Genomic DNA, 562,389 nt, shown 5'->3' on the forward strand with positions numbered 1-562,389 from the left:
GCACGCGCCCCACTGCGGGCGCGCGAAGCCGTTGGCGACGTTCCCCGCCCTCCCACTCCCACCCGGGGGCGTGGCTGCCCCCAAGTCGGGGGCGGGCAGAAGGCGGGGACACGCGATGCCCCGCCCCCCCCCCCCGGTCTTCATTTGAAGCCCCTGGATTCTTCACCGCTGACCAATTGCAGCCCGCCCTGTCCCTAGCGCCGACCAATGACCGGCGCGCTCGGGCCGCTTCCGGCACCGCGCCTTGCTCTCCCCTTCCCCACGTCTCCCCGCGACGGGAGGGGCGCGGGGGAGGGTGTCGGCCTGGGTGACGCGCCGCGGGCCGGGAGCCAATAGGGGGCGGGCTCGGCGCTGATGGACGGAACCAGCGGCCAGTGGCGAGGCGCTGGCCGCACTTCCCGTCGGGGAGAGAGTGTAATATGGCGAAGACCTACGATTACCTGTTCAAGCTGCTGCTGATCGGGGACTCGGGGGTGGGGAAGACCTGTGTCCTGTTCCGCTTCTCCGAGGACGCGTTCAACTCAACTTTCATCTCCACCATAGGTAGCGGGGCCGGGGAGCGGCCGGGGACGCCGGAGGCCCGGGCCGGGCGCGCCCCTGAAGGGCTGGGGCTGAGGGAGCGGCTGGGCCGGACGGATCCAGGGATTAGAGAGGGTCGAGGGGACCGGAGGGGAAAAGAGCAACCGCTTCCACCTCTTTTCGGGGGTTCCCGGGCTATGGGGAAGGGGATAGGAACCGAGGGCCCATTTTACAGATGGGGAGACTGAGGCCCCAACTCTCAGCTTGCTCGTCAGGAAGTACAGGTCTTGGGCTGGGGTTTTGGCGCCGGTCATCTCGTGCTGTCCACACAGCAGCCCTCGAAGCTGTTCTTTTGGGGTCGCCGTCTTACAGAAGTGAAACAGGCTTGGGGAGTTGGCCGTAGGAAGAGGCCTTTGACATCTGACCTTATTAAGCATGTACTGTGCGCTAGCCCCTTTATGTGCATTATTACACCCTCCAGTCCTTTGTGTTAGGTGCTGTTATGAGCCTCACTGAGGAATTTGAGGCTCGGGGAGGCATGCGACTCACCCAAGGTCACACAGTCTGCAGGTGGCAAGGATGGAATTTGAATCCTTGTGGGTCTAACGCCCAAAATCAAGACTGGACCACCGGGTGGGAGCACTCATCCCCAGGGCAAGCACGGCTGATCCATCCCAGAGCCAGCCCTCTCCTGCTCTTTCCTCTGTAATGTTCAGGGGTTAAGCCCCTCTCCCTGACCCTGTTTCCCCCATGGGTGAATTTCTTCTAGAAGGAATGGCAAGAAAGAGTCTGGAGCCTTTCTCTGCCCGACCTTCCATCCCACTAGAAGGTGATAGCAATGATGACTGACAGCTGCCTGCCCTGGGACCTGTCATCCCCAAGGAGATGCCAGATAAAAACCTGAGTGAGAAACCAAAATCAGCCGCTGCCACAGACGGTGCTGACTTCCCTATCTTGAGGCCCGGGACACCAGTTGTCACTTTGCAGAACAGCCTTTCCCGCAAAGCCAGCCCACGTTGTGGTTGAACAGAATTGGCTTGTTGCTTCTCAGTTCTGATATCCACAAAAGTGGAGCTGACTTGTCCCCATGTCACAAAAACAGCCATTGCCCGTGTGAAAACGTTTGACCTGGAGGTAACACCAATCAAATGGAGTGGCCTGTGAGCTGTGCAGCCTTGTTCCAGAATAGTCAGCAAGCCCAGGAGTTGATTCTGAATGGGGAAAGCCTAGGAACCAGGCTTTGCTTTACCCCTGTGTAACTCGAGCCCAATAACCTTATCTCCCTGAACCCCACCATGAGCCGCTCATTCCATTCCTGCCCCTCTCCAGGAGCTGCACTTGACAGTTGAGAGAATTGGACTGGAAATGGTCATTCCAGCTTTCCAGCCGCTGGGCGACCCTGAACAAGCACTTAGACTCTGAGCCCTGTTTCTTCAGTTTAGGAGTGATGCTCTCTGCCTTGACCAGTGCCCTGGATGGTTGAGGATCGTAAATGTACAACGAGTAAGAGGTCGTTATCGTGGCCGGAGGCGGCCTGGAGGAAGCAGAATTTCTGGCTCCTGCAGTGACCGCATCTCATCCCTGGACCCAGATGTTTCTGATTCCTCCCCCTCCACCACTCCAGGGTCCAACTTTGGGATAGCGTTTGCATCTCCATGAATCAGGAAGTGATGTTACGTCCTGGCAGGCTGTGGCTTGCTCTCACCCAGACCTCAGTGTCCCAGCGTCGGAAACTTCCTGTTCAGCACAAGCACTAGTGAGATCAATTTGGAGATTGGATCTTTCTGTTGGTTTCTCATTCTTGTCCAGGAAACCCAGTCTAGCTCTTTAGGGCTCCGAGGAGGCCGGCCTCCACTTCCAGACAAAGACATGGCTTGGGCAAGGTCGTCTAGGGAGGTACAGGTGGCACTTAAACCCAGAATCCTTCCCTCCCACCTCAGTATTCTGATTACATTTGTAGTTTTCCAGTAGGCCTCTGTCTTCTGAGCAAATTTAATTCATCCTGACCTTGAAGTGATGGCCTCATAATTCTTAGCCTTGTAAAGTTTAACACTTCCTAATTAAATCTGGTGTGTTAATGAAACCCAGGAAGAGGTTAGGACAGAGTGATGCTGTGGGGCTTTGCCGATTAAACAGGGCATCTTGATTTCACGTGTCCCTGTGGACCTGGGACGGGAGGTAGGGGCTGTTTTAGGAAGGAACAACACTGGGCCACTTAGTCCTGGAATGCAACTGAATGTGTAAAGGTGATTCTCTACTGGCACTGAGTACACCTCTGGCTTGTCTTTATGGATCAGGGATTAAGTGGCTGTTCATTTCCTGCCCAGCTTTCGTTTTGCCAGAGCCCGTTCTCAAAAGCTGCATCGATCACTGGCGGTGTGAACTTGGCCCGGCGGCCAAGTTCGGAATTGGTTCTTCACAGCCTGGCTCAGCTCCCACGGCTTCCTCGGGGCCCCATTCACTCATACCTTCAGGGAGACACATGGCAGATGTGAACGTGCTTCGTAAACCACACGGCACCCTGTGGCTTTTATTTCTTTCGCCCTGCCATCTTTCCCCAACGCCTGCTGTGTGCCAGCACGGCTGCAGGGGCTGAAGAAATGACTGGGGTGAATCAGAGGGAAACCAATGTAACAAGGCCTGTAGTCTAGGTGTGTGTGTGGGACTGGGTGATCAGTTTCTAGTAGATACATAGCTGGCCTCTGCCATGCTGAGTTACCGGAGACACAGCCATGAGTAAGACATCTGAGTCCCTGCTCTCCTGGAGCTTCTGTCCTCGTGGGCACATTTCAGATGCAGACTGATATTCCCTGTGGTCCCCTGGACAGCTCCTGAGGTGGGCAGCGATGGAATTAACATCCCGTCATCAGTTCTGAGGGCTCAAGCCAGGCTCCCGCCTCCGGGCTTCGAGGGCAAAGATGTAGAACAAACTCGCGGAGGTAAAGGCAGGGTCGGGCTGTTTTCCATGGGCAACTTTCACCCCAAGATCCGTGGAGCAAATGCACTGTCAAGGGTGTGCACCCGAAGAAGGAAAAGAAGCGAGGGGAGAGAGAGTGAGGATGGTCAGGAAGGCTCACCTGGGGAGGTGACTTGAACAGAGGCCTGAGTGAAGGGCCGGGGGAGCCAGGAAGTCATGGAAGGAAGCGACGTTCCAAGAGAGGGAAGAGCGAGCACGAGAGCCCTGAGTCCAGACTGCGCGCGGGATATTTAGGAAACAGTCGTGGGAGCTGTTTGCCGCGCGGTGGCCAGGCGAGGCAGGACCTTGGCGCACACGCTCAACTGTTCTCACTTCATCCTGGGGCCGAGGGGGTGGCGGAAGCTTCTGGAAGGTGTTTTTGGTTGTCGCGGCGTGTGTCAGGCCTGCATTCCTTTTCACGGCCGGGTGGTAGTACGGATGGGCCACGTTCTGTTTATCTGCCCATCCGTTGGTGGACACGCTGGCAGGTCTGGAACAGAGGTTAGCTTCGTGACATGGTTGAATGTGGTCAGGAAAGCTGGGGAGGGGACTGAGGGGGTAGGAGGCTGAGAGGTCACCCTGGTCTTGGGGAAAGGGGACTACAGCCGACGAGTGGGAGAGGAGGGCAGGGTCAGGAAGGCTTCTTGGAAGGCGACCTTCCAGCAGGTCTGGTGGAGGCTCAGTGGTTGAGCGTCCGACTCTTGCTTTTGGCTCAGGTCACGAACTCATGGTTCGTGGGATCGAGCCCCACGTTGGGCTCTGTGCCGACAGCGTGGAGCCTGCTTGGGATTCTTTCCCTCTCTCTCTCTGCCCCTCCCCCACGTACGCGCACATGCACGCTCTCTCTCTCTCGCAAGCAAATAAACTTGAAAAAATGAAAGGAGAAAGTTTGTTAGGGCAACAGGTGGGCGGCATAGGGACCACCCACAGAGAAGGAACCGCATGTGCGAAGGCTGGAGGTCCGTGAGAGCAGTATTGGGGGGCATCCTGGGGCTCCATGCCCTGTGTGTTTGGGAGGGCCTGGTGCTAGGTGGTGGGAGGCGTGGGGCTCTGGCCCTCGAAAGATTCCGTGGAGGCCGACTCTGAGAGGCTGCCTGGTGGGCAGAGGGGAGAGAACAAGGCTTTGTCGCCTGAAGGACCTGGGTTTGCCCGCCAGCTCGGTCTGCCCTCTGAGCCTCAGCTTCCCCTTCCAGGAGAGGAGAACGTTCTCTCCAGGCGCCTCCAGACTTGTTGTGGGAGCTTCCGAGATCCCAGGTGCCCCAGTACCAGGCAGGTGCTCCGTAACAGGTTGGCAGCAGCTGCCTCAGATGCAGCTTGGGCAGTGGGCTGACCGTGATGTGCCTTTTCTTTCCTTTTCTTTCAGGAATTGACTTTAAAATTAGGACCATAGAGCTCGATGGCAAGAGAATTAAGCTACAGATATGGTAAGAGGCGTTGGCGTCCTCCGCCCCTTCACCCAGGGAGTGCTTTGAGCCAGAAGCCTTGGTGCCTCTCTCTTTCCCCCTCCCTGTGACCATGGCCTCCACCTCTTTGTGCCTAGCCATACGCGTCAGGCTTTCTTCCGAAACCCAGGGACTGTGCTCTGCTGGTTACTGGGGCCTGGAGTCTGTCAGCACCTTCTGGGGACATAGCTGCCAGTCCGGGTTAGCTCAGCGTTTCGATGTGGGCACCACTGGGCCTGGGCTTCCGAGTGGCCTGCTTCCATTGGACTTGGAGCGTGCCCTCTGTGCCTGGGCGGTGGTGAAGGCTTTGGGACAACGCCATGCCCCAGCCCAGTGTTTCCTTTTGACCCTATCAGCTCGCTGAAGAAGGCCAGACATCATTTCCTCTTTTCTCCCCCACCCCCGGGGAAGCCCAAGCCTTACTTCTTTAGCACACAGACCTGAAATCCCAGAACTAAAAATAAGCTGAGGCCAGGCCCAGCGGCAAGACCCGTTTTCTATTCCGCTTACCTGGGGCTGACTTCTTCTGATACATGAAATCGGAGAGGTTGTGAGTCCCTGTCGCTGGCGCTGCCTGGGGTCTGTAGCCCCTCGGAAGTGCCAGGAAGGCTGAGCTCAGATGGTCAGATGGAAGGGGAGTCCCCGCCCTGCAGCCACATCACCCACGGGGAAGTACGGGCCTTGAGCGAAATGAAAGAGAAGTCACATGTGAGAGGGTGGCGAAATCTCCCTGCCCTAGCGAGCACCTGTGGTGGGAGGGAGTGCCCTGAGGGGGGCCACGAAACCACCTTCCCCGTAGCCCGTCTCCCTCCCCCGGGTCTCAGAGCGTGAGCATCGCTCTGCCTGCCCAGGGCGCCCCCTCGGCTCCCGTGGTGTTCGCCTCTGGTCTGACTCCAGAGTGGAAATCTGGATGAGGCCTGATGCCTCGTCAGCTGGTAATCTGCCCGTCTCTGGTCTCTGGTCTCTGGTCTCTGGTCTCTGGTCTCTGGTCTCTGGCTGCCTCATAAGTTACAAGCCTTAGAAGCATCTCCATCTTTACCACGTGGCTCCCCAGCAGCCTCAGTGCCCGGAGTCCAAGGTGACACGGCGGCAGCTGGCAGAAGTTTCACTTTCCTCTTCTCCTCTCTTCCTACTTCTGCTCTCAGCAGCCTCGATGGGGTCAGTGACTCTCTTAACGCTTCTCTAGACTGAGGCCATGGCAGAGGATAGAAATGACTGTTCCTGACCACTAACGTCACCTGCCGTTAGTGTCAGAAAGCCAGCCGAGCCCCAGATTGAGGGGCCTCCGTGCAGCCCAGCCATGCAGAGCCCTCGCAGGGTCACGAAAGGAACCCCGAATCCAGAGACAAAAGACATGGGGCTTGCCCTGGCCCCGCCACCAATCAGTCAGGCCATCTTTACACCGAGCACTGAATGCCCCCTGTGCCAGGAGCTGGGCTGGGCACGATGTGTCTCACCCAGGTGTCGCCCTCCACCAACGAGGGAAGACTTGCTCCCTGGCTTCTGCCAAGACAGCAAGCAAGCATGAAGGTACACCCCTCCAGCCATGTGACCGGCCCCTTCCATGCCTGCATGGCCCTGGATTTTCACAGCTGACATCCGATCTCGGCTCTTCTGTGAGCCGGAAACTCTGGGAAGAATCCCCAGGAAACAGAGGTGCAGCAGAGGGGTCATTGGAGGGAATGACTTTACGCCCTATGGGGCAGGTCTTTGACACCCCTGAGTCACTGTTTCCTCCTCTGTAAGAGTAGAGGACAAAGGTGCTGTCCCACAGTCGGACAGTGAATTAAGAAACAACCCGCGTCCATCCCGGGTGAGTACCCGTTGTTCCCACGGTGATGACGATTGGTGTTTGCTGTCACCACTCTCCCTTCTTCTCCTCTAGGGACACAGCTGGTCAGGAACGGTTTCGGACGATCACAACGGCCTACTACAGGGGCGCAATGGTAGGGACTGGTTTTTGTTTCTTTTCTTAAAGTCCACGCGAACATCACTCTCGTGAATGCCCAAACCCGGATGCTTCTGGGGAGTCCGTGCTCGGGCTCCTCCGGGGTCCTCGGTCCCGGGTTAGTTTTAGGAAAAGGCTATGTGCCCTGCCCCCACCCCGACATACATCCTCTTCTGCTTCAGGGACAATGCAGGGTTTAAGGACGGTTAATTCTTTGGGAATGAGGGAAGACAGAGGAAGCCGGTTCTTCCAGGTGAGGTCAGTGAAATTGGAGATAGCATGCCCCGACACTTAGGAGTGCTCACGTGGCCTGTGTCAGTCTCTGTGGAATTTGCTACTGAAAACTTGAACATCATCCAGGAGTTGACTTGCTCTGGGCAGTTGGCCGTTGTACGGTCCCCCGGGCCAGAGGCAGGGTGCTATCACAGGAAGACTCGTTCCTTATCCCTCAGGTGCTTTTACGGAGCACCTTCTCTAGGCCAGGCCTGAGCTAGATGCGGAGGAGGACCCGGAATAGGCCGGGTTCCTGCCCTCCGAGTGGGTCGAGCGCATGTGAGGTGTGCACACAGCGGAGCGCTCAGGGTCTGTGGGGAGCGGGAGGCAGAGCCCTGGCCCCTGGCTCAGCACCCTGGGTCACCCTCTGAGCTGCATCTCCTTACTTGGAAAGTGGAACAGAGAACAGGACTCCGTTTCGGGCAGCCGCGAGGGCGGATGGCCGTCTCCCCGTTTCTGGCGCCCGGTGCACACCCCGTCATGTGACCGCATACATGCCTGTTTCCTCTGCAAGACCACAAGCTCTGTGAGGGCAGGGCCACGTCTCAGTCACTGCCGTATGCCCCGGGCCTGGGACCACGCTGGGTATGTGGTGGGTATTCGGGAAATACCGGTGGACGGCAGAAATGAACGGAGGCATTAAGTATTTAGAGTATCCCACATAGCTTTTGAAACATAACAGAAACTCAATCGTGTGCATTGCAACCTTAGCACTCCTCATTAAAATTTATTTACTAATTTTCTTCCCACCTGGCTGTGCTCTGGTGGGGCAGGGGCCTCGGGGAACCGGGGTCCTGGGGGAGCTTCTGCTGTGTGGCCTCAGGTAGGCCCCCTCCCCATCTGGGCTGAAATAGCCCCCCCCCACCGCCCCCATTCTCTGAGGCCTTTCGTGTGCCAGCTGCTGGGCCCAGGTCTTGGCCATTAACAGCGGAGCACGGGTGCCACGGTTGTCCACGTTTCACTGACAGGGGACCTAAGGCCTAGCACGGTTCCATGTCCTGCTTCAGTTCACGCAGAGGGGAAATGACTGGGCCAGTGCCGATTGGCTGTCTCCAGTGCCCACATCCTCAGCCAGCCCTTGATGACGCTGCCCTGAGCCAGGGTGTTTGTGGCTTGCAGTCCTAGATTGGATATATATAGCCTTAGAGAACCCATATATAAAGCCAGCGACCACATGTGGCTCTTTGAGCGTAAATTGACGCAAGTAAGAAATCCGGCCCCTTGGTCGCACCTTTTAGGCACTGCAGAGCCACGTGTGGCCAGGGGTGACCTTACCGGATAGCTCAGAGAACATTGCCCCCATCGCAGCCATCGCCCTCTCCCTGCATGGTACTAGACTCTTGGGTCCCAAATTTGGGGACATTGGGTGTCCGTTGTCCCGTTGGGAGCTTACAAGCTGATAGGGGCAGCCGTGCCCAGGGGGGGCTGGGAACACGGTCGCTTGGGGCCCCGAGGAGAGTTTCCACGGAGGACCTGGAATAGGGTGATCCCGCGTTTTCTCGGCGCTTCTCGCTCCTGATAGCTCCACCCACCACCCCCACCCCTCGGGTGGTGAATATCTGGCACCTTGGAATCTGGAGCGTGGGGTGTCAGCTTGCTGGTGGTGGCCAGAGCCCTGGGCCACCCGAGGGGCCAGTCCCTGGATAAAAGGGAGGAAAGTTCTCATGACCTCGTGGCGTTTCTTGCCCCCTGACGGCCAGAGGCCTCCGCGGTGCTTGACCTAGGGAGTCTGTGCACCTAGGGATCTCGTACTCGAGCTGGCCTTGGCTGGGGAGTGGCCGACAGCACGGCCCCTCTACAAGTTCCTGGTTATCCTGCAGGTGGTCTCCGTTCAGTCTCCCCAAGAGACCCCTGAGAGGGGGCCCCCAGATGGCCTTCCGGAGGGGTCCTGGCCGGGGCCTCAGTTGTGGCAGGCTGCGAGGCCCCTGCGTGTCTCCTTGGGTTCACGGCGGGGCTTCGGAATTGCAGGGGCTCTCCTTTCCCGTCCCTGAGGTCTTACCACACGTCCTCGCCGCTCTCCACCCAGTGCCCGCAGCCCACGTTCTCACTCTGCAGACTCGGGCAGCCTCAGGGACGTCTTGGCCGGCACCAGCGGTCTCGGATGCAGGGCCGGGTCGTCGGGAGGGGGTGGCCTCAGCACATGGAGTAAGCCAGGCCGGCCCAGGACAGCTGGGGCCCTGTGCCTGGAAGGTGGCCCTCGGCGTTACTTGGTCCTGATGAGGGCCCAGGGAGGTTCCTAATGGGAGCTGGTGTGACCAACTTGTTCAGGGTCAGTCTTTCCCGGGCTTGAACCTTTAAGGGCGCTTTTGTGGGCCTCAGTTTGCTCTGTATCAAACAGGGACACGTGTCCTTCGCAGTGGCGGCAAGGTCACGGGCCCAGGTGGAGGTGGGTTCACTCTGCAGCTCTTTAGGGACTCCTGCGCTGTCTCCCACCTGCTCACACGTGGGTAACGGACCCTCAGGGGCCTCAGTGCCGCCCAGCCCCACGCTCCAAGCTGGCCCCGTGGGCGGACTCATTGGAACACACAAGAGTGTCAGGATCAGGCCATCCAGGGTTCAGACCCCGGTTACGCCCTTTACTCTCTCACGGGAAGGGAGGCGGGCCTGGCCACCCCACACCTCTGGGTCCTCGTCTGCAGAGTGGGGACAGCCGGACCCACCTGTGAGGGCTGTGAGGCTTCAACGAGACCCTACCATAGAACGTGGTGCGCAGTAGGTGCTCGGAGGGGACTCAGGCAGGGCGGACTGAGTGAAGGGGAGCACTGTGGGCCCTGGGGCCTTGGAGCATGGGGCTGGGAGGCAGGTGGGACGCCGAGAGCTGCCAGGCCATGGGCACACGTGCCCTGCTGGTGCTGGGGAGCCCGCGAGGCTCGTCTGCAAGCACGAGTGTGGTGGGGTCTGGTCTGCAGGGTGAAGGGTCACCTTGGTGGCGGGGTGGGCAGGACTAGAGCCTGGGCGACCAGGGAGGAGCCGGTCCTGGAGTCCAGCAGAAGGAAGGGCCCCAGGGGTGGAGTGGAGGGAGTTGGCAGGAGGGGCGTTTTGCTGGGGTCTCGGCCACCCCACCTTGCTGGGGCCTCCCCCTCAGCTCGCAGCTTGTCCAGAGCACACGTTTGTCTCCCTTCCCGCCCAGGGCATCATGCTGGTCTATGACATCACCAACGAGAAATCCTTTGACAACATCCGGAACTGGATTCGGAATATTGAGGAGGTAAGGCTTGCGCCCCTCACGTGCAGAGGAACTTCATGCATGTCCCCACCTCGGTCGCCGCCCCAGAGCTCCTCGGATAAGAGATGAGCTCACTGAGGCACAGAGACCCCTAGAAGTCACTTGCCAAGAGCTCCATGGCCAGGGATGTACCCGGAATGGGGACCGGGACCCAGGTGGCTGACCCTGGAGACCACACATGGGCCTCGCGTCATCATGGGGTGGCCCTGAGAGCCCATTAATTTCCCCACCGGGGCTGTCAGGTTTGGGCAATGTCTCAGCCGTGAGAGAAGAGATACCTGAGCTCTTGATCACTGTGAGCATTTGGTGCTTTCTAGAAACGGGAGGTTCCAGGATAGGCATGACCCTTGCATTTGGCAGACAGGCATTTCAGATTGTACTCTGAGTTTCAGCAGAGCGGGGTGTGAGCTGGTTTGAGCCACCCGAGTTCAAGCCAGCAGCTCTTCGACTGCAGCTGGCTGGGAAAGCAGACCTTGAACCCAGGAGGGAAAAGAAGGCAGTTAGCCCCGCCTCCCCGTCCCAAAGCTGGCGTCCCCGCCTTCTGGCTCCCCAGACAGGCTCACCCCAAAGCCTTCTTGGACGACAGCACTTGTGCCTCTCGGTGACTCACCAGGTGGGGCTTCGGGTCTGAGGTGCAGCGAGAGGACTTCACCCATCCATAAAGTCACGGCCGAAGGTCACGCCACGGCTGACATCCGTGAGCAGTGGCACCAGGCCGCCATCCTGACAGGCCCACTGTCAGACCTGATGGTCTGCTGGCCGGAGGCCGTGCCCGGGCTGAGGACAAGGAACCACTCCCATTGGTCCTTGTGGAAACTCAGTGTTTCTGGCCAGTGGGCGAGAGGGTCTTGCAGTTAACAGGAAGTTCGGGAGCAGAGCAGTGTTTCACGAGACCTGATCTGAGCTACACGACGAGGTCCCTTTCCATACCCTCGTCCTTCGGGAAGCGTGGAACCTTCCACTGGAGCCCAAGAAAGGGTTGGAGGAGGAGCCCTTTACAAGCATGAGGCAGCTGTGGGGGGCGCCAGGGGATGGGGACACCCCGGGGCTGGCTGCAGTGGGGGGCCATTGCCACCCCAGGCGCTGCCTACTTCCAGAGTCCAAACGGAGCAAACTGGAGTGGGGCGGAAGGTCCCGGGAGAGCAGCTGGGGCCTCCAGCGGAAGAGGCAGGGAGGGAGGGAGGCGAGCGGGGGTAAATATCCCAGCCTCGCTTGCCTCCGTAGGCCAGACCCTGCCAGGAGCCCAGGGATGGCCTCAGGGCCTGGGTGACACAGCCCGTAGGGAAGCTGTCCTCAGCAGCCAGAGAGCGTGTCCTCGGTCAGAGTAGTAGCCAGAACCTGGACTCTGCTCTTGTATTGGCTGTGTGACGTGGGACAGGCCACTCAGCCTCTCTGATCTTCAGCTCGTCCCCTGTACAAGGGTGTGTCAGCAGTCTTGGCCCACCACGCGGATTTCGGGGGACAGACTGTGTGTTGGCCTCTGACCTCTCACCACCCGTCTGCCCTCCCCTTCAGCATGCTTCTGCAGATGTCGAAAAGATGATACTCGGGAACAAGTGTGACGTGAACGACAAGAGACAAGTGTCCAAGGAACGGGGAGAGAAGGTGGGCATGGCCACCGGCGTGGGCCTGGCACCTCGTGGCACAGGGACCTCAGGGTTTTAGGGTTCTCTGCATGGAGGCCTGTTCTGCCCCAGAGGGTCTCCGATTGCTCACTCGCCGAGTGGGCTTTGGGGGAGACTCTCTCACAGTCTCTGCAAGCATACGATAACCGGCCAGCCTGGCTTGTACAAGACTGAGGGGGTCTGGGACTCAGGACAAAGGGAGAGTGGAAGGCACTCCCTCCGCTGGGCTTCCGTCTAAAGACTGCACACGCAGCGGCTTCTGGGATGTGCTCTGTGTGCTCCCTCACGGCATCCGGTTGGAACCTGTGGGACCCACAGGAAGCAGAGGAGAGAGCAGTGGTTTGAGCCACGCCCCCTCCACCCTCCTGCCAGGGATGTTCACCACCTGCTCTCCACTGGGGACTTGAGGGAGCAGCCCAGGTGTCAGATCCATGGCCTGAGACCCCCCCCAACTCCCGCCTCTGCACTGCTCCTGGCTCAGGGTTTGTGGGGTTCAGGGGTACCTAGTGGCTAACATGCACGTGTGTATCTCCCTTCCACACAGCTCGCCCTGGACTATGGAATCAAGTTCATGGAGACCAGTGCGAAGGCCAACATCAACGTGGAGAACGTGAGTCCTGGGCCCTCTGGGCTGAGGGACAGGCTGCACCCTCTGGGGAGGCTCTACCAGGGGGACCGACCTCAGGCCCTGGGCTGCCTAAGGTCGGTCCCTCACTCGGCTGGCCACGCGGCACTTTCTAGGCGGTGTGCCAGGCCCCTTGAGGGAGTTGCCATGTTCTGACATCAGCAGGTGCGGGCCCTGGCTGGGCACCTAGGCTGTTACCTCAGTGGTTCTTGGGCAGCCCTGGGGAGCAGGCGCCGTTTTACCAATGGAGAAACGGCCTCAGAGAGTCCCAGCTGACAGGTGCCCAGGCCCAGCTCCACGTGTGTGCCCTCGGCCCTGCCACCCTCACAGACAGGCCCCGGTCAGCAAGCCCAGATGACTGAGCTTTGGCCGGGGCCACCCGCTCTTCTCCGTGGAGCTGATCTGCCGACCTCCATCCCACTGCCCCAGTGATCTTTCCAGAATTCACCTTCCATGTTGCTCCCAGCCTCAGCCCAACACTCCTGGCACAGAAGGCCCTCCCTCACCAGCCCCAGGCGGTGTGTGCCACCCACAGCTTGGGCCTTGCCCGCAACTTTCCATCCCAGGCCCCCCGTGCCACACCCTCCTTGCACCCCCTTTCCCCTCAGGGCCCAGCCCGAGTGGCCGCTCGCAGGGAGACCTTCACTGTCCCCCAGGCCCTTAGGCCCACCACTTTGGTCTTCCCTAGCACCGAAACCAGCCTTCACAACAGAATATTCCACGTCATGTGGGCGTTCGTTGAGACTCTGCCTCCCTACCAAGAGGGGCCAGCTCGAGCCTCGTCAAGCATGGGGAGGCAAGCCTTGACCTGGCACTGGCCCTCCCAGGCCTCCCTGCTGGCAGAGACCCCACGCGAAGTGTGTTTGGCTAAGAACGGCTTGTTTTTCCTCTCTGCCCGGCCCTGACCTGACTGTCAGAGGTGGGGGCAAAAGTGGACAGAGCACAGGAGTCGGCGGTGGAAAACTGGGCCCTCCTCCTGGATCCTTCTGGCTCTGTCAGTTAGGCACTGGGTGCCTTCAGACAAGTCACTCGACCCCTCTGAACCTCAGTTTCCTCTGTGTCCAGTCAAGGGTGACCCCATGTCCCAGGTCATTGGCTCAGGGGAGGTGGCGGTCCAGCTTGGCAGGAGTGGCCCAGTGGTGGCAGGAGATGGGGCTGGACAGGTGAGACCCCACCTGGGAAGCCACCCTGACGCTGCTCCCCTGCCCACCCCACTGTCCCGCCACTTCTCCTACACGGGAGTGGCCCAGCACCCGCAGGCCCCTACCCGCTTCCTGCTCCCGCGGCCCTGACAACATCCTTATTCCACAGGCATTTTTCACTCTCGCCAGAGACATCAAAGCAAAAATGGACAAAAAACTGGTGAGTGTATGTGCTTTCTGAATCCTTTCATGGGTCCCTGTTGGAGCCAGCCATCCTTGGCCTCAGTGCTGTGACGCCTCCCCAGGCAGATCCTGCTCTTCGGGGCCCGGCTAGACCCAGTCGAGCATCTCTGGGAAAGGGGCAGGAGTTAGCAGGACACCCTGCTCTGCCCCATCCGCTGCTCTGGGGCCCGGAGCTGCTCCGTGACAGGTGCTCCCTACTAAGTTCATGGGCCAGCAGGGGACACGCGGCCCTTGCCGTCCTACCTGGGAGATGGCACGTGTGAGGAGAGAGAGCCTCCTGCAGAAAAACCCCAGGCAGGCCCAGAGCCACAGTCCGCCACCCCCCCAGTCCGTGACAAGACACCCCCTGCCCTCCCCCCCCCCACCCCCCCCCCCCCCGCAGGGCTGACAGCCACCAGCTTTCCGTCTTGATGAGTCCACCCCAAGTTCTGCTGGCTGTGACAGTTCTGTGACCTTCGGTGGGTGCCAGGGCCCTGGGGCCTCTGAGAGGTCCCACCTGGATCCCTCCGTATCCGCCCTTTTGTCTGTTTTCTGGCCTTTTTGTTTCATGGTCCCCACTCTCTACAACTACCACTTTCTTTGGTCACATCTACACACTCGAGTTTATGTTGGGCGTGTTCAGCCCCTAAACACTGCTGGGAGTCTTGGCCCCGAGCCCTCCATTCCAGTGGCCCCCGTTTCCCGGCCAGGTGACACCCCTCGCTGTCTGATTCCAGGGCGTGAAGTGAGCTATTCGTTGGCTTGCGTTACGCCTGGTCACACGCGAGTGCGCACGTGACACAAAATGCCACTCAGGTAGGTCACGTCTGACTGAAAACATGGCTCCGGAATTCTAAGATGCTGCGAATTCAGTCACAAGGGATGGGATCCATTTAGTGGCAGCCCTTTAGCCAAAACAGGACCGTGTCCACGCAAGCAGACGTACGGCCCGACGACGGCGTGCAGTGTTCCTGTAATTTTGTTTCTCTTCAGCCAGAGTTTGATTCTAGAGGCTCCTTCTGACACTAGCCCCCCAGCGGTGACACTAAGCATCACACTCACTTTTTCCGTAGCCTGTGCTTTCGGCATCGGCCTGTCGACTGCCCCTAGAATGTGCCGTGTCCTTCCAAGGCCCAGACTGTGAAACACGGGTGTGCAGCCACAGTCCGTGCGACCTCTCTTTTTCTGAGCTGAACTGTAAATCACAGTTAAACGCCTTCTCGTTCCCTGTCACCTTTGTTCACATGCAGAGTTGCAGCCTCCACGGCTTCCTATCTGTCTTTTTAATCGAAATGCCACTGACGTTGAACGTTGCGTAAATTTGAGGCTTACAGTACGTTGGTTTTAACACGTTGGGAGCCGATACCTCTATTATCTCACATACTCGTGTACTTACCGTTTCTCTTTTGCGTTGAGAACAATTCAGATCTGGTCTCTTAAGCAACTTTGACTGTGATCGCTGTGCCGTGCATCAGATCTCCAGAACTGTCTATGTGCTAGTTGCAAGTTCGTATCTGTGTTACTCAGACGGCCAGTTCTGCCCACCCCTGCCTCCCCTCCTAGAGCATCAGGGGAAGCCAGGCCCCGCCAGCACCCTCCTCCCGGACCGCTGGTGCTCTCCCGCTCCGCTCAACCCAGCGCTCCTCACCGCTGAGCACACACTGCGTCCCCACAACCCGCCCGGGCCGCTGCCACCCTCTCCACCTTGTCACCCTGCCGCTTCCCTGCCGTCCACTCCAGGCCTTTTTTTGTTCCTCACATGCCCCACATTCCTTTAGACTTTCCCCTCCACCGGGGAAAGTGGCGGTCCGGCTTGGCAGGAGTGGCCCAGTGGGCGCCCCCCTCGCGCATCCGTGTCCTAAGGCTGCTGGAATGCGTTCCCGGAACAAGCTTAGTAGCGTCAACGACACACGAGCATGACGGTTCTGGAGGTCACAAGTCTGAAACGGGTCTCACTGGACTGAGACCAAGGTGTCAGCAGGGGTGCCCTCCCCACAGGGAGGACCCGCTGCCTTGCCTTGTCCAGCTTCTAGAAGCCACCACATTCCTTGCCTTGTGAGCCCTTCCTCCGTCTTCCGAGCCAGCCACCCAGCACCTCCCTGACCCTGCTTCCTGCTTCCTTCGTCTCGCTCTTCCTCGACCACGGCTGGAAAGTTTCTCTGCTTTTAAGGAGTCGCAGGGTTAGATGGGGCCCACCTGGGTGATCCAGGCCCCTCTCCCCACCCCTCCTCAATCGCGTCTGCAAAGTCTCTGCCACCACGTCACGTACCGTCTGTGCAGGTTCCAGGGACGAGGGCGTGGACATCTTGGGGGGCAGTTACTCCGCTGACCACGGCCCCTGGACCATCCCTGGCCTCGCTTCCGAGAGGTCTGCGCTCCGACATCGCCATCGAAACGCTTCTCCACCCTTCGCCTGTTTTGTCTCATTACTCGCTGCTGTGGAAAGCGCCGCTCAGTTGTTTAGCTGTGCGATTTGTCTGCCCCCAGCGGGACCTTTTGTCCTGTCCACCCCTGCCTGCCCAGCGCCCACAAAAGTGCCTAGCACCACATAAGTGTTCGATAGTTGCCTGAATAAAACTTCAAGTTTTACCTAAGAGCACAAAGGCGAGAAGAGACTAGTCAAAAGGAGACCAAACCTCGCCAACAGTAGAATGGGAGAAAGCAGGGTCTGAGTTCCCAGGGTAGGCAGGGGCCAGCTCGCAGAGGCTTCAAGTGACGGATTTAGGCCACTCCTCAGAAACCTGGGGGAGGTGGATGGGTGTCAGTATGGACTGAGCAGACGAGATCAGAGATTAGGGCTTATGCCACCAGCTGCGGGGCAGAAGGTGGACAAGGGGAGAGGTGGGTCCAAGCCTTGGCACACGGTTACGGGGAGTCCTGTGTGAGTGGCGTTGCGACCTTGAGCCCAGCCTCCCCTCGATCCCAGGAGGCAGTCTTTCCACTGCCCCTGGGCTGCCTCGCCGGGAGGGGCTGAGCACAGATGGATAGATGGATAGAGGGACGGAAGTAGGGAAAGGAGAATGAGATGGGTCAACAAACGGTGGGAAAGTTGTCGAGGAGATGAATGGAACGGGGGATGGGCAGGCGACTGAAAGACTGACAATGAGTGGTTGGAAAGGGGAGGAACGTAGCAAATCTGGGGTTTGTAAAAAGCGAGTTGGAAGGGACAGTTGGATGAATGGATGGTTGGAAGGTGGCAGAAGGTTTGACAAATGGGAGGGGACGGGTGGGTGGATGGACCATCCGGATCCTGGCAGACGGGTGGGTGGTTGGTTCATTGGTCGGTGGGCCGGTTGGTTAAGAGACATAGTGCTGATCCCCAGCCATGACCTTGCAAAACCCTTTGCAATTTCAGGAAGGCAACAGTCCCCAAGGGAGCAGCCAGGGAGTCAAAATCACCCCAGACCAGCAGAAGAGAAGCAGCTTTTTCCGATGTGTTCTTCTGTGAGGAGCACTGCCTTACTCTGAGCCTCGCTCAGCTGAGCTGACTGTGCCTGTCCTGAGCGAGCCCCTCGCTCGGCCGGGGGCCCTCCCCCCCCAACACTCCCTGCCGTGCCGCGGCCACCGGGCCCATGGCCACCAGACACAGTTGAGAAATTGTTGATTTTAGTAACTGTCTGATCTTTTTTCAACTTTGGAGATGGAATAAGTTAAGAATTTGCTATTTTTCTGGTCTGCGGAACGGGCCCTCTCAACCACGTGACCAGAGAGGAAGCTGGAGCGGAGCTGTGGCCGCCAACATCAGCCGGCACGGTGGGCCTCTGTCTCCAGGCCTCCCTGCAGCACAACCGAAGCCCCACCGGAAAGCCCGTCCACGTCCCCACCACGGAAGCCAGGCCCCGGAGCCCAGCGACGGTTCCAGGAGTGCTGGGCCCTCACACCCTGAGCGAGGCGACGCATGCCGGGCCCACAAAGCGTCCAGCCAGCACATCTGACGCCTACCTTCTCCTCTTCTGTCAGTTTTGGACAAGTGACGAAAACCATTCTCTTTCCCCCCTCCTTTCTCTTCTTAACTGTCAAGCCAGACCAAAGGGAAGCACAAATTACGGAAATCCTGAGGAAAGAAGCGTGGGGGGAGCCCTTCCTGTTTCACAGCCAGGTGCCGGTCTGCAGTCCAGCCTCGGCCGGCTCCGTGGGCCTCTCTCGGCATTCCCCGCCTGAGCACCGAGGGGACGCCACGCGTGACCCTGAGAACGCAACCAACCACACACGGTCCACCTGTGATTGGGGCATCTGTCTGCCTCTGGGCCCCCGGGCAGCCCCCCCGCCCCCCGCCCCCCGCGTCCTCTTCCCTCCTGCTGTCTCCAAACTGGACGTTCTTTCTAGCTGAGATTTTTTATTTTTCCAGATCTGTAGTGCCATGAAGTGATTCCGTCTTTGATTTCCAGCGGCAGACCCAGGTGCTTGGGAGCCCGTGCGCACCTCTGGCCGGACGTGGCCAAGAGCGTGAGGCCGCGCTCGGCGCTGGCCAAGGCCCAAGGCGACAGGCTGGCCGCATAGCAGTCGGAGTTGGTTTTTAGCTGCCGTCACCAGGTTCTGTTGTGACAGTTCTGCCCTCCTGTAGAGACTGTGCAATTGGACCAGGTAGCCAGGTCGGAGCGGCGTCACCAGGGAGCCTTTATTTTTTCTTATCCTTCCCCCCGACTCCCCGCCACACCCCCCCCCCCCCCGCCCCGCCCCAAGCTGCTGTCAGTCCAAGCCATTGGCGTTGTAGTTTCTTCTTTTTGGAATTAAAACCAACATACCAGCAATAGTCTGCTCTCCCCTGAAATTTCTTAACATGCTCTGTTTACATTGATAAATGCACTTAAGGAAAACAAACAAATTAAAGCTCGTTTTAAAGTTAACGGATTTTTTTTTTTTTTACAGCTTATCTTAGTTCTTTCCTTAGTTTTAATTTCATCAGTAAAATCATAGATTGGACTAGATCAGCGTTAACGGATTTTTATGTCCACACGTTCCCTGCAGGTACGCAGCTGTGGCCAGGTGTTGGGTCCGGGGTCCTCAGGATGCCCGTTAATTTGAAAGACAGGCCTGGGGGCGCCTGGGTGGCTCATCCGGCAAACCGCCCGACCCTTTATTTCGGCTCAGGTCGTCATCTCGCGGTTTGTGTGGTCAAGCCCCAGATCAGGCTCTGCACTGATGGCACGGAGCCTGCTTGGGATTCTCACGCTCCCTCTCTCTCTGGATGGCGCATCTCAGCCTGGGATAGACACCTGTCACTGAGGGATCGGCTGCTGTCAGCATCGTGCTCATCATCGTTATTATTAGCATCGCTATTTGTTTTGCTCCCCGAGAGCAGAACCCACTTCTGTTTTTCGCATCTCGTCTCTTAACGGGGCACAAGTCACGTAAATAGCTCACGGCTCTGAGCTGTATTTGCCCCATGATGCTCCATGTCTGCACCTGTTGCCCCCCCCGCCGCCGAGTCAGGCTGGGGTCCCGGAACCTCCGTCCTGCCTTAGACCCGGCCTTTGGCTGAGAGAGGAGCTTTGATGCAGTGGCAGACGGGGAGAGATGGCTCCTCGACTTTTTTCTTTTTTTTTTTTTTAATAACGGCTTTATTGAGATCTAATCCACCCACCGAACCGTCCACCCACCGAAGTGCAATTCAGCGGCTTTCAGCGTATTCACAGCGATGTGCCACCCTCCCTGCGGTCCATTTTAACACATTCTCCTCACTCGGTCCCCATGAGCTGTCACTCCCCAGACCCCCTCCTCCAGCCTTCTGGCAACCATTAGTCTTTCTGTCTCTGGATTGGCCTGTTCTGGACACTCCATATAAACGGGATCGTACGCGACGTGGCCTTTTGTGTCTGGCTTCTCTCACTCAGCATAGTTTTCTAGATCCATCATGTAGCACATGTGAAGACTGCTTGGCACGGCCGAATAACAATCCGTGGAGAGGATGGTCCACGGTGTTTTAATCTAGTCCTCCGTTGATGGACATCCGGTTATGTCCGCTCTTTGGACACCTCAACTGTTGTCTGTTCCGCGGGCGTGCCCGGTTTCTTCCTGCCACGGGGCCTTTGCCCTTGCTGTTCCCACTTGTGCAAGCCCGGCCTGCATGTGGACTTGCGCAACAACCGTCTCCCCGTGGACTGTGGGCTCCGGCAGGGCAGGGACAGTGCCTGTCTTGTCTTCTCCATCCTTAGCATCTAGCACGGTGCCCACAGTTGGGGCTTAGCCAATGTTTGTGGAGAGAATGAATTAACAAATAGAATGAAAGCATTGTGGGACGAACAGAACGGTTGAAAACACAGAAAGCTCAGCATTGGCAGAGCCTGGCTGTCCCACCCCCGCATGTCCCCAGGGCTGAGAAGGCACTGTGGTCCCTACCCAGAGAGCCACCCCACATGGGCCCATGGAAGTCCTACTCACCAGCTGGGGCCTCGAGTGAAAAGCCCAGAATGTGGCACAAGAGAGGAAGGGGCCTTGGAGTCCCAGCCCCATATCTCGTGGCTGGCTGGTCCTTTCCTGGAAGTCGCTCTAGGGGCCACCTGCCCGTTCACGGTTTTGAGGACTGTGGTCACCAAGGGCTGGGGGTTGATTCTGTTGTGACATGCTCAGGGGAGGCCTTTAGTGTGTGTAAGACCACACGCCCCGAGCAGGTCAGGGTAATCAGAATGGAGCCTTCTGTGGTGGGGCCTCAGCTGGCCCCGTTTCTGGAGACTGAACTTCGTGCAAATGAGACCCCCATGGCCAGGCTTTTTAAAGTGACAGCGCCTCTAGGACAGGCGCTTGCCCCCCCACCCCCACCTCCACCCCTGGGGCACGAGGTGGGGAGGCCACTGACCCTGGACCAGGGCGATGGGCCCGAGGAGAGGCCCCCAGCTCAGCCCCTTTCTGCCTGAAAGAGGAGAAGGAAGTGGTTTTGCCCATGTGCCGGGGAAGGAGCTGTAGCACACATCCGGGGCTGCCTGACCCGTTCAGCGCTATTTCCTCCACGCAGGGCCCACATTGTGTGTAGGGCTCCCCAGACCGTTGCGGTGTTTTAAAATCAGAAGGGAAAAAAAAATGAATACGATAATAGTGAGCATATGATAACGAACCCAGGCTGGACTCTCTGGGTCTCAGTGCCAACACGGTCATAAAACACCAGTTTAGAGACGGTGCTTTGTTTCATTACAGAGGACGGCACAATGTGGCCCCAGCCTGTCCAGGCCTGACGCTGCCTCAGAGCCTCCTCCTAGAGCCCTCTCTTTTTGCACCCCCGCAATCAAGTGAACTCCTCTCTGTCCCTAAGTGCCACTTCCTCCCGATCACCGAAGCCCCCTCTGAGGTTCTTGCAACTCCCGTTCCCCCTTCCAGCAGGCTGTCTGCTCTGAGACATTAGCAATTAATTTCTTATTCTTCATTGCTCGCTAGATTCTGGAAGCCAGGAGGGTGGGGCTTGCACCTCTTGGGATCACCTCTCTGTCCCCCGAGGATCTGGCACACAGTAGGTACTCAATAAAGGCTGGTCACGGTCTTCACAGAGCAGGGGCCTCCCTCCACCTGCAGCTCAGCAGTTCTGTGGACTGCAGACAGCACTTGCGACCAGGTTTGTCCTGGTCCCGCCCCTGGGGCTCACCTGCTTAAGGAAACAGGAACAGCCTGGGGGCAGCAGCCCCACCCCCGCTGACGTGCAGACCCTGAACCGAAACCGAGGTTCCTGCAGGCTCCCTGCACAGCGAGAGTGAGAGCCTCGGCTGCCCAGGGGTCTCCCAGGTACGTGCCCGGGTGGGGATCCCTCAGCCGGCCACGTGCCCACTTCTGTGCCTGCCCCCTGCCGGGCGAGCCCGGGACCCCAAGAGCCTCAGCCCCATCCCAGACCTCTAGAAGACAGAGCATGGGGCCCAGGTGGGGCCAGAAGGAGGGACAGGGCTGGCAGAGACCAGAAAAGCGGGAGGAATTTTCAGTTTCCTTTGAACAATGGAGCTGGAAAAAGGGCTTTCCTGGCAGGGGAACAGCATGGGTGAAGGCGTGGAGGGGAAGAGAGCTTGGTCAGTTTTGAGTAGAGCGAGGATGTCCTTAGGGCTGTAATACGGGGGCAAGGAGATAGGGGAGCCCCAATGCCAGGGTCAGGAGCTTGAAACTTAGTGCAGATTCATTCAGCCCTAGACAGTTATTCCTCAGCAAACACCCTGCCCCCTCACTGTCCCTGCCCAGCGCCAGGTAGTGCTGGGGACCCAGAAAAATCTGAAAGAAGCTAGCCCTGGGCCCCGTCCCTAGAGGCCCTTAATATGGGGGGAGACAGAGCCAGACACAATGCTTTGTGCAAGTCTCAGCCTTGGGGGCGCTCACCTAGGCCTCCTGAGCTAACCACACATATCTCCCCTTGCCAAACCAATTACAGCTGGATGGACCCCTGTGGTTATGACCACAAGCTGCACATCAGCAAGAACCCTCTGGAAACTCTGAAGAAAGAAAATCTATTGCTTGCCAGCCCCGGAGCATACAAGATAAGCAGGTGAGTAGCCAGTAGACAGAAAGCCAGCACACATGTGCCTGGAGCTCTGCTTGTATTGGGGGCGAGGGAGGGGCCAAGGGTTTCTGGGGCTCACCCCCTATTGGTGAATTTAAAACATAAGAGAATTTAAAGCGTGGGAAGAGAGAGAAAGAAAGAAAGAAAGAAAGAAAGAAAGAAAGAAAGAAAGAAAGAAAGAAAGAAAAGAAGGGAAAATAAAAAGCGACCCAATGACCAGTTACCTAAATCAACCAGGATCTTTAAAATAAAGGAGCCTGGTGGTGGGGACGTGGTGGTGGAAGGGGAGACAGGGAGCATCCTGGCTCTTTATCTAGTTCTGTGGCTGGCAATGTGTTTATCCCAGATAGACTTCATTGAGTTAAAGCCGATGACTTAGCAGTCAAAGCTTAAGTCAGGCACTCGCGTTAGAGAAAGAAAAGCCAACTGTCAAGGCTTCCACTGAACACAGACACTTGAGCTCCAGGAGGCAAAGCTTAGGTAGGAGCAGAGGAGAAAGTGGGAGACAGAGAAGGGTGCCAGGGCTTTAACTAAGAGAAGAGACAGGAAAGCTGCCTGGAGGAGGGGATATTTTTGCTGGGTCTTAAAGGATATGTAGGAGTTCTCCCGGGTAGAAAAAAGAACAAACCTATGTACATAACCCCATGCTAGCCATTACTGGATTCATGAATATTTATTATATACATCCAGTGCTTAGTTCTGTACCACCTGTACTTTCCCAGCTAAATATCATGTCCCCAAGCTACAGATGAAAATAAAGGCACAGAGGTGTTAAGTGACTTACCCAAGGTCACACAGCAGCTAAGTTGGGGAGCTGGGGCTTGAGCCCAGGCTATCTGGCTCTGATTCCAGGTTCTTAATTGCTTTGTCACCCTGCTTTATTAAATGCTTTCTTCTTCTGTTTTTTTTTCAATGTTTATTTATTTTTGACAGAGAGAAGCAGAGCACAGCAGGGGAGGGGCAAAGAGAGAGGGAGACAAAGAACCCAAAGCAGGCTCCAGGCTCTGAGCCATCAGCACAGAGCCTGATGCGGGGCTCCAATCCACGAACCATGAGGCGAAGTCCAGACACTTAACCGACTGAGCCACCCAGGCACCCCTATTAAATGTTTTCTTAATAGTTCTCTTTAATTTTACTTGTCCCAGAATTCTTTGGGCCTCCCCTTGGAGGGCAGTCTCAGCATCTGTCTTCAGGTGGAAGAAAGTCAATATTGACAGAGTTAGTCAATATGCCCCCACCCTCTGGAAATAGTAACAACGACCTTCTGAAATATTAAAACATTAGATAGGGCCAGGGTGGAGGGGTGGGCCAAGTTAGGGACACGGTTAAGGCTGAGCATAAAGGGTCATGAGCAGACCATCCAGGAGGGCTTGACCCCATTACTGGTTTTGCATTGATTTGATACTCTTTTGTAAATCGGTACTATTATTTTTCTCCTTGTCATTGGCTCACAAAGTCTGGTGTTACCTTGAGCTTAAAACTGTTAAGAACTCGGGGCGCCTGAGTGGCTCAGTCAGTTGAGCATCCAACTTCAGCTCGGGTCATGATCTCACAGTCTGTGGGTTCGAGCCCCATGTCGGGCTCTGTGCTGACAGCTCGGAGCCTGGAGCCTGCTTCGGATTCTGTGTCTCCCTCTCTGTCTGCCCCTCCCCTGCTCATGCTCTGTCTCTCTCTGTCTCTGTCAAAAATAAATAAACTTAAAAAAAAAATTTAAAAAAGGAAGAAAGAAAGAAACACAAGCCCCTTGCCCTGGCCAGCTAGAGGACTTGTCAAAGGAGGAGGCACCAAGAACTGTAATAGAGCAAAGTATGGGGGGTGGACCAGGCGTGACTCTCTCTTCTCTCTCCTGCTGCCAGGTAACTGCTCCCCAGGAAGCCATGAACGAAGCCGGAAAGCTGCCCCCGCCATTGCCCCCACGACTGGACTGGTTCGTGCAGACGCAGGTGGGCCAGCTGACCCAAGGAGGGGTCCCTGCATGGTTCCATGGTGCCATCTCGAGAGAGTGAGGACACATCCGTACCTTCTACCCTGCCCTTCACCCTCTTTCCTTGCCTGGGTGGGTTTTCTGCAGGATTCTGGGCTCAGCTCTGCTCCGGGTGTTAAGAGAGTAAAAAAAGAGCCCTCAGGCCCTTGACGCTTGAACCCTGCCTCTTCTGTGGACTCACTGGGTGACCAGGGCAAGTTACTTCCCATCTCTGGACCTCAGCTTTCTCTCCACAAGTGCCCACCACCCCAGCACTGCCAGGCACTCCTCCCCCAAGGCCAGGCATCACCAAGCAACGCTGGCAGGATGCAGCCTCAGAATCCTTCTTCACACAGGGCCCCCAAACAGCTGCTCTCTCTCAATGCATCAGGGACATGAGCAGCATGTCCACACCGGACAGAGTTCTGGACTTTCCACACTGGGCTGCCTTCTGAGGCCATGAACAAACTCACCTCATTAGTCACCCACTTGGTTCCAAATGAACGGAGAAAAGACTGCGTATGGCCTCCCTTGGCGTGTGGGAAATTGAGAGAACATTGTGAAAGCCACCGAGAGGACGAAGCAGGCATTGTCTCTGAGGTCTGGGGTGTGCCAGGAGGGATACAATGTGAGCCACATGTTGTAATTTTAAAGCTTTTAGTAGCTAGAGCAAAAGAAGTAAAAAGAAACAGGTGGCATTCGTTTTGATCCTATCTTTTATTCCACCCAGTATCATTTCAATAGGAGTACTCAGAACTCATTGATAATTTAGTAAGCACTCCTTTATTTTGTACTAAGTGCTCAAAATCTGGTGTCGTAGGCTGAACGGACATCTTGATTCGGACCAGCCACATTTCAAGTGCTCAGTAGCTACCCGTAGTCAGGATTAGCTCGGGTTCATAGGCTCCCCAGCTTGTCCCGTAGAAGGCCACCTTCCTGTCTGTGATCCCCAGATAATAGGAGTAATAATCATAGCATTTGGTGAGCAGTTCTCACGCTTGTGTTGCACGCATTTGATCTGCTCTCCCGTCAGTCCTGGGAGTGAGGGTTTTACTTTCCCCTTGAGGGAGCTGAAGGTCCGAAAGGGACTGATGTCAGGTGCCACACGGCTGATGAGCAGCAGAGCTGGGGTCTGAATTCCAACGCGTCGGAGAACAGGAGAACAGGCATTGTCACCTACAACACCTTGATCCACCCAAAGATGCCTTCGGGGGGGTATTTTAGGCATTGGGAAGGCAGGCAGGGGCTGTGGGGGATGGGAGCAAGTCTGTCCTGGGGTCAAGGTCATCAGAGGCCTTCCGCCACAGCTGGGAACACCCCCGCCCCTGAACGTCCCAAGGTCTGAAACAGCTGAGAAGAAAACACGATTTTAGGTTTGTTCAGTACCGGGATGACAGGTGCACCAGGAGTCTGGCCGGTACGCGGGACAGCTGGGTCACAGTCGTCTCCCTCCTGTGTGTGTTCTTCCAGGGATGCCGAGAGTTTGCTGGAGTCACAGCCGCTGGGATCTTTTCTCATCAGGGTCAGTCACAGCCACGTGGGCTACACGCTGTCCTACAAGTAAGGCCTGGGCAAGGGACGAGGGAGGGGGCAGGAGGGCTCCCGGGCTTCCTTGGAGGGGGAAGCTTCATGCCACGACGTCTCAGAGAGCAACTGGTGAAAAATTCTGGCCAGCTCTGGCTGCAGTGAGCAGCTGCAGGTCTGGCTGTAACCAGCATACGGGGGCTTGGTGGTAACTGAGCCTGTGTGTCTGAAAACAGGGGCTGCTGGGAGCCCAAGAGTGGCTACTGCCCTCGCCTAACCAGCCCCCCACCCCCACCCCCATCTACCTGGCAACTGTCTGACTCCACCCAGAGGGACGTGTTAGGGAAACTCAGGGCAGTCCAGCTCCTTAAGGCCTCAAAAGCTGATATGGCATCTCAGAAGATTCAGCCGCACAGACTACTTTTCAAAAGGATTCTAGGCCAGAGGAATAAAAAATCCAATGGCCCCACAACAGAGTGGCCCACAGGGAGAAAAGCTTAGGGCCCGAGTCACACAGTCAAAGGCTTGGCTGTGTGACCTAGGACGAGTTACTCAACCTATCTGTGCTTCCCTCAAAATCCTCATCTCTAATATAGGAATGCTAAAATCAATTCAGAGTCTCAATGCGAAAATTAAATATGATATAGTAAGCACATAGTGGGCCGTTAATAAGTGCATCCATTCATTAACAGAGCATTTATCAAGCACCTGCTGTGTGCCAGGCATACAGCCTTAGCCTGGGGCCTGATTCAAATTTTCATTATCATTTCTGTTGATCATGTGACCCTAGCCAGGCACCAAAGCTAAGCTTTTGTCTGCAGTAGCTTATTCCGCTTTTGTAAGAACCCCTGAGGTTAGCCTTGGTAGCCCCAGGTTATAGATGGGGAAACTGAGGCATGGTGTGGTTAGTCACTTACCGAGTGTCACATGGCTAAAAAGCACAGAAGGCTAATGGGAGCCTGAACCGTTGGTGCTGGCGGCTCGAGGGCTGGGAGACGGGGACGGAATGAGGAGGAACGGAATTTTCCAGCCCCAGCAGTGTCTCCGCAGGGCCCAAAGCTGCTGCCGCCACTTCATGGTGAAGCTGTTGGACGATGGGAGCTTCATGATCCCTGGGGAGGAGAGGGTCCATGCCTCGCTGCACGCCCTGGTCACCTTCCACCAGCAGCGGCCTATGCGGCCACACGGGGACCTGCTGACACAGCCCTGTGGGCAGGTGAGGGTTGCGACCCCCGTGGGTCATAGCCGCCCCCCGCCCCCTGCTGGGGCCAAGCCCCCCAGATTCATTCCCACTCATCCCATCCAGCCTCTTGTGTTTCTGTCACTCTCGTGGTCCCTGTCCTCCCACGGCCCCACCCCTCCTGCCTTGTACCCTGCCCGCACCCCACCCCCCGCAGCTCCCCAAGCTAATTTTTCCAAGGGCTCATGTGCGGGTGGTGAGGGGTATAACCTTGGCCGATCTATAGGAAAAGAGTATTTCCCTATAAGGCTTATGGTGGGGGTAGAGGGGTGTAGCCCTCAAAAGCCAGCGTGGGAGGGGCATGCTTCCTGACCGGGGCCGTGGGCAAGGCAGCTCCTGAGCCCACCACCCCCAGTTTGTCCGGGACCACCGCGTCCCCCTCCTTGGGGCGGAGCTGCAAGTCCCCTCTGCCCCGCAGAAGGATCCAGCGAACGTGGATTATAAGGATCTCTTCCTTTACTCCAATGCGTTGACTGAGGAAGTCCCCACCCCCACCCATGGCCCCAGCAAACATCAGAACCCTTCCTCCTGCTCCACGGTTGCACCTGAGGAGGTATGTGACGGAAAGCTGGCATCTCCCACGCGGGAGGGGCAGGAGCAGCGGTGGCCAACAGCTACCAGAGGAGACTTTCTAGGGCGACAATTAGATCCTATAGCTCCAACTAAAGAAGCTTCCGGTGATTTTGCAGGACCCTGCAACTAAAATCCCGGCCCAGTTCCAGCCCCTCTGCTATCCCTGCTGCTGTTCAGACACATCAAGCTAACCCCGGGGCCTTCGCATGTGCTGGTCCCACCCCAAGACCTTTGCACATGTTGGTGGCACCCACCCCAGGGCCTTTGCACATGCTGTGTGCGCTCTGCCCCCAGATTTCCTATGCCCAGCTTCTTTCTTCAATTCCTCAAGTGTCTCCCTCCCCAGCTCCAGGCTGAAAGTAATCCTCTCTGCATTTGCCATCCCATCACCCTGTTTACGCACTGCGGAGCGCTCCTCACGATATACAATGTCTTGTTTATTTGTTGGCTTTCATGTTTCCTGTCTGCCTTCCCTATCAGACTGTGAGCTCTGAGAGACCTGGGAATCTGGCTGGCTGGCTTGTCCACCCTGTCTCGTGCATATGCCTAAGTGCTCCACTAATGAATCTGTGGAGTAGGTGAATGAAGAAATGAACAAATCCCATCTCCTCAGGGCTGATTGGACCTTCAGGAGCCCCTAACCCCCCACACAGCAGGGAAGTTCCAGCAGCAGTGGAAATCAAACAGGCCAGTGCGATGAACATCAGCGGGTGTGGGGCTAAAGCGTGAAGGGAGCAGTCAGGGAAGACCTCCCAGAGGAGATGGCATAGGGCTGGGACATGCAGGATAAGGAGGAGTCAGCCACACACAGAGATGCAGGGAGGGTGTTTCAGGCAGGGAAGAGAGCACATGCAAAGGTCCTGAGGCTCTGTATGTTTGGAAAACAAAAGAACAACAAAAGCCAGTGTGCGGATGGAGCGCGGTGAGTGCAGAGGAGGTCACCGGGAAGTAAGGGGCCAGGATCAGGAGGAGACAATCACGCAGGACCTCGGGGCCAGGGTGAGGACATGGGGTTCTTCTATTCCAGGTGTGCAGGGGGACCCGCCATGGGAGAGCCTGTGGCTGCCAGCTGCAGAAGGGGGTGCCTGGGGGCAACGGTAGAGGTGGCAGGAAGGAGGCAGGGACCGTCCAGGTGGGAGGGACCGGAAAAAGATCTCTAGGGGTGGAACAAGAAGATATTTGGGACATTTTGGAAGGGAGCTTGCCGATGGCTTGGAGGGGGAGGGAGAGGAGAAGCTGGACGTTGTCGTGGTTTGAGTCCCTGGGCCCTCCATTGTTTGGGAGGTGATCCCAGGACGTACCACGGGGGGAGCCAATGGAGGGCGTCTTAGCGAACAGGTTCCCCTGTAGGCAACCAGGGCTCAGTCTCCCAGGGAAGTCTGGGACCCTGCGCGGAACTGCGCACTTCAGTTATCCCACCCTAGGGGTGAGGAGCTGGGGCATTGATCCCCCAGCTTCCAGTAGCCACTGGTCAAGCGCTGTTCCTGGGAGAGTTGAATTCTCTGGCACTTGTGGCCTGCCGGTGTGGCCAAGGAACGACCCCAAGCAGAGTCCCCACTGCTGGCATTTGGGAGCGGAGCTGGGGGCGCCTGCGTGCCCAGGGCAGAGGGATACGGATGCGGCGCTGTCGGCCATCTGCCACAAACGTCACCTGGTTTTGGCCTGAACAGCCGGGTAGATCAGGGGTCAGCAAACTAGGGCCCGAGGACCACATCTGGCCAGTTTCCGTATGGCCCTGCGTCCCGGTGCCCACGAGCTGAGCGTGGCTTTCACGTTTTCGAAGAGTGTTGAAACAATGAAAACCCAAAGTAATATCTCGTGCGATATTATTTCGTGAAAGTCGGACGAAAGCCAAATTTCCACGTCCATACGGTTTTCCTGGAGCGCGGGCACACGTTCTGGTCGATGTGCTATCCCTGGCCGCTTTGCTCCGCGACAGCAGAGCTGGGGAATGAGACAGAGGCCGTATGACCAATGAACCTGAAAACGTTTGTCCTCTGGCCCTTTATGACAAAAGTTTGCCAATCCCTGGAGGGGGGGATAGTGAAGCTGGTTACGGGGATGGGAGGGATGGGGCGTGGGGTCAGGCTTGGGGTTCACCTGGGGTCCTTCTCAGCCCCAAGATGCCTGAGTGGGACCCGTGTCCCAACCTCCAGGGCAGATTCAGAGGTTTGGCGGGCGGGATGGCCCCAGGTCTCACCTGCGCTTGGTTTCAGACCTCAGGAAGGCCCATCCTGCTCCATCGGCCAAAGGGAAGGAGGCCATCGGCAAAGACAAGCAGAGACCCCAAGGAGGAGGCCACTTCCTCCTGCCCCCCGAGAGCCCCCCTTGAGGAGGCCTGCCAGAAACTCTGGAGAAACTTCAGGATGCTTCCCGAGACGGGCAAGAGGGTCCAGCAGCAGCTGAAACCCCACTCGGCACCTGTGAACTTGTCTTCGCTCTGGAATGCTGGGCCACCGGCACTGGCACACAGCTCAGGGGCCAGGCCAGGTGACACACACTGGGAAGACGACGTCTCCACAGCCCGCTTTGCGGCCACGTCCCTCACAAGTCCCGCACAGTCCCAGGATCTGAGAGACGGAGGTGACCCCTCCGGGAAGGCCTCAAGATTGGCCAGCGGGAGCAAGGTGACCCCGAGGGTCAGGAGTTGGCACCGAGTGGTAATGAGGGCCCTGTCCTCAAAAGCATCCAAACCGGAGACAGAAGGGTTGGCAGAAGCCCAGAGGGACTGGCTCCCTGAAGAGTACCTCACGCCGCCACCCTTTGCCCCTGGGTACTGTTAGAGCTTTGCCCTGGCTCTGGGACCCTTGCTGCAGGGGCTGCTCACACCGGACCCCTGGTTGTCCGCCCACCAGCCCGCAGGAACCTGAAAATGTAATAAAGACATTGCTTGGGTCCAGCCCTGCCGTTGCCAGTGGGGTGACCTGGTTACTCGAATAGTAATTATCAGTTACAGCCGGGGGCACAGTAGGTGCCAAGTTCATGATTTCTTTTACACCCCTAAGCAGACCCAGCAGGTAGGCTCAAGCTGCACACTTTAAAGAGGAGACTAAGGGTCCGAGAGGAGGACAGGCGTGGCCAAGGTCACCCAGCTTCAGGGTGTCAGCGCCTGGATTGGAAACCTGGTCAGGTGGCGCCCCTTCCCCACGTCCCCTGCACGTGGCTCAATTCCAAGTACGTCCTCGCCTGTGAATGGAGCTGCTCACTCCTTCCTCCTGGGGTTCCCTGCCGATGCAGGAGGTGAGACTTGCAGAGGGCTCGGCCCACAGTGCACACCCCGACATCGACATCAGCTCCGGGGGAAGCTTACGAGCCTCTTTCCTTTAAAGGAGGAGAGGAAGCCCGGGGTTGTGGCTGCTGGCGAGGAAGTCCCAGGTCACAGGGCTGTGTGACCTCTGGCAAGTCACTAGACCTCTCTGGGCCTGCGGGCTCATCTGGAAAATGGGGAGAGGCGCAAGCAGTCCCTCGTTCTCAGGATGAACCAGCAGGATGCACAAGAAAGCTGAGACTTCGGCTCACGCAAGGTGCTTAGTAGGTGGAGGTTGGAGAGTGGGAGTGGGGTCTGGAAACGATGCACGTGGAAGGTCCCTGGGGGCGAGTCTTGATTGCAGGAATGAGCACTCTTTGGACTGACTGGGGCTATCGATGGGGCCCCAGGGCGACCACAAGTGGCATGAGTGTGGGGCTTCTCAAATCTGCAAAGCGTAGGTGTCTGGGATCTGGGCACAGGTGGGCCTGGGTTCAAGGCTGCCTTTGCAGACAACTTGAGGTGTGGCCTTGGGCAGATCACTCTGTTCCCTGAATGAAGGGTGACTGCTTCTCGGTCAGCCCTGCTGGGATGTCATAGGCAGCCAGTGCAATGGCAGAGAGACAGGTGCCTCGTAAACTGTAAAGTACGGTGCCAGCCTTAGTGAATGACGTTGCTGCCGCGCCCCCCCCCCCCCCCCCCCCCCGCCCGAGGCCTCCTCTGGCAGTTCTAATCGGCAAGGAGTTAAAGCTTTGGTCCCCTTGAGAAACTGCAGGACCGGGAGGGGAGAGGGGACTTGAGAGGTTGGGGGAAGGGGTCCACGTTGGGCGGCCCTGGGGTGAGATCGCGTGGACCTGACCTCCACATCTGGTCCCTGTCCACCGAGACTCACGACTACCCGGCGCTTCCGGCCCTCACAGCGGACAGAGAGCTAGAAGTCGGCCCCTTTCCTGTGTAAATGGGGAGATCGAGGCCCACAGAGGGCGTAGCCACACCTGGGGGCACACAATGAGGGCAGAGGTGAGATCTCAGGCTTCCTGTCTCCCATCCGGCAGGTTTAAGGTGCAAAATACATCCTCCAAGCAGATGTGACTCAGTGCCGTGTGTTTATTCCCAGAACCCGGGGAGGCCGGATTCCACAGTGGAGTGACGGGTCACGCCGGCCTCCTCTGACCCGGCTTCTCCACGGTGCCCTCAGATGCGGATGTGGAAGGTGCTGGGTGCAAAGAGATACAGGGTCAGTGTCATCAGGCGAAGGGTTACCCTCCCCCATCGTTCCCCCAGACTCTCCCGCCGGAAGTCCCTGAGATAGGCAAGGAGCCATGGAAGGGGGGAGACGGATCCTCTCAAAAACCCCAGGCCACGCCCCCCCACCCCCACCCCCAGCTCCCACAGGGGCTGAAAGCATATCTCTTTGGATCAGTTTACATCCCGGCTCCGCCCCAGACTTGCTATGGGACTCTGAGTGAGTGGCTGTGCCTTCCTGGGCTTCAGTTTACCCCTCCGTAAAATGGGGATAATAGCCATCCCTCCCGCACGGGGCTGTAATGAGGGCTAAGGGGGCGAATGCACAGGGAGCTGTCACACAGGGGTACCGTCCGTGGTAGGGCTCATTCAGTTGCCATTATCCGCGTCTCCGCTAAGATACCAACCGCGCTTCTCCAGGTAGAGGAAGGGGGCCCTCTGCGCACGTAAGGACACCGCCCATGATAACAGCCGCAACAGCAACCACAGCACACATTGAGCACCTGCTGTGTTCCAGGCACGGCTCTAAAATCTTTCCGTGCGCTGACCCAGGGGTCAGCCAACTTCTTCTGTCAAGAGCCACATAGGTGATATTTCCAGCTCTGCGCAACGGCTCAGCTGGGTCTCGTAGTTAGAAAGCGGCCGGAGACGGTACGTACACATTCAGGCGTGGCTGTGCGCCAGTAAGACCCTTGATGGACACGGAAGTTTGAACCTCATATCCCTGTCACGTGTCATGCAGTGTTACTATTCCTTAATCTTTCCCCCGCCACTGAAAACATGTAAAAGCCATTCTTAGCTCACGGGAGGTACAAAAACAGGTGGCTGGCCGTCCCCTGTATTCACTCGCTATCAGCCCTCCGGTGGGGGCTGTGATTCCGCCCAGGACTGCCAAGCACAGTTGTACCCTCTGCCCGCTGCAAAATGTTCAGAAAAGTGAGGGTTGAAGACCGGCCATGTTCCATTCACCCAAAGAGCTGCGTCCGCCCACGGGGCGTGCCCAAGGGGTCCCCGATTATCCCCATTTTAAAGATGCAGGGACTGAGGCCAGGGAGGCTGGGAATGCTCTCTGAGATGACAGATGAGCGAATGGAGGAACTTTCACCGACGGGGTCTGGGCACTAGTTCTGTAAGAGCCCCTCTCAGACGTGGAAATCGCCAGGAAGGTCACCTGAGGAAGTCGGGTGCCCGCAGGATCATGTTCTGGAAGTCTTCCAGGGAGAGCCGCCCATCGTGATCCCCATCGGCCTCGCCCAGCACCTTCTCGCACACCAGGCTCACCTCCTCGGTGCTCAGCTCCCCCCGCGTCAGCTTGGTCACCGTCTGCTCGAGGTCCCACGCGCAGATGTAGCCGTCGTCGTTGAAGTCTGTGCCGCAGGATGGACGGGGACGTAGGGTGGGGGCTCATCTGGCGGCAGGCCTCTTGTCCCCACGTTACAGAGGAGGAAACTGAGGCAGCAGAGGGAACCCAGGACCCTGGGGCAATAGCTGGAGTCTTGCTTTAGAATATTGGGCAGGGACCTGCGGGGAGGCCATTCACTCACTCAACAAGTATCGAGGAAGTGCCTCCTATGTTCTAGGCACTGTGATAAATTTCCCTCCAACCAACAAGCTTTTATTGAGCACCTACTATGTGCCGGGCGTGCGAGACAGACGGGGAAGAAAACAGTTACGGCTGCGGCCCTTGGGTCTCATCAGAGAGAAGTCAGTAAGAAATGAACAACAGATTACAGGGGTGCCTGGTGGCTCCCTCAGTTAAGCGGTCGATTCTTGATCTTGGCTCAGGTCCCGATCTCACAGTTCGTGAGACTGAGCCCCACAGCGGGCTCTGCGCTGACAGTGCAGAGTCGGCTTGGGACTCTCTCTCTCCCCCTCACTCTTTGCCCCTCTCCCACTGTCTCTCTCTCTCCCTCTCTCTCTCTCTCTCTCTCTCTCTCCAAATATATAAATACAATTTAAAAAAAGAGAAATGAACAGATTATGAACAAGAAGTTAAGAAGCACTGCTTCATGCTGAGAGAGAAATAGGATGTGGGGCAGAGGCTGCTTTTGACCTAGACTTCAAGGTAAGAAAGAGTCAAGGGAAAGGTGTTCCAGGCAGAGGGAACAGCAGAGGCAAAGGCCCAGAGGGAGACCGAGTTTGGTGTGTTGGAGGAAAAGTGAGGCCAGCGTGGCTGGAAAGGAGTAAGGGCGTGAGGTCAGCAGGTACCAAGGTGGGGCAGGACGGGGCCATGCACAGCCTCGAAGCCCTGTGGTGGCAGGCACAGCCCCCGGCTGGAGCCCTGGTCTGTTCCCACTCCCCACCCCCACGCTCCGCCACCCCCGGGCCCTGCACGCACCATAAATTTTGAAAGCATAGTAGGCTTTGAGGTCACGGGGAGCCATTTCACTCATCACGGAAAACATGTCCAGGAAGTTGTCCAAGGTCATGTGGCCGTCCCCATCGTCAGAGAACACCTGGGCAATCCTCTGGCGGAATGGGTTGTCCTGGGGACAGGAAGCAGGGTGGCCATCCCTGACCAGGGTCTCAGGGCCCCAGGTGGAATCGCTCTCAGCACCCACCTTCCTGAAACCTTCAAGGACCTCCCCACCAAGACTTCCTCCCTCTCACGGACCCAGGAGAGGACTTCAGGTAACTCTTCTCTCTGCCCCTGAGGTCTGGGTGGCCTTGACCACCCTTCCGGCTCCAGACACAGCCACATGACCCAAGTGAGGCCAATCAGAGATCACCATCCACTAGGAGAGCCTGATTGGCTCTGGAGTAGGCAGGGTGACCCAAGCTGGCCAATCAGAGGCTGCCCTGGGATGTTTTCTGAAAGACGGGGATGGAGGTCCCTGCCTTCTGTTGGTTGCAGAGCTGACGGGAGGAAATCTGCGACCACTGGGACTTCCCTCACTATCTCAAGTGGGTAAGCTGCCTGAGACTGAAAGCTCTTCCTGGGAGGCACTGAGAGATGGAAGGAGATTCCTGAGCATGTCGAGACCCTGGTTCCAGCCATACCTGGTGCCAGCTCTACCCCTGGAGTTTTTGCTCACGTGATCCAATAGATTTTGTCCTTTTTTCTTAAATTTTTTTTTTAAACGTTTATTTATTTTTGAGACAGAGAGAGACAGAGCATGAACAGGGGAGGGTCAGAGAGAGAGAGGGAGACACAGAATCCGAAACAGGCTCCAGGCTCTGAGCTGTCAGCACAGAGCCCAACACAGGGCTTGAACTCACGAACCGCGAGATCATGGCCTGAGCCGAAGTCGGACGTTTAACCGACTGAGCCACCCAGGCGCCCCGTCCTTTTTTTTTTTTTTTTTTTTTAAGTTCATTCATTTATTTTTGAGAGAGAGAGTACAGTGGGGGAGAGGCAAAGAAAGAGAAGGAGAGAGAGAATCCCAAGCAGGCTCCACACTGCCGGTGCAAAGCCCAGCGTGGGGCTCGAACTCACAGACTGTGAAATCGTGACCTGAGCAGAAGTCCCGACCCCTAACTGACAGAGCCACCCAGGCGCCCCAAGATTTTGTCTTTCTTGAATGAGGTTTCTGTCCCTTATGATAAGATCCTCTCTATTCAGTCACTCACCCCACGAGTCCCCTTCAGCACCACAAACTATGTGACAAACATCCAGCTGAGAAGAACCTACGTTTTTAATGGCTCCTGCTATGCAAAGCAGGAAGGACATCCCCTGAGTCCCCGCCACGCTGTAAGGCCCCGTGCCACACCCTTTACCTGCCTCATCTCATTTCATCGTTCCGACAGCCCAGGTTCTGAATCCTGTCTCTCTCACATCCTAGCTGTGTGACACTGACCAAGTGTCTTAACCTCTCTGAACCTCAGTTTCTTCATCTGCAAAATGCATCCACTTCGTAGGAGTGGGGCAGGGGACCTGTTATTTTTCCCCCGCCTGCCCCCTGGCCTCGGTGTACCTTCAGCTCAGGCATGCTGCCGATAAGCTCGTAGGGCACCTTCACATCAGGACAGCTGGTATAGTCGAGGGGGACAAGCTGGGGAGCCAGGTCCTGGTAGCGATAGAAAAGCCTGGTGTGGGGAGGGAAACATCGGAAAGGGCTGGGAGAGGGGCTGGGGAGGACGTGTCCCTTCTGTCTCACTCGTGCACCTGCCCACTACCCACTGGAGGACCCTGGGTCCCCAAGAGTCATCCGCTCTGAGCCCAGTCCTCAAGCACACAGAGCCGAACACAGGCACTTCTCCCCGCTGGGGACAGGGCCACAGTGGAGAGAGGGCCCCAGAGCTAGGGGAGACTGGAGTGGGGACGCTGACACTGGGCTTTGAAGAACGCGTAGGGGCTCATTCCTAGGCAGAGGGGGATGGCAAGAGGGACAGCACATCAGGCATTCAGAGAACCTGAGCGAGTCTATGAATCTCTGGGTATCATCCCATTGTCGGCAAGACTCTGCCTCTAAAGACCCCCGTCCTCACATTTTGCTTCTCTCCCTCCATAACGGGAGGGTCTCCTAAACGGGGCAGAGCCGAGACAAAAGGCCAATATTCAGGGTTTTGTTTTTGTTTTTTTTTTTTAATGCGTGAAAGGCATTTTGCAAAACAGCAAATGCCACCGCACTGCCTGGATTGTGAGGCCAGCTGTCCACTCCAATGTCCTCACCTGCTGACGCCCTGTCTCCACTGGGGGCGCCACGAGCAGCAGCCTTGTGGAGACCATCCTTGATGAGCCAGAGGCCCCCCAAGCTGCTAGGGTTTGTTTCCGGGGAGAGACGGGAGCCCCTGGGTCATACGATGGCTAGGAACTCAAGGAGGGGGTATCTGGAGCGCCCGTTCCCTGTCTGGGTCCCCTCAGGAACAGCCCGGTTTCTGTATGGCCTCGAGCATTCCGCTTTCCCCTCTGAGCCCCAGTTATTCTGCTGACAAACAAGAAGCTTAGGGCAGGCGAGACGCCAGCCCTCACAGCCCTTGCAGCTCTGCCCGTCTTGCAGAGCTGGAGTGGGCCGCCCCCGTGCGAGCCTCAGTTTCCCCATGGGTAATCTGATCGTGATGGCCAGGGTGACCCTGCGAGCTGTCCTCGCCCAGACAATGGGGCTCACTGGTGAAAGGTGTGCCCATCAATAATGGATATCTGGTGCCCACACAATTGGGGCCTTGGCCCCGATCACTCTGTATCTGAACCCCGGCCGGCTAGGGTTTCACCGCTCCGAGTTCATGGGTTGGGGCCTCTGGACAATGGCTCCATGGGCTGAGCGGTCATGTGGGGTACCCGCCAACCCCTCTCGTTCACGCCAGGGAAATGCAGCAGCCTCAGGCCACCCCCCCCCCACACACACACCCGTACATTGATTTACCTTCACAGCCCAGAGCCGACTCTGGACTCTGCCCCCAGGTTCCCAACCTCCAGTGCCAGGCTCTTCACCCTGGCCTCAGCGGGATCTTTCTAACACGCCTTCTGACATCTTTCTAGCATCTTTCTGACATGCTGATTCGTACCAGCCCCTGCCCCCCACCCCTGCTCACATACCCTCCGTGGCTCCCCATCACCCTTGGGAAAAGCCCAAGCTAACCAGCCTAGCGGCCGTGACAGTATGACAAGATGTGGCTTCTCAGCCTCCCCATCCCCGCCTCCACCCACGGACCACGGCTGCAATCCCTCCCTTCACGCTTTAACCACCATAAAGCACCCCATCCCGCCCAGTTGCAAATATCACCCAGCAACAGATAGAAAGTTATTTCCAGGTCTTCCTCCCTTTCCCCCAGACTGACCTCATGATTTCCTTTCTTGTGAAGAAGGTGCAGTCCTGCGGAGAGAGATATTGGCTTGGCCCAGAGCCTGCCTCACGGGCCCCCTTCCTGTCCCTCCCACTGCACCCCCTCTCTGCACGCCGATCTGTACCAGGAACCCTTGCCGACCGCACACCCAAGACAGATGATGCTGTCCCCATTCCTCAGGCCAAGAAATCAAGGCTGCCAAACCTGCCGAGGGCCCAGCGCATCACCCCTACCTGATATGCTTCCAGCTGCTCATGAGTGAAGACTGTCTGCTTGTTGCCCATGGTGAAGGCCGCTGTCAGGGCTCTGGAACAAGCTCCCAAAGCCCCTGGTCTCCTCGGGGCCACACGGGTTGCCAGGCTGCTGCACATCAGCGTCTGGGCAAATCTCCCTGCCCTGGCTGTCACCTGCCCACCCGCCCCGTCACCCCCAGCCTGGGGGAGATCAAGTTACAACCCAGCTCTCTGGGCAACAGCCTGAGTATGTCCATGGCCACCAGGACGAGAAGGACTGTGTAGGAGGTCACAGAGCAGCAGAGCACGTCTGCCCCCACTGGGTGAGGCTGGGGGCATGGGACGCCTTCCAGAGACAGGCAGCCTGATGGAAAGACTGCAGGCACACCCCAGCTCAAATACTAGCTCTCCACCCACTAGTTGTGTGGCCTTGGACAAGTCACCTGACCTCTCTAAGCCTCGTTTGTAAGAGGGGAGATGTATCAGTACCTAACTCATAGAGTCATTCTGAAGATCTAATATCATTAATGCAATCAAAACAATTTCTTTTGACCGTTGGTTAGAAGCCAGTTTTAGGCACTGGGAGCATAATTGGGTGACCAAGCTAAATGAGGTCCCAAGATGTGCTTGGAGATGATGATGATGGTGATGATGATGATGATGATGATGATGTTATGGCTCAAGAAAAGTGATCCAAGGTGTAAGTTTGAGAAACAATTGGTTAAATAATACCAAAGAGACTTCTTTCTTTGCCGGACTTGTCAGAGCCCTTAGTATGCTAATAATCACCATGCATCCTCAATGGGTAAATACAAAGTAGCAGCTGCCAACCGTATTAGGACCCAGAATCCTCTTGGGCAGAACACCTGGGCGTCAAAAGCCCTTCGCCTGGTGCTCCATGCTCTTCTTTCTCTGGGTCTCGCCTGTCTCTCCACTTTCTTCTCCTGCTCAGCCTTTTCTAGCTCCACAGCCCAGCCTCCCTGAACTGCTCTTGGATCTCCTCCCTCCAACCCCACCCCCCCACACTCTCCCTGGCCTGGACCATCACAGTTCTTCCTAGCGTCATCAACTCTCTTCGGTCCCAGTGTGTGAAGCCACCTGGTAGAATGGGACTATGATAAGGCTTTAAAGACCCCCTGAGGATGATTTTTTTTTTAAAAACCTGACAATATCAAGTGTTGACGAGGGTGTGGAACAACTGGAAGTCATTAATTGCTGGTGGTGATGCAAAATGGTACAGCCGCTCCAGAAAATGGAGAGCTTTCTTAGACATTAAACATGCCCTTACCCCATGATTCAGAAATCCCACTCCTGAGTAGTTACCCAAGGGAGATGAAAATCTACGGGCACACAAAAACCTGTTCATGCCCACAGCATGGAGAAAATACTTGCAAATCATATATCTGATAAGGGACTAGTCACCACAATATATAAAGAACTCTAACAAGTCTACAATAAAAGGACAAATAGCCCAGATCAAAAAATGGGCAAAGATGGTTGGGGATGGGGGTAGTAATAGATGGAACACAGAGGATTTTTACAGCAGTGAATCAACTCTGTATGATACTGTAATGGTGGATGTATGTCATTATACATTTGTCCACAACCATAGAATATACAACACCAAGAGTGAAGCCTCGTGTACACTTTGAATGATATGATGTGTCACTGTAAGTTCATTGCTTGTAACGAGTGGACCACTCTGGTGGGGGATGTTCACAGTGGGGAGGCTGTTAATGTGCAGGGGCCAGGAGTATATGGGAAATGCCTGTACCTTCTGCTCCATTTCATGGTGAACCTAAAACTGCTCTAAAAATAAAGTCTATTAAAACAAAACAAAACAGGTAAAGGATTTGGGCAGACATCTCTCCAAAGAAGATATACAAATGGCAAAGAAGATATAGAGTAAGCATGCGAAAAGATGCTGAACATCACTGGTCATTAGGGAAATGCAAATTAAAACCACAGTGAGATACTACTCACACGCACTAGGATGCCTGTAACGAAAAAGACAGACAATAGCACGTGTTGACCAGGATGTGGGGCTACGGGAACCCTCACACACTGCTGGTGGGAATGTGAAATGATGCGGCTGCTTTGGGAAACAGTTCAGCGATTCTTTAAGAAGTTAAACACAGAGTTACCATGTGACCCAGCAATTTTCATTCTGAGGTGGAGGGAAGTGAAGCTATATGTCCACATAAAAACTTGTGTGTGAACGTTCATCACAGCATTGTTCATAACAGCCCCCAAATGGAAACAACCCAAATGTGCGTGAGCGGATGAATGGATAAAGAAATTGTGGTTCCTTCATACAGTGGAATATTACTCAGCCATAAAAAGGAACGAAGCACTGGCACATGCTACTATGTGGATGAGCCTTGAAAACATCGTGCTAAGTGAAAGAAGCCAGACACAAAAAGGTCACTGTCATGTGTGACTCCACATGTATGAAACATTCGGACCAGGCAAATCCATGGAGACAGAGAGCAGATTAGTGGTTGCCAGGGACCAGGGGAGGGCGATGGGGAGTGACAGCTCAAGGTGGGGGGAGTTTCCTCCCGGGGTGATAAAAATGTTCTAGAATTAGATAGTGGTGATGGTTGCACAGCGCTGTGACTGTAATAAATGCCACTGAATTGCCTACTTAGAAGGGTGGTTTTTATGGTATGTGAATTATATCTGTTTCTAAAAATATTTGTATATGAAGAGTGATGGCAACTCTGTTCGTAATTACCCAAAACTGGAAACAACACAAATATTCTTCACCTGGGAAATGGATAAAAAAAAACAAAACCTGGGGCCCGTCCATACAATAGACTCAGCCATAAAAAGGAATGAACTGTCGATATACACAAAATGAATGGACCTCAAATGCATCATGCTAGCTGAAAGATGCCAGATTCAAGAGGCTACCTGCTGGGTGATTCCATTTATATGACGTACTCAAAAGGACACAACTATAGGAACAGAAAACAGATCAATGGTTGCCAGGGGCTGCAGATGGGGGAACAAGTGAATCTTAGGGGTGATGAAATAGTTCTAGTATCTTGATTGTAGTGTTGGTTACATGACTGTATTCGTTTGTCAAAACTCATAGAACCGTACACCAAAAAGGGTGAGATTTTTGCATGTAAATACATTTTTTTAAATGAGGACAATGACAAAACTAATTAGTAAAGACCTTGCTCCCCATGCCTCATGGTTGAAGTCCAGATTCCTATGCCTGACCCCATCAGACACTCTGTGAGTTGGTTATATGGCCCCTCCATCAACAATTAGTTGTTGAGCACCTACTATGTTTCGGGTGCTGTCCTAGGTCCTGATAATACATCGGTGAACAAAAGCCGTGCTCTCACAGAGCTCACGTTCCAGTGGGCAAGCTACCAAATAAATATATGATCAGTTAGGAGTGCTAAGTTCCAGGAAGAAAAATAAAACAGGGCAGGGATAGAGAGATGAGGTTGGGCCAAAAAGATTGGGAAGGGAAAGCACCCCTGGTGACGTGATATTTGAGTAGTGACCCAAGGGAAGTGAGGGGATAGTGAGTGGGAAGAGAGTCGCTGGCGGTGGGGAGAGCGAGTGCAAAGGCCCTGAGGCTGGAGTAAGTTTGACACAGTTGGAGGAGAGCGAGAAGGCTGGTGTTGTGCAGGAGCTCAGCAAGCATTAATTACAACTAACAGGCTGCCTCTCTGACACCCAGCTCCAATGATGGGATTTTTTTTTTCTTTTTTGCATTTCCAAGAAGTCATTTCTCATGGTATAAGTAAATTAATTCTATCTTTGTATGGATAAATTCCATCTTCATCACGATAAATAAGATGCAACAATCCCCCCCTTGCCATATGGGATGTAGAACTCAGAATCATAACGCCAGTACTGAGTTTCAATAACCAGATCAAAATGGCAATGAGATATCACTGCCAGGATGGCTATTATCAAAAAAGAGCAAAAGGTAATAAATGTTAGTGAAGAGGTAGAGAAATGTCAACCCCGCGCACCATGGGTGTGGGAATGCAAAATGGTGCCTCCACCATAGAAAACAGTATGGAGGTGTCTTAAAAACGTAAACCTAGGGGCACCTGGGTGGCTCAGTTTGTTAGAGCATCTGGCTCTTGATTTCAGCTCAAGTCATGATCTCACACGCATGAGTTCATACTGGACATGGAGCCTGCTTAGGATTCTCTCTCTCTCCCTCTGCCCCTCTCCCCAACTTGCGGATGTGCTCGCTCACTCGCTCTCTCTCTCAAACAAAACATAGGGGTGCCTGGGTGGCTTAGTCAGTTGAGCATCTGACTCTTGATTTCAGCTCAGCTCGTGATCTCACAGTTCGTGAGATCGAGCCCCACATCAGGCTCTACACTGACGTCAAGGAGCCTGCTTGGGATTCTGTTTCCCTCTCTCTCTACCCCTCCTCCACTTGTGGTTCCGAAATAAATAAATCAATAAATGTTAAAAGTAGAACCATCATATGATCCAGCATATGTCCAAAAGAATTCAAATCCGGATCTCAAAGAGACAACACTCCCATGCTCATTGCAGCATTATTCACAATAGCCAAGATATGGAAACAATCTAAATGTCCGTTGATGGATGAAAAGAGAAAGAAAATGTGGTGTGCACGTACAATGGAATATTATTCAGCCTTATAAAGAAGGAAACTCTGCAGTATGTAACAACTTGGATGGCCTCTGAGTGCATTTGCTCAGTGAACTAAGCCAATCACAGAAAGACAAATCACAGAAAGATTTATGGGTTGTTTCCTGTTTGGGGCTACTATGAGTAAAACCTATTCCACTTATGTGAGGAGAACGTATAATGGTGGTTTACAGCAGCTGAGGGGAAGGTTAAGTGTCAGTTGGTTAAGTGTCCGACTCTTTATCTCAGCTCAGGTCTTGATCTCAGGACCATGACCCCTCCTTGGGTTCCGTGCTGGATGTGAAACCTACTTAAAAGAAAATTGTAAAAAATCTCATGTTAAGCGCTCTTACTACAATCAAATAAAGTAAAAACAAAAACGTAACTACCATATGACCCAGCACTGGCACTCTTGGGCAATCGCAGAGAAATGACGTTCACACAAAAACCTGTAACGGACGTTTTACTCATAGTAGCCCCAAACAGGAAACAGCCCATAAATCTTTCAACAGGCGAACGGTTAACCAAACTGGTCCATCCATTCCATGGAACACTACTTAGCAATGAAAGGGGTACATGTGACAACTCAGAGGAATCTCTGGGGAGTTATGCTCAGTGGTTGGGGAAAAAGCCAATCGTAAAATGTTACATACTGGCTGGTTCCATTTCCATAGCATTCTTAAAATGACTAAATTATAGAAATGAGAACAGGTTGCTGGTTGCCAGGGTGCAGGGATGGGGTGGAGGGAGGTGGGTGTGGCCATACGCAAGTGCATCAGGACCGATCTTCTTGATGATGGACTGCTCGTATCTGGCCTGTAGCAGCCCTAGGGTTTTATAAGATGTCACCATCGAGGGAAACTGGAAAAGGGTACACGGGATCGCTCTGTATTATTTCCCTGTTGTTGTTGTTGTTGTTGTTGTTTTTAACTTTTGTTGTGGTAAAATACACATAGCATAACATTGACCATTTGGACCGTTTTTAAGCGCACGACTCAGTGGTATGAAATACATTCACATTGTTATGCAGCCGTCACTACCCTCTGTCTCCACAACACTTTTCGTGTTGTAGAACTGAAAGCCTGTCCCCGTTAAACAAGTCCCCATTCTCCCCTCCCCCCAGTCCCTGGAACCCACCAACTTACTTCCTGTTTCTGAGAATTTGCCTGTTCTAGAAACCTCATGTAAATGGAATCATACACTATGTGTCCTTTTGTGTCTGGCTTCTTTCACTCGGCGTGAGGTCTTCAGGGTTCATCCATTGTAGCAGGTGTCGGATTTTCTTTCCTTTTTAAGACTAACTAATATCCCATTGTGTGGATAGATCACATTTTGTTTATTCATTCATCCGGTCGATGGACACTTGGGGTCTTTCCACCTGTCGGCTGTTTGTGGAGAATGCTGCTATGAACATGGATATATACTTGCAATAATGTTCTTTTTTCTGTGTCAGGATCCTACGTTACACGTCGTCATGATATCTTCCTTAGGCTCCTGATCTTCAGTCCGTTTTGTTTTATCTGGTTTTAGGTTTTTGGTCTTTTTTTTTTTTTTTTCTTAATGGCATTGATAGTCCTAAAGAGTACCAGTCAGGTACTTTGTAGAATGCCCTTCATTTTGATTTGTCTGGCATTTTCTCGTGAATGGACTGGATTTATGGGTTCAGGAAAGACCTCAGAGGTGAGGTGATGTCCTCATCACCTCTTCATCACATCAGACCTGGAGTTACTTGATAGCTACAAGACATTATCGACAATGTTGACCTTGATCCTTTTGGGCAAGGTGGTGTTTGCCATGTTTTTCCTTCCTCGATAACTGTTTTCCCTTTCCATAATCTGTTCTTTGGAAACAAAGAGTCTTTTAAAGAAATGCTCCTTCCCAGGGTCCTTGATGGCACATAGGGGGATGTTGGGTGATAAAGCACAGACATTACCAACGTAGAGTTGATTTTTCCAGTGATTTCAGTGAGTTATACTCTGTGCATGAAAATGTTTGGAAAACCTTAACTGATTTATTGTATTTCCTGTGTATATATACACAGGAGTAGCATAAAATAAAAATCTCTATGTATTTAAATCTCAAGACTCTTTATTTTTTTTAATGTGTATTTATTTTTGAGAGAGAGAGAATGGGAGAGGGACAGAGACAGAGGGAGACACAGAATCCGAAGCAGCCTCCAGGCTCCAAGCTGTCAGCACAGAGCCTGATGCGGGGCTCGAGCCCACGAGCCACGAGATTATGACCTGAGCTGAAGTAGGACACTTAACTGACTGAGCCACCCAGGTACCCCTCAAGACTCTTTAAATGGATACAAAATAAGAGTTTTTTTTAAGTGAGCAAAAGCACCGTATCATAGTTTATTTGGAACAATTACCCCTTAGAACATAAATTATCAATGGGGGCAATATCTCTCCTAAGGTGGTAAAAATTGGTTCTGGGGGAGGGGTGGGGAAGGGATGGATGAACCTTAGATATTTCGATGGCTCCTGGCCCTCCAAAGCTCAATCCTCCCCGACAAAAACGTATTCACTGGCATTTAACTTCTCTCATTAAATTAAATTAAATTAAATTAAATTAAATTAAACTAAACTTTCTTTAGGGGATGATAATGAAAAAAAAAAAAGGTTGAGAAGTGCTGTCGTCGAAGTTTATAAAATAGTGACACATCTTACAGTGGATGACCTCATGCTATGGTGACAAAAGCAAGGATGGAGCACCCAGCATAGGTTGGATTACAGTTTGTGCCTCAGTTTCCCAACCTGTAAAATCAGGATGGTTTGTGTAACAGGGTGGCCGTGGAAGCAAATGAGATGATCCGTGTAAATCCACGTAAAGTATTAGCTGTGGTTATCAGCCCCTGCCGCCGCCGCGCAGCAGCAGCCCCAGTTTATAAAAGAGGAAAGCGAAAGTTAAAGAGATCAAGCCACTTCCTGCAGGGCACACAGCCTTGGAAGTGCCAGAGAGGAACTTCAAAGCTCCTAGGTTGCCTGGGGCAGAACAGACCTCCCCAGCGGAGTCTGTCCTATTCTTCCCTGGGGAGCTCATCCGGTCAAGGATGGCCCCACCAGCAAGCTTACCCCGTCTGGACGCCCTCATCCAATTCCTGAACACCGAAGATGCCTACAGCTGGAGAATTGGGCAGTCGCTTGCTGCCCCCTGCAGGCAGAACTGGAAATGGCAGGCACCGTGCCCTCCTTTGGCCTGATGGGGGCGGAGGCGAGGGGGTGGGGAACGCTTGCTTCTCCCTCCTCCATGCTCCCTCAAAAGTCCTTGGCACAAGTTGGGCGGTAGCAGTCTAAATGAAAATGCACAAATCTACATAATCTTGAACCCAGTGACTCCACTGCTACGGATTCAGGCCACTTGCAAAAGTGAGCTAAGATTTGTGGGCACGTTAGATGGGCTTTGATTAGGGAGGGGCGTCACTCAGCCACAGGTCACCCAGCCTTTGACGAAGGTGAGTGGAGGTGACTGGGGCCTTGCAAAGAGCTTCAAGACATTTTGCTAGATGACAAACTGAAGACAGAAATAAAAAGACATCGTGCAGATGCACAGATGTGGGCATACACACTTTTGTGCTGAAAAATATAAAAATGAAATTGTTAATCATTTTGGAAAGAGGTGGGAAGAGAAGTTTCTACTTTTTTGCTTTCTTTCTTCTTTTAACTTTTTCTGTATTGTGTGGTTTTCTCACATGGGACATGGGCATGCATATATATGTTTAATGTCAGCAGAGGATTATGGGACATTTGGAGTTTCTTCTCTGTTCCCCTCGGTGTTTAACTCCACATACAAAAGCAGTCACGACAGTTTGATTGGGGGGGGGGTCAGCGATAAAGCGACTTCAGAATAAAATCCTATTTTATTTTTAACATTCCAGATAATAAGAGACTGGAAATAGAGAAATCAAAATAATAACAGACATTATTTCTGGATGGGAGTGATTACTGTCTTCTCTGGGCTTCTCAGTACTTTTCCAATTACATATTCTGCAAATAACGTTTGCATAGCTTTTGCAATCAAATACAAATAAATAGATGCACAACATTGTGAATGCATTTAATGCCAGTGAGTTGCACAACTTGAAGTGGTTACAATGTGGGCTGAGATGATGACCTGAGCTGAAGTCAGATGCTTCCCTGAGCCACCCAGGCGCCCCTTGTTTTGTTTTTTAAAGGTGTGTAGGTCGCAGCTAAAGCAGATGAGAGACTGTTCTTTCCAAATCAAGTTCTGGACCTTTTATACGCCCCAAAAGGAAGAATCTCAAACACATTATGCTCCTTGAAAGGACCCTAGCTCATGGGGCGCCTGGGTGGCTGAGTCGGTTGGGTGTCCAACTTCAGCTCAGGTCATGAGTTCATAGTTCAGGTCATGGGTTCGAGTCCTGCACTGGGCTCTCCGCTGATAACCTGGAGCCTGCTTCAGATTTTGATTCTCCCTCTCTTTCTTCCCCTCACTCGCTAGGATTCTGTGTCTCAAAAACAAATGTCAAAAAATTTTTTTAATTAAAAAAAGAAAGAACTCTAGCTCAAAAGAAGGTATACAGTAGAATTCCATGTACATAAAGCTTTTACAAAATATAAATCTAATCTATAGTGAGAGAAAACCGACTTGGAGTTGCCTGGGGAGAACGATGGGGGGGGGGGTGGATTAACTGGGAAGGAGAAGAAAGAACTTTGTAGGAATGGAGTGTTCTAGATCTTGATTGTGGAGGTGATTACATAGGTGTGTAAATGTGATGATATTCACCAAAGAGCACAATTAAAATGAGTGCATTTTACTGATTATAAATGATACCTCAATAGAATACATTTTATTTGTTTTTATTTATTTATTTATTTTTAAAGTAGGCTCCACGCCTAAAGTGGGGCTTGAAGTCACCACCCTAGGATTAAGAGTTGCATACTAGGGGCGCCTGGGTGGCTCAGTCAGTGAAGCATCTGACTCTTGATTTTCGCTCAGGTCACCATCTGGGGGTTGGTGGGATCAAACCTCGCTATCAGCACAGAGCCTGCTTGGGATTCTCTTTCTCTCTCTCTCCTCTGTGTCCCTCCCCCAATCATGTTCACACGTGCACTCTCTCTCAAAATAAATAAATAAACTTAAAAAAAAAAAAAAGTCGCATGCTCCACCGACTGAGCCAGGAGCCCCAATAGACTACATTTAATTTTTCCTTTTTTCAAATGCCATTGACACGTATTTCACAGAATGCTACCATCGCCCCAAAACTTAAAAACTTGTAAGTACTGATTAGGTTTACAAAACTAGGTTATCTATTAAACTTTCAAAATACAGCAATAAAAGGGAATAGAACCCCAAGTGCACGCAAAACAATCAAGAGACCAGTGTATTTTAGGAAACGGGGTTCCGTCAAACCGGCTTCGCAGATCAAGGAGGCCCCAGGCCGGAAAAACCGGAATTGGGCTTGAAAGCCGGAAGTGTGGCAGAAGACCGGATGCAAAGGATGAGGTCGCTCCAGACCCTCCCGGCCCCACCCACAACTGAAAAGTGTGGCCCAGCTCTAGACGCCGAGAGCGCACGCGCACCTCCTAGCTCAGCCAATCAAGACGAAGTGAGGCGGGCGTTCGGGAGGAAATAGCGTTCTCAAACAGGAAATGTGGCAGTTTACCTACGGAATCGCAGACGGTGTCATGGCGGCCTACGAGCAGGTTCAAAAGGGGCCCCTGAAACTGAAAGGCGTCGCAGAGCTCGGCGTCACCAAGCGGTGAGTGTCCAAGAGTACCGCGAAAGGTTGTCTTCTGTCCCCTTAACCGTCTTCTAGAGTTTCAGAGCTCTTGCCCCGCGATCCGCCCTTACCTCCTCTCCCCCGCGCTTCTCCCCTCCCAGGAAAAAGAAAAAGAAGGACAAAGACAAAGCGAAACTCCTGGAAGCAATGGGAACGAGCAAAAAGAACGAGGAGGAGAAGCGGCGTGGCCTGGACAAGCGAACCCCGGCCCAGGCAGCCTTCGAGAAGATGCAAGAGAAGCGGGTAAGGCGGATGGGGAAGCTGGGGATGCCCCGCGCAGCGGGTCTGGGCCTCCCGAGGTGGATGCAGAGACAGGGCCTGACGACTCGAAATTGGGGTCAGCCCGGGACGCTCGAAGGGGTGGCGAGCGGTCAGAGAGGCGTTAATTCCGGGAAGAAGATGCTACGTGGAGGAGGAGGAGTCCGCGCTGGGGGAGCTCCGGGGACGGGAAGCACCTCTGGCCAGAGTGGATGGCAGAGGAGAAAGCTAGAGCTGGCGTTGAAAGGAGGCCAGAGCTGGGGACCGAATTTGGATTCCAGAGCAGCCTTTCATTTGTCTAGTGACACTGGGCTAATAACTCATTTTCTCTCTGCCTCAGTTCACTTATCTGGAGGGGTCAGGATAGTGCTGTCGCCTAAAAGGTGTGGGAACTTTAAATGAAGTCATGCAGGTAAAGCGTTTGGCACTTGGTTTGTCCCAAGTCAGTGTTCAGCTGATGTTAGCTGTTGATATTAAATGGTCATGCCTCCTGCTCTAAATTTCCACGAAGTCTGTTACTTTGATGACTTTGTTTGGCAGGTTCTTTTTTTTTTTTTTTTTTTAATTCTTTTATATATTCTTTAAAAGTTTATTTATTTTGAGAGGCACCTGGTGGCTCAGTCGGTTAAGCGTCCGACTTCAGCTCAGGTCATGATCTCGCGGTTTGTGAGTTCCAGCCCCACCTCGGGCTCTGTGTTGACAGCTCAGAGCCTGGAGCCTGCTTCCGGTTCTGTGTCTCCCCTTCTCTCTCTCTGCCCCTCTCCTGCTCGTGCTCTGTCTCGCTCTGTTTCTCAGTAATAAATGAACATTAAAAAAAAAAAGTTTATTTATTTTGAGAGAGAGAGAAGGGGGAGGAGCAGAGAAAGGGCGAGAGAGTGAAAATTCCAAGCAGGCTCTGCACTGTCAGCACAGAGCCCGATGCGAGGCCCAAACTCAAGAATTGTGAGATTGTGACTTGAGCTGAAACTAAGAGCCAGAAGCTTAACCCACTGAGCCACTTAGGCACTGTAATAAATCACTTAGCTTAATATTAAACACAGTAAATTTGGACGGTAGGGGGTAGGAGATGTTAGCAGAGGATAGATAAGCTCAGCCTGGTATCTGGGGGAAGGGAATAATCAGTCTAGGTTGGTGATTCTCAATGGGGTGCCATTTTGTATCCCACCTCCACCCTTAAGACATTTGGCAATGTTCGAAGACCTTTTCGTTTGATAAAACTTGCTATGTTGGCAGGGGTGGGGGTAGTGCTACTGGCATCTAGTGGGATGAGGCCAGGGATGCTGGTCAGTGTCCTACAGTGACCAAGATAGAACCCCCTGCAACAAAAAAAGTGATGTGGCCCCAAATATCAAGTGTCCATGCTGAGAAACCCTAACCCTGGTCTGGGGTGTTTGGTCCAGTAACATCAGGAAGAGTGAACTCATTACTCTCAGGCCTAATTGAGTCATTAAAAAAAAAAAAAAATGGTGAGACACACTGGCTTTGGCAAGACCAACCTGGGTTCCATTGTGTCTCTACCGCTTCTCGGTGGTGGTGTAGCTCTGGGCAGGTCGGTTAACCTCCCACACCTCATTTTCTTCATCTGTAAAGTGGGGCTGAAGTCCTTACTAACGGGTTTGTGGTGAGGGTTTAACAAGCGAATGCACTTAATTTCCTTCCCTGAGGTTATAGTCACAGGTTAGGCTGGGGTGTTACTCCTCTTGGGAGAGGGGTAACCATCAGGCTATATATATACGTATATATATATACGTGTATACATACGTGTATACACGTATATATATATACGTGTATACATACGTGTATACACGTATATATATATACGTGTATACATACACGTGTATACATACGTATATATATATATATACGTATATATACACGTATATATACATATATATATATATAACCATCAGGTATGTGTGTGTGTAAATATATATATATATATACATATATATATATATATATATATATATATATATATATGCACGCCCCAGAGTTGGACAGTAGTACTGGAAGCCATAGAAGTTATAAGGTTTGGGATGGATTTTGGAGCGAGAACAGCAGGATTAGTTGATGGACTGGGTGTGGGCTGAGAAAGAATGAGGGATGACCACGATTTTTGGTAGGAGTTGCTGGGTAAGTGAAAGTGCTATTTACCGCAGTAAGAAGGACAGCAGGCTCTAAAGCAGCTTTCTTTCTTCCTTTTTTTTTTTTTTTAATTTTTTTTAATGTTTGTTTATTTCTGAGAGAGACAGAGACAGAATGCAAGTGGGTCAGGGGCAGAGAGAGAGGGAGACACAGAATCCGAAGCAGGCTCCAGGCTCCGAGCTGTCAGCACAGAGTCCGACGCGGGGCTTGAATTCACAAGCAGTGAGATCATGACCTGAGCCGAAGTCCGACGCTCAACCGACTGAGCCACCCAGGCGCCCCTAAAGCAGCTTTCTAAAGCGGGGCAACCAGACCTTGGTTTTAGAGAGGTTATGTTTGAGGGCCTGTTAGAAATTCAAATGGAGAATTCTCGTGGACAGTGTGATACCTGAATCTGCAGTTTGGAGGAGAGGTCTGGGCCTCCCCTGAACGTTCTGGAATTGCTGTGAGGAGACCCTCTGACTGGATGAGATCCTCCGAGGAGAGACAGTGACAGAGAAGAGGTCTAGAATCTGAAGTTGTAAAGGATCCCTCACGAGGAGGAGGAAAACCGGGAGAGGGTGTCCTTAGGAGCTCAGTGGAGAAAGTGTCTTAAGGAGAAAGTGATCAACAGTGTCATTTGCTGCCAAGAGGTCTTGTAGGGTGACTACCGAGAGCCCGGAGTCGGTGGCATTTGGAATGTGGAGGAAGAGAGGCTGACGAGAGGGGATCCAAGGGAGGGTAGGGAAAGGCAGAGGTGGAGACAAGATGCAGAAATAACTCTTGGAAGATCTAGCAAGAGGACCAGAGAAACAAGCACACAGCTGGAAGGTGGTGGAAGGTCAAGGGGACGTTTTTGGTGCTGGTGTTGAAAACCGGAAGTGCTGCTGTGGATCTGGTTTGAACCAGGGGAGAGAAGGGAGAAGGTGTGGGCGGAGGCAGGTGGAGGGGGGAAACGCGGAATCCCTTGTGGGCGAGTGTCCCTTGAAGCACAGCGGGCATGAAGGCTGGACAGCTCTTGGAAGTCCCAGCCTGAAGGAGGGGTAGGGCTTGGCATCTCCAGCCCCATCACCCATTGTGCATGCTGCTCCCCCTTTTCTCTGGGAAGTGGGGTGGTGACAGCCCACAAGGCACCCTGTGAACTTGGTGCATGGAGTGGGGAGAGGGAAGGCGGAGCCCCACCGAGCGCCTGGCACTGATGTCACCTGCCCACGTCAGCGCGGCCTCTCGTGAGGAGGCACAGCCCTCACGTGGGCTCACACGGTAAGAAGAGGCAGGGAAGGAAAGGGAGGGGCAGCCAGGTGGTGGGTGACGGGGATCATCTCCTGTGGGCTGACTCGGCTCGGCTGGGGCTGGAGGCCCAGCGGGACCGGAACAGCCAAGATAGCTAGCCTCACCATCACGTGTCTGGCGCCTCCTTGCTCCTCCCTCCGCGCGTGTCGTCTCATCTTCCGGGTCCTTTCTTTCCAGTAAGGTCATCAGACTTCCTGTGTGGTGGTTGACTTCCAAGAACGCAAAGCAAAGGCGGCCGGCTCTTACAGCTTTGGCCCAGCACTGGCACTGCGTTCTGTTAAGTAAACTGAGCCACAGGGCCAGCCCAGAGTCATGGTGACGGAGAACTGCACTAGGGCACCACAACCAGGCAGCACGGTTCACAGGGGGACTACCAGAGTCGGCCACAGTCACCCGGTCAGTACGTGTAGAGCCAGGTGCGGCCCCGGGTGTGTCTGGCTGTGCATCCCATGCTCTAGACTCTTCCTAGGTAGCATCGGGGATTAGGAAGGGGGGGTGGGGCACGATACGTATCCTGCAGTCATGATTGTCAAGGTGCTCTGGATCTTGTAGCCCCCCTGGCACTGTGTCACCAGCATCTGTTCCCTTGAGCTCCTGTTACGTGTTGGGCTCTTTATCTTCCCCATTTTTCTTTTTTTAAGTTTATTTTTTTTTTTTTATTTTTGAGAGAGAGGGTGTGCACGCGCAAGCAGGGGAGGGGCAGAGAGAGAGAGGGAGAGAGAATCTCAAGCCGGCTTCGAGTGACAGCTCGGAACCCCACACGAGGCTCCCTCTCATGAGCTGTGAGATCATGACCTGAGCCAGAATCGAGAGTCGGACGCTCAACCGACTGAGCCCCCCAGGTGCCCCTACGCTTCTCATTTTTCATCCTTCTTCAAACCCCATCCGAGACTTTCTTTTCCTGCCAAATGGGAATGCCTGCCAGTGACTGCCCTTGCCCAGGGCTGCAGGAAGCACACCTACAGCTCCCAGCGGAGTCGACTCGAGTCAGTGCTAGTACATTGCTTGACACTGACCGAAGGGCAGCTGACCTGGGTTCCTGGTGGGATATGCTGTGGCCGGGCATCCCTGTTGGGCCAGCCTGAGGAGAGGTGAGGGAGGGGCGAGATGCACGCCCGAGACCTCCAGCCATTCCAGAGCCAAGCTGGCGGGGGCTTCTGTCTTCCGCCCCACGCAGGCCTGGGCTGTGTCAAGTGTGTGAACTCAACCTCCGTGTCTCTCCTCTCTCCAGCAAATGGAAAGGATCCTGAAGAAAGCATCCAAAACCCACAAGCAGAGAGTGGAGGTAAGTCACGTGCCCAGGGGGAAAGACCCCAGGCTCTGTGGGGTCCCGGCTGGGCCCAGAGGTTAGGAGCCTGGCAGAGGGAGCCATTGGAGTGTTGGGGGGGGGTTGCCCAACAGAAGCGACGCCTCCCCGGGTCATGTAAGGATGAGCCCAGGGTTCAGGGCCGCGTGGCTTTGAGGGGAGGGGCTCAGCAAGGAGAGGCAGGATGTGGAAAAGCGGGAGTGGGCAGTGTCCCGCAACCCTGGTGCCCTGCCCGAGACTCTGCTGATGTGGGTTTTCTCCTCGGCTTTCCCAGGATTTCAACAGACACCTGGACACCCTCACGGAGCACTATGACATTCCCAAAGTCAGCTGGACCAAGTAGCCTCCCCACCCAGGGTATGGAGTGGCACCAAGGGGAAATGGAAGGCGGAATCGGGGCTCTGTTTGGTGCCTTTGGTGTTTTCTAAGAACATTCTTTTACACACACCCTTGCGTCTTCTGCTGAGACAAGTGCTTTCCAAAGCAGTATGTCCTCTTTCTGGAACTCGATTAAAGTAAGACTGTCCTTTTACTCTATCTTGGTTTCTCAGTAGAAGATCAAATTTTTTTAGTTCGGACTAGAGATTTTTAAAAGTTTATCCAGAGATTGAGGCTATTTCCGTGTGTCACAGAAAAGGGTCTTTGCCCCCAAACTGCATCTAACTCTGACAGTCAGCCAGCCATCTTTTCTTGGATGAAACGGACTCCAGGGGATCAGGAGGTAATGCTAACACAGCCGGCAGCTTACAGACCCCGTGGGGCCCTACGTGAGCTCTCCTTCTGAGCTTCCTCCTGCTTGGGGCTTGCACTGTTTCTTCCAGAGCCTAGGGAAGCCATTTGTACTTTCTTGGCCTTCAGATGCCTCCTCAGCCCCCTGGTGTGTAAGACCACATAGCCTGGAAATAGAACCACTGCCAAAGGCAAGGATGAAATGTATGCTTTGTCCCCGTCTGAGCTCCTGGCGGACTTACAGCTTCTGCCCCTAGTGCCCCCATTCCAGATGAGTTTAGAGGGTGTGGCCCTGGCAGACATCACTAATCAAACACAGCATTCTTTGTAATGGAACCCGGACACTGCCTGCCTCACTGCCCTCAACCCTAGGCTCTAAGCAGCCCCTGTGTTTATTCAGAGTGGCACATAACTTGTAGCCTGCTTGGCATTTATGGCCTAAGGACATCTCAGGGGTGGCAGGACCTGGGCAGAGCCCTGGCACAGACAGTACAATACAGTCAAAGGGGAGGACCCAGGTCCTGGTGCTGGAGAGCCGTGATCTCTTTTGAGGACCTACGTGTTCCTACCTGATGAGGATCAAACTGCATATACTATTGGGAGGAAGTCTCTGTTGACATAGGTAGTGAAAGAATAACAAAATCGTGTTGGGTTTGGGGCTGTCACATGGTGAAGAGAATAAAGCAAAAAATAGTTATTAAATAGAAGTCTGAGTGTCTTAATTATAAGCGGTTTGACTATCACTAGAAATGCTGCTTTTGGGATTTATTGCACATAAAGAATGTGCATGCTGCAAAATGACCATTCACCCTCGCTTTGGAAAAAAGTAGACCTGTTTTTTCACCTGTGGTATACAGCCCCCCACCCCCCCCCAAGAGGTAATATACTCTCTCGTTAGCAGTGGCTCTTTTGGGTAGGTTCACCCATTGCCTCACGGAAAGGCACTTTGAGGCCTTTTCCATCCCTGAGCCAGCAGTTGGGGTTTGTGAGCATGATGTGCTGTGAAAAGCACGTAGAATATAGATATTCCACCTCCCTGCCTGCCCAGTCTAAAGCTGAATGACTTCAAACGGCAGGATTTCTCTTCTGTGGATTGACTGCTTGTTTGGACAGTTCTGTGCCATGTGGTGTGGTTCACTTGTGTAGCTACGTTGACTTGCCTGGGGCCAGAAAGTCCAAGGTGGCATCTCATCCTCCAGAACCTTTCTCTGTGTTGTTTATTCCTTTGGCCAACACAAGTCACATTGCCAAACCCAATCTGGGAGAGAACTCTGGGCATGGACACCAGGAGATGTGGTTTATTGGGCGCCATCACTGCTAGTCTAGCACAGTTTCTCAAGCTCTTCTGGATGTTAGGCTCTCCCGGAGCATTAAGAACCACTGATGCTGGCTGGGGTGGTTCAGTCACAGAATTTTCAGAGCTCCTCAGACGATCCTAATGGGCAGGAAAGTCTGAGAAACCCTGACCTACCACAATGGGTATGATCTTTTTTGAGATGGTGCAGAGGTCAAATCTGGCTTACACATTAAATGTAAATACCAAGGATGAAATTCAGATATGACCTGAATTCCCCCACGTATGGAAAAAGGAGGTTACGCGTAACTTAGGTGTAGGGTGTGTTTACCGTGATGGTACTCTTCGTACCTGAGAGTTTGTTTTTTCAGAAGGCTTTTGTCCAGTCTGTTCCTCCCAGTCCCCCACAGTACTGATTTTAAACATCTAAACAAAATGCCTAGAGCAAGCCTGAAAGGAAATGCTCCATGGTAAGAGGGGTCACCTCTCCTGGGTGATTTTTCTTTTTGTCTTTCTTTTTGGGTGCAGTATGAGGCTAGGGTGTTTTACAAGACAATTGTCAAAAACCCTCTCCTGGCCATTTTGTGCAAGAATGCTTCCAGCCCAGGATTTACTTAGTAGTCATTAAATATTCCAGTTTTCTCCTCTGGATTTTCTTGCACTTCATCCTAAGAGGATATATTGGCAAAAGCCATCTTTCAAAACCCCAAAGGAGATAGGAGGGAAGATTAAAAATCAGGCAGGCAGCCTGAGTAAATGGTTCTGATACTGCAGGGTTGGGATTCCCAGAGCAAGTGATGGATGGTTCCGTAGGACAAAATGCAGGCATTTTGCCACAGCCTGAGTGTTCATAAAAGTGATGAGATACTCAATTGATTAATCAGGGGTCACAGTTTGCATCACCCACTGCAGTCACTAACTACAGAAATGAAATATGTGCTTTTCGCCTAGGTTCGGTGGGGCGTGGTTTTCAGATCATTCCAGGCAATAAACAAGCTCTGATGAGTGTTGACATTGACAGGTGATAGGTCGTGACCCTTGGTAAGACTTGATTGCCATTCAGAGTTTGTTTGACCTCTTTTCCAGGTAACAACCACCTTACCCTCTCCCTATAAAGCATATTACAGTTGGTAACTGTATTTGTTTCCTAGACTCCCCCACCAGGCTAGGAGTTTCATGGGGCTGGGCCCCAGGTGGGGTTCCACCAACGGTATGTCACCTAACTTGGCCCACGAAGGCGGGGCGGGGTTTCCAGCTGCCCTGGCTTGTCTCTCAGCCTGGCAGCCAGAGAGGGCCTCGCTTCAATCAGCCCCGCCTAGCGCCGCCCAGGCCCGCCCCTCTGGGCCTTACTTCCGGGATGCCTGAGGCCAGAGCGGGAAATAAGGGCATATCGGACGTACCGCGCCTGCGCGTACCCGCCTCGCGCCTGCGCCTTCCTGGCAGCCCCTCCCCGACCGGACATAACGGTTCGCGCGCGGCTTCCCGGGCCGGAAGTGGAGGCGAACTGTCGCGGGGCACGCCCGGCCTTGCTCAACGCCCGGCAGTCCCCGCCGTCGCCGCCGCCCTCGGCAGTAGCCGAGGCTTCCCGCAGCCGTCATGTCCGCCAGCGCCGTCTACGTGCTGGACCTAAAGGGCAAGGTACAGATGGCTCCGCACCCTCCCCGTTGCCAGGCAACCGGCGGGGCCTCGCCCCTGGGTGGGGGGGTGAGACCCATCCTGTTGCTTGGTAACCGGCCAATGGGACCCACCCTAATCTTAGGCAGGGAGGTCTATAGACCTCACCTGAGGCCCCCACCCTGTTGCTAGGGTACCAGGCGGGGGCTTCGATCCACGAGCCCCGCCCTGTTGCTAGGTAACGCAGCTGCACTGACCCCCCCCTCCCCCCCCCCCCCCCCCCCCCCACTATGGGCCGGGTTCTCAAGCCTCCGTGGGGGCATCCGGGAACCCGAGGCGGCGGGGAGAGCGGCCCGCATCAGGCTTCGAAGCCAGGACTGGCTCTCAGGTGCCGTGCGACCCTTGGCCCAAGGTGGTGAGGCGTTTCGGGGACAGTGTGCCCTCGGGCCAGCCCTGCCCCCTGTTTATCCTGTGACTTTTCTTTGCCAGTCCCTGTAAAAAATTTATTAACGTTCAGTGTGACACCGAGTTATGAGGGTTGAGTGAAGTGGGTGATGGGAGGGCCATTTTACAGAGGGAGAAACTGAGGCACACAGGTGTGCAACTTGCCCAAGGTCACACCAGTTACAGAGTGGCAGGTCTAGGAGTCGGCTGGTATTTGGGGAGCACCTGCCAAGTGCCATACAGGGTTCTTAGGCTTGGGCTGCTTTTGGTGAGCAAAATCAGAGTTGTCCTTGTCCTTCTGGAGCTCACAGTCTGGTGGGAGAAAGGGACACTGATCTCACAAAGTACAAATCAATGTTGGGTGCAGTGGCTGGGGGTCAGGGAGGGCTTCCGGGAAGGAGGGACAAATCTGGCTGAGACCTGAAGGAAGAGGTGGGCAATTTAATTAGGACCCAAGTGCCATTCCCCGGGGAATCTGGGAAGACCTCTTAGAGGAGGGATCTCCAAGCCTTTCACAGTGGGCTGCTGCTTTTTCCCCCGGTCCGTCCGGTCTGGAAGGCAAGCGAGTATTGGCCTCTTGTATCTGGGAGTTACAGGAACAGTACAATGTTAACCAAGCCCCGCGTGGATCACCGAGAGAGAGAGAGAGAGAGAGAGAGGGGGGGGGGGGTGGGTGTCGGGCCTTGGGGCAGGCAAGAGTTAGCTCAGAAGCCGTGGGGAGTGAAGAGGTGAGGCTGTCCCTTCCTGCTCCCCTCCCGGAGTCCCAGGCTCTAGAACTTTCCAGGAGTCCCTTGAGTGGGTTGCCTGCCCTGGATGCCACCCAAAGTCAACAGCTAGTGAGGCCCGGTGCTGGGCTCCCTTCCTCAGGCCTCAGGCAAGGGATCAGTCACAGGGCACACCAGGGGCTGGGTGGGTGCAGCGTTCCCAGAGCCCTTGTGGCACGTGTTCTTGCTCCCGTCCTGGCCACTGGGTCCCCAGAGTTCCCAGAGGCTGCCTTATCTCAGATCACTCATTCAGCAAACATTTCCCGAGCATCTAGCATGCCACCAAGCCCAGTGCTGCCTATCTCACCGTGACTGTGGAGTTAGGGCTGAGTTCAAAACCCACCTCTGCTGCTCAGCTGTGTAACCCCAGGCAAAGTAACTTCTCTCTGCGCCTTGTTTCCGTCATTGCTCACCCGAAGCTTTTATGGTGTTGTTGTGCGGGCTCTCTGAGCAACGCTTAAGACAGGCTCAGCACCCCCATGGCCCACAGTCCTGGTTAACCCCATCGAGGGCCTTCAGGTGGGAAGACACGTGGAAGCTGATGGGTCCAGGTGGTCAGATCTAGGTAGCTGCAAGGGCATGGACAAGGCCCCAGGTAATATGGTTGCCAACCTCGATTTTGGCTGCAGAAGTAGTTACAGAAGGCCACCTGGAGGAGGGAGGTGCCATAGGACCAGGTGACAGTCAGCTGGACAAGGAGTCACCGCAGTAGGCCTGAAGAGTCGGGGGCAGCCTGCTGGGGCTGGCGGGCCGGCAGCCTTGGGGAATGCTGGAGCCTGGAGGATGGCACCGGTGTGGCCGTGGGTGGTCGAGGATGTCCAGATGGGCGTGAGGAGCAGAGGGGACTGCTCTGATCCCAGGAAGGAGGAGCCACTGGAGGAGATTGAAGCCTCGGAGGAGCGTGATCAGACCTGCCTTTTGGGAAGCTCCCAGGGCAGCCGCGGGCTTGCCTCCCACTCTCAGCAGCCATTGTGCCGTTTGTTACTCCATGCCCTTGGACCTCAGGTCTTGAAAGGACCTTTTGTGCGGACCGTTTTTAGCAAAAAGTAAGGTAAGGCACATTAGGAAATTCACGACAACACGTCTGTCTGCCAGCCGCCCGGAACCTCTGAGCGCAAGGAAACCAGCATGGCCACATTTGGCTGCTAGAAGGCCGTCCGTGGACGCTTCTTGGCCCTTATCTTTCTTGTTTCTCTGCAGTTTCTGACATCGCAACCACACTCCTCAGCGGGCGTCCATTGGCCTCTGAGTTGCCGCTCTCTCTCGTTTTGCCCATTTCTGTCGAATCTCCTGGCCCCTCCCCTTGGATGTCGGCCCCTCCTGCTCGGGCCTGGGCGGCCCCCTGACACTGCCCTCTCTTCGGGTCTGCTCTGATTCTCGCCAGTGTGCCAGTGACTCGATGTGTGCCGCATCCCAGAGGACTGCTCTAGAGATGCATTGTTCTCTGGGACACCTCGGAGGTCCTACAGCTGCCACAAACCTGGCCTTTGCCCTGAACTCTCTCCCCAGACCTGCTCTTTCTCACCTGCTCTCTCTCCACCGCAGACCTGCTCTCTCCCACCTCATTGAGCGACACCGCCGTCCATGCGACTGTCCTCATTGGAGACCTGGGCGTTATCCTGGCCTCCATCCTCTCCTCACCCTCGTGTTCACTCCACGGACATTTCCTGAGCACCCACTGGGGTCAGTCTCTGTTGTGGGCTCTGGGACACAGCCGTGAATGAGGTGGAAGTGGTCAGTGTTCTCAGGGAGTGTTAGACTCTGGTGGAAGGGACAGACCATAAACGAGGACAGGGGTCATAGTGCAGCAGTGTAGTGGGCAGTGAAGGAAAAGTGGACAGGTTATGACCTTTCAGGCAGGGCAAGCAGGGAAGACTTCTTGGAGGAGGTGCCGTCTTTGGTGAGGCTTGAGAAATTAGAAGAGGCCCAGGCATCCTGGACAGAGAGAACTGCAAGTGCAAAGGCCTCGAGGCAGGAGTAGATGTGGACGGCTCAGAGAGCAGCTGGGGGACCAGGGTGGCCGGAATGGAGTGAGCTGGGGTGGGGGCAGAGGGGTGAGATGGACAGAGCAGCCGTGGGGATAGAGGTTTGTCACCTCACCATTGCCTGTCTCCCTTCAACCTGTCCTCTGCTCTCTCACCTGGGGCCTGCGGCCCAGGCTCCAAGACCATCCTCACGCCCCCTCGACCAGTGCTCCAAGGTCTCCCCCTGGACTGCACCCCTGTTCTGTCCCGCGGCTTCAGCCACCGCCGTCCCTCTGCCTGTGTAGCACCTGTCCCTTCAGGCCTCAGTGTGAAGGTCACACCCTCGGGAGGCTCTCAGCTTCTCCTAAGTCGGCGTCCCAGTTCAGAGACCCTGTTTGTTTTGGTCACCTCTGGTCCCCGGGCCCAGCATGGTGTGCGGCAGAGGGGCCTGCGGTGTGTGCCGGGTGGGTGAGTGGACCTCTCCGGAGCCCTGGACATGAAGGCAAGCAAAACAGATGCTTCCTCTTTCCTTGGAGCACTAGGGGCCTTGAGGCTCCCTGCCAGCGGCAGTCCCCAAAGTCATATACCTGAGAAGGAAGGTGGGGCCTTGGGAAGCCCAGGAAAGCAGTGTTAGGGAGCAGAAGGGGCCGTGCGGGGGGTGAGAACTGGTTAGGATCTGGACTCAGCTTTGCTGGCTGTGACCTCAGGCGGCTGGTGCCAGAGTTCTAGGCATCACTGTGCATCTCTGTAAAAATAGTGGCCCCACCTCGTGGCCGGTCAGTATAGATTCTGGGCAAGGAGCACAGGAGAGGGGACATGGGAATCCCTCAGTCCGGGCCTGGCTCTCCCACTGGGTGCCTAAGAGGCCCTAAGCGGCCTTGTGAACCTCAGCAGGAAGAGGGCACGGACCACGAAAGAGAAGCCAGGAAAGAGGTTCTCGTTTTGATTCTCTCCCTCTCTCCTGGCTTGAAACAATGACGACCATTGACGCAGGCGGCTCCCAGCTTGGTCAGCTCAGCAAGGCCGACCTCCGCACGTAGCTGGGCCCTGCAGCTGCTGCCCACATGAGCTCACGAGAGCGGCGTCAGCTGTAGGCGGCGTCTCCAGATGGAGCCTTGCTCAGCCTGGCGGAGCTTCAGGCTGCCTCCTTGTTCCTTCAGGGAGGCGTGATGGACGTGTACCCAGCTGCGTTTATTCCAGCGCACAGCGTGGTGCGTTCGGTCATTGTATATACCCAGGAAGCCAGAAGCACACACCCTGTCACCCCCTAAAGCTTCCTCACGCCCCTCGTGTCCAGCCCGTTCCCAGAAAGCCACCGGTTTTCTGTCACCGTTGGTGAGGGTTTTATGTAAGTGCGTTTTATGTGGGACAGGATATGGGACTTGCTGTCTGTTGTCTGGTGGCTCACCTGCTGTGGCTCGAGTCAGTGGTCTTTCCTTCTCGTGGCTGAGTTGCGTTGCGGATGGACACAGTTCTTGTTTCTGGTCGCCTGTTGAAGGACATTGGTGCTCACTCTAGTCTGGATCCGTCGATCGATCTGTTTATCTATTTATAAAGTTTATTTATTTATTTGGAGAGAGAGAGCGTGCGTGTGCATGAGCTGGGAAGGGGCAGAGAGAGAGAGGGAGACGGAAAAGATCCCAAGCAGGCTCAGCGTTGTCAGCACAGAGCCCAATGAGGGGCTCGAACTCACTAACCATGAGATTATGACTTGAGCCAAAATCAAGAGCTGGACACTCAACTGACCGAGCCACCCAGGCGCCCCCAGTCTCTGGGTCTATTTAAAATAAAGCCGCAGCGAACGTTTGTGTGCGAGTCTTGGCCACAGGTGGCTTTTAGTGGATGTGAACACTCAGCAGTGTCCCCTGATTGGGTACCCTGACACAGGCAGAAGAGCAGAGTGCATTAGCGTAGGAAAGGCCCTGAGAAGGTCTGCAGTGAGAACCTACAGGATGTTGTTTTCACCTGGCATCTCCCAGTTGACTGAGTTCTGGACTGCGACCTCGTATTGCTTTCCCCCGCGAGTTGGCCCCTGTGGAGTTCACTCTGGGAAATGCGCTCCTTGAGGGATTCCCTGGGGGATAGAGGTCAGCGCGGCCTGGAGTCTCTGATGGCCAGGGGTGTGAGTGGGGTCCTTGCGGCAAGGGAGGTTGGCGCGTCTCACGCCCCACCGCACGCATCTGGCTGTGGGCCTCCAGATGGAAGCAGCCTCACCTCCCACCCCCGCCTAGGTGCTCATCTGCCGGAACTACCGTGGCGACGTGGACATGTCCGAGGTGGAGCACTTCATGCCCATCCTGATGGAGAAGGAGGAGGAAGGGATGCTGTCGCCCATCCTGGCCCACGGGGGAGTCCGCTTCATGTGGATCAAGCACAACAATCTGTATCGTATCCCTTTGCGGGGGAGCCCCCCGGGGGCCTCCTGCGTGGGTGTGTGCGTGTGCGCGTGTGTGGGCCCGCAGGCAACCAAGAGTGGCCGGCACCTGGCCTAGCCTGGCCCGGGGCTGGCTCGGGCGCAGCAAGGGCCGTCGGGCACACCCTCCCGGAGCTCCCTGCGGCCTGAAGAGATGAGCGGAGAACACGGTGGCAAGTGTGACGGGAGCTGGGCGAGGAGAGGGTGTGGCAGGGGACCTCATCTAGTCTGGGAACCCAGGAAGGCTTCCCTGAGGAGGTGACATCCAGAGGAGCCCTGCAGGAAGGCCAGGTGTCCACCATCCAGAGCAGTGGGCAGACGCCAGGAGCGATAGACCTGGGCAGAGGCTCTGCAGAAGGAACAAGCTCATTCTGGAAGCTGCAGGAGGGGTGGCGAGAACACCGGGAAGGGGTATGTGGTGGGAGCAGGCCCAAGTGGTCAGCAACGCTGCGGGGTCTCGAGGGACGTCACCGTAGATGTGATGAGAAGCCTTCCGGGGGTTTTAGGCGGGGGGTGGTGACACAAAATCAGATTTGCATTTTCTGAAGGTTTCTGGCTGCTGAGCAGAGGCCAGGCTGCAGGGAAGCCGGAGTGGATGTGGGGAGGGGGAGGGGGCCAGAAAGGCCCGGTCGGACTGTCTGTGTCCCTGAGGTCCAGCTCCTGCACCGCCTCTGTTTCTCCCTCACCTCTCTGGAGGGCCCGGGGGGCTGCTCGCAGAGTGCTCAGAGAGAGTACCGCAGGTGGCTTGGAACCCGGAAGCTGGACGACGGTGAAGGCGCCCGGGTCTTGGGGGAGGGGGGGGGGTATAAGCCCAGTGGGAGCCGTCAGACCAGTTTCCGGTTGGGCCCTGGCTCCACGTGGGCAGCGGGGAGGAGACAGCGGTGGCTCACCCCTCCAGGTGCCGCTGCCCGGCGCCCCCGGCCTCCCCGGCCTGCCGCTAGTTCTGCTGTCTGGTGACGGTCTCCAGCCAGCCCAACCTTGTGGTGCCCACTGGTCCTCCTTAGCACCCGAAGGCATGCAACCTGGGCTGGAGGCCCAGCACCTGATACCTGGGTCCCGGCTCCAGGCAGGAAGTGAGGTGGACGTGGCCCCTGCTGTCCCTGTCACCTGCAGCTCCCAGCTCAGCCCTGGGGCCGGGCGGCCCAGGCCTGTCATGAACGGCCACGGCCAGGGCGCAGGCCGCGTGCCTGCGGGGGAGGAACCGGCCTCCCCGGGGGGCTCGAGGCCCTTGAGGGAAGGAGCAGGGAGTGTTCAGGACATGCTGCCCCGTGATGACGTCGGAGGGGAGTCTGTGCCACGCACTTCGCACACATTGCCTCAGCGACTCTGCTGCCGGGCGCCCATCAAGCAAGTGAGAAAATGGGGCTCCGTTAAAAAGGTTTGCTTTAGGGGCCAAGGCTTGCAGGAAGGGCCAGACCCAGCGTCGGCCCTGGCTGCCTCCTCTGGAGCCTGCAGTCCTGCCTTCTGCTCCCAGAATGAGCCGCACGCTGCCTCCCCACCCTGGGCTAGAGCTCTCAGCGCAGATATCACTGCTTGGGGCAGCCTCCACCCCGCCCCAGCAGCTGGGGTGGGCTCTCGGTGCCCCCTGCTGCCTCTCTGTCATCGAGCGCTTCCTGGGGTTTGGGACCATGTCTGGTGACTGCCTGTCCCGGGCCTGGCTCCGACCCAGTAGCCCACTGAAGGCCTGGTGAATGGTCGGGGGTGGGGTGGAGGGAGGTTCTGAGCCGGGGGTGGGGGTGGGGGTCCTTTCGAGACGCGGGGTGAGTCGGGGTCTGTGAGGCAGCAGTCTGGGCCTCTGAACTCTCCTTAACCGTGGCCGCCATGCAGTGGTTGCTACCTCCAAGAAAAACGCATGTGTGTCGCTGGTGTTCTCCTTCCTTTATAAGGTGGTGCAGGTGAGTTGACCTGAGGAGGGGTGTCAGTCGCCCTGGCTTTGCTGTGTGCTCGAGGGCTGGAGCACTCCTGGGGAGTTCCGGGGCTGGAACCCCAGGGAATGGGAAGGGGAGCTCCAGCTGCCCTGTGTGTGGGACTTTATGGCCTTAGTGTCCCTCTGCCCTGACGAGGGGAGGAAAGTGAGCAGGAGGTGGAGCTCAGGGCAGGTCCGTGCGCCCGGACGTCAGGAGGGACAGGTACGCCCCACAGCTGGCTGTGGGAGGGTGGAGGGTGGCCCGCTGAGGGCCGAGTTTAGGGAGGCAGGCTAGCCGGGAGGAGGGCAGAGCAGCCAGTTCTGCGCAGAGGTGGGGAGGCGCGAGAGCAGCACAGGCAGAGGCCCTGGGGCCACAATGCGTGTGGTCCGGTCGGGAGCATCGGGCCGGCCAGCGTGCCTGGGGCCCGTGGGGGGCTGCGATCAGCAAGGGGTGGGTGGGGCTGGGCTGCAGGGTTGGGGGCAAACAGGACTTAGTGAGGAGTTTTGATTTCGTTCCTGACGAGAGATGGCGGGGGACTTTAAGCGGGGGACTGATGAGACCTGATTGGAGTTGAGATCGGCTCCGTGGCTGCTAAGTGGAGGAAAACTTGAAGGCAACAAGGAGGCCAGCGAGGAGGTTGCTGCAGGCTTCCAGAGCAGAAATGGAGGGACCGGGCTGGGGCAGGAGCCGTGGGGTTGAGGGAAGTGGAGAATCGGACCCGGGAGGCCTGCGGTGAGCCCTCAGGTGGTACCACGTGCAGCTAGCTCAGGAGTCACTGGTGCTGAACACGGGGGGACTGGTCTGGGCCGTGGAGACACGGGGGTGGGAGAGTATGTGTCCCCCTGGGAAGCCCTGAGTGCAGGCTGAGGAGTAGGCTTTCGTGCCAGGGCGGTGGCCCTGTCGCAGGAGTAAAGAGGGGCACCGGGAGGTCCGAGAGGGTGGGGAGAACGTTCTCCTTCCTGCCGTGTCTGGCATTTCCTGTCTGCCTCCGTGACTTTCCTTCGGTGCGGGTGCTAACGAAACTTTTCTCCCTTCCCTCGTTCGGTCGACTTAATTTTCTGTTGAACTGGGGGACATGTGTCCGTGGCCCAGGGGGCTCGGAAGAGTCCGGAAGAGCCACTGGTTCTGTCTCCAGCGGCTCTTGCCCCTCACCTGAGTCACTTGTAGCTCAGAGGCAAAGGGTGACCGTTCACAGCAGGGATTGAAGAGAAGCTCAGATGGGGCCCTAGCCAGACTGGGGGTGACTGTCAGGGAGGAGAGGAGAGAGGGACCCTCGGGAGTGGAGATGCAGGGCTTCTGACCAGGCCCCCGGAGGACGCCCGCACTGCCTGCAGCCCGCGACTTGCCTCACGGGCGGCCGTCGCTGTCCTGCCGCGGCCCCTGGGTCTGAGGTCGTGTCTGTGGCATGTCGCCAAGCCTGGAACGTGGGTAGATGCAGCTTGTGGGCAAGAGGGCTGTTGGTTCTGGGCCCCGGGGCATGAAGGACAAGTGGGTCTGTGCGGGCGGTCCCCCTCCCGCGTCTCAGCCCCCCGCCGCCCCCGCCCAGGTGTTTTCAGAGTACTTCAAGGAGCTGGAGGAGGAGAGCATCCGCGACAACTTCGTCATCATCTACGAGCTGCTGGACGAGCTCATGGACTTCGGCTACCCCCAGACCACCGACAGCAAGATCCTGCAGGAGTGAGTGGGTGCGGTGGGGACCCAGGCTTGGGGCTGGGGGAAGCGAGCGTGCCTTCACGCCCTGTGCCGCCACCCTGTCTCCTGGCCTTTGTGGTTTCTGTTGGGCGGTTTTGGATTCTTGGCCGCTCCGCGTCCCTGCACAGCGTGAGCATTGTTCAGGGCGGTGCACTGGATGCCTGGGTATCAGGGAGTCACCGCCTTTGTTTCCGCTCACGTAACTGAGGCTAAGAGAGAAACGCGTCCTTCTTCGCCATCCTGCCCTTCACACACGGATCAAGCACTTTCTGTGAACCCGGCCCCTCGGGAGCGGCTCCCCTTTTCTCCGTTCTCTGACACGGGGCAAGGGTTACTCAGAGAACTGGCCCGCGCCTGCGTCTCGTGCCGTTGTTCCCGGGGGGGGGGGGGGGGGGGGGGGGGGGGGAGGTCGGGGTCGCCAGCTCCCCTCCAGGGACTCAGTCCCCTCTGCACGTGGCCGTGGCAGCTCACACTCCCTGTGGTCCCGCCCCTGCCGGCTCCTTGCCCCTCCCCCACCCCGGCCTAAGTGAGCGCTCTGCGCTCCTGGTCACTTGAGTTCTTTGGGGCTTTTTGGAAATCCTGACATTCTCGTATAAAGCGGCCCAGGTGAAACTGGAGCCTGCCACCGGGAGGGGCTGTTTTCGGAATGTCCGTGCCTGAGCTCCTCAACTCTGGGCCTGGTCCCACAGGTACATCACCCAGGAAGGCCACAAGCTGGAGACGGGGGCCCCGAGGCCCCCAGCCACCGTCACCAACGCAGTGTCCTGGCGGTCTGAGGGCATCAAGTACCGGAAGAACGAGGTGTTCTTGGACGTCATCGAGTCCGTCAACCTCTTGGTAGGGCTTCCTCTCCTTTCTTTTCCTCTGGTGGAAAAATGTTGTCTTCTCCACGATTGACGTGAGAACAAGCAGACTCTGAACAGCAGCAGAGCCCTGGGAAGCCGTTACTTTCTGGGTGACGGCAGATCCGCAGCAGTCAGGCCGCGCTGCGGCTGGCGCTCGTTCAGGCTTCCTTAGCTTCTGTTCTTGTTGGGGGTCCACGCAGGGGCCTTGTGGGCGTTGCTGTGTAAAGCAGGGGGGAGGTTGGAAAGCGCAGGGCTCCGTATTCAGAAAGACCGCCTCACTCACGATCCACTGTCCTTTTGGGCCTCACGCTGTAAATTCACAAACGCGTGTGCGGTCCTCCCGTCGCACCGAGAGCGGTCGCGGCTCTCCTGCAGCTGGTTTTCTTAGGTTTCTTTTCTGTTTGTGCGTGTTTGCTTTTTCCTTTGGTTTTATTTTTTAAGTTCTCACTAAGTCGAATTGACCTTTTTTGCTATTAGTTTTAGCCCACATAGAGATTCTTGTTCCCCTTTGCCGTAATCAGGATACGTGTCACCTCTAAAACCTCCCTCCTGCCGCCTCTCCACCCCCTGGCAGCCACTGCTCCGGTCGCGTCACGCGTCGCTAGCCATTAGGCCCCATGCTCCACGCCGCCTCTCTGCCAGCCCGCGCGGCCTGGGCCCGGGGGTCCTGCTCCTGACTGGCGTCGGAGCGCCACATCCCAGTGCCCGTGTCGTTCACCTTCATCTCCTCCCATAGGCGTTTTTCATCTCACCTGTCACAAGAAGGGCGGGTACAGGTATTAGCGCGAGCGAGCGCAGTCACGTACCTTGTATAACAGTTTGTGGTTATAACTGTCCCATTTGATCTTTGTTGCTCTTCTCTTACTGTGTGTAACTTACGTATTAACCTGTATTACAGATATATACGTTTAGGAGAAAACATAGCACGTGATGAGGGTTCCCAGGCATCCACTGGGGGTCTTGGACCGTCTCTCCTGCAGATAAGGCGGACTCCTCTAATGTTGTCTTGTTGAGGTTGTCATATGCGTGGAATCCCAGAGTATGTGACCTTTTCAGTCTGGCTTCTTCCACTAAGCATAATGTCTTTGAGACTTATCCAAGTTGCTGTGTTTATCAAGAGCTTGTTTCTTCTTCTTTTTTTTAACGTATATTTATCATTGAGAGACAGAGAGACACAGAGCGTGAGCAGGGGAGGGGCAGAGAGAGGGGGAGACACAGAATCCAAAGCAGGCTCCAGGCTCCAAGCTGTGAGCACAGAGCCCGACGCGGGGCTCGAACTCACAAACCGCGGGATCATGACCTGAGCCGATGTCAGACACTTAACCAACTGAGCCACCCAGGCGCGCCCCGCCTGTTTCTTCTTATATCCATTTGTATTTATTTTATTTTCGGAACCACACTGTGTTTATCCATTCACCTCTTGAAAGACTTTTGGGTTGTTTCCAGTGTTGGGCTATTGTGAGTGGAGTTGGTATAAACATTTCGTGTGCAGGTTTATGTGTAAACGGAAGTTTTTCTTTCTCGAGGGCAAATACCCAGAGTGGGATCGCTGAGTCACGTGGTAAGCGTACGTTTAACTTTATAAGAAACCGCCAGACCGTTTTCCAGAGTGGCTGCTCCATTTTTGCCTTTTCACCAGCGGTGGATGAGAGTTATGGTGGTTCTATATCCTCGAGCACTGTTTTGATTTTCTCCATCTTAATAGATGTATTGTGCTAGCTCATTGTAGGTATAATTTGCAATTTCCTGATGGGTGATGATGTTAAATGCGTCTCTATGTGCTGCTTTGTCATCTGTATTTCATCTTTGGACAAGTGTCTTTTCATGTCTTGTGAGCATTTTTAAATTGGGTTGTTTCTTTTCTGATTGTTGCATTTTGAAAGTTATTTATGTATCCTGGATAGAAGTCTCTTGTCAGATACGTGATTTGCAGGTATTTTCTCCCAGGCCATCACTTGTCTTTTCATTCTTTTGGTACAGTGTCTTTCACAGAACAAAAGTTTTTAATTTTGAGAAAATCTAATTACCGATTTTTTTGTGCGTGTGCTTTTGGTGCCACGCTGCCGAACCCAGGGTCATGTAGGTTTTCTCCTGAATTGTCTTCTAAAAGTTTTCTGGTTTTACATTTAGATCCATGACCAACTTTGAGTTAAGTTTTTTTTTTTTGTTTTTTTTTTTTTTTTTTTTATTTATTTATTTTTGGGACAGAGAGAGACAGAGCATGAACGGGGGAGGGGCAGAGAGAGAGGGAGACACAGAATCGGAAACAGGCTCCAGGCTCCGAGCCATCAGCCCAGAGCCTGACGCGGGGCTCGAACTCACGGACCGCGAGATCGTGACCTGGCTGAAGTCGGACGCTTAACCGACTGCGCCACCCAGGCGCCCCGAGTTAAGTTTTATATAAGCTATGAGGTTTATGTCCATTGTGTGGATGTAGAACAGTGTTCTGCAGTTGTTCCAACATCATTTTTTGAAAAAACTACCCCTTTCTCCGTTAAACTGCCATTGTATTTTTGTCAAAAATCAGTTGGCCGTATTTTGTGAGTCTGTTTCTGGACTCTCTTCTGTTCATTCATCTGTATTATCTATTCATTCACCAACACTGCACTGTCTTTGACAACTGTAACTTTATTAAGTCTGAAAATCAGGTAATGAGATCCTTCCAGCATTCTTCTTTTTTCAAAATTGTTTTAGCTATTTAGTTCCTTTGCATAAAATATTAGCATCAGGAGGTATCTGGGTGGCTCAGTCAGTTGAGTGTCTGACTTCCAATTTTAGCTCAGGTCATGATCTCATCGTTGTGGGATTGAGCCCCACATGGGGCTCTGCACTGACGGCTCGGAGCCTGCTTGGGATTCTCTCTCTCCCTCTCTCTCTGCCCCTCTCTCGCTTGTACGCGTGCACACACTCTCTCTCTCTCTCTCAAAATAAATAAATATATTTTTAAAAAGTTTAAAATGTTAGCATCAGCTTGTCTGTGTCTACAAAAAAAAATCCTGCTGGATTTTGATTGGGATTTTATTAAATAACTATTAAATAATCAGTGTGGGGAGTGCCTGAGTGGCTCAGTTGGTTAAGCATCCGACTTCAGCTCAGGTCATGATCTCGCAGTCCGTGAGTTCAACCCCTGATTCAGGCCCTGTGTTGACAGCTCGGAGCCTGAGCCTGCTTCGATTCTGTATCTCTCTCTCTCTGCCCCTCCCTGCTCACACTGTCTCTCTCCTCTCTTTCACAAATAAACATTAAAAAAAATTTTTTAATAAGTAATCAGTGTGGAAAAGAATTGGTATCATTAGTATATTAAGTCTCACAACCCACAAATGCTGTATGTCTCTCTAGTTAGGTCATCTTTTTTTTTTTTTTTTTTTTTAACATTTATTTATTTTTGAGAGACAGAGACAGAGCTTGAGTGGGGAAGGGGCAGAGAGAGAGGGAGGCACAGAATCTGAAACAGGCTCTAGGCTCTGAGCTGGCAGCACAGAGCCCGACGTGGGGCTCAAACTCATGAACTGTGAGATCATGACCTGAGCCGAAGTTGGGCACTTAACCGACTGAGCCACCCAGGCACCCCTAGTTAGGTCATCTTTGATTTCATTCATAAACATTTGGTAATTTTTACCATGTATATGTTATGTTAGAGTTATACTTAAGTATTTCGTATTTTTGAAAGTATCATAAATTGTATATTTTAGATTTACTTGGTAGAAGTCACTTGTGAAACTATCTGAGCCTAGAGATTTCTGTTCCAGAATATTTTTAACTACAAATTTCAATCCTGTAATAGTTATAGGATTCTTCGGGTCTTCTGTTTCATCTTGGGTGAGTTTTGGCAGTTTATTGTTTTTAAGAAGCTGATCTACTTCATCAGAGTCATTGAGTTTATGTGTATAGTGTTCTCTGTAGTATTCCCTTGCTGTCTTTTTAATGTCTGCAGGGTCTGTGCTGATGTCCCCTCTTTCATTCCTGATATCAGTCACTTATGTCATATTTTTTTTCTTTGTCAGTCTTGTGAGAGTTTCATCTATTTTATTGGTGATGAATTGGCTTTTACCAAGAATTGACTTTTGATTTCATTGATTTTCCATTTTCAATTTCATTGATTTCTGTTCTTGGCTCTAGTATTTCTTTCTCTGTGATTTGAGTTTGTTTTGCTCTTCTTTTTCTAGTTTCTTAAGTTGGAAGCGAAGATGCTGATTTGGAATCTTTCTTTTCTAATATAAAGATAATGTCGTACATGTGTAAGCAGTGCTTTAGCTACGACCCATAATTGGTATGTTAGATTTTCATCTTCAAAATATTTTCAAATTTCCCTTGAGACTTCAGTTTTGACTCATGGATTATTTATTTATTTATTTATTTATTTATTTTAATGTTTATTTTTGAGAGAGAGAGAGAGAGAGAGAGAGAGAGAGAGAGAGCATGAAGAGGGGAGGGGCAGAGAGAGAGGGAGACACAGAATCCGAAGCAGACTTCAGGCTCTGAGCTGTCAGCACAGAGCCCGACATGAGACTCGAACCCACCAACTGCGACATCATGACCTGAGCTGAAGTTGGACTCCTAACTGACTGAGCCACCCAGGCACCCTGACTCATGGATTATTTAATGAAAGTGTGTTAATTTTTAAATGTTTACCTATTTTTCTGTTACCTTATTGTCGTTGTTTTTTTGTTTTTAATTTAATTACATTATTGTTCAAGAATATACTTTCTATGCAGTGCCTAGGTGACTCAGTCAGTTAAGCATCTGACTCTTGGTTTCGGCTCAGGTCATGATCTCATGGTTCGTGAGTTCCAGCCTTACATCGGTCTCCATGCTGACCATGTGAAGCCTGCTTGGGATTCTCTCTCTCAAAATAAATAAACTTTAAAATATATAAATATACTTTTTATAATGCCCATTCTTTAAAATTTAAGGTTTGTTTTAGTGACCCAGAATGTGATCTCTCTTGCCAAACGTTCTAGGTACACTTGAAAAAAATATATATTTTGCTTTTGTTGGGTGGACTGTTCCGTAATTGCCAATTAAATCCTGTTGGTTAGTGACATTTATTTCTTCTAGCTTTTCTTACTCATTTTCTGTCTACTAGTTCTACCTATTATTGATAGCGTTAAAAGCCCCAGCTGTTAATTGCAGATTATGTCTTAGCATATTTTGAAGTTATGCTGTTAGGCACAGGCACATTTAGGATTCGTATGTTTCCTTGATGAAATGACCCTTTCTTTTTTCATTATATAAGGTCCCTCTTTATCCCTGGTAATTTTTTTGCTCTGAAGTCTATTTTGCTATTAATGTTGTCACTCCAGAGATTATTCCATCAGTGTTTACACACTATGTGTTTTTCTATCCTTTTACTTTTTTTTAATCCTTTTATTTTTTTGAAGATTTTATTTTTAAGTAATCTCTACATCCAACATGGGGCTTGAACTCATAACTCCAAGATCAAGAGTCACACGTTCCACTGACTGAGCCAGCTAGGTGCCCCTATCCTTTTATTTTATTTTTTTAAAGTTATTTAAATTCTAGTTAATATACACGGTAATGTCAGTTTCAAGTATACAGTGTAGTGATTCAGTACTTCCATACATCATCCAGTGCTCAAACTGGGTCATTTTTTTAACATCCATTCTGGCAGTCTCTGTCTTTTAATTGATATGTTTAGAGCATTTATACTTACTGTAACTGTTAATTTGTTAGATTAAAATGTCTGCCATTTTATTGTTTTTGTTGCCTCTGTTTTTCATTCCTTTGTTTTTTGTTTTTTTTTTTTCCTATCTGCCATTTTATTGTTTTTGTTGCCTCTGTTTTTCATTCCTTTGTTTTTTGTTTTTTTTTTTTCCTATCCTTCCATGGTCTGTTTGAATGTTTTTAATATTCCATTTCATTTCTTTATGGTGGTTGTTACCATATCTCTTTATATAGTTGTATCTAGTGGTTGCTATAAAATGCATACTTACCTGCTTAGAATCAATATTTCACCACTTCACTTGGAATCCAGAAAGTTTCCTACCCCTCAATGCTAGAGCTGTTTTATACATTAATCTAGATGCATTGGAAACCACCTCCGACAGTGGTAAGATTTGTTGCTCTCAGTTCTCAAACATGCTTTAAAGCAGTCAAGACAATAACCCATTTAACTCAGACATTTGGCACTTCTGTGGCTCTCCCTCGATTTCCTGACTTTTCCCAGGTTTCCTTCCGGTATCATTTCCCTTCTGCCTAAAAAGCTACTCTTAGCTGTTCTTTCAGAACAGGTCTACTTTGCTTTTCCTCCATCTGAGAATGTCTTCGTTTCTGCTTCATTCTGAAGGATATTTCAACTGGATACAGGTTCTGGGTTGACAGTTGTCCTTTGGCTCCTTGAAAATGTTGTGACATTCCCTCCAGGTTCCATGCTTCCTGGTGAGAAATCCATGGTCACTCGAATCCATATTTCCCTGTAGGTAACACATTGCTTTTCTCTGGATGCTTTCCAGATTTTTTCTTTGTCTTTAGTTTTCAGCAGATAGATTTGCTGTGTCTGGGTATGGATATCTTTAGGTTTCTACTGTTTGGGGTTTGTTCATCTTCTTGTATCTGTTTGGTTATGTCTCCTACCAAAATTGGGATGTTTGCAGCCATTATGTTCTCAAATATGTTTGCCCAGTGACATGAATATCAGACCTTTAGTCAGTGTCCCAAGGGCCCCTGAGGTGCTGTTTCTTTTATCCCATCTTTTTTTTTTCTCTTTGTTGTTTAGATTGGATGCTTCCTTCTGATCTGTCTTCAAGTTCACTGACCCTTTTCTGTTTTATCTCCATCCTTTTGTTGAGCCCATCCAGCAAGTTTTGTATTTCAGTTACTGCATCTTTTAGTTCTAAAATTTCCATTTGATTCTTCTTCCTATAGTTTGCTTCTTTACTGAGACTTTCTATTTTAACATTTGTTGCAAGGGTGTTTGTAATTTTTACATAACTGTTTAAAGTCTTTTGTCAGATAATTCCAACATTTGCATCAGCATTGGCATCTGTTGATTGTATTTTCCGTGTGAGTTAAATTTTCTTGGCTCTTTGTATGCTGAGTATTTTTAGATTGTATCTTGGACCTTTTTGAATGTTACATTATAAGATTCTAGGTCTTATTTAGATTATACAGAAAATGTCCGTATTTGTGTTCGAGCTGACAGTTGGCCTGGTTAGGTTCAGGCCACAAGTTGCAGCCCCCAATTTGTGGGCCGTAAGTATCAGTTCAGTTTTCAAAGCCTTCCTGCCATTTGCTATTTGAGTTTGTTCGGAGTATGCACTGCCTGGTGGTCTGTCTGGGACTGGGTGGTTTGTTTCTCAGAGTCTTTGGCATGCTAATTAGGATCGTAGCTACTCCTGCCCATTTCTAGAGTGCTCTGGAGACACAAATAACTTCATGGGTTTGCTTTCCTGGACTCCTCACTCTCTGCTCTCTTTCTGGTATTTGTCAGCTGTTTAGGACTTCCCTTTTGGGTTCTGTGACCAACTGGGGGCTCTAGATCCCCACTCTGGCCTGCCTGCCTGCAGTGGGCCTGAATCCTGGGTTTGCCCCACCCTCTGGGAGCAACAGCTAGGTTGCCTGGGGCCTGGAGGTGAGAGAACAGACAAGGGGGGAATCGGGGGATTTCCATATGCCCTCTAAGCAGCAGGAGTTCCCCTTCTGGCCCTGAAGCCAGAGCTACAGGCTTCCGCCAGCTCAGTCAGCGTCCCCAGGGCTCACTTCCGCTTCCAGGTTTCCTCTGCACTTTCCCACGGGGCCTGGGTGCCGCGCTTTCAGCGGCTCTTCCCAGATCCACCCACTGTGCCTTTCAGTCTTCGATGATTGCCCATGAACCCTGCCCACGTGTCGTCCTTGTAGCCAGTGGCAGGGAAGGGCATACAAGCCGACCCCATGTTACCCGCAGCCTGCTTGTGTTCACTTTGGAGATGATCATGACTGATCAGACCAGTCCCATCACGCGGCTCACTAGGGTGTGCCCCTTTCCAGCTGCCACAGGCAGTGCAGAAATGAGCCAGCTTGTCCGTCCTCAGATGTGTGTTTGGGGCAGCATCCTTACCTGGGCGGGGTTCCTGGAGCGGTGGGTCCTCCGGTGTGGGATTGTTGACGGTGCTTCCCCAAAAGATTCTCCCAGTGGACTGCGCATAAACATATTTGCCTTTTTACTTTTTAAGTCTTGGAGCAAGACAGTGGCCTCAGTAACCACATGCCCCTCCTGCCTTTGTCTGAATTGTTTATTGAGCCCAGAACATGGTCCATCTGGCACTAGAGTGTGCTGGCCTATGAAAGCAGATCCGGGGGAACAGCCTATAAATAGGTTATATGAAAACACTGGCAGTTCGATGGGTGTCCTGACCACAGTGCACCCAGCATGTGGCTGTGCCTGAAGGACCCTGTTCTTCCGTACACGGGGCAGCACGAGGCAGGTGCAGGTGTCCCAGATGTGCTGGAACACCGTCTTCCTGAGTCTGATTGCAGAGCCGGCTGCTGAGTCCACACCGGCGTCCAGTTTCCGGTGACCTGGGTGTAACGGTATACTTGAGCAGCTCAGCAGACATCCCTTCTGCACCCACCCATCCTGGTTGCCGCCTGCAGGGCTGAGATGAGCCTTGGGCCTGCACAGTTCTTCTCCCCTTCCTGAGCCCGCCTTCCCAGCATTGGTGACCTCACCTGTTCAGTTCCAGAGGGCTGTGTAGTCCCTACTCCCCACGCGGGGGGACGGCCCTCCACATCTAGGGGCAGTCACAGTTGGGAGCATGGGGGGTGCCCAGAGCCCATCCCACCAGCGAGGGCCTACGTTTGCACGTACCTGCTGAGGACCTTCTGCCCCCAGGCACTGTCTTCGTGCTGGACCCAGCAGTGAGTGGCCTGACGCACCCCCTCACCAGAGTGGGGACAGAGGTGGACAGGCAGAGCTGACGAGAGGCGGAGGAGGAAGAGGTGGCCGCTGTGTGCAGTGGGGACAGTGAGAGGCCAGCGTGACCAGAGTATAGTGAACAGTGAGGTGACAGAACCAGACGTTGCAGGGCCTTCTGTCCTGTTTTGTGCCTTTCCCGGGTTGTCGTTTCCTTGGTGCCTCGGTTTTCCACCTCCTTCAGAGGCGAAGGGCTCTCATGTTTGCCTGTGGTGCTTTCCAGATGCTTGAGTTAAAGGCTGGACAGATTTTCCTCCTTCTCTGTAGAAATAGGCAACTGGGGCCTTCCAGCACGTGGGTGTGGCTGGCACCTCCGAGGAGCGGCCCTCGTGGCCCCAAGGCCTGTGCATCTGCAGCCCTTGTTCTTGGCTGTGGGTGTGGACGTGGTGATGTGGGGTGGTGGTCATAGCTGTGGCCCCAGTGCCTCCGCCAGCCATTGTGTGGCCTCTGTTCTGTATCTAAAATGGGCCTGAGAAGAGGTGTTCCAGCAGCCTGGCTCCCTCAGGACAGCCTCAGGGTTTGCCTGCTGGCCTGTTGTGACTTTCTAATCACTATCTCAGATGCTTCCTGGTCTGCTCGTGAGCTACAGGGTTGCCCGAAGCATAACTCCGCCATGCAGACTGTTGGAGTGCACGGGGAAGGGCTCAGCCGTTACGCCTCTGACTTTATCTGGTGCTGTGGATCCGTGGTCATCGGACCTCAGGGCAGCCCTGGGGAGCAGCGAGGTGTCAGGGCCCGGGAAGCTCCATCTTTAGGAAGTAGCGGATATGGGGCAGGTGGCCTCCTCAGGCCCCACTTGGAGAAACAGAGATCTCTAGAAAAGCAAGTGTGGCCTGCCTGGAGGAAGGCCAGCCTAGTGGTTGCGCAGGCACTGGTAGGGTCCTCGCTCAGCTGTGGCCTGAGGCCTAGAGGGCAGAGCCCACGGGTCGGCCTCTGTGACCCTGGCACAGAGGCTGGAGGGAGGCCGGGATGGGGAGAAGGGCATCGAGAACTGGGTGGCGGGAGGGTATGAAGCTGGTGAGTGGGGGCCTCCCTTCACGCCCGCCTCGCCGCCCCCCAGGTCAGTGCCAATGGCAACGTGCTGCGCAGCGAGATTGTGGGCTCCATCAAGATGCGGGTCTTCCTCTCAGGCATGCCCGAGCTGCGCCTGGGCCTCAACGACAAGGTTCTCTTCGACAACACGGGCCGTGAGTACCCCCCGCCACCCCCCCTGCATCCTTGTGGCCAGAGCGGGCCTGTGCTGAGCTCACAGCTGAGCTGAGGGAATACCCAGCTGCATGGGCCAACGCGTGTCCCTCAAGTACTTGCTTTAGAAAGATGTTCAGGTGGTTTAAAAGGCAACCGTGAAAACTAGTAAATCCATAACTGGACGTAGAAAACATAGAAGAGCAGAGATCCCAAAGTCAAGTCCCCTCGTCACCCTATGGGCCAGAGGGCACGGGCGAGGACCTCAGACGTCGAGTGTGGGAAGGGTCACGCAGGTCCACGACCCTGCCCTACGCCATCTTGAAGGGAGCTGCGGGCTCAAGGTCAGGCCTTGCCTTGTTCTCTCCTGTCCTGTGCCAGCTCCTGCCCCCACCTGGAGTGCTGGGTCTGGGCTGTTTGAAGGCTACACACAGTGGCTCTGGCTCTTGCCACGCGGCCTGCATGTAGCACCCCCTGCGGTGGGGCGGGGGCCAGAGTGATCTCAGGCACCCAGCGTGCCGAGGCTCTGTGTTGACAAATGGGACACCTGGCTCCTGGCCCACCACAGGCCCCCCGGCCGTGGGAGCGGTGGCAGGGGCGGCCACACCGTCACAGCAGGAGTGAGGCCCCCTCGGGTGTCAGCCCATCAGGGCAGCTCCTGTCCCTGGCTGGGCCCCACCTGCACAGCTCCTCTGCGGGATGGAAAACCAAGACAGGAACCCAGAACACAAGGGATGACGATGCGGCCGGGGCACACCGGGAGCCTTGAGCCGTCGCCCCGCGTCTCCAGCCGGGTCTGTTATACATTCAGCAGACTCGCCCTGGGCAGGAGCGCCGGCTAAGCCACGGACTGGCTGCTGGGGGCCAGAGTGAGCCAGGCCACCCAGCCCTGCCCTCAGCCTGAGCCCGGGGCCAGGATGTGACGGGGCTTCCGAGGGGCTGTGGGGGGACGGGGGAGGTCGTCCAGGAAACCGGGCCCCTTGGCATTCGTGACCCAGACGCTCTCGCGGATTTGAGGGGCAGCTCTGCTCTGCCAGGGGCGAGCCCCCGGGATTGGCAGTGTTGCCGAGGGAATGACCCGGAGGGGCTAGGGTCTGTCCCGCCCTCACCCCGCCTCCCCGCAGGTGGCAAGAGCAAGTCCGTGGAGCTGGAGGATGTGAAGTTCCACCAGTGTGTGCGACTCTCACGCTTCGAGAACGACCGCACCATCTCCTTCATCCCCCCAGATGGCGAGTTCGAGCTCATGTCCTACCGCCTCAACACCCACGTGCGTGCGCCCGCCCGCCCCCGGAGCAGGCTTTCCTCCAGGGTGGCCGCGGGAGGCTCCAGACAGGCTCCCGCCCCCTCCCTGCTGGGTGGGAATGGTCCCTGTCCCCGAGCTGACACCCAGGGCACGAACAGCCCCCTACGGGCTGCCCGGCTCTGCGGAGCCGGTGTTTGACAACTCGGGGCTCTGCACCGTTTGAGGGACCGGAGCCCTTTGGCCCTACTGCCCCCACTGCAGGCAGCCCTGGTGACGTGTTCTGCATTTTCAGAGGCCCCTCTGTCTGCGTGTCCATCTGGCCTGGCTGGGACTCGTCCGGCAGCCCCGGGCGGTGGCTTGCTGGGCTCACGCCTGGCAGATGGTCCCTTGCCTCGGGCCTCAGTGTCCCTCTGTGGGAAAGGTGTGAGTGCCACGTTCGCTTTCCCCAACAGGTCAAGCCCTTGATATGGATCGAGTCCGTGATCGAAAAGCATTCCCACAGCCGCATCGAGTACATGATCAAGGTGCGTGCACACCCGGCACACAGCGCCAACCTGGGGACAAGGGCAGTGAGAGAGGGGGCTGTGGATAGCCTCGCCGGCTCAGGGCTGGCTATCCAGGCCTAACCAGGCCTAACCAGGGCAGGGACACCGTGGGGCTCTGCGACCCCTGTCCGGGGAGATCAGGCGTGTGGCTGAGGCCCTTGCTGCCTCACTGACCCAGAGGGGAGAATGGGGAGCCCTGAAGGCCAAGGGGACTGGAGGCTATAGGGAGGGTCTCAGGGGGCAGGAGGGTACGAGCTGAGCCTGGAGAACCGGGGTCAACTTGGTGGGGGGCCCCGGGCCAGGCCAGGGGGGTGGGGCCCTTGCCGGGGCAGGCCGGGTCGGGGCCGGGCCTTCTCACCTGTGCCTTCCGCAACCTTGGCTGCATCGGCCTCGTCTCCAGGCCAAGAGCCAGTTCAAGCGGCGGTCAACGGCCAACAACGTGGAGATCCACATCCCCGTGCCCAACGACGCCGACTCCCCCAAGTTCAAGACGACAGTGGGGAGTGTGAAGTGGGTCCCCGAGAACAGTGAGATCGTGTGGTCCATCAAGTCCTTCCCGGTAAGCGCCCTTCTCAGTGGGGTGCCCCTCGACTTCCTCCCACGCCCCGCCTGCCTCCTGTGCCCATCCCAGCACGCAGCAGCCTCAAAGCGGGGCACGGGGCCAGGATCCCCGTGGACGAAGAGCCAAGGGGCGGGCCAAGCGAGGAGGGAAAGCCGGAGCCGGCACGGGCAGCTTGTCCGAACGGCCCGTCTCCAGCATCAGGGCAGCACCCCTGCCTCTCTGCCTCCCTCCTGCCCTCCTTCTGGCACTCCGGGTCAGAACTCCGCTTCCCTTGAGGGGAACAGACTGCCTCGAGGCCTGAGCAGCGTGGGTTTCGGGACTCCAGCACCAGCTCCGGGAAAATAGAGCACTTCGTGCTGGCGTAGATGCCTGGCTTGTGGTCAGGGTTTTGAGCACTTGAGTCTGGGTTTGCAGCAGTGGCAGCCGGAGAGCCGGGAAGGGGGGTGTGCCCCCCCGTGCTGTGCCGATTACGGCCCGTTGCCGTTCTCTCATCATGAACAAGACGAGACTCCTTTCCTTAAGTCTGGGGGCCATTTGCATTTCTTTCTCTGGAAATTACGGCAGCTGTCCCCTTCATTTTTCTGTCAGGTTTGGTCATTTTCTTCGTTTCCGAGAGCTCTTTTTATATGGGCAAGATTAAGCAAAGCATTTTCCTTGGTACGAGTTGCAAGAGGTTTTCCCTAGTTTGATGTTATCTTTTGGCTTTGTTTCTGGTGGTTTTTGCTGTGTGACCTGTTTTCTTTTTTGAAAAAATTTTTATTTATTTAGTTTGTGAGAGACAGTGAGGGGGGCACAGAGAGGGAGAGAGAATCCCAAGCAGGCTGTGCAGTCAGCACGGAGCCCACGGGGGGGCTCAGTCCCACGAACCGTGAGATCATGACCTGAGCCAAAACCAAGAAAATGAAGCCGCTGTGTGACTTTTTCAAAATTGCTTCTTTGCTTTATGACTGTTGTTTAACGTAGTCAGATTTCTCAGCCCTTTCTTTTTATGGTGTCTGGACTGTAAGTCATACTTTGAAAGGCCTCACCTTTCCCAGATATAAAGGAATTCACCCATATTTGCTTCTAGAACCTGTATAGTGGCATTTTTGTTAACCTTGGCTTTTAGGTCCTTTCAGAGCTAGGTCTGGTAAATGGGGTGAGGTACAGGTCCAGTTTTGTCCAGTTTTCTAACATCATTTACTAAAAAATCTTACCTTCCCCCCAGTGGTTTTGAAATGCCATGTGTATCAAATACCAAATTTTCATATGGCATAAGATCTCTTTCTGAATGTCCTGGTGTCTACCTGTCCATGGAGCGAGGCCACGTTTTAACTCAGGGCTTTAGTCTATATTTTAACATCTGATCAGGCCAGGCCCACCTCCCCCCCCCAACCCCCTATATCCATCTCTTGTCTGTTCACTGGTGATTCTTGCTTGTTTGGTTTTCCTTAATGAATTTTGGAATCTGTTTGTTTGTACTAAATACGAAAGTCAGAACACCTCTCTGAGGCTTTGTCCTTTATGAGGACTTTGTCCTTTGTCCTTTTATGAGACTGACCTTTGTGTCAGTCTCGCCTTTGTGCTTTTGGGGATGTTTGAATGTTTACCTTATATACTTCACATAGCCTTTCCCTAGGTGTAAAAAAGTGCATTTGTTGAAATACAACATGCAGAAAAGTACACAAATGCAATGTGAATGAGTCAATGAACTTCCTCGGGGGAAACATCCACGTGTCTGGAACTAGATAAAGGCCACAGAACATCCCCTGCCCTCAGGAGCCTCCAGGGCTCACGACCAGTGGGCACATTTCTCATAAAGATGATTTAAAAAAAAAATTTTTTTTTTATGTTTGTTTATTTTTAAGAGAGACAGAGCGCAAGAGGGGGAGGGGCAGAGAGAGAGGGAGACACAGAACCCGAAGCAGGCTCCAGGCTCCAAGCTGTCAGTACAGAGCCCGATGCGGGGCTCGAACTCACAAACCGTGAGATCATGACCTGAGCTGAAGTCACATGCTTCACCGACTGAGCCACCCAGGCGCCCCTCTTGTGAGGATGATTTTTAAGTCAGTGTGTCGGTGAGTGGGGTCTTCTCTTCCATTGTGTCTTCCAGCAGGTGGCTGATGTTTGTATGGGAGTTTTACGCCCTAGTTCCCTCCTGTATTTTTGGTTTATGGTAGTTTTTCTTTCAGTTCCTGTGCATCTTCAGATACTCCTTCGTATCATTTATAACCAGATACGGTTTTCCCTTCTCCGCTGTTGTTGGGCATTTGATGGCTCTGGCGTCTCCTTGCTGTGGCTGCTGTCTCCAGGGCCCGTAAGTGGAGGTGGAGAGTGACCTCTGGTCTTGGCCCCAGCTGGAGGCGCTGGGCGTCGTCCCCCCAAGTCTGACACCACGTGGGGCCGTGGACTCGATCCAGCCCTTACTTTCCTGTGTTTTCGGCACAAACGGGTAACAAATTCATCCAGGTGCCCCTTTGGTGTCTCAGTTCAGATCTGTTAACGGGTGGATCTCGAAACATGGCTGCATTCCGGTAAGCTCCACCTGATCGAGGCTTGTTTCCTTTTTAAAGCACCGTTGAACTGCGTTAACACTGTGCATAACCTTTGCACGCTGATGTTCATAACCGAGGCTGACTTTTTTGGGGGCGCTCTCTGTTCTGCCTGTTTCGTAATTACCCCGTGCCCCATTTCCATGCCGCAGGGCAGTTTGAGGAGCCTGGATGTCGTCTGGTCTTGAGGTTGATAGAATCTGGCTGTGTGACCTTCCAGATCTCGACTACTTTCTCTCTCCTGTGGAAATTGGGCCATTCAGAGTTTCCATTTCTGTTACAGGCTGTTTGGGTAAATTGTTTCCCTTCAAAAAGTCAGCCAACCTAAGCAGGTTTTTAAGTTGTCTGCCAAGTTGGAGAAAGTGGTCTTTGTCTTTTTCTTTTTCTTTTTTTTTTCCCATTATGATGGTTACTTCTACCTTGTTATTTTTTATTTTGTCTATTTGGGCCTTCTGTCTTCCTTGATAAAGCTACCTGGTGGCTTCTCTCTCTTTTTTTTTTTTTTCTTCCAGATTTGCTTTTTAATTTTGTTGTAATATTTTCCAGTCTTTTATAAGTCTTCGGTTTAAATTTCTTCATCCTTTCCTTGTTCTAAGTTTTCTTTCTTTTTTTAAAAAAAATTTTAATGTTTACTAACTTCTAGAGAGAGAGAGAGAGACAGAGCATGAGCAGGGAGGAGCAGAGAGAGAGAGGGAGGCACAGAATCGGAAGCAGGCTCCAGGCTCTGACCTGTCAGCACAGAGCCTGACGTGGGGCTCAAACCCACCAACCGTGAGATCATGACCTGAGCCGAAGTTGGATGCGTAAGCAACTGAGCCACCCAGGCTCCATCCTTGTTCTGAGTTTTCAAGTTGGATAGCTTCATTTGATGATTTTGTTTTAAAATTTATATCGCCACAAGTATTTAAGCCGTAAATATTCCTACGAGCCCTGCCTTAGCCATATAGCGCTTAGATTCTGACATGTTCTATTTCATGTGATCATCTGGAAATTCTGTACCCAAGCAGAGTGGGTTGTTCTTTTTAAATTTCCTCGGGGAAGGGCCTTCTGTTTTCTTTTCTCCTCACTACAGATTTGGAGCACTGAGGCCAGACAGTGCTATTCTTGTCGTTTCCGTTTCTGGGATTTCTTGAAGTGTTTGTTGTATGCGAATGGAAGGTCAGAGTTTGCAGATCCCCTGCGTGCGCTTGGGAGGAAGGCAGGGCTTCTGCTGGCGGGGAGAGAGCCCACGAGGTCTGCGTGACGCCGAGGTAGCGTCTGCCCGTCAGCTCGGCCTTCCTCTGGCTCCCTCTGCGCCTCGTGTGGCGCCCGCTTCACAAGCTGCTGCCGCGTGAGTTGGTGGCCTGGATACTCGCAGCTGCGGTGTCTTCCCTGTGGACCGCGGGACCGCGGCCTCCGGGACCATGGCCTGTCCTCCCTTGCACCTGTGACTCCTGCCCTGCGTTCTCCCCTGCCGTTTGTCTGCCTCTGGCTGGTGAGCCTTCGCCGGGTCTTCCTGCGGGTGTGGCCTTTCTCTGCTTTTGCGGCACAGAGTTGTGTTTTGGCCTGTGAGCCGGCCTATAGGTCTCTCTCGCTCTCGGGGGACTCGCACCCGCTGACATCGGCGTGACGGACACGGGGCGGGCGAGCCGACGCGCCGCTGCCCCTCGGCCTGTCCTCGTGCTTTCGTTTCCCCTTTTGTCTTTATAAGGCTCAGATTTGGGGTCCGTTACTGTTTCATACACAGGCTGATGATGAAGCGGCTTTAGTTCCTCGGCTGCCTGCTTTGTCTGCGGCTGGGACCGCATTATTCTCCCCTCATTGTCCCAGAGTCTTTACTCAGCACATGTCACTGGCTCAGGCAGAGTCCCTGCTGTGGCCCTGGCCCTGGCGGTGGTGAACACACTGGCCGCTGGCTCCGCCCCGAGGAGGGGAGCATGAGGGGAGCACGACCGCAGGCCGGGAGCCGGGGCTCCGCTCCGCTCCGCTCTGCCCTGCCCGAGAAGCTCCAGGACCGCCCCTGCCTGCTCCGGCCAGAAGCAGCCCCGCTCAGCAGCCGCTCCTGCCAGAGCCGCGGGGGTCACCTGGTGTCCTGGGCGTGATGAGGGCCGCGCTCTCTTTGCTCCCTACTCCTCTAGGCGCGACACCCCGGGCGCTTGGATGGCCGGGCTGAGATGCCTCACTCACGTCCGGGCCTGGGCTTCCTGTCGTTCAGGGGCCACCTCTGGGAGCAGGACCCGAGTCCAACCCATCAGTCAGCCCCCAGCCTCCATCTTTCACTTTTGTCATCTCCCTGTGTTCACCATGCCTCACCTTGACCTTCCCCCTCTGCTTCCACGTGCCGCCCAGACATGGGGCAGGTGGGGCTGTTCCCTCGGGCTCTGGCCTCAGCAGGTGGTCCACACCTCGTGCCTCCTTTCCCTGCCTGAGGCCTGTAAGTCTAGTCATCCTTGAAGCAACTAGTCTTCATTCCCTGAGAGTCTGTGCCACTCTCTTGATCCTAAGAATTCGGCGATTTTCTGCAGCATGCCTGCGATCGGGCCGGCTCAGCTGGCAGGACGGTCCGAGAGGCCTGGGCTAAGTGTAAGTGTGTCTGAGGAGCCGAGACTCTGGGAGACCGCGGCCACGCAGGAAGGGGCTCCGTGGCCGGGCCAGCAGCTGGGCGCCCTGCAGGGGCAGCTGTTGGCTGAGCTGGGCCGGGGCCTTGGCCTGACCGTCTCTCCCTCGTCTGCTCCCCCAGGGTGGCAAGGAGTACCTGATGCGGGCCCACTTTGGCCTTCCGAGCGTGGAGGCGGAGGACAAGGAGGGCAAGCCCCCGATCAGCGTCAAGTTTGAGATCCCCTACTTCACTACCTCTGGCATCCAGGTACACGCGGCCAGGGCCGCAGGGCCCCAGAGCACACGTGGACGGGCCCAGGCCTCCATCCCAGCTCGGGTTGCTGCAGCCAGCGTGGACAACGGTGCTGGTCTGCCTTCCCAGGGCGCCGACGTGCTGCCCCGGCTCTGCCGCCCTCCTCGGGCAGCCTGGTCCCGCCCCTGTCCGCACAGACCTCACCCTGCACTTCAGCCCCGAGATTAGAGAGTCGTTCCGCCCCCGGAACTAGAGTTGGAGCCTCCGGTGTTCACGCGCCTGCCACCACAGGGCCTGTTTTCCAAATCCGCGAGGGGAGGTGAACTCTGGGCCTCCTCTCCAGGAGTCTGCCGGAGGGCCGCGTGGGAGAGGGCACAGCCTGGCTCGCTCCCGCACCTTCTGGCAGTGACCGCTCCCTCCCGCGGTGTCCACACGCTCCGGACCCCCCCCCCCCCCCCCACACCTCTGCCTGTGCTTGCCTGCTCCTCCTCACAGCCTCCCCTCCCCTCCCTGGCCCCGAGGGAGTGACGGGGTGGGGGCGGGGGGCAGCACGCACGTACTCAGGCCCCGCTGCCCGTGCCCTAGGTGCGCTACCTGAAGATCATTGAGAAGAGCGGCTACCAGGCTCTGCCGTGGGTCCGGTACATCACTCAGAACGGAGGTGCGTGCAGCCCGCCACGGGCGGTGCAGACAGGCTCCCTGGTGGAGCAGCCCCGGGGTTGTGGTGGGGGAGGGGGGCGGCCCCGCCTCCAGGTGGGGAGCAGAAAACCAACGCCTCCTTCCCTGCTTCTAGATTACCAGCTCCGGACCCAGTGACGGGCCCCACGGCCGGCGCTGGCGCTCCAGGTGGAAGCACCCGGAGGGAGCACCTGCCGAGCCTGCGGGATGGAGGAGGGGTGCCCCCCTGGCTGCCGGCCACCCTCCCGGCTCCTCTGGGCTCCTCCCGGGCCCCACCTCCTCCGGGCACACCTGCTCTGCCGTTGCCACTCTCGTCCCTGAGGTCCCTTCTCCCAGAAGAGGCTCATCTTCGAGAAGTCTTGTCGCTCTGCCCCCTGAGTCAGTTTGAGGGGAAGGAAATGAAATCTTTCCCTCCAGAGATCAAATGCAGCCTTCTGTGCTGTTTAGCTCCCAGGCGCCAGAAAGATTGGGAAATGCCCGCCAGACTGCTGGCCGCACGCGGCATGTGGCCGGGCCGGCAGGGCCGCTGTTTTATTGCCGTTCTGCTGAACGTTGTAGGTTTATAAGTGTCCCCAGAGTTTGTCTTGTTCGTCCATCGTTGTTTACGTGAACCTCACCGTGTGCACCCCCCGCCCCTTGTCCTGAAGCGCTCTTGGGCAGCACTTAGCGCGGGCGGGCTCGCCCCCCTCCTCAGCAGCGCCAGTACCGGGTGGCGCTCCCACGTCCGGCCGGAACCTGGCACTCGGGTCTGTGGCTGCAGCTTCTGACTGCTCCTCGGGGCCTCCCGGCCTAGACCCCCGGCTTCAGCGGAGGTGCCTTCCCAGGGTGAGCCGTGCCGTGCAAGGCCATCACCCAGCCACATCAGTGTTTGTCCCCCGGGGGACCGCCGGCCCCATAGGGCGGGGGGCACGGGCCATCCCCGTCTGTGCTGGGTCACCCACCGCACCACCACCCTGTCTGTGTCCGTGTCACGATTACATTAAATTCCATTACTTAAACACACTGCCTGCCTTCCCTCAGGTGCAGCGTGCTGCGGACTCCTGGGTGGCCAGGGGCAGGGGCAGGACTCACATCGAGGTCCTCTCTGAGCTCACTAGAAATGCACATTCACAGACCCCCCCCCCCCCAACCCCCACCCCCCCACCGACCTGCTGAGGCAGAGTCTCTGGGATCGAGGCCCAGGAGACCTCTCAACAGTTTCCATCTGTGGTTCATATGTGCGCTGGAGTTTGAAAACTGATGCCCCTCAGAGGGGATTGTGGTGGGCACATGGGCAGGAAGTGCCCTGTCTTCCACGGCAGGCACCTGCATCTCCCCCTGCTGCCCTGCTGGGCCTTGCCCGGCTCACCCCCTGTTGCCTGCAAGGGCTGTGCACCCCTATCCCTCCCCCAGATCGCCCAGCTCCCCCTTCGAGGGCTGGTGGGCATCAGCCCCATGGAATCCTGCCCTTCCAGCCGCGTTGAGTAAAGGACGCTGCCTGGGGCTCAGGCCAGAGCCCTTAGAAGCGCCCTTGATGCCTTGCCCCTCGCTGCCCACACCCACATCCGCAGCAAGCCCTGATGGCCTCCTTCCAGAAGACCCTGGGTCCAAAGCATTTTCCATCACTGCCCTCACCGGAGGCCAAGCCACAGCCTCTCGAGCCCCTGGGGGTCACAGGTCATCTGCAGGGTAGAGTGGGGCCTCTTCCCAACAATGCTTGGGACAAGGTTATGTGCAAGCCCTCCCACTGTGAGCGTGTGCCTGTGTAATACTAGGTATAGTATATGTAGGAGAAAGATGGCAAGTGCTGGGCTAAGCATGCATCTTGAGTCAGGAAAAGAACAAGAAAATACGCCTAAGAACACAGGAAGAAGGAAATAATAGGGGAATAGAAAGCAAACATTCGATAAAAAGCAGAACCACAAGTTGGTTATTTTAATAGATGAATGGAATTCAGAAGCTGCTGGGAAATTTGATCAAGATGAAAAGAAGGCCCAACTCGCTATCCCTCGAAAGACTTCAAACGTGGAGAGAGAGCTTTTCAAACATGGAGAGATTAGAGCAGGAGAGGTGCCTCCTGAGGCAGGCAGGCCGCCTTCTGCTGCCCAGGCCATGTGCCTGCAGGGGCTTCGGCCTCCTGGAGGAGGGGCTCTCCTGTCTAAGTCACACAAAAACCCCATGGAGGGGAGGATGCTGTGAGCAGCTTGGTGCCAGCACACTTGAAAATGTCAGCTAGCTTGGATAAGTTCCTAGAGGGTAAAAAACTGACTCAAAAAGAGGGGGAAAGTCTGAATAGTCCTATAAGCTAGCAAGGAAACAGAACTAGTCAGAACTCTGGACCCAGATGGCATTCTTGGAAAAGTCCTACCAAACACTCAAGGGGAGAGAAAAGGGAATTTAAGAAACTCAGAAGAAAAATAAACATTTCTTGACTCGTTTTATGAGACCAGCATTTCCTCAAAACAATATGAAACAGGAAAATTCTAGACTAGCCTCACTGGTGACCATAGATGTGAAAATCCTAAATAAAATTGAGGGAGGGGGGTGTCTGGGTGGCTCAGTCAGTTAAGCATCCGACTTTTCATACCAGCTCCGGTCATGATCCCAGGGTTGCGGATCAAGCCCTATAACCCACGCTGAGCACAGAGCCTGCTAGAGGTTCTCCCTCTCCTTTTGCCCCCCCCCCCCCACTTGCCCATGCACACACGTACACCCACATGCAAGCACGTTCTCAAAAAATCGGAGGGGAAGTGGTGACGTATAAAAAGGATGTAACCTTGTGTCTAAGGTTGAATCTTAGGTATGCAAAATTTAATGCTGGAAAACGCGTTGCTCCGATCCACTGCCTTAAAAAGAGTGAGGGAGTTGGGGCGCCTGGGTGGCACATCTTCTGATGTCAGCTCGGGTCTTGATCCCAGAGTTGATGAGTTCGAGCCCTGCATTGGAGCACCCAGCGTGGAGCCGAGTTAAGAAAAATTTATTTAAGTCAGGGAGGAAAACATATGATCACTTCAACAGGTATGGGCAAAGGGTTTAATAAAATTAAGCATTCATTCATGATCAGAAAGAATAACCCTTAAGCCAACTACAAACTATTGACAATAGTACCCAAAATGAAGTGCCTGGGATTAAATGAAACAAAAAACACACAAGGCCCCTAGGGGAACCTTATGGAGGTGTTCAGGGAAGGCCTAATGGAAAGAGAGGTGCTCCATGGGCATTGAATGGACGTCTCAGTACCAAGGATGCCAATATTCCCTCTGGTAGGCAGAAAATGCCCTCCCCCCGGCCCCCCCGCAGGATGCGCACAATCCAACCCCCAGAACTTCTAAATCTGTTAAATTGCATGGCAAGGGGGATTCAGATCGCAGATGGGATTAAGGTTGCTGATCAGCTGACCATAATGGGGAGGTTACCCTGAACGACCTGGTGGGTCCAATGTAATCACAACGGTCCTTAACAGTGGAAGAAGGGGACAGAAGAGGGAGAAGCAGAAAGTGGTGGTGTGTGAGGGACCCGGTGTGTAGATGAAGGGTCATCAGCCAGGGATGCGGGCTGGGATCAGCCAAGGATGTGGGCTGGATGCAGGCTCCAGAAGCTGGGAGAGGGTGGGACGAATTCTCGACGGAGTCCCCAGCAGGAGCACAGCCCTGCCGACACCTTGGCTTTATTTAGCCCGGTGAGACCATCTCAGGCTCTGGACCCTAGGACTTGTTCATAAATCTGTGTTGTTTTATGTTTGTGATAATTTGTTACAGCAGCACTGGGAGACCAATAGACTCTTGAAAACTATTTATAGGTTAAATACATTCACAATCAAAATCCCAGTCAGGTGCGTGTGGAACTTGACAAGCGGGTTGTAAAATTTCCATGGAAGGTCAAAGAGCCAAGAATAATAAGGAATCTTGAAAGAGAATAAAATAGGATGGCCTGTTTGGGCATCAAGAGCTACTTCATTAAGAGTAATTAAGACGCAAAATAGGGTCGGTTAAGGTCATGATCATGGGATCCAGCCTCTCGTTGGGCTCTGAGCTGATAGTGTGGGGCCTCTCCATCCCTCCCCCCGCTCATGCTCTGTCTTTCTCAGAATAAACCTTAAAAAAAAAAGACACAAAATAACACCTACAGAGTAAGTGCTTTAGAATGAAGTTCAGAAACAAGCTCAGCTGAACTATATTCTTCAGGGATCCTTCCACCGCAAGGGGCAGATCTAGAGAAGGAGAAGACGAAGTCAAAGTGGGTCTACCTCGGGGGACAGAGAGGCAATCACAGGGGCTCTGGGACGCTGGCCACACTCCATTTCTTGAGCGGGCGGTGGTGACGTGGGTGTTTGCTCCATAATTTTGTTAAACCGCATGTTTGTGTTTTACGTGCTTTACAGTATGATGTTATAATCCCCCCAAATTTAACGCATGAAACATCAGATGACTTTAATGTCAGTTAACAATTCCAGACAATCAAAAAAAGATGGAAAGCCCCCACGTCATTCTTTTAGGCAGCCAGCACTTGAATGCCAAAACCAAGTTCAGGATGGGAGAAAAGAAACCGGGGCCGAAACTTACGCACCACAAAGCAAAAGCACTCGACAAAATGTCAGCAACCAGGATAGAGCAGCGGGCGGTAGCATCATATGCAGTGACTAGGCAGGGTCTACTCCAGGGACAAGGATGGCTTCCACAGAGGGCCGCGCAACCCGTGCAACTTGTCCCATCACCAAACCATATCCATTTGTTCCAAGAAAGAAATGTTAAGACACGGCCGACATCCCTAACGGAAACGAGCTCAGAAGTAAAAGGGAGAAGCTTCCCCACTCCAAATGATCCCATTTCCGGCCAAGCATCAGAAAGGAGGCTTTTGCAGACAAGCAGGAAGGGCCAGGAACGGGGACCCCAAAGTCCCCCGGATTTCACAGGTGCAACTGGGAGATGCTGAAACTCACTTAGGGGCTCGTGAAAGTCATAATGTCCTTGCTGTCCTGCCACGCTGGCCCGAGTTCCATCACAGGCCCCTGGACAGAGACGTGTTCGAGAAGGCGCCCACTCACGACCAGCTGCCCTGTTAGAGCGAACAGCGGGACACAACCCACATGGAGCCGGGGGAAGGAGGGCCGAGCAACTGTGTCCATCCAGGCGGATATTCTGCTCACTCAGTGAACGGCCAGGGCTGGGTGTGCTGACCGGCCACATCCCACAGCTGGGCTCAGTGGCTTCCCCGCCCCCCTCCCAGAGCTGAACATTCGCCCAGCCTGCGACCCCATGGTTCCATCCCTGGGCAAGTGGCCCAAGACAAGTGAGCCCGTGAGTCCACAAAAGTTCACCAATGGAGTGTTCACAGCGGCCTGACTCACGATAGCCCCAAACTGGAAACTCAAACGGTGGCTGCCCCACTCAACAGGATGGGACGCAGCGATGAAAAGGCACAAGAGCCAGCTCCACGCCACCACGGAAGGGAGCACGGGCATGAGCGACACCTACGGCCGGAGGCAGGAGGCTGTGGACTGGAGGGAAACTTCTGGAATGATGGGAAGGTCCTACATTTTGATCTGGGTGCTGCACACGCTCGTGTGCGTGTAGGTAACATGCACCGAGCCATACATTTGACACGTGTGCACTTTACACACTTCATGTGGGCATGTTACACCTCAGTTCTTCAGAGCTTAAAAAATAAAACTATTAATAGTTTACAAATGCAAACAATATTCATGAAATGAGCAGATCGCAGGAGGATGTGGTCCCACTACTTATACAGACTTTATAGTCACACAAATCATATTGTTTATGGCCAACATAGTACGTAATAAAGTATAAACCATACGAAGGAAGGACAAACTCCAAATTCTTGACCACGGTACGCTGCGGGGTGGAGAGGGACAGCCAGAGACCACGGGTTCAACTGCATCTGTCAGGCTTATTTCTTCCGGTCAGTGGTACATGCATGGAGACTTGTTCAATACATGGGTATCATCGGTGTTTTTGTGGTGGCCTAAGATCGCTCTTAATAAAGGTTGCAGTTCAGATCCTGTTTCTCCCCTGCTCAAAATCCCACCATGGCTCCCCAGTGCCCTCAAGAGTAAAACTCCACGGCTTCCACTCCCACCCTCCTTCCCTCCGCTCCTGCCACCCCTGCCTCTTTGCCCCAAGCTTGTCTCCCCTCGGAGCCTTTGTACCTGCAGTCTCTCTCTCCTGGGGCACCCTTCTCTTGGCCGCAGCTCAACTCGAATGTCACCTTCCCGCTGCCACTCCAGCTTGTCCCTACGTGCAATTGTCCCTTGTTCCACATTTTCCTGTGTCCCCCATCTGCCTTACAAGGCCCTCAAGGGCAGGGTTCCCTGTCTGGTTAGTCACTGCTGCGTCCCCAGGCTCCGGGGCAGCGTGGGGCTGGCACGGGGACCTGTGGATGCACCCCAGGTTCTGCCAGTCATCGCCACAAGGGGGCGCCTACAGGTCAGAAATCAACCCAGGACTTGGGCCACCTGGAAAGGTGGGCAGGACAGGCCCTCTCTGAACACAGGGGTGCCCCGGAGCCCTGCTGTTCCTCCTGGGGGTCCTCACTGCAGCCTGACTGTGACAGATGTGGACACTGAGGCTTGGAAAGGTCACAAAGGTGACAGGTCCTGAATGCCCCCTGATGGCCCCGTGGTGCCTTCTCAGACACGGTGGAAGAAGCTAGGGAAGCAGCAGATGGGGGTGGAGGTGACTGGGGGCCCTGATCTCAGGGTGGTGCCTGTGATCCTCAGTGGCCGTTCTGTCCTGGCCAGAAGAATCAACTCAGGGCCAGCCAGGGGTCAAGCTGACCCTCTCCACCTCAGGGAACCCGAGGTGCAGGTGGCCCAGTGCCGGCCCCAGCCCTGCAGCCCCCACTGTACACAGGGGAAACTGAGGCCCAAAGACAGGCCAGGACTAGGCAGGTGCCCTATGCCCAGTGCTGCCCACCCAGCCTGTGCTGGCTGCCCTCTAGGGGTGGGGGATAGGGGCCTTGGAGGAGGGCAGACGGGGTGCCCCTCACCCACCCCTTCCAGCTCCTTATTCAACAAACAGGGAACTGGGTCTGTGTCTCACGCAGGCTTTCCCAGGGTTCCCAGGCCAAAACTGAGCCCCACAGACCAGCTTCCCTTGCTGTGTGACCTTGAGCAGGCCCCTTACCCTCTCTGGGCCTGGTTCCACGTCCGTGTTGGGGCTGCTGCAGGCCATTTCATTAGCAGAAAAAGTCTCGTGAAGAAGGAAGTTTTAGGTTGTTGTCAACCAAGCGGGAACTATTCAGTTGCCCTCTCTAGGGGCCACGATCCTTCCAGAAGGCGCGAAGACCACGGGGCCACCAAATCGTCATCACTTTTCAACTGAGGTGAAGTTCACATGACATATAGTTAACCATTTTCAAGTGAGCAAATCTGTGGCATTTAGGGCATTCACAGTATTATGCAACCACCACCTCCCTCTAATTCCAGAACGTTCTATCACCCCAAGAGGAAACCTGTCCCCGTGAGCAGTCGCTCCCCGCCCCCTCGTCCGGCCCCTGGCAACTGCCAATCTGCCTTCTGCCTCTGCCCATTTACCTCTCCTGGACACCTCATGTCAATGGAATTATACGGTGTTTGTGTCTTTGTGACTCACTCCTTTCGCTGTGCAAAATGTTCATCCTCACTGTGGCACGTTTCAGCGTTTCAGTCCTCGTTATGACTAACGCGCTACCGCGTTACGAGCTCATCCACTGAGGGGCACTTGGGTTCCTTCCACCTTTTGGCGACTGCGACTGGCGTGGCTGTGAACACGGGGGGCAAGTATCTGTCTGAGTCCCCGCCTTCGGTTCTTTGGGGTCTATAGCGGGGAGGGGAATTGCTGGCCATAAGTACGGTAATTCACGTTTCATTTTTTGAGGGATTTCACTGTTTGTTGTCATTGTTGTTGTTATAAGGCTACAAGGCCATGGCACCTGGCCAAACTGGGCATACCGTGCCTGGAAATTTCTGGCAAGTTCTTTTGGATGAGCCCTTTCCTCTGCGCCAGCCGGCCTCTCCCATCAGCCCCTGCTCCCGCCCCGAGTGAGCGCCGGCCCCTCCTCTCAGTGACCCCAGCCCCCCAGCCTCCCCGAGGGGCCAAACCTCAGAGCAGTGGTTACACGCAGCTTCGCATCCACATCACCACACGCTTTGTTTTTTAATTTTTTTAATGTTTATTTATTGTTGAGAGAGAGAGAGAGACAGAACGTGAGCGGGGCGGGGCAGACAGAGGCGGGGGACACAGAAGCCGAAGCAGGCCCCAGGCTCCGAGCCGTCAGCACAGAGCCCGACGATGCGGGGCTGGAACTCACGAACCGGGAGATCATGACCTGAGCCGAAGTCCGACCCTTAACCCACTGAGCCGCCCAGGCGCCCCGTGTACATTCACTTTTGGATCGTGATAAAACGAAGCGGCAAAACGTGCCAAACACGCAGATCTTGTGTGAAGCGTGATGCACGTTTACCTCTGTGTGTTCAGGTGCACACGTAACACCCCTCCGACGGCTCCCCTGCCCCCGGCCCGCCCCGCAGGCTCCCTCATGCGGCCGCGCAGAGGGAACCACGGGGCTCTCGCTGGCACCCTTGCTTCATCTACCCGTTCTCGAATTCAGGCAAACAGAACCCCGGGGATCTACCTCTGCTCGGCTCCCTTAAGGGTCACCCACGTCCTCCCCTCTTCCCTGCTGCATACTATTCCGCGGTGTGGCCGATGCAGCTTGTCGGCCCGGTTCCCCGGCTCACGCGCGCTGGGATGGAGTCCAGAGCTATTAGGAAAAAACTGCTCCTGGCGCGTCTTGTGGCGGCCGCGTGTTTCTTCTCTTGTGGGTAAACACCCGCGGGTAGGATGTCTGGGTTCGAGGGGAGGGGAGATCTAGGTTCGGCTTCAGTAGACACGGTCCAACAGCCTTCCGGGGTGGCTCGACCACTCTGCCTCCCACGGCAGCGAGGGAGCACTCCGTGGGCTCCGTATCCTCACCAGCGCTTAGTGTTACCGGACGTTTTCATTGCAGCCCGGCTGGGGGTGCTGTGGTTCCCGCGTGTTCTAACCCCACTGCGGTCTGGACCGCCCACCCACAGTCAGGCTCCGGGGGGCGGATCCAGTGGGGTGCTGGCCACACCCCCTTTGTTGAGCTGCCCCCTCCGCCCTTGGCTTCTGGGCTACCTTCTCCCCCTGTGTTCCCCCCCCCACGGTTCTGTCTCCACCGCTCAGACGGATCCTGAAGCCAGGTCGTCTTGAGGTCCTCCGGCATCCCAGGAAAGACCGCGGTGATGTTCCTGCTCGCTCCGCCTCCTAAGTCTCATCTCTGCACCCACCGCCTGCTTCTCACCTCCCCCCCGTCCCCCACACCTCACCCAGCCTAAGCCACTGCACTGGATGAGACCAGCCCCTGGCGGTCCCCACCCCACGGATGACACTTGCCCTTGAGTCCAGCGCATCAAAGGGATGCTTCTTAGACCATGAGGTGCCCGGCTCATGGGGTTTCACCAACTCCCCAGAATGTGTCCCCCCCACCAGGCCCAGACCCACAGCAGAGGCCTCACCCTGTTCGGCTCCTCTGCCCTCTCCCGCCCCTCCCCCACCCCCATTCATTCAGCTATTTATTGAGCACCTGCTCTGTACCAGGCCTTGTTCTCAATGCAAGGAGGCAAACAGCCAGAAAAACCCCTCCTCTGGGAGGCAGTGGGGTGTGGGGGACAGATATCTCTGTGCTCGTGGCACATGGGGGGCTGGGTGGGGACAAGGAGGCCCCGGCCCTGGCACGGGGCTAGAAGATGTTTCGGAGAACTCCCCGTGGAGCCGGCGACTTGGGACAGGGGACAGAGAGACTTGGAGCCAGCGGTGGGAGCCACAGAGGGTTTTAGGTTTCCACATCTTCCCCTGGCAGCTGATGGGAGAGGAGAGCTCAGGCAGGAGGGAAGTTGGGGGGCCCGGGGCGGAGGGTGAGAGAGAGAGAAGAGGTCAGGGTTGGGGTGTGGCCGAGAGCCCAGAAGGCCTGGGGACAGTGGGGCTGTAGGGCAGGGAGGAGCCTCCCACACCCTCTGGGTGGCAAACACATCCGACCAGGGGATTCAGTTCCTCAAAATTGCCACATACGCACGTGGACACAAGGGGACAGAAACACGCGCACGTACGGCACAGGCCCATGACACACAGACACAAACATAACAGAGACGCGAACACAACGCACAGACACACGCTCGCTTTCACAACTGGCCTTTGAAAGGACAATCTTTTCTGCCTCGCCCGCTTCTCGCCGCAGGGCCCCTTCCTCCCCACTCGGGACCGGGCCAGGTTCAAGAGTCGCTGTCGGTCACGTGGCCCTCTGGGTCCTGCAGCCCCTGCCCGGTCCTGGCGGCCTGAATGCATATCCCGCTCTGTCCCCACACTGGGGTCTCCTTGGGCCGCACGGCAGGTGCAGGCGGGTGAGTCAACAGTGCCTCTTGAGCGAGGCACTTGAGGAGACACTTGGCCTCCTAAGTGTCCCTTCCCTTGCTGCTGTCTACTCTCCCACCCTCGAAGCGGGGCTCCCCGCTCCCCAACCCCTCACCCCAGCCTAGGCTCGCTCCTGGACACTCCAGCTCCAGAGGCTCAGGGGTTGGCCAGATGAAGGGCTGGGTGGTGGGGCGGGGGGTGGTGTGGGGGGACAGCGGTAGAGCTGGGACCTACCCGGGAGATCAGCGAGGGCTGCCTGGAGGAAGAGGCATCAGTAGTAGTAGGTCCTGCAGGTCGAGCTGGAGCTTGCCAGGGGCTTGGGGGAAATCCTTTAGCGCAGCTGAGCCCACGGCAGCTCCAACAGGGAAGGATCGTCAGGCTGTTTGCCTTTTTGTTGGTTTGTTTGTTTCTAATTGTGGCAAATCACACAACATGCGATTCACCATCTTTAAGCGCACAGTTCGGCGGCACGAAGCGCACGCACGTGGTCGTGCAGCCGTCACCACCGTCCATCTCTAGAACCTGCTCATCCTCCCAAGCCGAACCTCTGTGCCTGTTAAACACTAGCCGCCCCCCCCATTCCCCTCCCCCGCCCCTGGCGCCCACCATCAGCGGTCTCTGTGACTCCGACGACTCCGGGGACGTCCAACACGTGACATCGCGCAGCATCTGTCCGGTCGCGGCCCCCGGATCCCTCCACGTGGCGCCCTCTGTCAGAACGCCCGTCCTCTTGAAGGCTGCGTCATGTCCCATCGCACGTGTGTGCCACATCTTGTTCACCCATCCACCGGCTGCAATCCTATTTTTAATTTTTGAGGAAGTGCCCTGCTGTTGGTTATGTGCTTTAAAACCAGTGTTTCCCATCGACGATGCAAACAGCCCTCTCCGTCCCCACCTCGGTCTGGAAGGTGGGGTTCCCCTCTGCTGAGCCCCTCGGTCGTTTCATTCATGCCTCAGAGCCACAGCCCATTTCACAGCCCATTTCACAGAAGAAACCTGAGGTCAGAGAGCAGAAGACAGGCCCAGGGTCACTCGGCCGGGAGTGGGACCAGCGCCGCCCCCCAACCCCCCACCCCCCAGACCCACAGCCGGGGAGCTCCCTCTCCAGGTCAAAGCCCTGGACACCCCAGCCCCTTGGCAGTTCCTGCACAGCCCGGCCCCCGCGCCGCTCCTGACTCTGCTCCCTTCCAAGAGAAACAGGTTGCACCTGGCAATGCATCCCAGCAGGAGCCTGGCCACGTGAGGGTGTGTGTGTGTGTGTGTGTGTGTGTGTGTAGCCATGTGGTTACACTGCAGTCCCCACCGCACCACCGCTTGGGAAGGGAGGAGCCTCGGGTTCCAGACCCAGGGCAGGGGGCCGGGAGGGCACGGAGCGAGTGGTGCTGGAACCAGCCGGACCTGAGTGCGACATGGGCATTTGAGCCTCAGTCCATTATTTGGGAAATGGGTTCACCACTGCCCTTGCCTCTCAGGGAAGCCTCTGTGAGGGGAGTGGGGGGACGTTGCAGGAGGAGCCCCAGCAGGCATGAAATGAACCATTTTTCTTTTCTTTTAAGGTTTTATTTTTGAGAGAGAGAGAGAGAGAGTACAAGCAGGGGAGGGGCAGAGAGAGAGAGGGAGATACAGAATCCAAAGCAGGCTCCAGGCTCCGAGCTGTCCGCGCAGAGCCCGGCGTGGGGCTCAGACTCATGAACCACGAGATCATGACCTGAGCCGAAGTCGGATGCTTCCCCAACTGAGCCACCCAGGCGCCCTGTCTTATTTTTACTGCTTATTTTTGAAAGAGAGAGAGAGCACGAACGGGGGAGGGCAGAGAGAGGGAGACAGAGGGTCCGAAGCGGGCTCTGTGCTGACAGCAGAGAGCCCGATGTGGGCCTGGAACTCACAAAGGCGAGATCGTGACCTGAGCCACCCAGGCCCCCCCTGAAATGAGCCATTTTAAAGCACACAATGCAGCGGCATTTTGTGCCTTCACGAAGTTGTGCAGCCACCACTGACATCTAGTTCCTAAAAGGAAACGCTGTGCCCGTTAGGCAGTCACTCCCCATCACCCTCCCCCCCGACCCCAGCCCCACGGCCACCACCAGTCGGCTTGCTCCAAGGATTTGCCTCTTCTGGACGTTTCATATAAACGGGACCACGCTCTCTGTGGCCTTTTGCCTCTGCTTTCTTTTAGCTCCACGATGTTTTCGAGGTTCACGCACGCCGTAGCCCGTGTCAGGGCTTTGTCCTTTTTTCTGGCTGAGTACTATTCTATTGTACAGATGGACCGCGTTTTGTGTATCCATTCGGTGGACACTTGGGCTCTTTCCACGTTTCGGCTGCTGTGAATATTCACGTATGTGTATTTCAGTCCCTCGGACACACGTTTTTGCGTCCTCCAACCAGGAGACCAAGCGGCTCGGGCCCACGGAGGCAGCGCTGATTTATGGAACAAAGGTCGACATTTTGCTCACGTCTCTTGAAAAACATTAAAGAGGAGACCCAAACCAAAGTCCCCCTCACCTCTTTTCCCCGCTGACCCTTTCTGCGTTGTGCACAAAAGCCCCAAACCGGAGCCAGTGAGGGAAGGATGGGGTGAGCGAGTGGGGGCTGGGTCTTCTGGGGCGAACGGTCTTGGGGCGCTGGCACCTTGGGGTGCCTTGGCCTCTCTGGAGGCAGCGAGGGTATGGATAACCTCCCTGAAGCCACACGGCAAGACAGAGGCAGGGCCAGAGACCCGCTCGCGGACCCCAGCCGGCACCTGGGCAAAGCCCCTCGCCTCCCTGTGGCTCCGGTCAGACCCCCAGCCCCTGCCATCAGGACCTCGGGGACCTTTCCAGCACCACAGCGTTGCTGATGGGACAGAGGGGGATCAGTGTGAATGAAGAGAGTACCGTTTAATTTCGGCAAATCGGTTTATAAAGCAGTGTGGGGGCAGTGAATCAGCAGGACACAGACGGGCAAGAAAATGCGTCACACACCAAGTTAAGCATGTTGAGTTATTAACGTGGGCCACTTTAAGCCACAATAAAGTCAGTTTTGAAATCTAAACAATCCCTGAGGTCCCAGGGTCCCCCCTGAGAGGGGACGTGTTCCTCCCCGCCGAGGAGCTCAGGTCTTGAGCAGAAAGAGTGGGGTTTCAGAAACGCAGCATCATTTCCTCTCTGAATCTCAGTCTCTGTGAAACGGGGAGCGTGGCCCTTTGCAAGCATCTGCTCATTTGCACCGTTCCCTCAGCCTGGCCGTCCCTTCCACGAGTTCTGTCCTGTGCGCTCCTACACGTCCTTTAAACCCCAGCTGTGACGCCCCCCCCCCCACCTCCTCCAGGGAGTCAACCCAGATGGACACCCGGTTCCCTCCAGCTGAGCCTTGATGTGGCGAGGCTGGGGGGCACTGGGCCGAGCTCTGTCTTCTTCAGACCCGGGGATCCTTGAGGGGCTAGGCTGGGGGGCCCAGGGTGGGAAGTGTTAAAAGAAACTGGAGACACCACCACCCCCACTCGATGGATGAGAGTAATTTTGACAGGGGCCCCACTCCCCAGGGTCACGCAGCCCTTTAGGCCCAGATTCAATTCCAGAGCAGTTGGACTCCAAGTCCAGTGCTCCTTCCCAAAGCTTGCGTTTTGGCTGAGTAACTCACCACCTGCCAGGGGCTGCTTGCTCTGACCTCCTCCTGGGTCCCTGAAGCCCCTGTTTGGGCCAGAACAGCCTGTCCCCTGTGTGTATGTTGGGGGGGCTGTCCTCCCAGTGGCCCTGGGGTCAGAGATAAGGCCACTGGGCCCAGCTATCGGCAGGAAACATCTTGGCAGGACAGGAAGCCACGGCATTGGCCAGCCGCACCCTCGCGGGCCTCGGCCTATCCGCAGCCAGATATTTTGGGAGCCACTATATAAACCCCGACTCAGCTCCAGGCTGTTCCCGGGGGCGGGGGGGGAAGCCTGAGGCTTCACGTTCCTCGGCAGCCCCTGTCACTCGTGCGGCTGCTGGGACACAGGCACCTGGAGCCCAGAGCAGCCGGGACAGATGCCACCGTCCTGGGCCTAAAAGCCCCCCGTTCCATCCTGCTGCAGCCACTTGCTTGCCGAGCCACCCTGGGCAAGCGCTTTCGCCTCTCCGTGCCTCAGTTTCCCCTCTTCACCGCCTTCCCTGGGTCCTGTCCCAAGACACACAGACGCTTCTGGGCCTGCTTTGGCACCTGCTCACACCGACCTGGCAGGGCCCAAGGATCTGCGTTTTAAGCTGGCCTCGCCCTGAGATCCTTACACAAGCGCAAGCTTCTCAAATTCAAGGACGTACAGCCGGTCCCGCCCCTCCCCGCCCCCAGGCCTCTCCTCACTTTCTCCGGCCCAAAAAAGCCCCTGGACAAGCACCCATCCAGACCCTGCAGAGCGCTAGATCAGAGAGACAACATGACAATGTGGCTGTAGCTAACTTCATTTTACAGAGGAGAGAAATGAGGCCCAGAGAGGGGAAGAGACTTGCCTGCGGCCACACAGCAGGCCGGAGGCAGGGCCGCACCAGGGTGCAGGCCTAGGGTCTCCTCCTGCACCCCGGGCACCTCCCAGGAGGCTCAGGTGGGGCAAGTGCAGCTCCCGGGCCAACCAGTCCCGGGTCTACCTGCTGCTTCCCACCCCCACCCCCGGCTGGCACAGAACGGGGCCATCCCGGGCCCAGTTGCTACGGCTGGGGGGCTGACTGACACGCACATTTCACCCAGGACAGTAAAAGTGAAACGCAGAAGTGAAATAAAAATACTCAGAGAGCTCAGTGGGGCTCAGAGTCGGCTCCTGCTCTCAGACCTTCAGCCTTTTCCTGGGGAGAGGTGGGGGGCGGGCCAGCGAGCCAGGCGGGGGAGACCAAGCGTGGCTATGTAAATGGCCGGCCCAGCACCTGCGGGCCAGCAGCCAGTGCGAGTGGCGGAGCATGGCCAGCCGTCCCCGCCCCGGGCAGCTGCAGCCGGCGAGAGGGAACTGCCGTGCCAGATATAACCTGACCTGAACTCCACCCAAAGCCCGAGCTCCGCGCCAGGCCTGCGCTTGGAAAGCTGCTTTTGGCCAGAGGACCTGGGCAAGCCGCGGTCCGGTTCTGGGTTTCCATCTGCCCCCCAGGAAGGTCTCGGTGCGGGCCCCATGCCCTCTAAGTGCTCCATGCCTGCCTTCCTGATGGGGGGCCTGGTGGGGGAGCAGGAGGCAAAGTGACCCTGTCCTGGTCAGCCTGGGCTCTGAGCTCCTGCTCAGCTTGTGGCCAAGGGGGCACTGGGCTTGCATCTCTCCCCTGACAGGATGCTCACTACCGTTCAAAGCAGCCTGCGCTGGAGTCCAGAGACCGGCTGATGAGAGTTGGTGGCTCCCTCAGTGTGGACCCGCACTCCACCCTGCTCTGCCATGGAGCCACCTGGAGCAGGTGACAGGGACCTGGGTCTGTCCTTGTCTAGATTAAACACCCCCTCTCCATGGGCATCACTCAGAAGTGCACACACACGCGCGCACCACGGTGGCTGATGGTCTTCCCTGAACCCCCCCGCCACATGCCTACCCCCTTTCAAACTGGCAGGGGCAGCTTCCTGCCTGCTCTGACCAGCCCAGAATGAGGAAGGAAATCACCTCCCTCATTCTGGCGTCCGTCCTCTATTAATGCGACCCATAAATCCAGCAGCTTATTGAGCCGCGACGTCAGAGGCGGAGGGCCCCTCACGGAATCACGAATCATCAATTCAAAAGGGAGCTTTGTCGGGAGAGGGTGAGGCTGGGAATGTTCTGTTTGTTGAACTAGGTGGTGGTTACAGGGTTGTGTTGTTCTGTGAAAATTGATCAAGCTGTACCAGTGGGGTTAGGCACTTTTATGTCCATATGTCACTTTTGGGTAAAACGGCTAAAGAGAAGGGAAGGGAAGAAGGCAGTTTGGCGACAGGCTGGGACCGGTTGGCGAGGAGGCAATCCGCAGATCGGTGTGGGGCATGGGTGGACGCGGGAAGGGTATCCCAGGCGACAGTCATAGCAGGTGCAAAGACCTGGGGTCCTGAGGCAGCCTGATGTGTTTAGGGACCCGGCAAGGGCGCACGTGGCCCAGGTGGAGGGCAAGGGCTGGCCATGTAGAGCCTCAAAAGCCACAGCCAAGCATGGGGACATTACCGTGAGGCCAGGGCAATGCCACCCAGAGATTTAAGTGGAGGCTGATGGGGTGGACGCATGTAAAGGCCGTCAGGGCCACAAACAGGAGCAAGTGAGGGGTGCTCAGCCCCTTTGCCATAGGGGGAAACTGAGGCCCAACAGCTTGGTTACATGTCCGGGAGCCTGCCCGGGCTCTCCCAGGGGCCCTTTCTTTCTGGTCCCCTGCCGCCATGCGGCTGGAGGGTAGAAAGTGCCCAGAGAGCAGCCAGGCACCGTGGGTTTGAGTCCCGATCTGAGCTCACTGGCCTCAGTGTCCTCCTCTGTGAAACGGGAGCCCGGGAGGCCATCTCCCCCCCCTGCAGGGGGCGCTCAACAGGCAGTGAGTTCGCCGGCCAGAGGGCGCCTGGCCAGCCCACGGGGCATCTCACGGCCGGGCACCTCAGGGGTGGCTTTTCTGAGAAGCCTGAAGCTGAGGAGGAACCCCTTTGCCCGTGTGGTGGCCTCTCTTAACCTGCACCCAGAGAGATTCTGCAGAGAGGGTGGGAGGTGGGAGTTTTAAAAAGAAATGTCCCAGTGATGCAAATTCAGGCCTAGGGGGGTAAAACCGAAGCAGAAAAGAGAACCTTGAGGAAGAGACGTTGTGTCAGGGGATACCCTCCTCGTGCAGAGCAGGGGCCCGCTTGCCACCAAGCCCTGCCTCCCTCCCCACCTGGCCCCTCACTGCGGCTCTGGGACCCCACCGCCATCCCCCCACTCTGCCGTCTGGAGTCACCTTGCTCCTTTGGCTCCGCCTGTCCCCTGGCCATCGGCCATCAATCATCGGCAGGGTGAGACCTCCTTGGCTGGTTCCCCATCGAATTTCCGGCTCCCGGCCCGGACCCTGGCACCCGGAGGTGCTCAGTAAATATTTGTTGCCTAAATAAATGGTGGTAGGTCAGCGCCCTGTCTTATCTCAAGGTGGGGGGAGGCTTTATCGGCCCGGGCTCAGCATCACGGCGGCTGAGCCCAGCCTGGCCTCAAAAGTCCGGCCACCACCCTTCCAGGGGTCCCAGTGTCCTCAGCTAAACGACGAGTCTGGGGTGACGCATCTTCTAGGGGTCCCAGGGGATAACCCACGGCACGCAGAGAGCTAGGGACACAGGAAGTGCTCCATAATTGGCCACTGGCATCCCCCCTCCGGGCCCACCTCCCATCCCCGCCGACCTTGGGATGGCCACTCCGGGGAAAAAGAGGGCAGAGCCAACTATGAGGACATCGGGGGGCTGGCAGGCTCCCCCGCCTCGGGCTCTTTCTAAGAAGCCAGTGGTGATAACATTCCCCCAAAACAGGAACCAGCGGGTTGGGCCCAGTGTTGCAGAAACCTCTAGCAAGCCTGACCCCCATGCATGGCCTGACCCCACAGCCGGCTTCAGGGCCCGCTGGGCACAGCTTGGAAAGATTTTTATGTAAAGGTGGCCAATGCAAATCCAGGGGCCCAGCGACCTCGAAAGGCCCCACTTCCCCCTTTACCTAACCTTAGCCTGGGAGGCGGCCACCGGGGCGTAGTGGGGGGGGAAGGCTGGTGGACACCCAGCCTGAACCAAGACCCCGTCCCCAAAAGCAGTCTCTCCCCACCCCTCTGCCCCTCCCCCAGCCCCTGGCAGCCACCTCTTGTCTCTACGGATTTGCCTGTTCTGGACTTTTCATATCAATGAGATCAGACAACCTGTGACCTTTTGTGTCTGGCTTCTTTCGCTCAGCACCACGTTTTTAAGGTTCATCCACATTGTAGCTTGAACCGGCCCTTTGTTCCTTTTTATGGCTGAGTAATATTCCCTTGTGCAGATAGACCACATGTTGTTTATCCATCCATCCATCCTTTTTTTTTTTTTTTTTTTAAATTAATGTTTGGGGCGCCCGGGTGGCTCAGTCGGTTAAGCATCCGACTTCGGCTCAGGTCGTGATCTCGCGGTTCGTGAGTTCGAGCCCCGCGTCGGGCTCTGTGCTGACAGCTCAGAGCCTGGAGCCTGTTTCGGAGGCTGTGTCTCCCTCTGTCTCTGCCCTTACCCTGCTCATGGTCTGTCTCTCTCTCTCTCAAAAATAAATAAACACTAAAAAAAATTAATGTTTATTTTTGGGAGAGAGAGAGAGAGCGTGCGCGAGCACGTGGGGGAGGGGCAGAGAGAGAGGGGGACAGAGGATCCAAAGCGGGCTCTGCGTTGACAGCAGAAAGCCTGATGCAGAGCTCGAGCCTACAAACCGTGAGATCATGACCTGAGCTAAAGAGGGACACGTAGCTGACTCAGCCACCCAGGCGCCCCTATCAATCCTTTTTTTTTTTTTTAATTTTTTTTAACGTTTATTTATTATTGAGAGGCAGAGAAAGACAGAGCATGAGCAGGGGAGGGGCAGAGAGAGAGGGAGACACAGAATCCGAAGCAGGCTCCAGACTCTGAGCTGTCAGCACAGAGCCCGACGCGGGGCTCGAAGTCACAAGCCATGAGATCATGACCTGAGCTGAAGTCAGATGTTTAACCGACTGAGCCACCCAGGTGCCCCTGAAATCCGTATTTTAAAAACAGCTGAGCAATGGAATGTAATGCGGGATCTTGGAACAGAAAAAGAACACCAGCAGAGAAGCTGGTGACGTTCAAATAAAGTCTGACATTTCATTCACTGGCAGCGTAAATGCCCCAGTATCTGTTGCTTCAGTTTGGCAAAGGTACCGTGATTTATGTGGGACACCGACGGGGAAAGTTGAAGGGAGCAGCTCAGTGCTCCCCCTGTACTGCCCGTGTGACCTTTCTGGAAGCCTGGAATTATTCCAAAATAAAAACTTTAAAGAGTGAGCTGGACACGAACACACAGCAACACCCAAAATCCCACTGGGGGAGCAGAAAAACCAAATGTCAGAATACGAGATTCCGGCGACCCCCGGCCGGCCTCCCCCCAACCCCATCGGCTGCCTCCCCTCCCCACACCTCTGCTGGACTTTATGCACAACTATTTCCTCTGCAGCTGCAGTGGCCCAGCTTGGGGACAGAGCAAGACAGACAGGATCCCTGATATTGGGGAGAGAAACAGGAGATGTACAAACATGCAAATTACTTCAGGTAAAATGGAAAAAAGCTACAGAAAAATGCATCAGGATAAGGAGGTGGGTGGAACTCAGAGGGTTACTTGAGCCAGGAAGGCTAAAGCCAGAAGGGCCATTTTAGCCAGAAGGGCCTCCTTTGTCGGAGCTCAGACCTGCAGGAGGTGAGGGAATGAGCCAATGGAACAGCATTCTCAGCAGCGGGAACAGCCAGTGCAAAGGCCCTGAGGCAGGGCTGTGCCTAGTGTGGTCGTGGAACAAGAGGGAGGCTGGAGTGTTGGGAGTGGAAGAAGATGGAATCTTCTCCGGAGTAGCCAGGCCCAGACCACAGCACCTCGTGGGCCTCAGCAAGGAGTTTGGATCTTATCCCAAACATGCCTGTGGACATACCCGGGACAGGGTCGGGGACAGTACAGCTGTTATGCAGGCCCAGCCCTGCCTTTGGAGCTTCAGACCCTTCATACCTGCCCTGGGAGGCCTCAGGGTGCAGAGAATTCAAGCTTTCCTGAGGAAGCTGGAACAGTGTGAAGCTGTGTGGAACAGCATGGGTGCATTCAGGAACCAAGGCTGTCCCCGGCAGCACTGAGCTCAGATGGCCTCTCCAGGACCTGAGCCCTTAGCCAACAACTGCCAACCTCAAGCCTGAAGCCAGGAAGACTTAACTGGCCCCCATGTGCTGCCCTTTCACAGAAACTTGACTTTGTAACAGAAAAGAGGCCACCATGCGGGACAGAGGAAACTGAGCTGTTAGCACTCAGCCTCACACATTTCCCACGGACAGTCCCAGGCCCGATGGGGGCTCATTCCACTACTCCTGAACCCCATCTCTAAAGCAAAGGGCATTTGAGACCCAAATGGCCAAGCCAGACCCAGGAAATGGGGCATGAGGACCAACAGGGCACCAGTTACCCCATCAGTGGAGTGGATGGAAAAAGCCCCAATATGCATGATACCAACCCGACGCTACCGTCGAGGGCTGGGGGCCCTGCCTCACCCCGGTGTCCCCGAGCACCTCACGCGTGCCCTTCCATTCCTGACCGTGGCTGGGCCCAGACACCGTTTTGATCTCGCTCTGTTCGGTCGATCTGGCACCACAAGTTTGATCTCTGTGAAAACCACAGCTCAGGGGCTGTTATCTGCTATCAGCGGCAGGGGTGAGGGTGGTTTTGGGGCCTCGAAGTATGTGTGCTTCTCAGAAGAGCGGGCCCATGTCATCATAGGGTAGGTGGCACAAAACAGCCAGGTTATCAGGCCTCCTCATCATGATCCTGGCCCGATTAGAGCCTTTAACGCGCCCAAAGACTTGTTTACGGGACTTATGTTTAAGATTTTCGGCCGGATGCCTCCTGGTCTCACAGCCAAGGGGTCAGAGCTGGGGAGAGGGAAGGCAGGGTTGCGCTGGGGGGCTTCCTGGAGGAAGGGACACTGGAAAGGGTCTCGGGGGGGAGTGAGTGAGGGTTCGTGACAGAAGGTGGGGAGGGCACTGGGGGCAGAGGGACCCCCACGGTCAAAGTCTCGGAGGTGAGGACCTCCAAGAGAGCTGGGGCTCTCATCTCAGGGGCGGTGGGGATTTTGCAGTTTCAACCGGGGAGGGCGAGGTGGGGGGACCAAGGGTGAGGGTCGGATCCCCCGTCCTGCCCTGGCCACGTAAAGGGACCTCAGCTTGCACTCTGAGCCTCGGGGTTCCCATCTGTGAAATGGGGATGGTGGGAGCACCGGCCCCGCCTGGGTGCCGTGAGGAAAAATTGCAAGGTCTCGGGATGCGCGTTAAGGGACAAGCCCCAGGCAGGGATGAGCCGGAGGGGGCCGGCCCGGCAGTACTATCGAGAAATGGGAACCCCGTGGGGATGGAAGGTAGAGTCGTGGGCGCCCAGGGCTGGGGGCGCGGGGGGATTGGGAGGCTGAGAGCTAAAAGTCATGGGGCTGCTTCCTGAGATGCTTGGAAGCGGCCCGTGGTGGTGGGTGGCACAGCCCTGCAGATACACCGAAGACCGTTGCCTTCAGGCTTTAAGTGGGTGAATGATGCTACGTGCCATTATATCTCAGTAACACTGAAGACAGAGGAGGCCCTTCCGCCTTAGAGCTGGAAAGCGCGGGAGGCCTCTCTCACCTCCTGGCAGAGCTCCAAACCCGAGCCTCCCTCCCGGTAGGAGGTGTTTCAGGGAGAGGTGCTGAAGGAGGGAGGTAGTAACCTCCCCGTCACCCAAGTCGGAACCAGGTGAGCCTCCGCCGGGAACTCCAACCGACCCAGCGGCGCCTCCCCCTCCTCTGGCGGGACAGGTGCCAGGAGCCGCCCCTCAGATGTGGCATCAGGCACCGGGCCCCCTGCCCGCCCACGAGACTGGGCCAGCCTGGGGTTTCCGTGCACATTTGCTACCTGTCTACCTGCTAAGCCACTTCCTCCACGGGCTGCCGCCTGCCTGCCTGTCTGTCTGCTCGACAGGCACCTGGCTTCCCTCCCGCCACCTCTCCGCTCCTGGCAAGGCCTGGCCCTCCCTCACCCACCCGCATTCCCTTGTCCTGCTTCCTGGTGAGCTGCCTATGGAGGACCTTACACATCAGGAGGGAGTGTCCATTTCAGACCCTTTCTAGAAAGAGGGCTCCAGAGTCAGGGCCGGCATTGCCGCTGACCCCCTGGGGGTCCTCCAGGATAGCCGAGCTGCTCGGTTCCTACTCCTAAGCAACGGGGCTAAGATCGCCAACCACCCAGAATGGATGCGGCCACGGGGCCTTTGCACTGGCTGTGCCCCCTGCCGGGTGCGCAGCTCTCCCTGGCCTCTCTCCCCTCCCCGACCTCCCCCACCCTCATGCACAGATGCACCCTCTCTCCCCCTCACCTTACTTCATTCCTCTCCTGGGCCCCTCAGGACCTGAAATTCTATTTTGTGTCTACCTACTGATATCTTCCACTCGTCTCCCAGCGGCCTGAGAATTCCATAAAGAAAAGGACTCCCACAGTCCTGACACCCAGCAGGGGCTCCGGGTCTATTCTTCACGTGATTAAGGAAGCCAGTCTACCGAAACTGTGTGCACAAATTCAAGGGGAACATTGCGTGTGACTTCACAGCCAAGTTGGCAAGAAAATGTCGGAGAGTCGAGTAAAAACTTCAGGCGAGTTTTCAGAGTAAGCCTTAAAGCTCAAAGAAACTCTCTGCTCGGAGAAGGGTCAGGTTGGATCGTCCTACCTCCCACCTCCAAGAGGCCAAGTATGAGTAGCAGGACCCTGGGGACCCCCCCGAGACCCGCAGTGGCCCGTGGCTGCATTGCCCACCACCGCCTGCCTATGGGTGGTCCCCAAACCAGAAGGAACATAAGGGGAGAAAGACCCTTCACTCCGGGCCTCTGTGCACGATCACCGGGAGCTCGGTTCCTGGTTGTCCAGGGACCGTTCTCCTGAGCCAGGGCCTGACCAGAGAAATCACCGGCAAGGAGAAGGAGGGATGTCAAATCCCGGGGTCTCTCAGGGCCCAAGCACAGCCCCAGTCAGGGGCCTGGGACACGGCCCTTAGCAAGTCCCTGCCCCATATGGCCGCTTGGGAACAGGCCTCCGTTTGGATGCTATCTCTGAGAAGGCCTCCGGGATATCCGTGCCTATCCGGAGCCGGGTTGGGGGTTCCTGGGGCTCTCCCACAGTTTCTACACCCCTACCCGAAACCTGGGGGCCCCCTTGCCCCACCCCCAAGCATTTCTAGCTGGCTCCAAGGCCAACGGACACAAATCTGTTTCCCAACGCACTGCTCCAAGGTGGGGAGGCGTGCAGGTATGCCCTTCTGTCTGGGCCGAGGGAACGTGGGAGCCTGGGCCGGGGCCGGGGCCCTGGAGGACAGTCATGAGTGAGGGCTGAGCTGGCAAACAAAACCTGGGTTCAAATCCTGCCTCTGGTCACAGCTTGTGCATTTGCGATATCATTACCGCTATTATGATGATCTGTGAGATGATCTCTCTTCAGAGGGAGGCCGGCCCTTTTCTGGCTGGGGAGGGGTGTGTCAGAGGCACAGTATGGCCAACGGGCCCCAGAAAGGCAAGACACTGAGAAATGACGCCTGGAAGCGAGTTTAGCACGTTTTCCTCCAAACTGATCTCCTGGGTCTCTGAAGTTTCGGGCAAACACCTGCTCGCCTCCCCACCCTATGTCCCCCCACCACCCGCCTCACATAATCTGCAGTCCCATGGCTCCTTGGGAGCCCAGTCGTGTCCCACCCCAGGACCCTTGCACGTGCTGTTACTTCTGCCCGGAACGCCAATCTCCTCAATTCTCACACATTTCTCCCCTCCTTCAAGTCTCAGCTCAAACGTCACCTCCTCAGAGAGGGCCCCTGGAGAGGTCCCCCCCAGGGACTAACAGGGCCACCTCTCCCCCCCTCTCTCAGTGCTCCCGTTTACCCAATTCTCTGTCTCTAACAGGACTTATAATAGGATCATCAGACCCCCCTCCCCCCGGAACATCAGCTCCGTGAAGCAGGACTGGGTCTATCTTGTTTACTGCTGTGTCCCCAGGGTGCAGGGGAGGGGAGCAGGAGGGGGCAACCTGACACATGGTAGGTGCTCAGGAAACTCAGAGAACCAAGGACACCCATTTGGGGAAGGCTGATGCCTGCAGGCAGAGAGGGAGGCAGAAGAACGGGGCTGTCGCTTCATGCTACAGACCCAGCAGTGGGGCCAGGGGCGGCGGGGATGTGCCCAAGTCCTCTGTCCCTGCCCCCCAACCAATGCCCCAGTGACCCCATTGACCCTCTTCTTTCTCAATATCCTCCCTTGAACCACTTCCCTCCCCAGAGCCACCTCATCCTGGGGGGCGGGGGTCAAACACACTCTTGCCTGTGGGTTCCTCTCGGCCTTCCCCAAGCCCTGCAGCGAGAAGAGATGCCATCACTATTCCCCTGTGCAGATGAGGAACAGACTCAGGGGCCCAGAGAGGGGAAGTGGGGGCCCGGGGTGCTCCAGAAAACTCTGTCTTCAAGATAAGTAATACATGATGCAACATTTTCGAAAATCAAAACGGGTGCGAAAACAGCCACCACGAACGGAACACGGCCATCCTAAATAAAGACAGGGCTGACCCAACACGGGTGGGATCTTGCCTCACTGTCCCCACTCCAATCCCAGAGGGAAACCAGGCTTTGGAGGGATGGCCGTCCAGCCCCAGATGCAGTCCCCGACGAAGTTCTGGCTCCGGGCAGAGATCGTCAGAGGCCAGGCCCACGGGAGCACTGATGGGAGGTCTGGCCCACAGGCTCCAGCTGAGTGTCACGGGGAGGTGGCCAACACGGGGTCAGGGACACCAGCGGCAGGATCCAGACTGCTGGAAGCTGCAGGACAAGGGACCCCAGTTCCTTATCATAAACAAAGAGCAAGGAGAAATAAAGAAGGAGAGAGGAGAAGCTTTCTGTTAAAGAGACGTAAGAGATATTTCAACTCAGTGCTACACCGGGTTCGAAAAGGACTCAAACAAACCAATTGCAAAAAGAAACATATACATATTTGCTCTTAATTATACAAATATAAATCTAACATGTTGGTATATATTTGTATATAGTATATGTGTATTTGTATATTGTATATGATTCACATGCATCGTATATTCACACACGTTTGCATATACTGGATTCACATGCATTTACACGATACCATTCATATGTGTATATCACATATGCACACGCACACGTGCACACAATCCTCATTATTCACCAGAAACCCTGAATTAGTGAATACTGGACCATCGACCCCACGGGAAATACAGGGTTAGTTTCCTACCAGCCTCTGGGCACAACGTGTTCATCAACCGGACCACAGACAACCTTGTTTCATGTGTGTTCCTGTTCACAGGCGCCTTGTTGCGGCGGATGGCTCAGTGGGTTAAGCGTCCGACTCTTGATCTGGGCTCAGGTCGCGATGTCACGATCGTGAGATCGAGCCCTGCCTCGGGCTCTGCACTGCCAGCGGGAGGCTGCTTGGGAGCCTCTCTCTCCTGCTCTCTCTCTCTGTCCTTCTTCCCCACCCCCCAATAAATAAATAAATAAACATTAAAAAAAGACACTTGGTCGAATACAGTGCTGCTGATTCGTTAACACTGAACCCGCGGCCAACAGCGCTTAGACTCGTGCGCGAATGAAGTTCATTGACCGTATTTCCTCCGCGCAGCTCGCGTCCTTACACTTCGCACCCCTGACAGCTACACGTGGGGGCCTTTCAAACAGCAAAGTCACCAACGAAAAACGCACAAGCAACAACTGCGTTTACAGACCAAGAGCTACAGAAGGAGGAGGCCACGCCGGGTCCGCCTCAGCTGGGAACGTGTGCATCAGCCACTCAAATTTTTGCCCCTCCGCGTGTGTCCATGAACCCATGTAGGGGTTACAAATAAATTCTAGTGAGCGGGAGAATTCGCAAAAACAGAATCTGCAAATAATGAGGAGTGACTGCCTATCTTCGTATATAGTATCTGCAATTATATAAAAGTATTTAAACGTGTCATATATTGATGCATAGTATGTAAATCTGTATTTGACTACAAATATATATTTTTTATTTTTTTTAATGTTTACCTATTTTTTTTTTATTTATTTATTTTTTTCAACGTTTTTTTATTTATTTTTGGGACAGAGAGAGACAGAGCATGAACGGGGGAGGGGCAGAGAGAGGGAGACACAGAATCGGAAACAAGCTCCAGGCTCCGAGCCATCAGCCAGCCCAGATGCCTGACGCGGGGCTCGAACTCACAGACCGCGAGATCGTGACCTGGCCGAAGTCGGACGCTTAACCGACTGCGCCACCCAGGCGCCCCAATGTTTACCTATTTTTGAGAGAGACAGAGCGTGAGCAGGGGAGGGGCAGAGAGAGAGGGAGACACAGAATCCGAAGCAGGCTCCAGGCTCCGAGCAGTCAGCACAGAGCCCGACGCGGGGCTCGAGCTCGCAAGCCGTAAGATCGTGACCTGAGCCGAAGTCGGACGCTTAACCGAGGGAGCCACCCAGGCGCCCCATGTATTTAACTACAAATATTGATATAAATATCATAAATACATGTTGACCTATACATATTTATATAGGTAAACATGCAATATATATTTATATATTATATATGTGGAAGTCAGGGATGGTGGAGATTCGCTGGTTAAAAAAACCAGAAAGACATAAATAAACCCCAGTTGGTACCTGACTTGTCCCTCCTCCTTGGTCTCGCCTCCTAGAATCTGGCTTGATGGGCCTGAGTGTTCAGGTCACCGCTGAGACCCCCACACGCACAAGACCCTCAATGTAAATCCGTCGTGGGGGTGCCTGGGTGGCTGTCGGTTGAGCATCCGACTTCGGCTCAGGTCACGATCTCACATTTCGTGTGTTCGAGCCCCACGTCGGGCTCTGTGCTGACAGCTCAGAGCCCAGTCCAGATCCTCTGTCCCCCGCTCTCTCTGCCCCTCCCTCTCAAAAATTAAATAAACATTTAAAACATACATGTATATAAATCCTTCACGGAAGGAGGGGAGGGAGCTCAGGACGGTGGGTGGCCTGCCTGGGTCCACACAGTGACAACGGCAGAGCTGGGATCTGAGCCCAGTCCCTGTCACCACGCCAACCTCTCTTACCTGGCTTTTCTGCAGGCCAGGCCTTCTTTCCTCGTCCCTGGGGTCCTTGCAGGGTCCTCGCTGACGCTACAGCCTCCAGGTGCTCTCTGAGCCTCAGTTTCCCCCTGTGTGAACGGGACACACGTGTTGCCGACCAGCTCCGGCACGTGGAGCTCCACTGTGACCCAGATGCCCCAGGGTGTCCATGCTTCAGGGGGTCGTCTCCCCCTTCACCACTCACTGGATTTAGTCCAGGCCCTGGGCTGCCCGGGGAGAGATCACGGTCGTTCATTCGCTCGCGTATTTCACAAATATTTCTCTTTTTTTCCGTGTTTATTTTGAGAGAGAGAGAGAGACACAGTGCGAGGTGGGGAGCTAGAACTTTTCTCAAAGCTTGCTGAGGGAATGTGAGAGGGTGCAACCACCTTGGAAAACAGCCTGGCAGCTTGAAGCCCTTAACCGTCGTGGGTGATGCAAACGTTCTGGCACGAGACGGGCGAGATGGCTGCATAACAACGTGGATGAACTCAGAGCCCTGAAACGTTCGCTTGAAGACGGTTAAGTTCCTGGCACTCAAATTTCACCTCCATTAAAAAAAAAAAAAAAAAAAAAAAAAAGAATTAGGGGTCCCTGGGTGGCTCAGATCATGATCTCGCGGTCCGTGAGTTCGAGCCCCGCGTCGGGCTCTGTGCTGACGGCTCAGAGCCTGGAGCCAGTTTCGGATTCTGTGTCTCCTTCTGTCTCTCCCCCTCCCCCTCCCCCGCTCACGCTCTCTCTCCGTCTCTCTCTCTCTCAAAAATAAACATTAAAAAATTAAAAAAAAAAAAAAGATTAAACAACACACGTTCCATTTGACCCAGTCATTCTTCACGCAGGTATTTACTCAAGAGAAATGAAGAGATACGTCTTTGGAATGTTCGTAGCGCCTGTAGTCGTAATCTCGGAGACGGGGGAGAACACAGCAGTCCATCAACTGGTGGAGGGAGGACCACGCTGTCCACCCACGCACGGAACAGGCGTCAGCCGCGAGGAGGAACTGCTGTGACACACAACAGCACGGAGGGAGCCCAGGAGTACGATGCCAAGAGGAAGAAGACACGGGCTCACCTCCTGGGTGATCCCATCTATGTGAGATTCCAGAAAGCGTAGACGGAGGGAGACAGAAAGCAGGCCGTGGATGCCTGGGATGAAGGCGGGTGTTGGGGGCAGGGCGGGGCAGGGGTCACAGGGGACCCAGGAAATGTGCAGGGATGACCTGGCCACTAATTCCATCGTGGGTGTCGGTTGTCTGAAAACACATCCTTTGCACAGTCTATATAAGTGCAGTTTATTACGTATCGCAGTAAAGCTGTAACCTGCATCTCCTGTGCTCCTGGCGGGGAGACAGGCAGGAAGCGCGGGAAGGAAGCAGTGAGGGGGGCTGTTTTATTCCAGGTGAATGGGGACGGCTGCCTACTGGGTCACGCTGGACCACAGACCCCAAGGAGGTGGGGAGAGGAGCCATGTGGCTCCCTGGGGGTAGGGTGTCCTGAGAAGAGGGAACAGCCAGTGCAAAGGCCCTGAGGCAGGGAGGCCTGTGTGGCTGGAACAGAGTGGGGGAAGGAGACAAGGGGAGGGTGGGTTGGCCAGAAGGGTGTCTGGGAACTTCTACAAGGGAGGCTGGAGCAGGGCGACAGTGGAGGGAAGGAGCAGGGTCAGGAGACATTATGGAGGCCGAGAATGTTCCAATGGCCTGAATGAGGGGGGAAGGGAGAGGAAGGGGTTGGGCGACTATCCCTCATGTCTCTGAGGGGGTCAGACCCCATCTCATCTGTCTCACGTTCCTCTCTCCAATCCACTCGGCCCCAGGGTGATCCCAGGCCCAAGTCCCGGTGAACCGAGGCAGTCTTGACCAACGTCACTGACCCTCGAGGCTGACAAAAGGCTTGTGTCCTCTCTGGCCAGAGGCAGAGGCCTCCCCAACAGACGCATCCCTGTCTGGGCCCAAACTGCAGCGATTTCATAAAAAGGAAGTTTTAAAAGAAAACCGTTTTTAGATCCCCAGATTATGATTTTGGAAAAGTTGCAATGACCGTGCAGAGAGTTCTGGTCTCCCCTTCCCTCCGGTTCCTCCCAACCCCCCGCCACCCCGAGCACCAACTTCTCATGTGTCTCTCAAAGCAGACGAATTCACGTGGGGACAACGCTGTTGACCAAACTCCAGGCCTTCTTCGGATTTCTTCAGGTCTCCCTCTGGTGTTCCAGGATCCCATCTGGACACCCCCAGTTAGCCGTCAATTTTCACCAGCATTTTCTCCGCCTTCCCCACCACGTTCCAGGGAGTTAATACATTTTTGCATTTCCAGACCGGCTGAGCGATGACAGGGTTCTAAATGCCCTTCGCCCGGTTTCCCCCGACGCAGACATCTTGTACGACCGTGGTGCGTTGGTCAGATCGAAGACGCTACGCTGCCCGTGGTTTTAAACCGTCACGAGGACAGCCCCCCTGAAACACGTATGGGGCGGGAGCCTCAGCCTCCCATGACTTCAAGTTTGGGGTCGGGCGGGTTAGGGCTTCTAGTTCCAGCTCGGCAGCCATATCCTGCTGTGTGACCTTGAGCGGGTCGCTTCACCTCTCTGAGCCTGTTTGATCTTCTATAACACGCGTGGAGGGCTGGCCTCCTGGGAGAACGGGCTGGGCACCAGTGACCTTGAGCGGGTCGCTTTACCTCTCTGAGCCTGTTTGATCTTCTATAACACGCATGGAGGGCTGGCCTCCTGGGAGAACAGGCTGGGCACCGGTAGGCACTCGACAAATGTTGGCACATTTTAGTCTTATACGTTTAGTTTAGTTTTACGGGTGCCCGAAGGCCTCAGCATCTGCCCGTGGAATATAGGGGCAGACATACAGTTCCTTAGACCAAAACAGAACCCCCAGGGTCTGATTCCCCAAGAGAGACACATGGATGGGCCGGGAACCCTTCCCACCCCCATAGAGACACACTTCAGAACGTGTGGACGTTTTTTAAAAAAAACCTGGTGGTAGTTTTTGTAACAAAATACTCCATCGTAACCATTTTTAAGCACACAGCCCGGTGACATGAAGCACATTCCCATAGGTGGGCGGCTGGTGTCACCACCGTCCGTCTCCAGAACCGGTTCATCTTGCAAAACAGCCTCTGTCCCCATTAAACATGAACTCCCCACCCCCTCCCCCAGCCCCTGGCGCCCCACATCCTACTTCCTGTCTCTGTGAAGGTGATCACTCCAGGGGCCTCATGTAAGTGGAATCATGCTGTCTTTGTCCTTTTAAGGCTGGCTGACTTCACTCAATTTGATGTCCTCAAGGTTCATCCGTGTTGTACCGTGGGGCAGAATGCCTTTCCTTTTTGGAGCGCCTGGGTGCCTCCCTCGGTTAAGTGTCCAACTTCGGCCCCGGTCATGATCTCGCGGTCCGTGAGTTCGAGCCCCGCGTCGGGCTCTCTGCTGACAGCACAGAGCCTGGAGCCTGCTTCGGATTCTGGGTCTCCCTCTCTCTCTGCCCCTCCCCTGCTCGTGCTCTGTCCCTGTCTGTCTCTCAATAATAAATAAACGTTAAAAACACACACACACAAAGACCGAATGTGATTCATCATATGGATGCCACGCTTTGTGTACCTGTCCTTGGACGGGTGGGTTCATTCCGTCTTTTGTTTGACTACCGTGAATAATGCCTCCGTGGCCATGGTGCACAAGTGCCTCTTTGAGACCCTGCTCTCAATTCTTTCAGAGATACACCCAGAAGTGGGGTTGCTGGACCACACGCTAATTCTGTGTTTAATCTTTTTTAGGGACAGCCATATTGCTTCCCACAGGGGTTGCGCCATTTTGACATTTCCACCAACAGGGCGCCAGGGTTCAAATGCCTCTACATCCTCCCCCACACTTGTTATTTTCTGGGGTTTTGGTAGCAGCTATTCTAATGGGTGTGAATTGGTATCTCGTGGTGGTTTTGATTTGCATTTCCCTGATGTGCTCTTGGGCCATTTGTATATCTTCTTTGGATTCGAACATGTTGTTAATTCCTGGGGGCCACTCGGAAGCAAAGAGCAAGTGTGGGCGGCCTCCTTCCGGCAAAGGCCGGCAGCTTCCTCGCAAGCCGTCTGACCACCTACTGTGCGCCAGGTGGTCTCCGAGGCGGAGACCCGGGCTCCCTCGAGATCGGCTCGCTGTTCACTGCTCTGCCACGCTACCTCGCGTCTCCAACCCTTTCCACACGCAGTTCCCTGTGCCTGGAATGGCCCTCTCGCCTGCTCCGCCAGCAACACAGAAAACTCCTACTCATCCATCAAAACCCAGCCCCAAACGTCTTCCTCTGTGACATCACTCCTGCTTATTCCCGTCCAGGTATCCATTCAGCCACCACACATTCACACAGGGCACGGGGGGGCGGGTGGCATCGGCCAAGAAAAGAGTCCCCGCCCCCATTCAGCCCACAGTCTTGCCGTGATCTCTCTTACGGTCACTGCTCCACTGTCCTCAGCTACTACTCATTATCTGGGTGCCTCAGGACTTGCTCCCTCCCTGAGACGGTATTTGTGCCCGCGTAGCGTATGCCCCGAGCCGCTGAATTCTCCCAGCTGTGAAACAGGTAGCATTTTACAGATGAGGAACCCGAGACTCGGAGGTTAAATGGCTTGCCCAAGGTCACACAGCTGCTAAGTGGCAGAACTGGGATTTGAATGCAGTCCGCCCACCTTGAAAGCGCACGGGGCACGATTTCTCCTTAAAGGGATTTCAAATTTTCTCAGCCCTCCTGAGCCCATCCTCAGACCCCTGCTTTGTCCTTGCCCCACCTCCCCAGCTTTGAGCCCAACTCCTTGGCCAGAGAACCCACCTCCCTCTATCTGGACCATATACCTCTGTTGATGTGGCAGAGCCTCACCGCATCCCAGGGCCCTCCCCCCCCCCCCGCCCCCTGCTGAGTCATATCAACCCAACGGAACCCTGAAGTTTTTCTCACAGGTGCTACTGACATGCCGTTATCTCCCCCACCTGCTCCTGGACACTTCCTTTCCTTGAACCCAAGGGCAGGGCTGAGCCTTGTTATTTTTTATTATTGTGGTGAAATTCACGTAACATAAAACCTACTATTTTAAAGTAAACAACAGAGTGGCCTTTAGCACATTCACAAGGTCATGCCACCGTCACCTCTGCCTAATTCCAGAACTGTTTCGTCACCCCAAAGGAGACCCCGTCCCCATTTCCCCTCCCCCGCCCCCCGGCAACCGCTCGTCTACTTTCTATCTCTATGGATTTGCCTGTTCTGGACGTTTTGTACAGACGTGACCCCACAACAGGTGGCCCTTTGGGTCTGGCTTCTTTCGCTCAGCCTGATGTTTTCGAGGTTCGTCTACGGTGGAGCGTGTGTGGGGGCCCCGTGACTTTTTACGGCTGAGTAATAATCCACGGTGTAGACGGACCACGTTGTTTCTCACGTCATCGTTTGATGGACATTTGGGTCTTTTTCACCGTTTGGTGCTTGTGATCCGTGCTGCTGGGAACGTGCGTGTGCAAGTCTTATTCGAACACCTGTTTTTGATTTTGGAGCGTATATTCCTGGGAGTCTAATTGCCGGGTCGTATGGTAATTCTATGTTTACATTTTTGAGGAAATGCCAAGCTTCAGTGACTGTACCGTTTTAGACTTCCCCTCAGCAAGGGCTCAGTACTGTTCCATCACTGCAACTTTCACCTGCCTAGGACCCGGGTTCAAATCTTCACTCCACCACTGTGACCACGTGATCCTGTTCTTTCTCCCCGCCAGGCATCCTGCTTCTCCCGGTAGCAACACCCCGTTCTCCTTCCAGGAATCACCCTCGCGTCCCGGCCGGTGGGTCTGTCAACCCCAGAGCCCCGGACTCCTCGGGATTTGGTGGGGCGTGGGGAGGAGGTAGAATCGGGGGAAGCAGAGACAACCCCTCCAGCTAAGAAAATCCCCACGGACAAGGCAGGCCTGAGATCCACTTCCAGGGAGCGGAGGGGAGAGGGCGGCCTTGGTAGCTGCCGTGGACTCCTAAGTCAGCGAGATTTTAAATCTGTTTTTGCCCAGAAATAGCCGGACGGATCTTAGAACAGGGATGAAAAAGAACCTGTGTTTAGAGCCGCGCGCTGAGCGTCTGGGCAGCTGGCAGCGTTTAGCCTGGCGCGGACGATCGAAAGCAAGTGTGCAGTTACGGTCGTGTTCAAAAATACGGCTGCGAAGCGGCAAGCTCGGGGCTGGGCCATGCGCCCTGTAATTCTCTTTCCAAATAAAAGGCAGAACTATTCCTGGCTCGGCTTGGGGACTTCTGTGGCTGCCGGGGCTCCAAGGAGGCCAGCCTGGAATGCGAGGCATGGCCCGCGCCCTGCCAGGCCGGGGCCTCCGCTGCCTGGGAGTTTACATTTGGAGCCTGTCATTGTAAGACTTTTTAATTAAAATGTTATTCCCGCAGGGGCCGAGCAAGGCTGCTCCAGCCCGGGACCCCTTCCCCAGGAGACCCACGGGCTTGCGGCTTACGCGTCGGGCGTGTGTGATGTTTGGCAGCTTGAGTCAATTTTGAGCTATTTGTGGAGGGGATAAAAAAAAAAAAAAAACACACATAAAACCAAACATTGTTTGATGTTCGCCAAATATAGCATTTTTGCATTTCTATAAGCGAAGCCCTGATTTTAGAAAATAACGTATTTGATCAGCCGTATGGGGGTGGGGGGGGGGGGATGGAAGCCTGCTACAACCCAAAGGAACCTCAACACTGTTACTATTATCAAAAGAGGCTCCAGCTGGGTTAGGCATCTGACTCTTGATCTCTGCTCAGGTCGTGATCTCGCAGTTTGTGGGTTCGGGTCCCGTGTTTACATAAACTTAGACATACAATGACTATAAATGCAATTAACGCACAATTAATATAAATATATCAATTTTTATATAAATATATATATGCAATGGATAGAAATGGTGTATACACATAGCTTATATATTAACATACATTTGTATTAGTCTGCCAGGCCGCCACAGCAAAATACCACCCCCCTACCGACCAGGTGTCCTCTCTGCAGGCTGGAAGTCGAAGGTCAAGGCGTTGGCAGGATTGGTCTCTCCTGAGTCCTGTCTCCTCGGTGGGCAGACGGCCACCCTCTTGCTGGGCTCTGCACATCTTTCCTCTGAGGGCACACCCGTCCCCGGTGTCCTCTTTCTGTGTCTGTGTCCCCTTTCTCTTGTAAGGACACCAGTCAGATCAGACGAGGGCCCACTCTACGGCCTGATTTTACCTTAGTCACCTCATTCAAGGCCCAGTCTCTGGACAGTCACATTCTGAGGTGCTGGGGGATGGTAGGACTTCAACGTATGAGTTTGGGTGCAAGGATAGGAATATTCAGTCCGTAACAATATAATATAATATTAATATAATATAATATAATTAATATAATATAATAATATAATGTCATTTTAATTCTTTTAAAAAATGTTTATTTATTTTGAAAATGAGAGAGAGAGAGAGAGAGCAGGGGAGGGTCAGAGAGAGAAGAAGAGAGAGAGATTCCCGAGCAGGCTGCACGATGTCACCGCAGGGCCCGACGCAGGACTCGAACCCACAAACTGTGAGATCATGACCTGAGCCGAGATCAAGAGTCGGACATGAACCTGATGGAGCCACCCAGGCGCCCCGATATAATACCATTTTTGAGCCATTTGAAGGTGCCCTGCAGACGTCACTCTCCGTGACTCCTGAGAGCCACGAGATTCTCCCACACAACCCCCAGACAAATGTCACGCTCCCCAAATTTCACATTGAAAAATGACTCATCTGGGGCACCTGGGTGGCTCAGTCGGTTAAGCGTCTGACTTCGGCTCGGGTCACGATCTCGCGGTCCGTGAGTTCGAGCCCCGCGTCGGGCTCTGTGCTGACAGCTCGGAGCCTGGAGCCTGTTTCAGATGCTGTGTCTCCCTCTCTCTCTCTGCCCCTCCCTGCTCATGCTCTGTCTCTCTCTGTCTCAAAAATAAATAAACGTTAAAAAAAAATTAAAAAAAAAAAAAAGAAAAGAAAAATGGCTCATCTACGGTTGTCACATAACCCTAATCTCCCCGGTAATACCTGCCAGGGTTTGAACGTTTGTGTCCCCCTAAAATGCACATGTTGCAACCCCAGCCCCAGTGAGATAGTATGAAGAGGTGGGGCCTTTGGGGGTGATCGGGTCATGAGGATTGGAGCCCCATGAAGGGAATCGGGGCCCTTATCAGAGGGACCCCAGAGCGCTCCCTTGTCCCGTCTGGCATGTGAGGACACGGCAGGGGACGGCATCTGTGAACCAAGGAGAGGGTTCCCACCAAACACCAAATCAACCAGCACCTTGATCTTGAACTGTGACAAATACGTTTTGGTTCACGAGCCACCCTGTCTCCCGTATTCTGTTACCGCTGCCCAAACAGACCAGGATGGCAACTTTTCTTTTCTCATTCAGGGTCCCATCCAGACTCACCTGCTGCTGCCCTCGTTCTCCTGTCTCCCTTCCTCGGGAGCGGTGTCCCAGCCTTCCCGTGTCTTTTGCGACACTTGTATTTTTGGAGAGTCCAGGCAGTTGTTTCCGAGAACAGTCCCCCCGCCCCCGGGGGATTGGCCTGTTGGTTCCTTGTAACCGGGTCCGGACTGTGCATCTCAGGGTGGGACCCACAGAAGTGACGCATGCGTGGCCCCTGGGGTTGGCTTGCCCCGTGCCCGGTGATGTTACTTGTGCTCACTTGGGTCAGGTGGTGGAATCATCAGTCTTAAAGACTCCCCAGGGCACGGGAACATTCCGGTAGAGCCGGAGACGACGGCCTTAGATCCCTTCTCTTTGCTGCACGTGCAGAGAAGTTGCAAAGCCTCGTTTGACTCGAGCTTCCTTACCCACCTTGGCACTTCCTCACCCTGGTGTCTTGTCTGGCCAGCTGAAAAGGAGCCAACGGAGCCCAGGCACGGCTCAAACTCGTCCCTAGCCCTGAGGAAGTTCATAAAGGGGGCCAGGTGAGGACGGGTGGGATGCGTTCTTGGAGGGCTCCCTGGAGAAGGAGACCTGTCAGCTATGCCTACAAGTGGCTGCACCCAGTGCGATCCCAGGATCCCAGGCTCTTGCCAAAAGGTCTATAGGAACCTCCTTCGGAGCTCATCCAGCAGGATAGACCAGGGGTTCACTGCCACTCCCCCCCCCCCCATCCAGGGGCTCATGTTGACTCTCCCCATCAGATACTCATGGCGCTTTCCCAGATTTGCAGTCTGAACCAACCGCAGGCCAGTGTGTTTGGTGGCCTTGGAGGGAGAGAGAGGAGCTATTTTGGGCTCTGAGGGCTGTAATTCCTTCTGCGCAGAGAAAGCCTGGTGGGAAGGGAGCGGGAAGAGAGATTACTAGCTTCCCTCATCCAGTCTCAGTTTACCCGTCTGCTAAAGGGGTGAGCACTTCACCCCTCGCAGGAGGGACGCTGGGCGGAAAAAGTCCATCCCAGAGTCGGCCCTTCTGGCTGGGTGTCTCCCCTTCTGCCTCCAGGGGATACTGGCTGATGCCTCAAGGCGCCTTGGGTTATCACCACTGGCAGGGGCTACTCCTGGCACATGGCGGTGGAGACCAGGGACACTGCTCAGCTCCCTATAGGGTACAGAACGGCCCCGCCAAAGAGAGATCCAGCCCCAAATGTCAGCGGTTGTGGGGGGCAAGAACCTACTGGAGAAAAATATTGTCTCTCTCCTGCATTCAGATGACTGCCATGTAGGTGGCGTTGCGATTTAAAATATGATTTGGGGGCGCCTGGGTGGCTCAGTCGGTTAAGCATCCGACTCTTGTTTTCGGCTCGGGTCATGATCTCACGGTTCGCGAGTTCGAGCCCCGCATCGGGCTCTGCGCTGACAGCGGGAGCCTGCTTGGGAGCCTCTCTCTCTTCTCTCTCTGCCCCTCCTGCCTTTTCTCTCTCAAAATAAATAAGTAAGCTTTTAAAAAAATGTAAACACCATTCTTATCAGGGGGTGACAGCCGAGGGGTGCGGGGCTCCTTTTGGGGGTGATGAAAATGATCCAAAATCAGTTGCGTGTTGGGTGTAGAGCTCTGTGAATAGACCCAACAATCATCCAACCGGACAATCTAAGTGGGTGAAATTGTACGGTATGTGGATCGCCCTTCAATAAAGCTGTTATAAAAAGAAAAAAACACAATAGCCAAAGGTGGAAACAACCCAAATGCCTGTCGATGGGTGAAGGAACGAGCCAAATGTGCTCCATCCATGCAATGTGATCTTATATTCGGCCACAAAAAGGAAGGAAATTCTGACACATGATACAATGTGGATGCACATTGAGGAGATTATGCCGAGTGAATAAGCCAGTCACAAAAAGAAAATGCTGTATGATCTCACTAATATGAGGTCCCCAGAGGAGTCAGATTCATAGAGACAGGAAGTACCAGGGGCTGGGGAGGGGACGCGGAGTTGGTGTCCCATGGGGACCGAATTCCAGTTTGGCACTTTCCCCGAAAAACTTGTTACAAGGGTAAATTTCGTTCTGTGTATTTTACCACCGTTAAAATAGAAAAAGGAAACAAACATTCTCAGCCCGCAGGCCGTACACAGACAGGTGGCAAGCCAGATTTGGCCCCCAGGCCAGAGTTTGCAGACCCCTGGGCCGGCCCACACAGAGGGGCCAAGGGAAACTTACCCACAAGGCAACACTGGGTGAGGGCGCACCTGTTCCGGGAAGGGCAACAGGTGCCCTGGCCACGGTGAGCCTGGGGTCTAGGGAGATGTCAACAGGCTGAGTGCCAGGCTCCTGGGATAGAGAAGGGATGATGAGTGAGGGGGCATGGACAAAAATGGAGTGGGGGAACTGCTGGCAATAAAATCTGTGCGTTTTGATAAGCCACGGCCAGGGGGCCATGGAAGTGAGAAGCCAAAAGATGCTGGCCGGTCCCCTGGGCCCCAGGAGCTGACCCATGGAAAGCAGCCAGACCCTTGGGCTCTCCCCGCTGGAGAGTGGCTCAGCCACTCCCCAGCCTCAACCCCTCCAAGGGCCACCCCCCTTTGCCTTCAAGTCACATCCAGGCTCTGAGTCCCCAGGCGCAGCCGCCCGGTCCTGCGTGAGCGGGCCCCAGTCTTCGCACATGCTGTTCCCCCGCAGGGACTGACCGCCCGTCTCTCTCCCCATCTCAGCTCCACGTGTCAGAGTCCATTTTGGGGGCTGCTGTTTCCCCTCCCCTGGCCCTGCACTGACTTCCCCAGCTGGGTGTCCATGCTGCGTTTTTTTCTTCCCAGACTCAGGGCCCCTCAGGCGTGGGCCCGATGGAGTTGAGTCTTTCCAGGGGCCCTGGCCGCATGCAGCCAAAGCCCGAGGTTTTGCTGGAGGGCTTCATTAGCCTACAGCGAAGGCTCAGGGCCCGGCACAGGGAAGTGTGAAGCCAGGTGGCTGAGCTCAGTGCCGGGGGAAGCAGGGGGGCAGGTGGACGGGCAGAGCTAGCTACGAGAGGGTGAGGTGTCCCGGGCGGCAGGCCCCAACCCGGGGGACCAGAAATGGCTGTAGGCTTGGAAGCTACATGGGGTATGAATTTAGGCGTGCCTTTTATTTTTTTTAAACGCTTATTTATCTATTTTGAGAAAGAGGGCGGGGAGGGGCAGAGACAGAAGGAGAGAGAGAATCCCAAGCAGACTCTGAGCTGTCAGCGCAGAGCCCGACGCGGGACTCGATCTCACAACCGTGAGATCACGACCTGAGCCCAAATCAAGTCGGACGCTTAACCGACTGAGCCACCCAGGCGCCTTTATGCACCTTTTAAACTAGCCCTGAGCCAAGGGCCCCTTGTCCCTATTGAGATGAGGCCCCACACCAAGGCTCATGCCGTCTGTGGGGTTCTGGGGCCGGGAGCTGGCGGGGAGAGGATCTGATCCCCACTACTGCCTGAGGCACCTCTTCTAACTCGCGTTATGATCTTTTATAACCCAGCCTCACCTCCCTGGATTTCCCTCTGACACACTGAACACCCCCTATTTCCCAAATTTTCTAAGTTCTCGATTCCAGGCCTTTGCCTGTGCTGTGCCCTCCGCCTGGGATGCCCTTTCCCTGTGTGTGGCTGGACCGGAACATCATTTAACTGTGCGGTGTGGCCACGCTCCCCGCCCCCAGACGCAGCCCCTGCCTCCCCTCTGGGCACCTCCAGCACTGGGGTCCTTCCAGCTCTGACTCCACAGGCCTGGGAGTGTCTGTGTCCAGTTCTGTGTCCCCCAGTCTGGGACCCCCCCCCATGCCAGGTCCTCACTTAAAATAGCCCCATGTCCCCACTGAACAGTACCTGTCCTAGAGAAGGTGTTGACGAACGTGTATCCAGTGACAAGTGGGAGAGGCAAGGGTTAGCCGCTGGAAGATGGCCATCCTTCCTCCCATCCTGACCTGGGAGGAGTCCTGTGAGGCCAGTCCCCAAGCTCCTTCCTCTGTTCTGCAGCCACATCCCGCAGCTGCCTTTACAGAGAGACCCTCTCCTTTTTCTCTCCCATACCTCTCCTCAACCCCACTTGGGTCACCCCTCCTCCCTGCCCCCGGCCCTCAGGGGTCCTCCAGCTCTCCCATGGGGGTTCTCTCTGGGCTCTCAGCCTCATTCAAGTCCAGATCCAGGCCCTAGAGGCATCTCCCCAACACACAGACCCAACCAACTTCCTCCTCTGCTCTCACACCTCTCATGGCTCCCTACTGCCCACAGAATGAAGTCTGAGCTCCACTTCTCGCATGAGGCCCCTGGGTCCCAGTTTCCTCACTGGGTCCCCCCTCACAGGGCTGCAGGAGGATCACACAGGGTAGGAGGCAAGCAGGACCGGGCCCACGAAGGACCCCTGTTCCTTCTGTCACAGATATCTGAGCATTCGCCGGGCTGGCGTTTCTCAGAATTGCTGATGTTTGGGGTCGGATCATACTCTGTGATGGGTACATGGATGCTAGATGATAGATGGACAGAGAGACAGATGGAAACAGACAGCAGACAGGGTTTCTCTCATGCTAGGGCAGGGTTTCTCGCCCCGTCACTGCCGACACCGGGGGCTCCATCATCGTCTGCGGTGGGGACCGTCCTGTGCACCGCAAGGTGCTGAGTGGCATCCCTGGTCTCTGCCCCCTCGATGCGAGTAGCTCCCCGCCAACCCTCAGTTGTAACAACCAAAAAAGTCTCCAGACGTTGCCGCAGAATCACCTGACTCAGGGAAATGTCTTCGGACGGGGGTGACAAAGTCCCATCTGAGACAAAACCACAAAGAAGGAAACAGTGGAACAGGTGACCCCAGGAGGTGACGTCAAAAGAGAGGGAACAAGGGGGCAGAAGCTTCTCTGAGGGCTTCTCAGCAACCCGAGCAGAGAGGCCCGGAGGCACAGAGGGAGGGGCTGCTTATGAGGGTCCCCCTGCCCCCGGGAGAGAAGCCCCCTTCCAGTGGGGACCGGGGTGGGGGCCTCATACCCACTCGTCTTGCACCCATAGACTTTGGGCAAGTCACGTGGACTCTCCAAACCTCAGTTTCTCCATCTGTATAAGGAAGGGTCCTCCTGTGCCCCAAGTTCCTCTGGATACTGGCGGCTGTCAGAGCACAAGGGGTGGGTTATCTAGATTTTTAATGTGTATTGATTTTTTGAGAGACAGGGTGTGAGTGGGGGAGGGGCAGAGAGCGAGGGAGACCCAGAACCCGAAGGAGGCTCCAGGCTCCGAGCTGTCAGCACAGGGCCGGATGTGGGGCTCGAACCCACGAACCGTGAGACGGTGACCTGAATCAAATTCGGACACTTTAAGCGACTGCGCCACTCACACGCCCCATAGACTTTAGAGAATAGGTGCACCCGGGTGGCTCAGTCAGTTGAGCGCCCAACTCTGGATACCAGCTCAGGTTGTGATCTCGAGGTAGTGAGATCGAGCCCGGTGTTGGGCTCTGCACTGAGCTCAGAGTCTCCGTCTCCCTCCGTCTTTCCCCAGCTTGCACGTGCTCGCTCGCTCTCTCTCTCAAAATAAATTAAAAAGCATAAAAAAAAAAAAAAACCTAAAAACCAAAACAAACAAAGCCAACCAAAAAAAGGAACGAAACCAAAGTCTCTGCCCAGTGCCCCACGGCTGGTAAATGACGGAGGGTGGATTTGAACCCCGTTCTGGGTTCCCGCCCGCATCCCGCTCCCTCCCGGACAGAAACCGCCACGGGGCACGGGAGACCGTGGGAAGAAGAGCACGTCAAGCCTGCACAGGGGTGTCGAGGTGCCTCTGGCTCAGGGCACCTTTGCTCCGCGCCTTCTGCCAAAGTGCCCCCAAGCAGGCACGAATTAGCCTGCCACCGAGGGACTCGTTTGCAAGGTGAAAATGACGCGACATTGACAAAAACAAGGTCTTCCAAATCCCAGCCTTAAAGTGATGTTGAATCACGAAATCCCTCAGTCAGCAGATGAATGGAGAAGACGGAGAAGGGATGCATTCGTGCGGTGGAATATTATTCACCATACAAAGGAGTGGAGCCCTGACTGGTGCTTCCTGGTGGGGGGGCTCTCGACAACGTCGTGTGCAGAGACAGAAGAGAGACACGAAAAGCCACCTACTGCAGTATCCCATTTGTGGGACACATCGAGAACAGACAAATCCACAGAGGCTGCCAGGGGCTGGGGGAGCAGGACGGATCGGGTGGGGGGGGGGTGGGGGGGCGGTGACAGCTCACGGGGACGGGGCTTCCTTCCAGAGTCATGAAAATGTTCTGGAACAGGACAGAGGTGCTGGTTGCACAACACAGTGAACCTACCAAATGCCACTGAAGTTTCCACTTTAAAATGGCTAATTTTATGTTATGTGAATTTCACCTCAATAAAAATACTTGGATAAAAATAAAAAAACAACAACAACAGAAGCCTAGAAAAATCCACCAATGCAAGCATTTGTCTACCCAGCTGGGGGCGGGGGGGGGGGTACAGGTGGGCACATGCCCTTTTTTTTTTTTTTTTTTTTGCGGGGGAAGGACGATGGAGTCGGGGGGCCCCAGCCTGGGAGTCCTGTGCACAGTCTTGGCCAATTTGCCAGCCCTCTGGGGGCCGTGCTCGGGCTGGCGGGGGTGCAGGGTTCTGAAGGCTTTTCTGTCAGGGCTTTGAAAGGGGGCCAGGTTTTTTCCCCGGAGCCGAGCAGTCTTGGGCCTGTTGTTCTCAGCAATCTCGGGGCCGCGTGTTAGCAGGAAACACAGCCAAGTAGGGCTTCCTGCGCGTCGGAGAGAGGAAGCTCCGTAATGTTCTGGAAGGCCGGGTTAAAAATAACCCCGGTATATAAAGACAGTGGAGGGTCCCCTCTCTCCCTCACTCGCGCGCAGGCCGGCTGGACGCAGGGCCGAGCAGGTGGTTTGGGGCCCGAGGCGGGCCAAACCCCCGTCCCGAGCCGGGGGCTGGGGGAAACCTCAGCCAAGCTCAGAGTCCCGACGCTGCTGGCTTCCAGAACTTAGGCAGAGTCCGGGACACCGTGGGTGTTCCTGTTTTAATCGCTTTTCTTCTAGCAGAGAATGCAACCCCCCAGGCGCTATCAGGGGACAGGAACTCCGCTGAGCTGTGATTCTGGCGGAGTGTGGCAGTGACGTCCACGGCTCACACAGGCTGGGGGGGGCCCCGACGGCCAGGGTTTGAATCCTGGCTCCGCCATTCAACTCTGGATCCCCATCTCCTCATCTGCAAAATGGGACTAACAGTAGTTCCCACGTCGTTGCCAACGCTAAACACACAGAACAGAAGAGCCCTGGTGCGTGTTTTATAGGAGGCCGAGCCGTCACTGTGACTTATCATCAGCCATATATTATCTCATTTAACCTGCACATCCGTTCTAGTATCGCCCCCCCCGCACCCTTACCCTGCCCCCCCCGCCCCCATAATTCGAGGATAGGCGTCATGTGTTGGCACGGTGACACAACACTGCAGGGCCCGGTGGTCCCCGGAGTTTTTTCGGAGCCTGCGGAGATAACACCTCCGGAAATGATGCCTTGCCTGCCTCACCCTATCCCAGCCCTGATGAAAAGTCACAGAGATTTGAACCAAGTTCTTCCTACCTTGAAGGCTCATGCTTTTTCTGTTCCATCCTTACAGGTTAAACTTTCGAGAGTCAGGAGGGCACATTGGAGAGGTAGACGATCAATGCCCATAGTGGGCAGATTTTCCGTGTTCTGAGCCGGGCAAGGTCACCTTCTCACCAGGGGCTGTCATTGCCATCAGAACGGTGAAGAGAATACGAACCCGCTGCTACCTGAACTTTAGGACAAACCCAACGCCAGGGCTTGGGGGTCCTCATTCTGGGCTGAGCCACATCGATGAGAAAAAGAAGCCACAAATGGGAGCCCCCGGGTGGCTCAGTCAGTTGCGTGCCCAGCTCTTGATTTCAGCTCAGGTGGTGATCCCAGGGTCATGGGATCGAGCCCCTCGTCGGGGCTCAAGATTCTCTTTCTCTTTCTCTCTCTCCCTCTGCCCCTCTCCCCCACTTATTAAATAAATAAAATAAAATAAAGCCTCTTAAAAAAAAAAAAGACACAAATGACCAATATCAGGAAGGAAAGAAGTGACCCATGACAGATCTTACACATGTTAAAACGATCTCAATCGGGGTGCCTGGGTGGCTCAGTCGGTCGAGCGTCCGACTTCAGCTCAGGTCACGATCTCACGGTCCGTGAGTTCAAGCCCCGCGTCGGGCTCTGTGCTGACGGCTCAGAGCCTGGAGCCTGCTTCCGATTCTGTGTCTCCCTCTCTCTCTGCCCCTCCCCCGTTCATGCTGTGTCTCTCTCTGTCTCAAAAATAAATAAACGTTAAAATTTAAAAAAAAAATTTTTTTTTAGAGGATCACAAGGGCACATTATAAACAATTCGATGCCAATCAACTCAGTGGCTCAGATGACACAAATTCCTTGAAAGGTACAAATTCCCGAAGCTCACCCAAGAAGAACTAGCCATACTATGAAAGAAGTGGATGGTGTGGTGGAAACCCTTCCCGCAAGGAAAACTCCAGGTCTGGAGAGCATCACTGGTAAATTTCCCCAAACATTATAGGAAGGGAGGAAGGCAGCTCTGCACAAATGCTTTCGGGCAGCTTGAGCGGGAGACAAGGCTCCCCGACTCCTTCCCCACGGGGGGTGGGGGGTGCAGGGTGCGCTGGGGACTCCCTTACGTGCTGCTGTTCAGCAGAGCGCTGGGCCCCCACCCTTCCCCGCCCCCCCCCCCCTCCCCAAAGAGATCCCGTTCCAGGGGGATGTTTTCCTCTGCCGTTAGTGCAGATCCCCGCCGGGGCTCGGGGAAATGAAAGAAACGCTTGCTCTCCAGAAATCCGATCCAGACCTGCCAGTCCCCCTGAACGGCGCCTTTGTACCCTGAGTGTTGCCACAATTAGTGCCGACTCTGGCCGGCGCTCTGAGGCCCCTTTCAGGACTTACTGTTTTCCTCCATCATCTATTTTTAACTGGCCAAAGGGGACTTGTTATGGGCCGGGAGCGCGCGGTGAAGGGGGGCGGGGGGGCGTCTGCCAGGCCGAGGGATGTGGCGGGCCAGCCGGGGAGCTCCACGTGGGGTGCTGCCCTCCGGCCTGGGCCGCCGTGAATGGAGGCGCCCGGTCACCACTCCCGGCCTCAGTTTCCTCATCTGTCAATGGGGGCATCCCGCCAGGGGCTGCAATTCCAAAGTGGCACCAGGGCCAAATTCCATCCATCCATTGGGGGGTCTCGCTCCGTCTGTCTCCGCGTCTCTGCCTCTGCCCGTCTCTCTCTGGCTCTCTAGCTCTCTCTCCATCTCTGGCTCTCTCGCCTTCTTTCCATCTTTCTCTCTCGCCCTCTCACTCTCTCGCTCTCGGGCTCTCCCCTGCTCTCGCTCACTCTGACCACCCCGTCCGTGGGACGCGGGACATTTCTGCTCAGCTCTGCCTGAGCAGGGAACCACTCGACTCTCTCCTCCGAAAACAGAGATGACCAGTTCTGCCGCCACGTTTTCTTTCATCGGAGGAAACATCACGGACGGACGGGTGGACCAATCGTTCCCATATCACCTCCCCAGAGCGCCCCGTGTGTGCTCGTCCCCGGGTGCCACTTATCAGCAGAGCAAGCTGACTTCTCTCTGCGATTCAAGTTTCTTACTTAAACAAATGGATACCCAGGCCCCTCTGGGAAGAGAATTCCCGTTCTTACCGAGAAGTCCTGGGGGATGGTGAGCCCCTGAAGGGTTGGGCTCCACTTGGAACCACCCTCGCCTTAGCAGGAGACCCTCCTGCTAATGCTTCTCCACGTTGGGGGCAAGCCCAGAGGGGAAACTGAGGCTCAGAGAGGTGAAGTCCCTCCCCCCGCCCAATAAGGGTGTTTGCCTGGCTCCAGGAGCCAGGTTTTTGACTAAAGTATCTCCTGATTATTGAGGTTCAAGCTCTTTTGTGATCAACACTTAGTCCTGCATGCTGGGTCTGGGGGGAAGGGGGCGGGCAGGCCCCCGGCTGGGGGGTGGGGAGTCACAGCCCATGAGGCTGCCTCAGAGGGGGCAATGCCATCGGAGGAGCAGCCCTAACCCCGATCCTGCCCTAGTACCCCCACTCCAGGCAGGGGCTGGCCCCCTGGGGGCTCTCCCATGGGCCCACCCCCCAGCTGTGATCTGAGAACCTTTGGCCTATAGATGGTATGTCCCTGAAGGGACCCCCTGGGCTCAGGGGTCACACAGGCTGGCATTGGAATCCCAGCTGGCCACGCTGAGTCCCTGGGCAAGCTCCCTGACCTCATGGCCTCAGCTCCCACTTGTGTGACGAAAGGCCAATGGTCCCCACTCCCCAGGATCCAGTGGGGCCTGACATCTGAGAAACAGCAGCCACAGCTCCTGCAGAAGCTGTCCAATGAAAGGTCCCTGTCTCAACCGTTTCTGGACTCTGGCCATAGACTTGATAACGCTGCATGTTTCCTCCCAGACGTGCCCTGCCCGATTTTGTTAAATGGTGGAAAAATATACATAACATGACATTTACCATGTTAACCATTTTATTTTTTTATTATTATTTTTTAAATCTTTATTTATTTTTGAGAGACAGAGACAGAGCATGAGCGGGGGAGGGGCAGAGAGAGAGGGAGACACAGAATCCGAAGCAGGCTCCAGGTTCTGACCCATCAGCCCAGAGCCCGATGCGGGGCTCGAACTCACAAACCGCGAGATCATGACCTGAGCCGAAGTCGGACGCTTAACCGACTCAGCCACCCAGGCTCCCCAGAATCATATTCGGTCTTAAAAAGGAAAGAAACTTTTTTTTTTAATGTTTATTTATTTTTGAGAGACAGAGACAGAGCAAGAGCGGGGGAGGGGCAGAGAGAAAGGGAGACACAGAATCCGAAGCAGGCTTCAGGCTCTGAGCCATCACCCCAGAGGACACCTCGTCCCCATGAGCACTCACCGCCCCTCCCCCCGCCCCGACTCTGTCTCTCTCTCTCTCTCTGGATTTTCCTGTTCTGGACATTTCTTATAAAAGGGATCATACACTATGTGGCCTCGTATCTGGCTTTCACTCAGCACGACGTTTTCAAGACTCATCCACATCGTAGTGCATGTCAGAGGTCCATTCCTTTTTACGACTGAGTAATATTCCACCGGGCGGGCGGGCCACATGGTGTTTATCCCCGCGTCCGCTGTCGGACATTTGGGTTGTTTCTACCTTTTGGCGATGGTGAGCAGAGTTGCTGTGAACCTTCGTCGTGTTTTCATTTCTCAGGGGAAGATCCCCAGGAGTGGACTACCTGTGTCATATGACAACTCTACATTTTACCCTTTCGAGGAATCCTCCCCCCTTTTGACCCTGCCAGAATTAAGCCAGAATTCTCCGTGCCCCTGTGGACCCACCTGCTGTGCGTGGAACCCTCGCAGCTGCCTGCCCGGAAAGGCCCTCACACTTGCCAAATTCTCTCAGCCCGGGGCTCCCTCATCGGTGCATCGACCGCAATGACAATTTAAGGAGGTGACACAGGAAAAGCCCAGCAGGGACCTCAAGCAAAGTGGCCGCTCTGCCGTCCCCCTACTCTCCCCAAGTTTTCTGTCATCGCCTCAGTGTGAGGTTCCCAGATACAACCCAGGACGCAGATAAACATTTTTTAGTATATCCCATTCCATGCAAAATTTGGGATATACTTGCACTCAAAAAAATGTTGTTTATCTGAAACCCGAATTCCACCGGGCATCCTGTATCTCGTTTGCTAAGTCTGGTGGCCGGCCTTCGTGACAATTGCTTCTCACAGCCAGAGAGAAATCCCCGGAATCACAGCCAAGCAGAAATCGGAGGCAACTCTGGGGGCATTTTGGGCCCCAAGCATCCAATCCTCCTGGCTCGAGTCAGGGCACCCCCACTGGGACCTAAACTTACATCTGAGACGTCTCCAGTTCTCCGCGGGTTCCTGGAGAGAGGTCTGGTGACAAAGACTTTGTTGAGACCCTGGGAAATCTTTGAAGGTCTGTTTCGGTCAGATGACAAACGATCTAAATTTGTCCCCAACCCCAGGCCGCCGGAAGGCCAGTGAGCAAAGGGTGAGCGTACAGGGTAGTCCCGTGAAAAGACACCTCACCGAGGCCTGCCTCCCGGGGCACCGAGGTCTGATTCACGCTTCCTCGTATTCAAACGCAGCCCGCCAGGGCCGGAAGCATCTCTGTGAGGGGCAGGTCGGCCTGGACAGGCAACTTTTCCCCTCGATCTTTCCCAGAACCTGGGCCCGGGCCCTGCACAGGCATGAAGCCTGGGAGACGTCGGTCACCGCCACGTAGAGAAACCTCTCCTGTCACACTGTCCAGCCCAGGACATGGCTGTGAGGGAAGGCCACCTTGTCCAGGGCCCGACTGACGCATCAGAGAGAAGAGACCCAGAGCCCTGGTACACTGAGTCCACAGAAATGTCTCAGTGTCTTTTAAATAAGGAAAAAGAACTCCTAGGGCAGAAAAAAGACTTCTGTTTTGGGGCGTCTGGGTGGCTCAGTCCGTTGGGCATCCGACTTTGGCTCAGGTCATGATCTCGCAGTTCGTGGGTTCGAGCCCCGTATCAGGCTCTGTGCTGACAGCTCAGAGTCTGGAGCCTGCTTCGGATTCTGTGTCCCCCTCTCTCTCTGCCCCCCCCCCCTTGCTTGTGTTCTCTCTCTCTCTCTCTCTCTCTCAAAAATAAGTAAATAAACATTTAAAAAAACACCTCTATTTTTCTTACCTCAGGAGAGAAAAATGAAATAGGGAAGGCCTACAAAAATCCATGAAATGATTTTAACTTTTTCTTTTTTAATGGAGAGGGTATGCCGTATTGGGGACATATTTATGCTAGAAAATGTAGTGTAACTGAAGTCCAAACGTAACTGAACATCCTAGGTTTTATTTGCTAAATCTGGCAAAATCTGGTCATTCTGTGGCAGCTGCTCGTCACAGCCAGGCAGAGACCTAACCCAGAAGCAAATGTGCCTCAGGCCCCGGGAAGTCATATGGCAGACCAGGGAGGTGTCAAAAGCCTCCTCAGCCACCGATGCACCAGCATATGGCAGAAGGTTGGGAGGGACGCAGGAGCACGCATCAGGCACGTACCCATTCCCCTGCTAACAAAACTGAGGCTCAGGAGCCCGAAGCAAACCGACCAAGCTCCAGGCCGTGGCTCTCTTAAAAAACCCTTTTCTGCGACAGTGGTTTTGTACCTTCTTGATGTCCTGAGCCCCCGTGTGAAGGTGGCTGCAGACACATTAGGGTGGACAAACGTGCCAGCGACCTGCCTTCGCTTTCGGGGGGAGGTCCGCGGACCCTCCGAGGCTCGTACGAGACCGCGTCAGGAACACAGCCTTCAAAGTGAGTCCAACTCCTGGCTCCGCTGGGGGTGAGCAGTGCTATTCCCCCTGCTTCAATGTGAAGCGGGTCCCAGGGACCGAGGAGGCTCCACGGGGGCCCTGGCACCTAGTAGATCTTCAATCCATGTTATTCGTCTCTGCCCACCCCCCCCCCACGTCCCCCTCCGCCCCCCACTCACACTGGGCTGGCCATGGTAAACTCCAGAATTCCTGGGGGGCGGTGGCGGGGAAGGCAAACTCCCTCTTACTACACGTATTTTCAAAAACTGCCCTTTTGGTGGAAAAGGCTTTACATCTTAAGAAAAACCTGATTGTTAGACTCAGGTCTGCAATAAACGTGTGGCTATTTTTAAGTGCCTGGGGACGCAGGCCTATGGCCCCGTGAAAAGAAAAAAGCGGTTTGTCTTCTCCCGCCAGGTCCAGAGTGGCCCCAGTGACGTGGGGTGGAGGGTGAGGGGTACGAGCCGCCGTGGGCCTGCCGGGAGCACAGGAAGCTTCCTAGAATATTCCAGAACCTTCATCCTCAGGTGGTCAGAAATCATACAGCCGGGGCTGTGCCTCAAAGTTCCAGCTCCGTGAGCAGTGGGTTTTCTGTTTTGTTTTTTTTTTTTTTTTTTTTTTTCTCAAATCACATTTTTTTCTCCTCTTCCTTTTTTTTTTTTTTTTTTTTTTCTCAAATCACATTTGTTTTTCCACAATCGAAAGCACTCACACAAATCTCACCCTGGCTTTCAAACACACTGTTCTGACCAAGACATGTAAACAACCGCTCCCCCCCCCCACCCCCCCCCCACCAACCCCACCGCAGCTGGGTGTTTGGGTGACACTGGAAAATCTTCTGGACAGGGGGGAAAAAAAATAGGGAGTTTTCCAAAATTCCACTCGGGACTTACGTAACACGGGGTTTATGCAACCGGCCCCTGGAAACAGCTCCAGCGGCCTCCTCCGGCTGCCGAGGCTCGGAGGGCGGAGGGCGGAGGCCGTCCTGGCAGCAGAAGACCCGAGAAGGGAAAGTGGGGCTCTGGCGGGGATCCCTGACTCCTCCACGAAAGTGATAAGGGGAATGCGGACGGCCGCTGGGAGGCCAAGCGCATGTTTGAAATACGTTGGCAAGGCCGAGTTCTCGTCAACCGCCACGGATCCTCTGTGGAAGCGACTGCATCCATCGCCACCAGCCGCGGGCCGCGGAGACCCAGGCCCGTCTGGTGGACGCCCGAGGGGAGCCGGGATTTTTTAGCCCCTTTTTCTCAGCGTCCCCTTAAACCTCCCTGGGGGTTCCGCCCGGCCCCAGACATCCTTCCTAGTTTGCACGAAAGCAAACTCAACCAAGGCGCAGAGAAGGGAGGCGGCTCGCCCCGGGAAAGCAGCACCCAGAAGAAGCAGGCAGCGCTGGAACCTAACACGCGGCCTGCCCGACACGCCATCAGCCTTTTCAGTATTTTCCTTAAAGAGCACCTGCTCCCGGGGCGCCTGGCGGGGGCTCAGCCGGCTGAGCGTCCCACGTCGGCTCAGGCCGTGATCGCACGGTTCCTGAGTTCGAGCCCCGCGTCGGGCTCTGTGCTGACAGCGCAGAGCCCGCTTCGGATCCTGTGTCCCCTGTTCTCCCTGCCCCTCCCCCGATCACGAGTGCGCTCTCTTAAAAATAAACACTAAAAAAAAAAAAAGAAGAAGAAGAAGAAGAAGACGATGACGACGACAACCACTCCCTCCTCCACCCCAGGGTGATCTTTGGGATCAGGACCTGAGAAATTTGAAAAGTGAGGACAACTGTCCCCCAGCTCAGATGTAGAGGGAATGTCTCAACCGTGTCTCAGGGTCTACTAAGGCTGTGACCCAGCAATCCCACGCCTGAAGAAACAAACCCATATGTCTGCACAAAAAGAAATGTGCTCCCATTTTCATAATGCGCCCCCCCACCACCACCAAAGGGAAAACAACCCAAGCGTCATCGAGAAAGGAACTGGGCTGTATTGATTTAATGAAATACTACACACTGACGAAAAAAGAAGCACCTGTTGTCTGCAGAACGTGGGGGACCCCAGTGGGCATGATGCGGAACCCAGACTCGAAACAGGGTGTAACTGTGATTCCACATCAGTGGGGTCGGCAGCAGGCAAAACTCGTCTCTGCCGACAGAGGTCTGGGGTGCGGTTCCCCTCAGTAGCGGAGGGATCTTTCAGGGGCGCTGATGTTCCCAAGTCTTGCTCTGGGTGACGGTCACGGCAGCAAAATCCACTGAGCCTATGCCAGATTGGCGCCCTCAGCTGTGGACTAGTTTTACCTTCATTTGAAAAGATCGAGTGGGCATTTATTGAGCACCTAGTGCATGCGTGAAAGGGCGCTGGTGACAAGGACCTCGGCCCTCTTTGGCAATACCTTCCATCCACAACCAACGAAGGCGCTCAGAGGCCCGCCAGCCACGTGCGCTGGGGAACCCCTGCTCTGCCTGGGAGGACTTGATTCCTGACTTTGGGCGGGCAGAGGGGTTCCGCAAAGCCGTGGTCCTGGTCTTACAGGTGGAGTTGAAATGGAAGGTGGTAGAGAAAGAAGGTTGGAAAGTCTCACCTCTCCCCTGCACGCGATGAGCCACCGTCGATGGCGGGAGCCGCCGCGGGTGAGTGCTCTGTCTACACAGCGGGCACATACAGTCTCCAGACCGCCCCCTCCCCCATGCCCTCCTAAGCCCCACTTGGAAGATGTGAACACCGAGGCTCAGTGACTTTTGCCCAAGGCCCCCAGACGGCACAAACAAGGAACATGTCTCCCTGAAGAGGCAGACAAGACGCTCAGGAGCCCCGGGGCTGCCCCCTTGAAGGTGGCGGTGTCCCCACTTCCTGCTGGCTTCCCTGGTGACTCAGTGGCTGCCAGGACAAGGTGTGTCTGGACACTGTCCGCACACAGGTTGCCTCCCCCCGATGGCCACCACCCTTAGCACACAGCCTCTGGGGGCCCGGGACGCAGCCTCAGATTGCCAGCAACAAAACCCTTTGTGTCCACAAATCAATAAGCGTGGCAAAAAGCCCTGGCAGTTGGTGGGCCAGCCCTTGGGAAAACCTGTCCAGGTGGCCGCCTTTGGATGTGATGACGACAAATGGCCAGTCACCTCCAAGAGTCCTTAAAAGTGAACAGATGCCACCTGTGTGCACGGGGACAGCAGGCTTTCAACACGAACGTGGTGCCTCCAGGCTTGCCTTGGAGGGGCAACCGTCCAGGTTGCCAGGTTGCCAAGGAGGCTCAACCATCCAGGGCATCGAGGCCCGCAGCCCCGAGGAAGGACAATGGTTGTGTATCTTCTCATTGCGAGCTGGCTTTATTTGCAAGGATGGGGCCCTGTATTTCTGATAGGGCACAAGGGACCCCCACCCCCAATTCTACCCATAAGCCATCCAAGAAACCTTTTCATAACTGCCCAGGGCAACGCAAGGGACAAGGTGGGGCCTCTTGGCAGGAGGGACTCTAAGAAACTCCCAAGATTCTTGTCTGGTATAATCTTTTAAGTATGGGTGGGACCAGTGAATATGTTGGGATCGTCACTCCCTAGATTAGGCTGTATCATGTGGCGGAGGTGATGGGATTTTTCTGAGATGTAATTAAGCTCCCAAATCATTTGATTTTGCATCCATCAAAAGGGAGGTTGCCCTGGGTGGGCCCGACATAATCAGGTGAAGGTCGAATTAACTTATGTTCTGTGTTTTTTACCACATTAAAAAAATTTTTTTTAATTTATTTTAACTTATTTTATTTTTGAGAGGGTTGAAAGGGGGCAGAGGGAGATAGAGATAGACTCCCCCACAGGCTCCATGCTCAGCACGGAGCCCCACTCGGGGCTCAGTCCCCTGACCGTGAGATCATAACCTGAGCTGAAATCAAGAGTCGGATGCCCAACCGACTGAGGCACCCACGTGCCCCACCACAATTTTTTTTTTTAATTAAAAAAAGTTTTTAAACTATATCAGATACTGGAAACTATGTAAGTGCCCATCAGCAGATAAATGTCGAAACAAAACGTGGGGTATCCATACAACGGAATACGAGTCACAAAAGGAATGAAATTCTGACACGTGCTACAACATGGATGAACCCTGAGGACATTATGCTGAGTGAGGTCAGACACATACAAGGACAAACTATGATTCCACTTATCTGAGGAACCTAGGCTAGTCAAATGCATGGAGACCGGAAGTAGGATGCTGGGCACCAGGGGCTGGGGGAGGGGGCTGGGGAGTTAGCGTTCAGTGGGGACTGAGTCAGTTTGGGATGATGAACACGTTCTAGAGATGGATGTTGAGGAACCCCAAATTAAACTGAAGCAGTTTGATGCAAATGCTTTCTATAAAAGAGGGTCTTGAAGCGGGAAGAGACCTGATCCTGCGGGTCTGGAGGAAGCTTGCGGCCGAGGGAGGCTGTGGGGAGGGAGGGGCAGGTGGCCTCTAGGAGCATAGGGCCTCCGTTCTACAGCCGCAAGGAGCTAGGTTCAGCCAGCACCCAGGGAGATGGGAGGAGGGCCCCGAGCCTCAGATGAGACCCTGGCCTTGGCCGATGCCTCGACTGCAGCCGTGTGGGACCCGCTAGGTTCCTGACCACAGAAATTACGAGAGGGTAAGTCAACCCAGGTTGCTGTCGCAGAGTAACAGCGTCTGGGGGGCTTATAAGTAACAGACACATCTCTCTCATTGTTCTGGAGTCTGAAAGTCTGAGATCAAGGTGCCAGCCTGGTCAGGTCCTGGTATAAGCCCACTTTCCTGTTGCAGACGGTCGTTATATTGATATATTTCTGTGTCCTCATATACCAGAAGGGGTGAGGGAGGTCTCTGGGGTCCCTTTTATAAAGACACTGATCCCGTTCATGAGGGTTCCACTCTCATGACCTAATCACTTCCCCAAAGCCCCCCCCCCCATAATATCACACTGGAGGGTCAGGGTATCAACATATGAATTGGGGGTAGGGGTACATTCAGTCCACAAAAAATAAGTTTTCTTGTTGGTTTTTTTTTTTTAATATTTTTTTTTATTTTTTTTTCAACGTTTTTTATTTATTTTTGGGACAGAGAGAGACAGAGCATGAACGGGGGAGGGGCAGAGAAAGAGGGAGACACAGAATCGGAAACAGGCTCCAGGCTCCGAGCCATCAGCCCAGAGCCTGACGCGGGGCTCGAACTCACGGACCGCGAGATCGTGACCCGGCTAAAGTCGGACGCTTAACCGACTGCACCACCCAGGCGCCCCTAGTTTTCTTGTTTTTTATCCACCACAAGAGAAAAGGAGAAAAGTTTCCCACTCCCTCTGGGTAACTGGAGGCAACAGACAAGGTGGTAGAGTTTAGGAATTCAGCAGAGCTGGTGCAGTGCCCAGGATGAGCACCGTCCATGAGCTGTGACTACCCCAAGGCAGCAGGGTGAAAGGTGGGGCAGGTACGTTTGCTGGGGAGGGGAGGGTGGCCTTCCTTAGCAGATGAAGCCACCCACAGCCCCCTGGCAGGAGGGACCCCGGGGACCAATTCCCCAGTCACCTTTCTCCTGCCCTCGGCCCTCTCTCCAAGGCCTCCCGCTGGCCATATCCAACATGGAGTCACGGAGGCCTTAAAGGCCAGCCTCCTGGCCCAAAGCGGGGCAGAGGAGGGAGAGGACAGAGCCAGCTCGGGCCTTGCTGCCAACCTCCCAGCTCGCTGTGGGACACGATTCATGGGTTGCCCCGGAGTCTCCCTATCCCCCGGCCTCATCTCTCATGACCCCCTCAGGCGCTGGACACCCCACACAGAAAACCTAGGACGTAGTTCCTGATGGAGCCAGGTGCTCGTGAGTCTGGCCGATGCACCTGCTGCTCCTTCTTGGCCACAGCCAGCAACGCTTTTTCTACGAAGAGGCTGAGAGTAAATATTTTCACCTTTTAGGGCCATACAGTCTCTCAAAATGACTTCATTCTGCCCTCATGGTGCAAAGCAGCCACAGACAAAATGCAGACGGACGAGCGTATTCCCACCCATCGGCCCCTCCAGGAAGTCCTCCTGGTTGTCCCATCTGGCTATGGTTCCATTGTCCTAAGTCAAGAGTCGTCACCCCAGGCTTCAAAATATTCCGGGCCAGAGGACCCCCCCCCCCAACCTCCAGTGCCCCGGACCGTGCCCCGGACGGCCCCCCACGGAGAACCTGCACACAGCAGATGCTGAAAATGGATGCAGATCAAACCCACGAGGTTGGCCAAAAACAACCCAACACACACAAAAAAATAGAAGGGAACAAGTGCTGTACGGAGTACCGGAACGTGCATTTCTGGTGGGAATGTAAGATGAGGCCGTGGCTGAGGACACCGCTTTGGTGGCCCCTCAAGAGCTTAAACACGGAATCACCACAGGACCCAGCAATTCCACTCCCAAGTACAGACCCAAGATCATCGAAAACAGGTGCGCCAACAATCCCGCTCCACGCATGCTCACAGCAGCACCATTCACGACAGCCAAGAAACAGAGCGTCCAGAACATGCAAATCCGTAGAGACAGAGAGCAGAGCAGTGGGTGTTAGGGGCCAGGGGAGGGGGCTGGGGAGTGAGTGTCCATGGGAACGGGGTTTTCTTTTGGGGGTGATGGGGCGTCTGGAATAGGTGGAGGTGGTGGTCGAATTACACCGCGGGTTCGCTTCCCGCCCCCGAATTGTACACTTTGGAGAACGGTTATGTAATAGACCGGATGTTCGTGTCCCCTCCAGATTCATATGTGGAAACTTAACCCCCAGGGTGATGGTGTTAGGAGGGGGGGGCCTTTGGGAGGGGATCAGGTAAGGAGGGTGGAACCCCCACGAATGGGATCAGTGCCCTTATAAAAGACTGCACAGAGGGGGGCCTGGGTGTTTCTGTCGGTTGGGCATCCGACTTCGGCTCGGGTCATGATCTCACGGTTCATAGGTTCGAGCCCCGCGTCGGGCTCTGTGCTGACAGCTCGGAGCCTGGAGCCTGCTTCGGATTCCGTGTCTCTTCTCTCTCTGCCCCTCCCCGGCTCACGGTCTGTCTCTCAAAAATAAATAAAAAACACTAAAAAAAAAGAAGAACCCACAGAGCTTCTGCCAAGTAAGGACATCTGCCAGCATCTAGATCTTGGACTTCTTGCCTCCAGAACTTGGAGAAACGAATTTCTGTTTAAGCCACCCAGTCCGTGGTGATTTGCCACAGCACCCCAAACGGACTAAGACAGGTGGATTTTACGGTATATGACTGTCAGCGCGATTTTTTAAAAAGTTAAAAAGAGGGGCACCTGGGTGGCTCAGTGGGTTAAGCGTCCGACTTCAGCTCAGGTCACGATCTCGCGGTCCGTGAGTTCAAGCCCCACGTCGGGCTCTGGGCTGATGGCTCAGAGCCTGGAGCCTGCTTCCCATTCTGTGTCTCCCTCTCTCTCTGTCCCTCCCCCATTCATGCTCTGTCTCTCTCTGTCTCAAAAATAAATAAACGTGGGGCGCCTGGGTGGCGCAGTCGGTTAAGCGTCCGACTTCAGCCAGGTCACGATCTCACGGTCCGTGAGTTCAAGCCCCGCGTCAGGCTCTGGGCTGATGGCTCGGAGCCTGGAGCCTGTTTCCGATTCTGTGTCTCCCTCTCTCTCTGCCCCTCCCCCGTTCATGCTCTGTGTCTCTCTGTCCCAAAAATTAAAAAAAAAAAACGTTGAAAAATAAAAATAAAAATAAATAAATAAACGTTTAAAAAAATTGTTTTTAATAAATAAATAAATAGTTAAAAATAAATACACAGAGCCAGAAGGTGCATATCTGAAACTCCCCTCCCCTCCCCCTTTCTCCAGGGGTCTCTGCCCAGCACCACCCTCCACGGCCGATTCAGCCTTCCTCCTAACAAACGGCCCAGGCCTCCTGCGTGTTCAAGGCCATCAGGGGTCCCGCACGGCTTCCAAGGGTCAGACCTGATTGCCATGGGTTTAGCCACTATTTTCTCAGAGGGGCACAGTCCCCCCGAGGCCACAGGCGCAGGTGTGACATTGCAGGCCATGAGTCAGGCCTTGGCCATGTTCCCGGCACAGCGGCTCATGAGTCAGGCTGGGAGAGCTGACCGCCCCTCTGGTTTTTCTTGCCCTGCACACACCGGCATGGGACGAACCCTCTGTGGTTCATAAGTCATTGTTTGAGGTAAACAGCACAGATCGCTGAGTGCAAGGCTCCCCTGGGCCAGCGGAGCTCACATTTTTCTTATTAAATTGCAAACGTCCAATATCTTTCATGCCTGCTGGTGACAGTGACGGTGAGAAGAGATTTCCTTCCCAGAGCTGGGAAGGGGGCCGACTACCAAGCAGGGCCCCAGAATTTGCTGGAAATGCAAATCTCAGCTCTGAGGAACAGCTCTACCCCCCATGGTTAGACCGAGGGTCTCTCTTCGGGCCGTTCCCGCGCCCGCCCCTGCCATGGGGGAAAACTTGAAGATGTTTTCGGTGGTCACGAGTGGGGGGGCCAGCTGGCATTTGGTGGTGGAGACCCAGGGACAATGCTCAACACCCTCCAGTGTGCGGGACGGCCCCTCCACGGAGAATGATGCAGCCTGAAACGAGGTTAGAAAGTCCTGCTTAGGGGCCCCTGGACCCCAGTGCTCAGGCTGGTCTTCCCTGCCTTCTGAGAACATATTCTAGGGGTAATAGCAGCTTAACCACAAAGGCTTCCTCTTGCACTAGGGAACGGAATTGGTGGGCGTAAGCAGACCCCAGCTGCTATGTGACCTTCAGTAGGTATCTCAGCGTCTCTGAGCCTCCACTCTCCTCAGGGTAATTCAGACACCCTGACGGAGTTGCTGTGCCGGGTCAATCAAGTCCGAGCATGAAAACGGCCCTGTCCATGTTCTCCAGGCTGTATGCGAGAGAAGCATGCTTCAGACGTGTCTCCTGGAAGCACCTGCCACTCATCCCTCCATCGAGGCTGTAAAGCATCCCCCTCGGGGAACCATGTAGGAAGAAGATCAGAGGACCATCCTGGGGTTCCAGGCTCTGCAGCTGGCAAAGCTCTTTATACCCATTTTCTCCGTCTTCCGGCCAAGCAGCCCCTGGAAGGGGCTTGCATCCCGGGGCGTGACCGACTGCTCTCGTCATATTCTGGTGTCAAGGAACTGAAACTCCCTCTGGCTCCAAAAGGCGCTTGCGAAATGTTCATTCAGTGGCCCCAGCCACAAAGCACAGGGTCGGCATCATGGCGACAAGTCGCGTGCAGGGCAAGTACCACTGGAATGAGGGGATGTGCCACCCCACCCCCTCCCACCTCTGGGTAGTTTTCTCTCCAAAATACCCAACTCCCAGTCTAATCCCAAGAAAACATCAGATAATCCCAGACCGGGGGACGTTTGGACGTCCTGGGGGTGGGGTGGGGGTGGGGGTGGAGTTACCTGGCCAGTGCTCCAAAATTCTGCTAAGGTCATGAGAAAAGCAAAGAAAGTGTCACAGACCAGAAGAGACCGGGCCATCGTGAGGACTAAATGCCAGGTCCGATCCCGGAACCAAAAGAGAAAGTTTGGGGGAAAATCCGCGGGCGCATCCTAATGAGGTCTGAGTTAGTCAATAACACCGTCCCACCGTCAATTTCTCAGTGTGGACAAATGTGCCATGGGCTGTGATCCCCGTAAGATGCTCACTTGGGGCAAAGGGGACCCGAGAACTCCCAAGTATTACGTCTGCTGCTTCTCTGCAATTAGATTGGTCATTCCAACGTAGAAAGGTTATTTGCAAAAACAACAATGACTCTAAGCTAAGAGAGGGAGGGGAAAGCAGTAATACCGGGAACATACTTACATGAAAACGTCATTTCTTGTCTATCTGACATTCAGATTTCACTGGGCGTCCGTGTTCCATCTGGCGACTCCAGACATGAGAAGGGGGGGCTCCATTAACTGGGGTGGGGAAGAGAGGCACAGGCTGGAGTTGAGGGGGGGGGATAATGAGCCCCTATTTCACAGAAGCTCTTTAATAATTAATAATAATAATCCTAATGGTGATGACAACAGTAATTGAGCCTCTGCCACGGCATTTCTCTCTCTCTCCACCCTGGTTGTTTGTGGGTGCGCCCCTGCCGGGCCCCGGGAACCCGCCCTGGGTGTCCTCGGTTGCATCCAGCCCCGGGCCCGGCGTGCAGAGACCCCAGCTCTCCCCTCCAGCCGGCTCGGTGTGTAGGAGCTTCCTGTGGCCCCTGTAACACAAGACCAGCAAATGGGTGGCTTGAAGCAGAAATGTGTTGTGTCACAGTCCTAGAGGCCAGAAGTCTGAAATCAAAGTGTGGGCGCGGTGGGCTCCTTCCGAAGGCTCCGAGAGAGAATCTGTCCCCGGCCTCTCTCCCGGCCTCGGTGCTCCTTGGCGGCCACATCCCTCCAGTCTCTGCCTCTCCCTTCACATGGCCTTCTTCCTGTGTCCAAAACCCCTTCTCTTTTCTTATAAAGACACCTGTCACTGGGGTTAGCGCCCACCCTAAATCTGAGAGGATCTCATTTCAACGCCTTTCACTTAATTACATCGGCAAAGACTTATTTCTAAGATAAGGTAGCATTCAACAAATACGGGGGTTAGGATGCGGGCATAGCTTTTGGGGGAACACCATTCACCCCACAATACCATGGGTGTTTTTCCATCAGAGCTTGTCTCTCTCTTTAAGATTTTTCTACCCCTTGCCCCAGATTCAACTAGGAAAAGGTGCTGGCCATTCACCCAGGGTCATGCAAAGCTGCACATGTTGTAGAACCAGGACCGAGAGGGGGCTGGCAGAGGGGGCCCCAAACCTCAGCCTCAGTTTCCTCATCTGTGAAGGGGGCTGGTTCCACCATCCAGGTGAGAGCCATCCTGTCCCAGGTGCAAGGACAAGGGGACAGGAGTGGCCCCACTCCTTGGCCAGTCCCACGGCTTGGCTCCCAGTGGGAAATGGGAGAAGCCCAGTGTTCCCGGGACAGCAGGAGAGAAAATGTATGTGGGAGACAGAGCCGTCATGGGGGCTGGAGGAAGGGAACAGGACTGTGCATGCAGAGGCTTTACATGAATTTCACCTCAATGAAAAAAATTTGAAAATGGAAAAAAAAAAAAAAAAAAAGACCGGAAAGATATCTACCCTCCTTTGTTTTCCAAAGAAATTGTCCCAGGCATTCAGAAATACCCAGATGCCTGTCCCCAAAGATGCAGAACTCTATAAACAAACTTTAATCGTGTTAAGTGGGGTCCTTAGGTGATTTGCCCGTACAGAGTGTGGGGCCAGCCCGTTGAGTTCTTGTCATTATTAATGAGAGACGGTAATGATATAATTACATAATAAGATCATTATTTTCCACCCTGATCACAGTGCTGCGAGTCAGTGGGGTGAAGAAACACGCTAGAGGCTGCGAGACTGCTCCCTGGGGAAGGGGCAGATGTTGATTCAAAGACAGCTCCTCAGGCCGATGATGCAAAACCAGAGCAAGACCCAGGGCGTGTCAGGTGCCCATCGAGTCTGACCAGCCGCCCAAAGGGGTGACCTCGCCGTCAACGGCGCTGGACCCCAGCCGTCAAGGGCAGGGGAGGCTAGGACCCTCAAAGCGGGGAAAGACGTTCCTGCCTTTTCTAAACTGTTGGTGTGGGGTTGTCCCCGGCCTCCCAGAGGAGACGAGGCTTATACAGAATTATTGCACCTTCAGTCGCAGCCTGCACCCGTCAGCAGGTGAAGGGACAATCGAGCTGTGGTCTAGCCATCCGATGGAATGCCGCTCGGCAATGCGAAGGAAGGACACACGGCGGCGTGGACGACCCTCAAGCGGTGCTGAGCGAAAGAAGCCAGACGCAAAGGACCGCACTGTACGATTGCACTGGTGTGAGAGGTCCAGGAAGGGCAACCCTGTAGACCCAGAAAGCACATCGGTGGTTGCCGGGGGCCGGGGGCAGCTGTGGAGGAGGGACAGCCAAGGGGCAGGAGGCACATCCCTGGGGTGCCGGAACGTTCTAAAGCTGGATCGTGGTGACGTTTGTGCCACCTGGCAAATTCTACACTTTGTAGATGATCCCGCCAAGACTCTAAATAAAATTTCAAAATTTCAAAGAATATGATACACATACATCTAAATAAAACATTGCAATCTAAATAAAATTAAAAGGCTTGAGGGCAATGAAAAGTAAATCTGAAGGAAAATTGTACATTTTTAAATAAATAAAAGTACATCTAGGGGCGCCTGGGCGGCTCTGTCGGTTGAGCGTCCGACTCCGTCTCAGGTCATGATCTCGAGGTCCGTGAGTTCGAGCCCCGCGTCGGGCTCTGGGCTGACAGCTCGGAGCCTGGAGCCTGCTTCGGATTCTGTGTCCGCCCCCCCTCTCTCTCAGCCCCTCCCCTGCTCGCACTCTGTCTCTTTATCAAAAATAATAAACATTTAAAAATTCATATAAAAGAATAAAAATAGGTAAGTCTCAATATAACTTTAAAATTAAAACCTGAAGCAAAACTTAACCTTTTTAAACGACTTGAAAAGCAGCCCCTGGCCCAGATAGTATGGCCAAAGAGGTATCAAGAAAATCTCAGCAAAGAAATAAAAATCGCTCTCAAGTCTGTCGTCACTAATAAACTGTACCTTTTATGACCAGGTGCTTGAGACATCCCTGATGTTGAACATCCAGACCACTGATCCAAAGATCACAGATCCAAAGATCTGTCTTCAGATTCACCCCAGTATAGACACCTGAGAAACAAGCTTATTCCGGCCAACAGCTGGCCAGTAAGAAGTATTCCATAAATGTCTATTAAGTGCACACTGAGAGGCAGCGATGGACTGGGGAGCCAGTTCAGACTCTGGGGTCCAAAGGCAGTCCCGCTGGCTTCTCCCCGTGGAACCAGCCTCTCTAAGCTTCAGGCCAGACATTCAGTATTTTCTGCTTGCAGACCATCTATCTCCTCCCGGACGTAGTCTTAATATATCCACTAACGGGCATGGCTGCATGCCAATAAAACATAGGTGTGGACACCTATGAAATTCAATTTTCATAGGATGTTCACATACCGTAAAATATCCTCTGTTTTCCCCCCGACCATTCATAAATGTAAAAACCACGCTTAGCTATTAGCCCAGCCAAAGCTGCTGTGGTCCCATAGTGTGTGATCCCGTGTATCCAAAACGTCCAGAAGAGAATAGCCACAGAGACAGCGAGCAGATTGGTGGTTGCCAGGGGCGAGGGGTGGGGTGGCGGGGTGGGGGGTGGCTGCTCATGTGGATGGGGCTTCTTTTTGGGGTGATAGAAACGTTCCACAGCCAGAGGTGATGGTTGTACAGCACTGTGAATGTCCTAAATGCCGCTGCGTTGTTCCCTTTAAAATGGTTAATTTTATATTACGCGAATTTCACCTTGATAAGAAAATTATATACACATGTATACATGTGTATAATGAGCATGCATATAATTAGCATACGCACAACATGCAAAGAATAATACTATGAATGTAGTTTTGATAAATATATATTATTTTTTGGGAGGGAGCGTGCGGGAGCACGTGCATGTGCGGGTGCACACGAGCGAGCGGGACAGGGGCAGACAGAGGGAGAACCGTAAGCAGATCCACTCCACGCTGAGGGTGGAACCAGACGGGGGCTCGATCTCATGACGGTGAGATCGTGACCCGAGCCAAAATCGAGAGTCGGACGCCTAACCGACTGGAGTCACCCAGGCGCCCTGACATTTTGACTTTTTTTTTTTTTTAAAGCTATAAGCCAGCGTGGGCCAGCCCTTGATTTAGACAAATAAATAAACGCAGCTACCAGCACTGGAAGGCCTCTTGCAGGAAAAGTCCTTTATATGCAATGTCTCTTATCTTCATCAATATGTGATGAGGCATTCTCATGTCCCTTTGATGGATGAGGGACTGAGGTTCAAAAAGAGAAAGCCATTCAGTCAAGGTCACTGAGATGCAGGTGCTGGGGCCAGGATCTGACCTAGGGTTCTGGCTGAGCCCCCCTGTTCCTTCCATCGCTCACCATGCTACACAGACCTTCTGTGAGGATTAAACAAGAAAACTACACGTAGGGGCGCCTGGGGGGCTCAGTCGGTTGAGCGTCCGATTTCGGCTCAGGTCATGATCTCACGGTTCTTGAGTTTGAGCCCCGTGTCGGGCTCTGTGCTGACAGCTCAGAGCCTGGAGCCTGCTTCCGATTCTGGGTCTCCCTCTCTCTCTGCCCCTCCCCCACTCATGCTGTCTCTCTCTCTCTCTAAAAATGAATAAACATTAAAAACTTGAAAAAAGAAAAAAAAGAAAACTACACGCAGTTCTTCAGTGTATCGCTTGACATACAGTAGGTGCTTAATAAGCGTTGTTCCCTCCTCCTCTCCCGTCCTCTGTATCAACAAGACTAAGACCACTGTGGCCTGACTGGCAGGAAGACGATGCGGGATTCTCACAGAAGTCCATCGGTCATCAACCAAGTGAGAGTCAGCACCCTCCCCCACATACTCACTACTTAATTGTCCATAAGCACCAGGAAAGTTCCGGAGACGGTGAGGCAAATCGGAAAGCGCCCTTTCTTACTGGGCCTCGGCTCTGAGCACAGCAGCAGCAAGGTGCTGACTGGAGACAAGAAACCCACTTGTAGGGGCATCCTTGCACACGTTACTTCCCATCCCTGAGAAACACCGCACTGCCATACATCTTTGCAACATGGGGAGCTGGGTTTGGCAACATGCCGCAGAAAGCTTGCGCAAACCCGGGCAGAAACACCCCAGCCGGCCCAGCTGGGAGTCATTGTCCAGTTGCTGCTGTCCAGCAGCTATAACTCCTCTAAAGCACTCATAGCTTGTCTTGAAAGCTCAGCTGTATTTTAGGTGACGTGTTTTCTGTAGAATTCCTAAGTACTTGCTCTTGGGAGTTGGGCCAAGTGCACACAATAGCTATTTGGGGCAGAACAGCTGGTAAAGGGAGAGGCAGTCTAGACTCCAGGAGAAAAGCAGAAGGAAGTAGAGGATACTGGAAGTGGTCAGGACCCAGTTAAAGGAGACTGTAAGCTCCCTGCGGGCAGAAAGGGGCCGGGTAGTTCTTTAGCTTCCGCTCCTTGTCCGGCAGAGCACGGAGAGAGGGAGCTCAATATTTATCCGTTGCTCAGACTAAAATCTTCTGATCTGTAAGCTTCGTGAGCCCTTAAAGATAGATGGCAGGAGATGGTAAAAGCCAAACATCACACGCACCCTGCATACAAGCCTCTCACAGTTACAGACATCACCAATCAATCCCAGACAGACATCAGACATCACCAATCAATCACAGCACTGTTTCCGAGCACTGAGGCCAGGTACCATCTCAGAATCTGTGCCCGCCCGGTGCTCAAAACAGTATCCATGGATGGGAGGGAAATGATCTGTCCCCACTCCACCGGCCCCCAGCTTAGACTATTCACATTGACTTGTTAGGGGAGGATGAGAGGCCTTGGCAAAGACATCAGAATGAGAGCCTCACCATCAAGAGGCATAAAGCTCCCAACCGTGAGGGTGACAGCAAGGTACAGACACAGAGCTGGTCCCTACCCTTTTGGAACTTACCAGTGGCACTTAGGGAGAAGAGTGGTCATTTACTTAGCATTATCAGCTCACTTACCAATCACATACCCTCTGTAGATGCCCCTTATCGTCCCCTACTTGCCAAGGAGAAGTCACCCAGCTGGAAAGAGGCAGCCCTGGGCACCTGTCTCCTTCTCCAACAGCATCATCACCTGAGACGTCACCGGGACACATTCACATGGGTATGCGCGGCCTGGATAGCAGGGCGATGGGAACCGCAGCACGAGGGACGCCGTGCTCTGAGCCCCCCACTGCCGGTCCTCTCCCTCCGCCTGGGATCCCCGACCCGGCTCATCCACTCAGACAGCAGACACACTTGGGTGTCTACACACACCATCTCCCATGGCACAATGCAACCGAGGCCCAGAGAGGTTACACGACACGCCCAAGGTCACACAGGTAGAGTGGCAACCAAAGGCCACATTCTCTCCGTTCACCGTAGGCTCTGAGGGTGGGTTCTGTTCACCAGGTGCTCTGCTGAAGTGTCTCACGCTGCCCTGGGAGGTCCTCCGTGGGTGGCCGGCATCCTCACATCAGGTTTCAACACCAGGCCCACAGCTGGGCCTGGGAGATGAATCAAGGGAGGCCCCTGCCTTTGGGGGGGCTCCCTGTCTGGAGAGGAAGCCAGGAAGGAGAACAGCTGCTTACATGGTGTCTGAGCTTCCTGGGGCTGCCGCAAAAAAAAAAAAAAAGAAAAAAAAGAAACGAAAAGACACACACTGGGTGGCTTAATACAACAGAAATGCATTCTCTTACTGTTCGGGGGGCCAGAAGTCTGAAATTAAGGTGTTGACAGGGTGGGCTCCTTTCAGTGATGTTCAGAGGCAGAATCCGTCCCAGGTTTCCAGGGGCTCCCAGCAGCCTTGGCTGGTAGCTGCATCGCTCGGATTTCTTCCGCCCCGCCTTCACGTGGCCATCTTCTCTGTGCCGGTGTCTCTGTGTCCTTTCTCGCACGAGGACGCTTATCCTTGGATTCAGGGCCCATCCTAACCCACGATGATCTCACCTCAAGACCCTTAATTACATCGGTGAAGACCCTCTTTCCGAACAGGGCCGCGTTCGCAGGGACCGGGGGTTAGGACTTGGACGTATTTTTAGGGCCACATTCAAGCCACTCGCTATGGTGACAAGGAAGGTCCCAGGGGAAGGGCTGAGGAAGAGAAAGTGTGGACGGTCCCGCAGGAGCAGAGAGCCACCCACAGAAGCTCCCGTGGGGAGCCGCAGGAGATACTTCCAGTCGCTTGCTTGCTCCAGTCCGCCCGTTGAATGTTTATTGAGTGCCTACTGTGTGCTGGGCTGGGCTGGGCCGGGCCTAGAGAACACAATGGATCCGGTGTAGACCTGCTCCCTCCCCTTCCGTGCAGCTCACGCACTACTTGTGGGAGTGACAGAAAAGAAAGCAAACAGTCGGATAAAAATGAGCAACAGTAAAAACTGTTATAAAACAAACCAAGGAGGCAGAGAAAGGAACTACACAGCATGGGCGGGGTCAGCGGAGCCTGAAAAGCCCACACTCACACTGAAATGTATACATGATGAACTCAGACACCCTTTTCTTTTCTTTTTTAAAATTTTTTTAATATTTATTTATTTTTGAGAGACAGAGCATGAGCGGGGGAAGGGCAGAGAGAGAGGGAGACACAGAATCTGAAGCAGGCTCCAGGCTCCGAGCTGTCAGCACAGAGCCCGACGGGGGGCTCGAACCCACGAGCCACAAGATCATGACCTGAGCTGAAGTCGGATGCTTAACCGACCAAGCCACCCAGGCGCCCCTTGGACATCCTTTTCCAGGACCAAATGGTCCTGGAACCACTGGGTTTTCACATGCCAAAAAAAAAAAAAATTTTTTTTTAACTCAAGACGGGTCATTCACTTATGGGTAAAATGCAAAACTATAAACCTTCTAGATGATAACAGAGGGGGAAATCAGGATGCCCTTGGGTTTGGCAATTTTTTAGATTTAAGACCCAAAGTACAATCCTGAAAGGAAACTATGATATGCTGGCCTCCCTTAAAACGAAAATTTTCTGCTCTGCAGAAGGCAGAGATTCTCTGCTAGAGATTCAAAAGACAAGCCACAGATTAGGAGAAAAACTTTGCAAAACACCTGTCGGGTAAAGGACTGGTGCCCAAAGTATACAAACAACTCTTAAAACTCCGTAAGAAAACAAACAGCCCGGTCAAAACCCGAGCCAAAGATCTGAGCAGACCCCTCACCGACGAAGATACACAGATGGGAGAGAAGCAAATGACAAGTTGCTCCACATCAGATGGCATTGAGATACCGCGAATTAGAAACATCCATGAGATACCACCACAAAGCTATTAGAAGGGCTGAAACACAGAAAACCGACAGCACCAAATGCTGGCAAGGATGCGGAGCAGTGGCAACTCTCATTCATTCGCTGCTGGCGGGAATACAACTGGTGCTACCACGTTAGAAGACTGGGGGTCTTCTACAAAGCGAAACATAGTCCTAGCCTATGATCCATCAATCGTGTCCCTAAGAGTTTACCCAACTAACTTGAAAACGTGCCCGTGCGCAAAGTTGCACATGAATGTTTACAGTAGCCGTATTCAACATAGATTCGATCGAGCACCTACATCGCCAAAAACTGGAAGCAATCCAGACGTCCCTCAATGGGTAAATGGATACACTGTGGTCCCTCTGTCCATATCACCGAGTATGATTCAGCAACGACAACAAAAAGAAACGAGTTCTCAAACCACAAAAAGACGAGGAGGAATCTTAGACGCGCACTGCAGAGTGAAAAGAAGCCAGGCTGAAAAAACTACCTACTGTATGAGCTACAAGTGTAGGGATTCTGGAAAAGCCAAACTATGGGACCTAACCAGGGATTCGGGAGGAGGGAGACAGGGAGAGGTGGATGGAGCCCAGGGGACTTTTAAGGCAGCAAAACCATTCTGTATGATGGCGTAAGTGTGGACACACGACGTGCATTTGCCAAAACCCAGAAAATGGAAAACAGCCAGAGTTTACCCCCGACTGTCAACTGTGGACTTCAGTTAACAACGATGCATCCATACTGGCGCATCAACGGTAACAAATGTATCGCGTGAGGGCAGGTGTAAGTGACAGGAGAAACGGTTAACAGGGAGGGGGCATATATGGGAACCCTGTATATTTACTGTCCATGTTTTCTGTAAACCTAACAGCACCCTACAAAAGTCAAGCTCACCAGTTAAGGAGGTGGGAAGGGAAGATGAGCCCGAGCCAAGCAAGTGGAAAGCGAGGGGAAGAAACGCTTGGTAGAGGTCACAGCAAGTACAAAGCCCTGGAGGGGGGCATGTGCTTGTGTGTTCCAGGACCCGCAAGGAATCCGAGAAGGAAGGGAGAAGGACGAGCTGGAGGGGGCCGGAGGGGCTGCCAGAGGCTGAGGCGGAGGGCCAGAGAATCATACTCCTTGGGGACCAAATTTGATTCCCTCAATCTTTCCCTCATTATCGTATGGGGAAACTGAGGCCCAGATAAAGGCAATGAGAAAAACATACAGTTGGCTCATCTAGCCAGAACCTGCGGGGAGCTCACGGGACATCATCAATTCCACACGTCCACACCAAGAGAAGCGTGACTCTTACAATACCGCTGTGCGGTAAGGTACCATTACGATCCGCTTCACAGACAAGGAAGCAAGCCCAGAGAGGCAAGGCCACTTGCCCAAGGTCACACAGCCAGTGGTCAGTGGCTGAGGCTGACGCTGAAGCATCACAGTGGCCGCTGCAAGAAGCATGTGCGAGGTCAACTTGGAGTCTCCAGAAGCCCAGGGAAGCCGCACTGGGGATCCCTGCCCCCTCCAGCAACGGTGCCTGGCACTGAAACACCTCTGGATCCCCATCGCCTGGCAAATAGGGCTTATGTTTGCTGAATCTACAGGCGGGTGAATCACAGTGAGGTGACGCACTTCTGAGGTTCCTTCCCGCTGGGGAGGGTCCGGGATTGTGGACCCCGTGCCCGTGTGTGTGGTGCCAAGGCCACTCACAGGCAGTGCCCCTGGGCTGTGGTGGTCCAGCTGCTGTCAGTGACCAAGCCGTCCTGGCCCCAGAGTTTTCCAGGTCCAGAGCTGCCTGTATCCCTCGCCACCTGGCCATGAGACTGGGGCTGGCCATGAACGCCTCCCGGTCTGGAACAAAGGTTCTGGAGTCAGGACACCAGGGCTGGCTGTCTCCCGACTGGAGACACCATCCTCTCTCTCCCCCTCACACTCACTCACTTCCTATCCCCCCTCCCTGCTGTATTCCATCCCCTGCGATATGTTTCCAAAAGGCTCATATTCCCAACATGCTTGTTCATTTTATAGCCCCCAGTGGAAGCCCCCCGAGGGCAGGGGGGTTTGCCTGCCTGTTGGCTGCTGTGCTCCCAGTGCTCACTCAGTGCCAGCAACAACGGAGCCAGTCCCTTGCAGCCAGGGCTGTGGCGTGGGGGACCCAGCTGGTATATTCGAGATGCCCACCCGACAGTCCTGTTCTCTGTCCCGTGCCACCACCGCTCACTCCCGCCCAGGGCTGGGGCTGTGTTGGGGGAAGAGACTGTCGTCCCCAGCCTCTTCACTTATACAAGTCAGTAAAGGCACTAGGCCTCCCAGCCTCTGGAGAACCGCCATCCTCTCCCCGAGCCCCCCAAGCCTCAGTTTCCCTGGAGGGCTTCCTTGAGGGAGGGCGTCTCAAAGACTTAACATTTGTTGATGTCATCGTGCAAGGTTTTTTGCAGAGTGATGGGCATAACAGTGGGTCGGGCTTAGTGGGTCCCCAGGAAATGAGAGGCTGAGCGTCCCCACCCATCGTGAATCCTGGGGACCCCAATCCCCCATCCATCAGGGTTCCCAGGAACCTCACGCCAAGGCCCCGGGACACAGTCTCCCCATCCATCTAGGATTCTGGGGACCCCTCGGAAGCTGTGGGCCAATCTCTCCAGCGATCAGGGGTTCTGGGAACCCCTCCGAGGCGTTGGGGACCATTCTCCCCATCCATTGAGGGAACCCGGGAGGCCCCGGGACCCAGTGTTCGACTCAGAGCGCCGGGTCCCGGATGCCGCCTCCGCTCCAGGTCTTGCCAGTCCCCGAGCAGGCGGGAGCCCACGGGGCACCCCGGGGATCCCTGGGCGTCACGCTGCTGTTGTGGAGCGCGTGTTGACGCGTCGCCCGGGAGACGGGCGGGGGCGGGCCCGGGAGGGGGGCGCGGCCTGGCGGTGCGCAAGGGGCCGGCCCGGCTGCGCAGAGCCCTGGCGGCCGCAGTGGCCACGGCCGCCGCCGCCCGCCGGCTTATATACCGCGGCTAAATTTAGGCTGCGCCCGGAGCTCGTCCCCATCCGGGACGCGTTTCCGCCGCCGCCGCCTTGGCCCGGCCCCCGTGAGCGCCGCGCCTATAAGGCTTGGGCGGGCCCGGCCGCGGGCCGCAGAGCGTCCCCGCCCGCCCGCGCCCCGACCAGCCCGGCTCCGGGCAGCCAGTCACCGGTGTCCCAAACCCGCGTCGGCCCCGGGTCCCAGCCATGGCGCTGAGCGAGCCCATCCTGCCGTCCTTCTCCACTTTCGCCAGTCCGTGCCGCGAGCGTGGCCTGCAGGAGGTGAGGGCGGCAGGGACATCGGGGGCGGCCGGGACCGCGGGGCGGCGGGGGCGGCTGGCTCAGGGGAGTGAAACGCGGGCTGCGGGGTAGTAGAACGCAGGCGGCGGGGACCGCGGGCTCCGTGTTGTAACACGCAGGCGGCGGGACCGCGGGCTCAGGGCCGTAGAACGCAGGCGGCGGGCGGAGATCCCCGGGCCCCGTCGCGCGCTCACGCCCGCGCCCTGTCTCCCCGTCACCCGCAGCGCTGGCCGCGCGCAGAGCCCGAGGCGGGCGGCACCGACGACGACCTCAACAGCGTGCTGGACTTCATCCTGTCCATGGGGCTGGACGGCCTTGGCGCCGAGGCGGCCCCCGAGCCGCCGCCGCCGCCGCCGCCGCCCCCGCCGCCTGCGTTCTACTACCCGGAGCCCAGCGCGCCGCCGCCCTACAGCGCCCCTGCGGGCGGCCTGGTGTCCGAGCTGCTGCGGCCCGAGCTGGACGTGCCGCCGGGGCCCGCGCTGCACGGCCGCTTCCTGCTGGCGCCACCCGGCCGCCTAGTGAAGGCCGAGCCCCCCGAGGCGGACGGCGGCGGCGGCTACGGCTGCGCGCCCGGCCTGACCCGCGGGCCGCGGGGCCTCAAGCGCGAGGGCGCCCCGGGCCCGGCGGCTGCGTGCATGAGAGGCCCCGGGGGCCGCCCCCCGCCGCCGCCCGACACGCCGCCGCTCAGCCCCGACGGCCCCGCGCGCCTGCCCGCGCCCGGTCCGCGCGCCCCCTTCCCGCCGCCCTTCGGCGGCCCCGGCTTCGGAGCGCCCGGGCCCGGCCTGCATTACGCGCCGCCCGCGCCCGCCGCCTTCGGTCTCTTCGACGACGCGGCCGCCGCCGCCGCCGCCGCCGCCGCTCTGGGCTTGGCGCCGCCCGCCGCCCGAGGTCTCCTCACGCCTCCCGCGTCCCCGCTGGAGCTGCTGGAAGCGAAGCCCAAGCGCGGCCGCCGCTCCTGGCCGCGCAAGCGCACCGCCACGCACACCTGCAGCTACGCGGGCTGCGGCAAGACCTACACCAAGAGCTCGCACCTCAAGGCGCACTTGCGCACGCACACAGGTGGGCGACGCGCGCGGGCCGGGGTTGGTGGCCGGGGGCTCTGCGCTAGTGGCGCGCGCTGAGGAACACCCCCCTCCCCCCACGCCCCGAGAGGGCGTGGCCCAGGAGATTGGGAAGGGGGTCGCAAGTTTAGGACTCCCTGGAGGCGTGGCTCAAGAGGTTGGGGAGCGGGTGCGCGCTTAGGAACCTTCGGGGGACTCTGAGAATGTTGCGGGAGGGACGCACGCTTAGGACCCTCCTGGGAGCGTGGCTCGGGGCTTTGGGAAGAGGGTGCACGCGCTTAGGAATCCTAGGGGGACGATGGGTCTCAGAACGTTGGGGAAGAGGATGCCAGCCTAGGACCCCTCTGGGGGCGCGGACTGTGCGCACTTTGGGCTCCCCGGGGGCGAGAATCAGGAGGCCCGAGAGCCAGGGGTGAGCGCCTAGGATCCCTGGAGGTCCAAAACGTAGGTTCCCCGGCGGCTTCAGGGGGCTGGTTACAGGGGTAGGTTGCGCGCGCCCGAGTGGCCACTGTCGCGGGGAGGGTGTGCGTAGCGGGGCCGCAGGCGGGGCGGAGCAGTCCCTGGGAAGCAAACTGAGGCCCGCTCTCGCCCCCTCTCTGCAGGCGAGAAGCCCTATCACTGCAACTGGGACGGCTGCGGCTGGAAGTTCGCGCGCTCAGATGAACTCACGCGCCACTACCGCAAGCACACGGGCCACCGTCCCTTCCAGTGCCACCTGTGCGACCGTGCCTTCTCGCGCTCCGACCACCTGGCGCTGCACATGAAGCGGCACATGTAGCCTGGACGCCCCTCCGCCTCCCCCCGCCCCCCACCGCGCGCGGCCGTGGCGGGTCCCACGCGCCGGGTGCGGCCCCCTTCCAAACTGTGACTGGTATTTATTGGGCCCAGAGGACCGGGCTGGGCACAGCGTGGCCATCGAGGGGGCTCCCCCCCCCCCCATGACGACGATGACGCCCCGGCCCCCATCAGAGACTGAAGGCCCGGTGGGAGAAGACCACGATCCTTCTTGACGAGTTTTGTTTTCAAAATGGTGCAATAATTAAGTGTCGTCTTCCCCGCCACCGGGTCTACACTAGAGGATCGAGGCTTGATGCCTTGTGAGAAATGCCGCCTTAATTTGTACTGTCTTCGACATTTTTTTTATAATATTGTACATAGTGACTGTGACAGATATTGTATTACTGTAAATAGGGAGACAGGTGGGCATTTTGGCTCCCTGGTTCATTTTTATAAGACTTTTGTTGTTGTTGTTTTTTAATTAAAAAAAAAAAAAGTTTTGCATCTTTGGAAAAAAAATCACAGCTCTGCTCTGGCTGCTTGGAAGCTGGGGTGTAGGGTGGGACTCGGGGGAAGCTTTGATGGAAGGCGGGCTGGCAGAGGTGTGGGGGGGGGGGAGAGTGCCTCCCACCCCAGCCAGCACCCTGGGTTGTCAGCTGCAGCACCCAGCTGCCAGGAACCGTGGGGTTTTCTATAAATTTAAACACTACATTTTAAGACTGAGGGAGAGTTATTTTAAGGTTGTTCCCTGAGCCATAAATTGCCTCCTTTTCCCCAGAGCTGGGGAAAGTGCTGGTCTCACTGACGTGGCCTCCTCTGGGCTGAAAAAAGACTTACCTCTTTCTGGAAGCTTCTGAGGTTTTAGCCAAACTTCTGGAGTGTGCAAGCTAACCCATCCCCTGCCCCCCCCCCCACCTTCCTCCACCCAACACACACACACCTCTTTTTTTTTTTTTAAAGGGAAAAAATGCTGAATTTCTGACCCGCTTTGCCTTTTACTACTCTCGCCTGTCAGCAGGATGTTTTAAAGGGTGAGTCCCCCATCCTGTTAGAAAAAAGGAAATCCACGTTTGAGGGCTCTGTATGCTGGGCGCTCTTTTCCAGAGGAGGAAACTGAGGCCCAGAGAGGTAGCTAGAGAGTGGTGGCATTAGGGTGCCTAACCTGGTCTGTCTGCCTCCTGAGGGTCCCCGAACTCCTCTGGAAGGGGCGAGGGGCTTTCTGCAGCAACCCATCTGGTGCTTGCGCCGGTGGGTTATGAGACCCTCCCCGGCAGGTGCCCTGGTGTGAAGGAATCACATCAGAGCCCCTGCTTTGGTGACTGAAGGTGGCCACTGCAGAGACCCTCCTCCTAAACCCCAAACGTCTCCGTCCGGGCGGGCGAGGAGGTGCCTGTCTCCGGCAGGCGGGCTCTCCCTCACCTTCCCCCTTCTCGGGGGCCCCCGGGTGGGTCACCATGGCTACCAACCATTGCACAAGTTGTTTCCAGAAAGTGAAAATAGCTTGTAAGCAGCACCTATTTTAAAACACTCTCTCGCCCCATTGCGACAGAGGCTGGGATTTCCTCCCTCCCTCCCTCCATCCCCCCTCCCCAAGGCAGTCCTGGAAACAGCTGAGAGCGTTTGGTAATCCACAAAAAGCAGAAATGGGAGATGGCAATCTGATTCATCTTTCTCGAGTAAATAGCCGGGGCCCAGTTCCGCCGGCGATGAAGCGCGTGTGAGTGTGTGAGCCTCCTGTACCCTCTCTCTGCGGCTTTTGCAGAAACTGTTCCAGAGCGGAGCAGTGGCCCCCTCGACCTGTGGAACCGATCTGCTTTGCTCACCGCTGGTTCCGGAGGCACTGGGTGGGGGGAAGGCACAGAACAAAGACTCACAAGAAATTTAAAATAGCTCTTTGTAGGGTCTGCAGACTTTCCTGTTGAGTTGAAGCTAGCAGGTAAAGCCATTTTTCTTGCTTGCTCAAAAACACCTCCCAGGTTTCCCCCGGAGGCCTCTGAGTCCAAAGAGACGCCAGTTGTAACGGGACTGAAGCTGTTCAGTGTCTGTTTCCTGAGCGCCTCCCACAGATAGAGCAGAGCGTTCCGCTCGGATAGGGCTGTGTGTTTCAGCCTGCGCTGATTAATACAGAAATATCCCTCATCGTTTTTTTCCGGCCCTTTCTGGAAACCCGAATGTCACCTTCTATCTTCTGGAGGCGTGGTTCTCTCCCAGGGGTGACCTGGTCTAGAGATATTTTTGGTTGCCACAACCGGGGCCGGGGTGGTGGCGGGGTGCTCCTGGCATGGGCGGAGACCCGTGGTGCCGTTACCTTTTTTTTTTAAGTAGGCTTCATGCCCAGCGTGGGTCCCAATGCAGGGCTTGAACTCACAACCCTGAGATCAAGAGCCGAGCTGAGATCAAGAGTCGGAGGCTTGGGCCGCCTGGGTGGCTCAGTCGGTTGAGCGTCCGACTTCGGCTCAGGTCATGATCTCGTGGTTCCTGAGTTCGAGCCCTGTGTCCGGCTCTGTGCTGACCGCCTGGAGCCTGCTTCGGGTTCTGTGTCTCCCTCTCTCTCTCTCTCTCTCTCTGTCCCTTCCCTGCTCATGCTCTGTCTCTCTCGCATGCTCTCAAAAATAAACATTAAAAAAAAAAATAAGAGTTGGATGCTTAACCGACGGAGCCACCAGGCGCCCCTGTTAAACAGCTTATGATGATGCACCCACCACAGAGAATGATCCAGCCCCAAACATCAGCAGCGCCTGAGTGGGAGAACTGGAACCTTGGTTCCTAAAAGATCAACATTCGTTGCTTTTATTAGCAAGGAGGTGGCCCCGTCCCAGGAAGCAAGCTTTGATGGCAGATGTCACCCAGAGAGAAAGTAGGGGGGAAAAAAATCTCACTGCAGGGCCCCGTCTCCAATGGCCGTAAGAAGACCGAGCACCTCAACACTTTTCCTTTCCATAAAAGAAGTTCTGGCATCCATTTGAGAAAATATTAAATATCAAAACAAAGAAAAAGAAAGAAAAACAATTTACCCCGCCTTCTACAGCCTGATTGCAATCAAAGGTGTTTAGAGGGAGGGGTTTCCGGTTAGTGGTCGAATTGCTTTCACATGGCTGCAAGGATCAGCACGTCCCCCCCCCACCAACTTTTCTTTTTCCAAGCAAGGTTAAAACCATTTTTCCGTATTTTGTCCTCCACGATGCGTTTTTATTACCATTTTAAATGGCTGCATACTATTCCATTAGATGTGCCAAAAATTGCTTATGCAAACAAGCACGGAGCATATACATGTACTTGGCCATGCTTCATACTGTCTTCTGGGGAGGTGGGTAAAGGGGTTGGAAGCGATGAAGGTTGGCGGGGACTTTAGGCATCGCCAGAGTGATCTCCCAAGAGTCACTCCAGAGGTGGGGGAAGGGCACAAGAGCTGTTTTTCTGCCAGGAGTTTCCTGTGTGTCAGGGAGCCCGGGGCACCCGGGCTGGTGACAGAATATGGTGTGAAACAGAGGAAATGGGAGCTTTCAGAGGGTAAGGTGAGTCCCTGACTCAGCACCCTGCCCCATCGGCAAAGCTGAGTTAGCACCCAGACCCAGCAGCGCCCTGGGGAGTCCCAAGGCCGCAAGCCAGAGATGGCTCAGGGGGGCACCAGGGCCAGGTGGCTCCAACGGCCTGGACCCATGCCGAGCTGGTGGGTGCTGAGGACAGGGTTTCTCAACCATGGCTCTGTCGACCTTTGGGGGCAGGTCATTCTGTGTCGCGGTGGCTCCCTTGTATACTGTGGGGCGTTTAGCAGCGTGCCTGGCCCCGCCCACTGGACACCAGCAGCACACATCCCCTCAAGCTGTGACAACCAAAAATGTCTCCAGACATTGCCAAGTGCCCCCTGGGGGTGCAGAACCACCCCAGATTGAGAACCACTGGGCTAGAGCTTCCATGGCCACCTGAGAGACTTTGCATCTGTAATCCGAGCTCCTCCCATATGGCACGGCCCGCGTTTAGATACACCCGCTGGGGGCGCCTGGGTGGCTCCGTCGGCTGAAAGTCCGACCTCGGCTCAGGTCACGATCTCACCGTTGGTGGGTTCGAGCCCCGCGTCGGGCTCTGTGCCGGCAGCTCGGAGCCTGGAGCCCAGTTCGGATTCTGTGCCTCCCTCTCTCTCTGCTCCTCCCCTGCTCAGGTTCTGTCTCTTTCTGTCTCAAAAATAAAAACATTAAAAAAAATAAATACATAAGCAATAAATAAATACACCCACTGAGGGGGAGAGGCGGTAACAAGACCGACCCGGTGTATGTCATCTAATCGATTGGGACGTATGCTGCCGCGTAGTGTGAGTGGGGACTTAAACCGATCCTTCTCCAAATAACTGACACAGGGTTTCTCTCCCTCGGCACCACCGACCTTTGAGGCTGGATCCTTCTCTGCTGTCGGGGGCCAGTCTGGACGCTGTAGGGTGTCGAGCGGCATCCCTGGCCTTCACCCACCAGGTGCCAGTAGCAACCCCAGCCCCTCAGTCACGACATCACCGAGCATCCCCTGCGGAGGGGGTGCACAGAACCGCCTGCGGTGAGAACCACCACTTGGGCAAAAGTCTTCTCCGCCACCAAAGCCCCCATGTCTGCCTCGCGGGCCTGCTTCTTGGTCTAGAAAGTGAAGATGCCCTTAGGACAGGATGGCAGGACGGAGGGTGAGGACAGTGCCCAGCACTCGGGTGTGGCCAGTGCCGCGAGTGTCCCCCTGGTGCAATCTGGTGCGTAGATTTGAGTTCTGGGTTAACCCCCACCACCCCATCTGTCTCTGTGTCTCTGTCTCTCTTGTCTCTTTTTCTTTCTCCCCACCTCTCTCTCCCTCCCTCCCTTCCTCTCTCTCTCTCTCTCTCTCTCTCCCTTTTCCCCTCCTCTCTCTGTGTCTCTCCCTTTCATTCCCTCAGCAGATGCACCTAATGAGCAGAGTCCTAGGGAAGCAACAGTGACTCAGAAGTGACTCAGCCTCGAGCCATCACCCAGAGCCGATGTCAACAAGTTTGTTGAATGATTAACCCAGTGCGAACTTGAACTGAGCGCAAGGGCTGGGGCAGGTGCTTCCAAATCCCAGGCACTTTCCACCAGTTCTCTCTTTCAGCCCTCCCACCGAGAGGCGGAGGGGCCAGGATCGCCACCCCAGTTTTCCAGATGCAGAAAGCGGGGCTCACAGCGGGAAGGCTAGCCTGGGTCCCTTGCAGGTGTAGGTAGTGGAGCCAGGGCTCGAACCCTGGTCAGCCTGATGTCACAGCTCCTACCCGTGCCTGGAAAAGTCTACATGCTGAAACATATCAAGCTCCCAGTGTCTTCCTCCACACGTACGATCGTGGTTCCTGGAGGCCCCAGTGAGCCCCTTCGAGACTTCCATCCGAACATCGTGGAAAGCTTATTTTCCAGGAAAGTCTCAGACGGGGAGAAACAGAGTCAGGAAACAAGTATTTGGAGGCGCATGGAGTCCCCTGAGATGTTACAAGATGCAACAAAAGGAGGCCTGGGGCGGGGAGCAGTCCCCCAAAAAGCTAAACAGAGCAATCACGTGGCCCAGCCATTCCGCTCCTTGCCGTAGACCCCGAAGAATTAAAAAGAGAGACTCAAACAGGGGCTTATACACCCGTGTTCACAGCCACAGGACTCAGCCACCAAAGGGTGGAAACAACCCGCGTGTCCATCAACAGCTGAACGGATGACCCCAGGTGGTCCATCTATGATTCAGCCACAAGAGGGAACGAAGCTCGGACACTCGCTACGAGGTGGGTGAACCCTGAAGCCATCATGCCGAGTGAAAGACACCAGACTCCAAAGATCACACGCGGTACGATTCCACTCATACGAGGCCCTTCGAGTGGGTAAATCCATACAGACAGAAAGTAGATGGTGGGTGCTGGGCAGTTAGTCAGTGTCTAATGGGGACAGAGTTTCCATCTGACGTGATGGACAAGTTTTGGACACAGTGGGGATGGTTGTATGACAGTAAATGTGACTAATAGCATTGAATCATATACTTAAAAGTGATTAAAATGGTAAACTTTTTTTATTATGTATGTCTTACCACGAGTTAAAAAAAAAAAAAAAAAGGCTTGAAAGTCTCCATAGACAGGAGGCAAGGGGTGGGATTTCTATGAGACAGATCCTGTGATGAGTGTCTTCCGGGAGTTTGTACCCATTGTACAGGCGGGAGAATGGAGGTGTGGGGAGGCGAGGCCGCTGTCCACGTGAAGGAGCTGAGCCTTGAACTTGGGGCTGCCCGGAATGGAGGTTTTTTCCCACTGGGGTGCCTCTGCAGTGGGCAGTCGCTGAGTGTCTCCAGGCCTCCGTTTCCCCATCTGAAAACAAGGCCATTGGACCAGTGGCTCCTCTACACGGGCCTCATACTGGGGACAATTTTGTCTCCCCCGTAAAATCAGACGGTGTCCTCCAGTAGCTTCTCGTCGTTCTAGAATAAACCCAAAGGCTTCATTGTGGTCTGAGGGCCCCCCCCCCATCTTATCCCACTCCTGCATGCTCACTCAGCCACACCGACCTCCTTACTGTCAGCCAAACACGCTCCCCTCTGGTCCTGCCTCAGGACCTTTGCATTTGCTGCCCCCTTAGCCTGGAATGCTGATTTGCACATTCTTCCTGTAGCCACCGGTAGCAGCAAAGCCAAGCTGTACTGGGGTCGCCTCTGCAGCCTTGAAGCCAGAAACCAGATCCTCGGGTGAGAATAGGAGGCCACCGGACAAAGGGTTGGGGCCCTGGGCGGCCCTCCGTAGGCAGGGGGGTGGAAGAAGCTGGCTCTGGAGTCTCAATTCCCAGCACCTCTGCTTCCTCCTCTGTGCCTGCCAGCAAGTGGCCCTCTCACTGACCCCCAGCACATCCTTTCTGCCGCAGACCTGTAAGCCTCTCAGAGCATCATCTCGTCCTCGCAGCGGAGGAAACGGAGGCCCAGAGGTGTCTCCCAGAGTCATACACTGATCCTAGGACCCTCCACTCTGAAACTCAGGATTTTCCCTTAGCTGTGTGGGCCTGGAAGGCCAGGTTCACTCCCATTTCATGAGGGAGACAGAGGAAGGAGGCGAGTCTCGATGCTCCCTACTTCACCGAGTTCAATTCTTTTTTTGGAGGAGAGGGAGGTTGGGGCAGGGTACATTTGTGGCCATTTGTGGCTCTGGGAATAAACAGGTATGCCCTTCAGCCCTGCCTCAGGGCCTTTGCACTTGGCGATCCTCTCGGCTGGAGATTCTTTTCCTCTTCTTCTTCCCATGGCCGGCAACTATTTGTCCTTCAGACACCTGACCATCCAGCTGACCTCACCCACCCCCTGGGACAGAGGGAGGACTCAATGCCCTCATCCTGCTGAATACGTATTTAGTGACTTCTTTCAAATGATTTGGCTCCTCTGGGCCTGACCACACGTTAGCAAGTTACCCAACCATGTGGAATTGGGAGGCAGATGAACTTTTTTTTTTTAATGTTTTATTCATTTTTGAGAGAGAGAGAGAGAGAACAAGTGGGGGATGGGCAGAGAGGGAGGGAGACACAGAATCGGAAACAGGCTCCAGGCTCTGAGCTGTCAGCACAGAGCCCGACATGGGGCTCGAACCTGTGAACCACAAGATCGTGACCTGAGCCAAAGTCAGACACTTAACCGACTGAGCCACCCAGGCGCCCCGCAGATGAACTTCTTGATGTGCCAGGAGGTGAGGGATGCATGAGGAGGTTCAGAGAGGGGAGCCACCTGCCCCAGATCACAAGAAAAAGGCAAGAGTCCCACAGCGTTCCACCTCCCAAATCCTTACCCAGACTCCCCAGGGCTGAGACCAAGTGCCCACCCTGTCCCGGAGGTCTCTGCAGACCTGCCCTTCTGGAACGGCATGACCGATGCCCTCAGTCTCATGGGACACCCACGTGTCCTGCCTCTATGTTGGCGCTCACAGACTGGCCCACCTGGGAGGGAGAGGGGTGAGGGAGTTGGCCGCACATGGGGGGCTTCTGGGAAGGAGGAGGTGGCTCTGACTAGGACGCGCGGGAAGAGGCAGGGATGAGCCAAGGCTGCAGGACTGAAGGGCAGTGGGGAGCCACAGAGGGATTAAGGCAGGCAGTGACCATCAGCTCTATGCCCTGCCCGTGTCTATGACACGATCCACAGCTGGAAGAGTCCTCATACCTTTCTTTGCCCTTCTCTTGGTTCCCTGAGCATTTTCACCCCAGATTCCTGGGTGGGTGTGGGGGGGTGGGTGCCTGGTCCCTGGCTGGTTCTGACTGGGGGCTCCTGGGGGGCAGAAGCCAAATTGAGGCTGGCACCAACTCAGGGAGCCACGTCCCCCCCCCCCCATTCTAGCCCCTCTAGACCAAGGAGGATGGGACAGGGGTCCTGCCAAGACCCTGCCCCCAGCCTGCGCCCTTTCTCCAGCTCTGTCAACCCCCACCACCCCACCGTCTTCCCCCACATCCCTCGTTTTCTTCATTTTGTCATTGTGGTAAAATACACGTGACATAAACCTAACCACCTGAACCATTTTTTTTTTTTAACGTTTATTTATTTTTGAGACAGAGAGAGACAGAGCATGAATGGGGGAGGGTCAGAGAGAGGGAGACACAGAATCCGAAACAGACTCCAGGCTCTGAGCTGTCAGCCCAGAGCCCGACGCGGGGCTCGAACTCACGGACCGCGAGATCATGACCTGAGCCGAAGTCGGCCGCTTAACCGACTGAGCCACCCAGGCGCCCCCTGAACCATTTTTAAGTGTCCAACTCAGGGGCCTTAAGCGCACTCACACCCCTGTCCCCACCGCCCTCCTCCAGAGCTCTGCCATCGTCCCGAACTGAAACTCTGTCCCCGTCAGGCACCAACTCCTCACTCCCTTCCCCCAGTCCCGGCCCCCGCCCCCCACCACCTGCTTTCTGCCTCCACGACCGGGACTCCTCTGGGGACCTCACATTAGTGGCATCACACAGTGTCTGTCCCATTGCGTGTGTGGCTTAGCTCACTCAGCATAACGTCCTCAGGGCGCATCCACGTCGCAGCCTGGGGCAGAAGGCCCCTCCTTTTTCAAGGCCGCGTAATACTCCACTGTGCGGATCGGCCAGTTTGCTCGCCTGCTCCCCCGCCGCCGGGCCCTCGGGTGACTCCCACCTTTTGGCGATGGTGAACAACACTGCTGTGCACACGGGTGTGCACAGGACCCTACTTTCAACCGTTTGGGAGATCTCCCCAGGAGCGGAGCTGCTGACTCCCCCGTTTTCGCTTTCGAGGCTGTATTCGCCGCCGCTCAGAGGTGCTCCCTCTTTGCTGAGCAGGGGATCCAGGTGCCGCCAGCCAGCCCCCCGGCGGGCCCGGGTCTCCGTTCCCCACCTCGTGCTCTTCACCAGGACCCAGCTCCCGTGGGCCACGTTCTGGGCCTCTCTGCTTCCTCCTCTGTGAACCACCACGGAGGCGGGCGCTGCCGGTGGCCCAGTTTCGGGGCCACCCCAAAATCAGGTTTTCGCAGCAGCCCAGGCTGTGCAGAGCTTGCACCCCCGGGAGCTGGACAGGCCTGCGGTCGAGGTGCCACTCACACCCGGCACGCCCGCCTGCCCACCCTGATCCGCCCGCAGGCTGCAGTGTGCAGGCAGCTTCCCACCCTGCCGGGGCCCCAGGCGTCCCAGGACGGCCTCCTCGGGAGGCCACATCAGACCCGGAGACCCTCCGCTGGGCCAGGGCCTGAGCTGGGCCGGGACTCAGAAACCCAGGCCCTCATGCGGGCCAGCGGCATCCGCGCTCACGCGGAGGCAGGGGAGGCCACTCAGAGGGCCAGGCCAGCCAGGCCTCCCGGGCCCCTCGGCCCTCAGGAGCCACGAAAACAAATGCCAGGGGAGCCGGGCAAGCCACCGAGCTCCAACGGCACGCTGCCTGCCAGGACTCGACTCTGTTTTCACCCAGACCAGCATGAACAGAACATGCTATTGACAAGCCTTTCCCCCTCCCTTCTCCCCCCACCAGCTTTCTAAAAAATTATTTTCAAGCACAGAGAATCTATAAACCAACTGGATATAACAGACTCGTCTCGAACACTCCACCCAAGAGGAGCAGAATCGTTTTTATCCCCGGGATAGGCCACAAAACCAACCTCAGTAGACTGGCGAGGATAGAGAGGATATAAAGTATGTTCTCTGACCACAACGCAATGAAATTAGAAATCCAAAACAGAGAGAAATCTGGCAGACTCAGAAATACGTGGAAAATAAATACAATAATGCAGGAGAACCTGTCTGGAGCCTTCGGGAGGGCATCCCGGCAGCGAGGGATTTGTCCAAGGGGGGGGCCCGAGTTCCAGAGCTGGATTTCCATGTTGCGGGGGGAGCGGCGGGGGGCAGATCCGGGTCCTGCACGAGGGGCCTGGGTATACCTGAGACTCACCTCATCTGCAGATCTGGGGAGCCCGTGAGGTCTCTGGGTGTCCCTGGGGACTTCCCATAGTTCCTGGCGGGGGGGGGGCATAGCCTCCAGAGTGGGAGCCTGCCCCGACTCACACAGGTGACCCCCCAGCCCCCAAGAATGGATCCTCAGGGCTCCAAGGCTGGCAGTGAGGACCTCACTGGGGGTCGGCTTCTGAGAGCCTGCCCCAGCCATCCGGTCACACTCCTTCCTTGCTTGTTTAGAATATGTCAGAAACTTCTTCACTGGGCATTCCGGGCCCTTTACAGACAGCCACATCTCCCTCCTCTGAGCCTCTACGCCTCCCATGCACCCCCTACCTCACAAGCCTAATCTCCAAGGTCCCCCTGACCCTACCCCGACTCACCCTCACTCCTTCCTCCCCAAGTCCACGCCTTTGCGTAGGCTGTTCCTCATGTGGAAAAGCCCTTCCCGTGTGTCCATGCGGCAAACCCAGTCCACCCTTCAAGGCCCAACTCAAGCGTCACCTCCACCGGGAAGCCTGCCCCGACTCCCCCAGCAGGAGCCCTGCCCACTGTCACGCAGACTGACCTAACCAGGGCTGGTGGGGGTGGGGGTGGTTGGGATGGGTATCCGGCTCCCCCATTCGACTGGGTCCGAGCAGCCAGGGGTGAGGGGTGTGCATGAGGAGGGGGCCTGGTTGCAGAAGGGTCAGCACCACGAACTGGGGTATCGATTCTGCTTCCTGCTACCCATAAGGAGTAAAACCCCAGCTCCAGGGATTCCTGAGATGACAGGGTTTCTTATTGACCCCAAGAAAGGTCAAGATGGTAGGTAGTGTGCAGGGTGCAGTGTAGACGTGACTTGAAGTCTGTGGCCCAGATTGACCCCAGTTCTGGCGCTCTCCTCCTGGCCAAAGCCCCGGGCAACCGCCCGGTCCCGTCTGAGCCAAATGTCCCCCTGGGCTGGTCAGAAAAGTGAATCAGAGAATCGTTTCATGCCACACGGTGGGAGCTCAGCCCGTACTGTCCCCTCCTCTGTGTCCCCCAGCATAGACGGAATCCCATCTGGAGGACCCCAGGCAGGGCCCAGAAGTTGGCAGGTATACAGCACCCCAGGGACTCTGGCTTGGCCGCCTGCAGGCCACACTTTGAGACACGCGGCTCTAAATTGTCACAGTCATTCAGGAAATAGTTCTGCACCCGCGAAATGCCAGATGCTGTTCTAGACGCTGCCGTCCTGCCTTCTCCAGCACATCCTGACTGCTCTCTGCCTCAGTCACCCCCGATTTCAACCTTGACCCTAAGTTGGCCTTGTGGGGACTGTCCCAGGTCTAAAAGACTCCTCAGCCAAACCCCACGTCTGCGGCCTCGGGGTTCTATGATGTTCCAGCGCAAGGAGGAATCCGGCCAGCCCCATCTCTCCCTTGGCTTTCAAACGTGCCCAGTGGCTCCGATCCCGACTCTCCAGGGCAGAATTCTCCACATTCCCGGTGTGTTTCCGTTGAACCCCAAACCTCAAACACATCCTGATGTCTCATTTCCTCAGCACGGCCGGGGTGACTTAGGCTAGCTTGCCGGGGGCTCGTGGGTTCGTTTTGAGTCATACAGAGGTTTGTCGAAGGAAAGGTTTCTTATCTCAGAAGCTGTTACATCAAGCACAGCCGGTTCCCACCAACCCTCTGCCCGTGTGTGCGCGGGTCCCTGCAGGAGCCCTCAGGCCAGCTTTTCCCTGCCTGCCCGGGTCTGGGCTTTGGGTGACTTGAAGGCGCAAGCCCTTGGCGACAAAGCAGGGGCTGGGGGCGTTGGGCAGGTCTGAACTGGGCTCTTGGGTTCACCACTGTCACCCTGTGGCTCCTGGCCTTCGTCTCCTCCGCTGCAAAAAGGGGGGGGCCTCAGCAGGTGCCTTGGCGGGGCTCCCTCCGATGGACCCGACCTGCCCTATGCGAGGTACACAGTAGGTGCTCAATGAAGGAAGAGAGAGATGGTGGAACTTCAAAGGAGCAAGCCCACTCATTGTGTTTAATCCGGGGTCTCTGCGACGTGGGACTAGGGGTGGGGGGCACTGCCACATTTGGGGACAATCCCAATGTCGAAGGCAACTGTCCACTCTGAGCGACTTCTGCACGGGAAGAGTCCGAGATGCCCAGTGGAAGCACCCAGAGAGAGTGTCCATGTGGGTGACCTTGCACTAGTCCTTTCTTGAGTATGAGTGGGTCCCTCATGGGTGCCATTTTAAGTGGGGGGGGGGGAGGGGGCTCCTGAAAGACTTTTGCCTGGAGGAAAAGTTTTGGCAATTTTTAAAAAAAATTTTTTAACGTTTTTATGTCTGAGGTGGGGGGCAGAGAGAGAGGGAGACACAGAATCCAAAGCAGGCTCCAGGCTCTGAGCTGGCAGCACAGAGCCCGACGCGGGGCTCGAGCCCATGAACCGTGAGATCCTGACCTGAGCAGAAGTCGGAGTCTTAACAAACTGAGTCACTCAGATGCCCCGGCAGTTGTTTTCTTATTATTGTTGCTGTTGTTGGCTTGCTGGTTCAAGAAACAATCAGGATATTCACCGCAGCATTATCCATAATGGCCAAAAAGTAGGAAGAACTCAAGCGCCCATCAAAGTATAAGTATATACACAAAATAATCCATCCACGCAAGGCAGTAATATTCAGCCATTAAAAAAAAGGAACGAAGCACCAGCTCACGCTACAAGGGGGATGAACCTTGCAAACATCGTGCCGAGTGAAAGCAGCCAGACCCAAATCCACACGGTATGTGATCCCATTAACATGAAACATCCAGAACAGGCAGATCCATAGAGACAGAGAACAGACTGGTGGTTCTCAGGGGCAAGGGGAGGGGTATGGGGAGCGGGGGTGTCCCTTGGGGTGACGGGAATGTTCTGGACCTACAGGTGGTGGTTGCACAACACTGCGAATGCACCGAGTGCCCCTCAATTGCCCCTTAATTAAGTGGTTAATTCTATGCTATGTATATTTTACCTCAATAAAAACAAAATTATTATCTGAAAGAAGAAAATGGGAATAGGGGCTTCCATTATAAAATGCTGTCCTTCTTCACAAAATTCTTTTGTGAGTGTAACATAAAATTTGGTCTTTTTTTAGTGTCTCTTCTCTTGACGGATGGATGGAAAACAAGACAGGATACACACGCACACACTTAACGCACGTGCACGCGCGTGCACTAGAATATTACTCCGCCTTAAAAAAGAAGATTCTGACGCGTGTTACAACACGGATGAGCCATGAGGACACTATGCTGAGAGAACTGAGCCAGACGCGAAAGACAAATACCGCATGACCCTACGTAGTATTTGTCTTTTGCTATCTGGGGGAGGGATGGGAAATTTGTGTTTAACGGGGACAGACTTTCAGTGTCACAAGATGAAGAATCCTGGAGACTGGATGGTGACGATGGTTACACGACATGAATTCACCGGACACCGACTGGACTGAGAAATGGTTAAGACGGTAAGTTTTACAGCTGTGTATTTTACCATGATGTGATAAATAAACACAGCATTGGGGAAATCAGACATAACAACAGAGGACTGACCCGCAGCCTCTCGGGACAGTCACTCCTTTATTAACAACAGAAAACAGATACACAGAAAGGGGCGAGCTCAAACCCCTTTCGCATTTCATGAGGTAATGCTACCTAGAGCTCCACTAACACGTATAACTGGATACTTGAGTGACTTTCAGAAAACACAACGGATTTCCCATTTTAGGGTTTAAAAAAAAAAATCCTGTTCAGGGGCGCCTGGGTGGCTCAGTTGGTTCAACAACGGACTCCGGATTTTGGCTCAGGTCATGATCTCACGGTCTGTGAGATGGAGCCCCGCATCGGGCTCTGAGCTGACGGCACAGAGCCTGCTTGGGATTGACTCTCTCCGTAAATAAATTAACTTTTTAAAAAAAAAAAGCAAAAAAAAAAAATCTTTTCAGCCCATGCATTTGTCAGCCTTAAGTCAAGATGGGAAAGAGAGCCCCTAATGTAGACAGTGGGGGAATCAAAACGATGGTATGACCTTGACGTTATCATTAGATTCACAGAAGGAGCCATTCTTATTTCGCATAATTTCCTTTTGAGCACGTTGACTCTAAGATTTGCGGGGAAACAGGGAGGGGGACCTCTGGTTTCATAGTGCGGCAAACAATGTAGCATTTAATTTTTATTCTTCCAAGTAATGCCGCCTGCACCCCAGAGAAAGATAGAAATCAAATTACAGAGAAATCAGAAAGTGTTCCACCCCAATTAAAAAAAGAAAAAATTCAGCTGGAGCTCCATGAGGGCAGAGAAAATGTCTGGCTCACCACTGCCCCCCCAGTACCCAGCTCAGGCCCTAGATCTGGTGTGGCCAACTATGGCCCGAGGGCCAAATGTGGCCCCCCCAAACGGTTTTGTAAAATAAAGTTTTATTGGCACACAGCCACATGCTGTCTGTTCTCAGGCTGCTTTTGTGCTATAATGGCAGACTTGAGTAATTGCAAGAGAAACCATACGGCCCCAAAAGCCAAACCCATGTACTATCCGGTCCCTGACAGAAAGCCTACCGGCCCCTGGTCCAGAACAACGTGAGTGAAAGGAAAAGTCTGTGGAATTAAATCTGATTCAAAGTACAGTTGGCTGCTGGCAGCATTTCCTGTTTCTGGAAATACAACCGTAGTCGAGGGCATCTGGTTTCTACAGAAATACAGCAGGTCGACCTGGGATGGTTCTCAGGCTCCCGAGAGAAAGTTACAAATGACAAACGGTAAGGGTGCCCCGGGCCCCAGGGCTTAGACCAGACTCTCAGGTAACGGAGGCAGGTGACTCAGTGAGAATGGCCTCTGCGTCACTGGACTGACTACAGGCGGGAAGAATTTTCTGGATCGAGTTACACAGCTGCCACAGGCCCTCCATGAAGGCCAGGTGAGGAGTCTCACGGCCTGACTTCCGCTCTTACAGATGCCTTGCCAAAGCCTCCCATCTGTCTGGGGGTCCCCGCGTCCCCCCCAAGAAGGTCCACGGCAGCACGGGGGACCCAGAGTCTGTCACCGGCTGGTGACCGCTGGAACAATTCCTGCTTGTTCGCTCACCCACGCTTCCCAAGAAAAGGTTTCGTTCAGAGAATACATGTGGGCACCGCCCCAAGGATTGGGATGTAGAGTCAGCAAGACAATTTAAGCTAAAACAGGGTTCGAAGCGGACGGTTGGATGTGAGAGGCGGCAAAAGATAGAGAAAAAGAGTTGCTAGAAATATGGCCAATGGCCTGAAGACAAAGTAGCAGACAAATGCCCCCCCGCAGGGCTTCCTCCCAAGCTGGGGCACGGGCCTGGGGGATAGGGGTAGGAGGTCTGCGAGGGGTAGGATGTGCTCTAGGTGTGAAAGGAGCCTCCTCAGCTGAAAATCAGTTTCTAGTCATTTCCTCTGTTAAATGAACCATCTTCCTTGGCCCAGTCAATGCTTGAGAGAAAAAGGGCAACTGAGAGGCTCAAACAGATCAAGAAGGTGGCACGGAAGATGGAAAATGGGAGAATCTGCCCCCCCCCGCCCCTGCTGCAGTTGGCCAGACGCACTCCTTCCTGGGAGGGCCAGGCAGGCGCAGGTGACAAGGTGGCTGGGGTAAGCCATGAGGGTCAGAGGACTTGTAGGACAGGAGAGTGCGATGGCTCTGTGGCCTCAAGCGTATGTCCAGAGAGAATCAGCCCTGTGGAAGGCTGGGGATCCCCGGAATCCTTCCGGGGCTGGAAGGGATCTACTCTGTGGGATCGTCTTGGTCAAGGACCCGAAGAACCACCACGTCCCGGGGCTATTGCCCTCCAACTCCTCAGGCTTAACTGCAGGAGCTATGAATGCCAGGGCACTTCCAGTAAGTCTCATTGTCGGTTATAAAAATAACCACTGTTGAAGTGGTGACAGGCTCATGATAGAGTCCAGCAGTGCCACTCCAAGGGCAATGGCATCTGTCCTCCTCAAGTGGAAAGTCCCCTGGCCAAGCCTCTGAGTCGGCGCTAGCCTCTTGGTTTCGGACATAACCACCATTTTCCCTGTCTGTGGGCCGAAAATGGACTTGGTCCGCCCAAGGCACTCGGGACACGGGAGCCCCCTTCTCTCCACGGGCCTTCGTACCATCTCCGGGAAAGTTAACAGCAGGTCTGAGGGGCCTCCCGGCTCCCCGCCTACCCCACACCAATTTCCCCGGGAACGAGCCTCCCATACTCCGCGACAGAGTGGTAGCTTATGTGGCATAGACGAGAGTTAGCTCTCCGCACGTTCCTGGGTACTAGACCTAGAAGGCACGAGCCCCTGCTATCGAAGTGCAAGGCAATCACTATCGTGGCGACCATCGCTTTAATAATAACCCTCTGAATCAGTAATAACAAAAACCACTACCACCGGCTGGGGGAGAGGGGAAACGGGGAGTTGTTGTTCCATGGCTATGAAGTTTCAGTTTTGCAAGATGAAAAACTTCTAGAGAGCTATTGCACAACAACGCGAAGAGAGTCCACACTACTGAATCACACACTAAAAATCGTTGAGATGGTGCATTTTGTTAGGTGGGTTTTTTTTTTTTTCTCCTTACCACAGTTAGTAACAAAAATAGATGACAAAACAACTAATACTCCTGTTCTTTCTGTTCTTTCTACCTTGAGCGTCTAGAATGTGCTGAGAACACTGCCATGGATTCTCACAACAGCCCTGGGAGATGATGTTATTCTCTCCACTTTACAGAGGAGGAGAAATGGTCCCGAGGGATGGTGTGGGCTCCCCGGGTCTATCGAGAGGGGAGCTGGGTTGACACTGAGTCTGTCCGACTCAAGGCTGTGTCCTTCCCAGCCCACCCATGGTCTCTTCACCCCTCAGGGTCTTCTCTGGTCTCCCTTAGGGGAAGAGAAGACAGAAGACTCTTATCCTAGGATCTAGACCCGGAAAGGAATTGCAGATCCGGTCTGTCTCTTAGAACCAGGATCCCCACTTCCTTTCAAAAGTGTGTTTACGGCTGAACAATGGCCACATCTCATCTTGGGTCTTTTTTTGGCTCTCAGAATGGAAACTCTGCCCTTTGTCTCGAGCACAAAGAAACAATATGCACTGCAGACCATTATCTGAAAAGCCCTTATGTTCTGGTCCCCAGAAAGGGTTCTCTACCCCCAGATTGAAGGTCAGTGTAGGAAGACCATTGCAAGGTCACAGAATTGCTCATTTATTAAACTGAGGCTTCTCATAAAATATTTTTTTAATTTATAAGGTACATATTATAGTATTGATATATATCCTTGTCACAATATTTTGATATTGACATGTTATAGACTCTATATGTTATAATAGTATTATCATTATACATGAGAGTCTATTATAGGTCAGACTAATAATATATACAATACTACTACAATTATATATAATAGTATGTGTAGTAAGTATTTATTTGAGAGAGACAGAGTTAGAGCAGGGAAGAGGGGCAGAGGGAGAGAGAGAGGGAGAGAGACAGAAACTTAGGCGGGCTCCACATTGAGTGTGGGGCTCGATCCCACAACCCTGGATCATGAGCTGAACTGAAATCAAGAGTTGGATGCTCAACCAACTAAGACATCCAGGTGCCCCATGTAGTAAATATATAATAGTGTATACACACACACACACACACACACTAGTTATTTAAGCTAGCATTTCTCCCTTAGCTATCAAATGGTTTTCAAGAGTGGAAAAATATTTTTTTCAATTTTTTTTAAGGCATGGAAAAATATTTTTATTGAAATACATTTGACATATAACATTGCGTAAATTTTTACAACACTGCGTAAATTTAAGGTGTACATGTTAATTTGATACACTTAGGTATTATAATACGATTTCCATTTAGCAATAATTAGCACCTCTATTGCATTACATAATCATAATTTCTTTTTAGTGGTTGGAATAATTAAGCTCTAGTCTCTTCTTAGCATGTTTGGTGATCAGAATACGATATTGTTACCTACAGGTGCACAAAACATTTTAAGTAAAGATGAGGCTAGCAGGATGGTTTCCGTTTTCTTCTTTATTGTTACCTGAACTCCTAAAATATGTGTGCCTTTCTAGAGACTTGAATCATAATCTTAAGACTTTTAAAGCTAGAAAGGTCTTTGTCCGGTCCAACCTCCTTGCCAAAGGAGGAAAGTGAGTCCCAGAGCAGTTAGGTAGCGTGTGCCCAAGGTCATGAAGCAGGAGCATACTGCTGCTGGAGAGCAAATCAAAGAGATATTTAAAAACCCACTAAACATAAACATGCAAGCCCATATCACGTAATTTCTCTGGAATAAGTCTGTGATAAGGATCACATTTCCCTTTATGTTTTTCCAACAACAGCTCATGATACAATTTGTACAGCTCCTGGTAACTTTTACTGGGGAAAATTTGGGGAAAAAAAAAACAGCAACAAAAGTACCATGTTTCAAAAGGAACCAGATCTGATAAGGCGGCAGAAATATTTACTCCATTATTTCAAGAGGCAGGTTCTTTGTTTCTCAGACGCTTCCTGTTTTAAAAATAGCTTTCCACAACTGTTCCAGGACTAGGATGTCCTTTTAAATGAAACGGGCTTTGAAGATGCAATTTCATTTCAGTGGCAGATAATCGGCCAGCCTTTTGCCGGAGGCGGCTCGGACCGGGTATCCTGGACCCTTGGGTGCCGGTCCCGCGGCAGCCGGGGCTGGGTGGCTGGACGGTGAGGAGGTGGGGAAGCAGCCAGCACAGGTGGGAGCCTAAACAGAGCGGGGCACCTGCTAAGGGGACAAAGGCTTCCGGCCATCGGGCCGCACATCAGTGATGTTGCGAAATCAAAGGTGCTGCCGTTCACATGCAGGATGTGATTGGATGGAGGGAGGGTATGACCCTTAGCTTTAGGCGTGATCGTGGCCTGGTGGCTGCGTGAGAAGGCGCCCGCCTTTCTGAGCGACGCGTACTTGGATGGGGAAGGACGAAATGATGCCGTGACCGAACTGCCTTAAGGCCTGGCTGCAAAGGGATCGGACACCGGGCGACGCGTATGCGGGGGTTTACTGTGCTCTTCTCGCCGCTACTATGTTTGGAGATGCTCATAATAAATGCTTTCAAACTGGATACTCTGTGTTTTAGGAAAGGGTGTGCGTGTTCCCTGCCGAGGAAGAGGCAGAGCGAGCCCGTGGGAGCGGGGAGGGATCGGTGGATTGGAGGCTGATTTTGTGTGTCTGTGTAGGAGCATCCCTGAGTGCGGGGGGGAGGCTGGGGAGAAAGGAAATGGGACTTAACACTGGCTCATAACCGTTTTGGGGGGGGGCGGGGTGTCTGGTAACCTTTAACAACCAAATGAAAACATCATGGACACCCTCCACATAAACAAGAAAAATACACAAACGCAACCTCAGGGGTTCGAGGATTCCCTAAAGCCCATCGCACCTCCCTGGGTAAGAGCTCCTAATTCAGTGCACGGTCCTCCATTTCTAAGACGTAAAGAGACTCTTTCTGTGCCTTTTCTAGGTGCAGTGGATACGTAAAAAAGCAGCGGGGCAAGAAGAAACAAACCTTTTCCAAGACCGGCAAAATGCTGAGCCACCGGCGCTTTGGGGCTTTGAGGCTCCGGGCAAATGACTACAAGACGCGGAGCCTCGGTTTTCCCACCAGGAAAATGCACGGTCGCCTTGCCTCGCCTGCCAGGTGGCTCTGAGGCTGAAACAAAATGATGGAAGCTGAATCATTGCAAACACGGAGAGGGTTTCACCTCATGCTCACGTGCGGAGCTGTGACCACCTTGGGGAGCAGTGACACGGTGACTGCCACCTGAGGGGAGAAAGCCTGAGGAATCGCCTCCAGCCACATCCTGGAAGCTGCTGGCTCTTCCAGAGAGGATGGGGGGCACGCCCCTCAGAGGTCAGGAAGCCCACAGGCTTCGTGCGAGGCCCCAGACCCACGTCACTGCCAAGGACAGAGAAGCCAGGCGGTCTCCTGGGCACCAGGGAATCCCACACCCTCCAGGACCCCAGGGGCCCCTCGTCCATAAGCTGGAAAAGGGAGATTTAATTTCCCAATATTGGTTCATTAGTTCTAACAAATGTACCATTATGAGTACAAGAGGTTAAAAACAGGGGAATTTGTTAGGGGTTTATGGGAACCCCTTTGCATTATCTTTGTGATTTTTCTGCAAATCTGAAACTGGGTCTAAGAAGTAAAGTTTACTAAAACGTAAGAACAAGCAAATAAATACGTCTGTTAGAATGATTCCCTGGAGGTGATAAAGCATGTGCATTGGGGGGCAGGGGGGCTGAGAAGCAGCAGGCAGGGGGGCGGGGGTGAGCGGCCCTGCCTTGGCTGGGGAAGGGGAGCAGGCAGAGACCTTGGCCCAGAGATACACAACAAACACCGAAAAGGAACTTTTCCAAAGAAGGGTCTTAGAATCTGACCCTACCAGAAGGGGCTGGGGCCGGGTCCCCTGAGATTTCCCGGAATGGTTGATCCTGACACTCCCATCTCGTCCCCTTCCGAACCTGCGTGGTTTGGGGGTCAGAGGTTCTCTGCTGCATTTTCTCTGGATAAAGGCTCTTCCCAGGCTATGCTCAGGCCGCTCAGATTCGAAAGTTATTATCATCTTTATCTGAAAGAAGTTGGTGGGGGGTGGGGAGGGGGGGGGGGTGTCTCGTCTCCCTGGGGACAGCGAGAAGCAAAGCAGGGGGCAGATCTGCAATATCTTCAGCAACTCCTGAGGTCGTCCTGTCAAGAGTTACATCCAAGCTTCCGGAACGTTCTAGGGGAACACAGCTGCATCCTAGGGGGAAACTGTCCTGTTTCCCGATTCTGACTACGGGTTTCGGACTGCCCAGCGGCCTCGCCCCCGATGGAGACCAGGCCTCAGCGAATGTGGCACAGGGCTCTTTTTTTCAAATTGCGGGGCCTTGACAAAGCACCGCCCCCTCTAGTGACAATGACCCTGGGGAGCCAGGGCGACCCTGAAAACGTCCCAAATTGGCTTTGTGGCCCTAGAAGCCACTCAAGCGCTTAGGATTCACACAGGAACCTTCCATCTGGTTTTCCGCCCACCGCGGGGCTGGTTTCCCTCTGGGATACCACGTGTGAACGTTAAAGCCAGGAAGAGAACATTTCAATGAAAGGGAAAGAAAGATTGTGTTTTGTATTAAAATACTTTATATTAACCGTTCGAACTGAATTTTATACAACGGATGCGGACACCGCCCAGATGTCTGTCTCAGAAGGGGGGGTCGGGGAGGCGTCGGGTGGGGGCGCCCCGGCGCCGGCGCGAGCAGGAGACGAAAGGCCGGGAGTCACGGTCCTGTGCTCCGGGCGGAGGGAGAACCGGGTGCCGCTGCTCAACAGGGACGTCACGGCACAGGTGAGCCCCCCGAGCCCGAGGCCCTCTGACCCGCGAGTCCTTGGCGGAACAGTGGCGGCCACGCGTCGCCACGTGAAACGGGGGCCACTGTGCGTGCGTGCGTGCGTGCGTACAGACAGACTCGAGCTTTCTCCTTTTGCACCAGCGCCCCCGCGGCCGTCCCGCCCGCGCCGGTGGCCGGGGCCGGGCGCCTAGGCGGCGGGCATGTCAGCCTTGCTGAGCGCGATGGCCAGCTCCAGGTCCTCCTGCTCCTGCCGCCGCAGCCGCGCCAGCCTCTCCTGCTCCGCCTTCTCGCTCTCCCGCTTGGCCCACGCGAGTTGCTGCTCCTCATTGCCAAACTGCAAAGGAAAATGGAGGTGGGGTTACTCGGCCCGGAAGCTGCGAGCCGCCACTTGGGGGTGGGGGGGGGGGGGCGAGGAGGGCGCCTGCCGCGCGCACTGTCGGGGTGCAGGAGAATGCAATGCTGGGGTGCGCTGGGGAGGGGGGGGCGGGGGCCGCGTGGCGTGCACGTGAAAACCGGCAGAAGCCAAAGAAGCCCGTGTCTCGGTCGGGAGCGGGGAGGGGACACGCACGCCCCCCCGGTCCTGACCCAGGGTCACATGCACTGAGAAACAGTCTGACCTGAACTGCCACCTGGGACCTCAGAGAAACTAGTCGCCCTGCCCGCAGGAAACCAAGGCAGGCAACGCGAGGCGTCAGTTTGGGGACACAGAGAGATTTCCTGCAACTCCCCGGGGTCGGGGTCTATGAGGCTTCAACGGGGGTGTGAAGGAGGAGCCTCTGCGTGGCCTCCTCTCAGGCGTCTCTGAAAACGGCGGTGGAGCAGGGGTCTGAACTGAGGAGCTCAAACAGCGAACCTACAAGGCCCGGGCCTCGATGACGGGCCGATGACACCAGTGGGTGGAAGACGCCGAGACTGGAGAGTTCTGGCACGTGCACGGGGCTCTGGGCTTCACATGTGCACAGACGACTGTCTTGAAACGCGGCATCTCTACCCCGGCCACGGTCCGGGGAGCTCTGGGCCTGCTAAGCGCCACTCTGTACTTGAACATTTACAGCAGCCAATCGGTCCAGGAGTTCTTGAGGTCCTTTTCCAAAAGTTTCAATTCAAAAAAAAATTTTTTTCAGCAGCAGAGGAAACCGTTCTGATACCAAGATGGGTGGTTTCACCTTAGCTTTCTGGCAAGAAAAGCAAAGCTAGATCTCACACGCTCTTCCCGTGGCGTGGGTCGCTGGCTCCCCCCAAGACCCCCGTCACATGCCCCAATGCAGACTTGGGGCCCTTCCCATGTCTCTTCTCTGCACCCTCTCTGCCGGCTCTTCACTAAGTGCTGGACGACACCAAAGAAACAGGCAGGCCGGCCCTTGGAAAGGTGGCCCTCGGGAACAGGCATACAGACAATCCCAACCTGACACGGGCTTCGAGGAGGCCCATACAGACCCCAGGGGGAGCACTGGGGAAGGAAGCACAGAAGAAATTCGCGGCTACCTCTCCACACATGTACTGAGCCTGAGTGGCAACTGGGGGGTGAGCTCGTCCGACAGGTGGGGACACGGAGGCCTGGGGACAGCAGGGAGCTCTGGCCCGCAGCACGCTGGACTTTCTCTCTGGGTCTGGGTGGAGGCGGGGCAGGGGCGGTCAGCCACAGCTGCGGAGTTGGGGCTACAGGGCACCTTCGTGAGTGTGGCTTTTGCCGGGGTGGGGGGTTACCAGACAACCCTGACGTTGCCAGAACAGAGCATGGGGTGGGAGGGGCTAGACTTCCAAGGGCTTGTGCACCAGAGTGGGGGAGGGGCGGTGGAGGAAGCCTGGTCTGGACCACATGTGGCCTGGAGAAGGAGGTGGGACAGGAGAGGCAGCCTCCCTCCGTCTGGCCTTGGGAGTCAGGTGGGGACAAGTGTGGGGTCAGCATGAAAAAGAGCCATCCCCAGGAAGAAAGGCTAAGTCTGACTTTCTCAAAGAAGCTACCCAGAAAAGCGTTCAGGGGGGTGATGAGTCTCCAGGTAGGACTCCCTGAAATCTGGTCCCCACCCCTGTTTCCACTGCCCGTCACAGAAAGCCCCCACCCCCGCACTCTGGGGAATTTTCCCATACCTCATCAGGAGAAAAACAAGGAAAAAACAACAAATGCTGGCAGAAATGGCAGCATGGTTGACAGGGACCTTGTCCTCTGTCAGCTCAGAGGCGGGGGTGGGTGGGGGCTGACAGGCAACGGCCAGGGTGATCCAGCCACAGCCTGGAAGCAAGGCCAGGAGGGGTCAAGTATCGGCTGAGGCCACACGGCCACACCATGATTCCCGCCCAGCCCCAGAGTCTTAGGGTGTCACCACAACGCCTCCTGCTCAAGGGGTCTCCATTTTCAAATTAGATGTGCTGACAGGAACATTCCAGATGCCTTCAGAGCGGACTGGGTTGGGGCCAGCTTCAGGATCCTCTATGGAGACTCGAACCAAGCATATGGTTTGTGCGCACTTGAGAAGCAGGCTGGACCATCGTTTCCGAGAGAACACCGGAGGAAGAGGGTTCCTTGTGGCTCCCTCTGGGCCTCATGTCAGCAGAAAATTCTCTCCGGGTGCCAGTGGACCCCGGTCCTCTGACCTGCCCACGTCGTGAAGGCCAGAACCTGGAGCACCTGCGGATGCGGCCGCCACTCCATCAACGGCAGCTGACTCCCGCTTCACCCCTGCGCCGTCCTGGAGCAGAGACAGTGGGGCACAGGTTGCTGCCCTCCCTCGACATCTCGAGGCGGACACTTAGCAGTTTTACTTCAGCAGCCTCTCGGCAGAAATCCGGGGTCCAGACGGCTCCGCACACAAGGCACCCGGGACCGTTCCTCCCCGGGGCCCGAGGCGTGTGACAGAGCCTGTACCGTGCCATGCGCGGGACGCCTGCAGCCACCTCCCGCTGGCTCACTGCTGCCGCCGTGAGAATCGCATCCAACTCGGTTGAGGGTGCACGGCGCACCGATCTGATAGCTGCTCTGCACTTCTGGAAAAAAGAGCCATTTTGCTAACCTATAAATGCTACTTCCTAATAAACACATTTGCCTGAGACAGAAAGTCTTGTTTTGAAAGAAATCTTGGAGACGTTTCCCATGAACAGCTCCAAGGACAAGTAACCCATTGATGGAAACTCGGGGCTCATAAATTAGAGGCTTCCAGAGTGGCAGAGCCAGGGCGCCAACGGGGGACGGCACGCGCAGTGACATCGGCGTAACTGAGCTCCAGTGCGGACCCAGAGGCTTCTGTGCGGGGAACAGGGCATCTCGGTGCCACTCTTAGAACATCCGAGCTGAAAGAGTCACGGTGCCAGTGACTGGGCAGGAAGAGACCCGTCAGCGTTTACTTGGGGAAGCTGAAATACACAAACCGGAGGAACTGACTCTGGCCCTGTTTTGAGTTGGCCCAGATCTTCAAGGTCCAGGGAACCAGAAACCAGTGGCCAATGGGCTGCATCCCTGGATGCCATGAAAACGCAAAGACATCCTGAGTGCCCCAAGGTGGGACAGGTTGACCATCTTGGGACTATAGTAGGACCGAAGGGGACAAACCAAACCAGTCAGGTGTCCTGCCTGCCTCTCCCCACACTCCATCCCAGCAGAGTGGCCAAATCCCACTGTCGGGTCATTTCCTCTGGAAAAACTGGGGCATCTGAAGCGGGAAAGGCGATTTCAAACAAAGAACAGCAGGGCTGCAAACTGGGTGGAACCTGATCCCCCACCTGGAAACGAGAATGATCAAATACCAGGGATGTTTCTGGAATGACCAAAAATGTTGGGCCAAATGACAGCTTGAAACCTCAGATTTTTTTTTTTTTTTTAATATTTTCCCCAAACCAGCCATCAGGTGGGGGGTGGGGGTCACAGAACCAGAACCATGCATTTCAGAAAGAGAACAGTCGTTTCTCCCAATTGCCAATCACATCTACTTACCCCTCTTCCCTACCCAAAACAGAGTACCCGAATCATGCGTGAACAGCTCTATTTTTCTCATCAGCGTTTAACATTTTTTTTTTCCCCACCAAAATACAAATGTGGTACTATTCAAGAAACTGTAGATAAAGCGGGTTTTGTTTTGGGCTTTTATTAATAATGTTGCCATTTGTATACATCCACAGTGTGCACTGGCTGTCAACAAAATTCAGCTAAGGGCAGTCGTAAAATATTTATAGGTCGCCAAGAGCCGAGAACGTGTCGGCATCTCGGGCGATTTCGGTAACGCCACAGGATGGCTAGCTGTGCACGAGGTGGATCTGAAGCGAATCAGGCACTCACTGGGCACCGACAGGGCACAGCCTGTGTTAGGACAGAGAGTCTGGGACCAGGAGGTCTATTAGGTCATGCGTCTCCACCCCTAGCCAGGAAACAAAAGTACTTTGCAAATTCGAATGAAGAAAACCTTTTCAAAAACAAACAGTGCGCGACAGACAGACCCTGAAACCAGTTCTGGGAAGACAACATCTGAAGCTCTCGGAGAACAAGATTCTCGGTACCCAGGAAGGTACTGAAAACAGCCTGGAGGGACAGCGTTTTACAACCTGGAATCTTTTCTTGCGCTCCGCTCTGAGAAACAAAGCCAGGCTTTCAGAAATCCCAGGATTAGCTTCTGAAAAGGCACTTAGCTTTGCTAACTGGCTCCGGGAGGGTTTTGGTTTTGGTTTAGTTTTGGCAAAGGGAAAGGGCGTCAGGGCAGTTGTTCTGGGCTGGACTTCTCTGTGCCTTGTAGCTGGTAACTTAAATAAGCGCGGAGAAATCAAACGGCTCTTCCTTTGTGGGTCCTGCCTGGGTCCATCCGTCCTCACGAGGACGGGGCGGGCTCCAAATGCACTGGGGTGGGCCCATCACAACTCTGGCAACGGAGACCCTTCTGGGGGCAGCGACACCCTAACGAAACCTCTGGCGTCTTGTTTTCAGACTTCGGAAGCGTGCGACACCTCAGCTGCCAAGAGTCCCTGAACACAACAGCCTCTGGGCAACAGAAATAACACAGAGTCTAACCAGGAAGGACAGAAACAGGCCTGTTTGGCCACCCCGCTGGAAGAAAGCATGCCCTTATCACAGAGTATCCAAACTGTAGCTCTTTTTTTTGTTTTATTGAGAAACTGTTTTTCTTACAGAGAGCAGTAGTACAGAATAAATAACACAAGTGAGAGCACTGAGGTACCGGGGGACATAAGCCAAGTTTGCCTTTGGAAAGAGACAAAAAAACAACCCCAAAGAAGCTGCAAGCGGAGGGTTGGGGGTGGGGGGTGGCGCAGAGGAAGCTCAACTTACAGAGGTGAAGTCTGCAAAGCCCAAGGAAGAGGCTTTAGAAGGTTTAGCTGAAGAGGAGGGAGCAAATGGATCTTTTCCACTAAACGGGTCCCCAAACCCCTTTTTATTTTGGAACGGGTCACTGCTGTCAGCCCCGAGTGGCTGGAATGGATCGGGGGGCTCGGGAAAGTCTGCAGAACCAAGCTGGCTTACAGGTGTACTTTTACCTGGAAAGTTTAGGAGAAAAAAGAAAAAAAAAAAAGGGAGAAAAAAAAAAGAAATACAAGTTACTGACCACGGACAGAACAGAGTCCTGACCGAGGAGGCCGGCACGCGCTCACGGAGACACCCTCTCCCTCTTTGGAAAGGGCTGGAATGCCGCTCAGTGGTGGGACAGATCCCGGGGAATCCTGGGTGGATCTCGCTTTATGCTCACCTTATCCCAGAGGCTTAATGGGTTTGCGGGCAAATACAAGAAAACCACTTCAGACAACCCCCTCCCTTCCCCGCCCCACACAGCTAAAATTTACTGTCTTTAACAAGTGAACTCGCAGGCATGTTTCAAAGTGACTCATGTTAGTGTGGCAACACATTTACTTATCACACGGAAAGTCATGGCTGAGCAGAAAAATACACTGTAAAACTTCTAACAAAAAAAGGGGGGGGTATTTGCAATTAAAAGGGGGAGTTGGTTTCACAACATGGTACAGAGTTAGCATTAGTTGTGAGGCTCACCAGACAAACCCCCTCTGCTATCCAGAGATTTAGATTTGCTTTCAGCTCCCACTTCTGCCCTTTGGTGCTGGTGGCTCCAACGGGCAGGATTTGGGCCTTTCTGGGTTCTTGCTGCGAGGGTGGCTCTAGGATGCCTGGGTCCTGGCAAGGCAGATCGCTACGGGATGAGTGTGGGATTCACATGCTTAGAGTTAGAGACAACTGAGGCCCTGAGATCACGCTAGGGGCTGTGGCTTGAGGGCAGGCAGCTTCTCCTAACAAGTCCTGCCAGCGTGCTAGAATATTCCACTAGGAACCAGGGGCCTCCCCAGGCCTGCCTAGCAACACTTGATGAGCCTCCAGGATCTGCCCGTTTTGTAGGCCGGGTCCCTGCCTGACGCCACTCCTTTGCCCGATGGCAGGCCAGGGGGGTCGGGGCGCCCAGAGTGAGGTGTTTAATTCAGTCCAAGCAGGTCTCCGTCCAAGCCCCAGGCTACAGACTAGAGGGCACTTAACATAATTCCAATTTGTCCATCCAGCTGTTTACGTTTACTCTTGCAATTTCAAAACTAATGTGCACAGAGAACCTAAAAGCCAAGGGCCACATCGCACATATGACCTTGGACATCTAGCTGCACATCCAGAAAATGCCTCCAGCCCCGAGTGGCATCTCAGGTGCCCCCATGCAGCACCTGAGCCTGGGACACCCGCCTTCCTCACCCAGCCAGCCTCTGCCGCATCACCTGCCAGCTACAGAGACCGCCCACCCGCCCATCTTCAGGCCCAGCTCTCAAAACTATCCTCTCCATGCTGCTGCTCGGGCTACATTTCGAAAGGCCCTGAGGTGTCCCTAAGAGCTCTGCGGCCACGGCCTGCCTCTGCTTCTTTCAGTGTCAAGACCTCACCAAGGACAAGCACCTCAGCCCCAGCCGGCCGGTTTCCTACGTGTGAAGCGGGAATAGAGGCGGGGCTCAGATGAGACGGCTGAGGCGTGGTGCCCCTGGGAGCAGTGGGGTCTGGCCCCCCACCCCCGAGGCCACCCTGGCATCCTGCACCGCAGTGGGTTCTGCCCTTCTCGGTCACACCGCCCGCCCCAGGCAGTACCAGTAGGACTCAGGCGGACCAAGAGGCGGGGAGGGGGCAGGCTGGCGCATCAGCCCACCTCTCCCAGTGGCCTCAAATCAATTCATAGGCAGACGCAGGGCCCGACGGTGGGCGGGCCCTATGAGCTAGAAGAAGGAGCCCCCACAGAGAGCCTTTGCCAAAGCCCCGGGTGTGCCACGCTGGCATGGGTTACGGGACCGGACGGGTCACTCCCCAGAAGGGTAGTGCAGAGTCCGTGCAGCAGGAATTAGGACCTCCCTCTCCCATAGCAAGTGACTTGCCAGAGAGAAGGCCTGGGGGTGCCCACCCCCCCACATTCTATACTGGCTGCGACTCTACCACTGGGGGCTCCTCCCCCGTCCACGACAGAGCCCAGATCTTCAAGCTGTCCCTCCGGCACCAAGTGCTGCTGCGGGTGCCATCCCCCCTGACATCAGCTCTCCCTAACCCTAACCCTCCTCCTGGACCTCTGCGCCACAGGGCTGCAGGGAGCAGGGTGTTCTGGGTGCTTGCCACAGCTCCCTGGCTTGTCCTGCTGGCCTCGAAGAACCGCCCCCCCCCCCAACACGGCTGCCGTGCACGGCCGGCCTGCTCCCTGCTCTGAGGGATGAGCCAACGGGTGAGTCAAGGCCTCCCTGGTCCCCAGACTAGGGGGAGAGGAGACAGCTGTCAGGTGAGCCCGGCCCAGCAGCTTGCAAACTCCAGGCTGTCCACCTGAGAACAGTGGGGGGCAGACATACTCCAGGGGCACCCCAAGCAGGAGGAAGGGTGGGCATGCCCACACCACCCGGAGATGCCCTATTTCTCTTTGCAGCTACCGCCCGAGCAAGCAGCTCTCCTCTCTCCTGGGTCCCTGGGAACCGCTCACCTCACTGGTCGCTCCCCCTCCCAGCTTCCTGCCCCATAGGCCATCCTCATCCAGCAAAACGGCTTTTTAACATCGAGCTGATCCCCACGCTGCTGAGATCTCCGAAAGGCTCCCTGCTGCTCTAGGAATACCCACCAGCCCCGCCCAGCTGAGTCCTTTGTGCCTGCTGTCCCCAGGCCTGGGAAACCCTTCCTCTTGCAGAGCCAGAGGCTGCCCCTCCCCACTTCTGGCCGAGATGCCTCCCCCTCTACTGTTCTGTGGCCCATTACCTTCTGTCATTACGTCACGTGTGTATTTTTGCTCCCTCTCAACACAACATAAGCTCCCTGGGGCTAGGGCCCCGCTGTCCGCTGCTGTGTCCTGATGCTATCATAGGGCCTGATGCTTTACACCCTCGCTGAACGGAGCTTTCTACTGTACAGGTCCCGCTGTACCCCCAGCCCCACCCCAGGCCTATGCTTCTCCCATCGCGCGGTGACTCCCGAAGGCCCTGCAACCCATGCCAAAGTCTCCCCAACCGCATTGCCTGCCACCCCTCCAGAGCTCGAGTGGCACCTCCTTTCCTGGGAACCCCCCCAACGCGGGGTTTTTTTCTGGCTGGTCCCTCTGCCCAGGATGCACTCCCGACTCAGTTGCTACTGTCCTCTCGGGGGAACTCCTGTGCCCTGTGCTCAACTCTTCCAGCCCAGCCCTGGGGCAGGCCAGACCTACCCCTGGGAGACGGGGGGTAGCACAGCAGCCACCCCTCGACCCTGTCCTCAGCCTTAGTCTCCTACTCCATGAAAAGGGGTTGTTACGGGCTGAACTGCATCCCCCACAAGTTCGTTCTATTGTGCCCACCCCCAGCGCCTAAGAACGTGACTGTATTTGGAGACGGGGTCTTGGAAGAGGTGATTACACTAAAATGAGGTCCTGTGGGGGGGCCCTTGTCCCATACGGGTGACTTTATAAGAAAAGGGGATTAGGACACACACGTCCACAGAGAGAAGATGATGTGACGTGAAGACACGAGGAGAGGATCACCAGCTACCAGCCAAGGAGAGAGGCCTCAGAAGGAACCAGCCAAGCCTTTCGGCACCTTGACCTTGGACCCCCAGCCCCCAGGGCCGTGGGACGGTGGTACATTTCCGTTAGGCCGCCCAGCCTGTGGTCCTGCTACAGCAGCCCGAACACACTCACGTGGGGGTCGTGAGGGGCCCACCCCGTGTGGCTGCCAGAGCAGTGACCAAGAGGAGGGATCCACCCACGACAGGGCTGCCTGCTTCTGTAAACCAAGCTTTTCAGGTATGCCAGTGCCAACACGCTGTGCCGACTCGATCCTGTGTCCTCTGTGGCTGCTAGGATAACGTGAGGCCTGCGGGGGATGAACACTGACTCTCTGGCCTTTCACGGGGAAAAGCGCACCCGCCCCTGATGTGGAGCAGGCACGGAGCTCGGACAGCAAGCAGGCGGTAAGCAACTCACTTCTTCCTGCCATGCGATCAGGCCCTTCTGGGAGACTGGAGCCCCCCGGGGCCCCCACAAGAAAACCGAGGACCCTTGGCTGCAGCTCTCTGCTCTGATGCAGCCACTCAGAAGCCCTGTGTGCAGCACGGTGGCACCTGCAGCCTCCGGACAAGGGCACCTTCGCCTTGGACCGCTTCACAGGCACCCGCCCATCCCCCCTCCTCAAGCTCTCCTTTCCCAGCGTGGAGCACAAGCCAGGGGCCGCCCCCGAGAGAAGACGCACAGCCCCAGAAGATCCCCCTGTGGAGTGTACCAGGAGGCAGACTCCACCTCGCCTTCCAAAGCCCATGCAGCAGCAGCAGCCGAGGCCTGAGCGTGGGGAGACACACGTGCTCCTGAGTGAAGCCCGCTCCGGGGGCTCCTGGACACCAGGAAGACTGGCCCTCATCTACACAACTGACCCAGTATATGCAAGGACCCCTAAGGCCACAGGCAGGGGTGCCCTGGGGGACAGCATCCTGAGGGTTGGGGACACAGGCTCAGGTTGCATGAGGACGGGATGCTAACCCAGTATGCACGGTCCTCGTGGCATGGCCACTCCCAGCCTCTTTCCCATTGCCACTTCCACTGTCCTAACCACCTGTACCGTCCATCCTGCCCAGCCAGTCTCTCTCGCCTCACCCTTCCCCGGCAGACCCCTCCCTCAGGGCTCACTCCTCCCCTGTGGGGTCTCCAACTGCCTTGTCCCCCTCCCATGGCACCGATCCTTCCTGGTGTAGCCCCCAGCACACGAGGGTCAGTTCCTCCTAGGTGGGGCTCGGCAACTGCTGGTACAAGTAAATACCGCTCCCTGGCCCTGGTGGGGGTCCTCGTGGGCCCGGGGCTGCCATACAAGAGCCACAGGACTGTCCTGAGGGACCTGAGGCCCTTTCGGGGAGCCCCTCTGGTGAGCTAGAAAAGAGTTCTGGCTTCCGTCCTCTGCAAGAGAGACCAATATTCACTGGTGCCCTCTTGGGCTGATTTTTTTCAAGTCAAAAACTAAAATGACAATGGACCAAAGAAGAAGATTCTAATACAGGAAAAAGTACAGAGTTGCTGGGGACAGGTTGGAAATACCAGGGCACGGCACAGCCAAGTGGCCAGCTGCTTGACTTCCTGGAGCATTTCTTGCAGGGTCTGCTCCCAAGGGCAGACAGCGGAGTGGGGATAAAGGGGTCAGCCGACCCCAGCCCGGCCCCAAGTGCGAGGAGCACAACGGTCCGAATGTTCAAAGGCAGCGCCTACTCTGTGCTCTTTCCTTCTTTTAAATTGGGAACATCTCCCCACCCTGGTTCGGGTTTGTTGTGGTTTTTAAATTGCTTTTGGGGGTGGTGGTTCAGAATCCAGCCCACTAGGATTTCAAGCTGAGGTTTCTGACAAGCAAAGAGGTGATCGGGGAGATGAAAAGTGTCGTTCACATCAAAACTGCTGGGGCCTGGTCTTGCTCCGTTGCTGAAACCGTTGTTATTTAGAAATCATGACTGCGTTAATATGAAACCAGGGCACATCAACTGCTCTTGATTTCAGAGGGGAAAAAAAAAAAAAAGAAACAAAACGGTTTTTTCTCGGTTGTCTGTTTTTGTGCTTGGGTGCAGAGGCTGAATTATTGGACCCGACACGTGCAAACTCGGTGGCGACTCTGGCTTGGCCTGACACCGTGCCGGCGACCAGAGGCTTTCTGCAAAGAAACGCACACCGTGACTGCCCTCGGTCCAAACTTCCTACTCTGCACCCCCATTTATTTTTAGCAGCTGCACTTTTCAAACATTCTGGGTGTAGTTCCTGCTTTTACATAACCACTTCTGCTAACGCCTTAATCGTTTTTCCGATTTTCTGAGGTGTAGTTTATCTCGAACGTGACAAAGTCATTCTAAGCTGCCTCCGTGCCCCTGAGCCAACTCACTGCCCGTTTTCTGCCTTTTCCACGACTCTAGGTGCCACAAGGAAGGAAAGATGCTGACTAGAACACGGTGCAGAGGAGGCAACGGCAATCATTTTTTAGAAAGGGCTGGAAAAGAAACTAACCAGGGTGACTCCCGACACATGCCATTTGGGAGGCGTGGGGTCACCACTCCTAGAGGGCCGCGCGGGGGCGCCGCCTGACCCCTTGGCGGAGGGAAGGTGGTGAGCGAGGACGCACCAAGCGACGACCCCCCGGGGGCTGGGAGCTGCGGGCATGTTGCCCACGGTGACTCTCCAACCTTCAGAGGAGTCCTCATTAACAGAGGAGTGCAAGATTGAAGAAAAGGCAAAGTAGGGCTTATTTCAAACCGCAACAGTTTCAACAGCTACCCAAGCGGTGCACCGAAACCGCACACAGGACTGCCTTCGGCAAAAACAATACGAGCCTGATGGTTTACCACAGTGTGTGCTGTTAAAAAAAAAAAAAAAAAAAAAACAACCAGTGGCCGGCTCCACCCTGGTAGAAATTTCTTTAATTCTATTTAACTTTTCAAGGCCGTGTGTGCCCCCCCCTTGCCCCCCGAACCCTGGGCACCCGGGATCGGGGAAGCGGCCGGGCCCCGGGCAGGCGCCCCTGAGTCTCTGACATCAGGACTGCCCCCTTGTCACACCTTTCCCAACGTGCTTTTCAGGAAACCGCTGCCCGGGAAGGGTCCGCAAGAGCCCGGCCCGCCAATGGGAAAAATGACGGGCTACAAACAGAAAACCGGGAACGCTCAAAACTCTCGATGGGAGGTAGATTCCCTTATTTGAAAGTCTTTACTTAGGAGGAGAGGAAGAGGTTTTGGGTGATTGAGGGTCTCGATGAACCTGAAGGGTAAAAATATCAAAAATGCACCGAAGTGTGAGTGCATTTTTCATCCCAACTGGACATTTGCTGGCCTCTATTTGTAAGATTCAAGGCCGCAGCTGGAAAATGCAACTACGTTTCTGGAGCTGAGAGACAAATACAAAAACAAGAAAACACAACAACAACAAAAAAAAAAAAAAAAAAAAAAGAAAGAAAGAAAGAAAGAAAAGAAAAGAAAGAAAAAAACAAAGGTTTGTGGTCAGGACAGCTGCCCCACCTTAGCTATTACCCTACACAACACAGGACGTTCACACAACTGCCATTTATGCCAACACGGGACACGTCCACACGGCTGCCCCTCACCCTATACAACAGGGGACCCTCGGGCGACTGCCCCTCACCCTCCACGGCACGGGCACCCACCCAATTGCCACGCTTCTGACTGTCACATCACAAGGGAGGACTGTGGCTGGGGAGGGGGCACTCTTAGCTTCTCCCTTCCCGCCCCTCCCCCCCGCCCCACCCTCAGCAAAACAGCTTCACCGGGGGCAGTGGGGAGAAAGAGAGAAAAAAAGCAGCCCGTGCAGAGCACAAGGCTTCAAATTCATAATCCCTCGGGAACCTTTGACTGAAAGAGACTGCTTTTCAACCAACACACTTCAGCCTTTTCCTCCGGCCCCCACCTATCTGGAGGGACCTGGGGGAGGCGAGGGAGGGAAGAAACCCATTTCTCCAACCGCGGCGCTCGGGACCAACTAACGGCTTGCAAGCGAGGAGCCCTGCAGATGCCAGCCGTGCTCGCTCTCACTGATGCACATGTGAGAGAAGGCAAACCCGGCAGATCAAAGCCGTGCCAAGTAGCACAGCCCCGGCAGATAAAATCTGAGGTCCCCACCATCACAGCGTTGAGATTTTCCACTAAAAATATTTACTGAATTTTAAGAAAAATCTGCCTAATGCATTGAGGGGAACAGGATGAGGTTTGGTACTGAATTGTTGAGAAAAGCTGAACAAATATTTACTATTATCCACCAGGCATCTCCACAACTGATATGTTTTTCAGCCTCTACGGTGTCTGGGGTGGTCAAAGGTCATGGAATTGAGCTGGGTGACGAGCCCCGTGGATGTGGGGTCAACCCGCCATCAGAAGAGAGAGGAGAAAAGGGGGAAGGAAAGTGGCCACACTCTTTGGATCCTCAAGACACACGTATCACTGAGAGAGAGGATTTTCAAGAAGTTTCAACAAAAGGCTCCCGACAGGGGCTACTTTAGTTCTGTGCCAAAACAGGGAGAGGAGTTCGCGACTTACAAGTCAATTTACCAATCTGTCAAATTACAGATCAGTCTTTACAACAAAAACAATACGGACTGCAGGTCTCATAGTTCTGCTTTTGCAAAAATCACATTTGTTCTTTGAATTTCGCCTTCGACACACTCTGCTGGAACAGCCCCGTGCGCCGACCTGCGCCAACCTCTCCCAGGGGCTCAGGGCGCCCTGGCAGGGGATGGGGAGACGCTCGTGGCTACGCAGCAGCCAGACAGGGGGGAGCCCTGGGTCTGTGCCACAGGGCCGAGGTGGCCCAGATCTCTGTTCGTCCCTACAGAGGAGCTCCAAAGCTGCCAAATCGCTACCTCGGCACGGGCAGAAAGGCGTCGTGCCCACATTTAACAAAATCACAAGTGTCATAGGCGGGTCTGAAAGACGGTTAGAAAGCGTGCGTGCACTGGAGGTGCACAGCCCCCAGGAGCTCCCTCCTACTGTGGGGGCAGCTTGGAAGGAGTGAGTCCAGTCTTAGCAGAACAGGGGACCCCCCCACTCTTGCTGTCTGTGTGGCCAGACTCCCCCCTGCCCCACACGCACATGCTGTTTCTCAGCTGACAAAGGCAAAGGCAAAGGAATGACTCGGTACTTTGAATCGAGAAATGAGGGGATGTGGGACCGTGGAGAAGCAGGGGCCACACCGGGCACACCTTCCTAGGCTCCTTCACGTCGCTCTAAGTGGAACCAAGGGGTTGGGGGAAGCCTGGCAGCAGCCACATGAAGCCCTCAAGATGGCTGGGAAGGGGGCGGGGGACCAGGGACGGGGCAGTGGCTCCTATCCATTCACACCCACGGTCGGTGGCAGGACGGGCAGGGGGTCCAGGCTCCCTAAGCCCACACCCCACCCTGAGGCCCCACAGCCCCCCAGGAACTCGGATTCCTCTGCTCCGGGACCCCACGCCACTGAGCTACAGATGACAACTGTGTCACTCAACTCCCACTCAATCTTTCCTCCGGGGTGCAGGAGGGTGGGCGTGTGCTAAGATAGGCAAATGCTTCTATTTTCAAACTCAGCCGACTTTGCAGAGCAGAAATGCACCCCAGAGAACACTCCATCTCCAGGCATTTCTCAAGGACGAGGCTGAGAGGAAAAGGGCGTTTCTCTGTCTGCGGGGAGCAGGGTCTGCTGGCGAGCGCGTGCTGCCAGGGCGTCACCCCCAGCCCTGACACAGATGCTCGTCCCCTCCCCGCCCCCCCCCCCCCCCCCCAGCTGGCGGGGACGGCGAGCGGGAAAGGAGGGCTCCACCAGCAGGCTGGGCGCCCGCGGCTCCGCTGCAGCACCCCGACCCAGGCTGGCCGGCAAGTGCCAGAATTTTCCAGGCTTCTTGAGATGGCGGCGAACCGCTCTTGTCCCATTCTAGAACTTCGCTTGTACCCACCGAATTATCTCTTTGAAATCATCGTGGGAACGGAATTAAAGTAGTTAGGTTCAAGGTTGAGGTGCTAACCGCACGGCTCAACTGGAGAAGCCATTTTAAAAGTGGATCTCGAGCGACAAACAAGAGGTCCGGGACCCACACGGGCGAAGGACGGCCACCCCGGTTTCAGCCTCAGCCTGGCCTGTCAGAGCAGGTGGAGAGCCGAGCGTGCACACGGGCTGGTGCCGTGGAGGAACTCGGGGCTTCCTCCACGACTGAGTCCCGCGGGCGGCTCACCCGGGACGGGCAGGGTGACCGCCCAGTGAGCGGGCTGGCCTGTGGGTGGGCGGCAGCCAGAACCGGCCAAAGAAGCAAGAAGCCGCAGTCACCCTGCGTGGCGTCCACACACAGCTGTGGGAGGGGACTCCCGTTCCAGGGGGGACAGGACTGCTTTTTTGTTTTGTTTTGTTTTGTTTTTTAATCATTTGACTCAAACAGGACTCAGATTAAATGCGATTTCATTTTCCCTGTGTCGGTTGGCGAATTGAGGGCAGGTGGGAGGGGACCAAAAAAGGCAACCTGGGCATGTGCATGGCTTTACTGTGGAGGTGAAAAGGTCATTAGCAGTAATAAAAGGCTAATTAAATTGCGGAGAGGTTAAAGGTGACTTGGGGGCGCCGCAGGGGCCGGGCAGGGCGCAGGGCTGCACTTGCAGGAAGTGGGGAGGGTGGGGCCGAGGGCAGGATCCCGCTATCTGTCGCTGGGGTGCGGAGGCCCAATCACTGACACCCACACAGCCATTTCCTGCCCTTGAAAAAAAATCTGTTTCTCCCTTTGCAAATCAACAACTTTTACCTAGAAACTCTTCAGCGGTGAGTTCTGACTGATCTCGGTCTCTGATCCGTTGCAGAAAATACACCATTGTTTACCTGGGGGAGGTGTGCGAGCACCAGCTTTAACTGACAGGTTTCAGAGGCTGCGAGCGGGGTCTGTTTTGCATCTGCCTGGAAGAAACCAATTCTCTCTACCAAGAACAGGCACCTGCTGCTTACTGAATACCTTGACAGACCTTTCTAGAAAAGAGCTCTGAGCACAGAGAACTCAGTGTGGACCCTGGAGCTCCAGGTGTCCCAGAGGGTGATTCTCAGTGGTCCGGAGGGCACGCTTTCTGGCTCGGGTCAAGACAGAACTGCATCTTTAGCAGTGAAAGCCGATGGCCAGCCGTGGGCTGCTCCAGTCACATGTACATGACATCAGAACTCTTTCACAGGGAACCTCGGTGAGGCTCCCAGGTGGCCGGTCCCCCACCGTGATCGCAACAGGCTGATACTTAAATACGCGAGTTTACTACACGTCAAACCTCAGTGGAGCTTTTCAAAACAAACAAAAACAACTCCCACAGAAGGGGAATGCTGCAAGATACGGCACGCGAGCGACGGTACCCAAAAGACCATGCGTGACTCAGACCCAAACGTGCACCCCGTCCCGCACAAGCGACAAGAGCTGAGCTTCGCCAGAGAGGACCCTGGAGCCCTCTTTGAAGTTCAGCTACCCATGCTCTGACTCTTTCAACTGCAGAGGTTTCTGCCAAACTGCAATCTCGTGGGGGAAAGGGTCCCTTGGTAACTCCCGGCGTGCACATGGCTGCCTCAGGCCCAGCTTCTGTCTGCCTCTGGGAAAGGAGCCTGTGGAAGAGGACCTGTGTCCTGGTCCCGGGACCCTGGGGAGGGGATGGGGACACACATCACACACATCACAGCGAGGGTCATCACCGTGCAGGGCACTCTCTCCACACGGCCCCTGCTCGGCCAGAGTCGGTCCCATGTTCAGTCAGGGAAACCGAGGCTTGGTGAGGAGCAGGCGCTCGCCCAGAGCCCCTCAAGGAGATGGCAGAGCCAGATCGTGACCCTGGGCCCTTGCGCCAATGTCCAGAAACACGGACTGAGCCTGACCTACCATCCTGGGTTCTAGTGGCCTCACATATCAGAGCCACCTCCAGGTGCAGAGACCTGGCAGAGTTCTAGACCCTACTACGGACGAGCCGTGCCTTCAGGTTGGTTTCTGTGAGTGCAGGCATGAAGCCGTGAGTTTTGGTTTGTGGAAAAAACCGTTCTCGCCAGGCAGTCTGGACCGTCCACTTGGGATCTCCATGGAGCAGGGCTCCCTCACGAGGACCACAGGGCCCCCAGCAGCCGGGAACCCACTTCACCTTGCCCCCAAGGTGGGGCCACAGTGGGGCCTTCCGCAAGCTGGGAAGGCCCTTGAGTGTGACCATGTGGTGTTACCAGGTGGCAGTGGCCACCTCAGATGCCGGCCGGGTGGCCTTTCCACACGGCAAAAGGCCCGGTCAGTGAGAAGAGCGGAGAAGCACATTCTGTTCCCTCACTTTCAAAAGGTTGGCCTTCGTTTTCTTAAAAAACAAAAACAAAAACAGAAAAACAACAAAATTTGGACATCTCCCTGGCTGCTGCCTGTTGTAAGCAGCCAAGAAAACACGAGTCGTGCCCTCTGTCCTCATAACAAACACTTTGAGCAGGACTGGCTCCAGACTCGTCCACTGACCTGTCCTGCTAATAACCAGCTAACCCCCCGACTGCTCCGGGGCTTACGCGGTCTCGCTCTGTGCAGTGTGGACGTGGAGGGGTGGTGTCAGGGTGCACATCCCCCCCCCCCCGCCCCAGATGCAATCGTTAAAGTGTCGACTGCTGGGTTCAGATGTCATGCGTGGGGTGCACCTACACGGCCGGCAATTTCCGTGTTGTTAGAGGTTAGTACGAAATCGCAGCTGAGCCACCGCTGGAGGCGCTCAAACGACAACGCTCACACGGCGTGTACCTACCACCCAGCAGTGTGTACAGCACGGAGTTTTTCTGATCAGCCACTGCTTCTAGGTAAGAGAATCAGACGAGAGACATTTAGACCTCAACGCAGGTACGTCGCGGCCGTTACAGATCAAACACTGAGCACGCATCGCCAATCTCCAGAGCACTCTGAACCTCATTCCAACTGTCGACAGGGATGGAGAGGCCCACGGGGGGCAGGTCGCTGGGTCCAGGGCTGGCCCTGCTGCCACTTTGCTGGGTGACAGTGGGTGGCCCACGTGACCTCTCTCACTTCCCTTTCCTCTTCTGAGAAACGACCATCATGGTGCCCGTCCTCCCTTGGAGGTCTTGCTAGGTAAGCTGGCTAGGGAACAGACCCACAAGTGCTCCCTGAGGGTCTATGGACATGAACAGGATATTTGGGGCACCAGCACCTCACCGGCCACGGCAGAGCAAGGGTGCGGTGGCCCAAAGCCAAGAGCAAAGCAGCCTGAGACTCCCCAGAATACAGGCCCAAACCTCTCCCAAATGCGGATGGCTTCTCTGCTTTCTAAGTCCGCGGTGCGCTACGAGCAGAAGCCCAAACGGGGCGCGGAGGCTTTGCAGAGGGTGACACGAGGGGGAAGGGGACAGTGAAGAGCAAGTTTAAACGCAGATCCGGCACTGGTTCAAGTAAGGGGAGGAGGCGGAAATAAGAGTTTCCAAGAAACCCTGAGCGTGAAGTTCTGGAGCATCTCCTTGAGGCCCAACACCTCCTGCACTGTCCCGTGTACGAGCCCGTGTGTGCGTGAGAACGTGCCGTGTGCAATGCACATGCAGGTGCCTGGGAGCACTGTGTGAGAACACATACAGGCGAGGGTGCACGGGAATGTGTGCGTGTGTGCACACGCGTCTGCACATGTGAGCGGCACGTGAGCATGTGAGCACGCACGGAGGCACATAAGCGTGAACCCATGCGTGGGCGGGGGGTATGCAGGCGTGTGCACGCATGCTGTGGCTCCCTTCTTTCAGGTGGGGCACGGAGGCCTGATGACTTTCCATCAGGAGACTGTCAGGGTCCCCGTAGAGCCGCCCTGCAGGCGGGGCTCCCGTCCTCCTGAAAGCAAGCCGTAGCTCGCTCAGGTGATATGACAGGGCAGGCGGCCTCTTAAAAACAACTTCCCCTCCATTCACCTCTGCTAGGAGGAAGACTTTGACGGGTGGACCTTGTGTGGGATGACTGGAGGGCCTGGGACCAATGACCAGGTGTAACTAGAGAGTTCCACGGGCCGCCGAGTGGAGCCCCAGGCGGACTGAAGGGCAGAAGCTAGCTCAGGCAGGACCAAGTTTCGAGGGAGCGTGTGGGTCTCCTATGGCCACCCACTCAGGACAGCGTCGCGGAGACTGCCTGAAGCCAGGGCAGCAAGAAAACAGGAAGCAGGGGTGGAGGAAGGGGCTAGGAAACTGCAGTGAATCCCTCTGCCACTAGAAACAACAGCTTTCTCCTTTCGAGTCCGGCAACCTGGCCTGTCAGCCTGTGGCCATCGTATGAGACAGAGTCCCCACACAAGCTCTGAGTCCTCGGCCTCCTCAGGGGGACACCTGGGCCCTCTCCTGAGAGTGGGGCCCCAGGGGCAGGACCGAGAGAGAGATCAGCAGCACCAGCCACAGCCAGGACGGGCCAGGTCTACAGGAAGCCCCCTGCTTAGAGCTTTTCGGGAGCGACACCAGGCGGGAGCCAAGCAGAAAGGAGCCCGGAGCCACCTGCCTCCTCTTGCATCAAGCACGGCCAAAATGACCCCCACCCCAAACCCCACGCCGAGTCCTTGACCAGCAGGGAGGCACTGGATCGAGGGGGAGGTCTCAGCCAACTTGGAAAACATCTCGGGTGGGGGGGGAAGCCAGAGGGGCCACCAGATCTTGACCACACACGCCACCACAAGGGCTGAGCCCTGGGCCTTCTGGAGACCACCCTGGAGGCCCACACTGAGCCTGGAGCCCAGGGGCCCCCAGGACAGGGTGAGGGTGGGTGGGGTGGGAGGCGTGCTCCAGGCACACACCGTGCACGGACCCAGGCCTAAGCGGTAGGGAGACCCTCTTGCGCCAAGTGTGGGGCCCCCGACATCTGCTCCACTCTGGTCTGGTGAACAGAGAAGCCCCTGGTCCCCCTACCGCCGCCGGCCTGCGACGGGGGGCGGGCGCTGCGAGAGAAGAAAGCGTACTGACCGCTGGGCGGTTTAGGCCGCGGAGGAGCAGGTTTCTTCGGAGGCAGAGCGGGAGTGTCCTGTTTACTTTTAAAGGGGTCATCTGGGAATCCTGCCCCTCCAAAGGAGGAGGTGAAAGGACCAGAAGTTGGGGGCTGTAAGAGAGGACACGAAAGAGAGGCAAAAATAATCGTTAAAACGGAGGCAACGGATGTCCATTCAGCCAACGCTCACGTACTGAGAGCCTCGGCGAGGCCCCCAACCCTCCGGGGCTCTGCGGCACGGCCCCACGGGGACCCGGGTCTCTCCCAAGACCCCTGCTTTCCTCCACCCTCAACAGCCAGGGTCCTCTGGCCTGTGAGGGGCAAGCCAGCGAACAGAGAGCAGGCGATAGCCGCCCTGTGCCTTGATGGGCTGATGTCACAAAAGGGGTGTGGCCTGCCACACGCACCATCCTACCCACACAGGGACACTGAGTCTTTCCTGACCCCAGGGTCCCCTGGGCCTCCTGCTCATGCTTCAGAGATGGGCCCCGCCCAAGCCCTCGCAGTAGCTGCAGTCCCTTCCGTGTGCCGCCTCTGGGCTGAGCACCGGGTCAGAACGGCAGCAGCGGAGCACCCCCTCGCCCCCAGGTGGCCCGAGGGTCCTGCTGCCCCGCCCACTCCGGCCGGCACCGGCTCAGCTGCCTCTGCCGGGCTCCTCTCACCCCCCACCCCACCCCCCACCTCAAATGCAACTCAGAGCCGCCCTCCCGGTGAGACAGATGCACGGGTGGGCAGGGGGGTAGAGGGGACAGCTAGGTGCGCAGCAGTCTGCAGCCCCAGTGCCCACAGGTGGCCTCCACAGCGCTCTTCAAGGTACAGGGGGACTTCGGCAGCGCCCCCCCACTGCCCGATTCTTCCGCCTCATCCCTGCGGCCGCCCCCATCCCCTCGACAACTCCCCGGTCTCTGGAACTCCTTGCGCCCCGCTGCACACGGGGTCTCCAGCTGGGATAAGCTCTACCTCATCCACCCCGATCCCCTCTTGTTCTCAGAGACTGACCGAGCCTCACCGCCGCCCCCAGAGCCCTTTCTGCCAACTGTGCCTGCCTGATATCCTGGTGGGACTCCACAGGACACACGTCACCATGTGCAGACACGGGCCCCCGCCCAGGTGGTGGGGCAGCCCTGTGGCGGGCCGTGAATCGTCTCCGTGGGCAGCTCGTGCACAGAGTGCCAGTACGGTGCCGGGCCACGACAAACCCCCAGCGGCAGACGGACGAGCTGCAGATGGGCCAGCGCAGGTTTCGGGTGACAGGGCCTGAGTCCTCCCTCCTCTGGGATCCAGTCATGGCACACAGCTCCCCCTCCCCTGGGATCTGAGCACAGGGACAATGACGTGCAACCCCCGCCCCAGGCACAGTCATAGACACCAGGCTCAGTGGGGAAGAGGTGGCCAGCCCACAACGAGAGGGACATCCTGCTGGGCAATCCTGGTCCCCTCTACCAGCCCTCCGAGACCTCTAGGGTGGGAGATGTTGGCTCCTTGCTGATCTTCTCGTCTTCCCAACAACCGCTTCCACTTTACACACAGGGAAACTGAGGCACAGAGAGGCGATGCAGCCTACAGCCACAGAGCACCTCAGTGTCAGGGAGGTCAGGGAGTTAGGAAGCCACGTCATCTGCCTCCGGGGCCAGGGCCCTCCACTGCCGGCGGCCTACCCCCTGTGATAGGTCTGGGGCCTTGAACCAGGCCGAGCTCTGTCCTCGGGCCCAGAGAGACACAGGTGGATGCAGCCAAGAGGCAGAACAGGTCGCAGGGTCAGTGGGACAGCAAAAGCCCTGAGGAAGACGGGGGTCAAATGAAGAAGACTCAGTCCCCTGCCAAGACCATGCCAGCCCCCCAGGAAGCTCAGAGCAAGAGGGGCAGACGGGGCTGGCAGGACTGTGGTAGGGCAAGGAGGTTCTTCCCTCCGCGGCCACTGCCCCCCCCCGTTCTGGGCTCGGTGGACACCTGTCCTTTTAGGAACAGAAGGCAGGGAGTCCTGCAGCTCAAGTTTCTGGAACGTCTGCACTACAGAGTGCAGTGGTCAGGAGGAGGCTGGGAGGCCCTGCCTGGGCTGGAGGCCCGGCCCTGCCACAGCCAACTGCTCGGTGCCTCAGCTTCCTCATCCGTGAAATGGCCATAATGACAGGCCCTCGCTCTAGGGCTGCAGCAAAAATGCAACGAAGTCATGTGTAAACAGCTCCAACAGGCACCCCAAAAACACTGGCCCAAGATGGCAAAATGATCATGCCAAGGGTGTGGCCATGGTCAAATTCTTTTAGATGCCCATAGGAACCTGCGGATGCCCAATCAGCTACTGATGTTTTATTCCTGCCGTTTCCCATTAACCATAGACCCTGCCCCTGGAGGGCGACAGCGTGAGAGTTGAGGCAAAGTGTCAAGGTCTATTTAGAGTCTGTAGTCTGGGAATGGGGGTAAGGGGTCGGGGGGCAAAGTTGCTGGGAGAGCATGTGGGTTCTGCTCCTGCCCCCGCCATTCACCAAACACAGGCTCATGCGATTTCTGCACAACCTGAGACAGGCAGGCGGGAATCAAAACCAATTTCTTAGCAGGGAGGTGGCATGACCAGCCCAAAGGCCCCCCACGTGGACCCCAGTCTTCGTCCCAACTGTTGGGAATGCACCAGCTCTGGAGTGGCAGCTGGAGACCCCGCTGTGCGTCGGGTACACGGGGTCCCTGTCCATCCAGCCCGCGAGCTGCAGCCTGGACCACGAGCCATAAGGATGGTCCCAGCTGGTGGAGGGCACTTGCAGGCCAGGATGTCCCTCTGTCCCCTCTGTGCTCAAACCCACTAAGCTGGTGAGCTCCCTCCAGTGGGACAGGGCTCCACCCATAAAGGCCCACTCCCACCACGTCCGTGAGCCACAGCACTTCTCACACCACACAGCCCTCGAGCAACATTTCCGAATCCCAATTTTCACAACTCCAGGTTTCCCAAGAACCCTCCTCTGGGACCCGACCCGTTCCTCCTCAGGCTGCAGCTTCAGGGAAAGTCGCTATTTTTAGAAGGGTTTCAGTAAAGCCGGCAGGGGCTCTCCGGGCTGGCACAGCGTGAAGCGTGCTCAGAAAGAAAAAAAAAAAGAAAACGAAGAGAAAAGCCACTATAAAAAGCACCTCTGAGAGGAACATGTTTGGGTTCACGGTTTAAAGAGTTGGTTTAAAGCAAGCTACTCTCACCTTTTAAGAAACGGCCCTAAATAGAAATGCATAGCTTTAAAAACCACTGGAAAAACGACTGGAAAGGGCCTGACGACCAGCCAAGGACTGCACGGATGGCTTTTTTTCATGGGGGGAGGGAGTGAAATAATTATGTTCAGGTCTTGTTCTTACTCTCAGATGCTCAGAATTTGTTCTTAAAGCAAGGGGATGGATTAACACGGGTCTAAAAACATCTCTGCGGGTCGGGGGGTGGGAGGACCTCCCCTGCCAGCAGCAAGCCCGAAGATTCTCCCGAAGGAATGTGCTGGAACCAGCTCTCTGGCGGTCACCTTCCCTCCGCACCGCCTCGCAGAGGAGGACACCTCGACTTAGGGTGGAGTCAAGAAAGGGCTCCGTGTGCATCGCCTTGCCACCCCACTCAGAGGGGGAAAAGCTGGCAATGTAAAAAACACACACAAAAAAACAAAACCAAGAAGCCAAAAAAAAAAAAAAAAAAAAAAAAAAAAGCCTTCTCGCCACTTTACTTTCATTTCCTTCAGCATTTTATTTATACACACGATGTTTTTCTTGAAAAACAGAAAGAGAACCAAAGGGGAAAACAGAGTCCTACGAGGTTAGGGCTCGGTGTGCAGCTGGACGAGTGGCAGGACACCGGGAGGTGACGGGAGCGTGGAAACAAAACAAAGGAGCACTGGAGACAAATTTTCCACGGCCCCGTCCAGCTCCGTCCAGCCAGTGCCTCCAACAGGAAGGGGCCACCAGCTCTGGAGTCACAAGTGCACGTGTGTGTGCGGCCTGATCGAGGGACACGAGGACAAGGAGAGGGAAGCCCAGGGCCCGTCCAGACTGGCCGCCCGGCACAGCCCCCGCCAGCCCATGCAGCCTCTATGAGGACACCTCTCAAAAGGGCACCTCTTGTGCCCTTGTCCTTGTCTCAGCTCTGGCCACTGGCGGCTCACTCCCTCTGTCTTTGGGGCCAGCCTCCCAAAGGGAGTGGGCTCGCTCAGACAGCTGGAGAATGCAAGGCAGGCCCCTTCGTTTGGGGACTGCTGCCACCGTGTGGCACAAGTTTTCTGCTTTCAAGAGGTGATTTTCCTGCCTATGAAGCAGGGACGAGAAAGCGAAGGACGCACAGCTCCACTCCAGGAGCAGGGAGGGCCGTGTGTAACAGCCGCCAAGTGACAGGCAAATGTCCAAGCAAATCTCCTGTCCTGGGGCCTACTGGCCAATCCCAGACAGCATCCTGACCGTCCGAGTCCCAGCGTTCCCACACGAGGCATGGAGGCTTGCTCCCCGCAGGCACTGCAGTGAGAGAGGCAGCTACACCAGCACCTCCGAGCTCCCTCCTGTGACAGCCGATGGCTAAGCAGACACCCTCTCTCTGGCCAGAAACTGGGTTTGCTACCTTGACGATGTACGCTCAATGTGCTTCTCTGAAAACCCGAACGGAGTCTCGAAGGTTCCGCAGAAGCCGTGTGCCACAATCACACATTGGCTCACCACAAGTGCTCAGTGCCCAGACGAGTGTGTGTCCCTCAGGCTGAATGCACCTGGAGCCAGCAGGCCCCCCGGGAGCTGGCTCGGCGGGGACGGGCGGGGGAGGGGGGCGGCTGCCCAGTAGGGGTGGGCAGCGTGCAGGAAGCAAGTGACTCCTCGCTGCGGATGCTCGGCTCCCACGTGCTCCGAGATGCCCTCCCCAGCTCCCTCTCCACCATCTGGCTTGTGAGCCTTCCCCACTAGGAGGTAAGACCAGGGATGGGGACGGGCCCTCGCATGTGGCCACCGCTCGCCCCCCCGCACACCACGGCGATGGCACCTGGGCTGGAGCAGGTGGATACGGAAGACTGCAGGAATGAGCGAAGAGGCATGGCTCTGGGGCCGCGGGCTGTGAGGCCCTCAGCTGCCTGCAGGGACTATCAGCAAGCAGCAGAGCACAAGTGGGTCCTCGGGATGGGGCCCTGAGGCCCACATGCGGCACACCTAATGCCGCTTTCCCAAATTCTTATCAGAGAAGTACGTACTCATACTGAAAACCAAGGGACGCTAAAGATTATAACGAAGATCTGCAGACCCTCGGACCATTGCCTTTCCCACTCACCATGGCCGACGTTTTTGACCTCTTAGCGGTTTCTTCTGAGATTTACCTCTATAATCATGGGCATCTACTGTTATTTCTTGATCTGTCCATTTTGGACATGATTTACTGACCTTTTGCTACATTAAAGATTTAGCATTCTCAGGGCAACGCTCAGTTGGTGGGTGGCTCAGTGGGTTAAGCACCCGACTCTTGATTTCAGCTCAGGTCACGATCTCATGGTTCATGAGATGGACCCCCACACTGGGCTCTGCACTAAGCATGGAGTCTGCTTGGGATTCTCTCTCTCTCTCTCTCTCTCTCTCTCTCTCTCTCTCTCTCTCCTCTCTCTCTCTCCCCCTCTCTCCCTGCCCCTCCTCCGCTCATGTTTGTGCATTCTCTCTCAAAATAAATAAATAAATGATAGAGCTTCCTAGCCACAACTCCCAGCCTCTCGCACAACAGGACCCCGACACCACCAGGCTATATTCGCCTGACCGTGGCACGCAGCTACTGCCCAGCCTGACAAGTGCAGGAGCGTCGTCTGTCTTGAACCTGTGTATTTGTTCACAAAACCCAGCCCTCACTTTCCAAACCCTTCTCGGGTCCTCACAGGCAGCTCCCACTTACATAACCGGCCCACATTCTCCGGATCCCTCCCGCCTGCCAGCCTGTAGCCCACAGTTCCAGTCTCAGCTGCACGCACACCAGGCCTGGCACCCGTGACCCTCCTGAGTCCCCTGTGCCTAATGCCTTCTCTTCTTTGGGTCTGTGCAGCCACAACTTTATTGCCTAAGATCTGGCAGCTAACAGACACCAGTAGGACTGGGGGGAGCCTGCGACACGTAGGCCTCGTGGAGGGATTCAGGGCTCTGGCAGTTTCACTCGGAGGAAGGGAAATGGAGCCAATCACAACCACAGGCATTTTCTAGACCCTGCCTGCCGGCTCACGGCCTCACACGAGGATGCGTTTCAGAGTCTGACAGGTGCCGAGGAAATACATACGTGGTATTAATAATTATGCCTGGCTGCTCACGACAAGACCACGACAAGAGGCACAAAGACACTGGCAGAGGCACACGTGCTCCGTGGGTGGGGCTTTACCTTGGACATCTGGCTGAAGTCAGCAAAGCCCTCAGCACTATTGAAGGACCCACTTCCAAAGGGGTCTAAGGTTCCAAAGGGACCTGCAAAGTGGCACCAACAGACGCAGAGTTACAGGGCGCTCAGGAAACACACCTCCTGGGGTCAGGGTCAGGTGCTGCCTCTCCGTATTCCAGGGCCCCCAGCGCGGGACATCTGAGGAGGTGGCCAGGGCCGTGCACCTGGACGCAGGCCCTCAGCAAGGCCTCCCTGGCCCCACCTGTGCTGGCTCATGGTTGGTCTAGCTCGGCCGGAAGTCTCTTGCTGTGACGGCCGCCTAGGGGACAGCCACAGGGACTCTGCCCCATCTGTACTTCTAGCCAGCACTGCTCACGGTCAGCAGACGAGTGACAGGTGCGGAAGCACAGCCCGGGTCAGGGAGGGGGGTGCAGTTCTGTAGTGACCCACCACCAGCGCCATGTATGTGGGGAGCCTGTCCGTGCAGTTTGCCAAGCTTTCTCCTTTGGGGGGGCAATTTGCCTGGTAACCCCCACAGCCGCCTATGGTAATGAACTCTATCACCATCAAGCACGAGCTGCTAGGCAAGGCAGTAGGACCAAGCAGGGACTGTTCCCCAGAGCCAGGGGGAGTCCACAAATGCTCCCCTCCCTCAATGCAGAAGCCAGTACCCTCAGCCAAACTTTGGATTCTTTTAGGAAAAAGATCCGAAGGTACAAACCAGAGACCCGTAAGGAGCAATGAGCAGAGAGCAACCGGTAACAGTGGTGTCATTACTGACTTCCTCCCTACTGCCCACCTCCCTTTCTACAAAGATGAGCAGTGGCGGGGGCGGGGGGAGGTATAGCTGGCTTTGGCTGAAGTGCTTCCGGCGAGGATCTGGGCGCCCCTGGCTAATGACATAAACTCTGAGGACACACAGCTTTGGAAATAAAACCATCACCGGGTGGGCTCCCTCCACTGGCAGCGGGGAGGGTCAGAAGGAAAATAAGCCATCGGTCTCACCTGATCCTTTTGAGGAGACACTGGAGGATGAAAAAGGTTCACTGGATTCAAAGGGGTCGAGCTGAGTGAAAGGAGAGAGGAAGAGTGAAAAGCAGTTCACTCATTTACCCAGCCATTCGTTCAACCACACACTGTCCTGACATCTGGTGCTGGCCACGAGGAGGATAAAACGATTTGTAGTAAACCCTGCTGGAGTAAAATCCCCACAGGCCAAACCCTCCTGCAGATAACGCCTCTAAACTCTGGACAAAATACAAAACACAGGTAAATACAAGCAACCACCCGAAAGCTCAGGAAGTGAACCAAAGCAGGAAGACTCTGGACGAGAATTCAAAGTGGGCAGGAACGAACAGAACCAGGTTGAATCTTCTGTCTGGACAGCTGTAATCTGAGGGCTTTGCAAAGCTAAGACCCCAACAGAAAACTCGCCGTCTGGACTCTGGAGGAACAGAGCAGTATCCAGTCACCACGAAAGAGCACTCATGAGACACAGGATACGTTTCTAAAGAACCAGAAAAATGTGGCCAGTTCTCAAGGGAAAAGACAATCAATAGAACCAATCCCAAGACGCCCCAGACGCTAGAATTCTTACATGAGGACGACTTTAAAGCAGTAACAACTGTGCTCAGTGAAGTAAAGGAAAATACTCTTAAGAGGAACGGGTAGATCTTAGCAGAAAAACAGCAACCACACAAAGAAACAAATGGAAATTCTAAAACTGAAAAATGTACACTGTCTAGAATAAAACTTCACTAGGTCAGCTACACAACAGATAGAGAAAAAAGTAAGTGAGACAGAAGACAGATCTGAAGAAATTATCCAATCTACAAGAAAAAAAGAGAGAAAGAAGAATGAGAAAACAGAGCCTCAGGGACTTGTGACATCAGCAAAAGCTCTAACATATAAGTAACTGTAATCTCACAAAGATAGACGAGAACAGGGGAGACAAAGAAAATGTTTAAGTAACAGCCAAAAACTTGCAAAGTCCAGTAAAAGATATTTAGAGATTTATGAACCTCAGCAAACCCCAAACAACATAAATACAAAGAAAACCACATACATATGCTTCACAAACTACTGAAAGGCAGAGAGAGACAGAGAGACAGAGAGGGAGAGAGACAGAGAGGGAGAGACAGAGAGACAGAGAGACAGAGAGGGAGAAAGCAGCCAGAGAAGAACAGGATGGTACATTCGAGAGAACAAGTGCCTGAGACTGACGGCTTCTCCTCAAGGACAAGGAAGGCCAGAAAGCAGTGGAACAATATCCTCAAAGTGCTGAAAGGGGCAAAAACTACTAGGTCAGGCAGCGATACCCTTCAAGAATGACAACAAAGCAGACCTGTATCAGAAGAGGTGCCAGACCAAGTTCTTCAGGCTTAAGGAAAAGGATAATGGGAGGAAACGTCAGATCCGGAAGAAGGAATAAAGAGCAAATGGCAAATATATGGGCAAAAATAAACAGACCACTTTTTTCCTCTTTAAAATTTCTTTTACATACATACAGTGGATTAAGGCAAAACTTAAACGACTGTCTTCCAGGGTTTATGACGTATTTAGACATATTATATTCGTAGGACACCTGTAACATAAGAGGAGACACTGCTGGCTAGGGAGGAGGTGGATAAAGGGATCTATCCTTTGGACAGGATCGTTATCCCCCCAAGAAAATCTGGCTGCAAGTTTTCTACATTTTACATAAAGTGATGTAACGTTCACTCCAAGGAGCCTATGAAAAGTTAAGGGTGTATATGGTAATCCCTAAAGCAACCTCTAAAAAATAATAGAAATAGATATAGGTAAAATAGGCCAAAAGATACTAGAAAATGGAATTCTAGAAAATATTCAAATAGTCTAAAAGAAGGCAGAGGGGTGTCTGGGTGGTTCAGTCGGTTGAGCGTCTGACTCTTGATTTCAGCTCAGGTCATGGTCCCAGGGTCGTGGGATCGAGCCCCACATCAGGCTCTGCACTGAGCATGCAGCCTGCTTAAGAGTCTCTTTCTCCCTCTGCCCTTCTCCCTTAGTGCGTTCTCTCTCTCTAAAATAAATAAATAAATTAAATAAATAAATAAATAAATAAATAAATAAAAGAAGGCAGAAAGGGAACAGAGTGACAAAACAAAGGGGATAAAGAACAAGCAAATAATAAAATAGACTCAAATCTAACCACAACAATAACTGAATTAAATGTTAATGTCTAAATACTCCATTTCGAAGGCAGAGATTTCCAGACTGGATTGACCAGGAGCCCCAACTACATGCTCGCTCTAAAAGACCCTTCGTATATAGAAACCCATTTACTGAAAGTAAATGGATGAAAAAAGGTATAGCGTACAAAGAGTAAGCATAATGAGGATGAGGCAACTATTTTAATAGGTAGAACAGATCTCAAGACAAAGGTGTCACCAGAGGAAGAAAGAAAGCTTTTATAATGATAAAAGGGTCACTGCATCACGGTGATACAACCAGCAGAAATGTGTAGGCACCAGACAGAGCTTCAAAATACATGAAGCAAAACTTGACTGAATTAACGGGGCTATAGACAATTCCACAATCACAGATTTTTAACATTCCTCTCTCAGCAATTGGGAAAGCTATAAAACAAACAAACAAACAAACAAACAAAAAACAGTAAAGACACAAATGATCTGAACAGTACTATCAACCACACTGATGTAATTCGCATTTATAGAACCCGACAACCATAGATAAACATTCTTCTCAATTATACAGTGTGGACACCAATGCAAACCGTAAAATAAATATAAATAAATTTAAAAGGACCGCAAAAAATACAAAACATGTTCCCTAGGAGCATATTTAATTAGAAATCAATATTATAAGACACGTAAAAGAAAAAAAAAAACCAAGTATCTGGAAACAAAACAGTATTTTAAATAATACATGGTTCAACAGAGATATCGCGAGGGAAACTAGAACATACCACAAACAAAAGGCAGTAAAGATAGAACGTATCAAAATGTGTGGAATGTGGCTAAGCAGTGCTCAGGGCAAAATGTGTAGTTTGAAAACATTTATGTTAGAAAAAACGGTCTAAGATCAGTGACCTGAGGTTTAATCTTCAGATGTTAGAAATGGAAGAGCAAAGTACTTACCCAAAAGAGGAGGAAGGAAATAATAAAAAGCAGAAATCAGTGAAATAGAAACAAACAGGAGAGGAAATTAACATAACCAAAAGCTGGTTGATGGACAAGCTCAACAAAATTGATCCACAGAGAGTGAGAACACACATCACACACAGCTTAATACCAAGAATGAAAGGGGGTCCCCGCGACAGGTCTCACAGACGGAAACGTTACAAACCAATCCTGGCCTTCAAGAAACTCTGGGTCTAGAGGGACAGACAGGGCACGTGTAGGGCTTTGGAAGAGATACAGCCCAGAACATGAAAGAGGCTATAAGCCGCCCTCCCCTAGACATGAGAATTCTCTGTTCAATCAGAGTCACTGTTTTGCTTTTCAAATCCTAGCTGACAGCCATTTAATGCAGTGTGTTGGGCCTAACACTGCAAAACACACGGTCCGCCAGATGCTGGGGGTGGAGAGGGGCACGTGAGTGCCTCACACACTAAGTGCTGCCACGAAGATGGCAGGGTGGTCATGTGGAACGTGTGATGCTTTGTTTTGTTTCATTTTTGTTGGGAGACGGGGTCGCAGTGGGGGCAGGCGACAGAACAGAGAAGCCAGCCAGTGGGCCTGAGCTGAAGTGACAGGGGCACAGGAAGGAACAGAGAAAAGAGAGCTATTCGAGGCCCAACCCATCCTGACGCGGGCTCAGTGCACCTCTGAACGTGACCCCTGATTCATGGGACAAGCCTCACAGGGACTAGTCACCTCACCTTCCAGGAGTAGGACATGCCCGCGGCCCAGCTCCCGGAGAACCGTGTGGCGCTCATGGCCTACGTGCACACGCGTCAGGCTTCGCGAGCTCAGTCCGCACGTTGGGAGCCCCGGACTCGGCCCGGGGGTGGGCGGGGGATAAGGAAGGGCCACTTTCGTGTGCGCCAAGGGCACACACGGGCAGCACCTAGGCCTCCCAGGTGACACTCACCTTTGAGGGTAAGGAAGGGTTTTTCGTGAACGGGTCTGAGGTAAATGGGTCATTCTTTGTCTGTTTCTTAAAGAAGTCGTCAGGTGCAGAGCCACGGAACGGGTCGCTTTCTTTGAAAGGATCCCCTCCAAATGGATCTAGAAGGTGTTTTGGAAAGTGAAGAAAAACATGCCCCATGAATAAACAACACTGCGCTTAGTGAAAGAACCCAAACATAAAAGAGTGCGTAGCTGACTGAATGCCCTTTATATGAGATTCTAGAAAAGGTAAAAACCATAATGACAGAAAGCAGATCAGTGATTGCTAGGGACCCGGGGATGGGGGGGGTAGGAGGCAGAAGAGAACCTTCTGGGACGATGGAAATGTTCTCACCTAACTCAAAACTCATTTATCAAAACTCATCTAATTATACACTTAAAATTGGTGAATTTTGCTGTGTATAAATTACACCTCCCGACAAAGCTGACTTTAATAATGAAAACACAGGTAAATCCAGAGATAGACAGCAGATTGGTGGTTGCCTGGGGCTGGGGGAGGAGGGCGTGACTGCTCATGGGGATAAGGTTTCCTTTTAGGGGACGGAAACGTTCTAGAACTACACACAGGTGGTGGTTGTACATTAAGAATGTACCGAATGCCACTGAATTGTCACTTTAAAAATGTTGACTTTTGTGTTCTACGAATTTCACCTTAGCAAAAAAAAAGAAAAAGAAAGTAGTAGATAAATAAGGGTGAGGACCAGCCCATGAAAAACCAAAAAGCCTCTCCCACAAAGGCTTTTACCTGCTGAAGTGGTCTGTTGTTCTGCGAAGGGGTCATTCTGGAACGGGTCACCTAGATTGGAGGAGAGAGGAATGTTTAGCTCTACCGTAGAAATGACCCTGGCATATCCAAGGAGGAGCAGCGACTGGCCGAGGCGGCTGTTCCCAGCTGGGGGGTTCAGGACGAAATGAGGCACCACCGGCTGCTCGACACGGGGCTGCAGCGGGGGGGAAATGTGGAACGAGCCAGAATTCACCGCTTGCTCTCTCTCCGCCATGCTACACTCTTGTACCTCACTGTCCCTCTCACCTCCCCCAGCCAGGACAACACAGGGCCCGACCCACGGCCAGCCCCAGTGTGAGGACGAGCTCCACACATCTGAGCTTCCAGAGCCGCCCGGTGTCGCTTGGGTCCTGTGGTGCTTCGATTCCACACGTGATGCCGGAAAGGCGCTCCCCTCTGCCCTCTCCACGCCTCGCCCTCTCCGTACATTTGCTCAGGGACGTACAGATAGCCTTCCTGGAAATGCTACCTTGCTCTGAAGGACCACAGTGAGGAACATGTATCTCTAGAAGCCTTCTTAGTTATTCTGGACTCATGTGGGGCTCTGGGCAAATGTGTCACGTCGAGACCTTAGATTTATGTGGGGACTTGTTGCTCACTGGGGAGTCTCACGATCACGACTACCTCTGGTTATCTTATCCATCCCACCAGGGCAGCGAGGGAGAACTTACCACCCCGACAGGAGGATGGGAACCAAAGCGAGCAGAGGTCGAGGGCGGAGCCAGCTGCCCGTGAACATGGGCACCTCGCTGCAAGCTGGGAGCTCAGCTCTTCCCTCCCAACTCTAACACCTCAGCTCCGCAGTGGACCAGGCCGAGGTGCAACGCTCTGGTGACCCACGGGGCTCAAAGAACTCCCTTCCCCCTCCATTCCAGAAGGTGCTACTGGCCAACCACTCTGGTCATTGGACAACTCTAACAGGCACAAAGTAAACAGCCCTTCAATGACTAAGTGGGCACCGAGAGAGATACCTTTGAAGGGATCAGCTCCTTTAAATGGGTCGGATTTGAAGGGGTCTTCGGTCTGGAAAGGATCCGGATGCAATTCTTGGGCATTGTTGCTAAATAACAAGGCTTTATTTTTGAAAGGATCGTCCTGTAATTTTGTGAAGAGACAGGACAGGAACTTTATTATTCCAAATTTAAAGCAAAGTACAGAATTCCATACCCAACCTGCATGTTTCTCCTTCAAGCAGTGGGACCCTACGGAGAATGACTAAAAAAATCATTGAAGTGGGGCACCTGGGTGGCTCAGTCGGTTCAGCGTCCGACTTCTGGCTCAGATCATGATCTCATCGTTTGTGAGCTCGAGCCCCACATTGGGCTCTCTACTCAGCACAGAGACCTCTTCGGATCCTCTGTCCCCTTCTCTCTCTGCCCCTCCCCATACTCACTCTCAAAAATGAATAAACATTTTGAGAAAATCGTTGAAGAAATATGGACATCATTTCATAACGTGTCAGCACTAGTTCATTCAGTGACAAATGTACAGGATAAGGTGCTAATGACAGGGGAAGCGGAGTGTGGGGCATGTGGGAACTTTCTGTACCACCTGTTATGTTTTTCTGTAAATCCACCACTCTTGCGAACTAAAAGTTTATTTAAACATTGAGTGGAAGGCAGTCATGTAAACCACCACCAATGGATGGACAGATACACTGAATGCAGTAGGTAAATACACAGGAGTATTGTTTAGCCTTGAGGACGTGATGCTCAGTGAAACAAGCCAGTCACGACAAGACAAGTTCTGTGTGATCTCACTTTAGAAGAGGTCCCCAGAGGAGTCAGGTTTGCAGAGACAGAAAGTAAAACAGTGGGCTCCAGGGACTGGGGAGTCAGTGGTTAATGAGCAGAAAAACGTCCTGGGGCCTAGTTGCACATGAATATACTCAGGCATGGTTAAGATGAACGATTTTATGTTCTGTGCGTTTTATCACAATTAGAAATCAAAAATAAGATATTACAAAGTCAGAAGAAAGTGGTATCTTTGGAAGTGTCCAAAGGAAAACGTAACAAGCCAGTCAAGAACCACAGCCTGGGCCTCATTCAAAAGTGTGGCCTCCCTCAACCATCTTTTCCTCATAGAACGTATAGCTAAGTGGGCATGTTTGAAAATGCTGTCCCCACACCAAGAAACACGCTGGCTATTTGCATCTTGGGAGGAAATGAGCTGCTTATGCAGTTGGAACTACTAGAGCATATATAACACTTTGCATTTTGTTTTAAAGTGCTTATTTCTAGAAACAAACAAGCACGTTTAAGCCGGAAGAAAAGACGATTTGCTTTTGAAGAGCACTTTTTTATAGTGGAAAATGGCCCCGATGTGTGTGTGTTGAGGGGTGAGGGGGTACAACCTACACGGGAACAAGGCCCACTCCGTTTAGAAACAGTGAGTGTATTTTGGTTAATGAAGACACACCCTCAGTGAAAACACGAAGGTTTCACTGTGATATGAAAAAGCACAACATCCTCACTGAACCCGGCAGGTGTGTCGGCACCCGTGGGGCTGGCAAACATCCATTATTCCAACCGACCAAAGCCAAATGATTAAAGAGCTGGGGCTTCCGTAAAAATACAGACAACGGTCACAGGGCCATGACGTCAAAGGTGCCAGAGGAAGATTCCAGACAAGGCCCCCAGCACTCTGTGCTGCTTGACTTCGGAAAGCGGGATGGCTCCCGGAGGCCCTGGGCCAACGGGAAGCCACAGGCTCCTGAAGGACGACAAACACCCTGTCCTCTGATGAACACGGGATGATTTTTCTTACCTGGGGAAGATTACCTGGAGCCTCCAACCACAGGTCTCCCTCCCCAAGGCGGGAAGACCAAGCGGGTTCTTAGGCAAGGAAGTACCACAAATACCGCGGAAGCGGGCGGCTCCGTAAGGACGTCACAGTGCAAACATGCGAGCTGCAGTCGCCCGACAGACGTCCGACAGGCCTCTCACACACAGATAAGTAGGATGGGGTGTCCTGATCTAAAGAAGCCGGGCAGCCAAGACGGAAAATCACCCTCTCACGCTGCACCCTGGGGGAAGGAATGGATCTCACCCCAGAAGAAGAGAGATGATGTCCTGGATACAGCAGCACATTAAGAATGACAGCTTGGTCTCAGAACGAAAGCTTCTATTTAGTTAGAAATTAGCACTGATTTACAAGTTGGGTGTTTTTTTGGTTTTTTTTTTCGATGTTTTCAATCATCACTTGGAAGCCTGCCAACTAACAGTGGACGATGGCAGAGAAGAGGCTGTGACTCTAGACGCTTTGGCTGTGAGCCCCCCGAACTGAAAGCCAGGTCTGTGATCTCTTTCTCAGGTGCAATTATTTGCCTAAAGTAGCAATCGCTCCCTCCCCTTCCAAGGAGAAGCCTAAAAAGACCCCAGCAGGATTCACACACGTGAGGTAACCACCGGTGGTTCTGAGTCCATTTCATGGATTCAGAGCAGAAAATTAGGCTTCCCCTGGTACAGAGATGCCATAAACTCCACCAGCCACTGACCACCTATCAATGAGAACTGAGCCACCTGCCACTTGGGAGACACGGGTGTGGCAGACGAGCACTGGGGTAAATGACAGGTCCCTTAGCAGAGATAAAATACCTTGAACGTGGAGTTCAGTAACTAGTCCTGAGTTCTGCACTTCTTAAGAAACCAATGTGACAACTCTGAAAGGAGTTTCTGTGACTCTCCTTCCCTTTAGCTAGGGGTTGGGCAGTGGTGTGCTGGTGAACCAGCTCTCTGGGGGGGGAAAAAAAAGGCCCTGATTGGCAGCTTCGTCCTGTCAATTCCCATGGTGCAAATACTCCCCCTGTGGCTGAATTCAAGTCACCAAAAGTTAAACAATCAGGTTACAAAATTCCTATTTAATAATCAGCTCTGGAAAGTCAATAAAAATGGTTCCAGCACACCAGTGGGGCTGGATGAGATGACAAACCAATCTTTCATGATAAGGTCTTGGCGAGGCTGAAATCGGGGATGATTTATTGCCTTTTCCTACTAGACAGGTTGGTTGAGCGCTGCCTTCAAGAGCCAGAGGCCAGTATCATCGTCGGATGAGAGACAAGAAATATATCTGGCTTTAAGAAGCCTCAGTCTTTGGGACAAAGTAACACGGTATGAGCTGAAAACTAAAGTTAGTGACTTCAGTAGACCTGCCCAGCCGTAGAAACTTCTGGATGCCCCTCTTTGGTTACAGTATTCTCAGGGAACTAAACCCCTCACTGTCACCCACCTCAAAGAGAACTAATTGCTCTCTGAAGCAGTCTCGAAACATTCAAGAGTAAACAAAAAGCCCTCTTCGAAGTGTTTATTAAGAAAAGGAAACAAACCGAAAAATGCTTTAAAAACTGTATTTGTACAACAAGATAAATATAGTTTTTCAGACACCGGTTGCAAGTTGCTATGTAACATATCTGACATCGACATTCCAGAATGAATTGCCTATCATGTAAACTTTGCCCCGCTCACAAGATGAACAGAAATGAGGAAAAGATGAAAAATCTGTGGGGGGCGGGGGGAGGGAAAATCACTGGCCACTTGCAAACTGCCAACTTTTTATCCAGGAAACCAATCTTATTCGAACCTGCAAAAGGGTTTAAGCTGTTCCACAAACCAAGATGAAGGAGGGCAAGCGGAAAGCTGTGCGAGGGGGCCAGTGACAGACGGGAAAAGTAAAGTCAGGGTCATGAAGCTGAAATGCACACACTGAGCGGCCAGCCAGCCAAGCGGGCAATTCTGTCTCTCCCAGCGAACGAAGAGTGGACAGTCGTAGTCTGAACTCGGACAATCAAGCTGACGGTGGGCTCAAGAGCAGATACGGAATTCACCCGTTTACAATTCCGTGAGGAAAAGGAATCTGTGAGCGGCAGAGGGAGGCAGTGAGGGCCCAAGACAGGAGACAGATGAGGACACCAACAGCATCTTCTAAGCGATTCGGGGAAGGAGGTATAAGCTTCCCCATATATTCTTAGGACTGACTACTTGGCTACTGAGGAAAGAAACAGGTCAAGAAATGAACGTGAAGAGCCAAGACTCAAGTTGAGAAAGACAGAGAGACAGAGAGACAGAGAGACAGAGAGAGAAGCTGTGTGACTACAGGAAGAAGAAGGAATCCACGAAGCCCAGGGCCAGGAGCAAGACAATTCAGAGGAGTGGCCCCGGACGAGGGGGCAGCAACACGGGGTGAGAGGTCAAAAGGCTTTGGGAGCAGAGCACAGTGAAACCACCGAGACCAAGAGCATCCCATCGGCTCTGTCAGGAGCACAAAGATGTTGTCATCGGCCAGGCTAAAGCGGAAATGGCACACACTGGGGCTCAGCCACAAGGGCGGGCGCTGGCAGGAAAAAGGGGACGTGATGATATGGGGAAAAAGGGACACCGGCTGGACGTCAGCAGCCCGAGTCCACAGCACCCTGGGACTTGATCAAGGCCCCCGGGGTCATAAGAGCCCAGGATTTCAGCACACCCCAAAGTGCAGGAGAGGGGCCAGTTCACAGGGCAAACAGCAGTGCCTCAAAGGGCTGTCATTTGTCTTGATCTTCACAAATACATTTAGTTTTCAAGGTGCTCCTTGTGGGAACACGGACACACACACACATTTCTCCCATGCCCCGCCCTCCGCCCCCAACTAGTAGGATGTAGGGTTTCACATGTGTGAGCCTGATCCACTTTTGGTTAAGTTTGGGAAAGCCCTCTGAATTTGGGTGGCTGGCTCACCAAAGACAAATATCTTTAAAAACTGGTCTTACAAAGGATTCAGGCCTATCCTTGGCTTCGTCCTGGAAGCAAGGATCACGCACAGCCACGTACCCCGGGCCGCGGGGCCTGTGTGGACACGCAAAGCGGCGGCGAAAACAAGAAACACCCTGCATTTGGACAAAATCAAGGCTGGCGAGTGCCGGATCCAGCAGGCAGGGCGTTCTCTGATCCCAACGTGGGACCTAATCCCAGGACTGCAATACGCTTATTCAACCTTTACCATGGCTCCAAAACCGCCCCTCTCTGTCAGGGAGATGGCTTCGCTCAGGTCGGCTAAGTTGGTCAGGCTGGCGCCGTGGGCCCCGTCGAGCACCTCGTCATACTGCTCCAGGGTCCTGTGGGCTTCTTGGTGGCTTTCATGCAGCTGGGACAGCTTGCTTCTTGCCTACACGACAAAGATTGCTGACATCACATGGGGTTTAGGGGAAAGGTGTCAGGAGAGATATTTTTTTTCTCCTAACGTCCAACCCTATTGTCCAACTCCGTTCACATGGGGAACTGAATTACTCGCCTACACAGTAGAGGATCCCAAGTGACACGACTTGTAAACCACGAGGTCCTTGTCGCTGCCCCATGAGGCCTGTTTATATCCCTGACCCCTGAGAGAGGCCTGTGTTCAAACAAACATCTGTCAATTCTGAAAAGAACTGAAATTGGTAAAAATCCACATTCACGATCTGTTCCAAGTGATAGTAAACATTTCCCCTTTATGGGGTTTTATCACCCTGTCCACTGCTCCTTGTCCTGGACAGGGATGTGAGGCCAGGGAAAGGAGGACAATCTATGAAGTCAGACAGACCAGGAATGTTATCTTAACTGTCTCATCCTGTGTGAGACACTGTGTGACCTCTGGCGAGTGACCTAACCTCTCTGTTAGCTCTTCTCCAAAAAGGACCACAGGAAGCGATGGGTAAAACACCTCCTGTAGCCATCTGGAAGGGTGGGCGTTAATACATGACAGTGAACATCACTATTATTACTAACATACACGCATGGCTTGGATCCTATCTATGTTACACAAACTCCAATTGCTCAGATGGAAAAGACCTAAAATAATCTCAGATCTAAGAAACAATGAAACACAACACAGGGAATGAAATCCCGCGTACGTGTTTGCGATCAACTATTGTCTGCAACCTGGCAAAAAGAGCAAGGGATCGAGTCGGTCAAGAGAGGAAGCACAGCTGGCCACTGTAATAGTGCCAAAGGTAAGCATCACGCCCGTCTGTCGATGGGACACCCAAGGGCCGGCAAGGCCTTGGGCTGTTACATACAGGGGAGCGGGAGGGAAGCCCGCCCTCTGCTGGCGAGCAGCGGCTACAGGCCCCAGGGCCTTCACACCAAAGCAGGATAAGGATGGGGTGCCCAGACAGACTGCAGAACTGGAACAGGGCCCCACGTGGGGTGATGCTCATCACAGGGTGGGGCCTCAGCAATGTACCAGTCCTCAGATCGCACGGGGACAGAGAGGTGCCGGAAAACGTCTCAGACTCTGTCCCTCTCGCTGGTCTGAGAACCGTGCTGGGGAGGGCATTTCTATACCCAAGACTCTCTCCAAAGGAGCCACTGAAGTCCTCACACAGACCCTGCCCATTCCCCAAAGAGGGCGTGCGCCCAGGTGGGGAAGTGGAAGGACAGCGAGGCACAGCAAACAGCCCGCAGGCCAAAGTCAACGTGATGCCGGAGCACACGCTGCGGGACGCTGGGTGCTTGACCTCCAGGCCAGGACGACAGCTTCTAAGAAGAGAGCCTGACATAAACGGGCTGGGTGAGAGCCAAGGTAACAAGTGGCCTCTGTGCAGGCTGGTCACACACCCTGACGTGACAGCTCACCGCAGCTGCTCCGCTCGCAAGAAGGACCCAGAAGACCCCCGGCCACCAGCAGAGGCAAGGCCCCGCCCTCAGGGAGATACCTGGTTGATTTCGTCCTGCGTCGATTTCAGGGACTTGATGATGGTTTCCAGCTGAACTTTCCCAGCCTGAATGCTCTGCTCCAGCTGGGTTTCTTCCTGCTGCAATCGGTTCAGCTCTGATTTGGCCCGGTTCAGGTCGTCTTCCTGGGATTTGAGGTCAGATTCCTGAGACTGGATTTGGGTCTTCAACGAGGAAATCTGAAATGAGATGAAATATGACAAAAGGAGGAGTCTTAATTCACATCATTGGAACAAGCGGACCCAGTGAGGCAGATACCAGCCTGATGGCGGGACACCTGGGCTTCCTTCCAGGGCCCTCTCTCCACTCGCAGAACAGAAGGAAACAAGGCAGACGTGCAAATGCCCATGAACTGACAGAAAGTCAATTTTGGGATAAGTCAATTTTGAGGCCTGGGATAAGCAAAGGCAGTCTACCTGTCTCCCAGGGGCTAAACATCCCCGTGCAAGGCCTCAGAGGAGGAGATGAGGGCTTTCAATCTGCTGAGCTTGCAGCCTCCCCGGTTTATAATGAGCAGTGAAGACACCAGACGGTGGCAGGGGCGGAGGAGGAGCATGCTGGCCCCGGGGTGCTGTGAGGCACCAGCCAGGGTGAGTTTAGTGGGGACCAAGGCCGTTCACTGTATGACTGACTTGGTGGGTGAGACGGAGGTCAGGCCACAGATGCCTGGACGCTTTTTCAGATGGTATGTCCACAACTCGATTAAACCAGTAGGACGCCTCAGCCTTGTGTTTCCAGGTCGTCGTGAGCCCAAACAAGCCCACAGGAAGCCCCCCCGCCATGCTGGGCGTGAGACTCACCATCTGAGTCTCGTCCTGGCACTTCTGCCTGACGTCGCTCAGCATGTCTCGGAGCTTGGCCTTCTGCTGATCCATTTCATCGAGGCGGTCTTGGGCGTCCTGCTTCTGAGCTTCCAGCTCTTGCAAACTGCTCGTTTCCCGGTCTAAGTCATTTTGCAATTCCTAGGGAAGAGGTGCGTCAATGTACTTGAGCATGGGGGGTGGGAAGCATGTCCAAGACAGCAGTCTCAGCCTGGGCTAGAGCCCCCTGGATGTCCTACGAGACCGGCCCCTGCCCGTCAGCCTGTGCTCAGCAGGCATCCGGTGCACACTTGCTGTAAATGTGTGCATCTCAGTTGGTGGCCGTGGCATGACCTCTCACTAAGTCCCTTGGCAAATATTTACTGATGGCCTAAGAGTGGCCAGGGTCTGGGAGAGTAGCTGGGTCCCACCAAGAAGAGCTATCCGGTGACATGTGGTCAAGGGTGGGGAGGGGAGAAGCATCACCCAAACACAAACAAACTGGGAGGAACAGAACCGACAGAATGTACGGGTGCTGCTGGGTGGACTCGGGGCAGGGGGTGGGGGCACAGGGAGACCAGACTGACACTGCACGGAAGTGGGGAAGGGGGTGTAGGGCTCCAGCTCCAGCAAAAGGAAGCAGGGCCACGCAGGAAGCCCCCGCAGGACGTTCAAGTATGAGCGTGGGACAGGATGATTCTCCACTGTTGACGTTGCTCCAAATCGGCAGTATCTACCCAGACGACCAGTAAAGGTACCCTCAGACCCGACCAGGACACCCCTAGGAAGAGCACCCTGGGGGTGTATGGTGCACGTGAAAACATGCAGTCTGTGGGAGCAAAACCTGGGAACCAAGTAAATTCCCACCAGGCGGGCCTGGCTCACAACTTACGGTGTGCTCGTACCCTAAAGGAAGCTGCACCTCATACTCGAGTTACAACGTGAAGCCCGTGGCCAAGCACATGTGTATGCTGCATTCTGGCGTTCGTGCCAACAGGAAGGAAAGAACACGCACGCGACCTTTCTGGAAGGCCTCGTGGGAGCTAACTGACGACATCTCTGACAGACCAACAAAAGGAGCAGGGAGGGGACCTGGGCCACGAGGAGATGGTGGCCGTGAGAATCAAAGCAAGGGAAAGATTTGAGGGGACCTTTGGGGGTAAGAGAGGACGGGGATGGTGAGGCCGATCCCCAGGGCCGGGCCGGCTGGGGCTTTGCTGGTGCCATTTTAGGAGAAAACCCAAAGCAGGCACAGGGCCTCCTCTGCCTTGAGGATGAAAATGTCATGGCTCTCGCCACTCTAGACAGCCAAAACACACCTCTGAGTTATGCTGGGGAGCTAGGCCCTCTCTTCCCCAGTCTCCCTGCCCTTGGCCTTGAATTCAAGAAGCGGAACTTCAGTGTTCAAGTCTGGGGAAGGGAAGAGGATGGTGGTAGGGAGTCCCAGACACAGGTTTGCCACATCTGAGGGAACAACAAGTGACGGAGGAAGAGGACACAGAGCAGGGAAGAGGGCCAGGCCTGCTGTGGTGGCCTGAAACATCAAGGAATCTGAGCCTCATTCTGTAACGAAGGAGGGGGAATCCAAGAGCCCAATGGGGACGAAGACCCAGCTCATGGTCAGGATGGGAGCTGGGGTCAGAATGTGGGAGGTGTCTGAGCAAAGAGAACAAAGAAACAACCCAGAGAACCTGCAGACTTAATTCAAACCCCCCTGGAATCCCCAGCTGGCTCCTGCACAGAAACGGACAAGCTGAGGCCAAAGTTCATAAGGAAATGCAAGGGATTTGGAAATGCCAAAACAATCTCGAAGGAGAAGAAAAAAAGTTGGAGAACTTCTACTTTTCAGTTTCAAAACTTACAACAGACATACCTCAGATATATTGTGGGTCTGGTTCCAAATCACTGCAATATAGCACGTGTTGCAATAGAGTGAGTCAAATGAATTTTTGAGTTCCCAAGTACATGCAAAAGTTATATTTACACTACACCACAGTTTAAGTGTGCAATAGTGTTATGTCTAAAAAACAACGTACACACCTTAATTAAAAAATATTTTATTATTAAAAAATGCTAATCATCACCTGAGCTTTCAGGGAGTCGTAATCTCTGAACACAGATCACCATAACAAATATAATAATAACGAAAAACATTGAAAGATTGCGAGAATTACCAAAATGGGACACAGAGACACAAAGTGAGCAAATGCTACTGGGAAAATGGTGCCAATAAATTCACTTGACGGAGAGTTGCCACAAACCTTCAATTTGTAAAAGAAAAACAAAACAAAACACACAGAATCTGTAAAGCACAATAAAATGACATATGCCTATACAAAGCTATAGTCACCAAGACAGCGTAGTACTGACCTAAAGAGAAATGCATGTGGAACAATGGGATAGAACAGAGTCCAGAAATAAAGCCACACATCGATGGCCAAGTGACAGTCGACAAGGGTGCCAGGCATTTGTTCAACAGGGAAAGAACAGTTTCTTCAACAAATGGTGCTGGGACAACTGGATCTCCACATGCAAAAGAATAAAGTTGGATCCCTACCTCACACCATATACCAAAATTAGCTCAAAACAGACCAAAGATCTGAATGTAGGAGGTAAAACGATAAAGTCTTAGAAGAAAACATAAGGTAGGGGCGCCTGAGTGGCTCAGTCGGTTAAGCGTCCGACTTCGGCTCAGGTCACCATCTCTTCATTCGTGAGTTCCAGCCCCACATACGGCTCTGTGCTGATGGCTCAGAGCCTGGAGCCTGCTTTGGATTCTGTGTCTCCCCCTCTCTCTGCCCCTCCCCTGCTCGCACTCTCTCTCTCTCTCAAATATAAATAAACGTTTAAAAAATAAATAAATAAAGAAGAAAACATGGGGTAAAATCTTTGTGACCCTGAATTTGACAATGAGTTCTTAAATATGACATTAAAAGCAAGAGCAGAAAAAAAAAAAAAAGGAATAAACTGGACTTTACCAAAATTTAAAGCTTTTGTGCTTCAAAGGACACTATCAAGAAAGTAAAAAGACAACCCACAATTTTTGCAAATCACGTATCTGATGAAGAAATTTTACCCAGAAAATATAAAGAACTCTTACAACTCAGCTATCAAAAGACAAAAAAAAAAAAAAAACAAAAAAAAAACTTAATAATGGTCAAAGGGTCTGAATAGAAATGTCTATTCAAAAGGTACACAGATGGACAATAAGCACATGAAAAGATGCTTGGGGCACTTGGGTGGCGTAGTCGGTTAAGCGTCCAGCTCTTGATTTTGGCAGAAGGAAGGAAGGAAGGAAGGAAGGAAGGAAGGAAGGAAGGAAGGAAGGAAGGAGGGAAGGAAGGAAGGAAAAACCAGGCAGACACTACGGGTGCTCGCCAGAAGGACAGCGATGGAAATAGAGGTGAAAGACTCCGGGAGGACAGGGAAAGGGCACAATGGGAACAGAGCCGTGGGGGCTGAAGCTTCTGCTGCTTAAGTAGCCTGAGGACAAAGGACTCGCACTCCATGCGGGGCCCTGACCCACAGACTGTGCTAGCCGGCACGGCCAGACCCATCTGGGGACAGGTGGCAGGAACCCCAACCAAACCTGGTTTTCACAGGGGAACTTTCAAAAAATACGTAGTATTCTGTCTGTGCCATCAAGCACTACAGCAGGGCCCCAGCCCGGCCTGCTTACGGACGACGCCCCCACAGAACAGCCAGTCTGGCTGGCTTAGGGCTCCCTCCCAGCTCTGGGGGGCTGTCGGGGCACACAAGGACCCCGGCACCTCGAAGGCTGCAGGAGCCCACCAGCCAGGGCTCCAGGCAGCCTGGCCGCACCTGCCACAGACCACAGAGGACAGCGCCTCCGGATGTCAGAACAAGTCTCTGCACAGGCCCGACTTCTTCCTCAGAATCACCTGGAGCAGGCGCCAGAGACCTCATGATGGTTTCCTTGGTCGCGACAGGACATTATAGCACCCGGATCCTCAGGACCATAATGCAAACCAAAGCATGTTCATGGCAACCCAGACGCGATAGGAAGGCAGAACCAGCCACACAGCCGTGTCACCCAGGCCCGGGCGGGAGGGAAGACGAGGCCGGCTCCACCAAAGGACTAAAAAGATGGAGTGAGGTGACACAGATGATGGAGGCGGGGCGAGGGCTCTACGTCTGGGGGATCAGTTCTAGGACACGGGCGGAAATCAGAGATGTGAGGGAGAATAAAATGACACGATGAAAGTACATACATTCAGAGAAATAAAGTCACTTTGCTTACAAGGTGGTCTTGTAGCTGAAGAAGCTCATTTGAGCAAGAAACCCTTCATCTCAGAGGCAGGCCAGTCCCTGCTTTCCAATCCAAAACATTCCAGGAGACCACCTACGGCCTAGTCCTCACGGCCGACGTGCACAGAGTGAGAAGCCAGAAAAGAAGGGTCTGGATACTGCACGGCAGGCACTGATGAGTGTCCGGAGGCAGGGTGGGCACACCCACCCCACCTCACCCGCAGACCACAGCTAGGACGGACAGCACTTCCCACAGATCAGCGGAACGCGCCCTCCAGCACCCTGAGAGCCCAACTGAGTCAGATGGTACTTACTTCCCCCGGCTCGGGTTCACGCCCTAGGAGGTGATCCAGAGAGAACCGGCCACTCTCGCAGCGCACCCGGCAGCTAGCCACTGCTCTCGGCTCCGTGAGCAGCCCGCGCGCTGAGCCTCGTGGCCAGCTGAGGCGATGGAGGCCAGGAGGCCGAGCACGGCGGAGCGGGGGTCCTGACCACTTAGCCAGGCTCCTCTCCGGCCACAGCTCGGAGCTCAGAACACTCAGAGTCCTCAAGCAGAGGACGCCGGTCCCTGCGACATGACTCGGCCTCACCCACGGGGCGCCACAGCCACCTCTAGCGTCCCCACAGTGGCAGGGCTTTCTCTATCCACCCAGACTGGAGACCGTAGGGACCCAGGTCTCTTCAACAGTGTAGCTGCCCAGTGCTGATGGCTTTGCTCCTGGTGCAGACTCCCCTCTGCTCAAATGATGGAGAAGAGCAGGAAGCGGCCCGAGTGAGCCCTGAGCAGGTGCCAGACTTCGTTTCCCAGCCCCACAACTCAGGAAAGCAGAACGCTCGTAACCAATGCAGTACAAGACCCAGAGATGTTCAGTAACTTGCCCAAGGTCACACAGCTACAGAGAACCGGGTCTGAGCCCAGGCAGCCAGGCCCCCAGTCTCTGTGTCACCACCACCTGCTAGGAGACGCTCCAGGAGGCGGGACTGTCCGAGAACAGGTTAGCAGCCACTGTCTGAGCCTCAGAAACTGAGACTCGAGTGAAAAAAGCCAGACACAAAAGGCCTCACGTTGAACGTCCAGAGCAGGTATGTCCATGGAGACACAAAGCAGATCAGCAGCTGCCGGACTGGGGAGTGGGGAGGGCAGTGGCAATGGAGTGTGAGGACTACACGTCATGGGGTTTCTTTGGGGGTGATGGAAATGTTCTGGAACTAGACAGAGGGGACAGCTAAGGAACACACCAAACATGCGAAAAACCAACGAACCACTTGTTCTAAAGTAGCAAATTTTATGTTATGTGAATTATATAGCTCAATGGAAAAGAGAGACAGAGAGAGAGAGAGAGAGAAAGAAAAGAAAAGAAAAGAAAAGAAAAGAAAAGAAAAGAAAAGAAAAGAAGAAAGAAACCCCTGTCTATGGTTATAAGAAAGGTAGAAACCTCACTCAGAAGTGCAAGGGCGGGGCTACCTTCCCCTTGCCCCGCCCCCACTGACCGGCAGGCCCCCCCCCCCCCCCCCCCACAGGACAAGACCATCTGCCCAGGGTGAGGCTGTTCTTACCTGTACTTCGTTGCTTTTCTGTCTGATTGCCTCTTCCTTTTCCCTAATGTCCTGTTCCAGGGAGTATTTCTCTCTGGGCACAGAAAAAAAGAATTCAGGAAAAGCACAGATGAGTGATAGCAGGACTACAGCCATGGTGTATTCTCTCCACGCCGACTTCTCAACACCCAATTCCGTCCATACCCACGGAACCCAACTCAGCTGGTTCCTAGGAATGACCCTCAGGGATCGTGCCCTCTACATCATCCCCTCCCCCATCAGCGAGTCCGTGGCTACGAGGCGGCACTGCTCCCCATGAGACCACTCGAGCCCCTCAAGCAGAGGAAAAAGGAAGTCAGAGCGGTGTCCGGGGTGAGGAGGGTTCAACGCTCCCTGCTGACTGTGCCCATGGAGGGCCAGGTGCTTCCTGGGCCCTCCTCCCTCTCCTAGAACTAACTGGTGGGAGAATGCTGCTTTGAAGAGGAAGCATCTCTTTATGCCAGATTTGAGAGGACAGACACCCCATCCAAAGCCCTTGTTTACAGGTGGGGAGACTGAGGCAGCAGGCACAGAGGAGCCAGAGACCTGGACACAAAGGCTCCCTCAGTTTAGCTGTCGGTCCTGAGCCATTAACTTGCCCTCGGAGGCTCAGCCGTTCTACGTGCTGAGGGGGAACAAGGCCCATCCTAAGGGCAGGGGGCAGGGCCTATGGCTACCTAGCAACAACCTGCCTGAGATTCCACAGCCCAGACTGACTCCAACTGAGGATGTCATCACTCGAGCTCATTAAGTCAATTCAGGAACTCGGGGGAATGTGCCCTGCTTCGCTTCTGCTGCATGAACTTGTTGACGGCCGACCTGTGTGCCTCACAAGCCTGTGGTACTTGTGGTAACAAGCTGGGATAGGGCCTGTGTAAGGGCCAGATTCCGAGGGGAAGGAGCTTTAACACACCTCTGTAACTGGGCAATCTCTTGACTGATATCATCAAGTTCCTTCACACCAGTGAATTCCCCTGATCCAAGAGAACTTGAACCATCCTGGAAGCAAATTCAGACACAGGGTTAAAACTTGACAAGCTGATGGGGCGCCTGGGTGGCTCAGTCGGTGAAGCGTCCGACTTCGGCTCAGGTCATGATCTCACGGTTTGTGGGTTCGAGCCCCGCGTCGGGCTCTGTGCTGACAGCTCGGAGCCTGGAGCCTGTTTCGGATTCTGTGTCTCCCTCTTTCTCTGCCCCCCCGCCCCCCAACACTCGTGCTGTCTCCATCTCAAAAATAAATAGACATTAAAAAATTAAAAAAAAAAAAATTGACAAGCTGAGGGTTGCCTGCCTCCCTCAGTCGATGTAGCCTGTGACTCTTGATCTCGGGGCTGTGAGTTCAAGCCCTGAACTGGATGTAGAGATTACTTAAAAATAAAACTTTAAAAAAAAAAATTTTTTTTGACAAGCTGACCTCACCACCCAGCAGGTACTAGTATGAGGGATACAATCTCCAATTCACTAGGGCAAGTGGCAAAAGTGCCAGAACCCAGCTGGATAACTATGCCAGTGGCCCAGCCCCACCCCCAGCCCCTGGTGAAGGCCCGGCCACGAGAAGGCAGGCTACAACAGCAGGGCACTGGCCTGCTCACATGGGCCACTGCCGCCACCTGGTGGCAGGCTGCGGGAAGCCACAGGAGCATGACAGGGATGTGGCCAGGGGTACTCACCTGGATGGGAGTGCCTCTCTCCGAGGGCGGGACCATGTCCGGTGAGAGGACCTGAGGGGGGTCGATGCCTTTACTGACCTTCTGCTGAATGAAGTACATAGCTAATGCGAATTGGTCTTTACTTAACTTCCCCGTTTGCCTCGTATCAGCCAGGGCCCTGGGAGAAGGCGGGATGCTAATTAGACATCAGACAAGAATTCGGCCCCGCCTGGGAAGTACAAATCACAGAACCCCTCCATTTAAAAAACGAACAGTGACAACACAAACAGCGGGGCACAGCAGCGACTCCTTTTCTGTTGAACATCCCTCTCGAGGACCGCAGTCCCGCCACCGGCCACCCAGGCATCCGGCCCTACGGCTGGTGAAGGAGGGGCCGTCAGCACAAGAAGGGGGGCCCCACCTGGCTGGAGAACCACCGAACCCCACCCCACAGTCCGAGGTGGTGGGCCTTTGGGAAGGCCTCATCAACAATTACCAGGAACGCAACCGGCTCTTTATGGTGTGTGTGTGGAAGACAGTGAGGGTCCGGTACGGAGCCGCTCTGGTGGAAGTGAAAGCTGGGCCCGAGCGTGCACCCTTGGATCTTCAGCAAGTTCCCGCAGCCCTGGGTTATCTGAGCAGCCTGAGCTGCTGGTTTTCAACGGGGATGACAGCAGCAGCATTTTGGGTCGTCGTCACGAGGAGCTAGGGCCTGGACGGCCACCCGCGGCCGTGCTGCACCGGACGGCCCCTCGCTGCTAAGGGGCCCTGCTCACGTGGCCTTTGGGCATCCTGGTAGACGGGCGGCACGTGGAGCTCCCGCGGAGCCGGGGTGGGGGAGAAGCTTCACAATCAGCCCGGTAACGGAGGAGCCGGCCGTCACGGGAAGGAAAGCCTCACGCAGTAGGACAAGGCCTCCGCATCTGCAAAACTGTCTCACCCTGGCCACTGCGCAGGCGGTCTCACCTCCCGCTGCAGTCGTGACCGAAGAGTGACACCTCTCTAACTCGCAGCCAAGGAGCCGGGCGTGGTGAGCAGACTCGGGCCCAAACACCAACGCACAGGGCCACGGGGAGCACGGAGACCCCACTGAATATCGCTGACACGCGCTGGTTTACAAACGTCTTCATTTTTGTCGCGGTTTGAGGGCGAGGTGTGAGGATTCTGCCCGTAAGCGTCGGTCCTGCCGCCTCGCCTCGCCCACGGCTGCTCCTGGGCTGAGGCCTCTTCTCTCCAGCCCTCTCCTGCTCCCGGTCTCTGAGGGAGTGTGGGCTCCGAGGCCTGCAGGCGGGGTGCTCGGCCAGCCACCAGCCGGGGAGGCCTACACGCGCCTTCTGGCTCCGTCCTCGTTTCCTCCCTGCCGTCCCCCTGGGCGTGCTATCTGCGCCCCCCCGGCCCCCCGCAGACAAACCCGGACTGGCCTTTTACTCTCCCAGCGGTGATTCCAGAGCCTGCTCGTTCTGTCTTTCCCCTCTGCTCCTTATGCGTTCCCTCTTCTAATCCAAGCGTATTCGTGATTTCACCGTGCTGCTTCCACGTTGTGGCGTCACTGGCAGGTGGAGGGACTGTCCCTATACTACGACTGGGGCGCCGCATCGCTACCTCTGAATCACATGCACGTTCGCTTCAGGGTGATAAAGGGCACACGCATTCTATCGGTTTCTAAAAGGGGACGCCAGATCTGAAGGGGCCGAGAATGACTGCCCCGGACCTGTCGGAAGCAGTCGGCCTCCACTAGCTGTTTTGGTGACTGACTCTGGGTGTCACACACTTGCGAAGGGAGAGCCTGTTCTCTCAGGTCGGGGCCTCCCGTCACAACGTGGACATCTACGAATTCTTGCCAAGGGCAGCTATTTCCACAAGCTACTGAGTAACGTGCTGTCACTGCTCTTCTACTAGGCGCTTATCCAAAGGATACAGGAGTGCTGATTCATAGGGGCACATTACCCCAACGTTTATGGCAGCGCTATCAACAATAGCCAAATCATGGAAAGAGCCCAAATGTCCATCAACTGATGAATGGATAAAGCAGATGTGGTTTATATATACAATGGAATACTACTTGGCAATGAGAAAGAATGAAATCTGGCCATTTGCAGCAACGTGGATGGAACTGGAGGGTATTATGCTGAGTGAAATAAGTCAGTCAGAGAAAGACAGGCATCATCTGTTCTCACTCGTTAGTGGAATGGAGGATCATGGGGGAAGGGAAGGGGGAAAAATGGTTTTAAACAGAGAAGGAGGCAAACCCATAAGAGATTCTTAAATACAGAGAACAAACTGAGAGTTGATGGGAGGGCGCGAGAGAGGGGAAAATGGGTGATGGGCATCGAGGAGGGCACTTGTTGGGATGAGCACTGGGTGTTGAATCATGGGAATCTACCCCCAAAATCAAGAGCACAGTGTATACACTGTACGTTAATTAACTCGACAATAAATTCTATTAAAAAAATAAAATAGGGCGCCTGGGTGGCTCAGTCGGTTAAGCGTCCGACTTCGGCTCAGGTCATGATCTCGCGGTTCGTGGGTTCGAGCCCCGCGTCAGGCTCTGGGCTGACAGCTCGGAGCCTGGAGCCTGTTTCTGATTCCGTGTCTCCCTCTCTCTGACCCTCCCCCGTTCATGCTCTGTCTCTGTCTCAAAAATAAATAAACGTTAAAAAAAAATTAATTAAAATAAAATAAAATAAAATAAAATAAAATAAAATAAAATGCCACTGCTCTTGCTTGGAGAGGTTCACTTCTCCAGAATTATACAGAAATTCCCTCCCTGTGACTCCCAAGTGAAGCCCCCTAAGCCCTGAGAACAAAAGTTAGAAAGTGACTTTCACCACTGGCCAATTATAGAAGGAGCCATCCCAGCACTGGGAAGACTGCTCTGGTTCACCCTGAAGGAAAGTGAGGGTGGGGCAGTCCCCATGGCTGGGGACCAGAGTCCTGTTGACCACTCACCCCCCTGACGGCAGTGGAGTCGCTGACCTTCACAGGCCTCCTAGGGAAGGCGGCCACAGCCCCCACTGCCCAGGGTGGCTTTGCTAGAGTCCCTGGAGACGTACCACACACTCGCCCCAGAGGGGCAGGGCCATGCGTCTGCACCCTGACTAGCTGTGGCAAAGGCGGGGCCTCCTGCTAGAACCAGCAAGAACTCGCCCCAGACACTCAAGCAAATCGCCCCACAGCTTTCCAGAGGGACTAAACAGGCAGCGAGCTGACATGCCCAGGATACGGGGGAAGGGCCTTCACACTCGTACCTCACTCGGCACCCCGATCAGCCTGCTGAGGATTAAGTGACAGGCAGAGGTGGAGGCCCTGACCCCCAGGGCCCTGAAGGTCACCCGCCCTTCCTTCAGCACAAAGCTTATTTCCTCGGGGCCCCTCGGAGCCACCCGTGGCCATCACCTCCACACGGGAGGCCCAGAGGGAGCAGACGTCCAGCTACCCATCCTTACCATATGTGTGCTAGAAGGTTCTGGGTGAGGCCCGAGTGCATGAAGATCTCCTTCACCTCCTGGCCACTCACGTAGCCATCCAGGTCCAGGTCGGTCTTCAGGAATATCTCGTCAAATCGCATCTTGTCTGCAACCGGCACCACCCAGCTCACTGTTGGCTGAAAGGGGTTTCAAAACCATTAGTCTAGAGCTTCTAGACTATAAACCATAAACACACGCTATTAAAGGGCTTTCACATGCTCCTGATGGATGCTCTCCGTGCATTAGGGCAGCACCACGAAACGAGAGGGCAGACAGGAGCCCCACTCTCTAAACAGGGAAACTGAGGCAGAGAGCAGTGCACACCAACTCGGTCAGTCTCGCCTGGTGGCCAACGTGCACCTCTCCCACCCCATCGCACAGCCCCCTTCTCCTTGTATTCAGAGGGAGGTAGAGACCCGGCAGGTCCAAAGGGACTTGAAGGGAAGCCAATGACCTCCTTCCAGGAGGGGACTTCAAGTGAGCCAGGCAAGACCCTGCTGACGGTCCACGCTAGAAGGATGGCCTCCTAAGAACCAACCAGCCCTTCCTGGCCCTCTCGTTTTCTGCCTGCAAACACTTCTCTGCAGCTGCCAGAAGTATTCTCAATGCCCACAGTTGAGGATTCTGTACTCCACCCTTTGTCCCTGACTCCATTCCCCGTGACATGGCAATCCCCCCGTGAGGTGTCCCACCTGGCACTGATGGGCAGTGAACACGTCTGCCCGTGTGAAAATGGCATCTGCTAGACAGGCAGGCGCTCAGGGCCCCCTGGCGCTGGCTGAGGAGCCCGGGCCCCCGACGAGCATGCCGTCCACCTGCAAAGCCCCACCGCCCCCAAGGGCCCTCACAGGCGGACAGAGCTGGGTATCTGAGAGCCCAGCGTAGCATCATGTCTGCAGTCATGGGGCTTGGCCACCCGCTGCACGCGTGACCCCTCACACCGCCTGCTCAGGTCTACGTGAGGAAGGCAAATGCCACTGAGGGTTCACCGGGGCCCGGGCACCTCCTAATCCAGAGGCACCAGGGCCCCTTCCACCGCTAATTCCAGACGCATCACCTCTGACCTTTGGTGTGCTCTCCGAACCAAGTTCCACAGTGCCTCTACCCGTTTTTCTAGAGATGTTCCTCCTTATCTGCTTTTTCTGAACAGGTCTCCCTCGTTATCCAAATCCAGTGGGATCCTGACTCAAGCACCGGGAATCCAGAAAGCAAGGGTGGGAAGCAAGGGACACCACATTACCCGTATCATTTCGGTTCCAGGATTTCGGATAGGGAGTAGAATGATTTAGTCTGCCACGGATTTATCGGAATCCATGGGCCAAATTCAAACAGCAAGGGCTCAGGCAGCAAGAGTTCAGAGACCTGCGTTTTCCGCGTCCCATTATATGAATTTTGTAAGCCACCCCAGGGGAGGCATAAAGACACACGTAAAGGATCTCTAGCGAAGAAGTTTGCCGCCTTCATATCCAGTGTCTGGAGCAAGCTAAACCTCAGACGCCAAGCAACCCAGAGAGGAAGTAACAGTGGGTCAGACAGGCTGAGCTGAGGGGGACAACGGTTTCTGTGCTCCGCAGGTCCCAAGAGGTTACCACTCTGGGATGACAAAGTCCTGATGTTCGGTGTGCAAACAAAATGGCTTGCTGCCTGATTTCTGAGATCCCAGAGCAGGTCGGTGGCCAGACTCCAACGCCCAGCCTTTTCCTCGGAGCTGGGTCTCCCAGAAGGGGCTGGTCTGGCAGCCACAGGCCCCAGTAAAGGGGAACAGACCCTGCTGGCTGGAAGTGCCTACACCCCGTAGCCGGCTGGGAGGACAAGACCTGGTGGCATTAGTCTGGAGGTGAGAGAAGCAGAGGAGGGGACAGCATGGTGACTGCGGGTCCCCAGAACTGCTCGATCTCATGTCTGTGATTCCACCAGCGCCCTCATCCTTAGGGAAGGGGACATACGTCTTCTTCCCTCCCCCATCCTGACAGAGGTCCCCGGTAAAATAGGTCTAGTGGTAATCAGCAGCACGCTCCCAGGATCCGGGGAGAGTCACCAGATCGCCATGGATCTGGGTTACAAGGCTAGTCAGTCTGCACCTGTCAGCAACTTTGGCCCCACCTGCTTCCTTGTCAGTAAAACCTATTACCACTAACCTAACCTACGGTAATTAATAAGAACTCTTGGCAAGAATTTTGCAGACACAAGGCGCTAGGTTGTCTTAGAAAACAATAGCTCACGCGGGTCCAAGTTACCAGCCTCGGCCCTCGCTTTAACTCCACCCCCATCCTTCTTCCTGTTTCTACAGGTTCCCACTTGAGAGCCTTGGCATATGCTAGTCCTCCGACGGCTTTTTGTCATTCAGGGATCAGCTCAGGGCACCTCATCAGTGACCGTCCAGTTGACCCCACCTACAGGAGCACCTCAGTGCTTCCAGGCTGGGCCCTGTTCTGCTTCTCATAGCTATCTGACCTTCCTTAGTTTACGGTTATGCTTATCGTCTATCTCCCCATGGAGGGCAGAGGCTAGTCCCACGGTCACTGCGCATGTCCACAAAGTGCTGGGCATGGCTGGTGGTTTGCCGAGCTGAAGATGCCCACACTGGACCATCTGGATGCTGGGCTTGTTGACCGACAGCCATGTGAGACTCACCAACCAGAGGGGAAGCCCCATCACCTGTGCCTCTCCACACGGCCGTGGCAGTGACGGGGAACGTATGAACCCCCCCAACCCCCAACCGACCAAACCACCTCGGCCCTCCCTGATGGGACCCTTACTCTTCGGTGCAGCGAGCTCCTGGAAAATGAGCCACTAACCGCACCTGCCCAACCACCACCAGGCAGAATGCTTAATTTTAGAATGATGTCACGTGCAAGAGGAACCACTGTCTGATCGTCTATTTCTATAGCGTTCAGTGCCGGACAATTTGGGGGTTTTTTATTGTAATTTAAGTGCCTGTCATTAAGCTTTTGATTGCTGAGGCACCCATTTCAAAACTATCCATCTCATATAAACACACTGCCAGCCACACAACTAGGAAGCGCCAGGCCAGCCCATGACGGTCCCCACTAAAAAGCTCTGGGTGACCTAGACAACTGGCCGCCTGAGTGACCCTGCTTTTCCCTTCCCCTGCTTTCATTCCCACTCTTATGTTTTAAATTCACCAAGGAAGAGTGAGCCTGAGAAACCCTAGGCCCCCACCCTCGACCCCGAAAGAGGCAGAGTCCCGTGCCCGAGCTAACTCTCTCTCTACCCATGACCTTGCTGTGGTGGCCCTGGGGGTGACACGTACTCTGCAGGACCTGTGAGCAATGAATCTTTTTTCAAATTTTCCGGATGGTTGTTGCGAAATGTAGGTGCACTCTGCAATCCTACCAAGAACCACAAAGACACCTCCTCCAGGCCAGAAGCGTCCGTGGGGGCTCGCCACAAGTCACGGGGGCCCGAGTGAGCGCCACAGGCGCTCCTGGCCGACAGCGCCACCGACTGACAGGCCGAGACCAACACAACACATTTCTACTTTTATCGTTCGTATCTGAACTTCCGTGGCGGCGCTGGCTGGCCCTCTTCATGTCACCTTCACTGCTCCGCCTTTGAAGCCGCAAGTGAGGCAGAGAGCAAGGCGTGACTCAGGATGTACTCACGGCCACGTTCTTCCATGTTTTAGATCATCTCAAAGGTGCCTCTTTATAAAAGAGCCCTCGATGGTGTGCTGCATTTGCCAGAACAAGACGCGTCTTTCTGACACACCAGATGCTGCCTGCTGGGACTCAGAGCCCCCACGCTGTCCTCCTGACGAGACAGATGCCTCCGCTGATGGCTGGTTGTTCAACAGGCTCACTGAGCATCCAAGCACCTGAGACTCTTCTGACACTGAGATTCTAACCAAGGACTAACTGTTCTCATGAAGCTAAGGTGGGGGTGGGGGTGGGACGGGGAGGAGACCGAGGATACACAATTAACTACACACCAAGCCAGGTGTGGGAAATCTACAACGCAGGGTGGACAGAGCCCGGGGCACGCTGGCTGTGGTCACGCCAGGGCCCCCCGATAAGGTGCCCGTGAGCAGAAGCCTCACGAAGCAAAGGGCTGGGGTGTGATCTGGGAACGCACCGCCCAGCAGAGGAGCTACCTGAGGCAAGGGGGACAGAGACACGAGGAGAGAGCCCAGAGGTGGGAGCCAGCTGAGGCTGTCTGAGGAAGGGCGGTATTTGTGTGCAAATGAATGAGAAACTTAATTCTGCATCCCCATTGCAACGGACTGAATGTTTGGGCCCCAACCCCTCCCCAGAACTCATGTGTTAAAACCCTACCCCCAATGAGAGGGTATTATGAGGTAGAGCCTTTGAACGATGATTAGATCATGACGGTGGAGCCCCATGAATGAGATCACGGCCCTTATAAAAAGGACCCTAGAGAGCTCCCTCGCCCTTTCCACCATGTGAAGACACAGCAAGAAAATTCCATCTGTGAACCCGGAGCTGGACTTTCATCAGACACCGAATCTGCCGGTGCCTGGATCTTGGGACTTCCCAGCCTCCAGATTTTCTGTGAGAAGTAGGTATCTGTCATGGTCACCTATCCTATGGGACTCCATTACACTCAAACAGCCTAACATACCAATCATAAACATTGTTTTAAAAAACGTAATCCAAGGGCGCCTGGGTGGCTCAGTAGTTTGAGTGTCTGGCTCTTGATTTCAGCTCAGGTCATGATCTCAGGGTTGTGGGATCTCGGCGCTGAGCATGGAGCCTGCTTAAGATTCTCTTTCTCTCCCTCTGCCCCTCTCCCTGCCTCGTGCACACTCTCTCCAAAATTAAAAAAAAAAAAATTAAAAAATAAAAAAGGTATGACAGTTAAAAACATAATCACAAATGTTACCTTTTGGGGGTCGCAAGTTACTTGCTCCCAAGGTGCATCTTGCTGGGACTCTATACGTGCAAATGGCTGCCCTGAGAAGCAGACACTGTACCTGTGTTTGCTTGAGACTGTGCTTGGGGGACAAGCTTCCCGTGCTGTTCAGGCTGCTGACGCTGCCGTGGGAAGGGGTGGAGCGGAGGCTGTCTTTCGGCGGGGGGCTGGCGGGCAGGACAGGCACAGCTCCTGGGAACACGGTCTTCTTTCTCTTGGAAGGTGGGATGAGGGAGGGGGGCAGGACAGAGGGCACAGGCTCCTTCTCGAGGGCTCGGTACACCAAGTGCATCGCCTGTGAATGCAAAAGAGAATTACGTTCAGGTGGCCAGGCGCAGGCCTGCTCTTTCCAGGGCTGCAGTGATGTGACATGGGCTGCTCTTTTTGAGGTCACTTCCAAGCTGAACAGAGTGAAAAATAAACCTTTTCTGATGAGGTATCTTCCAACGCATAATTTTTCCAAGAGGTGTGTAATCACGCAAGACCCACATGAGCACAAGAGGAGTTCAATCATGCCAGACTCCACACATGTCCCTTCACCACACAGGAGGGCCACCAGCTCCAGGGCTGAGGACTCCCACAGTACTGGAATTTGGAAGTCTAAAGACGCACTGCGATGTGTATACGCCTGTTTCAGGCGGGCAGAGAAAAGAAACTTTCTCTAAAACAAAGATTTAATCCCGTTTTAAAGTGTAATAAAACCAAACCAAAATCACAGCCCTTCTCCCTTAAAAAGATCCCTTGTTATTTGCTATACAGACCAGATCACTAACATAGGTAAAATTTATCGTCACTCAAAAACACTACAAAGGGGCACCTGGGTGGCAGTCAGTTAAGCGTCCAATTCTTGGTATGGGGCTCAGGTCATGATCTCAGAGTCGTGGGACAGAAACCCTGTTTAAGACTCTCTCTCTCTCTCTCTCCCCCCCCCCCAAATACCCCCCTCTGATTCTTCTCCACGCACACATTATCTAAAATAAAATTTTTAAAATTTCAAAAGAAATTTTTAAAAAGTGCTACAAAATGTTAAACCCAGCTAGTGATGAAAAAAACCCCAAATGACACAATTATAAGACCCATTTATAGAATAACATAACTCCTGGCTGAAATGATGGGAAATAACAAAAACAAAACAAAAATGGAAACCCAGGGCTCCTGAGGCCGTGAGGGGAGGGGCACGCGTGCGGGCTCACTCTGGGCCAATTATCCCATTCCTGGGCATCACCCCAAGAGCAGTTAAATGATACAAATACCTCAAGTCAGTGTGGCCAGAAGAAATATAAAAAATAAGTAATAAGGGACTGGGGGAAGGGGAAGCTAGTGTTCGCTGGGGACAGTTTCAGGTGTGCAGGATGAAGGGTCCCCAAGATGGGTGCTGGTGACGGCTGCATAGCTGTGTAAAATTATTAATGGCACTGAATCACACACGTAAAAATGGTTACGATGGTAAACTTCACGTTATATACGTTTTACAATAAAAAAATAAGAATAATGCACGGCCAGTAAAAAGAACAGGATGATGGACACACACGGAAAATGCTCAAAGTGAAAAAGGCAAAGCAGAGATGACGGGGGAGGTGGGGAAAGACCCAACCAGTGCTGGTGAGGGTTAGGGGTCAGAGGGCGCTGCTGGAGAAACTTCTAACCGACCTGGGAAACGGCTGCAATTGAATCTAAGTTTAAAATCCTCAAAGGCTTTACACACATATTACAGTAAGGAAATAATAAACCTCAATTCGTGTGTATGTGGTAAATCACATTTTAAGGAGGTTTATGATTTCTAGAATGGAAGATGAATCTTAGGGATACTAGGGAATTCCCAGGTAAGTCACAGTCGGGTTTTGTTTTTGGTTTTTTTGGCTTGGTCGAACTTAACTGCTATTTATTAAAACACTATCCGTAACTACAAGAGACTACTTTCTTCTACTTTGAGATTTAAGGGAACAAGGTGAGTGAATAAATTCCCTGAATGGGAGAGAAAGGTCAAAGGTCAAAGGTGTGAGGTGGAGGGAAGGGAGGAAGAAGAGGAGGGACAGAAAGACACAGGCCCGGAGTGAGGAGGGCTGGCATGTGAGGATGTCAGTCCGGTTGCTGGGGCAGCTGAAGAGCAGGGTGGGAAGGTGCAGGGGCGTGGAGGGAGAGCAGCTGCCTGGGAAGGCAGTCGACAGGGCACAAGAGCCCTAGTCAACACAGAGACAAGCCACTGCCACTAACAGGAGAAGGGGTGGAGTGCCGGGGCTCTCGCATAGGCATAAGCAGACCCGAATGCAGATGGCGGTGTCTTGGGGCACCTGCTGGGCGCACCTACACGTATACCTACTTCCCAGCTCTGTCTGCTGAGAGGGCCTGAAAGCAGTTGGCACCCCGGGGGCCCTGAGCACCCCAGAGCCTACATGGTAGTTTCTAACACCATTCTCCACTACATGGAACCGGGGCTCCCTGGAGAACTCGGGCTGAGGCAGGAAACATACAGGAGGAGCGAGGAGCGTCCCACCGTGCCAAGAGGAAGCAAGTGCTCAGAGAATGATGGGATGTGACCAAAGGAGCCAGCTGGGAGGAACTCCAAATGGGCAAAAGAAATCATGCCACTAAAAGACTACAAACATGGCGGGGGCGCCCGGGGGGCTCAGTCAGTTAAGTGTCTGACTCTGGCTCAGGTCATGATCTCAACAGTTCGGGGGTTCGAGCCCCACGTCGGGTTCTGTGCTGACAGCTCAGAGCCTGGAGCCTGCGTCAGATTCTGTGTCTCCCTCTCTCTCTCTGCCCCTCCCCTGCCTGTTTCTCTCTGCCTCTCAACAATAAATAAATGTTTAAAAAAAAAAAAGATTACAAACATGGAACAAAGGGCGCAGCCATGAGTCCACTCGGACACAAATTCCTCACAGTAGAAGGCTCACTGGGAAATGTGCAGGAAGTGCCAGAATTACAAACTCATCCGGCAACCACCACAATCCTCACTGAATCCTGTGAGACTCCTGGGAGGCCTTGAGAACTAGCGGGTGAGAGTGGAGGAGACTGGGGCATCCAGTCTCCAGGTGTCTCCCACGAGAGACTGAGCACAGAGGAGGAGAGTAACCCTGCAGGGAGAAACCCCGGCCTCCGCTCTGACTGCAATCCAGGTTCGTACCATGTCAACAACAAGGGAGAAGACATCCCAGGTCCTGTCAGTGGCACGTACCCCAAGGAAAAGAAGCCATCCCCATGGTGGGGTCCTGCCCCACGTATATGCACGACCTGGACCATCACGAGGAAACAGCAGACATCCCTGAGCTGAGGGACACTCTACAGACTGCTGGCCTGCGCTCTTCAAAATGCCCATATGCCCACGAGACACAGAGACAGACGGAGATGCCTCCAGATCAGAGGGCATGAAAGAGACAGAGCTACAGAACATAACACAGGAGGCTAGAATTTCTTTGCTGCAAAGGACGTTTTAGGAACAACTGGCAATGTCCGAACATCCTTAGATAATAGGTTAATGATGTAACAATACAGAAGACAGGACACGTAATAAATACCATAGTAACTTAGACAATGCCAATGTTAATTTCCTGGGTTTGAATTGGACACTGGTGACATAAGAGAATTCACTGGTTTTAGGAAATCCACCCTGAAGTACTCTGGGATGAAAAGGTATGGTGCGTGCAGCTTCCTCCAAAATGGTTCAAACGGAATTTTTATGTGTGTACACATATGCACATACGGCAAAAGTTAGGAGGAGGATAAAGCAAAGTGGTAAAATAATAACACTGGGGAATCTGACTGGAGGGTATTGAAAAGAATTCTCTGTATCACTGCCACTTTTCTTTAAATCCAAAGCACATCAAAATAACTACTTTCTAAAAATCACAGAAGAAGTGGTGCCTGGGTGGCTCAATCGGTTAAGCGTCTGACTCTTGATCTCGGCTCAGTCATGATCTCACGGTTCGCGGGTTTGAGCCCCACAACGGGCTCTGCGCCGGCAGCATGGAGTCTGCTTGGGATCCTCTCTCTCCTTCTCTCTCTGCCTCTCCCCAACCGTCAAAAATAAACAAACTTTAAACAAACAAACAAACAAATAAATCAGAGGGGGAAAAAAAAAGAATCCAGAAACCCCACATGAGCTGTGTTTCCTTCCTCAGCAGAGTAGGAAAAGAGAGTCACAGCAGGGGCCTACCACAGCAAACTCATCTCTGTCCAGGTGCCCATCCTTGTCGATGTCACTGAGGTCCCAGACCTGCAAGGGAAAGAGAGCAAGGCTTACTAGGGAGGTGGGGGGCACCGGGGCTCCCTGGGGAAGGAAGCATGTCTGCCAGAACTCAGATTCCGTGTGCTCGGTCGGTGCACACCGGGGTTAAGGCGAGGCACTCAAGACGCGTTGGAGAACCCCTCGGCAGGTTCTCTGCAAAACCATCAGCTGATGAAGTACCATCAATTCCAAGATCCCTCCATTGTATTGTGCTCACTTTCTCTAACAAGTGATTGTAATTCCAACCATGTCCACCTTGCTTTTCTCTTTATCGTCTCACAAGGAATTCTTAGATAGGAAACACGGCTTGGTTTCGGCACAGGTGCTGCTCCGAACACAAGCTCCCCCTCCCCCATTCACGGTGTGCTTGGCCATGGGCACGCGTTCGAGGTCTGTGGGGTCTCGTCTCCTCTCCCATTGGTGGATGGTGAGGCAGGTGACACAGAGCACGCTTGCACCCTCAAGATGAGGCAGGCACAGGTTCCTATACTGGGTCAAAGGCCATGTGCCAGACTGTCTAAACCACAATCAAAGCACTAGCTTCCAGAACCAGCAGGCCTGCCTGACTCGGCAACACTGGGCGGGGCGCCAGTACCCAGAGCGAAGAGGACACCTGGGGTCCAAACGTGGTCCTTCACGTGCTGGTACCTCTTCAATCAGGAGCGACATCAGCCCAGGGACAGTTCTCATGTGCAGGCCCTCCTGCCCAGCCCTGCTGCTGTCCTTGACTTGGGCCTCTCCAATCGTCCACAGAGGCCACAGCCTCCAGTTGGCCTCTTTGCCTCTAATCCTTTCCCCAGGGTTACCACAGGAACTGTTCTAGAATGCACTCTGAGCCTGCCCCTTTGCCTGGCACATGGACCCCATCCCCCCTCCCGTGCCCTACACAGGTCCCTGTACCACAGCCCAGCTTCCAGGGACTCCACCTTGACCTCTAGGGACCCCAAACTGTTCACAGTCCCTTCAAGCATGTGGACGCCCTTTCGGAGGCATTCTGCATCAGGCCGAGTGCTGTATGCCTCTGGTTTCAATTCAGGAAGAGTAACTTTTCCAAGCAGATGGCACTTGCTCAGGGAACCAGGACCAGAATGAGAACTCCTGGCTCCATAGCCTCTCTCTGTCCGGGGGCCCCTCCACCTCAGCACCACGGACATTTGAGACCGTGTCACTCTCTGTGGTGGGGCTGACCTGGGCACGGCACGGTGTTGAGCAGCATCCTCGGCCTCCACCCACCCGAGGCCAGCAACACCGGACCCAGGTGGGACAACCAGAACTGTCTCCAAACATTGCTCAACATTCCCTGGGGGAGGAATTGCCTGCTAAGAACACCAGCCCTCCCGAGCATGCCTCTGCTCATGCTGCCACGCACCCCTTCTCGTCCCATCGCTGGCAACCCATCTCTTTACTCTAGAGAACACAACCCACAAGTGCCTACTCTAGGAAGCCTTCCCTGCCTGCCCCGTACCCCTCTGCCCTGGCAGATCAGGCATCTCCCCTCTGCCACTGTCCTCAGTGGGCAGAATCACAATTACCAGGGAAGCACTGGGTAGTAGAGGCTTTGCCAGGGAAGAGTGAGGGACCTGGGGACCACCGAGGACCTCAATCCCATCTCCATGAGACCCTGAGGGGCTTACTGGCCACTCTGAAGGCCCCCATTTCCTCATCTGGAAAATGAAAGTGACGCCAACCGTAACAGGGTGGTTGCAAGTGCTAAAGGACTTCATTCGTGCAAAGTGTTCCAATGGGGCTTGGCACGTATTAAGCCCTCGGTAAAGAAATATTAGGATCTCAACCACTAATTATTTTGGATCTTAACTACGATTTGTTTATTCGACCTTCTGGACTGTATCTAATTTCATCCCCATCTTCCCAGTGCTCAGCACGAGGGCTGGCCCAGGGCAGATTCCAAAACTTCCCGAATGCCTGCATGGATGGTTGGTGCATGGGTGCACAGGTAAATGAATGTATGCATAGGCGCATGGATGCACGAGTATACTGACGCATTCATCATGGACAGCTGGGAGCGCAGATAAATGGGTGCGTGAATATGGATGCACACACGGATGGATGGGTGCACAGTTACTGATGTGTGTGTGCACGGATACGGATGCACTCGTGCACAGGTGGGCGGGTGAATGGATGTGGATGCATGAGTACATGGATGAACGGGTGCACATAAGGCTGGCGTGTGAAGAAAAGGAGGGAAGGAGAGAGGAGCAGATGAGAAGTGACCCCTGTGTCACAAGAGCTGGAGCCAGGGCAGAAGACTGCAGAACGCGCCCTTCCTAGCCGAGCTCCCTTTCTAACGAAGCACGTTCCACCTCTGTCAAGTCTGTCTTGTTCGTGACTTGGCTCTACAACATGATTATACCCATCATCGGGTACTTTGCGAGGACTGCCAAGTAAAGGCACACAAAGTGCAGGAACGGGTCACCCCATCCCGCTGCAATTAAAACTCAGGCCTTGGAAAAACTATAGGTGATCAGCCAGGGTCCCCATCACAGAGCTCCACCGACACCATGCCACGGCCAAGAGCGAACAAAAGGATTTGAGAGATTCCCCTTTCTTAATTTTTTTTTTTTTTTTATAAACTTTAGTGTATTTACTTAGAGAAAAAATGGGAAGGAGCAGAGAGAGGGAGAGAGAGGATTCCAAGCAGGCTCCACACTGTCAGTGCAGAACCTGATGCGGGGCTCAAACTCACAAACCCTGAGACCGTGACCTGAGCCGAAATCCAGAGTCGGATGCTCAACCAACTGAGCCACCCAGGCGCCCCTTAGTGGCCTTCTTTCAAAGCAAACTGTTAAGGTGGGCTCTACCTGGGTCCTACTAAGCGGGCCAGTGTCCAAAAAAGTCATAATCAAACAGAAACGTTATTAGGTGAATCCAAGTGGACAGGAATTTGCACCTTTCCCAGAGGTTCTACCAAACGTCATGAGCTAGACCCACAGGCGTGGCCTAAGGTAGCAGGGACCATGCTCAGTCCCCTGCTGGGCCTGTGACTGCCACATCATCACAATCCAGTCCAGACAGATGACATCCCTCCCATCTCAATCCAGAGCAGGGGACTCAGTACAGCCTTGTGGAACTGGGCTTTGTGCAGAGCAAACACACAGTGCCATGATGCAAACCTCACTGGAGGGAAAGCAATCCGGAACAGAAAGCTGTACCTAAAAAATCTGTATTTAGGGGTGCCTCAGTGGCTCAGTCGGTTGAGAGTCCGACTTCAGCTCAGGTCATGATCTCACAGTTTGTAAGTTCGAGCCCTGTGTCGGGCTCTGTGCTGACAGCTCGGAGCCTGGAGCCTGCTTCAGATTCTGTGTTTCCCTCTCTCTGCCCCTCCCCCATTTGTACTCTGTCTCTCTCTGTCTCTCAAAAATAAGTAAAAACAAAAAAATTTTTTTTTAATTGTATTTAATAGAAACAAAGCTGAGGGTTTGTTTTTTTTTTTTTTTTTTCAGCGAATGTATAAATTTTCTCTAAGCTTGCAGCAGAATTTAAAGTAACTTCACCTGGGCACCTGGATGGCTTAGTCAGTTAGGCATCTGACTTTGGCTCAGGTCATGATCTCACAGTTCATGAGTTCGAATCCTGCATCAGGTGAGCTCATGGCCCCGCTTCAGGCAAATAAGAACCCCACTTTGGGTGAGCCCCACTTCTCTCTCTGTCTGTCCCTCACTCACTTGCATCCTCTCTCTCAAAAAAAATAAAAAAATAATCTGCATCTTAAGTTCTTAAGCAGAAAAAAAGTAATTCTAAATAGACAAGAATTATAGATGGACACTCCCACACTTCTCCCCAGAAGCAGAGAGACAGGGAGATCCCGGGTCTGGGTTCAAATCTCACCCCTGCCCATCTCTGGGCCCTGGGCAGCGAGATCACTTCTGAGGCTGCCTCCCCACGTGTGCAATGGGCCCACACCAGCATCTTCTCCCAGGCTGCAGAGCATCTGTGAGCCACATCCATGAGGCCCTAAGCCAGCGTGACTGTAACAAATTCTCCATCCACATCGGCTCTTGCAAAGCCCCCTGACGGTGCACGGCCATGCGTAGAGCCTCCGATGTGTTCGTGGGGAGCAAGCGCGGGGCCTACGGAGTTCAGCAGCACTGCAGGGTGTGAGAGAACCACTTACCCGGCCCAGGACATCAAGAGGCAGCTTTGAGTTCATGAGGACCGGCTTGACTTTGTCTCCAGAGAGCAAACCGTTGATGGGTAAGAGGCTTTCAAAAATTCCATCAAATTTGGCCTTTTCTTCCACCTAGTTGGAAAGAAAGTGTGCCTGTGTGAGAATCCAAGATGAGCTCTGACCCGCAGCTGGATGAACACAGGCAAGGACCCACCACTGGCCTCGCCGAAAAGCACAGGACAGCCTCACGGCAGTTCAGAGTGAACTTCTGCCCTGAAGGAAACAGCTCCCCGGCAACAGCAACGACAACGCCAGTGGCCAAGGTCAATAGGGGACAGGGCCTGGCCTGGGGCCTCACTCTCCACCACAGGGGCTGCCTGGAAGACAAGGACCACCCCTCCCTCCCTCCTAGGAGCACACGGGGACGAGACAGATGAAGGCCTGAATGGCTGGTCCTTCTTTAGGACAAATGATGAAAACTGGGCATCAACCTACAGAACTAAAAGAGCTCAAGAACAAATATAAAAATAAACCAAAGACTTAAGGGGGCTCCTGGGTGGCTCAGTTGGTTGAGTGTCCCAACTTCGGCTCAAGTTGTCATCTCGTGGTTCGTGGGTTCAAGCCCCGTGTCGGGCTCTGTGCTGACAGCTCAGAGCCTGGAGCCTGCTTTGGATTCTGTGTCTCTTCTCTCTCTGCCCCTCCTCCACTTGTGCTTGCTGTCTCTCTCTCTCTCTCAAAAATAAATAAACATTAAAAAAAAAAAAAAAAAAAGACTTAAGCAACCAATGACCAAAATCAACTTTAAGCAGAGGAAATCCTCTCACAGCAAAGAAAACAATTCTAAAAGCTGCTCCTGAACAGAGAGGTGTGAGGAGGACTCACGGCACAGAGTGGAAGCTACTGAGTCCACTGTCAAACATGAACTGTGGGTCACACATCCAAGGGCCATCGGTGAGGCGGGTCCAGGCAGGGTCCTGAAACCTGCCCTCCTCCAGAAATAAAGCCCACAGCCACTGGCCCCGGGGGATTGCATAACCCTCAGCACCCACTCCGTGAACAAGCCGGAGCTGCTGGGTGCACTAAGAAAACACCCTCAAGGGGCGCCTGGGTGGCTCTGTCAGTTAAGCACCTGACTTCAGCTCAGGTCATGATCTTGTGGTTCATGGGTTCAAGCCCCGCATCAGGTTCTGCAATGTCAGCATTGAGCCCGCTTTGGATCCTCTGTCTCCCTCTCTCTCTGCCCCTCCCCTGCTTGCTCACCTTGGCTCTCAAAAGAAAAGACCCCCCAACAAGAAGAACGGACAACTAAAATGTGGTGCACCCACACAACGAACTATTATTCAGCCTCAAAAACAAAAGGAGATTTTGACACAGGCTACAATGCGGATGAACCTTGAGGGCATCATGACGATGGACAGAAGCCAGCATACAAAGGGCAGGGGCTGTATCATCCCACTTATGCGAGGTCCCTAGAGGAGTCACACTCCCAGAGACAGGAAGCAGATGGCGGGCTCCAGGGGCCGGGGCAGGGAGAGGGGGTCAGTGTTCATGGGGACAGAGTTTTAGTTTGGAGCAATGAGAAAGTTCTAGAGATGGACGGGGCGGAATGGATGGACAACAACGTGAATGAACCGAACACTAGGGAACTATACTCTTAAAAATGGTCAAGATGGTAACCTTTATGTCACGTATATTTTGCCACAATTAAAAAGAAAACAAGAAAACAGAAAGGAGGGCACAAGCCGATTCTACAGGCACAAGGCCCTGGAGGCACTGACGTGAGCGCCCCGCCCCGTGTCGGCCCGAGGGTCTGGAGAGCTGCTTTGAGCAGCCCAGTGCTCTCCCAACAGAAAAGAACACGTGTCACCTCAGGCTGGTCTGTCAGTGTTTCTCTGACTGAAACTTGAAAACAGTCTGCCCCCATCACAGCACCACTCCTTCCCAGCCTGCCGCGCGAGGCCTCGCAGCCTCCTCGGGCACCGGCCCGGCTCCTGAGTCTCCTGAGGCCCCACACAGCCCTGCCAGAAAGGGATCGGAACAGTTCCAGGAACAGGATCTCTCGGGCATTGTTTTTCCATAACGAAGCAGCTCGTTTTCAAAGTAGGTGCCTTGCAACTGGACTACGAAGAAGGAAATCCTTTGGTACTGTGACCGCTGCCAGCAAAGAGCTCCCCTGCTCACAGGGGTGACTTCGCAATCCCTTGGTACTTGAGGCCTCCTCCTGCCCTGTCCCTGCACCAATCTCCCCCTGCCCAAATTCTTCCAAGGAGGGGACAGAAAAACTGTATAAAAAACAGGACAGAGGTACTTGAGGCGGGGACGGGGCGGGGGGGGGGGGTGTCTTGATTTTATAGCAACACTGTTATTAATGCCAGTATTTAAGCCAAATAAAAGCGAGGAAACGTGACAGTCCCCTCACCACGAGTGGGGAGTGAGGAGGTCTCGGTACGTGGAGGACCGTCTCCGTGCCCCACATGCATTTCCTTTAGGACTAATTCTGTGCCTATTAGAAGGCACCTCTCATGTCTTTCTCTGCTGCTTCTAGAAAGACGTGGGACGTGGAGACGGTCCCCGTACACTGAGAGAAGATTTTCAAAGAGCAATGAGAGCATGAGAGAGGAAAGAATAACACGTGAACTTGCTAGAAAGAAGAGCGACAGCTACAAAGACGTCTTGGAGGTCTTCGTGCTTGCCAAGTTCTCACAATTGCCCTTTCTGTCCTGACTAACCAACCCAGGGAGCAAAAGCCACAGAATATGGCCTAGAAACACAAAATGTGACTGTGAAATCTTAAGAACCCGTTGCCGGAAACTCAGCTAACTGCTTTAGCAGGGCCAATGCCCAAAAAGGTCACGGGCATCTCAAGAGATTTGCATCTGCAAAAGTGTTTTGGCCAAATTCTGTGGCAAATAATCATCCCATGCAATGTTTTGAACATCGTAAATGGCTCAAACGACCGCACATGAAGGACGGCCGAGGGGCGCTGACCGGGGCTCACTTACCCTCACAGCCCAATGGGCCTCTGCGGACGGCGGCGTGACCATCAAGGGGCTGCTGGTGTCGTGCTGTAAAGGGAGAGAAACGATCACTGGTGGCTGGCCCAGAATTAAACTACGGAGGATGTGTTAAGGGAAAGGATACACATCTCAAAGTGCTTTCAAAAGGAGGAAAGACCTCAAAAAGTTAAACGCAGAATTACTGTATGTCCCAGCAACTCCACTCTGAGGTGCAGACCTGAGAGCTGAAAAGAGGTGTGCAAATGCTGGAACATGAATATTTATGTCCACCAACAGGTGAATAAATTAACAAAATGGGCTAGACCACACAATGCAACCTGGTTCAGCCATGAAAAGGAACAAAGTGTAACACCCGCTACAACACAGAGGAAGCCTGAAAGAAGTGAGATCACTGGACAGAACAGGTAAATCCACAGAGACAGAAAGATTAATGGCCGCCAGGGGCTGGGGGAGAGGGAACCGGTGAGTGATTACTTCGTGGGAAAGGGCTTCCTTTCAGGGTGATGGAAACGTTCTGGAACTAGAGAGAGGTGCTGGCTGTACAACACTGTGAATGTACTAAATGTCACCAAGTTGTTCGCTTTAAAACGGTAAATTTTACGTTATATGAATTTCACCTTGATTAGAAAGAGAGAGAGAAAACATGGACGGACAGATGATATTAGAAGAGCATGAACTTGAACTTACGAATTTAGGTGGTGGCATGTTCAAAGTCAGATTGCTCAAGGTAACTTCGTGGCCGCTCTGTGCACAGGCCACTAGTCTCAGTGCAACATAGAAACCCTGCAAATCCAAGAAAGGGGAAGGTGTAAACACCACCGGCTGGCAATGACAGGGGGTGAGCTGTCTGCAGCCGTGGGCTTCAAGAAAGAAGGATTTCACGTCGCTCCAACACTGAAGACTGAACGTGTAAAACTCAAGAGTGTTGAGCTGAACTGGTCTCACCCTGGGAGCACTGTTGAAATGAATATAGCAGGGGCACCTGGGTGGCTCAGTAGGTTGAGCGTCAGACTTCAGCTCAGGTCACGATTTTGTGGTTCATGGGTTCGGGCCCCATGTCAGGCTCTGTGCCAACAGCTCAGAGCCTGGAGCCTGCTTCAGATTCTGTGCCTCCCTCTCTCTCTGCCCCTCCCCACTTTTTGTGCTCTGTCTCTGTCTCTCAGAAATAAATAAACGTTAAAAAAAAATTAAAAATAAATGAATGAGGGGCGCCTGGGTGGCTCAGTCAGTTGAGCGTCCGACTTCGGCTCAGGTCATGATCTCGTGGTTGACGAGTTCGAGCCCTGCGTCGGGCTCTGTGCTGACAGCTCAGGGCCTGGAGCTGGTTCAGATTCCGTGTCTCCCTCTCTGTCTGCCCCTCCCCCACTCATGCTCTGTCTCTCTCTCTCTCTGTCAAAAATAAATAAATGTTAAAAAAAATTTTTTTTTAAAATGAATGAATGAATGTGCCAAAGTGGACTTAGTCCATTACATTCTGAATGCTGCAAAATTTCCATTAAATATAGTTTTTATACCTTTATTGTTTTTCAAGTAAGCTCTATGACCGACGTGGGGCCTGAACTCACAACCCCAAGATCAAGAGTCGCATGCCCTCCATATACTGAGCCAGCCAGATGCCCCTCAAATACATGTATTTTAAGCAACAATGAGCTCCCAACATTTAGGAAAATGCTAGATTAGATAAGTAGCAGACCTGGGTTTAAGATTACAAATAAACGATGACTCAAATACATGTTGATTTTTTAAAAATGGTTTGAAATAGACACAGTTGTTCGGGAATTAACACTCGAGATGCACTGTGATCCCACTGGCCTCGCTGAACATAGCATCTCCCACTCATCCCCCTGTGGCCTGAAATGGACTCACCTCCCACGCAGGGTCAAAGGATCTGAACTAGGCCGTCAGGGGCCTTAACTCCTCCTCACCCTCCTAACCCCAGAACCAGCCATGTTACTGGCTTAGGGGACTCAATGCAGCATAATTGCCTAATTTTAATTGATCGGATAGCCTAAGAACATGAACTGTCTTAAAAGCTCTAAACACCATATGGTCTTTCAAACTTCTCCAAAGAGATAAACACTAGCTCAGCCTTTCTCGGACTGATGTCCACAGAATACCCGAGGAGAGCATACGGAAAAGGGGACGTAAAAAAAGTTTATGGAAACTGCATTAGACAAAGCTAACGGGTTTCTTGTCCACAAGGATCCTCAGAATCTTTTAACGTGCAGATGTACAGTATGAATCTCAAGAAAGGGAGGAAAAGCTGATGGTGCCTTCCCAATGGATCGGCTCATGGACAGCAGGACACCAGGAAAGACATCCCTTGGGATACAGTTTCGGGAAAGACTGGACTAAATTAAAATAGGATCATTTAAAATCGTTTGTTAAGTACTGTAAATTTCCATTTGTAGAACATTCTCAGAATGACAAAATTATGACGGAGAAGGAATGAGTGGTGGCCACGGATCAGGGTGTGATTACTGTGGGGCAACACGAGAGAGATTCTTCTGGGGGGCAGGCAGTTCCGTATCCTGACTATGGTGGTGATTACGTGAGTCTACGCAGGTGATAAAGTTACACAGAACTATGCGCATCAGAAAAAAGCCCAAAAAGTGGTCAGCCCTGAGTAAGGCCTCTAGTTCAGTTCTGAGTGTCATGCCTTGGTGACGTAAGCAGCTCTCCCAGCAGGGAGCTGAGGAAGGATACACGGGAACTTCCTGAACTATTTTTGCAACTTCCCTGAGTCTTAAGATATTTCAAAATATCTTAAATATATCAAAATATCTTTGAAAACATTTGCATCACTTGTGAGCACACAAAATCTTAAAAGATATGCTAACCATGAAAAGACAGCTTCAAGTGTTCAAAAGACCTTTATTTCAAAATGAAACCTTCCCATTTTAACGGTCTGAAAGCCACACTCATTACGTCTAGTAACGCTTGTCAGCAGTGATAACAAGGAAGGAAGTGCAGGGGTGACCCAGCCTGTGGGGGCCCTGGCCCGAGCCCCTCCACTCGCTCTATGTATACGTGTAAATACCTGTTTGTCCAAGAACCCTTTACCTTCTGGGTCGGCCAAGTCCCATATCTGTGGAAACACAAAGATGTTCGTGAATGCAACTGCCGATCGCTGCCTGTTTACTCACAGGGCAGGAGCGCCCAGCGCCTCAACACGTGGACCTTACGGGTAGGCCAGAGTGGTTACTCCTGGGCTGTGGGTGGGGAGGCAAATTTGGAACGGGTGAATCACCGGCGCCCCCCCCCCCCCCCCCCCCCCAGGCACACAGCTGGCCGGTGGCAGGGCCTGGAGAACACTCAGGTCCACTCGGCTCCAAAGCCAGAATCAATCCACCAGCTGTCAGGGTCCGCAAAGCACTCAGGCCTCCCGTCCGCTGCACGAGTGACAAGTGGGCTAACCCACCAGTTACAGCCTGAGAGGCCCGCCGTGGCCAGCCCACTCCCCAGGAGGCACATCCCCTTGGAAGAGGGGTCTGGCCTTCGCCTGCCGGGGGGAATCCCGAGGGCGGCCTCAGGAGAGAGGTCACTACCGGTCTTCACGTACCTTCCCGAGGATAATGTCTGAGAGCCCGGACTTCTTTAGAAAAAGTGCAGCTTCACTCGCCCCAACGCGCCCTGTGTATGCCGGGTCTACCTGGAATGGGGGAGCGACTGGTGAGACGAGGCTGCAGTAACCAGAACAGCAGACAAGGCAGCACACGGCCCACTGGCTACTGGCCGATAACGTGGAGGACAGAGAGGGACTCGAGGCCATGCCGGGCTTCCATTCAGCCCTGTGCCTACTGAGACACGCCCTCGCTAATTCGATCCCCAAAGACACCCGTGAAACTTACCTGCTTGTAATAAGATTCGTATAAGGGATTTCCAGTGGGAATCTGTGAACGAAACCACAGACACTGGTCAGAAGTGGGCACGTCCCGCCTTCAAAAAAAAGTGCCATCCCCTCAAACAAAGTGTCACTGCTAAAATGTAAATAGTGAAAATCAAAACGTACGCACTTTAAACGTCCTCTCCACACAGACCGCAGCTTGTTTTTAGACACAGATCTCATACTTACCCAGTTTGGGAAGCGGAAACGCTACCGCTCTTTCACAAGTTCTAATTCCTAACAAACAACTTGGCACTCAGGAAGCAGCAGCAGCTGAACTGACTTCCACTCACCAAAGGAGGGGATTTCGACGTATCCAGGGGCTCAGAGGATCCTCTGAGACTGTTCTCTGGTTCCGGAATCAGAACAGGAGTTTCTGCATATCATCACGTGTCACCAGACACGCAAGCTTCAGACTGGTTTCCCCGCCCCAGACCTGGTCTCCACCCATCCCGTCCTCCACCAGCCAAGAGATGCACACTGACTGGCCCCCACTGGGAGACAGCTGGCCAGTGGCCACTCCTACTGTGGCAGGCAGGAAGTACGAAGTCCTCAGCTCAGCACAGAAGACAGTCCACATTCCAGCCATCAGATCCCAAGACGTCACTATTTAGAGAAGGTAACCACCCAGTCGACAGTCATGTGGCTCCCCGATGTGGCTCACTGAGGCCACGTCTGGATCTGGCCTGGTGGACGGCCAAACCCTCACACTTTTCACCGCGCGTCTGTGGCCTCTCTTCCCGACCCCGGCGAGCCATCCCCCAGGGGAGGTGTCAGCCAGGGAAGAAATTAGGCAGCCACTAGAATGTCAGCTCCAGGGGCACCCGCATGGCTCTGTCAGTTAAGCGTCCGACTTCAGCTCAGGTCATGATCTCTGCGGTCCACGGGTCCAAATTCGGCATCAAGCTCTGTGCTGACAGCTTAGAGCCTGGAGCCTGTTCCGGATTCTGTGTGTGTGTGTGTGTGTGTGTGTGTGTGTGTGTGTGTGTGTGTCTCCCCCTCTCTGTGCACCTCCCCCGCTCGCATTCTCTCTCTTTCTCTCAAAAAGTAAACATTAAAAACAATTACAAATAATGCCGAGATTACAGTCAGCTCCTCTAGAGGATCCCAACACCTCTGAGTGTATGAAGAGGTGAAAGTACAGAGAACACCACCAAGACAGGATGGAAATAGAAGGAAAAGAGCATGAAGGTCTGAAGGGGGAGAGAGGAAAGTCAAAACAGAAAGAAAGGGAGAAATCCTGAAAAAGCAGGGAAAACCAAACGCAGACCAATGTAAAAAGGAAGGCTGGGGAAGAAGGAGCCATGGCTTGAGAAAGAAAAGGAGACACCACCAGCGAGAAGGATCAAGAGGTAAGCACATGGGGGGCTCCTGGGGGGCTCAGTCGGTTAAGTGTTCGACTTCGGCTCAGGTCACGATCTCACGGTTCATGGGTTCGAGCCCCGCGTCGGGCTCTGTGCTGACAGCTCAGAGCCTGGAGCCTGCTTCGGATTCTGTGTCTTCCTCTCTCTGCCCCTCCCCTGCTCATGCTCTGTCTCTCTATCAAAAATAAATAAAAACATTAAAAAAAAAAAAAAAAAGAGGTAAGCACATGGCCTCAGCCGCTCCCCGGCTGGCTGCTTCCTCCTGCCTGGTGCACTTGCCCCACACTGTCACTGGGGGAGTCTGTCACCCTCAGCTCCCAGGGGCCTTAGACGGCAGTGCCCGCCATCACACCCCGTGTGACCTCCTGGGTGTAAACCTCTGGCGTCCTTCCAAAGCACATCACATCTCCTCAGAGGAGGTAAGGCCGGCAGAGGAAGCAAAGTCAGGCAGGCTGTTTGTCAAGGGGACAGTGGCCGGGTCCTGACAACACATCTCGTGCCGGTGGTTCACGGGAAGGGAATGCGCAGGCCCCAGGGACCTCCACCTTGATGGCAAAGATCCCCTTCCCACCAACAACCAGAGAGTCTGAAATGCGTTGCCAGTGGGATTTTTTTTTTTTTTTTTTAAGATCTCACGGCAGGCAAGAAAGAAGTTTCCAAGCTGCTATAATTCCAGGACAAAAGTTACGGTATTGGGGGCATACAGAGTCAACAACTGCCTCCAACTTCCCAAATGCTTCTGTGCTACTGGATCCACAATCAAGAAAAACAAGACCCTGAAAAGCCTCTGCAGCACCAGACCCAAAGCTCCAACCGTCTGTGCTAGGGGCTCATCCCCCAGGCATTCTACGGCCAGGTTTTAATCCCACATGATCCACAGGTGACGGAAAAACCACTGGAGAAGCCTCGACTATTCCTCTCTCTGGAAGTCGATTTAGTGAAGCTGGGACAAAGACCGCAATTAGAGGTTTTGATCTGATTACTCACACTTCAGCTACTGCAAAAGCCGATGGGGAGAAAGAAGGGAAACCAGCAGATCTCATTGGTACTTGCTCTCACCACACTGCCTCAACCCGGGGACGGGTGGAGTCAGGTCTGCAAGCTGCCCGATGCGCCACTGAAGACACCTGCTGCTAGCCAACACCATGAACCTCCCGAAGACAGGCAGTCTCTGTGGCCAGCTCCTGGGCAAGACCTCCGTCACAACCCGCTCGCAGCGTCACAACCAGCAGGCGCAGGCAGCGGCTCCCAGAGGGAGAGTTGCGGCTGCTGGGGCAGGGCGCGCTGAGAGTGGACACCTGCACTGTTTGCTTTTGTTTGACCCCAGACAAAGCCTGGGGCACACACAGAAAGGGGGGACGGGGCTTTCAGTGTAAGAGGCTGCGGAGAGCTGGGCGAGGTCTTAGAAAATGGAAGTAGGACAGAGCCGGCCTGGGACGGCAATCTCCTTCACCAACTCACTCTGCTAAGGGGCCAGCTTCAACTTACAGTGACTGAATCATTGATGAGGTTCAGTCAGAAGTTTGATTTTGACCTTTCAGTTGCTTGTGGTATCTTAAAATACACAGAGATAACATGAAAAGTTCCTGTGGCCTCTTTGCTCTCTCCTCCAGCCTAGATGCACTTTACAAGCGGGGATGGCAGGGAGGGGAGCGTAGCAAGGAGTTCACACCCTTCTGTGGGGTGGGCTTTAAAACACCACAGTTCATGTGAGCACATGCAGTTTTGAGGCTGGGGAAACGGAGCTCGAGATGAAGGAAGGACACAGCAGAACCACTTTGGAGGGGAAATCTTCTGAAGATCGGGGTTCCAGCCACTCCTAAACCTCCCAGGATTGAATTCACCCAGTTCGGATCCCCACTTTTGTCCACAGGCAGGACCCTTCCTAAATCCTTATGCCTGGAACCAGGAGAATTCCCACTCTTCCAGGAAAGGATGTGCTCTCATGCAAAAAAAAGCAAACAATCGCCAGCCTTGCTCATTTCAAAATGGCATTCTTTAAAGGAAACTAGTTTTTGTTTTAGGACTTTTAAGTTTTCTTTTTTTTTATTTTTGAGAGAGAGAGAGAGCACACAAGCAGAGGAAGGATGGAAAGAGAGAGAGAGGGAGGGAGGGGGGGGGGGGAGAGAGAGAGTGAGAGTGAGAGGGAGAGAGAGAGAGAGAGAGAGAGAGAGAGAGAGAATCCCAAGCAGGCTCTGCACTGTCAGCATAGAGCCTGACGCGGGGCTTGAACTCACAAACCGTGAGACCATGACCTGAGCCGAAATCAAGAGTCAGATGCTTAGCCAACTGACCACTCAGGTGCCTCTGTTTTGGAACTTTTAAAAAAAGGTTTAATTTCTTGCACTAACAAATAGGGGATCACATTTATGAAGCACTCACTGTTTTCCATCCAGTACCTCATTTAATCCTCCAACCACACTACAGCACAGGTACCCAATGTACAGGTGCTAAGACTGAGGTTACCTTGCCCAGGGTCACAGAGCCAATGAGTGACAGAGCTGGAGGAACACCCAGGTCACGTGGCCCTAACCTACTCTGCACGCTGCAAAAATAGCCCAGGCAGCTGGGCACTCGGGCACAGCACAGCCTCCCAAGCATGGTAGCCTGGGAAAATGCAGACTCATGATTATATGACTGTGCATTTTATTCCACTGAAGAGGTCAGACTGCAAGACTCAACTCGAGTACATAAACTGACTTGAAAACCAGCACAGCCTGTCATTGATTTCCCCAAGAAAGCCAAGACCCCATAATGGCTGTATCTATCTATCTGTCTTTCTTTCTCTTTCTTTCTTCCTTTCTTTCTTTCTTTCTCTCTTCTTTCTTTCCTTCCTTCTTTCTTTCTTTTTTTACTGTCATATATCTTCTTTTTTTAAGTTCCAGTGTAGTCAGCACACGTGTTTTGTTAGTTTCAGGTGTACAATATAGTGATTCAACAGTTCTATATACTACTCAGTGCTCATCAAGATAACTGTACTCTTTAAATTTTTTTTAATGTTTATTTCTTTTTGAGCGAGACAGAACATGAGCAGAGGAGGGGCAGAGAGAGAAGGAGACACAGAATCGGAAGCAGGCTCTAGGCTCTGAGCTGTCAGCACAGAGCCCAACGCAGGGCTTGAACTCATGAGCTGCAGGATCATGACCTGAGCTGAAGTGGGATGCTTAACTGACTGAGCCACCCAAGCGCCCCAAGATAACTGTGTTCTTTACTCCCCACCGCCTGTTTCCTCCATCCCCCAACCTCCCTCCCCTCTGGTAACCAACTGTTTATTCTCTATAGTTAAGAGTCTTTTGGGGGGCACCTGGGTGGCTCAGTCTGTTAAGTGTCTGACTCTTGATTTCGGCTCAGGTCATGATGTCACGGTCATGAGACGGAACCCCATGTTGAATTCCGCACTGGGCATGGAGCCTGCTTAAGATTCTCTCCCTCTGCCTCTCTCCTCTGCTCGCACTCTCTCTCTCTTAAAAAAAAAAAAAAAAGGTTGGGCGTCTGGGTGGCTCAGTCGGTTAAGCCTCCAACTCTTGACTTCGGTTCAGGTCATAATCTCACAGTTCATGAGTTCGAGCCCCATGCTGGGCTCTGCCCTGACGGTGTGGAACCTGCTTGAGATTCTCTCTCTCCCTCTCTGCCCCTCCTCACTTGTGTGAACACTCTCTTTCTCTGAAAATAAATAAATAAAAGTTTAAAAATAAATAATTAAAAAAAAATTTTTTTTAACGTTTATTTATTTTTTTTATTTTTTTTTTTTCAACGTTTTTTATTTATTTTTGGGACAGAGAGAGACAGAGCATGAACGGGGGAGGGGCAGAGAGAGAGGGAGACACAGAATCGGAAACAGGCTCCAGGCTCCGAGCCATCAGCCCAGAGCCTGACGCGGGGCTCGAACTCACGGACCGCGAGATCGTGACCTGGCTGAAGTCGGACGCTTAACCGACTGCGCCATCCAGGCGCCCCAACGTTTATTTATTTTTGAGAGAGAGAGAGACAGAGCATGAACGGGGCAGGGTCAGAGAGAGGGAGACACAGAATCTGAAACAGGCTCCAGGCTCTGAGCTGTCAGCACAAAGCCCCACGCGGGGCTTGAACTCACGGACCGCGAGATCATGACTTGAGCCGAAGTCGGCCGCTTAACCGAATGAGCCACCCAGGCGCCCCTAAAAATAAATAATTTTTTAAAAAATTAAAATCTCTTTTGATTTGTCTCTTTTTTCCATTGTTCATTTGTTTTGTTTCTTAAATTTCACATATGAGTGAGATCATATGGTATTTGTCTTTCTCTAGCTGACTTATTTCACTTAGCAAAATATACTCTAGCTTCATCCACATCATTGCAAATGGCAAGATTTCATTCTTTCTTATGGCTGAATAACATATGCCACATCTTCTTTATCCATCCATCTATCAATGGACACTTGGGCCGCTCCTTCCATAGTTTGGCTATTGTAAATAATGCTGCAATAAACATAAGGGTGCATGTATCCCTTCAAATTAGTGTTTTTGTACTCTTTGGATAGACACCCAGTAGGATAGTTCTATTTTAAATTTTTTGAGGAATTTCCATACTGTTTTCCATAGTGGCTGCACCAGTTTGCATTCCCATCAATAGTGCACGAGGGTTCCCCTTTCTCCACATCTTTGCCAACATTTATTGTCTCTTGGGTTTTTGACTTTAGCCATTCTGACAGATGGGATGTGATAGCTTGTTATGGTTTTGATCTGTATTTCCCTGATGATGAGTTATTTTGGAAGAATAAATATTGTTAAAACGTCTATACCACCCAAAGCAATCTATAGATTTAAATGCAATCCCTATCAAAATACCAACAGCACTTTTCACAGAACTAGAATAAAAAATCCTAAAATTTCTACGGAACCACAAAAGACCCTGAATAGCCAAAGCAATCTTGAAAAAAGAAAAACAAAGCTGGAGGTGTCATAATTCTAGACTTCAAGTTATATTACAGAACTATACTAATCAAAACAGTATGGTACTGCTTAGATAGATCAATGGAAACAGAATAGAAAGCCCAGAAATTAATCTCTGACAAAGCAGGAAAGAATATGCAATGGGAAAAAGACAGTATCTTCACAGAAGGTGCTGGGGAAACTGAACGGCAACATGCAAAAGAATGAAATTAGACCACTTTCTTACACCATACACAAAAAATAAACTCTAAATGGATTAAGGACCTAAATGTGAGACCTGAAACCATAAAGATCCTAGGAGAGAACACAGGCAGTAATCTCTCCAACACTAGTCATAGCAACATCCTTCTAGATAGGCCTCTTGAGGCAAGGGAAACAAAAGCAAAAATAAACTATTGGGACAAGGTCAAAGTAAAAGTCCTCTGCATGGCAAAGGAAACAAACTACAAAACTAAAGACAACCTACTAATGGGAGGAAATATTTGCAAATGGCATATCCAATAAAGGGTTAGTATCCAAAATATAAAAAGAACTGATACAACTCAACACCAAAAACAAAAAAACAAAAAAACAAACAAAAAACCCAAATAATCTAATTAAAAATGGGCGGAAAACATGAACAGACATTTCCCTAAAGACATCCAGATGGCCAAAGCACATGAAAAGATGCTCAATGTCACTCACCATCAGGGAAATGCAAATGGTTGTGTTTTTCAACCCAGTTGCCAAGTTTTGCAGGAATTAGGCATGTAACACGAAGAGACATCCCGTTCTAAGTTTCTACTTGGAAAACCAGAAGCCGATGCAAAAATGCAGCCCAGTACTCACTTAATAATCTTTGCATTTCTGTCTTCCACTTGGCATTAGCTGCCCTCCCTGCTTACAAAGCCATCATCTTGGCTATGTGCACAGTCATATTCTGCAGCTGAGGAAAGTGGGATTTAGCTCAGCAGCGTTCAAAAAACATCAGAAAACACTGGGGCATCCCTGACTGCCCAGCAACGACCAGTTCTCTCCAATGGCACCATCGGGGCGGGGGGGGGGGGGGGGGGGGGGAGTCTAAACCCCAGCTAAGGTAAGCATTGCTGACAGAAGGAGAACACTGAGGTGAGAAAGAGCTTTTTATAAGTCACAAGGAAAAAGGCATCTTCATTTAAAAATGAGCAAAGTCAAAGACAAAGGTGACTCAGAAAGAAAAGATGTGGCAAAGTTGGGGGAAATGTTCAATTTCGGTATTACAAGAGAGTAACGGGCCAGCGCCTGCTATCAGCTTGGCGGGGTCAGAGAGAGGTTGCTGGGCAGAGCTAGCAAAGAGGGAACAAGCATCTTGGGCCCTGCCGGTGGGAAGGTGGCCAAGTGGCTTTTCTGGAGGGTAGTGCCACCCCACACACCCCTGATAGGCAGGTTTTAACTTGATTCCTACCAAACCCCAGCAAGATTTTCTGGTAGATAAAAAGAAGGTTATTCTAAAATGTATGGAGACAGGCAAGGGAACCAAAATAGCTAAACAATTCTGAAAAAGAAAAAGAAAGCAGGAGGAACCAGTCTACCTGATTTCAAGACTCACTATGAGGCTGCAGTAATGGAGGCAGCATGGCAGCGATGGAGGGGTAGACACACAGGGCCAGGGAACAGAGCACAGAGCCCAGAAAGAGACACAGGTATGCCCAACCAAGAAAGAGGCACAACCAAGAAAGAGGCACAGGTGTGCCCAACCAAGTCCTGACAAAGGTGCAGAGCCATTTAGGAAAAGGAAAGAGGCCTGTTCCACATATGGTGCATAGGTCCACTAGACATCCAGTGGACATCCAATGGAAGAAAAAGAGCCTTGGGGCACCTGGGTGGCTCAGTTGGTTAAGTGTCCAACTCTTGGTTTCACCTCAGGTCATGATCTCACGGTTTTGTGAGTTCGAGCCCTGTGTCGGGCTCTGTGCTGGCACCACAGAGCCTGCTTGGGATTCTCTCTCTCTCTCCCTCTCTCTCTGCCCCTCCCCTACTCGCATTGTCTCTGCCTCTCTCAAAATAAACTCAAAAAACGAAAAGAGAAGGAAAGAAAAAGAAAGGAAAAGAAAAGGAGCCTCAACAGAATCTCACACTAGATTTCTACAAAAATTAACTCCAAATGGATCACAGGCTTAAACGGAAAACTATAACACTTCTGGGCAAAAACATAGGAGAAAATATTCAGGATCAAGGGCTGGGCAAAGAGTTCTTAGACTTGATACCAACAGCCTGACTCATGAAGGAAAAATTGATAAAGTTGGACCTGATCAAAATTAAAAATGGTTGCTCTGTGAAAGACCCTGGTAAGAGGAGGATAAGCCAAGCCACAGAAATATTTGCAAATCACAGATCTGACAAAGGATTAGTACCCAGCATATATAAAGAGCTCTCAAAATTCAGCAGCAAAAAAGCAAACAATCAAATGAGAACACAGGCACGAGACATTTCACCAAGAGAATGCACAGATGTCAAGTAAGGCCACAAAAAGATGGTCAGCATATGTTGGTCATTAGAGAAAATGCAAATCAGAACAACTTGCAGATGCCACCACACACCTATCAGAATGGCCAAAAGAACAGTGACCCCAGTGAGCACGCAGAGAAACTGGACCACTTCCACGTTGCCGGTAGGATGGTAAAAAGGTACAGCTACTCTGGAAACCAGTTTAGCAGTTTCTTTGTTTTTAATTAATTAATATATTTTTTACTCTACTTGGCATATGGTGCAGTAATGATTTCAGGAGTAGAATCCAGTGATTCATCCCCTGTGTGACACCGAGTGAGTGCTCATCCCAACAAGTGTCCTCCCTAATGCCCCTTGCCCATGTAGCCCAACCCCCCACCCACAACCCCTCCAGCGACCCTCCATTTGTTCTCTATATTTAAGAGTCTCTTATGTTTTGTTCCCCTCCCTGTTTTTATATTATTTTTGCTTCCCTTCCCTTCTGTTCATCTGTTTTGTATCTTAAATTCCTCATGAGTGAAGTCATATGATATTTGTCTTTCTCTAATTTTGCTTAGCAAATACCCCCTAGTTCCATCCATGTTGTTGCAAATGGCAAGACCTCATTCTTTCTGGTTGCCGAGTTAATACTCCATTGTATGTATGGAGTGTGTATTAACACACACACACACACACACACACACACACACACACACACACACCACATCTTCTTTACCATTCATCTGTCGATGGACATTTGGAGTTTAGCAGTTTCTTAGAAAGAATTAAACCTGCAATTGTCACGAGACCCAGCAACTGTCCTGGGCATTCATCCAGAGAAATGAAGACTTAGGCTCACATAATGCCCTGTACTCAAATGTTCAGTGCAGCTTTATTCATCATCGCTCCAAACTGGAAACACACTAGACATCCTTCAATGAGTTAAACGAACTGTGACCCCCCCATGGAATACTACCTGCCAATGAAAAATGCCAACAAATGAACTACTGATACACACAACAACCTGGAAAACTCTCTCCAGAGGATTATACTAAGTAAAAAAGGCCAATCTCCAAAGGTTGCATGCTACATGATTCCGTTATACAACATTATTAAGATGCTGAAATTATGGAAATGAGCAGATCAGTGGTTACCAGGGGCTAAGGAAGTAAGGGGAGTGGCTAAAAAGGACCAAGAGGAGGGATCCTTGTGCGGGATGGAGCCCATCTCCGTCTGACCCCAACAATGTCAAAGTCTTGGTTGTGATAGTGTACTACAGATTTGCAAAATGTTACCACTGCAGGAAACTGAGTGAAGGATACACAGGGCCACCCTGCATTATTTTTCCAAACTGCATGTAAATCTACAATTATCCCAAAATAAATTTTTAAAAGAGAGTGACAGAGACAGGAGGCCTCACAACCAAATAACAAGGTCACCTTTTTAGACAATCAGGGAAATTTGAATAGGGACTGCATATCAATCGGGTAATACTAAGGAATAATTAAATGTGTAAGGTGTTGGGGCTCCTGGGTGGCTCGGTCAATTAAGCGTCCAACTCTTGATTTTGGCTCAGGTCATGATCTCATGGTCATGATCACATCGGGCTCCGTGTGCTTGAGATTCTCTCTCCCTCTCTCTCTGCCCCTCCCCGACTCATCCATGCATGCACTCTCTCCCTCTCCCTCAAAATAAGCTTTAAAAATGAATGGATGAATGAATAAATAAATAAATAAATAAATAAATAAACAAACAAATAAATAAATAGATAAAATGGTGTTGATAGGGCACCATGGTCATGTAAAGACAAATGGCCTTACTGTTAGGGATGCATATTGAAATGTGATTTCTGAGATTTAAAATAAAAACCTCAGAAATAAAAATGTATATGGCAGAGGAGGTCAAGGGACGGTAGACAAGTGCAGAGAGATTTGAAAAAATGACATTTGTTGTAAACGGGTGGTGAGAAATGGGAGTTCATCAAACTCTTCCCTCTACTTCGAGTGTGTGTAAAATTTTACAGAAGACGGACATTTGATATGTTTCTGCTTTGGCAAGGATCCTAATGGTACAAGCTGCTTCATGTGTTAAGTATGATGAACAAAGAGTAGCTTTATCACCAGCACTGTCATACTTTTGTCAAAAAGTAAAAACTAGTACTTCTTTAACACACACACACACACACACACACACACACACACACACACACCCTTCCACTACTGCAAGGTCTTCCCTTGGGAGGTCTACCCTGGGGAAGTGATTAACTATGCAGGAGGTGGGGAAAGGCAAGAGGGACGTATCAGTTCACCCTGCTTGACGGCAAGCACTGCAGGTGACAGCAAAGTTGAAAACAGGTGAGGAGAATACACCACAAAGCAGTAAAAACAGCAAGGGCAGAACCCTTATGCGTGGGCCATGACCGTCAGGTATTTGCAAAGGGAGGGTCCAAGCCAGCACACACGGTCACGGCCCGGCTATAAGCGCACAGCGATCATATACGCACACGGACCCGAATGTGGCAGGACGGAAGCCACAGGCTAAGAGACGTGGTTGCCCCCTGTGGCTCTGAGTTTGCCAGCGTTCTACATCAGTGCACCCTGCTTCACTGCTTTTGTGAGTAAGACAGAAAAGGGAAAGAGACACATTCAAGGAGAAGAGGGGTCTGAAGCTACGTGATTCTCCCTGGGGACCCTAATGACCGCCATGACGAAAGAAAGACGAGCTGAAGGCGTGTACCTGCCATTCGGCACAGGGTACGGCACCTCCACCCAGCCCGCTGGGAACTCAAGGCCTGCGGTGGGGACGGGAAGCGGGGGGTAAGGGCTGCAGTCCCCAACCACAAGGAGAACCAAAGAGCAAGAGAACCATGCCTGAAAGTTTGGACACACAGTGAAGCATCAAGGCGACCAAGACAGCCAGGGGGAGTTCAGGGCCAGAACTACCTGGAGACTCGAGGCGTAAACGCTTCAGCACTGCTGGGAGCCCACTGCTCTTGCCCCATCTACCAGAAATGGAAGTAAAAGAGAAACCGAGGTCACCCTAGGCAACCTTCCCGCCCTGACATGCCACCCTAGGCAGGAGGCAGGACCTACACTGAGTCCCAAAGGTCTCCACCCACACCTCTTGGCCCCGCACTCCCAGCACCAGGGGAAGCAGACCCACACAGAGGTCAACAGTGCCACCAGACAGATGCGGACTCAAGTCCTACCCCACCACTAGTGTGCTGTGCAACCCTGGGGAAGGTGAGCAGCCTCTCTGTGCCTCAGTTTCTTCATCTGGAAAATAAGGATAAGCATTCCCACCACCAGAGACTGACCTGGGGTGAGCTCTCCTCCAGTGCCGGCTGTTTATAGTTCTGTGCTCTCCCTTGTCCTCTCCTTCCACCGTCTCCCATGCAAAAATGTATCCCATCCCCGTAAATGTTCCCTCAGCCCAGTTCTACCTCAAGCTACTGACCGCCCCTTTCCCAGAAGACTTCCTGAAAGAGTGGTCTGCCCTTGCACTTATAAATTCATTCGTTCACTCAATCAACAAACCAAAGGTTAAGTTCACACCATGAGGAGGAATCAAGCATACAAAAGAGTGTGAGACACAGCTCTAGGACTCAAGATGGGGAGACACGCAGGCAAAGTGAGCCTGTGACTGCAGCACAAGGTGCCATGGGACATGAGGGGATGGCGGGATGCACAGCCGAAGCCTCCGGAGCCTGAGCGAGGGGTCAGCGATGGGCAAGGTGGGCTCTAGGACAGAGGGGGCCGCCAGGGACCTGGGCTCATTCAGCACGGTTTCAGCCAGCCACACGAGTGGACACAATGAGGTAACAGGGTCTGTGCCCGCCTTGCTGAAAAGCCCGGAACGTGATCCCTAAGGCGACCTGAGCAGATGTGCACACGAGCCAGTGAACTGAATATGCACTTAGCTACGCAGAGTGGGTGACAGGGGAGCACCCACAGGAAGCAACCAGGGAGAGACTTGGGCAGGCCTCCAGGATGATGAGGCCAAGGAATGCAGCCACTCACGGCGCACAAACACGGACAACATGAGCCATTCACCTTCACACGTTTCTCTGGGATGTCCCTATGGGCCATCGAGGTGGAAACCTCTGCCATTTCTACAGAATGCCTCGTGGAGCTCCTAGTCTGGAGGGGAATGTCATTACACGCGACAACACACACTGAGGGCCATTAAGGGCTGGGAGGAAAAGACGGGGACAGCAGGGGCACTCGGCAGCCTAGACACGCACCTGCGAGGGCAGGAAGACCGGCCCTGCCCCAGCTGAGCCTGCCCGAGGGGATGCAAGGCAACAAGCAGGCCAAGGACACCGGTGACACAGACAGAAGGAGGCACCACTGGCGGGAAAACACCAAGGGAGGAGGGTCCTGAGGGGATCGGGGGACGGGCGTGTGGGGAGCAGTAGGAGGGTTGAGTGCAGCCACAGAGGGCAGGTGGATGGCCCTGGAAAGGGTCAGGCAATGAGAGCTCCCGGGACCTTGCTGGGCAGCCAAGGTGGAGCAGGGAGCAGATTCGAGCTCATTCTCCCCAAAGTGCTGTTTAAGATGAAAAGTGGCCCCGGCCTCCCCAGAGCCCTCCCTGGATATGGCTCCTCCTAGCATCCCAGAGAACAGCCCCCATCCGTTCTGTCCTTCCTTCCTCTGTATGGTGGAGCAGGCCCTGAACAGACCCACAGGGGCGACAGCTCAGCAGTAAGGGCCCCACACAGCAGAGCACCTACCACCTTCCTCGAGAATGCCCACTTCCCACAAGGCTCCCAGCTTTCCCCAAGGGGCCCTGAATCTTCCCGAAATTCCTTTCCTAGATCAGACACCCTGGGCCATCTTCTGAGCCCTGGCCCGATATTTGGCCATCCCCCAAGAGAGCCCACTGCCCGGGACTCAGGGCTCCCCAAGGCGGATGGGGTCGGCAGCTCTCCGTGCCCCTCCCCTCCACTCTGCGGATGGCATCATCAGCTTCCTGGCACCACTGCTCTTCTGTGGAGCCTGGGGGTCCTCTAGGCACCAGGCACCGAGCAGGCTCCAGATTCCACAGATTCCACGGAGGAGCGGAGCATCACGGTCTGATCAGGGAACAAACACAGAAGAGAAAACATGCTGGCAGGAGCAGGGAGAGGAATCACACACGGTCACGCCTCAGCTCGGAAAAGACCCTCTGTGGTTGGCAAAGAGTGTGAGTTGGCAAAGAGGGTTCCAAGCCTCTGCCGAGCTCTCGAGGTGCCCCACAGCCATCTCCTGCCCCCACCCCCCAGCTAGCTGCACTACTCCCCCCCACACACGCACACATCCACCTGGACGCTCACACACACCCACTCAGAGGCCCTTGCACACAACCGCGGGCACACAGCCCTCAATCCCGGCTTTCCTTCCTGCTCTGGCAGAAGCTCTACTACTGTGTGCCTCCCGCTCCTGGTCTCCCCCCAGATCATTCCCTATGCCTGCGGGGAGGGGGGCCGAGCCTGCTGAAGGCCAGTTACCTCCCAGCCCCACAAATGACCCCCTGCTTTAAAAAGCCTCCCAAAGTCCCCCCCAAATGAAATGAGTCCCTCCCTCACACTCCCATAAGCCCCGAACTTACAAATGAGACATTTCTTAAACGTCCAATTTTTGTCAAGGCCTCCCTCCTACATTTTCAATTCGGTGACGTGGGGGGGAGGTGGCGGTCTCACATTTATTCTACCTCTTGCCACGCTGGCGGGGTAAGCAGGCCTTCCTTAAACGTCTGTTTACAGATCGTTTGTTCACAGATGGAGCCTCAGGAGGGAGAGGCTGGGATGGGTGCAGCGAGAGCGATGCTCGGGTAGAGACACAGCTCCACCGCTCAGCAGCAGAGCGGGGCCTCAGTTTCCGCTTCCATAAAACGGGAACGATACAGTGCCTGCCCTGAGGATCGCTTTCAGCATCACGGCAAAGCGCACTCCACAAGCGGGAGGCGCTACTGTACCCATCAGCGCCCTTATTACCGCCACCGAGTCAGAGGAGCAGGCTTTCTTTACAGAGAATCGGTGGCGGGTGGGAAGGGAAGTCAGGCAAGGCTGCTAAGCAGGGCGTGTCCCACAAGCATCAAATCCGCAGTCCTTACAGCATGCCACACCAAGTGATCTTGGCCAAAAAAATGATAAAATATTTCACCAAACGCTGGCTACGCTGCAGCACACGTCGTACTCGTTTTCTCTCTCAACTAGTCGGCTGAGCCTCTCCCAACATCTAGGACACCCCAGTCTTTTACTAGTTCTTAAGTCTTACTGATGATTTTTTTTTTTAACGTTTTATTTTTGAGACAGGGAGAGACAGAGCATGAACAGGGGAGTGTCAGAGAGAGGGAGACACAGAATCCAAAGTAGGCTCCAGGCTCCGAGCTGTCAGCACAGAGCCCGACGCGGGGCTCGAACTCACGGACCGCGAGATCGTGACCTGAGCCGGAGTCGGCCGCTCAACCGACTGAGCCACCCAGGCGCCCCTTACTGATGATTTTTTTTAAAACGTGCAATTTCACACACAGAGTTTGTAGGTGTGAAGCAAAGGGTATTTTCAAGGGGCTCAAAGGCAACAAAAAATTAAATCAAGAGGCCAAATGCCAACGGGACGACGAGCTTGGCTTGAAAGAAAATGCCGATTCCCTGGTCTGGCGTGTGGGCGACAGGAACAACAGCACTGGCTCGCACCCACTCAGCAGCCGTGGGTGTCCGCTCGTCCCTATGGAACCCCCTTCACCATGGAAAGAGCACCCACGACGGATATGGGGTGCCCTGCGGGCACAGAGACCGTTCTAGTCTTCATCAAAGAAAACTCCCAACGGGAGAAACATTCTCAATAACACACACCTAGGTCTACCGGGTTCTGGCACCTCCAACCACAAACTGCCGCTTCTAGGGTGTGGGGAATTTTAGAGGGCTAATCCAGTCCCTGAGCCTTCCAGTCCAGGTTTAAGCGTGTCCATGTGAGGGCCTCACCATCAACAGTTCTTTCGGTTCATTCTTTCCGCTTTAAAAACAGCCTGGGGGGTACCTGGGGAGCATCAGTTAAATGTCTGACTTTGGCTCAGGTCGTGATCATGGGTTCATGGGTTCAAGCCTCGCATCGGATTCTGTGCTGACAGCTCAGAGCCTTGAGCCTGCTTCAGATTCTGTGTGCGTGTCTCTATCTGCCCCTCCCCTGCTCGTGCTCCATCTCTGTCTCTCAAAAATAAACAAACATTAAAAAAAAAAAGTGGTCTGAAAGAAGATCGTTTCCTTTTCCCACTGAGTATATAAAACTGAAAACAACCTTTGTGGATTAGAAAAGCCAAGTTTCTATGGATCAACAGGCATGCCTGTCACTGTCACTAGTAAATCAGAGAACCCCCTCCCATACCTTCTCATAGCGGAAGTGAAGAGACACCGGGAGCCCTGCGAACGTGTGGGGGCCTGGCCATCAGGATGCTGGTCTCCCAAGGCTTCCCTGACTCCCATCCCCAGGGCAGAAGGTGCCTGCTTCTCCACCCAAGACACAGAAAACATTTCCACTAATCAACTACCATCAAGGGCGGCTACAGACGCTGCTCCTGGTTGCTATTCGGAGCGTGTGGCATCCATCAACAGATGGTGATCACCTGCCTGCTGCAGGGGCTCGGGACACAGCAGGGACACAGCTGCTCCTGCCCTCCCAGGAGCCCCCCGGTGTGGTGTCCATGGGAGCGAACACCAGCTTTGGAGCTGCGGTCTGATCCGAGCACCCCACCTCCCTGAGAGGCCTGAAACCAGTCATTTTCCCTCTGTCCTTCTCAGTTTCCTTGTTCAGAAAGGAGCTGCAGGGACAGTGCCAATGACACTTCCCTAATGAGGAGTCAGTGGTGAGTGGGCACAAAGCGGGTGTCCAAACACACTCCCTTACTTCTGCGCAATACCTGCACCCCAGATGTCTCCCTGACACCTGGGTTTCCAGAGTCGGGGAAGGGGACTCTGACCAGGTCGGGACCGGGGCGGGGCGGGGGGGCGGGGGGGGGAGGGGAGGGGGAGGGGCGGTGAGCAGCCAGTCTGAAAGGCTGTACCCTACTGCCTCCAGTCCTGCCGGAACAGAAGAGGGAAAGGAGGAAGGAAGACCCAGGCCCCCTCTTCCTCCTGTCCTTATTTCCAATCCTCTAGGGCAACTCATTCCACCCATGCAGGCTGCCACCTGACCTCCACGAAGGAGTCTGCCACAGGGGGTCCTACTTATCTGTGTGCCTGGGAGCCCGGCTCGAGCTGAGCTATCTAAAGGGTGGGGGCTGTTTTATTCTTCTTGCTCTCATACCAGCACAGGGTGGATGCTCAGAAAGTGCAACCTGACGGTACCCCCAGGAGGCAGGCTGCTTCTCAACTGCACCTAAACGTGGGGTCCCACCAGGCCTGAAGGGCCTGCTGCAAGGTGACCCAGCCACCCACCTGGCACTGCCCAGCAAAGCTGGTCTGGCCCTGCTGGCTGCACACACCACACCTGCCCCTTTCTTCTGCCTCCTCCCCCCACTTAGAAGGCCCCTCTGCCCAAATAACCATCCCACACAGTCCTCCAATCACCAACCCCTCTCCTCTTCCAGAAACAACCTCATGCCAGGTTGCTCTTTTTTTTTTTTTTTTTTTTTTTTTTTTTTTTTAACATTTATTTATTTGTGAGACACAGAGCATGAGCAGGCAAGGGGCAGAGAGAGAGAGACACGGAATCCAAAGCAGGCTCCAGGCTCTAATGTTTACTTATTTTTGAGAGAAAGAGACAGAGTGTGAGCGCGAGAGGGGCAGAAAGAGAGGGGGAGACACAGAATCCGAAGCAGGCTCCAGGCTCTGAGCTGTCAGCTCGCGCTCAGAGCCTGACACCGGGCTCGAACTCACGAACCGTGAGATCATGACCTGAGCGGAAGTTGGATGCTTAACCGACTGAGCCACCCAGGCGCCCTAGGTTGCTCTTTATCACTTCGTGCCCATATCACAACAAGCATCTCTGAGCTAGTGCCCAGCTCTGTGCATTCTCTACGCAAGCGGTCAGATCTAAACATCTCACTTCACTCCTCAAGAACGTGCCACAGCTCCTCACTACCTCACACACCGTGGACCTGCCCTACCATTCTGCCATTTGCTCAACAGGATTACTGAGCACCTGGGGAACTAGGACAAATTAAAACAGGCCTTTTTGAGCGTAGTCTAGGTGGTGGGGGAGACTGACCATCCATCAAATAATCCCAGCAACAGGAAATTACAAACTGGTATGTGGAAAAGTACAAAGCATCCCCACAGGCAGTAACAGAGAAGCTGGGCCAATCTGTCAGGGAATGCTTTACCTGAGGAAGTGATGTGCCAGCTGAGATATGAAGAGGAGTAGAAGTTAACGCAGAGATAACAGGTGGAAGAAAATCCCAGAAAGGAACAATAAATAGCATGTGCAAAGGCCCTGAGGCAAGACAGAATGTCGCCTGAACAAGCAACTGGAAAAGAATGCCAAGGGGCCACAGGGCACAGCAAACAGGGAGGAGAGCAGAACTGGGAAGCGTGGGATGCAGGTGAGCAGCGTGCTGGAGGGGCAGAAGCCGGCCTCCAGTCTGCAGAGAGGGACAGCCAGGCTTCCTGGCACCACCCTTCCCTGCTTTCAGCCAGTGTCTACAAAAGGAGAACTGACTTTTTATCAGCCAGTCTGAACATAATCAGTAAATCAATTCTGCCATTAGGAGTGCAACAGTCCCCCCCCCCCCCGCCCCACCCCTCCAGTAGGCAGAGCCAGGCGGAAGTGCAAGGAGATGGCTGTTTGTGGTCATCTGTAACCTCTCCCTCCCTCCAGCAGCTTGGGACATTAAGGGCTGGCCCTACCACTAGAGTGGGCAGAGCATTCTAAGCAGGAGCGGCCCTCTGGGCCACACAGCAGGCAGGTCTCCACTCTACCCCACCCCCCTCATCGGCCACTCTAGGCAAGCAGACACCCTGTCAGTCCCTTTTGTCTCGGGCCAATCTGTAGGCCAGGCACAGACCATGTCCCATTTACCAAGCCACCTTCTCCCTTTAATCCCCAAGTCACCCTAACTAAAAGAGGGATGCGGAGCCCAAAGTTCCCAGCCCCGGCCTCACATTCGACCCTTTTGAGCCGGGATTCCAATCCCTCGGTTTCTGTTCATTCTGCTCTGCCGCTGTCTGAAAAAGCATCCCTCCCTTCCTTCCCAATGTCCCCACGGCCCAGCCCCGGCGCCCTTCCTCCTCCATGCAGCCGTCTCCAACACACCCAAGTGGAAGCAAGTCGTCCGCCCCTCATCCAGCTCAGACCACCCGTGGCCTCTGCCTCCACTGTGGCCCAGACCACGCCGACCCTCCTCGTGGGCCGGACATGGCGCCCTCATTTCTGCCTTCCGCCTTGAGGCACCGAACACCCACGCCAGCAGGGAAACCGACCTGCTGACCCTCTGTAAAGACGAAAAGGCAGCCTTTCCGTTTCCCCCATGACTTTCCAGGGAGAGGAGATCAAAACAATAAAATAAAATTTTAAACACGTGATCTTCTCTCCATCAGACTCTACAGCATCTAGCGGATACAGCGCCTAGCACCCAGGGAGCACGGCCGTTGTTTAAAACCAAATGACCTCTCACACTGTTGAATGCTTGGCAGTGAAGAAATAAATAAAAAGAAACTGGAGTGCCGCACAGAGCCCCAGATCTGTGTCAGACGAGCTCTATCAGCACGAGCTTGTGGGGTGTGACTTCTCACAAGTGACCTCTGCCTCTGGGCCCCCGTTTACCTCTTCATAGAGGGAGGATAAGATGGACCACGGTGACTCGGGAGGGGGAGGTGAGCAATCCAAATGCCTTTTTTGCTCAGTCCTTGGCGCCTGTGCAGTGAGGCCTCCCCACCTCACCTGTGGGATCGTAAACTCGGTTTCACAGCCCTCACAGCGCGGACCACACGGCCCTGGGACAGACTACATACTAGCTCCTTTCCTGCTGTCTGCACCCCCCCCCCCCCCCCGCCGTCCTTAGAACCTCGGCTCCAGGGGACAGAGCTGTCTTCAGGTTCACTGCTACATCCCACTGGCCAGGAGGTGCCCAGCAAAGAGAAGAAGCCTGATACACATCTGCCGAATGAACAGCGCGATCCACAAACGAGAGGCGCTTTCTGACGGCACACCCATCACCCCGCGAGGTGCTGATACTCCGCTGTCAGGAGGCAGATACTTAGAGGTAGGCCCAGTTTGCACACGGACAAAGTGAGATATGGAAAATACCGCACAACCGAGGGCTCTGAGAGAACATCTGGGGACCATGACACTGAAAACACACACCCCCTGAAGGGACCTCATGGGGTAACGGGGTGGGAGAAGTGTCTTTCAGGAAGAATGTGGAAGAGCTTTCCGAGTGGATGCTGGCTGCTCAGGTGAAGTCTGGGAGGGGAGAACCCGAGGGCACCCCCAGAGTGGCTGACGGGCTGCCTCCTTCGGGGGGGGGGGGCGGCTGTGTTCGTCCGTCGGCACAATAATGGCAAGTGGCCTGAGGCATCAGAGAGTGGACGCTCGGCGCTTGGGTACCATCTGATCGAAGACAGTCCACTTCTGGGATCAGCTGATCGGGTAAAGAGCCAGATGTGGGAAAGTTGCTTTAAAGTGCAAAATTGGGGCAGAGGGAGCAAAACTTGTATGTTCTTGTTCGACTGGGAGCTACTCAGTCCACAAAAACCAGGCCAATGCAGGTCAATACGACAAAGAGCCAGCCGGGGAATTCTGGATCTTACGGGGCAGGGCCAATCTTTACTCTAAACCCTGGCTCTGTCCCCACCAATTTATACCACATCACCATTAGCATTCTAGTAAGACAGAGAGACTGGCAGTTATTTTAGAGGAAAAAAAACAAGGGACGAAAGGACAACCAAGTGTCCCAAGCACTGGGCATTCACTGCAGACACGTTCACCGGGTGTTGCTCTGGGCGAGGAGCCCAGCGGGCCGCCTGGAAGAGGGGAAAGAGCGGGGCTCTGCAGGCAGGCGGATGTGGGGTCAACCCACCAACTATGGGACTTTGGCAAGTTACTTAAATCTCTGTGGGTCTCAGTTTGTGAAATGGGAATAAAAACCTTCCAGAACATGGCAGCCATTAAAAAGCTGATGTGTCTCAAGGGCGTGGGCACAGGAAGTACCTGGCGGAGGAGGACCCCAGTGGCATTGGTGGGAGCACCCCCTTGGGCCCAGGACACTCTCTTCATCAGTGAGCCCAACGCTTCCCGCATGCTTCCTAGGTCGAGGGCCACACAAGGGACCCACAGAAGGTACAGGAGGGACAATGACGTTCTGGTGGGACTGATGGAAGACACCCCCAGGAAGGCCTCTGGGAGTGGCCTCCCGTGGGCGGGAGGTGGGGCAGGACGCAGCAGGAGGTCACAGCAGGAGGTGGGGGCAACAGAGCCACGGAGGGTGTGGGGGGAGCGCTGGGAACAGCAAGGGTCTAAGTGGAGTGGTGCGAGGGTGGGAGAGCAAGCTGGCAAGGTCAGGCGGAGCAGCACAGGGGCGGCCGAGCTGGACATACTGAGGGGAGGGAGACGGGAGTAGCTGGAAGCTTCTGGAGCAGGGGGTGGTTGTGCGGAATGAACTCGGAGGCAGAGGCTGAGTAGGAAGGGGGGCAGCCGCAGCCTGTGAACTTGTGCATGTGGTAAGGAAGTGGCCAATTCCAGAGGTGGCTGGCAAGGGAGAAACAGGAGGCTGGACTCCAGCAGGGTCTTGGTGAGGGAAGCGCACGCTCTGCGGGGAGACCCTAAGATGGGGGCAGACAGAGAGGACGCGGTGCTGTGAGGCTCAAGGGCAACCAGTGACAGGCCACCAGGGTGAAGGACGGCATGGTGACCGGCCACTTACGAGATCACACGGTACAAAGGGGGGAGGGACACAGGTGCACCTCCAGGCCAGGAGAGGCAAAGGGGAGCTTGCTCAGAGGCAGGGAGAAACGGAAATCACTGAGCCGCCAACGGAGGGAGAAATCCACCCTGACTCTTCCTTCACAAGAGCAAGATTCGTATTCAGGGTCATCAGAAACTGCACAGGGAAAGAGGTGTCACAGATACCGGGGACTGTGGAGCAGACCAGGAAAGATGCCTATAGCAAAAGTGCTGGCGACAGAGGGGAAACACACAGCCCCTCTCCCCTCTGGAACCCTGCGAGCAGCTGCTTTACTCACCTTCACCTGGCCATCCATGTTCCAAGTTCCGTGTTCCAAGAATGTTCCAAGTGTGCTCTACACCTCAGTCCAACCAGAGCACAGCCTCGCGCTCCAGGCGGCTCCCTGAATGCCCCCAACCAGAAATTATCCTGGAATCCTATCCACGCATCTCCGCGAATTATCTGTGAACCTGTGTGATCGCTCAGCTTAGACTGAAAGCGGCTGGACGGGCTAAGCCTCACACCTTGGCCGACAGGAACACCTAGTGCAGAGCTTCCCATAAGAACAGGTATAAAGAGGGGCGCCTGGGTGGCTCAGTCGGTTAAGCGTCCAACTCTTGATTTCGGCTCAGGTCATGATCTCACGGTTCATGAGTTCCAGCCCCGTGCCAGGCTTTGCATCAACAGCATGGAGCCTGCTTGGGGTTCTCTCTCTCTCTCTCTCTCTCTCTCTCTCTCTCTCTCTCTCTCTGCCCCTCCCCAGCTGGTGCTCAATCTCCCTCAAAATAAATAAACTTAACAACAACAAAAAAGAACAGGTGTAGAGAAATGTCAGATAACTACCTGAAGGAAGAAAGCCTGGTCACGCCTTTGTTCAACAAACGTGTAAAGGAACAGGAAAAAGCACAGAAGTCTGTGACCTAAACGTGTCATGGGCTCCTGGCTGTCAGTCTCTTGCAACTCCCACCCCTGTCCCCATCCCACACATAGAGAAGAAAAGCCACCTGGAAATGGCGCTGGCATGTATAAGTCATGGGTGCCTCAAGAGTTTACCTTGAGACACCTCCTGGGGGCTGGTCACAGGATCAAGAGGCCTGTACCTGCTCTCCCTGGGTGCCTGGGTGTAAACCATTGATTGGTGCCGAGGGGTGTGTGGAAAAAACACATTTCTGGTGGGATGGAAGGGGCTCTACTTATGACAAGCGATCAGCAAAGGCCTCTGGGAAGAATGACATCTGAGCTACCGCCCGAAGGAGGGAAAGGACCCAGGAACCAAAAGCACCAAGGGAAGAGACAGGGAAGAGCACTTCTGGAAGAAGGAACAACTAGTGAGACACCCTGAGGACAGAGAAAGCTGGGACTGTGGGAGGAGCAGAAAAGCAAGTATGGCTGCAGGGTGGGGACCAGGGAAAGCAGGAGGCGGGAGAGGGCTGGCAGGCACCAGACCAGCGAGGCTTCCTGAGAAAGAACTGGGAATTTATCCCAAAGGGTGCTAAGCACATGAATCACAGGACCCAAATCATGTTTCCATTCCTTAACTCACAGTGGCCTTCCTCTGAACCTAATTCTGCATCAGTAAAATGAGAATTTCCTTCTCCTTGTTGTGGGGATAAGTGCCAACATGTTAGAAAGCACTTAAACTCCAACGCACTCAATAGACATTAGCCACTGTTGTCATCAAAGTTCAAATTAGGGCTGTCAAAATTTGACAGGAAGTCAAAGGAAGTTTCAAAAAGATTCTTCCCCTCCCCAAAAAAATGGGAGCACGTTCTCATTAAGTGAGCCTAAGTGAGTTTCACCCAATGCACATATCCTAAACTATAGCGAGTGGCTATTAATAATAATACCCCCTATCCGTAGAGCACCTAATTTACATAGCACTTTCATACCTGTTATAAGAATGTATTAATTAATAACCACTGGCCTTTAACACTTTTAATTTCGTGACGGCGTTACAAATTGGCTAGTTCTTGTAAGATTTAGCAGGTATGTCTCTCTCCTTGGAAAAGCTGACCAGTCATGTCAACCTACCTATCAGCTCTCTTAAGGTTCGGCATTCTTACTGCTGTGGTCTACATTCCCGTATGTCCCAATCTGCCAGAGAATTAAATGATGGTAATAATTATAGTTTCACGGAGTGCTTTGATGTGCCAGGCACTGTTTACTAAGCGTTTTACATGCTTAATCTTCACATCATCCCTATATGTTTTATATTTCCATTTTCCAGATGAGTTCTAAGCACTTCACCCAAGCACACTCAAAGGAATAAATGACAGAGCCAAGAACTAAACAGCAAGATGACATGACCCCGTGTCTTCACTCTTAATTCCAACTCCGTGCTAGATAGTTCAAAGTGCTTATAACATGGCGCTTGGTACAACACAAGTATTCAGTAAATAAAGGCAGCTGTCGTTAGCAGGACACAGGTAGTTTCTAGTTCCCATAAGAGTGTCACCTCCAGGAGAGCAGCGACCTTGTCTGTCTGGGTGACTGCTGCACTCCCAGCACCTGGCCCAACGCACATTTGACAGACAAATAAATGAATGAACATCCTTCCCAGAAAGCAAAGCTGCCTGCGCAAGGCTCTTTTTTGCACGTTATATGTCGCGCCGCTGTTACTGCCCCTTAGTAAGACAGACCATCAGGCAGATTTGAAGACGCAGAAAGGAGACGTGCGAGCTCCTCTCTCTCAATTCAAGGGTGGCAGAAACAGCTCCCAAGAGAGGGATGAGTCCGGGATCGCACTGCTGGAGGGTCCTGGCTCTGGCAGGGCTCTGCCCTCCACCCCGGCGGGGACACCGTCCTTGCCGGCGCTGGGACCCGGCAGAAAACAAAGACTCGCGGGGCTGTCGCACCGGCAGAAAGGCTCGCTCCCCTCGCCCACCTCCCAGAGCGAGAGCCCAGTGCCACCGTGCATCGCCCGGCCTGGGAGCTGCGGCAAAGGCCAGACTCGTAGCCGGGCCCGGGCCCTGAACCATGCAGATACATGCAGCAGCCCCGCCTGGACGCCGCCCGCAGAGGGTCTCCAGGGCGCTGGAGGCCGCGGGCCGGGCCGGCCTGTCACCTTCAGGACCGCCCGCCCACTCGCCCTCCCTCCGCGCGGGCCCGTCAGCACGAGCCGCCGCCGCCCGGGTGGGCCTCTCCGCGCATCGGTCTCCCCGGGGCGCCCGCCTCGCGCCTTACGCCCCGGCGCTGCACCCCCGCCCGCTGGCCCATACCTGCTGGGAGAGCGGGATGAGCGGGGCCGCCATCTTCCCGCGGACTCGGGCTCCGAGCGCCGGGGAGACGGGGGCGGGGCCGCGCGTGCGCACTGGTGCGAGGGGCGGTGCGCGCGCAGCTGAGTCCGGGAAGGGGCGGGACCGAGGCAGGGCTGCGCACGCGCAACCGAAACCGAAGGGGCGGGGGCGGGGCCGCGCACACCTAGCCCAGGCCGGGAGGGGGCGGGGCCGGTTAGGCGCGCGGGTCCCACCGTGTGAACCCAGCCTATTTGCCCCGTTACCCCTCCGTCCGCTGCGTAAGTCTGACATGCTGTCATTCTTTCAGGTGCCGTTCCCTTTTCCGTGCGCCTGGCAAATCCTTATGGGAAGGTTGTTACGCACCTCACGGAGCGTCAGAAACCTCGCCGTGCCCAACTACACTCGCTGTTCCCAGGATGGGGTGTATGTGTGGGGGGGTGGGGGGGTGGGAGGGTGTGTGTCTGTGTGTGTGTGTGATGATTTCCCAGCTCCCATTTCTAGCAGGAGGCAAATCACCTTAGCAAGTCACTTAACTACTTTCTCGGAGCCCCTAGTCCCCCCTTCTGAAAAGTGGGAGTGGTAATATATGGTTGCTGTCGTTCCACCTCCATGTCTCACACTGTGCCTGGCACAGAGCAGGCACCGGACGTTTGCTGGAGAACCGGTACTGGAGAGGGCATTTATTTCTCAGACGTTTTGTCTTCCATTCGCGAGGGACACACACTCCTCTGTGGCCAGATTCCACTAACAGGATGAGTAAGGATTCCACTAACAAGATGAAGAAGGAATCCTGGGCAGCTGACCGCAAGGTCTCTTCAGGGCAGGTGGGCATCCCCTTACCTGCCCTCCTCCTGTGATGGTGGCACAGTGAGTCTGATCAGGCCCTGTTTCTCAGGCAGGCAAGCTAGAAGGCCATGTGATCTCAGGGGTGGGGCACAGCTTCCTGTCTCCCTCTTCCATTTGGGAGTCTCACAAGCTCCTGCTGATCTTATGAGACACCCCTGAGTAAAGAGCAATGATATGAGACCATGTGTCATCTGGTCTCATCTTGAGAGTGTTTTGCTGTCTGCTCTAAGTTTTCAGTCTCATCGTGCTCCTACACTTCTCCATCCCCTGTATAAAGATCAATGGGAAGGGGCACCTGGGTGGCTCAGTTGGTTGAGCATCTGACTGATCCTATGATCCCAGGTGGTGGGATCGAGCCCCATGTCAGGCTCTGTGCTGAGCGTGGAGCCTACTTAGGACTCTCCTGGGGCGCCTGGGTGGCTCAGTTGGTTAAGCGTCCGACTTCAGCTCAGGTCATGATCTCACGGCTCGTGAGTTTGAGCCCCACATTGGGCTCTGTGCTGACAGCTCGGAGCCTGGAGCCTGCTTCGGATTCTGTGTCTCCCTCTCCCTCTGCCCCTCCCCTGCTCTCACTCTGTCTCTCTAAAATGAGTATGTTTAAAAAAAAAAAAAAAGGATTCTCACTCTCTCCCTTTCCCTCTGTCCCATTCCCCCCAAAAAACAATGGGAAGCCACAAGAGGGATCTAAACATGATCAGATTTGTGTTCTAGAGTGGTGGCTCTGGATGCAGGAGGCAAAATGTACCGAGCATAGATGGACGGAAGGGAGTGGGTCCGCTGGAAAGCGTAGTGGTGGTCTAGGTGCGGTGATCAAGGCTTTTAGCTGTCTTGAGTGCTTTATTAGTCTGTGTTCCATAAGGAAAAGTCATTTTATTTTTTTAAATATTTTTTAAGTTTATTTATTTATTTTGAGAGAGCAAGAGAGTGCACCCAGGGGAGGGGCGGAGAGAGGAGAAGAAAGAATCCCAAGGAGGCTTCATGTTGACAGCGTGGAGCCCAACGCAGGACTTGACCCCACGAACAATGAGATCGTGACAGAAGCCGAAACCAAGAGTCAGACACTTAACTGATTGAGCCGCCGAGGCACCCCAGGAAAAGTCATGTTAGGTATTTCCCACAGAGGATGTTTCATACGGGAGAATGAGTACAAAAGTATGTGAAAAACAGAACAGGCATATAAGGTCGCCTATCGATTAGTAACTGTAGGGAGCTTCAAGCGCTTCTAAGACTAAAGGTCAAAAGGGAAAAAGGTGTGGCCCAAAACCCAAAATCACTGGACCCTGAGCAGGAACCCGGAAGCCCGCAGTCCCCAGCCACTGCTGCTTCTGCCCATCATTAAAGCCACTGCTTTGTTCTTACCATGCCTGAGATGCCCGCAGAAGCCTGAAAAAAAAATGGCTTCTCCTCTCCACCTGCCTTCCCACTTCTTTCTGACGGAACATGACAGGAAACCAATGGGCACTGGTGTCCGTGAAATGGCATATGCAGGCTTCCAGCCTTGGTGTCAGAGCCTATAGAGACCAGGACAACAGAGACTCTCCTGCATCCTCTTGCCTGGACACAGAGGCTTGGCGGTGTGAGTCCCACCCAGCCAGCGGCCGGGGATTCCCTCTTACTCCTGTAACCACCACATTGGGCAGTGATCCCCCCTCCTGGGCCTCTCTCGCTGGACAGAGCTGCACTGTCCAACATGGCGGCCACCCGTCAGGTTGGCTGACTAAAGTCAAATTAACTTAATTTAATTAATTAAATAAGATTGAAAATGCATCCCTCCATAGAACGTACAACCCCAAGAGTGAATCTTACTGTAAACTATGGATTCTGGGAGATCACGATATGTCAGGTTCAGCCGTGGTGACAAACGTCCCGCTGTGTTGTGGGATATTGATGGCGGTGGAGATGTGTGGGTGTAGGAGTGGGGGTACGTGGGAACTCTTTGTACTTTGTGCTCAGTTTTGCCGTGAACCCAAAATTACTCTAAAACCAATGTTTATTAATTTGTTTTAAAATTTATTCCTCAGTCTCACCAGTCACATTTCAGGGGCTCAGGGGTGGCCAGTGGCCACTGTATTGGCCAGTGCAAATGGGCAACATCTTCACAGAAAGTTCTCTAGGTTGGCACTGCTCCAAAAGATGAGCTCTGCGGGGTCTGACCTGGTCTGGCCCGTCTTCATACAACTGCTTGCAGCATATTCTCTCAAAGCCTGGCTCTGCTTGTTTCCTCAGTAACTTCTTACCCGTTCAGAGATTAAAGACGTAGACAGTTGAATCCCATCCCTGCACTTCCAGCAAGTGTCTTTCGTTTCTGAGAGTGACAACCAACCCCAATAAACTGTCAGCGTCAGCCCAAAAGTCCACATCTGAAGGTCCGCCAACTTCAACCAAAGTGAGAACGGAACTTGCCGGAATTTCGCTTCCTCGGCAGACTTTTCACATTAATCACCCAGCAATATGCCACATATAGTTTCTAATGTATGCAGCTTATTTGTAATATCACCGGATTCCAAATTCCTGATGTCCTAAATTTTATTACTTCCAACACAATTTTCTGTGTGAAAAACGGGTGTCTTCAAATCAGAAGTCTGCTTATGTAGGACTTTAAAAAAGCAAGTTATTTGGGGCGCCTGGCTGGCTCAGTTAGTAGAGCATTTGGCTCTTGATCTTGGAGTTGTGAGTTCAAGCCCCATATTGGGTGTGGAGTCTACTTAAAAATTTTTTTTTTAGTTTTCTAATTAAAATATTAAAGGTGCACCTGGGTTGCTCAGCTGGTTAAGTGTCCGACTTCAGATTAGGTCACGATCTCCCAGTTTGTGAGTTCGAGCCCCGCGTTGGGCTCTCTGCTGAGTGCTCGGAGCCTGGAGCCTGTTTGGGATTCTGTGTCTCCCTCTCTCTCTGCCCCTCCTCTGCTCGCACTCTGTCTCTGTCTCTGTCTCTCTCTCAAAAATAAACATCAAAAAATGTTTTTAAAAGAGAAAATATTAGAAAGCAAATTATTTGATTAAAGGGAAAAAATTGAACTGGGAAGTAATTATTATTTTCACTCGAGAAAATGAATTTCATTCCTCTGTCCTACAGAGAATAAAAGGCCACAGCAGTGGGTCACAGAGTGACGGAAAAGAAGCAGGAGCATCTTTACAGCACATCAGAAGTGTGTGAACAAGACCCGGGTTCTCCAGAATAGCCTGCAAAACGCTTCCACGCTAATGATGGTGTATCAAGATTTCATATTGGGGGCGGGGGGGGGGGGGGGGCGGCGCCTGGGTGGCTCAGTGGGTTGGGCATCTCACTTCAGCTCAGGTCATGATCTCATGGCTCATGAGTTCAAGCCCCGTGTCGGGGGCTCGAACTCTGTGCTGACAGCTCAGAGCCTGGAGCCTGTTTCAGATTCTGTGTCTGCCCCTCCCCCACTCGCACTCTCTGTCTCTCTCTCTCAAAAATAAATTAAAAAAAAAAAAAAGATTTTGTATTGGAAAAGGTTAGCATATGCTATCGGTAATTTACAGCCTGAAGAAAAAAAAGGCATCAGTTCTCCTTTTTCAAAATCAGTTTTACCAACTTTTTTTTTTAATGTTTATTATTTTTGAGAGAGAGAGACAGAGAGCAAACAGGGAAGGGGCAGAGAGAGAGGGAGACACAGAATCCAAAGCAGGCTCCAGGCTCCGAGCTGTCAGCACAGAGCCCGATGTGGGGCTCAAACTCACACACCGCGAGATCATGACCTGAGCTGTAGTCGGCCGCCCAACTGACTAAGCCACCCGGGTGCCCCTACCAACTTTTATTTATAAAACATTTTGGGGGCTAAGAGAAGAGCATCGTGATTTGGGCCAGACTGTCACTGGCCTGTAGCTTCTAGCACTCAGATTTGTGGAGAGAAATCTCTGTGCGCAGCGGGGAGGGGGCCCCGGGGAAAACCAGGCCGACCCCACTGAGAAGCATAGGAACATTTTCAAAGAAAATTGGACAGATTACCACATATGTTGATGTTTGCACTTTTAAATGTAGATTAAAGTAGAAGCAAGGTTTTACCCATCATCTTTATCTGGGGTGGGAATGACTAGAATTCGTCCCTCCTGTGAAATCTCTGGAAACCTTTGTCGTGCCCACCAAACTTGCCCATCAGCAGCTCCTCCTCCTCTTCCTCCCGGGCCTTCTTCACTTCCTCCTTGGCCTGTATGGCATCCATCTCCCTTTCTGGGCCCTTGGAGAAAGAAACAGACACATGAGACATTAGCCGCTGGGGGTTGTGTTTCCAGGGAGGGGACTGGGGATCCACCTTCAGCCTGCCCTTGCCTTCTACAAGCCTCCACACCGCCTGGGGGCAGCTTAGAAGAGCCCCCAAGGATGCCAGGCCTTAATCCCGGATCCTGTAAATGGGACCTTCTATGGGAAAAGGGTCTTTGCAAATATGATTAAGTTAAGCATGTTGAGATAGGAAGATTATCCTGGGTCATCAAATGGACGCTAAAATCCATCACTAATGTCCTCATAGGAGACAGGGAGAGATTTGACACATACACAGAAGACCACGTGAAGACAGAGGCAGAAACAGAGCCACATGGCCACAAACCAAGGGACACTAGGGGCCACCGGAGGCTGCAAGAGGCGAAGGAAGGATGCTCCCGCAGAGCCCTTGGAGGGCTGCTCAGCCTGCTCAGCCCTGCTGAGGCCTTGATTTCAGTCCACTGATAGTGATTTTGGACTTCGGGCATCCAGACCTGTGAGATGATGAATCTGTGTTGTGTTAAGCCAGCCAATTTGTGGTAATCTGTTACAGTGGCCACAGGACACAAATACACCCATCCGATTCCTTCTCTTCCCAGAGTACCTGGGCCCCTGTCCTTCAATCAGCTAAGCAGTGAACGGGTAGTGAAAGGAGTCCTCTGAGCCTAGGTGAAAAAAATCCAAGCTCATGTGATCAACACAAGGGTTAGCAGTGCAGACAACATAAAGAAGGTTCCCGTAGTCATTACTGAAAAAGAGTTTTAGTAAAGCTTTACAGGAGAAATCAGATTCAAGAAGAAATGGCTCCCTCACCGTCAACAAAATGAAAAGGCAACCTGTTCAATGGGAGGAAATATTTGCAAATCATGTCTAATGAGAGGTTCATATCCAAATTATATAAAGAACTTATGCAACTTAATAGCAAAAAAAAAAATCTGATGGAAAAAACAGGCAGAGGATCTGAATAGACATTTCCCAAAGAAGACATCCAGATGGCCCACAGACCAACAGGCCAACATAAAAAAATGCTCATTATCACTTATCAGGAAAATACAAATTAAAACCACAATGAGATATCACCTCACACCTGTTAGAATGGCTATTATATATATTAAAAAAAAACCAAAAAACCACTAGATAAAAAGCGCTGGCCAAGGATGTGGAGAAAAGGGATCCCTCATACACTATTGGTGGGAATGTAAATTGGGGCAATCACTACAGAAAACAGTATGATGGTTCCCCCCAAATTAAAAACAGTAATGCCATATAATCCAGTAATTCCACTTCTGGGTATTTCTCTGAAGAAAACGAAAACACTGTCTCAAAAGGATATCTGCACCCCCATGTTTATTCCAGCATTATCTACAATAGCCAAGACTAAGAGCAACCCAACTGCCCACCAACCAATGAATGGATAAACAAAATGTGACACACACACACACACACACACACACACACACATGCACACACACAGTGGAATATTACTTAGCCATAAAAGAGAATGAAATCTTGCCATCTGCAGCAACACAGATGGACATTGAAGGCATTATGCTAAGTGAAATAAGTAAGATGAAGAAAGACAAATACCATATGATCTCACCTATATGTGGAATAATAATAATAATAAAAAAAAAAAAAAACCAAGCTCATAGATACAGAGAACAGGTTGGTGCTTATCAGACACGGTGAGGGGTGGGGAATGAAAGAGGGTGCACAAAATGAGTGAAGGGGGTCAAAAAGTACAAACTTCCAGTTATAAAATATAAATAAGTCATGGGGATGTCATGTGCGGCATAGACGATATAGTCAATAATACTGTAATAACTTTGTAAGGTGACAGGTGGTAGCTAGACTTATGGTGAACATTTCTTAACGTACATAAATTTTGAATCACTATGTTGTACACCTGCAACCAATATAATATTGTACGCCAACTACACTTCAACTGAAGCAATAAATCAAAGGCAAGCGGTTCACAAAAAAGGATATCCAAAGGGCCACGAAAGCCATAAAACAGGGCCAACCTTCATTTGTTACCAGGGTAAGAAAACTGAAACTGGAAATACCCCTACACGCCTAGAGAAGCCCACAATCCCCGTGCTGGGTGAGGATGCGAGACAGCACAGCCCCCTAGGAACAGCCTGGCAGGTTCTTCTGGGGTTAAACCCCTCTTGTAGGACCCACCTATTCCCGGCTATTTACGCCAGAGAACTGAAGGCCCGCATCCACACAGAAAAAACTGTTAAGTAAATATTCATAACAGCTTTGATCATATGTCAAAAACCGGAAACACCCAATTGTCTGTCAACTGGTGAACAGATAAAACTACCAATGGGGTGCCTGGTGGGGGCTCAGTTGGTTAAGCATCTGACTCTTGATCTCGGTTCCGGTCATGAACTCACAGTTCATGAATTAGCGCCCCGCGTTGGGCTCTGCGCTGACAGTGTGGAGCCTGCTTGGGATTCTCTCTTGCCCCCTCTCTCTGCCCCTCCCCCACTTCCTTTCTCTCTCAAAATAAATAAATAAACTTAAAAATTAAAAAAAAAAATAAAACTACTGGGGTGCCTGGGTGGCTCAGTCGGTTAAGCGTCTGACTTCGGCTCAGATCATGATCTCACAGTTTGTGGGTGCGAGCCCCGCCTCAAGCTCTATGCTGACAGCTCAGAGCCTGGAGCCTGCTTCGGATTCTGTGTCTCCCTTTCTCTCTGCCCCTCCTCCACTCATGCTCTGTCTCTGTCTCTCAAAAATAAATAAAGATTACAAAAATAATAAAAATTAAAAAAAAAATAAAACTACCCGGCAATAAGAAGAAACCAATTACTGACTAATACCCCAAACATGGCTCAATCTCAGACACATTATGCTTGAGGAGCAGGCTCAAAAAGACCACATGCTAGCTTACTCCATTTACATGACACTTCGAAAAGTTGAGGCTGTACGGGCAGATACCAGGTCAGTGGAGGCCTGAAGTGGGAGAGGGTTTGGCTCCAAAGGGCCCAAGGAGACCTTTGGGGATGATGATCCTGTTCTACATCTGGTTCTTTTTTTTTTTTTTTTTTAACTTTTTTAATGTTTATTTTTGAGAGAAAGAGCATGAGTAGGGGAGGGGCAGAGAGAGAGGGAGACACAGAATTTGAAGCAGGCTCCAGGCTCTGAGCTGTCAGCACAGAACCTGATGCAGGGCTTGAACCCTCAAACCATTATATCATGACCTGAGCTGAAGTCGGACGCTTAACTGACTGAGCCACCCAGGCGCCCCCAGTTCATCCCATTTAAAAAAATTTTTTTAATGTTTATTTATTTTTTGAGAGAGAGAGAGACAGAGCGTGAGCGGGGGAGGGGCAGAGAGAGAGGGAGACACAGACTCGGAAACAGGCTCTAGGCTCGGAGCTGTCAGCACAGAGCCCGACGCGGGGCTCGAACTCACAGACCATGAGATCGTGACATGAGCCGAGGTCAAACGCTTAACCGACTGAGCCACCCAGGCCCCCCTACATCTGGATCTTTGTTGGTGGTTTCACAACTGTATGCGTTTATCAAAAGTCATAGACTTCCACACCAAAAAAGGATAAATCTTACAGTGTGCATATTATGCTTCAGTAAATTTGACTTGTCAACAACTGACAATGATACCAAGCGTGGCCAAAGATGCGGCATAAACCATAACTCTCAACCTCTGCAAAAGGAAACAGAAAAGAGGATGACACACTGAAAACTGTTGGGCTGTGTGGGACCTTGTGACCCAGGCTGTCCTGTCCTGGGCATGTGTCCACTGAAAGACACACACGGGAATGACGGGAACAGCTTTATTCGTGAGGCCACAAGCTGGAAGCAATCCAAAGCTGTATCAACAGAGAACGGATATATACCTTCTGGAATAGTCACACAGTAAGAATGAGCTGCTGCTGTATTCGATAATATGAACCTCACAGCACTGCCTGAATGAGTAACTATTGGATGGCTCCACTTACATGAATTTCAAAAGGAGGTCAAATGTACGACAATGGGATAGTGGTTCCTTTTGGGGGCAGCTACCGGCAGGGAGGGGGTATGAGGAGGTTCCCAGAACCCTGGTAACATTCTGTACCTTGATCTGGGTGGGATGTTTACTAATAAAAATCCATCAAGCCCTTTCCTATATGTTAGACTCAAGTACAGACATAAATGAATGATGACCAAAAAGTTCATTGTGTGTCATACCTTAGTTTCCCCCCAAGTGGCTTTGCCAAAATTCTCAGCATACTCTTCATCGTCTGTGATCAGGAAGTTATCGAAGATGGTTCCTGATCTCACCTGTGGATGAAAATAAGGCCATCCTTATTGATGTGACGAATACAACAACTTTGTACCAAGAAGCAATTGTATGTGGCTCAGGACCCTAAGGGTGATTGGATCTCAACAGTAGCACGTGCCTAAACCCATTTCTGAAGCATCCCTTCCCTCCGAGGCACTGGTTCTCAAACTTAGAAACTCCTGATGCCTGGTGTCCCCCCCCCAGGGATGCTGACTTAACCAGTCTGGGGTGCTGCCTGGGCGTGGAGACTGAAGAGCACTCAAGGGACTCGAGCGCTTGTGATGTTCGCCCACCACTGCCCGAGAACTTGACTGTGCAAAGTCAGCCCGCAGCGTCAGCACCACCTGGGAGCTTGCTGGGGAGGCAGGATCTCAGGCTCCACCCTGGACACTCTGCTAGCATCAGAATCTGCAGTCTTGTCCTAAAGCTGATGGGCCCCACAGGTCAACTCCAGGCTGAGGAGTGACAAATCCCCAGGGGGCAGCGAGGCAGACGGGAAATGCAAAAAAAAAAAAAAAAAAAAAAAAAAAAAGGAGGTCAGAAAGGATGTCTGTTTTGTTCATGGCTGAATTACGTCTTGAGTCCAGGTATGGGTACCAGGTACACAGTAGGAGCTCAAGGAATACCAGGTACACAGTAGGAACTCAAGGAATACCAGCTATGCGAATGCAGGAGTTTAGGCTGAAGCTCAGAGTTATCAAACTGCAGCAAATTTATTTATTTATTTATTCTTTCTTTCTTTCTTTCTTTCAGCGGGGGAGGGGCAGAAGTGGGGGGGGAGAGAGAGAGAGAGAGAGAGAGAGAGAGAGAGAGAGAGAATCCCAAATAGGCTCCATGCTCGGGGGCTGAGCCCGACGCATGGCTCTATCCCACGACCTTGGGATAATGACCTGAGCTGAAATCAAGAGTTGGACGCTCAACTTCCTGAGCCACCTAGGCGCCCCCGCGTGATAGCAAATTTAAAACCAAGTAACCTGCCAAAGCTCCAGTCCAATGGCACCAATGTTCTCAAATTCTGAGAGGTCGTACTCCGTCAAATAATGGGTGTTTTTCAGCTTCTGATGGAGCCAAACGTCTTTGTCTATACCCTCTGGTTTCAGGCCATCCTGCAACAACAGAACCTAAGTGCGGGTCCGGAGGGACGCAGGCAGAGGCGGGGGAGGGCCATCCTGGGGCATCGCAGGAAAAGACACCACCCACCTGGTACGGAGGCTTCTGCAGCATCGGCGCCTGCCAGTCCCTGTCCAGTTCGCTGTTCCAGTCGCTTGGCTTACTGGCACTGGCATCCAGAAAATGCTTCTCCCAGTCCTTACCATGTATAAGGAAAAAAACAATCAAATCTCAGATGTGAGGAAAGAAATTCTTAGCTACCCGGAGGCAGCAGCAGGCCCATGGGCCCATTATGCGTGGGCCCATTGCAGGCTGTCAAATCATAATTTGCCCATCAATTTGGTGATCAAAGGGCCAAGTGCTCAGGGTTCTCAGTCCCACCGAGGATGTCAAGGCCCCATGCTGCCCGGATTTTCTCCCTAAGCCTTGGCATGATCACACCGCCCTTCCCAAACTGGTGAGGAACAACAGTCTGGAAAACTCAACATAGTGGCTAAAGTTAAAAAATGTTGGGACAGGGGCGCCTGGGTGGCTCAGTCAGTTGAGCGTCCGACTTCGGCTCAGGTCATGATCTCACTGTCTGTGAGTTCGAGCCCCGCGTTGGGCTCTGTGCTGACAGCTTAGAGCCTGGAGCCTGCTTCGGATTCTGTGTCTCCCTCTCTCTCTGGCCCTCCCCCATTCATGCTCTGTTTCTCTCTGTCTCAAAAATAAATTAAAAAAAAAAATTTAAAAAAAAATGTTGGGACAAAAGTGATGTTGGGGGGAAGGGGCCACACAGTCACTGCTGGTTAGGTGGTCTGTCCTTTTACATCACACTCGTGCATGGAATGTTCCAGAGAGAGAGGCTGGACAACCAAGAAATGTTCCAGGATTTACCTGGGGATTGCTGGGTAGCAGGAGAAAAGCAGTTATGTTATTTAGACTTTACACATATATTATATAAAATATATACATATGTATATTAACAGTCACAGTATACACATATAAATATATGCATACACATACATGCACATATGCATGCATATAATACATGCACACACATGTATAATCCGTGTGTATAATAGATGTGGACACACATATACATATACACATTAACACACATGCACACTTGTATACACATATACACATGTAGACATGCACTCATATATATACACATATATCTGAGTCTCTATGTCTGTACGTGGCTCAGGAGGTGTTGAACAAATATTTGTTGAATAAATAAATGGATGAGAATGGGGCGCCTGGGTAGCTCAGTGGGTTAAGCGTCCGACTTTGGCTCAGGTCACGATCTCACAGTTCGTGAGTTCGAGCCCTGCGACAGCTCAGAGCCTGGAGACCATTCCAGATTCTGTGTCTCTCTTTCTCTCTGCCCCTCTCCTGCTCACTCTCTGTCTCTCTCTTTCAAAAATAAACACTAAAAAAGACTTTATAAAAACATAAATGGATGAATAAAAGGTGCTATGGATTAATATTCAGATAAACATATAAAAACAGGGGCATCTGGGTGGCTTAGTTGGTTGAGCGTCTGACTCTTGATCTCAGCTCAGATCGTGATTTCATGGTTCGTGGGTTTGAGCCCCGAGTTGGGCTCTGTGCTGACATCATGGAGACCACTTGGGATCCTCTCTCTCCCTCTCTCTCTGCCCCTCCCCTGCTCACACGCACTCTTTCTCAAAAGTAACAAACAAACGAAAAAAGACGGGCTTTTTCATGATATGCAATATTTCTTAATGACTGACACGTAGGATTTGGTGGCTCCCGGTCGGCTTTTTTGCTCCCACCTCAACTGGCAACAGATGAGCCACTCTTGTGCTGGGACCAGGAAATGGTTACAATGCAATCCAAGTAGCCAGCTCCTTATAATTGCAGGCTGTCAAATCATAATGCCATAATGAACTAATTTGCTTAGGAGTTCACACAGAACTGAACAAATGGACAAAACACAGCCAGTTTGGAGGCCAGCTTCTGAGCGTATGATTAGGCCCCACCAGGGACCCACCTCAAGTACGCTCAGCCCTAAGGCACACAACACTGCTAGCCCACATCGTTGTAGCTCAGAGGCAGCCAGGACTTTCATCCTAAGACCTGTGTCCTCTCCTGCATAGCCAGAGGGCTGCAAGGTCAGTTTCTTCGCCATTCTGTGCCTTGTTTTTCTGTTTGCTTGTTTTTTAATTTTACTGTTTATTTATTTTTTAGAGACAGAGAGAGAGAGAGAGAGAGAGACAGAGGACAAGTGGGGGAGGGACAGAGAGAGAGGGAGACACAGAATCTGAAGCAGGCCCCAGGCCCTGAGTTGTCAGCACAGAGCCCGACGCGGGGCTCGAACTCACGGACTGTGAGATCACAACCTGAGCCAAAGTCGGACGCTTAACCGACTGAGCCACCCAAGGGCCCCTCTGTACCTTGTTTAAATAAGTGCTCTTTCCAGGTGAAAACTACTTTTTTGGTCTGTTTTTAAGGTAGTTCAGTAAGGGAGGGAGAAACTTTGCTCTTTTGCTTTAATGATTACATTGTCTATGATGACATACTTGATTATCAGACAGCAATGCCACTGAGCAGGTTTAAGTTGCCAGAAATTAATCGTAAACACAGACATTAATTGCCGTACAGCAAAGACAACCGTCTTAAGGCAAATGGTTCATGGGTTTGGAGTAGTGTTTGATGCTCAAAACAAAACACTGCGACAATAAATAAATGTAAACTAAACACAAAACAAAACAAAACAGAAGGTAGCTTGTAGTGGGCTGAGTGGTAGCTCCGGGTAAGGGTTTGTCCATGTCCAAAATCTCGGAATCTGGGAATGCAAGCTTATATTGAACAAAGGATCTTTGAAGAAGTAATTAAGGTAAGGATCTTGAGGCACATCTTTCTGGATTATCCAGGTGGGCCTTAAGTCCAATGACAAACATCTTTATAAGAGATAGGAGAGACACAAGAAGAAGAGGCCGTGTGGGGGCGGGAGGTGGCAGGGCAGAGATTGAGGTCTACCAGCCAAGGAACTCCTGGAACCAATGGAAGCTGGAAGAAACAAGGAAGGATTGTCCTCAAGATCCTTCAGAGGGAGTGTTACCCTACTGATATCCTGGATTTCTGCCTTCTGCCCTCAAGACCCATGAGAGAATACATTTGTCCTTTTTTTTTTAATGTTAATTTATTTTGGAGAGAGAGAGAGAGAGCGTGAGCGAGTAGGGGTGGGGCAGAGAGAGAGAAGGAGGCACAGAATCCGAAGCGGGCTCCAGGCTCTGAGCTATCAGCACAGAGCCCAATGTGGGGGCTCGAACTCAAGAACCATGAGATCATGACCTGAGCCAAAGTCGGACACTTAACCAACTGAGCCACCCAGGCGCCCCTCTGTCATGATCTTTAACGTTTTATTTATTTTTGAGAGCACAAGTGGGAGAGAGGCAGAGAGAGGGGGACAGAGGATCAGAAGCAGGCTCTGTGCTGACAGCAGCGAGCCCAATGTGGGGCTTGAAGTCACGAACCGTGAGATCGTGACCTGGACTGAGGTCGGATGTTCAACCCACTGAGCCACCCTGGCTCCCCCCACCCCCCTACACTTCTGTCATTTTTAAGCCACCCACTTTGCGGTCCTTTGTTAAGCAACCCTAGGAAAACTCACGCAGACCCATTACGTTAACTGATTCTTGGTTGTCAGTCACAAGTGCGATGCTCAAAAAATACTTCATGTTCAAATTCGGAATAGCAAAATAAGAAAAAAAATCACTTTTATAAAGATTGCTGATGCAATATCCTTAAAAAAAACCACATGGGTTAAAAAAAAAAAACTTGCTCACTTTCATCACAAATATTGTAAGACCAGGGGCGCCTGGGTGGCGCAGTCGGTTAAGCGTCCGACTTCAGCCAGGTCACGATCTCGCGGTCCGTGAGTTCGAGCCCCGCGTCAGGCTCTGGGCTGATGGCTCGGAGCCTGGAGCCTGTTTCCGATTCTGTGTCTCCCTCTCTCTCTGCCCCTCCCCCGTTCATGCTCTGTCTCTCTCTGTCCCAAAAATAAATAAAAAACGTTGAAAAAAAAATTAAAAAAAAAAACACAAATATTGTAAGACCCTTTCACGATCCCTGGAAGCGTGAAGCTATGTGGCCGGTTTCAGTGGCAAATGCTCCAGGGAGGGCACTTTGGTTGTGACCATGTGGGCATCATGATTACCAGCCATGCAGCAATCACACAGGACCTGCGTGCTTACAAACTCCACTGGCACACTCTGTGGAGATGTTCGTGGAAAATGCACACCTGGGATTTGTCATCTTTCGCCTGGTCCCAATCCTTGGACTCTGCGGAGGACTTCTCCATCTTCTTAAGTGACGTTAAGTTCCAGTCATACTCGATGTCGCCGGATTCAATTGATTGACCGTCAATTTTCACTTCGTAAGTGAGGTCCGGTCTTAAAACCAGAGCATAGAGGTGTGTAAATCCATCAACCTGCACGTTTTAAGGGGAGAAAGGATAACGATGAGAACTTTGACATTTCAGGGCAGGACTACGTATGTGATTTAAGTCGCTGTTGGTCAAAGCTTTCCTGTAAACAGCAAGAAGAGTGTTTCTAGGGACAGGGGTTGACTTGACTACAAAACGTGGCCCACAGAAGAAATCGCTCCCTTGTAGAAAACTTCCGCGCTACCAGCTGACTTCTCTTGAGTGGCTGGTTCCCTTATGTGTAGACAATGCTTCCCACCTAGAATCCCACAGGTGGTTATGACAGGGTCTTGGTGTAACCCAAACACCACTGCTCTGTTCGGTTTATGAAAAGTTATGCGGAAAACGATTTCCTGTTCTGTATTCTGAAAGATACCAAATGAAGCCCAGTCTATTTTTTCAACACAGCGGGGACCTTTCTAATGCTCTGAGTTGTCTAGCAAGGGCAGGCCTAGTGTCTCTCTTGGTCACAGTTAAAAGCCCCAGACCAGACACAAGGGAACCATTGGGCAAGCATTCAATAAATGACAGATGGGAGGTGGATGGGCAGGTGTCTGGGGAGGTCGGGGCTGCCCAAGATGTGCCTGCCTGTCAGCAGTGGGGCTGCCTGGTCATTGTCACGGGGCATGCCCTAGAAATGTCTGTCGCCGGGTCAGCCTGACCTGCTGTATCAGCACCTGAATGGACCCTCCAGTCTCCTGCACAGACCTTCCAAAGATGCTGATGCTGCTCAGGGCTCAGGTTTGGGAACCACTGTCTCAGCATCTTAAAGGCTCCATCAGGAGGATTCCCCCTCTGCTAAGAGCCAAAAGTAATAGCTTCTTCAGTACCCCTCTGCTCTGCTCTGAGGGGCATAGGCTGCTGTCCACACCACGGCCGATGGCTCTGTCTGCTCCGTGTTCCTCTCGACCTCTGTAGCTCGCTGTGACAGCTGAGTACAGCTTCTCCCAATGCTCCCTCCCTGATCTCTGTCCGTCTTTGTCTCCACTCACCTTTCCTAATTTAGACTTTGGGTTCATTGGCCATCCCGAGGGATAACATCCACTCCCACACATATGCAATGGATCCAAACCAGGATCTTTAATCCTAACCATTGGCCTGAGCTACAGAGCGGAGTTTCCAACAACTTTCTGGACACCTCTACCTGGATGTCTGCCAGGAGTCCACAACCAATGGTTCCAAACACATCTCTCGAGTGTGGCCTGGCCCCCCACTGGTCTTTGTTTCCCCTGATTAACAGCAATGCTGCTGAGATTCATCGACCACATACCCAGTAGCCGAATTCCAAACATCACAAAGTCCTCTGGGTCCCACCCCTGTCAAAAACGGTCCCATGTTCTGTATCCCATTGAAGCCTTGGCCTCACAGTCTCACCCTTCTCCCTGCCTATCGATCACCCTGTCCCTCCAGCCCCCGCCCCCCAGAACATCTGAGGTATTTCTCTAACAGGCAGATCTGCCCCTCTCCTTGAAAACCCCTGAGGGCTGACCACTGCCTGCAGGGAAGATTCTCAGCCTTTCTTTCACAGCATCACAGAATGAATCCAACCCCACTGGACGTAGCTTCTCCTCACTGGGACCACCAACAACCTGCTGTGAGTCAGTGCTCCTTCAACAGAAGCATCTTTTCTTTTTCTAGCAGGTGCAGAAATAGCACATGTCTGAGGGCATCATCAATCTGCGGCTGCCACTCGGGGCCCCATAGGCTTGCTGTCCTGAGCTTGTCATGCTCTGACCTCCCCAGCACAGTCCAGGCCAGACTTCATGGCCTCTGTAGTGTCATCCCTAGGCTCTCCCCCACATCCAATGTGCAACTGAACAATTCCTCGGGAATCAGTTGTAAAACCTGTGCACTCAGTTGGCCTTCGAGCTCTCCCTCACCCCCACAGGAGTGATGTCAGGCCTCTCCATTTAAAGAGGACCTGATGATCCTTTGCAGCCACAAGGTCGGCGGGTGGGACCCCAAGAGAGCAACGAGGCTGCCAACGGGAGACTCACTGGGGCTTTGTGAAGAGACCGAACACACCCCTGCTTGGGTCAGGACTGAATAAATAGTGGCGATTATGGACACTTCCCCTCTGTGCAGTCACTGTGCTCTCCAGATGCACCCCGGCCTCCTGCCCAGATTTGCCCAGACTTGTGGAGGCCCCCCATGTTGAAGCTCTGGGCACTGGGGATGCCCCAGGAGTCAGGTCCCTGCTTCCTGGTGGCTACATTCAAATAGAGGGGTTGCTTCGGGGAGTGTACTTCCCTTCCGCGGGCCCGGAGCCAGGGACGTGATGCAAGCTGCCTCTTTGGAGAAGCCCTAGGCTGGGCCGTGGAGTTATGAAGGCATCAGTGTTGTTTTCACAGGATCCGTGGTAAAAAGTAAGAAAGTATGCTTCCATTTTAGAAACATTCCCATTTGTAAATGTTTTGGTATGTTGAAGATTAATTTCTTCAGGATGTTTTTGCGTCCCAGCCTGAATATTTTATTCCATAGTGAGGACGGACACCGCTGAAATGTGACTATTCTATTGTAACCCTTACAAGGCAGATTATAATACGATGTCACAGCTCACAGTGAAAAGTGAGTATGCCCTCCTGATGGGTACAAACGTCAGAAAACAAGCCAAAGGGGTAGGCAAGTATCTCTAATAACACTGCTAAACTGGAAACCTAGGGCATGGGGGGTGTGTTTGCTAAGATCCATACCTGGCTCAGTTAAATATTTTAATTTTTTTTTTCAACATTTATTTATTTTTGAGACAGAGAGAGACAGAGCATGAACAGGGGAGGGGCAGAGAGAGAAGGAGACACAGAATCTGAAACAGGCTCCAGGTTCTGAGCGGTCAGCACAGAGCCCGACGCGGGGCTCGAACTCACGGGCAGTGAGATCATGACCTGAGCCGAAGTCAGACACTTAACCGACCGAGCCACCCAGGCGCCCCATAAATATTTTAAGATCAAAAGGATTTTCTCTAAATTTATGCTGTCATTAAGAGTTAACACAGGTGGCTGGGTGGCTCAGTCAGTTAATCATCCGACTCTTGATTTCAGCTCAGGGTATGATCTCACAGTTCGTAAGTTCAAGCTCCGAGTTGGGCTCTGCTGACAGTGTGGATCCTGCTTTGGATTCTCTCTCTTTCCCTCCCTCTCTGCCCCTTCCCTTCTCTCTCTCTCTCTCTCTCTCACTCTCTCTCAAAATAAATAAACATTAAAAAGAAAAAAAGAGTTAACACAATCACAGATTTGAATACAGAAGCACTTACCTTACACCTGATCGATTTCTTGTTTGAGTGATACTGATTCTTGAAGTGTAAAATAACATGAACTTTCTTGAAATCAAATCCACAAATATCGGGCCCTACAAAAAAAAAAAAAAATATTAGCTGCTCTCAATTTCTTTCTATGATGCATCACCCCAGGAGACCCCCAATCATTGTGAAATAATATACGAGGCACCAGAAGTCTATAGGTGCAGGAACAATCGGACGTTGTCATAGAGATACTGAAATGGACAGCGGCACCCTTCTTGGTTCAGGGGACTTCTCGGTTCACTGCAATTACTTTGGAGTCAAGTGTAAGGCAGCATGTGAGTAAGAAAAAGATTTAACAGTCTGGGAAGCATCCTTGGCACGCTGCCTGAGACTTGGGTCCTTGGTCTGAAGCTCTAAGAGGTGGCCTGTGCCAGGTGAGGGACTAGCTGGCTCTGATCTCAGCTTTCACCGTGCTAAGACATATTTGCAGCGACGCAGCTACCCACGCCCCCGTGTCCTGCTCTCTAAAATGGGGATGTTAATCCTGACTTCCAAGGCTACTTTGCCAATTAAATGGGCTCAGGTATGTAAAGCATTTAATATGGCAATGCTCAATATTTGTTATTATCATTATGCACAACACGCAGGCACACATTCAGACTAAGACTTTCTGAACGTACTAAACAAGGTTTGCAGGAGGTATCTGGAAAATTTGTCCAACCTTCTGAGGATGTTTGGAATTACCCTGCTGCTGCTTTACTGAGCTTAAGCCTCCGGAATGTACTAGACCCTCTGGGTGTCTTTCTGTCTCGAATCAAATTCCACCACATCCATTGACCCAGGGCTGCACCCGCCCCTGGGGATTCTGTGAGGCAAACCCTATGTAAACACAAGCAGATGACGGCAATTTTTTTTTTTTTCTACAACTTGCAGTGATGAATCTCCAGAATAAGAGAGATCCAGGCTGCACATAATTAAAGGATATCATCAATTTGCCAGAGTGGATATGACATTGAACTTAGAAGTAGCATCCTGAGGGACCCACAAAGAACAGTATGTCTACCTCCCAGCTGAGTTCTCAGAGGACAATGTTTATGTAATTTCCTTTTTTTTTTTTAAATCACTGGAAAACATTCCAGTTCAATTTTTAAAACAAAAGCTATGGTATGTGAACTATCTGTATGAAAGTCTACCACCTCAGGATTAAAATATGAAATTTTCCCTTCAAAGTTGGTCAGAATTTTCTGATTTCTAAGCACCTACATGCTTTAAATATTAAATTAGGCTTCAGAACATGCCCGGGCATGCCTGGGAAATCTGGACATTTTCCATTAAGAGCGATCATAAAATATTTATGCATGTAATGGATTTTTATGAAGAAATGGGAGTAGACAGATAGGCTCTAAAGCCAGGCTGACCCGATTTGGGGCAAGTAAGTTTAATCTTCGTGAGCCTCAGTTTCTTTATTTGCAAAATGGAAGCTGTGTTACCTGTTTCCTAGGGTTTTAAACATAATTTAAGACTGCATTTGTATCGCTGGCATCCTGTTTTAAGAAAATAAAAATAACCTAAACGAAGACATTTTAATTTCCTTTTTAACCAAAATAAAGATGTTTGTTCTTTGTTCCAGATTTTAAATGCAACAGTAAATTGGAGTCATGGTGGAGAAGACAGCAGGGGTCAGGGACTATGCAATTGGTGGAAAGTTTGCATATATGTAATGTGGTAGCCTTAGAGAAGTCACCTTGCCCTCCAAGACAGGGCAGGATTATATCCAGATTCAATAAATAATATAATATCTATTCTCTCTACTTCTAGAACACTGTGACCAGCTGTACATACAAACATGAGAACAGTGTAACAGGTGTCTGAAGGCTGATGCTGATAACAATAAATTCAAAGATAAGCACTGGAAAACCAGGACAGAGAAAACTTCTGCAATACATCCATGTCACGAGAGAAAAGAACTTTAAAAAAGGATTCCCTAAACTTGAATTACAGACAGATATTTTGAAATTACATTTCCAATATTTTTGGGGGGTGCCTGGGTGGCTCAGTCAACCGCTTAAGCGTCCAACTTTGGCTCAGGTCATGATCTCACGGTTCGTGGGTTTGAGCCCCGCGTCGGGCTCTGTGCTGACAACTCAGGGCCTGGAGCCTGCTTCAGATTCTGTGTCTCCCTCTCTCTCTGCCCCTCCCCCACTTGCCTTCTGTCTCTCTCTCTCTCTCACTCTCTCAAAAATAAACATTAAAAAAAATTTTTTTTAAAGATTTTTTTCACTTATTTTTTAACTGTGGTAAAATATACATAAGATTTACTGTCTGGGTCATTTTTAAGTGTACCTTCAGGGGTATTAAATACATTTGCCGTGTTGAGCAACCATCCCCACTGCCCATCCCCATGACTCTTCATCTTACAAAACTGGAACTCTATATTTATTAAACACTAACTCCCCATTCTCCCCTGTCTCAGCCCCTGGCAACCACCATTCTATCTTCTGGCTCTATAATTTTGACTACTCCAAGGACCTAAAATAAAGTAAGTGGAATTGGATAGTATTTGTCTTTTTGTGACTGGCTTATTTCACTTAGAATAATGTCCTCAAGGTTCTTCCATGTTGTAGCCTGTATCAAAATTTCCCTCCTTTATAAAGCTGAATGATGGTCCATTATATGGATACCACATTTGTATATCCATTCATTTGCAGATGGACACTTGAGCCCTCTAGTCTTGTTCTTCTTTTTTGAGATTGTTTTGGCTATTCAGGGTCCCTTGAGATTCCACATGAATGTTAGAATGGGTTTTTCCATTTCTGCCAAAAAAAAAAGTCATTGGAATTTTAATAGGAATTGGATTGAATCTGTATATTGTTTTTAGAATCTGTAGAACGCTTTGGCTAGTGTTAACATTTTTTTTTTTTTAACGTTTATTTATTTTTGAGACAGAGAGAGACAGAGCATGAACGGGGGAGGGTCAGAGAGAGGGAGACACAGAATCCGAAACAGGCTCCAGGCTCTGAGCTGTCAGCACAGAGCCCAACGGGGGGCTTGAACTCACGGACCGCGAGATCATGACCTGAGCCGAAGTCGGCGGCTTAACCGACCGAGCCACCCAGGCGCCCCTAGTGTTAACATTTTAACACTATTAAGTCTTCCATTCCATGAACATGGAATGTCTTTCCATTTATTTACATCTTCTTTAATTTCTTTCAGCAATATTTTGTAGTTATCATTGTATGAATTTTTCACCTCCTTGCTTAATTCCTAAGTATTTTACTCTTTTGGATGCTATTGTAAATGGAATTATTTTTGTAACTTCCCTTTCAGATTGTTCATTGTTCACACATAGGAACATAACTGGTTTTTGTGTGTTGACTTTGTATCCTGCTACTTTGCTGAATTCATTCACTAATTCTAATAGTTTTTTTGTGCGATCTCTATGATTTTCTCCATATAAGATCAAATCATCTGCAAACAGATCATTTTACTTCTTTCTTTCCAATTTGGATGGCTTTTATTTATTTTTCTTGCTTGTTTGCTCTGGCTAGAACTTCCAGTAGTATGTTGAAAAGAAGTGGTGAAAGTGGGGGCACCTGGGTGGCTCAGTTGGTTGAGCATCCAACTCTTGATTTCGGCTCAGGTCATGATTTCATGATTTGTGAGTTCGAACCCCTGCTTGGAATTCTCTCTCCTTCTCTCTCTGCCCCTCCCCTGCTTGCACTTGGGCACTCTCTCTCCCCCTCTTCCTCTCAAAATTAACAAACTTAAAAAAAAAGTGGTGAAAGTGGGCATGCTTGCCTTATTCCTGATCTTACAGGAAAAGCTTTGTCTTTCACCACTAGGTATGTTTGCTGTGGGTTTTTCATATATGGCTTTTATTATGTTGAAGTAGTTTCCTGCTATTTCTAGTTCGTCAACTGTTTTATCGTGAAAGGGTATTGAATTTTGTCGAATGCTTTTTCTGCATCAATTGTGATGATCATGTGTTTCTTTTTTTCTTTCATTCTGTTGATGCGGCATATACTATTGACTGATTTTCATATTTCAAATCACCCTTGCAGACAAGGAAGAAATGCCACTTGGTCATGGTGTATAATCCTTTTAATATGCTGCTGACTTCTGTTTGCTAGTATTTTGTTGAGAATTTTTGCATCAATGTTAATAAGAATATTGGTCTGTAGGTTTCTTTTCTTTTAGTGTCTGGCTTTGGTATCAGAATAATGCTAGCCTCATAGAATGAGCTAGGAAGTACATGTTCCCACCTCTTCAATGTTTTTTTGAAAAGTTTGAGAAGGATTGGTGTTAGTCCTTCTTTAAATGTTTGGTAGAATTGGTGAGAGGTTCATCAGATTCAAGATTTTGCTTTATTGGGAGATTTTGGTTTACTGCTTCAAGCTCCTTACTATTTATAAGTCTCTTCAGATTTTCTATTTTTTCATGATTGAGTCTTGGCAGATTTTGTGATTCTAGGAATTTGTCCATTTTACCAAGGTTATCCAAATTTTTGGGTGTATAATTGTTCTTAGCACTCTCTCATATAATTCCTTTTATTTCTGCAGAATTGGTAGTAACATCCCATTTCTGATTTTAGTAATTTGAGTCTTCTTTCTTTGTCCATCTAGGTAAAGGTTTTGTCAGTTTTGTTGACCTTTTTGGAGAAACAACTTTGGGTTTCATTAATTTCCTCTGTTGTCTTTCTATTCATGATTTCATTTATCTCTGCTGTACTCTTTATTATGCCTATTTCTCCCTTCAATTCTACCAGTTTTTGTTTCATATATTTTGAAGTTCATTGGGCGTGTAAATGTTTATAGTTATTACATCTTCTAGACCTTTTTATTAATATATAATGTTCTGTGTCTCTTGTAACCTTTTATTCAAAGTCTATTTTGCCTGATATTAGTATGGCCACCTCTGCTCTCTTTTGGGTGCTATTTGCCTGGAATACCTTTTCCCACCCTTTCACTTTAAACCTCTTTGAAAAAAACTTTTTTAATGTTTTTTTTTTTTGTTTTTTTTTTGTTTTTTTTGAGAGAAAGAGCATGAGTGGGGGAGGATCAGAGAGAGGGGGAGACACAGAATCTGAAGCAGGCTCTGGGCTCTGAGCTTTCAGCACAGAGCCCGATGCGGGGCTCGAACTCACAAACCATAAGATCATGACCTGAGCTGAAGTTGGATGCTTAACCGACTGAGCCACCCAGGCGCCCCTTCTTTCGTTTTGAGTTTTTGTAGGGAAATGTTTAAATTCCTTTTTAACTTCCTTTTGTGTATATTCTATAGCTACTTCCTTTGTGGAGGAACCATGGGGGTTACATTTAACACCTTGAAGTTATAGTGCTCTAATTAGAATTTACACCAGTTTAACTTCAATAACACACAAAACTCCGCTGTTCATTTGTTTGCACTTCTGTGATCGGAAGCAGCGATCAGAGTTCAGATCCCTGATACTGGGAGGACAGGGTCCTTTTTGCCCACCCCGGCTGTGGCAAGCTACGTATAGGCTGCTCCAGGAGCACATGCACAGCTGTCTGCCGTGTGGCTTGAAATGGGGGATGGGTAGGTCTCCTGTGCTAAGAGCTGAAATTGCCCCAAATTAACCTTCCCATTCTTCCCCTGGAAGAAGCAATCCTTCCACAGACTTCAGAGTTCCAAAATAGTTACATCATATTCTGTTGATTTTTGTCCAGGTGGGGAGATGGATTCCTGGTGCGTCCTATTCCATTTTCCCAGAATCCTCTTTATCCTGAAAACTTTTTGAACCCACACGCTTCAGTTATGTCCAGTTCCTGTGGCCCAATGGTCTCCCATGCCGATTCTAGCACAAATTTTAATCAATTACTCCTGGTATCAGGAGATATTTAATGTGTTCCAGGGGTCAGCAAGGGCTAGGAGGAAATGTTTTTGGCTTTCCTACCATTTTCATGTGTCAAAAATATTAGCCTTCTTTTAATTTTTTTAATCATTAAAAACATTAAAACCCATTCTCAGCTCATGGGGCGTAACAAACACAGTCCGTCGGCTGACGTGGCCCGTGGCCAAAGTCTGCTGACTCCTGATGCATTTCAAATACTTGGGACTACATTACTATCGCATAAATAACTCTCTCAAAAGTACAATAGAGGGGTGCCTGGGTGGCTCAGTCGGTTAAGCGTCCGACTTCGGCTCAGGTCATGATCTCACGGTTCGTGGGTTCGAGCCCCGTGTCGGGCTCTGTGCTGACAGCTCGGAGCCTGGAGCCTGCTTCAGATTCTGTGTCTCCCTCTCTCTCTGCCCCTTCCCTGCTCATGCTCTGTCTCTCTCTGTCTCAAAATAAATAAACATTAAAAAATAAAAAAAAAAAGTACAATAGAATGGTACAGTTGCCTTTTTATAATGTTAATTAGGTTCCACGGTACTAAAAACCTTTGGTTGGATATACTCAACACTACTACTGAAGCCCAGTCTTGCTCTGAGGAATTCTATCAAGTGGAAGGAAGGGTTCAAAGTCATCAGAAATGGTTGTTTTGTGCTATCTGAACTCACCAAACATAATATAGTACTGAGATTTTCCATTCAGGTTCTTCTGATCCACATCTGCAGGGAAGATCTTAACGTAGCCCCCTCCACAGTCCATCTTTTGCTCGTGTTTCACTGTGTACTGAACGACCAGCGTCTTCCCTTTGTTGCTAAACGGTTTGAAACGTGCCGAGATGGCATAGAATCGGCCATTTTGCGTGGTTTGCAGACCTTTAAACAAAAAGGACTCGTGAAGGATGAGGAATGACACGTGCGCTCGGTGCTGCAGGGAATTAAATGGTCACCCTTCCCCCTGCCCCCAGGAATAACCACTCACATCAGCCCAGGGCCTCACACACACCTTCACAATAATATGGGATGGCCATACCACTAAGTCTCTCTGCTGCCAGAAACCTTCTATTTCCACACCCCATTGTTTCTCTGTGCTCAGTGTACCACTGTTGTGTCTTAAATTGAAACATTTCAGCTGTAGATGACAAATGTGCAGTCTAAGGGGATAAGGAGTTAATTTTGCTTCCATTCATCCTCCAAGGGGTGGGAATACACAATAAAGCTTGTGCGGCAACTTCGTTAAAAACCAGAGCATCCTACGTCTTTTCTTTCATTCCTGTCTTAAAAGAGTTGCTTTGGGGGCGCCTGGGTGGCTCAGTCGGTTAAGTGTCCAACTTCAGCTCAGGTCACGATCTCACAGTCTGTGAGTTCGAGCCCCGCGTCGGGCTCTGTGCTGACAGCTCAGAGCCTGGAGCCTGTTTCAAATTCTGTGTCTCCCTCTCTCTCTGACCCTCCCCCGTTCATGCTCTGTCTCTCTCTGTCTCAAAAATAAATACACGTTAAAAAAAAAATTAAAGGGGCGCCTGGGTGGCTCAGTCGGTTGAGCGTCCCACTTCGGCTCAGGTCATGATCTCACGGTCCGTGAGTTCGAGCCCCGCGTCGGGCTCTGTGCTGACAGCTCAGAGCCTGGAGCCTGTTTCGGATTCTGTGTCTCCCTCTCTCTCTGACCCTCCCTGTTCATGCTGTGTCTCTCTCTGTCTCAAAAATAAATGTTCAAAAACAAAAAATTTTAAAAAAATTAAAAAAAAAAAAAAAAAAAAAAGAGTTGCTTAGGACACACGACCGTGGATGGAGAACAGAGTGCTGACCTGTAAAAAAGTGCTTCCCTGCCCTGGATGAGCTGGCCCACAGTTGCCATCTTTTTTTTTTTTTTTTTTTTATAGAGATACCACCCTTTTGTCACATGAATCACCTCGTATTTTAGAAGTTTAGGTGTTCAAGACGAACCCGCCCCCACCTTTTCAGTAGCCACTAGGCTCTGTACCAAATCCTTATCTTACACTATTGAAAACAGAGCCAGTCTTATTATCATCTAGTCTTCCCTGCTCCACATTCCTGCCCCAAACCTGCCTATGCAGAGATCCATCATAAATGCACTTGACATTTTCTGTCGATACGTCCAAGCCTGAACTCACGACTGACTGCCCATACCACACTCGTCTCTTTCTTTCTCCTCCATTCTCTCCCCGCCCCCACCCTTCCCTTTCTCAAAGAATTCAAAGGATCTCCCCTCCTTTACCCCTTTACCACCCAGGCAATTCCTAAGGCCAAGATTCACCACCTCTCCGTCTCTCCACCCTCCTCGGCCACCCCCATCGTCTCTCACCTCTTCCCATTTCTGTCTGACTGAATTCTATTCATCTTTCCATCTATGGCTTCTGTGTGATGGTCCTTGGAGATCACAATGAAAGGGGCCAAACTAATGGGTATCCCCAGTGCCTTGCCCATGTGCTCTCACTAGATGTGTGCTGGAGTGAACGAAACACAGCATCTCAGGATGCCAGATTGGAGGAGGAAAAAATGTGGTGCGGAAAAACCCAAATGGAGACCCCTATCCTTGGACAAGCTTGATGAAACAACCTGTTAATTTCACTCCATTTTTGTCCTATGGGCTGAATCGTGACCAACTCTTTCGGTCCACGTGTAACTTAAAACACAATGCATATGCAATAGAAAACCAGAAGCTGGGGCGCCTGGGTGGCTCAGTTGGTTAAGCGTCTGACTTCGGCTCAGGTCATGACCTCGCTGGGTTTGTGAGTTTGAGCCCCGCATCAGGCTCTGTGCTAACAGCTCAGAGCCTGAAGCCTCCTTCAGATTCTGTGTCTCCTCCTCTCTCTGCCCCTCCCATGCTGATGCTCTGTCTCTCAATAATAAACGTTAAAAAATTAAAAAAAAAAAAAAAAAGAAAGAAAAGAAAAGAAAACCAGAAGCTGCCGACAGGACAACACCGGAGGAGCGGAGTCAAGGTAGAGGTGGAGTGGAAGGCTGGTGAAAAGAGGAAAACTTTTCATCCGAACCAGAGGTTGGACAATCTTTTCTGCCAAGCCAGAGATCAAGTATTTTAGACTTCGCGGGTCATACAGTCTGTGTGCCAACTTACTGCCTTTACAGCATGCAAAAGGCCGAAGAACCTAAGTCAATGAATGATCATGGCTGTGTTCCATTAAAACTTTACTTATGGATATTGACATTTCATATGTTTCACTAAATTTTATGTAATTTTTATACATTATAAAATACCATTCCCCTTTTGATTTTTCCCCAACAATTAAAATATGTAAAAGCCATTCTTATCTCACCAGCCGTGCAAAAAACAAGTGTGTAGTTTGTCCACGTTTGAACATCAGAAATGAGAAGAAGACAGAAGTTACCCTTGGCACTAGGAGGCTACTGACTTGGGGAATGGGCAGTGCAAGGGGGCGGGGGCTCTGAAAACCTTCCCTATCTGATCCAGAGTGTACAAATGTAAACACTCATCTTTCTATACCCGTACGATCTGTACACCTGACAGCATGTAACTTTTAGGTCGATTTTTTTCTCCTTCTTAAAGTGGAAATAAACATGAGAAGTATCCCCTAATCATTTTCCTTTTGCAGGTCAAAGACCTGGAGTCTCCAAACTCCTGCCACTAGTGCGTATACAATGGAGCGACCTTGGGCAAGTAAAGAAAGGAAAGAGAAAAAGTAATGCCAGGCCCTATCCAAGCCTTAGCTTCCCCACCCGTGAAACGGCTGTAAGAGGTGTTATGGGTGTGCCACACCTACCTCGGAAGGTTGCTATGGAGGTGAGGCGTGTGTGTTTGACATTTAGCTCCATTTTCTCACCATTCCTACACTAACCTTTGTCCTTCTCCTTATGACCATAAAATTTCCCCGACGAGAGTCTAAAATGCCCAAATTGGGAGTCATTGGTGGACTGCACCCAGCGGTTCCTCCAGCGCTCTGTGGGGGGAAACAAGACCGGTTAGAGCTGAGACTGTTCATTTGAATCATGGAGGTGTGTGTGTGTGTGTGTGTGTGTGTGTGTGTGCGCGCGCGCGCGCGCGCGGGGGGGGGGGGGGGGGGGGCGGGGGCTCGAGGCTTCAAAGCTTCGCCACCACCGACCCCGCGGCGATGGGCTGGTGCCAATGGCGACTCTGGCTATCCGCTGGGCAGCCAAGGATGGAGGAGCTTTCGCCCCTACTTTCCCACCACCATGGACATCGCCTTTTCACCTCCGTCTAGAAATTCCTCTTGGAAGTAGACGGTGGCCAGCGCCACCCGCAGCACGCAGACCGCCCACAGCGGAACGGGAGCCACAGCCATAGAGTGCGCGCTGCTCTTCTTGTAACGCCCCTTTGCTCCCAGCGGTCTCGGCGAAGTGCCAGACCGTCCCAAGACTACAACTCCCGTCACGCCTCGCGATTGTGATCTGAGGCACCATTGGCCTCTACCGCGCAGTGCACGCCGGGCCCGCCCAGGCACTACTACCCTCCCGACGCGCCGCGATTATGACGTGAGGCCCCATTGGTCCTCGGGGCGCGGCGCGCTCTGGGATATGTAGTCTCTTCCGCCCTGGCGCAGTTGCCGGGGGCAACGGTCCCATCCGGCCGGAGTGTCTAGCCGGGAGCGCAGCGACGGCCTCTGCGGATGGACATCGTGGGACGAGGTTGGCGGGGTTGGCCCGGTTGCTGCCGGGCTTGGCGACCGGATTTGGGAGAGGAGTTGCGGGAAATGGGGAACGTTCTGGAGCTGGGCTTGTCGGGCTGAGGGAGGGTAGGGGCCTCACGCCTGGTTCCCCGTCGGGGCCCATTTGGGATTGTGGGCCGGGGTGGGTCGCTCCAGGCCGGTGGTGGGGAGCGGGGGGCAGTTGGGGGGCGGGTGGGAAGAGCCCGATGGGGTGAGAGGCGCCTGTGTGTTCAAAGTTAGGTTTATTTATCTTTAACAACTTTATTGAGGATGCGTTTACCTACCGTACAATCCACCCCTTGTAAGTGCACAACTCTGTTACTTTAATAAGTTTACTAAGTGGGGCAAGCGTCACCAAGATCCAGCTTTAGAACTTTTCTGTCTACCCAAGGATATCACTACTGGCCCTTTGCTGTCCCTCCTCGCTCCTCCTCCCAGCCCCAGGCAACCACTGATGCGCTTTCTGACTATAAAGTTGCCTTTCCTGGATGATCCTTATGAATGGGGTCATACAGTATGTGGTTACTTTCCCTTAGCATGATGTGTCCGAGATGTATGCATGCATGTTGTTGTATGTATCCATATTCTTTTTTTTAATGCTGAATAGTATTTCATTGGATGGATGGACCTCGGTTCTTATCCATTCACTAGTTAACGGACTTTTGGGTTGTTTCCACTTTTTGCCTACTATGAATAATAATTAATATGAACATTTGCATACATTTCAAGCACCTTTGGCTACAGGGGAACTGCCAGACTGTTTTCCAAATTGGTGACTGTACCATTGTAGTGCTCCATGACCGTGTATGAGGGCACCAATTTCTTCACATCCTCAGCAACACTTGTTATTATCTACAGTTTCTAGTTTTTTAATTTATTTTTTTGATGTTTATTTTTGAGAGAGAGACAGAATGCGAGTGGGGGACGGGCAGAGAGGGAGGGAGACACAGAATCCGAAGCAGGCTCCAGGCTCCACCCTGTGAGCACAGAGCCCAGACTCAGGCTTAACTCACAAACCGTGAGATCATGATCTGAGCCGAAGTTGGATACTTAACCGACTGAGCCACCCAGGCGCCCCATCTGTGGTTTTGATTGTAGGCATTCTAGTGGCTGTGAACTGGGATCTGGTGGTTTTGATTTGCATTTGCCTAATGGCTAGTGATGTTGAACATCGTTTCATGTGCTTATTGGCCATTTGTATGTTTTCTTTTTTTTTCAGCGAGGTATCTGTTCATATCCTTTGCCCATAGGTTTATTTTTAATTGTGTTTTAAAAATATATCGATTTTAGTTGTGATGAAATGGATAGAACATAAAACTTGCCTTTGTAACCATTGTTGATTTATTTTTAAACCTAGGGAAACTTTTCAGAAAAACTAGACGCTGTTAAACCTGGCCTGGTGGTCGGGCTTTCCCTCTGACCCATAGAATGGTGGGGGCTGAGTCACCTCCTGAGCCTCGGTTAGAAAAATATCAACCAAGGTAGCTGTTGACGTTCCAGCAGTCTCTACTTCCTCTTTACCACGTCCTTCCTGCTAAAAGCCCACTAATGCAGGTATTCCAAACACTATTATCTAAATCTTACCATTTATTCCATGTCCTACAATGAACATAGGAATCTTATGAAGGGAATAATTGTCATCGTTTTACAGATGAGCAAGCCGAAGCACAGAGTGGTCAAGTAACTTGCCCAGCGTCACACAGGCTAGGACTCCTGCACTGTTTCTGTCAGGTGTGGTTGGTTTTGCCTTCACTGACCCCTGTGGTCAGGCCTGTGCCAGGCACTCTAAGTACCCAGATGGGGATGAGCAAGCAGGTACGCCACGCAGAAAAACAGAGTCAAAGAAAAACGATTCACTCTTCTGCAGACAGAATCTTAGGGCTGGGTTCAATGTTTTTCCTCTCACAAAACATTTGAGTTCAGCTTTTTTTTTTTTTTTTAACAAGTTTATTTATTTTCAGACATAGAGCAAGTGCAGGGAAGGGGCAGAGAGAGGGGGAAGAGAGAGAATCTCGACCAGGCTCCACGGTGTCAGCACAGAGCCCGATGCCAGGCTGGAACTCACGAACCGTGAGATCGTGACCTGAGCTGAAATCAAGAATCAGACACTTAATGGACTGAGCCACCTCGGTGCCCCTGAGTTCAGCTTTGAAAGGTGCATAAGACAGACGGTTGCCAGATTTTACAAATAAAAGTATGGGACACCCAGTTGAATTTGAATTTGAGACAAACAACCAACAATTTTTTAGTATGAAACTATTTGGAACATACTACTTTTTAGCATAAAAATATGTGGGTCATACTTCTATTTTAACAATTATTGGGGCACCTGGGTGGCTCAGTCAGTTGATCGTCCGACTCTTGGTCATGATCCCAGGCGTGTGAGATCGAGCCCCGCATTCAGCTCCGTGCTGAGTATGGAGCCTGCTTAAGATTCTTTCACCCCGGGTGTCAGGGTGGCTTACTTGGTTAAGAGTCCAACTCTTGGTTTCGGCTCAGGTCATGATCTCACAGTTTGCGGGTTCGAGCTCTGTGTCCAGCTCTGTGCTGACAGCGCAGAGCCTGCTTGGGATTCTCTCTCTCTCCTCTCTTTGTTCCTCCCCTGCTGGCGTGTGTGTGCTCTTGCTTTCTCTCTCAAAATAAGTACATAAACTTAAAAAAAAAAAAAAAAGATTCTCTCTCTCCCCCTTTGCTTCTCTACCCTGCTTACACGCTCTCTCTTAAAAAAAATTATTTAGTCTTTATCTTAAATTCACATCCCGGGGTGTCCTGTATTTAATCTGGTAATCCTCGTAAGATTGTTTTCCAAGTGGACAGGGATGGGACAAAAGGCTCCTTGAGGTCTCACAGTGAATTCTTTTTAAATTTTTTTTTTTCAACGTTTTTTATTTATTTTTGGGACAGAGAGAGACAGAGCATGAACGGGGGAGGGGCAGAGAGAGAGGGAGACACAGAATCAGAAACAGGCTCCAGGCTCCGAGCCATCAGCCCAGAGCCCGACGCGGGGCTCGAACTCACGGACCGCGAGATCGTGACCTGGCTGAAGTCGGACGCTTAACCGACTGCACCACCCAGGCGCCCCACAGTGAATTCTTTTTAAACAACAAAATAACACTTGGCCTTGTTAAAACACTCAAACAGGATGGAAACGAGCAGTGGTTGTGCACCTGGTCTTTTCTGCCTCACATACTACGCTGGAGACGACATTATGCACACAGATCTCCCTCACTGCTTTTTCACGGCTGCGTAGCACTCGCTTGTCTGCACGTGGTCTTCTGGATTTCCCCGGCTCTTTACGGATGGGTTCAAGCGCTTGAGGGGTACAGACGATGCTGCCATGACATTCCTCGCGCATACACATCAATGTGCATTTGAGAGTGTAATCGGAGGCAAATTCCAATTGCCCGGGTGCCGGGCCTCTGCTTTTCACATTTTCGTTGCTGTTGCTGAGTTCCTTACTAAAGGGGCTGCAGCAAACTCACAGCCACCCATGCCATATTTTTCCATGTTTTTTTTTTGAGACTTTAAACTTCTTTGAAACCTTTTTAAATCTTGGGGTGGGTCATTTTTATTCTCTCAGGGGCACGCAGGAACACTGAGAATATGATAAAAGCACTGACCCCGCCCCGCTGAAGGCTGTTCACCAGTGTGTGTGCACAACACGTGATCAACGTTGGGTGGGTGCTGCTGTGTCCGTCTGTAGCCCCTCCACCCTTCCAGGGCCGTGGTTTTTACCCTTAAACTTTATTTTTAAAACATTTTTTTTTAACATTTATTTATTTTTGAGAGAGAGAGGCAGAGCATGAGCAGGGGAGGGGGAGAGAGAGAGAGAGAGAGAGAGAGAGAGAGAGAATCCGAAGGAGGCTCTAGGCTCTGAGCTGTTTGTTAGCACAGAGCCTGACGCGGGGCCCCAACTCACAAACTGCAAGACCACGGCCTGAGCCGAAGTCAGACGTTCAACTGACTGAGCCACCCAGGCGCCCCAGGTGGTTTTTACCCTTAAAGTGAAGTGAGATTTTCTGCGGAGGGGAGGGTCCTTAAATACAGGCTGATGTTAAGCAGTTCCTTGTGAGAGAGCTGAGGATACTTGGATAGAGGAGCGCTGATGTGGGGAGCCAGTGGGGAGTAGGACTCCTGGAGTAGTGGTCGTGTCACTGGCCAGGCAGTGGAGCTCTGTCGGGAACAAGGGGGCCTTTGGAATCAGACCTGAGCTTTGAATTTGGCTCTGTTGCTCACCAGCCAGGGGACCTTGACCGGTGACCTTAACCGGTGACCTAACCTTCAGGTGCTTTTATTTCTTTCACCTCCTCTTTAAAACGGGATTTGGCGGGGGAGGTGACACTAGCTGCCTCAAGGTTGCATGAGGATTAAAACAGATAATACAGCTCTGAGCAGAGCGCCGGGCTCACTGTTGGAGGCTGAGAGGCTCTGGCTCTTCTGTCTGACGTGCAACGTGTCTCCTTTAAGAGCTTGGCATCAGGCAAACCCTAAGAGACTCTTAAATGCTGAGAACAAACTGAGGGTTGCTGGAGGGGAGGTGGGTGGGTGGATGGGCTAGATGGGTGATGGGCATTAAGGAGGTCGCTTGTTCGGATGAGCACGGGGTGTTATATGTAAGCGACGAATTACTAAATTCTGCTGAAAGCAATACCACGCTACGTGTTAACTAATTTGAATTTAAGTAAATGTCAAAAAAGACCTGGCATTGAACGGGAATTCAGCCAGTGGTACTGGGTGTTGACATTTTCATTGCCATCATGGGGCTTGAAGGGAGCGCTTCAGGCAGACTGCAAAGAAAGATTTGATCTTTAAAATGGGAGGTGCTGAGGGGCGCCTGGGTGGCTCAGTCAGTTAAGCGACTGACTCTTGGTTTCGGCTCAGGTCATGATCTCACAGTTTTGTGAGTTCGAGCCCCACATCGGGCTCCGCGCCGACCTTGTGGAGCTTGCCTGGGATTCTCTCTCCCTCTCTCTCTCTGCCCCTCCCCTGCTCGCTGTGTATGTCTCTCTCAAAAACAAATAAACTTTAAATAAATAAAATGGGAGGCCTTGAGAGATTTGAATGCATGGTATGAACACCAGGTAGATATTCTTACTCTAAGTTTTCTTTCTTCACCCCCCCCGCCCCCCCCCCCCTGCAGAATGGCTTCCAGAAGAAGAACCGGCCATCCCATGCGCAATATTTTTGGTGATTTTAGTGATCTTTCCTTAGAGGATTCAAAAATGGAAGAAATCAGAAACTTGAAAATCGGTAGAAGTCTTACCCAAATAGCACCCGGCCGCAGCAGATTTCTCAAAGGACACCCAACTATGGGTGTAAAATACTCACTCCCGAAAGAGAATGCTGTTGTGGAGGGTGGGCTCAGACTGTCTTCGGGGAGACCCCCGATCACTGCCTCGAAGCTCAGGGCCAGCGCTGCGCTCACAAAACTGACTCAGCTGGAAACCAAGATCATGAATCGGAAAGCTCAGGCGGATTTGTCTGATGTGGAATCTGACCTGAAGACCCCCGAGGACAGTCTTCCGAGGAGCGCAGATACAGCCCTTCCCAGGAGCACAGTCGGACTTTCCTCACACGGCCCAGAGAAAACCCAGAAACAAGCCCATGAAACTCCCACGGCCGGGAGCGGCACACAGAGTGGGAAGGTCAGTAGGTTTCTAAAGAAGAGGGAACCACGCGTTGAAAATGGATTCCCTGAAACACATTGTGGAAAAGAGAGGAGTTTTCAAACACCCAAAGAGAAAAAACCCACTAGAAAACTAGATTCTCCAGACAGCGATGAGGAGGAAATGAAAGAGTTGCTAGGAGGCTTGATAGAATCTTCTAGAGAAAAAGAAACATACACGAATCGGCGTTTCATCAGCTCCAAAGTCAGTGAGAAAGAACAAACAAAAGTATTCTCGGTAAGTTTTTACGTATTTTTTTTTTTTTTTTTTTTTTTACTATTTATTTGTGAGAGAGAGAGAGAGGGAGCGAGCACACATGAGTTGGGGAGGGGCAGAGACGAGAGACACAGAATCCGAAGCAGGCTCCAGGCTGTGAGCTGTCAGCCCAGAGCCCGACACGGGGCTCAAATTCACGAACCGTGAGACCGTGACCTGAGCCGAAGTCAGACGCTTAACCGACTGAGCCACCCAGGCTCCCCTGCATGTATTTATTCTTTGTTGTTTTAATGTTTATTTTTGAGAGAGAGAGAGACAGAATGTGAGCGGGGGAGGGGCAGAGAGCGAGGGAGACACAGACTCCAAAGCAGGCTCCGGGCTGTGAGCTGTCAGCACAGAGCCTATCGCGGGGCTCGAACCCATGAACCGTGAGATCATGACCTGAGCCGAAGTTGGAAGCTTAACCGACTGAGCCACCCGGGTGCCCCTGCGTGTATTTATTCTTAACCAAGCCTCGCGTCTGCACTCTGTGTCACAGCGCTTTACAAAGGTTTGACAGCAGCCGTCACCCGTAAGCTACTTGAGGAAGGGATTTGACAAGGAACCGTTGGGCTCCAGCCAACCACGGCTGCCTGTTTTGGGCCTGCCGTGAGGTGACAGGGTTTGGGACATTAGGCAGTTTTGCAATATCTGGAGTAAGTGTGCGCAGCGCAGGCCTGCACTTTGTATGACGGATCGTGGTGCCGCACAGGAAACTTGGGACAGCTGCGTTTCTGTTTTTCAAAATTGAGATGAAATTCACATAATCTAAAATCCACAGTTTTACTTTCGTTCCTTTTTTATTTTTTAAAGTTTATATATTTATTTTGAGAGAGAGAGAGAGAGCTCGAGCAACGGAGAGAGAGGGAGAGAGAGGATCTCAAGCAGGTTCCCACACTGTCAGCACAGAGCCCAGCTCAGGGCTCGAACCCACAAACCGGGAGATCAAGACCTGGGCTGAAATCAAGAGTCGGATGCTTAACCGACTGAGCCATCCAGGCATCCCTCAAATTAACATTTTTAAAACAAACGGTTCAGTGCCATTTAGTCCATTCGTGATGTCGCGCCAGTGTACTACCTCTGTCTAATTCCAGAACGTTTCCATCAACCCCTGAGGAGACCCTGTACCTGTTAAATGATCATTCCTTGTTTTCCCCTCCCTCCAGCACCTGAAAATTACTAATCAGCTTTCTATGTCCGTGAATTTGCCTGTTCTGGACATTTCACATGCACGGAATCATCCAGTACATGGTCCTATGTGACTGGCAGCTTTTCTGAGCATAATGTTTTCGAGGTTCATCCACATCGTAACAGGAGTCAGTGTTTCCTTCCTTTTCATGGCCGAGTAATACTCCATCATGTCAATATACTACATCTTCTGTATCCACCATCCACTGATGGGCATTTGGGTCTTTTCCACCCTTTGGCTATTTGTGAATAGTGCTGTTAGGAGCATTTGTGTACACGTATCTGTTTGAGTCCCTATTTTCAATTTTTGGGGCTCTCCCTACCAGCGGAATTACCGGGTCCTGTGGTAATTCTCTGTGTGACTTACTGAAGCAGTGCCAAACTTTTCCAAAGCAGCTGCGCCGTTTTGCGTTCCCGGCCACAGTGCACGAGGGTTCCAGTTTCTCCACACCCTCTCCAACGCTGGTTATTAGAGCTAGCACTTGTTACTGGAGCCATCGTAGTGGGTATAAAGTGATGGAAAGGCTGCATTTTAAGGGGGAAAAATCTGCCCATAATTATTTTGATTCTGCTGCAGGCTCAGGCTTTCCTAGATCATGCACTCAGGGGCCTTAATTTAGAAACGGTGTAATTAACCAAATTTGTTTGAAAGCCATGTGATATTTCTGATTATTTGTGCAGTGTTTCTGCACTGCAGTCCCAATATTATCTCGTCTAAATGTTGTACCTTGACTTCTAGAGATGAAGGGAGAGAAAGAAAGGGGCCCAGAGAGAGAGAACTCTTTGATCGCCAATCCTTGGCCTGCCCTACTCTGGCCGCATTATTCAGTGATAAGGACTTCCTTGTCACCTGTTTGATAATTAATTTCATTTATTTCCGCCAAAGTAGGATCAGATCCCAACTCAACCAAGAATCCTTTCACTACCCAGTGAGGAACCTCCCGGCCCAAAGCCATTTCGGACATCATGTCTGCCAGCCTCACAGTCAGCAGACGGGACCCTTCGCAGCACGCGCTCAAAAGCTCGCTCCCCACAGACTCACGCTTCAGGGGACACAGCCGCCTGCACAGCATCACTGTCCATCACTGGCACCTTTTCAAAATCAGCCTCCATGACGCCACATGGCAAGCTCTCCCCCGGAAGGAGTGAGCCTGAGCCTCACGATCAGTCGCCCTCAGAAGCTGCCGATGACAGCCTGAATGGTAACCCATGGCCCTGTGCCCACCTGTCACCCTAGGCAGGAAGGGCAAGACCACCTAGAGGGTCCCTGGGAGGGGGGGGGATCACTGGGTATTGCCGTGGGGAATGCATTGGTCATGCCACCCCCTCTACTTCCTGACCACCTTTCCTGGTGGAGGAGCCAAGTCAGATTTTTGCTCCTTTTTTTTTTTTTTTTTTTTTTTAATTTACATCCAAGTTAGTTAGCATATGGTACAACAGTGATTCCAGGAGTAGATTCCTTAATGCCTCTTACCCATTTAGCCCATCCCCCCTCCCACCCCCCCCCCCCCCCAGTAACCCTGTTTGTTCTCCATATTTAAGAGTCTCTTAGTTTTGTCCCTCTCTCTGTTTTTATATTATTTTTGCTTCCCTTCCCTTATATTCATCTGTTTTGTGTCTTAAAGTCCTTATATGAGTGAAGTCATATGATATTTGTTTTTCTCTAATTTCGCTTAGCATAATACTCTCTAGTCCATCCACATAGTTGCGAATGGCAAGATTTCATTCTTTTTGATTGCTGAGTAATACTCCATTGTATGTGTGTGTGTGTGTGTGTGTGTATATATATATATATATATATATATATATATATATACACATATATATATAACATGCACACATACACACACACATACAATGGAGTGTATATATATATGTATGTATACACACAGACACACACACACACACACACACACACATATATATACACGTGTATATATATATATATGTGTGTGTGTGTGTGTGTGTGTGTGTGAGAGAGAGAGAGAGACTTGGTCCCTCCATATATGTGTGTGTGTGTGTGTGTGTGTGTGTGTGTATATATATACACACACATATATATATGTATATGTACACACACACACACACACATATATACAATGGAGTATTACTCAGCAATCAAAAAGAATGAACTCTGGCCATATATATATGTATACATCTTCTTTATCCATTCATCCATCAATGGACATGTGGGCTCTTTCCATACTTTGGCTATTGTTGATAGTGCTGCTATAAACATGGGGGTGCATGTGCCCCTTTGAAACAGCACACCTGTATCCCTTGGATAAATACCTAGTAGTGCAATTGCTGGGTCGTAGGGTAGTTCTATTTTTAGTTTTTTGAGGAACCTCCATACTGTTTTCCAGAGTGGCTGCACCAACTTGCATTCCCACCAACAATGCAAAAGAGATCCTCTTTCTCTGCATCCTTGCCAACATCTGTTGTTGCCTGAGTTTTTATTTTAGCCACTCTGACTGGTGTGAGGTGGTATCTCATTGTGGTTTTGATTTGTATTTCCCTGATGATGAGTGATTTTGAGCATTTTTTCATGTGTCTGTTAGCCATCTGGATGTCTTCTTTGAAGAAGTGTCTATTCATGTCTTTTGCCCATTTCTTCACCGGGTTGTATTTTGGGTGTTGAGTTTGATAAGTTCTTTATAGATTTTGGATACTAACCCTTTATCTGATATGTCGTTTGCAAATATCTTCTCCCATTCCGTCGGTTTTTAGTTTTGCTGATGGTTTCCTTCGCAGAAGCTTTTTCTTTTGATGAGGTCCCAATAGTTCATGTTTGTTTTTGTTTCCCTTGCTTCTGGAGACGTGATGAGTAAGAAGTTGCTGTGGCCAAGGTCAAAGAGGTTTTTGCCTGCTTTCTTCTCAAAGATTTTGATGGTTTCCTGTCTTATGTTTAGGTTTTTCATCCATTGTGAGTTTATTTTTGTGTATCATGTAAGAAAGTGATCCAGGTTCATTTTTCTGCCTGTGGCTGTCCAGTTTTCCCAGCACCACTTGCTGAAGAGACTGTCTTTTTTCCATTGGATATTCTTTCCTGCTTTGTCAAAGATTAGTTGGCCATACGTTTGTGGGTCCATTTCTGGGTTCTCTATTCTGTTCCATTGATCTGAGTGTCTGTTTTTGTGCCATGTTCTGTCTTTAGTGTTTTCATTCAGTAACCCTGACCAATTACAGAGCAATAACCTGAAAACAAAATCCTAGAGCCACATACGACAAAAAGGCAACGCGATTTTTCTTTTGGTGAAAGAGGAATTTACCTCCTTTCCTTTTTATATTCAGAAAAGGGAGTAAATCTCTAACCAGTCACAATTAGACACTTCTGTTATTTCAAATTATTCAATATTATTTTTATCCCAATATTACACATATTTAAGAAAGAAAGGAGAAAGAGAAAAGATGTATACCCAACACTTAATGTCTTCCCTCTGGGGTGCTTCATTGTGAGACCCAAATTAAAATGTCTTTATTTATTTATTTATTTTTAATGTTTATTTTTGAGAGACAGAGAGACAGAGCATGAGCCAGGGAGGGGCAGAGAGAGAGGGAGACCCAGGATCTGAAGCAGGCTCCAGGCTCTGAGCTGTCAGCACAGAGCCCGACGCGGGGCTCGAACCCACGAACTGTGAGATCATGACCTGAGCCAAAGTTGGACGCACGACTGACAGAGCCACCCAGGCGCCCCTAAACTGTGTCTTGAGGGCGTGCTGGGCACTGGCACGTGGCAAGGGTGGTGTTAGCAAGAAGACGATGGCAAACAGGCCAACACAAGCCCTGCCCCCTGTGCGCTGGGTGACCCGTAGCTCGTGACTCTGGTACGGGATGAAAAAAGAGCTTTTTCCTGCTACCCTTCTACGTTCCTGGTGGGAGCTCTGCAACAAAAGACAGATTGAGAGAAAAGCATACAGTTATTAAATAGATGTTAAATATTCAACGTAAGTTTTATGGGACACAGAGCCTTCCTAAGGAAACCAGACCTGGAAAAAAAAAAAACAAAACAGTTAAGTGTGTGAGCGTTTTTACTCTAGGCTCGATGAGGAGTGGAAGGTACTGGAAAAACGTGATCAGACAAAAGGAAACGAGCTAAGGGTGGTAAACGGGGCCAGACTTGGCGAGGCCTGCTGTGATTCCTCTTGGGGTCCCTCTGTCTTGGAAACGGGATGCTCCTTTCCTCTGGGTGGCGGCGGGGGGTGCACTTCTCACATGAGACCCTTGCAGCAGGTCAAGGGAGAATGGCAGAGGATTCTTGCAGCGCGTGCCATGTTCAAGTTCCCTCCCATCTGAGATATTCAGTAGGCCAAGGTGCTGTATTTTGGGGTAGCGTGTCCTGAATCCCATCACAGACTAACGTGGGTGTTCATGCCCCGGGAGGTCAGCAGTAGAAGCTCTATCGGGGTGGGGTTTGAGGGGAAGTATTGCCATGAAGGGTGGTTCCTTCCGGTGCCCTTGTTAGGGTCGGAGAACGCAGGGGGATGGGCTCTTGGCTGCCGATGTGAGATACCCCTTTGAGCTCCCTCAGTGGCTCTGATCCTTGGGCCCGAGAGTTTAGTAAGTGGGTGTCCCTGCTCCCCTGGCCCCATGTCACCTCCCTCATCATGTGGATGGGAAGACGGGTATAGGCTGGTGGGGCAGGTGACAGACCCAGGTTTCCGCTGTTTGTCCACACTGCCGGTCCCGGCAGCCCTTCTGTCCTCACTGCTGGCCTGGAGGGGCCTCTCCTGGTGGCCAGCCCCTGCCCTCCCTTGTCCAGATGTAGCTTCGAGGGAGGGAGGCAGCTGGCAGTGGTGAGCACATTCTGAGTCTGACGTAGCTGGGTGGGCGTCCTGGCCCTGCCTCTTACCGGTTGTGCAGTCTCGGGCGCTTTGTGCCTCAGTTTTCTCATCCGTCAAGTGGGGGCAGAGCCACAGAAGTGGCTGTGAAGCCCCTCAGCTGGCCCTCTGCTACAGGAGACGCGTGCGTGCTAGGGTTGGCCTACATGACGGTAATGTTCCTCGGCCAGTGCCAATGCTGTTCCCAAGTGCTCAAGTTCAGAATCACCCCTATGCCTTTGCTCTGGGCCAGCCGGATGCCTTTTAGTTCAGACGCTTTGTCCAGGGATGTGTCTCTGGACCTGCCTGCCATGTGAATGGCAGTGACAGAAGCAGAGAGCTCGGAGGAGACGTGAGCCCCCAGGACTGGGGTGACGGGGGGATTCACTCTAGGGCTTAGGATGGGCAGGTGCGGGGGACAGGTGGTGTGGACCTCCCTCTGTCTCTCTCTCTCTCTCTCTCTCTCTCTCGCTTCCAGCCCTGTGCCTGCTGCCCAGAGGACCCTACTCTTGCCTGTTCCTTCCAACTTACTCTCTCTCTCTCTCTCTCTCTCTCTCTCTCACACCCCGCCCCCTGCCCGTGTTTCAGGGCCTGAACTGAACTGTGCAATAGAAGTTGCTGCCAACTTTGGCCGATGTCCACTGCCCACCCACCTAGAGGAGTGGGCTCATCTGTTGGGTTCCCAGAGGTCTGTTTGGAACACGAGAACTCCACAGAGGATTCTAGACTCCCAAGTCTCAGGCACTGGCGACTGGCCAGCTGGCATGCCGAATGCTGGTTCTCCTTGGGCTCCTGTGCCCTTAACTTGCTTTAAGTGGGAACTTACGACACTTCGGGTCTAGTTTTATGTCTGCTTGAGTTGTCCCCACACCCCCTACCTTGCACACCCTGGGCACCACACATTCTTTACTGTGTTGCTGTCATCTACTCATCTGGCTCAGTGTCTGTTTTTATAACTAAAGAGGCTTTTTTCTTAATGTTTATTTGTTGGGGCGCCTGAGTGGCTCAGCCGGTTAAGTGTCTGTCTTTGGCTCTGGTCATGATCTCGTGGTCTGTGAGTTCGAGCCCCGCATCGGGCTCTGTGCTGACGGCTCAGAGCCTGGAGCTGCTTCGGATTCTGTGTCTCCCTCTCTCTCTGGCCCTCTCCTGCTCATGCTCTGTCTCTTTCTGTCTCAAAAATAAACATTAAAAACACTTAAAATGTTTATTTTTGGGGGGGAGGGGCAGAGAGAAAGGGGTACAGAGGATCCAAAGGGGGCCCTACACCGACAGCAGCAAGCCCGATGCAGGGGCTTGAACTCACGAACCGTGAGATCGTGACCTGAGCCACAATCCAGAATTGGACGCTTAACCGACTGAGCCACCCACGTGCCCCGAAATGAAGCTTTATTGGAACCCAGCCCCATCCATTTGTTTACACGTGGTCTGTGGTGGTTTTTGCACCATAACGACAGAGCTGAGTTAACTGTGGTACAGTCTAGGGTGCAAAGTGGAAACCATTTGCTAGTTAGAGAAAACACGTGTAGATCCCTGTGCTGGCTTATTAAGGACCGAGACTGCACGCTTCTGTGTTTCTATTCTTAGCACTTAGCCCAGTGCCTATGACATAATGGTAAATACCGTGTGGTATGTAAATGAGTGAATGTCATGTTGCATTTTTTTTTTTTTTTCATGTTGCATTTTTAATTACAGATTTTCGAGTCAATCTTTTATCCCTCGATGATCTGGCTCCAGCTGTCCGTGAGAACTCAGACTTGGAACGGAAGGTGAGTACAGCCAACTTAATTTTTCACGGTAGGTTACGTGGAGACGCTTGGTAGCATTGTGCTTCCTTTAGGCCCGTGGGTCTTGACCTAACCCCCGGGGGACCCTTGGCACGTCTGGAGACAGTTTTGATTATCGTGACTGGGGTGGAGATTGCTGCCGGCGTCTGGTGGGTGGCGGCCAGGGATGCCGCTCAGTGTCCTGCAATGCACAGGACGGTCCCCACTGCAAAGAGTGTTTAGGCTTCAGGTGTCAGGAGTGCCCCGGGTGAGAGATCCTGATGTAGGTGAAAACAGAATAAAGCTAGTTAATGTGGCAGGTGATTAAAGCAGGTCCCTCTTAGGGGTGCCTGGCTGGCTCGGTCGGCGGAGCGTGCGACTCTTGACCTTGGCTCAGGTCGCGATCTCACGGTTCGTGAGTCTGAGCCTCGTGTGGGGGCTCTGCGCTGACAGTGTGGATTCTCTCTCCCTCTCTGCCCCTCCCCCACTCATGCTGTCCCTCTCTCTCAAAATAAGTAGTAAATAAACTTAAAAAAAGAAAAAAGAAAAAAAGCGGGTCCCACTTAAACTGCCCCATAAGAACGCCGCGCTGACCTGTACTCATCATAGTGCCCCATTGTGGTTCTTGCCATATTAGTAACCTCCTCACTATGGAACCTGCAGGCACTGTTTTAATAATACATAATAATGACGTTGTAACGGATTTCAACCACGTGCCCCCTACACATGCTCACACCATCAGTGTTAAAATACAGCAGCCCCAAAGCATCTCAAGAATATTGCTCATGGTACTGGGCCTGCTCAAAACCCCTGAAGGACCAGCGTGGACCCTTCCCTGCTGGGCCCCCTGGGTACCCTGCACTCCGTTCTAATGCGGTGGTACTTTGAGCGTGTTGATCGTTTGAAACCACTTTCCCGTGACCTCTGTCACCCTCCCTTTAGAAAGAAGGCCAGCGGGAAAAGGCATCCAGCCAAAGTCCCCAGGCAGGGGGCCCTCCCACTGGAAGCGAGGTCTCAGAGTGCCTGAGCGAGCCATCGGCTTCCTCTGCCGGGCCTGAGGATGCTTCCAGCCCGAGGCCAACGTCTCAGGAGCCCACGGCCAGCACAGTGAGCTCGGCTTACTCAGAAGATTTTGAAAAATCCCCAAATTCGACAGCATCCGAGTCAAGGGCCCGTTCCGAGTCTCCTGAAAGGACGCTGGACACTCTGTCAGAATTCTCTGCAAGCCTGAAGACAGACCTTCCCCTGCCAACGCTCAAGCCTTGGAAAAAGCAAGTCGGGGACGTTACAAGAGTCATCATGAAGGAGACGGCTGTGCAGACCCTCGAGCCCGCCTTCACCTACCAGTGGGTGGAGGGTAAGTGTGCGGGCCCCGGGGGGAGGCGCCGGCTCCCAGGGCGCGTGCCGCCGGCATCCTTGGAAGCATGACGAAGGCTTCAGGGTCTGTCATTATTAACCAGCTGGGGGGCCTCGGTGCCCCGTTCCCTCTTGCAACGATGAGGGGCAGCCGCCCTGGGTGTCTCCCACTGCCTCCCGAGCTCGAAAACCTCCGGAAAGGTTTCAGAATCAGGGACTAAGGCGGTGGTTCTCAGCTGTGGTGAGCCTGCCCCCGGGGGACCTCAGCGAGGTTGGAGCCAGTTCGGGCTGTCATGACTGGGTGGAGGCCAGGGATGCTGCCCAACGTCCTGCGGTGCCCAGGCTGGCCCTGCCAGGAGATGACCCAGCCCCAAATGTTGGCGGTGCCCAGGGCGAGCCTGGGGACGGCACTGAGCGTGGGACCACCACCTGGGACGGCGAGGCCTCAGGTGGCTTGGGGGTCCCGGTGCGGTGTGTTGTGGTGGATTCTCTTCTGTGGTGCAGGGGACGTTGCTCTTCATGGCCGGTGTGAGTTTCCAGGCGTCTGTCTTGTCTCCAGTCTCAGTCTTGGCCCTTCTGGGTGGAAAGGTCCCTTGCTTTTAAACGTCCCCCCGCTCTCTTTTCTCGCCTAGGTGGCTGCCCACAGCGTAGCCAGGGTTATTCCTGGACTGCACGAGGGCGTAACACTCTCACCTGCTGTATTCATTTTGATTCAGGGGGGCTTAGCCGTGTCACAGCCTGGGCTGCACGCTGGGGTAGGTCATGACCATTTTCTCATTTCTCGGGGAGGAAAGCCAGTCAGACGTGCCAAGTCAGATCACTAGAAGGCCTTCGAGGGTAGTGGAGGCCCAGTTCTGACGTAGAAGCCTCTGTGCTCCTCTCCACGTCCTCCCGCTGCCTGACAACGTAGCCTGTTGTTGACAAATGTGCGCGTTTCTGTCTCTATTATTTTGCGACTTAAAGAGCCCTTTGGTAAAACCCAGCTGGTGCCGTTTTCCTCGACTAGGCCTGATATCGAAAGAGGAAAACAGCAGTCTAAATCAACCAGCTTATCAGAGTCCCGGGAACATTCCGAAGCCTTCGTGTGGCCCCAAGGATGGAGGGGAGAAGGAGGGGAGGGCATGATGTCACGGACTGCGGTGATGGCTTGAGCCCGTTCAGCAGACTTGTACCAGGAGACGCCTCCAGGAAGACGGAGGCAGGTTCGGGGAAATCGTAAAGGAGGTTAACAAAGCAAGAAGGTGGCTGTCCTGTTCGGGAGAGGAAAGCACAGACTCGTGTAGCTTATTTCATCCGTTGATGAAAGTCGCTCTGAATCCTGCCCACCGGCCCCTCCCCCTCTGTCTCTGGGACAGGGCCCGGTGTGGCGGCCGTCGGACCGGCTCTGGGAGGTGCCTACGTGGACCCCGTGCCCATTGCCAGCCACGTCGTCAGCGCGGACTCCATAGAAGGTAACAGTACCCTCAGCGGGTCCTTGCGGTGAAGCGGACGCATCTTAGCTGCAGGGCTGCCCCCGCCGGGAGGGCTGCTGCCCCGCTTCAGTGCTGGGTTTGGGGAGTCTGTTGGCGACGTGGTCACAGGCAACTGCCCCGGTTCCTAGGACCCCTGACGACAGACTGGGTGTCTGAGAACCTTTGGTCCGTGTTGCCAAAGGACACCCGTGTCGGATAAGACAGGAATGTTGGGAGTAACACACCTCTAGGCCCCCCACCCCCGCCGCACTGCTTTTATTTTGCGCGCTCCCCTCTGAGGCTTCGCGTCCAGAATACATGGTGCTTTTTCCCCTGAAGACGCTCGGCAGGTCCTGAGTGTGAGCCAGCGTGGTGACCACAGGCCTGGACTCCTTTCAGAGTCTGGGGGAGTTGTGGGGTCCTAGGGAGGCCCGGTCCAGCCTGGGGCAGGGGGAAGGCCCTCCCAGCAGCTGCCGAGGGAGCCCAGGGCGCGTCAGGTCCCCACGGGGCCACTGGTGGCTCACGGGGCACAAACAAAGGTCCATCTAGGACTTGGGTTTTTGGGTTTTTTTTTCCCTTTTCAATTAAAAACAAAACAATTTTTTTAACGTTTATTTGGTTTTGAGAGAGACAGAGTATGAGTGGGGAGGGGCAGAGAGAGAGGGAGACACAGAAGCTGAAGCAGGCTCCAGGCTCCGAGCTGTCAGCACAGAGCCCGACGCGGGGCTCGAACTCACGGACCGCGAGATCACGACCTGAGCCGAAGTCGACTGCTTAGCCGACTTGAGCCTAGGCGCCCCTGCCATTTTCAACTTTTTTAAAGACGAAGACGGTAAAATGCACAGGTTGTAACAATTGAAATGTTTGTATCCTTTCAAAAAACTCTTCCATTTAGCTTGCTATTACCTCAGAGATTTTTCTGTTCTCTCGTAGTCTGACAATGATCATTTCTAACAGTTACACAGCTTCCATTTTTCAACATATTTTGAATTTAATTAAAACTTTTTATTTTTAATTGTACTTTTCAAAGTTTACTTATTTATTCTTAGAGAGAGAGAGAGAGAGAGACAGCGCACGCAGGGAAGGGGCAGGGAGAGAATCCCAAGCAGGCTCTGTGCTGGCAGCTCAATCCTACGCACCATGAGATCGTGACCTGAGCTGAGACCAAGAGTCAGACGCTTAATCGACTGAGCCACCCAGGAGCCCCTTTAATTGTATTTTTAATTTTAAGTATTTTAGTTTTATGTTTAAAGATACATAACAGGATTTACCCTCCTACCCATTTCTTTAAGAGTTTACTCGAGACAGAGACGGCACAAGTTGGGGGAGGCAGAGGGAGAGAGAGAATCCCACGCAGGCTCCGCACTGTCAGTACGGAGCCCGACGTGGGGCTGGAACTCACGAACCGCAAGATCATGACCTGAGCCGAAACCAAGGGCCACGACGCTTAGCCGACTGAGCCCCCCAGGCGCCCCTCCTCTTACCCGTTTTTCAGCGTCCAGCTCAGTGGTGCGATCAGGATTCACATCGTGCGGTTGCAGAACCTGGGGTTTCCTAGACTTCTTCCCGCGGGTGGGACGTTTGGTTGAGGCTTCCGTTTCTGCCTGGGAGCCGAGCATCCCACGTGCAGCCCCTGAGGGTCCCACACAAGCCCGCAGACAGCAGTGTTTCTGGCGGCAGCGCTTCCAGAAGGCAGCCCCCCTTGGCCCCGCGGGGACGCTGCTGAGGGCGGGGTGAGGCGGGGGGGACAGGCGGGCGGGTGGGCGGAGTGACACGGAGCTGGTACAGCCCCGACAGCTTGCAGCCCGGCCGCGTTGGCGCTCAACGACATGCTGAAGCAGCAGCTGAGCCTGACGCAGCAGTTCGTGGAGGCCAGCCGGCACCTGCACACGTCCCTCCTGCAGTCCCTGGACCGAGACTCCTTCCACTACCACACCCTGGAGGAAACCAAACAGGTGACCGCAGCGCACACCCCCTTCCCGGGAGAGAGGGCAGGGCCCTTTGCACGCGAAGGGGGACAGGGCTCAGCCCGGGCAGCAGGGACACCGTGGGCCCAGTCACCTACAGTCCTAGGGAAAGGAGCTGTCCTCGTCCTCGGCGAGAGCAGTATGGGACGGGGGCAGCGAGAGGCAGCCTGGCGCGGGCCGCGGCTGGCTAGGCTGTGTGTGACCCTGGAGCAAAGGGGACCTCCTCGGTGGGGGCTCCTGTCCCTCTGCAGACCCGTCCCCAAGCTCTGCCCAGCCCTGTGGGCCGAAGTGCGAAGACTGTCACACTCACCTCTCGCTCCCCCCTAAATTTAAGTTTTGTTCGATTGTAAAAATTTTCTTCTCATTTTGTAAAAATTTTGTTACAGAGGTAGGTAATTTATAAAGCCCTCCACAATTCCAGAGAGAATTCGATATTCTGTAGATTTTCCCTGTGTAAAATAGGAACATGATGTATGAAATATACAATATTATGTATGTTTCATACTGTATGTTATAAGATATATAGCATACTAGGTATTAGATATGATAATGTTTATAGAGATGTCATCACACCACATGAACTCCTGCACGGTCATTTCTATCCTTTTATCCACAAATATCTTGCTTTGTAGTTCTTAAAACTAAGGACTTTGAACAAGATGGTCACAGTATCATTATAACACCCAAACCAAATGAACTTTTCTTATTTTCTTAGTATTGGTGGATATCCAGGGGTAGATTCCCACTTGGCTCATGCAAGTCGAACATTTTGTTGCTATTTGTTTCCTCAGAATCCAAAGCCTGTACATCAATGTTTGGGGTCTTTTTAGCCTCCCGATTAGGGCCTAGGGCGGTGGTTCTTGGCTCGGAGCGGCATCAGACCCCGAGGGCCACCAGGGTTCCGCTGGCAGCAGAGGTGGGCCTGGGAGCGGGTGTTCCCCCTGGTGCCCACAGGGGACCCACTTTGAGAACCCCTGCTTACCGGTTTCCCCTGCCCCATCTCTTTGATGTTTCCTTGCAGTTCATTTGTTCAAGTAAACAGGTTGTTTCTTTGACGGTTTCCCGCATCCTGGACTCTGATGATCACACCCCTGCGGGGTTCTTTGACTTCAGTTGGTCATACACATCGATTGGTGGGATACAGCTGAAGTGATCTGACCATGTCACCTGCCTATAGCCCCCCGTGGCTCCTCACGGCCTGCTCTGGGCCCTTCTGCCCGCCCCGTGTGCCCTGAGGGCGCCCCCAGTAGCCCCACTCGCCAGCTCCCCCCACCCCCAGCCGTGGTCATGCTTCCCTCTCAGACCCAGTCAGGGCGCATCCCTCGCAGGTGCCTTGGCCAGAGCCTGTCTGGGCTTGTCTCTCCTCTTCTTTCCACAGCATTGTCACGTGGCTTTGCGTCATGGTCTTTTTCTGCCCACCTGCCCGGGAGCCACTGGGGACAGGCTGCCTCCAGCACCCAAAGCCTCAGTGGACTGAGGTGGCGGTGGTGACGGCCCCCTGTCCTCTGCCCCACAGTACATCAGGCACCACAGGCCTGCCCCGCTGTCCATGGAGGATGCCCTGGAGGAGGTGGAGGAGGAGCTCTGGGGACCGGAGGTGAGGCGGGATCCGTGGGTTTGAACGGACAAGCGGGTCCAGAACACCGGCTGCGAGGCCGCGACACACGTTGGTTTCCAGGGGACAGTGGCGGGGGGCAGGCGGTGCCGAGGACTCACCCGAGTGGAATCCCAGCTCCAGCCTTCTTTAGCAGAGTAGTGGAACTCGCCCGGCCCCCGAGGGGACGCGCGGGCCGGTGGCAGTGGCCCCACGGGTGGAGCGGTCACCACTCACGGCCGGACGGAGGATGGCAGCCTGTCGGGAGCCCCGCGGAGCGGCTGTGCCGGCCGGGTGCTGGCCGCCCAGTGAGCGGACACAGACGGGAGGGGCCGCGGCCCCGTCTGCTAAGCAGGAGCCCAGGCCAGGTGTCCACGCCGGGCACACCCACTTGAGGCGCCAGGGCAGCTCCTGACCTGACCGCACGACTCGGACGCAGTCTCTGCGTTCCAGGCACGCCTGCTCCCGACTCGGCTGGAGCACACTTCTAACTTGAACACGCAGAGAAAAAGGTCTTTAAAAAAAGTTTTTATTTGAAGGCAAAACAGTAAAATCCACAAGAAATTGTTAACAGCACGTGTTTACGTTTTATCCTGAATCAGACACGTTTGAACAATTCACAGCTACAGGAAACCTAGAACAAAATCAAATATTTTATCACATCAGGTTGAAAAGTTGGAGAGGACTTTGCATCTTATTGAAAAGAATTTTTCAAAAACATTTCTGTACAAATAAACGGCACCGCACGAGCTGCCCACAGACGCCAAGCGTGGCCTGTCCCACGCCGTCCCCAGCGTCGCCCAGCAGACCCCACTCCCTCCTGGCCTCACCTCCCTCGATGGTGGTGGCTGTGGGGGGGGGGGGGGGGGGCAGCAAGGGGAAATGAGGAGCAGGAGGCACAGCCAGGGGTCTCTCTCCACACCCTGGAACGGAAGGTCCACGCAAGCGCTGGTGTTGGGTTCCTCTAAGTGGGAAACACAGGCCGAGACGCTAAGGGTACAGACTCTCCGAGGGTGTCATTCCGGGACCTGAAGGTGCCTCAGGTCCGTGTCCTCAGAACCTCCGTTTCTGCAGGTACAGCAAACGGCTGACGTTTGGGGGAAAAAATTTCAACGCAAACAACTAAAATAAATGAACTAAGGGCCAGCATGTCTCAGAGGAATCGGGTTTCAAATTCTCACTGGGATCCTCTTAGAGCAACATTCCCTTCTCCAAAACTAAAGACCTGGAGTAAAAACGAGAAGAACCCTGTGTAACTTTGCAAATCAAAAAGGGTCTGTTTTTCTGTTTGGAACCAGCGCCTGGCCTGAGCTTCCCCATCCACCGCACGTCGGCGGGGCACAGGCGGGGCACAGGCGGGCAGGGCCGGCTGGCCCCACACCCGCTCCCAGGCTGCCGGGCCACTCGCCCAGGGCCTCTCCTCCACACGCTCCTACTGGTTTAAGCAGAAGCTCAGATCTGCCCGAGGGGAGAGGTGCGAAACAGCCGTGCCTTAAGATGTCAGGGATTCTCATCCAGGGGTGCAGGGTCTCGTGTTTCTCACTTCGCCGTCAAGGGAAGCAGGCTCTGGCCGCGCGGGCCCGGGCATCTCCTGGCGGGGTCGTGCTTCTACGTTAGAGCGGTTTGCAGGCGGGGCCCGGGGCCTTCCAAGCTATCGAGCATGGCGCTCGTCACTAGGCAGGCTGTGGCCTTCCTTCTCTTCTGCCGCTCCCCAGAGATGGAGGCTGTGTGAGAACTGAGCTGTCCCTACCATCTGTCACTGCCAGTAAGCCAGGAAGGTCCCGGTGGCCAACGCGGTGGCCGAGGCGTGGCTCCCGCCCGCAGAGCGCCTACTTGCACTCGTCCCTGGCCTTCATGCGGGCGATGAAGGAGTAGCTCTTGTTCCTGCGGTAGTTCTCGTAGGGGTCGTCCAGGGCCACGCCCACACCCTTGTACTGGTCCCACTTGTCCCGGACGTCCCCCCCCTTGATGGGGTCCTGGATCCCTTGCTCTTTCACGCCGAGGCCACCAGATCCACTCCAGCCTTAAGAAGAAAGGGGGGAGGGCGGTTATAACCCACGAAAGCCGAAATTTGGCACATTTATGTGTGAAGTGAAACAGGACTCCGTGTGCAGAGCTGAATGATGTGCACGTGTGTGGGCGGCAAGCGTGTAACTGATGAGGTAAGAAAGAATGGCCAGCAAAAACCGCAGGCTCGCCCTCTGTAGAAGTTCTGGCAGAGAGCCGGAACCTCCTCTGGCTCCCCAGCCCCAAAGGCCCAGAGCGGGTGGTGGTTCTTCCCAGGAACCTTACCCATTTTCACCAGCATCTGATGTCCTTTGTTTTCTTCCCCGAGCCTTGAATCAGGAATAGGAGGTGCTGAATTAGAACCCAGACCAGCCGAGGAACTAAAATTAAGACAGGTTACGTTTTTTAAAAACGAGCGGATACATTTATTGGAATGAAAACTCTTAGAACATTACAGCGTGTGGCGTACGTGAAGGTTCACCAGTTAGGAGGACACACACACACATCCTGGGTCTCTATCATTCTTCTTCGTCATCTTCGCCAGCCAGGGAGGGGAGCTCCCTAAGATGGCCCCTGCCCCACGGCGAGCGGTGAGGGCAGGTCACACGGAACCCCCAGAAGGGTCAGACGCAGCCCAGGCGCCGCCTCAGGCTTTACAGCGTTACCACAAAAAAGGCAAGAGCGTGGTGTGGGGCGAGGCGGTGCCACTGTCACCGCGCTACAACTCGGGGTCCCCGAGGTGCCACCTCGGCACGGGCCACCGGGAGCACGTCTTCTAGCGACAGGTTTCAACATTCACAGCAAAGCATCAGAGGGTTCCAGCGCTACCAGCGGCCACTGGACAGTTAAGACAGAAATCTTACGGCGGGGTGGGGCTCCTGGACCGCGACCGGCGTCTCCGTCCCGGGGAGTAGGACTTGGAGCGGGAGCGGGACCGTGAGCGGGAGCGGCTCCGGGAGGAGCGAGACCGGCTGCGGCTCCTGCAGGGAGGACAGGGCGGGCGGTCGGCGGCGGCCACGGGCCACGGGCGCCACGGAGGGGCCTCGGTCCGCGGGCGGCACCCTGCCTACCTGGAGCGGGAGCGGGAATAGGAGCGGGAGCAGGAGCGAGATCTGGACCTGGAGTACGAGCCCGAGGACTTGGACGACCTTGAGTTGGAGCGGGAGGAAGAGCGCCCTCGGCTCTTGGATCTGCTCCGAGACCGTGAGGGTCCGCTGCAGGGAGAGAGCTGGTGAGCGGCGCCCCCGGCTTTCGGGAAGACCCCGGGCGAACCTCTGGTGCTGGCGTCTCGGGTTTAACTTGGGCCTCGCGTGAAAAAACCCCCAGGCCCGGGCAGGGGCCGGACTGACCTCCCTCTGCCCCCTGCCCCCTGCCAGGGGGAGACGGGCCAGCCTGGGGCAGGACGTGACAGCGCGTCTGCCCGGCACAGGCAGGGCCCCGCTGTAGTTTGGGGAGGCGGGCGGACCGTGAGCGGGCCCCCGTGCGCTCACCTGTTCCGCTTTTCCTGGCCCTTCCTCCGCCGCGCCCGCATCTTCGCTCGAAAGAACTCATAGAGGCCGTTCTGCTCCCAGCCTTCGCTGTAAGACACAGGCCTTCCCGTGTGACTCCGTGCGCCTCCCTCCCGCACCCAACTGGGGAAAGTTCACGTCCGGGTGTGCGGCCCTCCCTTCCCTCGTTCATTCGGACACGGAGCAGGGTCCCTCACCCGGGTGAGCAGAGGCCGCCCTTCTTCACACGGGGAAGCGGGCCGAGAGGCCGGGCCTCCCACTGGGAAGCAGTCAGGCTGGGCTGCACGCCCGGCTCCCATGCCTTTTCCACATCAGCGTTTCCCCAAACAGCTCAAACGGCTGTTAGGGCCTACGATGTTCCTAACAGGGAACCTGGAGCTCTGACTCCCAGACGACAGGCCTGTGGCCCTGCAAAGGGCAGGCCATGAACTGTGAGATCATGAACTGTGAGATCATGAACTGACCCGAAATCAAGAGTCGGACACACAAACGACCGAGCCACCCAGGCGCCCCTACGCCTAGCGTTGTATAGGCCACCACTTTCCTCACCTGGACCTCACACTACCCTGGGCAGAAGGCGTGGAGTCTTTCCCATAAACTAAACTCGGGAGAGTCAGGCCAGGAGAGGGGACAGGGGCCACCCTCCCATCACCAGCTGCATCCCCAGTCTCCCCGAGCCCCGTACCTGTTCCTGGGCCTGTCGTGGGACGGAGGGCTGTAAAAGGCCTCCACAGCCGCCAGCAGCCTCTCGCTGGGCGGCATGGGGGGTGGGAGGCGGATGTCTTTTGGGTCCAAAGGCTTGTACTCATGGTCTTCCAGCTGCAGTGAAGAACACAGGTGTCACGCACGCCAGCCGGAATCCCCGTCAGGCCCACCCAGGGTGCTGTGGGCACCGGGGAGTGGGGTGGGGGACATAAGGGCCTGGTCTGATGAGGGTTACCCCGGGCACGAGTGTTCCTCATCCTGTCCTCCTTGAGAAATCCCACTAGGGCTGCGGCCACACCAGTCATCTGATCCCTTAATGAGGCGGTTGAGGACTTTTTGGAGACCAATAAAGGCCACAGTTCTCCCTCCAGAAAACACGTGAGACACAATCTCCAAGGTGAGATGATGGAAAGGCCCCTCGGTTCACTCACAGACATGATGCAGATCGCAGATACGGCCAGACTTCTGCCCTGTGCCCCCAGCTCCTACCCCAGGGCCCCCTCCCGGGTCAGAGCAACATCAGCCCGAGCCAGGGAACCCCCTCGCCAGAAACCAGGTCAGTTTGCCGCCCCCTTGCCGCCCCGGCGCAGCCCTTCTCGACTGCCAGTCTGACGGGGCCTCAGAGTAGACGAGAAGTGGCTCCTCTCTCAGCGCATCTCTTGAGCGGTTTGCAGCCCGACCTTGGTCCCCTTGCCCCCCACCCCCACCCCCGGCGCTGCCCCTCCCTGGATTTCCTGCAGGCCCAGTTCAGAGGCCACACCTTCTCTGAGAAATCCCTCTGCCGTCAGCCACTGGACAAAGTGGCTTCCCAGGGCCAGGGTCAAGAGGGCTGCACCTCACACCCAGCCTGGCCCGCTGCTCATGGCCACAGAACTTGGGGCACCGGGAGGGAAATGTGGAGGGGGCAGAGGAGACACGGGCCTTGCTCATTCTTGCCCCAGGGATTCAAGTCCAGGTAGAGGCGTTGGCTTGGACGCATTCCCACTGACCGCTCAGGCTGGCCGGGCGTAGGGAACCAGAGGGAAGGGGCCCCGGGCGGCAGCATTTGTAGCCTGCGGGGAAGCGGCTCCCACTACTCCTCACATGCGCGAGCAGGTGCTTGCCATGGTGACCTTACCTTCACGAGGGGCGCCATCAGCCCGGCAGGCAGATCGAAGTAGGGCACGTTGGGGACCAGGCTAGGGTCATCATGGTTGATGTGGGGAGGGCCCTGTCGCCGCATGTGGGGGGGCTGCCCATTGAAGCCGTGGGGAGGAGGGCCGAAGTCGGGGTGCTGGGGCCCACCCCAGGGTGGGTGCTCGTTGATCCCAGGATGAGGCATGCGGTGGCCAGGGTGGTGGTGAGGGGGTCCCATATCTGCAAAACAGAAACTCCTCTCAGGCCCGCTGGGGGTCGTGATCTGGGTGGCGCTGACAGCACAACTGAGATCTACAAGGTGACAAGTGCCCGCGGAAGGGGGTCCAGTGAGGGGCAAAGATGCCAACACCTGCTCGTGGGCAGCCCTGCCCGGCACCTTCTCTCCAGCTGCTTCTCGCTATCTGGGGTGTTGCAGCCAGGTGGGGAGGATCTGGGTTCGGGGGGGACCAGTCCTGCACCCACACCAACACCCGTGGGCTCAAGGCAAAAACAGGGAACCATAAGGGAAATCACAACATTGTAGCAACATTATGGGCTGAATTGTGCCTCCCCACCCCAGTACCCCAGGATATGACTGTTATTTGGAGACAGGGTATTTAAAAAGGTAACTTTCAGTGAGGTCCCACAGGCAGGCCAACACGACCGTCCTGATGAGGCGAGTGGGACACAGGTACACACAGAGGGAGGCCGATGTGAAGACGGGGAGAAGACCCCCTACTCTCACAGCCCCCAGAGCGGGGGTGGGGGTGCGGGGGGGGGCAAGACGCCCTGTGCTTTGGTACAGCCCTGGGGAAACCTGTACTGGCCATCAATGTGCTCAGTGGTCCCAACTGAGTTTAGGATCAAGAATGAATTTTAAAACAAACATAGAAGCAGTGACAGAGTAGAAATCATTTTTTAAAAAGAGAAATTTAACTAAATTAGACATTCTTTCCAAAAAAAAAAAAAAATTGGCAACGAACTAGAAAAGATGGTGAAAACAGCCAGACAAGGAACCGGGAAGGGGCACCACGTGCCCACTGTGGGGCTTGGGAGCTACTTTCCTTCCACAAACCCCCACATCCTTCCTCATGTGCAGGACAGACAGACGCAGCGCCCTCTTCCCAGGCTCTGTGGGAAACGGGAGCAGGACTTCCTACCCTGCCAGCCAGCCGGCTGTGTGCCACATGCCTCCACCAGGGCCGCCAGCCTCTGCGTCTCCCCGCCTTCCCAAGGGCCCGGCCTGGGCTTCCACAACATCCCGTGACCCTCTGCTTGTCACCTTGACTCAGGGGACGTGCCAGGTCCCGCAGCAACGGCCCCGAGCTGCGCCATGAGCCCGCTCAGGAGGGCGATCCGTGAGGCGCCTCCTCTGAGCAGGGGACGGGAACGAGGGGCAGGAGAGGGAGGGCGTGTACGGGGCCGAGGACAGTCCCCACGGAGGGCGCCTTCGCACTCACCGGCGGGGAAGTCCCCCTGGGGGTAGTCGAAGCGGTGGGGGTAGGGCGGCCGCTCGAAGGGGTGCCGCGGGGGAAAGTCGTCCTGCATGAAGCGAGGTGGGAAGCGGTTGAAGTTGTGGGGGTGCGGCGGCTGGTTGAACTGTGGGTGCTGCTGGTGGGGCGGGAAGGGTCCCCGGAAGTGGGGCGGCCGCTGCATGCGGAAGGGCGGCTCGCGCTGGCCTCCGCCCCATGGAGGCTGCTCGTGCTGGCTGTTCCAGGGGCCCTCGAACTGGCTGTTCCAGTTGGGGTCGGGCTGGCTGTTCCAGGGCGCGTCCCGCTGGCCGTTCCAGCCGGGGTCCCCACGCTGCTCGCCCCACATGCCCTCATGGCTGTTGTTCCAGGGTGGGCAGTGGGGCGGCCCGCCCTGGTGGTGCGGGTAGGGGGGCTGCTCGGGAGGCTGCAAGGCAAAGGGCGGACGTGAGCCCCCCACGAGGCCGGGCCGGCACCGGCCAACCGCTCTGCGGCACTGGCCTCCGCCCGTGGAGGCGGCCCGGCCCCGACCTGGTGCCACCTCCTTCCCTCTGCCGCGTGGCGGACGCCGTGCCGCCTGGGCGCACCCCGGGCTCACACTCCCAATGCTGCCCCCGCGTCTCAGCAGAGGGGGCTCCCTGTGCCCGCGTCCAGGCCAGGCAGGCCCCGGGGCCGCACGACCACCAGACACAGAAGCTGGCGGATGCCCTCTTGTTCCCCCGCCCCTGGGTGCTTGCAGAGCAGCTGGGCCCGGGGACGCGTGGCGGCGGATGCTGCTCTGACGACACTCCCTTCCCTGTCACTTCCCCTCTGCCCTGCACGGTCCTCTGGGCCCCCTCCCGTACGAACTCAAATCCTGTCTCAGGGTCTGCTCCCGAGGGCCCGTTCCAGGAAGTGTCTTCCTGCAGGGGGAAGAGAACATGAGCTCTGGATCTCACCCAACTGCTGCTGTGAGGCTGAAAACGGGGATTCTGACCCCAAACAGGGCCGGGGGGGGGATGTGCCCGGGAGGACGACCAGAGGGCCCATCTCTAGGGTCACAGCTGGGAAGCTCCGCTGACCGCCAGCACAGAGCAGGCCGAGGCTGCACCACACGCTCAGGTCTTTCAAGAAGTCAGAAAGCCAGACTTTAAACGTGGGAGTTACTTCAAAATGTGTAAGATACCACGTGGGCAGGCCAGGCCAAGCGTGCCTCTGCCTCTGGGCAGACCCTCAGGGAGGTGGCCCTCGTCAGGAGCCCATCCGCCAGTCCCCAGAGAGAAGGTGGAGCCTGGAGACACTGAGGGCTTCTGTTTTCCACACCTACAGAATGGGGACGAGAACTGTTCCCTCAGTAGAGGGCACCCACAAAACGCCCAATGGCACACGGCTCACAGCTGGCACCCAGAGGCGCAAGCCGTCTTTACGGAGATGCCCAATCTTTGGTGAAATTAAATCTCTTGTCCTAAAGCTGGGGTGGGGGATGGGGACGCAAAGCCACAGACCCCGCCCGTCAGTCCCAAGCTGACTCCCTCCCACCCCCTCCACAGAGTCCCCTGGCAGGGCTGCATCCATTGGGGGCCGCGGGACGGGCCAGAAGCTGTCTAATCAGATCCAGTGACCAGAGAGCAGGCGGATCTTTCCAGTATTTCCCAGTCATGCGAAGCTGGATGAGATGACCCCAGCCTAGAAATTCTGACCCCAAGGAACCAGAGCCAATGGGCAGCATCTCTGCCCCAGAAAGCACTGCCAGCCTTCCGTTTCTGACCTTCCTTTTCTACGCAAGCACCATGTTCTTTGCAGGGTGACAAAATGTTGGCACTGTGCTAGCTGAACCAGTTAAAGGGGCAGAAACCGTTCACCTGGCTGTACTCAAACCCTATGAAGCTTCCCAGCCCTCACAGAACACGGGGTCCTGTGCTCCTAAGGCCGGAAGGTAGTAGCAGGGATGGGTGTGAAGAGCTGACTTGCCTTGTTCTGCCCCTGCCCCTCAGCAACGTGGGGCTGGTCTCTCTCCCCTACCCGCTCAGCCCCAGGGCCATGCTGCAGAATCTCAGGTTTCCCCAGCAAGCCAGGAAAAGCCCATCGACCCACACAGGACAGCGCCCACCCCCCACCCCCCCCACAAGTTTGGGAAAATACCTGCTGCTGGCCCCAAGGAGCCACGGGATGAGGCTGGTCAAACCACGGGGGCTTGTTAGGTGGGATCTGATCGTGGGGTCCAGGGCCCCGGGGGCCGGCAGCAGCAGGATCCTGGACTCCCCCGGAGGCGTCGTACTCAGAGGAGCCAGGCATCTGGATGGGAGGCTTGCTGTCATCTAGAGCCAGGCAGGAAGGTGGTTAGCAAGGACAACAGTCAACAGGAGGCGCCGCCCGAAAAGATGTTCAGCGACCACTGCGGGACCAACCCAGGCGGGGCCTTTACCGCTCAGTAAACCCCTGCTGTGTGACCCCACTGGAAAGCGATCGCCTACAGGACGGCAGTGAGAAGCGGGGGGACTGACCTCACACACGACATACCCCCTCCTCTGAAAGCCTCCCAACACCTTAACTTCTGCCCCATCTCTCGTTTGCTCAAAAATTCCCACTACTGATTTTTATTAAATGCCCTTTCTACATCTTGTTGAAAGATCATTCTTCCCCAGCTCATCTGTTATCTCATGACACTCTTTACATGTCGAACCATCCTTCCGCATTCCTGGGGCAAACCCTATTTGACCGTGATGTGCCTTTAAATACTTTGCTGGATTTCAGGTGGTAAGTAGTTGTGCATTTGTATTCAGAAGTGACGTTGCAGGACCTTTATCGCTCTCTTTGTCCATCTGATGTAAAACTTATTCTGGTCTCAAAAAATGATCTGGGCAGCTTTCCTCTCTCTGCGTTCTCTGGGGTAGTTCGTACAGGAAAGGAATCCTCTGACTTGTAAGGGTTTGGTCATATTCACCTGTGAAATCTCCGGGCCTAGTGTTTGGAAACAGGTTAGAATCTGGCCCTGGGACTGGGCCCGGTTTGGGGCCCACGGAACCGGAGTCCTTCTCTGCGGGAGAAGGCTGCCTTCCTGAAGCTGCCTCCCAGGGTGGGTGCTGAGGGAGCCCCGTACCAGGCTGGGTGGTTGGCGGGATGGCAGGGGTGGGTGTGGGGGCCGGAGGCGGGGCAGGCGGCGGCGGGGTGGCCTTGACTTCAGCTTCCATCTGTGGCATTTGGATCTGCTGCTGCTGCTGCTGCTGCTGCTGCTGCTGCTGCTGGGCCAGGCTGTTGACAAACTCCTCGTGCTGCGTCTTGAGGGTCTGGATCTGCTGCTGGAAAGCTAGCTGCACCGGCTGGACCACCGAGGAGTACTCGTTGATGAGCGTCGCCTGGCAGAGAGAGAGGAGAGCAGCCGGCGCTCAGGATGGCAGCCTCAGGGCTCGCTGCCTCGGCCCAGACCTTCTGGAGCAAACCCCGGAAAGCCCCTGGAATCTGGGACAGTGCCTTGGGCAGTGAGGCCCAGGAGCCCGGAGCAGGCAGGCAGGTGACTGTCACGTAATAGTCTCGACAAGCACAGAGCCTTCGAATCTAGCCAAAAACCGGTGACAAGAATGTTCGTTGCAGTTAAGTAAATCCCTGGTAAAGGGAACAAGCCTCGACAGCCATGTCCTTGACTGTCACACGACTGTTAAAAACTCAACGCTGAGGGGCCCCTGGGTGGCTCAGCCAGTTAAGGAGCCAACTCCTGATTTCAGCTTAGGTCATGGTCTTCCAGTTCTGTGGGTTTGGGCCCTGTGTCGGGCTCTGCACTATGAGCCTGTGACTCTTGCTCTCCCTCTCTCTGCCCCTCTCCAGCTCGGCACTCTTTCTCTCTCAAAATAAACTCAAAACAAAACAAAAAACCAAAAAACAAACAAACAACAACAAAAAACCCACAAACACTGACAAAATTCTAGGTTACAGTCCTCACTCGCTACACAGCTCTGAGCAAGTCACAACCTCCCTGAACCTCAATTTCCTCATCTGTAAAATGTAACGGTAATGGGACCTACCTCCAAGGATTTGAGGGAGAACTCAGTGAAATAACATACGCAAAGAGACTAGGGCAGCACCATGAACATGAGCTGTTGTCACCAACTCAGCAGAAAAAAAGCAGTTAACGTCACCGACCGGGTGTTTTATTTCATGACAACAAAAAACGGGAAAGTGTTTTTAAAAGTACACCACGCACTTGCTCCTCCTGCCTCTCTGAGCATGAAAGCTTCTCCCCTGCGGGGAGGTGGCATTCAAGACCATCAAGAGGACACAGCCAACACAGCTTCTGACACTCCCACCAGATCTCTGCAGAAAAACGCTACCTTTCGGCCCGAGGAAAGGGGTAGGAGCTCTGCTTTTTCTTCTAGCAGCTGTGGATGGGGCAGCGATGCCGGTGCCACAGTAGAGGTGACCAAGGACACCCGGCTGGTCCTCCCCTCCCGGCCCCGCACCCCTGTCCTCAGAGAGGAGGCAGACATGCACGTACGGGGCACGACCACGACGGCTAAGACTGCCTTGAGGCTTTCTGACGCTTCCGTTGTGCGGAAGCCAGCCCGGAGGACCGGCGCCAACAGGCCAGAGACTGCCAACAGCAGGGCCTGAACGGGGCAGCCCGGTCGCCAGAGCACCAGGGAAAAGGCAGGCGGGCTCAGCGGGCAGGGGCTCCCTGGCTACTGTGGACAGGGCGGGAGCCCCCACAGGCTGCTGTTCGGAGCCCGGCCTCCCACTGCTCACCACCGCCCCGGAGACACGTGCAGGAGCCCAGTTTGGAAGACGCCACCCAGCCTCTGAAATCCCCACCCCACCCCACCAGCCGTTCCTGGCCCAGGCGGGGGCTGCGGTCCCCTCGACTTGTGGCAACGTGCTGGGGTCGCAGACGCCCCACCCTCCGGGCCCTGGGGGGGATCCGCACCGGTCCCGGGGAGCGGCGCGGGTGGAGGTGGCGCCCACCTGGTACTGGCCGAGCCCCAGGGCTGGGCTCTGTAGCTGCTGGATGATGGAGTCGTCAAAGTAGCCGTTCTTCTCCCAGAGCTGCAGGAGCTGGACGTGGGGGGAGGAGGGAGAGACCGCGTCAGAAGAAAATTCAGCACCACCACCCCCTCTCCCCCCACCCCGCGGCCCTCTCCCCCCTGCCTCTCCCGGCTGCCCCACGTACCCGGGCGATCTTCTGCTGCTTGTCCTCCTCCACGGCCAAGAAGCTGGTGCAGTAGATGGGCACCACGACTTTCTGCAGGGCGGCCAGCAGCTCCCTGGCCTGCTTGCGCTGGCTGTGAGGGAGAGACCTTCCGCGCGTCAGGGCCCTGGGGCGGGACCCGGCCACGCGCCCGTTACCATTGCGGCTCCAGCCACAGCACCCTCTGCCTTCTCGGGACACGGGCCCCCAACCCGGCCGGGACGAGGGCTGGGCTCCCCACAAGACCTATGCTGGCATCTGGGCCCAAGTGACAGACGGACAGCAATGGGAGGAGGGAAAGAACAGCCTGGGGACCTTCAGGGCGAGGCCTGTCACCCTGGTCTCCTGATCAGTAAGACAACCCTTTCCCCCCGGTGATGGACACAAGGCCTGTAGGAACCCCAGCTGTCTGTGTGGCCTCACTCAGCCCTGTCCCCCCCTATGCACAAGGAGACCTTGGCTCGAGCTCCGCATCTCAGGAGGCAGAGGGAGCGTGCTAGCCATGCCAGCCGGCCCGTCCTCACAACTTCCTGGGGGGCACTCTGTGTACATGGGTGTGGAGGCCCCTGTGGCTGTGCAGTTAGGTGGCAGAACCCGGTGGTACACGTTGCCTCCTGCAGGAGGATGCAGGGCAGAAGACGAGCAGCCCAAGGCCCTCCCAGCACCTAGCTCACCAGAGAGTGCTCCGAGAGAGCAGGGAATGCAGCCCTGGGAAGAGGGACAGGGGAGGGGAGAAGGGGAGGGCAGTCCTAGGAGGAGGACAGGGTGCAGCACTAGGCTTCTGGACAGAGCAGAGCTCAGGAGGAGCATGGCTGGACAGCTACCAGAAACAGGGCCGTCTCTGCAGAGCTGCCCTGGTCAACACAGTGGCTGGTCAAAGCAGGAGAGCAGAGAAGGTTCTGAGCGGCTGCCTATTTCCCCACAGCAGAAAAATAATGGAGGGACAAAGCAGGGAGTGGCTGGGTGGTAACAGAGCCATCTGCCTGGCACAGGAAACAGGGAGCGGAGGGGCGGGGACCCAGACCACACACTCGCGGCAGGAGATGGGACGAGATGGGGTGAGGGTCGGGAGGGAGGCGGGCAGCTTCTGCTGCTCTCGCGGGAGCCGTCCCCTTCAGCCAGGCCAAGCTCAAAGCCAAACTTGGCAGCCAGTCTTGATGGCTAAGCACTAGCCTCACCAGTAATCTGTGCTTCTGGTTTCCTCTCCAGGACTGCTTTGGCTCAGGTGTCTGATTTTTTTTAAGTTAACCTTTGTCGTAAGGTACCAAAGAGGCTGTGCAGAACTAAACGCTGGCCTGGCCTCGGGAGGGCTGTGTGTGTGGTGGGGGTGGGTTTCAGGGCGGTGGGACAGAGGGTAGCAAAGAGGACCCCATGGGAGGGACCTGAAGCAAAGCAGAGTCGGGCAGCAGGGTGACTGAGTGAGCGAGTGTGTGTGTGTGTGTGTCAACGAAGAGAAGCGGGCAGCTGACACAGATGCCTAAAGACACCCAGAAGCTGCCCGAGGAAAGTAAGGAGTCAGGGGACGGTGGCCCGGGTGACATGAAGGGTCTAGGGAAGGGGCCAAGATGTCGGGGATGGTGGGGTGTCCTCCCGACGGAGGGCTCATGGCTCAGACCAATCCTCCTCTGGGGTCTTTGGACACGCGACGCCCACGGTCCCGGGCCAGGCCAAGCTACTGAGTGCAGAACAGCAGCCCAGTAGAGGGCCAGAAGAGGGGGGACAGGCAAGGCGGAGCCTGGCGGGGCCCTCACCAGTGGTGCAGCACGTCGTTGATCAGGTAGATGAGGTGCAGCCGCAACTCGAAGTGTGCCCCGTCGGCTGTGATGCGGTTCCGGAGGTGGCCCGCCATCAGCTCGCAGTGAGGAGGGGACTTGGCGTTGCTAAACATCCAGTTCTTCCCGGCCTGCAACAGCCAGGCCGATGGTGAGCAGGGATGAGCTCCCCGCCGGGCCACCACGCGGGCAGGCGCCCAGGAGGCCGAGGGCGGGCCCTGAGGGCGTGGCGTCCAAGCGCTCGGCTGCACACCCAGGCTTCTGGCTCCCTCTCCCCGGAAGCAGCACACCTGCCCGCAGCGCTCGAGAGCGGAGACAAGGGGCAGATGGGGTTCCCCCCGGAGCACTGCCACCCTACGCAGGCCGCAGGAGGCTCCCAGCTCATCGGGAGCGCCAGATTCTGGGAGCGCCCGCCCAACCCCCCCTCCCGCGCTCACCGAGATGGCATCTTTGGTGCACGTGTCGATGATGGGTTGAAGCAGGTTGTCAAACTCATTCATGTCCAGCTGGGTCTCCTCCAGGAGCTTCTGCATCTGCTGCTCCACCGCGTGGGCCACGGCCGCTGTCACCTGCTCCTGGGAGGCCAAGCAGGAGGGAGGCTGAGTGAGGAGGGACCTCAGCCCAGGCTGAGCCGGGCCCATCCACGCCCTGCCCCCAGCATCAGGAGGTCCTGTCCCTCACACCTGAAGCCCGAGACACGCATCGGGGACAGTCATGGTCACAGCCGTGACCAGGGCGGGCAGGGAGAAGATAGAACAAGACAAAGCGTAGCAAGAGATGGTATCTGCCCCCGAGGCGATGGATGGAAAAACGAACACCCAGAGGGGCAGCCAATCAATTCAACAAAAACAGAATGAAAACTGAGCGACCAGTGTGGACAAACAGTCCAAAGACAACATACAGTCACCGGTCAAGGGAAAAGAGAGCAACCACACTAGCAGTCGGGGAAACGGGAGTTAAAATGTGGCGCGGGGTCTCGCACGCTAGATTCGCAGACCGCGAAGCGGCTGAGGCCCAGTGCTGCTGTGGGCTGGGCAGTCAGCTCAGGGCTGGCCGAGCCGGGCCACCCAGTCCCGGACGAGCTCTGCATGGGAACCGAGGGGGAGCGCTCTGGAAGGTTTTGTTTTCGGCAAAATGACAGTAGTTTTACATCTTGAACCCAGTGATAGAAATGGAGCTGGCGTTTCAGGTGTTTTATTTTTTATTCATCCTGTTTTTCTGGCAACTCGTCCTGCTGTACTTTGCCAAAAACTCAAACTGTGACAAATCAGGACCAAAGGGTCCTTCCCCGTGACAGCCTGGGGTGGCCTAGCTAGCGGGAGCTGGGGCCAACGGCACCAGAGGCCACCCGGCCTTCGAGCACGTGGCCCCACTTGTGGACGTCCACCCCATCACGAAGGGTGTCCACGCGTCAAAGAGCTCGTGGAATGACTTCACGAAGAACGGTGTCCCGCGTCAGGGGCCCCGCTAAACACATCCCAAGGGGTGGCAGCCCTGTCTTCAGTGCTGGCACCTGGTGGCGGATTCTTCTGATAACCATTCTCAGTCCCAACACACAGATGCAAACGCTGAGGCCCAGGCTGAGCTCCGGCTACCCGCCTCAGGACCAAGAGGGGAAGCAGGGAGGGCCCCAGGCCTCCTCGGGACCCCCCCTCCTCCCAGGGCCAGCAGGGGAGGGAGGGAGAGGGCAGAGGAGGAGCAGGCCCCGTACCTGTCTGAGAGCTAAGAGGTGCTGCTCCTGCTGCTGCAGGTTCCACTGGCTCTGCTGGATGAGCTCGTCCATGGATGGGGCTCCCTGGGCCGGCGGGATGGGCGCAGCCGGGGCCAGCGGGGGCTGCGGCAGGGGCGGCAGGGCCGCGGCCGGCTCCAGCTCTGGGGCCTGCTGCTTGCAGATGACTGGTGACAGAGGAGGAAAGGTGGCCCCCATGAGGAGGTGGCCAGGGCCCAAGCGTCCCCTTGGCTGCCCGTTGGGCAGCTCCAAGGCGCAGAGACTTCCCCTCCCTATTTGAGCCGTCCACAAGAGGACCCCCATGCTGCACGGCAGCCCCTCACTCTGAGCCCGGCTCCTCCCGCTCTGCCCTTAACTCGAAGGGCCCTAGTCCTGCCCTCGACCCTAAGGGCCCTCTTCTGTGTGACGTCACCTTGCCCTTCCCTAGCCTGCCATCTGGCCTTGCCAATGGCCTTCCAGCTGAGACTGAGCCCATCACCCCCCACCCTCTCCACCCCTCACCCAGGCCCCAGCCCAAGTTGAACCCAGATCATAAACAGCCCCACCCCAAGGGGGTCTCTCGTTCCCCAGCCTCCTCAGCAGTTTCTGTCTGTAAAAACTTTGTCTCACGCCTCCTCTCAACAACTTTACAGCTGAGGCTCATCTTTAATTCTGCGCCTCCCGTTTATCTCGTTCCGTGGCGGTCTGGCTCTGCACCCCCCTCCCGCCAACCCCTGTGGACATCCTTCTTCAGGCCGGCGGCCCGGTCTCAGGTCCCAGTCTCACTTGGCCTGTGTGGCTGCCCCCAGGCCCCGTCGTCTTTCCCTGCCCGACCCTGGGATGCCGGGATGCCTAGTTCCACCCTCTTCTCTGCGCGAGCCCACAGGGGAGCGTGACATGGTAACCTGAGGCTGCAGTTACGTTCGCAAGCCACGGCTCCTACCTCTGTTGTCACCATCCTGTATTCCTTGCACTATGGATCCGATTACAGACCCAACAGCCCACGGGCTTTCCACAGGCACCTCAAACAGGCACACGTGTCCTCTCGCCACGTGCTCCACCTCTCCAGGGCCCTTCCCAGGCTCCGTGGCTGGCACAGTTAGGCCCAGGCCCGAAGCCCAGGAGGTCTGGGCACTCCCCACTCCCTTGCACCCTACACTGACAGGTCACCCCGGGTAGTCAAGTCGGAACCTCCTACATCACACTCCGATCTGTGTCCCTGCCGTCACTGCTGTGACTCTGCTGTCACCTGCATCACCCTTGGAACTGGTCTCCCGAGTCCAGTCCTGCCCTCTACACCTCTTCGCAATACCGCAGCCAGAGTGCTGCTGGTGAAAGTGTGGTCCGAGGGTCAGCCCTTGGCGAAACCCGGACCGAATATACAAATGGCCAACGATCATTCTGGCATCTTCATAGCGGCTTGATGGTTCGCAGTTCACTTTATTGTATTTTGCAATAGTACACTTTCCACAACAGGTCGGGTTTTAAAAAAATGAAAAATAAAATCTAATTCTTCACCAGAGTTTGTGAAGCGCCATTCTAGAACAGTCTTGGGCTCACTCTTCTCAAACTACACACAGTACTGAAATCCTCCAAGATCTCTCCAAAAGCTTCCAGAATTCCTAAGTCCCTGGCAAGCCAGCCCTCCGTCATCTGTACCCTGGCCTCTGTCCACTCCAACAACCCTTCCTTCTCTGGGTTTTAGCCACCCTGAGCTGTTGCTCCCTCCACTCCCAACCCTCCCTAAGGCTCTTTCCTTTGCCTAAACACTGCTCTCCTCTGTTTCCACCTGACTAACTCTGACATCCTCTTTAATCTCAACAGAGATGTCGTTACCAGCAGAAGGCATTTCCTGAGCCAACTTCCCCTGTTAGAAGCACCCCATCCTTCCCCCCCACCCCCGTTATAATGCCAAGTCCCAAGCAGCCCCCAATTTCTGACAGTCCAGGGAGGGAGTGGGCTCCCTTGCAGGGAAAACAGCACCTCACCTCATGGTCACTTGGGCCAAAGCACTGTCCTCCTCTGCCTGGTTATGACACCCTCATAAATATCCAACTGGGGCCCTAGTTCATGGATTTACCCCTTAACCCTACTTGCCCCCATGCCCACTCCCTCTGACCCAACCTGCTGACCTAATTCAGACCTTACCATCAAATGCCCTGTTCCGTCACGTGCAGACCTCACTGGTCCCAGCCTCCATTCATGCTCCCTCCACCCTGTCTTCCACACTGGCCCCACAAACCTGACCCGCCTCTCCCTTCCCTCAAACACTCTCGTGGCTTTCCACTGCCTGTAGCAGCTGTTTTCAAGGTGATGTGCTGGGGCTGATGAATGGTTGCTCCAAAACACTTAAGTGCATACAACAATTTGCCTACAATTGCAGGCAAACCCCCACCTACACCTCAAACCTAACTCCTAACTGGCACCAAATGAACTACTGGAATGAGAGAGAAAATCCAAACTTTCCCCTGGTATTTATCACTCCAGCTCAAACCCTTCCCTCCTCTACACACGTTCTAGGCTCTAGCCATGGTGGGCTTCTCACAGTACTCTTATGGCTCCCTAAACACACCGTGTTTATTCAAGCCAACGCACATTTGCTGTTTCTTACCAACTTTTTATTGAACACCTACTACCTACCATGTATTATATAACACAACGACCCAAACAAGGTCTGGTTGGCTTCGGGAAACCTATAGTCTTAGGAAATATACACCTTTCGATGCCTACCACTTGGCAACCCCCTACTTATTCATTTAATGTCATCTACAAGCTTGAAATGTGATACTAAACAAGACAGATGTGGGCTCTTACCACGCGGTGACTATTATTCAAAGGCCATTCTAAACCCATCTTAAACTCTTTGAGAGCAGGGCTGGAAGCCTGATACACAACTCAGCGAACATAAATAAATGGCAAATATCTGCCAAGAACTAAAACCCAAAGAGCAAGTCTTTTAGATCTGGACTGCAAACACCTGAAATGCACAAAAATCTTGCTAGACCCCAGAGTCCCGCAAAGGGTTCTGGACACCTGCCACTAGGGTCCCAGTCCAGCCTCTATCACTTCCGCTCTGGAAAACACTGAAGTAGCCACTCTACTTCTGCTGACCGAAGTCATCACATCTGCAAAACAATACAGAAATCCTTTATCCGGAGCCCAGGAAGAGGATCAATAACCTCGTTCTCTATTACACTCGGACCCAGCAGCCGCTCGGGGCAGGGCCCTGGGATTGTGAAGGCCGAGCTGTCCCATTTTCAGAGACTGAGCATGCGGCCGAAAGAAGGCGGTTTGTGGCAGAGCACGAACTGGAGTCGGAGAACGGAATCGCTTGGAAGGGGCGGCCTGAGAGCTGGAGAGAACTCACGCTGCTGCTGCTCCAGCGCCAACTTGCACTTGTAGTAACTGTAGAACTCGCCTCCGAACAGAAACGAGAATTTCGGGTTGTCCTTCTGCTTTTCCATCGTCATCTTCTCAAACTCGGGCCCGTTGCGAGCCACGAACTGGGCCAGCTTGTCGATGACATTTCGAAGCTCCTGGTCTGGAGGACGGAGAAAAGGCCACGCGGGGCGTCAGGGAGGACCGCCCAAATCCGGGAGCCCTGGCGTCCCAGCCCCCGTCCGCCGGGCCGGGGTCCCTGGGGCTGGGCCCCGGAGAGGCCGCCCTTGTACGGGTCCCGATAGAGGCCACACGCGCGCCGGGGATGCGGGGACCCGCGGGAGAGGCCGCAGGCGAACCCGGGCGGCCGAGCCCCGCCCCCTCCTAGGCCCGGAAACCCCGGAAGGCGGGGCGGGCCAAGAAGGGATTCCGGGGAGAGAGAAACGGTCCCCGAGCCGAGGCTGGGCCTCACCGTCGGGCGGCAGGGGCATCTCCATGGCTCCGGCCGCAAGGAACGTCCTCCGGCGCCTCACGATCGCCCACCAGCCCCGTCTGCGGAAGCCGGCCGGAAGTGGCGCGAGGGAGCCGTTTACGGCTGGTCTCGCGGGCGGCTTCCGCCCTCCACTTACGGCCGTCGCCGGGAAACCGCGGAAGGGAGGGCAGAAGGCGGGCGGGAAGAAGCCGCGCGATACTGGTCGCTAGTGATGCGCACGCGCAGGGGCCTTCCCGCGCTTGCGCGGAGTGGGCCGCTGTCGCGCTCCGCCCCGGAACGTGGGGAAAGGCGCGGACTACCGTTACCCGCCGCCGCGGCGTTCTCCCGAGCCGGCGTCGCAGCTGGAGGGCCTGGCAGGTTGCGTGCTCCGCTGGACAGCTGCCTGGGGAGTCCCTGCGCCGGTCAAAGCCTGTGTTTCCTCCTCGCGAGGCTGCGGTGAGAAGACTACGAGGTGAGGTGCGTCCGGGAGGCTCCCGGGCCGTGACGCCGGTCACATCTTCCCGGGCGTTAGAACCGGGAGGCGACGGGCTTGGCGGGGATGGAACTGGGCTTGTTGAACTTCACAAGATCCTTCCGCTCAGTTTCTTTCGCTCGACCCAACGCTTTGGTGAGGAAGACTTTGGGGCGGGGGACCTACGCCACCCTCGCCGGCCTCAGACTGCGTCCCCTTGGGGCTCGCGTGGTTTCCGTGCAGTCATTCAAGCGGCGTGGAACGAGCGCCCACGACCTGCGGGTGCCCGGCCTTCTAGACTGCGCGCCCAGTGGACTCGGCGCCTTCCTGAAAGATGCACATTCCTTCTCAGATGATGACGAAGCGAACGCGTGCTGATGGTGGGGAAAGATAAAAGCAGCAGCCGTAAACGTTAGAGAACGTAGACTGGACGTCCCGGTCATCCGACCTTCTTGAGATTTGCCATTAACGCTTGGTTGGCTCTACGTCCCTATTTTTTCTGTGCAAATAAGCGTCTATATATTTTAGATACTTTTCTCTTTGGTTACAAATTTCGCCACCTGACGCTCATGGATTATCTCCTGTATGTCAGATACTGCTCTAGGCCAGGAATTGGCAAACTTTCTCTATAAAGGGCCAGATAGCAAATATTTTAGGCTCTGTGGGCCAAGAGGCAAAACGGAGCATATTATGTAGGTACTTGCGTAATCAAAGAGAAAACGTCCCTAACGTTTTTTTATTGGTGGTATTCAGAATGTAATGATTAAGCAGTTTTTAAAATACAGGTCTGCTGAGAAAAATAGAATGCTTTTTTTGGCGGTTCTAAGTTGGTCTTCCCTGGCATGAGTTGATTGCAGATGTTCCCTAGTAGAGACTATTCTTGGTTCACGGAAAAGCAGGCTGAACGTGGCTTGTGATGTCCCAGTGATGCCTGAACTCTGCTCTCCTGAGCAGGCAGCCGAGGAGGGGCAGAGACCTATAAATCAGTAGACAAATCCGTCATTCCAACAGTGTTATTAAGGAAAACAGCTGGGTACTGAGACCTTGATGAGGGAGGGGGGTATGGCCTGCCCCTGGGAAGTGAGGTTTGCACTGAGATCCTACTCTGCAGCAAGCTGTGTGACCACACCAGGCAAAGGGAGCATGGATGTTGGTCTGTTCAGTATAAAGCCCAGTAATCCGGGGGCTGCAGGTGCCAGTAAAGATCTCCATCAGGGTTTTAATTTGTGATCCGCCACGGGTGGAATTCAGAGATAGCACGCTGTTGTACCTATATGTGTTTTCGTGAGTTAAAGATACACAGTGTTTTTTTAGAGTCTTAACAGGATCTGTGAGCCAAGACAGGTTAACGAATCCGTATGGTCATTTCTCGTGACTGCTCAGGACAGTGTGATGTGGGTGTACAATAATTTATTCAAGCCAGACTCTATGGAGCCTCTTTGATTGATTCCACTTTTAGGCCACTGTTAAAATGATTTAGCGTAGGATGTGCACATTTAATACTGATAATGCTCAACTGTCCCCTCAAATGATTATGTAAACCTGTGACCACTTTTATACAGTCATTTTTTTTAAGTTTATTTATTTTGAGAGAGAGACAGAGAGGGAGGAGGGGAGGGACAGAGAGAGAGGGAAAGAGAGAATCCCAAATAGGCTCCACACTGTCAGTGGTACTCGAACCCATAAACCGGGGAGATCATGACCTGAGCTGAAATCAAGTCAGACGCTTAACCAACTGAGCCACCCAGGCGTCCCTACATTTGTTTTTTTTAGTTTTAATGTTTTGTTTTTTCGGGGGAGGGGCGGGGGGGAGGACAGAGGATCTGAAGTGGCTCTGACACTTGTGGTGCTGACAGGCTGACAGCAGCAAGCCCGATGTGGGGCTCGAACTCACGAACTCACGAACCATGAGATCATGACCCGAGCCAAAGTCAGACGCTCAACTGGCTGAGCCACCCAAGCGCCCCACTACATTAATTTCTTAGTGTTTAAAATGCCATTTATCTGAAACTGAACACTTAAGCATCAGGCGGCCTCACGCAGACTCCTTTCAGTGGGCCAAATGAGAATCCACTGGTCAAAAGAAAGCAGTCGAGTTGCCAAAAGCAGAGGCTGCTGCACCGATGGTCTCAAGAACCTGGAAACAACTCTTAAGGAAACCAGTAAAATGCATACTCCTGGGCGAGATGAACTTGAAGAGACCCCTCCCGCCCACCCCAAGAAGCAGAATGGAAAAATGTCTAAAGCCATATGCATACCTGCTTTGATCTGCAAACATGCTGTGAAGGATTTATCCCAAATCAGAAGTATGTGCTATGCTGTGCACTGCAAAGTTATCCCATAAAATGGTGTTTAAATGTGCAGCAGTAGGGATCGGTTAATTATAGCACATTCCCTCAATAGAATGTGTGTACACAGACGCACGAAATCAAGAGGATATTTAATAACATGAGGAAATGTTTGTGGCATACTTTTTTTTTTTTAATGTTTATTTATTTTGAGAGAGTGCGTGAGCAGGGGAGAGGCAGAGAGAGGGAGACAGAAGATCCAAAGCAGGTTCTTGCACCAAGTGCAGAGCGCCCAGTGCGGGGCTTGAACTCACAAACTGTGAGATCATGAGCTGAGCTGAAGTTGGATGCTCAACTGACTGAGGCACCCAGGCACCCATGGCATATTTTTTAAAAGCGGGTTATAAAATAATATGCATATGGCATGTTTTGAAAGAAACATGTATATAACAGGGCGCCTGAGTGGCACAGTCGGTTAAGCATCCGCCTTTGGCTCAGGTCATGATCTCGTGGTCTGTGGGTTTGAGCCCTGTGTCGCGCTCTATGCTGACAGCTCAGAGCCTGGAGCCTGCCTCTGATTCTGTGTCTCCCTCTCTCTCTGCCCCTCCCCTGTTTGCTCTGTCTCTCTCAAAAATAAATAAACATTAAAAAAAAAAAAAAAGACGCATATATACCCTTCCCACAGGCAACTGCTGTGTTGTCTTTTGTGTGTCTTTCCAGAAACATACTGTGTATTCACAAGCGCATTTATATATCCATATATTTTGGAAATTGTTCCCTTCACACATAGATCTAGCTCATTCTTTTTTTTTTTTTTTTTTTTTTAAGTTTATTTATTTTGAGAGTGAGAACACAAGTGGGGGCAGGGCAAGAGCCCAACTCGGTGCTCTATCTCACAACCTTAAGATCGTGACTGGAGCCAAAACCAAGAATTGGACGCTTAACTGACTGAGCCACCCAGACACCCTTAACTCATTCTTTTTGATGTCTGTATAGTATAGATATTTTTTAGCTTTAACAATTTTTTTCAAGCTGAAAAATACATAGACAATAAAAATTGTTATTAAAAAAGTAGCGGCTGACTAAGGAAGTCTAATGCCCATCCAGACGTGTAGTCTCAATAAAGCCAAAGCTTGGTGTTACTGTCAATCTCGTTTCCTACAGTAACTGAACCCCGTGTGGTCAACTAGCTGAAGCCACAGCAGGAGGAATGATGTGGGAACAGAGAAGGTCCTATCCAGTCTTTGAGGGAGCAGCATTCCTCAGGGCCTGATCTTGTCACCGAGCCAGCCTCTGGTCACAAAGGAGTTGCCCTGGGGAGATAGATAAATGGGAGTATTCCAGTCCCTGGAGTGTTCAGTCCCAGGTAGGAGTTGAGACTAGTGTCTGAACAACGGGGCCGCGTGCAGCATGAGCTGTTATTCTCCGTAGGACCAGGTCTTGAGTTGTGAGGCAGCAACTCCATCCTGGGGCAGAGCCTCTGGAGGCCCCGTTGCAGCTGCAGTGGTGGACTGCCAAGCCACCAGGTCGCCCAGACAGGAGGGCTCCGTCAAGGTCTTACTGTGGCAGCATGGCCCACACAACTGCAACGAAAGGACACACCCCTGAGGACATCACCTCCTCTCATGGCGAATATGTGACAAAGGTGAGGAAAAACAAAACAGCTCACTTTATCTTGGCCGCTCTGCCGGGCAAAGGGCCCTGGCTTGGAGTCAGACACTCCTGGATTCCTGGCTTGGTCCATGGGCTTTGTTTCCACTTCCCTGGAAAATGGTGCCAGTATCTCCCTCTTGGGTTCTGATGGGTAAATGAGATGTGTATAATATAAAATATGCAAGTAAAATAACCTGAGAATTGTAAGTGTAATAAGGCAAACATTTCCATTCCATTCTCCTCAAATAATTATCCTGTACTTTCCTTACCGTTTTCCATATCCCCAATATAGCCCCTATATGCTACTTAACTTAGTTACGTATCTACAAATTAAGCCAAGCGTGCTCTGAGGCCTAGGCATCTGTTTCCTGTACTTGACTCAAATGAAGTGTTCAGTAAATCAGTGAACAAAAGGATTATGAATTAAAAGGATGTGGGCAGTTGTTGTAGCAGAAACTCCTACTCTTCAACTGTGGCTGAAGGAAATTCTGTAGGTAATGGGTTGCTGAGTTAATATGGGGGGAGGGATGGGCTTTGGAGGCAGACTTACTGTGTGATAACCCCCTCGAGCCTCATTTTCATCTGTAAAATAAAGTTAATAAACCTTGTAAGGATTGTGTGGGGAAAATCCACCACTGTTAGGCGTGGAGCAGGTCTCACTATTAGCCATTATTCCTCAAAAATACGCTCCATGAGCACAGCTGCTACACATTCTTGGGTTTTCCGTGTTATTTTGTTCAATAAAGGCATGTCATTAACTGCTGAGCTGTGTCTCTGGTTTTATTCTACCATGTCATAAATTCACACATCACATGTCCTCATCTTTGGCTCAGGAAAAAAAGTTGCAGTTTACTCAGATGTGAGAATCAAGTTGGTTCGTTCTATTTCTTACATGTTTTGTTGCCGGGCACACTGAAGACAGGGTCACTCAGACCCTCACTGACAAATTAGGACCAGTCATGATTCCCTGGAGACCATCGTTTATTTTTGGTAAATGCCATCAATGAATATACACACAGTATCAATCCCACAGAAGTCTATAGCATTTAATTCTTGAAAACAGGTGACCACTGAAAAAAAAGAATTCACAATTTTCAGTTCCTTTAATAATTTAATGTTCTATCCCCTTAAGGCTGTTAGACCTTAAGTTACCCGGGTCTGGTTGTATCCCAGCAACAATAAAGGGCCTGTTGCATGATGTATACCAAATACACAGCAAAATTGAGAAATCCCAAGTGCTTCTTCACTTCAACATGTTTGGTTTCTCTCCTTTGTAATAGGGGTTTGATTTTCCCTATAACGAATGACTTAAAATAAGGTGCTTAAAAAGTCCACACCAAGTCTCAAAATAGTGAACAAACACTATTCGAAAATGCCCTCTGAGCCTCAGTTTCCCCTTCTGTAAAATGAAGGAGTTGGGTTCGAGTTAGTGTCCTAGGCAAGACCACACAAAGGATGGGTAGATTAATTTCCTGCCACAAACCCCAGCAAGGGAGAGGGAGAGGGGAACAGAGCTGCAAATGGGAATGTGGGAGTGGGCGGGGGTGGTGGGCCAGGGCCAAAGTGGCTGGAAAACTGGCCTTCAGGAGGTCAGTGTCAGCTCTGAACCTTCAAGTCTCAAAAGTATGTCTTTGTCTTTTGATCGGATGATTTGGTCTAATATGATTGTCTCATTCATTCCAGTGTATGTACTTGCTGCAGATTTATGTACAGAATTAAATACCCCATTTATTAATTTATAAACCGTAATAAAACCAGTCCGTTCCCCTCGCCAGCAGATCTTGCATTGGAAAAGGGAAACAATATACAAATTTTAGCAACATCATAAATTTCATTAAACCTGAAAAGACACACAGTTCATTTTGGAGTTCAATTATCTGTTCAAGGACTCAGTCACTATAATCATAAAAACAACTACCACAGTATCTTTGTGGTGCAGAATTACCCCCATTTGTTGCTAGTCACCAGTGAGAAAAGTTCAGCTACAGACTGTAATGCCTCTGTGAAGACACTCAGCAAACTCTTTTCACAAATGCCCTTCAGATTTCCCCTTCCCGTTTTACACAGCAACCGTCTCAAAACTTGGGGCCAACCAAAATAATTACAAAGAAAGTGAACGACACGTGAACACACAGGGACCTGAGGCTGGTGGTGCATAAACTCCAGCCACAAGGGGACCGGGTGACCTCCAGGAACAGCCCACTCATAAGCTGACAAAAATAACCAAACCAGGAGTCCATCATAAGCTATGGTACTCCCTCAGACGGGGAAACGTCTCACCAAGACATAAAGGGTGACCCACTGTCCCACCTGCACCTTCCTCCGAGTGCCTATTCAAGAGGTTGGGCACAGCCCCGAAGGAAGGCAGACATCACCAGGGACCCCAGCAGCTGAGCCAGCGGTCCCCTCTGCGAGGACAGCATCCTCTTGTGACGCTAGGAAAGATGGAGACCCTGACCTGAACCTCCGCACAGGGGCTATCTGCTGGGGCCACATCGTTTTCCTGATACGTGATTTATCCAAACCCAAATCCTAGCTTGGTGCTCGCCGCTTCTCCCCTTCACCAGGACATGGTTCCGATCCTAACGCAGACACCCCACCAGATCAGGTCATGGAATCAAAGTGCTGTGGTCTCATCTATTACACAAACTGTTGAGATGACATTCTTGATTCATTCTGCTTTCGGCGGCTGGGGCCATTAGGAGCTTCAGAAACTTCAGCGCTTCCTACTAATGCTGAAATGTATCAAGACACGCATCACCAGAAGGAGTTTTTCTTGTTTTTAAACATTTAAGAACAAAAGCGTTTTCAATCTATAAGCCAGTCCTCATGCGCCCCACCCCCCATAGGAGACAATGGCATAAACACACACAACTGCAAAATATTCCCTAGAAAAATGCAAGATCCTCATCAAGTTAACATCTCCCCACCAAACATCCTACTAAGTCGTCACAGAAGCGAAGACTCATCAGAAAAGACAAAACGAATATTACAAAAACAGAGCTTGAAACACTGAACGTGATTTCCTAATGCTCTGACAGCCCCTCAGCCACTCCCCCTTTGCTGTCCCCAGCAAGGAGAGATGCCCTGCTCTGGCTAGGAAAGAGAGGGCACAGGAGACAGCAGCTGCCCTTCCCTCTGGATCTGGACATATACTGACTCTGACTTGCAGGTCAAAGAATTAGGCTCCAAGAATTCAAGGCTAATTGCAGTAGCTTTTCTCTTTGGAAGATCTGCCAGTAACTGCAAACGGCCAAGGGGTTGGCCGGAAACTGGGTCCATCTATGTTGCTGGAGATGCTTTTAATTAGTACCCCTCTGCTCCATGCCTGCCTCGGCCCTTGGCCTATCTGAGCAGCGGAATTGAAGCAGCTAGTTTGTCATTCTCCAGCACCATCCTACTGTCCTTTCCTTGGCCCCCGGGAACCCCCTCTTGCCTGCTCGGGGAGGTCTGCATCCACAGTGATCCCGCCTCTCCGGAGAGTTACCTGGAAATACTATCTGGAAAGCAGAACGAGAACTCTCAAATACATGACTTGGGGAAGAAGTCCACACAGAAAGGTAAAAACCTGGCCAAGATCTCCACGGCAACACAGCCCTCGGATGACAGACTCCAGGAAGAAAGGGCCTGGAACACGGGAGCTTGAGGGCGGTGGCCCTTACTGCAGGGCAGCGTCCTGCTGCCCCCAAGGGGCTGGGAAGCCCAGGGTCTTCTGATGGTTGTGCACCGTCCCCTCGGCTGGGTTGTACATTCACTGGTTGTCAGAAGTTTCTGGTACTGCTAGGGAGTGGGGGAAGGAGTCACACAGGTACCACCCTGCCCTCTACACTCTACACATCATAACGGTTCAAACTGTATGAGTTTGGGTAGCTCTGCCGACTGTACTGGAAGTGATCTGTTAAGATGTTGTTGCGGCCATACTGATAGTCCCCGTGCTGGGGGAAGAGGATGCCATTGTGGGGTTTTTCCAGGGGGCTCCGGTGATGTTCCTTACTGCTCAGGTCCCCCGTTGTGACAGGGAGGAGGTGCTTCCGGGCTTGCTGATTGGCATCGTACTTGGTCTGCAAGATCAAGAGAGTCAGTGAGACAACTGGCTCCTTCCCCAGGACATGCGCACAGGACAGAGGAGCAACGGGCATCCGAGCAGCCCTTCAAGGCACCACCGAAGCACTGGCCCTAGCAGGGCTCAGGCATGGCCAGCCCTCCCTGTGAGCCATCTGTGTCTTTACACTGGACTGAACACGGTCTTCTTGAGGAGACCGTGAGATCCCTGACAGAGTCTCCACAGACCCAAAAGCCACAGCTGGAGTATGGCACGGACCCAGAATAATCTACACAGGAAAAGGAAAGCCGGGCTAGGAAGGGCCACACCCAACACCATAAACCAGTCAGCCACAAAGCTGGGAGCTGGAACCCCAGCCTCTTGGCTCAGGGTGAGGCCCTTTCTTCTCCCCTCCACTGACTCTTGGTGCCTCCTTGGGTATCGAGGGGACACCCCACCCCACCTCAGACTCACTTTGTTATACAGAAAGACCCCCAGGATGGCCGTCATCATGCCTAGGACGTTGGTGCTGGTGACTGGGTTTTGCAGCATGATCAAGGACACCGTGATGACCATGATTCTCTTGGTGGCATTGGCAACGGAGTAGCTCAGAGGGCTGATGAGGTTGAGGATGCTGAAGGCAATGACATTCTGGGCAAAGTTACAGAAGCCGCTGACAGCCAGGAGCAGGAGCGTCCAGGGCCACTGGGACACATAGGTCTACAGAGACGAGAAAACAAGAACAGCACTGGGGTCACATGCTGGCCCTGGCAGAAGTGGGGGAGAGGCACAAGGTGGCTCACTGGGGTCGGCGTCCAGGCGGGGAGCAGTTCCAGCTGTGTGTTGCCGTGTAATAACAGGTGCCTGATCTGCGCAACCTCTGACCCTCGCGACACTGCACGCAGGCACAGCAATAATCCACTCCGTTGCTGCTGAGGACGGGGAGGCTCCAAGAGCCCCAAGGGTGGAGAGCACGAGGTGAACTGGAGCTTCCCTTGTCCCGGACAGTGAGGACTGGGAGCTGTGGGGTTAGCAGAGCAAGGTCTGCTTACTGGACACTGTCTCAGTCCAACTGAGCTGCTATAACAAAATGCCATGGGCGGGTGGGGGGTATAAACAATAGACATTTATTTCTCACCGTTCGGGAAGCCAGGAAGTTCAAGATCAAAGAGACTCAGTGTCTTGTGTGAGCTTCCCAGTTCATAGGTGGGGTCTTCTCACGGTGCCCTCATGTGGTGGAAGGGGCGAGAACTCACTGGGTCTCATTTTATAAGGCCAACCGACCCTGTCTGACGAGGGCCTCACCTCCTCATACCATCATATGAGGGGCTGGGTTTCAACATAGAAATTTGAGTGGGGGGGACACATTCAGACTGTGGCAGACATGACACGTTCTGTAGGACAGGGAGGCCCTGGGAAGGCAGCCCCTGAGTATGCACAGAACCTAGTAATACAAGAGTCCCAGGCTAGAAGCAAGAAGCCCTGGGTCTGCCCTGTTACTGAGAACCACCCCCCCTCCTCCCCGCCCTTCACCTCCAGCCACCTGACCTTTCAAGTCACACGTTCTTCCTCTGTGCGACAGAAGACACTGACCCTGCTGAGCCCACACAGTGCTGCTGCGGGGACAATCAAAAGGGTTCATGGCCGTGAAAGTGCTTTAAAACAGTCCCAAGCCAAACACGAGATGTTCTCAAAAACTTTAGTTATCATCTGACCCTCTCTGGAATGAGGCACTCTGATCAAGGGGGCCCAGAAGTTAAGAACTCACAACTAGCAGACATCTGGACCACAGAACCCCCTTCCCCCACCCCTCCCCCTGAGACTGGGTTGATCCCAGAACAGGCAGCAGCTGAGAATTAGGTGGGGGGCTGCCCCCGCCAGGCGGCTGGGAATGCCCAGTGCTGAACAGTTACGGACATCTATTCAGAGCTGGATACCGGAAGGCATGTGGCACCACTCCTATGCCTCCCCACCTCCCACAGTCCTACCTCGGTACCAGTCCTGAGGAACCAAGGGGCACCAAGAGGCTGCTACAGGGCAGGGCGGCCAGGGGAAGGGCCCCAGGAGACAGTACACCAGCCACGCACAGCTCCAGGCTGTCCACCTCTGCAGTGTCTGACCTCGTCTGGAGGGCTGGGACAATCCCCACGTCCCCGTGCTCCAAGGGCAGAGCACCCTCAAGACCTAGTGTGGCTCAGTGAAGGTAGCAAAGCCAGCAAAGCTGCGCGGTGGCACCTCCTCTGCATCCCAGTCCTCAAGCCACATTGGAACTGGACACAGCTGGGTCCCTCCGGGAAGGTGGCATTTAGTGGCCTGCCAGCATGGGAGCTGGAACGGTCTTAGAATGGCCACCTGATTCCATCTCCACCACCCTCAGAGAGAGAGAGGGATCACAAGGTCCTCTCAAAGGGCAGCAAGATACACTTAGGTGACCTCACGGTCACTCTGACTTTTGCCCCTCGTTGGAACAGCCCCTGTAAGGCACGTGAGCCCACCAGCATGCTTCTGTGGCAAGCTGACCTGTTCACTCCCGAGTCCTTTCCTGAGATGACCGACATGGTCTTACAAGCTGTTTTTATGAGCCAGCCAGCTTGCCTAGATCCCTATTTCTCAGAAAAGGAACCCAGTCAATCCAGCTTTTAAAAAAAACTGATACCAGTCAAGTGTCTCTTCCCCACACAATCAGGATTCAGAACCACTCCCTCACCCCGAAACACCCTCCCAGGCCTCTTGGTAGGAATCCCCTTCCCCAATCCAGGTAAACTAACGGTGTGTTCTCCTTCCCTCTAGGTTTGTCCTTTTAGAGATGATCCTAGAACTGGAATGATACAGGATGGAACTTTCTCAGACAGGCTGCTTTCACTCAGCAATAATGCCTGTGACATCCACCCAAGCTGTCATAAGGAACAACAGCTGATGACCTTTTTCATTGCCAAGCAACTCTCCGTTGTATGAATGTACCAAAGTGGGCTTGTTTCGTTTTTTATTCACCCGCTTGTTGAAGGACATCTGGGTTGTGTCCAGTTTTTGGTGGTCATGAGGTCACGAGTGGAGTTGCTATAAACATTTGTGTGAACTTGAGTTTCATTTCTCTAAAGTTAACACCCACATGTGAGATTGCTGGGTCATACGATTAGCGTATGTTTAACTTCAGAAGAAACTCCCAAATGTTTTCTAGAATGGTCGTACCACTCTGTATTTACTCCAACAACATATAAGAATTCTAGCTGTGCCTTATCCTTGACAAACATGGCGTTGTATTTTTTTATTATTACAGCCATTCTAATAGGTATGAGGTGGATCTTATTATGGTTCTGTTTCTCTCTAGTGCCTAATGTTGTTGAGCATATTTTACTTGCCTATTTACATGCCATCTAGACAGTCCCAATGGGAAAAAGTCTGTTCAAGTCCTTTGCCCATTTTTAAGCAAGTTATGATCTTGCTAGTGAGTTTTGAGAGTTCTTTATATATTCAAAACACAAGTTCTCTGTTAGTACGTCATTTGCAAATATTTCCTCCCAGTTGGGAGTCTGTCTTTTCTTTCACTTAGTAGTGTCTTCACAGAGCAAAAGTTTTGAATTTTAATGAGACTCCATTTACCAATTTTTTCTTTATGGACTTTGCTTTTGGTGGAACGTCTTAAGAACTAATCCCAAGTCATGATGAAGATTTTTCTCCTGTGTGTGTGTTTCTTTTCCCCTAAAGGTTATCATTACATTTAAGTCTAGAATACATTATGAGTTAAGTTTTCTGTAATGTGTGAGGTCTAAGTCAAGGCTCAGATTTTTCCTTATCGATGTCCAGTTCCAACACCATTTGTTAAACTACCCTTTGCCCTGTGATTGCTTTTGAATCTTTGTCAAAAATCAATTACCCAAATTTGTGTGCATTTAGTTGCACACGATTCTGCTCCACTGATTTATGTGTCTCCCCCTTAACCAGTATCTGTACCTTAATACTAAGTCTTTAAATAATGTGATTCCTCCAAGTTTATTCTTTCTTAGACTTATTTTGACTATTCCAGTTTGTCTGCCTATCTACGTAAATATTCCAATCAGCTTTAAGGTTAAAAAAACTCAATACCTATCTATCTATCCACACGCGCGCGCACACTCTCTCTCTCACACACACACACACACACACACACACAGATATACAGGCATATATCTTCGCAATATTGCAGGTTCACTTACAGACCACTGCAATAAAGGAAATATTGCAATAAAGCAAGTCAAGTGAATTTTGTTTCTCAGTGCGTATAGGAGTTATATTTATACTGTAGACTATTAAATGTGCAATAGCATTATGTCTTAAAAAAGGGGTACGCCTTAATTAAATGTACAGAACTTTATTACTCCCAAATGCCAACCATCACCTGAGCTTTCAGTCAGTCATAATCACTCATCATAGATCACCATAACAAATGCAGTAACAATTAAGAAGTTTTTAAGATTGCAAAGATTACTAAAACATGACACAAAGACACAGTGAGCAAATGCTGTTGGGAAAACGGCACCAACAGATTTCCTTGATGTGAGGTTGCCACAAACCTTCAATTTGTAAAAAATGGAGTATCTGCGAAGTGTGATAGAGCTAAGTGCGATAAAACAAGGTATGCCTGTGTAGATTAATGGATCTCAACTTTTCTTCATTACCACCTTTTCCAAGGAGAAAAATTGAAGTTAAAATTCAAGCAATTATTTATAATTAATACTAAAGAACAAGGTTTTACTGGTTAGAATTTTATTTCTTCCTTTCAAATCTATTTATTTCTTTTTCTTGTCTTATTGCACCGGCCAGGATGTCAAGTATGATGTGGAATAAACATGTTGAGCATGAACATCCTGAAATTATTCTTGAATTTAGCAGGAAAAACCTCCCATCTTTCATCATGGTGTTAGTATTCTGCAGTGGCTGAGAATGCAGTTTTCAGTGATTGCGACTACTAGCTCATGTACTCTTTCTTGCTGTTTCTTTCTTTCCTCTGTTCTCTTCCATCTTTTTTTATCATGTTCTCATACTTAAGACTTCCTTTCTGTGCCCAAATCAGTAACGTTATACTGGGGAAGGGACACCGTCCTTTCAAATGGGCCATCTAAGGCAGCTAATTATGCATCACATTGAGGTCTCTACTGAGAAAAATTCTGTGACTTGAACTAAATATTTTTAAATGTGGATTTTTTGGGAAAACTAACATTTAACATTGTTTCTCCTGCATGGCAAAACTGCCTATTCTGCTATTTAAAAACCCTCAATGACTTTATTTTCAACTGGCTGCTTTTTTCATGTACAGCCAAAATGAAAACGTCTAAATTAATTATGTTGTACAAATGGGACCCAACACAAACTTTTTAAAAATTAGTAAGACTTTTGTTTTATGTTTGCATTTTGACTATTTTCATGAGGATGTAGGTTGTGTGTTTAACCGTTAATGTTAAAAACTGTGATGTGTGTGCAGAATATTCTATATGCATGTTCATGTTTAAAGAATGGCTGTTGACGGTAAGAATCAGCTTTCGTGTAAAAAAAAAATCAGGTTGAGGAAGTTTCCTTCTATTTCTAGTTTGTTGACTTTGTATTTTATTTTATTTTGAGAGAGAGCATGCATGTGCATGCATGAGTCGGGGAGGGGCAGAGGAGGAGGAAGAAAATCTTAAGTGGGATCTGCGACTCCGGGCTTGATCTTACATAGTGAGATCATGACCTGCACTAAAACCAAGAGTCGGATGCTCAACCAACTGAGCCATCCAGGCGCCCCTAGTTGTGTTTATCTTCATGAATGATGTTGGGTTTTGTCAGATGCCTTTTCTGTATCAGTTGAAATGAATAAGTGATTTTCTTTGTTAAACTGTTAGAGATTACACTGATTTTCAAATATTGAATTAGCCTTGCATTCTTGATTTAAATCCCATTTTGTCATAGTGTATTATGCTTTTTATACATTGCTACATTCGATTTACTAGTATTTGGGGCTTTTAAAAATATTTTTTTATTTTTTTTAATTTTTAGACAGAGAATGTGAGTGGGGGGAATGGGGAGAGCAAGCGAGCGAGAGAGACAGAGAGAATGAATCTTAAGTAGGCTCCGTGCTTGGCACAGAGCCCGATGTGGGGCTTGATCCCATGTCCCTGGAATCACGATCTGAGCTGAAATCAAGAGTTGGATGTTCGGCCAACTGAGGCACCCAGGTGCCCCTACTAATATTCTGTTAACTTTTGCCCCAACGTCCATGAGGAATACTGGTTTTGTTATATGGCCCAAAGCATTCCCCTGTCTTCTGTTTTCTGGAGGAGACTGTGTAGAATCGATATTTATTTTTTCTTAAATGTCTGGTAGAATTTGCCAGTGAAACCAGCTGGGCCTGATGATTTCTTTTTAGAAAGTTTGAACCTATGAATTCAATTTCCTTAAAAGCTATAGGAGTACTGGGGTGCCTGGGTGGCTCAGTTGGTTAAGTGTCTGACTTTGGCTCAGGTCATGATCTCGCGGTTCGTGAGTTTGAGCCCCACATAGGGCTCTGTGCTGACAGCTCAGAGCCTGGAGCCTGCCTTGGATTCTGTGTCTCCCTCTCTCGCTCAAAAATAAAAATAAAACATCAAAAAGTTAAAAAAAAAAAAAAAAGCTATAGGACTATTTAGGTTATCTAGTTCATCTTCGGTAGGTGAGTTTTGATAGTTTGTGGTTTATGAAGAATTGGTCTATTTCATCTATGCTGTATATAGAATAGTTAGTAATATCTCCATCATTTTAATGTCTGTGAGGTCTATAGTGATATTCCCTCTTTCACTCTTGGTGTTTGTAATGTCTTCTTTTCTGTTTTGCTTCAGTTGAAAATATTTTTTATTTCCCTTGAGGCTTCCTCTTGGGCCCTGCATCATTTAGAAATGTGTTACTTAATTTCTAAATGTTTGTGGAGATTTTCCTGTTACTGCTGTCAAAGAAGATACTTTGTATGTTTTCGTATCTTTTTTTTTTTTTTTTTATTTATAGAGAGAGAGAGAAGAGAGAGAGAGAACAGGTGGGGTAGGGGCAGAAAGAGAGAGAGGGAGACAGAGAATCCCAAGCAGGCTCCGTGCTGTCAGCACAAAGCCCGACACGGGGCTCAAACCCACAAATCATGAGATTGTGACCTGAGCCGAGATCAAAAGTCAACACTTAACCAACTGAGCCACCCAGGCACCCCTATATGTTTTCAGATTTTTTGTTAAAGTTTGTTTTATGACACAGAATATGGTTTCTCTTGGTGAATGTTCCATGAATACCTGGAAAGAATGTCTATTACACTGTTGTTGGGTAAAATGTTCTACAAATGTCAGTGAGATACCCAGTTGGTTGCTGATATTATCTTTTTGCTTGGTGGGTTTTTTTTTTTATAGTTCTATTGGTTCTGGAGGTTCTGTATTCACTGGATATAAAACTATGTGTTGCTAGTTCTTAGTTTCAGTACTATAAAAATGTTATTTCACCTCTTTCTGGTGTTCATGGTTTCTAAATTTTTTTTTTTTTTTCAACGTTTTTTATTTATTTTTGGGACAGAGAAAGAGCATGAACGGGGGAGGGGCAGAGAGAGAGGGAGACACAGAATCGGAAGCAGGCTCCAGGCTCCGAGCCATCAGCCCAGAGCCTGACGCGGGGCTCGAACTCACGGACCGCGAGATCGTGACCTGGCTGAAGTCGGACGCTTAACCGACTGCGCCACCCAGGCGCCCCTAGTGTTCATGGTTTCTAATGAGAAATCCACAGTCATTCAAACCGCTGTTCTGTAAGTAATGCATCATTTTTCTCTGGCTGCTTCCAGATTTTTTGCTTGTGTTTTAATCTTTTTTTTCTCTCTGTGGGTCAAACTGGATAATTTCTATTGATCTATCTTTGAGTTACTGACCCTTTCCTTTGTCATTTCCATTCTACTACTGAACACATCATCCCCTGAGTTTTTAAGCTACTCTTTCTGAATTTCCAAAATTTCCATTTGGTTCTTCTGCCTTTCATTCTTTACATTTGTCTCAAGAGAATTCACGTTACCTTTTGGGGCATGATTATAATCATTGCTTTAAAGTCATTGTTCAGGGGGTGCCTGGGTGACTCAGTTGGCTAAGTGTCTGACTTCGGCTGAGGTCATGATCTCACACCTCATGAATTTGAGCTCTGCATCGGGCTTTCTGTTGTCAGTGTGCAGCCCACTTCAGTTCCTGTCTCCCTGTCTCTCTGCCCCTTCCCAGCTGGCGCTTTCTCTATCTCAAAAGTAAATACTTTTTTTTTTTTTAAGACATTTTTCAGGGGCGCCTAGGTGGTTCAGTTGGTTAAGCATCTGACTTTGGCTCAGGTCATGATCTGAGGTTTGTGGGTTTGTGGGTTTGAGACCTGCATCGGGCTTTACAAGGATAGCGCAGAGCCTAACTGAGATTCTCTCTCTCCCTCTCTCTGCCCCTCCCCCACTTGCCCGCTCGTGCTCTCTCTCAAAATAAATAAACTTAAAAAAAATAGTCGCTGTTCAATAATTCCAAGATCTGTGTCATCTCAGTGTTGGCATCTGTTAATTGTCTTCTATGAGAAGGGACTTGAAATTTCCCTGGTTCTTCATATGCCGAGTAATTTTGGATTATATTCTGGACGTTTCGGATATTGTAAGACTGTAGGTCTTACTTAAATCCTCTGCAGAACGTTGATACGGAATTTTGTTTTAGCAGACTCAGTCGGGTTCAGGCTACAAGCTTGACAAGCCTTCTGGGGGTGTTGGTTCCAATGTCAGTTGTGTTTCCAAAGCCTCTCCAGCAGTACGCGGCTCCATCCGGAGTGTGCGCTACCCAGCAATCAGTCTGGGATGTGGGCGGCAGTCTACCTCGTAATTCAGTGTCAGTCTTTGGTGTGCTATTAGGGTCAGATCCTCACATGTACAGCTCGGGGCTGAGCCTAGGATTTCATGGTGTCTCTGAGGTCACTTTCCCAAGTTCCTCCTCCTCCACGATCTCCCTGGTACCGACCGTGGCCTAGGGTTCCCCTAGGGACCAGTCCTCTAGTCAAAGGGCTGGGGCACAGTTATCCCGCTCTACACTATGGCCTTCCCACAACTGTACCTCTACTTGGGACCAAGCAGTGGGCTGATTAAAAGAGAAAAATACACAGTGGGGGCTAATCCCACTCTGACCGCAGAGGGAGGCTGCCCTCACTCAGCATCTCAGGTGCTGTGGGACCCTGCTGCTACCATTGCCACAGGATTGCCAGGGGCCTGGGACACAGGAGAACAAAGAAACAAAAATAACAGAAAAAGCCAGAAGGGCATTTCCCCTACCCTGAGCATCAGGAACCCCCTTTCCTATTCCCTGATCCAGAAGTAGAGGGTGTCTCACTCTGTTCTCACCACGTGCAGCACCCGGGGCTGCGAGTTAAGGCTGAAGATACAGGAGGCAAAAGAAAGACAAACTGAGGAGCACCTGGGTGGCTCAGTCAGTTAAGCTTCTGACTCTTGATCTCGGCTTGGGTCATAATCTCACGGTTCATGAGTTTGAGCCTCATGTCAGGCTCTTCACTGACGGCAGGGAGTCTACTTGGGATTCTGTCTCTCCCTCTCTCTGCTCCTGCCCCACTCACTCTTGCTCTCTCTCTCTCAAAATAAATAAACTTAAAAAAAAGAAAAGAGGGGTGCCTGGGGGGCTCAGTCGGTTAAGTGTCCAACTTCGGCTCAGCTCATGATCTCACAGTCCGTGGGTTCAAGCCCCGCGTTGGGCTCTGTGCTGACGGCTCAGAGCCTGGAGCCTGCTTCGGATTCTGTGTCTCCCTCTCTCTCTGCCCCTCCCATGCTCATTGTCTGTCTCTGTCTCAAAAATAAAAACATTTTAAAAATTAAAAAAAAAAAAAAAAAAAAAAAAGGAAGAAAAGAAAAGCAAACTGCTGACTCGGTGGTAATTTGAAATCTGGTCTTCAACCCCAGCCTGTCCACTGCCATTTACTTTTCTGTTCTCAAATAGCTGCTTCACTCATCTTGTAAAAGCTTTAAAACCAGGCCGCCTGCTTCGGAGTCTAGTGATCCCTGCCTGGCTTCGGTCAAGCTGTCAGCAGTGGGGCTGCCCGTGTGCAGAACTACCCACCACACACAGCCTTTGAATCCTGGTGACACGGCGAGCGGCAGACTCCAGGTGATGCTCTCCTACCTGATCCTTCTCCCTGTACCGCCACGAAGCACAGCACTGGGATGGGGCCACGTCACCCGGCGTCCGTGCCAGAGACACAGGGCAGGGAGGGGGAGCCCAGATAGGTAGGGGCCCTGCCTTCACACCCCAGCACTGTCAAATACAGAGTGCTCCCCGGAAAACTGTTGGAGCGTACGAGGACCCCATCAAGGTAAAAAATATGTATGGGCTCGACAAAGAGAACAGGTCACTAAAGGTATTACAAACAAGGTAATCACTGGAATAAAACTAAAACGTGTCCTGAATGCAAATACAAGCAAAGTTACTAGAGCCGAGCCTGGAAGCACGTGTTTGTGTGCATGTATACAGAGACACTAAGGAGCTGTCACAGGACGTAGTAAGAGAACTGACACGAAACCCACCAGCAGTATCTGCAGCCAATAAAAAGAATGAGAAAGACCTAAATATGTCAATAGGGAATAATCGATCCCCAGGAAATATCACTGAGGGAAAATAGCAAAGTGCTCCTTTCTACCTAAAAAGTCACTTTCTGTGTAAGGAGGAGAAAGGTAGGAATATATACAGATGTGTTTATACTTGCAAAAAGAAACCCTGAAAGAATAAACCAAGAGCATAGCGATGAAGAACTCCAGGGGAGGGACAAGAAAGCAGGAGGTGATAGGGACTGAAGCCAGACTTCTTGGGGTTTTTTGTTTCTTAATATTTTTATTTTTTGTCTTTATTTTATTTATTTACTTTGGCGGGGGTGGGGAGTGCGTGCTTGCGAGGAGGGGAAGGCGAGAGGGAGATGGAGAGAATCTTAAGGAGGCTCCACACCCGGCACAGAGCTCCACGCCCTGAGATCATGACCTGAGCTGAAATCAAGACTGGACGTATAACCCACAGAGCCACCCAGGCGCCCCTGAAGCCAGACTTCTTTGAAAAAACCTCCTCATCTCATTTGGCTTCGGAAATATAAAGGTATCTGACAAATTCAGTGTTGGGGGGCGGGGGGAGGAAAGCAATGCCACAAATGGAAAACAGATGGAAGTAAAAGAACCCAACCGGACAAGCTGGTGACACGGGCACATTGTGAAAACAATTATTTCCAGTGCCCTTAGAACACAGCATTCCAACTGTGCATCTTTAACGGGACATGTCCTAAGGACAAAGAAGACCGGCAAAGAAACCTTAAACTCAGAATCCTGTCCGCAGCTGGCCTGTGGGCATTTTCACTCTGAAGCGATTATGTGTGCATACAGTGGAATCTTGTACGTGAGTAATTACGGGAAGGAATCAAGCGTACCCGAAAAGACGTACACTTAAAAATCACAGCCGTGACAAATCCTGTCATGTTACATTGCGATGAACTGGAATGAACTCTCCCCTCTGCCCCAACAGGGCTTTCGTAGTTTTTTACCACAAAGACTTAAAAGCAATGACAACCCAACAGCGGTGAGCACCACGGCCTGTCTCTCTCAGCAGCGCTCTCTACCACAAGCAACCCGGACTCTCGAAGGAGCGGCTGACTGCAAGTCTGGGACAGGAGAGGCACGATATGGGAAACAACATCCTGCTGGACCAAAAGCTACCAAAGGCTGACCTGTGCTGTCAGAAGGACAGGGAGCCAGTGGGAAGGACTCCGTTGGCCGAGACAGGATAATCCGAATAGAAAAAGTGTTAAGATGTGCAACTGACACAGGCGTCCACAAAGATGTTGAAAAAAAAAGAATATATAAAAGGACCTTCCTTTACCCCTCCCACAAAAAACACCCCCCCCCCATTCACTGGTTAACATTTACAGTAAGCTAAGAAGTGTTCTCTAAAAATTGGTAATTAAGAAAAAAAATGAAAGAAAAGCACTGAACTGCTTTTCGTGTAGTTGAAAGTAACACACTAGTCCTGAGTGATGATGGAAAGCTCTTTACAGAAAAATTACAGCTAATCAATATGGAAAGGAAGTGAGAACAGAGCCACTTTCCTCATCTGGAAAATGGAAATAACGTGCACTATGTCTCCAGGCAGTGCTGAGGATTGAAGACCAATGCCAAGAACTCTATCGGGCCTCATTAAGCCCTAATAAAATTTACTACCCTCTCTTACCCTCTCTGTAACTCCGGCTTTGAAGAAACCACGCCTACCTCCTCCTCATCACTGTCATCTGCTTAGTTTCTTTTTTATTTATTTTTTCACTTGCTTAGCTTCCAGTGAACCGTCTGGAGGCTGGCCCTGCACGTGGTGGGAAGCTTCTTGCTGGCGCTCAGAGAGCTCCGCACACACCCAGAGTAAAGGAAGTACGGACGGAGATGACACCAAGAGAGGAATCAAGCTATGCAAACACAGTTTTGACAAGTCAAAGTGAGATCTGAGCCAGACTGTCAGGACAGGAAAGTCGCCCGTGCTGGCATTTTCCTTCCTGATGCCACAGGCACAAATGAAGCAGCCATCAACACCTGAGATCCAGCACGCTGGAGGAAGTGCAAAGGAAGACGACTTCCTCGACTGCACGAAAACTGCGTCATGACAAAGCCGAGCCTTAAGAGGGCTGGCTGGCTGCCAGGGGCCCCGAATGTCCCAAAGTCAACACAGGTGTAACTGCCCGGCAAAGCAACTGGTTTGGAACTCGTTAAGAAAAGGGTGTGCCCGTGGCACCGGCCAACTCACCAGGTCGCTGCTGACCAGGAAAGCTGAAAGGTCCACCAGGACCCACGTGGGGATCATAAAGAAGACAGCGTGGCAGCCCAAGATGTTCAGCAGCCGGAGATGGTGGATCCGCGAATCTCTTAACACCTGAAAAGAGAAAACCTCTGTAAAGGCCGACTGGAACTAAACATGGCAAGAAGGGCTCCAGTTACCCAGGCCCCAAACACAGTGACTATACATAAGCCCTGACATCTGACCTTGACCACCAAACCTACCAGTGCCCCATGATGAGACACACAGCCCGTGCCCAAGACAAATATGAGGGACTGAGAGTGAAAAACACCAACACTCAAAACTGGTAAAGCTGTAGTGAAACAGGCACTCTGAAATTCTACTGGTTTATGTCTAAATCAGCTCATGCACATTCCAGAATGCAACCAGGCAAAGTCTATCAGCAGCCATAAATATCTCATATACTCCGACCCAACAACGTACGGAAATAACTCGAGACAGAAAACCTGCACACACAAAGATGTTTGTTGCTGCGTTCCTTATAATGAATGGTTGGAGAAAAATAGTTTTTTTCTTAAATACTTATTTTTGAGAGAGCGCGAGTGGGGGAGGGGCAGAGAGCAGGGGACAGAGGATCAGAAGCTGGCTCTGCACTACTAGGTTGACAGCAGTGAGCCTGATGTGGGGCTGGAACTCACAAACCGTGAGATCATGACCTGAGCCAAAGTCAGATGCTCAACTGACTGAGCCACCCAGGTGTCCCTAGAGCAGTAATTTTTAATGAAATGGGAGAATGTTGTAATCGTAAATGAAAATGTACTAATTTTACTTTTCAAAAGCACAATTCTGAAACGTACCTATAATATCACAACTCTAAAAACTGTACAGAAAAAGACCCCTACTAGCATTAACAGTAGTTCTCTTTGGGGCACCTGGGTGGCTCGGTGGGTTAAGTGTTGGACTTCGGCTCCAGTCAAGATCTCACAGTTGGTGAGTTCGAGCCCCACGTCAGGTTCTGTGCTGACATCTCAGAGCCTGGAGCCTGCTTTGGATTCTGTGTCTCCTCTCTCCCTCCCTCTCTCTCTCTCTCTCTCTCTCTCTCTCTCTCTCTCTCTCTCTCTCCTCTTCTCCCGCTTGCACTCTCTCTCTCTCAAAAATAATAAACATTAAAAGAAAAAAAACCCCAGTAGTTCTTTAGGGGAAAGTACTGTGATTTTGCTCAATAGCGTGGAAATCCCTGGCCGCAGGGCAGGTCTCTATTGGTTAGTCATCTCCAGCACCCACTATGGTACCTGACACAAGTTTTCTGATTTTTGGGGGGTGGGGGGACTTTTCTCTAGTTTTCCACATTGAATATATGCTAATTTTATAAAAGGAAACAAATTACTTAAGAAAACGAAACAAATACAAAACCAGCAGAAGGGCCACAGGATTTTTGTTTGTTTCAACACCAAGGGAATCCCTCCTTGACCGCATTTTCACAGGCCGCCCGCCTGTGCACCCGCAAACCACCAGGCGTGTCCCAGACGGTACCCAAATACCTTTTTGGAGAAAATATTCTGAAGCGAGAAGCACAGTGTGGCAGCAAGGGCGCTGATGAGCCCCCACATGTCGAATGACAACTCGGTGACAGTGGCCAGCAGGACGCCGCTGATGATGGGGATGAGCGACAAGTACACCTGCGGGAAGGGGGGCGGGAGGGGCGGATGGCCGAGGCTGAGCCAGGCTGCCCCCCACACGCCCCTGGGCCTGGAGGAGAGCCTCGGTCTCCCGTCCCTCACCAAAGGGAAGGTCCAACTTTACAAGGCCCAGAGCGTATGTGATGGTTCCTGAGATCTGGTGGCTAAATGGCTCCAAACTTCTGGAGAAATGGGATCCATTTTGGACCTCTAGCTCACCCTTTTCCTACAAAGGACACTTTAAAAGCACTGCAGGAATTTTAGGAGGTGGTGTAAGGCCCTCTCAAACGCCCCAGAGGGTCAGAACGAGGGTTCCGGACTGGGGGACCTGAATTCCAGCCCCCCCCCCCCCCCGCCCCCCTGCTGGCTGTGGGCCTCAGGCTATTAGGCTATTTGACTCTCCCCTTTCCCTTTAAGTCCCACTTCTTCCCCTGCGATCAAGAATGACAATCACCTGCCTTATCTGTCTCATAGGGTGGGTCCCTACATGCCTAGGCCATTCCTCAGTCCTTCCCCACAGTGGAAGGTGCCGGCTCCTTGCCCAAGCTGGGTACAATGTCCCGAACGACAGGGAAACCTGATAAACATGATGTGATATCGAGTGATGAAGCTACACACCTCCCAGGCAACTCGGACCCAGGGAGACAAGTCACACCTGACATCACCCTGGGGGCGGGTTCCAGAGCACACCCAGGTCTTACAGACAGAAAAGAGGCTGAAACAAAAAAATCAGCCAGAAGTGGCCCAATTTCTATAAGCCGATCCAGGGCACCGCCACTCTGAGTTACATAAAATACAGGATGCCAGAAACCAACCACCTAGAGAAGAGGCGCTCTGTCCAGCACGAAATGGATTCCAGCTGGGACGACAGGAGTTGCACTTCCACTTAAGGACAAGGAGCAAGGCCGTCTCTGGCTGAAGCCACAGCTCCTCTCGCCCCAAGCCAGGAAATACCCAGGCTTGGCATCTTGAACAGACACTGGATTGTGCCCAAAGCATCTTCCTTATGCGGTCCTAGGCTCTGCGTGTTGCTTTCGTTTCCAGTCCCAGACACTCACAGCTCCTGGTTGTTTTCATTTCGAAGACTTTGTTGGATTTTGCCAAAATCACTCTTTTGACTAGCACCTCACTTCGGACCCCAGAAGTCCCCAACCTGACTGCGGTCACTCGCGAAGAAGTGAAACTTTGTCAGAGTTCCAGCAAGACGTCAGATGTTCCATTCCGGGTCCCCCTGGAGGGGCACGTGGGGCCTGGCCAAGATGGGACCGAGTCACCGCCCACTAGCAACCACACGGAGGGAACCAAAACACGAAGGGAAGCTGGACCTGAGAGGGACAGGAGTGTCCCCAAGACCACACGGCAGAGACAACTCGGGGGCACACACACTGCACACCACTGCCTCCAAAGTGATTACAGAACATTAGTGAAAGGGCCACCAGAAGCCTCTAAGCAGACTTCCTGATTTGACAGGAAGCCAGGAGCCCTGACCACGTCACCAGCTGGGCACCAGCCAGGAAGACCTTGGGGCCCCCACCGGCCCAGAACCCTCCCAGGTTACCTTGGTGCTTTGCTTCTCCTTCATGATGATCCGGGACAGGAGAACCACCCAGATGGGCATGGTAGCCTTGACTGCAAAGAGAGGCGAGGGGGCTCTCAGGGAGCCGTCTCCGTCCCAGAACCCACCCTGGGACCCTGTCCCAACTCCACTAGTGCGATGGGAGCGCCTGGCAGCCCTTCAAGCCTCCTCGGCCCTTCTCTTTCCGGGGAGCTTCCCCGCAGCCCAATAGCTGCGACCCGCCCTGCTCAGCTCCCAGCTCTCTTCCCAGCCACTTCCCTCCCCTAGACCCCTGTGCGAGTCGCTCCCCTGCTAAAAGTCTCGTTGGCCCCCAGCCCCTCGCCAACAGAAGTTGACTTCTCGGTCTGGTATTCCAGGCCGTCGGGGCGCAGCCCCGCCAGCGCACTCCTACCCACGCGCCGAAACCCCGGGCGGCGCGTCCCGGCCGCCGCCCCCCAGGCCGGCCGCTGCACCCACCAGTGTGCGCGTAGGACACCGGCACCTTCCAGATGCTGACGTGCGCTGACACGGACGCGAAGTACTTGCCGAAGGCGAGTGGCAGCACGTAGCGCGGGTAGAAGCGCGGCGGCAGCAGCGGGCCGGGAGACGGATGTGGGCCGGGCCCGGGGCCCGAGACGGGCGGCGCGGGGGGCACGCGCCAGGCGCGCAGCAGCGGCGGGAGCCCCGCGCACAGCGCCAGGATGTGGCACAGCGACACGGTCACAGGGAACGGGAAGGCGCTCAGGATCACCTTGTTGACCACGTTACCGCCCGCGCTCAGCGCGTACCACAGGAGGCACAGCGCCGCCACCCGCGCGCCCTCGCGCGCCCCGCCGCCGCCGCCGCCCGCCGCTCCCGGGCCCCCCGCGCCCGCGCCCACCGCCGCCGCCGCCGCCATCCTGCCCGAGCGGCCACCTCTTCCCGCCCGTCCGACGGCCCGACGCCGGGCGGGGGCGGGGCCGGGTGGAGGCGGGCGCGCCGGCCAACGCCGCTCTCCACTGGTCGCCGCTGCCTTGCGTCACCGCCTCGCGCCGGCCGACGCGCCCGCCACCACGTAGCGGGCGCAGGCCCCGCCCCTCGGGTGGGCTTCCGGCGGGGCTAGGCCTATCCCGGAAGCGGAAGGAGGGGACGCGGACCCTGGCCCGGCCGCCGCCGGGTTTCCCCGCCGGTGGGTTGGCCTAGGGGACCCGGAGCCAGGTCTCGAAGTGAACGGGCAGGAGCGCAAAGACCCTGTCGCGTCAGCGTCTGTGATCGGGCCATCCAGCCGGGGGTCAAACCTCGATGTCCACGCTACATCGGCTCCCTTCAGCCAGATTCCTCATGGGCGGGAGGCAGTGGCGGCGGACAGCAAGGGTAAAAGAGCAGGTCTTTACTGAAAAGAAACCAAATTGTGAAAGCTTTCCATAAGCTACATCCTTTTTCTGCAAAAACACGGGAACGGACTCCCGTGGCCGGACTCCGATAGAGGGGCAAGCCCGGTCTCTGGGAGCTCGTTCTGAGAATCACCGCGACGTGCGCTGCGCGGTAGGTATTACCCCATCCCCATTTCACAGACGGACAGACCGAAGCCCAGAGAGGGGAGGCGACTTGGCTCAGGTCCCCTGGCCCATTCGGGAGCTGTGGCCGTGGTAGTCTACTGGGGCACCTGTCTCCAGAGCTGTTGCCGGAGGGAGAGGTGCGAGGCCCTGAGCGCTGATGTCCAAGGCCAGGCTAGAGCAGCCCCAGACCCTAGCAGAGGAAACAGGATGGTGTTTTCAGCAAGATGTTCCTAAACTGAAAGACTGATTTGTGTTCCAAACATCACGTACTGACGAACTTTCCGGGGAGGGTGGGGGCGGGAAATGGGGGGTTAAGCTGCCCTTTTACAACGCCCTTACTTGGCAAATTATAAAGTGGCAACCCAATGATTTCCAATATGCGAGAGGGAAATCTCAGCTTAACCGTGTTCCCAAAGCAGGCACTATGTTTGTCCTGGGCTTACTGGACACTCAGAAGTGGTCCCTGCAGGTGGGGGCAGGGAGCAGGGACCCATCCTAACGCCCAGGTCTGAGAAAGGGAGATGCTCATAAGATGCCAACCTGTACCCTAGTATCTTACAGCTGTGCCTACACAGCTGTGACCCTTTGTCACAGAGCAAATCACTTCCTGGGGAAGTCCACACAGCAGCAAGGCTGGCCCACATTACAGGCCACAGTGGACTTAGAAAGGAACTAGTTTCTCCATAGCAAACAGTTCTCTGACATGGCCTTTTTTTTTTTCTTTTTTTTTTTTGTTTTGTTTTGTTGCTTAAACTCTGATCATTTAACTTAGTCCTCACAGCTCTGGGGTAAGCACTTTCATCTCCCACATGCGGACACATGCATAGAAGTGATTAGGGGCGCCTGGGTGGCTCAGTCGGTTAAGCGTCCGACTTCAGCTCAGGTCATGATCTCGCGATTCGTGAGTTCGAGTCCCGCGTCTGGCTCTGTGCCTACAGCTCAGAGCGTGGAGCCTGTTTCGGATTCCGTGTCTCCCTCTCTCTCTGCCCCTCCCCTGCTCACGCTCTCTGTCTCAAAAATAAACAAACATTAAAAAAAATTTAAAAAAAAAAAGTGATTAGCATAGAGCCACGCAGCTGATAGGCTGCAGGTCCAGAATTCAACCTGACTGTCCTCAAAGCCACTTCGCCTTATCTTAGGGTGGGTGTGCCCCGCACCAAGGCCATGTCATAGATCCCTGCTGGTTCTGAAATTGTGGTTCTGGGTTGACTCCCAATGCTCCCGGACCCCTTGTTTTGCCCCGTGGGACTGTTCCCCTTCAGGGGAGGCAGCTCCCTCATCTGTGAAAGGAAGTAGGTACGTCCAACATGACCTGTTCTGGAGTAAAAAAAAGACCTGGAAACCAAAATCTTAGCTTATGGCTTCAGGGATGAGGGAGAAGAAGGAAATATTATCACTTTGTAGTCAAGGCAGAAAAGTTACTTTTAAAAATAGCACCAGCCACACACTAAGACAGCCCCAGGCCTTCGTGGGGAGCGAGAAGCCTGGGACCAGAGCCAAGGGTGGCTTTGCCAGACATGGCTCTGGGCCATGCCCTGTAAGAACTACAGCTTTTTGTGGGGTAAAACGAGGTTACGGAGACCTGGGACATGGAACCTCTGTGGAGGGCTTCCCTGGGGCAGGAAAGGACCGGACAGAGACGGGGTAACATTCCTGCATGTGGACAGTGACCAGCATCTGTCACCCAATGCTAGTAGGTGACCCCGGAGGCGGGACAGGCAACAAACGGGCCCGAATGAGAGAAAGGCGGGTGGAGGTCAGTCTTCATGCAGAAGGTTAACAGGCTGATTTCGCCACTCGGCCCTGCCGGCCCCCCTGCAGTCTGGCCGTGCAGCCCAAACCTTGGACACGGGGTCCACATCTTCGCAAATCCAGAAAGGCTGATTTGCCTGTAAGGGACCAAATTAATAACGATTCTGAGACTGGTTTGTGCAAATGGTTTTTTTTTTTTTTATTTCCACATTTATATCACAAGTTGTCCACTTACTGGACCAAATAGCAAAGTTGCTCCCTTCTGTGTCCTGAGAACACAGAAGTCTAGGTACTGTACATTCACTAAGGCTCCTTGTTTTTGCAAATCGCGTTTATGACAAATAACCATAAGGCAAACGAATCTAAAGGAATGGTTATGAGTGTTTCCAGCGCACAGACAGGTCTCCTCTTGCCCAACAGTACAGCTTACACACCAGTAGCACCCGCGATTACTTTTGTCTTTGGGGTGGGGGTGGGGAGGGGGGGAATCTGGAAAGGTGAACTTTTCAAGATATGTGCAGGAAGGGGAAAACGAAAAGGGAGAAAGAAAGGAAACTTATTTGGCTGATGGTCAGATGGAAAAGGCGGATAAAATAAACTCCTAGAACACTTAAATTTTTGCAGCATTTTTTTCAAAACCGGGTCTTAACCGAAACCAGATAAAAATGTGTGGATGCCCACGGAGCGCAGGTCATAGCAGCCGGCCAGCTGGCCCGCTGCAGCTGCCGAGCTTCTGGCACCGTAACTGAAGCACTGGCCGGTGGGGGTGCAAACAGAGGCCACGGTGCACGTACACCCACTGCCTCACACACTCAGGGCCAAATTTGGAAAAAGAAAACGCAAATGGATGAGATGCGTGCTTCTGTTGCTGTGTTTAAAGGTAACCTCTCCCACAGGTTTTCTGTGCCTGCCTGCAACTGAGGTCCCAGCTTACAGGTGCTGGGAAGTGTCCACACCGCTTCCGGGGTGGGGAACTGACGCTTTTTATAGCTGGTTCGCTATAGAGTTCTGAACTCACTTTGCCGGCCTTCCTTCCACACGGTCCTTCCTTTGCAATTTTGTTAGTAAACTGGTAGCAGCATTTCACAAAAGAAGGAGAATTTTGAGGGAAGGGCTCGGAGAGACCTCGAGACTCCCGCCCCCTCCCTCCGCCCCGGGCCGGACTCCCCGGCTTCCCAAGCACTGGGGGCAGCCCGCCCGCCGTGCTGACTGCAAGGTGGGAACGCACCGAGAGGCCGCCGGGCCGCTCAGTCCAAGCAGACATAAGGCAGAATGTTCAACCGCCCGTCGTCGCCGTGCGGGTCGAGCGATATGCACTGCGTCCAGTCATACCAGTTACCCTGTGTGTCCTGACACCCGTTCACCCCAGGCCACCGGTGGCCCTGGATTCTGTCCAGATCGTCCTGTGTGACCTCGCGGCTCAGCCCCGGGCGGTCCGTGGGCGCGCTGTGAGGCACCAGCACGTGCGGCTGCCTGGCCCCACGCCGGGTGCTCTCCTCCTGCCTCAGGTACTCGGACATGAAGTGGTGGGCGCCCGGGGTCTGCGCGCCCGACGAGGAGAGCAGGCTGCTCTGCCGGCTCAGGTAGGACTGGATGATCTCGTTGCGCGACAGCTCCTTCCAGTTCGTCTGTTCGAAAGGGCTCTGGAGGCTGGCCTTGGCCTCGGGCTTGTCCAGCTCTGTCCTGGGCTGCTCTGTGTGCAGGGGGCTGTCAGCCCGCACTGGCTCTTTCTGGGTCAGAGGTTTGATCTGTCTGGTCATGGGGTCAAAGGTGAGCTTCCGCTCTTTTAACCGGACGGGCTTGACGCCCGCCTCGGCCACCTGCCCGTCCAAGTTCACCGTGTAGTCACGAGGCCGGTACCTCTTCTTCTTTTTGCTGTCCGAGCCGCCAGAGGAGGCAGCGTCGCTGTCCGCCTTGGAGGAGTCTGGGGAGAAGCCGGCCCGGGGCAGCAGGGGCTCGGCCGGCGCCAGCCCCACTTTGCAGCCCTGCCCTGCCGGCCGCTGGTGGCCCTCGGGCTGCTCCAGCCAGCGCACCGGGCTCTCCGCGCTGGGCAGCAGCTCGAGCCGCCTCACGGGGGGCGTGGACGGCCGGGCCAGCGGAAGCGGCGACGGCACCTGCGTGGCGTCGAGCGGCTGGGGCCGCGGAGAGGGGCTGGGCGTGGAGCCCTTGGGCGCGTACGGGCTCCGCTGCCGGGCAAAGGAGCCCTCGTGCCGTGAGTTCCGGGGACTGAAAGAGCAGCGAGGCGGCCCCTTGGGGTGGGGGGGGCCCGGAGTCTCGTCCACCCGGTCCAGCTGCTGCAGCACCGCAACCTTGGTCTGCAAGCAGGGCCCGGGGGGCTTGCCGAGGCCCGGGGAGCTGGTGTGCGGCCGCACCGCGTTGACGGGAATCTTGCCGCCGTGCTTGTCGTTCTCGCCGTGCTCCAGGCGGCCACCCTCGGGGCCCGGGTGCCCGCTGCCGTCCAGGGGGCCGGGGAAGCTCTCGGGGCTCCCGCCGATCCCGTTGGTGGGGAGGGGGGAGGAGTTGGGTACCAGGGAGTCGTGGCTCGCCTTGGAGACCTTGGGAGGTGGCCCGGGGTGGCCGAGGTCACGCTGGTCTCCCCGGCGCTTGCGGCTGCCCAGCCTGTCCAGCCGATGCCCCCGCAGCCTCTGGAGGTCAATGCGGTTCTTCAGGTCGTGGATGCTCTTGGGCGTGCCGGCCGCCCCCGCCTCCGGCCGGCAGTTGTGAGCACCCCCGTTGGCGGAGCCGGCGCCCCCCGCCAGTCCCCGCAGCGCCGCTTCATTCTGGTGCACGGGCTCGATGAGCTTCTGCCAGCTCCGCAGCAGCTTCTTGGCCCGCTTGGCGAGCTCCTCGTTCTTCGTCTTCTTGCGGACGTCGTTGATGAGCTTCCCAAGTCGAGTTTCCTGCAACCAGAGAGGGACGATGACACGCTTCTGGGACAGGAAGTCCCCGTGAAAAGGGAGCAGAGCCGGAAACCGTGGGAAGGGCCCCCCTGGTCTTTGGACTAACCCCACTGACCCTTCCATCACAGAATTCCTGGATACAAAACCCATAGGGATTTGGGGGTCCTTTGTGACATCTACCTTCTCAAATTTAGTCCTCAAGCCTTAGGGCCCCAGGTGGCATCTCAGAAGCACCATCCCACAGGCTCCCGGCACCTGGAGACTGGGGACCGTCAAGGCCAGTGCAAGAGCACTTTGCCGGGGAAGCTCTCTGGGTGAGAGCGCTCTATGGCCAGGGCAACAGTGAAAGGAGGGATGGAGCCAGCCTGGCTCACCGGAGACGCCCCCAGGCGTGCCTCCCAGCCGGCCCCGCAGCGTGACAGACACCCTGTGCAGGAACGGGCCCCAGCCAGGGAACTAAGGCTACCCAATTCCCACGCTACCCAGAGGAAGACGTGGCTTTTGGCACAGCACAGGTTGGGGGGCGGGGGTGCAGCACCCCCGCCACACGGCACTCGCAAGTCCTCGGGTTGGGGAAGCCTGGGCCCGGCCCACCCGGCTCCTCCCAGCGTCGGATGCCGGGGACACTCACCTCCAGCGCCTCTTTGGTAATGGGGTATTTCTCCAGGCTGGAGATGACTTCCAGCACCGCCACCATGTTCCGGATCTACAAAACAAGAGCCACTTGTCAGACCTCTGCCCTTCTCTCTGTCCTAGCCCACTCTGGCCTCTGCGTCCCCAAGAGCCAGTGGAGTCAGTAACACCAGAGCCCTCGCCCCATGCAGCCTCCTACCTGCTCCTAAGGCCAACAAGGCGCCCAGTGGTCACCCCCATCCACCTCCTCTAGTGCATGGGGTACAGTTTACCAGAAGCCCATCCACGGTCATGCCCACCTGCCCAGGTGCTTGTCACAAAGCTGAGACTTGTGACATGTATGAGCTAGGATCTGCTCTTGCTATGGGAGATGTGCTCAGCCCTGCCACCTCATGGGGCGGGGTGGGGGGCCAGGATGCTGAAGGATTTAGCAAACAAAACACTAAGCTTAAAAGATCCATTCAGGCATTCCTCCTTGCAGTGTTCTTAGCTTTAGTGCACTTCACAGATACTGTGTCTTTCACAAACTGAAGGTGTGCGGCAACCTTGCATCGAGCAAGTCTATTGGGGCCATTTACTGAAAAGTATCTGCTCACTTCGTGTCTGTGTCACATTTTGGTAATTCTCACATTTCAGACTTTTTCATTATTATTATTATTTGTTATGGTGATCTGTGGCCAGTGATTTTTAGTATGTATTTATTTTGAGAGAGACAGAGACAGTGTGAGTGGGGGAAGGGCAGAGAGAGAGGGAGAGATAGAATCTCAAGCAGGCTCCAGGCTGCCAGAGTAGAGCCCGACGTGGGGCTTGAACTCACGAGACCATGAGAGATCATGACCTGAGCTGAAACCAAGAGGCAGACACTTAACCGACTGAGCCCCTCAGGCGCCCCTGTGATTAGCGATTCTTGATGTTACTGCTGTAGTTGTTTTGGGGTGCCACAAACCACACCACACAAGAGGGCGAACTCCGTGATACTGTGTGTGTTCCGCCTGCCCCACTGCCCAGCCCTTCCCCATCTCTCTCCTCTCCTTGGGCCTCCCTGTTTCCCGAGACACAACAGTCTTGAAATTAAGCCAACTGGCAATCCGACACTGGCCTCTAAGTGTTCAAGTGAGATAAAGAGTAGCAGGTCTCTCGTTGAAATCAAAGGCTAGAAAGGATTACACTAGAGGGGAAGGCGTGCCGGAAACTGAGGCAGGCTGGAAGCCGGTAGGCCTCTTGCGTCAGTTAGCCTGGTTGTGAAGGCAAAGAAAAGTTCTTGAAGGAAATTAAGGTGCTCCTTCGGTGAACAAACACGAGTGATAAGAAAGCAAAACTGTGTTACTGCTGATGTGGAGGAAGTTTGAGGTCTGGACAGAAGGTCAAACCACCACGACGTTCCCTTAAGCCGAAGCCTCGTCCGGAGCAAGGCCCTAACCCTGTAATTCTACAAAGGCCGAGAGAGGTGAGGAAGCTCTCACGTTGGAGGCTAGCAGACACACGTCGGGTCGCGAGGTTCCAGGAAAGACGCCACCGCCCCTGACGCGGCAGCGCAAGGCGAAGCAGCAGGTGCAGACGCAGGAGCTGCAGCGAGTGATCCAGAAGATGTAGCCGAGATCATTCACGAAGGTGGTCGCAGTCTAAACAAGACTTTGTTTTCTCTAAAAATTTTTGGAAGTGTATTTATTTTGAGCACGAGTGGGGGAGGGTCAGGGAGAGAGAATCAGAAGCAGGCTCCGCGCACGGTCAGCATGGAGCCTGTTGTGGGCTCAGTCTCATGAACCGCAAGCTCACGACCTGAGCCGAAATCAAGAGTCCACCAGAACTAACGGAGCTAAATAACCCATGTAGGCGCCCCAAGCAACAGATTTTCAGCGGAGGCCAAACGGCCTTCTATTGGAAGAGGATGCCATCCAGGACTTTCAGAGCTAGAGACGAGAAGTCAATGCCTACCTTCAAAGGACAGGCTGACTCCTACTGGGGGCTAATTCAGCTGGTGACTAAGCTGAAGCCTGGGCCGATTTACCATTTGGAAAATCTTGGGGCCCTTCAGAGTGATCGGCGCTGCCTGTGCTCTAGAAATGGAACAACAAAGCCTGGAGGACAGCACATCTGTTTACAACATGGTTTACAGACTCTTTTAAGCCCACTGTTGACGCTTACTGCCCAAAAAAAAGGATTCCTTTAAAAATATGACTGATCAAAAAAAATTTAAAAAAATAAAAATAAATATGACTGCTCACTGACAACACACCCAGTCACACACAAGCTCTGACAGGGATGTGCAAGAGATTCACGTGGTTTCCATGCCTGCTGACATAACATTCATTCTGTGGCCCATGGATTAAGGAGTAATTTCAACTTTCAAGTCTTATTAAGAAATACATTTTGTAAGGCCGCTGGATCTGGGCAAAGTAAACTGAAAGCCTTCCAAAAGGGTTTACCATTCTACATTGCCATTAAGGATATCTGTGATTCATGGGAAGAGGTCAAAATATCAACGTGACCAGGAGTTCGGAAGCAGTGGATCCCAGCCCTCACGGATGACTTTGAGGGTTCAAGACTTCAGTGGGGGCAGTAACCGCAGGTGTGGTGGGAAGAGCAAGAGAACTAGAATCCGAAGTGGAGCCTGAAGACAATGGGCCTGCAGTGCTCCGATCTCGTGACAAAACTTGAACGGAAGAGGAGTTGCTTCTAACGGACGAGGAAAGCAGGCTTCTTGAGCTGCAATCTGCTCCTGGAGAAGATGCCGTGAAGACTGTTGGAACGACGACACAGGGTTCAGAACGTCACAGAGGCAGAGTGGAGGGGGCGGCAGCAGTGGGATTTGAGGGGACGGACTCCCGATTCCGAGAGAAGTCCCACTGTGGGTGAAATGCCACCAAACAGCATCGCATGCTGCAGAGAAGTCGCTCGTGAAAGGAGGGCTCCTTCGATGCAGCAAACTTTACTACTGTCTTACTTAAGACACTGCCACAGCCACCCCAGCCATCAGCGACCACCACCCCGATCAGTCAGCAGCCGTCACGTGGAGGCAGGACCCTCCACCAGCAAAAAGATTACGACTCGCAGAAGGCTCAGATGATGATTAGCATTCTTTTTAGCAATAAAGTATTTTTTAAGTTTTTAAAATTTTTATTTAATTTTATTTTTAAAAAATGTTTATGGGGCGCCTGGGTGGCGCAGTCGGTTAAGCGTCCGACTTCAGCCAGGTCACGATCTCGCGGTCTGTGAGTTCGAGCCCCGCGTCAGGCTCTGGGCTGATGGCTCGGAGCCTGGAGCCTGTTTCCGATTCTGTGTCTCCCTCTCTCTCTGCCCCTCCCCCGTTCATGCTCTGTCTCTCTCTGTCCCAAAAGTAAAATAAAAAACGAAAAAAAAATAAATAAATAAAAAATGTTTATTTTTGAGAGTGTGAGCGGGGGGAGGGGCTGATAGAGAGGGGGACAGAGGATCTGCAATGACAGCAGAGAGCCTGATGTAGGGCTTGAACTCACGAACCACGAGATCATGACCTGAGCTGAAGTCGGACGCTTAACCGACTGAGCCACCCAGGTGCCCCCCAAATTTTATGAGGGACAGTGGGCGCATGCACTCACAGGTGCACAAGCGGGGGAGGGGCAGAGAGAGAGAGAGAGAGAGAGAGAGAGAGAGAATCCCAAGGCTCCATGAACCCATGGACCTTGAGATCCCATGAACCATGAGAGCATGACCTGAGCCGAAATCAAGAGTTGGACACATGGGCGCCTGGGTGGCTCAGTCGGTTAAGCCTCCTACTTCAGCTCAGGTCATGATCTTGCGGTCTGGGAGTTCGAGCCCCACATCAGGCTCTGTGCTGATAGCTCAGAGCCTGAAGCCTGTTTCAGATTCTGGGTCTCCCTCTTTCTGTCTCCTCCCCCTCTCATGCTCTGTCTCTTTCTTCTCAAAAATAAATAAACGTTAAAAAAAAAACAAAAACAGTTGAACACTCAACTGACTGAGCCACCCAGGTGGCTCAGCAATAAAGTATTTTTAATTAAGGTATGTACATTGTTTTTTTTTTTTTTTTTTTTTTTTAGACGTAATACTACTGAACATTTAACAGACTACGGTACAGTGTGAATCTAACATCTACAGTAAAACCTTGATCTGCAAGCATAATTCCATTCCAGTAACATGCTTGTAATCCAAAACACTCATATATCCAAGTGAATTTCAAGAACCATTGGTTCAGCTGTGCTCATGTGACATCCAGCGTCATATACTACTTGTATTGCAAGACATCATTTATCAAGTTATAATTTATTAGAAATGTTTGCTCGTCTTGCAGAACACTCACAGAATAAGTTACTTGCAATCCAAGGTTTTACTATATATGCACCAGGAAACCAAAGCATTTATTGGCCTCCCTTTACTGCGATAGTTGCTTTATTGCGGCAGTCTGGAACCCACCCCACGGTATCCCTGCGTGCCTGCAAACAATCATCCGATCGGTTTGGTTACATTAGCAAGACCTTTAGAGTTCATCCAGAGACACCAAAAAGTCACAAACTGGGGAGATGACAGATGCCACAGTGCCGTGAGGATCTGTATCTGGAACACAGAGAGAACCTGGCCCAGGAGACATGAACAGGCACCGGCGGAATGGGAAACTGCAGCACCTGTGCCCAGCTCTCTCCAGAAGCCACGAGCAGCTGCCCTGCAGACGTGCCCACCAACCGGCAGAAGTGGTATCTGATGGTACTAGGTAGTTCAGGGGCCCAGCCAAGCCCGGGGAGGGATGGGCTTTGTCTGGTGGTCTCCTGCTTGCAGATCTGACCCAGCCACTGCATGCCCCCCGCTCATACGATGTGTTTTCACACAGCCCTGCTTTGTGTAACGTAACCACCCCGTGGGGAAGGTACTATTACCACCACATTTTACAGACAGGAGAAGGCACACAAAGGTGCAGGTCAGGTGGTCAAACGTTATGACATCAATGTCTTCCAAGAGTCAACAGAACAGAATGAAAATTCCAAGAGCAACAGAAATGATCAACTGTAGTTTCAGTGCATCGACAAGACAAAGCTCAGACCACGGGGAGTGAAGTCACAGAACATACAGACTGCATGATTCCATTTACACCAAACATCAGAGCAAAGTCACAAATTAAATTTAAAATTTGTCAGACTTGGCCCCTGGCTGGCTCTGTTGGTAGAGCACGTGACTTTTAGTCTTGGGGTCACGAGTCTGAGCCCTATGTTGTGCATAGAGCTTACTTAAAAAATACACACACACACACACTCAAGCAAAAACTCTTAAGTCTTCTCGAAGAAACAGGAGACTATCTTTGCAACCTTGGGGTAGACAAAGATTTCTTAAGACCCCCCAAAGCAGTAACTGCCCAAGAAAAAAGCCTGACAAACTGGGCTTCATCGAGATTGAGAACTTCCACTTACCTCAAGAGGCAAACAGCCCGGGAGCACTGACAAAGCATGCCCAGTGAAGGACGCAGCTCTGGAAGAGGTGAAGAACAACCCCCAGCAGCTGTAGGTTTGGGTGGGCTGGCCGGCTGGGGGAGCCCGTATGCCAGGAGGAAGCCCCCGCTCCCTTCCAAGATCACACAGTGAGCCCATCACATGCCCACACACACTGGACGGAGCATGCAGGCGAACGGGAAGGGCACGAGGAAAGGTACATGTCCCACCCAGCCACCACCACCACGGTTCCCTGTAGGTTTCCAGAAACATTCCTTGCATTGTATATACACTTACCGCGCATTAAAAACAACAACAACAAAGCAAAACATGATTCTATGCCTTGCTTTTCTCACTAACATCAGAAACAACCAGCATCGCAGACATCCCCCCTTCCGTCTCGCTTCCAGTGTGTGTGGGGGGGGTACTTGAGCAGAGCTGTGTCCCCCCTTTTCCACTTACTGTTACAAACAAGGTTGCAATCCCTACCTTTACTAGAGGAGATCCTGGGCTAACACACAAACTGCTAGAGGGGCTATTGGCACAAGGACCGGGAAGGATTGTAATTAGCCCCCGGGGAGGCGGCTCCAATTCCAGGCCCACTATAGGAGAGGAAGGCGGGAAAGCCTGTTTCCCAGTCCTTGCCGGTACTGTGGTGTATCAGTTCCCGTTGTTGCCAAAAGGATGCACATGATCACAGAAGGAGAGGCTTAAACAACATGCGTATATATATCATGTCAGTTTGGGGTGAGGGGGGGGGACGGACAGTAATGTGGTTCAGGTCGCCCTGTGCTGAGACCCAGCACAGGAGGGTAGGCAAGCCGCCCTCCTTTCGGGGAAGTTCTCAAGGCCGTTTCCTATTCCTTTCCGTGTTGACAGGATTACGCCTCCTTGCTGTAGAACTGAGGGCTCCCTTTTCCTGCTGGCTGGCTGGCTGGCTGGCACTGAAGGCCATTTCAGCTTCTAGAGGGCACTGCATTCCCCAGCTCACGGCATCTCAGTTCACTTCCCACATCTGCCACAGTACCACGTCCTCACACTGCACCTCTCTGACCCGGCCAGGCAAGGGTCTCTACTTCTGAGGATCTGATTAGGCTGGGCCCACCTCGATACTCCAGGTATGTACCCTTCACACCCACAGAGTCCCTTCTGCCACACAAGGTACCACGTGCCCAGGTTCTGGGGACTAGGATGTAGACATCCTTTGGGGCTTTTACTCTGCTGGCCACATGCATTCCTCGGCTTTTCTGATCTGCCTTCTGTGCAGCTGAAGGCGGCTGTCACCTCCACCTGCCACCTCAAGTTCTTGGTGTCTTTTTTTTTTTTTTAATGTTTATTTACCTTTGAGAGAGACAGAATGAGGGGCAGAGAGAACCCGAACAAGGCTCCAGGCTCTGAGCTGTCAGCACAGAGCCTGACGCAGGGCTCAAATGCACGAACCGTGAGATCATGACCTGAGCCAAAGTCGGATGCTCAACCGACTGAGCCACTCAGGTGCCCCTCCTGGTGTCTCTTCAGCAACAACAGTGGCCCTCACTCTGCCTGTCAGAGCTCCCACAAAGCTGCCCCTGTGCCGCGGGGTCCAATCTGCACGCTGGCAACAAAGGCCTCCCCTCGCAGTGTTTTCATTCAGGGCTGTGTCCGGGAACACATCTGGATGGCCCCCAAAACCTACTCCAAGCTGCACTGAGGGAAGGGGTCTGAGAGGAGACACTCCATCACTTACATGCCTTTGATGCGCCACAGACAGGGACCCTGAGCAAGAGGAGACGGGGCAGTGAGGAGGCCGGTACCACAGGGACAGCGAGGCCGCCCTCTCCCTGTCCCCAGCCCGGGGATTCCAGCCCTGATAGGGTCCTGGGCTTGCCACATGGCCTGTCTCCACCCCAGTGACTTCACCCTGGTATATTTAGAGCCCTGGGTCCCATACACTCCTGAACCTCAAGGCAGGCTCTGGGCAGCTGTGCAGGCCAGCGTCCCAGGGCCACGTGCAAACCTCTTGCTGTCAGGAACAGCCTGGCGCACCTGCACCGGTGGCCCTTTCCTGCTCTGGCTATCTCCCCTGGGATTCATTCTCAACAAAAACAAGAACACCTCTCAAAACCACCTGCCAAAGGGCTTTCCCAAAAGGGGCGGAATTCGTAAATGAAGGATGTCTGAGCGCCCGAAGTCTCTCATTTTCTCATTAAGGTTCCTTCAATAGATGCAGATTAAGTTGTATTTCCTTAACAATTAATGAAGCCGAGTGTCACCTCCCCTTTCTACCGATGATGACTGCCCATGTGAGCTGCTCACCATTCCAAGCCCACTTACTCTCTGTAAGACCACCCTCTTTATTGGAAACAATTAATCACCCGGCCAAGGAGCCCACAGGGTGGTGGTGGTGGTTGCCCCACCCTGTGCACATGGCAGTTGGGCAAGGAAGGTGTCAGAATTGGGGGAGGACTACTCTGGAAGTGCAAGGAGCAGGCAGGGCAGCTTGGGAAGGCTGGGCAGTGGTGGCACAGAGAGGACCCCAGAGGTCTGTTCCAAGGCAGGGCAGGAAGTCGGCAGGTGATTACTGGTGGAAGTGACTCCTTAAGTATCTCACGGAGTGCCTTCGGATCCTAGACTGGAGGCTGACGGGCACAATCAGGTATCCTCGATAAGACAGGAAAGTCAACGTCACACAGACAGCTGTGCCAGCCAGCGTCTCCAGCATCAAACACACAGGCACCCCCTAAACAAGGCGCCTCCCAACTCCGGCATACGGAGAAAGAAAACACATCCTCCCTCACACCTACGGGCCACCCCAGGGACACATGCTCCTCGGCACCAACCCAGTTCCCAGGGCTCTTATGGGGACTTCCCACCGCATGAGAACCAAGAACAGGCGCAAAGGAAGCAGAAAGGCCTTGGTTCCTGGGGGGGCCCTCAGGGCACGCCAAGTCACCGGCAGCCAAGCTGCTCGACTCACGGTGAACAGGAAGAAGGGGGTCTGGACACGCACAGGCGACAGTCCAAAGGAGAGGACGGCACCCCGCAGCAGCGGCCTGGGTGCGAGTCTGGACCACGGAGCGCAGGACGCTCCCACACTGCTCAGGCCTGAGGCCGGTGACGCCCCCGTCCTCCCACACCCACGGTCAAGTGGGAGCAACGAGGAACGTGCACCGCACGCCGCAGCACACTGCGCTGTGTGAACCATTAAAGGCACACTGCTCATCCTCATCTTTTTATGACACGCTTTAGAGTATTTAGTGAAGAAACGAGGCACCCTGGAATCTGCTACAAAATCCCCCTGGATGTGGGGCGCAGAAGGGGACGACATGAAGCAGTGCGGATTGGCTCTAAATCGGTACCTGCTGGAGCAGGGGCACGGTTACGTTATTCTCTCTACTTTTATGTTTGAAACCTGCCACAAATCTAAAAGGTTACAAACTACACCCATTTCCTAACACGTGGAAGATTTCACTGGGTCTGGAATGAGACGGCAGTTGGCAGCGGTGCGGAGATGAAGTGAACAGATACTTGTTTTTCAATTCCACACGGTGGCTTCTCACTGCACCACCCGGCACCTGCATGGGCAGAGGGGCCGAGGGCTGCTGGGATGCCGTCTCCCCCCACAGTGAGCCTGTCTCTGGCCCCCTCAAGCTCTTCAAACTACTGGGTATGTTCTACCTGGTGCGATCTTTGGAGCTCCTCACCAAGCCCCCCGCAGGCTGCTGAGCTGCTGCTCGACGGACTCGGTGTAAACACTCCTACTAGAGTGGAAAGGGGTCTGGGGTCTGCTCTCCCGAGGTGGGTCCGTGCCTCCCTGCAAAGAGCCCAGAGAGCCAGAACTCCTCCTGCATCCAGACCTGCTCTCTGCCCTCAGATAGGGAAGATGCCACAGGGTCCAGGAGAGCACCTGCCCAGACATGGGACAAACAGCTTCCTGGGGGGCTCTCCAGAGAGCTGGGGATTGCCGTGCCCACGGAGAGGGCAGGTTCTGTGGTTGCGTTCCCAGGGTGCTGAGGCCAGGGAAGGAGAAGTCAGCGAGAGGGGGCCTAGGCTTCTGACGTGACGGCAAGCCCCAAGCCATGCCAAAGCCCTCGCCCATCCGTGGATGCTAGAGTGTCCGTGTCCACACAGGCCTGAGGTCAGAAGCCAGGGGAGGTCAGAGTCAGGGAGCACCTCACAGCCGGGCCAGGCCAGGGCAACAGTAACCCAGGGAAGGGAGAGCTGGCCCACGCTGCCCTGTGGCTGCCCTCTGAAACACGGGGACGCCGCTGGCTTCTCCAGAGTCCAGGACACCAAACTGGCTTCAGAAAACCTGCCGACAGCAGGGTACAGGGAATCATCTTTAAAACCAAACCCAATGGAAAGACTTTAACTGGCCCTCATCACACGTCTGAAAGTTGCTCTGTGAATAGGATCACCGGTCTGACCCTGGATCTGTGTGCAGAGCTGGGGCCAGTGCAGTGGGGTACACCCACCCCTGACCAGCTTCTCCTCCCCTATTTCAGGGGATATGCAGGTAAACCCCAGGCCCTGAGTAATTAATTAGCACCCTGTGGGGGATTTCCAACCCCATGTGAAACAGGAACTGAGACACTAACCTTCAGAGTCTCTGAGCCCATGGCTGACCATTCTGTTCTCCACGCATCAAGGGTTCCCACTCTGTCTCAAATCCCCAGTCTCTCAGGAATTAAGCTGGATGTGTGCAGCCACGGTGGCAAAGGGGAAACCCTGTGCTCCTTGAGCTCTGAGCACTGGTGGGGCCCAACGGAAATGAGCCAGGGCAGGCCCACCCAAGCCAGATTCTCATCGGGCTGTTGGGTTCCCCCAGGAAGCTGAGCTCTCTAGCTTTTCATCCTTGAAAGCCCACTTTACAGATAAAGAAACTGAGAGTCTGAGAAGGTAATAAAGATTCAAGGTTCATCACACAGCTAGAAGGTGGCGGAGTGTGGTCTTATACCAGCCTGGCATAGACTCTGCCTATCACACACAGGTGCTTTACTAGGTGAGGTGAGGGAGGGCACCCAGATGCCACCAGGCTGGTGACGTTGGCATCCCGCCCACATACTCTCCCCAACCTGCCCCAGCAAGTAAACGCACAGGTTATGGTTTCTTGAGCCACACAGGGCCAGTGCCCTCATGCCCAGCACATCTCTGGGCTGCCTCTGCCTTCCCTCCAGGGTAGCCTAGAGCCAGGGAGACCCACACACCTATCCAGCAAAACAGGGGCTGCAGCTCACCCCCAGTGTTCACCCTAAGCAGCAGGCCACTTGGTAAACGACAACAGCACTCAAGCCTGCCTCCCGCTAGGCCCCAGCAATGGCGCACACAAGCCTTCCTGCTTCTGATGTACTGCACACCATGTTCCCAGGTGGGTGTCATTCTTTCTGTCACTCAAACTGCCTCTGCCGCGAGCTGGTGCGAGAGATGGTGGCACCTGCACCCCCCAAAGATCCTGGCTGAGCCCAGCCCATGTCCCACCCTGTCTCCCTGAGGAAGGAAAAGAAGTCAGTGTGGCTTGATCCTCCCTCTTGGCTCTGGAAGGTGCATCCTCCTGGCCCTGCTGTGCCCTGCCTGGTTCCACAGCCAAGCAGGAGTAAGAGGAACTTCCCTTAGGTCATCTGCACTCTGCCTGGCCAAGATGCCTTCTTCTGCCAGGCCCCCAGTGGCAGCCTTGCACCCACAGGGGTGAAATCTCTCTCATTCATGGCTTCTTTATAGGAAGAGGGACATGGGGGGGGGGGGGGGGGGGGGGGCTGTGTCCCAGCTGCAGCAGCCAAGCTCAACACTTGCAAAAGCACAAAAGCACTTCCTCATCAGAGGGGCCCATCTGCTCCCCAGGAGCGTCCACAGCTGGAGCATGGCCACTGCGTGCACGGCCCTGATTGTCACACTCACAGCCCACAGAGCACCCACGACCAGAACATGTAACTGCAGCTGCAACTCAGCCGAGGGGATGGAAACCCCAGCCTGGGCCCAGAGAGCGAGCCAAGCAGCCTGCAGCCCACGAGCAGCACAGCACAGGAAAAGGAAGCCCAGGGCAGTGGCCGGAGCTCCCCGTCAGCTCCCCGTCAGCATGAGTGGCCAGCATGAGCGGCTGCCATCCTCCATCACTGAGGGAGAGGCTAGCAGGTGAGGGGGTGGGGAGGGCAGGAGAGGCAGCACTCTCCCCGCAGCAGCAGTCCCCAAAATGTTCCTCTCTCCCTCCTACTTTTTATTTCAGCAGCTCTCTCCAGCGAAACTATGTACTTAAACTTTCCTGACCTCTGAATCAGGTCAACAGGACACACACAATTCTCATTATAATCCGGTCCCTTCTGAGAGTACAAGAGCTCTCAATGTGTCATCCGTGAACTGGTTCGTTCCTGCACTGATACAACTGCAAAGTCAGAAAGCCAAGCAGAGCACTTGTTTGCAGGGGGGTCCAGGTAGCAGAGCATCCGACGACAGACAGCACTCCGGTCAGGGTTTCTCCTTCCCACCCTGGCACTCCCAGAGGAACAGCCAGGAAGAATACCAGCTGTGCCAGACATAATGGCCCGATGCCCACGGGAGGGGCACCCACAGCGTTCGACCCACATGCATGGAGAACACAGACAATCCAAAGCGAGACCCAGCCAGCTTTACAGGAACTCATAGGGGCCAACCTCCAAGAGACCGTTAAGCAAACCATCGAGGTGACAGGAGTGCACTCCAGCACTGCCACGTGAAACACCCGGTAGTGGGGCTGGGCGGGAAAGGGCCAGGCGGGGGAGCTGTGCAAAGATGCCACGGGGCTGAACCTGGCCTCTACTGTTGGCCCAATTTGGACTGAAGCAAGAGCAGCCACCAGTCAGCCCAGCTCCTCCCCATGAGCAGGGAAGCCGGAGGGAAATGCTGGGAAAACCACAGATCATCTCTGCAGACCCAGAACGGGTGTGCCGACCACCGTCCTGAGAGACTGTGCCTACGGGGGGGGGGGGGGGCCAGGTCAGGTGTACCCTGCCTACCCACCACCAGCCTGCTCTGTGGTCTCTAAGATCCCTTCAGGCAGTGCAGTGCCCAGCATGGTGCCAGGCTACCAGTCTACCAACCTGGGCCGCTATAGGATCTTGGGAGCCAAGAATACTCCAGAATTCCCCCAACAAGTCAGCAGTTGCTTCCTAAGCAACTACGGCAGGCCTGGAGTATGCAGGAAGGCAAGTGTGGCCCAGGCCTGAGGTGTGGATGGAGACGGCCAGAGGCAACAACAGAAGCAAGAGGGAAGCACCACAACCAAGGCTCACCTGAGCGGCCAGGAGCCCAGGTGCAGGGGGACCGGAACTGCGGCTACATCCAGAGAGTGCTTTTAAAAAGGAGGAGTAGGCGGGGCAAAAGTGACCACGCCACACAGGAAGTCCAAGATATCCCTGGTTAGCAGTAAGAGTGTGTAACATGTGCGTAACATTCAGGGTCTGGTGGCCCTCACTTTCCTGAGCACTCCCACTAGGTCACCACGTTCCTTGTGCTGGGTGGACAGGAAAAGAGCAACAGGAACTGCCAGAACCTGAGTGGGGGCCACACTGGTTAAGTCATTTGGCAAGTCTCCGGGTTAGGTATCAAGGAGCTCTTGTCTCCTTTTATTTATTTTTTTTAAAGCTTATTTATTTATCTTGAGAGAGAGAGAGAAAATGCAAGTGGGGTTGGGGCAGAGAGAGGAGAGAGGAGAGAGGAGAGAGGAGAGAGGAGAGAGGAGAGAGGAGAGAGGAGAGAGGAGAGAGGAGGGAGGGGGAGAGGGTGGCGGAGGGAGAGGGAGAGAGAATGAAGCCCAAGAAGGCTCCCAGCTGTCAGCGCAGAGCCCGATGAGGGGCCGGAACCCACGAACCATGAGATCATGACCAGAGCCGAAGTCAGACACTCCACCCTATGAGCCACCAGGTGCCCCCTCGTCTCCTTTTAAATAGGAATCTGAGATCAGCAAACCCACCAGGGTTTAAACGTAACTAATGAAGGTGTGCCTGTCCTAAACTGGATGGTAGCCATCAGCCAGGACACCACCTCAGCCCATTAGGCCATGAACTCCATATCAAGTGCTCCAGGGCAGAAAGCATCAGGGAAGACTGCACCGGAGGTCAGTGGATGGCCTCTGATCCTGCCCACCCACCCACCCAGCCCACTCGGCTGTTTCCTTAGCCTCTAAGTGGGAGGATGACAGAGGCTTCCTACAGGCTCCTAGAAGGTGAACAAGAGACACACACGGACGTCCCGGATGCTGCCTGGCACACAGTAGCGCTCGGAAAGGAGTCACCTCCTACACTTGGGAGGTGATCAGGCCCAAGACCCCTCACCTATTGCCCTACAGCTCAAGGGCTCTGTGTATCTGTGTGGAGCTGGAGGAACCACAGCGGGCACAGGGACTTTCTCAGCAGGCAGTCCTGTAACAGGGCCACCGTGGAGAGAACCAAGGACACAGTCACCCGTGGAACAGAAAGGTGAATCTGTACATTGTGTCAAATGTCATATAAGGATGGACACGCATAGCCCGTGACCCAGCGATTCCACTCTGAGGCACATCCCAACAGAAACGTGAACACCCACGCATGGAGAATGTATTCAGAACAGCCCCAACTAAAAACCACCTGAATGGCCGTCAACAGCATCATGGATGCCCAAATCACGGTCTATCCATTTAGTGTGGAATGAACAAACTGCTGCTACGCACAACATTAAAGATAAATCTCAAAACAGTGTCCAGTGAAAAAGTCCGGTAGAAAAGAATGCATTCTACATTGGATTGAAAGCTCCCAAGCAGGCAAAACTTCTCAGTGGTGACCAAAGTCAGGGGAGCTGGGGATGGGGAGCTGCTTAGACAGGGAGCAAGGGCGGCTTCTGGGGAAGCAAATGGTCTATTCCTGGACCTGGGTGAGGGGTAACTAAGATGCAATCACTGCACATGCAGTCCGTAAAATGTAAAGCTCACAACCGGCGCCCTTCTGGATGATCTTAAAGGCCATCCTGTCCCAGAAACTGATGCCAGAGCTGCGGGGTTGAAGAGGAGGAGAAGGCACTGCAGAGTCAGTCCCTGGCTCCCCCACAGTGGCACAGACCACTCTGAGGTCCCGCAGAGAATTGCCGCACAAGCCCCGGCTACCTGGGACACACAGCATACCTCTGCTTCAAAGCTCACAGAGGAACGTGTCCACACACTCCTGCCCCCGGCAGAGGGCAGGTCTGGGGAGGACAAGTGTGCTCTGCGGCTTCCAGGGAAGGAGTAACTCCGCAGCTCAGTGTCCCCAAGAAGAAGGAAGCTTGAACGTTACTGGAGAGACAGGCAGGCAGCACCTACTGCCTGGGCACTGCTGGCCAGCACTGTGCTGGGCATATGTCTCTTACCATATACCATGGCCTCTTTTGAGGCCACACACCCCCAAGTAGGTATTATGCTGTTTCCCCAGCATGGAAGCCAGGGCACCCATTAACACCTGGCCACAGGTTCATTTCTGACCTAAGCTGTTAATTCTGGGCAGTCAGCCCACGCCTGATTCCATGCAACAGGCCATTAGCAAGTATATAGGTGACCTGGGCAGAAAACGACAGCCGGCTTGAAGGAGGGCAATGGAACAATTAAGGTAAGGAAAGTCTTCATGCCTAACCCAGGAAAGAAGATACCAAAGAAAACTAGAAATTAGGGGTGGGGGGGGGTGGCAGATAACACTTTAAAATCAAAGTAACTTGCCATATTAAGAGGCTAAAAATGAAAAAGCCTTGTGATTGTTCCAAAAGATATGGAAAAAATATTTGACCAAATTGGGCATTTCTTCCTGATAAAAACTTTGAGCAAACTAGGAACAGAAGAGAACCTCCTTGGTCTGACAAAGTGTTTTGACAATATCCACGGCTAACATCATATTTGATGGTGAATGGCTCCATGTTTCCCCCTAACAGGTACAAGACAAGGTTATGTTCTATTCAGTCTTGTCAGGAGGTTCCAGTCAATGTAATAAGGCAAGAAAAAGGGGAAAACAACAACAACAACAACAACAACAACAACAAAAAGGACATCTAGATTGGAAAGAAGGAAGTAAAATGGTCTTTATTCACAAATAACAGAAGTCTATATTGAAAATCTTACAGCATCTCCCAAAAAGTTACCAGAACAAGTGAATTTAGCAAGGCTGCAGGATACAAGTTCAATATAAAATTCGACTGTACTTCTATATGCATTTTCATTCAGAAAATGAAATTTTAAAAAACCAATTCCAGGGGTACCTGGGTGGCTCAGTTGGTTCAACACCCAACCCTTGATTTCAGCTCATGTCCTGACCTCATATTTGTGAGATCAAGCCCCGCATGAGGCTCCGTGCTGAGCATCGAGCCTGCTTGGCAGTCTCTCTCTCCTCCCTCTGCCCCTCCCCTGTGCATGCACCTGCATATGTGCTCTCTCTCAAAATAAATAAACATTAAAAACCCCAATTCCATTTATAATAGCAATTAAAAATATAAAGTACCTAAGGATACATCTGACAAAAGACATGAAAGCCTTCAACAGTGAAAAGTGCAAAATATGGTTGAGAAAAATTAAAAGAAGCATCAATTATCGGAGAGATACACACAGCTAATTGACTGGAAGAGTCAATCGTGTTAAGATGCTATTTCTCCCCCAAACTGATCTACACAGTCAATGCAATCCCAACCAAATTCCAGCAGGGTCTTTTAGAGAAACTGGTAAGTTGATTCTAAAACGTATATGGGGGGCGCCTGGGTGGCGCAGTCGGTTAAGCGTCCGACTTCAGCCAGGTCACGATCTCGCGGTCCGTGAGTTCGAGCCCCGCGTCAGGCTCTGGGCTGATGGCTCGGAGCCTGGAGCCTGTTTCCGATTCTGTGTCTCCCTCTCTCTCTGCCCCTCCCCCGTTCATGCTCTGTCTCTCTCTGTCCAAAAATAAATAAAAAACGTTGAAAAAAAAAATTAAAAAAAAATAAAATAAAATAAAAAAAAATAAAACGTATATGGAATCACACAGGTCCTAGAATAGCCAAGAAATTGGAAAAAAAAGAAAATCAGAAGATTATAATTAAGACAATGTGGTACTAACAGTAAAGACAGACAAACAGACCAATGGGAACAGAACAGAATCCATTAACAGACCCACACATTCATGGTCAACTGATTCTTAACAAAGGTATTAAGACAATTCAATGGGGGAATGAATAATCTTTCAATTAACAGTGTTAGAATAATTGGATAGCCATATGCAAACAACAAGTAAAAAATCCTTGACCTCTACCTCACAAGATACACAAACATTAACACAAGATAGATCATAAACCTAAATGTAAGGGTTAAAACTATAGAACATCTAGAAGAAAACACGGGAAGAAAATCTTAGTGACCTTGGGCTTGGGAAGGACTAAAAATATGACAGAAAAAGCATAAAATTTAGAGAAAACATAAAGTGGATTTCATCAAAACTGAAAATCTTTGCTCTTCAAAACGTGACACTATTATGAAAAAAAGGGGGGGGGCAAGCCACAGACAGGTTGAAAATATATATGAATCACATATCTAAGAATGGACTTGCATCTAGAATACATTTAAAAAAACCTCTTTCAACTCAATGAGTAGGCAAAGAACCCAATTCCAAAAAAAAAAAAAAGGAAAAGTGGTTTGAATATTCAAATCTTTCATAGAAAAGACATGCATGGGAAATAAACACATGAAGAGATGCTCAGCATTATTAGTCATTAGGAAAATGCTTAAAACCATCACTACAAAACTATTAGAAGAGCTAACGTGAAAAAGACTGACCACACCAAGTGCTGGCCAAGATGTGAAGTGACAGGAATTCTCATACACTGCTGGAAGTTATCATGTGGTATAATCACCTCAGAAGACATGTGGGCAGATTCTTAACCCGGAAGTCCATCAACACAGGGGGTAGGTAAGTGAACTGTACTATATCCATAGGATGAAGTAACGGATCTTGCTCAGCATTCAAAAAGCAACAAAAAAGAATGAACTCTTGACATAGAGTTTTCAGATGCATGAATCTGAAAATATGCTGAATGAAAGAAGAACCCAGACCAAAATAAAATAAAAAACAGCACACAGTGCATGATTTCACAAAATTCTAGGAAAGGCAAGCAAATTCTACAGTGACAGAAAGCAGATCAGCAGTTGCCTGGGACTGAGATAGACTAGAGGGAAGATTACAAAGGTGCAAAAAGAAACTTCTGGAAATGATGGATATGTTTATTACCCTGACTGTGGTGATAGTTTCTCAGAGGTATATAGGTCAAAATATATCAAATTACACACTTTCAACGTGCAGTTTACTATAGGTCAATTCTACTTCAATAAAGCTGTAAAACTTAACTGTGGAGGGAGATGATGCATGCAACAAGATGGGTGAAAAGAAGGGGCAGTAGGCAAAGAGCAAGAACACTTTTTTGTTGCAGGGGAGGCATCAGCCCCCCCAGACCTCCCTGGGGGTGGAAGGTGGAGCTGGAAGTTCCTTTTCCCCTCACTAAAATGAAGAGGCTCACGCCTGGTCATCCCACCGGTATCATAAAGACAACAAATTCGATGTTGCATGTAACAAGGCTCCAGGAGGCACCAATAAACATCAGCTTTTCTTTCTGGGACATTCTACATGCCCCTACAAACACCTGTGCATCCAACAGACTGTGAATCTGAACTGTGGCTTAAAATAGGTGATCTGTGGCTTAGAACAGGGCCCCAGCCCTCAGGGGGACACACTATGGCTGAAGCTCAGTGACAGTGTCTCATAGGTTGTGAAATCAAAGGCTTAGCAGCCACCAAAGGCTGAACTTAAGGACATGTGCCCTCCTCAGCCTGTCCTCACGGTTTTGCCATTCTTCAACCGGAGACCCAAGGGAGGGGGCCGCCTTCCCATGCTCACATGGAAGAAAGGCCATGGCCACAAACATCTACAGAAAATCTTTTTTTTTTTTTATTAGTTTTATTTTTGAGAGACAGAGTGCGTGTGGGGGCGGGGCAGAGAGAGACAGAGACAGACTCGGAAGCAGGCTCCAGGCTCCGAGCTGTAGGCACAGAGCCCGACGCGGGGCCCGAACCCACGGACCGTGAGATCATGACCCGAGCCGAAGTCGGACGCTCAACCGACTGAGCCACCCAGCCGCCCCAGCATCTACAGAAAATCTCAGGCGAACGACAGTCCGTCTGTTCTTCCCTAAACAGTGGCGTGAGCAACGACTGGTATCCATCCTCCTGACAAGAAAATAGCCTCTATGTGTCTGAGGTTTCTTTTCCCTCCCACCTCTGCATGGTTTTCTCCAATGGGAACTAAGCTCCTGTGACCAAATCTGTCTGGAATCCTGACTCTCCCTCCAGACAGCTGAGCTAGACCCTTAGTTAGCACTGTCAAGTGTGACCTGGGGCTCAGCAGCAACAAGAAGGGTGAAAAGAAGGGGCAGCAGGCAAACAGTAGGAAGCACCGTCACCCAGGGTTTCTGAAAGAATTCTGCTTCAGCTCCAACAAGGACCAAGTAGCTTCTGTGGGCTGGGCCAATGTCCGATTACAACACCAGTGACATTTCGCAAGGGGAGAGGATACTTCCCAGGTTCCAGTCAACTGCTTTACATACCACTGCCTTGGAGGAACATACCTGGTTCAAAAGGTAGCAGCTGTGAGAACATCACCAAACCCTCAGTTCTGAAAACATTAAGTCAACTAAAATAAAAACTCACACACCTCACACTCAGCTGAACCTCGCCCAGGACTTGACCGGTCAGCCCGCACCGAGCTGGTGCTGCCTCTGCCGCAGATGCCCACCCGTCCACACTCCACCTACCGCCAGGCTCCCGCGAGGAGAAAAGCACAAGTCCCCTGCCACAAGGCAAAAGGCACCACTGCCCGGGGCGGGGGGGCGGCAGAGGGAAAGCCAAGGCGAGAGCAGGAGGAGGCTGGCTATTCCCCGTCCCCTGAGGCTGTGGCGGCACAGACTTTGCTGCTCCTCCGGGCGAGCGTATTTGCTCAGCAGGACTCAAGGGCTTTGGGGAGAATCTTTCGTTTTCAATACAGTGGCCTGGAAGTTACCACAACCACAAATATTTTCTCCAACTTACCTTCTTGGCAACCCTGGAATTATTCCAAAGGGTTACATAAGGAAGGAGAAGAAGCCGTGTGAGGTTTCTGCAAAGCCAGACATAAAAGGAACAGAGAAACCAAACATCACAATCCACCACGGTGGCTTGGTGACAGCGGTGACAGCATTATCTGCCGGGTGGCGGCACTGCTTGCCATGGCGGATGAGTGGGAGGTTGCTGGTAAAGGATGAGGGCACAGTGGAGGGTCACGACAGCTCCAGAGGCCACATGCCACCAAGAGCCGAATCAACTGCTTCCTGCCAGCCTTCGCTGCTGGAGGCCTCACTGGGCCAGCGCGGACTCCCGCAGCACTTCCTGTCTTGCTCCAAAACTACCTGCATCTCACAGGAGGGGAAGCAGCAGCCAAGCTGACCCTGAGGCCAGGAGCCCACCCCATGGCTGACCGGCGGAGGACAGAGCCCGCAGCGAGTCCCGTGGTCCCCTTTACCGAGGTCCAAGGATAGCAGGGTCCCGGCTGGAGTCCGGGACAAGCCCTGCAGCGGCTTTTCCTGGTCTTAAGTGCACGCAGGCAAAGAACACTGAGGGGCACTGGGAACAAAGAGGATTTCACGATGCACCGTATTTCCTTTTACGTATCATTTGCTAACATCACTTCCTCAATGTTTTAAACCTATTTTCTGACGTATTTTCTTGAGCCTGTTTTTTCCCCTTTTCATCCTCACCATACAGTTGGGTAACCAAACACGTCGGCCACAGCAAAAAAATGCAGGAGCGCAATTAGGGGAAGAGAGAGAAGAAGGGATCTGACTGCAACCTATGGTAACACCACAGAGGAGCTTACCTGCCACCACACCGAGCACCCAAACGAGCACCCAAACAGCTTTGCCTGGGCAAGCTGTCAGCAGAGCTGAAGAGGGGCTGCCCGCTCTGCCTCCCCTGCTCTCTCTTCACGGCTCGTCCCGGCACCCGCCCTGCGGCCTCATCTCCCTCCACCCAGAGCTCCTCAAGCCCCAGCCCCACATCCTTTCCTTCTGTCTCCACATCTCATCTTGGAGCTTCCGGGACTTCCTGCACGGTCCCACCTTACGTGCTTCGTATCTGCATTGCAAGCCCCGGTGTTCCATCCACACTCCAACCGTCCACCTGGAAGCTCTTTTTCCGCATCTCAGAGGCACTCGGGGTATCCACGGGCCACTGGGCACCCCCCCGCCCCCGCTCGTTGGACCCTGCTCCTGCAAGGCTTGTGTGCTGGGAGCAGGAGCACCCCTGGAAAGAGGCAAGCCCAACGCCCGCTAGCCCCCCTTACCCTCCCCTCTGGCAGGCACTGCGCCTCCAAATAAACCCACCCGCACTAACCCCTCAAGCGTGTGTTCTTTACACTCTCATTTCAACCCCCAGATATGGTGGGCCTGAGCCCACCTCTTTAGCCAACTGTGTCAGGTGCTTTGTCTGAGTGTGCCTGCATATGGCTCCGTAACTTTTTAAAATTTTTTTAACGTTTATTTATTATTGAGAGACAGAGACAGACAGAGCACGAGCATGGGAGGGGCAGAGAGAGGGGGTGAGATACAGAATCTGAAGCAGGTTCCAGGCTCTGAGCTGTCAGCACAGAGCCCGACGTGGGGCTTGAACTCCCAAACCGTGAGATCACGACCTGAGCCGAAGTTGGACGCTTTACCGACTGAGACACCCAGGCGCCCCACGGCTCCATAACTTTTTATGCCCTGAGTCTCCTCAGTCCCTTTGGTTTTCCTCTCCTCTGAGAGCATCTTCTAAGCCACCATCTTTGTCACATGTGTGCCCTCTTGAAGTCCCCAAAGCCTGAGAGATAGATACCAGCATCATGGCTCAGGTCTGACCCCAAAGGCCAAACTCTGCAGCACTGTCTCCCCTGAGCCCCTTGCATTCCCGCTGACCTGAGCCATGGCAACGTTTCTGTGGGCGACTTTCTGGCACTTGTCCAGAAACAGTGACAATTACGTAGTTGAAATTGCATTACAGATGCTATTTTCTCTTTTCATTTAACTCTCACTTCCTCTTATTGCTACATAATCTTCATAATGATCATGTTTAACAGCTAAATATTTCATCAATGCATCGTAATTTCCCTGACCTTCTCCAACTGCTGGACATTCCATCTCCTTCCAGGTTCTCTGATTGCAACCAATGTTGCAATGAACATCTTCAAACATACAACTTCCTTCTCTCATTTTTTTTTCCTTAGGAATAAACCCCCAGGTGTCAAAATTGGCTCCAAGGGTCCAAATACTCTAATGGCAACGGGTACCGCCGCAACTGTTTTTGATTCTTGGCTTACGCAATGCGGTGACCCCTTTGCTAGGGGCCCACTAGAGGTGGGCCCAAAGCAAAGTGTCCCTGCCAGGCAAAGCTGCACACAGGTTGTCAGGGCTGCTATCCTACTCTTGTCATCTATCCATCGACTCTGCACAAGTATGGCAGTGTGTCTCCAGATAGGGGTGCCAGCAGGGGAAGGAAAGGGGACCCAGGACAGACAATCCTCCAGGTTTGGCACTGAACCCACCTCCTTGCACACACATACAGAGAGAAGAACTGGGCTCCGCCCACCCACTGCTCGGCTGCTGGGGAGACAGGCACATTATCAGTGAGACTGTCACCCTACCTAGCGGGGCTATGACACACCTGCATGGACACAACGGCAAAGGGCTGGGGATATTCCTGGAATGTGGGCTGGCCAGGAGGCTTGAAATGGAAGTAACTGGAGCAGATCTAGCCCCCTGCCATCACTCTCTTGCACCCCTCCAAAAAGGAACGGGGGTAGCAGGATCTGGGGTGGGATCTCTAGAGACTCATCTGGGTGTCTTGGGCAAAGTGAGGCCCTGAATGGGGGATGACAGCTGGCTGTCCCTTCCTGTCTGCCCACCTCTCGGCCGGTGACCGCTATGTGGCACAGCATACTACAACCCCAAACCTGAAAACTAGCCATAAACTGGGCCAACCTAAGGCAATGCAGATTCAAACTCCACAAGAGGACAGCAACCCCACCACGCAGTCTGCATCCTGTAAACCACGCAACAAGAGGATGGCCTGTTCGTGCTCACGTAATGGGGACGTCAGAGGTAACAAATACCCCTGGGCCCGTGAGGATGGCAAGCATGAGCCCCTGAGCACTCCATCAGGCATCGCCCGGACAATGAAGTGTCTGGCTCTTTCTCCAGGAGCTCTGGGTATTTTTAGGACCTACGTACAGTGGGTGAGCCACAGCCTGGGATGACAACCCCAGCCGCTGTTCCCAACTCCGTGCCCAGCACTACTGGCTTACAAACACAATCTCTATTCAAAGCAACCTCAAAGGCAAGTTTAATTCTCTTTTCACAGATGAAGAGACAGAGACCCTCACCCAAGGCCAGACCAGGTGAGGCAAGATCTGAACCCACACCTGTCCGACTCCAAATCTAAGGGCTCTGGTGCTGCTACCCTATATACTATATCCCGGTGTAACAAATTCTCCAACATTTCCACTTTTAAAAGTCCATTGTGGCAATCTATTTCTTTGCAAGCAGGGAGCTGACCTCCCCTTGTCGTTTAATGCCCATACATTTATGATGAGAAACTGGAAGCGACCAGCTAGGACAAGCACACATAGGCAAGCATTAGAACAAGCTCATTTTCAAAAACTGCCACTGGAAAACGCTGGAGAAAGGACACTGAAACTGCCTTCCCCGAGTCTGTCCTCTCCAGCTCCCGCTTGCACACAGAAGTACCCAACTATGTGGGCGACTCGGTGCCTCGCAGCCACTATCCGTCCCATAGTCTTGCAGCATCATTGCATGGCCGCTTTCTGAGGCTCTTTTTAAGCTGCCTCCTTGGGGCTCCCAGAGCCCAGGCCCGTCCCAGCCCCAGGCCAGTCCAAACACAAACTATCCCTTTGATCCAGGTCCCATGTGGGTTCTGGGGACACAAAGGTGAGGGGACCCAGCCTGCCTCATAGTCTTCATTACCTCAGCAGCACCTGCTGATAGCACACCCTGCACCATAACCCTGTTTTTCTCTCCCCCAACACAGCAAGTAAAAGTCACAAAACTTGTTACCATTGAGAAGTCACATCAACAATGAACATCCTCTGCATACCCTGTGATGACTGCTAAACTGTGCAAGCTGCATGGCACTAGATAACGGTCCCAGTCTCCTGGGATATTCCAGACCTGGGCCCCCACCTTGCCACCCTGCTACCCTGCGACCCCACGGTCCACAGCTCCCAGGTCACCTGCAGCACCAATGATGAAGACAACCTCACTTCCGACACCAGCGTATCAGGCCTGCCACGCTACGCTGATCATCTGTAATAAGCATTCGGACTAACTCTAAGGGAGAAAATGTGCTAAGGCGACAGACATATTAGATACAGTAAGTTCAGCAGTAGCTGGAAACTCAGACACTGTTAATGAATAGAAGTAATGACTACAATAAACAAAACAGAAGTAATAAAAAATACAGTACACGGACCGGGAAAACAACTGATACCAAATCCCAGGTCCCACTCAAACCTCCAGAGCCCCACACACATCCCCAGAAAGCTCCTGGAGGGGGTCGGCGCTCCCCTAGACCCTGAAGCAGGAAGAAGCCTTGTAGAGAGACTGCTAGTCAGGCCAGGGCTCCGAGGGCACCTAAAGGCGTGTCCTTTACATTGTCCCCACTTCACTCCTGTCCTAAGCAATAGTAACTGGCCTTTGGGCAACGAGTTGTATTTTTTCTAGTGCCATTACAATAGATGCACAGCTGTGAAAAAAAAAACATGTTCACCTCCAAACCCACAAAGCCTTTTTCCACGGTGGGCAACACTGATCCCCCCGCCCAGAGCCTTTGCTTTATTTACTGGCAGCCTCTTCAACTCACAGACGGGCTGGAGTCTCTGCCCCTCCAAAACAGATGCCACACATCTCACAAAAAGACCACAGATATGATGCAAAGTGTGTGCAGGCCCTGCCCGAAGCAGAAGAGTGGGACTGCAGCAGCGACGGGAGGGGAGAGCAGGACCACGTTTCAACTGAAGTACTAAACACTTCTTTTTCTGCCCCTGAACCCCACAGTAAGGTGAGAGGAGCCAGAAAAAAACCACTCACACACTGCTACAAACTCCTGACCAAGGGATCTTCTCACTTCTCCCTGCTTCTCTAAGACTTGGGTTGGGGCCTCCTCTCGGGGTGGCAGGCATTCATCTGATCCCCGCTCAGTGCCTGCTATATGCCAAATTCTGTGTGGGGGTGGGATGGGGACTGTCCTCAAGCCCGCGTTGAGAGTCCCATCCTGGTGATGGAGACAGGCGAGTGTACCAGCAGGGCTCCAGTGAAGGCACTGCAGGGAGGGGAGAATGGGGGTACAGAGCCATAGGCATGCACAGACATGGAAGGGGGAGGTACAGGGGGACTGTGAGGCAAAAAGGAAGAGGCAGGCAGAGGCCTGCTGTGCCAGACATTGGTTTGGGAGGAGCTCAAGCTCAGCCTGTCTCGTCGAATTTGGGGTGCTCTGGGGATGTGCAGTGGAGGGGGCTGAGTCGGGCTAGGGTTCCCAAAGCCCCTCCACATGCTGCTGGTACTGCCTCCCCCACCCGCACCAGCCTTGGGCTAGAACTGGGGTTCTGCTGTAGCACCCTGCTGTGGGGCAGGGCCAGCCGCTCTGGGTCTCGTCTGTGCCCTGGGACCCCACGCAGAAGTCTTTCCACCAAAAGGCACTAACCGCCACTTGCCACAGGGGCACGGGCTCTGCCTCTGCCTCCCTCTTGGCGTAACACTGGGTTCCCACCAGGGTGAGTAAAAGAATAGGAGATAAACCCCGCTTCCCCTTCACTGATCACCGACCAAGGCCCTTTGCTCCTGAAGTTGGATCTGGACTCAGAATCTTTTTTAATCTGGGTAGGTAAACCGCTGAGCACTGGGGTGCAGGGGGAGCCCAGCCCATCCTCTTCAGTAATACGCAGCAATCTCCCCCTCCCCTGACCTGAGTTCCTCTAACTGTATGTCTGCCAACAACACCCAAAGGGAGCCCGTGTCTGACGGTCTGACCAAGACTCTAAAACACACAAACACACAAAACCACACATGCGCCTCCCTCCCCCCACCCTGACCCAGAGGCCCTGTCATAACGTCGCAGCCCTGCTTTCTAAGCCCCGATCAGCACCTCAGGCTCCTTTCTTCCAAGGCTGTCTTCTCACTGCAACTCTGATACTGCCCCCGCGTCAAGCAGGAGGAGGTCTCTGGGTCCGCCCCCCCCCGCCCCCCCCCGCCCCCAGTCTGTCACTCCCAGTGATAAGCCTGCAGGCGCTGCTTGTTGTGGGAGCTTTGCCTGGAAGATGCACTATGAAGAACTGGGTTCTTTACAGCCTCAGTAAGGCCAATTAGGCACTACTCTATTAAAAAATTCTTTCTTTCTACACACACACACCAGAAAAAAGAAAGAGAATAAATTCTTACACACAGCTCTATAAATTATAGTCCAAGGGGGTCAGCCTCTATCTGCCCCTTTTTACAGGGAGGAAGTTAAGGCACAATGAGGTCACCTACTCTGCCTGAGGTCACACAGCTGGGTTTGGGGCCCAGGCAGCCTGGCAACCAAAAACTGGCTCTTCACCACATGCTCCACTGCCTCTCACAGAAATACACAGATAAAGCACAGCCGTGGCCTTGAAGGTGCTCCCGGTGTGGCTGGGCGGGCAGGCAGGCAGGCGGACGGGGCTGTGGGACGTGCAGGGTCTTCTGAGGCCTTCAAGGAGCAGGATGGAGGGTGTTTCTGAGGAGACCTTAAGGGTACACAGGAGTCCGTAGACCAGCCCAGAAAGGTGAGAACTCGGCAGGCTGAGAGCAAAGGGTCAGCAGCACAGGTACAGAGAACACTGGGCAGGGGGCGGGGGATGGGCAGGTCACACAGTGGACCCCAGGCCATGCTCAGAGCAAGGAGTTACATGGTCAGATCAGACTACAGATTTTTGGACACAGCTGCCTGGCGGAGAACTCACAGCTGAGGCAGAGAGAAAATCTGCGGGCCTGGCCAGCCCCACAGAGTGAGATGGTGACAAGCAGGACGGCCTGGATATGAGACAAAGGGGGACACGGAGGCAGGGAGGACCCAGGGGCTCAGGCCCTGGCTGAGGAGAGGGACATGGGCAGGAGGGGATGGCGGGCAGCTGGATGCCAGGGAGCCACCACGTGTGTCTCTTAGCTCGCTCGCTTCCCAAGGTCCTGAGCGTGAACTTCCCACGGACCACCATGATTCACCCATCCTGAGATGCACCAACGTGTCACCAACCACTAAGAGACAAATGGTGCCAAATGGAAGACGAGGCCTGGCCCCAGAGACATTAAAATGTGACTGACAGGGACACCTCACTCCTCAGTCCTCGTACCCTGAGTGTTCAGAGGCGGGCAGGAGCACACGGTCTCCCTCACACCCAGCACGCCATCGGGGACCAGATGCCGTCCCCAGCCGTGCCCTCCCCTCAAGCATGTCTGAACAGATCCCAAGCCTGGCATCCCCAGCTTCCCTGCCCCCACCGGGGCTGTGGCAGCAGCTGGCACACCTGAACGCCACATCTCCCAGCTCTAGCTCCCCCCCCACCACCCCCAGCTCCACAGGCAACCTTTCCACACTCCATTCAGAAACCACTTGGGACCCCAGTGGGAGAAGCCTCAGCACTTCCCTCCACCGGCATGCCTCTGCTCTTCTGCACAGAGCCACTGCACCCTGTCACCCAGGTGATGCTCACACAGCACTGTGGCCGACAAGCACTGCATATGCAATTGGATGGAGCAGCCAAAGGAGTGAAAGGGTGGGGCATGGAACCACAGAACCTTCCACTCTAAGGTCATTAGCAAGTCACCTGTCTGGATCCTTGCTGTGTCTCTAAGGATGGCAATGCCTCTCCTGTAGGATCGGGTGAGAATCTGCCCCACACACGGTCAAGTGCTAGCCAGCCAGGGGTCCCGATCTGTGCGATGGGAAACACTGCAATCATCGCCTCCACGGGCTACCGCTAAAGCAGATGTGCTCAAGTGCTCAAGAGCTTTTCTGATCGCCAAAGTGACACTGGACGGGAGCCGCAAGACAGCCAGGTAACAGAGCCCAGCGGTCTTCCCGTGGATAAACAGCAGGACTCTAACACTGGCTGCTTCTGTGTGTAGGGACAGACATGCCCCCCTGACTCAGCCCCACAGGCCTCCTGGAGCCAATGCCAGCTCCATCTGCACTTGCCCCCTCACACCTAACCTCCGCTTGAGAGAAAGTGGGGGGAGGAATGGGAAGGTCTCTGGCCCAGTGAGGCTCCAAACGGTGCTCACAGGGACCTGTGGTTGCACAGGAAGCTGTCTCTCCCTGTTCCCCATCCTTCCAGCACAGATCTGAGCAGGGCTATGCAGGAGGCTGCCTGCCCTGCCCTGCCCTGCCCTGCCCTGCCCATAGGGGGTACCCATAGAAGTTGCTTCTCCATATCTGCCACCGTGAAAACCAGCACTCCACACTTTTTTTTTTTAATGTTTATTTATTTTTGAGAGAGACAAAGCGTGAGTGGGGAGGGGCAGAGAGAAAGGGAGACACAGAATCCGAAGCAGGCTCCAGGCTCTGAGCTGTCAGCACAGAGCCCGACGCGGGGCTCGAACTCACGGACCACGAGATCATGACCTGAGCCAAAGGTGGACACTTAACGGACTGAGCCACCCAGGTGCCCCAACCAGCCAGCACTCCACACTTTTACTGGCTGACAGACCTAGTGGAGACATGCACACAAATATTCAAAAAGCACTGTTTTATTAATAAAAACTCTGGGAGTCAGCTCCATGACAATGAAAGAGATACTATCACAGAATATTATGCTGCAGTTAAAGGAATAAATTCTACTCATATGTAACAAAGACAGAGCCAGGACATGCTGAGGGAAATGAGGTGGCTTCAAAATGACAGACTTGTGTGCCAGAATTTATTTAAAAGTCATGCACAGTGTTCTAGGATGTGTCTTTACACACAAAGAAGACGTACTCCAGACTCGAGAGTGGTTCCCTCCAGAGTGACAGAGGAAAACTCCATCAGTGACAGAGGCCAAAGGGGCTTTCGCTGTAGCTCAAACACTTACATTTTAAAAGAAGAATGTATTTATTGTTTGTCGTACGGACAGATCAGTGAAAAGGAGAAGGAGACAACAGGGCAAAGGAGGGCCCAGGAGTGCAGGCCACACCTGGGTGTGCAGGCTGGAGAGGGCGCCAAGGTTTGGGCGGGGAGGGGGGGGGGGGGGCGGTGTCGTAAGTTGCCAGAGGCCGTTCTGCAGAGGGGACATTCTGGATCTACAGGGACTGCAAACAGGGACGTCAGCTTTCAAACAGAGACAGTGGGGTGTGGAAGGTGACCTGAGACCTGGTTTGCCAGAATGCACATTTAACACCTGTTGTCTTGTGTAACTTTTAATAGTGCCTCGTTCACTCTCAAAGTGTCCTGGTCTGGAGGTTGAGAAGTATAGTCGCCTTGGCCATGGGTACAGGGAAGGAATCACAGCCAGGCCTCCTGAACACCTCCAGAGGAGGCGGCACGGGAAACCCCACTGGCCTCTGCCAGCGCCCCTGTGCAGTCCAGTGAGAGCAGCAGCAGAAGGGACTGGCACAGGGCACCCCGACCAGGAGGTGGCACCTCCAAGCTGCCGAGGCACTCCAGGAGTGGGGTCTCCGTGCTGGTGCCGGTAGGCACTACCAGAAAAGTGAGAGGCTCAGAAGAGTGGTGGGCAGGGAGACACGGGTATGACAAGGGAAGGGGTCAGGTGGAAGATTCCCAGGGAGAAGAGAACCAGCCCAGATTCTGCAGCGCTGGGAGGGAAGGAGCTAAGGGGCTCATCCTGCAAACGCAAGGCCCTAGGAAGGAAACAGCGGAAGGCTTCATGGAGCTCTTAGTAACAAAGCACCTTTTCACATTGGTCTTCTCCTCCAACTCTTAGCAAATCTGTCACTCAGTGGGGCCAGCTCTCCTCCTTCCTCACTCACCTCACTCACACACATACTTCTTCACTTCTGCCTCCCCGAAAAGAGATGGTCATCAGATCACTGGTCTGCCAGGCAGCTTGACAGAGTGAACCGGTGGCAGCACCTGACCCTTAGCAGATCACCAACCTTTACAGGCCTGGGCGCGTGCACGTCTGGAGACTGCAGTGGACTGGCTTCTCAGGGGATGCTATTTCCCTCCTCCCTACAAGATCTGGGATGTGATGGCTTTGGGGCTGGGTCCCCAAAAGCACAAACACCTTCATCTAATTAGGAATGACACTAGTTTGCACGCTGGGCCAGTCCCATCTCACTGACCCGGCAGTGTGACTCTCCATAAAGCAGGGATACTGGGCCCTGTGGCCAGGAGGGGACAGGCCATTGAGCCTCTGGACTCTCCAAAGCTGTCTGGCCCTGTAAACAAGGCCCACACAATTGGCGCAAATTGCAATGGGTCTGGGTTTCATTCTTTCCTTTTTTTGAGGGAGTGGAAACAAACATAGCATTAGCTATGCTGAAACCCAGAGCAATTTTCATGGCCCAGGGGTGAGGTTAGCACCTCACCTTGCTCCGGGAGGAGGAAGTAGCCAGAAGATGGAGCTGCTCATTTCCCACACACGCTGAAAAGGAACGCGTGTCTCTAACATCAGGAAACCTTGGACGTGGGAGCCCAAACCTATCTGGACCGCACACTGCCAACTGCTGCAGACAGCAGAGAACAGACACGAGCTCTCATTCAGCAGCTATCTATTTACGGGGAAAATAAAAATGCATTGCGCACGTGCTGAGGAGGAAGTCAGGGAGCGGACAGAGCTGTGGGGCTTCCATAGACAGGCGAACACGACAATGTGAGTGTACCGAAAGCTATGAAGAAAACAAACATGCAGCGTGTTACAGGAAGGCTTCCTCTGACTGCTGGGCCAGGAGAGGTAGGTGGGCACCGCAGCCCCAGAGAACCAGGACAGCAAAGGATCTGGAGCAGAGTTCTGGCCCTTCCCTACCTTCACTGCAGCTGGCTCACTGCATGCCCCTGAGGGGCTCTGGGCACAGCCTCTGAACCGAGAGAACCGTCCAGGCGGCCAGCTACAAAGGCCGTGATGCCACCTTGGACAAAGAGCCTGTGGCTTGCAGCCCAGATCTCCATTTGCACACATACCAATACTTCTGCTCTTCTTGGGCTGCTGTGCCCTGCAGCCAGGGTCCTAACTGGCTAGCAGGAGGGACTCTACCCAGGACTATGCTGGAGGCAGCTCACACCAACCCATGAGAGCCCGTGGCGAACTCTCAGGAGTCTTGGGAACCAGATGTTAAAACACAGCCACTGTTAAAAAATGCAATGATAGAGACTCACAAGTTATACTGAAAACAGAGGTGATGAGGGGCACCTGGGTGGCTCAGTCGGTTGACTGTTCGACTTCGGCTCAGGTCACGATCTCACCGCCTATGGGTTCAAGCCCCATGTCAGGCTCTGTGCTGACAGCTCAGAGCCTGGAGCCTGCTTTGGATTCTGTGTCTCCCTCTCTCTCTGCCCCTTTACCACTCACCCTGTCTCTCTCTCAAAAATAAACATTAAAAATTTTTTTAAAGAAATCAAATTTCTTTAAAAAAAAAAAAAAAAAAAGAAAACAGAGGTGATGAAATACAACCCATCATTTCCCATTTACTTTCCCACATTACTATTATTTAGTTTTTGAGTTTATTCATGACTATTGTATCTTCATGGTGAAAATGGTGTGCTACTGAGGCATTTCTTCCCAGCTCCATGTTTGGTGACATCATGCTAGTGGCCTGAAATCAACCCACAGTGGAAGTATTTATACCATGGAAATTGGCAAATACTACAAATCAGGGCTTAACTGTCATGTTGGTGGCCTCTAGACCAGGAGTCTACAAACTCATAACTCCTATGAGACTGCATATCCAGTCCAATGCCTGTTTTTGTAAATAAGGTACTTTTTTCCATATCACCTATAAATTCAGATAACAAAATTAGCCATGTAAATAAAGTTTTATTAGAACACAGTTATACTCATTCATTTTCATATTGTCTGTGGCTGCGTCTGTGCTATAAATAAAGGCAGAGTTGTGATAGACTACATGGCTCACAATATTTACCATCTGGCCCTTCACAGAAATAGTTTGCCAACACCTGGGGTTTAGACTTAAGAAAGTGATGGAGAAAATGTTAATAATGCAGATTAAATTTGTCATACCTGTAGCCATTACATTAGGAATAGCACAAAATAAATGAGGAAATATCCTTCCAGTATTTGAAAACTATTATCTGATTCAGCATTAATATAAACAAAATCATCAATCGACATTCATGTCAGAGCTACACTCACAAGCTGACTACAGATACAAAAGTACAGCAAAAATCAAGGAAAGCAATCTGTGAAACAACTGGTACACAGAACTGACAATAAAAAGGACTGTGTATTTTATTACTTGTAGACTATATGCTATCTGTCCTGTGTTATCAGTAAAATGTATAAACTTACGTGTGTATGTATATGCCATTTTTTTCCCAGAAAAGCTTGTTGCCAAACATTTACTGGCACACCACACAGTAAATTAGAGTATGTTACTTCAAAGAACTTGAAATAAAGTTTGAATGAAACTAAAATCCATTTGCATAATTACTGTATTTCAACACTACAAACGGAAAAGAGGGAAGAACCTGGATTCATTAGATATAGCAGCTCTTGTCAATTACTAAATGTTTACTAAAACATGAGTGTAAGTTTCATCACCTCCACATGCAAACAGAATTTCTCTACAGTGATTATCAAAGGCAAGCAAAAAAATCCAACCTAATAAAAGTGAGGTTCATGGACATGGCACTCCCTTTCTTAAAGATTAATACTACTACTTAGAAAGTCAATACAAGTTCATTATTTAACACATTCCCTAATGCTTTATTTTATACTTCATTTTTCTTATCATTACACTGAAGAAATGTCGTGCTCACGTTTTTCCCTTCAGTCCCACTTGCAGTTCCCCAGGGCACTGTCTGGACACCAGCATCTCCTATGTGTGCCATTACATGAAAGCATCTGGAGGCAGTGTGACACAGCGGGGAGGGGATGGGACTCTCACAATGAGCAGCCAGGAGAGGCCTGAAGGAATCTGATGGTCACAGATCTGGGGAGAGGACCTCGGCAGTCATGAATGAGGGAGAGGAAAGTATACATTGAGGAAAAAAGGGTCTGAGTCACAGAGCATCTGTAGATCATGAAAATAAGGAGTGGGATGTCTACTCTAAGAACACAGGATCTTAACTGGCAGAGTAGTGTGATCTGATATTGGTTTGGAAGCCGCAAGAAGGAAGTTCCCCAACAGGCAGATGGCCAAGCATACGCCAAAGACAGAGAATAGACATTCTGGCTGCAGAACCACTAGGACTTACAGATGGACCAGACATAGTAAGGTGGCAAAAAGCAGGAAGCACAATCACACCAGGAGTTTACCAGAGCCACAGGCATGACTCCACTGACTGCGATGAATAAAATCCACGACTCCAAGCACGTCCTCTTTGTCCTGGTGGGCTGGACCCCAGTCCTCCGAGAGCATCAAGAACAGGACTGGCGGCCCTGACCAGAGTAAGCATTGCACGCCCCTGCTATGAACCTCCTGGGTATGTACACACAGGCCCCGCATCCACTCCACATCTGACTGCTCTCAGTGGTTCCTGAGTGCTCTTCAGGCTAAAGCAGTCTACTTTTATTTTCATTTTTTTACTGCTTAATTAAAAAGACAACGCTGGCTCAGTTGGTTAAGCACATCCGACTTTGGCTCACGTCACGATCTCAGGTTTGTGGGACGGAGCCTTGAGTTGTGATTCTCTATGCCTCTCTCTCCCCCTCCCTGCTCGCTCTTTTTCTCTCTCAAAATAAATAAACATTAAAAAAAATAAAGACAATGGAGCATAGGAAAAACAAAAACAAAGTACTCCTACTGCCTCAACACAAGTGGTTCTCATTTTATCCAAAGCTCTAGTTTTTGTGCCTTTTCTGCTTGTGCTTGGCTAACAAAAATGCTCCTTTTCTTCATCATAGCAAGACTTGTCCATTTTTCTACAGAGGCTTCAGGACTCTTCTTCACAGCCCTATGCCACTCGACTCTGCAGTGTACTGTGTTTCCTAAGCTTCTCCCATGCCGTTTAATTAATGACATCAACAATCACAATCATGTGAATATATCTATTAACAGTGTTATTAAAATTCATCGTGTATCTATCTGTTAGTAAGTTCCTAAGAGTAAAACGACTAGATCAAAGGACACCAGTGGCTATGCCTTTCCCTATGTAAATACTTCCCAAAAGGGTGAAGTATGAAGTAGCTCCTGGATCCTGCCAGCAGGGTGGTGTGGGATGAGACGAGTAGGGTGGGAGACAGACTGGGAGATACAAAATGGCAACAGGGTAGCTTTAACGCTAAACCTTGATTTCCTGACTACGCCATTCTTCCCACACATTTGAGTACCAGGTATAATTTCTGATTATTAATCACATCAACATCTCTGTCTGCTAATGTCTCTAAGATCTTGGGACTATTGATTCTGCGTACCCTTTCTTCATACAGAAAGGACATTCCTTCCTAAAGGCGATTTCACACACAAATTCATAGTTTGATCACCCTCAGCTGCAAATGCCGTACAAAGAAAGGGATTCAGAAAAGTTCAGACAGATTTTAATCCTGACTGGGAGTTCCAACCCAAGCACCTCTTCCAAAGAAGTGCGCCTTCCGTTCTACCAGTCTGAGATTTTGTTCTACAACCTATTTCTTCCTTTTTCCCACCCCCAGGGAGCTTTTAGAAATGTGTAAAATTATGCAAGGTTGTCTGGTAACTGCTCACACTAAAGGGAAGACTATCTTTGAGGAAGAAGAGCATCAGTGAAAACCAAAGTTAAGTATCTACAAACTCATCCAGGGGAATAACTGCCCCTACTCCCAGGAAAGTGGGAAGGGGCTTATACGTACAGGTTCAGTGCCTTCTACATACTCTTCAGTATGGTAGGGCTTATCTTGTTCTCACTTTTTAGACAACAGCTAATTTGAGATTGACAGCAAATATCTGATGTGACTTGTCCAATGAAAAACATCTCAGAGAGAGCCATAGAGATTTGAATCTGGATCTGTGAGAAGTGAGATGATTCATTTTCAGAAATACCAAATAAAAGCTGTGCTGTTAACAATAGGTTTACAACCTTTCGGAAATATGTAAGCACCCCCTCCCCCCGCCCCCCTGACAACTGAGTCCCAAACCCTTAGACACTTCACTTCCTGGTTCTTCTTTCCCTCCCCATTTTGTGGGCTTATTTTTTGCGGACTTTGCAATGAGCATGCACCAAAGAACTGAAGTCTCTGTGTTACCTCAAGGAACACACATGTGTTCAGTCAGACTTTTTCCCTTAAATGGACATAGGCAACTACCTGTAAGGCTGTAACCTCTGTAGTATTCAGCCAATGAGGAATCAGGGGAGGGACTTGCACACTAGGAGATAAATTGCCTGCTGCAACTGCCCCAACTGTGCCCCTGTCCATCAGACACCTGTTCTTGCAAGAATGTTGATTAAACCCTAGCTTCCCTGTGCTCTGAGTCCGTGTCCCTCCTTTGATTGGGGTAGTGGGCTTATTTCTCACAGGGTCTAACTTCAAACCCTTGCATATTAAATACTTTTTAAAAAAATGTTTTATTTATTTTTGAGAAAGAGAGAGAGAATGTGAGCAGAGGAGGGGCAGAGAGAGAGGGATACAGTGGATCCAAAGCGGGCTTTGTGCTGACAGCAGACAGCCCGATGCAGGGCTCAAACTCAGGAACCATGAGATCATCACCTGAGCCCAAGTCAGATGCTTAACTGACTGAGCCACCCAGGCACTCCTAAAATACTTCTCTTTCTGTTCTTCATTCCGTCTGTCCATCTGCCCATCTCTCTTTACTTAGGAGGGAGGCTCCAAGGATATCTATTTAGTTGTTAACAACATTAATCAACCCAGACTTAAGAAATGAGAAGGCTTTCTTCTCCCTAAGAGGAGACCTCACGAATGGAGCGAGCAGATATAGCTCGGAGGCTCTAGAGACATTAGAGACACCAAAGCTGTGTGCCTGGGTGGGGGTTGAGAGAAGAGGATGGCTAGGAAGGGACAGGAGCCCCATTCTGCGCCCCTATGCCAGCTCAGGTGCAAACTCCTCCCCCACCTCTCATGTGGAAAAAGGCCGCAACAGCCCCCAGTCCTGACCCAAAGCACAAGTAATCCGAGAGGCCCTAGAAGTGCTCTGTCCTCGGGTGGGCATGAAAATTAAATAGAAATTTAAAAGTCAGTTCCTTGGTCTTACCAGCCACATGTTAGGTACTCACGATCCCCATGCGGCTCACAGCTACCTTACTGGATAGCACAGACGGAGACCATCTCCATCAGGACACAGTGCTCTGGAAGGAAGCAAAGACCTCCACAGGGATTCTCCTCTCCTCTCTGCAGCGCCCGCCATATTGTCTCATGACGAAAGCAAACGCTCTTGAGGTCAGCTATGCAGTGACCAGGTGACTAGCTATTTAACCTTGCTCATCTATGAAATGGGATAATACCTAGCAGAGAGCGAGGACACATTAACAGCTGATGCTTTGGTCCTCCAGTTTCTATTAAGGTCCAAAGATTAAGAAATAACCTTTACGAAGATTACACCAAAAGACCTTGAGCAGCTGATGTGTTTAGCAAGGCTGCTCACCAGATTGAATGGGATCCAGCCCCTCCCTGGCTGAACTCCACAGGCAGGTCTATTATCACTGATTGGATTATTCTCCCCTTTCTGCAGGGCCTCCGGCATGGACAACCTCCCTCCCACTTTTGCTCACCTATAACAAACAGTACCCAGTCCTTCACGGTCATCTAGGTGACTACACAGAAGCTGGGCACTGTCCCTGCCACGGATGTGCTGAGCCTCTCGGGACACCACCAAGTGATGGCTCCCATAGCCCCAAGCCACAAATAAAGAAACTGAGCCTCAGGAACATTAAATGGTTTGCCCCAAGGCTACATAGGCAGAGGCCAGAGAAGGAGCTGAAGTGGCAGCCCTCACAGCTGGTGTTCAGGGTTCAGAGCCCCCTGCTGGGGGGAGTCATCTTGGCCTGGGCCTTGCCCAAGAGAGGGAGGAGGTATATGCTCTCCAAGCACACCCTCCCCCTTCCCTGGGTCCTGTCACCAACTTACAGAATCCCGAGACTCCCCAGAACTACGGGACACACAGGGGACAGGCTTGGTGCCAGAGTGCTAACTATGCCACTACAGTTCCAAGAGAACAAACATACCACGGGAGGACCCCAAAAGGCTGAGGTCTGGAGAGGGCCAAGTACTCCTATCAGGAAGAGGAGACTCCTCCAGGGAACCAGCCACCCCAACCCCCACCCCAATACTCATGAGCTGAGCGCTGCCCTGCCCAGGCCCCACCAAACCTGAACTCTTACTCTAAACCCAACTAGATCCTCCCAAGTTAGGTACTGCTTGTGCTCATCTGTCACTTGAAATTAGAGACGGACCCACATTGGTTCATAAACTGGTCACTGACTCTAACAGAATGAACAGGCTCACTATGCACCAGCAAAAGAACCAAGGCGGTGGGGGGGGAGGGGGGGGATGCGACACAGGCATGCTAGACACGTTAAAGATGCTATGAGAAAGATCAGACCAGGACGCCAGGAACAGCCAGAAGACAGTGCTCCTGGAAGATCTGGCCCTGGCCTTGCTGGGGGAGGCACCCTGGGCCCAGAGCCCAGAGAGGCAGATAGGAAGGGAAGGAGGGAGGAAGAAAAGGGGGAAGGAGGAAGAAAAGAGGGAGGGAGGGGAAAAAAGAGGGCAGGACATCCAGGTGTGGGTACACAAGCAGGTCAGGAGCTGACTGATGAGCAGCTGAGCATGGCTAGAGCAGCAGTGGGGGAGAGACAACGCCTGAGCCAGACACTGGGGCACAACGTTCTCGGCCGATTCCGTCTAGACTCTCTTGATTGCAAGTAACAGAAAAGGCAGCTCAAACGGGCCTCATCCAGAAAAGAAGTCAGTGGCTCACTTAACTGAAAAGTTCAAGGCAGGACTCGCCTTGGGCCAGCTGGGCCATGGTGACCTAATCTTCCTTCAACTCTCTGGACAGGTCTCACTCCTGGGCAGGCTGTTCCCAAGCAGGAGATTACAGCAACAACCAGCTCATATCTTCCCCATTCATGTCTACCCCAACTACCCCAGCAAAGTGCTAAAACTTTCATAGGATCTGATTGGGTCATGGGCCCATTCTCAAACCAGTCACTGGCCAGGAAGACACAGCCCCATGATTGGCTAGTTCTCAGTAACTAATCATCCAATAGGCATGGACCAGAGGGGAAGGACAGGAACTGGCAGCTGGATGGGCTGCCCACTACCAAGCCTGTGAACTGTTAGCTACCCTGTATATCAGCACCTGGGGCGCATCTGCACTGGGGCCACATCCCATTCTCAACGGCCTTCCTAAGCAGCGTGTGTACATCCTCCTGACAAAACTCAGGCTGAAAACCTGACCTCATCCAAGGCTGCAAGGTGAACAGCAGAATCAAGATTCCAGGTTAGTTCAGTCTAATGACAAAACCCAAGTTTTTCTACCCAAAGACCGTTTTCTCCACTATATGCTACCTAAAGGACTCAGACTTTATATCCAGTCAGCCACGAAGCCCCAACAGAGAGGATGAAACGTCTGTGTTTGGGGACATTCACTCTTTGGCTGGTGTGGAGGAGACAGCAGGAGGCAGACCAGCTGCTAAGCAGCTGCACTAGACCTCCCTGGAGATCCCATTTTTCAGGAAGGGGGCTGCCATGGGAGGCGGACCCCAGGACAACTCTGAAGTAGCCCAAGGAGTGGTGGCACCACCAACCACCACAGTGTGGCACAGAAAGGCAGGAGGAAAGAAGGTGCCTCCACTTTGGAATGGGCCTCCTGCACATCCAGGACAGCAGTCTGCTGGAGAGAGTTCAGGCGCTGCTGGAAGCCATGGCTCTAAGAACACCTGGGGAAGGCCTTAAAGGCAGACAGGGTCTTGGGCAGTGCAGGGCAAAGCCAAAACACTTGGGGGTAAGGAGGCACCATGGGCAAGGGTTTGGAGAGAATGGAATGGCCAACACAGCAAGGTGCAAGGGGGACAGGGGACGACGGGCACCGATCAGTGTTAGGCCTCAGGCCTCGTTCACTCCTGCAGAGGTACATTCAGCACCAACCCTACAGCAGAGAACTGAAGACAGCACAATGACCCAGGAAGACAGTCTGGAGTGACAAACACAAGCACAGCAGATGATGCCACTTCCTATTTCCCAATTTGGGGAAGCCCACCACCCACCAGATAGAAAACCATGTCCACCGTAATCCTAACACAGGAGTTTCATCCTCAGGGCGACAAGCAGGTGCCCAGTCTCCTCTAGGAGGAGCTGACAAGCAGAATCACAGAAACCCTAAGACAGCCCTGGCCCCGCCCCTGCCCCCGCCCATTTCCCACCAGCCACCTGGGATAACTATAGCAGTCTGGGGGCACCTATTGTTTCTGTCTGAACTGCAGACCCTGTCTCTACATGCTCCTCTTTGACCTCCTGTGGGCATGTCCATTTCTTCCAAGGCCCCCTCACCCCCAAGGCAAGCCAGAGCTGATTCTCCAAGAGTTTTCACACTGGAAGCAAGTGTGTGAATCCCTTCTTCAATGGCCTAGCCTTCAAAAAGTCAAACTCTGAGGCTGCTGCATTTCCCACCACATTGGAGAAATCTGTCCACAAGGCAGACAGAAAGAGAGACACACACACACACTAACAGCACTCCGGCTCAGTGATGGGGTGAGAGAAGTTACAAGCAAAAGCAGGGCAGGCTCACATAACACTTGGGAGGGCGATGTTTCTTGCCCTTTGGTGAGAAGTTAGGCTCCTGCATTCAGTGCCAGCACTGGCTTGTCAACCAATCTTCAAGCTGAGAATTTTAAATGCTTGAGAAGCTCCGTTAAAATAGAAGTGAAAGTGAAATAACCATTCACAAACCTTTCCCCCCATGATCATGCCTGAACTAAAACATGTGGCCCACTTCTGTCACTGCCAGGCTGCCAGCATCCAGCAAAGGGGGAGCAGACATCACCAACTTCAGGTGCTTGCTGAGAGCCACCCCTCCCCCCCACCCCAACAAACAGAGGGAAAAATGGAGAAGGCTGTGAAAGATCACCTGACCCTACCCTTCTCAGTTAACCTAAGGGGAAGAAGCCAGGCCCGGAAATGCAGGTACCAGTTTCCGGTTACCCAGGTTAACCAAAGGGAGGGGACAAGCAAGAGGAAAGGGGCAGAACGATCAGATGTGAAGAGACCATCCAGTGTCCATCCATGCCTCTGAGCCAAGAGGACAGAAGTCCAGAGAACTCGGCTCTTGCCTGGGTCCGGGTGCCGCCTCACAACCACAGGAGGCCTGTGTGAGCCCGGGGCCTCCTGGACTGCACCACTTCCCCTGCCTGCACCAGGTGCAGCACCAGGAGAGATGATGGGCTTGGGAGAATGAGCAGCACTGTGGCAGGCTCTCTTAGATTCCCCAAGTGCTCCTCTGCCCAGAATGGGGTAGAAGCTACAAGCCGGCACCCACTTTAACACAAGGTAAGAGCAAAGTACCCAAGTGTGACTACGGGGAAATCAGAATCTGTGGGTGGGTACTCAGAACGCCATGCTGTGACCTCCTATCACCCAAACCACTCCATTGCTTACTCCAGGCCTTACATTTCAGTTACACCCATTTTGTTTCTGGACCCAAGTCTCCCAGGCCAGCATGCCCAACTATTTGATGGTATTATCACATCAGAGTGGTGATTAAACCCACATGCGCTCAGGGGACATTGTCAGCTTGTTCTCCATACCACTACCCCCTCCCACAAACAGGACTCTGATGTTTCCTGGGAGCATCCCCTCTATTCTGGGCTGGTCTGGGTGGAACTAACACCAGGGGTGAACCAATCAACACAGCCTACTAATTGCATCAAAGCCCACAGACGGCACCAGAAAATGTGTGCTGGGACTTCTGGGAGAGCATCACCTCATCTTTCTTCCCCTGGCTGATGGTCAAAGAGGGTGAATCCCAAAGCTGCAGGGGTTGGAAGGACAAGGAGGACACCCCACTGCGCAGAGGGAACACTACAAAAGAGATGGAACAAAACCCGGGCCTCACCTGAGAACAGACTCACCTCTGAGCCTTTGAGTGGCACAAGCCAATCAGCCCTTTCACATTTGAGCTCCCTCTGGGGGAGGCTGGCCAACAGAATACTTGAAGCAAATGTGAAACCATCAGCAAAAAGGGTAAACCGTTCCTATTTTATATCCTACACACATCACTGGCACTTGACCCCCACAGACAGCACTAAAAAGTCAGCTTGCCAACGGCCTGCCTGGCACAGTTGTAAGATGCATGGGGCAAATACAGTTGGGAAGGGTCTACCTGATGTGGCTTCCAGAAGGGCTGGCCTTAAGAAGAAGAGGGCAGTTAGTTACCTTGGGGATCACCTGGGGAAAGAGGATGTGGCCACCACCCCATATGCCAACCTGAGCCGGACCAGGGACCTGATGGCAAGAGAGGTCGAGAGAGCTAATGAACCCAGCCCCCCTGTGGGCAGGCAAAGCTGCGGCCAGCTTGGCAGATCAGGTGGTTACCCAGAGCCAGGTATGTGACCGGAGGTGCGGGTAGGGGATGGGGCCAAAGGTACAAGTGCGGGCAGGGCAGGGGGGCGGCTACCGGTGCCTGGAGGAGGACTGCCAGGCCACCTACCGGACTCTTGTTGTGAGCTGGGCTCACATACACCTAAGTCTTCCATGAGAAGATCATAGAACCCCCCACCACGGAGTCAAGGCTGGCCACAGCCAACCACTTACAAAATCACTCTGCGCCCACAGTGGATGGGTGACCGGGACCGCCACAGCAGCCACAAGGCTGACTCACTGCAGGGTATGGTCTGGAGGAACCATCACCCATTTTTTGGCCCTGATGAAACCCAGGGAAGCGGAGCGTCCAGAGAGAGTCTCGTTTGTCACGTGACCAAAAGGGCCCCAAGGCAGCATTTGAACAGTATCTCCAGGGTCCACAGACAGACAGGGATCTAAGATCAAGAGTCATCTTTTTTCCCTGTCACAGGGGTAAAAAATAACAGCCAAGAAACAGAAGGGAAAAAAATGCCTCACGCCTTTTCCTCAGCCAGTTCAAGAGACAGCACAAAGCATTTCAGGTACAACTTCCCTCCCAGCCTGGCATAAAAACATCCCGTAGACAAACCCAGCATAAAGACCCAGACTCTGGCAGGAGAGTAGAATGCTGACCTTGTACCCACTACTGCGCTCTCTCAGGTGACCAGGGAGGTGGTGGCAGGTGGGTGAGGACTGGGCAGGAGGGAAGGATTCCCGATCCCAGCGTGATCCTTTCTAGCTGTGTGTCTGCTGGGTAAGTGCTGACAGTTAACTCCCGATATTGGCCCTTTTCACAGGAAGATCAACAAGCTTCTGAGCACAGGCTTGCTATGGAAGCCCTAGAAACATGGGGATTAACTCGTGCTCCACTACCAAGGAGCTCGCGATCCCAAGGAAAATGCAATCAACAAGACCGGTTATCAGCAGGAATGTAGGGTTTTTAAGTTATGTACAGTGCCTGAGGGAGACGGTCTTGGATTAAAGCAGGAAAGGTTTCTGGGAGAGGAGAATAGTAGCGATGACAGAAGGTCACAAATGTGAGGTACAGAGAGTCCCAACCTAGGTGTCACAAACAAAGAAGGTTAGCTTACAGATTTAAGTAGACGCCGTTTTGATAAGATACAACTTCATTTCAAAGCATGACTCGATTAAGAGTAGCTTCTTTCCTTGAATTTTCTCAAAAAAACAGCTACTCAAAGTACACCTGTCAATATATGCAAGTTCCTGAATATTTCTTTTTTTTTAAAGTTTATTTATTTTTGAGAGAGAGCACAAATTTATTATTTTTGCGTGAGCACACAACTGGGGGAGGGGCAGAGAGAGAGGGAAAGAGAGAGAATCCCAAGCAGGCTCCGCTCTGTGAGCACAGAGCCGGACATGGGGCTTGCCCTTACGAACCATGAGATCATGACCTGAGCCGAAATCAAGAGTCAGACACTTAACCGGCTGAGCCACCCAGGAGCCCCCTGAATATTTCTGATCACAGAACTGGATCCTGACAGGCAAAAAGGTTAGGAGCCGTTAGGCTAGAAGATTTCAAAGAGGGAAAGACTGTCCGAACTGGGATGGAAATGGAAACACAAAACAACATTTAAAAACACTTTGTATTTATGAGGTTAAAACCACAGAAGACACAGCGGAGTCCAAATTCCCTCCTGGGCACTGCTTATTTAGGAGGCAAGAGACTGTCAGAGTTAAGCCCACTGCTTCTGAGCCTACCAGCACTGGGTATAGGCCCATAGCCTCCTCCACGACAGTGGAGATCATTAATCTCTGCTCTCTCCTGAAAGGAAGATGGAACATCTACCTCTAGGACTAGTTCAGAGAGCAAACAGGAAGCCAAGCGCTCCACACCGTACCTGGCACATACTAGGTGTTCTGTAGGCTGCGGCTGTCCGTTTTACAGCCCCCAGTGGATGGATGGAGCCAGGGAACTTCCTTGCAGTCCCAGGAGCATTCGAAGGCTCTCGACCCCACCTGCCTGGCAATGACATGTCACCTGATACGACCTTTCTCCTTTTTAGCAGGCTCCTCACGCCATCACAGAACCTCCAGGAGTTTTTGGGCAGGCGTCTGGGGGTCCAGATACATGTGCACACCCACCTGGCACAGTGGTTCTGGACTGTCGTGAGCCAGCTCGGACAATAATCAAGAGCTCCCCAAGTGCAGCACGGCCTCCCTCCAGGAACTCCTGCCTTCCCCTACTAGGTTTGCCTCGAAAATCCACACAGAGCAAACCTAACCCGGGGTACAACAGCTCTTCAAATACTTGAAAGCGGACCCCAGGTCCTCCACAGAGCCTGACACTTGTCCCCCTCCCCTCCCACTGCTGAGAGGGCAAATTGTTCAAGGGTTTGCCAGCTATTCGTCAAATTCTGTCTCCCTCAGATCAGAGATGAAGCAAGAGCTGGCTTTCTGTATGTGACTGTAAAACTTTTCACTCTGAAAACAAACTATACAGTGCTCTAGAAGTCATTTCATGCTCTTAAGAATTCTGAACTACCTTTGAATAAGAAACATGAACAACTCCTCCATTTGGACCTACGAGCTACAGCCCTGTAAGGCCTCCCCTGACGCTGATCCCCACCCTCCACCCCAGATTGCCCACGTGCACATTCTCCTCCTGTTCCAGGTCCTTCAAGGGTAGGGGCTGGGCATCTCCAGGTCTGCACCCTCCACACCCAACACCATAAGCAATGGCTAGAAATGTTTATTCAACTGCTGAGCCACCTTTTTCAGCTTTACCACATTTCTCCATCAACAGTATACATCAGTTGACAATTGAGATGTTAAGTGTATGGCCTCCTCAGACCTGGAATTCATTCAGAGAGCACTTTTAAACACCACATGCAGAATATTGGTATGTCTTCCTTATGCAAGAAATACTCCCCAGTTCAAGGAATCAAGGAATCTCCATGTCAATACTAGCTCAGTGCTCTGAGAGCAAAAAGGGGGAGTTTCAGATGGGGGCTCCAAGTCTGGGCACTAGAAAGACCAGGCTGAAAACACACTGCCTATGCAGTCACTCGCCAAACCACAAACTCAGTCACCCACTCCAACAACCAACTGAGGGGTCCCAAAGGGACCCGACAGACTCAGGACAGCCTCCCATAAGGGAGAAGAAAGGGGCACAACTTCTGATGGAGACAAAGCCCCCAGCTTCCAGAAGGCGATTTACAGTGGGGGTTGGGCAGGTGACATGCCCACAGAACGGCAGTCACCTAGGGACTGGACTGAGGCCTGGTTCCAGTTAAACTGGAGCTCTGTCTGAGAAGATGGCTTGCAGAGACACCAAAATCGAGGCACAGGTGAACAGCTCCTCTCCTTCACCTAACCTCAAGTGCATGTCCTGCCACACGCAGCTACATCTTGAGCCCAGGAGCCCAGGTGACCATGGAGTCTTCTTACAACTGTATCAGGACAAAGGCCCCTTCCCACAAGCTGATCTTGGACAATCCTCCAGGACTCTGTGACTTCCAGGCAGGACAACATACTATGATTACAAGTAAAGCCACTTCTGATGACCACCAGACCTCTGTGAAGACAGAATGTAAAATCCACCTTCTTCTAAGGGAGAGAGTGAGTCAGAACAAGGACTTACACCTGCGTCACAAGTGACACTTATTACCTGCCTGTTTCCCAAAGTCATAAAATGCCACACTGCTCTCTTCTTCACATATCATGGCCACATATGAAGAACAAAGACAGGAATGTCACTGCCATTTGGGCAACCAGAGTGATCAGAGAGTCCACGTGTTGAGATTTTATAACCTTTAACGTCGGAGAGAATCAGAACCAACAGTCTTCCCCTTTACAATGTGTAACAGTCCTCCTTTCAGCAGGATCAATGATGTTTTAAGTTAACATCATGAGTGCTTGTAATCTTGAAGCAGAAAACAAAGCCAGCACACAATACTCATGAAAAGTTCCACATCAGTTGGCAATTGCCACACCACGATATGGTCTGGCCCAGGATTCTGTCCCTGACAGAAACCGTAAGATGTTTCCAGGACAGGCTGTCTAACATCATCACCTTGTTAGATCTCTCACAGGTAAACCTAAACCGATTTGTAATCTCATATAAACTTATGTAGGACAGAAAAGGCTCCCGCATCTTTTCTTACCAGCTCAAGAACACTGACCTCTTGGGCCTCTTCTCAAGCCATCGCTCCACCTTTGAGAGCAGTGTGGTGGCATTTAGAGTTAGAAGCACTGTCACTTAAACTTCAGGTAAGTCCCTAACTTTAGGGCAGTCACCTCAAATTAAGTCAGTAAGAAACACAAGCGTCTTGTCCTCTCCTGACCATGGGAAGCACCCACTTAAACAGCACCTACTGTCTTTATGCTGTTGGTTTCTATGCCTGCAGGAAAGGGAGATCAGTTGCTCACCATCCCTCCCTTACAGAACTGTTGTGGGGAAGCAGGAGACCCTGTTCAAATGCTGCAGAGTCAGGTAAAGCATATATCTCTGAGTGGAGTTCTGGGATCTGTGAGAATTTTGTTATTTTAGAAAGTTCACATAATGCACCTCACATTAAAAGAAAAAAACTTTTAGAACAACTCATGTGAGCCTCTGCTACCCCTTCCAGAATCTGAACCCTGGATCCGGAAGGAGCCTCATGGGTGCATACACCAGTTCCAGTCCCACTTTGTACATGAAGACCCTGCAGCCCAGAGAAGCTAGGTGGCGTCTTAATCTTCTAATTTCCTAGGGGGGGAAATTATCATTCTTGTGTGTCTCTCTCTGCAGAGGCCCTTTGGTCACCTCTCCTTGGCACCCGACGTCTGCGTAACTGTAAGAAAGAAAAGTCATTTCTGAAGTTTCCTGCCAGAGAGCCTGATCAGTAGGAGGCCTTTACACAGACATCTTGGGCAAGTTCAAGTCCCCTTCTCCCGCAGTGCCTTCTCTGGCCGCTCCCTGTTCTGATTACAGAGATGCTCACCTGCTTTGTGCAAGGCCTGCTTTGTGCTATTATTCAACTTGTTACGGGGATACAGTATCCACTCCACCGTCTCAGACCTATTCTATCCATGTGCCTCACGGTTCTAGAGAGTTCTGAATTAGAATATTACACGACTAAACTTCAGCACATATAGCAAGAAGGATGCGAGGATTCAATCAGTGTAACCAGCACTAAGCACCCTAAAGCGCCTCATGCTTCAGCCCTGGAGAAAGAAGACAAGAAACAAACCATGCTCACGAAGCCTACATTCTGGTCAAGAAGGCAAAGCCTGAACTTCCATGAAACGAGGAGTGTCCAATACAAGCGAGAAGTTCATCACCTGCTGAGAAGACTGTGCTTGGGTGGATGGACTCCCAATTTCTGGGCAGAGGAAGAAGGCGTGGCCCTTGACTGTACCCACGAAGATTAAGCGGGAAGAAACGCGCACACTGCGCTTCAGAGATTTTCAACACCCTGGCTACATACACCACAAGGAGAGTAAGGCTTAGATCGTTCCGAAAAACTGTTAGTCGCTTTTTGAAAAGAAGTGTAGAGGATTTACTTTATTACTGAGTTGGCAGAAATTATTAACTCAGAGTCTGCTGTTGCAGAAATTCAAATACTCCAGAGACTGGAACTGAAAACATACAGACAACTTTCCCCTTAAGAACTCCTTTGTCAAGGAGATGGTCGGTAAATGTTACTTTGTTATTTCCCTAACTTCTCAGCTACTTGTGGATATTAGGTCAGCTGCCCTGACATTGATTTTTCAAGCAAAAGCTAAGTTTGTTAACCATAATTGCATGCCCATAGAGGTAAGCATTACATGACACAATTCCCTGTCGCTTCTCTCAGAAGAGGTTTAATTTTAGTGTTGGCTCTTCAACACTGTCCCCATTTTTTTTCCATGAGCATCTTAAATATGTGTCAACTAACTATCCCAAAGTGGAGTTCATAATTGGTCAAGGTAGAGAAAAGCAGCTGGGTGCTGGCACTGCCTTCTTGGAGCTACCTCACACTCACCTGAGCCCAGGTCAATCCAGAGAAACTGCAGAATTATGGTCGCACCACCTCTGTCGGCAACCTATTCTGCCACGGCTCCAGTTTCTATATGGGGTTTGCTTCAAGCCACGCTCCTGTCAAAAGGTTCTAACAATGCTCACAGATGGTCACTGGCAATGGCAGCATTTAAAGGAGGCACTTTCCTCATCACTCGTATCCAGAGACAGTTTCCCAATTCCATCCACCACGCTCACATTTAGCAGGACTCTATGCACACCCATCACTAAAGTCCCCCCCCAGACAAGCCATATAACATGTGAACCCCATGCCATTACAGCAACCATGGGCTCCTATGAATGAACACCACTGTACACACTAAAATACAACAAAAATGAGATTTGTTTCCTTCTCCCGCTTCTGGCTAACCCCCCTTCCTCGTTGCCCTCCTCTCCTCTCCCCCTAGGAACCCTTTAGATTACAGCCTTACACAATACTGGAACCTCTGAGGTCACTGCCCTACCTAATCTACAACATATCATGACCGCCTGTCAAAGCGCCTCCTGATCCCAAAGCTCTCCTAGGTGGCATTAAGGATCAGTGCTAATATCTCAGCAACCTCTCAGATTCCCCGAAGGCAAACAGGCACGTGGAATTCAAGAAATTACACTCTGGACAAAAGATGCAAAAGTCACCAAGCTTTCATTTTTCATGTCATTTGTTTTATTCTCTAATATTTCAGTCTTAGGAACTGCAGCGGCTCCAGTTACTGCAAAATATTCTGGAAGGTTTTATATAGCTTGTGCCTACTCCACCCCCAAAGTCATAACAAAAATGTATACAACATTTGTTGAAGACAATTACCACCAAGTCGATCTTAATGGGGCCTGAAGACTAGGGACAAGAGGATTACTTATGATACAAAAACCAGAGACTTACAGACACCATAACTCCTCAATTTCTACCAAAATTATACAAGCCAATGTGAATTATTCCAAAAATACCAGGCTAAAGCACAGTCCTAAGAGTAATTAGTCAAACCAATGTAAAGGAAAAACAAAAACCCTACAGTGAGAGAAACCGGAGTTACCTGGCCCAAGACAAAAAGATTTTTTCCTTGGATCTCCAGCATATTAAAAAGTGATCTCAATGGCCACTTCCTGGTCTCCCAGCAAATGCAGGGGCTCATCTCATACCTGCCACAACATCTTCCTACTGCTCAACCTGCTCCTGCCACAGGAGAAAATGACCCCTACTGCCAACAATCCCTTTGAGAAAACATGAGGGGAGACACTACGGGTCTTCCCCTACACACACGAAGAGGGGCAGAGAAGATCCCTCTGCAAACAGTAGCCTCGGTGGAGGACCATCTAAGAAAGCAACACCCTGGGGTTGACCCTGACCCTCTAAGTGACAAGCCACCAAGCCGGAACCCTCAGGTGGGGGGAAGTAATAGCCGAAGGAGCGTTCTTGAAGAACAGGAAAGAAAATCACCACCTCTAATTCACACCAAAAAGCGGGGCTCTGGCTTGGTCAGAAGACGCAATGGGCATTTAGGCCTAGAAAGGCAACAGGAAGGATCCCACCCTCCCCACGATCATCTACCGTCGGCAGCGATCCCAGGAGGGACTCGGCAAAGGCATGTCCACTCGCAGAACCAAGGGGGGACTCTCCACGCGCCCTGGGCACCCGACTAAGGGCAAAGTAGGCTGGGGGCGGGGAGGGGGGGTCCCTCTGAAGCCAGGAAGATGCTTCCAGCCGGGAGAAGAGGAAAGGAGGACTTTCCTGATCACCCAGAAGGCCGAGACACAGGCGGCACAGGCGCCCGAGTCATACCCCGGACACCAGTTGCTCCACAGCCTTTCTCCCTCCCCTCCCCCCCGCCGGGAAGACTTCCCGGGGGTCGCGGGTCCCCGGGGAAGGGCAAGGCGGGTGAGCTTCGTAAGGAGCAGTAAGGGTCATACATCTGGAGCGGAAGAAAAGGCAAAGCTCTGGCCTCAGTTCCCTTCTGCTCCCTCCGCCCAGGCCGCACGGAAGCCTCGGCCTCACGTACCCAGCGCCGCCAGACTGCCTGACCTGCCCCCGACTCGGGCCCGTGGGGCGAGAGACCGGGATGGCAGCGGCCCTCGGGGGCAGGTGGGCGTCGGGCGGGTTCCCCGGAGCCCGGCGGGCGAGGGGCATTGGGGAGGGGGAGGGTCCCGGGCCCACGCGGCCTCCGTCCCGGCCCGCGCAGCGGGTTCTTACGTTGCTCTGGGGGTCGATGGCCTGCAGCAGCCGGTCCCTGATCTGCTGCGGAGACGCCGGAGCCGCTGTCATTGCCTGGGCGAGGCGGGGGGGAGCGGCCGGGCCAGCGGGCGGGCGGGCTGAGGCGGGGGACGGGGGTCACTCACTCGCCGGCCTCCGGGAGCGGAGCCTCATGTTCCCCGCGGTGCCGGGGAAGGAGGGGGCACGCGGGGTGGCGGAGAGGGGAGCCGGGGCTCGGGCCCGGGGCGCCACCGCCACCGCCACCAGAGGAGGAGGAGGAGCCACCGGAGCCGCCGCCGCTGCTGCCGCCGCCTCGAGAACCAAACTCCAGTGAGCTGCCCCTGCGCGGAGCACTCTGGGTAACCCGCGCCGCACGCAGCGTCGGCGCCACGCTGAGGAGGTTGGGAGATAGGGCGGGCAGAGACGCCGGGTCTGGGCGGGGCCGCGCGCGAGCCACGCCCCGCACCCCCACGCATGCGCGCGCAGGCGTACTGGTCCGCCGCCCCGCCCCGCCCACCGCCCGCCGGAGGTAGCCGTTGGGAGGCGGTTGGGCGGGGCAACGGCCGCCGCTTGGAGGCCCCGCCCCCGGCTGGGCCCTGGGGAGCTGAGGTTTCCGACGGAAACGGGCGGTGCGCGCCGAGTCCTTGAACCTGGGCACTCCGGTCGGCCGCCTCAGGGTTGGCGGCGGAAGGACTCTTCGTTGGGGAGAAAAGCCTTCCCCGTACCGAAGGAGGTGACGGGAGTCGCGGGCGGGAGAAGTTGACAAGTTTTCCGAGCCTGGGGTCCCCAGTCCCTCGATCGCCGTTCCTGGAGGCGAGGGAGCCAAGTCCACGTTGTGATAATGCGCGCGGAAGGGTCATCTTTAGAGGAGCAGAGGGATGCCCCCACCCCTCCAGAGGGCGGGGGTCTGCAGTGCTTCGCGTGCTGGGATCACCAACACATGAGACAGCGAAGCGCCTCTCGGGAGAGCCCTCACTCCAGCTAGAAAGCCCCAAAGCCAGCCCCTTGAGCCCACCGACCCCCAACGTTGCAAACGTGTGTCAACGCCAGGGTTTCTCATCCTGGGCACCAGTGACATTTGCGGCCGGCTCACTGTTGTAGGGGCCGTCCTGTGCATTGTAAGATATTCAGCATCCTGGGTTTCTACCTACTAAATGCCAGGAGCACTCTCTCCTCCAGTCAGGTCAACCAAAAATGTCCAGTCATCGCCAGAGGTCCCCTGGCGGGTAGAACGTCCCCTGTCGAGAACCACTGGTTTAAAAGACCCACCCTGCTTTGCGTGGAGATGCTGGAAAAAATGAAACCCTCATTCTCTGAACAATACATTTCACAAAGGAAGAAATTGAGGCCCAAGGTCACCCAGAGTTACAGGTCAAACCCAGAATTAAACGTCAAGTCTAGGGAGTCTCTTTCCCATCTCCACTTTACTGCCTTTTTTTTTTTTTTTTTTTCACTGCTCTCTGCTAGCTCCAGCGCTCGCTCGCTCTCTGGAAGCCCTGTTAGAAATACTGTTATGAGAAGGGGTGAAAAGGCAGGCTGAGTGGATTATTAGCCGCAGCCTCCGGAGAAATAAATTTTTTTGTTGTTACAGGAAGACCTAGATTTAAAACAGGAGCGAGGCAGCTGATGAGAACCACACACGCGCCTTGGATCTGTGCTACACCTGTGAGTCTTGCATTTGTCATGCTTCTGGGAAGCGTTTTTGCAAAAACGGCTGTTTCTGCACGTGGTTGTGTCTGCTTCCTCCTGCACATGTGAAAAGTTTTACATCACACTTGCAGGAGAAAATAAACATGGGCAAAAAACTTCTTTTTAATTTACTCACTCTCCCTCCTAGAATGAGGTGCTTTGTGTACATGGTCCAGGTTGGAAACCAGCCCATTTGGAGATACTCTTTATCTCAACCTCAGATAAGCAAAATAAACAAGCTCTCCCCCAAGCATATTCTGGTCCTGCCTTTCTTTTAATTTCTAACTCAGATGTACAGTCTCTTATTTATTTTTTTAATCAAGGATCACATAGACATAAGCAATTTGTTTTGCGTGGGCCAGGTCATTTAAGAAAAAATTTGGAAAACACTCAACTTACCTGCCCTTTTTAAAACTAAGAAGCAACATTAAGATGACTGAGTTCTGTAAGGGCACTGACTCCACTCAGTGTCCCCATTAGAACAATGCCTGTTACATATTTTTGAAATAAGTGAATGAACATGTCACCAATACATGACAGCCGTATACACACACCCAGACAGAGGTATTAACTGTTCAGTTCCATAGATGGGGGACACAGTGGGGCTCCATAAATATTTAACGAAATATTAAGTATAATACTATATACACATTAGGATGCACCTATTCATGCAGATAACTATATACATATATATATATGTATATAGTTACCTGCATAGTTTTAGTTTAGTTATATATATATATATATATAGTTTTATTCCACATTTAACATATATGTAGTAGTAAAATTAAATCAGATCGCCACTCAGTGGTAGTCTTGAAAACGTTAGCTTCCCTTAGGTCCAAGATAGATACTGCAGTTCACCTAGCAAGACTTTCTGCTTCAAGGAAGAGACACTTGAAATGGCTCCTATCAGTTACACAAAGGCAGGGCTCAGGGTAAATCCCTTGCTGTAATGGTTCTTCTTAAGCAATGTGTCCTTTAAATTAGGTTCAGAGGACATCCACCCCACTGTCCTGAGAAGACAAGATATTCTGTGCTTGTAATGCCCCTGAAAAGGCTGCCTTACCTCCTAGTGAGGTGGCTCCCCAAAGGGCAAGAGGCTCCGAGCCCATGACTTGCCCTTGCCATGGGAAGTGGCAGGAAGGTAGTTTTAGGAGCCTGAGCGTAGAGCGTCCTCAGCCAAGCTTGGAGGTAAAGGGAGTGGGCTCGTTTCACTGTAGGCCCAAGCCGCATAAGCAAGGGCATCACAGAAGGGAGCTGCGAGCAGGCCGGTTCACACAACTACTTAGGACCAGTCTTCCACAGCAACAGCAAGCACATGGTGGCAAGTAATGACAGCAGGGGCTCGCCCAGCAGACTCATTTCTGAAGTGAAAGGAGACTGTACCCCCTTTAGACACCTACGCCCCTGGGAGCTGCACAATTTAAAGTTCTTGGACTTACCCCAATAAGGTTATGTGAGGCCTTCGATGAATAATAGGAAAAATGTGAGTAAACCACCACCCTACTCGGACCCCTTTGTTCGCTCTGAATTTAACATCTGGCGGGAATTTTTAAAAAACGCTGTCCTCTATTAGCTCCTTCAACCCTATCAGTGATCTCGGAGATGGGCTTCAGAGTTCTGCTTGGCTTTGCGGCAAGTCCTGCTTATTCTAAAAGTGAAACCGATTTCAATTGGTTTTGAATAGTCCCCTGAAAGGTCACTGCTCTTAGCAAGGGCTTCAAAGACAGACAAGAGAACACAAATAATTTCACCGTGGGTCCAAGTAGGGGGATGCAGGCACAGAGCCTGCTCTGGAGGATCTAGTTTTGAAGCCAAGCGCAGGAAACAGGTTGGGGGCCCAGTAATACAACACCGTAATTGTATGGTCTGAGCGGAGCAGCAGGTGCACCCGGGAGGGCAAAGCCACTGCGGATAGGGACACTACGAAAGATGTTGGACAGCAATTCCAAATGTTCATACCCTCTGACCCAGTATTTCACAACTTGCAAAATGTATCCAAAGAAAGCAATCAGGTGTAGACAAACGTGTACATATGGGGAAGTAGACGGCAGCATCATGTGTACGGGTAAACAATTAGAGGCAACCCCAGTGTTCAGTAAAAGCACAGTATGTAAACAAATCAGGGGTCGATTCGTGCAACTGGGAAGGTTACGGACAGAAAGGGACCACCAGATCCTCTAACTCCACCTGGGTAGTGGTCTTGTTTTATGGTATACACAACGTGTAGAAATTCACCACGCTGTACGTGACACTTTCAAAATAAATAAAAAGATATATAGACCGATGACAGATAATCTAGGCACTGAAATCAGTGCTGAACAACACGGGATGCTCCCGATTTCATATTAAATGTTAAAATGCAATATATGAACTATATATATTGCGATCATCATTTTGGTTTTATAAAAACATGTATGCTTCTTGGACATGATGCACAGAAAAAATACTGGAACGAAAGAAGCCAAAATATTTACAGCCGTTATCTCTGACAGGCAGAATGCCAGGTGATTTTTCTTATGACATTTGTGCCCGAAGTTCCCCATTTTCTAGAATGAAGATGTGGTGTGTCCTCGTCCTCTCATCCAGTGCTGGGGTTATTCTGACCTCTAGTAGCCTCCAGCCATCATCTTCTGACTCGGACACAGCTAATCAGAAGCGTGCCCGTAATCTCCAAAATCCTGAACGTGGATTTGCCATCAGGCCTCCTGACGGATGTCCATCTAAATCCTAACAGTGTGCATTTTGCCCACTGCCCCAGTTTTGAATTCTTCTTAGTAATAAAGAGAATGACATTTGTTGAGTCCCTGCTACATGTCAGGTTCCACACTGAGGGCTTTCCATGAGGACCCAGATGAACCCCTCCGGACAGTCAGGTCCCTGTGTCAGTTCCCCCTCTTGACGCTTGATGGCAGTGGGGGGAGGGGTGCTACAATTCGCTCTAGAGAATGCAGTGGAACCATGCTCTGCCCGGTGTAGGTTAAAGCTTTAAGAAGGCCTGGTAGTTACCACCCAACCCAGCAAATCCACTCCTATCAATCTCCCCAAGAACACTGAAAACCTACACTCACAGACTTGTACAGGTAAACGTCCACAGCAGGACTATTAACAGGTACAAGGTACAAACACCAAATGTCCACCAGCTGGTGAACAGATAAATGAGATGTATATCCACACACTGGAATATTATTCAGCCATGAAAAGGAAACTAAGAGAGAGGCAGCATCCACCTGTGCAGTCCTGGGGGCATAGAGCTGCCATGTCACAATCTAGTGGCTGTGCTAAAAGGCACTTTGGCAAGAGCTAGTGACCCAAGGCCTCTGTGAAGGAGAACAAGTTTCCCGGTGACAGAAAACACCAAGCCCCATATGCCTAACCCCAACAGGCTGGGACAACTCAGGTGAGGTGCCAGGCAAGTGAGCTGAGAACCTCTTGGGGCTCAGAGCTGGCTCCACTGCGCCCCAGCCAATTTCCTGCCCAAAGAACTGTGACTCCTAATAGTAGAGGTTTTTAAGCCACTTAGTACTGGGGTCATTTGTTACTCAGCACTAGCTAAGAGAGACAGGGTTGCTAATGTAACCCTCAAGGGACACATGAGGAAGATCCTGAGGGGCGCCTGGGTGGCTCGGTCGGTTGAGTGTCCGGCTTCAGCTCAGGTCACGATCTCACGGTTCGTGGGTTCAAGCCCCTCATTGGGCTCTGTGCTGACAGGTCAGAGCCTGGAGCCTGTTTCGGATTCTGGGTCTCCCTCTCTGCCCCTCCCCCACTTGCGCTCTGTGTGTGTCTCTCTCTCTCTTTCTCAAAAATAGATAAACGTTAGGAAAAAAATTAAATAGGGAGGAGACTCACACACAGCCACATCACCAACAGTGCAGCTGGGATTCCAGACGGAATCTTTCTGATGCGGAACCATGCTCTCTGGCCCTCATTGCTACTTAACTCCTCGGCCCCTCCCGCCTGGTGTTGGTCTTTGGCCGTGTGTCTCCTGTGTTTCTGTCCTCTCCTGAACCCGTGCCCTGTCTCATTCTTCTCGCCTGCTGACAGTTCTCTCCTCTGACCTGCTGCACACACACGTCCAGGCAGCTTATTTTCTTTTAAGCTTTAATTACCTTCTTTATTACGCTGACCTTCAGCTAAGTACAGGGTAACAAATAATCACACATAAAAACAACACAGAGCACATAGTCTTAACACATACACTTAGGCATGAAGAAAATAAAGGATCAATCTGCCTCTCTTTTGATTCCACTTTTCCACTACTGCCCATGCTTTTTTCTAGTAGCTGCGGGAATACTCCTACGGATCCCTTTCATTCACCTTTAATTCTTTGGAAGGCAGACCAGGTAAATACGCTTGTGAAACTGTAAAACTGATTTTGTCTGCTTTTGGCTTACAGTCATAAAATTATTCTCGCCTTTTTTTTAATTAAAAAAATTTAATGTTTATATTTGAGAGAGAAAGAGAGAGCGCACGTGAGCAGGGGAAGGGCAGAGAGACACGGAGACAGAATCTGAGGCAGGCTACAGGTTCTGAGCTGTCAGCACAGAGCCTGACGCGGGGCTCGAACCCACGAACCACGAGATCATGACCTGAGCTGAAGTCGTCCCTTGCCTGAGCCACCCAGGCACCCCTTGCCTTTTCTTTTTTTAAAAAAAGACCTCCAAAAACTTGCCAAAATTGTGTTTCTAAAATGTTCAAATAATCTCATCGCTTGGCCAGGTGGTCTAAATCACTTGTTAGATTAGAGGCTCTTATGTATTACATATGCATACATATGTAAATATTATACGTGCAAAATATAGAGAATATATTATGGTTTCATATTCTCTCAGTTACTCTGGTGAGGCAATGAAATAAGATCAGTAACTGTTCTAATGCTCTAGTGAATGATTTTGATAAACATTTTCTTTAAGCATCTCCAGAAATAAGATCAGATCACCCTTTCTACCTCAGTAAAGGAATTGCAGGATAAAGTCAATTTATTGTAGCTTTTTCTGTTCCAGATGGTCTTGCCGACAGACAGTTTGGATCTTCTTGCCCCCTGCTCTAAAAACTCAGGGACCTTGGCTCACGTAAACCCTTGGCCTTGTGAGCCACGCCCCCTCACCGGCACACACATCACATGCTACAATGTGGCACACATAAACGGCCCATCTTCCCGACCAGCCTTATTCCTCACCGTCCCTAAGTGGGTTTTCTCCACTCCTGCACACTGGTCACCTAGATATCCAATCAGGTGGCCTGGCCCTTGCTTCTCAGAGGAGTGACCTGGCTAAAGTCACATGACTGGATTTTAGACAGGATTACGACTGCAGCCCAAAGCTCAGGGGTCCCAGACTGGCAGAGAAACGCATGAACCCAATCAGCTGCAAGCCACTTCCCCAAGGAGCAGACAAGGGCCAAGGGACTGATGTCAGAAAGCAACCAGGAGCAGACAGGAGCCACAGTCAAAGGCCCAAACCGGCCAATGGAATGTCTCAGAAACAAAGGCACAGTGTTGTGCCTCAACCCAGAAAGCAATGTGATGCTCTAGAAAACACGCCCTACAAATACTGCAGGCTATACATACAGAGAGGAGTGTCAAGTCCTGACGAGACCGGGTCCTGAGCCATCGCTGTCACAGACGGAGAAACTGAGGCACAAACAGGAACAATGACCTCTCCCCAACATCACTGGCACGTGAGGGACAAGGGAACGACTCGGAGCGCAGGCCCACGATCCCCTCCCTGCCGTTCCCAAACCCCAAAGCTCGAAAAGCCCAAAGAATTTCTTTAAGTTTGCGCCAGGCCCGTGTGGTTGACAAAGGCTGTCTGAGGACGTTCCACCTTTGTCTGTCCAGCTCTGTGTGAATGTTACGAAGTCTGGCTACAGAAGTGTTACTTTTTGATGAGGGAGCGTTGCCAGCCCAGATACCTCGGGGTATCGTGTCACGTATAGGACACGCTGCTGGAAAGTGTAAGTTCTGAATCCGGAGTTGGCTCGGGTGCCCCGGGCCTCCGGACACGTCTTACGGATAAGGGTGGCCTGAGATCCACGTCAGTGAGCAGGTGGAATGAGCCCAAATAAAGGTGTTTGGGGGCGGGCGGGGGTGGGGGGAGCAGTGCAGCAGCACAGGAGAAGGGCCAGGGGACGAGGCTTCACGTCAGCTCTGCCAAGAACACCGGGAGACCTTGGGCAAGTCACTTCCCTGCATAGGCCTTCAATTTCCTCATCGGGAAAAACGGATGACGGCGATCCTTTGGACACCCCTCGTTGTGCCAAAGCATTGCGGTGATGCCTAAGAAGGCCTGGCGGAAGGGCTCTGAACTTCTTCTGCTCATGCAGTGAGAGATACGGTGCAGCTTAGGAAAGAACCCCACCCCCGCCTCTGACACACGAACCACACCACGGACACCGCATGCCAGGTCCGCTCCATGCACATCTCACACGACGTCACACCACAGAAAATTTGGACGCAAAGGGGTAAAGCCAGGGAACCATCTGTGCCCCAGCTGCGCCGCTCCCCCCTCCCCAATGGCCGGGGCTCCCTCCCTGCATCATTCTGGCAACTACATGGTTCATTTGTCTTAAAGTGATTCTTTCAGAACTGGATTATTGCACCCAACCGCTTGCATGCGATTCCCTTACCTCACTTAGTACTAAGTTTCACAAGGAGACTTCTGGAGGCATGAGCAAGCAGATGTCCCATTTGAAAAGGGTCTGACCAACAGCCCAGGTAACTGGGCCTGCCTCTTACCCTAAGAACGCCCCAAGCTCGCCTAATTCTCAGGCTCACGGAAGAGAAGCACAGAAAGGACAAAAGTTCGGTCCACCAGCTCCATCTGTGCCTCTTTCCTTTTTAACCTCGAAACGTGGTGGTGGCTTTCCTCACCCTTCCTAGGTGCTCTGATGTTTACATCTTTGTGAGTTTTTTCTTCTTTCCTGATTACAAGAGTAACAGATCTTTGGTACAGACAGTCAAGTACAGCAAAATATAAAATAAGATTTAAAAATCGCGGCCTGGGGCACCTGGGCGGCTCAGTGGGTTAAGCATCCGCCTTTGGTTCAGGTCATGATCTCATGGTTCGTGAGTTCGAGCTCCATGTCAGGCTCTGTGCTAACAGCTTGGAGACTGGAGCCTGCTTTGGATTCCCTATCTCTCTGCCCCCTCCCCCCTCGTTCTCTCTCTCTCTCTCTCTCTCTCTCTCTCTCTCTCAAAAATAAACATTAAAAAAACTAAATTAGAAAAAATAAATAAATAAAAACCACGGCCTGGGGCACCTGGGTGGCTCAGTGGGTTAAGCACCCGACTTCAGCTCAGGTCATGATCTCACGGCATGGGTTTGAGCCCTGCATTGGGCTATCTACTGTCAGCAAAAACCCCCTTCCAATCCTCTGTCTCCCTCTCTCGGCCCCTCCCCCACTCGTGTTCTCTCTCTCTCTCAACAAATAAGTCAACTTAAAAAAAAGTGTTAAAAAAATAAAATAAAAACCACTGCCTGATGGGTACATGTGAAATCAAGCACTAGTCTCTCTTTTTTGTGTGTTTATAATTTTCCAGAAGAAAGTTAAAGACGAAAAAAGAAGTCACACAGCCAGGCCTGTTTGTATGTGTGCTGTCTCTGGCTGTTTTCACACTGCAAAGGCTGGGTTGCACAGTTGAGGAAGAGACTGTGTGGTCCTGCAAAGCCAAAAGTATTTACCGTCTGGCCCAGTGTTAGGCCTGATAACATCACCCCACCCCCAACGAGATCTGGGCCATAATACAGTACTTGGAACCTGTAAACAAATTGTGATACATGGTAAGAGAGAATTAAGGTTGCAGATGGAAGTAAGGGTGCTAATTGGCTGACCTTAAGGAGATTATTCTGGATAATCCCGGGGGGGGGGGGGGGGGGGGGAGGGGCAACGTAATCACAAGCGTCCTTAAATGGGGAAGAAAAAAGCAGAATCAGAGAAAGATGGCATCTTGACAAAGACCAGAGCAGCCACTGCTGGCTTGGAAGGTGGAGGGAGGACGGGGCCACGGACCAAGAAGGTGGACAACTTCTAGAAGCTACAGGCAAGGCAAGGAAACAGATTCTCCTCGAGAGCCGCCAGAAGAACCCAGCTCTGCCAACACCTTGATTCTGGCCCAGCGAGACCCATTGTGGGCTTCTGACCTCCAGAGCTAGAAGACCACACATCTTATAGTTGCCACAAGGGCAACTCCTACAAGGCCCCGGATGAAGAAAGCTTACCACTCTCTCTTTTAGACGCGGCTGCCCCATTCGAGGTTTCTGCAACGGAACACACTTGAAACGTAGCTACTCATTTGACTCAGCAGTCGGGTTTTTAATTTTAGTTCATTTGAGATGGACACTGAAACAGCCACGTGTGGCCAGTGGCTACCGCACAGCATCATTGCCTCAAAGCGTGGTCCGGGGACCAGCGGTACGGGCATCACCTGGGAGTTGGGTGAGATGAGGAACCTCGGCCCGTGCACCCCCCCCCCCACCCCTCCCACCCTCGTCTGCTATGCCAAATGCACACTTTGCCAAGACCCCTAGGGGATTCATGGGACATCAAAGTCTGAGATGCTGAGGTCAAAGCCACCATCCCACTCACATGCAAATACTTCACTACGGAACATCAGGAAACAAAGTCCGTCTGCACCAGTTGTTAGGGTCAGCTTTCCCGGACCACGGGGAGTTCTCTGAAGTTTTTAATGCCTCGAAGCACACTATTAGCCAAACACATGGACTTAACTGCTCCTGAACCTCTACTACAGGGCAGACCTTTGACCATCTATTGTGGACTGAGCTCTACCCTCTCAAAATTCACGTGAAAGCTTTAACTCCCAAAGCGAGGGTTAACCCTACCTGTGGGGATAAGGCCTTGAGAGGGGTAACTCAGGTTAACTGAGGTCATAAGGGTGGGCCCCTGATCCAGTACGGCTGGTGTCCGTGTCGGAAGAGAGATGCACATGCGTGTGCACAGAAGACAGGCCGTGTGAGCACGCCGCAACAAGGCCACCATTTGCAAGCCAAGGAGAAAGATCTCACCAGGAGCCAACCATGCTGGCACCCTGACCTGGGACTCCCAGCCCCCGGAACCATCGGTTGTTTAAGCCGCCCGGTCTGTGACTACAATACTACCTCATTTAGGCTTCACAAAACCCCATCAAGGTCTTTAAAAAATTTTGTTTTTTAAATTTCTTATTTTGGGGGACAGAGAGCGACAGAGTAGGAGGGCGGGGGGAGGGGCAAAGAGAGAGGGAGACACAGAATCCGAAGCAGGGCTCCAGCCCCTGAGCTGTCAGCCCAAAGCTCAACGCAAGGCTCGAACCCACCGACCGCAAGATCGCGACCTGAGCCGAAGTCTGGCACTCAACCAACTGAGCCACCCAGGTGGCCTGAGATCTTTTCTAATGACAGGGGCGCCTGGGTGGCTCAGTTGGTTGAGTGTCCAACTCTCGATTTTGGCTCAGGTCACGATCCCAGGGTCGTGGGATCGAGCCCCACGTCGGGCTCTGCACTGATAAGCGTGGAGCCTGCTTGGGATTCTCTCCCCGCCCCCCCCCCCCCCCCGCCCGGCCCTCTCACCTGCTCATGCTCGATCTCTAAAATTAAAAATTTTAAAAAGGTTTAAAAAAAAGTAATGACAGCAACGAAAATAACACCGCTTACTGAGTGCCTGCTGCACGTGAGGCACGTTATAGGTATGTGTCATAGCTCTCTCCCTCACTGTCCCCATATCACAGATGAGGACATGGGGGTACAAAGATGCCAATGCACTGCCCCCCATCACACTCTGGAAGGGACAGAGCCTGGGTCTGGCCCAGACCTCCATCTTGCTTTCTAACGTAACCGTCTTTTCCACTTTTTCCCCTGATTCACAGTAAACTCTAATTAAATGCACTAAAGCTTTATTCCCCTTAAAATAACTTCTACAACTCCCCCAGCATACTCCACACTCTGTGGCCCACATTTACCATGAACGGCCACAACGATTAATGTGAACCAAACACAGGCCAACAGGAACCACCCATAAGATGTCTTAAAAAAAAAAAAAAAAAAAAAAAGTACTGTCTAGGGGCACCTGTGTGGTTCAGTCGGTTAAGCATCTGACTCTTGATTTTGGCTCAGGTCATGACCTCACGGTTCATGAGTTCGAGCCTATTGGTCTCTGTGCTGACAGTGAGGAACCTGCTTAAGATTCTCTCTCTCCCTCTCTGCCCATCCCTCCTTTTCTCTCTCACAAACCAAATAAACAAACATTAAAAATACATACACTGTCTAGTCTAGGGAGTCAGCAAACCTTTCTGTAGAGTCAGACAGTAAATATATTCAGTTTTACGGGCCAGATGGTCTCTGTCGCAAGGACTCATTGTCCCAAAAGCAGCCACTGATGATACATAAATGAATGGGCGTGGCAGTGTTTCAATAAAACTTTATTTATGGACAAAGAACGCACAATTTCCTTTCATTTTCTTCTCGATCCTTTACTGACCATTAAAAAATGTAAAAACCATTCCGTCTGGCGGGCCATGCAGTCAGGGGGTGAACCAGATGTGGGCGGCAGTCTGTTGACCCCCAGTCTCATCCAAAACAACCCACAGGTCACACAGAAAACTACAGAGACAGACACTGAAGTGGTCCTTGCCATTTTCTAATTGAAAAATGTGGACTTTGAATTTCTCACTAGTTCGAGACCCCTTTCGCCCAATTTCTCATGAGGAATGCTCACTATTACCAAACTCTCATTTCTAGCAACTCTCGAGTACTAGAGAGGGGCTCGAAGAGAGTCAAGTGCTTTTCTCTGTGGAATAATGCAAATCAAGGGAATAATGAAAACAAGCCCCTGAGTAGAATTTACATCTTTCTTTCACAAAATAACATGCTGGGGCGTGTGGGTGACCCAGTCGGTTAAGCGCCCGACTTCGGTCAGGTCATGATGTCACAGTTCGGTTCCTGAGTTCGGGCACTGAGCCAGGCTCTCTGCTGACAGCTCAGAGCCTGAAGCCTGCTTCAGAGTCTGTCTCTCTCTCTCTCTCTCTCTCTCTGCACCTCCCCCCGTGCGCGCACTCTCCTGCTCTGTGTCCCAAAAGTAAGCAAACGTTAAAAAAAAATTTTAAATACCGTGCCTTCTGCTCTATATGCAAACAGCACACGTCTTTCATCAACACGGGAAAACATCGGGAGGTTTGTCAAATATTTCATAAACACAAATTTGGTTAAGAAGGAGATAATGAAATGGTTGAAATGAAACGAAAATGCCTCACTAATGACAGCCTCGCTGGCTTTTCAAATCTAACCACTTCAGAGGAGAGCCGATCTCATTATCACGTTGCGAGGCTGCACGGAAAGAGCTCCGGCTCGGGAGAATTCACAGGGAGCCCAGGAGCCATCTCTCCCCGAACTATCAAGAGGAATAACATTCCATTTTGGTCTATTAAGCACAGCTCTTGAAAATGGCTGGCTCGATTTTCAGCAAATTCGAAAAACATATTTGCAAATGTGTTTATGAAAACCGAGACCACAGGGTGTGCGGATGACTCCACCCGAGGGCCGTGGGGGCGGGGGTGGGGAAGGGGAAGGGCACCTTGAGATTCTCTATCATCCCCTAGCTCAAGGGTCAGCAAATGTGGCACGTGAATGGGCCAGAAAGACAGTATTTTCAGGTCTGCGGGGCAGATGGTCTCTGTCACATCTCTGCCATTGTAGCAAGAGAGCAGCTAAAGCAGCCTTAGACGATACCTATTCAGAGGGCGGTGGCTGGGTGAAAATAAAACTTTATTTACAAAAAACAGGTGGCTAGCCAGGCTCTGCCTGGGAACCATAGCTCCTGACCTCTGCTCTAGAACAGCGGGACCTGAAGTGCAACGAGAAACCCACCAAACGAGGGACACGTTCCACTTCTCCGAGACGGAGGGGATGGAACAAGGAGCAGTAGGGGGTTTCCAACATGCACCTCAAAGGGCAGGTGCTGCAAACGGTGGCCTTGTTTTCAATCTCAACGTGCAGCTCCTCACCTTGGCCGTGACTCCATGCAACATGCTCCAGGGCAAGCAGTAGTGGGCCTTTATTACTTAGATGGTGGTTAAGGTCCTTAACCCTCAGGATCAGGGTAGACAGCCAACCGGTGTGATGTCAACCACAGTAGCTTTCACAAAGAAACAGTTATCTGGGTGGCGCCTGAAAACCTCGTCCTTATTAACAGGTTAAGCAAACTGAAGTAGCCGGAGACCACTCCCGGCCAAAGCTGATGGGGATCTAGAACCCAGTTCTTGTACATAGGAAAAGACGCTACGCTCAGTATGAACAAATGAATAAACAAAGACACGAATTATCCAAGATTCGTTTTTCTTTGGAGTTCTCAGCTCAAAGCTGTCAAGATGATCTCTTTTTCTTTTACCTTTTTTTAAAGGTTTTATTTATTTTCTTGAGAGAGAGAGAGAGAGAGAGTGTGTGTGGGCAGGGGAGGGGCAGAGAGAGAGGTCAGCAGAGGAGCCAAAGCAGGCTCTGTGCTGACAGCAGTGAGCCCGATGTGGGGCTCGAATTCACAAACTGTGAGGTCACGACCTGAGCTGAATCAGATGCTTAACCAACTGAGCCACCCAGGCGCCCCAAGGTGGATCTCTTTTAAAAACTGACCCTGAGGGGCGCCTGGGTGGCTCAGTCGGTTAAGTGTCCGACTTCAGCTCAGGTCACGATCTCGTGGTCCGTGAGTTCGAGCCCCGCGTCGGGCTCTGGGCTGATGGCTCAGAGCCTGGAGCCTGCTTCCGATTCTGTGTCTCCCTCTCTCTCTGCCCCTCCCCCGTTCATGCTCTGTCTCTCTCTGTCTCAAAAATAAATAAAACGTTAAAAAAAAAAAAAATTTAAAAAGTGACCCCGAAATTCATTAGGGATGATATACCAAATTGTTCATCACAGTATTATTTATGAAAGACAAAACCCGGAGACAACTCAAGTTTCCATCAGCTGGGGACGAATTAAATCAATCACGACACATCATTACAATAACTTCTTTGCAGTTATTAAGAATGGTAACTGAAAAAAGAAAAAAAACACAGGGGCACCCGGGTGGCTCAGTCGGTTAAGCATCTTGGCTTCAGCTCAGGTCATGAACTCATGGTTCGTGAGCTCAAGGCCCGATTCAGGAGGGCTGTCTGCTGTCAGCACAAACTCCACTTCAGATTCTCTCTCTCTCTCTCTCTCTCCCTCTCTCTGCCCCTCCCCCGCACATGTGCACATGTGCATGCACACGTGCACGCGCTCTCTCTCAAAAATAAACATTAAAAAAATAAAAGAACCGTGACTGTAGGAAAAAATACAGAAATGTATCATCAGATGAGAAAAGCAGGCGAGAACACACAAAGATACAATTTATGTCATGAAAATGGATGCCCCATACCCAATGCGCATGCACAGAGAAAGAGCCAGAAAGACGTGTACCTTGAGTGACGCCCTCTGCGGGAATGTGATTATTGGTAGTTGTATCCTTTCGAGTAAAGCCGTACGTTACAATTTATCTATAACGAACATGCGTTGGTAGTAAGAAACTTTAGAATAAAGCAAACAAAAGCCACTCCAGCTACCACAGTGGACCAGATGATGCAGCCTTCCTAGATACTCCAGAGTCACTGGTGAAGGGAGCCAGCGAAGGTCACAACGGTTATAGCAGTGGCATTCGTCAGAGTGGACAAAGTACAAGTTCCAAGCACATACGAGAGGGCCAAGGTCAAAGAGAGATTTACTGACACCAGGCAGTAATTAAAACTGAGCACCGTGGAGGCGCTCCTGGGCGCCTGTCGATTAAGCGTGTGACTCTTCGTTCCAGCTCAGGTCAAGATCTCACGGTCTGTGAGTTCGAGCCCCGAGTTGGGCTCCACACTGGCAGTGCAGAGCCTGCTTGGGATTCTCTCCCTGCCTTTCTTTCTCTCTGCCCCTCTCCCGTTAGCGTGCGCATACTCTCTCTCTCTCTCTCAAAATAAATAAATAAACTTAAAAAAAGTTTACACACACACACACACACACACACACACACACACACACACACCCACACACAACTGAGCACCATGGAGCCTGTCTGGCAACCCAGAACCCAAGCTGGCTTCTCCACCATCAAACAACATCATATCCAGGCACGTATCTCATTTCATCGCACTTCACTGACGCCATGTTCTACAAACTGACGGTTTGTGGCAACTAGCTTCTTGGCACCATTTTCCCAACAGCGTCCAGTCACTTCACGTCTCTGTGTCACATTTTGCGAATTCTCACCATATTTCAAACCTTTCATTATTACTGGATTTGTTTCGGTGATCTGTGATCAGAGATTATGGCTCACTGAAAGCTTAGATGACGGTTAGTGCTTTTTAGCCATCAAGTGTTTTTTAATTACGAATGCACGGGGTTGTTTTTTTTTTTTGATGTGATGCTTAATGTACAGTTACTAGACTACAGTGTCTATAAACACAACTGTTGTATGAATTGGGAAACCAAAAACTTGACTTAACTTGCTTTATTGCAATATTCGCTTTACTGTAGTGGTCTGGAACCGAACCCACAATATCTCCAAGGTTTGCCTGTATACCGTTGTATATAAGGAAAATGCTAGAAAGGCAATAGGAAGATAGGAAAAGGTTTTCTATGCTGGAAAACTGTTTCTAATTCTTTTTTTTAATGTTTATTTTTTGAGAGAGAGAGAGACTGAGCACTAGCTGGGGAGGGGCAGGGAGAGAGGGAGACACAGAATTGGAAGCAGGCTCCAGGCTCTGAGCTGTCAGCACAGAGCCCTATGTGGAGCTTGAACTCGTGAACCACGAGATCATGACCTGAGCCGAAGTCGGACACTTAACCGACTGAGCCACCCAGGCACCCCTCTAATTTTTTTAAACCGTACAATCCAGGGGCGCCTGGGTGGCTCAATCAGTCATGCGTCCAACTTCGGCTCAGGTCATGAGCTTGTGGTCTGGGAGTTCAGGCCCCGCATCAGGCTCTCTGCTGTCAGCATGGAGCCCACATGGGATCCTCTGTCCCCTTCTCGCTCGGCCCTTTCCCTGCTTGTGCGCTCCCTCTTTCAAAACTAAATAAACATAAAAAAACAAAAAACAAAAAACAATAATACAAAAACCCAATACGATTGCTCTTTAAAGGTGTGTGTGCACAAACGTAGGCAAGGAGAGAGAAAATGCAGGCAGTGAGGACACCCACACCGAACATTTAAGCTTGCTGAACTTTCCAATCGCCCCAGGCAGATGGGACCCTCAGACCCATTTTGGAGACTGGAAACTGAGGCAAGGAGTGGGGAAGCAAGCAGCCAAGGTCTCACTAGCAAGGAGCAGAGATGGGACTCGAACCCGTACCTAACTGACCCAGAAGCATGAGCGCTTAAATTCTGGGCAACCCTACGCACCCAGAACTCCAACGTCAATAACCTTTGACGTTAATGAGGGTTCTTGAAAAGCTTCCTCAAGATACACATCCATGAGACACAACTTTCAAAAGGTACAGCAGAGCCTCCGAAGCGATGCCGATGGGAGCTTAACAAGGAGATAACAGTTCTCTGGGGGAAAAAATACAACTATTGAAACAAAATCTCAATGACAGCATTCTCTTCGCAGAGCGCGATTCACCCCCATAACATATGAATGCCTCTCCTCACCGAAACCTCAGCACCAGTCTGAATAAGGCGGCGAGGTTTCCTTGCACCACTGACACGGCTTGATGAGTGACCAGGCAAGATCTCGGCACATCTGTTCTGGCTGACAAGGACACAGGCCTGGGCGAAGCTCGATTTGGCCGCTACGTTCCCCGGCGACTTACAAACCACACGCCCGGGTGTGACAAGGGAATAAATTATACAAGCAGTGAAGGAGAATGACGTTGGCAAAGCAGCAGCAGGAGCGGATTTGACCCTAGTCTAGCAAAACCCCGCTGCTGTCACCGGCTCTTTCTATACTGCCAAGAGCGGCCGGGTCAAAAATCACATTGGCCCAATTCCAGCCGCACATTTATTCACGCAAAATCTCAAAAGGGAAACCTAAATATTGCCTCTTTTCTGACTTTTTGACAGCCTCCGAAATGAAACCTCAGGGTTCCCCACAGTGTAGTTCACAACAACTCGGGCTGGACGTCAACTAACTTCTTGGTTAAAAAATGTGTAAACAAAAGATCCTTTTTAGAAATGAGCTTTATTTTCAATGCGACTCAGTTCTGCAAGTCTACAGGTTTACTTGGTTACTTCTTCCTCCCGTCAGGTTTACCTACAAATCAGGATTTCAAAAACCACAACGAACAAATCAAACACCGGCAGGATCTGGGTGCTGACCACCGGCATTTCGTCTTGGCAATAAAAGGCCTCCCTTTCAATGAAGATTCTGTGCAAAATGCTAGATTTCCTCGAGTGAGGCTCCTTGCTTTTCAACCTTGAAATCACTCACTTGAAAATCAGACCCGGAATTCCAAACTTTGAGAACTGGGTCCTGATACCCCCCATGGGCCGAAAATGATACAATTAATGGCCCCAAAAGTGACTTTAACAGAGGGCTTCAAGGCAAGGCGAAGTTTCTCCTAACACCCACGTCTGCCTGCTCTGTACCTCTCTTCCATGGGAATCGGTAATACTTCACCCTTAAAGTCCTGGGGATGACCTCAGCTGCACCGAGTGGCCAAGCAGAGCCCATCGAGACAGGAAAGGAATTTGGACACAGGCCCAGCAACAATGAACTTGCTTGTTATTCGTAAATACAGTCCAGTAAAGAGGCTCCATCAAACTCAAAAGCCAACCTTTCTGTTTCAGATCCCTGGATAAAAATTATTTTTTCAAAACTTGGGTAATTGGAACCAAAAAGGATGGTTGTTAAAAATAAACGGAGAAATATCCAGAAATGGGTTTCTAGCGGAAGCTTGGAAGAAGAGGAATTCCAATCTAAAAAAACGATCTAGACATGTTCTTTTATCCGTAGGGAATGCAATGTTATCACATTCCCCTTCCATAAGCCCTCCTCAAACTCCTTAAGTAGTCAGCATTTCAGAGGAGAGACCAAAGTGAAAAGATCTTTGAAAAGAAAACAATGACGTGGCTGGGAAACCGTGTGCAGCTTGGCGAACATTTTTTTCCACCCACCACGAACTTGGGCTTTCTGGGAAGATCGCTGGTTTTCCAGTCAAAACCATTCTTGAAGTCATCAGGAACGGAGGAAGGGAGACCCGGCATCTGGGAAGGTGGTTCCTGGTTCCTGGTTCCCGGGAAGGCGTATATCTGGGGCTCAGGAGCCAAACAGCCTGGAAAAGTCGGAGGGCAGAAATGTACATGAAGATGCAAACGAAGCAAAGCTATCGCTCTGAAAACACTTTCAGAAGATTTTTTATGTTACTATTAAGATTATTTTATATCCTTTATAATTTTGTAAGTGATTTTTCTGTTATGCAACGTGAACATACTTAACACTACCAAACAGTACATTTTATTTTTTTTTAATGTTTTTATTTATTTTTGAGACAGAGACAGAGCATGAGCAGGGGAAGGGAAGAGAGAGGGGGAGACACAGAATCCGAAGCAGGCTCCAGGCTCTGAGCTGTCAGCACAGAGCGTGACGCAGGGCTTGAACTCACGGAGTGTGAGATCATGACCTGAGCCAAAGTCGGAGCTTACCCGCCTGAGCCACCCAGGCGCCCCCAAACAGTACATTTTAAAAAGAAGAAAGCTATTTAACAAAGTATCTACTTCATCAGAATCTGTAACATTTTAGCCCATTCTCTATTACTGCCAGTCAGTGATGACTTTCATAAATTAAAAAAAAAAAAAAAGATATTAACGTTATTCCAGTGAAGGAAATCCTGAATAGGGAAGGCTTGGAAACTGTACAAATGTCCATGAAGTTGAGAATGGGTATGTAAGTTATGATAGAGGTTTACTGGGGAAAACCACAGGGCTGTTAAAAAGATATATATGGTAGGGGGGTTGCCTGGGTGGCTCAGTTGGTTAAGCATCTGACTTTTGATTTCGGCTCAGGTCATGACCTCACGGTTCCTGAGTTCGAGCCCTGCATCGGGCTCTGTGCTGACAGTGTGGAGCGTGCTTGGGATTCTCTTTCTCCCTCTCTCTCTGCCCCTTCCCTGCTCTCATGTGTGTGCACGCATGCACTCTCTCTCTCTCTCTGAAAATAAACTTAAAATACACACACACACAGAACTCTGTTACCTTTACGACATTTCTATAAATCCAAACTCTTTCCAAAATAAGAAGCCTTTTTGAAAAAAAGAACAACAGAAAGTGCAGGACCAACTGGATTACAACATATGCAAAAGAATGAAGCTGGATCCCTACCTCACACCATCTACAAAAATTAACTCAAAGTGGATCACAGACCTAACTATTAAAATTAAAATTAGAAAACTCTTAAAAGAAAACTTAGGCCTACAGGTGCCTGGGTGGCTCAGTCGGTTGAGCATCTGACTCTTGATTTTGGCTCAGGTCATGATCTTGCAGTTTGCGAGTTTGAGCCCTGCTTCGGGCTTTGCGCTGACAGCGTGGAGCCTGCTTGAGGTTCTCTCTCTCCCTCTCTCTCTCTACCCCTCCCCTGCTTGCATGCTCTCTCTCTCAAAATAAATAAATACGCTTTAAAAAAAAAAGAAAGAAAAGAAAACTTAGGCTTAAATCTCCATGACCTCGGGCTAGGCAACAACTTCTTAGCTATTACACAAAAAGCACAAGTGACAGAAGGAGAAATAGATTGGAGTCTACCAAAACTAAGATTTCTTTTGTGCTTCAAAGGACACCATCGAGAAACTGAAAAGACAACTCCCAGAATGGGAGAAAATACTTGCAAATCACATATCTGATAAGGGACTGGGATCCACACTATAAAAAGAACTCTTACAACTCAACTAAGAAATGGACAAAGGATCTACACATTTTTCCAAAGAAGATATACAAATGACCCATAGGCACATGACAAGACGCTCGACGTCATTCACCATCAGGGAAATGCAAATCAACCCTTACATCCGCTAAGAGGGCTCGACTCTCATCAAGGCTCTCATCAAAAAGACCGACAATCGCAAGCGTTGGCAAGGGTGTGGGGAAACTGGAACCATCATACGCTCCTGGTGGGAAGGCACACTACTGCAGCGACTTTAAAAAATAGTCTGGCAGAAGCTCAAAAGGATAAATATAGAGTGACCCTAAGACCCAGCAATCTCACTCCTCGGTATTTACCAGACAGCCTCGAAAACGTGGACGCAAATGTTTGTATCAACAATGTTGGAGACAGCCGAAAAATGGAAACATCCCAGATAGCCATCAACGGATGGATACAAAAACAAGCCGAGGCGCAGCCATACAATGGACTATTCTTTGGCCACAGAAAGGAATGCGGTGTTGACATGCCACGGCATGTCGGAACCTACGAGACATCACGCTGAGTGAAAGAAGCCAGACACAGAAGGGGCCACACACTGTTACGATTCCATTTATGTGAAATACCCAGAACAGGCAGATCCATAAAGAAAGCTGGAGGGAGGGGAGGACAGGCAGGAACTGCTTAATGGGTCCGAGGTTTCCCTTTCGGGGGTGATGAAAACGTTCTAGAATTAGATGGCCGTGGTGGTTTCACAACCCTGTGAATATACGACAAAACACTGAGTTGTGAACACCAACTTGCACTTTTTTTGTACTTATTCATCCTTGTTCTCCCTCGAGAATTGGGGTCTTCCTCTCCCCAATACTTCAGTATGAAGATGGCAACGTAGAGAAGACTTAACAGAACGGTTCAGTGAACACCCACATATACACCACCTCCATTCTGCAATTAACACTCTGTTGTACAGGGTACCTGTCAATCTGTCTCCCTTATCTTTGATGTGTTCCCAAGTTAAGCTGCAGACGGTAATACTCTCGGTCCCTAAACCTTCAGGCACGTTTCTCTCTGTATTTCAAGTTTTTCGTGCCTTTTTAAAATTTCCAAAGTAGCTCAGCTCAAGCAATACAGAAGTGGGTGCAGGGAACTGTGAACCATCCCCTCAGGCCCTGTTAACCTCGTCAGCGGTCACAGCATGGTCACCTCTGAGCATGGTCACGTCTGCGGACAGCCTGGAGTAGATCCGTCCAACTCCCTGCCTGGAAGTCTCCCCACACACTTCAGGCATTTATTTAATGTTTATCACAACTGAGGCCAGAGTGTGCATTTAAGTGACATCCCGCCGCCTTTACTTTCAAAACACTCCCCTGTGTAGACAGAAGTTTTACCACACCATCAGTGACGGTAGCATAACGGTCGTACGGGCGTCCTTTGAATTACCTGACTATTCCCTGTTCCTGGACAGTTAGGGGATTTCCAGTTTTGTTTCGTTTTCTTTTTTTTGTAGCAAAAGTAGAACAGCTTTTATTATTTAAAAAACCTTTGTTACTTTGAACACATCTAACGCCTTATTTATTTTTGAGAGACAGAGCAAGTACATGAGTGGGGGAGGGGGGCAGAGGGAGAGAGAGAATCTGAAGCAGGCTCCAGGCTCGGCACAGAGCCTGATGCGGGGCTCGAACCCACGACCCCAGGATGACGACCGGAGCCGAGGTGATTTCCAGTTTTTTAATATTCTGGGAAAACCGGTCCCTGCCTCCCTGACAGAGCCCTTTCTGAAAAAGATCTTCCCTCCCTGTGGACCCTACTGGAAGAGCTGGCCTAGGTCAGGGGTCGGCACACTCCCTGTGTAGCAAGTGGCACTCTAAGTAGTTTGGGCTTTGCAGGCCAGGCAGTTTCCATCACAAGGTTTCAAGCACTCCACGGTAACCAAAAGCAGTCACAGAAATGGGTGTGGCCGCATGACAATAAAACATCAGGAAAACCAGGAAATAGATACGGCCCAAGGGCTGTGGTTCCCTGACTCAACCTAAGTGATTCTGCTGGCACCAGGACAACCCCAATCTAGTAGGACCTGGGTGACACCAAGCTAGGTCAATCAGGCTCTGCTCTCAGGAAGCAGAATCAGCACACTAGGCTACAGACTAAGCCGGCCTTGGGCTAAGCTGGGACGTCACAGAGCCTGAGGCTACTACCATCCTGGTCACCGGCCAGCAGAGGAGCAGTAAAGGAAGCTAGCTAGGAGAGAAGGATGATGAAGCTGCTGGACAGAAAAGAACAAAATGATAAAAACACACTGAGCCCGCCCCTGCCCCAGGACCTTTGCGCGTGCTACGTCCAGTGCTCCTGTGCTTCTCTTCGGTTCTGGAGATGGAAAGGCTGCCTCTCGTTCTTTAGGTGTTGATTTACACAGCACTTCTCAGAGAGGTTCTTCCCGACCATTTCCCAAACTGAGAGCCTCCCATTTGCCTCATGAGTGAGGTTTTCCTATTTATTTGTTTTCTGTCCCTGTCCCATCTGCTATACCGTGTGCATTCACTGATGGCAAGGACTATGGCTGTCTTGGTCTCAGCTATAAGCCCAAGGCACAGCCCGTGCTGGATAGTTGTGAAGGAATGAAGGAATGAATGAATGAATAGGTGGGAACGTGGAAAGACCAAGGCTGGAGGAGCACCCCCAACACTGTTCTACCTCCTGTGAATCGTAGTTATGCTTCCCATGCTCTTCTGCAAATCCCCTGAGCTCTTCACGAGCCCTCTTTGTACCCGGACAGGCCTCAACCGAGCTCCCAAAGAGGGCCTCTCTGGGCATACACTGCGGTCCTCATTCTGGGTTCTAAAACACTTTCCAGTGGCACAGTGAACTCCCCCCCATCTCCTAAGTCCTAAGTCCATCCCTAACAGCCACTGGACTGGCACAAGGTCCCCCCAGCAACCCTAAATTCAACATCTCAATTATTCTGGACAGTCGATTTTCCTTCTCTCCCTCTTTAGGGTGAAGCAAGGGACCAGCCCAGCACGGACAAAATGCCAGATTCTCCCACTGTTTTTCCCGAGTCTGTTTACTAGGAGTCTCACAATTCATTAATAGCAGAATCAAAATTAAGGCCCCGCTGCTGGGAGGAAAACCAATCCGATTAGATTTGTTAAGCCTAATGAGGAAATGAAAAATGGGCACGAAAACAGAAAAAAGTCTGAAACCCTTCTGCTGGCTTCCAGCAGGGTAGGAAGCAGGGACCCAGCAGCACACTGGTCACTCAAGCCACATTTTCCACCCTGGCAGACACCGAGCATACACTAGACACAGCAGAGCTGGCAAGAGGTAACAGGGCCAAGGCTCGAGGGAAGGTATCTCTTGGCAGCCTCTGCTGAGGTACCAGAAACAGCCAGGACTTGGAGAACACCGTGTTCCGGTCAAAGCTCCGGCCTAGACCACAGTGACACAGTCTAACCTGTGTAGACCCTGGTTTCCTCTCTAGCTGGGAGACTTCTTATTTTGAAAGCAGAAAGCGTGACACAAAAGTGCCGACAGAGGAGACAGGGAACGACCACCAGGTGGGTCGATCTGGAGAACGACACTGAGGATGACACGGAAGGGGACAGGCGGGCTGGACTTACACGATCATGCAGAACATCATGAAGACATTCCACAGCGCGATGAAGATGCGGAAGTATCTGAGGCTCAGTAGGAACTCCCGGATGTTGTCACCTGCAAAGGCAGAAAGCATTTTTACAAGCACGGCTCACATGTCTGCTGTCACGGCTGCAGTGTGCTTCTGCGGTTTCCGCCCGCCCCCATCCCACTACCCCACGTTCCGGGGGCAGCATGGCTTTCCCTGTGGGTCGCCGCTGCTCCCTGACGCTTGGCATTCTGGCAGTAGCTGCCACTGACCAACCCCTGAGAGCACCCAGTCCCCAGTCTCTGATTGGCTCAGGGAGGGAACATGTGACCCAAGTCTACCCAATGAGAGTCAGTCCTGAGATTTTTGTCTCAACCACTGGGAAGGAGGCATTTGCTTCCTGTCCATCTTTCTGGGCTAGGAAGTTGTAAGCCCAGTCCTTTGGGTCAGAGATTGGCAGACTGTGGCCCATGGGCCAAAGCCAGCCCCTCCCGCCTGTTTCTGTATGGCCTGTTAACTAAGAATATCTTTGATACTTTTTAATGGTTAAAAAAAATCAAAGGAGTATTTTGTGAGACACAAACATTACATAAAATTCATATTTCAGTGTCTATAAATAAGTTTTATCAAAATACACCCATGCCCCCTCATTTATATATAGGAGATAAACCTCAGAGCTATTGTGGATTTGGTTCTGGTTCCAGACCACTGCAATAAAGTCAAATGATTTTTTTGGCTTCCCAGTGCATATAAAAGTTACGTTTACACTATACTATATAGTCTATTAAATATGCAGCAGCATTACATCTAAAAAATAATGTAAATACATTAATTTAAAAATTATTGGTGGGTGTATAGATGGCTTGATGCTTGGTTGAACGTCCATCTGGCTCTTGGTTTCGGCTTCTGTCATGATCTCCCAGTTCGGGAGTTCGAGCCCCACATCTGCTGGGGATCCTCTCTTTTTGCCCTTCCCCTTCACTTGCTCTCTCTCTCTCTCTCTGTCTCTCTCAAAATAAATAAACTTAAAAAAAATATATATTGCTGGGGTGCCTGGGTGGCTCAATCACTTAAGCATCCAACTCTTCATTCTGGCTCAGGTCATGATCTCAGGGTCTAGAGTCAAGCCCCCCATAGGGCTCCAAGTTGGGCATGGAACCTGCTAAAGATTCTCTGTCTCCCGGGACACCTGGGTGGCTCAGTCGGTAAAGTGGCCGACTTCAGCTCAGGTCATGATCTCATAGTTTGTGAGTTTGAGCCCCGCGTTGGGCTCTGTGCTGACAGCTCAGTCTGGAGCCTGCTTGGGATTCTGTGTTTCCCCCTCTCTCTGCCCCTCCCCTACTTGCACTCCATCTCTCCTCTCCCTCAAAAATAAACACATTAAAAAATTTTTTTTAAAAATTCTCTCTCCCTCTCCCCGAGTGCATGCACACTATCTCTCTCTCTCTCAAAAAAAAAAAAAAAAAAAAAAAAAAAAAAATACTGCTAACAAATGCTAACCATCATCTGAGCTCTCAGCAAGTCATAATCACTGATCACCGAAACAAATAGAACAATGAAAAAATGTGAAAACCTGCTAGAATTACCAAAATACGACACACACAAAGTGGGCAAATGCTGTTGGGAAAATTGTGCCAACAGACTTGCTCGCTCAGGGTTGCCACACACCTTCAGTTTGTAAAAAACAAAATTCTCTGCAAAGCACAATAAAACAAGGTATGCCTGGATTTGCCGTGGCTGCTTTCAAGGAACGGAGCTGAGATGCGGCACCAGAGAAGGTACGACCCACAGGGCACCTGGGTGGCTCAGTCAGTTAAGCGTCCGACTCTTGATCTGGGCTTGAGGTCAAGATCTCCCAGTTTGTGAGTTCCAGCCCCGCATCAGGCTCGCGCTGACGGCAATGCACAGCCTGCTTGGGATTCTGTCTCCCTCTCTTTCCGCCCCTCCCCAGCGTGCGCACACGTGGTCTCTCTCCCTCTCAAAATAAGTAAATAAGCACTAAAAAAAAAAAAAAAAAAAGAGAGACAGAGAGAGAGAGAAAGAAGGGATGACCCACAAAGCCTAAAATGTTTATGATCTATCCCTTTACAGAAAAATGTGCCAAGCCCTGCTCTCGGGTCACCTTTGTAAAAACAAGCAGCCTGAGAGTAAAACTAACCCAGAAGGACAAGGAGAGGATTGCATGCAGGGCGGCTGGTATGAGCCCCGAATCCAGGTGTGCCTGAGAACAGTCCTACCCTTGGGAGGTTTCAAGTTGCCTTACCCTTTGGCTGGGTTTTCAGTGTTTGCAGCTGAAAAAGGACACTAATTCAGGCAAGTAAAAGGGGAGCTCTGCTTTGATGATGATTCGCTCTAGTTCCCCAATGCCACAGAACAGAACCCATTTCGAGAGGAAACAGCTTGGTACGATGAGACTCCAGAGATGTGGGTTCCAGAACCCTCCTTCAGGGTTTTAAGTCAATCGTCCTCCCTCACTAATCCTCCAGAATGAAATGAATGGGTCCAGATAGGGTAACCTACAAGCACGCTACCCAAAATGTCATCTCTAGACCACGGCTGTCCATTAAGTACAGAAAATACCAGGCAGGAGCTCAGAAACTTACACGGCCACCCGATATGACAGCCATCTGGCATCACTGCATCATCCAAGCACCAGATGAGCACACAGACTTGCTGAACGCAGCTTAGATGAGTCCGGTATTGTTCAACCCACTGGGACAGCCACGTGCAGCTCAGCCCAGACTGCAGATGTCAAACGCGGGTCCATCCCCAGCATGTCTGAGAGGCACTGCTCGGCAAGGCCCTTCCTTGAGCCCAGCATCAAAAAAAAAAAAAAAAACAACAAACAAACAAAAAAAACAGGCTCTCCTGCCATCAACGGGTGCTAACTAAAGGCCACTTGTTCCAGGCAGCAGCCAAGTGCAGGGGATACAAGGAGGAACGAGACAGGCATCCCTGCCCTAAGGAGCTCACACGGAGGACAAATACTAAACAAGTAATCACACACCTGATTATTCACCATGACAAGTGCCATGGGAGCATACAAAGGGGGCATCCAACCTAGCTCGTGCTGGGGAGCGGGGGTTAAGCGCTTCGAGGAAGTGTATAAGCTCCGACCTTAAACTTGGGCAGGAGTTTACTGCCCTTCCACACAGGTGACCTTGGTCAGCCCCTGGCCTATAAATGCCCTAGTTTCCTCCTGTGTAAATGGGGGTGATGGGCAACTAGGAAGACCTCAGCACAGTGCCTGGCACACAGACAGCTCTCAACAAATGCAGCCACTACTGTATCAGGGGGTCAGCCAGGCACAGGGAGAGGGGCATTTTCTGCAGCAGCAGCAACAAGCACAAGATTACTAGCTGGAAGGAGACGTGCACAGAGCCCCTGATCACAAGGAAGCCACTGTTGTGACTGTCCTTATCGTGGACACTCTCACCACCACCAAGCCCTCCCACATCCTACCCACCCCAGCTCCGATTTAGATCTATAGACCACAGCCCCAGGAGTTGGTCTAGTACCTTCCACAGAGTGGGTAAGCAATATACATATAGCTGCTGAATGAATGGATGTATGAACAAAAGAATGAATGGATGGATGGTCTAGTGACTGAGGGTACAACCTGCGGGGTCCGAAAAAGCCAGGTTCCAATCAAGAGGCTGTCACTGGTTTACTATGTGACCACAAGCAAGTCAAGCCACAAGCCTGAACCTCAGTTTCCACACCTATAAAATGGGAAAATTCCCTTTACCTTTTAGGGGTGGAGACAGAGGGGAAATACCCATAGGAAGCACCTAAGGGGGCAGCCGCCACCAGGTAGGCCCCCAATAAAAGGGAGCTGTCAGACTGTCCTCAAATTCACTGCCCCCTCCTACGCAATGGAACCTATTGCGTAGGTTCCTATCGTCCCTACGCAATGCTCCATCATGGCACCCACCGCCTGGGCTGCTCCCTGCTGTGTCCCCAGCATCCAGCACAGTGGCTGGCATGTGACAGGTGCTCAATAATGCTTGGTGAATGAATAAATGTATGGACACAGTAGTCATGTACACGTCTCATGTCTCAAACAGTCACATGAATAAATTCAGCAAGAAGTGTCAAACCTAGGGCCTCCAGAGGCCAGGCAGGTGAAATGATATCACAAAGAGGAGCTGGGACGAGTAGAGGCCACAGGCCCTGCTTCAACAGGGTCCTGTTTTTCTCAACTTCACCCAACAGGTGCCAAGAGGTTGCTTGAACCCTGAGCTGTAGGACGTTCAGATTTTTCTTGAAAAATTTTCTTGAAAATTCAGACAACTGAATTTTTACGTGACATCTGATTTATTTGAAAGCTAATGTTGGCATCTAATTAAAAAAGAAAAAACAGGTCTGCAGTACTCTGAAAGCAAAAGCTACTTGTGAGGCTGTTCAGCTGCTCGTTCGTTCATTCATTCATTCATTCATGCTGGAAGACTGGCACCAAAAGGGCACAGAAATGGGCCAAAACAAGTTGGAACAAGTGTGAGGGGCAAATATTAGCCACATGGTATCATACATAAAGGAAAATTCTAACTGTACGAAGTTATATGAGTTCTGACTTATGCGGGGAGGGTTAGCAGGAGAAAGAAGGTCGACAGAGGTGAACAAAAGGAACAGCACATCCTCAGGCCCAACTCTCTCTCTCTCACACACAATCACACACGTACACACACACACACACACACACACACACAGATTATTAAAAAGAAAACTGAGTTAGGGCTTGGTAAGAACAAATTGTCCTCTCTGAATGGACCAATTTCAGAGTCCAGAAAGGAGGCCTTACCTGTGCTGGGCTCCCTCGACTCCTCCCCAAAGCCCTGCGTGTCCTTCTTTTTCCTACAAAGAGGAACAGACAGTATCCACTTTCGGTGGGACATAAAGACCACTCAGTCCTCTGGCCCTGACCCTCAGCTCAGGGGGCCTCGGACACCGTTTCAGCTCTAGCCCTGCAGCGGACTTGGTGACCTCGGGGGGTTTAATGCCCCTTTGGACCATCATCTACCGGCCAATCACAGCAAGGCCTGCAGCCACCAAGGTGGAGAGGTTAGTCTGTGGGTACGAAGGAAGGCTAAGAACTCCGGGGGGGACGGGCCGGAGGCTCTCCGGGATGCAAGAAGGGAGATCGCCGGAAACGAAAAGTCTTGATTTCAAGTCACCATGGAGCGCAGGGTCACAGAAGGACAGACCAGGAAGGAGGCGTGGCCAGAGGGCTGGCTGGGACTTGGGGGCGTGGCCTACGACTTGGGGCGGGCTCACGCTCGTGGGGGCGGGTCTACGGGTCCCCTGGGTGGAGCCGCGATCCAAAGCGGCCTACTCACAGCTTAAAGTTGAGCACCGCCCCGGCGTTCATCAGCAGCGTCCTGCGAAGGGAGAATGAGGTTACCTGGGCCTCCTCTTGTCCCTCTTATCCTTCCTACCCCAGCCTCTGGCCCCCCTAATTACCCGAACAGCAGGATGTCCCCGATCATCGTTACGGCCGAGGCGTCCGTCAGAACCGGAAGCGGAAGCCTCGAAGAGGGAGGGGAGAGGAGCACAAACCGACCAATCTCGAGGCCACGCTGTCGAGGGCTGGTCCAATCGAAGGCCAAGACATGCAGGGTCCCGCCCACTGAAGGCCAGGCCCCTTTAGGAAAGAACAAGCGCCCCTTTTTTCTGGGAGGCCCGGAGGGTATTGAGGAGAGGGCGGGGCGATGGTGTGACGTCACCCGGGGCGGAGTCACCCGCGGCAGTATTAGGTTACGCACTGGAGGCGTGCCGCGCTGGAGTGAGGCCCCCAGCGCGCAGGAAAATTAGTGCAGTAGCTTTATTTTCTGGGCTGGGGTCTCCGATGCGGCTTCTGGAGAAACCGGGCCTTCTGACCACTGAGATGCACAGGCGAATGGGTCCTGATGCAGTGGGCTCTAGGCACCGATGCCCGGGGCGGGGCGGGGGGGGGGGGGCTTCCTCCTGGGCCCCAGTGGAAGGCGGGGATCCCCACTAGGCTGGCGCTACGGGGGAGTGGGGGGGAGGGAGGAGGTCCCAACAGAGCTGTCCCTTCGGAGAACAGGGATCCCCGTGAGGAATGGAGATCGTAACTTACAGAGCCCCATAGAGGATTAGGGTCATGACAGCTCCACAGACAATTGGGGTCTTGACCCTCTGGGATACGGGAAGATGGGGTTCACAACTGGTCGGGCCCCACAGAGGGTGCTGGTCCCGATCCAAAGGCTCCAAAGAGGACATGGATCCTAATCGAGTCCCACCGGGACAGGGTCCTAACTGATCCGTCCCGCCTGGGTGGGCTCCGCGCTGGAAGGACCCCCCCCCCCCCCCCCGCCAGGGACGGCTACCCTGTCCAACGCACACCACAGGGACCCCTGCACCCCGCCTCGCTGGGCTGAATGGGGTCGCGATGGCCCGAGGGACGGAGTAGCGGACACCCGACTAGGCTTCAAGGGACAGAAAGGCCCCACCACCCGCCCCGGGGCCTGGGGCCGTCCCTCCTCTCCCGCGGGGGCCGGGTTGGGGGCGGCGCCTGGCGGGCGGGGGCGGGTCCAGCGGCGGGGGCGCAGTTGCCGGGCCGCGGGCTGCGGGACTTACTGGGCCGGGGGCTGGGGTGGGACCCGGCGGGCGCCATGGAGCTGCTCTCGGCGCTGAGCCTAGGCGAGCTGGCGCTCAGCTTCTCGCGGGTGCCGCTCTTCCCGGTCTTCGACCTCAGCTACTTCATCGTCTCCATTCTCTACCTCAAGTATGAGCCAGGTGAGCCAGGGCCAGGAGCCCGCGGGGGCTGGCATCGCGGGGAGGGGGCGGGGGGCGGGGGTAAACCTGCGGGTCCGAGGCGGGGGATGCCCTAGATCCTGGGGGGACAGTCCGAGGGACTGGTTCCGGGGAGCAGCAGGTGCCGGGATCATGCGGTTCTTCCACATGGGGTGGGCGGAAGGGGGGGTGGGAGACAAGAGGGAGAGCAAGGAGAGAAGCCCCCGGGATTGTGAGGCTGGGGGAGAGGAAGCAGATACGGGCTGAAGGGCAGAAGAGGAACGTGATTGTTCAGAGGAGGGGGAACAGGTGCTTGGGAGGGGGCTGGGAGAGCAGGTCAGGGATCCTGGCATGGTCCTAAGAACTTGCGCAAGCGGCGTAGGTCTTGGTGAGGGCGCAGGCGGGGGTCGGCGCTGCGGGCCAGTCCAGATGTCCTGGCCGGCCGCAGCCTTGACCTCCCCTCTTGCCCTTGGCGCGCGGAGCCCGAGCGGCTGCTGAGTGTCTATATAAGGGCCGGCCGTGCTGGGGGCAGTAATCCGGTTCTGAGAAAGTGACACCGGCGCCCCCTCTCCGCTGCGGCCCTCGGGCAATCTCCCCTCCTCCTCCGGCCGGGCGAAGCTGGGTCTCCTCTCCCGGCAGGAATTCTTTCAGCCCTGGCTCCTATCCTTACACTGACTGAGCAGAACCGGCCCTAGGGCAGGGTGATTCGGGGTTAGCTACCCCCGCCAGCTCCAGACCCCCGTGGAGAATCGCAGGAGAGAAGAAAGACTCTGCTTCTTGGGTCTTTTGAAAACATTTGTTAAGTGATGGTAAATAGCCTCCTTAGAATGTGTTCTATTTTTATACAAGGCTCACCCAATGTTTCTTGTTCATCTCCCGGTGTTATAACTATTATAGCACGCCAGCAAAGGAAAGGGAGTTGAGAATTTAGCCTTAGAAAAGGGATCAATCATCCCGAAACTTTCTCCCACTTAGATGAAATCACTCCTATATTTTTCTGGCAGAATAGAAATAGCTTTTTTTTTTTTTTTCAGACGATAAAAATAGGTGCTTCTGTATATTTAAAAATCAAGCTGAGAAATGCAAAGGAGAAAGAGATAATTACAGTTAATGTGTTGTCGACCCTTCCAGACCTCTCTTCTATGCATTTATAACCCTGTAGAGATGTAGAAACATGATTTTATGCAAATGGGATCATAGTCTGCTTGCCAACTGTTTTTATTCCATTTTATTTTTGTCCACCCACAAGCTAAAGCCTATTCTTTAAAAGCTTTTCTGGAGACCAGTTACTTTGCAAAGCAAAATAAGCTTTGTATTGTCTTAGCGTGAACACAGAGCTGTATTTCCTGTCCAGGACGAATTTTTGGTGGCTCAGGCCAGGCCCCTGGGCAAGTATGGAACCTAGCACACCTTGGGCTATCTAAAACCATGGAGGGCAGGAACCCCGTTAGCAACGTAAGACACAAGCGTCTGGAAGAAAGAGGTCTTCAGGCTGGCCAGGAGCTTGCAAGAGGGGTCGAGATGTTTCTGCCAGTCACACAGTGAATCATCTGAACTAGAGACACTAGAGCCTGAAGGTTCCTGAAGGTTGGGAAGGTTCAGTGGTTCTGAACCCTAGCCGCTTATCAGAGGCTCCTGGGGCCTCTTAAGGCCCCATCTCATCTCCACCCCCAGATAAACCGAATCAGAATATCCCCATTTGTAACTGGGGAAATAGGAAATAGTGACTAAGGTAATTTACATAATGCAATGAGCCTGTGGTCCCAGGGCTGGTAGATGACAACCTTGGGATTCAAACTCAGGTCTGCCTGACCCCGGAAATCACTACGATTGCTTCCCCTTAGAAAAGGGAGGTGTCGGACTTGGACTTAGCTGTTAGCCCTCCAGTTTGGTGTTCCTGCCGAGCCTCTATAAAGCTTTCTTCTCAGTATCTGTGTGCTGATTGCAGAACCAGCTGTAGAATTGTCGGGGCCCCTCATTTAGAACTTAAGAATCTCAAGACAGTGACAGCAGAACACTAAACTGAATGGGAGGCCCCTCTGAGCACAGGGTCCTGGGCAGTTGCACAGGTAGCACACCCGTGAAGCCGACAGCCAAGCTGGCTTTTAGGAAAAAAAAAAAAATCTCTGAATTAGGAGTCAGTTCTGCCTCTACCACTGAGGAAACACCGGGCTGGTTACTGCGCCTCCGAGAGCTTCTTCAGCTCACTCATCTATGAAATAGGCTCATTGGAACGTAATCCTGGACTCTTCTGCCTGGCTGTTGTGAAAATCTATTGAGACCTTTGTCAGTAGTAGGGTCTAAGGCACTTGTGAGAGGTAGTTACCATCATTTGTAAGGCCGTGGGAGGATGTGTTTCCTGGGAGGCAGGCATTTTCCAGGTCAGGCTTTCATGAGAAGCCTGAATGAGGACAAAGCTCAGAGTGTGGTCCTCAGGTGAACAGCATCTATGTCCCCTGGGAGCTGGTTAAGAAATGCAGAATGCCAGGCACCACTCCCCCTCACCCCAGACCTGCTGAATCAAAATCTACATAATATTTAAAAAGTGATGGGCAAAAAGAGGCAGGATCTCCTTATTAGACCTGGAGCTTCTCAGTAGGGGCAGGGGGGACCAGGTCTCTCACCTCCAGGACCCCCAGCTCTCTACGGGAAGAGAAGAGGAAGCAGTGGATGTTGGCTGCATGACCAAACGATTGAATGATGAATGAATGAGTCCTGGATACTTTAAGCCTTGACTTATCCAAAGAACCTTCCAGACCAATAGACTTTTTTCTAGAACAGTTTTATTTAAAACAAATTTTTTTAACGTTTATTTATTTTTGAGACAGAGAGAGACAGAGCATGAATGGGGGAGGGTCAGAGAGAGAGGGAGACACAGAATCTGAAACAGGCTCCAGGCTCTGAGCAGTCAGCACAGAGCCCGACACAGGGCTCGAACTCACAGACCGTGAGATCATGACCTGAACCGAAGTCGGACGCTTAACCTACTGAGCCACCCAGGCGCCCCTCTAGAACAGTTTTAGATCCACAGCAAAATGAAGCTGAAAGTACAGTTTCCATCTACTCTCTGACCTCCGCCACCAACAACATTCTGCACAGAGGGATACATTTGTTACAATCAACAAACCAACCTCATTTATCCACATCGTTATTATCATCACTGTACATCTTATCAACCACGGTCTATAGTTTACATTAGGGTTACTTTGTGTTGTACATGTTGTGGATTTTGACACATGCCTAACGCATATCCACCATTATAGTATAGAGATAGTTTCACTAACCTAAAAATCCGCCAAGCCCCACGTAATCATCCTGCCCCCTCCCCCAAGCCCCTGGCAACCACTGATCTTTTTACTGTCTCCATGGTTTTGCCTTCTGCAGACTGTCATAGAATTCGGATCGTGCAGTGTATAGCCATTTCAGACTGGCTTCTTTCCCCTATAGCAACATGCATTTAAGTCTCTTCCATGTGTTTTCGTGGCTTGAGAGCTCATTCCTGTTTATCGCCAAGTAAGATCCCATGGTGTGTGTGCACCATAGTGTCATTATTCACCTACTGAAAGATGTCTTTGTTGCAGTTTGAACATTTTCTAAAATGCTGTGGGGCTAAAGAGACGGCTCCTCGACCCCTGTTTTGGGACCTCTGGCACAAACTGTAAGTTTTTCCAGGGCAGAGGGCCGCTGTCTCTCACAGGGAAAGAAACCAAGGCAGGTGGCTGAACTCAAAGGCTCAGGGGAAGACTTGCCCTAAAGTCACTGAGAGTCTCTGTAAATACATCTCTTACGTTTAGACCTCAGACTAAATAGCACAGAGCCACGGCAGAGCTGAGAGCACCCCGTGGAACCTTCTAGTGCTTCCCTGCCATCCACAGACGGGACACTGACCCCCGGAGAGGGAATGTTGTGCTGCCCACCCCAGGCCAGAATGAGGAACCTGAGGGGAGCTTCCTCCTCCCTCCTCAGGCAGAGCCGATTTTTATAAATCCATCAGCTAAAATTTCCACCCACAGGTACTTTCCATTTCAGATCCAGTTCCAGGAATAACTCTTGCATAATTGCTAAGCACTAAGCAATAATTTCTTTTTGTCCTCACTGGCGCCCTTTGAAATGAGTAAGAGCACTGGGGTGACCACCTCGCCCAGGTTCAATTAAGACAAGCATCAGAAGTCCCATGTCCCAGGAGGTCCTCGGTCCCGGGCCACCCCGGAGTGGTTGGTCACTCTAGCCAGCACCACCCGTTATACACAAATACACCAGCTGAGGCCCGAGGAGAGGAGTGACTAGCCTGGGCTCACCCAGCGAGAGGGGAACGCTTTGGTGGCAAACCTGGGATTGCAACCCACATTCTCCTGGATCCTGATGCCGCCCCAAAACCCAGCAAGAGAAGCCAGGAAGGAGTCTGGCAAAGGGAAAGAGCCCCCGGGAGAAGGTTCTCGGCCACCACCTTGCCGTGGATCTTCAGGGCAGGCCCATCCCCCATCAGCCTCGGTCTTCTCGTCTGTGGCAATGGGGAGACTCCTCCTGAGATCACTAAGGTTGATAGCGCTGAGAAGCGTGTTGATAATCGTGCACGTCGCATTGAATCATCACAACTTGAGGAGGGGGTGCTCTCATTCTCTTCTTTTGAAAGCAGAGGAAGCGGAGGCTAGTGGGAGGCAGTTATTTGCCCGAGGCCACCGTGGGCCTGTGACTTTTCTACCAGGAGTCACCCACGGGAGCCTGCTTTACTCCCACAAAAGCCCCTTCCCCCACTCCCTGGCCTCAGTCCCTGGGATGGTCCCAGAGGGCACAAGAATGACCCTGGAAAGAATTCAACCCCTCAGGGTTATTTTTAGATGCAGAGGTATCCATTTCTGCAAAACATGGGTGCCTCACCTGACCCGGCTCCTGTGGGACCCACCAGTTGCTCCGAAGGATTAACTCTCAGCTGGCCACATTTTAAATAGACGCCCCAAAGAAGAGGAAAGAACATTCTGCTTCATACTGTAGGACCTTTGTAAATGCTAAGACTTAGGACGACCCTGAGGGTGGGGAGAAGATGCACCCTGGGCTTGTAATCCCAGGGTGAGGAGGGAAAATTCGATGCCAGCCCTTGTTAGGAGCTGGGCAAAGAGGGGATTGGGGTTCACACCTGATAGAAGGAGCCAGACACAGAGCAAAAATGGTCTGTCCAAGGTCACCTGGTTAGTTGGTGGGGGGGACCAAAGAGAAAGGGGAGTGTGTTTAGGACTTCCTCTCAAACAACTTTTATCAGGCAGGTTTCCTGATTATAAAATGTAGTTTGTACAAGAGAATAGACAGGGTGCCTGGGTGGCTCAGTCGGTTAAGCATCTGACTTCGGCTCAGGTCGTGATCACATGGCTTGTGTGTTCGAGCCCCGCATCGGGCTCTGTGCTGACAGCTCAGAACCTGGAGCCTGCTTCCGATTCTGTGTCTCCCTCTCTCTCTGTCCCTCCCCGACTTGTGCTCTCTCTCTTTTTCATAAGTAAACAAACATTAAAAAACAATTTTTTAATAAAAAAAGAGAATGGATAAATACCTTGTGATCTGTTCCTATCATGGAATACCTCACAGCAGAGAAAGACGAATATTACCCTTGAAAATATTGCACTCAGTGAAAGCCAGAGGTAAAGGGCTATGTGATATGATTCCACCTATATGGAATATTTAAGTTCAGAACACTTTCCTCACCCCAAAAGGAAGCCCCATACCCATGGAGAGTCACTCCCCGTTTCCCCCTTCCCCCCAGCCCCCAGCCCTTGGCAACCAGTAACCTGCTGTCTGTTTCTATGGATTTGCCTTTTCTGGACATTTCCTATAGATGACATCATACACCATGTGACCTTTTGTGTCTGGCTTCTCTCACTTAGCACGTCTTCAAGATTTGTTCACGTTGTAGGACTTCACTTCTCTTTAAGGCTGAATCACATTTCATTGTGTGGCTCGATCACATTCTGTTTATCCATTCATCTATTGGTGGACACTTGGGTCGTTTCTACCCTCTGGCAGTTGTGAACAGTGCTGCTGTGAGCATGATTTTTTTAAGAGCCTTCCGGAAATTTGTTGGGTTCTTGCAGATAGGATGTAGCCTGGCGCCCCACTGCCCGCCCAAGACCTCCTGTTCCTGGAGGAACAGGATCCCCCTGCCCACCCAAGACTTCCCTGGTTCCTGGCCCCCTGGTCATGGCCATCAGAGAGGGGACAGGTAGCGAGGGGGCTCAGTACAGAGTGTGGACCCCAGTGTGATAAGGCGGATGAGTACCCCATAGCCCTCCTGCTTATCAGCTTTCCAGGAGACTCTTGTTTTCACCCATTTTGGTGATTAAAGATTTCATACACATAGAATAAATATCACAGATACCGCTCTTCCCTCTACACAGATTTAACGGATGTGAACATAGATTTGCTTCAGATATTTTTTATTTTTATTATTATTTTTTAAATACTTTTTTTTTCCTATGCTCATTTATTTTTGAGATAGAGAGCACTGTGGGGGAGGGGCAGAGAGCTAGGGGGACAGAGTATCCGAAGCCGGCTCCACGCTGACAGCCGTGAGCCCGATGCGGGGCTCGAACCCACGAATCATGAGATCATGGACTGAGCAGAAGTCGGACGCTCTACCGAAAGAGCCACCCAGGTGCCCCTCAGATGATTTTTTTAATAAATAAATAGAGACCCAGCCAACCCTGTCCCTTCCCCGTCCCTCCTTCTCTAGATGTGACCGCCACCCTAAAATTGGCTCGTATTGTTCCCACGCCTGTATTTACACCTTCTCTGCCGTGTATGTGTCTCTAAACTACATGGAGTATGTTGTTTCAAATATATACTTAACATATACATAAATGTATCCTCTTGCAACCTAACGTTTTTACTCAGTAATAACCGTACGGGATTTATCCACGTGGATTTATCTAGAGTGGTGGTTCTCAACCAGAAGGGATTTTGTTCCCAGGGCTATAGATCTAATTCACTTTTACTTATTTATTTTTTACTAAAAAATTTTTTTAATCTTTATTTTTGAGAGAGAGACTGAGCACGAGCAGGGGAGAGGCAGAGAGAGAGGGAGACACAGAATCGGAAGCAGGCTCCGGGCTCTGAGCTGTCAGCACAGAGCCCGATGCGGGGCCTGAACTCAGGGACCCTTGAGATGGTGACCTGAGCCGAAGTCAGACGCTTGACCGACTGAGCCCCCCCAGGCGCCCCGATCTAGTTCACTTTTAAATAGCGGCTCTGTGGTAACCCATTTTGTGTGAGTCTCCACCCCTCACTAAGAGATAAGTACTTTTGTCCTATAACAGTGTGGCGGTGGAATCCTCCCCCTGACCCCCACCCCGGTCTCCTTTGCTAGTTTCTTTTGAGTCAGCCGTGAGGAGCAGAATTGCTGAGACACGGGCAACGCACAGCCTCAGATTTCCTCAGTGTTGCCAAACTGCCTCCAAGGTGGTGTTGCCTATAGATTCTCCCAACTGTGTGTATGGAGGGAAACTGGGGCTTTTTTTCCCTCTGGAGCGGGGGCACATACTCCTAGCCCCCCCCCCCCCACTTCTCTATAAAGTTGACCAAGCTAAGAAGGCAGCTCCTTCTACAGAAGGGATTGGACTTCATGTTTCTTGGAATGAAAACCCTACACTGACCCTATTCCAAATAAGGTCACATTCTGAGGTTCCGGCAGACATGAATTGTGGGCAGGGGGACACTGGTCCCCCATATAACTCGCTGCAAGTGGGGATATTGATCCCTCTGTTATGCGTGATTAAAAGCTCTCCAGGATAGAGTCAAGGCTTACAGTTGCCTGGGACAAAATAGTAACTCCACAAATAGATGGAGCAGGGGAGGTTTTCATACGGTGCATCCCAAAGTGCGCAAACCCAACCTCAATGCCTCCGAGCTGTTCTGCCCGCATTTGCAAGAATGTAAGCTCTGTGAGGGCAGGAGTTCATTCTCTCACAACTATTTATTGGGCAGCTACTATGTGTCAGGCACAGTGCCACGCACGGTGGCGGGGGCGGGGGGCAGCAGCAGGTAAGACTGATGAGGTCCCTGTATTCAACGAAGGACTAAGACCGAATCAATGTTTTGAGTGTATCGACCGTATGCATAGGTATTGATGTCAATAGCTTCAGACGTAGTGCATGTGCATTCAGATTTGACAACTTAGAGACAAGAGGCATCCAATTTCTAGAAACAAAGTAACCTTAAAAAAAAACAACAACAACAAGCCAAACCTGGGATCATTTATTTTGATTAGTCTTTTGATTAACAGATCACATGTAACCTTGTCATTTCACATCCACGTTGAGTAGAGTTGTCACTGGATTCAAGTAAGTCATTTAAGGGGAGTCTTTGGTACCTGCTCTGGCCATGAGAGCTAAGTGTCTGTGCCTTACGGCTTAATCCGAAAAGCATTCTCTGGAAAATGAAACTGGTGGGGGAGGGAAGAAATCGATAGTTGTCACAGCGGGAAACACCAGGTTGCAACTCTGGGGTGTGGCTACAGAAGATTATGACGATGTTAACATGAAGATAGGGGGCACCTGGCTGGCTCAGTCAGTAGAGCATACAACTCTTGATCTCGGGGCTGTGAGTTCGAGCCCCGCATTGGGCATAGAGATTACTTAAAACAAACAAAATAATTTGACATAATGATAGAACCTGTTTATAAAGATTCTAAAGACTTTACGTAATACAAAGTGTAAGGATTTGATTCAGAGGCATTAATCCTATTCCCCTAGATAGTTTTTATAAACTTACTTTTTAAGAACTAGACCTTTGCCCTCTATTTCAATGTGGGAATTAAACACATTTTTTAAAAAGTTACAAACTCGTAAGAAGTGGCAAAAGTCGTGTGAAGAGTTCCCAAGTCCCCTTCCCCCAGCTTCCCCCAATGAGATCGTCTTGCATACTGGTAGCTCATTACTCCAACCAGGAAACTGACACTGGTACAATCCCATGAACACCAGCTACTGACTTTATTCGGCAGTATTGACATACGCTTTTTTTTTCTAAAGTTCTTTTTTTTTTTTTTGTTTATTTATTTACTCTGAGACAGAGAGAAAGCATGCAAATGGGGAAGGGGTAGAGAGGGAGAGACAGAGAGAATGCCAAACAGGTTCCACGCTGTCAGCACAGAGCCATATGCAGGGCTGGAACTAATGGACTGTGAGATCATGTCCTGAGCTGAAATCAAGAGTCGGACACTTAACTGAGCCCCCCAGGCACCCCAAAGGTTTTATTTTTACGCAATCTCTATACCCGATGTGGGGCTCTAACTCACAACCCCGAGATCAAGAGTCTCATCGTTTTCCAACTGAGCCAGCCAGGTGCCCCCAGCACAGAGATAGCTTTAAAACAAAACAAAACAAAACAAAACAAAACAAAACAAAACAAAAGGCTTGTCTTGAACACTGAGATGAAGCAGTAAATGCAGGTATGCTCTGGTGGACACGGGGGTGAAGGACCCAGAACGTTCCCATTTGGTCTCTCCTGCAAATCCTCAGGGTTCCTAGGAACACAGTTTGGAAACCATTGTTCTTGGGAGCCTATCCTCCTAGCCACGGATAGAAGATCTTGGCTTATCAGGGCTGCAGGACATCGGGACATCAGCCAGCTCATTCCTCTGTCGCCGTGTGATGTTCAACATTGCTGCCCATAAGAATCACCCAGAAGCATCAAAAAATCCGTAAGCCCAGCCACACCCCAGACTGGCCAACCGAGATGCTCTGGGGTGGGGCGCTGCTGTCTGATTTGTAAAGTTGCAGGCCGATGCACTGAGCCATCTTCTTGAGGGAGAGGATTCCTGTTCCTCTCCGCTAAGCAGAACCATCCTTCGTTGTTGTTGTTGTTGTTGTTGTTGCCTTGGGTTCATAGGAAGACTCAATTTAGTATCATTTATGAGTGTGTATCCTCCGTTACAGAAACCGAAATAAGTTACATTTTTTCCGTTGTTGTTTATTTTATAACAGCTTTATTGGGCTCTAATTCATATAGTACCCAATTCACCCACTTAAAGCATCCCGTTCATTGGTTTTTAGTATATTCACAGAATTGTGCGACCATCCCCTCCGAAAGAAACCTCTATCCTTTAACTGTCACTCTCCATTCTCCCCCATTCCCTCTAGCCCGAGGCAACCTCTCATCTACTTCCCGTCGGTGTTCACAATTAAGTTGGGGTGCCTGGGTGGCTCCGTCGGTTGAGCGTCCGACTTCGGCTCAGGTCATGATCTTGCGGTCTGTGAGTTCGAGCCCCGCGTCAGGCTCTGTGCTGACAGCTCAGAGCCTGGAGCCTGCATCCGATTCTGTCTCTCTCTCTCTCTCTCTCTCTCTCTGCTCCTCCCCCGCTCACACGCTGTCTCTCTCTCCTTAAAAAATAAACGTTAAAATAAAAATTAAAAAAAAAAAACAAGTAAAATACCAAGACCCATGGTAGGATGAAGTCCACAGGTTGTGGGAGCCCAGAGGCAGGAGTGACCGACTCAGCAGAGCCAGGAAGCCTTCCTAGAGGAGGTGGCATTTGTGCTTGGCCCCTTCTGCTTGTGTGTCTTTATTTCTTCCGGGCCACTAGCTCATAACAGAAAATAACAAGTGTTGGCGAGGATGTGGAGAAGGTGGAACCCTCATGCCCTGTTGGTGGGAATGTGAAATCGTGCAGCGGTTGTGGGAAACAATATGGCAGTTCCTCAAAAAATTAAGCATAGGGCGCCTGGGTGGCTCAGTCCGTTGGGCGTCTGACTCTTGATTCTGTCTCAGGTCATGGACTCGTGGTTCGTAAGTTCGAGTCCCATGCTGGGCTCAGTGCTGGCAGTGTGGAGCCTGCCTGGGATTTTCTCTCTCCCTCTCTCTCTCTGGCCCTCCCCTACTCTCTCTCTCAAAATAAATAAATAAGTAAATATTTAAAACTTAAAAAAAATGTTAATATAGAATTACCATGTGACCCATCAATTCCACTTCTGGATATGTCACCGCAAGAGTTGAAACCAGGAACTCAGATATTTGTACATGCCGTGTTCTTCACGGCATTATTCACAAGAGCCAAAAGGTGGGAACGGCTCAGACGTCCATCGATGGATGAGTTGAAGAAACAAAATGTGATCTAACCATTCAATGGGATATTTTTCAACCTTAAAAAGAAGGAATTCTAACACTAGCAGCGCTCCAACACGAGCGTGCCTTGAGGACATCACGCTAAGGAAAATAAGCCAGACTACGAAAGGACAGATACTGTGTGATCCCACCTACATGGGGTCCCTAGAGGGGTCAAAATCACAGAGACCGAAAGTAGAATGGTGGACGCCAGGGGCTGAAGGGAGAGAACGGGGAGTTAAGTGTTTAAGGGGGACAGAGTTTCAGTTGGGGACGATGAACAAGTCCTGGAGATGGATGGTGATGATGGCTGCACCAACAGTGAGAATGTGCCTAATGCCCCTGAGCTGTGCACTTAAAAAATGGTGAAAGTGGTACATTTCGTGTATATTTTACCGCAATAATAAAAATTTAAAAAGAGGGAGAGACCGAGAGGCCGGGCGTGAGCCTGTAGGGATCTTGGCATCAGCCCGAGGCAGCAGCAGCCCTATTGAAGTGTTCCCTTCTGCACTTGGCTCTATCTCCACGCCTCTCCCTCTCTTTGTGGGGATAACGAGAGTGGTCACTTGGCGGTGGGTATCAACGACGATTGAAGGAGTCCTTCACGTAGATGTGAACCCGGTGTCTGCGACCTAGAGCTGCCTGCTAACTGGGAGCTGGCATTACCAATCATTGCCACCTCTCTGAGCACAGAGGAGAGAGGCCCGACCCAGCTCTGCCTTTCCTCTGTGTGACCTCAGGCATGTGTCCCGCCCCCCTGAGCCTGGGTTCTTCCTCTGAAATGGGCGAGCTGCAAGGCACTGGGCGGGCGCTCTGCAAAGGCAGCTGAATTAGGATAAGCTGACCAGAGGGCATGGGGACAAAGCACGCTCTTGGCGCCCCAGTGATGGCCCCTTCCCCCCCCCCCCCCCCAGGAGCAGTCGAGCTGTCCCGGCGCCATCCCTTGGCGTCCTGGCTGTGCGCCATGCTGCACTGCTTCGGGAGTTACATCTTGGCGGATCTGCTCCTCGGGGAGCCCCTGATCGACTACTTCAGCAACAATTCCAGCGTCCTGCTGGCCTCGGCCGTCTGGTAAGCACTGTCAAGCTGGTGGGGTGTGGGAGAGCAGAGCCGGGGGCAGGGGTGACCCAGCCACCTGGGAGGTGGGAGGCGGGAGGTTGGGGGAAATAGGACCCATCAGCACAATCTCCACCGTGGGCCTGAACGCACTGCTCTCCGCTGCCCAGCTCTGTCCCGAGCCCAACAAGCTGGGGGGGAGGGGAGGTCTGGACCCAACCTCCCAGGGACCCCCCACAGTCTGTCTCCCCCTGACGCTCCTCATTCTCTCCCCAAAGGTACTTGATTTTCTTCTGCCCCCTGGACCTCTTTTACAAGTGTGTCTGCTTCTTACCTGTGAAACTTATATTTGTGGCCATGAAGGAGGTAGTCAGAGTCCGAAAGATCGCCGTGGGCATCCATCACGCCCACCACCACTACCACCATGGGTGGTTCGTCATGATTGCCACCGGCTGGGTCAAAGGTAAACAGGACCATGATAACGATGGAAAAATCACCCCTGCTCAGTGTGCTACATGTCGGGCACCCAGGTCGGCATAGATACTGGTCCAGGCCGAGGGGTGTCAGGACTGTTGCAGGAGTCTTTAGCCAACACCTTTAGAGTAAATGGGAAAATTCTTCCAGAATTTAGCTGTCAAAGATTAACAGGACAATGAGACAGTGACGGCTGTCTCTCAAGCACGTTTTCTCAGCTGCAACACTTCTGATATTTGGTGCCAGATCACCCTCTGGGGGGGGGTGGGGTGCTGTCCCGTGCATTGTAACATGTAGAGCAGCATCCCTGGCCTCCCCCACCAGAAGTCAATAGCACTCGCCAGCGTAACAACCAGAAGTGTTTCCAGATGTTGCCAAATGCTTCCTGGAGAAGAAATCACACCCCTGTAACTATAGGGGTTCTTAACCTTTGTGGACCATGGCCCCTTTTTTTTTTTTTTTTTTAATTTTTTTTTTCAACGTTTTTTATTTATTTTTGGGACAGAGAGAGACAGAGCATGAACGGGGGAGGGGCAGAGAGAGAGGGAGACACAGAATCGGAAGCAGGCTCCAGGCTCCGAGCCATCAGCCCAGAGCCTGACGCGGGGCTCGAACTCACGGACCGCGAGATCGTGACCTGGCTGAAGTCGGACGCTTAACCGACTGCGCCACCCAGGCGCCCCACCATGGCCCTTTTTGAGTCCGGGAAAGCCTTTTATGTTTTTAAGTGCATAAAATGAAATATATATGATGATAAAAGAGGCCCGTTATTTCAAAATAGGCATCAAACAAAGTTTTAGTATGGCATAGTCATTTTAAACGTCTCTACTGAGGCACTCAATAACAGACCATTCGTTAGCAAATAGGGAATTATCAACCTTTTGAAGTGCTGTCCAGCACAAACGATATTATGAAACCATCTACAACCACAGGAACATGAAAAGGAAATAAATCTGTGGATTCTGTTGGTGATGGAGTCACAGACTTGCAAATCCTGCTCAGCTCACTACCTACCTCCCTTCACGATGGAAGGAAAGGTTGTGTTTCAGTGAGGGGCATGAAAAAGATGTGGTTCGGTTTCCTGTCCGTGTTCATGGATGCCCAGTGAAGACTTTATGACCCAGGACAGGTTTGAGTTGAGCCCTTTGTGCATCTTACCCCATTTGATCCTTAAGACCCTGCTTTAGAAGTCTAATGTCATCCCCTTTCACTGAGGAAGGAAATGAAATCACTTGCCCGCGGTCACACAGCTAAGGGAGTGCCGCGAGGTCTGTCTCTAGGTCCTCTGAGTTCACCGTCCACATTCTTAACTACTCTGAAGGCCTCCTTTCCCCTCTCCTCTAGCTATGCTAGGAGGTAGACCAAGACAGACTTTAAAACAAACAAACAAAAATGCTACTAAAAATAAAGAGGGGTACTTTATAATGATGGGTCGATCCACGAGGAAGATGTAACAATTACAAACATGTATGCACCTAAAAACACCAAAATATATAAAGCACGAACTGAGAGAAGTTAAAGGAGAAGTAGACAATTTGACAATAATAGTTGGAGAGGTGGACCAAGGGGTAAAAGGAAGACAGGGAAAGAAGGCTCAAGCAGGTGCTAACACCACTGGACACCTCATCCCTGCTCCCTAATACCAAAGTGTGTACTGCGAAAATATTGGGGCCTAGACTCACCCTCCACTGAGCTCCAGCATACTCCACACCATTGACACATGGGACCGGATCATGCTCTGAGGTGGAGACTGTCTTGTGCTTTATAGGATGTTGAGCAGCATTCCTGGCCTTTGCTGACCAGTAGCAGCCCCCTCCCCAGTTGCAACAACCAAAAGTGTTTCCAGACATTTCCAAATGCCTCCTTAGGGGCAAAATCACTCCACATATGAACCCCTGGTCCAGTGGTACATACTAGGCACCTCAATTAGCATAGCTACTCCTGGAGTAGTTCTAGGAGTCCAACCTCTTTAACCAATACATTTGGGGTAAATGGAAAGATTCTTCTAGAATGATAATCATTTATGTCTGCCTATGGGTCTCCTTATTTACTCTCCAGGAAGCCTATACTACAGAACAAATTCCCTAGAGTTACAGCATGCCTCCTGGAGGGCAAGTGGCTTAAGAAAGATTGAGAGTTCAGAGCCCTGAGGAGGAGAGAGACTGGGATGGGGAGGCTTCTGGAAGCTTTATGCACAGCTCAGGATCCAGGACTCCCTAAGGGCATCAGGGCAGACAACCCAGATTTGTCTGAGACATACCTTGCAGATGGGATATGACCTCAATTCCTTCATGCTAGTTTTGCTCCGAATATGCCATGTGACCCTCTCTGAGCCTCAGTTTCCCTGCTGCAACTGATGAACAGACCCCCCAGGCTCAGTGTCCCTCTGGAGAAGCTGCTTCCTTGGGAATTCAGCTGAGAAGAATGGGGGAGCTGGAGGTGGCAGGCTCATTCAGGGGCACCCTGTCTTCATAGGCTCTGGTGTCGCCCTCATGTCCAAATTTGAGCAGCTGCTCCGAGGGGTCTGGAAGCCGGAGACCAATGAGATCCTGCACATGTCCTTGTGAGTATCCCATTTCCGCCCCTCATCCTTCCTGTATGTACAGGTGCCTCTTGGGCCTGACCCTGGGTTGGATAATCCCGGTGACTTGGAAGCCTCAGCCACCGATTCTGTCTTCCAGAAGCTTCCAGAGGTCAAGGCTGGGGGACCCAGAAACGGGGAACCAGGGCTCTGCCCAGGGGGGAGGGGCAGGCAGAGCTGCAGGGAGATGAGATACTTGACTCGGGTTGTGAAGAGTGAGTAGGAGTTTTCTGGCAAAGGAGGAACCTCTGGACAGAGGCCAGCACCTCTGCCACCTGTCAAGTGAGAAAAGAGAAATGATTCTGCCCAGCTCTGGGGGGTCAGGGCACAGAGTATGGATGGGGAGTGAGGAGTACAGAGCATTGGTGGAGAGTGTATGGCACAGAGCGTGGATGGGGAGTGTGGCCGGGACGAGGTGGGCAGAGCCAGCTGCATCCAGGACTCTGCGTAGGGCCTCATGCTGCATGTAGCCCATACATTGCTTTTTATTTTAAGATTTTGTTTTTAAGGCATCTCTACACCCAACGCAGAGCTCGAACTCACAACCCCAAGATCAAGAGTCACACATCCCACCAACTGAGCCAACCAGGGGCCCCTGTAACCTATACATTTTTAAAAGACCTAACTGGTTTGGGCTAGTTCAATTTTCTCCCAATCGACAACAAATAAAAACCATGGCCATTTAAAATATGACAAAATTAGGGGCGCCTGGGTGGCTCAGTCGGTTGACGTCTGACTTCGGCTCAGGTCATGATCTCACAGCTCGTGAGTTCGAGCCTTGAGTCGGGCTCTGTGCTGACAGCTCGGAGCCCGGAGCCTGCTTCGGATTCTGCGTCTCCCCCTCTCTCTGCCCCTAACCCACTCGCATTCTGTCTCTCTCTCTCTCTCAAAAATAAATAAACATTTTAAAAAAATTTAAATATGACAAAATTAAAAGGCTTGCCCATACGCCCATGACAATTACTTCCCATTTCACACCTTGGAAGAGAGAATTCGCTCATTTCACCCCCCCCTCCCCCACGGAAGTGTATTCCCACCCTCGGGCCACCGACAAGGAAATGGGGACCCAGACGGCTAGCTGTGTTGTCTGCAACCAAGTGGGCAGGTGGTTTCCCCCCTTGGATTCCTTTTCCGCCTCATCAGCTGAGGGTGAGGGGCCCCCAGGAACCACACGGATAGATTCCGCAGCACCGGTCCCTGGCGGGCGAGTGCTTTGGAAATACCAGGCAGAATTATCATCATTAAGGACGGCGGTGCACAACAGACATCAGGACCGGAAGTCACGGGTCTGTCTTGAAAACCTATCCCGTAAGGAAGTTAAGAAAGAAGAACCTCTCCGGGCCCTGTTAACCCTTTACTGTGCAGGGAGACACCACCGTATCCGTGCCATGCAGGCCCCTTCCCACCTCACGCTCAGGAGAAGCTGGGATGTGAGCTGGGGCCGGCAGTGGGCAGGCGGGGTCGGGGCCAGAGGTAAAAAGGCCTGGGCTGCGTGGCTGGCGCCTCGCGGTAACTGAGGCTGCCCCCTCCAGCCCCACAAAGGCCAGCCTGTATGGAGCCATACTCTTCACCCTGCAGCAGACCCGCTGGCTCCCCGTGTCCAAAGCCAGCCTTACCTTCATCTTCACCGTGTTCATGGTGTCCTGTAAGGTAAGTCTTGCTGCCCTGACCCACCCCAGCCCGCACCTTCCAGGCTGGGAGCTCGGGCTTGTAGTCTTGTGTCCCAGAAAGGACAGCCCTAAGGCAGGGGGCTGGGGAAGGGGGTGCCAGGAGGTCCGTGCGTGGGAAGAAGGTCTGGTAAGAGGAGTGTCCAGCAGGTAGGGGACTGGGTGAGAAGAATAAGGCCTTCTGGGCAGAGGGCCCAGCTTAAGAGTGGGGCAGGAGTGTACGAAGTCCATTTGGAGAATCGGGGGTTGGGGGAGGGGAGCTTGTGCCTTGGCAGTGGAGAGCTGACGGATGAGACCCAGGGAAAGCACAGTCAGGATACAGGGGACCCAGGCTAGGCCAGGAATGGTGCTGGTCTGATCCTGAGGCCTTGAGTTGGGGTTGACTCACCCATGGGGGGTCTTCAGGGACCACCCTGCCTTCCCCATGCGTCTGGGGAGCGTGGCTGCTGGCTGGCTGGCGGGGAGGGGACCCATAGGCCACTGAAAAGGGGAAGGCAGTGAGCAACCTCAGGCCAAGCACTGTTCCTCTCTGAGCCGAGGTGGGAGGCAAGGGGGGAGATCACCTGTCTCCGTGTGCCCGATGCTATCTGGGTTTCAACACCGGAAGTTCCATATCCCGGGAAACCTGGGATAGTTGGTCACCTTCCCGGGGGTGCATAAAGCCAGAGTGGGGGGGGGGGGGGGGTCTGGGCTACCTCTGACCTTAACCTGGCTGACCTTCTCTCCCCTCTTCCCTCTCCCATCCCCCCACTTTGCTTTCTGCCTCGGTTTCCCTCTGTCTCTCTCGCTGTCTCCCTGCCCTTCTGCCATCCCACCTCAGGTGTTCCTGACGGCCACTCACTCTCATGGCTCCCCTTTTGATGTTCTGGAGGGTTACATCTGCCCTGTGCTGTTTGGGGCTGCCTGGGGGGATGACCATTACCACAACAACCATGGTGGGTCCCACGGCGGGTCCCATGGCGGCGGCGGGCCCGGCTCCCCGCACTCAGCCCTGCCTGCTAAGTCCAAGGAGGAGCTGAGCGAGGGCTCCAGGAAGAAGAAAACCAAGAAGGCAGATTAGTGGGTGGCCCAGAGGCCGTGTGGGGTGCCGGGGAGAAGACCCAGACCCAGGACCCTCAGAGTTGGTGTGGGCGCCTCCTGGGCTCAGCTTTCCCCTCTCCGGGCCTTGACGTCCCAGTCTACAAACTGGGGCCATCAGCCCACCCTCCAGGGCTGATGGGGGCGGGGGGCGTTAAATGAGATATGGGGCTGAGGGGCATTTGTGGGAATGGAGGGGTCCCTCTCTTTCTGCCAGGCCACCATAGCGACCCAGCTTGATTCGGCGGGGAGGCCCACAGAATCCTGGCAGTGGCTCCAGCCGGAAACTCTAGCAGTATATTCTTGCTCCATCATTTCCTCTCTAAAACTACATCTTGACCCCGAAAGAATTTCAGGTCAGGGTGAGAGTCACGAATTTGATGGCCATTTCCTAAGTACCCGCTGGGAGGCGGCTGCTATGACCTTCCACGTCTCTTCTTGCCCACCCCTCCTGGAAGGCACCGGGCAAGTTGCCTCCTCCAAGCCGTCCGTTCCCCACCTGTACGGTGGGGACCCCCAGCCCTCCTCCTTATGGAAGTGTTGGTGTGTGCCTGGATGTGAACCAGCCTTATAAACTCTTAAGCACCACGCAGTCGGGAGGGGAGGCCTTGACGGATGTTCACCATGCTTGAGAGCGGCTTTGCATTTTAGATGATTTGTGTTTGTGGATCGGAGAACACCCCACGAGTTACCTGGCACAAAGGGGGCCTTCGGTAGACACACCTAGGCCAGTCTGGAGAGCTTGGAGGGTGGGGGAGGCTCGTTCTGATCTTTGGCTTCAGGCTGGTGCTAAACCAAAGAAATGCAGTTGGCCGGGCAGGGGTCCCAAGATCCAGCTCTGTGAAGGGGCTCCGAGCACCTGCTGTTGGGCCGTAGAAGCGTCAGGCCTCCCTCATGCCTGCGTCCTCCACTGCTCACTCAGCCAATCAGAGGAGTCGGCTTGCTCTGTGCTGGGCATCTTGCTGCCGCTGGGCGGGCCCGGGACATGCTTCAGGGTGAGTGAGGGGAACGATAGCTGAGCCCCCACCCCCTGCCCCCGGCCTCCTTCATCTCAACCTGTGTTACCAGGACATCCAAGCAGGGGTGGGTAGATGAGGTGTGGCCAGTCTCAGGTGGGGTTTTGGCCCAGACTGGGCCCGCTTAGAGCTGTCCTCTGCACGTGGGTACTCAGCCTACAGCTGCGTCAAGATCAGGGCGGGGTCAGCAGGGCCCCGGCTGTTGCCCGGCTGTTGGGAAAGTGCCTTGATCCTGTGACACCTGGGAGGGAGCTGGGTGGGTCCTGAAGCTCCGAATTCATCCTCTTGCATGTTTGTCAAGGCTCGGCATGAAGGTTCAGCAAATAAATCAGTTGTGAAAGAACCCTTGTCTCTTGCCTTGTCTGATTCATTCCTGCTCTTTAGGCCTCAGGACACAGGGGGGTTCTGTATCCTTAGAGACATTCAGCGTTTCCAAGAAGATGAGGCTCATGGCAGTCCCAAATCGGGATGGAGCCTGTGGGTGAAGTCTGGGGTTTGGAGTTCAAATATTTACTGTGTCACCAATAGGTCACGGGGCCTCCCCCTCTCCAAGCCAGTTTGCCTTTTGGGGGCAAAGAGGGTGATGATTATCACTGCCCTTTGTAGGCAGATGGGAGGATTATTGGGTGATTGGGGTTTGCAGCTCAGTCTGTACAGGACCTTGTTTTTTTGTTCTATTTTTTTTTAACGTTTATTTATTATTGAGAGACAGAGAGACACAGAGCACGAGCAGGGGAGGGGCTGAGAGATGGAGAGACACAGAATCTGAAGCAGGCTCCAGGTTCCGAGCTGTCAGCACAGAACCCGATGCGGGGCTCGAACTCACAAACCACGAGATCATGACCTGAGCCGAAGTCAGATGCTTAACTGACTGAGCCACCCAGGCACCCCATGTGCAGGACCTTGTTAAGAGCACAACTTGGGAATCACACATCTGATAACGGGATTATATCCAGAATATATAAAGAATTCTCAAAAGTCAATAAATAGCCTGATGAAAAATGAGCAAAGGATTTGAATGGACACTTTGACGTTGAGGATAGACAGCACACACACACACACACACACACACACACACACACACACACAGAAAGCACATGAAAAGATGCTCAACATCCTTAGCCATCCAGGAAATGGGTGGGAAGATACCCAGTTCGCATTCTCTAGGATGGTTAAATTAAAAACACTGCCCGGGGCGCCTGGGTGGCTCAGTTGGTTAAGCGTCCGACTTCGGCTCAGGTCTTGATCTCGTGGCTTGTGAGTTCGAGCCCTACGTCAGGCTCTGTGCTGACAGCTTGAAGCCTGGAGGCTGCTTCGGATTCTGTCTCTGTCTCTCTGCCCCACCCCCCCAAGTCGCACACTGTCCCTTTCTATCAAATATAAATAAACATTTAAATTTATATATATAGGGGTGCCTGGGTGGCTCAGTCGGTTAAGCGGCCGACTTCGGCTCAGGTCATGATCTCGCAGTCCGTGAGTTCGAGCCCCACGTCAGGCTCTGTGCTGACAGCTCAGAGCCTGGAGCCTGCTTCAGATTCTGTGTCTCCTCTCTCTGACCCTCCCCCATTCATGCTCTGTCTCTCTCTGTCTCAAAAATAAATAAAAGTTAAAAAAAATTTTTTTTTAATAAATTTATATATATATATGTAAAAGACTGCCCATACTAAGTACTGGCGAGGATGTGTGGAGCAAAAGGAACGCTCATATTCCACAGGTGGGAGTGTAAAATGGCGGGAGTGTAAAATGGCGGGAGTGTAAAATGGCGTGGCCACTTTGGAAGACAGTGGCAGTTTCTTCAAAAATGGTGTGTTCACTTGTCATATAACCCAGCTGTTCTACTCAGGTACTTGCCGGGGAGCAATGAAAATATGTACGTGTCCCTACAAAGACATGCACACCAACATTCATAGCGGCTTCGTAATAGCCCCAAACTGGAAACAACAAACAAACGTCCATCAAAAGCTGAGTGGACGAGGGGCGCCTGGGTGGCTCAGTCAGTTAAGCACCCAACTCTTGACTTCGGCTCAGGTCACGATCTCACAGTTTGTGGGGTCGAGCCCCACATCAGGCTCTGTGCTGACAGTGCGGAGCGGAGCCTGCTTGGGATTCTCTCTCTCCCTCTCTCTCTCTCTCTCTCTCTGCCCCTCCCCTGTTCACACTCTTGAGTTCTATTTCTCTCTCAAAATAAATAAACTTTAAAAAAAAAAAAAAAAGAACACACACTCTATGAGTCCATTTAAATAAAATTTTAGAAAAGGCAAATTAACTTAGAGTAACAGGCTGATCAATGGGTGCTTGGGGAGACGAGGACTAGAAGGCGAAGGTGGGAGGAAGGGGGAAGAAGCAGGCAGAAACTAGGCGATGGGAATCTTAACAATCCTGACTGTAGTGATGGCTTCGCAGGTCTATATGCGTATTACAACTTATCAAACTCTATGCTTTAAATATGCGCAGTTTATTGTATGTCAATTCTATCTCAGTAAAGGTGTAAAAACTTTTCCAATAAAAAAGGAAAAACTCCTGGGCGCCTTGGGTGGGGCAGTCGGTTGAGCGTCCAACTCTTGATTTCAGCTCAGGTCTTGATCCCAGGGTCGTGGGATCGAGCCCCACATCGGGATTCTCTGTCTCTGTCTCTCTCTCTGTCCCTCCCGCCTCTCTTTCTATTTAAAAAAAAAAAAAAAAAAAAAAAAAAAAAAAGGAAGGAAGGAAGGAAGAAAAAACTCCATAAAAAATTGGGCAAAAAATCTGAACAGACAGTTCACCAAAGAGAATATATGGACGGCAAGTAATCATATGAAATACACCTTAAAACAACAAAATACCGCTACATATCTGTTAGAGGCTGAATCGTGTCCCCCCAAAATTCATAGGTTGAAGCCCCAATCCCCAATACCTCAGAACGTAACCGTATTTGGAGATAAGGCCTTTAAAGAGGTGATTAAGTGAAAATGAGCTCTTTGGGTGGGCCCTACTCCAATACGACTGGGGTCCTTATAAGAAGAGGGGATTAGAACACAGACATGGGCAGAGAAAAGAGCATATGAGGGCCCAGGGAGAAGATGGCCATCTACAAGCAATGAAGAGGCCTCAGAAGAAAACACACGTTGCTGCCGATGCCTTTGTCTTGGACCCGGAGCTGTCAGAACTGTAAGAAAATGCATTTCTCTTATTTAAGCCACTCTGTCGTTATGGCAGCCATAGTAGGTTAATCCGATACGGCTCAGAATGGATAAGATAATAGCTAACAATGCCAGGTGCTGGTAAGGATTTGGAGCACCTGGAACGCTAGCCAAGTGCCGGCCAGAAACAGCTGGGTGGTCTCTTGGGAAATGAAACACCGTTCGCCATATAATGCCGCAAGTGAAACGTAAACTCATGTTCACCCAGGAAATGTTTAAAGTGGTTGTTTTCAAAAACCGGAAACATCCCACGTGTCCTGCAGCCGGCGAGTGGGTGAACATCACACAATGGAATACTACTCAGCGATGAAAAGGAACCGACTGCTGATACACACAGCGATGAGGCTGAGTCTCAGAGGCATTTGGCGAGCGAATGCAGTCAGCCTCGGACTACATCCTGTGTGCTCTCATTACAGGATGTGTTAGGAAGAATGGACTTATAGGGGCCGAAAACAGATCAGTGGGTGCCAGGGCTGGGGCGTAGAAGAGACCGTCTTCGAAGGGGCCAGGAGAACGGGGCGGGGGGGATAGGACGGTTCCGTATCTTGACCGTGGTGGGGAATCCACAACCGTCTGTCTTTGCCAAAGCTGAAAGAAAAAGCGGAATCGGCCGTGTAGCTTCTCAGACCCGTCCACACCCTGGCTTTTCATCCGCGGGGCATGTGGCCTTGGGCGAGGAACTCCCCTTCTCTGAGCCTCAGTTTCGTCTCAGGGTGACTAGCAGGAGGGTCTGGAGCTGGATTCCCAAGGCCAGCTTTGCAATTCCCCAGAGCACCTCTCCTTGGGCTCATCTAGCACCTGCTGGGTGTTGGTGATAAGCCGGCTGCCCGCCAGGGAGCACCAATGTGCTAGGATCTCATTTTATGAGAGTACAAATTGTACCAAAATAGCCTCCCAGCCTATTTTGGGAAGGGGGTGGGTAGGCCACTCTCTGGCTGCGGGATGATTGGCGGGGGAGGCTGAGGCTGCCGCCCCTTGTAGGCGTAAGAACTCTCAAGCCCAGGCGCTCAAGCCCAGCCTAATTTTAGCTGCAGGAGTCATGCTCTGTGGCTTCCTGGGTCTTGGCTTCAAAGAAATGTCCTGTGATTATCATCACCATCACCACCATCATCATTATCATTATCATTATTACTGTCACTATGGTACAATACACAACATCAAGTTCTCCATCTTAACCATTTTTTTTTTAATTTTTTTTTAACGTTCATTTATTTTTGAGACAGAGAGAGACAGAGCATGAACGGGGGAGGGGCAGAGAGAGAGGGAGACACAGAATCGGAAGCAGGCTCCAGGCTCCGAGCCATCAGCCCAGAGCCTGATGCGGGGCTCCAACCCACGGACCATGAGATCGTGACCTGAGCTGAAGTCGGAGGCTTAACCGAGTGAGCCACCCAGGCACCCCCATCTTAACCATTTTTAAATGCATGGTCCAGTGGCATGAAATACAGTTGCGTTGCTGGACCGTCCTGTACAACCACGGCCGTCCGTCCCCAGAACCTTTTCATCTTCCCAAACCGAAACTGTCCCCATTGAACCCTACCTCCCCCTCCCCCTCCCCCTCCCCCAGCCCTTGGCACCCCCCCCCCCCCCGTTCTACTTTCCGTCTCTATGAATTTGACTCTTCGGCTGCCTCACACAAGTGGGTGCCATGGGGGTCATGGAGTAGTATAGGATGTGTCCTCTTGTGACTGGCTTAATGTCCTCAAGGTCCATCCATGTTGTAGCCTGGGACAGAATTTCCTACCCCCCCCCCCTTTTCTTAAGTTCATTTGTTTATTTTGAGACAGAGAGCACGAGTGGGGGAGAGGGAGAGAGGGAAAGAGAGAGAGAGAGAGAGAGAGAGAGAGAATCCCAAGCAGACTCCACGCTGTCAGCACAGAGCCCGACTCAGGGCTCGATCCCACAAACCATGAGATCACGGATGACCTGAGCTGAGATCAAGAGTCGGACGCTTAACCGATGAGCACCCCCCAGGTGCCCCCGGGTTGTTTCTGCTTTTTGGCCATTGCAGATAGTGCTGCTATAAACATGTGTTTGAACACCTGTTCTCCGTTCTTTGGGTCGTACACCTGGGAGTGGAATTTCTAGGTCATAGATTTTTACAACCTAATCTTGGAAAGAACATTCCACCACCCCACCCTCCCTTTTAAGTGGCCCATTTAACCAGTTTTGACAAATGTATACACCCACGTGATCACCCCCATAATCAAGATAGGGAACATTTTTTCCATCATCTAAAAAGTTTCCTTGTGTATTCTTTCAGCTATATACTGAGATAAATATCGAGAAGTAGAATTTCAGGATCATACGGTGATCATAGATGTAATCGTCTGAGGAACCACATTCTATCATTTCCTTTGTCTCATATTCCATTTGTGAAAAGCGAATCCCAAGTCCTCTACACCCAAGGGTAGGGGTTATACAAAAGTACAAATACCGGGGACCACCCTAGGAACCGCCCACTCTGTCATGAGCAAATCCAAGCCCAGACCGCATCTGGGAATTTCTATGAAGCGCTCACAACATGCGAAGCAGGGATTTTACAAGCGGTTTGTTTTGAGGTGGGTTGTTCCTCCCGTTTTATAGGAACACTTTCGGGCTCGGTGGCAAAGTGACTTGCCCGCGGTCACGCAGAGCTCCCGGTGGGGCGGACTCAGGACCCGGGTCTATCTCATTCCAACCCCTAGGCTTTTTCTCTTGACACTTCACGTCTCTGAGTCTGTTTAGGGAAGCATAGGATGTATGCATGGGAAGAATGTAGCAGAGTCTCTGATGTTAAGAAGGAAAGGCAAACTACCGGTAGTTAACCTGAGACACGGGCGGGTATGAGTGCATGTACCTTGCACTTTCTGGTGGGTACCTGCCCAGAGGCATCTGGGAAAAGTCCCAGCTCAATCAGTGGAGGAAAAGAAGGTTTAATTGGGCCCACAGAAGCCAGCCAAGAGGTCAAAGCGAAGGCACAAAGATAGGATGTTGGCAGGCCTGAGAGTGAGTTCGGGTTTTGTTCCTAACTTCCCACGTGACCCTCGGTGAACCCCCTCCTTGTTACATGAAAACGTGGGACTAGGTCATAGGCAGGTAAACCGTGGCCCCCGGGCCAAATCTGGCCCACTGCTAGGGCTTGTAAATACAGTTTTATTGGCATGTGGCCATACTCCTTTGTTGACACATCCTTTATGGCCTTTCCAGCTGCAACAGCAGAATTGAGTCCTTACGACAGAGACCATCTGGCCCGCACGGCTGAAAATATTGACTCTCTGATTTTTCACAGGAAAAGTTGGCCAACCCCCCTGGACTGGATGATTTTTTTTTTTTTTTTTTTTTTTTTAAGTAAGCCCCACGTCCAGCACGGAGCCCAGTGTGGGGCTTGAACGCGTGATCCCGAGATCAAGAACCTGAACTGACATTAAGAGTCAGATGCTCAACTGACTGAGCCACCCAGGTGCCCTGGATAATTTTTTTTTTCTTTAATTTTTGAGAGACAGAGCATGAGCGGGGGAGGGGCAGAAAGCGAGGGAGACACAGACTCAGAAGCGGGCTCCAGGCTCTGAGCTGTCAGCACAGAGCCCGACGCAGGGCTCGAACTCACGAACCGCGAGATCATGACCTGAGCCGAAGTCGGGAGCTTAACCAACTGAGCCACCCAGGCGCCCCAGCCCCTGGATGATTTTTAATACTCTTTCTAACTCTAAAAATGTGACAATCCATAGAAGAATGAATAATACAATTAGGTAAAGCCGAGAGAGCTGTATCGAATTCTGTACCACACTACAAATAAACATCTCATCATCCCCTGTGGTCACGTTTTCTCAGTAAGAGCAAACCATAATCAGGTGTCTTAAGTTAGGCTGCGATAACAAATTACCACGGACTAGGGGTCTTAACAGACATCACTCATAGTTTTGGAGGCTGGGAAGTTCAAGATCAAGGTGCCGACAGACGTGGCATCTGGTGAGGGCTCTCTACCTGGTTTGTGGACACCCACTTTCTCCTTGTATCCTCACACGGTGGGGAGCAGAGAGATCCTGTGTCTTCTCCTCTTTGTCTAAGGGCATTAATCTCATCATGAGGGCTCTACTTTCAGGATCTAATCTAAGATACCATTACATTGGTCCCAGATACCATTACATTGGGAATTAGGATGTCAACATATGTATTTTTTGTGGGGCAGGGGGACACAAATATTGAATCTATAAATCAGAAGGAAGTGCCATGGGGGGATTCAGAGGGATCACAGAGGGTGAAGGAGGGCTTCCGGGAGGAGAGAGATTTGTCTGGGGCCTTAAAATACCCAGGGAGGGTTAAAAGATGTCAGGAAAAGTGTTCCAGATGGAGACCACAGCACAGATGTGGGCTGGGGTGTGGGAGCGTTTGGAAAACCCGTACCCCAGGAGTCTCTGGCTGGACTGGTTGAGAAGACATACGCATGCTCCCCTGCCCCGCCAGGTGTTGTAGATTCCCTCCTGGCTGACCCATCCCCCATTGTGTGTGTGGTCTAGCGTCTCACTGTGATTATCCCTTCCGTGGGTTACACGAGAGCCCTCCAGGATGTGCCTCTGCTGCCGAAAATGTTAGGAAATGGTTACTAAAAAGTCTTTGTGGGAGTAAGGCAGACAGACTCAGACTGGGAGAAGCAGGGCATCCTATAAGGGCCTAGACAAGGAGCTGAAAGGTTCTGGCACTGCCCCCATTAATCAGTTAGCTGTCGCTGCAAAATACAACACCCCAAATTGTAGCAGCTTAAAACTGCAAATACTTCCCATCTCACGTGGTTTCCAAACATCAGGAGTCCCAGAGTGGCTTCGCTGGGCGGTTCGGGCTCAGTCTCTCTCAGAGAAGCAGCCCCTGGAAAGCCTAACTTCAGATGGAGAATGGACCTCCAAGAACATTCCTGTACCTCTTCCAGGCTCTTCGTTGGCTGACAGATACAGGCTTCCGTCGTCGAGAGAGTGCCCGAGGTGGAAACCACAGTCTCGTATAACCTCCTACCACTTCTGCCCTATTCTACTGGTCACACAGACCAACCTTGGGGCAGTGTGGGAGAAGGCTCACATAAAAGTGTGCCTCAGGGAGGTGGAGATCATCAGGGGCCATCTTAGAGGCCCCATGAAAACTATGTAGATCTGGGTATCCCCGAACCACCCTTAGCCTCAGTTTCCCTTGCCCACCGTGGAAAAAGGCTTTGTGTGCCACTAAGCTTAAAAGATCCATACAGGCATTCCTCCTTGCAGTGTTCTTAGCTTGTTCCCCTTGATCTGAAAGCCAAAAATATACAAACCGAAGGACATATTGGTTCAGGGTACCTAATTAAGTGGTCAAACCGTCACATAAACTAAGAGATTGTGAACACAAGATACAAGATCAAGACCGCCCTTTGTCAGGAGAGGGAGAGAGATAGCCAGGAGGGGTGCAGGGAGCTTTCAAATATTGGAAATATTCTATTTCTTAAGCTAGATCAAGGTCGCCTGCTTTGGTATGACCCTCGAGCTAAGAATGGATTCACATTTTTTTTAAACAGTTGGGGGGGGGGGAGGAAGACTGCTTCATGATATGTGAAAATTCTTTGCAATTCAAATTTCAGTGTCCAGAAATAGTCTTACTGGCACACATTTGTGCCCATTTGTTTAGGTATCGTCTGTGGCTGCTTTCGAGCTACAGTGACAGAGCTGAATAGTGGAGCCAGAGACGATCTGAATTGCAAAGCTGAAGATATTTACTATCTGGCCCTTTATAGAAAAAGTCTGTGGGGCACCTAGGTGGCTCAGTTGGTTGAGCGTCCCACTTTGGCTCGGGTCACGATCTCTTGGTTCGTGAGTTCAAGCCCCACATCCGGCTCTGTGCTGCTGGCTCAGAGCCTGGAGCCTGCTTCGGATCCTGTGTCTCCCTCTCTCTCTGCCCCTCCCCTGCTGGTACTCTGTCTCTCAAAAATAAATAAACGTTAAATTTTTTTTTTTGTTTAAAAGAAAAAGTTTGCTAGATGGTGGGTCCGTGGGTATCTATTTTGTTATTTCCTATAGTCTATATCTGAATTTGTTATATGTAATATTGAACCTCATCGAATGATTTGCAATTCCTAGAATACAGCACGTCCTCTCGTCCCTGGGCATTTGCATGGGTGATCATCTTCAAGGGAGGATCCTTCTTCCAGCTTCTGGTGGCTCTGTCACTCCAATCTCTGCCTTCACTGTCACGTAGCCTTTTCCTCCTCTCTGTCCATGCCTCCTCTTATACTGGATGCTTGTCGTTGGGTTTAGAGCCCATCCAGGTAATCCAAAACGATCTCATCTTGAGACCCTTAACTTAATCACACTTGCAAAGACTCTTTTCCAAATAAGATCGCACTAGCAGTCTCTAGGGGTTAGGACCTGACTATATCTTTTTGGCAGCCACCATTCAGCCCCCAACAGTTGGCTACCCTAATAGCTATCAGTCTGTCTGGCACTCTGAGTGGACCTTCTACATTGATTGTAACATCATGCATTGGTCGTCGGGAAAATATTAGTTCACTGGTTATGAAGAGGCGTTCGGATTTCATTCTTCAATATCAGAAAGTCCCATTAGTTAATATAGCTGCCAATATTATCAGAAAAGCCTTTCTTTAAGTATCAGAAAGCAGTTAAGATCACGGCGACAGATGCAGGTTTTCCAAAATTCTTATTTTCCTTGGAAAGCTTGAATTCTATCATTGGCAACAGAATTGAGTTGTTTTCCTTGGAGTGACAGCCTCATTTTGTTCATTTTTAAGAAAACGTCTGCCAAACAGCCAAGTCTGAATCATGGTTGGTCAGATATTTCAAATGAAAACGATGTTCCCTGAAAAAAGACCCCAACATTCATTCGTTCAATTGCTCTTCCCTGGAGATGGCCATTGAACTTAACTCTCAGAAGGACTTTATATACACTCGCCCCTTATGGTAGAAATTGTGTCCCCCTAAAAGGTATGTTCAAGTCCCAACAATCTTCAGTACTTAGGAGTGTGACTTTATTTAGAGACTGGGTGTTGGCACGTGACATCAAGTTAGGATGAGGCCACCAGGCTGCGCCCTAATCCAATATAACTGATATCCAGGATCCTCGCCTAGAGCCTTCAGAGGGAGCGTGGCCATGCTGGCAATTTCATTTCAATTTCTGGCCTCCAGAACTGTGAGAGAATCCATCTTGATTGATTTAAGCCACTCTTTCGTGGGACTTTGTTATGACAGCCCCAGGAAGCCAATCCACCAGCCATGATGTGACCTGGTATTCAGGAAGCTCTGTGTCTCAGTCTGCTTGGGAAGCTATAACAAAATACCAAAGGCTGGGCGGCTTAAACAAAAGACATTTATTTCTCACAGTGTGGAGGCTGGAAGTCCAAGGTCAAGGTGCCGGTAGATTTGGGATCTTGTCAAGGCTCAATTCCTTGCTTATAGTCACCTTCTCACATGGCTTCTCCTCTCTGTTTTCCTCTTCTTATAAGGACTCTAATCTTAAGAAGATGGCCCCACCCTCTTGACCCAATAATCTAAATCACCTCCCAAAGGCCCTATTTCCAAATATCGTCACCGTGATGGTTACTTTTAGGTATCAGCTTGACTGAGCTAAGGGATTCCCAGATAGCTGGTCAAATATGATTTCTGGGGGTGACTGGGATGGTATCTCTGCAAGAGATTAGCATTTGCGTCGGTGAACTGAGTCAGGCAGATGATCCTCCCCAGTGCCCGGTGGGGGAGGGGTGGGCGGACATCATCCAATCTGTCAAGGGCCCTAATAGAACCAAAAGGAAGGACAAATCCCCTCTCTTTGTTGGAGTCAAGATGTATATACATCTTCTGCCCTTGGACATTGGCGCTCCTGGTCCTTGGGCTTCCGAACTCAGATTGGAACTTACACCTTCAGCCCCCTGATTCTCAGGTCTCAGGACTCACACGGAATAGGAGATCGGATAAATAAATTACAGCCCATCCACTCAGTAGAATTCTAGGTAGCCATTAAAATGAATGAACTAGATCTCCAGGAGACTGCCATGAAAAGGTGTCTGTGTTGTATTACTATGTGACAAAAGCAAGGAGCCAAAGACAGTGTTAAAACAGAAAAAAAACGTTTTCCCCACATTTGTTTATGTGTGCATAATAAAAGGACTGTTCATAGTGGTGATCTGTTGAAGGATCTCTGGGTTTCCATGGAGATGGTGGGTCTCCTTTGCTGGGAATCCTAGATCCAGGTGGGGTGTGGGGGGCAGTTGTCACGGTTTTGTTTAATGATATGGTGGCCATGAAAAAATCCCAACAGGGAGCCATATGGCCAACTTCATTCTTTAACAACCAGGTGTGAGTAAAACTCACTGTTGTGGCTTGAATTACATCTCCCCAAAGTTCATAGGATGAAGTCCTAACCCCAGTACTGCAGAATGTGCCCTTATTTGGAGAGAGAGCCTTTAAAGAGATGATCAAATTCAGGGGTGCCTGGGTGGCTCAGTCGGTGAAGCATCTGACTTTGGCTCAGGTCATGATCTCACGGTTTGTGGGTTCGAGCCCCGCGTCGGGCTCGGTGCTGACAGCTCGGAGCCTGGAGCCTGCTTCCGATTCTGTGTCTCCCTCTCTCTGCCCCTCCCGTGCTCACACTCTGTCTCTCTCTCTCAGAAATAAACATTAAAAAAAATTAAAGGCAAAGACTTTTGTTCGTGCATCTTTCAGATTTTTTTAATTATAAAAATAATACAGTCTGGTTGTTAAAAATGGAAACTACAGAGACGTGCATAAAGAAAAAAAAGAGAGAGGGAGAAAAAGAGACTTAACTCTTCTCACCTACAACCCACCTCCCAAAGGTAGTCACTCTGAACAGTCCTTTTAATCTGTACATGTAAACACTCAGAAAGTGACAGGTGTGCTTGCCATATTCTCTTCTGTATGCAGGTGAATGTCTCTTTAGTAACATAATTATACCTTTGGGTTTTCCTTAGATGGTTGAATCTCAGAGTATTGTCTAACTTTGAGCTGCTTTAAAAAATTTTTTTAATGTTTATTTATTTTTTTGAGAGACAGAGAGCGCGGTAGTGGGGGAAGGGCAGAGAGAGAAAGAGAGACAGAGAATCCAAAGCAGGTTCTACACCATCAGTGCAAAGCTCCATGTGGGGCTCGAACTCACAAACTGTGAGATCATGACCTGAGCCAAAGTTGGAAACTCAACCAACTGAGCCACCCAGGTGCCCCTTGACTTTGAGCTTCTTAGCCAGGACCTCACTGGCCCTGCTCTAATAGAGAGTAGGAGGAATTAGGAGTTCTACAGACTGCCTGGGACTGCAGGCAAAATTATGTGTACACATCATTTTCTAGGAGGGGGTCCAGAACTGTCATCAAGGATGTTAAAAGTGTGGTCTGCAACCCTTGAGAAACTTACCGAACCAGTGGGCGAAAATGAGGCCAATTGTCGATTTCCATTGGGCAGTTATTCTGAACCCTCCTGTAATTCGAAATACAGATGATAAGGGGACCTGGGTTCAAACACCCCCCCAGTTACTGCACACAGTTACTAGCTGTGTGACCAGGGGCCTCAGCTTCCACTGTAATAATTTTTTTTTCCTATTTAAATCCATTTTTTAAAAATTGAGGTAAAATTCACATAACAGAAAAGAAATAACTTTAGGGGCACCTGGCTGGCTCAGTTGGTGGAGTGTGCGATTCTTTAAAAAAATTTTTTAACGTTTATTTATTTATTATTTTTTTTAATGTTTATTTATTTTTGAGACAGAGAGAGAGAGACAGAGCATGAATGGGGGAGGGTCAGAGAGAGAGGGAGACACAGAATCCGAAGCAGGCTCCAGGCTCTGAGCTGTCAGCACAGAGCCCGATGCGGGGCTTGAACCCACGGACCATGAGATCGTGACCTGAGCCGAAGTCGGACGCTCAACCGACTGAGCCACCCAGGCGCCCCACGTTTATTTATTTTTAAGAGACAGGGAGAAACAGATCACAAGCAGGGGAGGGACAGAAAGAGAAGGAGACACAGAATCTGAAGCAGCCTCCAGGCTCCAAGCTGTCAGCACAGAGCCCGATGAGGGGCTTGATCGTGACCTGAGCTGAGGTCGGACGCTTAACTGACTTGAGCCACCCAGGCGCCCCTCTTTATTTCTTTTTTTTAAATTTTGAGTGTGCGGTTCTTGATCTCTGGGTTGTGAGTTCGAGCTGCACGTTGGGTATGGAGATTGCTTACAAAGAAAATCTTAAAAATAAATAAATAATTGTAAAGTGCACGATTCGGCAGCATTTCATATGTTCCCCATGTTGGGCAGCTATCATTTCTATCTAGTTCCAGAACGTGTCCATCACCCCAAACGCTACGCGGCCCTTTGCCACTGGCGCCTTTCACTCAGCGTAATGTCTTCTAGCTTCTTCTACGCGGGAGCACGTGTCAGTGTTTCCTTCCTTTCTACGGCAGGGTAGCATTTCATTGTGTGGATTTATCACATTTTGTCTATCCGTTTACCTTTTGATGGACATTTGGGGTGTCTCCATATTTGGCAATTTTGATTAGTGCTGCTCTGAACCTCCTTGTACAGGATTTGTCTGAACGCCTGCGTTCACTTCCCTTGGGTCTCCACCTAGGAATGGGAATGCCAGATCACATGGTCATTCCGCGTTTAACTTTCCAAGGAAATGCCAAGCTGTTTCCCACAGCTGCTGCATCATTTTACATTCCCACCAGTAGTGCATGAGGGTTCCAACTCTTCCGCAGCCTTGCCAATACTTGTTATTTTCTTTTTTGATTATCGATGACCTAGTCGGTGCGAGGTGGTATCTTGCTGTGGTTTTGATTTACAGATGCATAATATTTTCAAGTAGTATTTTATAAAAACAAAATCCATGCAAAAGATCTGTGCTTGAACAAATCATCAAAATCTTTTTATTTTTTATTTTATTTTTTATTTATTTTTTATTTATTTTTATTTTATTTTTTATTTTTTATTTTATTTTTTTTTATTTTTATTTTATTTTTTATTTTTTTTATTTTAGCACAGGCTCCTTGCTGCCTGTGCAGAACCTGACGAGGGGCTCCAACTCAGAAACTGTGAGATGGTGACCCGAGCCGAAATCAAGAGTCTGACGCTTAACTGACTGAGCCATCCAGGCGTCCCACAAATCATCAAAATCTTAATGAAAATAGGATCCAACCCTGCATTTACATACTCACCTCACTTGCCTCACTCTGTTTTAAATTGTGATATTTCAGGGTGCCTGGGTGGCTCAGTCAGTTAAGCAACTGACTTTTTAGCTCAGGTCATGATCTCCCAGTTGGTGAGTTCAAGCCCCACATCTGGCTCTCTGTTGTCAGTCCACAGCCTGCTTTGCACCTTCTGTCTCCTTCTCTCTCTGCACCACCCCCTCTCTTTGTTGCTCTCTCTCAAAAACAAATAAAAATTTGTCTAAAAAGGTAAAACAAAATTGTGATATTTCATTCATTGTGGATTTTGTTGCCTTGATTTTATTTTTTCAATATTGCTTTAAAATTTTACTTACACTTTTGTCACCATAAAAAATGACAAAATATTATTTATTTGTATTGCTTTTTTTTTGTGCCCTCCCCCCAAAACGCTGCACCCCAGACCAGCCAACACGTCTCCTGCTTCCTCCTCATTCCGTTCTGCCCTGCATTCCAGCGGCTTCTGCCCGGTCACGCGGCAACTCCCGCGCTGACCTCGAGGGGGCGCAGCTTCCCCGCGCTTCCTCAGCCAAGGCATCTCCTTCCAGGCCGAGAGTTTGAGCTGATTTATTAACATCTCCCGGCTGGGTACCTCTTTCTTAAGGTGGAAATGATAACGTTAGGCAAAGAAGGTATGAACATGCCCTCGCTTATGGCTCAGCCCCTACCCAACACATAATATCCAACACAATTGTAATCATTTTTTTTGTTTTTGTTTATTTTCATTTATTTTGAGAGAGACTGTGCGCAGGGGAGGAGCAGAGAGAGAGGGAGAGAAGAATCCCACGCAGCGCCCGCACTCAGTGCAGAGCCCGTTGCAGGGCTGGGACTCACCAACTGTGAGACCCCCACTCCAGCCGAAATCAAGAGTCGGCTGCTCAACCAACTTAGCCACCCAGGCACCCCACATAATGGTAATTATAACTTTTCCCTAAGAACAGGTATGGAAGGATATGTTACACTTTTACTGCACAGAATTTCAAACCCCAAACTAGACAGAATGGTATCATGAACCGAGAGCCCCAGATCCAACTCCTATCACCCCCTGGCCAACCCCACCCCGTCCACCTTTTCATCTGGGATTATTATTTCAAAGTTAATCCCAGTCATTCTAGAAATCTTACTATTCTATAAAATATTTTATTGCGCATTTCTAAAAGATAAAGACATTCTTTTTTTAAAAACACCTTATACCATGATACCATTACTTCACTTTAAAAATGTTGCCAAGGGGCGTCTGGGTGGCTCAGTTGGTTAAGCAGCTGACTCTTGATTCCGGCTCAGGTCATGATCTCCGAGTTCATGAGTTCAAGCCCCGTGTCGGGCTCTGTGCCGACAGCTCGGAGCCTGGACCCTGTTTTGGATTCTGTGTCCCCCTTTCTCTCTGCTCCTCCCCCATTCGTGCTCTGTCTGTCTGTCTGTCTCTCTCTCTCTGTCAAAAATAAATATTGAAAAAAAAATAAAACTGGGGCACCTGGGTGGCTCAGTCGGTTAAGCTTCCGACTTTGGCTCAGGTCATGATCCCATGGTCTGGATCGTGAGTTCGAGCCCCGCATTGGGCTCTGTGCTGACACCCTGCTTTGGATTCTGTGACTCCCTCTCTCTCTGTCCCTTCCCCTTCTTCTCTCTCTCAAAAATAAATACACGTTAAAAAATAACGTAAAAAAAAAATGTTGCCAAGAATTCTTTAAAACCTACAGATTCCAATGTAGCTGACAAACGTTGAGGTTTGAGGCTCGGACCTGTCACTCCCTTGCCAAGGGACCTTGGGCAAATTGTTGAGCTTCTCTGAAGCCTGTTTTCATCCTTGGTAAACCAGGGTAGCGAAATGAAGCTCCCGGTTCCCTGGGGAGAACTGGAGACAGTATGTTATATTATCACCTGAAGCTAAGAGGTCCTCAAAGTATAATAACACAATGATGGTACCATGAATATAGTAACATGACAGAGCAGTGGTTCTCAACCAGAGGGTGGAGGCGGGGATTCTGGTCCCCAGGGGACACTTGGCAATGTCAGGAGACATTTTCGGTTGTCATGATCGGGAGAGCTTGGTGCCATTTGCGTCTAGTTGGTGGAGGCCAGGGATGCGGCTCAGCACCCCTGTGAGCTTCCCGTGTGAAATCCGAAATCAGCCCCGATACTTGGAGGGCAGGGAGAGACCAGAGAAAAGCCGGCCACTTCTGATGGGTGGGCGGCAGGTTTGATAAGCAAGGGAGCCTGCAAGGCTTGTCTTCAGTGGCCACAGATGAGTTGATCGTCACACCTGCCAGCCAGAATCTTAACATTTATAGAGCGGCCTTAACTGGGTTCAGGTTTGTGCACAGTTCAGATGGTCCTAACACCACATCTCTATCTCAAGGCTAGGCCAGCGGAGTGAACGCTCCAAGGACAGGGGAGGGGGAGCCTCCACTTGCCCAGGTCCAGCTGGTGGGTCAAACCTGCAGTCACGTGTTCCTGATGGCCTCCTCCGACATGCACACCCCCGGCCACAACAGGTGCTCTGGCCCCCAATATTAGCAGGGCTGAGATTGAGAAACCCTGCTCCAGAGACTTGGATTTCATGAACACTTGCTGGGACATTGACATTGGGCACTTTGGTTTCTGACTCCACCACCTGTTGGGTGAGACTGGAAATAATAGTAATTAATCCCGGCTAACATTTCATGGGCCCTGTGCATGCCCCAGGCATGGGGCTAGGCTCACTGTGTAAGCGAATTTCATTGTTTTACCAACCCTGGAGATTGTTAAGAAAACTTAAGCCCAGAGAGGCCAAGCGGCCCATGCACAGGGCTTCACCTATCTGGGCCTCGTTTTTTTTTTTTTTTTTCATCAGTGGGACAGGATGATAATATCTGCTTCTCGGGCACACTGCCCACGCAAGATGCCAACCAGCTGGCACCTCATGGACCCTTAACAAATGGCCTCTGCTATGATGAGTGTATTAGCCCGGCACACAACGGTTAACCATCAAGGCTGGCTGAGTGCCCAGCTAAGCCAGGGCCCGAGAGCCACACAATTTCTTTCATTATCCCAGTTGCTGGGTGAATTGGCAGGGAGAGACCTGGGAAGTACCTAAGACAAAAGTTACTAGGATTGCCGGGGGCTTGTCTTCCGGGCAGTGCTGTGCCCAGAAAACTCTCTTCTCCAGCCTACTTCCTCAGAGGATTTTAAATCGGCCCTGCCACCACCAGCAAGAGTGAGAGGGAGGCCAGAGCTCCCGAGGAAAACCAGAAGGTAGGCACCACAAGGTGTCCCTCCTGGGGGAATCCAGGCTTGCTCGATTGCCTGCAGTGACTAATAGAAGTCAAGGAAGATGGACAGTTGTGGATGAGCCCGTTGATGTGACAGTTATTTAGTGAGCACCTGCCGTGTGCCAAGCATTCTGACCTTGGCAGACAAGTCTTTGCACTAATGGAACGCATGTTCTTATGGAGAGACAAGCAGTAAACAAGCAAGAAGAAACCTATCAGCTGGTGGTGAGTACCATGCAGAGAATTAAAATAGGGCAGTGGCAGGGGCGCCTGGGTGGCTCAGTCGGTGGCTCACTCAACGGTTGGTGAGTTCGAGCCCCACATCGGGCTCTGCGCTGTCAGCACAGAGCCTGCTTGGGATTCTCACTCCCTCTCTCTCTGCCTCTCCCCTGCTTATGTGCTCTCTCTTTGTCTCCCTCTCAAAATAAATAAATAAACATTTTAAAAAATAGGGTGTTGGCATTGGGAGTGACTTAGGGAGGGAGGTCACTGAGCAATGTGATGGTCAGGGAGAGCCTCTTAGGATGTGGCATGTAAGCTGAGGTGTGGGTGGCAAGAAAGGATTCAGATTGGGGAGTTCAGGCGCAGCATGTGCAAAGGCCCTGAGGCTGCAGTAAAGCTGGTTGTCTTAGACCAGGGGTTCTCAACTAAGCATGATTCTGCCCCCAAGTAGACATTGGCAATGTCTGGAGATATTTTTGATTGTGACAGCTTTGGCGGGGGGAGGGGGACTGCTGCTGGTACCCACTGAGTAGAGGCCAGGATGTTCTCAACATCCTACAATGCACAGGATGGCCCCCACTGCAAAGAATGATCTGGCACCAGATGCCAGTAGGGCTGACGTTGCAAAAGTCTGGACTCCAGGAATAGAAAGAAAGCCTAGTGTGAGGGTCAAGGTCAAAACCTTCCAATACTCCTGTAGATGTGAGGAGGTGGTAAGTAAGGGCACAAGGCCATATGCTGGGGTGGGGTAGAGTCCAAGGGGCCTATTGGAGACCGAGATAAATGGAGGAAGGAACAGAGATTTGGGGGAGGCAAATTCAAGGTCAGGGGATTGGTGAGGAGGTGATAGGGACAAACCTAGATGGACCCTGGGGTCCAGAGCTGGGGCCTGGGTGAGGTCAGCAGAGTGCAACTAAATCAGAGGGCCTGGGTGGGTCATGGGAAGGTGGCTGGATGGCCAGGCTGGGTCTGAGGGTCCCTGGAGGAGAAGGGACCAGACCAACACTCACTCCCCGACCGGACCCTTCCAGGCTAGTGAAAAAGTTGTTGCTCTCTCCTCAGTTTTCCTCATTTGTGAAATGGTGACAGTCAATTATGTTATAACATTTTTCAGGTCTGTGCAGGAAAAGTTAATTCAACAGGCCTGGGTTGTCCACATTCTGGACATGAAAGGTTTGGCCCTTGACCGGCTCCTAAGAAGTGGCCTCTAGGCCCTTGGAATGTCTTGCCTGATGGGGGTGTGTTTGTTCATCTGGGGCCTTGGAATATACCAGAGAGTCTGTGCTAATAATGCGATTTCTGGTGGGGGGCCTTGGGTCACATGGTGCCAGCTCTGGAGGGGCTCTGGAGGTCAGCCATGTCTGTGTGACCGATGCCCAGTAAAAACCTGGGCACCTAGGCTCAGCTGAACTTCCCAGGCCGGCAACCCTCCGAGCCTGCTGTCACACGTCGTCGCCGTGAGAGTTAGGCGCCACTCTCACAGCCCTGCTGGGGGCGGACACTGGAGGCCCGGGCCTGGTGTCCCTTGGATGCTGCCCTGCACGCCTCTTTCCTTGGCTGACCTTGATCCGTGTCCTTTCATTGTGCTGCCCCATAACCATGAGAACAGCTTTTCCGAATTCTGTGAGTGCTTCTAGCAAACCCTCACATCTGAGGGTGGTCTCAGGGATCCCTGAAAGGCAGACTCTTCTCCTAAGTGGACAAGGCAGAGAAGGGAAGTTGAGGCAGAGAGGAAAAGATACTGCAAAAGCTCTGGCTGTTTGGTTGAACCGATACCAGAATTTCTGAAACACCCGTATGTAGAGCGGGGACTGGACGTTCAAGCACCCAAATGCCTTGCTCGCATCGGGTGCATCACGGGTACGTTGGGCATTCATTTTGCTTTTCAGGCGCATCACGCTTCCTTGTGTGCTATCCCGAGTGGACTGCCTCTCTCTCCTCACCCCAGCTCGCCTTCGAGTAGCTGTCACTCCCACTTCACGGATGGTGCGGCCAGTGTCCCAGGAAAGAGGCCACTTGCTTAACTTCTCCAGGACAGCGATGGACGAACGAGCATTCCCACCAGACCCATGGACTCCCAGGTATACGTTCCTTCTGCCTGTGGTTTGTTAATATCGAGAGGTGGGTGGGCAGGACTCAGATCACCAGGGCGTTTTCAATAATGAGAAGGTCTTTCCCTGGTCCTAGAGGCCATGTTTTTGGTTAATCTTTCCCCCCAGCTTTATTGACAGATAATCAGCGTATATAACACCGTGTAAGTTTAAGGTGCCCGACGTGTTGATTTTGATGCACTTGTATCTTGCACGATGGTTACCGCAGTAACGTTAGGTAACACCTCCAGCATGCACATAATTACTGTTTCTTTTTAGTGGTGAGCGCCTTCAAGACCCATGCTGTTGGCAACTTTCAAGTATATAATACAGTATTATTAACTGTAATCACCGTGCTGTGCATTAGATTCCCTAGGTTGGTCTTATTCATCTTCTAACTGGAAGTTTGTAATCTTTTGACGGACAGCACCCCATTCCCCCCACCCCCTTTCCCTCGTAACCGTCTCTCTGTTTCTGGGAGTTTGGCTTTTTTTAGATTCCACATAGAAGTGAGATCTTACGGCACTTGTCTTTCTCTGTCTGGCTTATTTCACTTAGCACAACGCCCTCAAGGTCTATTCACATGTTGTCACAAGCGGTGGGTTTTTTTTTTTTTTTATTATTTCAAAGAGCACATCTCAGTTTGATATGGGCCGGTCCTGAGCCGCCCCTGGAGACGTGCTAGTCTCCCTTCTTATCTGCGAGAGCTGTCTCCACGCCTCCCGCAGGCGAGGAGATCTGGCTAGAGTGGATTTAAAGCTGATTTCTCAGGTTCTCGGCCCTGCTGACGTTGGGGGAACGGATCCTTTTCTCTGGCGGGGGCTGTCGTGTGCCTTCTATCTAGGGTGCTGAGCGACGTCCCTCATCTCTACCCACTGGGCACCAGCAGCCCCCGCCTCCCCCCGGCCGTGACAACCAAAATGTCTCCAGGCATTGCAAGTGTCTCCTGAGAAGCAGAATATTCCCCAGTTGAGAACTGCTTGTTTAAGCGGTACACCCAGCGCCCGGACCTCTTTGGAGGGGACAGTGAGCGCAGGATGAGGTGGAGGTTCCACTCAGTGTTTGTCCTTCTGGCCTGACCAGCCAGGACCGGCAGGGCTCCCAGCCCCTGACAGTTTCCCTCTGCACACCTGGGCCCAGGCTCAACTTTCACGGAGGCCCAGGGGACCTAGGTGTTCCAGAGGCTGGCTGGTCCCCAGGTCCCCATGCTGGGCTCCAGGAAACCACAGTTGCTGTGGTGACTGCTGAGCTCTTGGGGTGAGGAACCAGCTGGTTGAGGGGCAAAAGATTCCAGTGCCTGGAGCAGCCAACCACATCCAGGGGCCGGCGTCTCCCCATTAGTGCTTGCAGACTGAGCAGAGGCGGCTTCAGCTCCCCAGGGGGGGCCGGAGGGGACGGGGGGGGGGTGCTGCGGGGCGCTGAGGGGGTGAGACCGATACCCCACTCCAGATGGCCCTGCCTGGCTGTCCTCCCAAGAAGGCCACCTGGCCTCCGGCTTGAAGTCTCTGAATCCCAGGCCCTTCCTGGGGAAGGGTCATCCAGGCAGACAGGCAGCATGAGTGTGGGTCCCCTCAGCCCGGGCACCCGCCGGCGGCTTCTCCAGGGTCTGGCAGGCCCCCTCCCGGCGCCTCGGTCCAGAAGTGTGGCCGTCTTCATCAGCACCGCGATCTCAGGTAAGGGGCCGGGAAAGGCTGGGGGGCTAGAGGCAAGCAGGTACTCTTGGGGAGGGGCGAGGTGGCCAGGGCCTGGCTCGAGGGCTCCTCTAGGAGACCTGGATAAGAATGCAGCCTGGCCGGCGGCCCACGTGGGAACCAATGAGAAGGAGCCTCCTAGACCCTCTGTTTCCTCCTCGATAATCCAGGCTGAGACCCTGACTTGACAGGCTTGCTCCGAGCGGCAAATCTTATTGCAACTAACATTTATGATGAAGGTATGACGCGCTATGCACCAGGCTTCAAAAGCGTAAGAGGGGCGCCTGGATGGCTCAGTCGGCTAAGCGTCCGACTTCGGCTCCGGTCACGATCTCGCGGTTCGAGGGTTCGAGCCCTGCGTCGGGCTCTGAGCGGACAGCTCAGTGCCTGGAGCCTGCTTTGGAGTCTGGGTCTCCCTCGCTCTCTGCCCCTCCCCATGTGTGCTCTGTGTCTCTCTCTCTCTCGAAAATAAACAAGCATTAAAAAAATCAGAAAAAAAATTAAAAGTGTAAGAGCCTTGCCACCGCCCCCAAGACTTGCATGACCCGACTCTCCTCACCTCCCGTCTTGATCTTATATGGCCCTTCCCCACACCCGCATGCTGTAGTCACGCTGGGCTCCAACGGGTCTTGGAACCCTTGAAGCCCCAGGCCCCATAAACCGGAGTCATTTCCGTGCTTATTTAACGGGTGACTTCTCTAAGCAGAGCCGCGAGCTCTGTGGGGGCAAAGACTACATAAAGTAGTGTGTTGGCAAATATTTAATAGCCCGTGGCCCCCCCCCCCCAAATCTAAACAAGACAACACGAAAGGAAAAGCACCACCGATTTGTGCTGTCCGCCAATTTCCATTGTGTGACTCCTCCCGCCAGGGTCAATTTCCAGCCGCCGCCGTGACTTCTCTGAACGCGGAGTCAGGCAGAGATGTGGCGGTCATTCGCCGTTCTCTAAGATTTCCCCGATACAAAATTAATAGCCAGGACCAAATGCAAGAACAGAGCTCACAGGCAAATGCCAAAAAATAATTAGGAAGTTCGTTAAGCGCCTGACCCCTGATTTCAGCTCAGGTCATGACCTCACGGCTGGTGAGTTCCAGCCCCGCGTCGGGCTCTGCGCTGAGCGGGTGCAGAGCCTGCTTGGGATTCTCTCTCTCTCTCTGCCCCCTCCCCCGCTTGCTCTCTATCTCTCCCTCAAAATAAATAAAAATAAACTTAAAAATTAGGAAGGGATGAGTTTTGAGGATTTGCCGTCTCTGCTCTTTCCATCATAAGTTTAGATCATTGGATTTTTCATGATGGCCGCGTTAACGACTGGTTTACAAAGATTCCTGGAGATTTTAGCAGTCGCCCCCCGCACCCCCCAAGCCAGTAGGACTGCATCATCCATGTATGTCTTGCTTGTCACTGTGCCCCGGATGCTTAGCAAGGTTCTAAGCAGAAAGCAACTTCCTAATAAATCCTCCGTGGGCAGATGTAAATGACCCATGGAAAGGATTAGACAGGCACGGGAAGGGCATGGGGTAGGAGGCAGATCCAAGGCTGGCACCCAGGGATTGTGCAACCTCTTCATGCCAGTGGCTTTGGGAGCCCTTCCCTGAACACTCCAATGACCTCCCCCTGACCAGGTGGAGAGGACCAATGTTTCTTCAACATCTGTCTCGCACAAGGTGCTTTTAGTTGTAAGATTCAATAGCTTGACCAATGCCTACTAAGCACTTGGGTCGAGTGCTAAGAAACCAGCCATGACCAAGATGAGCAGAGGCGCTTGACTTTGGGCAGCTCGCAGCCTTGCAAGGTAGAAGCATCACCCCCGTTTTACAGAGCGGGAAACTGAGGATGGCCTGCCCCTTGGCATCTGACCGCACAGTGAAGTCAGGGGCACCGAAAGGTCTCACGGTCCAGGTTTTACCCTCAGTAGGGCTGCCAGAGTCTAGCAAAAGCGAAAAACCAGGACACCAGTGAAATGTGCATTTCAGATACACCGTGAATAATCCTCCAGTGTAGGTATTTCCCAAATAGTGCGTGACATGGGACAGACTTAGGCTAAAAGATTATTCGCTGTGTATCTGAAATGCAGATTCGACTGAGTTTATCACATGTGTACCTGTACCCAAACAGTGCAAGGAACAGGATATACTTGAGCTATTAAGTTTTTCACTGTTTACTGAAGTGCAAATTCAGCTGGGCATCCTGTATTTTATCTGGCGACCCCAGGCTAGGGGGACCAATCATTCTGGCTAGCGGAGACGGAGGGGTTTCCTGGGATGTGGGTTTTTTAGCACTAAGACCAGGAAAGCCCCTCTTTGGTTTGCCTCATGTCCATTATTATTATTTTTTAATGTTTCTTTATTTATTTTCAGAGAGAGAGACAGAGAGGGAGAGAGAGTGTGAACCGAGGAGGGGCAGAGAGAGATTGGGAGACAGAGAATCCCTCCCAGAGAGGGAGACAGGCTCCGCACTGTCAGCACCCAGAGCCCGACGCAGGGCTTGAACTCACGAACTACGAGATCATGACCTGAGCCAGAACCAAGAGTCGGCCGCGTAACCGACTGAGCCACCCAGGCGCCCCTGCCTCGCGCATTTTTGTATCTTTTAATTTGCCCCGTGGGGCCCCAGCCTTAGTGGGGGCAAACGAGGCTGAAAGCACAGCCGTGGGGCAAGAAAGCGTCCTGGGTTCCTCCCACTGATGTCTTCTGCGCTCTTCCTTGCAGATATGGACGCCGAGAGAGAAGCTCTACAGAGCACCGCCTACCCCAAAGTGCAGAACTTCTGCCAAAGGCACGGTCTGATGTTCGAGGTAATTGCCCCCTCCCTGCCTCAGTTTCCCCTGCCCTGAAATTAGGGAACAGAGCTGTGCCACCCAGGCTGCCACATAGGACCTTTTGCTCCAGGGAGCTCCACGCTGGTGATGCACCCCGTGGCAATGGAAGTCCTCTAAACGGGCAGGGGGAGGGATTGTAGCCACAGGCACCGTGGTTAGAGCAGGGGGTGTGGCAGTGCCCTGGGACCCTGCTCCCTGGGCATGTCCCTTTACTGCCTTTTGTTGTCGGTCTGCCCTGCCCTCCTGGCCCTCCCTGCGCTGGGACAGCTTCAGGGGGAGTCTAAGAAGACCGTGGGGTGTTTGGGGGGCACACGGGAGTGGGCTGGGCCTTTTTCGGAAGCAATAATGGTGTGCCTGCCAGGCACGGTCACCGCAGACCCCAAACAGAGTCCCCTATGACTCTTAGCACCAATCCGGGGGTGGGAACGTTGCTACTCACGTGTTACCAACAGAGCGTCTTTGGAGTTGACACTGACTCCTTGCCATTTGTGACAGCGATCCATCACATCAAAGGCCCTCTCGATTATATATAAACACACCATGGTTTATATGTCACTAAGAAAGAAACAGTGCTGGGACTCTGCCTGCCATGGATCATGAGACACAGCTCAATGGCAGAGGCTCTAAAAAGGAAAACATACATGCTGAGAACTGATGAAGGGCCTTTCATGTCCAGGCAGGTGCTATGCGACAAACGCTGTAAACAGCGTCGATGCCGGGGTGGGAGACAGCGGCCCGCAGCGCCGAAGGCTCTTGCCCAAGCCTGGTGGCTGACCCTTTTTCCCCTCTGCATTCAGCCACATTCTAGTGGACACATACTAGTGTCCTTTTATCCTCGTGTTCCAGTTCGTTAGGAATTTCTGCGTCTTTCCCTCTGGCCAAAAGAAGTTAGGGACGAAGGGACATTCTGAGTCCCATTCCCCGCCCCCCTGCCTCCCTATCCCAGCCTTCTGCCGGCTCAGCTTTGCTACCCGAATTGAACCATTCCCCCCGGCTCCCCTCAGGCAAGCAGGCAAAAGTGGACCGCAAGCGTGCGGTTGCTAGGGAGATCCTGCCAAGTCCTATGTCGGCCAAACTAAATACCCTTCGTTGCAAAGAAAGTTCTGAGAACAAGTGTGGACATGTCCTCATGACTGGCCGGCCATCCTGCCGGATGCCCCCCATCTGGGTCTGTCTGATGTCTTTCTCCTGGTTACACTGGGGTTACAGGCTTCATTCAAGTTCTTTCAATTCGTACATCCCCCTTTGGGGTGAGACTGTCAAAAATTATTGAAAGAAACTTTATGCCTTTGTCAAAAGGAATTGAAAAACAAAACTCACCCACTCTGCCACCTCCCTGACAAACCCACGCTTGTGATCTCCAGGTTGTCGATCTCAGGTGGGGTATTCGGAACACTGAGGCCACTGAGCACATGACCACAGAACTCTGCTTGGAGGAACTCGACCGGTGTCGGAAAACATCCACAGGGCCGGCTTTTGTTGTGAGTCTCTTGGGAGGGATGGGTTGGTGCTTACTTCTCATTCCAGCAGCAGTATGTGGCCCCTGCTCACTAGCCAAACCCATCCGTGGAGGAGAGATGGTACTTCTGCTCTAGTACCCAATTTCCATAGCCTGCCCATGGCAGACATTGCTAATCGATCCCAGTACTCATCTTCCACAGAGCTAGCTGGGATGCAGACATTAGCAGCCAAGTGGAAGCAGCAGGTGAGTTGGAGAGCAGAGGGTTGGAGCCCAAAAGAACCTTGGGATTTGCTCTGGACCTTCCCCCCAGCTTTCCCAACTCATGCACTTTTTGCGTGTGGAACCTGGGGATCCTGGAAAACCATACAGAGGATGGAAACCCACAGGATGTCGGGAATTTTTTTCTCCTCTGTGCCTCATGGTGTTGGGAATGGCCTCTGGGGCGCCATCTAGAGCCTGCCTCTGGGAAAACTTCCTCCCATGCTAGGTGGGGCCAATTTTTCCATGTTCCAGGGAATTTTCTCTCTACCCATCCCAACAGCACCCTCTCTGTCACTGAAATAAACCCCAGCTCACGATTAGTGGTTTAGGCTACAATCGGCAAATGTTATTCCACGGTCCTGATTTATCACACCAGCACGTTCCAGATACATTAAATGTGACATTTGAGCTCTCAAATCCTAGAGCAGGGGTCGGCCAACTATAGCCTAGGGGGCAAATCCGGCCCATTGCCTGCTTTTGTAAATAAAACTTTATTGGCGCGTAGCATCCAGGGCCGTTTTCCGGCTACGAACAGAGAGCTGAATACTTGTGACAGAGGCCACCTGGTCTGCAGAGCTGAAAAGATTGACTATCTGACCCTTTACAGAAAAAGTTTGTTGACCTCTGTCCTAAAAGGTAAAGAGGGAAAAAGTCTTGCCCAAGACATCTTAGTCACAAACAAGCTTTGAACAATTCCAAATAAAAAGAAAAATCCTCTGGAACCTCTCCTGGAGATAAAGTAGAATGTAGGAGAGGGAGGTCCCCATTATTAAAGCTGTTTTCTGGGGGCGCCTGGGTGGCTCAGTCAGTTAAGCAGCTGACTCTTGATCTCAGCTCAGGTCTTGATCTCAGGGTTGTGAGTTCAAACCTTACGATGGGCTCCATGTGAGCCTACTTAAAAAAAATAATTAAATACAATGAAATAAAAACTGTTTTCTAGGGAAATAAAGAGAAATGTATGAGAGCTGCTTGGCTTTAGAAGGGCACTGTCTAGGGCAATAACCATGATCCATCTGCCGCAAACTTTAAGGTGAAGAAATTAAAATTGGGGCACCTGGGTGGCTCAGTGGGTTAGGCGTCCGACTTCGGCCCAAGCATGATCTCACAGTTCATGAGTTCGAGTCCCGCGTCAGGTTCTGTGCTGACAGCTCAGAGCCTGGAGCCTGCTTCCGATTCTGTGTCTCCTACTCTCTCTGCCCCTCCCCCACTCGCAGTCTGTCTCTCTCTCTCTCTCTCTCTCTCTCTCTCAAAAATAAATATTCAGGGGCGCCTGGGTGGCTCAGTCGGTTGGGCGGCCGACTTCTGCTCAGGTCATGATCTCGCGGTCGGTGAGTTCGAGCCCCGCGTCGGGCTCTGTGCTGATAGCTCGGAGCCTGGAGCCTGTTTCAGATTCTGTGTTTCCCTCTCTCTGACCCTCCCCCATTCATGCTCGGTCTCTCTCTGTCTCAAAAATAAATAAACGTTAAAAAAAAATAAATTAAAAAAAATAATAAATAAATATTAAAAAAAAAAGAAATTAAAATTGAGTTGAATTAAAATTTCAGTTCCTCAGTCCCACTGGCCACGTTGCAGTGGCTTAGTAGCCACATGTGGTGGCTGGCCACCATATGGGACAACACAGAGGAGCATACTTCCAACATTGCCGGAGTTTCTAGAGTTGCCTTAGAGATTCTATCTCCCTAAAAGAAACTAAGTAAGACCTGGCCGACACATATGAGAAGCTTTCTTTATTATGTGTTAAGTTTCATATGGACGGTGTGGCTTGCATTTTCAATCTTTTGCTCTATACCTTTCTTTGTATGTTGGTTCTGCTTTTTTTTTTCTTCTCCTGTTTTATTGAGATATTTTCTGCCATCCAGCATTGTGTAAGTTTCAGACGTACAGCGTTAATGACTTGACTTACACAAATTGTAAAATGATGACCATAATAAGTTTAATTAATATCCATCATCTTATATAGATACGAAAAAAGAAAAAGAAAAAATGGTTTATTTATCCTTGTGATGAGAACTTGTAGGATCTACTCTCTTAGCAACTTTCTTTTTTTTCAATTTTTTAAATTAAAAAAAGTTTTTTAATGTTTATTTTTGAGAGAGAGAGAGAGAGAGAGACAGAGAGAGAGAGAGAATGAGCATGGGGAAGGGGCAGAGAGAGAGGGAGACAGAATCTGAAGCAGGCTCCAGGCTCTGAGCTGTCAGCAGAGCCCGATGCAGGGCTTGAACTCATGAGCTGTGAGATCACGACCTGAGCCGAAGTCGGACGCTTAACCGACTGAGCCACCCGGGCGCCCCTCTTAGCAATTTCCAAACACACGTGCCGCAGTGTTAAGTATGGTCCTCAGGCTGTTCATTGCATCCCTGCTGCTTGTTTACCTTATAACCGGAAGTCTGTGCCCTTCGAGTCCCGATGCTTTAATTATCGTTGCTTAAAATGCATCCTAGTGTTTGGAGGCCTCTACCTTCCCTCTTCATACATTCCCCACCCTCCACCAATCTTCCAATTTCGTTTTCCAAATGAGCCTGATGATTGATCATTTTGCGGCATTTCAAAAAAAAAAAAGAAAAGAAAAACTTTTTTTTTTTTTCCTAAAGAGAAATGGGCGATGGGGGCAAAAAGAACTCCAGGAGGAATTCGATTTTGCAACCCCAGGTGCAGGCAGTAAAAGCACAACGCAGCTTCCAGGTGGCATGGGGGACGGGATGATGATCCCTGAGCTTTCCCCAGGCCCAACCGGCCTAGGGACCTTGCTCGTCCTTCCAGAAGGGACCCTTGGGCCGCCGGGGTGACCTCTACCCACTTCTGGCTTTCCTCCCAAACCGAGCATCTCCCCTCTGTCACCCAAGGGTCACGGCATCATTCTCCTTCAGTGGCTTCGCATGGGGGTCTTCCCGTGGAGATCAGGGCTGCACCAGGGGCCCTTGGAGAGGTGTCTCTCTAGTAAATAAGTCATTAGGCAGCACGAATAGCAGGAGTCAGCTCCCCGTGGTACTTGCTTTAGAGGCTTAGTTCTCCTGGGCCACCAGCAGCTCCAGCACAGCTGCTCCTGGTAGGTCCTGGCCTTTTTCCTTCAAGCTCTTCCTGTTCTGACTCTGGTCCCTCAGGCAGGAGAATTTTCCACCCTCTGCCTCCTTCCTAGGATCGGTGGTTTGTGGCTGGCCGGCTTCTCCAACTTCTCTCACTGCTCCAAGGCTGGCACTGCGGGAAAGACCCCTGGAGAGTGGGCTCCTGTTCAACCTCCCTCCATCACAGACTCCATTTATCCAGGTTTCCTGGGTGCACTTGCCTGGAATATTCTGGTACAACTCAGTGAAGAGGGGAGGGGTGATTGCTTCCATTTTATGATGAGGAAACTCAAGACTCGAGGCTCGAGGTCCTAGGCCTCCTCTTGCCTAATTCTCTAGCATTCCAGTTTGCACCTTCTGTTGGGGCAGAAAGAGGGGCTCCTGGGGTTCTCAGCATTCGGACCAAAGTCTTAGGGCCACATCACTCCCCACAAAATCTTGCCCACGGGGATGGCCTTATGTTTTACCACTGCCCCTCTTTGTTGATATTTCAGGTACCTCCCCAACCCCAGCTTTCCTTCTCTGGGCTCTTTACCACACTTCCTGCCACAGGGCCTTTGCACATGCTGTTCCCTCTGGTTGCAAGGTGCTCTGCCCAGCGCACTCTTCCTTGTGTCTTGCTCTGCAACTCAATCCTGAATTCTAAATAAAGACAGGATCCACCCTGCACGCTTGAGACCCATCTGCCCCCAGAACCACATCATAGCATGAGATTTGGGGCAGGGCCGACGGAGATCTTAGCTTTTGTCACGGCTCTATTTCTGGGGCAAGCCAGGGCCAACCTATAAGAAGCTGTAGTTTTCTCTCCCTCTGCCTGTCTCTTATAAGGACTCCTGGAATCGCACTTGGGGCCCCGGTAACCCAGGAAAATCGCCCCAGCTCAAAATCCTCAACTTACTCACATCTACAAAGCCCTTTGTGTTCGCCATCGTCCTCCAGACAAATGGAACCGATAGGATATAGAGAGACACACATAAGAGGAGATTTATCAGAACTGGCTCACGCTGTCGTGGAGGGCCAAGAAGTCCCGCCATCTGCCATCTGCAAGCTGGCGAACCAGAAAAGCAGGCGGCGTAATTCAGTTGTCGGCCCGCGGCCTGAGAATCAGGGGGCTGAAGATTCCAAGTCCTGATCTGAGTCCAAAGGCATGAGAACCAATGTCTACGGGCAGGGGAAGAAGGATGTCTCAGCTCAGGCAGAGAGAGGGAAACCTTTCCTCCCTTTTTTTTTTTTTTTTTTTTGTCATATTTGGGCCCTTGGTGGACGGGATGAGGTGTTGGGGACGGCCATCTGTTTCGCCCGTTTCACCAATTCAGTCTCCTCCAGAGACACCACCCCGGACACACTCAGAAATCGTATTTGACCAGCTATCTGGGTATCCCTTAGCCCAGTCAAACTGACACCTGAAATTAACCATCACAGCCCTTTTCCATACAAGGTGCATTCACGGGGTCCAGGGATTAGGGTTGGATATCTTTGGGGGCCGTTGTTTAGCTCCCACAGAGGGTTTTCTTTCTTTTTTTATGTTTATTCATTCATTTTGAGAGAGGGAGAAAGAGTGTGTGAGCGGGAGAGAGGCAGAGAGAGAGGGAGCGAGAGAGAGAATCGCAAGCAGCCTCTATGCTGTCAGTGCAGAGCCTGACACGGGGCTCGGTCCCACAAACCGTGAGATCATGACCTGAGCCGAAATCAAGAGTTGGGTGCTTAACCGACTGAGCCACCCGGGCACCCCCCACAGAGGGTTCTCCAGGCAAAAGATTCCATGATGGCTGACACGGGATCAGATTCAAAATTTACCTGCTGGATGTCCCACGTCTCAGGTACCCTCACATGCAGGTGCTCTAAGGCTCTGCCTGCACCTCTTACTGGACTTATCGCCGTGGCACCACAGCCAGGCCCATCTTGGGGGGCTCAGTGTGTCTCACCCAGGGCCACCGAGCTAAGTGCCCATGCCGAGGGTTGAACGCGTGCCCCTCTCTCTGCCAGGCCCTTCTCGGTGACCAGTACGGCCCCTGTCCAGTCCCCACGCTGATCGAGGAGAAGGAGTGGGAGGCTCTGAAGGCCCAGCTGACCTCCAAGCCACGCGACCTGGAGTTGGTAGCTCAACACTTCCGGAGGGACGAGAACGCCGTGCCCCCCGCCTACCTGCTGCAGGCCCTGGGCACCTCGGAGGCCTGTGGGCCCGAAGAGGCCACGCTGACCTCAGTGCTACGCTCTGGAGCCCAGGAGGCCCGGAGGCTGGGCCTCATCACCCAGGAGCAGTGGCATCGCTATTGCTGGTCAGGTGAGGCCACTGGGACGCCCCCTCAGGGTCCACAGGAGATGCCCCATGTTCAAACTCGCTCATTGCATACTGTCCCAACACCACAGCCCGTACCTCTGTAAATGTCAAACCAGCCTAACTCCTGGATCCCTGGTTCTGGAAGGGGTTATTTGACTGATCCAAGAGTGCAGCCATGTTCTGGTTAATTCTCTGCCTCTTAGGACCCTCCTTTCCTCTCCTCCTCCAGCTCCTTCTCCCAGGGAGGCTCCTGGCCCTGGGGGAAGGCTTCTGAAATGACTTGCTATCCTGGTCTGTCCGAGACTTTCAGGGCTGAACCCAGATAGTCCTGGAAGATGTGAAACTGTGGGTCACCTAATTTTAGCCCAAGAGCCAGCCCCTGCTGGGGAGACTGGGTCCTCCAGCCTCCCTACACCTGCCTCAGAGCTGGAAACCGAGGCACAGGAAGGGGTCTCCTTTGCCTGAGGTGGGGGATAGGGATTTGACCCTAGTCTATCACCCCGCTCCCGGTTGGCCCCTTACTTCCCACCTCTAGCCTCCCCCTCTGGTTCTTCTATACTCTGCACTGGCTACCAGGAAGGTTTTTGTAAAAATGTAATGTTTTTACAAGCCATTTCCCGCTGTTTTTTGTCAGCAAGAAACAGGTTTTATTATCATTCACGGGTCAGATGTGTCCATTTACAGCACCACGACTATTAAGCATGTCAATTTCTCGTACTAAAAATATTAAAAACATGAACTCATTTTATCCACATATTAAATATATGGATTTAGGGGCGCCCGGGTGGCTCAGTCGGTTAAGCGTCTGACTTCGGCTCAGGTCACGATCTCGCGGTCCGTGGGTTCGAGCCCCACGTCGGGCTCTGTGCTGACGGCTCGGAGCCTGGAGCCTGCTTCGGATTCTGTGTCTCCCTCTCTCTCTGCCCCTCCCCTGCTCATGCTCTGTCTCTCTCTCTCTCAAAAATAAATAAAACATTAAAAAAATTTAAATATGTGCAATTATATCATGAACATATTAAATATATTGATTTGTTTAAATATATGGAATATAGTAATTTATGTTAACAGTATTTTAATTTTACTAAAATATATTGATGACAATATATTATATTAATTCTAGTAATGACATGTCCATTTTTAAAAATAAACTTTTTAAGTTTATTTATTTATTTCGAAAGAGAGAGAGAGAGTCAGGTAGGGGCAGGGAGAGAGGAGGAAAGAGAACCCCAAGCAGCCTCCATGCTGTCAGTGCAGAGCCCCCCATGCTGGTTCAAACCCACAAGCCGAGATCGTGACCTGAGCTGAGATCAAGGGTCGGACACTTAACCAACTGAGCCATGCAGGCGCCCCTTGAAAATAAACTTTTAATATGGGTGTAATTTTAGATTTTCAGGAAAATTACAGTGTTATGAAGCTACAAAAATAGTACAGGGTCTCTGCATGTTCTTCACACAGATAAGTTAACATCTTATGTGACCACAGTACATTTGCAGGAACTAAGAAGTTAACATCGGTACATGACGATTAGCTAGTCTCCAGACTTTATGTAGATTTCCTCAGTTTTCCCATTAATGTTTTTCTGTCCCAGGATCCCATCCAGGGACACGTGCCACATGTCAGTTTCCTCTGGACTGTGACAGTTTCTCAGACTTTCCTTGTTTTGGATGACTTTGACCATTGTGAGGAGCGCTGGCCACATCTTTTGCAGAATGCCCCTCAATCTGGGCTTGTCTGGTGTTTTCTCGTGGTTAGACGGGGGCTATCGGTTTCTGGAAGGAAACCTATCCCCTTATCCCATCGTATCAGGGGTACCTGATGCCCACCTGACATCACAGGTAATGCTAACCTGATACTTTAGTTAAGACTAGCAATGACGTATCAATTTTGAATACGCCATTTCTGTGAATGAATAATAATGTTAATGGCTACTGTTTATTGAGCACTTACTGTGTGGCTATCGCTTGCTCTATGACTCAAAGACAAATACGCTAATTGCTTTCATAGAGATATCTGCCATTGGGACTGTACTCTGCGTCTGGGGTCTCTGCTTCGGGGTGGGCCCGGACTTGCAGTTCAGCCTTGTCCTTTCCCAGCTGTATCGACTTCTAGCAGGTTCGCAGCCTCAGTTTCCTCATCTGTAAAATGGAACTAGTCAGAGGTAGTACATTACAGAGCTGTGGTGGGGATCTTGTCCCCTGGTCTCGCCCCAGCCATGATCTCATTCAGTCAAACCTAGCCCCTTAAGAATTTCCACTTGAGGGGTGGGTGCCTGGGCGGCTCAGTCGGTTAAGCGTCCAACTCTCGGTTTTCAGCTCAGGTCATGATCTCGTAGCTCGTGAGATGGAACCCTGCATCTGGCTCTGTGCTCACAGCTCAGAGCCTGCTTGGGATTCTCTCTCTCCCTCTCTCTCTTCCTTTCCCCCCACTTGTGCTCTCCCTCCCTTCAAAATAAATAAAGATTAAAAAAAATTTTTTAAGGAATCTCCGCTTGAAAGAACAAATAGAAACTCCTTGAAAGTAGCAGAAATCACAAATGCATGTTCGCACCAGCGTCTTCCCAGCATATTTCCAGGCACCTTGCGCAGCTTTCCTCTTTCCATCTTTTTTATTTTGAAAGTAGAGAGCCACAGGAAGTTGCAAAAAAAAAAAAAAAAAAAAAAAAAGGCAGGAAGTAGCTCCCTGGATCCTTTACCCAGTTTCCCCCAAAGTTAACACTTTGCAAAACTAAGGTACAATATGACGACCAAGAAGTGGACATTTTGACAACCAGAAAAAGCATCACTTTTACAGACGTGCATTTATGCGTATGCACGTGTGCACATGTCTTTTGTCCTAAGAAATTATATCACCCGTGTAGCTTTGAGTACCTGCCCCAGTCAATACTCAGGACTGTTTCCTCACTGCAAAGGTCCCTCCCACTACCATTTGATTTATTGTTACTTGTTTAAGCTGATTTATTTATTAGTTTTTAAGTGTTTATTTATTTTTGAGAGACACAGAGGGACAGAGAGAGAGGGAGACACAGAATCCAAAGCAGGCTCCAGGCTCTGAGCTGTCGGCACGGAGATGACGCGGGGCTCGAACTCATGAGCCGTGAGATCGTGACCCACGCCGAAATCAAGAGTCGGACTCTCACCCGACTGAGCCACCCCGTCTCCGCCACTACCCCTTCTAGAATCACACTCGCCCCTCCCCTCAACCCCCAGCCCCTGGCAACCGCTAATCCATTTCTGTCTCTATAATTTGTCACTTCATCGGTGTTAGAGAATGGGATCACACAGCCCACAGCCTGTTGAGATTGGCTTTGTTGCTTTAGCGTAAGGTGCTCAGCTTTCCAATTATTTCAGAGAAATTCCTGACAACAGCCTCATCAAGGGTAAGCTAGTGCATCCACGTTACAGGTGAGGTGCCGTGAGTTGACCAAGGTCACACAGCCCACAGGTGGCACAGCAGACGGTCTGGGATTGACTGCTGCTGAAATGTGTCCCAGAAGGATCCCATTTCCGGACTGGTAGTTGCCTTTGCCCCTGACCTCCATTCACAGGGCTGAGGGGAGAGGGGAGTGGTGTCCCTCCAAGGAGGACTTTTGAGTGGCTCTTGTCTCTGGCTCTGAGACTGCGTCCTGTCTCCAAGGGCCTGACTCACTCAGCTGCAGAGACCTGGGAGCCTCTGCTGAGCCCAAGGCGGCTTAAAAAATAACTCCTCGGGTCTGAGTGCAGTTTCAAAACAACGGCCTCCAAGGAGAAATCAGTGTCTGCTCTTGGCTCTGGAAAATACGGGTCCTGGGGCAGCTGCTGCAAGCTCTGGGACCGGGGTTGGCAAACCATGGCCCAAAGGCAAAATTTGGCCCGCCCACTTGTTTTTGTAAATAAAGTTTTATTGGAACACACTCAACTTAGTTTCTGCATGTCGACGTGGCTGTTTTCACATTACAACAGCAGAGTGGAATCGTCCCAGCAGAGGCCATCCGACCTGTGAAGCCTAAAATATTTACTCTCTGACCCTTTACAGGAAAGCATGCTGACCTTTGCTCTCAGCCTCCCGGCTCATGAAAAACTTTCTCTCTGGCCTCCGTGGCTTTGCAGCAGCTTTGTGAAGCCTCAAATGCCCTGCCTGCCCCTCTCGGCCCAGGATAGACGGATATTCTCATTTGTCAGTCTATCCGTTACGTGTCCATTTTTTCACTAAGATTGGAATACCACTCCACAAAGGCAACGGAGACCTTTATGCATTTTCCTCACTGCGAGACGCCCCAGCATGGACAGTAGAGGCTGACACAAGTGGGAGCTCCCGAAATGTTTGTTGAATGAATGTGGGATGGAGGCACCCACAACTGACAACATTGGATTCTTTTGATTGACGTGAAAGTCACGTAGCACGAAATTAACCATTTTATTTATTTTTTTTTAATTTTTTTTTTTAACGTTTATTTATTTTTGAGACAGAGAGAGACAGAGCATGAACGGGGGAGGGTCAGAGAGAGGGAGACACAGAATCCGAAACAGGCTCCAGGCTCCGAGCTGTCAGCACAGAGCCCGACGCGGGGCTTGAACTCACGGACCGCGAGATCGTGACCTGAGCCGAAGTCGGCCGCTCAACCGACTGAGCCACCCAGGCGCCCCGAAATTAACCATTTTAAAATGAACAATTCAGTGCCTTCATAATATTGTGCAAGCACTACCTCTGTCTAGTTCCAGAACATTTCCATCACCCCCAAAGAAACTCCGTATTCATTAACGATCACTCGCTATCCCCTTCCCCCAGCCCCCCCGGCAACCACCAGTCTGCCTTCTGTCTCCAGGATTTGTCTGTTCTGGACGTTTCATCTAAATGGGATTACACAACAGGTGGCCTTTTGCGTCTGGCTTCTGTTGCTCAACACGATGTTTTCAAGGTTCATCCGAATCAGTGGTTCATTCCTTTCCATGGCTGAGTAAGAGTCAATTGTATGGATGGATCACACTTTGTTTATCCATTCATCAATTTGACGGGCCTTTGGGTGGTTTCCACCTTTTGGCCACTGTGAATAATATTGCTGTGAGCATGGGTGTACATGTGCCTGTTTGTGTTTTCAGCTCTTTTGGGTCTCTACACAGGAGTGGGATTCCTACAGAAACCCCATATTTAACTTTTTGAGTTTGATGGTATTGTTTTATAGTCGGGCCACTGGTCACATACGGTCTCTGTGCTGCCTACACCAAGGTTTCTTTGATTAATAATGACTAAATCAGGGACACCTGAGTGGCTCAGTCGGTTAAGTGTCTGACTTCAGCTCGGGTCACGATCTCATGGTTTGTGAGTTTGAGCCCCACATCGGGCTCTGTGCTGACAGCTCGGAGCCTGGAGTCTGCTTCCGATTCTGTGTCTCCCTCTCTCTGCCCCTCCCCTGCTCCTGCCCTCTCTCTCTCTCAAAAATAAATAAACAACAACAACAAAAATAACGACTAAATCAGCACTATTCTTGGTGCGAGCCCCGGACCAGCAGTCTTAGCATCACCTGGGAACTTTTTGGAAATGTGAGCTCGTGGGCCCCACCTGAACCTGCTGAATCAGAACTTCTGGAGGCAGACCCCAGCCGTATGGGTTTTTTGAGCCCCCGGGAGACTTTGGCAGACTATAGTCCTCTGGCCGAATTTGGCCCACTGCTTGTCTTTGTAAATAAAGTTTTATTGGAACACATTTGAGGGCATTAGTAACCATATTATCTATGGTTACGCCAGGTGACTCTGGCACACGTTAAGTGTGAGAATCAATATCCGTGCCCCCTGAATATGTCTCTCAAGTGTCTCCACTCAGGCCAGCTGATCGCACAATGATGACCATGCTCTCTTTCCATCTCCCCCGCTTTTTCAGTCATCGAGTGGGAGATAGACCGGGGCCTGTTGAGCTTGACGGATGGAGACCGGGGGGCAACCATCTTCTTGAGAGAGATCCAAGACCTCAACAAACACATCCTGGAAGACTGCGCCCTCAAGATGGTGGACCGGCTCCCAGATGGCTGCCTGGACACAGACGCCCAGAACCTTCTCCGTGGCCTCAAAGGACGCATTGCCGACGTGCAACCGGGAGTTCTCAGGGCTCACCACCTGCCGTGGAGCCGAGACCTGGTGAACCCTAAAAACAAGGCTCATGCTCGGTACCTGAGGGAGCTGGGCGAGCAGTTTGCGGCCAGGGCTAGCCACCAGGTCCTGGAGCACCTCCAGGAGCTGGAGGCGGGCAGGCAGGAGTTGGCGTGGCTCTACCAGGAGATCCGCCACCACCTGGGGCTGAGTGCCGAGGCCAATCGGACTTTCTGTGGGCGCCAGGAGCTCCTGGCCCAGCTGGGGCAGCGGCTTCAGCAGAGCGACAGCCACCCCCACTCTCCCCTGGTGCTCTTTGGACCCCCAGGCGTCGGAAAGACAGCTCTGATGTGCAAACTGGCGGAACAAATGCCAGGCCTGCTTGGCCGCAAGACAGTGACCGTCCTGCGGCTTCTGGGAGCGTCACAGATGAGCTCCGACGCCCGAGGCCTGCTCCAGAGCATCTGCGCCCAGGTGTGCCTGGCCTACGGGTTGCCCCTGCCCCCTGCCCAGGTCCTGGAGGCCCACGCCAGGGTGGTCCAGTTTTTCCACACCCTCCTCCACACCGTCTCCTGCCGCAACTTCGAGTCCCTTGTGATCCTGTTGGATTCCATGGACGATGTGCATTCCATCTGCCGCGCCCGGAGGGTCCCCTGGCTGCCTCCCAAATGCCCCCCGAGGATCCACCTTATCCTCTCAGCCTGCTCAGGGCGGCGGGGGATTCTAGACACCGTGCGACAGACGCTGACGGACCCGGAGGCCTACTGGGAGGTGAAACCCCTCTCCGGAAACCAAGGGCAAGAGATGATCCAGCTCCTGCTGGCCGCCTCCAGGAGGACGCTGAGCCCAGGGCAGAGGGAACTGCTCTGGGCCAGCCTCCCAGAGTGCGGGCACCCGGGGCGGCTGAGGCTGGCCTTCGAGGAGGCCCGGAAATGGGCCTCCTTCACCATACCTGCCCCCCTGGCCTCCACTGCCAAGGAAGCCATGCACCAACTGTGTGCCCGCCTGGAGCAGACACACGGGCAGGTCCTGGTGGCCCACGTGCTGGGCTACATCGCGTCTTCCCGGTAAGTCTCTGTTGTTTACGCCTTTGTTTAGTTATTGACACAGAATGCATGGCTTCTGATGGCTTAGAACAGAGATTTGCTCCCGCACAGTTCCAGAGGCCAGAGTGTGAAGTCCAGGCGTCAGCAGGGCCGCGCCCCCTCTGAGGGCACCAGGGGAGAATCCGTTCTGGGCTCTTCTCTTAGTGCCTGGTGTTGCCAGCAAGCCGTGGCCTGTAGACGCATCGTGCCAACCTCTGCCTCCGCCTTCTCGGGGCCTCCTCCCTGGGTGTCTTTCTGTGTGACTTTTCCTCTTCCTGTAAGGACACCACTCACGGGCTCAGGGCCCACTCTGATCTCGTACGACCGCACTGTATGTTCATTCCTTCTCTACAGACTGTTTTCAAATAAGGTCCTGTTCACGGGCTCTAGGTGGGCATGAACTTGGGGACACTCTTCAACCCAGCGCAATTCATGTATTAAAATGTTCACAGGTTTTTGGGGTTTTTTTAGTTTATTTATTTTGAGAGAGAGAGAGAGAGAGCATATGCATACACACGAGTGAGGGAGGGAGGGGCAGAGAGAAAGAGGGAAAGAGAGAATCCCAAGCAGGCTCTGTGCTGCCAGCATAGACCCCAATGTGGGGCTCGAACTCACCAACTGTGAGATCATGACTTGAGCCGAAACCAAGAGTTGGACACTCAACCAGTGGAGCCACTGAGGGGCCCCTAAAGTTCACTCTTGTAACGTGTACAAGAGTCCAGTGGCATTTAGGACATTCACAGTGTGGTGCGACCACTATCCATCTCCAGAACATTCCCACCACCTCAAAGGGAAACCCCACCCCCATTAGCGGTCACTCCCCAGCCCCAGCCCCTGGCAGCCACCTACCTGCTTCCTGTCTCCATGGATCTGCCTATGGTATTTCTTTTGTACGTTTTTACTTTGAAATACGTTGAAATTATAGACTGGTAGAGAAATTCCCGTAGTACAAAACAGTGCAAAAAATGCCCACACATCAGGGTTTCTCAGTCTTGGCACTGCTGATATTTGGGGCTGCATCATCGGTATGTGGGGGCCGTCCTATACACCATAGGAAGCGGCGCAGCATTCCTGGCCTTGACCTTGGATACTAGTAGTGCCCCCCAGCTGTGACAACCAAAAATGTCTCAGAGTATTGCCAAGAGTCCCCTGCAGGCAGAATAGGCCCTAGTTGAGAACTACTGCTGTATGCCCTTCCCCCAGAATCACAGATTTGCCACATCAGCTTTCTCTCTCCCTGTCTCCCTTCCTCTCTTCCTCTAGCTTACTATCTATCTATCATCTATCTATCTATCTGTCCATGTGTCTATCTGTCCATGTGTCTATCTATCTGTCCATGTGTTTGTCTGTCTATCTATCTATCATCTATCTATCCGTCCATGTGTCTATCTATCCATCCATGTGTCTGTCTATCCGTCCATGTGTCTATCTATCTATCCGTCCATGTGTCTATCTATCTATCTATCCATGCATCTATCTATCTATCCATCCATCCATGTGTCTATCTATCCGTCCAAGTGTCTGTCTATCTATCTATCTATCTATCTATCTATCTATCCATCCATGTATCTATCCATGCAATGCATCTATCTATCCATCCATCCATCCATCCATGCGTCTATCTATCATCTATCTATCTATCCGTCCATGTGTCTATCTATCTATCTATCATCTATCTATCCGTCCATGCGTCTATCTATCCGTCCATGTATCTATCTATCTATCTATCATCTATCTATCCGTTCATGTGTCTATCTATCCATCCATGTATCTATCTATCCATGCAATGCATCTATCTATCTATCTATCCATCCATCCGTCCATGCGTCTATCTATCTATCATCTATCTATCCGTCCATGTGTCTATCTATCTATCTCTCTATCATCTATCTATCCGTCCATGCATCTATCTATCTGTCCATGTATCTATCTATCTATCATCTATCTATCCGTCCATGTGTCTATCTATCCGTCCATGTGTCTATCTATCTATCTATCCGTCCATGTGTCATCTATCTATCTATCTATCTATCTACCTACCTATCTATCCATGCATCTATCTATCTATCTATCTATCTATCTATCCATGTGTGTCTATCTATCTATCCATCCATCCAGGCATCTAACATCTATCTATCTATCTATCTATCTATCTATCTATCTATCTATCTATCCATGCGTCTATCTATCTATCCATCCGTCCGTGTGTCTATCTATCCATCCATGTGTCTATCTATCTATCTATCTATCCATGTATCTATCTATCCATGCAATGCATCTATCTATCTATCTATCTATCTATCTATCTATCTATCTATCCATGCATCTATCTATGCATCTATCTATCTATCTATCCGTACGTCTATCTATCATCTACCTATCTATCTATCTATCTATCCCTCCGTGCATCTATCTATCCATCCCTCATGTGTCTATCTATCTATCTATCCATGTGTCTATCTCCCTATCTATCTATCTATCTATCTATCTATCTATCTATTATATCTACCTATCTATCTATCTCAGTATCTAACTTAGTATCTATCTCCGTATCTATCTATCTCTGTATCTATCTATCTACACACATATACACCCACACACACACAGAGTTTTTTCCCTGGGCCATTTGAGAATTCATTACAGGCATAATATCCCTTTACCCTTAAATATTTCACGTATTTCTTAAGAACAAGGACAGCCAGAACCCCACGTCACCACAGGACAATTACAAGATTCAGGAAGTGTATCATAGATGCAATTATATTATTTAATACACAGTTTATAATGAAAATTTGCCAACTGTCTAAAAAATGTCCTCTATAGCTCTCCCCCCCTTTGTCCCCAATCCAGGATCCCAACCAGGATCCTGTGTCGCACTTAGTCGTCAAGATTCTTTGGTCTCCTTTAATTTGGAACATTCCACCATCAGTCTTTGTCCTTTTGAAGAGTCCAGGTCAGTTGTTTTGTAGATCAGCGCTCCTCCACCCTCAATGGGGGATAGGCACCTCGGTCCTTGTTTTCGCAGCAAGAATTTGATATAGCAGGTCTGGGGTGGGGCCTGGAATCCTGTGTTTCTCCCTGGCGACGCTGAAGCTGCTGGTCCAGGGACCACACCTGAGCTGGGGCAGTTTGTAGCGTGTTCCTCCACCTGGCTTGGTCTGATGTTTCCTCGTGATTACATTCAGGTTCAACCTGAGAGATACTCAGCCCTTCTTGGGCACGGATTATCTTTCCCATTGTAAATTTGCAAGCTCCTCTCTGTATTTAATAAGCAATACATGGGGAGATCTCAGAAAAACCTTTTTACAGCCAGATGCTCTGAGGGATTGACTACCAGCATGCATCTACCCTTAATCCCAAGCTTGTGGCATGGGAATCCACAAGAAAGCAAATAGGAAAATCCAATTCAGTGTGTTTGTAGAGTTTGAAGGACAGAATGCTTAAAGGCGGAAAGTCTCAGGGCTGCACACTGTGATGTCATGATGGTCAAGAGCAGGACAGAGGAGTACGTCTGTCACACGCACCCAGCAGCCAGACTCCAGCCCCCAGGAGAGTAGAACAGAGGCCAGCTGGCAGACCCACAAGCAGAAAGCTTTGCCTTGATGCAAACGGCCGTCGGAAACACTCAAGCCCACCGTCAGAAGTGCCGGACAGAGAGGTCTCCCCTCTCCAGTTTCCTGGGCAATGTTTTCTTCTAGACCTTTGTTTGCCCTTTGCCCCAAATCAGTCAAGATGGCAGTGATCAGACCAGTGAGGGTCTGCTCGTTTCTTTGCCAGGCACAGAATCCCACTCTTGCTAGTGTGTAAGAAATAGGGCTTTATAAGGCCACGGGAAGAGCTCAGGGAATCCAGGGCCACCCAATTTCCAACTCCAGTGGGACAAATCCCAGCTTTCATGTCACACCCCAGATTTTGTGACGGGTGCTTGCCACCCTCCCCCCCCCCCCCAGGCAGAGTGGAGGCTGGGCCTGCTTCTATAAGAGTACAAAGACAGACTGGGGAATGTTCCAGAAATAAGTGGTGGGCCACCAGGCCAACCTGACACAGCAGTCTACACGGAGGAGGTGGGTTGTCATGGGAACCAGAAAGCCATGAAAGGCAGAACGGACCTCTGGGTCTTCTCTGCCCATTGGCTTCTCTTCTGGACTCTTCCTTTGTCCTTCTCCCCCCCACCCCGCCCCCTCCCCAGAACTTTCGCTTGCCTCAAGCTTCCATTGGCATCATTAGCTCCCATCTTAGAGAACAGGCAGCATCATACTGGCTCCTTCTGGAGTCCTGATTCCAAAATCTGGGGAGACAGAAATAATCGGCCTGCTTGGCCCCACGTCTGGCCTAATTAGCAAAGCCCCGTGGGGTGTAGGACCTGCCGTCCCAGGGGCAGGAGGTTTATGGAGGGAGGGTGCCTGCCGGGGCTGTGATTTCGGGACCTCTCACTGCATGAAAACAGGCCAGTGTGCTGTGATGGTTGAGAGCCTGGCCCTTGGAGCAGAGCTGAGTCCTTCTAGACCAGTGGAGATTCTGGGGAGATTCTGCCCCCAAGGGACACTGGGCCATGTGCAGGGACATTTCTGGTTGTCATAACTTGGCAGGGGGAGCTACTGGCATCGAGTGAGTGGAGACCAGGGATGCCACTCAGCACCCTGCAGTGCACAGGACGGTCCCCACGGCAGACGATGATGGAGCCCTCGGTGTCAGCAGTGACGGGGCGAGAAACCCTGCCTTAGCATGAGAGAGACCCTGTCTGCTGTCTGTTTCCATCTGTCTCTCTTGTTTTTAATGTTTTTTTTTTTTTGAGAGGGAGAGAGAGAGAGCAGGAGAGGGGGAGAGGGAGAGGGAGAGAGAGAATCCCATGCAAGCTCCACGCTGTCAACCCAGAGCCCAACGTGGGACTCGATCCCACGACCATAAGATCACGACCTAAGCTGAAATCAATAGTCAGATGCTCAACCGACTGAGCCACCCAGGCTCCCCTCCAGCCACCTATGTATCTTCCTATCTATCTATCTATCTATCTATCTATCTATCTATCATCTCTCGTTCTCTTTTTCTATATATATGTATGTACATATATATATAAACTCGTCTCAGAGCACCTGAGTGGCTCAGTCAGCTAAGCATCCGACTCTTGATTTCGTTGGTTTGGGCTCAGGTCATGATCTCGAGGTTTGTGAGTTGGAGCCCCTCGTCAAGCTCTGCGGAGCCTGCTTGGGATTCTCGCTCTCCCTCTCTCTGCCCCTCCCCCACTTGTTCTCTCTCTCTCTCTCTCTCTCTCTCTCTCTCAAAATAAACAAACTTAAAAACAAATCTCCTCCATCTACCCATCTTCCTCTGACGTTTCAAGGAGACGCGATCATAAGATAGGTGGTTTTTTGTGACCGATTTCTTTCCCTTAGGGTTCTGTTTCCAAAGTTCATCTGTGCTGTAGCACGTGCAGGGCTCTGTTTCTTCACGTGGCCGAAGAATATTCTATTGCGTGGATACAACCTTGTCTCAGGGTTGCTGTAACAAAAAATACCATAGAACGGGAGGCTGCTTTTTTTAATGTTTATTTATTTTTGAGGAGGGGGAGGAGAGAGAATCCCAAGCAGGCTCCACGCTATCTGCACAGAGCCCGATGCGGGGCTCGAGCCCACAAACCTCAAGATCCTCTAAAAACCAAAGAAGTCAAGGGTCAAACGCTCAACTGACTGAGCCACCCAGGCACCCCTAGAGTTGGGGGGGGCTTCTAAATTTATTTCTCACAGTTCTGGAGGCTGGAGAGTCCAAGGTTAAGGTGCTGGCAGGTACGGTGTCTGCTGAGAGCTCTCTCCCTGGTTCATCTTCTGGCTGTGTCCTCACATGGCAAGGGATAAGGGAGCTCTCAGGAGCATTAACCCCGTTCATGGGGTTCCACGTTCATGACCCAATCACCTCCCAAATGCCCTGCTCCCTAATACCATCACCTTGGGGGATTAGGACCTCAACATATGGATTTGTCCTAGAGACACGTCCCCCGTCCACAGCAACCACATTTTGTTCATCCGCTCGTCCGTTCAAGGATATCTGGACCGTTTCCGCCTTCTGGCTGTCGTGAACCAGGCTGATCTGAACAGGCGTGTGCAAGTTGTGGTTTGAACACCTGTCTGGAGTGAGATTTGAAAACCATAAATCTGATTCCGTTTCTGCCCCGATTAACTCTTCCAAGGACTTCCCCTGGCTTTGAGGAAAGTATCCAAACTCCTTGCCAAGGCCTGCTGGATCTGGCTGCCTTCCACCCCCCCCGCCCCAGATCTCACGCCGGCCCCTTCCCTGCCACCCGACCCCAGCTCCAATGGCGCCTTCTCAGAGGGACCCGCCTGCTCCCAGACCCCACTTACTGCTCTATTTCATGTGACATGGGTTGGGCTATTCTCTTCCTGGCAATCGGTGTTACCCAACCTCTCTGTGCTCTTTTCCTGTTATTTCCCACCTGGCTCTGGGAATGAGAAGACGAGCCATCCAACTCGAGCCTGAAAGGTGGGGACCCAAGCTTGATTTGTACTGAGGGTGTGTCAAAGAATGGGAAAGAAGCTTCTACCCTGAAGGAGGGGGTTTTCAGGAGGAGCCACGGGAGGGGTGCTATCAAGAGGACGGCCCCTCCCCCCCCACCCCGGGTGTGGTTCCCCGGAATTCTGGTTTGGAGAAAACTGTCAAGGGAAGAAAGCAGGTTGGGGGGGGTGGGTGGCATGGCTTCACCTGCAGGGGGAATGTGGAGTCGAGCCCCAGGGACATTACAGCTGTGATCGTCAAAGATGATTGTGCTCACAGAAGAGAGCTTAGGGGACGCCTCACCTTGTCGTATACTAGAGAACGCTACGTGAGCAGGTGTCTATACATATGAAGAATGTGGCAGGTGTTCTGATCGAAAGGAAGGCTTCGGGGCGCGTGGGTGGCTCAGTCGGTTGAGCATGCGACTTCGGCTCAGGTGATGATCTAACGGTCCGTGAGTTCGAGCCCCACGTCGGGCTCTGTGCTGACGGCTCAGAGCCTGGAGCCTGCTTCCGATTCTGTGTCTCCCTCTCTCTCTCTGTCCCTCCCCCACTCGTGCTCTGTCTGTCTCTCTCTCTCAAAAATAAAAATAAACATTACAGGGGCGCCTGGGTGGCGCAGTCGGTTAAGCATCCGACTTCAGCCAGGTCATGATCTCGCGGTCTGTGAGTTCGAGCCCCGCGTCGGGCTCTGGGCTGATGGCTCGGAGCCTGGAGCCTGTTTCCGATTCTGTGTCTCCCTCTCTCTCTGCCCCTCCCCCGTTCATGCTCTGTCTCTCTCTGTCCCAAAAATAAATAAAGAAAAAAACGTTGAAAAAAAATTAAAAAAAAAAATAAAGCCATTGTTTCAAAAAAAAAAAATAAATAAAAATAAACATTACAAAAATTAAAAAAAAAAAAGAGAGCCAAGAAGACTTCCAATCCACATCAGAGAACTAAACCCGCACTCACACACGAGGTGTGTGTACCCCACAAGGTGCACCCAGAAGCCAGCCTGCCTCTTTCCCTTGCTCTAAGGGGAACCCTGTTGCCCTCCCAGAAGAAGCGTGCAGGCCAGTCTCCAGCTCTTCCGGCCTGATGCTCTCAGGCGTCAGGAAGTCCTTCGGGTCCAGCACCAAAACTTCATCACCCACCCCCTTTAGGGCCGCTTCCTTCCTCTCGCTCTGTCCTTTCTCGGGCCAGGAAACACAGGCAGGGCTGGCGTGGGCACATGTGGTGCCTGCGTTGCTTTTCTAAATCACCTGCCGTCTCCCTCCCTATGCTGCCTGACTCATCTGAGGCTGGGGAGAGCCTGGTCCGTGGCTCTGTCAGGTGTGTGTGCAGAAGGAAAGATCAGGAAGGTCTTCTGCGATGGGCACGGCTGTACCTGGGCACCGGTACCTGTTAGGCATCGTCCAAATGCCGTCCCTCAGAGCGAACCTTTTTGGGGCAGGCAGGATGTTGTGCAGACAGCTGGCCACGTCTCTCTCCCTCTCTGGGCTGCTGTGTCCCCCAGCCACAGGAGACAGCGTGTTCCAGTGCCCGTCCCTCCTCCCCGCAGGCATGGGCTCTCAGAGGCAGAGCTGAAGGACGTCCTGTCCTTGGATGACGAGGCCCTGCAGGTCGTCTACCGGGACTGGACCCCGCCCAGCAAGGAGCTGCTGCGTTTTCCACCGCTGCTCTGGGTGAGGCTTCGCCGGGATCTGGACCACTGCTTGGCCCGGCGGCCTGTGGACGGCTTCACGCTCCTGGCCATCGCCCACAGGTGGGTCCAGTGTGGCGGTAGCGCTCTCTGGGTGCCCGAGAGCGAGGACTCGTGCCTCGGGCTCCTCCTTGTTCCAGATCCTTCTTCTAACCCCGGTCCCAGCGAACCAGCGCAGCATCCAAGGGTTTCCACATCACTGACTCGGACACAACTAAGTTGTTTTTGAAACTGAGGATCGGGTCACATAACACAAAATTCACCATTTTCAAGGGTACAAATTCAGTAACATTTAGTGCATCCACAATGTTGGGTAACCAGCCTCTCTAAACAGTTCCAGAACAATTCTATCCGCCCCCCCAAAGGACACCTCGTTCCCATCAGCAGTCACTCCCTACTCCCCCAGCTCCTAGAACCTGCTAATCTGCTTTCTGTCTCCATGGATTTGCCTGATCTGGACATTTCGTATACGTGGGATCAGACAACATGTATACAGAAGGCGAGATGTCCCCTCAGCCTCTGAGCATGACTGGGGGTGGGGGAGGACAGCAGATGAGGAATATGCCCCCCCCACCCCCAACATTCCAGAGCGGGGGGAAAAAAGAACACAATATTCAGGAGCATATGAGAACGGCCCTGAACTCCTAGCCTCTCCCCCCCACCGGGCCTTTGCACATGCCATTCCCTTGCCCTGGAATACCGTCGTTTTCTGATACGGTTCACCACACAGACTCCTACTTAACCTCTGAGGCCCAGCCTTTTGTGTCTGGCTTCTTTCCTCAGCATAAAGGTTCGCAGGCTCATCCGTGTTGTAGTGTGAATCAGGGCTTCATTCCTTTTCTTGGCTGAGAAATAACCCGTTGCATGGATGGACCACGTTTTGTTTATCTGTGCGTCCACTGATGGCCACTTGGGTTGTTTCTTGGGACTGTGATCGGTGCTGCCGTGAACACGTGTGCACAGGTGTTTGTTTGAATACCTGCTTTTGCTTCGTTTTGCTCTTAAGTAGGCTCCACACCAAGCGTGGGGCCCAGCTCAGGGCTTGAACTCGTGACCCTGAGATTAAGACCTGAGCTGAGATCAAGAGCCCGACACCTAACCGACTGAGCCACGTGGGCGCCCCTGAACACCTATTTTTTAATTCTCTTGGTCTACACCTGGGAGTGGAGTTGCTGGGTCAGACAGTACCTTGTTTTATGTTTAACTTATTGAGAAACCCAAATGTTCCTTTTCCAAGTAACTTTATTAAAGGGGAAAGAAGAGGGGCGCCTGGGTGGCGCAGTCGGTTAAGCGTCCGACTTCAGCTCAGGTCACGATCTCGCGGTCCGTGAGGTCGAGCCCCGCGTCGGGCTCTGGGCTGATGGCTCGGAGCCTGGAGCCTGCTTCCGATTCTGTGTCTCCCTCTCTCTCTGCCCCTCCCCCATTCATGCTCTGTCTCTCTCTGTCCCAAAAATAAATAAACGTTAAAAAAATAAATAAATAAAGGGGAAAGAAGAAAGATGGGCCAATTTATAGATAGATGTTAGGTAACCAATGGGACGGGTGGTCAGCGGAGGCAGTGAGCATCCGGCAGGGGCTCAGGAGGGACCCACAATTGGGAACAGCCTCCTGGAAGGCGGGTGGCCCCCCTCTGAGCTCACCAATCGCCCAGGCCCAAGAGCCCGTGTCCCCTCTCTGCAGGCAGCTGGCCGAGGTGGTCCAAGAGCGCTACCTGTCCGGGGTCGAGAGAGCCAAGAGGCACGGGGTCTTGGCTGACTTCTTCTCAGGGGCCTGGAGCCAGGGCACCAAGAAGCTCATCACCCTGCCGCTCGTGGGGAAGCCCCTGAACCTGGACCGCATGGTGAGGTGTCTGCCTGGGGTCCCTGCTCTCTACCTGCAGTCTCCGCCCTGCCGTGCAGGCAAGGTCAAGGCTGCCTGGCGAGGACCGCCCGCTCCTTCCTTCCTTCTTTTCCACCCAGAATGCCATCCTGACCTTCTTCCTTTCCCTCCCCCACAGAAGGCGGGATGTCCCCTCAGCCTCTGAGCATGACTGGGGGTGGGTGGGGAACAGCAGATGAGGAATATGTCCCCCATTCCATGCCCCAACATTCCAGAGCGGGGGAGAAAAAGAATCAAAATATTCAGGAGCATATGAGAAAGGCCCTGAATTCCTGGCGTCTCCCGCCTCTGGGCCTTTGCACATGCCATTCCCTTGCCCTGGAACACCGTCGTTTTCTGATATGGTTCACCACACAGACTCCTACTTAACCTCTGAGGCCCAGCTCCGATGCCCCTTGGATTCCCTGAGCCCCGAGTTCCTCCCTCTGTCCTGGCCCTGCCTGTGGTGGGTGTGGGACATCTCTGTCTGGAACTGTGTCCCCGTCCCCTCCAGTGTCGCCTGTGCGTGGCTTGGCCCACGTTTGTGGAGCGAACGAATGAGCTTGGGTCATAGCGGCCTGGTTGTCAGCCCCCTCCTCCTCTGCAGGTGGCCCCTCAGCCCCTGTGGTTCTCAGACACGGTCGCAAATGTGCGGAAGCTGAAGGAGATGCCTCATCACCTGGTCCACTCAGGCCGCCTTGAAACGCTGAAGCAGGAGGTTCTGGGTGAGGGTCGCACCCGTTTCGGAGGGGACTCAGTGGGTCCCAACCTTCCGCTGTGCTCCCGCATACGTCAGAATCCTCGACTCCGCTTAAGACAGTGGTTCTCGGGGCGCCTGGGTGGCTTGGTCGGTTAAGCGTCCGGCTTCGGCTCAGGTCATGATCTCACGGTCTGTGAGTTCGAGCCCCGCGTCGGGCTCTGTGCTGACAGCTCAGAGCCTGGAGCCTGTTTCAGATTCTGCGTCTCCCTCTCTCTGTGACCCTCCCCCGTTCATGCTCTGTCTCTCTCTGTCTCAAAAATAAATAAATGTTAAAAAAAAAAATTAAAAAAAAATATTAAAAAAAAAAAAAGACAGTGGTTCTCACCAGGGGTCATTCTGTGCCCCCCCACCACCAGCAGGGGACACGTGGCAATGTCCGGGGACGTTTTGGTTGTCACAGCTCAGGCAAGGGAGTGCTACTGGCATCTAGTCCCAGCTGATAGGGCAGACGTGAGAAATGTGGTCTTAGAATGAGACCCTGTCTGTCCGTCTGTCTATCATATCATATGACAGATATGATATGATAATCTTTGTATTTAGCCACCTATCACCCCTCTACCCACCCACCTTCCTATTTGTCTCTCTATCTATCCTTCTGTTCATCCCCGTGAGTCTCAACCAGGGGTGATTCTGCACCCAGGAGACTTTTGGCAACGTTCGTGTTTTTGCTGATCACCCCCGGGGAGGTGCTATGGCATCCGGTGGGTGGAGGCCAGGGGTGCTGGTCGGCCCCGCACAGTGCACGGCCCCACCGCAGAGAATGGCGCGGCCCCAAACCTCAGCAGTGTCGAGGCCGTGAACCCCCAGAGAAACGGAGAGGTGAGACCAGCCTCCAAGTATGAACGAGAAGGAACCGTGTGCCCCTACAATACCCCCTCCCCCCTCCCTGCCCACAGGCAGCATGAACTGGATTTCCTGCCGCGGCATCTCTGGAGGCATCGAGAGCCTGTTGGACGACTTTGACCTGTATGCCCCTTACCTGGACTGTCCGGAGGTCGGCCTGGTCCGGGAAGCCCTCCAGCTGTGCCGCCCGGCCCTGGAGCTCCGAGGCATGGGTGAGTCGGCCTGGCGGGGGGCTTCACTCTGCACTGAGTTCTAGAAGATCATTCTCCTCACCAAGACCCCAGCTGGATTTTCATTAGCCGGCACACCTTTCCTGTCTACACCTGTGGGGTTTCTAGAATTTAGAATGGAAGCTGGAAGAGCTTTGGAGTGAAGCGTTTTCCAGAAAAAGGGCCAGATAGGAAAAATGTCAGGCAAAAATCGAGGAAGTTATGTCAATATTAATATAATAAGAGAGAAAACACGTTCCCCCAATTTTTTTTATTGATAACATTTGAAACAGAGTGATAGTAGTTGAACATGACTTTTTGTAACTCAAGTCTACTCAAGAGAAAGAAGGAGTGGGGCGCCTGGGTGGCTCGGTAGGTAAAGCGTCCGACTTCGGCTCAGGTCATGATCTCACAGCTCATGGGGTTGAGCCCCGCATCGGGCTCTGGGCTGATGGCTCAGAGCCTGGAGCCTGCTTCGGATTCTGTGTCTCCCTCTCTCTCTGCCCCTCCCCTGCTCACTCTCTCTCTCTCAAAAATAAATAAACATTAAAAATTAAAAAAAAAAAAAAAAGAAAGAAAGAAGGGGGCAATTTTTGTCCTAGGGGATGACATTTTGCCTAACCGGGGTTCAAAGTCGGTGTTTTCAGCGCACGGCTCAGTGACATCAGGCACTTTCCCACAGGTGGGCAGCCACCACCACTATTCACCTCCAGAACCAGTTCATCTTGCAAAACTGAACCTGTGTCCCCATCAAACACAAACTCCTCATTCCCTTCCCCCAGCCCCGGGCACCCATCATCTACTCTCTGTGAATCTGACTACCGTAGGGACCTCATCCAAGTGGCCTCAGACAGTCTTGGCCCTCCCATGTCTGGCTTCTTTCACTCGGCGTGATTTCCTCAGCGTTCGTCCATGTTGTAGCAGGTGTCAGAATCTCCATCTTTAAAAGGCAGGAAAGCATTGCGTTGGGCCGATGGACCTCATTTCGTTTCTCCATCCCTCCACTGATGGACACTTGGGTCGTTTCTATGTATTGCCCGTTGTGACGAATGCTGCTGGGAACACAGGTATACAACTATCTTTTCAAGACCCTGCTTAAAAAAACTCTCTGGAGTAGACACCCAGAAGTACAATTGTCGGATCAGATCGTAATTCGATGTTCATTTTCTCGAGAAACCACCATACGGCAGCTGCACCGTTTTACGTTCCTGCCAGCAAAGCAGCGCACGGGGGCTCCGATTTCTCTGTCCTCACCAGCCCTCGTCATTTTCTGGTTTTTAAAACACTGAGAGTCATCCTGATGAGCGTGAGGTGGCCTGGGTGGTTGTTATCGTACAATCCCCACCTGGTTTTGATTTGAGGGTTTTATAAGGAGTTTTATGAAGGTGCTTAAGTCCCTATATCCCTTCTGTGGCTCCCTTGGAGCTTAACCAAATGCCCCTCCTGGGAGAAGCCTGTCCAGCCCCCACTGAGCCTGGACACCCTCCAGCCCCTGCATTCTTCACCACTACACCCTTTTTCCATCTGTCTCAGCGCTTTTTATTTTTTTTAATTTTTATTAGGGAGAGAGAGAGACACGCATGCACGAGGTGGGGAGGGGCAGAAGGAGAGAGAGAACCCCTAGCAGGCTCTACGCCCAGCACGGAGCCCGACATGGGGTTCGATACATGACTCTGGGGTCATGATCTGAGCCGAAATCAAGCCGTATGCTCAACCCACTGAGCCACCCAGGCGCCCCTGCCTTGGCTCGTAATTATTATTTCTGTTGGTTTTCTTTTGCATCACCCGTGTGCCAAATTGCCAGCCCTACCACATAGACCAGTCCTGGCCAAGAACACGGATTTTGAGCCCCACTGTGTTAATTCAAATCTGGGCCTTGCCACTTACTGGTGGTGTGACCTTGCAAGTCCCTGACGCTCCCCAGCCCACCCCGCCTTGCTGTCCTCAGTCTTTCCATCTGCAAAATGGGGATACTGGCCGACCCTCCTACCTACGGCTGTCCCCATGGGGCCATCCAAGGGGCCCGTTACTGTCATGACAGCACCAACCTTGTTGATGTGAATGGCCTTGGATGAGCCATTTCTGCACAGAGCCTCAGTTTCCATCATCTGCAAAATGTGGGATTGGACTAAAGCATGTCTAAGATGCCACCCAAGTGGAAGAGGCCGGTGCCCACCATCAGCTTATGCCTTTCTTGTGCATTTTTGCTCACCAGTTGTAAACCTCACAGGGAGTGAGTTGCCAGGAAAAACAGCCTTGGGAACAACTGCCCAGTTTGAGGGAAGATTTAAAAGCCCAAATCACAGCATGTTCTTTGCAGGAATCCTTGATTAACAACCTGTGGCCGGCCCGGCACCAGCGGGTGTAGGAATGAATGTCACCACCAGAGGGCGCAGCCGGCCAACCTTGAGCTCCAGCACATTCCAGGACTTGGAGCCTCCTCCAAAGCCCGCCAGCATTCCCAATTTCTCCTATTGCCTTAGGCTCCAGGATGATTGGGTGCGATGGCGTTTCTGACTCTATTTTTATTTTAAAAGCTGACATTTTGTTCATCATGGGCTTGGGGGGGCATTAATTTTGATTTTTTAAAAATATTGCATGGAAATAGTATTTATCTTGATGGTTGTATTTGTGGGTGCCACCTTACATCTTGCACCCATGGTGAGTGGGGCACTTGACCCTGGTCCTGACCTTGCCTCATTCCACCTGCCAGCAAACCAAGGCACAAAGCTTTGTCACCATTGCCCCAAACCCCACAGTTGGGACAAGCCGACAGCAGAGACAATGAACTGCTTGCCTTCAGCGTCCCTGGTCTTCACTCAAGGTTGGAATAAAACTTTTTGGGTCAGATTCCCACCTCCTACTGGCTGTGTGACCTGGTACAAGTTGCTTAACCTCTCTGAGCCTCAATTTCCCCCTTTATGAACTTGGGATAATAATGATGGTATGTCTGTTGGGATAGGCAGAAAGCACTGCCCTCTCCACAGATATATTCGCTTCCTAATCCTTGGAACCTGTGACTCTTGTCTTATGCGGCAAACGATGTGACTAAATTAAGGAATTTGAGACGGAGAGTTTATCCTGGATTATCCAGATGGGCTCGAAAGGCAATCCCAAATGTCCTTATCAAACAGAAGCAGCCTTGATGGGCCTGTCTGGATTCAGCTTCGTGGTGGCTGTGGGCCCTTTAGCCTTGCTCTACATTTCACTGCTCAAGCTTGCTGCCTAAAAGTGGCCTCTACAACTTATCGGGTGTCTGTGATGTCCTAGGTGCTAAGAACAGAGCAATGAACGAGACAGACCTCATTCCTGTTTCAGGAAACTCAAGGTCTAGGGTAGTGAGGAGAGGCGGGGCCACGAAGAAAGGTTAATTGTAGCTGTGATGAGCTGGGGGGTGGGGCAGGTGGATTAGTGGGTTGGGCTGGAAAGGGCTTTTTAAAGAAGTGGCCCTTTAGCTAAAATTAGGAGGTGATTAGCATGAGAAAGGGGGAAGGCCAGTCCAGGCCAAAGGCCCCCCCACCCCCACCCAGGCTAAGAACCACCCGGGGCCCTGGAAGTAGGGGTGAGTGTTTGGGGAGAGAGACGGAGGCAGGAGAAGATGGCCCTTCCCCTTAACGTGAGTCCCCTTTGTTGCAGAGAGGAGCATCCTATATACAGAACTCCTGGCCAGACTCCATTTCTTCACGACCTCACATCCGGCGCTGGTGGGACAGCTGTGCCAACAGGCCCAGAACTGGTTCCGGACGTGCCCACATCCTGTGCTGGTACCCCTCACGGGATTCCTCCAGCCCCCGGGAGGACCCCTCCGGGCAACCCTCACCGGCTGTCACAAGGGTGAGTCTCTGGGACTGCCAGGCCCCCTCATGCCTGAGGGCAGCGGACGGCAGGTGTTTCTGGCTGCTCTCTGGGGCTCTCCTCTGTCAGTATAGGGAGGCCCCCGGGGTGCCATCAGGGCAAGCCTTTGCTGTCTCATGCTGACTCCACTCTCTCTGCCCCCCAGGGACTGTAGATTACTAGTGTAAATACCACTAATGAGCCCAGAGCAAGGAGGTGCTGGCTGCCTCTAAGAATCGAGTGTCCATCTTACAGATAGTTTCTGGGATTTACTGGCTCGCGCTGGTAAGTCCAAAAGCTAGGGATTGTGTCCGACTGGTCCCTGAGAGGCTGGTGGAACTCATGGATTCTCCTGGGACACCAAAATGTCAGAGAAACTAGAGGACTTAGTTCTCTCTATTCATGTGTTATCCCTTGCTTCCCTCCTTCTTTCTGTCTGTCCTTCCGTCCATCCATCCATCCATCCATCCACACTTCCTTCCTTCCTTCCTTCCTTCCTTCCTTCCTTCCTTCCTTCCTTCCTTCTCCTTCCTTCCTTCCCTCCACCTGTCAGTCCATTAGCTATCTTTCAGCCCTCTGTCCACACCACTCATCTTTCCATTTCCCTCTGAACATCTTCCACTCACTCACTCACCCCACCACCCATCTGTGCACCCAGCCATTCATCAACCCGCCCACCCATCTATCGGTTGATTCATCTATCTACTCATCTAACATCCACCCATCCACTCACCCACTTATCCAGCCAGCCATCTAGCTATCCACTCATGCCCCAGTCTACCTCCATTCATCCACCCCTTTATCTGCCCACGCATAACTTCTTGCATTATTGAAAGGCCAGCAAATACTATTAAGTTGTGGCTCGAATGTCAGTTATTGCAAGTCGGGCCATTTCTGTGCCACATGGCCCTGTAGGGAGAGCTACACTCCCAAGGCATAGTGCTTCCAAAACAGAAGTTCTAAGAGACGAAGTACCATACGTGGAGGAACTGATTTAGGGACAGCTGCTAGAATGCTGTGTTCAGAAGGGAATCTGATTTAATGGAGAAGACTATCTTTATTAGGTTACAAGTTCAAATGGCTGTAACAAGGGACAAAATAGCAGTGGCTTAAATAAAAAAGCAGTTCATTTCCTCCCACTCCCACACAACAGTCCAGGCATAAGTAGAGGTAACACTGTGTCTCCAAGGTGTCAGGTGTTAGAAATAAGCCCACTGCCCCAATCAAAGGAGGGACACGGACTCAGAGCACAGGGAAGCTAGGGTTTAAGCAACCAAGGGCAGGTGTCTGATGGACAGGCACAGATGGGGCAGTTACAGCAGGCAATTTATCTCCTAGCTGCAAGTCCCTCCCCTGGTTCCTCATTGGCTGAGCACTACAGAGGCAAGTCCCTCCCCGGGTTCCTCACTGGCTGAGCACTACAGAGGCAAGTCCCTCCCCGGGTTCCTCATTGGCTGAGCACTACAGAGGCAAGTCCCTCCCCCGGTTCCTCACTGGCTGAGCACTACAGAGGCAAGTCCCTCCCCCGGTTCCTCACTGGCTGAGCACTACAGAGGCAAGACCCTCCCCCGGTTCCTCACTGGCTGAGTACAACAGAGGCAAGTCCCTCCCCTGGTTCCTCACTGGCTGAGCACTACAGAGGCAAGTCCCTCCCCTGGTTCCTCACTGGCTGAGCACTACAGAGGCAAGTCCCTCCCCTGGTTCCTCACTGGCTGAGCACTACAGAGGCAAGTCCCTCCCCTGGTTCCTCATTGGCTGAGTACTGCAGAGGTTGCAGCCTTACTGGTAGTTGCCTATGTCCACGTAAGGCAAAAAGTCTGATTGGAACGCATGTACCTTCCCCGAGGTGACACAGAGACTTCAGTCCTTTGGCGCGTGCTCATTGCAAAGCCCGCGAAAAATAAGCCCGCGAAACTCAGAGGGGAGGAGGAACCTGGAAGTGAAGTGTCTAAGGGTCTGGGACTCCATTGTGGGGGAGGGGGTTCGGACACATTTCCAATAGGTTGTAAAACTACTGTCAATTAGACAGCACAGCTTTTATTTGGTATTTCTGAAAATGAATCATCTCCCTTTCTTCTCGCATCAGGGACCTAGACTCACTCTTGTTGCTCTGCCATTTTCAATGTGAAACTAACAGTTGACGGCTCAGCAGTGGCCGTTCCAGCCCCGACCAATAGGATGGCCTTTCGGCCAGTAGGAAGTGGGAAGGGGAGGTGGATGGCAGACCCCTTCCCTTTGAGGGAGTGGTCTAGAAGCAGAATTTATCGCGTCCGTGAGAAGTGTCTCCTTGGTAAGATCTTGGCCATCTTCTGCTGCAAGGGAGCTTGGGAAATATGGCCTTTGTCCGGGTGAATGCGCACTCAGCTAACACCTGTGGGCTGTGGGCTTTGTTACAAAAAGAAGTCTGACCGGATGGCTATGGGGGACAAATCACAGTGCAGTGACTGATTAGGAGGTGGCAGTCACAGAGAAGTTTTTGTTTTTGCCACCCCCCCCCCCCCCCCCCCCCCCGGGTAGGGAGACGTTTTGTGTTCCAGACCCACTGTGCCTCTGTAGGAGCCCTAGTTATGTCAAAGCTCGGAAAGTTTCTACCCACTCTGGGCTTCAGTTTTTTCATTTGCTAAACGAGAAGTTTGAGCTCACATGTCCAGGGTCACACAGTGAATGACCAGAGAAAGAAAGAAAAGGAAAGGAAAGAAAAACAAATCCCATGTCCGTACTCCCTGTCCCAGTGAGGTGGGAACAAAATCCAGTCCTCTGATTTCAACTTTCCCCTATTTTATATATGGGAAACTGAGGCACTGAGCCGGGAAAGGAATCGCCCCTGCGTGAGAACCGCTGAGCTTGGGAGACACTTACGACCTAGCATCGTCCCTAAGAGCAACATGAGCATTGCAGTCGAGATCTGAACCTGGCGTCTGACAGTGCTGGAACTTTCTAGGTGTGTGGCTCTGGACAAGGGGCTGACTCTGTGCCTCGGTTTCCCTATCTGTGAAGCGGGGGCCCATTAGAGGGCCCCATGGCTGAGGGCTCAGACACGGGAGCTGACGTGGTCACTCGCTGTTGTCTCTGTGTGGCTGCAGGCATCACGGCCATGGCGTGGAGCGTGGAAGAGAGGCTGCTGGTTGTCGGCACCCATGATGGCACCGTGGCTGTGTGGGACACGGAAGAACATCAGGTGATCCATATGCACATGGGACACACAGGTGAGGCCTGCAAAGTGGGCTTTGTCAACTTTGTCATCAAGATACATAAGGTTTCGGGGCGCCTGTGTGGCTCAGTTGGTTTGAACATCCAACTTCGGCTCAGGTCACGATCTCGCGGTTCGTGGGTTCGAGCCCCGCCTCGGGCTCTGGGCTGGCAGCTCAGAGCCTGGAGCCTGCTTCGGATTCTGTGTCTCCCTCTCTCTCAGCCCCTCCCCTGCTCACGCTCTGTCTCTCTGTCTCTCTCTCTCAAAAATAAATAAGGATAAAACAAAATTTTTTTAAGATAAATAAGATTTCAATGGAATATTTTTAAAAATCAAAATTAATGCAAAAAAAAAATCCACCATGAATAAATCTCAAGCTGTCTTAAAGACAGGATTGGCAAGAGCACTGTGCCAAGCCATATGGGAGCCAAGGGCAAAACGGAAGCTTGGTAATTTGGCACCTCCTTACATTTGGCACCCAAGATGAGTGCCTCGCTCACCTTACCTTAACACTGGCCCGAGTCAGACTCAGGCATTTGGGAAGGCGAAATGTAGGTATGCATGGTAATTAGGGCAACAAGATGTCTGAGCAGCAGTCCAAGTGACCGACTTAGGACAGTTAGGTAAAGCATTTCTCCCAGCTGGGGATGCTTCGGCCAAGACACAAAGGGCGTGAAGAAAGAAGTGTGCAAAGGGCAGGGACAGGGGAGGGAGGCTGGTGTGTTTACAGAACAGCAAGGTCGCCACGAGGCTGGAGCTTGAGACATTATAGCAAATCAAAGAAGCCAGTCACAAAAGCTTACAGTCAGTATGATTTGTTTATACAAAATGTCCAGAACAGGCAGATCTAGAGAGACACAAAACAGATTAGTTGTTGCTGGTTGGCGAGGGAGGAATGGGAAGTGATTGCTCATGAGGACAGGGGTTCCTTTTGGGGGTGATGGAAATGTTCCGGAATCAGATAGGGGTGACGGTTGCACAGCATTGCGAATGTGTTAGATGCCAATGAATTACACGCCTCCAAATGGTTGAAACGACAAGGAGAGAAAGGGGGAGGGAATGCCAGCTTTTTGAGGTTTTGAAAACACTCTTATTGTAGACTGTGGTGATGGTGTCACAGCTCTGTGACCACACAAAGACCAACGAATTGTACCGTCATACATGGGATGGGGGAATTTCATGCCCGTGAATTATATCTCAATAAAGATGTTAAAAAACTATTTTATCATTATGGAGCTTCTGGGTGGCTCAGTCTGTTGAGCAACCGACTCTTGATCTGGACTCAGGTCATGATCCGAGGGTCGTGGGATCGAGCCCCGAGTCAGGCTCTGCATTGAGCATGGAGCCTGCTTAAGATTCTCTTTCTCTCTCTGCCCCTCTTTCACTTGCGCACACTCTCTCTCTCTCTCTCTCTCTCTCATATAAAAAATATATGTCACTGCAATTTAAGTATGTACAGTTTTATAATTTTTTCTCAACATTTTGCCATAACCAATCTTTTATTTCCATTGAATCTTTTTTTAAAAAACAACTTTATTGAGGTGTAATTGACATACCATTTCACCTGTTTTAAGTGTAATGCAACGATTTTTAGATTTACTGAGTTGTACAACCATCACCCTAACGCTAGAACTTTCCATCACCCCACGGGGTCCTCTCTGCGCGGCCCGCCCTCTGTGGAGTACATCTCCACTCTCACGCCCAGCCCCATGGCAACTACCCATGTGCTTCCTGGATCTATCAACTTTGTGGTGCGGGACATTCGATGTGGAAGGAACAGTATCGTGGAAGGAACAGTATCCATATTACATACGAGGTGGAAGGAACAGTATCCGTATCAGTCGGAGGGCATTTACATTGTTTCCAACTTGAGGCTGTTAGGAACCTTGCTGCTGTGATCCATCCGGTGTCACATTTATCATGTTTAAATGCAGCAAAATATTTCATTCTTCTCAACAGATCGCGTTCCAGAATGTATTAAATGATTTTTAAAAATGTTTTTATTTTAACTTGTTTTGCATTATTATTTTATTATTTTTTTAATGTTCATTTATTTTTGACAGAGAGAGAGACAGGGCATGAGCGGGGGAGGGGAAGAGAGAGAGGAAGACACAGAATCCGAAACAGGCTCCAGGCTCCAAGCTGTCCGCACGGAGCCCAACACGGGGCTTGAACTCACGGACCCCGAGATTGTGACCTGAGCCGAAGTCGGACGCTCAACCGACTGAGCCACCCAGGCGCCCCTTATTTTTATAAATTGACGTCCAAATTAGTTAGCATCTAGTGCAACAATGATTTCAGGAGTAGATTCCTCAGTGCCCCTGACCCATTTAGCCCATCCCCCCTCCCACAACCCCTCCTGTAACCCTCAGTCTGTTCTCCATATTTATGAGTCTCTTCTGTTTTGTCCCCCTCCCTGTTTTTATATTATTTTTGTTTCCCTTCCCTTATGTTCATCTGTTTTGTCTCTTAAAGTCCTCATATGAGTGAAATCATATGATTTTTGTCTTTCTCTGACCAATTTCACTCAGCATAATACCCTCCAGTTCCATCCACGTCGTTGCAAATGGCAAGATTTCATTCTTTTTCCTTGTCGAGTAATATTCCATTGTATATATATACCACATCTTCTTTATCCGTTCATCTATCGATGGACATTTGGACTCTCTCCATACTTTGGCTATTGTCGATAGTGCTGCTATAAACATGGGGGTGCGTGTGTCCCTTTGAAACAGCACACCTGCATCCCGTGGATAAATGCCTAGTAGTGCAATTGCTGGGTTGTAGAGTAGTTCTATTTTTAATTTTTTGAGAAACCTCCATACTGTTTTCCAGAGTGGCTGCACCAGCTTGCATTCCCATTAAATGATTTTTTTTTTTAATTTATTTTATTTCGGGGCGCCTGGGTGGCTCAGTCGGTTAAGCGTCCGACTTTGGCTTAGGTCATGATCTCACGGCTTGTACGTTCAAGACCCCTGCGTCAGGCTCTGTGCTGACAGCTCACACCCTGGAGCCTGCTGAGGATTCTGTCTCTCTCTCTCTCTCTCTCTCTCTCTGCCCCTCCCCTGCTCACTGTCTCTCTTTCTCTCTCAACATAAAAATTAAAACCTTAAAAAGTTTTTTAAGTTTATTTTTATTTCGTTCATTTTTTTAAATTTTTGTTATTTAGGCTATTTGTAGTGTTCTGCTATTATGGATTCTACTGTGATGAACCTCTTTTTACTCTCATCAACATTTTTTTCCTTCTGTTGAATATTTCCAGTGAGTAGGAGTCTTGAACTGGAGGATGTGAGCATTTCTATGGGTTTTGAGAAGTGTATATGTAGCAGAATAAACTGCCCCTCCCCCGACCCCAAAGCTGCCAGCATCAGACGTCCTCAACATATTCTTTTTTTTTTTTCCCAAGAGCTGGGAATGACGTGAGTACTGATAGAGTATCTGTCAGATTCCATTCATTTTGTTATCATCAGGATGGCTAGTTTCACATAGGTCTATCCGATATTTGTATTTTTGTGTGCGTGGGCCACCTGTCCAGGACCTGAACCCATTTACCCATGGACCTTGATTCATTTTTTAAAAAGCCATCAACGGGGCACCTGGGTAGCTCAGTCGGTTAAGTGTCCGACTTCAGCTCAGGTCATGATCTCACAGTTTGTGAGTTCAAGCCCCGCATCGGGCTCTGTGCCAACAGTTCAGAGCCTGGAGCTTGTTTCCGATTCTGTGTCTCCATCTCTCTCTGCCCCTCCCCCACTCATACTCTTTCTCTCTCAAAATAAGTAAACACACACACACAAAAATTTTTTTAAGTCATCAAAGTCTTATTATTTGTAATTAGGAAAACTCGGCAATCAGTTTACTAACAAAACGGAAAGCGTTACAGGCATATGTAATAAGGAGAGTGAAAATTTCCCATCACATGCTAGCAAGCTGGACGTGGTTTGCCCTGGTGTTTGCAAGAGACCTGATTGTGAAGTTCTCAGGAATGTGGTGAGGCAGTGATCACAGGCATTATCAAATATGAAATTTTAGAAGCTTGCAGTTAAGTCAATTCTAGTCAAACAAGGTAATACATATCCAAAACTCATCACTTTCTTTTTTGTGTGTTTATTTATTTTGAGAGAGAGCGAGCGAGCGTGAACAAGCTCCAGCAGGGGAGGGGCAGAGAGAGAGGTGGAGAGAGAGAATCCCAAGAAGAGAGAATCCCGAGCTGAGAGTGCAGAGCCCAACCTGGGGCTTGAATTCAAGAGCGGCGAGATCATGACCTGAGCGGAAATCATGAATCAGACGCTTAACTTTAACCGACTGAGCCACCCAGACGCCCCAAAACTTACTACTTTCAAAGTATTATACTGCACTTTATTACCCTTGTGCTTGACTACCATACCCGCAAGGTGGAAATGGGCTGCTACTGAACTCTCTTCACAACCTTATATTCAATGAGGAGTCATGTTAGTGGCTTGAAATCAACCACGGGCGGGAATAGTTACACCAAGGAAATTGACAAAATGCCACAAGTCAGGGCTTCCCCCAACCCCTCTGGAGAGTCTGTTGTTCATCATTTATCAGCATATTGTTGTTCTAGTCCCTTCCCCCAGCAGGTGTTCGGATATACACACATATATACAGTTTTATATATAGTCATCTAAGCCTTTGCTTGCATAACCTTTTGGTTTTTTCAGTTAACATCACGTATTTTGCCTCTTTCCACATTGTGTGTATGTCTCTAATTCACTTTTACTGTGACATAGTGTTCCACATACAGAGATATTTTGCAACACGTTACTATTTATAAAACTTTTGGTTGAAAAATACCCAAACCACAACAAATCAAAATTACCCACTGTCCTACTGTCCTTTGAATTATAAAGAGATAAAACTCCCTTTAGTCTCTCCCACCCTTCAGTCTCCGTGGAACTGATTGGTAGTCAGAGTTTATTAAATGCCAGAACTAATTTTTTTCTAGGCTTATGCAGATGTAGCTCTGTATAAGTTCATGTACTTTGAGTTTTTGTCAAAAGCAGATGGTACTATTTTATACACTGGGCTGTAACTTGCTTTTGTCACAATATATTGTAGAATATATCACATAGAGGTTGAGAGCTTGAGTTCTGGGCTGGAGTCCTGGCTCCACGACTTATTAATCATGTGGTTTGGGATAAGTTACTGTACTCAGCTGTGCCTCAGTTTCCGTATCTATGCAATGGGATAATAATAGTACCTCGCACAATTTTTATGAGATTAAAGGAGTTTAATGCATGGAAACTACTAACCACTATGCTTGGCACATAGAAAGCCCTCAGTAAGTATTGGCTGTTGTAATAATTTATCATAGTTAGGTGTATGTATACATCTATCTTATTATTTTTAATGGCTTTGTAATATTCTTTATACAGATACACCATATTCTTTAACAACTCCCTTTTCATAAACAGGTTGTTTGCAATTTTCTTTTTATAAGACAATGCTGCAATTAACGTCTGACATCTTCACACACTTATGCTATTATTTCTATTGGACACATTCTTTTTTTAAAATTTTTTAATGTTTATTTATTTTTGAGAGAGAGAGAGAGAGAGAGAGACAGAGCACGAGCAGGGGAGGGGCAGAGAGAGAGGGAGACACAGAATCTGAAGCGGGCTCCAGTCTCCAAGCTGTCAGCACAGAACCCAACGGGGTCTCAAACTCATGAGCCGAGAGATCATGACCCGAGCCGAAATCAGATGCTCAACTGACTGAGCCACCCAGGCGCCCCTCTGTAAGACACATTCTTAAAAGTGGGATTTCTGAGTCAAATTGTATGCACATTTTTCCTTTTTCCCTTTTTTTCTGAGCATTTTATTTTGAAATAATTCTAGACTCATAAGAAGTTGCTAAAATAGTGCAGAAAAGTCCCACATACCCTTTATCCACCATAGAAATGCTCACATCCTCCAGTTCAAGACTCTTACTCATTGGAAATATTCAACAGAAGGTTGATGAGAGACTTTGCTGTATTCCTGGATCAGTTCTAGTAGTTTTTTGGTGGAATCTTTTGGGTTTTCCATATAGAGTAGCATGTCATCTGCGAAGAGTGAAAGTTCGACCTCCTTCTGGCCGATCTGGATGCCTTTTATTTCTTTGTGTTGTCTGATTGCTGAGGCTAAGACTTCCAATACTATGTTGGATACCAGTGGTGAGAATGGATATCCCCGTCATGTTCCTGACCTTAGGGGGAAAGCTCTCAGTTTTTCCCCATTGAGGACAATATTAGCAGTGGGTCTTTCATATACGGCTTTTATGATCTTGAAATATGATCCTTCTGTTCCTACTTTCTTGAGGGTTTTTATCAAGAAAGAATGCTGTATTTGGTCAAATGCTTTCTCTGCATCTATTGAGAGGATCATATGGTTCTTGTCCTTTCTTTTATTGATGTGATGAGTCACGTTAATTGTTTTGCGGATATTGAACCAGTCTTGCATCCCAGGTATAAATCCCACTTGGTCGTGGTGCATAATTCTTTTAATGTATTGTTGGATCCGGTTGGCTAGTATCTTGTTGAGGATTTTTACATCCATGTTCATCAGGGAAATTGGTCTATAGTTTTCCTTTTTAGTGGGGTCTCTGTCTGGTTTTGGAATCAAGGTAGCGCTGGCTTCATAGAGTTTGGACGTTTTCCTTCCATTTCTATTTTTTGGAACAACTTCAAAAGATTAGGTGTTAACTCTTCTTTAAATGTTTGGTAGAATTCCCCTGGAAAGCCATCTGGCCCTGAACTCTGGTTTTTGGGAGATTTTTGATTACTAATTCAATTTTTTTACTGGTTATGGGTCTGTTCAAATTTTCTATTTCTGCCTGTTTCAGTTTTAGTAGTTGATATGTTTCTAAGAATTTGTCCATTTCTCCCAGATTGCCCATTTTATTGGCGTATGATTGCTTGTAATATCAATTGTTGCAACTCTTAATTTGGTTTTGCCACATTCCGTCACTTGTAATTTGGCTATGTTTGAAGCCATCATCTTTTCTTTGGTAAGCCAGGGAATTTCCAAACCAACGGGCATTTTGGTAGTTGGAAGGTCAAAATGTTTTCAGCTAATGTATTCTCCCCGACCCTGGTCTACTGCAGGAGAGGTGAGGTATGTGAAGGTGTTTGCCAAAGGGACACTTGCCCTCTCTGCCTCAAAGGACCATACACTGCGCTTGTGGAATCTACTGACTGGCCAGGAGAAATTCACCATTTGGGATGGAGGCTCAAAGGATCCCATGCAACCTGAGACCTGGAGTCTTCACTTGGATGAAACAAAGAAGGTTGTGTATTTGGCATCTGGCTCAAAGGTAACAAACACCTGCCCCTGTTTGCAAAGGAAAGAGACCAGAGCTTTCCAAGACAGCATATGCTGTTTCTATAAGGAGGGGCTCCCTGATAGGGGTTAGGTGTAAACAGGGGTACACAACCACTTGATAGGATGCTATCAGGGGTTTCAAACTTCACAGTTGGATTAGATTACTTCAATAGTTCTATCTGACCCTGAAGAATTGAGACCTTTCATCTTTTTTAACTTGGTCATTTTTAGTACTATGAATTTCCCTCTGAGTACAGCTTTACTTGAATCCCACAAACCTTGATACATCATATTACCATTTGCATTCAGTTTAAAATACATTTGGATTTCCCTTTTGATTTGTTCTTTATTCCATGGGCTATTTAGAAGTGTGGTATTTGGGGCCCCTGGGTGGCTCATTTGGTTAAGCATCTGACTTAGGCTCAGGTCATGATCTCACAGTTTGTGGGTCTGAGCCTTGCATCAGGGTCTATGCTGACAGTTCAGAACCTGGAGCCTGCTTCGGATGCTGCGTCTCCCTCTCTCTCTCTCTCTCTGCTCCTCCCCAGCTCATGCTCTTTATCTCTCAAGAATGAATAAACGTTAAAAAAATTTGTTTTTAAATTTGTTTTTAATGTTTAATTATTTTTGGGAGAGAGAGAGAGAGAGCACAATCAGGGAGGGCAGAGAGGGAGACACAGAATCCGAAGCAGGCTCCAGGCTCTGGGCTGTCAGCACAGAGCCCAATGTGGGGCTCAAACCCATGAATCAGGAGATCATGACATGAGCCAAAGTCAGACACCCAACTGACTGAGCCACCCAGGCGCCCCAACATTAAAACAATTATTAAAAAAAAAAGAAGTATGCTATTCATTTCCAGATATTTGAAAGATTCCCATATAGCTTACCTTTTTTTTCTCCCTAATTTAATTTCATTTGTATGATGAATCCTTTCATTTGAGATTCATTTTATGATCTTTTTCTGGTAAATGTCCCACCTGCAACTGAAAACAATGTGTATTCTGCTGTGTTATTCTTTTATATCACCTATAACCCTATGATCTGATTGTTTTATGAATAGAGACACAGAAGAATAGTGAGTGAAAGCTTAGTAACTAAAGGCTTGGGAAAAAAATCTCTAGCTAATTCCCAGGTGACTTCTTTGCAAGCTGAGTGATCTTGATACATTACCTTACCGCTCTGCTTCATCTACTAGATGAGATAATGACTAAAACATGTGGCATAGTGCTTGGTACGTAGTAAGCACCAAATAATTAGTAGCTGTTAATTATTATATTTTATTAGTAAATGGAAGTTGTTCATGTAAGCAATATCGGTAGCTTATAAACTACGCTGTCCAGTGTGGGGCATCACCACCCAGACGTGGCTACTGAATGCTTGAAATGTGCTTATTCTGGATTGAGATGTGCCCTAAGTTTAAAACACACTGGATTTCAAGGCCCTAGTATCATAAAAATGATGTAACATATTTCAATGATAATTTTATATTGATTACATGTTGAAATGATAACATTTGGACATATGGGTTAAGTACAATGTATTATTTAAATTGCTCTCCCTTGTTTTTCTTACTTTTTTTTTTTAATTTTTTTAACGTTTATTTATTTTTGAGACAGATAGAGACAGAGCATGAACGGGGGAGGGTCAGAGAGAGGGAGACACAGAATCTGAAACAGGCTCCAGGCTCTGAAGTGTCAGCACAGAGCCCGACGCGGGGTTCGAACTCACGGACCGTGAAATCATGACCTGAGCCGAAGTCGGCCGCTTAACCGACTGAGCCACCCAGGCGCCCCTTTCTTACTTTTTTTTTTAATGTTTATTTTATTTTTGAGAGAGAGAGAGAGCAAGCAGTCGCCCGGGCGCACAAGTCGGGGAGGGACAGAGAGAGGAAGACAGAGGATCTGAAGCAGGCTCCCCGCTGTCAGCAGAGAGCCGGATGTGGGGCTCGAACTCACGAACTGTGAGATCATGACCCGAGACTGAGCCACACAGGCACCCTTCTTCTTACTTTTTCTAAAGTGATTGATAAAAAATTTAAAGTCATATGCAGCTTGCCTTGTATTTTTACTGACGGTGTGGGCTTAAATATTAGAGAGGTGTTGATTGATTGCAAAACTGGTTAAAGAAATCATTTGGTTATCAGCAGAAGTCAGGAAAATACAGTAAAGAAATAAGAAATGATAATAAACAATCCCTAAGACAAATGCTGTTAACATTTTACAGGGTTTTATTTTATGTGGGTCTCATACACACACACATGTGCATGTATGTATAACACAAAATGGGGATAAAAACATATATGAAGCTATAGATGCAGTTTTAGAAATCAATTTTATTTGTCCATGACCTTAAGCATTCTTCAAAAACAGCATGCTTAGTGACTTCCTAAGATTGCCTTGCATGACTCCATGGTAGTTATGTACGTGATCCCTTACTGCTGGACAGATAAGTTGTTTCCAGTTATTTGCACCTTCAAATAACTGAGGCAACTTTCCTTCTACATAGATCTTTGTATCTCTCCATATTTCTTTAGAGTAAACCCCAGGGGTGCCTGGGTGGCTCAGTCGGTTAAGCATCTGACTTCAGCTCAGGTCATGATGTCACGGTTCGTGAATTCCAGCCCCGAGTTGGGCTCTGTGCTGACAGCTCAGAGCCTGGAGCTGTCCAATTTTGTGTCTCCAATTTTGTGTGCTTCCAATTTTGTGTCTCCCTCTCTGCCCCTCCCCTGCTCGCACTCTCTCGAGAATAAATAAACATTAAAAAAAATTTTTTTAGAGTAAGCCCCAAAAGGAGAATTAATGGGCAAATGTTTACTATTTAAATGGTTACTGTCAATTAAAAAAGGTACTTTTTCTGGTGAGGTTAAATATGAAATCTGCTCTGATCAGTAATTACTTGAGGTGCACATATGTGAATGTATACGGCGTGGCTAACTTTGCTCTCATTCTTGAGACTGTCACTTTGGAGAAATTTTAGGTTCATGGAAAAGTGATAGAGCTATTAGAAAGAGTTCCCATATGCCCTTCTGTTCAGTCTCCTGTAATGTCAACATCTTACATAACCAGGGTACATCCGCCACAGCTAAGACATTAATATTGGTCATTTCTATCAGCCCAACGCAGACTTCACTTGGATTGCATCAAGTTTTCCACCAATGTCCTTTTGCTGTTCTAGGCTCTAATCCAGGATGTGTCTCCCGCCTGCCTTGTTTGGAACTGCCAACGCTGAAAAGAAAATGCATGCGCTACGAAAAAGCATGGGTTTTGCGTTTGCCCCTGGAAAACCCGCCACCCGGGTCTCTCACTGAGATTTCTCTTCCTTTTCACGACTCCATTAGGTCAGTGCGTGGCATCTAGAAACTGCAGAACTGGTTTTCCAGATCCTGGGAGATCCCTCTGACTGCTGGGTGTATGCAGCAGTGCTGGCTTCCCGGGCCACGCTGCTGACCGTGTCCCAGGGTGGCGTGGCCAGCCTGTGGAGCTCGGCCACAGGAAAGCCGCAGGGGAGGCAACATTTATCCAGCATCAAGGAAGAAACGCCTACCTGTGGGGTCTCGCTCCAGAAGCAGGGGAAGATGGTCACCGGGTTCAGCAAGGGCTCCGTCTCCTTGGTAAGCTGCTTTACTGAGTGTGACGCCCACATTGCTTGGCCCCAAAGTGCCCAATGTCTTCACCTTCGGTCATTTTTTATTGTTTATTTATTTTATTTTATTTATTTATGTTTATTTTATTTTTGAGAGAGAGAGAGAGAGAGAGACAGAGCCTGAGCAGGGGAGGGGCAGAGAAGGAGGGCGACACAGAATCCAAAGCAGGCTCCAGGCTCCGAGCTGCAAGCACAGAGCCCGACGCGGGGCTCGAACCCACGCACCGCGAGATCGTGACCTGAGCCGAAGTCAGACGCTTCACCGACTTGAGCCACCCGGGCACCCCTACCTTTGATCTTTTAATAAATGACATTTGGCTTCTTAATTCCAGGGATTTGCAACTCTGCGCGTTTCAGGAAACCTCTCTTGGTGTCTCCTGGGGGCCGGCCAATGTGGGTCATTGTTGGCACTCGGTCCTGACAAAAATGACTCGAGGCATTGCCAGCTCTTGGCCGGCGAGGGTGGCACAAAATCGCCCTCCCACCCTTTGAGAACCGCTGCCCCAGACGCATTAAGTAAAAGCAAACTTGCAGAACAGTATCTATGATGGATGGTGCAAAAAAGGATGGTCGTGTAAATGCTCATCTATGCAAGCAGGTGCTTACAAAGTAGACAACACCCCTTCTGGGGTGAAGGGACAATGGCAGGAAAGGTGGAGAGGTGTTCCTGATGTGCTCTGGATACTTCTTTCCCCCCCCCCCCATCTTATACAGTATTGTTTAACTCTCTAAGTTTTAAAAGAAACATTTTTTTTCAATCAGCAGTTAAAAAAATCAACAGTGAGAGCCATGAGGAAATTCATTTCTCCCACCCCCACTACATGAAGGTGAACAAATATTTTTTTTTAAACATTGGCTTGGATTAGTGCCAACAACTCCCTTTTCTTGGCCCCCGAGGCGTCCTGTCTGTGCCCCTCCCGGAGGTAATGAATGTAAAGTTTTTGGCTCTCGGCCTGGTGGCTGTCAGATGCTCAGAAATCAGCAGCTGAGAAGCCAATATTGCACCGTATATTAACTAACTAAAATTTAAATTAAAAAAAATAATCTGTAGCTGAATTGGGGCTGCAGGATTGAGGAAAGAACCATCCTCTTCGATCTGAACAGAATCAGTCCTGCAACTCAGGAATGGGAGTTTCCATCTTATTTGAGATCTCCAGAGCTCCTCTGGGGGCAGGAAACAAGTGCCGGAATGTTCTCCGGGTGCCTGAGCTAGTTACAAAAACAGTATCAACGGTAATAATAAGAGCTACCACGTTGGGAGGGCTGACTATGTGCAGGTGTGGGGGGGAACCATTCTGCACGATTCTTAGCCCATGATGGTCCTATGTGGTCGTCCTGTATCATCACCCATTTAATAGATGAGGAAACTGAGGTACCCAAGGGCTAAGGAATTTTCTTGGAAGCTGGTGAGTGACAGAGCCTTGCATTCAAACTCTTGACCCTGGACTCTTAACCCTGTGGAAATGCTTGATGGGCATCCTTGACTTTGCACAGATTTCCCCTGAAGGAGACAGCCTGCTGGAGAAGCTTCCGGAAGCTGTGAGGTTCCTGGTAGTCTCTGAAGATGAGTCCCTTCTCGCTGCAGGTAGTGTGTCTTATTCGGAGCCATGGTGGCGGGGGGGGGGGGGGGGCAACTCTGGATTTGGTTGGAAGTGGAGAGGGGTTTGGAGCGAGGGGGGCCATTCGAGAACCGTGGCTGGCAAAACCTTTTCTGAAAAGCCGCAGACCCCGTGGTCCCTGTCGCACCTGTAATGTGAAAGCCTCCACAGATGATATTTCAAGTGGGGCTGGCTGTGTGCCACTAAGACTTTGTTGATGGATGCCCAAATTTGGATTTTGTATCCTTTTCACGTGTCACAAAAATAGTAGTCTTATATTTATTTATTTTTTCAACGATTTAAAATCGTAAAAACTATCCTCACCTCACGGGTCACACAGAAATAGATGCCAGGCCAGTTTTGGCCGCCGGGCTGCAGCTTTCCCTGTTTGGGGTAAACCTAACCTGTCTGTGCTTCTGGTTCATTTGAGATGAGGGTGCTTATCCCTGCCAGTCACAGGGATTAAGGAGTGCTGCATGAGAGGATGGGGTGCTCCCAGGGAGGAGCCAGGCAATGCAACCCCTACAATAAGGTAGCCACAAAAAAGTGTGGTTGGTGCTATAACCAGACAAGAATCAGGGGTCATGGGAGTGGGTGATAGAGTTTTCTTCTTCTGTCTGAAACAGGGAAGGCTTCCTAGGAGGTGACCAACAGACAATCCGCAGCCCGATTAAAGAAAAAAAAAAAAAAGACTATTTTTTCTTTCTCTCTTTTTCTTTTAACGGTTATTTATTTTCGAGAGGGCTCAAGTGGGGGAGGGACAGAGAGAGGGGGGACGGGGGATCTGAAGCGGCGATGTGGGGCTTAAACTCACAAACTGCGAGATCATGACCGGAGCCAAAGTCATACGCTCAACTGACTGAGCCTCCCAGGTGCCCCCAAAAAGACTATTTTGTTTAAAGGTCAGTTTGGGGGATGCCTGGCTGGCCCAGTCGGAGGAGTGTGTGACTCTTGATCTCAGCGGTGGTGAGTTCAAACCCCATGTTGGATGTAGAGATTGCTTAAATAAATAAATATTAAAAAAAAAAAAAGATCATAGGGTGCATGGGGTAGCTCAGTTAGTTGAGCATCCAACTCTTGATTTCGGCTCAGGTCTTGATCTCATGGTTCATGGGATCTAGCCCCACATTGGGCTGTGCACTGACAGCACGGAGCCTGCTTACGATTCTCTCTCTCCCTCTCTCTCTCTGTCTCTGCCCCTCTTTCTCTTTCTCAAAATAAAAAAAAAAAATGAACTTAAAAAAAAATAAAGATTGGATTTGGGTTCACAGCCAGGTTGAGCAGAAAGTACAGAGATTTCCCACAGACCCCCTATATCCCCCCCACTCCGTACTCTCATGCAGCCTCCTCCAATATCAACACCCCCCACTGGAGGGGTGCATTTGCTACAATCGATGAACCTGCATTGACACATCATCATCACCCAAAGTCTGTAGTTTACATTACGGTCATTCTGCCTGTTGTGCCTTCTATGGATTTGGACGAATGTGTAATGGCGTATATCCACCATTAGAACCTCAGATAGGGTAATTTCATTGCCCTAAAATCAGCCCTGATTTTTATAAGGGGTCAGAGGAACTGTAGACCAGTGCTGTCCAGTAACGCAAGCCACAAATGTGAGCCACATTTATAACTGAATGTTCTCATGACCTTATTTAAATTTTGTGAACGTTTATTTATTATTGAGAGACAGAGAGAGACAGAGCATGAGCATGGGAGGGGCAGAGAGAGAGGGAGACACAGAATCCGAAGCAGGCTCCAGGCTCTGAGCCGTCAGCACAGAGCCCGACGCGGGGCTCGAACTCACAAACCGTGAGATCATGACCTGAGCCGAAGTCATACGCTTAACCCACTGAGCCGCCCAGGTGCCCTGGCATGACCCTATTTAAAAAGGCAAAAAGACACAGGTGTCATTCATGTGAATAATATATCTTATTTAACCCAATACATTCTAAAAATGTAACATGAAATTGACATAAAAATTCTTAACGGTATTTTTCACAGTCGTTTAAGCGTCCAACTTTGGCTCAGGTCACCATCTCCAGGTTCGTGAGTTCGAGCCCCATGCCAGGCTCTGTGCTGACAGCTCGGAGCCTGGAGCCTGCTCCGGATTCTGTGTCTCCCTCTCTCTCTGCCCCTCCCCCGCTCGTGCTCTGTCTCTCTCTCTCTCTCAAAAATAACCAAACTAAAAAAAATAAATAACAAAATTCTCGCGTGAAGGTTATGAAACCTGGCACGTGTTCTACACCAACAGCTCATCTCGACTTGGACCAGCCACGTGAAGAGCCACATGTGGCTCGTGGCGATGGCTCCTGCACATCTTCCACCATCCAGTTTCCAAAAGAATTTTAGGTGGCACAAGTATGCGCGAAATGCAGCATGGGAAACAGGCACGTGAGAAGAAAGACGAACAAAGGATACAGGCACAAACTAGAATCAGGACTGAGGTCAAGGGCACTGAAGACCCCAGTGACCTAGAAACCTGTTACAGTGGGTTTCACGTGTGGCTCTTTCCAGCGGCCAATGAGGAGAAGCCCGAGCAGTTTCCCCATCCACAGTTTCGGGAACCCACCTGTTGCTCTAGAAGAGGTAGCCCAATCCCAACTTAGCTGAGATCAGGCACGGATTTCTTTCCAGTGTCAGAAATGGAATTGTGGTTCAGGGGGTCCCTTGGATTAAGATCAGCAAAGGGTAGAGGTGTGTGGGACTGAGTTCAGAAGACACCAGGCCCAAGCTTCCAGGTGTCCCCTCCCTGTGGAGTCACGTGGACAGCGCTTACTTCTGTCAGTGACCGTGTGTGACAACAGCACCGACCGGGGGAGCTCAACCAGCCTTGGCGTCCAGGATTTTTACCGGGGGTTGATTATGGAGACACAGCTGATCACCTGCCCGGCTGACCTCAGTCTCCCAACACCCCCCCCCCCCCCGAGGTCAAGCTGATACCGCGTGTCCCAAAGCTCCCACTGCCAAACACACGTGAGCGTTGGCCATCCCGTGTGGCCCAAGGCCTCAAGTAAAACCAGGATACTTTTTTTTAATGCTTATTTATTTTTGAGAGATAGGGAGAGAGAGTGCGAGTAGGGGAAGGGCAGAGAGAGAGGGGGAAGGGCACAGACGGAGGGGGACAGAAGATCCAAAGCGGGCTCCGTGCTGACAGCAGAGAGCCCTTATGTGGGGCTCGAACTCACAAACGGTGAGATCATGACCTGAGCCGAAACTGGACACTTAACTGACTGAGCCACCCCGGGGCCCCACAAGGACACTTTTATCAAGGAGGACATTCTAAGGGCTTAGAGGGCACCTCTCAGGAGCCTGGCAAGGGCCAAACCATTCACGTGTAGAACAGGGACCCCCCAGGCCTGCTGAGTTAACCCTTTCCTGCACACGAATGGGATGCAAATATCCTTGGACAGCAGATATCCTGATGCACTCGATCCGTTTCCCATAACATCCTTCTGTGTGAGCCTCAGGTTCAAGTGTAGTTCAATAAAACAATTGCATGGAGGGCCTGGAGAGGCAATCAGATGGACGGCCAGCCCCCAGCTGACTTGACTCAGGGGTTTCCAGGAGTCTAAACTGGGCTGGTGCAGGCCAGGTGCATAGCACAAGAGTCCCACACCATCCCCCCTGCCCCCACCATGTCCCGGCCTGCATGATCTGGCCTTGGGGACCTCTTTCCTGCACTGCCAGGGGCCCTCTTAACAAAACACTTCACCCAGCCCATATTTGGAACACAGTGAGCAATCCCCCTTGGGCGGGGTGCCGGGTAAAATATAGAACGCCCAGTGAAACAACAAGTCAACTTTTCAGTATAAATATACCCCACGTAATATTTGGGATCTACTTCTGCTAATAATAGCAATTTCACTGTTTATCTGAAATTCTAATTCAACGGCATTGTCCTGTTAGGTGTTTTGTTTTGTTTTGTTTTAAATCTAGCAAGGCTCTCCCTCCCTCCCCTCCCCCTCCTTCACTCTGCTCCACCCACACTGGCCTCTGTGCTGCACCTGAGACACACACGCAGGCCTTTCCTACCTCCTGGTCATCCCAGGCTGTTCCCACCCTTCCAGGGCCTGCCACCTTCTCAGATGTCCGCTCAAAGGTCCTGGGGTTGCTGTAACAAACTACCACATAAATGTGGTGGCTCAAAACGATAGAAATCGGGGCGCCTGGGTGGCTCAGTCGGTTAAGCGTCCGACTTCGGCTCAGGTCACAATCTCACAGTTCGTGAGTTTGAGCCCCGCGTCGGGCTCTGTGCTGACAGCTCAGAGCCTGAAGCCTGCTTCACATTCTGTGTCTCCCTCTCTCTCTGCCCCTTCCCTGCTCATGCTGTGTCTCTCTCTGTCTCAAAAATAAATAAACATTAAAAAAAGAAAAGAAATCTCTTTCCTCACAATTCTAGAGGCCAGAAGTCCAAAAATCAAGATGTGGCCAGGGGCGCTTGGCTGGCTCAGTCGGTTAAGCGTCTGACTCTTAGTTTCGGCTCAGGTCATGATCTCACGGTTCGTGGGTTCGAGTCCCGCATTGGGCTCTGTGCTGATAGTGGGAAGCCTGCTTGGGATTCTCTCTCTCTCCCTGTCTCTACCCCTCCCCTGCTCATGCTCTGTCTCTCTCCCCCTCTCTCTCTAAATAAACAAGTAAATAAACTTTAAAAGATTACTCAAAAAAAAAAAAAAAATGTGGGCAGGGTCATGGTCCCTCCAAAGCCTCCAGAGAAGAATCCTTTTTTGCCCCTTCTAGTTTCTGCCTTGTGATTCTTTGACTTGTGGCCACATTTCTCTGGTCTCCCCCTTCATGCCTTGTCTGCCACACGTGTGTCTGTGTCATTTTTTTCTCATGGCAGCCAGTCCCCTTGACTTCATTGCCCTTATCGCAGATTCCAACTATTTTCCTGTCCTTCCTATCCTCCTCCCTACCCCCTTCCTCCCTCCCTGCCTTCCCTCTGTCTTCAAAACATATCTACCTTATGTCCAGCTTTGTGCTGGGTTCTGGGATACCAGGAGCAGCCCCAACAGGCGGTCCCAGCCCTCTGGAAACTCAGTCTTGCGATAATGAATAACTTTGCTGTTTTCTGCAAGGTTATTGATCACTGTTTTCAGTTGCCGCCCCCACCCCCCGCCTCCCACCCCTGCACCTGACAACTCTAGGCTGTGTGATGGCACGGGCCATGTCTCTCTTGTTCACCACCGTGTTGCTTCCACAGCCAAGTAGTCGGTGCTCAAAAAAAATCTTTGTTGACTAAACTGAACTCCTGTCAAGCTCCTCCAGGAATGAAAGGGATAATCCCATCCCTGCCCTTTCAGGGTTTGGAAGATCCGTCCGGATATTCTTGGCAGACTCACAGGGGTTTCATCGATTCATGGCCACCGACCTTGAACACGAGGACACCGTGGAGACAGCCAGTTTTGGTCCTGAGAACAATCTGATTGTCACTGGGTCCCGGGACGCACTCATTCAGGTCAGAGGTCATCCTCACTCCGCCTCTGGAATAGAAAAGTATAATTCTTGAGAGGTCTTTTGGCTTCGAAATACAGAGATTCACGTAAACTAGTGCAGGCGAAACAGAGCAGGTCACTGGGAAGATGTGGGGGAGGGATCCCCTGAGACCCAGGAAGGGGATAGCATTCCCACGGAACCTGAAAAAACGGGGAGGATTTGGGCCTTCAGAGTGGAGAAGGGTTGGGAGGAAATGGCAGAAAATTCCCACCGAGCTCAAAGTTCTCACTCTGGTGGGAAAAGCACATACTAAAGTAGCAGTTCTCCAACGTTCTGGCCTTAGGACCTCCTTACATTCCTAAAGGTTATCAAGGATCCCAAAGATTCTCAATAAGTGGGTTATATCAGTTTGATTTATAGATTTATATATTGGATTTACATATTCTTAACAAATAATTTATTTGGGGAGGAGTTTTAGGAGGTACAGAAGAGTTGCCAAGAAAATACAGGGAGTCCCCACATATACATATTTATCTCGTCTGCACCCTGCTTGCCTCGATGTTACCATCTCATGTCCCCCCGGGCCCTTTATCAAAACTGAAACATTTATATTGGGAGAATACTGTTATTAACCGATCTGCAAATTCTTCTGTAGTTTCACCAGCTTTCCCACAAATGTCCTCTTTTTCTTTATTCTGGGATCCAGTCTAGGATCCCGTGTTGCATTTGGTCCCCGATGGTAATTACCATATTAAAAATTAGCAGCGAGGACATCCAAAAATACTTCTCTGTTGATTCACGAACATTACATGTCAATGGAATAACACACTTTTACGAAAATCCTGTAGTTTCTGAAACAAACAGACAAAACTCACGAGAAGAGTGGCGTGGTTGCGCATTTTGACGAATCTCTTTCGTGTCTGGCTCAATAGGAGACCGTTGGCTTCTCGTACTTGATTCTGCATTCTCTGATCTGGTGTGACATCTCATGTCCCATAGCTTCTGGAAAACTCCACCGCTCCTTTGTGAGAGGAAGAGAGTAGAAAAGGCAAATGGCATCTTGAATTATGATGAAAACAGTTTTGTGTTTGCAAGCCCTCCTGAAAATGCCTGGCGGTACCCTCCAGGGGTTCCCTGGACCACACTTTGAGAACTGCTGTGGTAGTGGCTCGGTGAAGGGTGGGGAGGTTTGAGGGGGTGGAGAAGGCCCTCGAACTGCAGCCTGAGAATTCACCAGAGGTGGACAAATGGGTTCATGCATATTTCTTAGCTATGACAGCGTAAGGAAGAAGTCAGCTTTGGCCCTCTGCTGTCCATCCTCAGGTGTGGAGTCTGTCAGAGCAGGGGACCCTGCTGGATGTTCTGGAAGGCGTCGGGGCCCCCGTGAGCCTGTTGGTCTGGGGTGGGGCCTTGGTGGCATCTGCTTCCCAGCAGTCCTCGTCTTTCAAAGTCTGGGATCTCACGTCTGTGCGGCAGCCAAGGGCCTCTACCCCGTTTCTGGATCGCACTGGCCTCACTGCGGTATCACACGATGGAAGCTACGTTTACTTCCCCAAGATTGGGGACAAGAGCAAAGTCACCATCTGGGACTTAGCAGAAGGTTTGTAAGATATAAGCACGGCCATTTGTGTGGGTAAGAACCAAAGCTCCTGTCCGGGACTGCTTGGGTTCTTTACACCAGGGACTGGGCGTTTTAAACGACAGACGTTTACTTCTCACGGTTCTGGAGGCTGGGAAGGCCAAGGCCAAGGCACTGGCGGATCCGGGTCTGGTGACAGCCGGCTTCCTGGTTGCAGATGGCCACGTTCGCATTAGGTCCTCACAGGAGTGCAAGCCCTCTTGTCCCCTGTATAAGGGCACTTATCCCATCGTGGGGGCTCTGCCCTCATGGCCAAATCACCTCACAAAGCCTCCTGGCCAACGCCATCACATCATGGGCTGGGGTTTCGACACGCAAATTTGAAGGGACACATTCAGTCCATAGCACCCCCATAACTGCAGTCAGGTTGACAGTGGCTAATAAAAATCAGGACTTGATGTGATAAATTTCCAGCGTGTGGGTAATTGACCGTCTGGTTGTCAATCCCTCGTTTCGTTTGGGTTTCCTGGAAGCAGGGCACGTGATGGGGAAGTTTGCACAAGGGGTATGTTAAGGGGAGCTCCCGGGAGAAACCTAAGCAGGGGTGATCAGAGCAGGCAGGGGCAGGGGGAGGGCTGAACGAGCAGGTGGGGGAGGACCTAAAGCAAGAGGTCTCGTCTTTTTTTCTTTTAATTTTTTTAAATGTTTGTTTATTTTTGAAAGAGAGAGCACGAGCGGGGGAGGGGCAGAGAGAGGGAGACACAGAATCCAAAGCAGGCTCCAGGCTCCGAGCTGTCAGCACAGAGCCCGACGCGGGGCTCAAACTCACAAACCTTGAGATCATGACCTGAGCCAATGTCAGCCGCTCAACTGACTGAGCCACACAGGCGCCCCTAGTCGTGTTTTTTTTTTTTTTTTTAATGTTTATTTCTTTTTGAGAAACAGAGCACAAGTGGGGGCGGGGCAGAGAGAGAGACTCAGAATCCGAAGCAGGCTCCAGGCTCCAAGCTGTCAGCACAGAGCCCGATGCAGGGCTCGAACCCACGAACCGCGAGATCGTGACCTGAGCCGAAGTCGGTAGCTTAACCGACTGAGCCACCTAGGCGCCCCAAGGGCTAGTCTTTTATATCCCCACATCAGGCAGTCACTGGCTACAGGCCGTTCTGGGTGGTGGGGGAACCCCCTAAGCATTTTGAGATGAGGGGCTCCCTTCACCTGAGGGCAGTGAGCAGCCTAGGGTCTGGGTGCCCTGGCCCGTAAAGGGAGTCTGGACACATCACCAACTGTGTCTGCTGTGATCTCCATGGGGGCGGATGGAGGTACAGAAATCCCTCTTTAACGATAATATGAGAAAAGAGATTCACTCTCAGCCTCCTGCATTCATGGATTTGGCAGATGTTTGGTTAGTGCTGGCCGCAGGGCCGGGCTCTGCGGTTGGCAGTGAGCAGGACAGACGAGGTGACCGTGCTTGAGGCCCTTGCTCACTAGTTGAGGGGCGGAGCCCGACGCGAAGCTAGGGGGCACGGTGGGAAATGAGATACAAGCCCGCAAACTGGGGCCCGCGGGCCAGATCGGACACACACTGCCTGCGTGCGGCATGTTGGGGGGCTTCAACCTCAGGGTTAAGAGGTTAAGGGTTAGGAGCATACAGCCTGCAAGGCAAAAAAAATTCACTCTCCAGCCCTTTACAGACGTTTGTAAAGGAAACATCTGGGATGAGAGCTCATGTGTGTCAGCGTGTCCGTTTGTCCCGATGGGGAGCAGGGAGTCATCAGAAAGTGTTAACCAGGGTGGGGGGGAATACAGATAATGAGAGCGGTTTTCAAAATCCTTAACAATTTGCGGAGCGAGCCCGTTCCTCTGAGCTGTTCCTGATGCGACCTTCTCTCCGTGGCAGGTGAGGAGCAGGACGTCCTGGATGCCTCCAGTGAGGTCAGATGTCTGGAGGTGGCCCAGCGGGCCAATCTCCTTTTCACTGGCCTCGTTTCGGGGGTCGTCCTGGTGTTCCCCCTGAATTCCAGACAGGACGTGATGTGCATCCCCCCTCCCGAGGCCCGGAAAGCCATCAACTGCATGGCCCTTAGTCAAGGAGAGGAGCGCCTGGCCATCGCCTATGACAGCATCATCCTGGTGCTGGACATCAGCCCCGGGGATCCCTGTCCGGTTGTCGATGGGCCAACATACACCTTCTACACCCAGCTCCCCGAGACCATCTCCAGCGTGGCCGTCCTGGCTGACTGCCGTGTGATGTACGGCATGACCGACGGTGACCTCTTCCTTTACGAGTGTGCGAATTCCAAAGTGTTCCCTCTGGAGGCCCACGGGAGCCGGGTCACCTGTGTGCAGGTCAGCCACAAGGAGCAGCTGGCGGTCAGCGGATCCGAGGAAGCCCTGCTGTGCCTCTGGGACCTGCAGGCCTGCAAGTGGAGATTCGAGACGAGCTACACGGTGCGTGGCCCACACACCGCGTGCAGGCTAGCTCCCGGCGTTAGAAAGCTGATGACAGGTGTCCTGTATTAAGTGCATACCGTGCGCCATCACCCAGGGTCGGGAGCAGGGTGGGGCCCGTGAGGGACACTCACCTCGGGAGCAGAGCTTAAGGGGCTGCCCCGAAACTCGGCAATCAAGAGAGACGCTATTTTAAGGCAGTATTTACAAAAATCGAGACAAATGCAAAAGATAGCAAGAGAACGAAATCTTTTAAAACATTTTTTTTTTATTTTCGAGGGAGAGAGAGGCAGAGCGTGAATAGGGGAGGGGCAGAGAGAGAGGTAGACAGAGGATCCGAAGCGGGCTCTGCGCTGACAGCAGAGAGCCCAATGCAGGGCTTGAACTCGCAAACTGCAAGATCATGACCTGAGCCGAAGTCGGACGCTCAACCGACTGAGCCACCCAGATGCCCCAAGATATCGTTTTAAATAAAGATCAGATTACCCTAATCCTGATAGCCATTCTTGTGCCCAAGAGTTTTGATTGCTAGGTGTGGCCAGAGGCCACACCGTCCCGCCTCTTGGAGCCACGTTCTCAAGAGGGGAGACACTGTGAGTTCTGTGAGGGCTCACAGAGGTGAGGGCTTTTGTGTTTTGCTTATGGAGGTGGCCCCCATCCCTAGGAGAGCTCCTGACATGTCCTCAAGGCTCGACAAATGTTTGTGGGAAAGGGCTGGTGTGTAAGAAGAGCTTTGAGGAAAAATAGGACAAGGTAAAGGGGGTAGAGGCTGCTATTTAAGAAAGTCAAATGAGCCTGGCGGAACAGCATTCTTGGCAGAAGGAACAGCAGCTGTGAAGGTCTGAAGCGGGGAAACTGGCAACTGACTCCCTAACGTATGAAGTGTCTTAGAGTCCATACTGCCCACCTCGTAAGGAGCTATTCTAGTTTTTTGTATCAATAGAATTAAGAGCTGCCATAAATATATTCATATATTCATATTATATACTATATGAAAATGCATATTAGAATATCCTTCTATAATGTAATCCCTACAACGACCTCATAAGGTTGGTGTTACTATTCCAGTCTTTCAAATGGGGAATGAAGGCCAGACCTTTGGTTGTAAGATATAAAAATTATTCATAAACATAGGAAGATGATCTTGTAACTAAGAGAGACAGTACGTGCAGTTTCATCTTAAAAGGCTTTTGTCCTGGCTCGGTTAAACTCAGGTCATGTCTCGTGGGTTTGAGCCCTGCTTTGGGTTCTGTGCTGACAGCTCAGAGCCTGCAGCCTGCTTCAGATTCTGTCCCTCTCTCTCTGACCCTCCCCTCCATGCACTTTGTCTCTTTCTCAAAAAAATAAATAAACATTAAAAAAAAAAAAAAAGCTCCCATCCCATCTGACATTTATTTTTAGGAAGCCACTATAAGGCTGGGCTGTAAGTAATCTTTCATCTTGTTGAGTGGAAAATATCACCCCAGCAGTTAAATACACCTAGCTCTTTCTTTTTTCCTTTTTCTAATTTTTTTTTTTTTTAATTTTAGAGAGAGAGGCAGAGACAGAGACTGTTAAGCAGGCTCCACGTGGAGCCATCACAGGGCTCAGTCCCACGACCCTGGGATTGTGACCTGAGCCCAAATCAAGAGTCAGACACTCAACTGACTGAGCCCACCCACGCACCCTGTCATGTATTTATTTATTTGTTTATTTATTTATTTATTTATTTATTTATTTATTCATTCATTTATTTATTCCCTGTTTTTGTTTGTAAATAAACTTCATCTTGGAATGGTTTTAGGTCCTCCTGTACGCACTCCTTACCCAGCTTCCCCGATGTCGACCTCTTATGTGACTAGAGTACGTTAGTCACAATGAATGAGTTACCATGGGGACAGTACTGTTAACTAAGCTTCCAACTTGACTGGGATCACACATTTTTCAACGGATTTCCCTTTTCCGTTCTAGGCTCTAGGATGCCATGCTGCATTTAGCATCTAGCATTTAATTAAAGACCATTGTAGCTGGGGCGCCTGGGTGGCTCAGTCAGCTGAGCATCCAACTCCAGCTCAGGTCATGATCTCATGGATCATGGGTTCAAGCCCCGCATCAGTCTCTCTGCTATCAGCACGGAGCCTGCTTCATATCCTCTGTCCCCATCTCTCTCTGCCCCTCCCCCACTTGCGTGCGCTCTCTCTCTCTCTTTCTTTCTTTTTTTTTTTTTTTTTTATTTATTTTTGGGACAGAGAGAGACAGAGCATGAACGGGGGAGGGGCAGAGAGAGAGAGGGAGACACAGAATCGGAAACAGGCTCCAGGCTCCGAGCCATCAGCCCAGAGCCCGACGCGGGGCTCGAACTCACGGACCGCGAGATCGTGACCTGGCTGAAGTCGGACGCTTAACCGACTGCGCCACCCAGGCGCCCCTGTCTTTCAAAAATAAATACACATAAAAAAAATACCACTATAGTTAATGTTTGTATACTCGGGGTCACTTAAGTTAAAACTGATAGGGACGCCTGGGTGGCTCAGTCGGTTAAGTGTCTGACTTAGGCTCAGGTCATCATCTCATGGTTCACAGGTTCGAGTCCCATGTCGAGCTCTATGCTGGCAGCTCAGAACCTGGAGCCTGCTTCATGGATTCCGTCTCCTCTCTCTCTGCCCCTTCCCCACTCGTATTCTGTCTGTCTCTCTCTCTGTCTCAAAAATAAATAAAACATTAAAAAAAAAAGAAATTAAAACGGATAATTCCTGCTCTCCAATGCAAAATGCCTGTAAAGCTCTCAATCCCGTCCCTATGAAGATGTGTTTTGGTCCTGGGAATATCGGTCCTACAATCTCTCCAGGGTTTCATTGGATCCGTCCCACATGAGGGGCTTACAAGCCTGGCTTCCTACACAGATGCCTTGGGGTAGGTCTCCTAGGTGACTCTCAGTTTGAAATCCAGATCACCTTGTCTTTTCTTTTTTTTTTTTTTTTTAAATGCTTTATTTTTGACAGAGACAGAGCATGAGCCGGGGAGGGACAGAGACAGAGGGAGACACAGAATCTGAGGCAAGGTCTAGGCTCTCAGCATAGAGCCCAATGCGGGGCTTGAACTCACAAACTGTGATCGTGACCTGAGCTGAAGTCAGATGCTTGACTAACTGAGCCACCCAGGCGCTCCAAGATCACCTTGTCTTTTTCAACAGAATTCTTATTGTAGAGGAGTCCAGTGTGTCTGCTTCTCCAAGGATGACAAGTACGTGTACGCGGGCTTGAAGGATCGCTCCATAATCGTCTGGAGTGTGCTGGATGGTGAGTCATTTTGCTTTGAGGGCAAGACCGAGCTCAGATCTGGCGAGGAATGCCTTGTTCTGGGCTCTGGACACTACAGGGCTCTGCTCTGGTCTCCCCTAGCTGGGTCCCTCTGCTTACAGAGGTGTCTGTGGGTCACGGGGACAGGCCCCCCCCCAGAGCTACACCTCCTCTTTTTAGACCCGTGCTCTGGATACCTGGAACATTCTCCCCACCTGGGAGGTGCCCTCTTTAGGGCCTGGGCAGCCCTCTTCTCCGGGTCCATCCTTCTGAGGGTGGACTGTGCCCCTAGTATGAGCACCCCGGGACTTGGGGGCCGGCCATGGGTGATGAGCCTGGAGTCTGGGTGCATGAGCTGGGTAGGCGGTTCACGTGCATATGTGTGAGGCCCCGAGGACTGTAGGATAAAGCTGAGTGAGGGAAGAGGAGGGGCCAAGCCACGAAGAGCGGGAGACTCTCGCACACCATGACTTTCCAGTATGGAACTGAGGACCCTGAGAATTCTCAACACAACATGACCTTCCAGGTGGTTCCGAAGACACGTCCATCAATGTAGGAGGACAGAGCATAGTTCACTGAATAGTTTATTGTCTAGATTTCCAACATTTACGCATTGGACCTTATAGGATGTGGGCCCTGATTCATTCTCTTGCCCCAGGCCCCCTAAACGATAGGGGCCAGCTTGCTTAAGACCAGCCACTTTGCAAACCTCCCAGCTCTCGGTCTGGTCAGTATTACCCTAAAGGCATATTAATGAGCGTTAACGCTTCTTGTGTACGGGGTCCTGTTCCCGGGCCATTGAATTCCCTTGGCAGCCACCTCATTCTACAGAGCAAAAATTGAGGCTCTGAGAGGTGAGGTGACTGCCCAAGGTCACACAGTGACGCTTGTCTGCCTTTGTCGCCCTCCTACGTGATCTCCTATAGAGAAAGGAACCCTTCTGACCCTGGGCAGGGCATCCGTGCCGTTAGCTCCCCCCCCACGTAACAAGTGATGAAGCTGAAGTTCAGGGGGGTTAAGAGATTTGCCCAAGGTCACAAAGCGCATGGGTGGGTGAATGGATATCAGGTCGACTGGAATACATTGTAACCAAATACACTGCAATCCGACGTAGCGTAGCTTAATGCTTGTGGCAAAGATCTGCAAGTTAAAAAAGTTACGGATGACTCGGGCGCTGCGATCTGCGGATTGCGGCCTTCAAAGCCCAGCCCGGGCAGGTGCACAACCTCTCTTTCTCCTCCTCCTCCAATAATAACCTTTACCGAGCTCACTCTGGGCTGAGACCGATACACCTGACACACTTAACATCTTGGAACCTTAGAATTCTCCTCAGCAGGCAGGTTCGGCTCTCATTCCCACATCGCCCATGAGGCAGGGGGGACTCCCGAGAGTTTAGACGTCGTCATGCCTAAGCTAGTAAGAGGCATAGCAAGGATGTGACCCGCGCAGCCAACTCTCACATGTGTGAGATTGGATCTCTGTGGCCCCCATGGTCTCATGTGTGCCCTGCTGTCCCCCCCACCCCCACCCGAAAAGGCACCCTGCTGGCTGTCCAGTTTGTCCACGCTGTGGTGAACAGAATCATCCCAACTTCCAATGGCTTCATCGCCCCCACGAGACACGGCTATCTCATCCGGGAGCGTTTCCAGGACCCTTCGTCAAGAGCCTCGCAGCAGGACCCTCTCAAGAACTTCAAGAAGGCAGTGTGGAAGGTCAAATCCAGGCAGAGAGACGAAGCAGCGGCTGTCGCAGGAGTCCCCCAGGACTCGAGATCACCAAGTGCCCAGGGAAATGCATGCAAATCGAACAAACGCTCACAAGTCTGCCTGCTCGTGTAGAACCCCCTCCCCCATGGGGGCATGAGACGCCAGTGACTTAGCCCCCCTTCAGTCCGGTTGAAGCAAAGAGAATGTACGTGTTGATGTCTATCCGGACCCAAAGCCCCAGATTATATGACTCAGACCCTGTTTCTCACCATCTTTCCACTCTGCTCTCCTGCTTGTTGGCTGGGTTCCCCCAGGAACCCGCCACCCCCAGGTTAGCAACATGACGGCCAAGTTCAGTAGAAAAGAGACCTTCCCTTTGCCAGCAGTCTGAACCGAAGTGCTGACCCCGATTCGATTGGCCCCAGTGGGCTCATGCACCTGTCTCTGGGTGAATGCAGTGCTGTGATTGGCCAGCCTGACCCAGTGTCCACCGGGGCTGGGGATGGAGTCAATACGGCCCAAGCATGTTGCCTGAGAACGGGAGGGACTGTGCCCGGGAGGGAAACTGGGGGGTGGTACAGGGCAAAGGGAGGATGGCTGGATGTAAGATTCACCAAACCACAGAGGTGGACCACAGAGCTTTATCGTTAATTTACAAAGCATCGGGTGCTATCGTCTGATCCTTATCACAGCCCACACTTCAGGGAGGGTAGGAGTTTCTGCATCCATTTCACAGACAAGGAAACCGAGCCTTGGCAGGTAGCTGTGATTTGCTCAAACTCTCAAGCCTGGGGTGCAGGGGCTCTGAGAGAAGAGAGCCAGGAGCTTTCCCGTCCCAGCCCTGTTGAGCCACCTCGCTCCAATTTTAGTCTCAGAAGCGTGACCATCTGTACCACAGGGGACACACTCAAATGCCCACGGGGGCCAGTGGATAATCTAGATGATGGCTAGGCACCCGGGTGAGCAGCAGAGAGTGATGGAGACCGTGGGGACGTGTGGAGGACATGTGCTCTGCCTGGGGCGGGCTTGGGCACCCTGACTCTACCCCAGAATGGCCGTGGGGAAAGCCGCTCATTGGTGCCAGCTTCCTGTTGTTGTAAACAAAGCCAGAAACCCAGACTTTCATGTCACATTTTCCCCATTCTTAAAAGTTAGCGACTGATGGGAATGCAAGCTGGTGCAGCCACTCTGGAAAACAGTATGGAGGTTCCTCAAAAAACTAAAAATAGAACTACCCTACGACCCAGCAATTGCACTACTAGGCATTTATCCACGGGATGCAGGTGTGCTGTTTCAAGGGACACATGCACCCCCATGTTTATAGCAGCACTATCAACAATAGCCAAAGTATGGAAAACGCCCAAATGTCCATCGATGGATGAATGGATAAAGAAGATGTGGTATATACATACAATGGAGTATTACTCGGCAATCAAAAAGAATGAAATCTTGCCATTTGCAACTACATGGTTGGAACTGGAGGGTATTATGCTAAGTGAAATTAGTCAGTCAGAGAAAGACAAAAATCATATGACTTCACTCATATGAGGACTTTGAGATATAAAACAGATGAACATTAGGGAAGCAAAAATATATAAAAACAGGGAGGGGGACAAAGCATAAGAGACTCGTAAATATGGAGAACAAACTGAAGGTTACTGGAGGGGTTGGGGGGGGATGAGCTAAATGGGTAAGGGGCACTAAGGAATCTACTCCTGAAATCATTGTTGCACCATACGCTAACTAATTTGGATGTAAATTAGAAGGAAAAAAAAAAAAAAGGTAACGATTGGCTCAAATTTGCAGCTACAGGCACATTTAGCCCGTGTGTCTCTAGTTCAGGAGCCGGCTTCGTGAGTCAAGCCGGCATGAAAATAACAAACCTGTCATAGCCTCTCCCCTCTGTCGGATTCCAGACAGTTTCAGAACAAGCAACCTTAGAAACAGAGGCTTTTAAGCTAGATGTGACCCTACTGACTGTCTTATTGAGTAGTTTCCCAAACTAGGGTTCCCAAAAGGGCTTTGGCATTTGCGCAGATACGAGTATCAAATCCCATTTTTAAAACATATTTTAAACCGTAATTTAAAGATGCCTGTTCAGCTGGGTTAGGAAGCAGCTTTTAAGGTAGCGGAGATAACTAACGTAGGATTCTCCTGCCGTCTTCCTTTAACTAAGATTTTGAGGGGAGGCCTTGAAAAGACAGCGACTCGTTGCCACTACTCTGTGGATCAGGGGTTTTACCCAAATCAGAAATAAAGTGGATGTCGTGACAGAGTGAAGATTTCAGCTACAACGTACGGTTTTAAATGCGTGCTCCCATCTCGACGGCCTCAGTGAGAATCCATTGTTTTTACGTAAATACTAATTTGCACATAGAAGAGAAATTTTACCAATAAAATGCTACTCTGAATCGTTGTACTATTGGGAGTTTTTGCAGTGAACTTTCATTTGAAAAGGTCTGGTTGCTATGAATGTTTGGCAAGCCCTGTGCTTTAAGGAGGTGTGATTTGTGAGAGATGCCCCCGCCAGGGCGGAGCCAGGTTGAAAGCCCCACTTTGCTGTCTTACGCTAAGCAGTAACATGTAACATTGCATCAAACTGGGATACTTTTGAGAGAGAAGGGTCGCGCCTTGAACAATTACCCCTTGAGGTGCCTGGGTGGCTCAGTCGGTTAAGCGTCTGACTCTTGGTTTCGGCTCAGGTCATGATCTCACGGCTCATGGATTCGAGCCCGAGTCAGGCTCTGTGCTGACAGTGTGGAGCCTGCTTGGGATTCTCTCTCTCTCTCCCTGTCTCTCTGCCCCTCCTTGCCTTTCTCTCTCTCAAAATAAATAAATAAACTTAAAAATATATTTTTTAATACACAATTACTCCCGGACAGTTGAAAAAAAAAATTGGACTGTCCCAAGATGATTGGAACGTACTTGCAGCAGGAATTAATTTATATTAAATTCCAAAGACTTTTTAAAATTGAGATGTAGGGACGTCTGGGTGGCTCAGTCGGTTAAGCGTCCGACTTCGGCTCAGGTCACGATCTCACTGTCCGTCAGTTCGAGCCCCGCGTCGGGCTCTGTGATGACAGCTCAGAGCCTGGAGCCTGTTTCGGATTCTGTGTCTCCCTCTCTCTCTGCCCCTCCCCCGTTCATGCTCTGTCTCTCTCTGTCTCAAAAATAAATAAACGTTAAAAAAAATTTTTAAATTGAGATGTAATTAACATAATGCTCTATCAGTTTCCGGTGTATGACATAATGATTCAATATTTGCATGTTGCAAAATAAATTTAGTTAACATCCAGCCCTACACATAGTGACACTTTTTTATCTTGTGATGAGAACCTTTTTAAAAAGATTTTATTTTATTATTTTTAAAAGATTTAGGGGTGCCTGGGTGGCTCAGTTGGTTGAGCGTCCGACTTTGGCTCAGGTCAGGATCTCATGGTTCATGAGTTTGAGCCCCATGTCGAGCTCTGTGCTAACAGCTCAGAGCCTGGTGCCTGCTTCAGATTCTGTCTCCCTCGCTCTCTGCCCCTCCCCCACTCACGTTCTGTCTC

The 562,389-nt window shown here is 52.2% G+C and overlaps 15 protein-coding genes, 4 long non-coding RNA genes and 2 other non-coding genes across 46 annotated transcripts; 12 read left to right on the forward strand and 9 right to left on the reverse strand.

Annotated features, from left to right (window-relative positions):
* The first annotated feature begins 319 nt into the window (after window positions 1-319).
* On the forward strand, window positions 320-18,021 carry RAB8A (RAB8A, member RAS oncogene family). The gene is made up of 8 exons (XM_042928783.1): window positions 320-543; window positions 4,839-4,899; window positions 6,803-6,863; window positions 10,269-10,346; window positions 11,880-11,969; window positions 12,534-12,599; window positions 13,926-13,976; window positions 17,334-18,021. Exons 1-8 carry the CDS (start codon window positions 420-422, stop codon window positions 17,424-17,426), a joined length of 624 nt encoding a protein of 207 aa, XP_042784717.1. The 5' UTR covers window positions 320-419; the 3' UTR covers window positions 17,427-18,021.
* LOC122214110 lies at window positions 3,018-10,276 on the reverse strand. Its single transcript, XR_006199741.1, has 3 exons — window positions 9,138-10,276; window positions 5,428-5,597; window positions 3,018-3,956 (listed from the first exon to the last, which is right to left on the reverse strand). It is a non-coding gene; the product is annotated as an uncharacterized LOC122214110 (long non-coding RNA).
* A 1,071-nt stretch (window positions 18,022-19,092) lies between the features above and the next one.
* Window positions 19,093-31,689, forward strand: HSH2D (hematopoietic SH2 domain containing). 5 transcript variants are annotated; one of them, XR_006199738.1, is made up of 8 exons: window positions 19,093-21,688; window positions 22,317-22,430; window positions 24,302-24,447; window positions 25,879-25,968; window positions 26,983-27,148; window positions 27,591-27,725; window positions 29,962-30,985; window positions 31,075-31,689. XR_006199738.1 is itself a non-coding variant. In XM_042928773.1 (7 exons), exons 3-7 carry the CDS (start codon window positions 24,323-24,325, stop codon window positions 30,526-30,528), a joined length of 1,083 nt encoding a protein of 360 aa, XP_042784707.1. In that variant the 5' UTR covers window positions 19,093-21,688; window positions 22,317-22,430; window positions 24,302-24,322; the 3' UTR covers window positions 30,529-31,689. The 5 variants fall into 5 exon arrangements, 4 of the variants coding, with proteins under 4 accessions (XP_042784707.1, XP_042784708.1, XP_042784709.1 ...); XM_042928773.1 differs by having other exon boundaries at window positions 29,962-31,689; XM_042928774.1 differs by having other exon boundaries at window positions 24,302-24,388; window positions 26,972-27,148; window positions 29,962-31,689.
* CIB3 (calcium and integrin binding family member 3) lies at window positions 31,686-38,391 on the reverse strand. 4 transcript variants are annotated; one of them, XR_006199739.1, is made up of 7 exons: window positions 38,195-38,391; window positions 37,956-37,990; window positions 36,152-36,263; window positions 34,576-34,723; window positions 33,207-33,604; window positions 32,588-32,928; window positions 32,139-32,208 (listed from the first exon to the last, which is right to left on the reverse strand). XR_006199739.1 is itself a non-coding variant. In XM_042928782.1 (6 exons), the coding sequence occupies exons 1-6, from the start codon at window positions 38,330-38,332 to the stop codon at window positions 32,086-32,088; spliced, it is 642 nt and encodes a 213-aa protein (XP_042784716.1). In that variant the 5' UTR covers window positions 38,333-38,391; the 3' UTR covers window positions 31,686-32,085. The 4 variants fall into 4 exon arrangements, 2 of the variants coding, with proteins under 2 accessions (XP_042784716.1, XP_042784715.1); XM_042928782.1 differs by lacking the exon at window positions 32,588-32,928 and having other exon boundaries at window positions 31,686-32,208; window positions 33,519-33,604; XM_042928781.1 differs by lacking the exon at window positions 32,588-32,928 and having other exon boundaries at window positions 32,106-32,208; window positions 33,409-33,604.
* A 10,045-nt stretch (window positions 38,392-48,436) lies between these two features.
* FAM32A (family with sequence similarity 32 member A) lies at window positions 48,437-54,096 on the forward strand. Its single transcript, XM_042928784.1, has 4 exons — window positions 48,437-48,557; window positions 48,680-48,821; window positions 53,485-53,538; window positions 53,834-54,096. Exons 1-4 carry the CDS (start codon window positions 48,448-48,450, stop codon window positions 53,900-53,902), a joined length of 375 nt encoding a protein of 124 aa, XP_042784718.1. The 5' UTR covers window positions 48,437-48,447; the 3' UTR covers window positions 53,903-54,096.
* Window positions 54,097-57,050: 2,954 nt separating this feature from the next.
* Window positions 57,051-86,712, forward strand: AP1M1 (adaptor related protein complex 1 subunit mu 1). Its single transcript, XM_042928785.1, has 12 exons — window positions 57,051-57,220; window positions 62,600-62,756; window positions 64,609-64,676; window positions 66,235-66,365; window positions 67,070-67,217; window positions 77,197-77,323; window positions 78,446-78,588; window positions 79,017-79,088; window positions 79,510-79,668; window positions 84,922-85,047; window positions 85,618-85,693; window positions 85,826-86,712. The coding sequence occupies exons 1-12, from the start codon at window positions 57,179-57,181 to the stop codon at window positions 85,846-85,848; spliced, it is 1,272 nt and encodes a 423-aa protein (XP_042784719.1). The 5' UTR covers window positions 57,051-57,178; the 3' UTR covers window positions 85,849-86,712.
* Window positions 86,713-155,538: 68,826 nt separating this feature from the next.
* Window positions 155,539-158,129, forward strand: KLF2 (Kruppel like factor 2). Its single transcript, XM_042928786.1, has 3 exons — window positions 155,539-155,719; window positions 155,962-156,796; window positions 157,401-158,129. Exons 1-3 carry the CDS (start codon window positions 155,645-155,647, stop codon window positions 157,574-157,576), a joined length of 1,086 nt encoding a protein of 361 aa, XP_042784720.1. The 5' UTR covers window positions 155,539-155,644; the 3' UTR covers window positions 157,577-158,129.
* A 20,956-nt stretch (window positions 158,130-179,085) lies between these two features.
* On the reverse strand, window positions 179,086-275,892 carry EPS15L1 (epidermal growth factor receptor pathway substrate 15 like 1). Of its 8 annotated transcripts, none has more exons than XM_042928787.1 (25): window positions 275,837-275,892; window positions 250,988-251,029; window positions 250,699-250,788; window positions 250,177-250,224; window positions 247,824-247,919; window positions 247,122-247,184; window positions 244,126-244,251; window positions 239,922-239,981; window positions 235,827-236,060; window positions 230,852-231,009; window positions 227,427-227,583; window positions 226,670-226,755; window positions 225,739-225,811; window positions 219,913-220,074; window positions 219,094-219,291; window positions 217,401-217,565; window positions 212,399-212,522; window positions 211,386-211,436; window positions 210,603-210,739; window positions 206,535-206,595; window positions 205,533-205,615; window positions 199,171-199,303; window positions 196,983-197,030; window positions 184,563-184,768; window positions 179,086-179,627 (listed from the first exon to the last, which is right to left on the reverse strand). In XM_042928787.1, exons 1-25 carry the CDS (start codon window positions 275,867-275,869, stop codon window positions 179,481-179,483), a joined length of 2,781 nt encoding a protein of 926 aa, XP_042784721.1. In that variant the 5' UTR covers window positions 275,870-275,892; the 3' UTR covers window positions 179,086-179,480. The 8 variants fall into 8 exon arrangements, with proteins under 8 accessions (XP_042784721.1, XP_042784722.1, XP_042784726.1 ...); XM_042928789.1 differs by lacking the exon at window positions 179,086-179,627 and adding an exon at window positions 184,131-184,256; XM_042928788.1 differs by lacking the exon at window positions 196,983-197,030.
* A 4,781-nt stretch (window positions 275,893-280,673) lies between these two features.
* CALR3 (calreticulin 3) lies at window positions 280,674-304,281 on the reverse strand. The gene is made up of 9 exons (XM_042928804.1): window positions 304,059-304,281; window positions 303,685-303,786; window positions 300,521-300,724; window positions 294,011-294,105; window positions 290,578-290,766; window positions 286,416-286,523; window positions 286,190-286,321; window positions 285,122-285,214; window positions 280,674-280,898 (listed from the first exon to the last, which is right to left on the reverse strand). Exons 1-9 carry the CDS (start codon window positions 304,147-304,149, stop codon window positions 280,755-280,757), a joined length of 1,158 nt encoding a protein of 385 aa, XP_042784738.1. The 5' UTR covers window positions 304,150-304,281; the 3' UTR covers window positions 280,674-280,754.
* A 69-nt stretch (window positions 304,282-304,350) lies between these two features.
* On the forward strand, window positions 304,351-325,732 carry CA2H19orf44 (chromosome A2 C19orf44 homolog). 5 transcript variants are annotated; one of them, XM_042928799.1, is made up of 12 exons: window positions 304,360-304,492; window positions 305,870-306,066; window positions 306,164-306,243; window positions 308,093-308,189; window positions 309,653-310,415; window positions 312,511-312,823; window positions 318,134-318,207; window positions 319,147-319,561; window positions 320,916-321,011; window positions 322,800-322,966; window positions 324,495-324,575; window positions 324,730-325,143. In XM_042928799.1, the coding sequence occupies exons 5-12, from the start codon at window positions 309,654-309,656 to the stop codon at window positions 324,985-324,987; spliced, it is 2,166 nt and encodes a 721-aa protein (XP_042784733.1). In that variant the 5' UTR covers window positions 304,360-304,492; window positions 305,870-306,066; window positions 306,164-306,243; window positions 308,093-308,189; window position 309,653; the 3' UTR covers window positions 324,988-325,143. The 5 variants fall into 5 exon arrangements, with proteins under 5 accessions (XP_042784736.1, XP_042784735.1, XP_042784733.1 ...); XM_042928798.1 differs by having other exon boundaries at window positions 304,362-304,492; window positions 324,727-325,143; XM_042928800.1 differs by lacking the exon at window positions 324,730-325,143 and adding an exon at window positions 325,647-325,732 and having other exon boundaries at window positions 304,365-304,492.
* LOC122214116 (calcium homeostasis endoplasmic reticulum protein) lies at window positions 325,085-343,992 on the reverse strand. Of its 3 annotated transcripts, none has more exons than XM_042928796.1 (17): window positions 343,863-343,992; window positions 343,380-343,553; window positions 340,016-340,200; window positions 338,742-338,879; window positions 338,284-338,435; window positions 336,515-336,626; window positions 336,310-336,399; window positions 334,457-334,712; window positions 333,499-333,674; window positions 331,369-331,804; window positions 329,910-330,148; window positions 328,773-328,906; window positions 328,070-328,156; window positions 327,650-327,793; window positions 327,443-327,559; window positions 326,865-326,959; window positions 325,085-326,595 (listed from the first exon to the last, which is right to left on the reverse strand). In XM_042928796.1, the coding sequence occupies exons 1-17, from the start codon at window positions 343,885-343,887 to the stop codon at window positions 326,402-326,404; spliced, it is 2,754 nt and encodes a 917-aa protein (XP_042784730.1). In that variant the 5' UTR covers window positions 343,888-343,992; the 3' UTR covers window positions 325,085-326,401. The 3 variants fall into 3 exon arrangements, with proteins under 3 accessions (XP_042784730.1, XP_042784731.1, XP_042784729.1); XM_042928797.1 differs by having other exon boundaries at window positions 331,369-331,450; window positions 336,515-336,659; XM_042928795.1 differs by having other exon boundaries at window positions 336,515-336,659.
* A 129-nt stretch (window positions 343,993-344,121) lies between these two features.
* Window positions 344,122-355,828, forward strand: LOC122214121. The gene is made up of 3 exons (XR_006199745.1): window positions 344,122-344,334; window positions 348,054-348,267; window positions 355,108-355,828. It is a non-coding gene; the product is annotated as an uncharacterized LOC122214121 (long non-coding RNA).
* Window positions 349,239-369,231, reverse strand: SLC35E1 (solute carrier family 35 member E1). The gene is made up of 6 exons (XM_042928803.1): window positions 368,811-369,231; window positions 368,337-368,407; window positions 366,641-366,778; window positions 365,109-365,234; window positions 352,792-353,037; window positions 349,239-352,336 (listed from the first exon to the last, which is right to left on the reverse strand). The coding sequence occupies exons 1-6, from the start codon at window positions 369,229-369,231 to the stop codon at window positions 352,106-352,108; spliced, it is 1,233 nt and encodes a 410-aa protein (XP_042784737.1). The 3' UTR covers window positions 349,239-352,105.
* A 232-nt stretch (window positions 369,232-369,463) lies between these two features.
* LOC122214124 lies at window positions 369,464-381,910 on the forward strand. The gene is made up of 3 exons (XR_006199749.1): window positions 369,464-369,857; window positions 379,194-380,787; window positions 381,450-381,910. It is a non-coding gene; the product is annotated as an uncharacterized LOC122214124 (long non-coding RNA).
* MED26 (mediator complex subunit 26) lies at window positions 372,085-424,802 on the reverse strand. Of its 5 annotated transcripts, XM_042928808.1 has the most exons (4): window positions 424,474-424,542; window positions 422,254-422,366; window positions 375,155-375,229; window positions 372,085-374,523 (listed from the first exon to the last, which is right to left on the reverse strand). In XM_042928808.1, exons 3-4 carry the CDS (start codon window positions 375,218-375,220, stop codon window positions 372,871-372,873), a joined length of 1,719 nt encoding a protein of 572 aa, XP_042784742.1. In that variant the 5' UTR covers window positions 375,221-375,229; window positions 422,254-422,366; window positions 424,474-424,542; the 3' UTR covers window positions 372,085-372,870. The 5 variants fall into 5 exon arrangements, with proteins under 5 accessions (XP_042784742.1, XP_042784739.1, XP_042784740.1 ...); XM_042928805.1 differs by lacking the exon at window positions 422,254-422,366 and having other exon boundaries at window positions 424,474-424,802; XM_042928806.1 differs by lacking the exons at window positions 422,254-422,366; window positions 424,474-424,542 and adding an exon at window positions 406,440-409,556.
* Window positions 424,803-424,997: 195 nt separating this feature from the next.
* On the forward strand, window positions 424,998-426,415 carry LOC122214123. Its single transcript, XR_006199747.1, has 2 exons — window positions 424,998-425,206; window positions 426,065-426,415. It is a non-coding gene; the product is annotated as an uncharacterized LOC122214123 (long non-coding RNA).
* A 15,887-nt stretch (window positions 426,416-442,302) lies between these two features.
* On the reverse strand, window positions 442,303-454,239 carry SMIM7 (small integral membrane protein 7). Of its 2 annotated transcripts, none has more exons than XM_042928810.1 (5): window positions 454,071-454,168; window positions 453,947-453,988; window positions 453,412-453,464; window positions 448,609-448,699; window positions 442,303-443,414 (listed from the first exon to the last, which is right to left on the reverse strand). In XM_042928810.1, the coding sequence occupies exons 1-5, from the start codon at window positions 454,094-454,096 to the stop codon at window positions 443,399-443,401; spliced, it is 228 nt and encodes a 75-aa protein (XP_042784744.1). In that variant the 5' UTR covers window positions 454,097-454,168; the 3' UTR covers window positions 442,303-443,398. The 2 variants fall into 2 exon arrangements, with proteins under 2 accessions (XP_042784744.1, XP_042784745.1); XM_042928811.1 differs by lacking the exon at window positions 442,303-443,414 and adding an exon at window positions 446,797-448,142 and having other exon boundaries at window positions 454,071-454,239.
* A 950-nt stretch (window positions 454,240-455,189) lies between these two features.
* On the forward strand, window positions 455,190-474,905 carry TMEM38A (transmembrane protein 38A). The gene is made up of 6 exons (XM_042928812.1): window positions 455,190-455,366; window positions 467,360-467,516; window positions 467,780-467,964; window positions 470,451-470,538; window positions 472,089-472,206; window positions 473,044-474,905. The coding sequence occupies exons 1-6, from the start codon at window positions 455,243-455,245 to the stop codon at window positions 473,281-473,283; spliced, it is 912 nt and encodes a 303-aa protein (XP_042784746.1). The 5' UTR covers window positions 455,190-455,242; the 3' UTR covers window positions 473,284-474,905.
* Window positions 474,906-506,586: 31,681 nt separating this feature from the next.
* On the forward strand, window positions 506,587-506,671 carry TRNAR-UCG. The gene has a single exon. It is a non-coding gene; the product is annotated as a tRNA-Arg (tRNA).
* A 5,031-nt stretch (window positions 506,672-511,702) lies between these two features.
* On the forward strand, window positions 511,703-560,050 carry NWD1 (NACHT and WD repeat domain containing 1). Its single transcript, XM_042928813.1, has 15 exons — window positions 511,703-512,934; window positions 520,999-521,202; window positions 522,820-522,979; window positions 523,604-523,721; window positions 524,653-524,811; window positions 528,445-528,642; window positions 531,726-531,848; window positions 538,935-539,143; window positions 542,489-542,761; window positions 544,288-544,378; window positions 549,695-549,849; window positions 551,151-551,427; window positions 553,304-553,854; window positions 557,027-557,132; window positions 558,669-560,050. Exons 1-15 carry the CDS (start codon window positions 511,784-511,786, stop codon window positions 558,968-558,970), a joined length of 4,077 nt encoding a protein of 1,358 aa, XP_042784747.1. The 5' UTR covers window positions 511,703-511,783; the 3' UTR covers window positions 558,971-560,050.
* Window positions 517,828-517,918, reverse strand: TRNAN-AUU. The gene is given in 2 exon segments: window positions 517,828-517,863; window positions 517,882-517,918. It is a non-coding gene; the product is annotated as a tRNA-Asn (tRNA).
* Window positions 560,051-562,389: the final 2,339 nt, after the last annotated feature.

This window comes from Panthera leo, chromosome A2 (assembly GCF_018350215.1).
Source record: "Panthera leo isolate Ple1 chromosome A2, P.leo_Ple1_pat1.1, whole genome shotgun sequence".
Taxonomy (NCBI): Eukaryota; Metazoa; Chordata; class Mammalia; order Carnivora; family Felidae; genus Panthera; species Panthera leo.

What these genes read in the sequence shown, in the direction of transcription:
- RAB8A (XM_042928783.1), top strand. Translation starts at nt 420, where the DNA reads ATGGCGAAGACCTACGATTACCTGTTCAAGCTGCTGCTGATCGGGGAC. An exon ending in AACTTTCATCTCCACCATAG is followed by an intron (nt 544 to 4,838) that starts GTAGCGGGGCCG and finishes CTTTTCTTTCAG; the next exon opens with GAATTGACTTTAAAATTAGG. An exon ending in CCTACTACAGGGGCGCAATG is followed by an intron (nt 6,864 to 10,268) that starts GTAGGGACTGGT and finishes CTTCCCGCCCAG; the next exon opens with GGCATCATGCTGGTCTATGA.
- HSH2D (XM_042928773.1), top strand. Translation starts at nt 24,323, where the DNA reads ATGAACGAAGCCGGAAAGCTGCCCCCGCCATTGCCCCCACGACTGGAC. An exon ending in TGACACAGCCCTGTGGGCAG is followed by an intron (nt 27,149 to 27,590) that starts GTGAGGGTTGCG and finishes TCTGCCCCGCAG; the next exon opens with AAGGATCCAGCGAACGTGGA. An exon ending in CCACGGTTGCACCTGAGGAG is followed by an intron (nt 27,726 to 29,961) that starts GTATGTGACGGA and finishes GCTTGGTTTCAG; the next exon opens with ACCTCAGGAAGGCCCATCCT.
- CIB3 (XM_042928781.1), bottom strand. Translation starts at nt 38,332, where the DNA reads ATGTGCAGCAGCCTGGCAACCCGTGTGGCCCCGAGGAGACCAGGGGCT. An exon ending in CTATGCTTTCAAAATTTATG is followed by an intron (nt 33,605 to 34,575) that starts GTGCGTGCAGGG and finishes CCTGCGGCACAG; the next exon opens with ACTTCAACGACGACGGCTAC. An exon ending in CGGGCACCCGACTTCCTCAG is followed by an intron (nt 32,209 to 33,408) that starts GTGACCTTCCTG and finishes CTTTGCACCCAG; the next exon opens with CACCTTCCACATCCGCATCT.
- FAM32A (XM_042928784.1), top strand. Translation starts at nt 48,448, where the DNA reads ATGTGGCAGTTTACCTACGGAATCGCAGACGGTGTCATGGCGGCCTAC. An exon ending in GAGCTCGGCGTCACCAAGCG is followed by an intron (nt 48,558 to 48,679) that starts GTGAGTGTCCAA and finishes CTCCCCTCCCAG; the next exon opens with GAAAAAGAAAAAGAAGGACA. An exon ending in CCCACAAGCAGAGAGTGGAG is followed by an intron (nt 53,539 to 53,833) that starts GTAAGTCACGTG and finishes CGGCTTTCCCAG; the next exon opens with GATTTCAACAGACACCTGGA.
- AP1M1 (XM_042928785.1), top strand. Translation starts at nt 57,179, where the DNA reads ATGTCCGCCAGCGCCGTCTACGTGCTGGACCTAAAGGGCAAG. An exon ending in CAAGCACAACAATCTGTATC is followed by an intron (nt 62,757 to 64,608) that starts GTATCCCTTTGC and finishes GCCGCCATGCAG; the next exon opens with TGGTTGCTACCTCCAAGAAA. An exon ending in GACAGCAAGATCCTGCAGGA is followed by an intron (nt 66,366 to 67,069) that starts GTGAGTGGGTGC and finishes CTGGTCCCACAG; the next exon opens with GTACATCACCCAGGAAGGCC.
- KLF2 (XM_042928786.1), top strand. Translation starts at nt 155,645, where the DNA reads ATGGCGCTGAGCGAGCCCATCCTGCCGTCCTTCTCCACTTTCGCCAGT. An exon ending in GCGAGCGTGGCCTGCAGGAG is followed by an intron (nt 155,720 to 155,961) that starts GTGAGGGCGGCA and finishes CGTCACCCGCAG; the next exon opens with CGCTGGCCGCGCGCAGAGCC. An exon ending in GCACTTGCGCACGCACACAG is followed by an intron (nt 156,797 to 157,400) that starts GTGGGCGACGCG and finishes CCCTCTCTGCAG; the next exon opens with GCGAGAAGCCCTATCACTGC.
- EPS15L1 (XM_042928787.1), bottom strand. Translation starts at nt 275,869, where the DNA reads ATGGCGGCCCCGCTCATCCCGCTCTCCCAGCAG. An exon ending in ACAGAGATGAGTTTGCTGTG is followed by an intron (nt 236,061 to 239,921) that starts GTAGGCCCCTGC and finishes TTGCATTCACAG; the next exon opens with GCGATGCACTTGGTGTACCG. An exon ending in AACCTTCTAGCACACATATG is followed by an intron (nt 227,584 to 230,851) that starts GTAAGGATGGGT and finishes GCCTTCTCCCAG; the next exon opens with GGCCCTGGCTGATACGAGGC.
- CALR3 (XM_042928804.1), bottom strand. Translation starts at nt 304,149, where the DNA reads ATGGCTGTGGCTCCCGTTCCGCTGTGGGCGGTCTGCGTGCTGCGGGTG. An exon ending in TCATAAGGAGAAGGACAAAG is followed by an intron (nt 300,725 to 303,684) that starts GTTAGTGTAGGA and finishes TTTTGTTTAAAG; the next exon opens with GTCTGCAAACCACGCAAAAT. An exon ending in CGAAAGATGACAAATCCCAG is followed by an intron (nt 286,524 to 290,577) that starts GTGTGCATTTTC and finishes ATACATGGTAAG; the next exon opens with GACTGGGAGAAGCATTTTCT.
- CA2H19orf44 (XM_042928798.1), top strand. Translation starts at nt 309,654, where the DNA reads ATGGCTTCCAGAAGAAGAACCGGCCATCCCATGCGCAATATTTTTGGT. An exon ending in AACAAACAAAAGTATTCTCG is followed by an intron (nt 310,416 to 312,510) that starts GTAAGTTTTTAC and finishes CCGCCAAAGTAG; the next exon opens with GATCAGATCCCAACTCAACC. An exon ending in CCCTGGAGGAAACCAAACAG is followed by an intron (nt 322,967 to 324,494) that starts GTGACCGCAGCG and finishes TCTGCCCCACAG; the next exon opens with TACATCAGGCACCACAGGCC.
- LOC122214116 (XM_042928795.1), bottom strand. Translation starts at nt 343,887, where the DNA reads ATGGAGATGCCCCTGCCGCCCGACG. An exon ending in AACGACGTGCTGCACCACTG is followed by an intron (nt 336,660 to 338,283) that starts GTGAGGGCCCCG and finishes GTCCCGCCCCAG; the next exon opens with GGCCCTGACGCGCGGAAGGT. An exon ending in GGCCAGGAAAAGCGGAACAG is followed by an intron (nt 327,794 to 328,069) that starts GTGAGCGCACGG and finishes CTCTCCCTGCAG; the next exon opens with CGGACCCTCACGGTCTCGGA.
- SLC35E1 (XM_042928803.1), bottom strand. Translation starts at nt 369,231, where the DNA reads ATGGCGGCGGCGGCGGCGGTGGGCGCGGGCGCGGGGGGCCCGGGAGCG. An exon ending in AGGAGAAGCAAAGCACCAAG is followed by an intron (nt 366,779 to 368,336) that starts GTAACCTGGGAG and finishes CCCTTCCCGCAG; the next exon opens with GTGTACTTGTCGCTCATCCC. An exon ending in GGGTCTTTCTGTATAACAAA is followed by an intron (nt 352,337 to 352,791) that starts GTGAGTCTGAGG and finishes TTGATCTTGCAG; the next exon opens with ACCAAGTACGATGCCAATCA.
- MED26 (XM_042928805.1), bottom strand. Translation starts at nt 424,545, where the DNA reads ATGACAGCGGCTCCGGCGTCTCCGCAGCAGATCAGGGACCGGCTGCTG. An exon ending in CCATCGACCCCCAGAGCAAC is followed by an intron (nt 375,230 to 424,473) that starts GTAAGAACCCGC and finishes CTTGTTTTGTAG; the next exon opens with ATCCGGAACATGGTGGCGGT. An exon ending in TTACCAAAGAGGCGCTGGAG is followed by an intron (nt 374,524 to 375,154) that starts GTGAGTGTCCCC and finishes CTCTGGTTGCAG; the next exon opens with GAAACTCGACTTGGGAAGCT.
- SMIM7 (XM_042928811.1), bottom strand. Translation starts at nt 454,096, where the DNA reads ATGATCGGGGACATCCTGCTGTTCGG. An exon ending in GGGGACATCCTGCTGTTCGG is followed by an intron (nt 453,989 to 454,070) that starts GTAATTAGGGGG and finishes CTCCCTTCGCAG; the next exon opens with GACGCTGCTGATGAACGCCG. An exon ending in GCGGTGCTCAACTTTAAGCT is followed by an intron (nt 453,465 to 453,946) that starts GTGAGTAGGCCG and finishes TCCTCTTTGTAG; the next exon opens with GAAAAAGAAGGACACGCAGG.
- TMEM38A (XM_042928812.1), top strand. Translation starts at nt 455,243, where the DNA reads ATGGAGCTGCTCTCGGCGCTGAGCCTAGGCGAGCTGGCGCTCAGCTTC. An exon ending in TGCCACCGGCTGGGTCAAAG is followed by an intron (nt 467,965 to 470,450) that starts GTAAACAGGACC and finishes CTGTCTTCATAG; the next exon opens with GCTCTGGTGTCGCCCTCATG. An exon ending in GAGATCCTGCACATGTCCTT is followed by an intron (nt 470,539 to 472,088) that starts GTGAGTATCCCA and finishes TGCCCCCTCCAG; the next exon opens with CCCCACAAAGGCCAGCCTGT.
- NWD1 (XM_042928813.1), top strand. Translation starts at nt 511,784, where the DNA reads ATGGTGGACCGGCTCCCAGATGGCTGCCTGGACACAGACGCCCAGAAC. An exon ending in CTCCTGGCCATCGCCCACAG is followed by an intron (nt 521,203 to 522,819) that starts GTGGGTCCAGTG and finishes CCCTCTCTGCAG; the next exon opens with GCAGCTGGCCGAGGTGGTCC. An exon ending in GCTGAAGCAGGAGGTTCTGG is followed by an intron (nt 523,722 to 524,652) that starts GTGAGGGTCGCA and finishes CCCTGCCCACAG; the next exon opens with GCAGCATGAACTGGATTTCC.